Source organism: Melanotaenia boesemani, chromosome 21, assembly GCF_017639745.1.
Source record: "Melanotaenia boesemani isolate fMelBoe1 chromosome 21, fMelBoe1.pri, whole genome shotgun sequence".
NCBI lineage: Eukaryota > Metazoa > Chordata > Actinopteri > Atheriniformes > Melanotaeniidae > Melanotaenia > Melanotaenia boesemani.
The window spans coordinates 9,033,617-9,587,728 of NC_055702.1; the positions used below are offsets into that span (position 1 = coordinate 9,033,617).

Here is a 554,112-nt window from a genome sequence, read left to right on the forward strand (position 1 = left end):
GCAAGTGTGCAATAAAAATCATATTTTGTTTATCATGTTCATACTGTGCATGTACTGTATTTTAACTGTGACATGGCACAAAACCGCTTTTCAGTCATTGCAATAAAAGGAAGTCCTGAATGTATCTAGGGAGCCATAAGCTTCCTCATTAGCTTTGCTGAAACCAGGATGTGGGAAAACAAAGCTTTTAGAGTAGGACATCTTCATTTTCTAGCAGGGCAAGATGTCAGAAATAAAACCACCATTAGGTGCAAATGGGACTAACTGGGCTCAGAACAAACAGGAGTCAGAGTAGCCTTCTGTAAAAGTTGCTGATAATTTATATGGAAAGGCTCTTTCATCAAGGATATTGCTAATTCTTTTTTCTGAAAATGACTCATAATTTGCAAGTTTGATGTACACTGCGGCTCTTCTGATGGTTTTGCCAGGAACAAGCTTGGTACAAAGCCAGATGTAGTCCAACACTGCACTGATGTTGGCAGCCTTATGTATTCTACCATGTCATGTTTTGAAAGGGTCAAAAACATGTCACTTTCTTTGCTACAGTATCCTATGTGTCATGAAATATTAGAAGAGTTCAAGTACACATGAGCAACATAATATCCAAACCTTCCAGCACAAACCGTCTACCCCATGAACTGATGGGTTCTGCTTGAAAAGAGGGCTGAAGGAGACAGTGTTTCTGGCTGCTGTTTTGTTAGGTGAATTATAGGTGAATAGTTTATTAATTGCGGCCACCAAGGGTGCATCAGTCAGAATGCATAAAGATGAGACGCTTGCTTGAGTTTGAGTTGTTTATTGACACTGAACAAGGAGGACTATCTGTAGGCTTGTTGGCAGGGTTGTTGCATGAATGCACAGGGTCACGAATAGAAAAAAACCAAACAGAAAAGGTCACTCTTTATTTATAACTAATAGGACAACAGTCTTTTGCCGCTACAGTCTGTACATCCGCTTTAAGACAGTTTGGTTAGTTTTCAGGGAGCTTAGCTGTCCATCGCTTGATGCAGAAGACGGAGCGATACCATCGGAAATCGCAGGGGCAGTGCCGAGCAGAATAGCTGACATGTGACCAGCGAAAGAAACAAACCAAAGAAGAAAAAGACGACCAGGAAGGGAACAAAAATGAAGATGAGGATAAGACGGTTGGAAAAAAAACTTTATAGAGGTACATTATCTCCGCCAAACAGTGTCTGAAACTAACATCAACTCACAGGACTGAACTCTGAACTCAGCACTGGCCGCTAGTGAAGGAATTGACTTAACAACCATGACAACGCAAAAGACGCATGGAAGTACGAGGATGACAAAAGACAACGTTTGAAATGGATGTTGCTATTTACATAAGTAACGGAACATTAATGAATCTTTAGTCCTCTGCCGCAATGAGCGAAAGTGCGGTGAAGCTCCGCCCATCTAATTAACGAATAATTTATTGATAAGCAATCTATTAATCAGTAACAGACACCCTTAATTACAATTGCAGACAATTGTTTTTGATTATCTTGAAAAAAGATAAATAATAGCTGATATTTGAAAGATGGGTGGTGCTTTCCAGCACTACTGAATCATTTGACAATGTCTAGATAAGCCTTAAATTGCATTATAAAACCACATAGCTACATGATTAGTAGAAATGTGTGTTGGGCCAATTATTCCTCCCCTCTACTAATAAATTTGTGTTGCATTACACATCATTGGAAAGCCTGATTAGTCACCTTTGGAACAAAGTACAACTTCGTTAAGTTGTACTTGAACATGTAACATGACTAAAGATGTGGGCAGCACCCCAGAAAATGTGCCAAAATCCCTTGTAATATTCTTCCGTCTCTATTCTTGTTTTGAGTTGTTTGGTGGATTGGATTGTTGCACTATACCACAGAAATAAGAAAAAAAAAAGAACACATTTGGGCATTTTTACAATTTATTCATTTTACACTGTCAGAGACCCTAGTATCATGTGAAAGATCCATACAATCACAGTTCACCTAAAAGTACAGGTAGTGCAGAGCAGAAGGTGTCACCTTCCAGAAACTGGCCAATCAAAAAACAATGTGTTTGAAGTGGTGGCAAACTTTAATACACAGGGTTTTTTAAGACAATTAGTGAAATTATTATATTGTAAAAAAGGCTGTTAGTTGGTTGGTAAGTAAAAAAGAGAAAACTCAAATTTCTATATGCACAGAGGAAGTGTCACTTTACTTTCTGCTAATGATGCTATCACTTCATTGTGCCTTTAAAGAGTAAATGCTGAAGCACAGACATAATTTAATAAATGTCCAATTTAGTCTATACTCAGGTCTAAAGAGCCAACGTAATGAACTGACACAAACTGATATTAAAAGATGGATTCTATAAAGCACTTTCAGACATGGGTTAACATTAATGGCAACAACTTCACAACTTTAGTCAGACATGTAAATGTACACAAAATGAAGTGTAACACTCTTTATAGAGTAACATTTTTCTTAGTTTATTTCCACAATCATTCATATGAGCAAGCCAAGCACACGGTGGTTATATGAAACACTGTAGCAATGATGGAAAGCATGCTAAAAACATCAATTTTCTACATGTTGAAGCTTAATAAACAGTCATTAATATACTCATTTGGGTTTGATGGCATTATTATAAGAGTTAAGCTGTTAACTCATAAAAGATTTTATATTTACTTCAGCTGATGACATTGTCTCCAGTCTCTCAAGAGTTAGGTTTATGTTTTATATGTCAGTAAATTTTGTTACATCTTTTCAATATATCTCTTGTTACTGAACTAATTTATTAATATTTGTGATATGTTAGATTCCTCTGAACAGCTGATCATATGTCAAATTAACCCACCACTGCTCTGTGTGAGTTTCTGTTAACGTACTTGCGGGCTAATTAAAAGTAATGTAAACTTACAAAATGTAATGAAATTTGTGTTTGGTGGATTATTTCTCCCCTTTAATAAAAGCAGTTGGGGTTTTATTATACATTGTTGGAAAGCCTGATTAACTAGGTATATCTTGTAAGGATTTCATTTCTTTGCAATGAATAACAGCTAGATGTGCGGTTAAAATAAAATAAGTGTCAAAACCATCTGTAATATTCTGTAGGAGATTTTTTGGCACATTTTCTGGGGTGCTACCTGCATGTTTAGCTGTGTTGCTCATTCCACAAAACAAGATCCTTACAAGTTATACCTATACCCGCAGCAGACTGGAGTTTATGCTATGAGGATTGTCTACCGTAATTTATTAAATATCGCCTTATTTCTCTCAATCCTTTCTCACAATCCTCCTAGTTTATTAGGCAAAACAAGTTTATTTACATTTCATATATAAGGCAACCAATGCGCTGTATATGATCTAAACATTCAGATAGAAGAATACATAGTATGAGTCACATAACATGCAAACAGATTTAAATAAGAGCAACATCATTATCATCCTCATCAGTGTAAATATTCATGAGAATAGATTAAAAGGAGAATCTCCCTAAGCTGTGCCAAATAAAAATGTTTGAGACCTTAGAAGTCTCTGTGATGATAGAGTCAGCAAATCAGTTGTAAATCAGACTCTTCTACACCAGCATTAAAATTTTAGAATCAATTATTTGGCGCACAGGAAGTCAGTGTAAAGATTTGAGAATTTGAGTTGTATGTTCCCTTTTTTGGTCTTTGTGAGGACACAAGCAGCAGCCATCATGGTTAGTTGCAGCTGTCTTTGTAATTTCTTTTTAGAGAGAACCGTAAAAACTACTTTACGTTAAGTAAAGGAGTTCAAGTTTACTAATAATAAACGCATGAATGCTGCAATGAGCGAGAGTGCGGTGAAGCTCCGTCCATCTAATTAACAAATAATTCATCGATCCGCAATCTATTAATCAGTAACAGACACCCTTAGTTACAGTTGCAGACAATTGTTTTTGATAATCTTAAATAATAGCTGATATTCGAAAGATGGGTGGTGCTTTCCAGCACTACTGAATCATTTGACAATGTCTAGATAAGCCTTAAATTGCATTATAAAACCACATAACTACATGATTAGTATGAAAGGTCAGAAAATGTATGTTGGGCCAATTATTTCTCCCCTTTACTAATAAATTTGTGTTGTATTACACATCACTGGAAACATGTAACATGACTAAAGATGTGGGCAGATAACCGCAGCAGACAGGAGTTTATGTTTGTTATGTTATGATTGTCTACCGTAATTTATTAAATATCGCCTTTTTTCTCTCAATCCTTTCTCACAATCCTCCTAGTTTTATAAGGAGTTCAAGTTTACTAATAATAAATGCATGAATAGGTTTTTCTAAATCGTGCTGAGCCATCACTGTCAAGTAGCTTGTAAATCATGTTTGCATTATGCAAACCTGATCAAATAAAAGCACTGCGCCACTTAAAGAAGATTACAAATAAAAACAAAACAACCACTGTGACATAGAAAATAAAAAAAAATTTGTTAACATTTTTAGCCACATTGGTCCAGTACCCTTGCGTCCTCACTTCCTTCTTGGTCTTGAAAAGCAAAGTTAATGTTTTCTCCATCTTCTTCAGCTCATCTGAAAGCCTCTCCAAGGTATGGCTCTCTTCTATCTGATTACTGCTGCTACCCTGCAACAGACATTTGATTCACCAGTTTGGGGTCAATGATAGTCTTTCACATTGATTGTCTTGTTTTTATTCACTGGGAGAGAAACAACGTTGGAATCAATTTCTAACCTTGGAAATAGGCAGCAGCTCAGAAAGATTTTCACTTGCAGACCCATCATGGAGACACCCACCGCGAGTCAATTTGTGATCCTCTGAAAGAACAAAATTTTTTATTTAACTGAGTTTTAAAAATTATGCCATTACCAGGTTTGGACTAATAAAAACTAACAGGAGATCAAGCTTTTTGCTTCAGATTTCTACCAGTAAAATCTTGTCATATACCATGACAGCTTACATGGATTTTGCTGATTATGGAGCCTGATCTTTGGATAAGACACATGGCATTCTGTTTTTATTAGTATTTTACACAGGACCCAGCTTTCTTATAATTATTGTTGAGAAACATTTAAGAGCTCCAAAACAATTACAAAGTACCAAGAAGCCAAATGCTGCTGTGACTGAACTAAAATTAAACTCTCACCTTTGTTGCAGCTTTTCAGGCTTTGGTCTCCATCTGTCTCATTGTCTTGAGAGTCTTTCTCAGTCAGGTACATCACCAAAATTGTCTCCAGGAGGCTGAGCATCATCAGAGCAAAGATCCCAATGCAGTAAAGTGCTAAGGGGAGCAGGCAGCACACCATTGCATCCATAAAGTCAGTACGTGATTTTACTGCTCATGTGAAATGCAGCAAAATAACTACAAGGCTCATTTTCTTTACCTATAAGGGGAACAATGTTAGATGAGGAAGGAAGAATTTCTTCGAGGATAAGTTGTAGCACTGTGACAGCAAGCAGCACAGTAACCTTGAAGCTTAGCTTCTCCCCTCCGCTGTCTGAGATCATGAAGGAGGCCAAATCCAGACACAAGAAGAAGAGCACAGGAAGCAGGAAGCTGACAATATACATGATAGGCCTCCTTTTCATGTTTATCTGCAAAATAAGGAATAAAGAGATCATATTAAGCTTTTTGGAACTTTACCATTGATCATGATTTTTGGCATATATAGAAGGAAAAAAAGCTGCTCTAAAGCAACCTTTTTTCATTTGGACTTATTTTGCATCCAGTCATTACTATATTTACTTGACAAAATCACAATAATTTTAAATAAAATAAAGAATAAGCACTGGACACTTAAGATCATTGTAAAAAAAAAGTCCACTGTCTGTTTCAAGACATGCTAACTGGTGCTTCAAGCCGTTAGATGCACAAAATAAAGTACACCACTGTGCTTTAGTTAACATACAAAAAGACATGTAATAGACCGTAACAAGGACCGTATAACAATCATTTGGTTATTTCATGCAGTTGAAGCACACATTAATAATGCCTGTAGAATAGAAAAATAGAATAATAAACCTTTATTAGTCCCTCAGTGGGGGAAATTGCTTTGTTGCAACAGTACAGGTGCGGTATGGAGAAGCACACAGGTGATATTAAATAGCTGCAAAGGTTATATAAGGTTAATAAAATTAATAAGGTTATAGCATAAAGTTGTAATAAGGTTTAGTTGCTATGTGCCTGTCTGATAACAGCAAGTCTGAGTAGCAGCTGTGCTGTTTCATTGTTTTTGTAGTTAAAAAAATTTTTTTTTAAGAGGAGCAGTTGTAGTAAGAGACTGATTTGATGAAAAATTAGGACAAGATGGGATGATAGAGGAAGAGGGAAGAAGACAAGAAGAATTAAGACAGACAAGCTACAAAAAATATTATCTGTCTGTACACAAATCCAAATTTACAGTCTAGCTGAGTGTGTCACTCTAGTTTTACCTACAGTGAAAACGACGACGTCTGGATCAGCTGAATTATTGGCGCGGTTAGTAGAGACTGTCATGTTGATGAAAAGCCACTCATACTGGGTCCGCATCAAGTCACGAGACAACTCTGTAGCTTCCGAAGAGTTTTCACTCGAGTACAGCTTAATCTCCCTGGCTGAGATGGAGATAAAAGTATTGTGAAGTTATGCTTTTATAACAAAGAAGGAATGGATGAAAGTTACATATCACAATTGTAAAGTTCCAGTAATAACCATAAAATATCATGCACATTTTAAAGACATCTTCATGAGAAGAAAACAACTAGATCTGAAGTCTTAAAATGCCCTTTAGGTCAAATGCAATCAGTTCTCACACCCAGCTTAGCACATACTGACACTGGAGTCAACCATAAATATTCAATAATCTCTTGACAGCTACTGACTCGGGGAATTTTGTCATTCTTCTGCTTTTAGATCTCAAAGAAGTGTTTGACACAGTTGAACACTGGATCCTGATTTGCCATCTGGAGCACTGTGGGATCAAAGGCACTGTTCTAGACTGGTTCAGGTCATACCTCTCTGTCTTCCTGTATGCCTCTGAGAATCTGTTTCTTCTTCAGCCCCTCTTACATGTGGAGCTCCCCAAGGCTCTATTCTTGGACCAATGTTATTTTCACTTTACATGCTCCCCTTAGGAATTCTTTTTATTCATTTGCAAACAAATAGACTTACCCGCAGTTGAAGTGCAATACCTGATTTTCCTAAAAACCACTATTGGACTGCCTGACAGAAATTAAAGCCTGGATAGTGTTAGGTTTTAGTAATTTTGTGTAGAAATTCTTCTATACAGGTTTGGACTGGTTTTGTGAGGAGACAATGTGTGGTTGCTGTAAAAGAAACAGTTAAGTACGTTGCTGTGTTTATCTCCTCATGTTCCTCAATCACTGTGCGCTGTGTCACGGCCCCTCCCTCCTTGTGGCCGTGTTCTTTAATTATGTGTGTGTGCAGGTGAAGCTGGAGTGTACCTGGCTGTGAGTGCGTGCGTCAAGGGTCCAACGCACCACGCGTATAAAAGACCCGCCTACGGCCGGCCTCTCCCTCTCTCTTTTCCTCGCTCCGCTCCCAGGCCGCACCTGTGCCCGCTGCACCTTGCCTTTTGCTTTACTTTTAGTTTAGCTTTACACCATACAACACTGCAATCATTACATTCTACACACAACCATGCACGCACCTACACCTCTGATTCTGCGGACAGCCATACTCCATGGTTATCCTATTTTGCCTTAATTTTGGTTAATCTTTCGGTAATAAATAATCATAATTGGCCTTATCTGCTGTTTGGCGTTGTTTTGTTATAGCCGTGAGCCGGGTTGTGACAGATTGGGGGCTCGTCCTTAACTGCTTCGGGTTGCTGTGGACTGGTTGTGTGCGCCAGCGTTGTGTGTTATCCTTTGGATGATGTGGTTTTGTCGGCCTGTTTTTGCTGGTTCTTTGTTTGGTGTTTGGGGGCGAACAGGTGATCTTTTTGTGAGGGGGAGAGCACTGCAGTGACGTCACTCTGACGTTTTGGTATGTTTTCCCTGGCGGACGGATCCTTTGGGTGCATGCCCCTTTTTGTTTGCTAAGAGTGGGAGATGCACCTTTGTTTGTTGGCTGGGGGTGGAAGAGTGTTTTCCCCAACTTCAGTTAACCAAGGTGAGTAAAGTGTTTGCCTTGTGCACCTTAACCTATCATCTGCAGGCCTGTGTCCCGGTTAGGAACAGAGATGCTGCTCCTTTGGGCTTCACCTGTTTTCATATAGTGTCGCGGGGACGCGGCTAGTGTTTGCTGCGCAAGCAGTAATCTCTGGAGCACGTCCCCGGTGTTTTGGGGGGTGGTCTGTACAGATTGCCTCACGTACCCGCTGGTTTTCGGTGCGTAAATACCCGCCGCTGATCTGCGTGAAGACTAGGGTTGAGCTTGGTGATAGGTAAGTTTAGTTAGGCAGGTAAGTTAGCGGGGCATTTGGTCTGCCGCTGTTTGTCTGGTGCCTTTTGGTCGGCACTTTATCTTGCATTGGTGGCTCTTCTGTTTGTTTTGTGAGGAGAAATTATGGTAAATGTAATGGAGTTTTTTAGTTCTACCACTGTGGAGTTTTTAGATGAATGTACCAAAGATCAGTTGCTTGAGATTGGTAGACATTATGACATTGAAATTGACAGTAAACGACTTAAGGAAAATTTTAAGTCCATATTGATTACTAATTTGATTGAGAAAGGTGTTTTGTTGGCCAAACCACCTGTTTCTTTACCTGGTCCGACTTTGTTACCGCCAGGCTTAACATTTGAGCAACAGAAAGAATTGTTAAGACTGCAGTTTGAAATCGAACGGGTGAAATTGGAGGCGATTCGAGAGAGCAGGTACGTTGAGAGTACATTCATTCATTCAGTCATTGTCTGGTTCTTCTGGAAGTCCTGCCGACATTTTTGGCGTTATTGGCCACTTGCGCCTTTTGCCAATGTTTTCCGGAGAGTGACCCGGATTCATTTTTCATAATCTTTGAGCGTTTGGCCAAGGCGCATAAGTGGGACAGTTCTGCGCGCACTCTGCTGTTACAGTGCGTTCTTGTGGGCCAAGCTCAGGAGGTGGCCCCACCTGCTCCAGCTGCACCTTGTTTTTGCTTTACTTTTAGTTTAGTTTTACACCATACAACACTCCACTCATTATATTCTTACACCCAACCATGCACGCACCTACACTTCTGATTTTGCAGACAGCCACACTCCATGGTTATCCTATTTTGCCTTAATTTTGGTTAATCTTTCGTTAATAAATAATCATAATTGGCCTTATCTGCTGTTTGGCGTTGTTTTGTTATAGCCGTGAGCTGGGTTGTGACAGCTGGCTCACAGGGAAAACGTGTAATGGTGTTATTTGTCCCTTGCTGGTTGCTGTAGTTTCAAGATGACAGACCATCAAGGCACTGCTCTACCAGTTTACCTGTCATATGTATGGACAAATCTAAAATTCTTCGCTTTTTAGAAAGTGTCAGTTCATTAGCGGAGGTCATAACACATCAGTGACAACAATTTTGGTCAGGAAACAACAGAAAATGTTACACAATGTCCCTTTAAATAAAACCTGAACTGCAACAAAGCTGACCAGGCTCGCAGCCAAAGAGACCAGGAACTGGACTGCCAAGCACTTTGGGACTGCAGCTGCCGGAGAACCACCAAGCAGGTTAGCGGCCACCTTATTTGCCGACTCTCCACCTAGCCCTGGGTCTATCAGGACTGGAGGTGTCCTGAAAACCACTTATGGGAGATGGCTGATCCCTGAACCACCTTAACTGACTCATTTTGATACAGTGCTCAGCTCCATGTCAAACTCTGTACGTGTGATCGCCACACCTGGTCTTCCTTTCTGCTACTTTCTGAAAGAAGCTCTTAGCAACTGTTTTATTGGCAGTCTCATATTTATTATTTTAAATTTATTACTTTTAATATTTATTACTTTTAATTTATTATATTTATTAATTTATTATATTTATTTATTCAATACTTTATTTTACTCTAAGAGACAGAAATTAGGGAGTTCATGTTTGTTTAGAATGGGGGATTAACTGCTCTGTTTGCGCATGTTTGTGGTGGATGTCTCTGTGACTGCAAGTGAGAGATTTGTTGTTGCTGTTGTTGTTGTTGTTGTTGTTGTAAAGCCTTATTTTATTTTAATATGCATAAATTGGTTTTGCGATGTAAAGCACTTTGTGTTGCCTTTGGTAGGAAAAGTGCTTTATAAAAAAATTGGATTTGATTTGATTATTACCATATCTCACAACCATTAGTGAGAGTTAGAATATAAAGATTTGCCTCTTGGCTCAGATCTCACCAGTCCACTGGACTTTGTTTAAGAAGCCCACAATCTGTCCATCGCTCATTACGTCCTAGCATCCCTCGTCAACAAGATCCCGAGATAGTTAAAAGTTCTCCATTCGAGGCAATGAGTCATTCCCAAGCTGAAGGGAGTGTCCCACCCTTTTCTGGTTGAGAACCATGACCTCAGACTTAAAAGGGCTTCATTTTGACTGCTTTACACTCAGCTGTGAGCCACTTTCAATGTATGCCAAAGGCCTTGGCCTGAAGAAGCCAACAGAACCACATCATCTGCAACAAACAGGATGCAACCCTGAGGTACCCAAACAGATCAGTCTAATCTGCCTGAGGTGTTCACTTGAGGATTTTTTCTTTTTTGTTCTGTTGATTAAAATATATCAATGTAAACATGGCTAATAGCTTCCTTTATGTATGCTTCAGTCTTATATGTACTTGTATCTTTATTAACCTTGAAGCTACAACCTACTGTCAAAATTTACTTCTTAAATATTTTAGAAAATACTCCTCTTGCCAGATTTTTCCCCATTTATGTTTAACCAGTAGCTGGGTCAGAGAGGAAAGAAGAAACATGCATGCAAAGGGTCTATAAACATTGGTTTGTTAGCTCATGCAGTGGTTTACTGGCTTGAACTAATTTTTACACATGCTCTCACCATTATGTATGACAGACTTGAAGGAGAGGCTGCAGCTCTGAATGTCGAAGGGGAATTCATAAATGTGCATCATGCAGGTGCTCACCAGCACCTGGTCATTCTGGACTTCAACATCTCCTTCATGGCTGATGGTGAGATAAGGACTCGGAGGGGCTTTGTCCTTCTCGGTCCTGTGTGGAAAGACAACCACATGCACAGTAAATCCCTCAGGACCTTTTAACTACAATAGGTGAACAGATAACCTAGTTACCAGAGTCTTTCCTTACCTCAATGCCCTCCTTTAATACTAAACATGAAAAGTTACAAATTGTCTGAAATGGTCAAGAACTAATAAACTAAACTGACCAGCAGGATTTAATGTTTTGGTTCATAAGATCAGTAGTTCCATTGTGACAACAGTGAAATAGAAATAGTTGAACAACAGTTAAACAGAAATAGTAACAGTAGTAACCAAAAAAAAACACAAAAAAAATATTCTCTAGACTTTGAGCCTACTTAAAATTTTTAAAACACAAACCTATAGATTGGCATCAAACATGTGACTGGATATGCACTCAAAACTTACTCCTAAAAAACAACGTGTTAAAAAGCATCTGAATTTAAAATATATATATATATATATTATTTGTACTCTTTTTATTTTTCCAGTGAATGTCTGAAGAAAAGCAGACACTCCAGTACCTTAAAAAATCCCAAGGGTATGAAAAATTGAAAACAATCAAGATCTGAAATCTGATCTGAAAAAGAAACTGCAAATTAGAATATACTGATCCATTTTCTCATTTTGCATTTTGATGGAATCTGAGAGTCAATTAGTTTGAATAGTCATCTTTTAAATAATCAATTTATGAAAATCAATATATGCATTTCTCAAGTTAGACATGTATGTGCATGTCTAATCAGCGTGGCAATACTTTGACCACACATCACTGTGGGGCCGACTCCGCAATAAGAAAACATTGAGGTTCTTAAGGGGCTTATGCTTTTTGTTGACAGACATACTGTAATAAGACTTTTGTGTAGGCTATATGTAATTGCCTTTACACTTACATTTCTTCAATGGTGAGATCTGGCTTCCACAAAATGTCAGTAGGAATAGAAACATTATCAATTCCACAAAACTGATTTGGATCCCAGGAAATATATTCATTGTTCCACCTCTACAGAGAAATCAGAAAGAAAGACAAAATAATGTATATCAGAAAATTTTAAGAAAAGGCCTTCCATATATATATATATATATATATATATATATATCACTCCTAGGGAGAATTTAGAGTCATCAATTAACCTAACATGCATGTCTTTGGATGATGGGAGGAAGCCGCAGAACCCGGAGAGAACCCATGCATACACAGGGAGAACATGCAAAGTCCACACAGAAAGGCCACCACCCTCAAGGCTCAAACCTCCCCCCAGCCGAAGGTCGAACCAACAACCTTCTTGGTGTGAGGAGGCGCTGCTAAATATATATATATATATATATATGGGGAGAGAGAGAGAGAGTAGTTGTTGAAAGAAAAAAAAACTCACCACGACAGTCCAAACATAAGGGATGAATTTCTGCTCTTTTTCAACCTGCAAAAATAAAATTAGGGAAAATAATTTTAGATATAAAATACAACTAATGCTGAATTCAGCGTAAAGTACAGCGGCACTGTACAATCATGATTTTCCTTTAAGGGCCAAGAAATATTGATATCGATGTCGATGTCGATGTCTATATCGATATCTGTATCAGTATCGATGAAAAAGTATCGTAAACTAATGGTACTGTTTTGACAGGAAAAGTGAAGAGGTATGTTTTTAGATGAGTCTAAAAAGCAGAAGGGGAATCTGAATTACAGACCCAATCTGGAGGCTAGATCCACTGAAGAAGAGCTTGAAAGCTAAATGCTCTGCCTCTTTGAAATTTAAGGAAAAAAAAGCAGACCAGCGCTCTAAGAGTGAAGAGGGTGGGTTGATATGGATCAATGAGATCTTGAAGACATAACTAGACTATTAAAGGCTTATGTGATAAGAATAATTTTAAATTTCTTAGAGATTTATCAGGCAGAGAAGCAAAGATTGGAGAAACGTTCTCTCTTGGCGGTGCCTGTCTTCTATCATTTTAGGATCATACAGAAGGTCAAACAGTCTACAGTAAAGAAGATTAATATGACAGTAAAGCTGATAAATAAAAATCTACATACCACATCTAGAATGGCATAGAGCAGAACTTCCAGGGAGACATGTGTGGGAGTTTTGTAGTTTTTAACTGGCCGGGTCATGGAAAACAGCTCATTGCTTCTGGTCAGGTTTAAGTAGTTTAAAACATCCTGATAACTGCAGCCTTGCTCAGAGGAAATCCCATCTACAGCAAACATACACAAATTCAGTGAAATTATTGTATGTCTCATTAATTTCCTTTAATTTAGTGATTTAGAGTGCATGCTTTGGAAATAGCATTTGTTTCTTCTGAGTGAGTATCCACTGCTTTTGAATGTACGATCAAACCAAATAAAAGGTCTTCATAGGTTTTGGTTCAAACTTTAGGAAAAACCAAAAGGCCAGTCCCAGAGGACCTCAGGGTCCACGAAGGCTCCTAATTTAAAAGCAGGTCAGTTAAATAAAAAGGCCAAGACCATTAAGATATTTAAAAACCGCTAAAAGAACCATAAAATCAATCCTGAAATGCACAAGAAGCCAATACAGTCGCTGATGTAATGTGTTCCCACTTACTGGTCCTTGTCAGCACACATGCTGTTGAGTTCTAGACTAACTGCAAATTAGATATATTCTTTTTAGGAAGACAAGAGAGCAAGGCATTACAGTAATCTATTCTACTGTAGATAAAATCATGCATCAACACCTTCACGCTGGCAAGAGAGAGAAATGGGGGGACTCTGCTTTTTTAAGATGATAAAATCCTGTTTTTGTTTACATTTTTAATGTGTGGAATAAAATCCAGCTCAGAGGAAAGTTTCTCATACACTGAGATTTCAAATTCAGCAGTTTGGATAAAATGCTCTCTCTCTTCAGGACTGATATTTAAAACTGAAATTTAAAACTGTCTTGTCCTAGTTGAGCTGTAAGAAGTTATCTGCCATCCATGATTTTATATCTAAAATACAGTTTTAAAGGATGTTAAATGGGTAGGTCATCAAGAGAAATGGCAATGTAAAGCTGTGTATCATCAGCAAATGTGTCAGATGCAGAGCGCCCGCAAGTGCAGTCCGCTTAGCTGGAGCTGCGAGATCAAGAAATCACCGGAAAATTGGAGAATCTTGTGATTCTCCCCTTCCAGGATAAATGTGTTGTTGTCCATGATGAAAAAAAGTTACACTGAGACACCCTGACCGATCAATGACGATGATCAAAGATAGACTTGGCAGTTAAAACCGGCGCACTTGGTATGAACCAAACCATTGACTAAAATGGTCGTTTTAGTCAATGGTTTGGCCGAGCAATTTGGAATTCGATGTCTTGCTAAGGGAAAGCTCAACATGAGCTCAACCTGCAACCCTCAGGCTACAAGACAACCACTCTACCCACTGAGCCATGCCCCCACAAAAACAGTTAAGAACAGTACCTGGGTGGCCAACCAGAATTTTAAGTCTGTTTAATAAAATGTGGTGATCTACGATATCAAAGGCAATGCTTAGATCCAGTTGCACCAGGATTAAAGTTTCTGTTCATCCAAATTACATCTGAGCTCATTTACATTCTTTAAAAGGGCTGTCTGGCTGTCCTACAACCAGACTGACATTTTTCTAAAATTTTATTTCTATTTAAAATATCATTAACTGAATGAATGAATCTGGAGTCATCCAGATTAACAAAGGTGAACAAACATTTAAAAGTCTTTCCAAGAGGAGCACTGCAAGGTAAGTAATTCAGGTTAATTCCTCCTATACCAAGCAGATAGGTTGCAGAAACACATTAAACTTGAGATATCCTGTAATCAACTTTATTTTCTTTTATTTATTTATTTAATTAATTACAACAAATATTTATTTTCAAACTGCAGATTTCTGTTGATACCTTCTCATGCATCATCCTTAATGGTGTTTAAACTTACCGGAGATGAAGAGAAGAAGAAGGAAGCCAGCAAGCATCTTGACTAAAATATTTTCCCTCAGAAGAGTTCATGGATGTGCATGTCTCTCCAGCACTGTCTGAGGCAGTTACTTAGTCCTTTGTGGTTATAATACAGTAATCTAAGAGGGAGGAAGGAGGAAAGGGGGCTGGACAAACAGAATAACTGATTTTTAATGTGTTTGTGTTTTGTCTTTGTTTTTCATCTCCATTAGTATAAAAGCAATCCACATATAAGGACACACCCAGATGGTTTACAAGCATGCACAAGTTTATGTGCAAGTCCATTCCAGGAAAAAACTTAAAGTAAGTCATGCTATATATTATGCCAGCAAAATTTGAAATAGGCACAGTGATGTATTGAAACCAATGCAAATATTATTGGAAATTCAGTATATAAGGCAAAAACAGTGCTTGAAACAAGCTTAAAAGTCCACATTTGGTATCATCAAATTCTTCAGCACAGTCTGAACCCTCTTAGAGAAGCGTTCTTGCAATTTCTTATCTCCAGGAAGAGTTCTCCAGGCTTCTTACAGGACATTTCAAAGCGCTTTGGATTTTTTTTTTCTACCTTTCTGTTCTGTTTTCTGTTAAGATGGTCACACACTGCTTTAAGAATGTTGAGGTTTGAGTTCTGGGGAGGATTCTGTAAGACCTGCTGACATTAATTTTCAGTTTTATTCCTCACAGGCAAAATACATACAAACGACCATGATTGTACTTAAACAAGAATTTACTTCTTTTTTTCTTTTTTTTTTTTAACTTAAGCTTTAGATGAATATGTATGTATGAATACCTGTACACATGTGTATGTCACAGCTACCATAATATCTGTCTTATTTAGCAAATTTTCGGCTGGACTTTGAAAGGACTTCATGGAACAAAGACGTGTCGATGTGTGTGCAGCTGTGAAGTTGTTTCTGCCATAAGGCGATGACTCTCTGACTCTATGTGTTTATAGTTGGAATACTTGGAACTATGGATGAGGTAGTAACATCTAAAAGAATTTAAAAAAAATTATTAAAAGACATTAAATTAAAAGACTGAATGCTCTTAGCCTGTATATTAAGCAATATTAGGATTTTGTCGTTTTGTGCAATTTTAGAGTCTAATTCAAAGGTCTGGTTTACCTGATGAGATGATTTCTTTACATTGATCATTACAAGTGATAAAAGAAAGAGTTATTGTGTACAAAAAGTTAAATATGTATTGATGAAGTTTGTCTGTGATCTACCAAAGAACAGCAGATGTAAACAAGCAGTTATGCTTACTCTGTGCACATTTACATTTTGTGACCTCCGTGCATCTCTATACATGGCCTTTTAGTCTCATGATCTTGTATGGTCATTTTCAGCCATTTACCTGCAAATGAGGGCCAGCTGGCAAATCCTTATAATGTATAGAATTGGTATTCACCATTTTAATAGAAAAGATACAAAAACTTTTACAGTCTATAAAGAAATTCATGAATTTGAGTTGTTTTGTTTGTTTAAAAATTTGTTTGTTTAAAAAGTAACTCAAAGGGTTCATTAGAACATATTGAATGAGTGAATGAGGCCCATTATTAGCCAACCTGATCATGTAGGCTACTGGTGAGTAAATTCTTCCATGTGTCCTCTGGCCATCTTTTTTACTTTTACTCACTTCAGGGAGAAGATCCTAAATCACATCTCACTGCTGAGTGCTCTCTGACAGTGTTCTTACATTGATAATAAAAGATTAGATTATTTTCATTAATTTTTTTTTAACACTTCTGACTGCAAGTGAATTTCCATTTGGGATTTAAAAGGTTTTCTGAATCTGAAGCCATAGAGAATGGATGGATTAATGGAGTCTGAATTTACCAGGAACACAGGAAGCATAAGGAAAACTTTTTGACAGAATTGTTTGATATAATATTAAAACATAAACATTAGACACATAGCTAAACCTGTAAATGTGCAGATTCCCATAAGAAAAAGAAATCTGTTTAATTTTTAAGCTGTGAATCACCTTTGTTTTAGGGCTAATGTTGCAGTGAGTGGCACTGAATATATTAAAAGGAAACAAAAATTTAGTTCAATATCAACTATTTAGAGAAGCAGACATCATTCAATTAAAATCAATTAAAATGCCCTAGATATTAAAGCAGCTAATCATTGTTAAATGAGTGCCTTTTCAGAAATCCATCCACATTTCACTGGCATATTTATTCACAGGGATGGAAAATTATACCAAACATTTGCCATTATAAATCCCTACATGGATTAATCTAACCATGCTCACAAGCTGAACTGAAATTACTACCCACTATGATTCAACGTGAGTAATGAGTGTGCACTTTAATAACACCAGATCCCTGCTGTGAGGGGCAGAATAAACAAGGAACATCCTTTTACATGACATACAGGATGAAAAGATTCAAAACTGTCTTGTTTGTCCGTATTGTTCGCATTCAGAAAAGAAATTGTGGATGTGGCTTGTAAAGTATTGAAAGGAGACCAAAAGAAGAACAAAGATGGATTATGATGAAAACTGAGTTGATTTCATGTTTATTGTCCTTACTTCCACCCCTCACATCGATTGCATCGGTTATGTTGTACAATAAATTTATCTTATGTAAATTCACTTTTAGCTTATACTTTTCTTTTTTTTCTTATTTTTATTCCCTATGGAGTGGATCCTACAGTCATGGTTCTGGTGAGGCATCATCATGCATCTATTAAAAAACAAAACAAAAGGAGTATACAAAAGAAGGACAAGTTAAAAAAAAAAGTCTTTGTCCAAAGGTAGTGGGGAAAAGCCAGCGGTTTTTCAGTCCCACCCCCTGAGCCAGACACCATTAACTTATATCAAAATATCTATGGATCAATATTAATAATAATAATCACTGTATTATAACAGTGTGACATTCAAAGTGTAGTCTATGAAGAAACTATTTTCTATGTTTGATTAACTGGACTTGCTTGCTACTCCAGTCCAATATCCATCCTTACTAAGTTTTTGGACTGTTTCGTCATCCAACTTGCCACCCATGACAATGACTTATTCCACCCATGAGTCATTACATGAGATTCTCTTTTTCTTTACAGGCTGAGGGATCCTCATTTTTACAGATGGGGAGTTCACTGGAGCAGCAGGTCATCTGCATGTTCAAGGTAAAGAAGTGCAACCAGCAATCAAACCTCATTTTAATAAAGGGAAAATGTAGATTTCAAGAACAAATGGTTTAGATGGTCAAGCTTGACAACTGGGATACCATTAAGGGGCAACCCAGGAGTCAGTGAGGGAATCCCTGATTTGAAGTTCTGGTCCAGTTTCCACCAACTAATAAGATCTGGATTTATGATGTGGACTGTAGGCTACAAATTCTCACGGGGCTCGATGGCGTCATTGTCACAAATGTTTAGAAATTAAAGGGATAATCCCAGTAAAGTCTGTGATACCCTAATTTTTTTATAATAATTTGAATTCTGACATGCATGTTCATGGTAATTTGCTGTATGATATTAAAAGTTCTCATATTTATTTTTGTCTTTTGCTGCATTCGGCTCTTATTTATTAAAGTTGGAGGCTCATGTGTGTGAAGCTCATAGCTGCTGGTTTCAGTTTAGCACAGTCTTTAGAGTATTATTGATATTCTCATCTAATTCTCATCAAGACCTCAATTTCAATTACTATAATTACTTTTCTAAGTCCATAACAATGTCTTATGTGGGATTATTTTTCATAGCTGTTTTTCATAATCATGTTATCTTAATATTATTAAGTCTTTAATTCTCTGTGTGTCTGTCTCAGATTTTGGAGGAGTATGACTGGGGCGAGTTTGCTGTGATCACCAGCTTGCTGCCGGGCTACGACACCTTTGTGGATATAGTTCAGTCATACACAGACACATCCTACTTCCTATGGAATCTACAGGATATTATAAGCTTGGAAATGTCTGTTGGGGCTAATGATTTGAAAATCAAACGCATTCTGCAGCAGGTATAATTATATATCAGTTCGTTTCAAGTTTGCATTAAGCTCCCCAGGTCTTAAACTGTCTTCTGTCATAATATTAACTTTGGGGCAACAAGCAAAGCTTCTAGAGCATATCATCTTATTTTTAAAAAAATAAAAAAAAAGATAACTTAAAATCAGTGCTTAAACCAGTTAACAGTTGCTTTGTCTGTTGCACAGTAATTGTCATCTCCTAAACTGCTGGTGTCCCCCCTCATGTATTGGTACCATCAACATTCTCAATCATATGAATTTCTCAAGTTCTGTAAATGTAGATGTGGTATTTGTGAAACCCCCCATGAGTTAACGCCTACTTCTGTTGTACTGTAACCCAGTTTAAACTGTGAACAGCTGGTGTTATTGGCTTCAGCAAAACTCTGTTTTGTGAATTTAAAGCAACAGATTTCCTTCTCTGTCTGCAGGTGGACTCCCAGGTCCTGTTGACGTACTGCTCCCACGAGGAGGCGCAGTACTTGTTTCGTCAGGCTGCTGAGGTGGGTCTTTTGGGGCCAGGCTACATCTGGATCCTCCCCAGCCTGGCCGTGGGCAACCCCGACAGCCCCCCACCTGCCACCTTCCCTGTGGGTGTGATCGGTGTGATTACAGACCAGTGGAGAAAAAGCTTAAGGCAGAGGGTGAGGGAGGGTGTTGCCATTGTAGCTAAAGGGGCGGAGAGTTTCAAGAGGGATTATGGCTTCATTCCTGAAGGATACGGTGACTGCAACAAGCCAACTAAACAGTTGGGCAACAATACTCTGTTCAGGTGAGGCTGCCTGAGAAATCACTTCTTTCCAGCATTTAAATATATATGGTACTTCCACTGTGTTGCATTTGCAGGCTTTGACTTTTACCTTTTGCATGTTGCTTATGAAAAGAAACGTGTATGATTTTTAATAAAGATCTGTTATTATAGACCATATATGAAATATGGAAGTTGCCACTCACTATCCAAGGTAAAGACTTTGTAAAAGTTTCTTAAAAGGGCTCTTATAAAGTGGCTTTATAAAATTATTGGTTTCAATGGACTTTGTTTTCAGTAATGTAAACACTATAATTATTTCCCACAAGTTATTAATGCAGCATTAGCTAGGTTCACTTTTTTCTGATGGATTTCTGGTTATTTATAACGCAATTCCTTAAGTTTAAATGAGAATGTAAGTATTACTGTCCAGCTCCACCCGCTTATCCAAACATGGTCACATCTGGCACCAAAAAAACCCAAAATGTCAACGGCCAGGTGCCAAGCTACCATCATGCATGCTTCCCTTTAAATTTAGGATTAGATTTAAATAAATTACCTTTAAGGCAGCACAGAATTTTATTCTATCATTAACAAAATCAGTGAACACCTAATTTAATTTTCAGAGTAACTGAACAAAATATTTTTTTCACAGCTAGAGTTATGCTGATTATGCTTTTCAGTCCTGGTTTACATCACTGATATCAGCAACACAAATGTATAAACTTAAAAAATGATAAAGGTCCATTTTAACTCGGACTATGATCTTTTTCAAACCCTAAGTAATTTTGGTATCTTTCTGTTGACACTTCAATAATGTTGATTATTTTTGGTGCCTAAAGTCTAATTAAACACCAAGTGATAACAAAACTTAAGAGAAACTTCAATCCAAAAATTTAATGCAAAGAAACCTAAATAATAAAATAAATATCTCTCACTGATTTGATCCCTCAACTTCTGCAGCTGTGACACCATCAACTCTTTGATCTTTTTATTAGAAATGCTAATAAGGGTCATTTCAGAAACTTATGGTTACTTATACACTGCTGGACCAAAACAAGTTACTACATACTTTTTAACTTAGCAACTAGTGTAAATAAAAGTATTCCTTTAGAAAGGTACTGCAAGAATGAACATATTTCAATTTATTTACCTTTAACTGAAGCAGTGATCAGTTTCCATTCACCATATTTATTGTATTATTATGTTTAATTGCAGCTTTTTGTTGCAGCTGATGGAGATCCTTTAAAGATCTTTATGAAAATTTTGTGCAAGTTGGAAGGAAATGAATGTTGATGAATCTAATCGAAAATGATGCCACAGCAGAAGCATGGTTCATCGAAATTGAGTGATTGTTACTGACACATTTAGAGACAGCACAATTTTAGATTTTACCTTTGAACTCACCAGATCATGACATGAAGTAAAGAAAAAAATAAAGTGTGCCCCTTTTGCATATGTTCTAAAATGCAAATTAGTCTAGATTCATTATTCACAGGCAAGTCCATTATGAATTTATACCTTCACAGACAGCAAAACCACTCAGTAGGAACATCCTGCCGTCCAACCAATCACCTGCCGCCATCCTCCCCTAATGAGCTACTTCCAGTCCCTGACATTAAATTAAACCCTCCCAGGGGGAGCTTTAGTCTTAATTAGGAACTGATCATTGTGTGTGTGTGCATTTGCATAAATCAATATGCTGAATCTCGTGTAGAAAGTATCTGTCAAGCTCTTTGATTGCATACTTTATACTTATTTCTCTTTGACATAGACACATGCTGAATGTAATGTGGGAAAAGAAAGATCTGTCGTTCAACAACCAAGGCTTCCTCTCCAACCCTTCTATGGTTATCATTGCTTTGGACCGGGAGAGACTGTGGGACAAGGTATGGAGCATAATGAGCTAAATCATAACACATATTTAGGACCTTAATGTGGACAGTGGATGTACAAAAATACTGACAGCAGATTGTATCTTAAAGCAAGGAAATAATATATTTACAGTAACCTAAACTTTTTCCTGTTTTATATCACCACACAGCAAAGGACACAGTGTCTCCTGAAGACAAGCATGAAATGCACTGTGAACATTGTGGACTTGCAATCAGAAGTTTATAGGCAATTAAAAAGAAATTTTATAAATATTTTGGGGCTCAGGTTGGTTCCAACTCCAACTTTAAAATAATTTTTGAAGAGAACAGTTTCAGTTTGGATTTGAGCTTCACTTTATTGTAACTACAGCATGTAAAAGGCCAAATATAAAGATGAGATGTGCAGACACTTTGAATATGAATGTGCACTTTGCACCTCCAGATGGTTCATCTACTCACATCTCCATCAAAAACACTTTGTACTGACCTGTTTAAACCCCGTGTTGTGATCATGGTTTAAGAATGAGAGGCATGTTATACAGTACTGACACAGGTAAAACCTCCATACAGCAGCTGCATTGTTTCATATACAGATATTTTAACATCAAATTTAGAATGAAAACTGAAAGAAACAGAAAATAAAAAGTTTCCTATGATCTTTAAACTAATTCAAAGTATATTTACAATATGAAATATTAAACTGAAAGGAAGTTTGTAAAATATATTAGGATGTAAACTGAATTTCACATCACTTCTGTGCAGCCTTGTGTTTTCTGAAGCTAAATCCTTCCCCCATTTCCTCAAAACTATGCCCTGCAATCTAGAGTTTTTTTTTAACTCCTTTAACACACACACACACACACACACATACACACACACACACACACACACACACCCAATCAAAGCCTGAGGGGATGTAGAAAAACCGTGACATAACAGAGGCCTGAACCTAATCTCACAGCTACAGTTAAACCCATTCATTCCTGTCCTGAAAAGACCAACCTATTTTTTCAATGTCACTTAATGTCAGGCTCGTATGTCTTTGTGTTTGTAGGAACATGGTCATGTAATCGCGCTGATAGGGATCATACATGTGCAACAGCCTCACACCATCTCCATTTATATTATGTCTTTGTGTTCCCATGACTTATTGATGTTGACAAAACACAAACATAACAAGACATTTTACAACAACATTCTGTACAAATGTTCTCCGAGCCCTCTTTCCTTTTCTTTCCTGTCTCGTTACATTCTGATCGTTCACTTGTACCTCCTCTTCATGTCATGTCATGTATCTCAGCTGTTATAACAGCGCTGCACGGTGCTCTTGTCAAGCTTCTCTCCTTCACTGTGACAATCTGACAGTTTAACATGATGTTGTTCCTTTTCATCATCTGAAGGGCGCTGCCGGGTGACATTTTAGGTCCACATTTATTGCCAGGATTCTCTCCTGTTCTCTTTTCTTCCGCTCCTTACTTTTGCACCTGCAGAGCTGAAATAATGATTATTTTCATATGAACTATAGATCAAATAGCATCAGACAATTGGGTGATGTGAAAGAGAAAGTTAATGGAAAGCTCTCTGACCAAGAGAGAGATTTTTGTGGTTGTGTTTGAGCACTAGTGTGGTTCAGAATCCACACAGCCAATCAGCATAAATATATCTACAGCACCAGTTTTAGATTTCTGGACCCACTCTTCACTCATTAAGTAGGAGAAAGAACAAACATTAGGTTTTTTTTTCCACTTCTGAAACACTTAGAAAGTGCCGTATTTATACAATAAGTATGATGGGACCTGGATTTATATAAACACATGACTGATTATGAGTAACATAGTTATTTAATATCACCATACTCCCACAATAAGTACGTCACACTATAGTAACATCGAGGTCACCAAGGAAAAGTCTTGGTCTCAATTGTGCATTTTACTCAATAGACTGCAAAATTAAATAATTGGAATTAATTACACCAAGTAAGGCCACGAAACACAATGAGAATAATTTCTTGACATCCATATTCTGTTAATGTAGAAGAAGATGTAAAGAACAATGTAGACTCATTCTACCCACTTTCATCTGCTCATTTGAATTAAACAGCAAACTTTGTTATTGACCGTCCTCTGCTTTAAATTAATGATTCAGAGTGGAAGTGAACCTTTACAGCTGAGGTCACTGTTTCCTCTCACAAGTAAACCAGGAGTGTGGATGAAAGTTTGATGTAGAATGTGACAAGATGGCTGTCATCCCATGAATATACCATAAAAAAAGTTGGTTTACCCTGAACTGTGTCTGTCACGGACCAGGTTAGTGTTGCTGTAACTCTGTTTCCATCTCTTAGAAACTCGTTACATCCAGTTGCATACTGTAGCTTTTACAATCTAACAGAGAGAAAATACCTTTTTTCCACTTTCTAACTGCAGTGTCATCCCAACCTGCAGCCATTCATCTGGTGTTTTGGCTGCAGACGCACCACAGATGCATCCATATGGAGTCAACTTCCTCTCCTCTGCAGGGACAAATTCAGAGCATGATTCAGCCACTTTAGTACACATCTCACAAGTGTGCCTTTTCCCAGGATATTTAGAAGGTAAATTGAAAGCCAAGGAGGTGCATGGAGTTTGCAACTATGTACAACAGGAGCAGCAGGTTTTTATTACTTTTAACATATAATCCATCCAGGATTTTTTTAACCCATTCAAACCTCATGCATTTGATGCATACTTTTCTTTTTCAGGTATGACACTCCTTAAATATTAATTAAGGTAAAGACCTCAACAAACGCTGAAGGTTTATCCAATCAAAAGGGAGTTTGTTAAACATGGAAAGACATGTTTTCTTCTTAACCTAGCAGTTAGTATGGTCATACAGATATGATAACATTTACATGCAGAAATTCTGCAAATATCTCAATTTATCCTTGGGAAAAATCTAATATGTAATCAGATACTTCTCTTTTCTTCAGTGTAAATTTCACCTCTCTCAGAACCACGGAAGTTTATTGCTCTGCCTTGTTCTTCCACAGTTTGGCCCGCATAGACTCATTGTCTTGAGAGTCTTTCTCCATCAGATGCATCACCAAGATCGTCTCCAGCAGGCTGAGCATCATCAGAGCAAAAATCCCAATGCAGTAGACCGCTGAGAGGGAAGAATAAATGGAATAAAGATTGCAAAAAATAAAAAAAGAACAAGCCTGATAACTTTTTGAATCAGACAGAAATTTTTCAGCAGTGATGTTAATGTTTATCTGGGTCTTTTTTTCCCCATTTTTTTCATGTTTCATGTAGAAGTGTGTGATCTGTCCACTGTGAGGATCTTTGAATTGCCATTGACATGCCTACTAGTTTTTTTTTTTATTTTTAATCTAATGTCAGGTATATGTTGCGTTTTTTAATATGACACTAGAAATAAATTATTGTGTTATACTGACCCAAACCATACTTTTAAAATGCATGTACACACGTTTGTCTGACTGAAAATGAACAAAATTGTAGCTCTTAAAACTGAATTAACACACCCAGTTAATGCAATTAAAATGATTTAGTATAAGTAAAAAAAAAAAAACTCAATTAAACAACAGGATGAATAAATATTGTGCAGCTGTTCTTGCCTAAAAGGATTTAAAATATTATTAATTTGGTTTTTCTTTCTTATATCAAAAGGTCTTCATCTAAATATTTTGTTAATAATTCTTAATTGAAATATATTCTGGGACATGTTACACTCATAAGCATGCTGTGTATTGTTTCACATCAATATCTCACTGGTTGGTTCACTGACGTTAAATGTAACGGTTGTGATTTGATAAGACAATATTAAAATATCCTTAATCGTCCAAGAGTAGAAGTTTGGTTTCAGGTAGCTGAAATTTGCACAGAATACAAAGAACTTTGATCATGTTACCTATGAGTGGGATCTTGTCTGATGAAGAAGGCAAAATTTCATATAAAATAAGCTGCATCACAGTGACAGCAAGCAGCACGGTGACCTTGAAGCTGAGCTTCTCGCCACCTCTGTCTGAGATCAGGAAGGAGGCAAGATCCAGACACAGGAAGAAGAGGACAGGCAACAGGAAGTTTGCAATGTACAGTACAGATCTCCTTTTCATAGAGATCTGTGTAAAAAAAGGTAAATGTCAGATATTCGACATGCAGATTTCTATGCATATTTATTTTAAATACTGTTACAAATTACTCACAGTATAAATGATTGTATCCTGCTCAGCTCCAAATGGAGAAACAGTTTTATTGATGACTGTCATGTCAACTAACAGCCACTCGTACTGAGTCCGCATCAACTCACGTGACCATTTGGTGGTTATTGAAGAATTTAAGTGGTGAAGAGCAGCAAAATATCATATAATATCAAAATATTATAGTGTACTATGCTTCGTAAAAGTTTAAAGTATTGAATAAAAACAAAAAAATGGCATTTTAAATACAATTTTCCAACTGTGATAGAAAAGAGGAGGCCAAAACAAGAAACTTACCAAAAAATCTAAACATAGGGAACAAATGTTTGGTCTATCTCTTTCTGAAAGCAGAGAAATACCTCAATCAGAACACTGATCGCAGCAGAAATCAACCACTTAGACGATTTAAGCCTTGTACACCCAGTACATTTCTCATTAAAGAGCATAATTAGAAACAACAAGAAGTTTAAATTAACTTTAGTGTGTGCATTAGACAAAGTGATAAGATCTAAATATGTAATGTTTTTCTAACTGTGACTACTGTCTGGTAAATTCTGCTCATTTTGAAAAGATCATTCCAGGTGCAGGAAAATGCTCCTTAAAATAGATGCTTCTTACTTCCTCTAAAGCCACACTGTGGCAGCAACACATAAAACATGAGCAGAACAAGTTACCCTGTTTGTCTTTAAGTTAACCGTCCTGAACAAATACACTTTATTTCATTCTGTCCTGATTCTAAACTATACAGAATAGGTGATTAAAGCAGTTATACTTGCTTACTGTAACTTTATTCATCAAAACAGATGGTTCTAGCCAGGTGTTTCACTCTTTCCTTCCCCCAGAAACAAAACACAAGATGGACAAACAACAGACCAATGTTTGTCCTCCTCTTGTTCCTCTTGAGGAAAGTGACTAAATGAATTGAAATATGTAATATGAGTAGACAGTGTAATCAAAAAGATACACTGTCAGGTTATCTTTAATGGACCACTGGGGCAGTGACATCACTTTGTATTACAATCAATTCCTTTAATGGATGATTTCACTGTGACAAAAGACATTAAACTGCCTCTTCCCAGAAACCGGTCAGCCTCTGCTTTTGTTCTCTATTTTAAAGTAAGGAGACTCTGCAGATTTTCTTTTTTTTGTTTGTTTGTTTGTTTTTGTTTTTTTTACAGTATGTTTTCTGAAATGGCAAAATATGACCGGCTTGAATCAGTCTAAGTCAGTGTTAACGTCACTGCACAGGAAAGTTAAGGTGGATTTTGAGGAAACTTCTTTGTCATGGAAAACTATAACTGTTACTGGAAATTTTGCACAACAGGAAGCTGTAATGTAGACTGATGCTGCAAGCCTGTTTTGCTTTACTGGGCCAGAGTCTGTTAGCAGTAAATTGCCTGCAGTGCGGTTGTCCACTATTTCCAATGAACTGTAGTTAAAGTCTCTTTTATCCTGTGTTCACACATACTGCAAATTAATACAGCTAAATCATCAAAAAGTTGTTTTTACTCAGATAGTTTTCTATGTTTGTTTTCAGACACCAAAAAAGTGTAAAACTCCTTTTTAACTAAGCAGTTTCTTTAAATGCATTGTGGGGTTTCTTCTCTACTCTGATAATTTCCTAATTTCTTTTTCTTTTCTTTTTTTCTCCATTAACTTTTTGGACAAAAGAAATATCACCATTTGGGTTAAAGATAACAGTCTGTTGCCCTTGTTAGACAATACTGAACTTTGGAAAAAAATGATATACAAAGTCACATAGGAGCAAAAACGCTTCAGCCAATCATGTGCTGTGATTAAAAAATGCCTACTTTGATTGATGAACACCCACATCTGTTCTGCAGAGGAAAAAAAGGTGTAATTTAGCTTGATTTGAATTCATCACTTACAACTTTTGTTTTAAATCTGAAATTAAGATTCTTGAATATAAAGTGTTGTGATTTTTTTTTTACTTTTATCTACTTTATCCAAATACAAACACTTACATCAAAGTATTTTTCCACACAATGCACATTCCTTAACATAGCTGGTACTTGTTTGACTTGCTGGGTGAAAATGAAAAGCTTAATTTATTCTTTAAAATAAGAAAATAAATTGCAATGCAACCCATTACAACACGTTAGTACGTGTTTCTTATAACTTTAAACTTTACATTTATTTTCCCAGTAAACTAATAAAACAAATAAATTAAAACTTGTATAGTAACCACTTACTAGGATTTACCTAGTACTTACTTACTTACTTACCACATCTAGGATGGCATACAGCAGAACTTTCAAGAATACCTCTGTAGGCCTTCTGTAGTCTTTAACAGGCCGGGTCATGGAGAACAGCTCATTGGCTTTGGTCAAGTTCAGGTGGTTTAAAACATCCTGATAACTACACACTTTCTCAAAGGTCTCCCCATCTCCAGCTTAAGACATTTAAACACAACAAAAATAGAGAAAAGAAAGTAAAAAAAATATTTTTACTTTTAAATTATAGATGGCAGTAATTAACAGCTTTTAAGTTTTAACTTCATACATCTTATATTGGTCCCTTAGTGTCGCCCCACCGACAAATTAAATGTCTAGGAAAATATCCGGTGCCTGTGGCAACTGATGGATCTTGGCAAGCATTTGAGGTTAACCGTGATATGTTTTTTACAGCAATTTCTTTATACCAAGAATAAGGATGCTTAAAATGCAAATAAATCAAAACCAGCAACCTTCATGCAGTCTGACAACCAGATTTCACCGTAGAAAGTCCTAAAACTCCCATTAACATACTTTGTAAAACAAAAAAAAAATTATAATAGTTATAGTAAGTTTATACTATATTCACTGTGAGGAGTTTTCACTGAGACCTGAAAGAAAGTTGCTCTTAAATTAAATCTCTAGTATAATCAGAGGCCTTTACCTGTGAAGAGGAGCAGAAAGAGATATCCAGTCAGCAACATCAGTGTAAACCAGAAAGAGAATCCACACTGTCTGAATGGGTGGCTGTGTACAGCAAATATGCATCTTAGGACCGTCCAGAAATTTTATATGGCAAAAATCAATATCCTCACACAGGAAGAGGGCTGGACAAATTGAATGGCCAACCTCCTTGTTTTGATTATTTATTTGCTTTTTATTTACTCTGAGTTTGAACATCAAATCCAGGCAAAAACACTGCAGTCAGCTGATATCACAAGAGTCTGTGGTTTAATGGACTCGGTGCAGATGACAGATCAACTTGCAAACAAGCTGTGCAGTTTAGTCTTGTGGATTAATAGAATTAAAAGGGAACATGAACAGCCATGTTTAACGGAACCTTTATTCTAAATGCTCTGCATGACGCCATGTTGCTATTCTTCTTGTATGTTATTACATTTGCTTGTGCAATCACATTCATAGGAGTGTATCCATGTCTAGCACTGTGTAATTCATTCAAAAACACCAGTAAAGGGCTACATCAATCACAAATAAATCAGGTATGAAAGAACTTCATTCATGGTTAAGTTCTTCCTAAATAAAAAATGTTGTAAACATGCTTTTAAGCTTTTACATAACTAGTTGTTTTCTAGTCCCAAAAAAGTCCCAAAGCAGTACACAGCTAAAGGGAACATAAAGAAACTATATTTAGGCCTCCTGTTTCAGTGGCGCTGGCATCTCTCGGAAACTGCTTGACAAAAATTAAATGAAAGTAAACATGAAAATGAAAAATTAGCACAAAATAACACTATTCAGTGGGAAATGATTGTTATTATGATTTTTGTTTTGAAGATTAGTTCTTTCAGCAGAATTTAGTCTTTCTCTAAGACGGCCCTTCAAGTCTTGTAGAACAAAACATAGCTCCTGGGATGTGCAATGAAATCTGCATTGTTTTGTTTGAGAACAGCTAACACTGAATTCTGTGTGTAAAATGAGCTTATCTGTATATGTGTCAGGCTTTATGTTACATTTTTGGTTATGTTTGAGTGTTATTTCAGTGTTCTGATCTCCATCAGCTCTGTTTTAGGCTTAGTTAAATTCATGTTTGGGTCTTCCTTTTTTCTCTGATCTGCTGGACTAACTCGATATTAAGACAATTTCCTCAATAACCTTTTCTTAGTCAGCTGACTTAGATTGCTGGTGTTGATCTGTCAGTCCTGTGTTAACCAGTTAGCTTGGAGTTGTTTTTTTGTTGTTGTTGTTGTTTTGTTTTTTTTTTAGTTTAGTTCCCTGGATTTCCTGGTTTTGTAGTACATTTACTTCTTTTAGAATAAAGTTAATAATTTTCTCTATCACATTTTATCTTTGTAAGCCTGCATTTTGGGTCCTCCTTCATTATGCACTACAGTTACGGTTTTAACTTAATAAAACTTCACACAAAATGAATTTTATACTAAATTTGTTGTAAGACATGTCAGTGCATTCAGATGTTTGATACTTTGTTGGTTTTATTTGATTTTATGAGACTAAAATACCAGCCATTTAACAGCTACGTTTACATGGACAAATATTTCATCTATCCGACTAAAATCAATCTGATTAGAGATTCCAGCTGACATGGTTTTATGGACAAAGTGATCCGATCAGTTGTAATGATCAGATTTAATATGATCGTGATCCTTTTGACTTGAGCAGTGCCTACTAGTTCGGAATAAGTGGGGGTTTTTTATATTCAACCTTTGGGCCGTCAAAATGCTCAACGATCCTTGACTCTTTCAATTTCTAAGAAAAATGTTGTGTCTTCCACAATCCTGTTCTGTTTGCTGCCGCCATTTTTCAAGTCTTCCCTGATATTCATTACGTCATGTAACCCCCACGTGGTTCAAGCATGCACAGAAAAAACATTCACCACAGAAACAATCAGAATGAGTGTATACATGGTTATTTTTTCCTGTTTATCCGATTATGAAAAGGTTTAAACCTCCCCTTTCGATCGGATTGAAAATTCTTTCCAATCGAGGCAGATCGGATCAGCTGACTTGTTCACATGGCACATTTTTATTCTGACTGGACGTTCGATTGGATCAAATGTGCTCTATGTAAACATAGCTAATGTTTAAATGTTTAATCATGTTTATTAATCCATATCATACAGTGATGTATATGGTATAAGGTAATTCATATAGATTAATGTATTTGGCTGATTTATACAGTATCCAAATCATCAGGTGGTGTAAAATTCTAAAAATGTATTTTCAACTGTACTCATTTCCTGCTTGAGGACCCCTTTAGGCCCATCTATGCTCCCTTGCATGTGTAAATAGGGAACAGGTAAAACAACTCTGAGATTTCTAAACAGATCAGCAAGAATGAAATAAATCTAGTGGTCATCTGATTGCATGCTCGTGCGGCCACTAAGAGTCCCTGGAAAAGAAAAGGCGGCCTTCTTCAGACTGCATGATTGACTTGAAGGAGATGTTGCCACTCTGAATGTCAAATGGAAATATGTAAAAACACATCCTACAGGTGCTGATCACAACCTGGTTGTTCCAATATTCAACACAAGCACACATTCAACTCATTTTGCTGACATAAGGAATTGGAGAGGATTTGTCCTGTTCTGTCCTTTATGACAGCAAATGAAAGCAAATGTTGTGGTGAACACATTTGAATTCTTGAATGTAAGTCATGAGCTAGCTCCTCCAGCTCGAGTGGTTAATTAAAACAGCAATATATTAAGACACCTGTTGAGCTCTTTCTCCCTCTGCTTCATGTGATTGCTGTTGGTGGTGGTGGCGGTGGCCACTGTCTTTATGGACTTCTGGCTTGCCATCTGCTTTTCCTCTAATGGTAGTTTAATTTTGTTTTAGTCTGATCACTATTTTGCCTTGGTTTTTATAACTGTGTTTAGCTTATCTTTAGTTTGCTTTTCTTTTTCTAATTTTAACCTCACTGTATAACTTGATCAACTTGGCATTATTCGTTCTGTTGTGCTTTTCTTTTAGACCGTTGGGAGCCATAAGGGAGATGGGCAAGGCACTTGTGGTTGGGTATCCCCACTCTGTGCTTGGTTTAGCGCACTGGGTACACAGGGTCTCCATGTTTGTTCGCGTTCATGAGGTGAGAGTGGTGGCACACCTGGGCACTCCCCCCTGTAGGCTGCCCTCCACCAGTGGCCCCAGCTAGTCATTGTTTTTGTTGAGCTATTTAGCTTTTAGCCTTTTTTTTTTAAAAAACATTTGTGTGTTTGATTTCAGTTTGTATTTTTGTATTGAAAGAAATATTAACTTGCCCCCACGTCTGCCTGTTTAACAGGAACAAGCCTGTGTCCTTTTTTTTCCTGGGGTCCTACACTCCAGGTGGCGTTGTTGGTCATCCAAGTTCCATGATTTTAAATAAAGCATTAATAACGTTTATCTTCAATCTTTTCATTTTTGACTACACCACTCATTGTACATTACCACTCTGCCACACAAACACACACATGATTGTAGTAATAGATGTCTCATCAATGATGCAAGTGGAGCAGCTGCTTCACCATTATTTAAAGTGTGCAAACTTAGTTTTTGCTCCCTCATTTTTTTAATACTCAAAAAAATTATATATTATACATTGCAATTATCAATGGATGGTTACCCTTATAAACTGTCATACTATTTTCAGTTATTGATTTTAAAAAAAATAATAATAATAATAAAAGATCCCATTCTTGGACTGGCCGCACAGTCAGTTGGGTCATTTTAACATATTGTGTTGGCCACTGGCACACAAACACATCAGCAGCTTTACAGGTATGAAATGTGTCATGTAACTTTATTAATGGATCTGTTAGGTCCACTGACAATAACATACAAATTCTAAATGTGCTAAAATTAAAAATGAGTTTTAGGAAATTAACAAATCTATCACTGGCTAATAGTGCCATGGGGTAAGTTTGCTTCAGATCGGGCTTTACCCGAGGTACATGGCTGTCTCACAATAGGGAGTCTCTCATTATTTCTCTGGTTAGTTATAGTAGAACTCTGCCAGCAACTGGGGTGCAGGTGGGTCCAAGTCTCTCATTCCATGACACCCCAAGACTTCTTCTCACAACCTTAACCTCACCGTGCTTTGTGGATTCCCCCCAGCTGTCCGTCCCTTTGTTCCTTTCTCCTCCTTCAGGTGGAGGGATGAGGAGAGGAGACGGAAGCAGAAAGTACTATACTTTTTTTGTTCATTTCTCCTAAATAATTCATTAAAATGACAATGACAATGACCCTTTAATTAGCACAAATTATGTTATATAATCTGGATTTTACTGAACAAAACTACCAATGATACTGTGATAAAGTAGCTTCCCTTAATAAGTTAATCTCAGAAGCTAATTTTAAAACCTGCCTGAGATTGTTATCAGTGATCTAAACAGTCAGGAGAACCAACACAAGCACAATACTCCACAAAAAAAAACTAAAACCCAAATGTTAAACTAAAATCCTACATGAAGAATGAGCAACACAATATTTACACTGCTGGTTAAGAAAGAGTTGCCAACAGACTCATATTTTCTTGAATCTGTCATTTAATAATTATATTAAATTATATAATAATAATCATAATTTGTTTATGGAAAATTTTTGTAGGAATTCAGTTCAGAATATATATCTTTTCTTTTTCTAAAATTATATTTTAGAACAATAAAATCTTATTTATTTTCTGAACAGAATTTGGATTATCTAAACTGATTTTTCATGCAGTTTTTACCTCCACTGAGGACTTCATGCATTCTGGAAATCGTGGTCTGTCAGTCTGTCTGTATGTCTGTTAGAAACTCAAAAAGTTATTTTACTGATTTTTCTGGAATTTTCAGGAAATCTCTGAAATGGAATAAAGATAAAGTGATTAGATTTTTGGGGTGATCCAGATCACTGCTTGATCCAGGATTTTTTAAAAGGATTCTGGGAGATAGGGATAATTTTGCTTTTAGAACTTGTAACTCAAAAACAATATCAACAATCATTGACCTAAAAAAAGATAATAATAATAATAATAACAATAAATTACAGTGGCTTAGCGGATGTCTGTGCTGTCTGAGTGCTTCTAGTTAGAGTTGCATTTAGACTTCAGTGAGAATCGAAACCCTCTTAGGATTTAGAGTGTCGATTACAACACACATGTCCATCATGGCTTGCATCCTCCTTCTAACATAATCAGGTGCCTTCAATAGTGATTTAAAGGTTGATGGAAAAAATTACTTACATCTAGTGCTAAAAAATAACAGAAATGACGTCAAATGCCACAAATGTCAAGGGTTGGTGCCTTCAGTGGCCACAATTCTTCCAGACCCAAACATGTTTTCATCTGTGTGTGGATCCAGTGGCCTCGGATGCAACAATGACTGAACTATAGATAACTGTCCTATTCTGTTTATTGTCTTTTTCTTTATGCCTTTTAAGGCATTACATATCCCAAATGGTGCGCAACTGTTACGGTCCCTGGCCTTTTTGGATTGGCCTCTGGCCTGTCACCCCACACATGGATATGCAAATGCTGCTGGGCTAGTGCTGCCTCGGGATTGGCTGTGGACCAGAAGCTGCAGTTCCTCCCCTCCGTCTCACCGATTGGTCGCTACTGCTCCCGCTCATCCCAGCTGGAAATCATTGTGTGATGCCTTGCCCTTAAATAGGAGGATCGGTCATTATTCACGGCAGCTGTGTCACTAGGACACAGTTCGCCTCGTGTTTAGTTCTCTGAGTGGTTTGTGAAGCGCTTAACAATTGTGTGGTTCTTTGCCCTGTTTTGCTGACTTCGTGTATAATTTATGTGTCTGAGGACACTTGGTTGTTCTTTGTACTTTTAGTATTCTGACTGGACTGTTCAACAGACAGATTGCAAATTCAGTGATTATATTGATTGTTAGGGAGTTCTCATTAGGAGAAACTCCCCACCTTTTGTTGTTTAGGATTGTTTGTTTAGTTATTTTGGTTTTGTTTTGACTCTATAGAATTCTTATTGGTTAAGTTTCCTTTGTATTTTTTTTTATAAGTGAGTTATAATTCGTAGCCGGTTAGCGTGCATTTTCCTTTTATAGGACACCTTTTATTATATTTTCACCTGTAGCAGATTCCATCGTCTTCAAAATAAAGATTGGAACCTTTGTTTAATTGTGACTGAATTAAACCATCTCTGAGGATTTTCTCTCCTTACAGACTAACAGTTTCACTCCCAAAGTGGGGGTCTGACTCAAATTTATGACTTTGTTTCCAGCTCCACAGGTCAACAAAGGTCGACTCTCCCCAACATGAACTGGGAAGGACTTCATTAGATTATTTACGAGACCTGGGAAATTTCTGAACTTTAATCTTCTGCAACATAAATTTGCTCTTTAGTTAACCAAAGGATCCCAGATGCAACTCTTCATCCCAATGTCCACTTTGAAACTGTTTCTTACTAGTGTTTTTCTTCAACTGATAAGCAGAAACCCCCTTTAACAGAACACCTGGACACACCAAGAAACGTTTATCTTAACATTCCAGAGGGTAATAAAGTGTCTTTCTCTGTTTCTCTCTGTCCCAGCAAGAGGAGACAAAGACTTTGTGTGAAGAGTAAAAGATCATACTTTCACTAGTCAACAATGTTCATTTAAATAGATACATATATGTGTGTTTTATCTTGATACCATGCGCATGCATATAATCATTATCATTTTGTACAAGGTTTAATCAACAAGCTTGATTAATTGGTGACCTGACACTTTATTACTGTGTTTGTGTGAGATATAACCTTTTTACTATTTTCTTGTCTTTGCAAGATGGATGGATTTTAATGATGTCTCATTTAAGGCTTTAGTAACTTGGATATATGGATATATTCACAAAATGTTTAATTTGATAACTCTTTACAAAATGATCAGGCCAGCCCCTCTGTATCTGCTATCTGACCCAAAACCAACCCACAAGACTGTTATTGGTCAAGATAATGGTCACACATCCCTCCATGGGGTGGGTCTTCAAAACTAACACTTTAGGAACTCAGAACAAAGAGTTTAGTCAGTTCTGTTCGTCCTCCTTCGCTCTCTTCCTCAAGTGGACTTCCAGTTCCCTGCAACCCATCCTCTCCAGACATGGCTTTCTTCCAGAGTTAGGACACTTGGTCTGAACGCCAGAGAGAGAAAGAGAGACATGCTGCCAGAGAATTAAGTTTGCAGTGATGTGAAGGACATCACTACCGATACTAAAGTTTGTGCCTGCATACCCGATGCATGATTGACAATTTTTGGCTCTTTTTGGACTCCGTAGCTCATTCCTTTTTTCCAGCTAATACTTCGCTTTTCTTGAGTTTTACCTTTTGGACTTTTAATATAGATCCTAAATAGATCCTACAGAGTTTCTTCGTTTTTGGACTGACCTAAAGCTGGACATTTTCATCTTTGCCATATCACCGCAAGTCATTCACTGTCCATCATCGATACCACCAGCCGAGCCGCGGGAGAGTCCGCATCCGCAGAGCTGCCTGATCCAAACCTTCGGACCACTACGTGACACATCTTCTGGCCTTCTGGAAGTCGCTCGGGATCCAAACCACCTGCGCCAACTTCCTCACTTGCCATCAGAGTCACCACAACGGTCGTAAGTCGGCCCGATCCAAACAGAACCGGACGAGTCCTGCTCGGATCAATTCTCTGCTTATTTGCTCTCAGAATGGTTGGTTGTCTGACAGTGACCTAGTAGTTCTACATCCTAGTTAAACTTCCGGTTTAAACGGATGAGATTCAGTTTTCCCCTTTTTCCTTTTAGGATTTAGAGATCTTTTTCAGTCCTGAACCTTAGTTTAATTAACACCGCAGGTTAATTAACTTTTGTTCATTTCTTGCATACATTTCATTCATTCTGACACATTGAAATAAGATTTTGGTTTGAACTCCATATTCTGCTTTTACCCATGTTTGATTCATTTTCCATGCGAAGTCCTTTTCCTTTTCATTTATGATTATTAGTTTAGTAATAAATATTCCATATTTATCCTAAACTGGTCTGGTTATTGTGAACTTCTCCTTTGAACCATGTTATGGGTCCCTTCGACGTAAGAATTCACGTTATTAGCGTCCTGAGACTGATTGATAACTGATTTCTAGCTTGAATTAATTAATTTATTAAATTAATTAATTTAGTTCTCTAATGGTGTCCACACAGCCATTAGGTTAGTATAAAGCTATCTGTGTGGTGGTGCCTCGAGGTATAGTAAGAATATTTTGTCTGATAATTCCATGAAATTATTAGGATTAATAATTTTATTAATCTTTAATGTTTAATGACGCTTAACGCTACACACCTGAAAAGGACATTTTAAGTTTTGTGAATATTGAATCTTCTGTAAATTTATTGTTTATTTTGACATTATCACCGGCTTGTTGTGTTACTCTACCCCTTCCACCCCTAGACCAGAAGGGGTCCGTAACATCAACCTATTAAAGTATAACTGGCACGGTTGTTTTAAAGCTTGGAGGGTTCTCACTTCACACAAAGTTGTTTGTCCATTTAGAGACAAAGTAGTAAAATGTTGGCACAAATACGGCAGCTGCCATGGACCTACAACAAGTAAATATAAATGGTTCATTCTAAGAGAATAAAAACATATCAGGTTTTTTAGTGAAGTGATTAGATATCAATATAAACAATTTTTATTGATGTAGTTATTAAAACATACATATTACAATAGGTAAAACAACCACATCTGTGATATGATAGTGGCTCCTTATTTAATGTGCAAATGGTAACTTTAGGACTTTATTAGCCACTCTGGCTTGTTATCAGAAAAGCTCCTTTGGAGTATTACTCTTAAAAGCATTTAATTTACTATGAATAATTGGAAAGTTTTAAATCTTGTATTAGCAATAATCTTTATTGATTAAAATGTTTCTGATATGTTTCTATCTCTTTATTTTCATCTTAGTGTTATGAATAATGGCTTCCATTAACTCTCCATTGTCTGCTAATTGCAGCACTGATGATTAAAATCTCTCTAAATGGTACTGAGCTCATACTGTATGTAAGACATTAAATCCAAGATCTGTTAAGTGCTCAATGTAATCCAGCTGCAACATAAGCCCTGAATAAGTTGATGCTGTTTATAATCTTTCTCAGCAGCGTGCCATCTTGTCTGCTTCTACTGTAGCTTTACTTCTGGCTTCCATTGGCAAACACACATTAAATAAATCTAATTGCATCTAACATTCAATTAAAATAATAATGAAGCTTATAACGATAGCTTACCATTACTGCACATTAATTTTAAAACAAAACTTCACTATAAAGAAAGTAGGATTTAAAATTATTTAGTATTTTTTAGCTTCAGGCAAAATACAGGATAACATCTGATCTGTCAAAATAGATAAATAAATAAACCTTCACAGCATCATTTACCATCATAACTTGATAAATTCTTTTACAGTTTAAATTTGGTACATTTTAGATGCGTTTTCAATTTTTTCAAGACAGTCAGACCACAGAAAGCTCTTTTGCCACTTAGTGGGGTGTGACCACATGTAACCAGAGCACAGTCACATGCCTGATCACTTCATGTACATTCCCTCCATTGTCTGACCAACAGAAAATACAGGAAGCGGGCTTCTTAAATGGCCATTATGGCAATCTGCATTAGAACATACATCTGTCAATGTTTTGCTGGAGGCAGTCTAAACCGGGACATAAAAATGGGACTAAAAGACTACTCGGTTAACATCAAACAAGCAAACAAATCAGTGGGAAAGCTTATGCTGCCACACAGATTATTATATCAGATGCCTCTGAAAAAGAGAGGAAATATTGAAACATAAATGATAAAAAAAAAGTCTTAACAACTTACCACATCTAGGATTGCGTAGATCTTCATTTCTAGAAGAAGCCATGTAAGATGACGATGGTGTTTAACATGGTCGACTCAGAGAGTACATGTCACTGTTTCCGGTCAGATTCAGGTGTTTCAAAACAGCATCAAAACTGCTGTTCTCTGAAAGGTTTACTTCATTTGCTGAAATTATATCAAGACATTTGTATCAGACAGATTCATATCAGGATATCAATGAGAAAAAAAAAAGTTGACTGGAGTGTTGTCAAGCACTGCAGAACACTTAACCGTTTAGAAATAATTGTCTGACGTCGGTGGGTAAATGTTTTTGTTTAATTATTTATTATTAAGTGATCAAAAGCTCCAACTCACTGTCTGTGGTTACATCTAGGCATTGTGGCTGCTCAAAAGCCATTATGAACAGCAAATCCAAGGCTGTTTGAAAAAAAAAAAGAAAAAAAAAAAAATCATTGTAAAATGAAACATTACAACTCTCAAACATAATTGGAGTAATGGTTTCTCTTGTTTTTGTAGTTTGTTTCTTACCTCGAATGTCTTCAAAGATTAGAGGAAAATACTCTGGCTTTGGGTCCTCCATATCAAATGGCACTGAGAGAGGACATTATATGATTTTACTTTCATGTACACATATCTTCTCTTTAAGGCATCTGAACATATATGAACTGTCGTGAGGTGTGTGCAGGATGCAAATAAAAAATTTTCATGAGAACATCTGTAATTTACTTAAAAAAAAAAATGTTTTTCTGCACAAGTGTCACAAACCCAGATATAGGACTCAAATTATCAGAGCTCCAGAGATTGGGTAAAAAGTGATTTATTGAATAATAAGAATGTGCAAAGGTGTTCAATCCGGTCTCTCACGGTCAGCTCTTCTGTGGGGGTATGAGAACAGGTTTAAGTAGGCAGAAAGTCAGTGGCAATGATGTTGGATAATGTTACTCCACGTACCAGGTGTAGTTGGGTTGTCGGGGAGAACAGAAAAGCAGGACCGGAAGATTCAGCAAGGAGTCCGCTGGAGTGGGTTGATAACTGCTGAATAGAGAACAGGTTAGAGAGGGAATAACTTGGCGGGGTCAGGGACTCCAAATGACAGAAGCGGGGGCGTCTGAAAATCTCCGTCGAAGCAGAGAAGATAAGTCCGTGATCCAGAATCCAAATCCAGTATACGGTCCTGAGGTCAGTAATCCAAGAATCCAATAAACAAACAAGACAGCGTTACCAGACAGGGGGCAGGCAGAGACGAAAATCCAAGTCCGGAATAACAAGGTCAACGGTAGGCAGGCAGAATCAAAGGCTGGATACGTGCAGGGAAGAACCAAGACGATCTGGCGGAGAGAAGCTGTCACAGGCAGGTATTTAAAGAGCGCTGTACAGGTGAAGCGCATCAACAATCAGTGTGGGGAAAGAGGGTGCATTCAGGGAAGCCCGATCCTTATCAGACGAACCATGACAATAAGTAATTTCACAAAAAACTGACGTTTGGCTAAATCTAATAACAAAACATGTAATTTTTTCTAAAAATAATTTGTCACTTGTAAATAATGTTTTTAAAATTTTATTCTTATAGCAAGAAATTTGCAGAGTTTTGGTTTTGTACCTGGCATAAATCCCACTGTTAGATTGGGCATCGGGAAATCATCATAAAACTCTTGTTGGTCAGAATCAGAGGCATTTCCACCTGAAACAAGAACAAATTTGCATTTTATCTGCACTTATCTTATGTTTTACATATTTCATGATGATGAATTCATGAAGAGAAATTTAACCCAGATACAGTAGCTGTGATATATTGTATTGTAATATGGGTAAACACGCATATGAGAAGCTGAAGTTGAAAATATAAATAAATAAATAAAAACATTAGGTCATTTGTTGATTTAAAGCTGATTTAATTTGAAGTTTCATAAAGCAAACAGATAAATGTTACATTATTTAGTCGGTCTTAAAATAATTTATCATGTTAAACATGAAATCTGCTTTAATCATTTCAGAAATGTTCGACCAGTCTGGAATAAAGGATAACATAAATATTCAAGTACTTATGTACTGTTAAGCTCTTTATATTGCATAGCTTTTCTAGTATTTTGATTGTTCCTGTGCTTTTTTTTATAAGTACTTTTCCTAAATATATTAAATTCAGACATAAATGATATTCTGATTTAAATTTAAATTTAAAATAAAAACATTTCCTCCTGATCAATGTCTGTTATATAGATATAGATTTTTTTCCTTACATTTCAAATAATACAGAGAAAAAACTGTACACATTAATCTGATGTGGGTTTTTGGTTTGTTGCAAAAAAATATTTAAAATAACTCTGAATAACAATTCTTATTTATTAGACTTTTATAAATCCTCTTGGCAGATCCACCGTCTGAAAGACACCATTTCATTTTTGATTGGATGGGTCACCTGTAACCCCTCCTTCCTTTACTGTTTCTTCAAGTGTGGAAAGGAAAACTGATTTTCTGCACATTATGTGAACACAAGGTTTTGACTTTAAATAAAAATATTTTGAGGACGAATGACGGATACTATCCTACAGTCTCTCCGCTTCTGTCTGCAGCCAATTTTGAATAAATCATAATTTGCATGTTTGATGTACACTGCGGCTCTTCTGATGGTTTTGCCAGGAACAAGCTTGGTTCAAAGCCAGATGTAGTCCAACACTGCACTGATGTTGGCAGCCTTATGTATTCTACCATGTCATGTTCTGAAAGGGTCAAAAACATGTCACTTTGAAATATTAGAAGAGTCCAAGTACACATGAGCAACATAATATCAAAACCTTCCAGCACCTTTTCTGCTTGAAAAGAGGGCTGAAGAAGACAGTGTTTCTGGCTGCTGTTTTGTTAGGTGAATTATAGGTGAATAGTTTATTAATTGCGGCCACCAAGGGTGCATCGGTCAGAATGCATAAAGATGAGACGCTTGCTTGAGTTTGAGTTGTTTATTGACGCTGAACAAGGAGATGAATATCTCTAGGCTTGTTGGCAGGGTTGTTGCATGAACGCACACGGTCACAAATAGGAAAGAACTAAATAGAAAGGGTCAGGCTTAATTTATAACTAATAGGAAGACAATATTTTGCTGCTACAGTCTGTACATCCGCTTTAAGGATCATTTATGCTCAACTTCATCGTTGGTCTGCAGCAGTTTGGTTAGTTTTCAGGGAGCTTAGCTGTCCATTGCTTGATGCAGAAGACGGAGTGATACCATTGGAAATCGCAGGGGCAGTGCTGAGCAGAATAGCTGACATGTGACCAGCGAAAGAAACAAACCAAAGAAGAAAAAGACGACCAGGAAGGGAACAAAAATGAAGATGAGGATAAGACGGTTGGAAAAAAAACTTTATAGAGACACATTATCTCCGCCAAACAGTGTCTGAAACTAACATCAACTCACAGGACTGAACTCTGAACTCAGCACTGGCCGCTAGTGAAGGAATTGACTTAACAACCATGACAACACAAAAGACTTGCCGCAATGAGCGAGAGTGTGGTGAAGCTCCGCCCATCTAATTAACAAATAATTTATTGATCCGCAATCTATTAATCAGTAACAGACACCCTTTGTTACAGTCCCAGATGATTGTTTTTGATTATCTTAAATAATAGCTGATATTTGAAAAATCCAGCACTCCTGAATCATTTGACAATGTCTAGATAAGCCTTAAATTGCATTATAAAACCACATAGCTACATGATTAGTATAAAAGGTCAGGAAATGTATGTTGGGCCAATTATTTCTCCCCACTACTAATAAATTTGTGTTGTATTACACATCATTGGAAAGCCTGATTAGTCACCTTCGGACCAAAGTACAACTTTGTTAAGTTGTACTTGAACATGTAACATGACTAAAGATGTGGGCAGCACCCCGGAAAATGTGCCAAAATCCCTTGTAATATTCTCCCGTCTCTATTCTTGTTTTGAGTTGTTTGGTGGATTGGATTGTTGCACTATACCACAGAAATAAGAAAAAAAAAAGAACACATTTGGGCATTTTTACAATTTATTCATTTTACACTGTCAGAGACCCTAGTATCATGCGAAAGATCCATACCACAGTTCACCTAAAAATACAGGTAGCGCAGAGCAAAAGGTGTCACCTTACAGAAACTGGCCAATCAAAAAACAATGTGTTTGAAGAGGTGGCAAACTTTAATAGACAGGGTTTTTTTTAAAGACAATTAGTGAAATTATTGGTTGCAAAAAAGGCTGTTAGTTGGTAAGTAAAAAAGAGAAAACTCAAATTTCTATATGCACAGAGGAAGTGTCACTTTAGTTTCTGCTAATGATGCTATCACTTCATTGTGCCTTTAAAGAGTAAATGCTGATGCACAGACATAATTTAATAAATGCCCAATTTAGTCTATATTCAGGTCTAAAGAGCCAACGTAATGAACTGACACAAACTGATATTAAAAGATGGATTCTATAAAGCACTTTCAGACATGGGATAGCATTAATGGCAACAACTTCACAACTTTAGTCAGACATGTAAATGTGCATAAAATGAAGTATAACACTCTTTATAGAGTAACATTTTTGTTAGTTTATTTCCACAACCATTCATATGAGCAAGCCAAGCACACGGTGGTTATATGAAACACTGTAGCAATGATGGAAAGCATGCTAAAAACATCAATTTTCTACATGTTGAAGCTTAATAAACAGTCATTAACATACTCATTTGGGTTTAATGGCATTATTATAAGAGTTAAGCTGTTAACTCACGAAAGATTTTATATTTACTTCAGCTGATGACATTGTCTCCAAATTTTGTTACATCTTTTCATTACATCTCTTGTTACTGAATTAATATTTAATATATTAATATTAATATTTGTGATCTGTTAGATTCCTCTGAACAGCTGATCATATGTCAAATTAACCCACCACTGCTCTGTGTGAGTTTCTGTTAACGTATTGCAGGCTAATTAGAAGTGATGTAAACCTACAAAATGTAATGAAATTTGTGTTTGGTGGATTATTTCTCCCCTTTAATAAAAGCAGTTGGGGTTTTATTATACATTGTTAGAAAGCCTGATTAACTAGGTATATTTTGTAAGGATTGCGTTTCTTTGTAATGAATAACAGCTAGATGTGCGGTTAAAATAAAATAAGTGTCAAAACCATCTGTAATATTCTGTAGGAGATTTTCTGGGTTCTACCTGCATGTTTAGCTGTGTTGCTCATTCTGCAAAACAAGATCCTTACAAGTTATACCTATACCCGCAGCAGAGAGGAGTTTATGTTTATCAGGATTGTCAATCGTAATTTATTAAATATCGCCTTTTTTCTCTCAATCTTTTCTCACAATCCTCCTAGTTTATAAGGCAAAGCAAGTTTATTTATATAGCACATTTCATATATAAGGCAGCCAATGTGCTGTATATGATCAAGACATTCAGATAGAAGAATACATAGTATGAGTCACATAACATGCAAATAGATTTAAATAAGAACAGCATCATTATCATCCTCATCAGTGTAAATATTCATGAGAATAGATTAAAAGGAGAATCTCCCTAAGCTGTGCCAAATAAAAATGTTTGAGACTTTAGAAGTCTCTGTGATGATAGAGTCAGCAAATCAGTTGTAAATCAGACTCTTCTACACCATCATTAAAATTTTAGAATCAATTATTTGATGCACAGGAAGTCAGTGTAAAGATTTGAGAATTTGAGTTATATGTTCCCTTTTTTGGTCTTTGTGAGGACACAAGCAGCAGCCATCATGGTTAGTTGCAGCTGTCTTTGTAATTTCTTTTTAGAGAGAACCGTAAAAACTACTTTACGTTAACTAAAGGAGTTCAAGTTTAATAATAATAAACGCATGAATGCCACAATGAGCGAGAGTGTGGTGAAGCTCCGTCCATCTAATCAACAAATAATTTATCGATCCGCAATCTATTAATCAGTAACAGACACCCTTAGTTACAGTTGCAGACGATTGTTTTTGATAATCTTAAATAATAGCTGATATTTGAAAGATGGGTGGTGCTTTCCAGCACTACTGAATCATTTGACAATGTCTAGATAAGCCTTAAATTGCATTATAAAACCACATAGCCACATGATTAGTATGAAAGGTCAGAAAATGTATGTTGGGCCAATTATTTCTCCCCTCTACTAATAAATTTGTGTTGTATTACACATCACTGGAAACATGTAACATGACTAAAGATGTGGGCAGATATCCGCAGCAGACAGGAGTTTATGTTTGTTATGTTATGATTGTCTACCGTAATTTATTAAATATCGCCTTTTTTCTCTCAATCCTTTCTCACAATCCTAGTTTTATAAGGAGTTCAAGTTTACTAATAATAAATGCATGAATAGGTTTTTCTAAATCGTGCTGAGCCATCACTGTCAAGCAGCTTGTAAATCATGTTTGCATTATGCAACCCTGATCAACTTAAAGCACTGCTCCACTTAAAGAAGATTACAAATAAAAACAAAACAACCACTGTGGCATAGAAAATAAAAAAAAATTTGTTAACATTTTTAGCCACATTGGTCCAGTACCCTTGCGTCCTCACTTCCTTCTTGGTCTTGAAAAGCAAAGTTAATGTTTTCTCCATCTTCTTCAGCTCATCTGAAAGCCTCTCCAAGGTATGGCTCTCTTCTATCTGATTACTGCTGCTACCCTGCAACAGACATTTGATTCACCAGTTTAGAGTCAATGATAGTCTTTCACATTGATTGTCTTGTTTTTATTTACCCGGAGAGAAACAACGTTGGAATCAATTTCTAACCTTGGAAATAGGCAGCAGCTCAGAAAGATTTTCACTTGCAGACCCATCATGGAGACACCCACCGCGAGTCAATTTGTGATCCTCTAAACGAACAAAATTTTTTTATTTAACTGAATTTTAAAAATTATGCCATTAACAGGTTTGGACTAATAAAAACTAACAGAAGATCAAGCTTTTTGCTTCAGATTTCTACCAGTAAAATCTTGTCATATACCATAACAGCTTACATGGATTTTGCTGATTATGGAGCCTGATCTTTGGATAAGGCACATGGCATTCTGTTTTTATTAGTATTTTATACAGGACCCAGCTTTCTTATAATTATTGTTGAGAAACATTTAAGAGTTCCAAAACAATTACAAAGTACCAAGAAGCCAAATGCTGCTGTGACTGAACTAAAATCAAACTCTCACCTTTGTTGCAGCTTTCCAGGCTTTGGTCTCCGTCTGTCTCATTGTCTTGAGAGTCTTTCCCAGTCAGGTACATCACCAAAATTGTCTCCAGGAGGCTGAGCATCATCAGGGCAAAGACCCCAATGCAGTAAAGTGCTAAGGGGAGCAGGCAGCACACCATTGCATACATAAAGTCAGTACGTGATTTTACTGCTCATGTGAAATGCAGCAGAATAACTACAAGGCTCATTTTCTTTACCTATAAGGGGAACAATGTTAGATGAGGAAGGAAGAATTTTTTCGAGGATAAGTTGTAGCACTGTGACAGCAAGCAGCACAGTAACCTTGAAGCTTAGCTTCTCCCCTCCGCTGTCTGAGATCATGAAGGAGGCCAAATCCAGACACAAGAAGAAGAGCACAGGAAGCAGGAAGCTGACAATATACATGATAGGCCTCCTTTTCATGTTTATCTGCAAAATAAGGAATAAAGAGATCATATTAAGCTTTTTGGAACTTTACCATTGATCATGATTTTTGGCATATATAGAAGGAAAAAAAGCTGCTCTAAAGCAACCTTTTTTCATTTGGACTTATTTTGCATCCAGTCATTACTATATTTACTTGACAAAATCACAATAATTTTAAATAAAATAAAGAATGAGCACTGGACACTTAAGATCATTGTAAAAAAAACAGTCCAGTGTCTGTTTCGAGACATGCTAACTGGTGCTTCAAGCCGTTAGATGCACAAAATAAAGTACACCACTGTGCTTTAGTTAACATATAAAAAGACATGTAACCTGTAATAGACCGTAACAAGGACCGTATAACAATCATTCGGTTATTTCATGCAGTTAAAGCACGCATTAATAATGCCTGTAGAATAGAAAAATAGAATAATAAACCTTTATTGGTCCCTCAGGGAGGGAAATTGCTTTGTTGCAACAGTACAGGTGCAGTAAGGAGAAGCACACATGTGATATCAAATAGCTGCAAAGGTTATATAAGGTTAATAAAATGAATAAGGTTATAGTATAAAGTTGTAATAAGGTTTAGTTGCTATGTGCCTGTCTGATAACAGCAAGTCTGAGTAGCAGCTGTGCTGTTTCATTGTTTTTGTAGTTAAAAAAAACAATTTTTTAAGAGGAGCAGTTGTAGTAAGAGACTGATTTGATGGGATGATAGAGGAAGAGGGAAGAAGACAAGAAGAATTAAGACAGACAATGTAAAACATTCTTTTTTCTTTTTTTTTTTTTTTTTTTTTTTTTTAACCTGTCTTGTCCAGCATCGTTGCAAACAGAATGATTGTCTGGCTGCCGTCTGGTGCTGGGCAATTTTACTCTATCAAGCAGGGATTTATACTACATGTATAAAGTCCCTCTTGATGACATGAGAAACTTTATTAAATCAGACTCTTAATGCTGGACTCGACCGGAGGGGACAGAGAGAGAGAGAGAGAAAAGAAAGTAGAGAGAAGAGGGAGGGGAGAGAGAGGGACAGAAAGGGTGTGGGGAGTGCGGGTGGGGACTTGAAACATCATACAGAAGACCATGTAATCCATACTACTTACAACATATATAGCTAAGATCATCCTAGCCAGTAGATCATTACACAACTAGTTGATAATAGTAACAATAATAATAATAAGAGTAAGAGTAATAATAATAATAAGAACAGAAATAATAAAAAAAAGAAAAAAAAATATGATAATAGATATAAGTGAAACTGCTGTATTCAAGAACACGCGCAGAGAAACCTGTGTGGATGTGTTGGAGAACTCGGCCACACGGCGACGCAAAGACTGTGTGGAGACGTTCAGGAAGGAGTGACCATGCAGAGTGATCATGCAGATGCCACCTCACTTGAACAGAGGCCAGAGTCAGGCCAGCGGTCCCGAGACCCAGGCCACCAGCCCCCCCGCAGGCAACAGATCCCGACCGGTCCACAGAGACGACCACTCGCCCGCCCAGGAAGGCAGCAGCAGGAGACCCCAGCAGGAGCCGCCCCGCGGACACAGGGCACCGGCCCCGGCGGGCCGAGGCCAGCAGTCCCCGACCCCCCCGGGCACCGGCCGCCCGGGACAGACGGGGCAGAGGGCCCGGGCCCAGGAGCGCAGGGACACCCCCCCCCCCCCCCCCACAGGCCGAGGGCCAGCACGCCACCCGGCCCAGACGGCCACCACCAGAGGCCAGCCCCACACCCCAGCGCCCAGCCGCACACCCCGAGAACTAGTCCTGCCCCCCCCCCAGACCAACACACACACACACAAACACACACACTCTCCTTCCACTCCTCCATTCATCCTCCCACGCATACACCATTCAACCCTCACATACTCTGTCCTCCCACACACACACACCATCCTTCCACCATCCATCCTTCCACACACACACCATCCTTCCTCCCACACACTCACCATCCTTCCACCATACACTCTCCCACACCTACCCCATCCTCCCACACACACATCATCCCTCCACCACTCATCCTCCCACACATACACCATCCTCCCTCTCATACACCATTCATCCACCTTCACACCTCCCACACACACACACACACACCATCCTTCCACTACCCATCCTCCCACACATACATCATTCTCCTACACATACACCGTCCTCCCTCTCCTACACCAAACATCCACCTTCACGTACCCCATCCTCCCACACACACACACCACCCCTCCATCACCCACTCTCCCAAACATACACCACTCCCCCACACACACACCATTCTCCCTCCCATACACCATCCATCCCCCCGCACACACACCATCCTTCCACCATCCATCCTCCCACACACTCCCCCATCCCTGCACCATACATTCTCCCATACATACCCCATCCTCCCACACATACATCATCCCTCCACCATTCATCCTCCCACACCCACACCACCCCCCCTCCCACACACCACGCATCCACCTCCACACACCCCACCCTCCCACACACCATCCCTCCACCACCCATCCCCCCACACCCACACCCCTCTCCCACCCACACACCACCCCCCCCAACACACACACACACAAACACCATCCCCCCACCACCATCCTCCCGCCACCCCACGCCGCGGGGGGACAGCCCCAGCCAGGAGGCGAGGAGACACGAGCCAGGCCCCCACCCCCCCACCCCGCCCCCGCCCCCCACTCCCCACCCCCAAAACAGCACCTTCCCCCCAGGGCCAGCAGCCAAAACCCCCCGGGACAGCCCGCCTACGCCCCGGGCCAACGCGACAGGCCACCCGGCCCGCCCCGCCCCCGGGCCATCCATGGAGACAGGGGCGCTTGAAGACCCCATCCCCCCTCCCTCCCCCACTAGTGATGGAATATATTATGTGCTGTTTGCAATTAAAAAAAGAGGGTTAAAATTGGGGGGCAGTAACTGCATTGAGGAGGGGGCGGGGCCACCTGAGCAGTCCCACCCACCTGACCTCGCATGTTCCACCCCCCAAAACGTGTTTGTATGTTGCAAATGTTATTTGTGCTCAGTGACTAAGTGGAATTAAAAGCTGGGAGGCATTCTTTTTTCTACTTCAAGCTACAAAAAATATTATCTGTCTGTACACAAATCCAAATTTACAGTCTAGCTGAGTGTATCACTCTAGTTTTACCTACAGTGAAAATGACGACGTCTGGATCAGCTGACTTATTGGCGTAGTTAGTAGAGACTGACATGTTGATGAAAAGCCACTCATACTGGGTCCGCATCAATTCACGAGACAACTCTGTAGCTTCTGAAGAGTTTTCACTCGCATACAGCTTAATTTCCCTGGCTGAGATGGAGAAAAAAGTATTGTGAAGTTATGTTTTTATAACAAAGAAGGAATGGATGAAAGTTACATATCACAATTGTAAAGCTCCAGTAATAACCATAAAATATCATGCACATTTTAAAGACATCTTCATGAGAAGAAAACAACTAGATCTGAAGTCTTAAAATGCCCTTTAGGTCAAATGCCATTAGTTCTCACACCCAGCTCAGCACATACTGACACTGGAGTCAACCATAAATATTCAATAATCTCTTGACATCTACTGACTCGGGGAATTTTGTCATTCTTCTGCTTTTAGATCTCATAGCAGTGATTAACACAGTTGAACACTGGATCCTGATTTTCCATCTGGAGCACTGTGGGATCAAAGGCACTGTTCTAGACTGGTTCAGGTCATACCTCTCTGTCTTCCTGTATGCCTCTGAGAATCTGTTTCTCCTTAAGCCGCTCTTACATGTGGAGCTCCCCAAGGCTCTATTCTTAGACCAATGTTATTTTCACTTTACATGCTCCCCCAAATAGATTTACCTGCAGTTGAAGTGCAATACCTAATTTTCCTTAAAACCACTATTGGACTGCCTGACAGAAATTAAAGCCTGGATAGTGTTAGGTTTTAGTAATTTTGTGTAGAAATTCTTTTATACAGGTTTGGACTGGTTTTGTGAGGAGACAACGTGTGGTTGCTGTAAAAGAAACAGTTAAGGAAGTTGCTCTGTTTATCTCCTCATGTGCCTCAATCACTGTGCACTGGCTCGCAGGGAAAAAGTGTAACAATGCTATTTGTCCCTTGCTGGTTGCTGTAGTTTCAAGATGACAGACCATCAAGGCACTTCTCTACCAGTTTACCTGTCATATGTATGGACATATCTAAAATTCTTCACTTTTTGAGAAAGTGTCAGTTCATTAGCGGAGGTCATAACACATCAATGACAACAATTTTGGTCAGGAAACAACAGAAAATGTTACACAATGTCCCTTTAAATAAAACCTGAACTGCAACAAAGTTGACCAGGCCAAAGAGACCAGGAACTGGACTGCCAAGCACTTTGGGACTGCAGCTGCCGGAGAACCACCAAGCAGGTTAGCGGCCACCTTATTTGCCGACTCTCCACCTAGCCCTGGGTCTATCAGGACTGGAGGTGTCCTGAAAACCACCTATGGGAGATGGCTGATCCCTGAACCACCTTAACTGACTCATTTTGATACAGTGCTCAGCTCCATGTCAAACTCTGTACGTGTGATCTCCACACCTGGTCTTCCTTTCTGCTACTTTCTGAAAGAAGCTCTTAGCAACTGTTTTATTGGCAGTCTCATATTTATTATTTTAAATTTATTACTTTTAATATTTATTGCTTTTAATTTATTATATTTATTTGTTTATTCATTTATTTATTCATTACTTTATTTTATTCTAAGAGACAGAATTAGGGAGTTCATGTTTGTTTAGAATGGGGGATTAACTGCTCTGTTTGTGCATGTTTGTGGTGGATGTCTGTGTGACTGCAAGTGAGAGATTTTTTGTTGCTGTTGTTGTTGTTGTAAAGCCTTATTTTATTTTAATATGCATAAATTGGTTTTGCGATGTAAAGCACTTTGTGTTGCCTTTGGTAGGAAAAGTGCTTTATAAAAAAATTGGATTTGATTTGATTATTACCATATCTCACAACCATTAGTGAGAGTTAGAATATAAAGATTTGCCCCTTGGCTCAGATCTCACCAGTCCACTGGACATTGTTTAAGAAGCCTACAATCTGCCCATCTCTCATTCCGTCCTAGCATCACTCGTCAACAAGATCCCGAGATAGTTAAAAGTTCTCCACTTGAGGCAATGAGTCATTCCCAAGCTGAAGGGAGTGTTCCACCCTTTTCTGGTTGAGAACCATGACCTCAGACTTAGAAGGGCTAACTTTCATCTTGAATGCTTTACACTTAGCTGTGAGCCACTTTCAATGTATGCCAAAGGCCTTGGCCTGAAGAAGCCAAAAGAACCACATCATCTGCAATAAGCAGGATGCAACCCTGAGGTACCCAAACAGATCAGTCTAATCTGCCTGAGGTGTTTACTTGAGGATTTTTTCTTTTATTCTTTATTGGACTGTTGATTAAAATATATCCATGTAAACATGGCTAATAGCTTCCTTTATGTATGCTTCAGTCTTATATGTACTTGTATCTTTATTAACCTTGAAGCTACAAACCTACTGTCAAGATTTACTTCTTAAATATTTTAGAAAATACTCCTCTTGCCAGATTTTCCCCATTTATGTTTAACCATTAGAAGGGTCAGAGAGGAAAGAAGAAACATGCATGCAAAGGGTCCATAAACATTGGTTTGTTAGCTCATGCAGTTTCTACCAGTGATAAGAAAACAATGAAATATTCCTGAAGTAGTAGATGGTATCCTGTTATTGTAACTGTTTTGAATCATGACAGTCCAGTAGTGATTTACTGGCTTGAACTAATTTTTACACATGCTCTCACCATTATGTACGACAGACTTGAAGGAGAGGCTGCAGCTCTGAATGTCGAAGGGGAATTCATAAATGTGCATCATGCAGGTGCTCACCAGCACCTGGTCATTCTGGACTTCAACATCTCCTTCATGGCTGATGGTGAGATAAGGACTCGGAGGGGCTTTGTCCTTCTCTGTCCTGTGTGGAAAGACAACCACATTCACAATAAATCCCTCAGGACCTTTTAACTACAACAGGTGCACAGATATCCTAGTTACCAGAGTCTTTCCTTACCTCAATGCCCTCCTTTAATACTAAACATGAAAAGTTACAAATTGTCTGAAATGGTCAAGAACAAATAAACTAAACTGACCGGCATAATTTAATGTTTTGGTTCATAAGATTACTAGTTCCATTGTGACAACAGTGAAATAGAAATAGTTGAACAACAGTTAAACAGTAATAGTAACAGTAGTAACCAAAAAGACACAAAATTCCTTAACAACAGCAGCTAGAATGATAAAGCATTCAGTGTTCACAGGCCTCTAAAATATTCTCTAAACTTTGAGCCTGCTTAAAATTTTTAAACCACAAACCTGTAGATTGGCATCAAACATGTGACTGGATATGCACTCAAAACTTACTCCTAAAAAACTACGTGTTAAAAAGCATCTGAATTTAAAATATATATATATATATATTATTTGTACTCTTTTTATTTTTCCAGTGAATGTCTGAAGAAAAGCAGACACTCCAGTACCTTAAAAAATCCCAAGGGTATGAAAAATTGAAAACAATCAAGATCTGAAATCTGATCTGAAAAAGAAACAGCAAATTAGATTATACTGATCCATTTTCTCATTTTGCATTTTGATGGAATCTGAGAGTCAATTAGTTTGAATAGTCATCTTTTAAATAATCAATTTATGAAAATCAATATATGCATTTCACAAGTTAGACATGTATGTGCATGTCTAATCAGCGTGGCAATACTTTGACCACACATCACTGTGGGGCCGACTCTTCAATAGGAAAACATCAAGGTTCTTAAGGGGCTTAGGCTTTTTGTTGACAGACATACTGTAATAAGACTTTTGTGTAGGCTATATGTAATTGCCTTTACACTTACATTTCTTCAATGGTGAGATCTGGCTTCCACAAAATGTCAGTAGGAATAGAAACATTATCAATTCCACAAAACTGATTTGGATCCCAGGAAATATATTCATTGTTCCACCTCTACAGAGAAATCAGAAAGAAAGACAAAATAATGTATATCAGAAAATTTTAAGAAAAAGGCATATATATCACTCCTAGGGAGAATTTAGAGTCATCAATTAACCTAACATGTATGTCTTTGGATGATGGCAGAAAGCCGCAGAACCCTGAGAGAACCCATGCATACACAGGGAGAACATGCAAAGTCCACACAAAAAGGCCACCACCCTCAAGGTTCAAACCTCCCCCTCAGCCGAAGGTCGAACCAGCGACCTTCTTGCTGTGAGGAGGCGGTGCTATATATATATATATATATATATATATATATATATATATATATATATATATATATATATATATATATATATGGGGAGAGAGAGAGAGTAGTTGTTGAAAGAAAAAAAAAACTCACCATAACAGTCCAAACATAAGGGATGAATTTCTGCTCTTTTTCAACCTGCAGAAATAAAATTAGGAAAAATAATTTCAGATATAAAATACAACATTCCATCAAACAGTAAAAATTTAACACACATAAAATAAATAAATAAATCAACATCAGCAGCTGGTTATTAGCCTGCGAAATAACAATGGGCTTCATTCACCAACCATTCTTACAAACAAATTGGTTCCTGAGTCCAACTTCTGAAATTCTTTGAAAATTAACACATTCATAAATATCTTCGTATCCTATATTTGTTTTTTCAGAACAGTTAATTTAAACATCTAGTTTACAAATCTGTCTATCCTGTTTTTGGTGTTGCAGGTCTAATAAATTACTTGACAGTGTACATGACGTCCAGATTCCTGAGTTTTGGGAGCTAATGCTGAATTCAGCATAAAGTACAGCAGCACTGTACAATCATGATTTTCCTTTAAGGCCAAGAAATATTGATGTTGATGTCGATGTCTATATCGATATCTGTATCGATATCGATGAAAAAGTACCGTAAACTAATGGTACTGTTTCCACAGGAAAAGTGAAGAGGTATGTTTTTAGATGAGTCTAAAAAGCAGAAGGGGAATCTGAATTTCAGACCCAATCTGGAGGCTAGATCCACTGAAGAAGAGCTTGAAAGCTAAATGCTCTGCCTCTTTGAAATTTAAGGAAAAAAAAGCAGACCAGCGCTCTAAGAGTGAAGAGGGTGGGTTGATATGGATCAGTGAGATCTTGAAGATCGGACATAACTAGACTATTAAAGGCTTATGTGATAAGAATAATTTTAAATTCTTAGAAATTTATCAGGCGGAGAAACAAAGATTGGAGAAACGTTCTCTCTTGGTGGTGCCTGTCTTCTATCATTTTAGGATCATACAGAAGGTCAAACAGTCTACAGTAAAGAAGATTAATATGACAGTAAAGCTGATAAATAAAAATCTACATACCACATCTAGAATGGCATAGAGCAGAACTTCCAGGGAGACATGTGTGGGAGTGTTGTAGTTTTTAACTGGCCGGGTCATGGAAAACAGCTCATTGCTTCTGGTCAGGTTCAAGTAGTTTAAAACATTCTGATAACTGCAGCCTTGCTCAGAGGAAATCCCATCTACAGCAAACATACACACATTCAGTGAAATTATTGTATGTCTCATTAATTTCCTTTAATTTAGTGATTTAGAGTGCATGCTTTGGAAAAAGCATTTGTTTCTTCTGAGTGAGTATCCACTGCTTTTGAATGTACGATCAAACCAAAGAAAATACCATCTCATAAATATCTGCAGTGATCTCCAGCAGTTGTGGCCACAAATCAAATCAAACTTTATTTATAAAGCACTTTTCAAGCATAACAGTAGCACAAAGTGATATACATAATAAAAACAGCAGTTTTTGCTTCTTACATAAACAAGCACACCTAATCATACCCGCTCTCTCTCTCTCTCACACACACACACACAAATTAAACAGACATAAAGCCCCACCCCTCCACCCCTTGACCCCAGTCCGAAACACACTGTCACTTACTAAGAAATAAGAAATAACGGTATAAACAGCCATGTCTTGGCACACATGAACAAGGTGAAGAAACAATAAACTAAGAAATAATTAAAAGCTATTCTAAAAACGCAGGTCTTGAGCCTCTTAAATCAGCAGTCTCTGCAGGGCTGAGGCCCTGAGCCAGGCTGTTTAACAGGCAAGGCCCATAATAATGAAACAAGGTCTTCATAGGTTTTGGTTCAAACTTTAGGAAAAACCAAAAGGCCAGTCCCAGAGGACCTCAGGGTCCATGAAGGCTCCTAATTTAAAAGCAGGTCAGTTAAATAAAAAGGCCAAGACCATTAAGATATTTAAAAACCACTAAAAGAACCATAAAATCAACCCTGAAATGCACAAGAAGCCAATACAGTCGCTGATGTAATGTGTTCCCACTTACTGGTCCTTGTCAGCACACATGCTGTTGAGTTCTAGACTAACTGCAAATTAGATATACTCTTTTTAGGAAGACAAGAGAGCAAGGCATTACAGTAATGTATTCTACTGTAGATAAAATCATGCATCAACACCTCCAAGCTGGCAAGAGAGAGAAATGGGGGGACTCTTCTGGAGTTTTTAAGATGATAAAATCCTGTTTTTGTTTACAACCACTCTAACTATATATAGATAAAAGATTAGATCTAATACCATTGATTTTATTTCCGAAGTGGTCTGCAAAGTCCCAACATACAGCATCTGTTGTTGGCATGGAGAACTAGTTAAAATTCATTTTAAAAATTAATTTGGGATTATTCTTATTTCACTACTATTGTAGGCTTTTAGTTGTTCACATAAAATTTCATAATGAATTGTTAGTTTTGCTACTTCTCTGCTCTACTGCAGTTTCATTTAATTCTTAAATTTTAATAAATTTTTCAAATTAGGCCCTTATGAGGCATGTGTTAAAAGGACTGAAGAGGCTTATCTAATCAGTGTACTATTGATTTATTACTGTGATCATTTTCTAATAAAGAAATTAATCTGCTCAATGGCATCCAAATATTATCCAAATCACGCCAGAAATTTTTATTATAAACTCTGGAGTTATCCAGATTAACAAAGATGAACAAACATTTAAAAGAGGAGCACGGCAAGGTAGGTAATTCAGGTTAATTAATAGATTTCGGTTGATACCTTCTCATGCATCATCCTTAATAGTGTTTAAACTTACCAGAGATGAAGAGAAGAAGAAGGAAGCCAGCAAGCATCTTGACTAAACTATTTTCCCTCAGAAGAGTTCATGGATGTACATGTCTCTCTAGCACTGTCTGAAACAGTTACTTAGTCCTTTGTGGGTATAATACAGTAATATAAGGAGGAAGGAGGAAAGGGGGCTGGACAAACAGAATAATTGATTTTTAATGTGTTTATGTTTTGTTTTTGTTTTTCATCTCCATTAGTATAAAAGCAATCCACATATAAGGACACACCCAGATGGTTTATAAGCATGCACAAGTTCATGTGCAAGTCCATTCCAGAAAAACATACTGAGGAAGTGGTCACTCAGTTCATTGGCTTTTAAGTCACGTTATATATTATGTCAGCAAAATTTGAAATAGGCACAGTGATGTATTGAAACCAATGCAAATATTATTGGAAATTCAGTATATAAGGCAAAAACAGTGCTTGAAACAAGCTTAAAAGTCCACATTTGGTATCATCAAATTCTTCAGCACAATCTCTTAGAGAAGAGTTCTTGCAATTTCTTATCTCCAGGAAGAGTTCTCCAGGCTTCTTACAGGACATTTCAAAGCTCTTTGGATTTTTTTTTTTTTTTTTCTGCCTTTCTGTTCTGTTTTCTGTTAAGATGATCACACACTGCTTTAATAATGTTGAGGTTTGAGTTCTGGGGAGGATTCTATAAGACCTGCTGACATTGATTTTCAGTTTTATTCCTCACAGGCAAAATACATACAAAAGATCATGATTGTACTTAAACAAGAATTTACTTCTTTTTTTTTAACTTAAGCTTTAGATAAATATGTATGTATGAATACCTGTACACATGTGTATTTCACAGTTCCCATAATATCTGTCTTATGTTGCAAATTTTCCGCTGGACTTTGAAAGGACTTCATGGAACAAAGACGTGTCGATGTGTGTGCAGCTGTGAAGTTGTTTCTGCCATAAGGCGATGACTCTCTGAATCTATGTGTTCATAGTTTCAAAATTTATTAAAAGACATTAAATTAAAAGACTGAATGCTCTTAGCCTGTATATTAAGCAATATAAGGATTTTGTCGTTTTGTGCAATTTTAGAGTCTAATTCGAAGGTCTGGTTTACCTGATGAGATAATTTCTTTACATTGATCATTACAAGTGATAAAAGAAAGAGTTATTGTGTACAAAAAGTTAAATATGTATTGATGAAGATTGTCTGTGATCTACCAAAGAACAGCAGATGTAAACAAGCAGTTATGCTTACTCTGTGCACATTTACATTTTGTGACCTCCGTGCGTCTCTATACATGGCCTTTCAGTCTCATGATCTTGTATGGTCATTTTCAGCCATTTACCTGCAAATGAGGGCCAGCTGGCAAATCCTTATAATATATAGAATTGGTATTTACCATTTTAATAGAAAAGATACAAAAACTTTTACAGTCTATAAAGAAATGCATGAATTTGAGTTGTTTTGTTTGTTTAAAAATTTGTTTGTTTAAAAAGTAACTCAAAGGGTTCATTAGAACATATTGAATGAGTGAATGAGGCCCATTATTAGCCAACCTGATCATGTAGGCTACTGGTGAGTAAATTCTTCCATGTGTCCTCTGGCCATCTTTTTTACTTTTACTTAATTCAGGGAGAAGATCCTAAATCACATCTCACTACTGAGTGTTTTCTGACAGTGTTCTTATAGTGATAATAAAATATTAGATTATTTTCATTTATTTTTTGTGAACACTTCTGACTGCAAGTGAATTTCCGTTTGGGATTTCTAAGGTCTTCTGAATCTGAAGCCGTAGAGAATGGATGGATTAATGGAGTCTGAATTTACCAGGAACACAGGAAGCATATGGAAAACTTTGATATAATATTAAAACATAAACATTAGACGCATAGCTAAACCTGTAAATGTGCAGATTCCCATAAGAAAAAAAAATCTGTTTAATTTTTAAGCTGTGAATCACCTTTGTTTTAGGGCTTATATTGCAGTGAGTGGCACTGAATATATTAAAAGGAAACAAACATTTAGTTCAATATCAACTATTTAGAGAAGCAGACATCATTCAATTAAAATCAATTAAAGTGGCCTAGATATTAAAGCAGCTAATCATCGTTAAATGTGTGCCTTTTCACAGAAATGGAAAATTATACCAACCATTTGCCATCATAAATCCCTACATGGATTAATCTAACCATGCTCACAAGCTGAACTGAAAATACTACACACTATGATTCAGCGCCATGGAGCAAGTCTTAAAATGGGATGCAGAAGACATTTATGGACATTAGTGTGAGTGATGAGTGTGCACTTTAATAACACCAGATCCCTGCTGTGCGGAGCAGACTAAACAAGGAACATCCTTTTACATGACATACAGAATTGTTGAGTTTCTGACAGCGAATGTGTTTGGATAACATCCAAGTCATGAATGAGCTGCAAGCTGAAATAAGACAGAAGCAGGACCTGAGAATAAGATTGAAGGAAGAGATTAAGACAGCAAATAAATTAACTGTATTTGGTAAATGACTGTACTATAGCACTTTTCTGGTCATGCTGACCACTTAAAGCACTTTGCACCACATCCACACAGTGTTCTACTATTATATAATGAGTGTGTTTGCTCTATTACAAACATTCATACCATAACATTCATAACATTCATGAGGCACCATGGGGTTAGGGTCTTGCCCCAGGACACTTAGTGAGGGAAAGCCTGGAATCGATCTACCGACTTTCAGATTGGGAAACAACCGCTCTTCTTCCTGCCGCAATACAGACATCAGTAAGCTCAATTAGTTTTGGTTATGTATGTGTTTCCAAAATGCATATAAATATACACACATTAATGTTGGTTGCTGGAGTGAAATTTTTTTTATTTATTTATTTTGTTTTTTTACAGTCAGTCCTTTGCAAATAATTAGTCTGAACAGATTTGGGTAGAGTGCATCTGTTTGACTGTTTATCAAAATAGTTACATCATCTATTAAATAGATGATGAAACTATTTAGTAAAAAATTTTTTTCTAAAATGAATATTATTTATAATAAATAAAAAACAAGAAATTAAAGTGAAAGAAAAACTGGAAAACAAAGCATCAGTGCGGTGTAAGCTTAAGCTTAAACATATACATCTCTGTATATCAAATATAAATTTACATATCATGTAAAATATTCCTATAAATAATTATAGCACCATTTAGACAAAACAAAAATAAGCAAAAAGAAAACAAAATTACATATTTTAAACACAATAATCATCATAAAGTGATACATGTACATAGGTCTTTCAACAACTTGCCTATAGAAAGTCAAATTTTTATGTTTAGACATTGAAAAGTCTCAAGGACTAAAAAAGATTATGTAGGTTCACAAAACAACATGCATTGTTTTTTTTTATAAGTGAAACACAGCACATGTACACTCAACTTTTTACACCACATGTTGACCTTGCCAAGAAAAACAACAGGGCTGCAAACTTTAGGAGCAAATTAAGCACACAAAAAATACAAGTAATTATTTTACATTTTTACGAATTCCATTCAATGAAGATGAGAGATAAAAAGAGCAAAACAGTGATGCTATAAAAAATAAAGAAAACTCTGTTGATTCTTTTGGCCCAGTGCACAGACTTCACTCCCTCCTCTCTGCAGATGAAGTGTAGTTTCACCATTTTCAGCAGCTTCTTCAGCTCATCCAGGATCAACAGCAGCACATGAGACTCTCCCAGCTGACAGCTGTTGTTCACCTGTGCACAGCCAGGGTTAACACAGTGTGGCTTTATTCTCCCTCAAATGGGTTGCTATCCAGGTGATGTGAAAATGGCTGACTTGAACTATTACTTGAACAAAGTCACAATATTGTGACAATGAAAGTCTAAATACAAATAAATATTTGAAAGATTTATATTCAGATAACCTTGATGGGATCCCTATAACAGCACATGGAGATGTCCAATTTTATTTACTATTCTCCTTCTAAATCCACAAATATACCTTATATTTAAAAGGCAGGAAAACTCATATGTAAACTGTGCCACGTTATGGCTTTTGTGAAGTGTTAAAAATTTTCCAAATTAATAATGCAGGTGCTGCATGCTAATAATCAGATAACACTGTACCTCTTCAACAACAGGCAGGAGCTCATGCTGCTTCTTGCTGGCTTTGCAGATGCAGGAGCAACATATTTGTTTTTCATCCTCTGAAAATACACAAAGTGACTCAAAACAATAAAATATGCACAAAATATAATTCACAGAAATGCTGCTGTTAAAAAATATGAAAGTTCCTGATTCCCAACAACTCATCTGTTTGACTGAAAATATATAAATCAAGTTTTGCTGTGGAAAAAAAAAAAAGTTATGACCTTAATATTGCATATTTTATGACTTGCAGAGTCTCAAAGATAACTGACTGAAAAGTGTCAGTCTTTATGATAGGTTAAATTGTTTCAGGTCAAATTTAAGAGTGAAAGAGAGAGCTATCTGTCTTAGGTGAATGCAACATTGCTCAACCCCAGTCAGCCATATACAAGAGCTCTGCCATTGTGCAGCTAGAAATAAAGATGGGTTGTTATCTGCTATGGGGAAAACCTAATGCTGCCACTCAGTATGTATGAATGTGTGAGCCTATTGGGTGAAAGTGGCTCGGGCAATAGAGCACTGAGCAGCTGGTCTAGTAACTGGAAGACTGTCAGTTCAAATCCTATGTCATCCCAGTCAATCAGTTTAGGTGTCTTTGGACAAGACACTTCACTCACCTTGCCTTCATTGTTACCATCACTGGAGGCACTGGCACAGTGGAGTACCAATGACCAGAGCTATACACCTGCCACAGCAGAGAGCTATTTGTCATTAATATAGTATGATATTTTCACCATTTAGGCAAACAGGAGAACATACATGAACTTGCTTCTACACCCTGCCTTTTAGTTCCTCTTTTGTCTGATTTTACATTTTCAGGGGGTTTATTTTCTCCAAACTGATTCCAGTTCAGAGCCAGAACCTACTTTCTTTTTTCTCCAGCACAAACTAATTGGTAATAAGCTGAAATCAATTTGTAGTTGGGGCCAGAGCAAAAATTAACAAAAAAAAAAAAAAAAAAAAATGTCAGGAGAATTAAACTTATGTTAAGGTATTTATGCAACTAGATATAAAATCTAAGCTCCAAACATTTGTCATCTTGATATTTTAAGCAGCCAAGCGGCATGTGGGTGCAGCATAACAATCATCTGTTATGGGTTGGGGGCGGGGTTATGGAGACTAACCAGACCAGTTTAATGTCAAAACCAGCATGTTTAAAAATTCATTGTGGTAAATTTTAATCTGTTTAGTTCAAGACAAAAACAAAATGGTGCTGCAACATAGATATGTATTGAAAGCTTAGTGTTCCTCTCTTTTTCTGCCTGTTTAATGTTTTGTACCGGACATCTGTGAACGTTGTATGTCATAAAGAGCTGTGTTCACATTCACTTTTACTGTTAAATTTTTAAAGTGTTTTGAGCCAAGTTTATTAACAGGGTGGGAGTTTAAAAGCAACAGCTGGCATTTATATATGGTATCTTGCTCAAAACAGCTTGTAGAAATCCTGTTTGAATTCATGGTACATAAATACAGGTTTCCGACTGTGGCTCAGATGGTCCTTGCCATTATTAACAGCGGTCTGGCGACTGGTGTTGTCCCCTTTTCTTTTAAACACATAGTTGTACAACCCCTGCTCAAAAAGCCTGGCCTTGACTGCTCTGTACTGAGAAAGTGGTATACTTACAGTTATGGTCATTCTTGGACCACCACATCATTGAAGTCTTACCTGCATAGCATGGAATCCGCTTTATTGTTAATGATATTCTCCTGGCCACTGATGCTGGAGATTATGTGTTCCTGGTTCTTCTTAACTTAAAAGCCATATTTGACGTAGTGGACCACAGGATCCTGTTGTCAAGGCTCCAGAACTTGGTAGGGATCCAAGTTACTCTATAAGACTGGTTCAGGTTTTATTTGGCGGACATGTGTGTCAGTATAGCTGGCTTTGAGTCTGTTACAGCTCTTGTGTCCCGCGAGGTTCCACAGGGCTCAGTTTTGGGGCCCCTCCTGTTTTTGTTATATCTGCTTCCTTTAGGGTCCACCCTGAGAAAGCATGACATATCTTTCCATTTGTATGCCAATGATAGCCAGATATATATACCGCTAAAAAAAAGATACGTTTCTCTTATGCCTCTTGTGTCATGCCTCCATGACATCAAGGGTTCGAATGTCCTGAGTTTCCTGAATTTTAATGAAAAAAAAAAAAAAATAATAATGGAGGCTACAGTGTTTGGGGCCAAATGGCTTCAGTGGCCCCTCACCAGTTAATCTGGGCCCCTTGTCTAACTTTTTAAAATCAACTGTCACTAAGATAGGTTTTAAATCGGGCAGTGATTTTAAACAAGATCACCAAATTAAATCTGTGGTAAAATCTAGGTTTTTTAACTCACTAAGGCAAAATCATTTTTAACTTATTCACACTTTGAGACAGTAATTCATCCTTCATCACTTCCTGGCTGGATTACTGCAACACACTTTATCTTGGAGTCAGCCAGTCATCTCTCCAAAACTCATCCAAAATGCTGCTGCTCATCTTCTAGTTGGAGTACTATTTTAGCATTGCTTCACTGGCTGCCTGGGCATTTTTAGAACTCATTTTAAGATTCTTTTATTTGTTTTTAAATCCTTATATAGTCTGACCCAGCTGTACCTCTCTGAGCTGCTTTTTCCATATTCGCCAGCCCCGTGCCTCAGATCAGCTGATCAGCTTCTTTTGAAGGTACTGAGGTCTAGGCGGAAACTCAGAAGTGATAGAGCCTTTGCAGTCGCTGCTTCTAAACTATGAAACTTCTTGCCACTACAGGTTAGAGAAGCCCCATCACTGTCAAATTTTAAAACCTGCCTGAAGACCCATTTTTATGACCTGGCCTTCGTTCCAGCATGAGACACTTGTTTTTATTGCTTTATTGTTTTTAGTGTTTTATTGTTTTACTACTATTGTTTCTGTTTTTACTTTGCATTTTATTGAGTTGAGTTGAGTTGAGTTGAGTTGAGTTGAGTTGAGTTGAGTTGAGTTGAGTTGAATTGAGTTAACATGTGGAAATGCCTGTTGGTGCTACAGAGACCACGCACAAACACCAAATGTTGTTTAAAACACTGTTTTGAAATTAGACTGGTGATAATAAAACATCAGGTTGCAGGAAAAATAAGATAAATGCTGCAATGTGTTCTTTTTTGTGTGAAGATACACAATTTCCCTGCACTGTGGTCTATTACACTAATACACTGGAGAGAGAGTCAACCGTGTTTTCTGGAGAAGTTTAAAGGGACATAAAGACAGACCTTTGTGGTGGTTCTCTGGTTGTGGACAACCACGCCAGTTCTTTGCTTGAACCAACTTAGAATTGCTTCAAGCAAACCAGCTCTGGAACTACTTTGTTGGAAAACCTTCATTTGAGATTGAGGATGTGACTCTGCAGATTCAAAGCAGAAGTCCTCAGCCTCATTGTCCTTGGTTGCTTTTACTTGTGATATGTGTTGTAAGAGATGAAAGACAGTGCATGTTAGAGAGACTTTAAAATATTCCTAAATAAAAATTTAAAGAGTTTAATAGTCACAAGCAGGGTTGACCTGCTTCATCAAGACTGTGTGGTTGAGGTTTAATTGAATATTAAACCATTAAATCAAAATCCACAATCAAAGGACATTTGCTTAAAATGTATTGTTGTAATGTGACTCACCTGTGTTAAAGTTCTCAGTATTAACTTCTTCATGTTTGTCCCCATGGTTGTCCCCATGGTTGTCCCACAAGCTGAACTGATATTGGGAGTTCTTTTCCATCAGATGCATAACCAAGATAGTCTCCAAAAGACTGAGCAGCATCAAAGCAAAGATCACTATGCAGTATGTTGCTGAGAGGAGGGAGCAGGCAATAACATTGTTGTACATTTTGTTTTTGTATTTTCAGAAAAATAAATCTTTTTAGCTCAGTGTGTACCTATGAGTGGAGTCTTGTTGGACATGGAGGGCAGGATGTCATTCAGGATGAGCAGAAGAACAGAGATGGCCAACAGCACAGTGACTTTGAAACCCAGCTTCTCCCCTCGACTGTCAGCGATGAAGAAGGAGGCAAGATCCAGACTTAGGAAGAACAAGATAGGCAACAGGAAATTGATGACATGGAGGAGGGGTCTCCTCTTTATGGAGATCTGGGAAAACAGGTTCAGAGGTCACACTGGATCAGTTTTATGACAACAGAAATGATGATGATGGTGAAGTGACAAAATGAGTAATCAAATAAAAAGAAAATGTCATTGTCTGTGAATTTGGGGTTGGGATTCATTTCAGTCTTGGTATTTTGAGGTCCGGTTCCTGTTTTAATTTTTAGTTCCTTCCCCTTGTGTGTTACTTTCTGTTTTATTTCCTGTTCATTAGGTCGCCTGGTTTTGATTTGCTCATTCACTTCACCTGTTTATTAATCCATCTGTGTGTATATATACCATTTGGTTTCCTTTTCAGTTTGCCAGTTCATTGTCATGTTTCATCCTTGTCAGTGTATCCGTCATGTTTCCAGTTTTGTCCGTGCAAGTGTTTATCATTATACCTTGATTCTGCACCTGTCTGCTTTCTTCCTCATCGTTCTGCAATTTGGTCCTCACATCCCAGTCACCATGACAGAAAAGGCTTATTATCTAAGAAGAAGTACAGTAAATACTTTTTTGGCTTAATAGTATTGCTTGGATTTAAGGGTCAAAATGATAAGTTTGAATTGACTTGAATTCAAGATATATTCACCTTAGATTCTTTTAGAAAACAAAGCTGGTAGTTTTAACACATTTTAAACCCCTTTAAAGGAAGACACTTCCAACCCAACTCTCATGCTCTATCATTTCTTACCCCTTGCATACATTTTTCTCTGCCCTGTCATATTTAAAACTCCTAATCTATACCATATTCCTAAACTATAAGCAGCCTTTAATCACAATAGTTTGATGCAATAAAAGAGCCAAAACAACTTGGTAGTGGCTACAAGCATGTAGTCGCTGTCTGGTGTCTAAAATAGTAATTTATGCTTTTCACTGTGCCATGCAAGCAAAGCAAATTTGTTTCTGTTTTGAAAATGCAATGGAATTTCTCTACTGAAAACAAGTCTCTCCATTTTTCCTTGATGCAACCTAGTTTATGGTCTGTCACTAGTTGTTGTATAATACCTAAATAATTCAGTGGACACAGGTGGGTTTTACTATGGGTGAAGTGAGTAAGCACCCAGGGCACATCTGGGTGAGGGTGCAAGTGCATAAAGAGAGAGAAAAAAATAAATAAATAAATTGCTCTCATTCCCAGGTCATTTTAGTGGAGTGGATCACCCTCACAACTTAACATTGTCTAAGCTCTGAGTTGACAGTGTTGGTTGATGGTCATGTTTTTTATTCGTAAGTCTAGTAACAAATAAATACAAATAGACATTAAAAATTCAAGAATCAGTCAGACGATTAGCTTAAAAAGTCATAGAAGGAAAGAGGAAGAGGGGATAGGACAAAGGATGAAGGTCTGCAGATATATCTTTAAGTGTCATAAAACAGTCTGATGTGTTTTGCTATCTTTTAGCTTCTTGTCACTACGTTGCTACTTATTCACAGGACAGTTTTATTTGGTTTTTAATTTTCATGAACAAACATTTGTTTAAATCTGAGAAAGGAAGATACTGGTCCTTTGTTTAAGTTTGTAATTTGCTGATTTTAACTGTCTATAAAAAGCTGTCTTGTAATTGTGTTTCCAGAACTTGTAAAAGTGTTTTGTATGGGATAAACTTTGTGCCACTGGGGAGCGAATCTGAATTCTTTATATTTGAATATGAATCGTTCAATTTGAATCTGAATATGCCTGTTTGAATAATTGCTTTAAAAAACTGAATCTAAATTACCATATTTGATATTGAATTTTTGTTTTTTATTTGAATTTTAGATCTGAATTTGTATTTCAGATCTGAATTTGAATGGCGAGAACTGAAACTGAACTATGAAAATGAATTAGGTAAAGAATTTTTTTCAAATACAAAAGTTTCAACATTACCAATATACACATTCTAAAAACAAAGATTCAATATTCAAATATAAAGAATTCAGATTCGCTCCCCAGTGGCACAAAGTTTATCCCATAGTTTTGCATCAATGCAAAGTTGCATGTCGTTGGTAAATGCATTTCAGGAATGTATTCAGAACTTTGTGAAAGTGTTTTGCAGTTGCACATGTGAGTTTGCATCTAGGATTGTAAAAGTGTTTCACTTTTCGTAGAGTTTCTTTTTCTGAAATGTAAAGTTATTTTTTCCTTGGTAAAAGCATTATATTTTTGTTTTGTGCATGTAAACAAAGTTTCTATGACGTAAATGTGCATCATAGCAATGTAAAAGTGTTGCAGGGGATATAAATGAGTTTTCACTATTGTTTTGCACTTTCTGGCCACTGTACAAAACCCACTCCAAGCAACATTAGTGGAAATTACATTTTTCTGTTCATTGTTCATTATTCAATGTGAATAGTGTGAATTATATTTAATTCTCTGCTTACACACTGGTCTAGCTGCAATTTGCTAACAGTTTTAAACATGCATATCAAGCTATTTTACTTTTTTTTAACATTATTTAAAGGGCTAGGGCAAAAAATATTTATTGAATTTACATTAGTTAGGTGTGTGGGTATAGTTTACATTACATTACTCAATGATGTTTTGTTAAAACAAAACAAATATAAACCATTCGTAGGACCCTGATGCTTTGCATTTGTTATCTTCCTGCAAACAATTTTGTTTTAATTAGATTTTTAAGTCATGTTTGTCTTTCCTGGTGCGCCGTACAGTGTATCTGAGTTGTTCCCATGTTTTGTCTTCAAAGCTGACATTGAAGTTGTTGACGGAGATTTGCAGGAACTCCCACTCTCCCTGCGTCTTCATCACCTCTCGAGAAAACTGTGTGGCCCGAGAGGAGTTCGAGAAAGGAAAGAGCCGAATTTCCTCCACTGTGGTGACAGAAGAGAGAAATTTAAAGGGCAAGGGGCTATTAAAACATAGCATTCACAATGACTGAAATGTATGGAGATCCCTAGGGGACTCAGGGAGATTTTTTACATTGAGCAAGAAGTTTTACATTAAATAAATAATAAGTTTTGCATTCCCTTGCAAAAAAAAAAAAAAAAAAAAAAAATGGGCCAAGGACACTATCAACAGGGAAGAGGAAGCTTTTTTGCTCTCACACACCTGCGACACTCTCCTCCAGAGATTATTGGGCGGCCAGGCCAATCTGTTGGATCTATCAGAACCATCATGTTGGCCATACATCAGAATAACAGCTAATAAATGACACAGCAGTCAGATGACGCTTCTGAGGAAGAGTGCGGATATAAGTCTTGATAAACAGTATTTTAGAAAGAAGAATAAATTAACCTTTTTGAGATGGAGTTTTTTTTTTTTTTTTTTTTGGCATATTATTAGCTGCGTTTCCATTATAGTATTTCGCAAACAAAAGTGATATTTCTCAAAGTACATTTGTGATTTGCAGGTGTTTCCAATGAATAGTGTTTTGCGCATTAGCCGTTATTCTTGTGTAATCTTCTCTTGCAAGATTCCACATGAGAGGAAGGAGATTTCTAATTCTTTTTAAAACTTGCATTTCGCTGTTGTTTGATATCAAAGATGGCAGTTATATTTTTTTCTTTAATTATTTGTAAAAAGATTTCTGTGTCCTCCTGCATTACTGATACCATGCCATCTTTACTTGAACTGAAGTGGTCTACATCACATCTGAGAATGTGTAAATGCAAAAAAAGTGTTTTCATTAGATTTTCACATTATACTTTATTATCGACACGTCTGAAAAACCACCTCATGAGAGAGTAAAAATTTTTTTGTGATATTTAAGAGGCTTTTCGAACTGTAGGCGTTTCCATTACTGTTTTTTTATTGGGATATTTAGGTTTTGCAAAATTCTAGGTGTAATGGAAATGCACCTATAGAAAACTAGTGGCAGTGATCATGTTTTGGCCAGTAGAAAACAATTTTATTTATTATGCTGTGTTTTTTTTTTTTACACAATTAACAATGTAATCAGTGTCTGTCAGAGAATCCCTTTCATTGTGAGGGAACACAAAAATATTGTAAAGTAATGCAAAAGTGAAAAATCTGCCTATGTCTGTTAGGGGTCTCCGTAGAAATTCACACATTTTGCCCTCACCACAGTGTATTGCAGAACCGATGGATATTGTGCACTCCTGTGTGTCAAAGGGGAACTTGTGGATGTCCATCTCGCAGGTGCTGACCACTTTCATGTCCTCATCACAAAAGACTGTCCCATCATAAGATATGAACATGTATGGATTCTTAGGTGAGTCGTCCTTATTTATCCTGAGACAATACACACACATCTGTTTTAATAATGTGTTTGTAAGGGATTTAAACAGACTGCAATTTCACATTAATCAAGAGGTAAACCAGCATTCTTGCTGTCATAGGTGCTAAATGATGTTTGTTCAATATAATTCAAAAACTGATTCATGCTTTATTATCAAAGCACACAATAAACTCACTGGTCCTCTAAACAAGCATAGCTGGATGTACTTTCAGTGAAAATCAAGCACTTAATGCTAAAACTCTGAATTTATTTGCTTTAGTTTTTCCATCTAGTCTAGATCATTTCTAAAGGTCTATTTTATTGTGGATAAACTTTATCAGTTTGCCTGTCATCAGTGAAGACATAAAATATAAAATCTACATTTTTGGGGGGAAATTAAAGCAACACTAAACAAGTTTCCAACTTTAAAACTTCCTGCTTCTAAACCATTTTGATGGAACAAACGCATCATTGCCCTGCAGCACCTCTTTGTGTTCCAGTCCAAAGCATCACATTGCAGCTGCATTTTGCTTTACGGCACCATGATACAGACCAGCAACTGGATATCAACCCAATGGCCATTTTACACATGTAGAATGACTGATTCAGCAAAAAAAAAAAAAAAAAAAGTTTTCAGAAGAAGTGAGGCAAAGAGAAAGTAGAAGCAAGAGATAAGCAAAGAATCATCATCAAACTGACTTTAACTGGTTGGAGAAATCTCAGAGGAAGAAACAGACCGACAGATGTTAAATTAACCTTCATTAGAGGCCACTAAATTGCAAAAAGTTCACTAGTAAGGTTTTTACACAACGCTAGCTTAGCACAGCATAAAGCCTGTAAAATAGGGTTCAGTCCAAAGATAACAAACCAACTTACCTGCTCAGACAAAATACCATTTGGCCCAAAACAATCCCCATAAAAAGTGAACCTTTTCCAAAGTGTCTATTTGTAATTTTGTTTTTTTTTTTTTTGTTTTTTTTTCTCCACATGTGCTGCTAGCTTACATCTCATAGATGAAGAGGTCCGGTTTCCAGATCAGGTCTTTAGGAATTGAAACCATATTGATTCCACAAAACTGAGCCGGGTCCCACGAGATCCGTTCATCTTTCCACTGCTGCAGTAAATGAAAGGGAATAAAAGAAAAAATATATACCATATATTCTTGCATATACATTTATAAAAAAGAAAAGTTATTAATATTGATTCACTGAACTCACCGCTGAGGCCCAGATAAAAGGAACAAAGGTTTGAGTTTTCTCAACCTAGGAATTAACACAGTCAAACCACTTTCATTCATTTATCTGATAAATCATACACCTGCACAGTGATGCAGTACCTACCACAGACAGGATAGCATAAAGGATGATATCCAACTTTACCACCGTGGTATGTGTGTGGTCCAGAACAGGCCGAGTCAGTTTAAACACACTGTTATCCGCAGTCAGGTTCAGATAATCCAAAACATCCTGGTAACTGCACACTTTACAGCACACCCCATCTATAGGTAAAAGCCAAATCTTCGGTCATGCCAAAGTAATTTTTTTTGTTTGGTTTTACAGCCTTTCTGCTTTTTAATAAGTTCATACTGTTTAAATATATTTGTTTGGAGAAATGTTGTACATAATATGTCATCAAATATAATTTTGTATAGGCTTTATTTAATTATGCTCAACTAACTATAACCCAATTTCCAAAAACACTGGGGTGCTGTGTGTATAATGTAAATTAAAACAGAATGCAATGATTTATGAAACATTTAAAGTCTATACTTTGAGAACATTTTAGTGCTCATTGTTGCATTAAATGAAAAGATAAGAAAACTTCTGGATTTTAAGCCACTTTAAAACCATATAATTCCTTTATGATTATCAGTTTTCTGAAAAAGCAGTGACCTATAAAATATTCCCATCAAAAATTTGGTAGCTTGAAAGGTACACAAACTTGGATATTTTTTACTACATTGAAAACGTAAGAAGTAACAAATCCTCAAAAATTATTGAGTTAGATACAAGAAAAAAAGATGGAACACTTTACTAATCTAACATATAAAAAAGCAAAACAAAGAAATAGAAATCTAACTTACCTGTTAAGATGACCAGGAGGAGAACAACAGCACACATCATTTCTGTAGCTGTGAGTGTGTGTTGCAGCTCTATGAGCGGCTATCCCTGAAACTCAGTTGAGGAGGGCTGGGCATGATGAATGAGCTCACTAGCCGACTGAAATAAGAAATCCCTCCCATGCTGTCATCTATGACTGATGATATATTTGGCTAATAGAGGGTGTACAATATTTGGTGTATATATCAGGCTTTGCTTTGATTTTCATGAAAGGTGCAATCAAGCATAATAGTTTTTAGAGGAGAATAAAAAAATGATTAATTAAATAAAAGGCAGGTGGAGGACATTTATCGTTTTGGATTCAGAGATGATGTGATTGTATGACTTGCTGCTGTTGGTAAGAGAAACATTGCTTATTTAGTCCTGTAAATGTGTCTTGTGTAACCAGTGCACACAGAGGACACTTGTAGTAAAAAAAAAGCCAACAGCATGAGATAGTCAAATTTAATTAGAGCAGAACTTGATCAGTAAGACAACTTGGTAATGACATCATGAACACTGGCTCCATTTAAACTCAATTCTTCTAATTTTAGTCTCCTGCTAGTCTCACAGTGAGCATTAAACTATATTAGTTTGGGGTGAAACTGTCTCTCACTGTCTTTTATGATTTATTGGGTTTGCTTTTGTCACAATTAGTGTCAGGGAAGGGCTGCATTTGTATTTATTTATTTAAATATTTTGTAATAAGGGCTTTTTAGATTATTTTCTATAATTAATTGAAAAACTAAATGAAATGAAAGAGTGTGAAAATTGTTAAGATTCTTAACTAGTGATGATTTCAGTTGTACAGCTATTTATTTATATCTGTAGAGTATATATATATTCTTTCTTTCTTTTTTGACCTATTTATATTATTTATATTATTTATATTTAGATATCCAGTCAAAATTGCCCTGTGAAAGGATTTACAGAATTTACAGAACACATTAAGAATTTTGACCAAAAAGCACAGCTTGACAAAACAGAAATATCAAAACATCTTTCAGTTAATCTTCAGTGTCTCTAACCAGTCGCCAGCAATACAAGTCCAAAAGTTTGCTCTCTTTTAGGTATTGTTACAGGCCTGCATTATATCTTGAGGGAAAATATGCGTCTGTTCACCTAAAAAGGAGCCACTAGAAGAAGTGTGATGAGAAACAGTGAAGCTGTGGTTGCGAACCTATAACAATGAGCTGACAAATACAGCAGCCATAAAAACACCTAAATAAAATAGTTTTTCTTTTTACTTTCATTTTCCATTTTTGAGTAGATTCAAAGCAGTCTGGTAGTTTACATAAAATTATGTGGTGGACAACAGCAACCACAGTCAAGTAACAAATGAAAGGACAAACATAACTAAAAAGTGAGGGGGTCTATCCTGATTGTATACTCTTGGAAAACCAACATAATAAACAACACTAGCAGTCAAACATCAAATAAGGAAATAGCCTTTGGTATTTTATTCCTCAAGTAGAGCAAAAAAGATTAATAGAATCAATGCAAAAGTGCAGAAAAGAGGTTCTGGTTCAGTATGTTGAGGTAACACCATACTGAGACACTTTATTTTATCTGTCACTTGTCTGTTTATCCTACAGTGTACCTGTTTGAAAATAAAGTTCAGTTACTAACAACTTAGTTGGGTGGGAATGGGATTTTTGGTCCTGGGAAGCATTCGTGGCTGGGAGAAAAAAGCCTACAAGTTTGAAAAACTATGTGTACATGTGCAAGGAGAGCTTTAGTGGCAGTGACCAAGTTAGGAAACATTTCAGAGAAGTGTTTCATGCTCATGGACATAAAACCAAAACATAACTACAGCCCTGAGTAATGTAACACTCTCTTTTTTGAATCAACAGGAAATCACTCAGTGGCCATTTAGTTGCAAAAAACTTTATTGTCCGTTTTACATCGTTGACATTTTTCACGCTAAAAAATGGGTCTTGTGAATACTTTTGATATCGTACTGCAACCAGTGCCAAAGTATAGTCCAGTCTGGACATTCGGACTGTGATCGCATGATTGATTGCAGCCTGGCTATAGTAGTGCAGTAGTGGTGACCTTAACAGTTCGGCCAATAAGATTGGGTGCTGACAACTAAAATATAACACTACAGAAGGATATGGCACCACTTCGTGTTTATGCAGTGATCCATAATCAAGTCTACAGGAGAGTGCAGGCTGACCTAGACTAACATGCTGACTTCATTATCGCCTCATGCACTGCCAAGTGTGTCATCTAGGAATCAGCTAATAGTGCATTAAATGTAGATATTGTCCCTTTTCAGTTATTAGTTATGGGAATTGCAAGAGTGTAAACCTTACAAAATTTTCACATATTTTCCGTCCACATTCTAATAAACAACACAGTGTCCTGCAACAAATTAAAAACACATAACAGAGAGCTTCAACAACAGGTGAAATATACATCAAATTTATACAAAACCAAAACAACTAAAAGCTTCACAAACAAGAGGAAAAAGCATGTCAGGATGATCAGAAAGGGAGAATATATGGATGAAAACCTTTTTAGATTTACTGTACCCACAATAAATCCCTTTACAATGGCAACAATAAAATACAAAGTGATAAACACGCTGAAAGGTCTGAATTTGGATATAACAGGCCAGTGCAAACACAGTTTTCTCATTGTTTTAACTAAATGAGTGTCCTAGTGCAGGAGAAAAGCTAGAGATGCAATCTTTATTGCTTGGTTGTACATGTTGATTTCCAGTTACATTAAAGTAATACTGACATGCGAAGATTGGGGGATGGCAATGGAGGGTGTGGGTCAAAGTTTGTGCTCGATTCCAGTTTAGGTGATGTTTAAGAAGTCACGTACATTCCTGTTCTTTAAGATCAATGTCGTTCATCCTACATTCTATGTGGCGCCTCCCTCACCCAAATCAGATCATTTCAGGCCATTTCTTGGCTCATTTCCCATCATTACAAGTCTGACTGCTTCTGAATTCACATTCAGCATGGGTTGCTGTGTTTTAAAAGTGTGGCAGGAATTACCCAAACCTGAAAAGCTGCATGCGAAGTTGAGACGGGAGCTCCCTGATCCGAAGAGAGGGCTCAGCATGTTTTTTTCTTCAGTAAGGTAAGGTAGTCCGGTGAGAGCTGATATTTAGAGTCAAAATGTCCAACCAATCATTCAACATACAGTTTATGTCACAGCAGAAGTTAGTAGTAATAAATCCGATTGCCGATCACAGTAGCCCCTGACTGTTTGGCTGGTAATACACTGAGAAGGAAGGAAAAAAGAGAGAGACAGGAGGAGCAGCATGTATGTATTTTTCTAAAGATAATGTCACAATACACAGCTTTCAATAAACCTACAGGTAATAAATAATATTGTAGCAGTAGGCAAATCATTCCTACAACAAGTAAGGTCACAGACAAGAAAATGTGAGATAAAAGTGCACTGATCATGTAAATGTGATTCCTCCTTCTTCCTCTTTTCACTCTTGCAGGGTTTCAGAGGCAGCAACTACAGTAAAACCAGGAAAAGTTGAGACAGATGGGGATGTGTTTCCCTGCTCAGCGAGGACAGTGTCCAGTGTTGCAGCATTATGGCAGGGTAAGAAATGCTGACTCTGGACAGGTAAGTCTTTTTGTTTGCGTACAGCTGTTACACAATGAGTGGTCCGCGGCGGGGATGTTTAGGACTCTGGCCATCCCTGTTCTCAGCCCCCTGCATCTCCAGGTTGATATTGCTGGCGGAGGTGCGGTGGGATAGGGGGTCCGGAACAGGCCTGTAGCCCCCGAGGTACATGAGATCTGGAAGAGAGAAAGACAAAGAGAAGACTGTTGTAAAATCAGAAAAGTAGAGTTGAAATAGTTAGTTGATTCATTCATTCATTCATGTAGTTTTCTGACTACCACTTTCAATAATTTAATTAAAAATTGTTCACTTGCTTCAGTTATGATGACATATGTTGCGTAATAGTAAATATCACTTTAGAATTTTGTAAAGCTGCTGTTTCCTGACATTTGAACTAAAAAATTAATCATTTTACTAAAGAAAGAATGCAGTCTACAGTGGAATCGATGATAAAAAAAATTAAAAAAAATAAAATAACAGTTGTAAACTTGAAATCTAGGAGGAGTGTATTGCTCAGAAAGACAAAGTCTTTTTTTCTTTAAAGCCAAAATGTTTACACTGGCATTGTCACAATTAATGTGCACGCTGTAAAAGCCTGCAAGATATCAGTGCACAGAATTTTATCTTGGAGTATAGCACATCTTTATAACCACAACACTGGGAATTACTAAATTTGAACAGGAGACATTTAAGTCACATAACTTGAGCCTGCTTAATGTTGAGAAACAGAATGCTATAATTTGACACAATTTATAAACTTACATATAACTGTAAATACTACAAAAACAATACATTAAGGGCCTGATTTAATTTCTGTGCACATGCAAATAGATTGCACGTGTTGTTTGTTTATGATTTGTGGATCAACTAAGAATATTGGCGCAATCTATAACTGCCACAAACAGCAGTATTCGAATGAGGATTTAGCGTGCGTTACGGTTTCACCATGGAGAGTTTAGAAGCAGAGCAGGAAGGTCGCAAACGCAAAATGAAATTTGACACGATAGAGATACAGATATTAGTGGACGAATACTGAGCTCCAGCAAAAAAGTCTAAACGTCACCAGAATGACTTTAATGCTTCAATGCATGCAAATGCAGTTGGCAAAACCACAAGAACGCCAAATGAGGTTAAGAGGATGTGACAAGATATAAGACGAACTGCTTATAATAAAACCTCGACAAATAAGATAGTGGGGGCCGGCACTGGAGATCAAATGAACGTCCATTCTGTGGCATCTTTTATTACGCACAAGGTGTATGAGGGCGCATTGCAGCACACACTCAGCAGCTGGTCAGTGCTGTATCTGAACTGACGGTGGTCATTAATGCCCTTAAGAGATCCTTTGAAGATGGGGTACAGGCGGTGATAAGGGCTCTGAATGCCAGCAGACCCAGAGCGCAGCGGCAACAGCCCATCCTGCATAACATAGTATTCAACACAGCCACGTTTCAACAATCTTTGCCTCTGGCATTCCAAAAATATTTACATGATCAGAAAAGATGGTCTCTCTGTCGCCTTTGAGATGTCTGTGCCTCCTCTTTGCAACAATAACTGGAGCCATTTCGGCCAGTTTAGCATGTGTATGTGGAATCAGGCCTTCCCAAAGGAAGATGTCATACAAGCAACACAGCATACATTGTTCCAAAACCTGCATATGGTTCAGCATCAATGGTGCAAATTAGCTCTGCCATGGACACAATTCATTATGTTGACAGATCTTATTTACAAGTTGTTTTTGTTAGATATAGATGTGGTGATAAACAAAGTATTTATTTCCATCAGAGAATTCCAATGTTTTAACATTGGCTTTTGACAGCATTTGCTATACATGATTTTATGATATCATACAAAATATATAGAGGTTTGCTTTAAAAACCATTGTTTCACAGAGTGGTGAACTTCTATACATCTTTAATTTTGAAAGATTTCTAACAGACCGTCTTGTGGAATTTTTTATTTGTTGTGAGATTTTGTTTTTTTTTATTCATTAATTTTTTTGCTGCTGTGCCAGCTTTTTAAAAAATTTTTAAATGAATACTTTGTTTTTCTTAACCAATAAAATGTTTAAGTTTTCACACTGTCCCATACTTTTCAGAAATGGAGTTGTATTTGATTTAATAATTGATTTTTTTTTTCCACAGTCATTCATTGAACAATAAATTATACTGAGATGGATTAACTGTTTTATAACTTGAACGCATGACAAATACTTAGGTAGACAAAACTGGAACATTGTATAAATATACAGTATGAAACCTACAACTTATGACCCTTATGGCTGTTCTTCCATCTATCCATTACTCCATACCTAGTCCTCAATGTGCACTGGGCACGACTCCTCCTCTGTCCATCCGAAAGAAAGCAAAAGAGGGAAAAGATGGAGGAGACAGAAAGAAGAGAAAGGCAGGAAGGGAAATGTCCGGGAAAAGACAAAAGAGGATGTGAAGAATGGCAGAAGGGGTCAGAAAGGAGAGAAACAGAGAAACAACAGAACTTTTACGAAACATGTCACAACATCCACCATAAAACTCCAACCGGGTCAAATGTGGCTTCGGGGAATGAGTGGAACCAAGGTTTAAGAGTGAATGAGAAAAAGAACTACACCAATGATCAAGAGCTGAAGGTTGTGAAGGACCAAAAATTACTCAACTTCGACAAGTATTTGTTGTGTCATTCAGAGGGACATTCAACACTGAATCTGAGCATGTGTTTTATTGCAGATTTTTTTTTTAAATTATAAATAGATGAGCTGAGAAAATCAGTGAGGTGTTAATGCATGGTTTTCACAGTTTGTCAAAATATGTTGGAAGACAATAATATAGCATCCAAATTTATTTTGTGTCATCTCATTTCTGCTGTATTTCTGAGCCTTAACAGTGAAACAGCACCTGTTTTACAACTTATCTATAATTGTTGTACTTAACTGAATTAAATGAATGAAAAGTATGATTTAAAAAAAGTAGGAAACCAAGAATCCAAAACCTTCAACTCTCATCAAAGTGACCTATTGAGTTCAGTGAAGCAGAGAGGTGGATCAGTGCGGGACGGCTGGGAGGGGAGATTGAGGGTGAGAAAATGAGGTGCAAATGTTTGGCAAAGCAGCTTGGAGCTGGCAGACACTGAACATGAACTTCAATACGTGGGAAAGACTGGACAGTTTCTGTTTCACACCCTCACAAAAACAATAAAACAAGCATGCAGAAGACACTCATCAGACATACAATGAGATGCATTCACGCACACATACTACTACACCAGGGCTTCAGCTAAAGAGAAGGCGAGTGCACAGCTAATCAGTATAAAATAAATAAATAAATAAAGCTGTGAAGTACCACAACACCAAAGGATAGGGATGAAGAGAAGAAGGAAGGCTCCAGAGCTCCATGCTGGGCAAAGGTGCTACAAATAATTCTTAGATCACTTCTGTTAATCGTTTTTCTTTGTCTCTGCTGTGTTTAGAGTTATATTAGCATGTTAGCACATAAAGCTAATGAGTCAGTACCCCTTTAATCCTTTGACTCATGCACTCCTCACTTTTCCTCCCCTCTATCCTCAGCTCTCATTGGTCCAAGTTCGACAGGTTGCCACTCACCAGCGAATCGGCTGTCGGGAGCCTGCTCATTATCCAACCCCAAAGAGGGCGTGTCGCAGTGGGCGACGCCCTGATTGTTATTGGCCAACTCTGGACACCTGCTCCGCCCACCTGCAAGCGAGGGCAAAGGTCAAACATGAGCAGCCAAGCACAGCGGAGGGGAGGGGGAGTGGGTGACACAGGCAAGGCGACGGGGGGGGGGGGAGGAAGGGTGAGGGCGGCCATGCTAGAGCGGCAATGATAAAATATTTTGACATTTGATCCGTCTTCTGAAACATCAGGTGTAAAGGGAGTCTGATGATCAATGATGTTTCTAAAAATGTTTTTAGAAAACATTCTGCAGAATGACCAGAGTGTGAACTGGGTTTAAACATTAAAAATGTTTTTATTGGCCTCTAGCTTCATGAAATAGAATATATAATATTGTACTCCATGAATTTTTTTTCACTGGGGGAGCACACACACAGATACAGCTGAAAACTTGAACTTGTGAAGAAATTAATGAAGAATTGTCAGATTTAATTATATGGAATAGAAAAAAAAAAACAGATTATTATCACTGAGCCAACATATCAGGCTAATTCTTTATAAACTACAATCAATACAGCAGGGGAGGTCTGACAAACTCAAACGCACCAACATGTTGAGAGACTTGTTGATTAAAGCTGCAACATGTAAAAATAAAGAAATCTCTTCAAGAAAAAAAATTCATAATTTTATTTTTAATAAACCATATTTTTAATACTGCTCAATGACCATATCAGCAACATAAAAGGCTCGTAGCAGAAGAATGCTATTCAGAAGGCTAGGAATAAAGGGAAAGTGGAGTTGTAGATATTGTTTTATGAGAAGTTTGAGGTTACACATTTGAGAAATATAGATCAAACCAATTGTGATTCATGAATACGCAACAACCTGTGAATTAACCTTGTCAACGAGGTGAAACAGGAAGAGAGAAAGCAGATTTAGTATAGGTGTAGGAAGGAAAATAAACATTTGTTTGGCTTAATTAATATGCAAGTAACTGATTAAGAAAAAAAGTAAAAGTGATGCCAAAATTACTTTTAGCTAACTGATACAGATGCAGTTTTTTGCCAGATAGTGTGTAGATGGCATCTGAAAGGGTTGCTAAATAAGCAGAACTTGGTTTATTATGACATATTCTATCAGTGTGATGAATCACCTTGAACTGAAAGAAATTCAATTCACTAAAATTGTCTATGCCATTTGGTTAGATTATAAAATAAAATAAAAATAAATAAAATCTCTCCTAATTAAGTGTATAAACCTACCATGACTTGCAATGAGGTGCACAGATACCATGATAAGGTTTGCGTTTCAACAGACAAAATTAATATTTCTATATTTATTTTAATATTTTTACACCAGACATTCATTCAACAAGGTTGTTTTTAGATTTGCTTGACCACCATTTGTATTTCTGATTAAGTTATATCAGTGGCAATGTTGTTTTTTTTATCTGTTGCTTTCTGTAATGCTGGATAAACAAAACTGACAATTCTTACAACACCTCAGGTAGTTGTAAGAATTCTTTTTGATCAGAGTTTTTTAAGGAGCTGTAATGTTACCTTACCTTTACCTTTAATAAAAAAAAAAAATCTCTGATCAAAAGAATTCGTCCAGCTACAGTTGAAATAGACAAAATGAACCTAGTCACACCAAAACTTTATTACATTTAATGAATGCCTCATGTCTGCAGTGATCCTGCTTCTATAAGTGTTTGCCTTTGTGTCTGACAAAGATGAGTGAATGATTGGCAGCTCAGCACAGAACCACACACACAGGGCACATTCAGAAGTTTTTTGCAGCTTAAGTGTAGATGTACACACATACATCCCAGTGTGTGCGCTCAACCAGATTCTGTCAGGCAACACAGGATCGCTCATCTCCTAAAAATTTCGAAGGTCATTCAAAAACTCAAGTGTTTCAGTCTGGCCCGAGGTGTCACAACACACACAAACACACACACACACACACACACGCATGATCCACAGAGGAACTAGTTTACATGTACACATTTCAAACTGTAGAGTCAAAAGATGATCTTGTGTTTGCTTTAAGCGTTGCAGGTCATGGACTCACACTTGTAAACTACACTGTCTTACCCAAAACATCATTCTCACTTTTATGCACTCACACACACTTGGGGACACAAACAGCATTCAGATGCAGTGCAGATGTGGTATGTGGAAGATTCACATTGCAACACACAAAACAGCAGATTAAGCGCTTTTGGAGCAAAACCAAGTGAACGATATACTTTATCTACATGCAGGGGATGCACAAGCAAATGTTGTATGCATAAACCTTTGCATATGTGGAAAAACATGCAAATGCAAGTCATTAGCCTGGTGTGGATATGACACAAGATACCTGTAGGGGCTCATTTCTTGCTATGAGTGAAAGGATGCATTAATCAGAGTATTTTTTATAAATAAACATACATGAAATTCATAATGAAAAGACGCTTATTTTTCAGCATCATCCTACAGCTGTGTAACAACTTAGGGACTGGAATCTCTGCAGGATGCTGGGTTGATCAGTTTGAGATCTTTTTCAAAGGAAACATTGACTGGAAACATGAGCTTTGTAGTTAACTTTAACTAACCAAAGAGAACAATGTTGGACATAGATTTAGAAAAAGACGTAAAGATTGAATCAATAATCGTATCATATCAAGTACCCTGATCAGAGCATCCTTTGTCAACAGAATTTGCTCTGTAATCATTTAACAGCAAAACAGACCACACTCTGCATGAGAAGCCATTCACTCCAACTCGGACACTGCATGCCGGGGGTGTTTTCGGCTGATGCTACAGTGCATGCATTCTGAAAGGGACTGCCCCATCTAGTGGACAGTATTTCACATTTTTAAAAAAAAGCTTTAGTTTTTTTTTGTTTTGTTATTGTTTTTTTTTTGTTTTTGTTTTGTTTTTTTTTGTCATTTCTCTTTCCTTTTTCTGTTTAGTTTTTTTGTTTGTTTTTGTTATCAGCCATGAGTCAAAGAGATTTACAGACACATCAGCCTGTCAGGCCAAAGTAATTTATTTTATAGAAGGATAAATCTCTTTTCTCGTGATCTGAGTGCAACAGATGCAAAGGGAGGAAAAGGGTCTGAGGTGAAAAGTGATAATGATCATTAGTTACCTTTCCCATTAGATGGGGAGGAGCAGTCCTCTTCAGTGACATCATTTCCCTGAAACAAAGAAAGAAAAAAAGCTGCATAAAATTTAATACTTAAAATAAGCATTAATTACACTGCTCATTGCTGCATTTACCTCTGAGTCCTGCTCCTCTACAGCCACTGAGTAGTTTTGCTCATTTAACTCCTTGGAAACCTCCTAACAGAAAAAAGATCCAGTGGAAGGTAATTTTATGACAAGATAATATTATACTATAGCCATTATCCCTTCCTCCATCCTTACCCCATCCTGCTGTGGTGGCCCTCGGCTCTCCATGGGAGCATCTTGGTTTTCCTCGGCCTCTCCATCTCCCCCATCATCTCCCCCTGGCTCACCTTCGGCCCCGGCCAAGTAGGACCCTGACATGGAGGACATGGTGTCAGCGCTGATGTGGGAGTGCTGCGAGTGGGATGAAGCCATGGACATCACTGACTGGGCCAGGCTACTGCTCACAGGGTCTGGCAGACAAATGGAGACAAACATCACAACCTAGCACAAGCTTTGGCTGCGTCGGTCAGATGAAGTCTTCACCAGACTGGAAAATAAAGATCGCTCTTACTTACAAAAGAAAACCAAAATCATGACTTGTAAAAATCAGTGCAAGAGAAGGGCATCATGCCTTTAGTTTCAGCTAGATTAACAGCATGTTTTCCTCTTCCCGGGCTGAAAATACCTCTAGCAGAAACAGATCTCCTGTGATGTGTGTTTAAGTTTAAAGAAACGTCACAGAAAAAGGGAGAACAACAGTTGCACACAAACAAAGGCACCTCTACATACCAAAATATGTAACATATTTACATTTACAAACCTATTTCAAACTCTTTTCTTACTCACATCCTGAGGGAAAGACAATCAAGTATGTGGTTATACTCTTTATGTTATATATGTATTTACTTTAGTTGTTTTCTTTCATTTTACTAGTTTGAAAGTTTTCCACATGTCTGATTAAACTGTGCTCACTTCCAGTTTTGCTGTTTTGATGAATTTATTGAGTTTTCACACCTGCCAGGTGGCTGCAGGTGAAATTTGAACAGGAGGCACATTTATTAAAAGATTTAATAAATCATTCCTGTAATTTTAGGACCTTATAAATGCAAGCTTTAAATAAAAACATTGTAATAGCTACCACAAAGTTGTAGCCCTGAGAGACTATTATTATTGTCTCTCTAGATATGTACTTGGTTGAAAAGAGGCTACAAATGCTAAAACATGGATTCACACATGTTCAATTACACAGCAGTTTTAAGGTTAAAGCATTTCAGTACCTCCTCAAATTTAAAATATAGCTGCAATCTCCCTGTTGAGCCATAAAACAAATCCATAATGTGAACCATAAAATTTTAATGATGAACACTCATTAGGGTTGGGTTTAGATAATGTTTTGTCTGTGTGTACCTTCAGGAGAGGTGATGGTGGAGGAGAGTGGGGTCCCTGCACAGGACGATTGGTCGATGGCTCCAGATGAGGAGAGAGTCAGATTTTCACTGTCTGGAGTCACCCCGCACTGTAAAACAGAAAGAACAGAAGTGAGCTCACACACTCAAATGCAAACACAAAAAAGTTCACACACTCCCACAGCTGCCAGAGATATCTGACACTGTGATTATGCAGTTTCTATTTGTCTTTATTTCACACACCTCCTGTTGGTCCACAACCAGTTTATGGCGAGAGGCATCTGATTCACTGCAGGACTTCTCATCTTCCTCCTCAGGAAGCACAGAGGAATTCTGGGAAAGTGACCTAAATAATGAAGTAGACTTGGCGTTGGTCAAAAATAATACAAGAAGGTTTCAGGCATCGGTTTGCAGAAAATACTAAAATAAAAGGGACAACAATTTAAAGGAAAATGAAAGTGTAAATATGCATTCACACATACATATATGTTAGGATCTCATGCAAAGAAAACACTAGATTCAAAGACAAAGGTATCATTTTTCTTTTCCCGTTTTCTACATTTGTTTTACTCTCTTGCTGCTGGCTTGAAGTGAGTGTGACTACATATTAAAAAACTGAGGTGAAGTTATAACTTTGCAAAATCTGAACCAAAATATCTGATAATAATAATCTGATAAAAGCATTGCATTTGTTTTGAAATTTTTTTATGAAAATAAAAAAGATGCCTGAACTGCATCTTTTCTGATACATTTGACTCTGTCACACATTTGAATTAAATACACAAGCACTCACTTTGAACCACTCTTTTTCAGTTTGAGTCCCTGACTGGAGTTGGAGTGGTCAAGAGGGGAGAGAGAGCGGGCTGGCGCTGTGTGGGGCTCACTGCTGTACGGCGGCAGAGCTCCAGAGACATGGCTAGGACCAGAGTGGAGAGGGGGAGGAACCACGGAAGATGTGTTTAGGGGCCCATTCAGAGCCTCCAGGAGAGACACTGCTTCATAACCTGGAGGGATGTGCTCTGAGGCCTGCAATGACAAGAGGACAAGAGGAGTGTTAGTTTATTGTGAATGAATAATCCTTATTTTATATTCAAGTGATTTATCTGCATCAGTTCTGCCTTACCGAATGTTCCTCTGAGTCAGAGGTCTGAGAAGTGATGACAGGGTTAAAGCTGGTTGGTGACAGGGGGCTGAGTTTCTTCCTCATTGCTCGAATCTGTAGCAAAGCTCTGAATGCTTTAAAGGAAAACACAATTAAAATAAAGTTATTTGAAACAATCTAGTCATTTTTACAATTACACTTAATTTAGGAGATGTTTATTAATTTAACAATTTTCATAAGAATTCGCTATGAAATTGTACATTTGGAAAACATCTATTTTAGGGAATCAACTTTAAGTTCACATGTTTACAAATGCAAATTTAAAAATATGTTAATTTTGGACTGAAATTGAGTTATATATTAAAACTTGTTGCAGCAGAAAGTGTTCAAGCTTGATAATGTTTAATACAACAGCATCGCTGTCATCTTACACAATCTCCCTCCAAGTACAAAAAAGATGCTAATTTTATACCTGCTGCTAAATTTCAGATGAAGCTTGCTCATCTGCAGTAGCAGATTTAAATTTCCTTTCCTTTCAAGCAGATTTTAATTCACAGGAGGCACTTTTCATCTGTACTGTTTTCCCTCAATTAGTGCAGTCTATTTGGATAAAACTAAACTCAATTTGACTGTTCTAGGCTTAAAAAGGCCACAAATCTTTATAAAGCATATTTTCTTTGTCTAGATGCTTAATTTTAAGGTAAAATATTAATGAGGTCATCTCCATGATGCATCATATTCGTTTATTATAATAGCTTCCCTCATTTTGAAAACTGTAATGAAATATTAGAAAGTATAGAAATAATTAATAGTTTATTTCTCATGGGTTAATAAATTTTGTCAATACCATCACATATAATCACATATAAGTTTTTGTCTAGGCTCAGGCAAGGCTAAACTTCCAAACTTCTATAACAGACAGTTGGACATGGTCAAGTTTTCAAGAAAAATGTGTGCAAGGTGATAGGGTGATTGCCAAAAAGAACTGCATTGTTTTTTTATCCAAAAACGGTTTTAACCAACAGCTCAGTGACAAATCAGAATACTTGTATAAATATTTCATTTTTATTAAATATTCAAAACACTGCAAAGTCACATTTTCCTTTGTCAAAATGGAGAACTGTGTAGTTTGATGAAAGAAAAATCAATTGAATTAATTTGATGAAACATATGCAAAAACATGCAAATCTGAATGGCTTTGAAATATCAAAGAACACAGTAAATTGTGTGATTATTAACATTTTAGTCAAGCCTTTTAAATCCATTGCAATGATTTATGAATGGGTTTATGATGCATTATATTGTTATTATATTTAAATTAACCTTTGCCTTTAATACTGTGGAAATCTTACGCAAAGCACAAGCAGCATTACTGGGTTAAGTCCTTACTTCCAGTAAGAAGTGGTTTCCAGTAGTGGAAACCAATTTTTCAAACATCAGATGTCTTATTTAGGAGGGAAACTCACGCAGTCTGCAGATAGGGCAGCAGTTGGCCTGATATCGCAGTGTGTCTGCACAAGCGTTGCAGAGACACAGGTGTCTGCATGGCAGGATGAGTGTGTCTCGCACATCAGACAAACAAACAACACACTCTGCACTGTTGTCACTGATCTCGTCATCAGCAACCTGCATGCAGAAATCAATGAAAAATATTAAGAAATTTCATAAAGTTGAAACACGAAAGGAGAGAACAACTGTGATTTATTGCCCTTCACTACCACTCAATGTCTGATTAAAGAAGATTGAAAAGCACTTGATTTACCTTTGATTCTTGACTGTTGTATTTGTTTTCTATCCCATAGATCTCTTGCAGCAAATAGCTCACTCCATCCACCTGGGAAAAAGAACACAGTGAAGAATGAAGGAAGCCGGTGTCATGAGTCGGGCGCAATGTTCAAGGGGAAAATTAAGCTTTTGTCTTTCAAAGGCATGAAAATGTAACACAAAAGAAGGAAGGAAGGGAGGAGAAGGGAGAAGAAAAACAGGTGTAATTACCACTTGTTTCTGCTTCAGAGGCTTCACACAGTAGCTCCCATCCATGTGCTGTAAAGGAAGCCAACATTTTAAAGAATTGTTATTAATAATCCCCGTCTGTAATATCAAGCAACTCTAAAGAAAAAGATTTGTCTGTTACATGAATTGTACAGCCAAATACAGCATAGTGTCATATATTTAGCCAGTAGGCACTTCTATAAACACTGAGGCAGTGACGATTTTTCATGCTGTTGTCATTGTTCTTTTTCATATAAAAATTTTATTAAATTATAATTAATTTTCACAGATTTTTATATATTTCATTTAAAATTAAAACCTCTATAAAAACTGTATGACTGTGGTGTAGAAGGCAACCATTAAAGACAGATCTGATTATGTAGTGGAAATTAATGCACATATTTAATTAATGCACAATTCATCACTGCATCTACGAATACAAGCTAAAACTCTTTTGTGCAAAGAAATGAAAGAAATATGAACAACATCAAGGAATTGCTGGACCTGATCTCTTTTAGGGTAGACTAAGATGAAAAAAGAAAAATGAATAAAACACTGCCTGCTAAATCAAAAGTAGAAATTGTTGGAGGAGATTGTGAACACCACATCCTCCAAGCTAATTGGGAGAGAAACCACTCGACTTGTTTCCAGCCAAAGCCACATTGGAGTATACATGTGTCTATGTGCTGTGAGGTTCTCCTTAATGCTGAAATATATATATAAAGATTTTGGAGAACCATCTGCTGCCATCCTCTTTTTCAACAAAGGCTTTGCTTATTTCAGAATTACAATGCCAGACTAAATTTGGCATATATTACAACAACATGGCTCTATTATAAGTGTATAAGTGCTAAACATGTCTACTTGTGGTCCAAACTATGACAGGAAAAATAAAACAAAGGAGACCCTGAAATGTTTAGCAGATAAAATGCTATACCAAGTAAGAACAGAAAAAGATTTTGCTTTTAAAACTTAAGTAACAACGCAACACAGTGATAAATCGTGCCTCTAACCCAGCTTTTATACAGTTGTGGCTTTGTTTTCTTGCTCTAACTCAATCAGACTCAAGCATTAGGTTTTCAATATCTCTAATAAGAATCATTCTTCTTACCTTTTCAAACGTAGCCAGCAATATGTGAGAGTGGCCCAAATGTTCTACAAAGACAAGACAGTGGACATGTCATTGCTTAAAATTATCCTGCTGTACTTCCATGTGAGACAACAACAGATCCCAAACATCTCACCTTCACCCTCGTCTACAACAGCCTGCACAACCATGGGGAAGACCTCCTTGTCCATATCAAACAGTAGCTGAGGAGGAAAAACCTTGTGGTTATAAATTCATGCAAACTGGTTCTATGCTCCAGCACAGCCTCATTTTTGCATGTGTTTCAGCATCAGTACATGCTCACAATCACCCTACCTCATCATCAGCCCATTCACTCAGGTTGACGGTGTGCGAGGGCAGACAGAACTGCTGGCACACTCCTCTCTTGAAGTGAACTGTCTCAGACTGCAGTGAGCTATCCTGTGGCAGGTAACTGAATGAAACAGAGCAGGAGCAAGAGGTCAGTGAGCTTATCAACATCAAGGATGGGTTGCTACTACAGTAGCTTTTGATCTGATACACAGGCATATTAATCTGTTTAAATTTTAATACTAAATACATTTCCAAAGAATGGAAGTAGTATTTAAATAAAACCTATTTGATATCAAGAAGAGAACAGGCACCATCTGATTTCATGTGCACATAAATAAACACAAAGACAGCTCTTAATGCAAGATATGCAAATACTGACAAGTAACACAACATATATGCTGCTATAAGATATGCAAGGCCATGTTGGCATAACTTATTAGCCTACATGAATATGTATGTATATTTCTGTTCCACACAAGTCTGTATCTATTTCTTTATTTCCCATTTTTCTTTTTGAATGCAGCAATTCAACATTTTCTCAATAAAACTGATTATCGCACCTAAATTTTGGATATCTGCTTTTACTGATTCCTGCAATACCAAATTTGGGCCATTGTAGGTTTTTTTCCTTAACTAAAGAGGAAATTGGGCAAATGATAATATTAATAAATTAAAATAATCTCTGAGATTTCACTTTACAAGACCAGATCAACCCTTGTATGCTCTGTGCAGTGACTTGAAATTAAACAATACATAAACAAATCCAGTTTTAGCCCAGTATCAACATATTTTGTAAATAAATAAAGAAACAAACTGTATTTAATGTTTTTAAGTTTTTGTTTCCATTCAAATTTGTTTTTTAGAGGATTAATTGTGTAACAGATTCTCACACAACAGCTACTGAAGATAAACTGCACTTAGTTAGTACATATGACCTATACTAGATTATCTATCCTTAAAAGAATGTAATATAAAATAAAATAAAAGTAACAGTAATGTAGTTTGATTGTAAGTCTCTTCACAGATGCAGCCTTACGGTTATATTGCTGTGCATTAACCATTATTTATTGATCAAAAACACACTTACACAGGCACTCCATTGTGAAACTCCTCTATGGCCTGGTAGTAAATGGTAATGGCCACCTGTGTGTCAGTGTCAAAGGTGAACTCTACATTGTAGCAGGCCCTATTCTTCCCCGCTGCCTCATCACCTGGCAACTTTAGGTCCTCACTACACCTGGAAAAAGGTGGGAGACATGCACCAAAGAAATCTGCATTAGTAATGTAAACAGGAGTGAAATGCAATTAGTAAACCATTCAATGCCATTTCGTTTAAGCTGTGATATATAATGTTATCTCAAACGAAGAAGATTCAAAGAAGATTAATGCATCTCTTTATTTTGGGCTTGGGTTTGTAATTGCAAGCAATGCGTAACTCTTACAAATACAAGAAAATATAGTTAAAAACTAAAACAAATAAGATAAATGAAAAGCATGACTGATTTGACACTACCCCTAAATTTAGCTGTGCCTTAAAAACAACTAAGTAGACAGAAGGTTAAACGTTTGTGGTGTTTACCTCACGAGCCGCAATGTGTCCTTTCGAATGTTTATAAGGCTTCGTAGCGTCTTTACAGGTTCCTGAGGTGGAGGCGCAGCGTATGGGAACTGAAGACAAAACAAAGACATTTTTATTTATAAAATACATGTTATGTGAATGAGAAATACAAGTATCCATTTTCTTTCAACCTTGCAACATTCCTCTTTTTACCGCAGCAAATTTGGGATTCCATGATGACCATGGCTGCTCCCAGTTTAACCTTTGGGTTGTCAGCACAATTCTCATTGGTGCTGACAAAGTGCTGAGCCTGGGTAGAAAAATCTCCTCAGGCAGTGTCTTTCCTGGGATAAAACTGACACTTCAATGTTTTTCATATTTCTGCACACAAGGGGACTACAAGAAGGTAAATCATTGCAGAGTCAAAAGAAAGAAAAAAAAATCACAATTTCAAGCTACTTTTAAGAATGTAAAACAAGTACTACAACTGGCTCAACTACTTCCCCTTGCTTTTAGAGATAATAAGCAACATTTAAACCTAAGTGGTAAACTCAACACATAACCTTTAAACTTGACTCAGTCTGTGGTTCATCACTCAGCAACTCCACCACTCTGTTTAAAGCCAAAATTTGCTGAATGAGCATAAAGAGAGAGCTTAGGTGGTTTGAGGATCTCGGGAGCAGAAATGTGCAGGATGTGGTCAGATACCTCGACACCAGAACCCCACATCTGTACACCTATGTTTAAGTGTGTTTGTGTGGCTGTGAATGGCACCATATTCAGCGCTATTACACATCTGGGCTCAGCAGGAGTCATGCCTGTAAACCACACAAACACACACACACAACAGGCTAACAGATGATGAAAAGTAGGACTGGGTGATACTGCAAATTTTGGTATTGATCTGATACCAAGTAAATCCAAGGCAAGTATCGCCAATCCTGATGCTTTTGCTTGAAATTTCACAATCATTTAATGATTATTGACCATTATTATCACATGCAAATACAGTAGAAATACAGTATAAAGATTATTATCAAATAAAAATAATTCTATTAAGTAACAGAATGGCAGAACTGAAAAAATTCAATTTAAGCTTCTTTGTATTTGTAAAAAAATATAAATTAACATCAACAATGTAACAAAATAATAAAATAACTGTTATTTCCTTTTATCAAACAATTGATAAAAAAAAATAAAGTCAACAGTGCAAATTAGCTAATCAAAAGCAACACCTACTATTGGTTGGGTCTCATTTATTGGTTTTTTGCCCCCCAGAGCACTACCGATACTAGTTTGAAAGAAATGTAAAAGTTATTAATGATCAATGTTTTTAGCAGTTGGATTTTACAAGAAAAATACATAAAATACTTTTCCTCACTTGAATTTAGTTCGTAGAAATTAAATTATAATCTGTTCTTACTTGGATGTCAAAGTATTTAAATGAAAATTTGATTTGGCCACCAAGAAAAATTGCAATTACCGCATCTCTCAGATACTCTCATCCACAGCAGGGCACACCAATGCAATCTAAAACATTACTATTAGTATTTCAACATTTGCAAGACTCTTGTGTAGGTACTGTAGTGGTTCACCCTGCCAAACAAACTGGAGTTCTTTTATTCAACTTTGTTTTTTTAATGCTGTAAATCCATGTCAAGTCAGACATTTAAACTTCAAACTAATTCTCTGTCAATACATTTAACTCAGTACATTATTTCTCACTTAGTTGCATCTTTTTTCAGATGTGCTCACTGGCTTCAGCTTAACAAGAGACTCATGATGGCTTCATTTTCTGAGAACCATGAAAACAAGTAATGAAGTTCCATCTACTGAATTGTTAGTGAGATATTTCAGAACAGAGTATTTAGCCAACTAACCAAAGTTCGACCCATGTGGTTATATGTGTACTTTAGGCAAGAATTTCTGAGAAATTCTTAAACATAGCCCCATCCATTATCATATTTGTTAAGTGGTGCAGTAGGCAAAGAACACAACAAGTGTGGTTAGGTTTATGGTTCTACTGCACCATCTGTTTGGAAACCACCACACATTATATAAGGCTAGTACAGCATCAGACACACACGAGAAGAAAAAAAACAAACTGTTACCAGCAGAATTCTGTGCCCACAGCAGGATTATAAATACCACATAATCAGGGAAAAAATGCACTTCTAATTTTATCTGCTGTCTAGCCAGAACCAGCAGCACAACTCAGATTAGTATACAGAGGGATGGAGCAGTGCCACTCAATATCAGCCTTAACTTAGTCTGACACCACTCCAGTCTGTGTCAAATTCTCTTTTTCCTCTGCAGACTTGAGCTCTTTATGATCTGCAGCCCTCATTAGTTTACCCTTCAGGTTCATTATGGGATTGAACAAACCCTCCAGAGCTGCCACTCATCAGTCTCTCTGTGCAGGGAGTCGGCAGTTAGTCAGTTTGCTTTCAAATATTTTAATAGAATGAAATAAATTTCAATTAGCAACAGTCAGTAAAGCTGACAATTGCCTTTGCAGGAGTCAACAAGTCAGCAATTGCTTTTGATGCTGAAACGTCCACTAATCAATGTGTTGATTGACTAAACATCAAAAAAGGAAAACTGTATATTCGCGACAGACGGTTCACACCTCTGCGTCGTCCATTAATTTATGATAATGGCCACCTCGTTGGGCATTATTCCTTACATATATATGTATGTAATTTTTATATATATATATATATATATATATATATATATATATATATATATATATATATAAATAAAAAACAGAGATCAGCTAAGGTTTCACTGTTTCTCAAATGTATGTTGCAGTGTCTTTCTGTGTTTAACCTGCTGTAGTAGTTAAAGTTTTTAAATCTGTAAAAAAAATAAACAAATAAATAAAATAAATAAATAATTATAATACCTACCGCTACTGGTCTGGTTCCCAGGAAGTTAAGATCTGTATTTTCCCCGAACAGGTAACCCTCTGGGTGAGTGGAGTCAAACTTCTCTCCTCCCATGATAAAATGGCTGGCAAAGTAACTCCCTGCACACACAGAGACTCGCGTTAAAGACAAGAAACTGAAAATAAACCAAGCTTAAATTTACATTGGCTTAGTTTCTTTCCTTTTCATTGTAAAAAGAAACATGTTTTTAAAAAAGAGAAAAAGATAGCTTAAAAACTCTAAACAATCATGAGGAAGGTTAACAAAAAAAATTACCTCAAACACAAGGCATATTTCCAAATAAATATTCATTCATTCATTCATTATCTTGACCGCTTATTTCATTACGGGTCGCAGGTGAGCTGGAGCCTATCCCAGCATTTTAACAGGTGAGAGGCAGGGTACACCATGGACAGGTCACCAGTCTGTCGCAGGGCCACCAAATAAATATGAATCAGCTAAATATTTCTTGTTTTGCTTCTTAGAAGAAAACAGTTTAAGGACTTAATGTGTAATAGTGTCAGAAATAACAGCTTTTTGAAAAACACCCATCTGGTTCTAGCTAGCATAAAACATAACATTTCCTGTAACTATGTTAATGACTGAACTAGCTGCATCACACGGATGCATTCACAAATAATCATGCAACAGTCAAATAATCAAAAGCCTCATAACTTTATACTTAAACTGATTTTATTTTTGAAATTCCAAGAAACATGATTAACTGCAGGCAAAGGGCCTCTCCACCTGCAGCCTCTCCACCTGTTTACCAAGACTCACAGTTGATGACGACAAGACCTAATAGCCGCTCTGCTTTTTTGATGATAGGGCCAGCTAATATAAGACCTTAACAGTGATTTGCAACTTTAAATATAGACTGGGCAGCAAACAAGTGATGTTTCTGCCAGAAAGACATTTAGTCTGGCACTGTTGGTCTGAATCAGAACTAAAAGTTTGAATTCTTTGCCCTTGAAGCCATTAACATAGTGTAGAAAGGCCCCAGTGTCTTTCTCCTCATCACCTTCTTATTATTTACAGCAGATGGGAGAGGTGACCCAGGCTCAGGCTTTGTCACCAGATCCCACAAACAGGAACTGGAGCTGACATATTGGTTTCACTGGCAGCAGCCACCACTACTACTTCTGCTTCGGGCTGCAACGAGAACTGTTCATCCAAATCCATACAGTTGCTGTGGTGAGAGTGGCAACCACAAGTCAACACAATTCTTTCCCTTTCATGGCTTCTTAAGTCATAATGTCACAATATATCAAAGATGCTATCTGAGAAAAATAGAATAATGCTTATGTCTCACAAGATCTTATTACTTACACTGAAATAGCATTACTCCTAAAGCTAAGCTAGACGCGATGCAGCAATCAAAAAATACAACATGACATAACCGGCTGAAGATGCTTAGTTTAGCTGGAGGGTCAAAGGACAGTTTATGTGTCAGGTAGACTGATGGTAATAAAAAAAAACTGGGCTGTTGTATTTTCCTTCTATTTAACAAATCACTGGCTAACAGCAGTATTAAAATTTTACCTTAATAAAATAAAATTGTGAAATTTAGCCAGGGGGATGCAGAATAATTGGGAAATGAGTCAGAATTTGATGAGGTACAGTATGGCTCTTTGATCAGAGCTGTTTCTTTTGTAAAAGAGGCAGAAAGTCTCAGCAATTAATCCAAACTGGTGATATATTAACTGCTGTATCTGATCTGAATCCAGATTTCCTGTTAGACGGTTGGGTGAAGCTCCACCTTTAAACCTCATCTGGCATCTTAATGCAGACTTTGGTGCCTGTTAAATCTGATAATCCTTCCTTTCACTACTTTCACAAATGCCATGAGACTGTCCACTTGCATGAAAAAAGGAGAGAAGTTCAGGACTGAAAAGTCCAAGATTTGTGTGATTATTCCAAAAACATTTGAGTGTTTTGCATCACAGAAACCTTGTTTTAGATGCAAATATTTGAAACAATGTGTTTTAAATATGCTCATCACCGAGAAAAATAAGACAAATGACCTTGGCTTACTTTTTTAGTGGAACTTTTCACAGAAAACCGAATTTTAGCATTGAATGGAGCTCACTTTGAAGCAATTCTGACAGCAACCACGAATAGAAAAAGTTTTGTGTCAACTGTCTATGAGTGCTCTTTTGGGGCCAGATTTTGTATCAGTATCACCACTGAGCAAGTCCATCAACAGAAAAACTCAACAGATTTTTTTTTTTTTCTTTCACAATCCACTGCCAATTAGATTTTTTTTTAACTGATATTATATTGTCACAGTTGACTGACAGGATATTTTAACTTATTAATTGCCAGTAAACGATCTGATTATTTGAACACTCTATTCAAAAGTAAAATTAGAATAGAATAGAATAGAATAGAATAGAATAGAATAGAATAGAAATACTTTATTAATCCCTTCAGAGAGCCCTCAGGGAAATTTGGAAATTAAATACTTTAAGAAGAATATCTATTGTGACTACATGTTAAATGGTGAAACTTATTCTTATTGTGTCAGTTAAGAGAAAATGAACATTTTTATTATAAAAAATTTTTAATTCCTGTTTAGTCTCTCTCTCTCTCTCTCTCTCTCTCTCTCTCTCTCGCTAATATCAATAAATATAAATTCGTCTGTTTTATTTAAATTTTTTAAATGTTGACGGCCTTTTTTTAAGCCATCCTTAGAAATAACGGAGAAAAAAATCATCTGAAATGAAGAGACAAGCAAACACAAGTTACAACAGTCTATAATTTGAACTTAGAGCTACTGATTATTGTGATGCTGCTGTTTATTATAATCCATCATGACTAATTCATTTCTACATGCAGCTTGATAAAGTCATGATGGAACCCATTTCAGAAAGTGTGAAAAAATGGTTAAAAATAAAATAGTTGTGCTGTTCCTGCGTAATGCTGTCCCTGCATGGACACTGCAACAACCCTGCCGTGTCAGGAATAAATTAAAATGAAATGCATTTGAAGGAAATCTGCACCATGTATAAAGAGAAAAGATGGCTCGTGAAAGCACAGGTCTCTACTACTGCAGGTTGAGGGCTGAGATGCCCTGTAGGCCTGTCAGCTAACAAGGTATGATGGTGATGAATCCCCTTAATGCGTCTAAAACTCGGAATAATTTGTTTGCGTTTAGCTTTGGAGCAGTTACCCACCCCAGGCCGACCTGTTGTGTGGTGACTTACCAGATTTCGGTGGATAGCGATACACCGAACTGGACGGAATGTCCACTTCTTCCACGCCTATGTTTTGTCTGCTTGTTAAAGCACCCATTTCCAGTCAAATAAAGACCACGGAGCTTGATGGGCATAACACTTTAGGGTCGCTTTGTGCGCCGCGTCTCTTTATTCCCTATCATTTAATCCAGTTCTTGCTGCCCTGTCCATTTCTGTCGGGTCCAAGCCCCGCCGTGAATGTGACCGTCCCGGGGATTAGTAGTTGTTCTCTGGCTGCTTATCTCTTCGTGGTCAACGGTAGAGCTGGTTTTGAGGCAGAAAAGAGCCGTAGTAGTCGCTTTACCAGCGGGGAAGCGCTTTCATGGTGTGCCGCAGACGCACAGTCGACCAAAGCTAAATCTTCTGGCCTTTTTTTTTTTTTTCACTTCATGGAGAATGTGGCACAAAACTGCTCGTCGACATCTCCTGTCCCAGCTGGATAATGATCAAGTAACCCTGGTGCTTGTTGTTGCTGAATCCTGTCAGAGAGGTCTGTGGCTCCCCATGACGTCAGACAGGCACAAATCCGGACCGTGGTTTTTGCGCAGTCCCACTCTCCACCAGCCGCTACTGATGAGCCGCTTTATAACGTGACCTTCCTACGCCAAACGTGCTGGCGGCGTTGACTGCAGTGCAGAGGACGGATCTGGGAAGCTTCGCTCCGAACATTAACAACGTGGAAGTAAAACTCAATTATTATTTTTTAGCCAAAAGATACTATTTTTGCAACAAGTAGAATGACACAATACAATGACCACTGTTGCATAATGAGATCATAATTAGCGCAACTATATCCGGAGTTTATTAACTTAAAAAAGGAACTTTAAAAGAAAAGTTCGAAATAAATAACGTGTTGCGATTAAACAAAACAAAGGGAGAATGTCGCTCCTATGTTGCCGTTAGAAGTGGCTCCGGGTCAACAGGGGGCAGTGTAACGGTTGCCATGAAAGCAGCGAAGGCCCAACGGCCAATCAGAGGAAGCCAACGCGGGCGGAAAAAAAGGGAAAAGGAAGCTGAACTGCCGCCATTTCACGTGAAAAGCAGCGCGGTAGGAGCAACGTACAGAGTGTTTGTATTCAGAGGAGTAAATAATTTTGATATAAATACGTCTGCTGGCGCCTTAAGGGTAAATATAGTCGTTTCATCACAAGTTCGGGCCTTACGGTTATAGTCTTACACGACGGGCTCTGTTTGAAGACGGAGAAAATGAGCTACGGAAGGCCGCCGCCAGACGTCGAGGGGATGACCTCCCTTAAAGTCGATAACCTGACCTACCGAACATCCCCCGAGACGCTGCGCCGAGTTTTTGAGAAGTACGGCCGCGTGGGAGATGTGTACATCCCACGGGACCGGTATACGAAGGAGAGCCGTGGTTTCGCCTTCGTGCGGTTCCTCGACAAGCGTGACGCCGAGGACGCTATGGACGCCATGGACGGCGCACTGCTCGACGGGCGGGAGCTGCGTGTTCAGATGGCCCGGTACGGACGACCACCGGACTCCATGTACAGCCGCAGGGGGCCTCCACCTCGTAGATATGGAGGAGGAGGTTACGGGCGCAGAAGCAGAAGGTAATGCTGATTATGTTTAACAGATGGACTTCTAAGTATAAAATTACCTTCCTTTAAGAGGCGTGCAAACCACGTTGTCTAGTCAAGTATTTGTAAATTGGTTCCTCGTTCTCCTTAATGTGAAGAAATAGTGCAGGATGGAAATAATGTGAAATCTGCTGCATTAGAGAACAAGAAGTGTGTTTTTTCATTAAAGTGTTGGTCTTTATATTGAATGCTTCTGAAAGTGAAAGTAAAAAGACTTAAGTCCCTTACTTAGCCCATGATTCCTGAACCCAGATATAGTGTAAAGTAAACATCACACATTGAAACAAGAACAGTAGTTAATATTTTGCTGTTTAAATATGATAACATGTGTTTTCCTTTGCATCCTCAGCCGTTCAGCCAGCCCCCGGCGTCGCAGACGTAGCCGTAGCCGCTCCAGGAGCAGAAGCCGTTCACGATCTAGGAGCCGCCATCACTATAGCCGCTCCAGGTCTCGCTCCTATTCCAGATCCAGGTCAAGATCCAGGTCCAAGTCCAAATCGAAGTCAAAGTCCAAGTCCAAATCCAGAACCCCCAGAAGGAGCAAGTCAAAGTCTCCTTCTAGGTCTCGTTCCCGCTCCAGGTCCAAGTCCAAGTCGAGAAGCCGAACCCCACCTTCCAACAAAGGGTCAAAGTCCAGATCCAGGTCCAAATCCAAGAGTAGATCGAAATCTCCAGAGGACAACGGGGCAGAGTCTTAAACCGAACTTGGACGCAACATGACGGTATTCAGGGAAGAGGGGGGGATTGTAATCTGCTTTTAAATGTTACTTCTGAGATGGCCATCAGTCATCCTTTTGGTTTGTGTTCTGCAGTCTTTATGAAGTTTTGTAGTCATTTGCACACAAGCAACAAAGTCTGCAGAATGCCATTAAAAAAAATAAATAAACTAATTTGGGACTAATGTAAGCTAGAGCTGTAGCTTTGTGTATGCTTTATTTTGCAAGGATTTTAAACCAATTTAAAGCATATATGGGCTACTTGAGATTTGGTTTATTATCATATATTTCAAGTTGGGTTATTTAATCACATTTGTATGTATATGTGTGTGCGAGGGAGTGGGTGGTTGGGATGTGGGATGCTCACTCAAAACGTTCACTTAAATGTGGAATTCTTTCCTCCAAGCTGCTGAGTCCTGTTTGCAAAGAGAGGAGGAGATGGGGGTGTGGCAGTATGAGAGCAGTTAGTGTGTGATCCGCCCATGTGACCTGCCTGTTGCTGAGAGCGATGGCAGTTGCTAAGGAGCAGGTCACCAAGGCAACGGTGGTTGCTATGGAGCAGGTCGTCATGGCGGTGTTTCGAGCTGTCAGTTGGTGTATGAGGTGGTGTGGTGAGGTACGTTCTCGGGGACCACAGGCAGATGCACTGAGCAGTGTTCCCACCTGTGCCTGTGGTTTCCTCCGCCTCTTACAAAGGGAACCAACCCCGAGGTTTGTTTTTCAAATATGCCAGAGTGTAAGACTCTTGTTAGAGCTAGTTTTGGGGGACAATTGGGACAAGAAAGGTGTTTAAACAAATGTGAAGGTTAGTCAAAATGTTAGGTTTATTAGAAGAATTTTATTTGCATAATGACTGATATATTGTAGTGTTAGTTGAAATCACATCAGTATGTATTTAAGTATTCAGGTGATTGATATGGCGGTCTGATTTTGCTCTTGTCAACTCTCTTTTGTCTTTCTTTCCAGATCTCAGACGATTTGAGCCTTTGCTGAGGACATCAGGAAAAGTCTCACATTCAGCAAGTGGACTCCACTATTGGCACTGAATGCAGACTGAAAGGTTATTGGAACTTGGTCTAAACCTATTTTTAAATGTTTGATTTGATGTAATCTGCTTAAGAATTTTCTGTAACTTTAACATTTGTAAAACTGAGTACATTGAAAGGGACGTATAAGGTGTTATTCCTCAACTGATTTTTTTTTCCCCTCCCTCAGCTGATTTTTTTTTTTTTTTTTTTTTTCTCCCTTGCTATTTTGATTGGATTTGTATTTGATAGAATTCAAGTAGATTTTTCAGTGAGATCACTTGTTTAACACACTTTCTGGTTGGATATTAAAGTTTCATTTGCAAAGTTAATAAAGAAAAAGGGTGTCATCAATGTTCACAGTATTTAGTTATGTTTGCCATCCTTCAATTTAAAAGTGGCTCACTGTACAGTTATATAAAAGCCACTTGATTTGTGACTTGCTAACTCAGCAGCATAGTTTAATGGGGAAAAAAAGAAAAATCAATCTTTTTTTTCTGTCTGGTTAAAGTTGCTTTCCTATGACTCTAACCCTCTTTCTTGTGTATCTTTTGTGCACTAGGCGCAGTTGTGTAGCAGTTGAATAATGCTGGTTAGCTGTTAAGATGCGGTGCAGTGCGCTGGTGACATGGTGTGGCGTGTTGCGGTGCTGAGTGCCCGGCGCTGTTCCGGGGCTCGACCCTTCGCTGCCGTTTGCCGGTTTGTAAGATCACAGGTGTGGCAGATCATCCATCCTCCTGTCTTGTGACTTCTCCCTCCCTCCATGTACTGTTCATATCCTCTCCTCTTTTCAGCCTCTATTTGTTTTTCCTTTCTCTCTTGTTCCTTCCTCTGTGGTATATCCACTGTTTTTACTGGTCTTGCTTGCTTTGAAAATGGGTCCACTGTGACTCCTAGTGGAAGATTCAAAGGGCAGTTGTGGCAGATTGTGAAATAATTTTTTTTTTCTTTTTTTGTATTGCATTCCTCTGTGAATCTCAATTGTCTTGTAATTGCTTCGGGTGAATGCTAATAAACATCTTTGTTGTAAACAAATTGTGTGTTTACTATTGTTTGCCTATTTTGTGGAACACTTTTCAGCATATGTTTTCAACTCATTGGAAATTAACTTGTCTCAGACATGTGGTCTAAATTATCAAGGGTATAATTGTCAAGGCCAGAATGTTAAAAAAAATTATTGGGTTTAGGCTGGGAGCAGGTGAAGAGGTGTACTGACAGTTGTCCTTGAGATAAGGAAACTTATCCATTAAACTGGCTGAACAGTGGATGAATAATACTGTTTTTAACACAGCTTGCTGGTGACTTTTAAGGAATCCTGGAGACTAATTTCTGTCCCTGAAATTACAAAACTTTTTGTTTTCCCCAATTTAGCTTAAATTTCACATGTGCCCAAAAATAAGCACAAAGGGAGAAAATTAATAGAACAAATAGAGCTGAGATTAAAAATATTTTATTTCTGAAAGGGACTATCAAAGACTTTGTTTTGCTTTTTTCAATTCAGTAAATGTTCTGCAAAATGATCCCTGTCTTTGGTGTTAAGGGACAATAGAATCAAGTCTTAAAACGTTTCCACAGAAAAAGTAATAAATATTGAGAAGTATTTACACACTTAAGCATATTTACATGCTATAAGGAAAAAAGTACTAAAGTGAGGAAAAACTGATTTTCTCAGGGGTCTTTGTAAGGATCTTCCAGACATGACTGAGTTGGTGCACAAGGCTGAAAAATATATTTTTCTCCCAGTCAGAAAGAAAATCACAATCCTAATATTTATTGGTTTGGTCACATTTTGTTTTGCAGGTTGGGCAGATTTTTAAAGAAAACCTTTTATAAATATATATTTTAATTCATTTAAAGATTTTTTATCAATTGTCAGTGTTGCTGACATTTATTTGCTTTTTCATTACATTATTTACCCTAGTAAAACCGTATGATGGGGCTATCAAGCATTGGCCACCCCTAGAATCTGACTGGACCCCACTGATGCCATTCCAAGAAAGGGCAATCAAATTTTATTAAATATTTTATTACCCCACAATACCCCAATTTTTTATACCCTACATACAAAACACTAAGGACTCTCTTCTTTACCCACCATTAACCATTACTATTACTTAACCATTACCAGGTCCAGCCCAGGGCAAGATATGCCTCATCATAGTTAATTTTTTTTATTATTATTATTTTAACATTTCTGTTGTTAATTCATCATCATTTGCTCACTGGTAGTACTTTAACAAATTTGTCCATGTTTTGCTAGCAGTGCAAACACAAATTTTTATTTAGCCTAGCTGCTCCCCACCATAGTATAACTCTGCCTTTAACTGTAATAATTTCCTAAAATGTAGACCTTTTTTCTCTTCTATAACTGGACCCATTCTGGCATTAATAGCTTGATTTAACTGTAGACAGACCAGTGAAATATTTGTGGTGACCTGAATTCAGATGATGTGATTCGGTGCTTGGGTCAATTTATTCTGCTAACTTGTATTTACATCATTGGTCCAAGTTATGGTGATTTCTAGGGACAAACAAGCAGATAAATGGCGTTGATTTTGCTCATGTTTTGTTTACCTCCCAATTTTAATCCCTGCTTGAAAGGTGTTTCCTCAGGTAAGAATACCTTAACTGACGGTTAACCCGCTTGACTTTATCAGTCTGCTCCTCCCGTACACGGGTTCTGTCAGAAACCATTTCTATGAAGTGAGTTTGTCCCGTTAAAGGGGGATTAACGGCACACACAAGGAGTTCAGAGCCGAGCACGTTGCAGCGCGCCGTGCCAGCCCACCTGTCCAGTATGGTACAACGGCAGGGGGTGGGGAGGCGTACCCAGAGGATGTGACGTCCTGGTCGGAGAGGAGATTGTCCCGTATCCCGCAAACGCTGGCCATTAACGTCGATGTTTGGTGAGGATTATCACAAGAAGCGAGATGGCTGAGTGAGGTGAGTGTAGGCAGTTGGCTCAGGTGAACGGGGAAAGCGGAACAACAACCAGCCAAACAATGGATGTAACTTTTGTTATATCGGCTATCATTTTCACGCTGCTCGCTGTTGTGGTTGCAACGTCGATATTCAAAGGCTCCTCGCCTGCAGCAGACTTAGCAAACGCACGGAGTTATTTCCGACACAGAGTAGACGGTGTGACTGGAGGATTAGAGCAAAACGGCCATGTACCCGAGAAGAAGAAGACGAAGAAGGAAGTGGACGACTGGACTGAGATCAGCGGGAGCTCACACGATCACTGGGATGTAGTTAAAACTGTGCTTTCAGTAAGTGGCCTCTAATCTGTCTGTCATAGTGTATACATAGAGAGGTGTGGTTGTTTGCTTTCTTGAAGTGATTCATTATGTAATGCTCCCCCAATCTGAGGTAAGAATTCCTCCTACTCAGATACAGTCAGACTACATGGCAACGCTGCTGGAAGAAGCACTGAAGTTATTGAATAAATGCTTTTATAAGATTTTGACAACTGTTTAAGCAGGTATCAACATTCAACATATGATATAATATGGAAATATGAAACAAAAGCCATAAATAGTTTGTTCTGCTTTGTAGTGTGATTCAATTTGATCATTATAACTAATAACTTGCAAGCAGTATTTTCAAGCTTTGACCGGTTCCAGTCCAAATGAAGGGATTTCACATTATTTGTAGTTTCCATTTACATAATCTGTAAAGTCAAGGGCTGCAGCAGTAAGCAGCTGAACTGAAACTGTAAGCTTACATTTACACCAATAGCATTAAAACCTCACCTGTGTAAAGAGAGTAACATTGTTTTTTGTTTGTTTGTTTGTTTGTTTGTTTTAACGCAGTGCTCTGCTAGGAACACCCCATCCTGTCATTGATCTTGACTTTGTGTACAGTATAAGCCCTCTCGGGTATCTATCTAACCAAAAAACTCTGCAGATACAGGTCTGATGGCGTCTGTGAGAAGTGAGCCCAATCCACAAAGATCTTATTCCACAGATCACAGAGTCCAGCTTGTTCCTCCTGTGGCATTCATACAAACATAAACATAAATTTTATGTTGCCTCTTTGGAAAATGATTTTGTGATACCATCTGACAGGAGGAGGCACACCCCCATCCTCACACAGAAGAAGCAGCAGCAACTGAGCACTCCTCCACGTCCAGCTTGTCTGTCCCCAGTTGTGGATCCAGGCACATGAGTTTAGAGGTAGATTTGTCATCTGAGGCCTCGTCAGGGAGGAGCCGTAGGTCATTCATTGGGCTCTCTGATACGGAGCTCCTAAAGTGTGCTTTCTCTTACCCCCAGACCGAAGGAGCCACAGAGAGCCCGGGGACCAACGGTAAGCCCTTTAATGCTTTGAAATATACTCGCTAGTTGAATGTTTTAAAATTTATTGTCTTTGGTATGTAATATTTCAGGGTTGGCTCATGTATTCTTTTTATCTGTTTAAGCAGAGAATATGGAAACGAATCCTAATAATTCCTTGAAGTATGTTCCTGGAAAAGCACGATCCCATCATTTACAGATGATGATGTCCAAAGAGGAGTTGGAGGAGGAGCAGAGGTCAGTAAAAACTGAAAATAGGGGGTCCACTTTCAGATGAAAACCCATCTATTAAGAAGCTTTAAGCTGTAATTTATGTTTGTTGGTAATTTTGATCCTGGTTTTATTTATTTATTTATTGAGCTGACAGCTTTTTTAAAAGTTTAAGGAACATGCTCCCAAGTGTCATGATGGAGGAGGCTTTCAAAAAACATGGTGACCTAGATGTTTTAATGATAATTGATCTATGGTATAAATGACCAATTACAGCTTCAAAACTAGGCTATCCTTCTCTATTTGCCCACGTCATCCCAGAACTACAAAAAAAAAAAAAGCTTTTAGCCTTACTGAAAATGGTTGTGTCAGTGTCGCTTCCTCCTCCCTTCCTTTTGCCGCTTCACGTGTGCTGTTCTCACTCAGAGCCTTGCACGTTTACCTGCTCTATCACCACTCGGCTTTAGGCTGGACTGAGTCAAGCAAGCTTGAGCCTTTGCCAGGCATTAGCTCACTGGCCAATAAATGACAGGAGACTTAAAGTCGAGAAACCGCTCATAAGGTTTGCTCGCTGCTTTGGGGAGAGAGAAAAAGTGTTTTCTGTAATGCATCTGCACGCCCTGCTCTTATCATTGCAGGATTCACTCCAACAGATTTTAACTATCTGTGAGCCTGAGAAAGGAGCAAATATGTGGTAAAGTATGAGTTATTCTCACCTCTTTATCCCAGAAGAGTCCCTTTCCAGTCACTATATGAAAACAACTCCAGGCCAATTTGCACTCCCAGTCTTGACCTCAGCAGTGATATTTGCCACTGCAGCTTTTTATTCTCATGTGGCCATGAAGCGACTGATAGCTGTGCAGTGTTACTGATCTGATCCTGCTTTTCCTTCTCCTGCTACCCCAGTATTACCCATTAGATGTGTGTTTCTCAGGTGTGTCACAACAGGTGTTAATTATGTCTTCTATTACCACCTTCAAGGTTAGTTTATTCTTTGAGGACTTTCCTGTGCTTTGCCACAAGGTGGAGTCAAAGTAATACGACACTGAGACGATCAAATAAGATAGCCGTTAATAAAGCCTGTCAGTCACTTAAGCCCCCTTTACAGATCAGTCTTGCCACTATAAGCCACCTTTGCTCTTTCACAAATGAACCAAACAAATTGGCTTTATCCCGCACTCGCAAATTATGGCGTTGTAGAATCAGAGGAAGCATAACATTAACTCGGCCGCATTGGTGTGAAGTGGCATATAAAATGTGCATCTGATATATTCCGCATACCATCTACCTCAGTTAGCACGCATTGTTGTACCTGGTAATGTCGCACATCATGCATGATCAAAGCTTCACATTGCATGGCTTGATGGCGACTTGTGTGAAAACTCACAAGGTGGGCCAGCTCTGCCTATGTTGCTATCTCCTGTCAGCTCAGACGGGTATCAGAGGTGGATTAACTGTGTGCCCATTGCATCTCCAGCCTTTCACAAATCTCACCTGAAGACACCAGACCTGGTTTGAAAAGATTTGTAAAAGGGGCTTTAGAAATGGAAAAGCTGCTCGTCATCTTCAACCCATTCAGCATGATGGCTCTGTTTGATAAATTAACTAACTACTAAAAAATGTTCCCAATAATAAATGAGACTCTGAAGCATTTCCAAAGAGGTGTAACAGTGAATTCTCTGGCACCTGTTAATCTGTTGGTGATTGGTAATTAAACAGTTTGTTGTGGTTTCTGTTTCTTAACTTACTTTAAATATTTGGTGAAACATACATGTTATTCAGAATATCTTTTTGTAATTCCTTAAATATTCTGAGATTTTTGAAGTGGGCATCAAAAATTGCATAGACATCACTATCACACATTAGAGTAATGAACATGTATAAATTATATTTAATAAATACTATTCATTATTAAATGATCAACCTTTCTTTTAAATCTGTATATGTAATTACAACCAAAGAATAGAAAAAGAAGGCTATTTGTTATATTTGTATATTTATAGTTAAAGTAAAATGAATATTTATGTTGCTTATAAGCTAAATTTTTGTGCGTTTTATTCGGCCTAATATATGTTTTCACGTTTTGTGTTCATATCTACATCTAGTAAAAATGTGTTTTGCTTGATGTATTTGTGCAAGTAATCATCATTGTGTAGGATAATTTGTTCCCATTATCAGTGTTTCATTGGTATTTGTCACCCTAGAGTGCAGCGTGAGCAACTTACCGCCATCTTCCAGCTGCTGAAGGATAACAAGGAGACGTTTGGAGATATGTCAGAGGGAGACTTAGAGGAGCAGCTCCGACTCTACTCCATCTGAGACTCCTGAATGAAATCTGCTTCATACCTGTGCTCTTTTACTCCAGAGCTCACCTGAAGGACTAACCCAGCACACCAAATACATAAATGTATATATATTTATTCACAGTATTCAACATGGCTGAGCAGTCCACTCTCACAACAACTGTGTTTTGAATTTTGAAGTCTTTTTCCATGTGTCATGCACACACGCGTGCAACAGGTATTTTACCTGCAAATAATACCAGAAATGGGATAAAGGAATTTTTTTTCTGTTAGATGCATCTGCATAACACCCCCCCTTGTTGTGTAATAAACCAGGTTATTGTGAGGCTGTGTGTGTGTGTGTTTTTTTTTGCTTTAATGGTTGTCTCTTGTCAGTAAGCTGTATTGTAGCCCTGCCCAGTCACCTCCATGGCAAGGCATCAAATTATCCAGTCTGCTTTTCCACCTGGTAATAAGTTTCTTGTCTGGCTTGTCTAGAGGGGATGATTAAGGAAGATTAAGCATGGCACAAGGGCTTTTTGTCAAAGACTTTATTGGTGAGATACTTGCGAAAAGTTGGTGATTTGTTCATGTTTAATCAAAGAGCAACACTTCCACTCAGGGATGGCACGTCAGACTTCCAAGATTTTGTTTTTCCTTCTTACTATTTCAGTCAGTGTTTCTCTTTTTATTCTGTCAAGGGAACATTTACCACAAATCATCAGGTAAGCTGTGCTTTTGTATATTCTATAGAAAAAAACAAGATAAAGGTACAAATAAACCAATCTCATAAGTTTGTTCATTTTTGTTCAAGAAAAAGTGCCGCATTTATCCTGCTAATGCTTTTCTGATGTTTGTTAATCAACCTTAAAATGCAGCTGGAAAGCCGTCTCAAAAAACCTGAGGTCCAGAGAAAAGGGCAGCTTGTTTGATAACTATGCTGTACTACAGCAAGAGAAAGGAAACTGGACTCCGCCGTCTGTTGTCTTTACCACATCACACAAAGCAAAATTTGCTGATACAACCCAGAGGAGCTCAGAGACTAAACTAAAAAATGATCTAATTACCACATCTCCACAAACTGAGACTCCTATTCCCATCGTCTTCCATAAATCCTTCAATAAGCTTCCTCAGTGGGATTTTGAGGATGTTTATAATGAGGATGCCCCACCTAGACTGACGGTAATTATGTTAAGACATTAAACCAAAAAAATGTATAACCTTTATGGGTGTGGTAAAGCAGTAAGCCATGCATCTTCTTGAAATTTCTTCACATCTTGAGCTATCATCAGTTGGTTTGAATGACTTCTTGTTCATTTCTATCTTTTGTCTCCTGAGCTTTCACTAAACAAGTTATAGACACAAACATTTTCTCTTATAGATTTGTCTTATAACTGAATCTTTTTATCACATTCAGAATTGTGCTCCGTCTCTGCGAAACTTGAAGGACGAGGCTTTCCAGAAGGATTTTCTTCCCAACATACGTTTGTTTCTGTACAAAGACAATATTGACATGAGGGAGTGGAACCGACTGTCACATTTTAACAGTCCTTTTGGTTTTATGGAATTGAAGTACGATGGTAGGTGTTTCTTTTTGTCTGAGACAGTATTTCATAACTACTTTGTGAAATTGATGAGTAACAGAAAGGTATTTTACTTCTTTAATGCAGATATTTCCAAACTTTGCCTTCTATTGTTTTGGTAAAGTTGCATTGTTATAAAATATTTAATCTTTTGATTTAATCTTTGGGGAAATTCGTCCCAGATGGTTTAAAGAGAAATAAAGAGTAATCCATTTGAACTGCTTCACACATTTTTCACATAGAGCTTTTAATGAGGCACATTCAAGAAAAATTGACTTCTGGTTTCAGTCAAGTATTTACAGTAGACTATGCCATCTTAGTTTTTTTCTCTTTTTTTTCTCAGCTTTTTCTCTGAACTAAAACATCTATACAGCTTTGACCATGTCCATATTATTATCCAATACTGTAGCACAATCAAGAACATTACATCAATCTTCTGTGTTTTCTCACATAAGGCAAATGCTTTCTTGAATCATTCAGGAGTTTAACTAGCCAAAGTAACCGAGTTAAACTACAGAATAAAACAGCGAGTAAAATGAGCCAGAATAAAAACATATATGAACTAGATCCAGAAAAGAAGATAATTAAAGCAAAGAACCAACACTAACCCACAGCTTTGATTGACCCAGCATTTACTTTTCTATCCAGCCATTAAACAGGGAAAGCACTATGGTCTATCACTGCTTTACTGTTCAGTTATCCCTAATATTGTGAAAATCTGCAGCGGACAGATTAATAAAATATATTTAATTGGTACATGACATATTTTTTTAATAAACATGAAAAATTCAGACTTCAGAAAAGACCTTCAATTTGAGTATTTTAGAGCTAACCAGCAAACTGAAATTTGCTATAAAGAGCTATAAACCCTAAGAAGAGCTGAAAATTCTCTCTAGGTTCACACCAGTAAGTGTATTCCTATTTTCATATGGTCATATATGATATTGTTAAAGAAAGTTCAGTAAGATGCTGCAGTTAATATTAGTTAGTTATATATTAACAGCATATTTTTGAGCTCTACTTAAACAGCAGCCTGAGTTTCTATTCATATTTCATTTGTTTGCAGATGTAATGGCTTCAGTGAAACTGATTCCTAAACCAAAAGAGCCTCTGCTCCTTCCAAAACCAACTGGAAACGGCTGTGTGCACTGTGCTGTGGTGGGCACTGCAGGAATCCTTAACGGATCAAAACTAGGGGCTGAGATTGACGCTCACGATTATGTGTTTCGGTAAGAAAGTGGGAGAAGTAATTTTGTTCATTGGGATTATTGTGTAATAAGATTGAAAAGCAAAGGCTTAACTGTAATAAATTGTGGGGACCATGCTTGTTTTTGCATGACGCAGAGGTAAACACATTTAGCACTAACTGTTCCAGCTGAGACTATATTCAATTTTGTGTGTGAACCCATTCGGATAAGATATGGACAAGCTAATAACTTAAGCACATGCACCAGTTATGACTACATAGCCTACTAATTAAATATCTGTCAGTGACCTTCTGTAACACCTCGCAGTGACAACAATCACATCTTTTATCTATTTTTAAAACATCTTTCACAAGTGTATGGGGATTTTGTTCTTTTTTTGCTTTGTTGGACTCAGTTGATTGAAACAGTCCCAGTCTTCATTGTTGCTAAATGTCAAAACCCAGCTGTTTTTGGTCAAACATGCTTAGCTGATGTCTGTCAAGGAAATGAATGGTACAAGCCAAGTTACCAGCTCATACACAAATACAATCATCTATCAATTAATGGAGAAATGCAACACAATTAATTCATTTTAACTATTTTAAAGCATGATTAAAGTACGTGTGTGACCACTATTTTTCTTTTAATTAAAATGATTATAAAATGTCATGATTATTTGTCTACCGGCATCACATATCAGTAGGTACTGGTCCAGTGAGAATATGTCTGAGGTTTAAAATAATGACTTTGATATATACTGGTCATTTCCTGCTAAATGTAGTTAATGATGATCTGTGCATGCTTTGCCACAGCTGAAGAAATTTTTCAAACTCAGTGTAAAATTACATTTCTAACTTTGACTTTGCTGACACATTTCTTTTCCCACCATTAATCATCATGCAGTTGCAACATAATAACACATAATGACGCATAAATATATACTGGTTACTTTACAGACTACAGTTTATCTTTTAAATCGCAAATTACTGACTCAGCTACATCCTTGTTTGAACAAGACTGTGGAGTCAAATACCAAACAACTTTGTTTTTTTCCATTCCACAGGCAGCTGTAAAAAAAATAAATAAAAATTAAAATTAAGCTTAAAAATATCAGTAAAAACAAGGAGCCAGTTTACCAGCATGACTGTAAAGTTCCACTTCATCTGCTGCTATGTGGGTGTGTCCTGGCAAAATGAGAGACCTACTGTAACAGTGACCAGGTCTTTACATCAGTCTTTCTGTGGACAGATGACACAATCACAGCATTTTTTTTTTATTTTACTAACACTTTATTTAACCTTATTAAATTTTAGATCAATGTCTTTTTGCGAGGATTTGTTGACGTGAAAAGGACCCCAGCATGCATCATGAGAAGGAAAATACAGTTGCAAAATACATTATAATAATGAATTATAACAACCAATCATTTAGCTATTTTATACTGTGCAACAGGTTTTGAAGTGTTATTGCTGAAATCTGTAGTTTGATTGGTGCACGTAGTTTAGTTCAACAACAATTAAAAAGAAAGGAACTGTACAAAAGACTCTCATGTTGAACGAAGTCAGAAACTAAATGAGTGCATACATTTTCAGCTCACTTTGTAAGGCGTTTCAAGCTGCAAGAGTGGCTAAACTAAAAACTTTAAAACAATGCAAAGTTGCAGTCAGCTACATACATGGTGTGTGGACAAAAGTTGCACAAGGACATACTTATCGGATTCCATTTAGAATACAAATGTACATAGTGACATAAGGCTCAAACATCCTGTTATTTTCAAAACATCCAGCTTGTTTTGATGAATATGGTAATTCATATAGTCTTAGCATTAGCTATCCTAATGTGGGAGCTAATAGAACAGCAAAATAGACTACACACTGCTGATGTCCTTAGTTTATACTCCATGAAAATAAAATGATGGCTGGCTTTCATTCAGCAACCATTGGTCGGTGAAATGTTTTGGTTTTCCACAGTGTTTTCTCTTCCTGTCTTCTGATTTTTTTAAACTCATGCACAGACAACAATCAGAATATTGGGGAGCAATCTAAGTGTGTTAATCTGATTTCTGATAATTAGATGAATTAAGCAGAGTAGATTGTACTGTTTCCATGATCATTTGAATAATGATCAGATTTTTTATTTAAATGTAAGATTGTCTCTCTTTTAAATAAATATTTGTTTTCAGTAAAACTTCCTGGTGAAATAAAACTAAAAGAAATATTTTCACTCAATCTACTGTATGGTTGGTTTATCTCAGTCATAATAAGCTTAAGTCAGGGGTGTCCAGTGTCTATCCTTGAGGGCCACTGTCCTGCAGGATTTAGATGTTTCCTGCTGATGTACTTGAGTTAGATTAAAGGGTCAGCATGACTGGGTAGAACTTGATAACAGATGTTGATTAATTAGAATCAAATGTGTTGAAGCAGGAAAACATCTAAAACCTACAGGAAACCTGTCCTTGAAGACCAGAGCTGGACACCCCTGGCTTAACCATTATGAATTAGCTTGAAGAAACTTCAGTCACAGGTTTGAAAAGTCATTTTCTTGGATTTGCTCATCTGATAGGATGAATGGTGCAATCATCGAGGGTTTTGAGGAAGACATTGGGAACAGAACATCAGTGTATGTTCACACGGCCCACTCCATCACAGCCTCGCCTTTTTTTTTCCAGAAGTATGGATACACATCAGTCCCACATGATGAGGTACTGAAACTACAACAACTGTGTAATATACTGTGTAAATATTACTTTCATTCTCCTCTCTCTTATTGCAGGGTATAAAGTATGTCCTGATTCCTGAGGGGATGAGCGATTTCCAGTGGCTTGAAGGTCTTCTCAAAGGAGAAAGAATCTCTGCTGGCAAATACGCCAACAAAGAGTGAATATTGCCTCAATTGTTGTTTGCATTTTATTTGTAAAGAATGAAACCATACAAATCAAAAGAACATCTATCCAACTATCCATCCATACATTTATTTTCTATACAAGCTTCACCTTGTTCAGGGTCATAGATGTCATAGGGCAAGAAGTCAGGTCACCAGTACAGGAAAACATACTGCATATTAATCCATTGTCTAAATATTCCACAACAGAAAGATCAGCCCATATTTGTGTAAACACTCAAATATCCGTTTGAAGGCCTCAACGGTCATTTACTGGGGTAGTATTGCCCCAGCAAGTCATATTTAATATGGATGGAGTTAAAACAGAACTCTAGCTTCAAGCACCTACTCAAGTTTTCTAACTTAAAACTCAATGTTTCTCGTTTTAATGACACATTGACATGAATTATGTACATTCTTGGAACCGTCCACATCCTGGGGCTGAGAAACCACACCTCACAACTTTGTACTTTAACCCGGGGCATCACATGACCGCTGCAAATTGCTTTATGGCCCTGCATCACAGTCCAGCAACTGAATCAACACAGGGACCTTTTTTAACTCACACCATGGTGAATTCAGCAAAGAAAACCAAGAGCCAGAATGTCCAAAGTCAGTCTCGAGGGCCGCTGTCCTGCAAGTTTTGGCTATTTCCTGCTGAAAGCACACCTGCTCACACCTCAGAAGCACACCTCAGATTAATGGATCAACTTGGGCAGCACTTGACAATTAACTGTTGCAGAGTGCCGTTTAATTTGAACCAGATGTGTTGGAGAGCAGAAACATCTAAAACCTGTAGGACTGTGGCCCATTGAGGACTGTAGCTGGACACCTCAGTCCAAGAGGATATTATAAGAGGAAATAAGAAAAGAGAATGTGACATAAAAAGACATAAGATAAAAATTAACATTGGACTGGCTTTAACTGGCTGGAAAGAGTTCAGATAAGAGACAGGATGCGAGACAGATGCTAAATTAGTTTTCATTATGGGTGCGAAAGTTAAAAAATAATAATAATCTGCCTAAGTTCATAAGTGCTGCTTTAATACTAGTTTTTGTTTTAATGGAGGTCCAGTAATGAAGTCTGTGTCTGAGGGTACTATATTAACACCAACAAAAACACATATAATATATCAGTTCATGTACTCTAAGCATCCAGGGACCAATGCAAACAGGAAGCAAAAGATTTCTTTGGTAGAGGTAGGGGATTTGACGGGCATTCATTTCTTGGTAAATCAATTAAAAACTGCCCATTTTCTAATAACTTAATTGCTAAATGTAGCTGATAAATTATACATTACAAAATACTAACCATTGCATTCTTCAGTAATCACTGCTGTCTTTTGTGTTGTAACTCTCCAGGCCCAGGACCTACTATTCAGGGCAGTACAATGAGAGTCGATTTTATGTTTTACACCAGGACTTCCTCCGATATGTACGAAACAGGTAAGCCTTAAAATATTTTGTGATTAAAAAATTAGGACTTTAGGATCGTTGTTTGTTTTGTTTTGTTTTTTGTTTTTTTTTTGTTTGTTTGTTTGTTTTTAACATATATATTACATGCCCATTTATGTGCATTTTTCCATAAATCAAAACCGGTGGCTGGTCAGTATTAGTGGGGAAACTGTAGCATCTGCCTTTATGAAAGAACCATACATTTTTCCTTTTTTTCATCATCCAACTTCTCAGTGAGACAAGTAAAAGGATGTTTTAATACTTTCTAGTATAAGTCAGTGTAATAAAATGACATGGTCAATTTAAAAAATACAGGATCTAAATCTTACAGAATTGAGCTCCCTAAAGCATTCACTCCTGAATGAAGCTCTAACATCAAAATGGTCCCTTTCACTGGTTGTAATTTGTTTTTCATTTAATTTGACTCCTGTCATTGCCCACAGATTTTTAAGGTCAAGTAATCTGAATACTACATACTGGCCGATTGTTCGACCAACCAATGGAGCATTTACTCTCTTCCTGGCTTTGCACACATGTGACATAGTAAGTTAATATTACCCTACCTTTAAAAGTAGGTGGAATATTGGTATCAACATTTTTTAAGTATACAGAAATTTAACTCTATGTGACAGCTAAGAAAAAGATTTGCTATGGGTAAAACATTGTTTAAAGCCAATATGGCAAAGCCTGTGAGTCTTGTGTTTTGCAAATGTGCTATTTATTTATAAACACTGCTTCAAAATTATTCTTGACATGTCCTCTGTTTTTTTCTCTAATATTGTCATCTTCAGGTGAGCGCCTATGGATTCATAACTGAAGACTATAATAAATACTCCAACTATTATTTTCAAAAGCGCATTAAAAGCGATTTAATTTTCTACATCAACCATGACTATAATTTGGAGAAGGATTTGTGGAAGAGCTTACATGACAGAAAAATAATTAATCTATATCAAAGAACTGGACCACAGGAAGAGACAGAGAAGCTTAAGGAAAGCTGGTATTCTACGTGACATCTGCTGGAAAGATGCAAAGTTAAACCTGCCAAAAAATGTCTTCTGCTGTCCCACATTTATGTCAGGCATGACTAATGTCCAATGGAGAACATAGTGCAAGAAGATTTAATTAAAAATGAGGACACTATATTTTCTTTGTTTTTTGTTATATTAAGTATAATGTATTGGGGGGGGTTTGTTGTTTTTTTTTTGTTTTTTTTTTATTTTGTTCAATGAATCACTAAGGGGCAATATCCCCCTCAGCTGGGAGTCAGATTATTTTAGTTATATGGCAACTGTTGTACATTTATACATAGTAATCTAAATAAATTAGCTTTTTGGTAATATTTCAGTTCAGATGATATTTAAAACACTGTTTCTGCCATTCAAATTTGTCCTTTGTAAGACTGAAGTGGAAAACATCTAATAGCGGCTGTTATGGCCCCAAGCCTTGGCCTTGAATTTGTATGTACATTTTGTGTTTGGTTGCAACCAGGTGATTGGCAGACTGTTTGAATTTCTTCAGCAATTGCCAGGCTGCATCATTGTTCGTCTGTGATTGGCTGGATCCTTGGCACCCACCTGGCTGTGCCATTACCAGTCTGCGATTGGTTTACTCTGTCATCACCTGTCTGCGATTGGCCCAGTCACCTGATGTCCAACTACTTAAGATGGCTGCTGACTGTCATTCAGGGTAGCTGCAATTACCCACACAGCTTTTAATTAGGTGTTGTAGTGTGTTTTGGGTGGACTGTGGTTAGATTGACTTGTTTTGAAGTGGCATGTCTCAACAAGGTAAAGAGGTCGTCTTGTAACCAGAGGGTTGCCGGTTCAATCCTCGGCCAAGTCGAGTTCATGTTAAGGTGTCCTTGGGCAAGACACTGAATCCCTAATTACTCCTGATGGGATGTGGTTGAGCGCCTTGCATGGCAGCTTTCGCCATCAGTGTGTGAACGGGTGAATGTGATGTATGCGCTATGGGTATCATCCCAGGTACAGTAAAGCACTTAATAAATACAGACCATTTACCATCTCTTTTTGCTTCTTGAGTTATATTGTGGTCTTTAGTTTAATTTTGGTTAATCTTGAAAACCCTTGGTTGTAGTTGTTTGCTTTGAGTTCCGTTGTGTATTGCTTTCAGAACTGTTCATTTATCTTTAGTCCTTAGTGTTTTGACTGTAAAATAAACCTTAATAAACCTTTTACTTAAACTATTTAATTTCTTGTCCTTAATGTTGGCAGCCCCTTTCCCTTACCAGAGCCGTCCATCTGCAGCCTCCTTAGTTTTTTCGGTTTCCTATGTAGTTTTGTTTTGGGTTTTTTTTGTCGTTGTTGTTTGTTTTTTTTTTGTTGTTGTTTTTGTTTGTTTGGTTTTCTTGTTTGTTTTTTTGGTTTTTTTGCTTGCAAAGAGTGCTCTAGAAAATGGAACTTACTGGATACATAAAACCTAATAATTGAATGTTAATCTTATATTTCATGTGGCCTGTTGATGAACTAGAAACCTGTACCCCGCCTCTCACCTCATAGCCACTGGAACAGGTTCCAGTCAAGCCTAGTATAAATCAGGGATGTTAATTGAGTCATTAATAAAGCAGATTTGGATGCTTCCTGTGTTTTCTTTGCGAGTGCTGTTATTGTCAACAAAAAAGCCCAAACAGAGGTTAATAAGAAACGGTGCATTGGTGAAAATACCACTGAAATATACAAGCTTTCTCTCCATCACCACCCCTCCCCTGGCCTTCAGTTGATGAGCTTGTGGATCATTTCAATGGTAAAATTACAAGTATTACTGATGTCATTGCTCCCACTAAGGTAAAAGTGATCGCTGCTGAAAAGAGAGCTCCATGGAAAATGTTGAAAAGCTCAACGCAGGTGGCAGAAAACAAAGTTGCAGGTTCGCTATGAGATCTATGAAGAGAGACTGAGGACTTATAATCTGGAGCTGAGAAATGCAAGACGATTTTTCTTTTCTGACATCATTGCTAAGAACAGAAATAATGCTCATGCCTTGTTCATTACTGTTGACAGGCTAACTAATCCTCCTGTGTCAGTAACCCCAGAACTTCTGTCCAACCGAACCTGTAATGAGTTTGCTTCTTTACTGACAAAAAACATAAAATCAGGCAGTCAGTGCTTCCATGCCAGGGCGGAACATATGTCCCTGTATCCACTCAGAGACATGAACACCATGACACACTTTTCGTCAATCAGTTCTAAAAACCTGGATGAGATCGTTGGCCATCTGAAAACCACCACTTGCTGTCTTGACGCCCTGCCAGTTAAATGAAGACAAAACTGAAAGAATAGTTTTTGGAGCCAAGGAAGAAAGATTGGAAGTCAGTACTCATCTTCAAACAACTAGGTTAAAAACTAACAACCAAGCCAGAAATCTAGGAGTAGTCATGGACTCAGACTTGAATTTTAGCAGCTATATTAAGACAGTTGCGAAGTCAGCCTGTTATCACATGAAGAACATATCGAAGATTAAAGGACTGATGACTCAGCAGGATTTAGAAAAACTTATCCATACATTTTTCTTTAGCAGACTGAACTACTGCAATGCTGTCCTCACAGGTCTCCCTAAAAATCAGACAGCTGCAGTTAGTCCAGAGCTGCTCGAGTCCTTACTAAGACCAAGAAAGTGGATCCTATAACTCCAGTCCTCAGATCTTTACAGTAGCTTCCTGTATGTCAAGAAATTATTTCAAAATCCTGCTGTTAGTTTACAAAGACCTGAAATCTTTAGGGCAAAAATCCATTCAGGATCTTTAACTGTTCCCAGAGTAAAAACAAAAACCCATGGCAAGTCCTCCTTTTATTTCTACGGCCCTCGTATGTGGAACAGCCTGCCTGAGGACGTGAGGGGAGCACCTAGTGTGGATATTTTTAAAAACAGACTCAAGACCCACCTTTTTAGTTTAGCATTTTAATCATTACGTTTATTACTATTGTATTTATTCATTTCTTTATTCTTAACATACAGGCTGTATTCAGCTTCTATTTATTTATCATTTATGTATTTGTTTTATCATTTTGATTCTCTTATTTCATGGGTTCTCTTATTTTATGGGTCTTAGCAATATTACTTTTATACCCAGGGTTGGTTTTTAGATTGTTTTAGATTTGGTTTTACAGTGTTTTATCTCAGTGTTTCCCCACACCACTAGACCCCAGAATTTATGACAGCGTTTCCTTGGTCCTTTTAACTTGCTTTTACCCTCTGTGATGTGTGTGTGTTTGATGGGAAGGGGTGAGGGGTGGGCTTGCTGCTCTTGGGTTGGGGTTCTGGGGGATTTTACTCTCTGTAAAGCACCTTGAGTTGCTATTTTTATGTATGAAAGGTGCTATATAAATAAAGTTTGATTTGATTTGATTTGATTCAGGTTCGTTATGAACCAACCAGATCCCTCAGATCATCAGGGTCAAATCTACTTCCAGTTCCCAGAGTCAGAACTAAACCTGGAGAGACAGCGTTCAGCTTTTATGCTTCTCACATGTGGAACAAACTCCCAGAAAACTGCAGGTCTTCTGAAACTCTCAGCAGTTTTAAATCAGGGTTAAAACTTTTCTATATGCTGCGTTTTTACTGGTAAATTCCCCACACTGGAACTTTATTTCTTACGTTTTATCTATTTTATTTTAGCTTGTTTCTTAGTGTTTTAATTTAATTCATTTTATTTCTTTTAAAATTTGATGTTATTGCTTCCTGCACCCTGCTGTAATGCTTTAACGTTCTCTGTAAAGCACTTTGAATTGTCTTGTAGCCTACACAAAATATGATATACAAATAAATTTGCCTTGCCTTGTTTCCTCTAAATGTAGCAAACAGATGGCACCACCTGCTGCTTCATTAGACTTATGACTACAGTGTGTGTGTCATGTTTAAATTAATCAAGAATAATATGTAAAATCTAAACGTATTTCTTTAAAGGAACTCAATTGCTTTAAAACCTCTTTAGCTCTTAGATTTTAAGATTTACAGTATGCTCCTGAATGCACCATGGCTGAAGGTAACAGTCTAATCAAACCTGACTTTTCTCAGCATCTTTTCTATTTCTCTGTTTATTTTTGCAATCTGAATATTCATTAAATAGAACCTTTGTCTCAAAATATGTTGGCAGTTTTTAGTCTGTAAGTGGATTGGGTTTTTTTTTGTTTGTTTGTTTTCTTTTGTTTTTCTTTTTTTTTTTTTTTGTAAGAGTCGGACATTTCCGACACAATCCTGTAAGTGGGAACATTGACACAACCAAGAAAATACATTTGTCTACTTTGTGCCTTTTAAACTTGGGTTTTAATTTTTTTTTCAATAAAAAAAACAGAACATACATTCGCGTCAATGATTAAGACGATTTTTGTAAAACTTTTGTGTGATGCAAAGAGTGAGAATCCCATGATGCATTGCGGTGTATGTGTGAAGGTTAATGCAAACAAAATACAACTGTGGTCTTTCATATAAAAACTTTACTCTGTTTGATTATTTGCCTTAGTTTGCAATGTTTTCTTTCATTTCTGTTTGCATAATAACATAACGCTGAGAAAGAAACCGTGACTTAAAATGATATTACCATAAATCTACTCATTGTGGCAAAGGATACCTAACAGATCACTCTTGTTTCTCTTCAGATCGTATAAATCTTTCGCCTTTTACTAAAGATTTCCGTGGAGTGGAACAACAAGAGTTAAACTCAATTTTTTGATGCCCTACGATTTGTGGGGCTGCTCTAACTGGTGGAAAAATAAAATGTATCATGAGTTGTTCACCAAATGAACAGAATATCGCTTGAAGTAACTGGGAGCTTATTTGCTTGGTTTTTGTTCTTTTAAATAGCTATTGAAACGGTGAAGTATGGTGTTGAACCTGAAAGTACCCAAATACTACACTTCTGTGGTTTTATAGCTGTGAACACTCATAATACAAATAAAGCTCGAAATGATTACATTTAGCTGTGGGATTCATTGGTCAGTATGGTCTGACAGGGTAAGTATGTGCAGTATATAAAAATGTACATAAACATGCATATAAATATGTAAAGCCAGTTTCCATTTCAATAAAAAAACAGAACATGCATTCGCGTCAATGATTAAGACGATTTTTGTAAAACTTTGTGTGATGCAAAGAGTGAGAATCCCATGATGCATTGCGGCGTATATGTGAACGTTAATGCAAACAAAATACAACTGTGGTCTTTCATATAAAAACTTCACTCTGATTCTTTACCTTAGTTTGCAATGTTTCCTTTCATTTCTGTTTGCATAATAACATAACATTGAGGAAGAAACCGTGACTTAAAATGATATTACCATAAATCTACTCATTATGGCAAAGTGTGCTATTGAGATCACTCTTGTTTCTCTTCAGATCGTATAAATCTTTCGCCTTTTACTAAAGATTTCCGTGGAGTGGAACAACAAGAGTTTAGTTCAATTTTTTGATGCCCTACGGTTTGTGGGGCTGCTCTAATTTGTGGAAAAAAAATTATATCATGGGTTATTCACCGAAGGAACAAGATATCTCTTGAAATAACTGGGAGCTTATTTGTTTGGTTTTTGTCCTTAAAAATAGCTATTGAAGCAGTGAAGTATGGTGTTAAACCTGAAAGTACCCAAATACTACTTTTCTGTGGTTTTATAGCTGTGAACACGCATTATACAAATAAAGCTTAATTTAATTTTATTTATCTCACCAGGATTGCCATTGAAATGATTACATTTAGCTGTGGGATTCATTGCCAGTATGGTCTGACAGGGTAAGTATGTGCAGTATATAAAAATGTACATAAACATGCATATAAATATGTAAAGCCAGTTTCCATTTCAGTAAAAAAAAACAGAACATGCATTCGCGTCAATGATTAAGACGATTTTTGTAAAACTTTGTGTGATGCAAAGAGTGAGAATCCCATGATGCATTGCGGCGTATATGTGAAAGTTAATGCAAACAAAATACAACTGCAGTCTTTCATATAAAAACTTTACTCTGTTTGATTCTTTACCTTAGTTTGCAATGTTTCCTTTCATTTCCGTTTGCATAATAACGTAACACTGAGGAAAAAACCGTGACTTAAAATGATATTACCATAAATTTATCCATTATGGCAATGCGTTCAATTCAGATCACTCTTGTTTCTCTTCAGATCGTATAAATCTTTCGCCTTTTACTAAAGATTTCCGTGGAGAGGAACAACAAGAGTTTAACTCAATTTTTTGATGCCCTACTATTTGTGGGGCTGCTCTAATTTGTGGAAAATAAAATTATATCATGAGTTATCAACCTAAGAACAAAATATCTGGAGTTGCTGGAAACTTATTTGTTTGGTTTTTGTCCTTAAAAATAGCTATTGAAGCAGTGAAGTATGGTGTTGAACCTGAAAGTACCCAAATATTACATTTCTGTGGAGCTGTGAACACGCATTATACAAATAAAGCTTAATTTATTTAAATTATCTCACCAAGATTGCCATCAAAATTATTACATTTAGCTGTGGATTCATTGTCAGTGTGGTCTGAAAGGATGTGCAGTTTATAAAATGTACATAAACATATAAATATGTAAAGCCAGTTTCCATGTGTTCATTGTAAAGTCTGACAGCAACAGGGCGGAAGCAAGGATGGATCAGTCTGTCACTGAAGCTGCTCTCCAGAGCAGACAGGACATCTTGCGGGGGGGGGGTGACTCATGGTCCAGCATGGATGTCAGTTTTGCCAGGACCCTTTTGTCATCTACCTTCTGCACTGAGAACAGAAAACAGCTCAGGACAGAGCTGGACTTCCTAATGAGTTTGTCCAGCTTCTTCCTCTCCCTCTCTGTGATGTTGCTGGTCCAGCAGACCACACCAGAGGCTGATGCCACCAGAGTCATAGAAGGTCCTCAGGAATGTCCCCTTCACTCTAAAAGATTGCAGTCTCCTCAGAAGATAGAGCCTGCTCTGACCCTTCCTGTACAGTGCATTCATGTTGTGGTCCAGTCCAGTTTATTGTTTAGGTAAACACTTATAAGCTTATAAACTCATAAGAATCCACTCTCTCAATGTCCATTTCCTGGATGTTCACTGGTAAGGAGACAGTAGACCGGATTGATCAGGAGGTGGTTTTACTGACACCAGTCCACAAAGTTCTGCATCAGGTCTCTGTACTCCATGTCTTCGTCCTCAGTGATCAGTCCAACAATCGCAGAGTCATCTGAGAACTTCTGCAGAACGCCGTGTTGTGTATGAAGTCTACAGTGTAGAGGGTGAAGAGAAACGGGGCCAAGACTGATTTGTGAGATAGTGCAGAATCCACTCTGCCAGCTGAAGGTCCACACCAGTCCTCTCCAGTTTGGCTTTCAGGAGCACTGGCTGGACAGTGGTGAAGGGACTGAAGAAAGAAAAGAAAAAACATGGTTCTTACAGTGCTGCCAGCCTTCTGCAGGTGAACCATAGCACTGTGTATCAGGAAGATAACCGTGTCATCCACTTCTATACCAGTCCAGTAGTCAAACTGCAGTGGACCAATGTAGGATCCCACCATGTAGCGAAGGTGTCCCAGGATCAGTCTCTCCAGTGTCTTCATCAGAAGGAACATGAGAGACACGGCCTGTAGCTACTGAGGTCTCTGGCGTGAGATGTCTTTGGCACTGGTACCACACAGGAGGTCTTCCAGAGCTGTGGTACCACCTTCAGCTTGAGGATCAGGTTGAAGACATGCTCCAAAATTCCACACAGTTAAGCTGTGCAGGACTTAAGGAGCCTGTAGCTAATACAGTCTGGTCCAGCAGCGTTTTTCACCTTGATCCTCCTCAGCTCCTTTCTCATCAAAGCTGCTGTAAAGGAGAGGGGTGGGCAGGAGGGCTTTGTGCTGGGGTGGTGACTGGGTCCAAATAGACGTGGACAGCTTTGATGGCAGAATGAGGCAGAGGTGTGCTTGATGAAACCTACTGAAATGCAGATTTAGATCGTTGACCCAGTTTTGGTCGCCCTCAGCCTGTGAGTAGGGGATTTTGAAACCTAAGATAGTTTTCAGGCTTCTCTACACCCTAGTGATGTTCTGGTGCTGCAGCTGCTCCTCCATCTTTCTTTTGTAATTATGATCTTTCTCCTCAGTTCCTTCTGTATTGTCCTCAGCTCCTCGTTGTTCCCTGATTTAAAAGCTCTCTTTTTCTCCTTCCGGGGAGATTTAATATCAGGGATAATCTACAGCTTGTTACTGAAGCACCGAACCACCTTGGAGGGAACAGTGTTCTTAAAACAAAAGTTTATGTATTTTGTGATGCAGTTTGTGACAGTGTTAATGTCCTCCCCATGTGGACAGCAGAGCTCTGTCCACACAGTGATATTAAAGTAGTCCCTAGAAGACTCCTTGATCTCAGCTGACCACCTCCTCACTGTACATGGGATCACACCCTGCTCGTGTACAATAGGTTTATACCCAGACTGGAGATCTATGATACGGTGTATGGTGTATCAGCTCTTCCTAGAGGAGGGAGGGGGGATGCAAAATATGCCTCCTTGAGGTTGGCATAAAGCTAGGCCAATATTTTATTGTTTCTGGTGGGACAGGTGACATATTGTGCTTATTGTGACGGAACATATGATGGAGAGGTATGATTGTCCCAGAGATGAGTGGGTGTTGTGTCTGCAGCCTGCTGGTGACCAAGAGCAGGGTGTCAGAGGCTACGTCTGCTTTAGCAGAAGTGGGTATGTACACTGCTATCACAACAACATGTATGCACTCCCATGACAGATAACAGGGCCTAATGCTACCCATCAACAGATTGGAACAGATTCCAGTCGAGCTGGGCTGTTGATGGTTGAGGCATTAGTAAATTACAACATCTTTAGCGCTTGGATTTTAAGATTTACTGTATGCCCCTGAAGGCACCATGGCTGGGGGTGGTGGGTATGGTTTAACAGCCTAGTCAAAGCCGACTTTCCTCAGCATCTTTTCTATTTGTTCATTTTTTGCAATCTGAATATTGAATAACTAGAAACTTTATCTCAAAATATGTTGGCCGATTTTATTCTGTAAGTAGATATCTGTTTTCTGTTTTGTTTTGTATTTTTTAGGGGTCGGACATTTCCGTAATAGGGAACATTGACACGACCAAGAAATACGTTTGTGTACTTTGTGCCTTTGAAACTGGGGGTTTTAAAATATTTTAAATAAGAATTCAGAATATAAATTCGCGTCAATGAATAAGACGATTTGTGTAAAACTTTGTGTGACGCGAAGAGAATCCCATAATGCATTGCGGCGTATATGTGAAAGTTATTGCAAACAAACTACAACTGTAATCTTTTATATTAAAACTTTGCTCTATTTTATTCTCAGTCTTTGTTTACAATATTTTCTTTTATTTCCGTTTGTGAAATTACGTATTTAGTGTGGAACCGTGACTTAAATTGGTATTACCATGAATGTGGTCGTTATTTCATGAAAGCTGAGGTAGATCACTCTTGTTTCTCTTCAGATCGTATAAATCTTTCGCCTTTTACTAAAGATTTCCGTGGAGAGGAACAACAAGAGTTTTACTCAATTTTTTGATGCCCCACGATTTGTGGGGCTTCTCTCATTTGTAAAAATTAAAGTATGTGACAATTTAACGAGGAAGACGAGAAAATTTGAGTCTTAAGGCAATTCAATTGTTTGGCTTTTGTTTTTAACAAAAGCGATACAAGTATTGGAAATGTCCAGCATGGTGGAGAACCCAAAATTACACGAAAATACAACACACATATACTGGAAAAAAACATTGTGGGGCTGCGTCTGCTGGATGTATGACAATCTATTGATTTAGTCATGTCTTGTATTCAGTAGTTTCGAACAGTTTTTAAGTATCAAATGTACTCCTCTGGCAAATGAACTTAAAATAATTTACTCTGTTTTATCGTGAGCAATCATTTTAAAAGAAAGTGTTGATTTATATTAATTTTCAGCGAGGGTACAGTTTTGAAAAGAGAATCTGGGAGAGTTTGAACAGAAAAACCTGTGGACGTGCAAGTGCAGGATTTGACCACTAGATGGCCCTAAAGTATAGACACAATCCACAAAATTATAACAACTGTCAGCCCTTGTGCACTCACAGTTTGGTTTTGGGAGGCAGATATCCTTTCTGTTTTTAAGATCAGGCTTAAAACCTCACTTTTTGATAAATGGTATAGTTAGGGGTGGTCTAGCCATCCCTTAGTTATGCTGCCATAGGCTTAGACTGCTGAGGGATGTTCCGCGATGCACTGAGCACTTCCTTTTCATCTCTCTGCTCCTTATTTTCCAGGAATAAACTTTGGACATTATTGGCATTAATAATGTACCTATTTCTCCTCTTCTCTCTCAGCAGGTCTTCCTGGATAAAAGTTGTGATGCCTGTTAATCTCTCTTGCCTGTCCTCCCCCCCCCAACCAGTGGAGGCAAATGGCTGTCCTCCCTGAGTCGAGTTCTGCTGGAGGATTTTCTTTCCTGTTAAAATAGTTTTTCCTTTTCACTGTCACTCCTTTCATCTTTGCAAGTCAAGATTTAATGCAATCGGTCTATTTTTCTTAGCTATGCTAATTGGCTGGTTATAAATTGGCTTGTATAAATACTAGTTGGATTACAAGAGATTGGCTAAAATTGATTAACGGTAAAGATGACATTGCTGTGAACTTGTACTATACAAATAAACCTAAATAAAGGAATTTTACTTAAAACCTTATTTTAGTTTGTCTGTTTTCTATTTTATTCACTATAAGGATGTTTTGTCATCATCATCTATATGTGTCTATTAATTTACATTTTGTTAAATTGTATAGCAATAGTAGGAAAATAAACGTAATATTGTACTTCTTACTTTACGGCAGTTATTTGACAGCGGCTAATTACTTACATTCAAATATCTTACACATTGAATATAAAAATATAATTGCATAGTTATTTACTTAAACTCTCACCTTATGTAGTGATCTAACAATATAATGGATCATGGGCGTAGAATTGGGTAGGGAGGGACGATAGGCATATGCTCCCACAAATATCAAGCAACTCCTTGGTTGTCCTTATCATTTTCCGTAACACAGGACAGCTGAGAGTGACTGCGCTCTCTCAGCAGCCTCGCTGCTTTAAGCCCCACCTTGTAAACAATTTAAACTCTTTTGATTGGCTTCGCGCTTGTATTTCTTGCTACGTGATTGGCTGTCCCCGCTGTCAGTCATTCTGTTCAAAAAGCTAGCGCTTCTGGCTAGTGTCAGCGGTGCTAACGGTGACTTCAGTAAGACATTCAGGATTGAAGAAAATAAAGGAGGATATCAGGAGTTATTTTACAGCGACTCAATGTAAACGTTTAGGTCACAAATAAATTATTTTTCAGCTGCCACTGTGTCATGAAGAATGGTGATAATAGTAGCCACTAAGCCAGAAACTGATTTCCTTATCATGCATCAATGTGTTATTTGGTCAGGTGACAGAATCAAAGCTGCAGATAGTTCAGAGAGGAGGGAATACAGACAGGTGAGGAGGAAGGTGAGCTTTAGTTCTGAGAGATGTGACTTGACCTACATAGTTGATTAAAATCTAATCAAAATCATAATACCACATAGCCTACCTATGTTTTTATCTGACCTTCACATAATAGTGTACAAACAATAAATAAATAAATAAACATAATGGAAACTTTTGTTTGAAACAGATCCCTGCAAAAAAGGCCATAATAATTTTAACATATGTTGCAATTAAAATTAGAAAAATGAAAATAATGATGGGCATCACCAACTATGCAGCTGCAATTAGTCAAAGTGATCACAAGATTTTCTTATTTAAAATTATTTGCGCTATAAGGATGATGATGTTCTGTTTAACAATGGTTAATCACTGTTAATCTGTTAATTATCACATTTTTCTTTAGGGTTTCTTTAAGTTTATTAATATAAGTAGTGGATTTCTTGCACTGAAGGATTAAAGAATATTTCTGTTTATGAAGGTAGTTTGCATGGGGGTGCAAACAATATTAATGTGGAGCAAATGTGCCAACAGATCTCTTTATCTCATAAAATCCCAGAAATTATTAAGGGACATAAACCTGTATTCAGTTTGGCAAAAAGACCAGATCTTAATGTCAGTCACTGAAAAGAATATTTTGCATTATAAACTTCTGCTGGTTCAGATGTTCTATCCACTCAGTCACATGAGTTATATATTTCTGCAAAGAAAAATCTGTCATAAGTGCAATAAAATACTCGTCATCAAGGGGCTATGTGGACCAACTTTATGTCCCTACCTACGTCTAAATCAAACTTATGTTCTTGTAATAGATGTATTATCAGGTTTTGAATTATCCAGACAGTGAAACTTTTTTTTTTATTATTATTATTATTTTTGCTCTTTCAGTTGTTCCTTAAAATTTTTTGATGTTGCAAATAAATGAATAAGTTTTACCCCAAAGTGCAGAATCTCGGCTTTGATTTAAGTATTTAGGCCATACACCACTTTCTAGCGCCTCCTTGATCTGGGCTGGCTGGCTGGCTGGCTGGCTGGCTGACTGGCTGACTGGATGGATGGATGGATGGATGGATGGATGGATGGATGGATGGATGGATGGATGGATGGATGGATCAATGGATGGATGGATGGATGGATGGATGGCTATTAGTAAATCAGTGCCACTGCAAGCTTTACAGGCCCATGCCATACTTTTATGATGCCACCATTTTCCAAACCACTGTATACATTTTCCTTTCATTCATTTTGATATCGGTTGATCTTAATTGGTTAAAGGATGCTGCTCTAGCTTTATGGTTTGTTTTGGTGGACAGCGAGGCTGTTAAGACATGAAAACATGTCAAATAATATGCAGATTTAAACAGATTATGGAAAGAAATATATAATTAAAGCTCTTAATGTTAGGTTAATCAAAAATAATATATATTGTGTATTATGATTTATTACAGCTTGGTATCTTTATCATTGTGTATTATGGTTTGGAATTTGCTAAATATCCTGATTAAATGCTTAGAAAATTTCAACATTTTTATTGTATTATAGTTATTATGGACAAAATGGTAAGAACTAGGTAAGTGTTTCACTTCATCCTATGCCCATTTTTTCATTGAAAGCTTTGATTTTGTGTGTAAAATGTTCACATTTTTATTTGAAATCTTAGTTAAAAATAAAATTCAAGTTTAAAAAAATGTGTAAAATAAACCCTCTGTATTTGCTGTTGTTTAGTCTTCTCTCTAATATGTGTGCTTGAGTAGTAACTTCTACCTCCTGTATTGTCTTTTAAAGTTTGCCACTGTGTGTTTTTTATTATTATTATTATTATTATTAATTTTTTTTTTTTTTACTCAGAATTTAAAACTGATGGCACCAGTTTAACGTCTAAATCTGATTATTTCGCTGTGTTTGAAGCCTAAAGATGACTTGTATCACTGCCATCCAAATCCATCTTAAAGTATTTATTGCACATTATGTGTTTGTTGACACTGTAACAAGGTCAGCGTTGCATTACTTTATTATTTTAAATATAATTTTCTAAAAACAATAAAAAATAATAATACTCCTTATTTAAGAAAAATAGCATTTTTACACGTTTATTTGTTTGATCATTTATCTATTTTACACGCGCATCATCTTCATCATCATTACCGCCATAATTATCGTCATGCTGCTACACACAAAGGTTCGACTCAATAAACCATTAGAATTTTTTTACAATATCAACATGCAGAAACACAAACTGATTAGATATTTACTCCAGAGGCTTGTGGTAGGCGTGCATAACACATGCAGTAAATGGGATTCCGGGCCTGTCCTCACCGGTTCGGCCCTTCGCTCCTCCCAGTTTGAACGTGACACACATCAGTTGTGTGACAGGTCACGTGACGGTCGTAGAGTTGATCCGGAATGAGGGAGGGCGAGAGAGATAGAGGGATGTGGGAAGGGGGGAGTAGGAAAGAGGGGGCGGCTGAAGTTGTCGAGAAACTGCGTCAGGAGAACCAGAGCGTGCCACAAACAGACCGGAAGTTCTGCGACCAGGCTTCAAAATAAAAAACCACCATGATTCACTAGTTTGATAGACAGCTAGTGTTTTTGAACATTTTTGCTGCCATATCCATTTCAAGAAATCACTGTTTTTATGTTTCAGACATAGAATGTAAGCATTCCAGAGGAAAAAATATTGATAGCTGTTCCCAAGGTTGCAGTAAACAATGAATAGGAACAAAGACTCATAGACCTCCCTCACCCAACTACGTCCTCCATTCCTTCCAAAGGAGACTCTGAAGTGTTCCTATGACAGCTGAGAGATATAATCTCATGAGGGAGTCCTGGCTTTGGCTTATGGCCCTCTTCCATTAGGATACTGTATGTCTGGAACACTTTCCCTTAGGAGATCCCTGAAAAAAATCCTGAGCAGATGTACAAAACCACCTCAACTGGATCCTTTCAGAGACATCTCCCAGATATCTGACCTTCCTATCCAAAAGGGTAAAAGCCAGCCACCCTTTGGAAGAAGCTATTTTTGCTGCTTATGTTCAATTCCATTCAGTTGACAACTGCACTACAAAGTCATCTAAAGGAACACATCAATTCAAGCCAATCTATTTTGATCTAATTAAAACAAATCCACATCAGTTCATTTTATAACTGTGTTCATACAAGCCAATTCATAAAAAATAACCAACCAATAACCAATGCATTGCATCAAATAGCAAAAATCCCCCATCCTAACAAATATATATAGGATTTATACTAACACCAATGGCCGTGAGACTTAAGTTTGGGTAGCTTTACTCGCTCTCACGCCAAACCTCTGATTTTTCATGCGCAAATACACATCAAGAGCAATGCTTGTGGCTTATCAGGAGGCTCAGGAGGATTCCCAGTGGGCCGCACTAAGGCCGGTGTGCCAGTGAAATAAATTAATAAATGAATAAGTGTGTATGCATATGGAAGCGATTCTGTGCCTTATTTCAATTTAAAATGGATTAACAGAAATGCTTTTTCAATTTAAGAATATAGCTGCATTTTTTATGGAAGCGATTCTGCACCTTATTTCAATTGTCCTTTTCTATATCATTTTAATGATTTTCAAAATAAGCAGTCATGGAGAAGAAAATGAAAATGCAGTTTGTATTATTTATTATTCATTTTATTTATGAGTCAAAAAATGTAGCTATGTTTTGAAAATGAAAAAGCATTTCTGTTAATGCATTTTAAATTGAAATAAGGTACAGAATTGCTTCCATAGCAGCGGAGATATTTCAGCTCAACAAACAGCAACAATGCGCAGTTTGATATGTGTGTGTGTGTGTGTGTGTGAAGACCACAAACCTTCTTAAACACCTGAGAATCCGGCATAACACAGAAGCAGAGGTGATGAGGTTGTGATGAGGTGAACTAAAGAGGAAAGGAAGACATGTTCTGCTAGGGAGAAGACTTCTCCGAGTCCTTTCGCGCAGCGCAGGTACTGCCTGCAGCACAAAGGAAAACCAGGCAATGTCACTGGTTTTTGGAGAAGGGATTTACATCTTAAGTTTTTGTGGTGATGTTTAAACAACAGTAGCTCCCTGCAATCTTCAAACTAAGGCTTCCTGTTTTGTTCAAATGTGCAGTAATAAACATTAGCCACTCCGGCATTGCTCCAGAGTTATGCATAAGTTATGCCTGCATATACTGTGAGGGCAGGGGCATTGCTAGATATAGAGCTCTACGGGGGCACAGCCCCCCCATTACTCATATCACATGTTTTTTATTTTAAAGACCTGCAATGTTTATAAAATGAGCAGAGTTATGTTCCATCTGCTTGCCTTTGCTAATCTGACTGTTACTGCTGCTGAAACTGAAACACTTAATAATATAAATAGTAATAATAATATAGTTGTGATCAGTGTTGGGAGTAACGCATTACAGTAACAATATTACTTTTTTGGGTACCGAAGTTCCATCTGCTTGCCTTTGCTGACCTGACTGTTACTGCTGCTGAAACTGAAACACTAAATAATATAAATAATTATAAACTAAGCATGCTGTTTCCTATCTTAGAAACTTGTCATAATTTTTACTGCTGTCAACCCTGTTAACTTACATCTGGTCCCTACACTGCTCCCACTGTAACTCGCATATTGCAGCTTGTGAACGTGCAGCATTCATTTCTGAGAACCTACACAAACTATGTTTCAAACAAATTGAAAAGGTGGCCATGATAAACACACAAATATATTCTTGACCTTGGTGGTAAATTGATAGTTTCCCCTTTCAGCTTAGATCTCTCTTCAATAGACATCACCACAGACACTCTATTCTCCCCATACTCAGTAACAAGACCCCAGGATTGTTTAAACTTTTCCACATGAAGCAGCGCCTCACTCCCAAACCAGAGAGAGCAACTCGCCCTTTCTAATTAATTACTATGGAACAGAACTTAAATATTCTCATTTTAATCTTGGCTGGTTCATCCTGCAAATCACTCAATGTTTGATGGAGGTAAAGTCGATGGAACTATCAGAACCCCTTTCATCTGCAAAAAGTGGTGATGCAATGTAAAGCCAGATTAGAAAGCCCCTGCTTCTGGCTGCACCTAGAAATTGTGTACAAAATTTATTAACAGAATCTGCGGGGAAAGAAAAATGAAAATCCCTGATAGATTCCAGCACCCAATTCAATGCCAACCATGCTGCCACTTTGTTGTTCAGGGACCAATTGGTCTGTAGTGATCTTGGCACCCTATACGAATGCCTTTCACAAGACACTAAAATAGACTGTTTAATCCATGCACACAGACAAATGGGGGATCCCAGACCTGTAGATATTCTTTATGTTCACTTGGATGATTTCTGTACTCACTCAGCAGAACAATATCTACTACATTATTTTCTAAAGAATTCAAATCACAGCTCTGATATTTATAAATATGACTCAAAAGCTGTTTTATGGAAAGGCTTAGCCTTTATTATTTTCCATCACTTACAAAGGTAAAAAGTTGATTATATAACAGAAACTTTAGGGGTAAAAAATAAGAAATATTGTAAAAACTATTGATTTGCTCTCACTGGATAAATAAATATGGATTTTTTTTTTTTAACTCTGCATCCATGTGAAGCTTTAAACCTACTTGCATAACATACTCTAGTTTGGGCCATATGAGGGGGAAGACTCATAAATATGTGAGATAGGAGTTGTTCTTGCCTGTGTTGGTGCAGTTTGTCCATTAGCTTTGCTCTGCTGTTTATTGTCAGCCTATTCAGGCTCTGGCCAGTTCCAGTAAACCTTCATCCAATCCCCATATAGCATCATCTCCATCTGCGTCTGCATTGGCTTTTTGGGAAAAGGCGTGTCGCTGAAAAAAGTGGCTGCCTACAGGCCTGAGAGGGACACAGACCATACCACCATGAAGGTATAAAACAGTCTTTCTACATCTTTGAAAGAGCCAGCTATGTGAAGCATTTTCTGAATGATGAAGATACATCATTATCCAGGTTTACAAAAGGTTTAAAGGGGAAATTTCAGGACAACAATTACAGGGGGTCCCCTAGCAAGTCAGTATCCCAAGCATATGGCATGCGCCCATATGGCCTCCAATGGCACTGTGTGTTACTAGCATTTATTGACGATGTGACAGAAGACTAAAGCCTTAAGGTGAAATCTGAACTATGTTGACAAATGCAGCCTAACGCAGTAAAACTGATTGTATGGCATCTCAGTGTGACAGATGATTGAACACATACTGCAGCAGCATTCCAAGAGTTATTAATGATGAAGATGACAAAGTGGAATATCCTGAAATAGTTGAGTCAGTTACCTGATCTCAGTCTGATTAACAAGATACAGAAAGACCTGCAAGCCAGCTGCAGAAGACAACTCAAGCAGAGACCTGTCAGACCATTACAAAGGCAGAAACAGAAGCCCATGGATTACAGACACCAGGCTTTTACTTTAATGCAAATATTCTCCATTAAGCAATCAAATGAGCATTTAATTTCTAATTTATCTGATTAGATCTGGGCTTTGGAAAATAAGGGTTCCACATATTGCTCTTTTCCCTGCTAGATGGGAGGTTCATCTAGGTAACTATGAAGCACGAACCATCAGCTTGTTTGCTTAGATTAGTCATAAGAAGACAGAGGAATGCTAATGTTAACAGCCACCAGCTGTTACTGAACTGGTGGCTCAATAAGATGTTTCCTCCTGCTTTCAGTTAATACATATATCTTTGCAAAGACTATATCACCATGCTTATGATCTAAGTCGAATTGGTTTTTTTAATATAAACAACATTACCAATATGAGCTCTGCTGTAAGATGTGTGAGATGAAAATAGTACTGTGTAACTTTTCCACCTTAGAAGCATCTGTTTCTGACTCATTGAGAAAATGTGCCAAAGTTCAGTAGTTCTTCTTTAAATTTTTGCCAGTCACTGTATGAAGGTAAAAGTGCACACTGTAGAGAAATGACCCATGACTTTTTTATATATATATATATAATATTTCATTTTTACATAATACATCTTTATGAAAGTGGATCCTCGCTGTTTCATAAAACTCTTCAGATGAGAATAATTTATTTGTGGATTAGTCTTAGTATTTCCTAATCAACTGATTCTTTAATTTCGGAAACTCAGAAAAAAGTGTTGATTCAATTTTCAGTCAAACATAATTATAAAAAACTACTGAACACAAACACAATTAGCAAGCTATTTGAAAAAGCTTTTCACATAATTTGATGAAATGTATCCTGAATATTTGTTAAAGTTTCCAACAACAAATTAATTTAATTGCCTGCCTTTTTTCAAATTCAATCTACACAATACTCAGCCATGACAAAGCAAAAATGGGATTTTTTTTTAACATACTATACCAGTTTATTTATAAAGCACATTTATAACAACAACAAGGCCAACTAAAGTTTTAAAAAAAAGACAAAATAGGCTAAAAGAGATAAAATACATAAATATTTTGAGATGGATTTAAATTATTATTATTATTATTTTTTTTTTTTTATGTATATTGATGTATTGAAGTCAAGAGAAGTCATGCTTGCTTGGAAACATTTTTAATGTCATTTGGATAACCAAGGTTTTTTTTCTCAAGATAATGGATCAATATATTTGTTAACCAAGCCTTATTTAGTTTGTTTTCCTGTCACTGCATGTTGGATAAGCTAAACAGTTACTTGCTGAAGAAAAAGAGAGAAGAGAGCGAGTCAAACTATTATACTAAACTCAAGGCAGCCAATAGCCAATATACATGCATGTCTTTACTTACTGTAATAGATCCTCCACAAATGTCATGCAATAATGTTTGATGAAATAAGGTGTTAACATAGGAACCCCTCCCTTTATGGACTCAACATAAATTAATCACAATATGACAAAACTTGTAACATCTCAATTGATCATAAGTAAACTACAACAACATGGCCCCTTCTCCTCATGCTGGTCACCAGGCTGGTCACATTTTGTCTTGGGATGGTATCCCCTTCCTCAATGGAAAGTTGTTGAAGTTTAATCACTGTGTGTTGGTCACTTTTGCACATTCAGCTGATTCCTGGTGTTAATTGGGTCTGGACCATACGACTGTATATAAAAGAGGTCTGGACTCATGGCAAACCATTCCTGGAATTCTAAAAATTCTACTTCATGTTAAAGATGGACGATAGATGGACGGACAGACAGATACTTTTATTGATCCCAAAGCTGGGTAATTAGGGGTTGAAACAGCAGCTGTGGTGCAAAAGGTGGCTACTCAGTCTTTCCTAAGATTTGTTGTTGGTTAATATTATGAAAGGAGAAAAATAACTGACCAAACACAAATTTCCTTACTTTTTATGCAAAGTTTAATTTCTTCTTGAGCCTACAGAGGCACCTAAAGGCCACAATAGCTTGATTGTTGAATGACATGGCAAGTTAAAATAAAATAAATAAATAAGAATTCACTTGTATGTATATATTGACGCAAACATGTACATACTTAGACCAGTGTTATTACTCTGTCTTCGTTTACTATTAGCTAGCTAAGTATTTAGCTAGCCAAGTATTTAGCTAGCTTATTTTTCCCTCTTCAGCGAAAGGTGATTTTATTTTTAAAATCCTAAGAGGAAGTCGCGTTTCATTCTGGTTGTTTTGACGTGTTTAAGTCGGCTCTCCTGCATTCCTCTCCTCTCGCTACAGCCTGGCCGATAGAGACAGAAAGAAAAGGGGGGGAGAAAACACACATTATTATTCACAATCGTGTTGGATTTTTATGAACCACGGAGTCGACTCACACAGGGAAAATCAGGCCACCAAACGTACCCCAGTCAAGACGGCTCTTTCGGACCTACAGTACCGAAAAAAACATGTTTTATTTTTATTTAAATAACCAGACTTTACGTCGGTGTAATTGTACATAGATCAGCTATCGAAAAGCAGCTTTGGTGGAACAGCTTACAGCTTTTTTTCGCGGCGGATATATATCCTTTTAAAAAATGAGGATTTGCAAGATGGCTGATGACAGCTAGCCCCAACAAGGACAGAAACGCGACGTCCCCTTTAAGATCAGGAGGGTATATTTTTGTATTTTTATTAGTTGAATATATAAATATGGCTGCCTGGAAAAAATATGACTATAGCCTATATTAGCAACCTCCGCACTCGTTTGGAAATGGACTCTATCTTGTGTTTATATGTACCTGTGCTGTGGTAGAAAATGGTGAGGTGACGTCTGAGGTAATTTACGCGATTTAATTTAGATAAGGAAGTAGATAAATATGTTGTCGGCTAAAGGCTGAGGCTTCAATGGGTGTATAAGATGGACACCAAAGTATAAAGGTAGGATACGTCTGAAAAATAATAACCTTTGTGTGAGTAGAGATTTGATAGATGTGTTGGAGGGGGGGAAGCAAACGGCTCCGCAATAGCAGCCAACATTCCTGCGGATCCTAAAACCCTTTGTTTTGTGCGCAGGAGCTGGACTGGACCATTAAAACGATTAACTATGCAGTAAACAGCCTCGAAATGATGGCCTGGGTATGATTTTCACTTTAATGAGATTATAGGGCCTTTTCGTCGATAGAAAACTGGTAGAAAAGCCGAGGCCTTGTGTACAGATATGCGAACTGTGCCACATAGCTGACGTTATTCATCAAATAGAAATGTCTCTTTTATGTCTAATTGATGGACCGGGGCTACCTGTGTTATCCATTTGACCAGTACAACAGCATTTATTGCCTACCAAGCCGTTGCTGGTTGTATGTGTAGAGAAATCACTGGCGGGGTCTCCTTGAATACTTATTTATGATTCATCGGACAAAAGCATTGCGCTGCGTTGTGATTATTGAAGGAATCAAGCGTCCTTGAGGGCTCGATGAAACAGATTCCCGTTTTAAAAGCGTCCTGTGTGTGAATAGTAATCAGGGTGTGGGCTCCAGCGGTCCTTTCTAATGCTTTTCATGCTTCGTTTGTTGGTCTGAATTAGTCCACAGTCAATCATAATCCGACGTTTAAGTGGGGGAAGCTCTTAAGGTAAGGGCCTGAGCTGGCAGCAGAAAAGATCAAGAGTCTTTTCATGTGTCACACAGAGACAGATTTATCTCGTGATTGAATGTTATTGTGTAGATAATGAATTCTCTGTGCCTTGTTTGCATTTTCATGGTTTACCTGTAGCACACGGGCTTTTGGTTACCAACAGGCCTATAAACACACACACTGAAGCTGTGAAAGCAGGCCCTGTGTGATTTAGAGGAACGGAAAGCAGAGTTTCCTGTAATCTGCATAACGTCAGCTTCTGTTTTATGTGCTGAAATTACCAAGGTGTTGTCATTGCCTGAGGCCTTCTCTTGGTCAGGATTTTTTTTTTTTTTTTTTCCCCCTTGCATTCTTGCTGCATTTATAAGCAATATTCATCTGTCAGGGAGATTTGTCTGATTTGGCCACAAGGGTTGATATAAAAAGACTAATCTTTCAGGACAGCATCAGGCCGTTTTATCTTTTCTATCACAGCTCATTCTGAGAAAGTGTCAGGTTTCATTAGCTAGGCAGAGACCTAGAGGTCTGGGAGAAGTGGAAAACTCTTTGTGTATGCCTGCTTGTGCCACGATGGCCTCTGACATGGCTGAGACGTGGAGGAACTGTTTTGAGGAGGAGCTCATCTGCCCCATCTGCCTGCACGTGTTCTCGGATCCCATCCAGCTGCCCTGTAAGCACAACTTCTGCCGGGGCTGCATCAGTGAGGCCTGGGCCAAAGACTCCTCACTGGCTCGCTGCCCCGAGTGCAATCATGCTTACACACAGAAGCCCAGCCTGGAGAAGAACCACAAACTGTCCAACATAGTTGAAAAGTACAACGCCCTGAGCGTGGAGAAGGCTACCACGCCAGCCCTGCAGTGCATCCTGTGCCGCCGAGGCCCACCGCTCCCAGCAGTTAAGGTTTGCCTGCGCTGCAATGCCCCGTGCTGCCAGTCTCACGTCCAGACACACCTGCAGCAGCCGTGCTCAGCCCTGGGGCACCTGTTGGTGGAGGCGGAGGCAGTTAAGGCCTGGACCTGCCCGCAACATGATGAATACAGGCTGTACCACTGCGAGGCCGAGCAGACAGCAGTGTGTCAGTACTGCTGCTTTGCCCGCTGCCACCCCAGCCACGGCCACGCCGTCACTGACGTGGAGCTGCGACGCAACGACATCAGAGTAAGACTTACCACATTAAACATTCAGATTTAATTTATGCACAGATTATGATAGAAACAAAAACACAGTATGATGTCTGACATGTATTTTTCTTTTGGTTATCAATCATGTAAATTCAATATTTTGTGATTTGGACATTTAGCAAACTGGCATACTTTTGCACAACCTGCTGACATAGCACATCCCCAGCCAATAACCAAGAAAGTGTTCAGTTTTTTTGGCCCTGCTTGCAAGAATTAGTCTGCTGCTTCAACCGTTTTTAATTTTGGTTGTACAGCACTTTGATCAATGCTTGTTGTTTTTGAGTGTGCTTATAAATAAATTGACTTGACATCATCAGTGATCAATAAGTGGTCTCTAAATGCTTTTCTAAAGGCATCACATGAGCCAGCGAGGTCATTTTTCATCCACTTTGTTGTCAAATGTCAATGGAATAAGGGGGGTAGTATTTAAATGTCTTTCTTTGTCATGTTCAGGAATTAAAGTGGAGCTTTTTCTTTCTTGGTCTGTTCTTAGATGTGTTCGTATTTTCAAGGGGCAAAAAAAAATTTGCTTTTGAAACGGCTGCATCTAGAGTGTTTTGACTCGGTCTCTCAGTTTTCAGTTGTGATCCATTCCAGCCTCTGTTCTCATCTGTTGGAATGACAAACAATGCAGTAGAGGGTGGAACGATGAGGGGCCTTCAGAGGGCCTTATCTCCCCAGCACAGGTGCATCCGAGCTCAGGGATCGCCAGTTGGGAGGTGGGGGGTGGGCGGGAGTGAAGTCGAGGGGAAGGGGGAATTAAAGTGATTCGTCACTTGCTTCTGCAGTCTACTTGGGTCTTTTATTTATTAACCTCTTCCCTTCCTGGGGTTTTGGTGTTCACCATCTCTGGTTCCAGTAGAGGTCGGACTGGTTTTCCTCCCCTTTCTTTTTTTACGGGTGTGAGAGAGAACAGTTCAGTCAGGAGGAGTACCACAAAGGCGTCATTGCCAACTGAGTCATTCAGTTAACCCCAACACCCTGTTTAGGTGTCAACCATGACATGGTAGGGTGTAGTTCCTGTTGGTAATGCTATGATTCAACTTTTATTAAAGCTAAATTGACACCAGGGAAAAAATGTGACTCAATTTCACTGTTTTACTAAAATCACTTAAAATGACTTTAAATCTTCTCTAAAAATCAGGTTCAGTTTCATCCGATGATTCATCAGTTGTTAAATACTAAAACAAGTATTTTATTTCAATCACTGAGATTCGAGGTGAAGTATTGTGACTGAGATGCATTGGTCACTGAGTTTGATATTTAACTGCAGAAAATTAAACATACAGTGTAATGGCAACTTGAGCTTTAGCTATTCATAAGCAGTGTGAGCGTATTAGTTTTATTATCAAAAGTACATTGGACTGAGTTTTATTATTAATTATATCAGTCGGTTTATCAAATCTCAGAAAATAATGAGAAATGAAGGAAAAAGGTCTTCATTTATCTTTAGACCAGACAAAGCTCAGCATAAAATCTCATATTTATCTAGTTAATTATAAAAACAATGATCAAAATCGCAGTATTTTCCTCAGTCAGTTAATGTATATTAATTGTTGGATTTGACTAAATGTATTTAATTTAATATGTTTTTGGTTTTGGAAAAAAATGTTGAAATATCTAATGCTAATTTGGTTGCACTGCTGCCTTTTACCTGCAACCTTCCAGCTTTCCACACAGGACTAAAAGCCATGCAGCTTCTGGATTTTGTCTCCAGTGGGGAAATTGTACAGTCAATATTTATTCTGAGGTCAGATGATTCTGCGGTCGTCATGAGTATATGTCGGCTCAAGCTCAGATCAACATTGATCAATGGTAATGTGACGCTCACATGAACGTTGCTTTTTTATTATTATTATGGAAGAAGTGTTTTTTCTCTCGGGATATGAGATTGGGTCATCTCTGCAACATCTTAGTTTCCCTAAATTTTTAATTGTATTATTATATTGCATGAAAAGACTGTTGTAAATGACACAATTATAAACAACAAAAACAAAGCTGCCTTATTAAAAAAAAAGATTGCTTAATATGGTTTTTATCTTTTTCAAGAAAATGTCTAAACACCTTTTAGAATTGATTCTGACATAAAAATGTAACTTGCATGATTGATCAGCTCTTTATCCATAACATTTAACTGGAAAAAATCCTGAAAACATCTGTTTTCTCATATCATTCACTGACCCCATAATAACAACACTGCATAATAAAGCCTATAATACTCATCCACCTTTTTAAATCTATGCCAGCAAATGAAAACACGCCTCATTCACTTTCCTTGTTTGCTTCAGATTTGCTTGATAATTTTATAGAAACCTCTTTCCTGCTACTGACTTCTGTGCTGCTTTTTATTGTTAGAAGCAGACATGAAACCAGAGTTTTGTGTATCCACCAGTTTTGGAGCAAAAAGCCTGTTAGACATACTTTATATTCAGCATTCTCCTATCATTGACAGAATTACTGTACCAGTGAGAAGATTGGACACATCCATATTTAATGGGTTGGTGTGTCCAAACCTTTGACTGATGCTTTATATCCTAATTTTAAATGGAGTAAACTTGTCAAATCAGCTGTCAGAATTAAGAAAATGCTCATGTATGTGCAGAATATAATCAAATGTTTTGGTCCAGCAAATTCTCAATTTACTGTAATTCAGTATGATTAAAAAATAAAATCAGATCATCTAATTGTTTAAAGTTTGACAGAGGTTTTTTTTTTTTTTTTTTTGCACAATTACCACGCTGGCGTACACATTTTATAGCAAAGGTACCTTCATTTGGGTTCAGTCTAAATATCACATATTAATGAACTGTTGATCTATCCAATCAGTATTTAAATTGTCTGGTTAAATTAAAACTCACATATCTATAAAATGGTAACCTAGGTTTGAAATTGTTTAGAAAAAATGTCTGTATAGCATGTTAATTTGTCTTTTGGATAAAAAAAAAGATCCTAGGTGTGAATTTATTTTTTAACTCTACTAAAATATTAAAAATAGGCCCAGTTTTAATATGGAAGAAACTAATGCAAAGGCTGTTTGATTCTACGATCTCATCTCGCTGACTTCCACCTCTATTCCTTTATTGAATGATTTCCTGGAGAAACTATTTGTGCAAATTACAGGAAGATAATGAAATGCCGCTGATTTGAAGCAGCCATCATATCAGCTTTTTATAATCCTTAAATGTTTTTAAAATATTCACCATCACACTGACTACCCATTCATCCACCATGATGAATGTGATTAATGTGCACACAGATACATCCCCCTACAGCCCTCACCCTGCTCTTCACCTCTGTACCAGCACCCCCCCCCGCCCTCTTAAATTCACCTCCCTTGCACCATCCACCAGCCACCTCTGGCAAGGGCTGACCTTCCCCCTGGAACCTCCTCTACAGCTTTGGTGGCTCTGATGGAAAAGACACTGTGGGGAGATGACAGCTAAAAAGCGTCCTCCCCTTTTTTTTTTCACCCTCCCCGAGAGGTATCACATACATTTAGTTGGAACCCCACCCTCCAACCCCCTCTGCACAGCTTTGACTCCTTCAACCCACCAACACCCCCACCCCTCTGGCTTCTGCTCAGAGCCTAACTCAATCAGTCAGCACAACCAGGTCACCGTCCTGGATCTAACCACATTCATTGTGTGTGCAAGAGTGACAGAGAGAGAGAGAGAGAGAGCTATCTAGGGCAATGATTCCCAACCATGTGCCGCTGAGGCCCAAGAGTAGGCAGGTTTTCGTTCCTATCAGGCTCTAAAGCAGCCGATCATTAATGATAAAATCAGCTGCTTTTGGTTGGCATGACTGGAGAGTGATGATGATGGTGGTGGTATGTGAACAAACATTCAGCCTGAGAACTGATCATTCACTTGATGGACTGATGATTATGATGATTCAGTCTCTTTCTTAAAGCCTGGTTACACTCAGTACATATGTTGGTCCAGATTCAAAATGTCAAAAGTTTCAAAGAAAACGATTCTTCTTCCGAACTAGTAGCACTGCGCATGTCAAAAGTGTCACGATCGTATTAAATCTGTCCGTCATGTAAATACAACTGATCAGATCACTTTATCCAGCGTCCATGTAATCAGATTGATTTCAGTCGGATAGATGAAATATTTGTCCATGTAAACGTAGCTTATGACACCTTGGTCTTTTCTTGTTTGTTTGTGTCTATAGCTAAAACAAAACCAGCATGGAGGAGTTAATAAGTTTGTTAGAAGGGAAAAACTCTTCCTCTGCTGTGCTGTCCCACTGAGGTATTCCTCCTCAAACGGGAACCTATCCTCAACCTTATGGTTCAGACATAATCTTTTATGGAACGTGACTATATTGAGGGATCCTTAGGATTCATTAATGGTGGTGTGTAATTAAAGTGAAATTAAGTAAATGTGATATCCCAGATTTATAGAGCAAATTTAAAAAATGAATGTCACACAATTCTTCACAAAGAAAATCAACAAAACAAATAGTAAAAACCCTTCAAACAGTTGAGATAAAAACAAAATGGTTCTTAACCTAATACTAAAAACATAATCAGGAAAAAAATAAATAAAACAATAACTATGAAAATCCAATCAAATTGATTTAAACACAGTTGTCCAAAACCCAGCTGGAGCTCAGGAGGAAGAGCGGTCGTCCACCATTTGGAGGATTGGTAATTCGATTCCGGCTTCCCTGGACTACACGTCTGAGTGGCCTTGGGCAAGACACCGAACCCCACGTTGCCTTCGATGTGCTCTTTGGTGTATGAATGTGTGTGATAGCAAATGGGTGAAAGTGGCATGTAATGTAGAAGGGCTTCGAATGCTTAGAACAGACTAGAAAAGTGCGATTTAAGTACAGTCCATAGCTTAGCTGTAGATTATGTTTGATTACAAATTCATCTACGATGATAAAGAGCAGCATCCTCTCTCCACTCATTTTCTAGCACCCAATAAAGAGTGTTAGACACAACAAAATTGGGGGTTAAATTCCTTAAAGCCTCACAATATTTTCCTGTTTTTTTGCCTTTTTTTAAATGCAAAAACAGCTAATATGAAGCATTTTACCAACATGACTGGTGACCAAAATGATCTTTTGATTTTCTTTTAGTTTTGTCACATGTAGGCAGTTAATTTGCTGCTTGTTTCAGCAAAATTAATTTTACAGCAAACATTTTGTAATGAAGAAAAATTTAAGAAAAACTGCTTAAAATGAACTTTTCATATAGATGGAATTACAGCTAGTGTTATCTTATTTTCCCCTCTTTTTTACAATATGAAATTGAATAATTTATTCTTATGTGTGGATAGTCTCTTTTTGCTTTCTTGGATGTGTTCTGTGCAAGTAATTAAAACTTTTAATAATTATATTGCGTTCAGGTTGATAAAGTAGTTTATCTGCTGGCTAATTGATCCTTTTCTGTCCCTGAGCATGTGAATACAGAGAAAAAGCTTTATGTCCACACTTTATAAGTGGTAACAATGACAACATCACGGTGAATTGCAAATATATAAAGGTGATAGCAAGTGTCTGTCAGCTGCAAAGTCAAAGAAGAACCTGCAAGCTTTGCATAAATTACTACTAATGCTGAGGACTACTGAGGGGCTGAATGATGCCTATAACTAACTGGCACCGGCACCCGGTTCAGGTTCACCAAATAGGGCTCATAAAGCTGCGAGCACTATTGAAAACTCATATTGATGTTGTGTTTTTTTCCTGGTGTGCTAATCTTGCTCTGCACCATTTTGTAAGTGTGCTTCCCCCACCATTAAATGTTTAACGGGGAATATTCATATTTTCCATTAAATATTAACAAGAACGGTCAGCTAAACTGTGTCATTGGCATTCCAGCTTTCAGGGAGTTGATGTGAATTGTTGATGTTGTGCAGTCTTTCTCATTTTATTCTCTACACAAGCTGAGCAGGATGAGAGTCAGCTTGACTATTTGTCTGCTGTTGTTTACATGCCATCATCATCCCAGAAATAACAGGTGCTGTTGCCACAACATTACCACAGCTCAGAGCAGCCTCCACTGCGTAAATGCATGTGTTTCAAAGAAAAAGTACAGGACAGAAGAGAAGAGAGGAGGAGCACCAAGCTGCTGGAGCTTTTTCTGCCCATTCTATCTCTGCCGCTGCCCCCAGCTCCCCCAACATTGGTCCTCCCTCACCAATGCAAACACAAAATAGCTGTTGGTTGCTATGACAGCATCCCCCTCCCTCCTCCCCCGCAGGGATTGTGTGTTGGATGGAGACTAAATTAGCCAGCTCCCGGATTCTAATATCTCTGGTATGGGGAGGGGATGCTAGTGGCTAACTGAGGTCAAAACTTCCAAAAGCCTGAGACTTTTCCTTTTTCTTTCTTCTTAGCAAAACCTGTTAAGACAGCAGGAGCACGTGGAGGAGCGAGTGCAAGAGATTGAAGAGCAGCTTTGCAAACTGGACTCTGACAAGTGTGTGGTGGAGGTACGTTTAAAGCGCCTTGCTCTGGCACATTGCATTTTAATTTCGAGTGGATTGATTTTTTTTTTTTTTTTTTCCCTTCTACAGGACAGGGTGTGCGAACTGAAAGAAGAAGTTCGCCTGCAGTACCAGCGGATGCACCAGCTCCTCGAGGAGGATCTCGGCCGAACACTGGAGGCTTTGGATCAGGCTCAGGCTCGGTTTTGCCAGGAAAATGCGGCCCAGGTTTTGGCTCTTGGAGAACAGCGACATGAAGCACAGAAGCTGCTGAGCTCCATCCACACTGCTTTTAGTAAAGCCGAGGAACTGAGCTTCATGAAAAACACCAAGCCTGTTAAAATCCTCACAGACAGGTGAGAAAATGATTCTGTATGGTTCTTTAAAATGGACGATTCACTTTTTTTTTTTTTTTTTTTTTTTTTTTGCCTTGGGGTCTGTTATTTAGAGGCAGCATTTTCCGACTTATCTTGAGTTTTGCATGTCTCTTGGCACCTTTTACAGGTCTCAGGCATGTGTGGGCAGCAGTCTCCCTCCTTACAAAGTCGGGAATCTCAACTCTAAACTATTTCTTTCTGAGATCTCTAAAAGAGAGAAGAGCTTAAAAAGAACACTTGAAGGTAAGAATTAAATTTCTTTTCATGCTTTTTTGCAAGGCATGACTGCACTGAAGATGTTTTTATTCTAATTACCACTTACCTCCTCTTATTTCACACCTTCCTCCCTCTCAGTTCCCCTCACTCCTCCATCAACGTTTCTGCAGTCCGTTCCTGCGTTTCCCAGCGGTCATAGCTCGGGATCTGGAGCAGAGAAACGGAAACATTCCACTGCCTTCCCAGAGGGAAACGGGAGCGCTGGGAAAAACGCAGCTCCAGGTTTTAAAGACTCTTCCTCATCTTCTTCCTCGTCGTTAGCCAAACAGCCCTACCTGAGCTCCAGTTCTGCCTCTGGAGAAGGCCAGTCCACCAATCAACAGCCTCTCGGCCCCTGTGCCCCACCTCACATCAGCGAGAGTGGCAGCACAGGAAGTGGAAGTGGTTCGTTGACCAACCACCATTCAGGCTCCGTGTTTGGTTCCTCACACTTTCCTCCCGGAGGCAGCGGCTCCTCTCACTCCTCCCAGCAGGCTGTGCTGCCACAGTACGGGGGCCGAAAGATCCTAGTGTGTACTATGGATAACTGCTACTGCTCCGGAGTGCCATCCGTGTCAGGCCACCGCAGCCATCCTCCGTACCCACGTTCAGGTTCCTTTCCCTGGGTCAGCCCCCAGGACTACCCCCCTCCTCCTGGTCTGGCCTCTGGAGGTCCATCCATGCAGGGCTTGGCAGTGAGGGACTGGATAGATGCCTCACAGACGCACAGACATGCAGATTTCTATGGGCTGTATGGGCAGCCTTCTACAAAGCACTACGTCACCAGTTAACACAGCAGACACACACACACACACACACACACACAAAAGAGACAGCACCAAAATAGCACACCTTTACCAACTTATTAACTGGGGGGGAAAAAAATGCAAATACACTATACACACACTAGAATAAATGTTTATATCTGTACACGCATTCGGGGGCAGGGTTTATCTCTTTGTGTTTTTCTTCCTTACTTTATTTTCAATCAGTGATTCATGTATTGTATTATAGGTGAAATGGATACGCAGCCAGCTGCTCACTCTGGCACAGCTCGGCTCACCATTCAACACATAAACAAAAAATAATGAGGGGCCTGTAAAGGAGAAGATGAGATGCAGTTTTTTAATTTTATTTATAGAGTAGGGGACTGATTGGAAATGGACTGTTTCTAGAAAATGTTTTCATGCTTCCTCAAGGCTTCTCACTGAGGCTAAAGGGAAGAGTTATAATACCGTGCAGTGTTGAGCTCACTGATATAATTGCCCCTCCAGTTATACTGAGGCCAAATGCCTTATGTTATTAGCTTCATATTTTTCTCCACATAGCTGACTTTGATAGATAGATCCTTTAAAGAGGGACCACAGTTCCTTCCTGTCTCTTGATTTTTATCAACTTGGCACTTATTCCTTTGCTAAGTTCAGGGATGGATTGTACAGCTTGAACACAAAAGGCTCTTCCATTGGAACACCCACAATGCACTTGTGGATGCCTTCCTATGCCAGGACTGCAGATGCTGACCTGCGGAGGGAAAGCAGAGTTGCATCAGGGCTGGTTAACTCCAGTCCTGGGTATTTGAGAATTCTGCACCTTTCTACAACTAGCGCTCCATCCTGCTGCCATAGAAGGACAGAAAATATTAAGACTGTATCCATTTTGTGATTACTATGGCTTTGTGTTATTTGGTACATTTACATGTGTCATGCTTGTCTACAGAGACTATTTGATTGTAGAGAAAAAAAGGCAAGACTGAACAGACCAAACTAATCAAGCATTTGGATGATCTAATGATGCTGTAATTGTATTTCCTGCAGGGCAAAGATGTCACTTCCTCTCAATAAGCACACAAGGTCTTGGCTTCCTGATTGCAGCTAAAAGCATGCAAGGAAGAGATTTTTTTTTTGTTTTGTTTTGTTTTTGTTTGTCTTTTTGTTTGTTTTTAGGCACTCAAAAGAAGAACAATGAGGGAAAAACTGTAAGCCGTTTTAAAAATGAGTGTATGAACAAAACAGCTGGTGGGAGGAAACTTTTTCATGAACTTTTTTTAAAAGAGTAAGACTGGACTGAAAGATGAAAGAACGGTTCTTTATCCTAAAAAGGAGCTGTTACAACAGCCAACATTTACAGAAAAAAAATCTTTTTTGTAAATATTTTGTGAAATGGAAAAATTACAGATGTGATTTGGAGAAGGGTTCCAAATAAACAAATTTAATCTGGTCTCTGGTGTTAACTGTCCATGTGGAAATCCCATCATCTCATTTAAAGAATAAAGGCAGTCATATTCTATATTTTTGTAAATGTAAATAAATGCCCTAAAAAGAACAATACCAACACAGTGTTTGTACTTAAATATTTTTTGTTTCAGTGATGTTACATTCTGTTTGGCTCGTTTCCACATATCTGAACACATATGGGACTAGACGGGCAGTCTGTTAACCCTTTGTGCTAAGTGTCCTACAGTGGACATCTATTTAAAGGCTGTTTTCTATGCATGGGTGAGAATGCTATATTGGCCAATTAGCTACTTCAGTGGACATTAGGGAATCATCCAAAACGCTGCAACTCACCGAAGAATAAATATAACGTTTCACTCATACACATGCATTGTAATTTCCAAGTTTGTCTCGGTGATAAACATTAAAAGAAAACAGCTGTTGTGATAGAGTAGATATATAAATGACCGACTATTATTTTAAATTGTTGGGATAGGCTCCAGCTTCCCCACAACCCTTAACTGGACTAATGTATAGAAAATAAATGAATGAAAATTATTTTATAAATATTTCTATAGAATAGTTTTTTTTTTGTTTGTTTTGTTTGTTTTTTTTTTAAGTTAATCTCTGTGAAGCCATATATGAAATGAATGAAATAAACTCTTCATTCAGGCATTTTGCTCCAAGGCTGGAAAAAGTTACATATTGATTACTGAAAAGATTTTAATATGAATAAGTTGTAAAAACAGATTAGTTAAAATGCTTTATTGATAGTCTGTTAACTTTCCTGTTAGTACATATAAAAGTTAAAAGTCAAGTTTAACAAACTCTTATTGAGTTGATGGCATGGTAACCCTGTAAAATAGACAGCATGTGTGTAGCTCAGAAGTCTTTTAGCTGTGTGTCAAATCTGGCAACACAGCTGAAAAACGCACTGCAGTACATATCTCACAAAGCATTTAAGTCATTTTTTGTGCAGTAATACTTCATATGCATGTTTAAAACTAGAGTTAAAATTTTGTTATGTTGATCACAATTGGACAGTAGTTATTGCATCCAAATAATTTAAATCATGTGTTCCCATCACTTACATGGCCACGTGTACAGAAATCAAGCACCAAGGCATGCAGTCTGTTTCTACAAACATTTGTGAAGGAATGTGTCGCTCTCAGGAGCTCATGGAATTCCAGCGTGGTATTGTGATAGGATGCCACCTGTGTAATAAGTCCTGCCATGAAATTTCCTCACTCCTAAATATTCCAGTCAGCTGTCAGTGGTATCATAACCAAGTGGAAGCAATTGGGAACGACAGCAACTCAGCCACGAAATGGTAGTCCCTGTAAAATGACTGAGTGGGGTCGGCAGATGCTGAGCTGCATAGTGCGCAAATGTCGGCAACTTTCTGTAGAGGCAATTGCTACAGACCTCCAAACTTCATGCGGCCTTCAGATCAGCTCAAGAACAGTGCGAATAGAGCTTCATGGATTGGGTTTCCATGGCCAAGCAGCTGCCTCCAAGCAATACATCACCAAAAACAATGCAAAGCGTTGGATGCAGTGGTGTAGAACACACCGCCACTGGACCCTGGATCAATGGAGAGGTGTTCTCTGGAGAGATGATGGTGACGCTTCTCATGGGCGCTTGTCAGGAAAACGGTACTTGTCCGACCGCTTTGTGCCAAGTGTAAAGTTTGGTGGAGGGGGGATCATGGTTTGGGGTTGTTTTTCTGGAGCTGGGCTTGGCCCCTTAGTTCAAATGAAAGGAACTCTGAATGCTTCAGCATACCAAGAGATTTTCATGCTCCCAATTTTGTGGGAACAGTTTGGGAAAGACCCTTTCCTGAGAGTCAGGCCTTCTCATCCAACATCAGTGTCTGACTTTACAAATGTGTTTCTGGAGGAATGGTAAAAAAAAAATCCTACAAACACACTCCTAAACTTTGTGGAAAAGCCTTCCCAGAAGAGTATAAGCTGTTTTAGCTGCAAATGGTGGACCAATGTTGTACTGAACTCATTTGCTTAAGAATGGGCTGTCTATTAAGTTCATACAAGAGTCAAGTTGAGCCAACACTTATGGCAATAGTGCAATTGTTACATAAATGCAATATGTAATTTGATGGTGACCAGTAAAGGTAGTGTAGGGACAAGTGGGATTTGTGTTGCTCTCAGTATAAAAGCTTTAAATACCACGATACTAAAAATCTGAAAAGGGTCATTTATTTCTGTTATTATTTTAATATAAATAGATCTTTTCACATTTGTCCACACATTAAATTCACAACGGGATTTTCAATTCAATTCAAACCCAAATTCAATTAAACTTTATTTTATTAGCTCCAAATCACAGCTATCATCTCTGGACACATTTACAGACACAGCCCAATTCAGTCTAAAGAAATCGACTACCTTATCCAGGTTAGTCCAATTTTTAATAATTGTGGTCATATGTCAATTTATTAAAACTAATTGCCTTCCCAGCAAATACCAAAGGATTGCATCAAAACTTTAGTTTGATTTAATACCCCATCCTTGCTGAGAGGTGCTTTCATAAGACCATAGGTTCCTTCCAGCTTTACTTATACATAAAATATCATTAGCGCCAAAAGACAGTCAATGGGCAGTTTTGACCATGGTCAACATTTTGTTGGTGTTGTGAAGATTCTAAGTAGTTTTCAAATAAATGAGCTGCATAGCAGCTTGTTTTAGTGTTGAGTTACAGCAGGGTTATTTGACACAAACAGCAACACATGATAATATTTGAATAACAGCTATATTCATTATAGGAACATGAAGTCCATTGTTTAATTTACAAGTCTAAATCAATTTAATGTTAAATTGATATGTCATAATTAAATAAGTCTCACGGCATTAGCATAGCTAGAAGGTTTTGTGTCACAAAGAATGAACCCATAAGAGCCCAGCGTGACATATTTGTCACATACAGTTTCTGAGACATTTTGCTTCAATTTATGGTATAAACTTCGCTCAAAATCCTGTTGAACACAATCTGATACTCGTCTTCTGTCCACTAATAGATACCCAGAAGCAGAAAGCCATATTATAATATTTTTAACATCACATGGTAATAATTAGTAGATGTTGGGGTCCTAAATTGCATACAACAAAAGCAGGTATGAACAGCTGGTAGTAAACCTATTTTATATTTCTCACATTTGTTAAAAACTGTTTTTCAGTTTATACAGTTGCCTCTACAGTCATCTTTTTACTCTTTATATGACTTCATAAAAATGACATCCTCCCACTTGTGCCCTAACACGGCACAATCTCTGCTGTGGATAAATAATCTGGCTTCCCTTTTCTATTTAATCTGTTGTCATATTAATATATCTTACAGGACACATTAATAGAGGAAAAACCCATTTAGACTAAACTTAAAATATCACTGTGTCCAGTGCAAATGGGACTCTTGAGTATGTGGGGGTGTAGGCCTGCAGAGAAATAACAGGATGGAAGGTCTTGAGATAACTACTCAGTCAGAGGAGTGTGTGTTTGTGTGTGTGTTCCCCTTAGCCTGATTAAGCCGTTGCATTACTGCTTTCTCCTACCCAGCACTTTAAGACTCAATCCCATTCACACAGCAGGGATGATCTACTTGTGTGTGTATAAGGAGCATGCAAACAACAGAATAGAAAGGTTCAGGTTTGCAGTTACTTCTTCCTAAAAATCTGTTTCAGGTTCTTTAAATGAATTAGAAAAATAGAAAATTCATCCTCTAACTGCCGAGGAAGATCATGTGATGCAACCTACTTATTAGTCTTCTACTACTTCCACAGTTAAAAATGAACTTTCAGTATATGTCTTAAAATGCTTTTGCAAGACATTTGCAATCAGTTTTAGTCTCTGAATGCCATTTATTTCCCTCTAACATCAGACGGTGGTTAACGTACACATAAAGCCAGACGTTTCAGTCATTTTGCTTCTTGCTCCACCCTCGTTGTCCTCCCACCTCTTTCCCCACTCAAGCCCGAAGCGCAGCTCTGATGTGCTGCCTTTTCTCTCACGTCAGCAAACCTCAGTTGAGACACAGGCAGCCAAGAGCCGAGGGGTCGGAGGTGTAGCATAAATTACAGGGCTGCTTTTCTGTCTTTCTCTCTCTCTGACACACACACACAAACACTTCTCCCTTTATGTCCTGACACACACATTTTCTCACACTTGTGCACACAGCTGCTGAACAGCTGCTTGAGAAGCCAGAAACAGGCTGTAATCCATTCGCCTACGTTTGTGATATGTATCTGTGACACACACACTTTTCTTTAAAATACCCACACAGTGACACACAGTAAGGAAAAAGTCTTTACTCATTCATGCCACAACCACAGAACTTTTTTTTCAGGAGTTTCAGAAGATACACACGAGGCAAAAATACATAAAACACATTTATAAAATCTAATCTAAAATTACAAGTTTTTATAATAAACCTTCTCTTTAAGGCATGTCAAGTCTAGTATAAGTAAACAACATATGTTGACCAAAGTGCTGTACAATTAAGAGTGATAAAAACAGACATTAAAACAATAAAACAGATATAAAAGAAATAATAGTTAAACAAACGATAACAGCATTCGTCTATACGTCTTCATAGTGACAGAAATTTTAGTCTGCCATAGAGTAGCATGCAAAAAACATGCAAAAAAGTGAATGCCATCCCTTTCAGCTAATATTTCTTTCTTTCTTTCTTTATTAAGATCCCCATTAGCTTTTGCAAGGCATCAGCTATTCTTCCTGGGGTCTTTAAATTTTTGCAATTGACAATAAAAGCACAATACTATAATATGGAAAATATAAAAAGTGGCAGTGGACAGGACAAGTGAAAAAAAATTATTTGATTTGAGCATAACAACAAAATAAAAAGAAAAAAAAGAAAAGAAAACCAAAAAAGCAAACAGAGAAGTCCAAAAGGAGTACAAGCTTATCTAATCCCACCCCGATAATTTACAACAATTTTTAGTCATTATTTTTTAGTCAACTATAATGACAACAATAATAATAATATTAACAAAACTACTCAGTCTATATAATACCTATTTATTACTCTTCTAGTACCATTTCTTTATATGGCACAATGTAAAATTTCAGTGTCTCAATAACTTGTCGTGTTCAGTTTTGTCTTGGTCTGATGATGTCAAATATTTATGCTATAACTAGTTACTTAGCTTAGCATACATATTAAAATTCCTACTTAACCAAGATCCTGATATTATTAAATAATATTTATATTTTTGTACTGATTAACAAGACAAAATATTCTCTGCAGGGTCCACACTACCATCTTCCTTGTTTCCAGTGTGTAAGCTGAGCTAAACTAAGCTAAGCTAAACCTCTCACTTCATTATACTTAATCTCACCAGAAAGCAAGCAAGCACGTTATTCCAGCCTGTTTCTTATAATTACTTCTTTTATTTTTTGTAATTGTGTCTCTCTTTTGGTGCATCATGTTTTCCACAGGATGTGTGAGTGTTAAATGTAAGAGAGGGCCAGAAATGAGGAGCAACACTTGTACATTCTGTCTGTGAGAGAAGAGGAAGACCAAACAATGACAATCTTTGTGAGACAAGATGAAGAGGCTGCTTGAAAACCTCTGAGGCCCTCTGAATCAGTTGCATACAATGTTCCTCAAAGTAAAACACATAGCTCACTGTTTCTGCATTAGGGACACTCTGCTAGACATCTAACACCTCTGAACCATTATTTATGATCTGAATGTGGATCAGTGCTCGGTAATAAGTCTGTTTGAGAAAAACGTGCTTCGGCAAGTTTATCTTATAATTGGCCAAAGTGCGTGAGTGCAGCAGTTAAGGTTAATGAAAAACTTCAAAAGGTCAGGGGATCTTTTTTTTTTTTAATCCAATAAACTGCTAAACTAACTGTATGAATATAAAAAGGGTTTCCTCTGAAATGTCATAAATCAAAAATAAAGAAAAACTGTTACTGATTACAGTACTTGGAAGTCATTCCACTCCTGGGTGGAGGTGGAGGACTGTGATGCCGTCAAACAGATGTGTTTTTTTTACGCCCATTCAACACGTGGGTGGTCTCGAGTGAAGCAGCAGTTTTTGCAGGTGGACAAGCCTTGTTTGTTTCCAGATATTTGTTACTGCAGCTGAGGGTGGAGAATTAGGCCATGCAGCTTCTGCTGCTCAGCTCCAGGCCATGAGGCTCACATGCAGGCAGGTGGACACAGCACCACCTGCCTGACACTCCTACCTGTCTGAACAAATCAGATTTGATTTTAGATTGCAGCCCTGAGTCAGTAACTACACAATTATCTAATATTTTGTGTCGTGTTTGATTTTAATTATTTATAGGTGTCTAAAAATATAAGATAAAACTACATATTAATATATTAAGTCTCAAGATTCATTACTAGCCTCAGAAATTGTAGCATATCAGCCAAACCCAATAGTATCTTCACAACCACCAAGACAAAACAAAATGTTTAACTGGGCAATCTGTAATATGGGTCACTATTTTAAGATTTATAACATGCCTGCACATTTTCCGAGAGGTATGTTTTTAATAGAAGTTTTTGCTGCAAGTATCCTGTTTGGTGTGGGACATGCTTTCTTTTTAGTGAACTCCTAGTTTGTCTAATGTTATTAAATGTTGACCCTCAGGGCAACTGAGAACTCATTGTACAGGTTTGTTTCTGATATGCACACTTGGCATAACCGTAACTGTTTGTACAGTGGTGTGAAAAGGTGTTTGCCCCCTTCCTGATTTTTCTTTTTTTGCATGTTTGTCACAGTTAAATGTTTCATATCAAACTAATTTAAATATTAGTCAAAGACCACACAAGTAAACACAAAATGCAGTTTTTAAATGCAGTTTTTAAAGGAGAAAAAACATCCAAACCTACATGGCCCTGTTTGAAAAAGTATTTGCCCCCTAAACCTAATAGCTGGTTGGGTAGCAGAAACAACTACATTCAAGTGTTTGCAATAACTTGCAATGAGTCTTTTACAGCGCTGTGGGGGGGATGGTTCACTTATCTTTGCAGAATTGTTGTAATTCAGGGTTTTCGCCTCCAATGAACCGCCTTTTTAAGGTTATGGCATAGCATCTCAGTAAGATTCAGGTCAGGACTTTGACTAGACCACTCCAAAGTCTTCATTTTGTTTTTCTTTGGCCACTCAGCGGTGGACTTGCTGGTGTGTTTTGGATCAGAACCCAAGTTCGTTTCAGGTCACAAACAGATGGCCAGACATTCTCCTTCAGGATCATTTGGTAGACAGCAGAATTCATAGTACCTTCACACTACCACCACCATAGTTTACTCTTGTTATGATGTTCTTTTTCTGAAATGTGGTGTTACTTTTATGTCAGATGCAGTGGGACAGACAACTTTTATGTCATCACTCCACAGAGTAAATTTACCAAAAGTCTTGGGGATCATCAAGATGTTTTCTGGCAGGATTGAGACGAGCCTTAATGTTCTTTTTGCCCAGTCTCTTTCTTATGGTGGAGTCATGAACACTGACCTTAACTGAAGCAAATGAGGCCTGCAGTTCTTTGGATGTTGTTGATTCTTTTGTGACCTCTTGGATGAGTCGTTACTGCACTCTTGGGGTTATTTTGGTCGGCTGGCCACACCTGGTAAGGTTCATCACCACTTCATGTATTCATTATTTTGGGAAAATGGCTTTCGCTGTGGTTCGCTGGAGTCCCAAAGCTTTAAAAATGGCTTTTTAACCTTTTCCAGTTTCATTATTTGTTCCTGAATTTCTTTGGAACTCAGCATGATGTCTAGGTTTTGAGTATCTTTTGGTCTACTCCACTTTGTCAGGAAGGTCGTATTTAAATTATTTCTGGATTGAGAATAGGTGTGGCAGTAATCAGGTCCAGGAGTGGCTAGATATTGAACTCAAGCTTGACAAACCAGTTATATTTTAACAGGGGGGAGGGCACAATCACCTTTTCACACAGGACCATGTAGGTTTGGTACCTTAATAAAAAAAAAAATTATACAAAATTGCATTTTGTGTTTACTTGTGTTGTCTTTGACTAATATTTAAATTTGTTTAATGATCTGAAACATTTAAGTGTGACAAACATGCAAAGAAAAAAAAAAAGAAGAAATGGGGCAAACACTTTTTCACACCACTCTTACACAGAGCAAATTAATTTGACAATTTCTTTTAAATACTTGATGTTTTTATTCACATACATCGTCTTAAACTCTGGACAGATTACATAGAAATGCAAATGGACATACAGTACCTCTGTTAAAAAATCTGCCAGCACATATTAGATATGCAAACATTACATACTACAAAGTACAGCAGGGTGACAAATTTTCTAACACAGGGCCGTGCTATTTACAGTTGATCCAAAATGTTGTCTTTATCCTTTTGATTTTACTTTTTTTTTATACATATTAACACTTACAGTATTATTCTTTAGTGGGGAGTGTTGAAACAATTCTCACTCACATGCACTCACCACACAAGCAGTTGTTTTAAAGCACTCTACTTCACCATAAATAAAATAATTACAAAAATATACTTCACTTCAAACAGAGAGATAGCAGGAGAAGCGCTTACAGCCATAGTGGAATGATTTAAAGAAAAAAACAACCAAAAAAACTTAAGATTGAGATGGATATTGAAGGGGGAGGAAGTGAGGGGTCTGGTTTCCAGGACAGCGTGTGAAAAAGCTTAAAGGACCAATTGGAATTCCTGTGAAAGACAGCAGTTTAATGGAAATGTTTGAAGCTGGGACAGGCTGCAGATGGTGGCAGCCACTGACTGGGACGGTGATGGTGACATGGAGGAACAGAAGACTGGAGGGGGTTGGTTTCCTGGCATGGGTTCCCTTCGAAGGCAAACACCTCTCCTCTTTGTAGAGGTCATTATAGGAAGATGTGCTGAGATTAGCAAACATCAGCGATGCAGGGGGTTAAAAAAGTCCACGTTGGATTAGTAGTGTGTGTACATTCACAGGTAAATCCCATCATACTAAGGCTCAGGAGGTGCAATATGTCAGTGTGTGTTTGTGTATGCTGCTCCTCCTGAGAAGTAGAAAACTAGAAGCAAAGCTACTTTTTCTTTGAATTGACGCTCTTACAGACCCAATTCATTCCCTCCTGAAAAGAAAAAGCAGTGCAGTGAGATGACTGGAAAATCACATGAAAAAAAGAATGCATATAAATGAGGAGTGTAGCTCATCTGCTCACCTGGATACCCTCACCAGTGAGGGCAGAGCAGGACTGGATCTGCCACATGCGATCCCGGATGGTGTGCAGATTGAGCCCCTCTGCTATTTCAGAGGCCGGAGCTGCTGTCAGGAGGTCCTGCTTGTTTGCAAAGATCAGCACAGGGACGCCGCTCAGTTTCTCCTCATCCAACAGCTCAGCCAGCTCCTGAAACAAACCGACAAATCTGGCAATCAGACACACATCCAGTGATGGAAGCACAAGGGATTGTAGGTCTCATTAGACAGGGCTTATGATTTCCTAAACATTTGACACAACTTGGACGAGAACAAAAAAAAGTAATAATAATTTTTTTTTTCCCCCTCTTTGTCTTCATGATCTTCTGTTTGATATAAAGATTTTATAAAAATGTAAATATTCATCCTGTATATTGACAGAAACAATCACCAGTATCAGCAGTCTTTAAAGTAAAATATTCAAATGCAATCCATCTCATGTTAGCAGAGTGAAATACATCTGATTTAAGACAATTCTTGGAATAATTTGTGAATTTAATTACCAGCAATTTTACAAAAAACTGCAATGACAATCATGTCAAGTTATTCTTCAGGCAAATAGATTAAATTTAATTTACAGCTTCTTAACTGTGACCATTTTTGTTTCCTTTGTCTTCTGTGAAAACTGACCAAATATTTTGGAGTTCTGAACCCCAAAACACAGACAAACAGGCCAATTGAAGATGTCAAACTTGGTTAGTTGACATTTGATAAAGCTACAGATTCCAAAATGAATCAGAATGACGAAAATGATCATTGTGTGCAACCTGAAAGTACATGCTTATTGTACATACCTGACCCGTTTCCTCAAACCTCTTCCTGTCAGCGCTGTCAATAACGTAAATCTGAAACAAAATGTTTTTCTAGTTATCATGTGTGACAGACTCATGTGTTAAAAACAAGGCTTTATTCAAGATGATCAGATAAAACCTGTTACTCAGCAAAAAAGTTTTTCTCACCAACACATCAGTGTTTTCAAAGTAGTTTCTCCAGTATGGCCTGATCTTCCGCTGGCCTCCAATGTCCCAGACGTTTAGTTTAAACCCCTGAGACTGTACGCTCTTAATGTTAAATCCCTAGAGGAATCAGTAAACATCAGGTTGGTCAGACAGGATATGTAAATACTATGCACATCTAAACAAAATCAAGACCATTTATCATTGGTATGCAGTGATGGGAGTAAGAGTGTTAAAATAAATGGCGTTACTAACAGCGTTACTTTTGTTAGTAACAGGTAATCTAATTACTCTTTACATCATTACAACGCTGTTATTGTTACTGAGGATGAAACGTTACTGACAGCGAGATACTATTGTAAGATAAGATTTGTTTTGGTTTTGGGTGAGTGATACGACTAAAACTGGAGAATACACTCAATGTTTGAGTTGCCGAGTTGTGTTGTGACCGGGTGTAAGCAAAGAGGGTTCGCATCTTTTATCGCAGAGTTTTCACTCTATTTAAACCAGGCGATCGGCCGGACGACCTGCTCAGATCTGATGGCTTTATTGGCGAGAACGCCTCTTTTAACTACATGGCCATGCACACAAATGACCAGGAGATGCAGCCACGGCAAATCCAGAGAAAACAGAGGAAGAGTTTTAATCTGGAACCACAGACATCACTTTTCCCTCACACAGATAAAAGAAAAGAACGCTATGAGAAATTTTCATCATAACCAGAAATGTTTTTTGTTTCATGGTGGCTGTAAGCAGTTAGAATCACGAGAAGCACCTCTCCTGAGAAGATGGAGACATGACTTCCAGCAGCCTGAGATTAGTGTCCATGATTTTTCTGTTAGTAATTTATTCCATTAGGTTTCCATTTCATTCATTAGTCAGATCTAATATTTGGTTTAATTATGAATACATGAACACACAGATGAATTTGAAATGCTGTTAAAGTGAACATATTTGAACATTTTTAAAAAGTAATGGAGTAGTTACTTTCTGAGTAATTAATGACTTTTATAATGCTGTAACTCTGTTACTAACACCATCACTTTTTGCAAGAAGTAACTAGAAACTATAATTAATTACCTCTTTAAAGTAAAGTGTTCAACACTGTTGGTATGCAGTGTTGGTGTGCTCAAATTATGCATGAGAGCACTTTCTCCCTACCTGTGTGGGGGTGATGTGGCTAATGTCTTCAGATGCCAACTGCTTGAGCAGGGTGGTCTTCCCACCATTGTCCAGACCCAGTAGCAGTATCCTAACCTCCTGGTCTGGTGTGCTCTTTAGCTTACGAAGGATGGACAGCAATCCCTGTAATAAATGGTGAAAACATCCATGTGAGGTTACTTTGCCAGACAAACAGACAGATCGTACATTAAGTCATCAATATCAGATGTAGAAATATCACAAAGAAAAAAATAGATCACTAGAAAGAATGACCAAAATGCTACAAACAAGTAACATAAATGAAAAGACATAAAATTATTCAAAAGAAGAAAAAAAAAGGCACAGATATAAATGTATATTAAAAAATTATGTGCTCCACAAACAACCATTTTAAGATAATGACAAGAAGTTGCATTATATGCAGTTGAACATGCAAAACAACCATAAATCGTATCTGCATGAATGTGGCTGGCTTGAGTTTCTTTCATCTAGGGTGTTTGTGGTCTTTGTACTACACGTTTGGGGGCTTTAATACTTCCATGCCCAAGGGCCCATTGTTTCCTAATCCGTCTATGGCCATGGGGGGCAGGAGGAGCTCTGTCGCACATAACCACCATTACAGAAGCACAATTCTTCCCTTCGTCCACCTGGACTCATTACTAACGGGCCATGCAAGTGCATGTCTAGTTTCCTCTGTGGATCTTTATAATGAGCAAACACTACTGTCGGTACCGGTGCACATGGACTACTGCTTCTGTGTGCAGCTTCTCGCATCTTCTTTAATATTTTTGAGTTTTTTTTTTGTTTTTATTTTTTACCCTCATGCTGGACTAGTTAACGGCACGCAACAAGGAGCTACAGGGAGCTAACGTGCTAAGCTAATCTCCCTTGATAACTGAACGAAGCAACAAGGCAGCTTTTCCAGCTGAACGTTTTTCTCATCAAGTTTCAGGCAGTAGGACCCATTAAATTATATGTAATATACAAGTTTGCACCAGTGAATGCAATTATTTTTACATGTAGCGCCTGATGTTTACACTTAATGACTAATTACTACGATAAATTAGACTCACCATCTTGTTGCCTTCTGTCCTGGAGACGCCGCCGAGGGTTACTAAGGGGGGTGACGTCAGACGCACAGGAAGCGTAAAACCTGGGCTCATGTTGCATTCAATTTACACAAGTAGAATGGGAAAAATGAGTGTAGTAAAAACACAGGAGTGCATAAGCAACTTTTTGCTTTGTTACATTTTTGTATAATTTTCTAAATAAATTATATTTACAAAAAGGGACAACTCCTATAAAAATAACATTCCATTTGTGTTCGCACTAGTTTAACGTGGTGAAACTTGCAGAAAAAAAATAATGTCTTATAGCATAAATCTTTTATCAGTGGAAACACAGGAGGGTGATGAAATGATCTTCTCCATGGTGCAGATGTCTGGGCAAAGACACCCAGACTGAAAGAGACAAAATTATTTAATTCATTTCAGCTTAAATTTTTTTATACAGCCAATTCACGACAGAGTAATCTCAAGGCACTTTTACAGCCACAGTCCAATTCAATCAAATTCATTGTAGTCCAGGTAATCATATGACATTCACATTTGTCCTGTTTACAATAACTGCGTTCATGAAAGCCTAAAAAAGGCAAAAAATTGTTTCGAGTTTCTTTTTAATCTTCCCTTTCCTGAGCTGCCAGTGACAGTGGAGAGGAAAAACATGAAAGAAAAACTTCAGCAGAACCAGACACGGGAAGAGGACAGAAAAGAGGGTCAACAACCACCATAACGCTTGCTGAAAAAGAAAAAGAAAATCACATATAATGATAACAATATCATATATTTACATGGAGTATAATGAGAATTAAGTGCATGTACAGTCCATCGTGAGATGTCCGCAAACCACACAGTTGCTATTTATGATATATGTAGGATGTTTTGACTTCCAAGACAAGATGCTTTGCATTATGTTACAGCATTTAATGGTAATTTAACATTTGTTTTCTATCTTAGGTATTTTGTACTACATTTTTGTGCGATTTTACACCAAGTTGCGGCTCTTTTGTAAAAGAACTGAATGATGAACTGTTTGTGGATATTTCTTAATTCTTTATCTCTTTAGGGCTATTTTACAAAACCTCTATCATATTTATGAGAATGTTTGTGAATGCTGCTCTCAATAGCGTATTACACATTTTGACCTGAACGCAGCATCAACCTCAAGTATGGAGGACGAGTTTAGTTAGCTACCCGCAATAAATATTTAATAAGCAAAAGATACCACCATACATTGTCCTTTTGCGAACTATTCTTTCTCACAGATGTTATAAACCTCTGCACTTAAACTAGTTTAATCGTAAGAGGAGACTGAGGACAGCCCATCATGGAGGTAATTAGCTAACACAGCAGCTGTGTTGCAATGTGAGCTAGCTGTAAACTTTGAGCATCAGTCAGATTTATTTCTCCTTCTCTGTTGTACCTTCACTAAGTCAGAAAATAACGTGTCAGGGTTGGTTTGGATCTGCCCCAACCTGTGATTGGAAGAAAGCTTGCCACGTGCACATTTCTTTACTACCGTGTCTCGTGAGCACACTGTATTACCTGACAGCTCGCTCCGCGTGGGGTTTGAAGACCTCCTTAAAGGTTTGTGTTTTTGCTAAGGTGGTTACAGTCGGTTCACCTCTTGGTGAACGCACCTCTTGGTGCTTTGGTTTGTTTCGATGTTTCTGTTGCAGAAATCAGACTCAGCCGGTAACTCGAGCTCAGGGTTGCATCACTCCGAGCTCTGACATGTTGCTATTTTCACCGCTTTTAGGTAGACTGATTCCAGTCTTGTTCTTCTCTTTTTTTTATGTGTGTTTTTTTCTGTTTTATAAACTGCATGACTGCAACTGATCTAATTTTGCGCATGCACAACCTTACAACCGATTAGTGCGAACTTATCCAGATGTCCAAATATGCTGGGAGGTGTTCTGGCCTTCAGATCCAGTTTGTCAACCTTCTAATTCAACTCTCAGCCATAATAGTCATCGTTTTTGCAAACGGAACACGCGAAGTAACTGTAAGAAATTATTCTTTGTTTTGAATTACCAAGAAGCAGTTGGACCAAGATTAATCCAGATTTATAAGTCTATTTATAAGTTTATGGTCTTGCAAAATAGGACCCAGTTCTAACAATATTTTAACAAGCTGATCCTCATTGAACATAATCCTAATATTTATAGTTGGAATGAAAATTTGATTTGGTAAAATGATGTTTGTCAGAGCTTAAAAGTAGATTTTGGTTCCAAAAAAGTGACAAACAGAGGTTCAGATATTGTTGTGCACCAGTGGTGTGGATTTCAACATAATTGAACAAATCAAATTATGTTAACCGAAGTTATTTGGCTGGTTGGTTGTCTGGTTTTCCTTGGGTGATAGCAATATTTTATATATTTATGAGCATCGTGCCATCCGTCCGTCTATCCATCTATCTGAGTGCTTGTCTGAGATCATGTTATGTACAGGCAACAGGTTCAGAAAGGAAACCTGTACATGACTGCAGAACATCTCCAGACGCTTTACATAAAGAAATCCAGATATTTTAACTGTGTGAGCAGCAATTTAAAGGGTTCACATCCCAATATACTGTAAACGTCAGTCATAAGTAATCTGCAAATTAATATTTCATTTGTGCAGTCTATAAAATACTTTTTAAAAAGGGGCATTTGCTTTTTTAGTCTTGGCAGTGGAGTCTTTCAGATTCATTATTTGGTCTCAGCAACAATCCAGATTTGAACCTTTTATTAAAGATAAAAAAAAGTAGAAATGTTTATTATTTCTGGAGTTGGAGCCATGAATTATTATGACTTTTGTACTTTTGGCTGATTTTACACATGAACACTAAAGTCACTGTAAACAAAAAATCTGAGTTTTCCGGACTGTTGGCAAACAAAAGAAGAAGTTATGGCATATTCTTGCAGATATGTTGTGGTATGTAGAGCCACGTTGACTTCTGGCCCATGTTCTGTGTTTCCCACCAGCAGCTGCAGGCCTTTAACCTACTTTTTAAACAAACAGTTTTGAAGACAATCCAGTTCCAACCAGGCTGATCCTTTAGAGAGCAGATACCCTCATCTCTCCTCATGTGTCCTATATTTACTTTTCCACCTAAAACATACAGTAAATACTTAGAGTAATGTAATAAAGTAAGATGTCCAGAGGGGAATTTGGATTCCCTGCACTGTAGTCAGCAGGTTTTGACATCTCTGATTGGTTAATATGAAGCACAACGCTGCAGCTGCAGAAACCCAAAATGACTACCTGTGGTACCATTTACCAGGAGGTGGTTGATGATTTCTGGTTGAAGTTGGGGCCTTGAGAGTGTTTTGGGAAGAACTTGAGTTTGTGTTTGTTCAGGGACACGAAGCACATGTTGGAAAGCAGTGGTTTGCAGCAACTTGGGTGGTTAACTTTAGCGAAGCAGAAGCTGTACAACTACAGCTCTGTGTGCTGCGGGACTTTCAGAGCGACTGTATCTCAGCAGGGTGTGGAAGAATCATGCTGGCCACACAGGGTTCTGTGCTTACCAACATTTGATGCAAACATGGGTACTTTTCCTTTTGGATTTTTAATGCAAAGAATTGGAATAATTTCATTTGCAGGTTCAGAGGAAAGACATAAAGCACAGCAATTTAAAAGAGCCAAATGGTGGTTCCCTGTTAGAAAATGCATTACAGCCAGCCAGCAGAATATCCCGTTTTAAATGCTGGAAGTTTCAAGCCTTTATCATCGTATACATTTAAATGTATAAGATCAGAATAATAAATTGGAAATAGAGTAGAAATGGATCTTAGCTTCACAGAAGTCCAAGTATGATGTTATCAAATGTTAAATTTACAGTTATATTAAAGCATGGCACAAGTAAGCTTTTTTTTTTTTCCTTCTGCTTAAAAAATAACCATTAACAAATAAAGCTTGTGTGTTGAACATTACAGCCCCTCACACATGTTTCTGTGGAGTAATTTGGCCTTGTCTGACCCTCTAAAGTAGTCTGTTAATGTTACATCAACTCAAACCAGAGCAGCTCCTTCTTTAACTCCTAACCTGTTTAAATTTTATTCCCAACCTGGACAGTCTCTTTTATATGTCTGTTCATGGTTTTTAGAAGTGATATTATTTTTGCATATTCATTCAGGTTTCATCTGCAGCAGCTTGGTGACCTCCTGCAGCGTGAACACAGCGACTTTTGAATGCACTGAGCTGCTTTTTCACAAACAAAATGGCTATGAGTTCGTTCGACATCGATGCGCCGCGATGGGATCAGACTACGTTCATGGGCCGACTGAAACATTTCTTCAGCATCACCGACTGGCGAACTGCATTTTTACCTGACTCGCGGTTGGATGAAGCTAAAGCTTTAGTAGAAAGCTGCAGGTAAGAACATGAATGCAACTAAACAAAAAGGAGATGTTTCTGCAGGTGGTGAGTCAAAGTTTATGTCCTGTTTTGTCTTGATGGATTTCTGCAGGGCCGGATCCGTCCCTCCAGGCACCACGGTGGAACAGCTCTACTATGCAAAGAAGTTGTACGACTCTGCTTTCCATCCAGACACGGGGGACCGTATGAACCTCATTGGACGCATGTCCTTTCAGGTCCCTGGAGGCATGGCCATCACTGGGTTCATGTTGCAGTTCTACAGGTAGGGAGGAGCAAAAAGGACAAACAGAATCTCACCTCATCCTTTTGTTTTACTAAAATATTTAGTTTAATAGACGTTTGTTTCTAGGACAGTTCCTGCTGTGGTGTTCTGGCAGTGGGTGAATCAGTCCTTCAACGCTTTGGTCAACTACACCAACCGCAACGCTGCCTCCCCCATCACTCCAAAGTAAGACCTAGCCAGACCCTGTTTACATTTGTCATTTTAAGCGTACAAATCCAGATGAGCTTCCATGTGCACATCTTTGTAGGCCAAAGTCCATTTTTCTTGTTTGACATTGATTATAAAGTAACTAAATATAAGTTGCCTTAACCTTTCCTAAAATAGGTATCATAAAAATGTATTGGAACCAGATGCTGAAATTATTCTTATGTTTTCCAGACAAATCTTTCCCACATGAAAATGACAGGAAAAAAGTGTCTCCAGCGATTTCACAATGTACAATCAGACTCTTTTGTGAAATCAGAACAAAACATGCTTCTGTAGTTTTTTATCTGATTTCTGATGCAGCTAGTTCAGTTCAGATTAGATTAGTTTTTATTAGTCTTGTGTGGATTAAGACAGGATCAGTGGTTCAATGAAATATGTTGACCAAGACAAACTTCTGCCCAGCAGTAAGAAAGTAGTCATTTAAAGCTTACAATGTATATTTAAAGAAAAAACTGGATTAAACATAATAAAATGTTGTGTATTGTATGAAAATGAGGACTTATGCACATTTGGTATGTAGCAGCTTTGGTTCAATCACAACATGAATGTATTTTTATGTGAGAAGTGCAGTAAATGGTCGACAAATGGGGATACTTTAAATGGATGTTTGTTTATGTGATGGCAGAGGATGATGCATTCAGTGACACATTGTAAATCAGAATTTCAAATGTCCAAGTGGGGAAAAAACATAACACAGAAATTAGAACTCAGATTTCCAAGTCCAGATATGTTGAACAAACTACCTACAGGGTATTATGTGTTTTTATTTAGTGAATTATTGGCTGATGATGAGAGTTTGATGTTAATAAGAAGGAAAAAGGGTTTGAAACCCCTGATTCAGAGGTAAAGTGAATGCAGCATGCTTTGCTGAGTTGAGGAAGATAAAGATGAAGGGCTGGAACAAAAACACTCCAAGCTGGGAGTTGGGACATACTTCCATTCATTCATTTTTCATACTTAGGAGTCTAGCCCAGCTGTCATTGGGTGAGAGGCAGGGTATACCCTGGATATGTCACCAGTCCATCACAGGACAAACACAGAGAGACAAATAAGATAAACAACCACACACATCCACACCTGCACCTAGGGCCAAATTAGAACAGAGAAAGACAGAGATTGTGTTCTACAGTGGATATAAAAAGTATACACCCCTGTTAAAATGAGACCACAATAAATTATTTAAAGATGTGTCCCATATTTAATGTGACATAACCTGTACAATTCAATAGAATCACCTTTTTATTCAGCAACAGCATTCAGTCTTGGAGTCTATCAACATCTTGACTTGGCCATATCTGCCCATTCTTCCTTGCAAACATGCCCAAATCTGCCAGATTGTTAAGACATCTTTTGTGCACAGTCCTCTTCAGGTTACCTACAATTTCTGTTAGATTTAGGCCTGAATCCTGGCTGTACCACTCCAAAACTCTAATTTCCTGTTGGTGATTATTTTATTAATTTGGATGAATGCTTATTGACATATGAAAGGTGAAAATCATCTTCAGCTTTAGATTTTTAGCAGATGCCAGAGGTTTTGGGATGAATGTGGCTGGTATTTGGAACCGTTCATAATTCCCTCCACCTTGACTAAAGCCCCAGTACCAGCACTGTCACTGTTGTATATTTCTCCACTTTTTGACAACTGTCTCCAATGTGTTCCATGGTATATCCATAGCTATGGAAATGTTTTTCTCCCCTTTTCCTGACTGATACCTTTGAAAGAAGAGAGAGCCCTTTTGATGCTTTGTAAGCTCTCTGTGATCCGTGGCTTTTTCTATAGCTGGCAGAGTAAATGCCAGGAAGATCCTATGAGGACAGCTGAACTTTTTGGAGGGTTAATCAGTCTCTTTAATTAACGGCAGACATGTACCCAGTAAGACAGAATTTTGTGATTAAATCTTCAAAGTATTAACTTATGGGTGTGCACACTTAAGCAAGGGTCACACCAAAGATAGAAAAAAGCTTTGAAATGATTTTTTTGTGGTCTCATCTTTTAACATCACAAAAACATGGCATTTTAACAAGGGTGTGTACACTTTTTATACCCACTGTATCATGCATGTTTTTGGATTCTGAGATAAGGGGAGCACCTGGAGAGAACCTACACATGCCAGTTTTGTTGGGATATTAGCCGGTGTGCATTAGTCAGGATGTTAAGCTCCTTCTGGGGGAGCCTAAGGCATGAAATTATAGATTATCTCCATTGGATGCATACAGTTGACTTGCATCTGTGAGCTACTTTACTAAACATACTGTTGCTAAAGAGTGTTTTTTTTCTTTTTTTTTTAAAAAATGGTTTACAAGACCGCTTTAGATGCATCACCAGCATGCTTTGAACTACTAAAGCATATTAATGTTACTATGCAGAAACATGTTAAAAGATATCTGGATTTTATTTGGTTTCTTGGCTATTCAACTGAGCGCTTTAATAACGATAACGAAACTATTGTAAAACAGCTTCTGTTCTGTGTTTCCATCACGTCTTTCAGGCAGATTGGAGTGGCTTACATTACAGCAACCAGCACAGCTTTAGCAACAGCCGTTGGACTCAACCTCTACACAAAGGTACAAACACACACACAGGAATTAAAACAGTACAGGCTGGTTTTTAGAAAGATTAAAAGCTTATTTGTGGTCTTATGCATCATATTAGGGTAGAAAAAAGAATCTTTACTGACTTTGAAGATGCCATTTGAAGATGATCTTTCTCCACTCCTTCCTGCAGAAAGCTCCTCCTCTCGTGGCTCGCTGGGTCCCTTTTGCAGCCGTGGCTGCAGCCAACTGTGTTAACATTCCCATGATGAGGCAGCAGTGAGTCCTCCTTTGTTTTACTCGTTAAAAACCCCAAAATACATATAAAGGCATGTTGTGTTGGTTTTGTTGGGTTTGGGCTGAAATCACAGTGATTTTCTCAGAGCAGAAATCTTGACACATCTTGATATCCTGAGAAGAGGTGTTAAGGCATGAATACTAATCTTGAAATGGTGGTGAGAAAATGAAACTTGGTGTGGTAATAAATAGTTAGCTATGTCAGACAGCATGGCGCAGGGGATGGTAATTTGGGCTGGTCAGCTTGTTCAGATGGTAATATAGCAAAAGCTACATAATGGATGGCTGTTTAACTGGGCAAAACTGACCAAGGCACTCAGCTCATTAAATGACTAATCAAAAAGGATGGTGTGCATCACGTTTGGGGAGAAAAAGAAACCCCAAAAAGACACTGATCCGCCTCCCCTACTGCAGCAAGAAGAATGTAGAGCTTTAACGATAGTTCGCCTAAACCGTGCATGAAAATGAATGTTTTGATGGTATACTGTCCAAGAAATAATTCATATTAATCTTATTACACTCCAGTTGCTCTTAAATGCATATTAGATATTTGGGACAGAGGTCTATTGTTTAATTTGTTATTAATATGTATGGACAATATTGTAAATGAAAGATGGAATTACTCTGAGAGGCCCAGAAGGCATTAGGTTATAAATTGTAATTAGTCTTTATTCCGCAGCTAGGATGTGAGAAATATAGATTTTTATCCCTGAGGCAAAAAAACAACAATAATAATTACGCAAGGAGCATTTTTATCAAGTAAAATCTGCCCATTTTTATATCTTGAGAGACCAAAAAAAGGATGGTTTGTGGCTACTTGTGTGTAGCAACATTATGAGCTGTTTCATTAGCATTTGTGATGCTTTGTGTGAAGCTTGGTCAGATGCAGCATGCTATTATAATAAAAATAAATTTACCTGGCATTCTGTGAGCTGCTCAGCTAAATTTGATGTTATTCCTGTTTTACTGAAGATGCTCTGTGACACTGTTTGCACAATTTGTGGTTGTTATGACGTATCCTTTATTATTATTATTACAATAATATGCATGCATGATATAAGTTCAGAAAACACATTCCTGTACCTGCACTTTCTACCATTTTTTAGTTTGTTTAGTTGTTTAATGCCAGTTTCTTGGAATTTTGTCCTTAAATTAATAATGAAATATTCTAACTTTGACTTGCACTAGAAAAGGGCAGCACACAGATTATCACAAACAGAGACTGTGGTGTTTCAGTTGAACATCTCTTATTAATGTTTTAAACAGGGAATTTTTGTGATGTTACAGAGAAGTGAACATATTAACATCTTATCGATGTTAATCGAGGGTAGTCGATTTAATGAATCTTTGCCTTCCTGTCAGCTTTATTTTCTCTGTTTTTCAGGGAAATTCTGAACGGCATCGCTGTCACAGATGAAAATGGCAACAAACTGGGTCACTCTAAGGTCAGCGTCGTGCATGTTACACTCCTGTTCTGGTTATGTGTTAAAGCTTACACGAAATCAGCTGCACCCAGAGGACCTAATGATCCCAAGTACAAAATCAAAACTCAAACCACAAACTGGTTTCTCTCAGCTTGTGGTGTTTTTCTGTTAAAACTAAAAGGCTTCAGAGGTAGTTTGTGCAGTAATTTATAAGATAAAGAGCCAGAAAAGAAATGAACTGCCTTCCCTGTGTAAGCTGAGGTTGTATGGGTTAATAAACTATTCTGGTTACAGAGGAAATATGAATTATTGATTCATTCAATAATCCTGAACTCCCATATGTCAAGGAAACCATGCCATCACATAAACAACACACTCATGCTGCATCAGATCTTAAAGGGATGTCATGTTGCACCCAGCCTTTATGTGTTAAGACTGCTTATTTTTTGTAAATTGCATTCAAGACTTCTTGTGTTTCTTCTGCAGAAAGCAGCAGTAAAAGGCATCACTCAGGTGGTCGTCTCTCGGGTCACCATGGCGGCTCCAGGAATGAGTATGCATAGATGCTATCTTAAAAGTTTCATGTCTATTAACCGAACCGAGCTCCTCTAGTTATCCTATTCATTTTTTAATGTCTTTACTTTCTCCTGCCAGTCATCCTTCCAATCATCATGCAAAGGCTGGAAAAATACAAGTTCATGCAGGTCAGGTCTTTTTTAATCATCGTTCTCCTGCTGAAGTCACATCAGCGTGTTCATCTGTCCTCAAGTCTTCTTTTGTCTGTTCACAGAGAATCACTTTTCTTCACGGACCAATTCAAGTGATGATGGTGGGAGTGTTGTAAGTACAAAAGGTTACAGGGTCAAAGGAAATTTTAACATCCTCCACAGTACGTTACTGCTAACTTTTGTTCTTATTTCTCCTTTTTTTTTTAAGTTTGGTCTTCATGGTGCCTGCTGCCTGCTCCCTGTTCCCCCAGAGATGGTAATGAAACGTTTTCTGTACTTTCACCTTTGACACATGAAGCTAATAGAGAGGCTTTGACTGTCTTCTTTGTTCTAGCTATGTTTCCGTCACACAAATTGAATTATTGGAGTTGTTAAAGTAAAAAAAAAAAATGAAAAAGATATCAAATTAATGCCCTGAGATTAAATTACACGTGATGCAAAAACCTAAGACATGAAAAACTAGTTGAATTTGTAAAACAGAGGTGAAAAAGTCTGGTGAATCGTATGTCATCCCAACCTCACAGCATAACATAAAAAAAAATGAAGATCACCAATTTCTACATTTAGTTTAAATGCGATTGAGCTGTTGAGATGTTTAACTCCCTGCATTCATGTTGATTTAATCAGAAAAACTGTTATAAAGTAGCCTCTGTTACCTGGATACCAGCTGACTTTTATGGCCTGCAATGAAAACTATAAGTCACCATCATCTGACAACAGACATGACAATAAAATGCCAGTGAGACAAAGTAAACTGAGCTCATCTGAATGAAAAACACTCCACAGAAGCAGGTAAGAAATGAGGCTGTTAAACCATCGCTGGGCAAATGTTCAGTTTGTTGTTGAGGATAAAGATAACAAGACTGAGTTAAAAATAAGATAACTGATTGTTTATCAGTGGGAAATCATCTGGGTGTAAAATAATGTAAAATATCCTTATTAAGACTCCAAGAGATCCTTAGAAATGATTTGATGCTCTTTTCTTTATTTTTATACTGACCCCAAAGTCATAAAATGTAAATAAAACAAATTTCAGGTGAAGCTGGGACTTTTGGGAAATCATTTTTAAACCAGAGAATTCAAGATAAACTGCAATCAAATTTTCTTTGTTCCATTTTTGTCTTCTTTGTGTAGCTTTTTGTATGTTTAGGTCAGTTCTCTGCAGACCATCTCGTGCTCCCTCAGTCTGGACAGTAACATGATTCAGGAAGTTAAAAAGTACAGATAAGACAGAGCTAAACACAGACAGGAGTTCGCCAAGGTCAATAAAGCTGCAAAGGTTTCATAGTTTCATGCTAAAATTTTTATACCTGATTTTGCTTCAACGGCTCTGCTGTGGTATGTAAGGTTTTATAGAAGAAAATATGTTCTCTCTGGCTCATATTTTCATTCATGCTGGTTGTGTACCTCCTCTCACGTATCCTTTCTTTCTCTTGCAGCTCTTTGGCTGTGTCGAAGCTGGAGCCCGAGCTGAGAGACGCCATTATGTCTCAATATGGAGGCAGCATACAACAGGTTTACTTCAACAAAGGCCTCTGAGGCCAAAAGGGCTGCTTAGTGTTTTCTATCTGATACAAAAAACCAGACACCTTTGTGTTTATGTTGCGTGTCTTTATTTTTTAACTATTAGTCACAATAAATTTTCATTCATTTCATTTTCTTATATTTCATTTCCAAATTGGAGCTGATTCTGGAGCTTTGCATCAAACGTCACCTTTTTTTAAAAATTCCATTTCTTTTTAAAAAATTCCCACTGTAAACATGACAGATCCTCGAGGTACTGTGTTCAGAAACCAAATGATCTCATCTCAGGAACAGTTTGTTGCTTTGCCAGATTAAAACTGTTAGGTCACTATCATGATGTAACCTGTCTGTAGCTGTTTTCATTGGCTGTTTGTTTGAAAATGCACCATCAGTCTGCCAAGCCTCCTCTTACTCTGTGCCTTTTTACAGTGTGGCAGGAGCAACACCCGGCTCTTTCTGACCTAACTGTGAAACCTTAAAACGCCTGTGTGCACCAGTTAAGTCGGACATGGTCGTTCAGTGTTGTGGAGGCTACTGCCCTCTTCTGCCTGAATCGAGGTAGACAAACCAGCTAGATCACTTCACCGTGTAAGAAGCTGAATGCAAACCACACGTCTCTGAGACACCGTGTACGACTGTGGTGTTTTAAGAAATAAAATAATTTCTGCTGTAGTTTGTTTTTGGGTTATTTGTGCAACGTGTGAGTAAAGAGGCTGTCAGGCTTTTGTTTAATGTTCAGTTTGATTATAAGGAAAAACTGGAAATTGTTTTACAGCACTAAGAATAAGCAAAGGAAAAACTCAAACGTTAAATTACCTAAATGGCACTTTATTCCTGGTTGGATCAATCCTTGGTTGCTTTAAAGATTATTTATTGTCAACAGTTAAACACGTTAATAAATCATCTTTTGAAATGTCCCTCAAACGCATACTTCAAATAGTGTGAACAAATTAAGGCGAGGCATCATCCTGGTTGCCAGCGGGCAGATTGTGAAACATTTTCATTTTATCAGGCAACAGTCTCTAGCATGCAGACAGGAAATGCTTATAAACCTGAGAGCAGTCAGTCATTTACAGTAAAAGTGGAGGGTTTTACCTCTTAAGTGTTTTTTTTTCCCCAGAGGCTGAGAAATAAAAGTTTTAAATTAAAGTGAATTTTTCCATTTTCAGACAGCTTTTTAGTACAAATTAATAAAGAGTTAAAATACCCAGCAGCCACTGCAAGAAGAAAAACCTGATCAACTGGCAGAAAATGAACATTAATTACAACTGCTTGTATTAAATAATGCTGGCAAGTTTCTGATGACGCTATCCATGTGACAGTTTGGTGTTTTGCTTTTTTTTTTGTCAGAATATTTTTTCAAATGAACATGAAGTGAGAACACACAAAACACAGAATCAGACACACGGATCAAAAAGCTATCAGACAAATACGTGACCATACTTAGTTTCAGAGGCATGAATATGATGACGATGAATATTCTCAGCTGAAACATTTTAATCATTTTAATTTCTTGTGAATTAATTTGTGCTTTGCAACAAAATAAGCACTGTGATGTCATCAGTTTGTTCTTAAAAAATTAGACATAATTTTGACTTGATCTAAGTCATAATATAGACAACGGATGTTAAAATTGAAACATTTTGCCATTTCATGAAAAATATGATCATATTTTGAATTTGATGGCAGCTAAAAGTTGTAAGAGGGTCAACAAAGAGCTGGAAAAGTAATTGCTACAAATGAAAAACAACTGGAGGAGTATTTGACAACTATTTAGGTCAATTGGCAACAGGTCAGTTAACATGACTGGGTTTAAAGATAGGCAAGATTTTCACCAATCTGAGAAAAACTGCATCAAATAATTATGGAACAATTTCAGAAAAATGTTCCTTAGCATAAAATACTGAAGATCCCACCATCTACAGTGTATAATATCATCTCAAGATGCAAAGAATCAGGAGGAATCTCTGTGCGCAGGGAAAGTGTTGATCTTCAGGCCCTCAGGCAGAACTGGATTAACAAAAGGAATGATTCTCCACTGGAAATCACTCCAAAAGCAAAGTAGAAAACTTTTCTGTGGTCAGATTAATCAAAATTTGAAACTGTTTTTGTAAATCATGGACACTGTATCCTGTTGACTAAATAAAAGCGGTGCCGTCCAACTTGTTTCCAGCAGTAAGTTTAAAAGCCTACATCTCTGATGGTGTGGGGTTGCATCCTGACGTGGGCAGCTTACACACCTGTGAAGGCTCCGTCAATGCTAAAAAGTACACAAAGGTTTTAGAGCAACATATGCTCCCATTCAAATGTCTCTTTCAGGGAAGGTCTAGCATATTTCAGCAAGACAATGCTAAACCACATACTGCATCCATCACAACATCATGGATTTGCAGGAGAAAAGGCCAGATGCTGAACTGGTCTGGTTGCAGTCCAGACCTTTCACTAATAGAAAACATTCATAAAGCTTTTTAGCCTACACAGTATTCTGCACAACTTTACATTTCTTTGATTATTTATACAATGGGGTAAACTATTTCCTCCACCAACAGAAATATCTGCTCAGTCCTGCATTAATACTCTCACCTGGGCAACCCGACAAACGCAACAACAAAACATAGAAAAGGGTAAAGATAGATATCCAATGCCAGAAGAAGAACCAGAACGCCTACTGCAGATGGTCCAGTTTCCACAGGACCCTGAACTCAGCATCATAGTCAGTGTGGGATCAAGTAAAGAGAGAGAAATAATAAGAAAGGGGGCCGATGTGGACTAAATCAACTTAGTGACAAGTTTTTTAAGATGCTTTTAAGTTTGGTGAAACACTGAGAGGCTATCAAAGACAACTGGAGCTGCTTTAACCCCTTGATCCCTAGCCATATTTTTAGAAATAAGACAAAGTCATGTAAGAATAGCTCCATAATTACAAGGTTTTTAATGCTTGTTCTCAATGTAATGGGACATTTAGCACACAGATGCCATAATTTCTAAACATTAACATCTGCACTAAGATACATTTTTGGTCTTGTTTGGTTAATATTAGGGTCTAAACTTTAAGCAACAGCTGACAATAAACACCACTGTCCAGTTTTATTATTATGTTTGCAATTTCTTCAGGCAATATAAGGGTCTATAAATGTCTTTGGAAAGTTTTCTGTTACTAAGTTGTCTACATAATGGATTGTTATGGTTTGTGTGTAAATAGTTTTAATTTTCAAGTAAATATCTGAAGCATAATATTTGAAGGAATTCTTTAATCAGAGATTTTTTCCACTGCTGTAGCTGCATCAAATAGAAGCAGCACAAAAAAATAGAGGAAAAATGTATAGATGTGTTGCTGACCCTTCCTTAGTTGGGGATTTACATTAAGACAGTTACTTCACTGGCTTTTTGAAATGGTAAGTCCACATATATGTAAATAAGATATTAGTATTTAGCCTAATTTTAATTTAATTAAATACGCACTTGTCTTATGTTATGTAAGCAAACACTTTTCTGCTATTATACTGCCTTGAAACTTATAATAATAATATTTATATGTAAAATATCAAAATTTGATACTTCCACTATTAATACACCGAGGACAAGCTGATTCTGCGGCATTACGGACCTTTTGGCCTCCAGATGAGGCAGCAGGGCTCGGCCGCCGCTGCACGCGGAGGGCAGCGCCCTCTGCTGGTTCACCCGTCACCGCCAGGGGGAGGAGTCGCACGGACAGCCTTATAAAACCTCCTCGAGTCCAGAAATTAAAAACAGTCCATACAGATAGACGTTTACTGACAGCGATCAGGAGGCCTCCGAGGGGCTGCGATCACACCGTGTAACCTCATCGGCATACCGGTCTTGTATCGAGGAGTGTTTCCCCGTCAGGATCTGTTACCTCTACCCCGCCCGCAGGAAAAAAGGCGGAGTCAGTCGCGCATTCAGGGAAAGGCACGTCCCATGGCACGTCCCCGCAACATTGCTTCTCTGTTTGCTCCATTTCTAGATCCGTGCCTCTGCCACTCTCACGGCACCAAGGTTTTACGGATAGCAGCAGAGGGCAAAATTGACTGTGTTATCGTCTTTTTAATCTACTGCGTCAGTTGGGGGCTGGAGAAAGTTAAAGTCATTGTAAAGTGTTTGCTGTGTTTTATCATTGTTGACACAACTAAAGACTTATGTCCATAATTATATTACTTGAAACATTGTCTTAGGTGTTTTGTTAGAAGAAAGCCTATTTGATTTGGTTATAAACAAAGAACCACACTTAGTGTTTCTTTGTGTAATGTTTGGAAACTTCAGATTTATTCAAATAAAATTATTATTTAAACCTATTTGATTTTCATTCCATTTCAAATATGCACAGTGTGTTTTCCTGACTGTATTGGGCTACTTTCTTTCAGCAGGAATGCAGCTGCATACATTTTGCCAAGAGAGAGCTCTGTTAAGTCATATTGTTGTAGGGAAGCTATATCTGGTGGGTTTCTGCTGACATGGCTTCAGTCCACTGGTAGCTTCTCTAAGTTGGATCCCTCTAACATAAAGTATCTTCATTGTAGCCAGGGGGACACGCTTTCTGACGGCTAAGAGCTCACCTGTCAGATACCGTTCCCCCTGTGTTTAAAGGGTGAAGATGTTTCCACATCTGTCAGAGTGTTTCTACTAAGTCATTTTTAGTCCAGCACAAGCTTCTCTGAGTTTCAGTCCTCTAACATAAAGCATCTTCATATTAGCCAGGGGGACACGCTTTCTGACGGCTAAGAGCTCACCTGTCAGATACCGTTCCCCCTGTGTTTAAAGGGTCAAGATGTTTCCATATCTGTCAGAGTGTTTCTACTAAGTCATTTTTAGTCCAGCACAAGCTTCTCTGAGTTTCAGTCCTCTAACATAAAGCATCTTCATATTAGCCAGGGGGACACGCTTTCTGACGGCTAAGAGCTCACCTGTCAGATACCGTTCCCCCTGTGTTTAAAGTGTGAAGATGTTTCCATATCTGTCAGAGTGTTTCTACTAAGTCATTTTCAGTCCAGCACAAGCTTCTCTGAGTTTCAGCCCTCTAACATAAAGCATCTTCATATTAGCCAGGGGGACACGCTTTCTGATGGCTAAGAGCTCACCCGTCAGATACCGTTCCCCCTGTGTTTAAAGGGTCAAGATGTTTCCATATCTGTCAGAGTGTTTCTACTAAGTCATTTTCAGTCCAGCACAAGCTTCTCTGAGTTTCAGCCCTCTAACATAAAGCATCTTCATATTAGCCAGGGGGACACGCTTTCTGACGGCTAAGAGCTCACCTGTCAGATACCGTTCCCCCTGTGTTTAAAGGGTCAAGATGTTTCCATATCTGTCAGAGTGTTTCTACTAAGTCATTTTCAGTCCAGCACAAGCTTCTCTGAGTTTCAGTCCTCTAACATAAAGCATCTTCATATTAGCCAGGGGGACACGCTTTCTGACGGCTAAGAGCTCACCTGTCAGATACCGTTCCCCCTGTGTTTAAAGGGTCAAGATGTTTCCATATCTGTCAGAGTGTTTCTACTAAGTCATTTTCAGTCCAGCACAAGCTTCTCTGAGTTTCAGTCCTCTAACATAAAGCATCTTCATATTAGCCAGGGGGACACGCTTTCTGATGGCTAAGAGCTCACCTGTCAGATACCGTTCCCCTTGTGTTTAAAGGGTCAAGATGTTTCCACATCTGTCAGAGTGTTTCTACTAAGTCATTTTTAGTCCAGCACAAGCTTCTCTGAGTTTCAGTCCTCTAACATAAAGCATCTTCATATTAGCCAGGGGGACACGCTTTCTGACGGCTAAGAGCTCACCTGTCAGATACCGTTCCCCCTGTGTTTAAAGGGTCAAGATGTTTCCATATCTGTCAGAGTGTTTCTACTAAGTCATTTTCAGTCCAGCACAAGCTTCTCTGAGTTTCAGCCCTCTAACATAAAGCATCTTCATATTAGCCAGGGGGACACGCTTTCTGACGGCTAAGAGCTCACCTGTCAGATACCGTTCCCCCTGTGTTTAAAGGGTCAAGATGTTTCCATATCTGTCAGAGTGTTTCTACTAAGTCATTTTCAGTCCAGCACAAGCTTCTCTGAGTTTCAGTCCTCTAACATAAAGCATCTTCATATTAGCCAGGGGGACACGCTTTCTGATGGCTAAGAGCTCACCTGTCAGATACCGTTCCCCCTGTGTTTAAAGGGTCAAGATGTTTCCACATCTGTCAGAGTGTTTCTACTAAGTCATTTTCAGTCCAGCACAAGCTTCTCTGAGTTTCAGTCCTCTAACATAAAGCATCTTCATATTAGCCAGGGGGACACGCTTTCTGATGGCTAAGAGCTCACCTGTCAGATACCGTTCCCCCTGTGTTTAAAGGGTCAAGATGTTTCCACATCTGTCAAGAGTGTTTCTACTAAGTCATTTTCAGTCCAGCACAAGCTTCTCTGAGTTTCAGTCCCTCATCATCTGGTAAAATATCAACTTACTGAATGGAAAAGCCTTTATTTAAAACAATGAAATATCAAATATTGCACAGTTTTGAAACAGTATAATATAACAGTAAATAAATTAAGTAAATAAAATAACAACAAAGCCTTACAATAAAACATAAGATTATAGAACTTAAAGTTGTCTGTCAGTAATTAAAATAAAATAATTATATTATTGTTGAAACTTAAAAAAATAAAATTGTAAATCCACTTAAAATGTACCTATTTTCAAGAACTTTTTGTTTAACAACAGTTAAACAGTTTAATTACAGTTACAACAAATAAACGCAAAAACATACAAAAACTCCACTTTTATACTTCCATTGTTATGTTCAGCATGCTGTACACTTGAATGGTTCCTCCATCTTTGGTTGTCCAACACAGTCATGGTGGAACCACCTTCCACAGGCATCACATGAGATCTGTTTGTGAAAATATGTATTAAATGTAAAAGTCACCATGTCTTCAAAAATATTAACTAGAGGAATGACGTTTCAGCCAATGCTTCTGTGCTGGCACATTTCATGTTCTTGTTTTGAACCAGTGTCAGTGCTTGACCTAAATCAGAAATACATGTGTTTTGTGTTTGATTTTTTATAAAATCATGCTCCTATTTGTTTTTCACCTTTTTCAAATTGGGGGAAAATATACATATTCTTTTATTATTCATCACTTTTAGGATATAATCTTACTGTGCACATTTGGCCTGAGATGGAAGTTTAATTGCCAATAAGTGAAATGAAACAGTTTCATATAATCCTGTTCACATTCCAGCTCTGAGGGGATCGCAAATACAGTACACAACAAGATGACGAATGACATACATAAACAGTGGAATGATGAACAGAATCAAGTACTTAAGAAATAAACATGGTTTACCCAACAGAAGTTAAGACCCCAAATTTACTTTCTGAAAGATGGAGCACACAACTGGATATTCTAATGTAAATTTGACTAAACCTTTATTTGGAACACCTTACTTTTTCAATAGTATGATTTTTCTTAATGTTAATGGGTGCTGATTTAGAATATGATTTATTTCATCATTCTTTGATTTTATTTTTTGTAAATGAAAAGCATAATTAGATATTCATATTAATTGTATATTAATATACATAAAATACCCAAGTCAGTTGTTCCTCTGGACTGCCATCCACACTGGCCTCCCCACAGTGAAGACACAGGTTTGTCAGGTCATCTGTCAAAATATTGCAAAATTATTTTTAAACAAGGTAATGATGACCACATCAGTTTTCATTTGCAGCACAATCTCAGCAATGACAACTACTGCAGTCATATTTATTTTCAATTACTGTATTGCATGTATTGCATAACTTACCTGAATCTCTGAGAAGAGTAGTGGCAATCTGCCACCGCAAATCTGACACATCCTTTGGGGAAGCAGGAAATGTGACTGGCTGATTGTATAAGATTTTCTCTGCAAACTGATTGAAAAACAATACAGTCAATTAAAAATACTTTTAATGATGATCAATGAATTTTATGCAACGTACTGTGTGTGTACACAGAGTTAAGTAAAAGGAGTAATCTTTTACGAACCACAATGGCAAAAACACCACAGGACGTGCTGTCTGGTTGGTGGGGATGAGGCACTGTGTCACATTTCCACCTTGACACATGTATCCCTTTTCTCCTCATGAGTGCCCTATTTAAAACATCCAGTGTAACATGCAAAAAAAACTTTTCCTCAGAACATAGCAAGCTATTAAAGACAATCAAGAGCACAATGATAAACTTGTGATACTGTTATAAAAAACAGCAAATGTAATTTGTCCAATGTGGAACCTATATGATTTGGAATATTTCAAAGGATCTCAGAGGACCTCTGCATTATGTAATAATGTTCTCATCTATAGCAATGAATGACAATTGTGTTATATTACAACTAAAGCTATAATTACAGTTTACCTTGATGCATCCTGGCACCTTTTTAACTTGGCAGCAGTTTCTCCAAGTGGATCCAGGAGGAGCGTCTTGTTCTGTGATGGATATATCACCTGTACCCAACAAAAAAAAAATGACTATAATTTAGAAGATATTTTATATGATATACAAGTGATTTTTATCAGGTACAAAACATAGTACCTAATCTAAAACCCATGTCTTTGAAAAATATATGTAACATGCCAACTAATATGAAGAATGTTCCGTAAAACACTTACAACCAGAAACCAGTGATGGTGTTCATTCACAACTCCAAACAGCAACTGATATTTTGAAGGGTCCCACTGAATCAAGGTACATAAATAAGTTTAGAGTTGCAACCATCCACATGAAATTAAAGTTGCAGGAATATGTTACAAGAAAATAAGTAACTAACCCTGAATCGTGGAACTTTTCCATTCCATACGGATGTTATTCCATATGTATCAATATGAAGAACCTTCTCTGGTGACTTCACATTGTGCTGCCTCTCAAGCATGGCCAGGTAGGCATTGATGACCTAAGAATATTGAGATGGCATTAACTGTGCCAAATATATTATTTTATGTAAACATATATACCACTTAAATTACTTAACCATTACTTTCTACTTTTTTTAAACTTATTTACTCATACTTAACTTAGTAAATAACCATTTTTACCTCACTCTCTAATTCCAGTCCAGGCCTTGTTCGACCAATGTCCCAGTAAAAAATCTTATATGGCCCAATTTTAGAAAGAAGGATGTGGGGGTTCAGACCATCCCAGGCATCCTTCACATCTACATAAAAAGCAAAAATTATGAATTACTATATAAATGCCTTGCATATTAGGGAAGCAATTCTGTCTAGTAATAAAAATATTAAAAATCAACACTTAAAAGATCGAGATAAATGTCTAAACATACATTTCTCTATAGTCCCGGATGATGAAGCTTGAGTTGGGGCTGGTGAAGCAGAGGATGTTGGTGTTTCCAGGGCTGGTGGTTGTGCAGAGATTGATGATGGTGTGGTGGAGGACGGTGGTGCAAAAGCTGTTGGTGTTCCAGAGACTGATGGAGTTGTCAGGTCTGCTGGTGTTGCAGGTGATGAGGTTGGTGCAAGGGTTGAGAATGAAGTGGAGCTAGATGCTGGTACAGAAGCTGTAACTGTTCCAGGAGCTTTGGATGATGCTGGTGGTGGGGTTGTTGCTAATTGCACCCTCTGTGATTTTATTTGATGGGGGATTCTTGGCTGCTGTGCTTTAAATGGCTGGAGGTGATCAATGTTTACTTTTGGAATGAATTGTGTTTCTGATTGTAGGTCAGCACTCTTATCATGTATGGCCACAATTGTAAATGGCCCGGTCCAATTTGGGTCCAACTTCCCTCCCTTTCTCTGTTGGCTCCTGATGTTTTTTCGAAGGACCTCTTCTCCTACATTAAAAGAGGCCTTTTTCTCTGATTTTGGTGTTTTGTAGGCATCTTGAGCCTTTTTAATATTTTGGCGTACCACATTAAATAGTGACTCCTGCCTGTCGATGGCCTCTGACACCACCTCTTGCTTCACGGTCTTCTCCACACTGCTGTCTATCTGTTTTGTAAAACAAAATTTTCAGTATTTCACTGTTAATGATTTTGATATGTTAACAGGGTCTCCACACTCATTAAGCATTTGTGCCCTTTTGGATGGTATAAATATGGAAGCAAAGAGATACACATAAACTGGTCTGTGAGCTGCAGAGTGACACGAGTGCCAACAGACTGCTGCACTGACTTGTGTCCACAGTTTTAGGCAGGTGGTCATAATCTTATGCCTGATCGGTGTATGTATATAGCCATCACTCATTGGCCATTTTCAGTCGACACTTGTGTAATACTGTGTAATACTACATTTCTGTCATAAACTATTATGAATAACTAACTGAGAATGTACTTCTAACAACCAATGCTTTACAGTAATGAGCTACAATTTAGTCAACGTTTAATTGAAAACAGAGTCTTCATCATGGTTTACGCTTTAAACCAACCTCGTAGTCTTCAGGCACCTCAGAAGGATATCGAGCCTCGGTTCCAAACAGAAGGAAGAAAGGTGAAAACTTGGTTGTGATTTGTTTTTTGGTTCTTAGTCCAAACATCACTGAGTCCAGATACTCATCCCACCGCTCAGGCCGTTCACAGACAAGTTTGCACAGTGCCCTAAAAAGAGAAATTACATCAATAACTTAGCCAACTTATTTAAATTACAGTTTGAATCCACATTATCATAATATCAGAAATATATTAAAATTGTGGCTTTATATTGTTTTAGCACAGGATTATAATTATAAACCAGCTTGAAGTGATTTTATACTATGTTTTAGGTTTTGGATAGGTGATTCTTGATGAGAACAGTTGATTTATGTCCAATGTACTTAAACATTATGTTTAAAATGCATAACAGCACCAGATTTTATGGCATATACCAAGTATTAAACATATTTTCCCACCAAACAAACAGAGTAATTAAGAAAACTACAATTACCTTTGTATGGTCCCGTTTAACTTTTCCACAAGCCCATTTGTCTGTGGGTGGTAAGGTGCACAGAGGCTACGCTTAATGCCCAGAGTTTTACACACTTCTGTGTTCACCTGTTGATCAACAACATAAATGTGTGCAATTATTGCAGTAATCCTATGAAGACACTTTGTATCAGGATTTTGTAATCCCGGTGTAAAATCTCCTACCTATTCCAGCACTGTCTGGAACTACATTGTTATGTACTATAACAATATCCAAAATCCAACAAACCTCGTTAACGAACTCTCGTCCCTGGTCAGTCAAAATTCGTTTTGGGGCCCCAAAACGATAGAAAAACTTGATGATGCACTCTGCAACATTTGCAGCCGTTTTAGCAGGGAGGGCAAATGCCTCAGACCACTTTGTGAAGTAGTCCACCATCACGCAGATGTACATGTTTCCAGCCTCTGTTTTTGCGAGTTTACCCACGATGTCCATCCCCACTAGTTCAAATGGATGGTTTATCTTCAAAAAACACATTGGAAAAATCAAATGTACAGATTGCATTTACAGTGTAGCCTTTTTAAAACATTTCATTGCAAATTAGTAACATAAAAGGGAGAATATAAATTTGGAGTCACCTGTATGGGGATGTATTCACTCTCCTGTTTTATGGTTACAGCACTGACCTGACATTGCTGACATTCTGAAACCTGCGACACATGATGTGAAACTGTCTTAATGTTCTAAAATATTTATCTTCTTATGACATGTTTTTTGATAGTGTGTCTTTGGACAAACAAATAAATACCTTTTTTGCACCATACCAAACAGATTTAAAAGATCTTTAGAGAACTACTCATGTATAGTAATTTGGAGAAAATATTATTGCTTAGAAGTAACATTATTATGTGTATATAAAATCAAAATATGTACTCACCCATTTTTCGGTATCATTCGTCATGCCAGGCCAGTAAAATCTTTTTCCTATCGCATCCCTTGTTTTGACAATGCCACAGTGGGCCCCAAAAGCACTGGCATGGAACTCTTTAAAAATCTGGTTTGCATCCTCTGTGCCACAAACCACTTTCCTCTTCTGACCAGCCTTTCCTTTCATATAATACAATGATCCTTCTGTTGAATATAAAAAACATAATAATGATCAAATGAGTGCCTAATAAATACTAAATCTCATAATAATTTGTATACAGTATCTACTGTATCTGTGTTTATGAAAGCAATGACAATTCACCATCTGCTTCAGCAAACATTTGTGGTGCTATGAGTTAATCATGAAAACTGCACCATTCGGATGATGTTTTTGGAAAAGCTGTTTATTCATTTGTTAAACTGTTCTCGTACACTACCATGACACAGTTATTTAACAGTGTTAAGACCAGTAATGTAACTGGCAACAGCATGTTTATTAATAAGTGCTGCGCTTGTTAAATTTTTTTAAACTCCATCCAACTTCTAACAAATTATTAAAAAGAGTAGAACCACTGTGAAAATAGCTCACCCGTGTAAATTGTTTATGTTATGTGAAATTTGACCAAAAAATCTTTAAACAACTGGGAAAAAAATAAAATAAAAAAATCTAAGCATAGTTAGCATTTATTACCTTTAACCAGCCTACCATACAGTATAGGACACATTTACAGATGACAAATTTGTATCTTTATTAACTTACCATCAACTATGAAGTCCAAAGCTCTTCTCCTCATTATAAATTTCTGGGATTTGTTAGCGCCGTCTGGATATTTACCAGATGTCAGATAATTTACAATTGCGTTGTAAAGTCCTGGATCCATTTGCCTAGCAGGGATGACTCAAACAGGTTAATTAGCTCGACTCTGTGAAAAAGTTAATGCGACTTAAGCTTATAATTGTCACTGCACAATAAGGCTGTTTAGGATTTAGATGGGCCTTCACATACCTCTTCTGCAGGGTTTTCACGGTTCTACGACTTTTTCAAAGTTAATTTGCCTGATCAATAAACACCGTTCGACGTCGTGTGCACGTAGCGTAATTGCAGCAAATGGTGTGGATTTGTTTGAAAACAACTTTGTGCAAATAATTGAAAACTGTGTTAAAATAGTTAAGCGATCGCATAAGTGACATATACTACGTGCAAAAATGAAAATATATCTTAATAAAAAATTAATGAAGTAATCTTGTGGTTTACTTGATGACGTCATACATGTCGTGTGCAACTTCTGGCACTTAACTGTCTGCTAACAATCCCTGTTTTTAAAGGCCTAGAAATAGGTATTTAAAGTTCCAGAGAGGGTGGTCGCTTTTTTAGGCAATATATATATATATATATATATATATATATATATATATATATATATATATATATATATATATATATATGTAGGTACAACAGTGTCTGTGTACATGTTATTGTGGAAAACCTTTCAGCACTACAAGAAAATTAGAATGATTTTGAAGGTGACGCAATGATTTTTTTTCCCATTTAAAATTATACAGATGGCAGCATGAACAATAACACCTAAATTAAAATAATATGATGAGCACTCTCTGCCTTTGACTCTACATCAAATGGCCTTAGTAAATATTCATATAGTTTTTTAAAATGTGCTTAACAAGGTGGCTTAAGTTGAGGACCTTCCATGTGGATTAAGGCTGCCTCACTGGCTTCTGTGGCTATGTTTAATCTAAAACTTGTTCTATGATGGTGAGATCTGTACTGTGTGTTCAATGTCATCATGAACATGATTATATAGAGACAGTAGGGTAATTCTGTGTAGATTTTCAATCATCCAGGCAAAAAAAATGTATTGATCTTGAAGTTTATTAACATCAGCTGGACTTTTATTTTATGAGATGTTTCAACACTCATTGAAGTGGCTTTTTCAGTCTAAAAAACACTTGCTGGAAACAAAACAGATATGCCTCGAGACTCATTTCATTTCCATGTAGCGTGTTTATTTAAGTTGGATTTAAGTTATTAACTTGGTTTTTTAAGCTTTTGACATTCTCCTGGTGGAGAACAGTTCTGTGTTGCCATGACAATGTGGTGAACATGGTTGGCCTTAGCCGTCAGAAAGCGTGTCCCCCTGGCTAATATGAAGATACTTTATGTTAGAGGACTGAAACTCAGAGAAGCTTGTGCTGGACTAAAAATGACTTAGTAGAAACACTCTGACAGATATGGAAACATCTTGACCCTTTAAACACAGGGGGAACGGTATCTGACGGGTGAGCTCTTAGCCATCAGAAAGCGTGTCCCCCTGGCTAATATGAAGATGCTTTATGTTAGAGGACTGAAACTCAGAGAAGCTTGTGCTGGACTGAAAATGACTTAGTAGAAACACTCTGACAGATATGGAAACATCTTGACCCTTTAAACACAGGGGGAACGGTATCTGACAGGTGAGCTCTTAGCCGTCAGAAAGCGTGTCCCCCTGGCTAATATGAAGATGCTTTATGTTAGAGGGCTGAAACTCAGAGAAGCTTGTGCTGGACTGAAAATGACTTAGTAGAAACACTCTGACAGATATGGAAACATCTTGACCCTTTAAACACAGGGGGAACGGTATCTGACAGGTGAGCTCTTAGCCGTCAGAAAGCGTGTCCCCCTGGCTAATATGAAGATGCTTTATGTTAGAGGACTGAAACTCAGAGAAGCTTGTGCTGGACTAAAAATGACTTAGTAGAAACACTCTGACAGATGTGGAAACATCTTGACCCTTTAAACACAAGGGGAACGGTATCTGACAGGTGAGCTCTTAGCCGTCAGAAAGCGTGTCCCCCTGGCTAATATGAAGATGCTTTATGTTAGAGGACTGAAACTCAGAGAAGCTTGTGCTGGACTGAAAATGACTTAGTAGAAACACTCTGACAGATATGGAAACATCTTGACCCTTTAAACACAGGGGGAACGGTATCTGACAGGTGAGCTCTTAGCCATCAGAAAGCGTGTCCCCCTGGCTAATATGAAGATGCTTTATGTTAGAGGACTGAAACTCAGAGAAGCTTGTGCTGGACTGAAAATGACTTAGTAGAAACACTCTTGACAGATGTGGAAACATCTTGACCCTTTAAACACAGGGGGAACGGTATCTGACAGGTGAGCTCTTAGCCATCAGAAAGCGTGTCCCCCTGGCTAATATGAAGATGCTTTATGTTAGAGGACTGAAACTCAGAGAAGCTTGTGCTGGACTGAAAATGACTTAGTAGAAACACTCTGACAGATGTGGAAACATCTTGACCCTTTAAACACAGGGGGAACGGTATCTGACAGGTGAGCTCTTAGCCATCAGAAAGCGTGTCCCCCTGGCTAATATGAAGATGCTTTATGTTAGAGGACTGAAACTCAGAGAAGCTTGTGCTGGACTGAAAATGACTTAGTAGAAACACTCTGACAGATATGGAAACATCTTGACCCTTTAAACACAGGGGGAACGGTATCTGACAGGTGAGCTCTTAGCCGTCAGAAAGCGTGTCCCCCTGGCTAATATGAAGATGCTTTATGTTAGAGGGCTGAAACTCAGAGAAGCTTGTGCTGGACTGAAAATGACTTAGTAGAAACACTCTGACAGATATGGAAACATCTTGACCCTTTAAACACAGGGGGAACGGTATCTGACAGGTGAGCTCTTAGCCGTCAGAAAGCGTGTCCCCCTGGCTAATATGAAGATGCTTTATGTTAGAGGACTGAAACTCAGAGAAGCTTGTGCTGGACTAAAAATGACTTAGTAGAAACACTCTGACAGATGTGGAAACATCTTGACCCTTTAAACACAAGGGGAACGGTATCTGACAGGTGAGCTCTTAGCCATCAGAAAGCGTGTCCCCCTGGCTAATATGAAGATGCTTTATGTTAGAGGACTGAAACTCAGAGAAGCTTGTGCTGGACTGAAAATGACTTAGTAGAAACACTCTGACAGATATGGAAACATCTTGACCCTTTAAACACAGGGGGAACGGTATCTGACAGGTGAGCTCTTAGCCGTCAGAAAGCGTGTCCCCCTGGCTAATATGAAGATGCTTTATGTTAGAGGACTGAAACTCAGAGAAGCTTGTGCTGGACTGAAAATGACTTAGTAGAAACACTCTGACAGATATGGAAACATCTTGACCCTTTAAACACAGGGGGAACGGTATCTGACAGGTGAGCTCTTAGCCGTCAGAAAGCGTGTCCCCCTGGCTAATATGAAGATGCTTTATGTTAGAGGGCTGAAACTCAGAGAAGCTTGTGCTGGACTGAAAATGACTTAGTAGAAACACTCTGACAGATATGGAAACATCTTGACCCTTTAAACACAGGGGGAACGGTATCTGACGGGTGAGCTCTTAGCCATCAGAAAGCGTGTCCCCCTGGCTAATATGAAGATGCTTTATGTTAGAGGGCTGAAACTCAGAGAAGCTTGTGCTGGACTGAAAATGACTTAGTAGAAACACTCTGACAGATATGGAAACATCTTCACACTTTAAACACAGGGGGAACGGTATCTGACAGGTGAGCTCTTAGCCGTCAGAAAGCGTGTCCCCCTGGCTAATATGAAGATGCTTTATGTTAGAGGACTGAAACTCAGAGAAGCTTGTGCTGGACTAAAAATGACTTAGTAGAAACACTCTGACAGATATGGAAACATCTTGACCCTTTAAACACAGGGGGAACGGTATCTGACAGGTGAGCTCTTAGCCGTCAGAAAGCGTGTCCCCCTGGCTAATATGAAGATGCTTTATGTTAGAGGACTGAAACTCAGAGAAGCTTGTGCTGGACTAAAAATGACTTAGTAGAAACACTCTGACAGATGTGGAAACATCTTCACCCTTTAAACACAGGGGGAACGGTATCTGACAGGTGAGCTCTTAGCCGTCAGAAAGCGTGTCCCCCTGGCTACAATGAAGATACTTTATGTTAGAGGGATCCAACTTAGAGAAGCTACCAGTGGACTGAAGCCATGTCAGCAGAAACCCACCAGATATAGCTTCCCTACAACAATATGACTTAACAGAGCTCTCTCTTGGCAAAATGTATGCAGCTGCATTCCTGCTGAAAGAAAGTAGCCCAATACAGTCAGGAAAACACACTGTGCATATTTGAAATGGAATGAAAATCAAATAGGTTTAAATAATAATTTTATTTGAATAAATCTGAAGTTTCCAAACATTACACAAAGAAACACTAAGTGTGGTTCTTTGTTTATAACCAAATCAAATAGGCTTTCTTCTAACAAAACACCTAAGACAATGTTTCAAGTAATATAATTATGGACATAAGTCTTTAGTTGTGTCAACAATGATAAAACACAGCAAACACTTTACAATGACTTTAACTTTCTCCAGCCCCCAACTGACGCAGTAGATTAAAAAGACGATAACACAGTCAATTTTGCCCTCTGCTGCTATCCGTAAAACCTTGGTGCCGTGAGAGTGGCAGAGGCACGGATCTAGAAATGGAGCAAACAGAGAAGCAATGTTGCGGGGACGTGCCATGGGACGTGCCTTTCCCTGAATGCGCGACTGACTCCGCCTTTTTTCCTGCGGGCGGGGTAGAGGTAACAGATCCTGACGGGGAAACACTCCTCGATACAAGACCGGATCAGAGCGGGGACGCAGTCCGGCTGTTGTTGACGTCTGCTTCGGTTAAAAAAGGCAGAGGAAGGACGCTGCCGCTGGATCATCTACACTGCAACGCATCTGCGCAGCACAAACAGCGACGAAGAGGCTTTTGAAAACATCAACACCAATGTTTCCTAAAATGCCGTTTTCCGTTAACGGCATCCTTTGCACGCTCGCGCTGCTGGTCCTGTGGCGGGCGGACGAGCTCGTGGAAGCGTGCAGCTGCGCTCCGGTACATCCGCAACAGGCGTTCTGCAACGCCGACGTAGGTGAGTAGATCACCATGGACTGTTGTTGTTGTTGTAGTTGTTGTTGCAACAGCTGACTGGAACTACACTGCGCTTTGAAGCCGCTCAGTCCGCCTATGAAACTGGTTGAACGGCTCAGAAGCTGGTGGAAACCGCTGGAAAACCAGACGGTTTTTTTTTGGGGGGGGGGGGGTGTTGCTCCACAAGGGCCAAGGCCATAGATCAGACAGTTTGCACTGCATTGTGGCTGCACACTTGGAGACACACGTCATTAATTGAGATATTAACAACCATATACTTGTAATAATGATTTTTTTGAGACAAGTCTATTTTTTAAAGTGGAAAAAGTGTAATTAAGTTATTATGGGTCATTCCATGCAAGGGCAAACACAACAACATCCTCATTTTCATAAGGAAAGACTCCATCATAATCATTTTAGTAACACTACAAGAGTAAGAAATGCATCTATGTCACATATTCCTCCTACTTTCATCAAATCCTTGTAGTGTGTGTGCATTGTGTTGGCATGAGTCAGGGTAAGATATTGGAGGATATCTGGGACTTATCACGGCAACCTAACCTTCATCCTCAGCAGCTCCAGGACGAAGCTACATGCCTGGCTTTTGCAGGGCAACGTGGCACCAGAGAAGAGAAGGGACAAGGGATGGAGAGAGTACGCAGAGAGGGGGTGGGGGGGTTTGAACCACAAAATATGTCACACCACAAGCTCCAATTTAAAGTAAAAAAAAATTCCATTCCTGTCCAGTTTCTTCCTGTGCTGGGTGGTGCTGTGAGGAATTATAGGAATGTTTCTGGGGTTTTCCCAACTTTGCTCCGGTGCAGCACACCCTCGCACACACTTTCACAAACCAAATAGACAACTATTTAATGCCTGCTGCCATGCATGGAAGGCTCACACACACTAGCGACGGAGGACATCTGGCTGTCAGTCCAGGGCGTGTTTTAGAGGAAACAGCAATAAAAATTGCAGTGCAAGTTAAAATATGCACGGTATCCTCAAGAATAAGAAAGTCAAAGACCACACCATTGTGGCTCCAACTTTCCCTCCTGCTTAAGACTCCAACCTCTCATGCACACACACGTGTGTGCATCTCTGTAATTTAATATGGCAAAACAATTCTATTTTCAGGTGGCCCAATCTCTCACTGAGTTGGTAGCTCCTAAAGATAGGATATTCCACAGAAGAGGTGTATAGGTTTGCTCATGTTGTTTTTAAAGAGTATGTGAGTCAGAAAAGGTTTTGTCAGCTCTCTTAGACGGGAAAGGCTCATGAATGTGCTAAGCAGACCGCTAAACAGCAACAATGGCTGGTGTCATTGCTCGGTTTTGATTGTAGGGTGGATCAGCCTCATCTGAAAACCCACAATAAGCATCCACATGATACACAGCGAAGGATAACATGTGGAGCAGTGAGTTTTGGAGTTTTGTTAAGAACGAAGGTTCAGAAGAGAGCTTGCAGAAATGTGCAAATAGGCAACAACAAAGTGACATTGTGGTCTGACAGTTAAGATTTGTTTTGGTGGATTGGGATCCCAATCTGCTGGTTGATGCCGTGTGTATGTGTGTGTGTCATCTTCTGTTTTTCATGCAACGAGATGCTCTAGGTCAGACCACAAGCCGTAAGAGTCACACAGTGTCATGGACCCACTCCACAATCACAATACAGTGTACATGTACAGACATCAACATCCTCTTTTTAAATAAATCTGTTGCCCACAGAGTGGAACTTCCCCACTGGTCTGGTCTGTCTGGTCACAGTCTTCTCAGTCTGGAAGACCCAAGTCACCCTGCTGTCTCACAAAGGGGACATAGTACATGTGCACAATTACATTTATAAAAATACTTAAAGTACCAATGTTTTGAACCTGCTCAGTCAGTTAGCATATTTGCTGTATAATATTAACAAATACTTTTTTATTAGTGTAGGATAAGAATTGCATTTTCATTACATGAGTGATTTATATCTAAAGATGTCTCGAGCAGTTTGCTTTACCCTTTGTGCTAGAAGTAGCCCATAAGGGAAAAACCAAACACTGGCCCTCGTTTCACCTCTGTGTGCTGCGCCACTGGAAAAGCAAGTTAAACTGGGAGATTTTTTGCTAGTAGTAGTTTATGCCACTAGATGGCACTAAATCCCATATATTGGATGTTTAACACAAACCAAAGCTTCACTCTGTCTTGGTAAGATTTTTTTTAAAAAGCCTGAATTGATATTAATTTCTTTCAGACTGCAAGATTGTTGTCATAGTAACTACATAGTAACTTATTTCTTCTTCAAGGGACTAAGATTATTTCATATACCCACTTATTCCAATGCAGGGTTCCAACTGAGGAAATGGAAAAGTTGTCAATTCCAGACTTTGTTTAATATTTGAGCTTATGTGCAGCTGAGGAAATACAAATAACAAGTACCTACTGACTATTATGTCATATCAGCGTTCCTATCGACCCGAAAACAACCAGGAAAAGCTTTTAAGAGTCTCAAGAACTGCTTGGTCCGAAGGCATTCACTGTTCAGTGATTAAAAGTAGAGAATGCCTGGTAACTTTATGTCAGCTAGTATGCAAGAATTTCTTAAATGTGATTTAGAACCATTTTTTTTCTGAAGTTAAATATTTGTACTTTTTAGATAAACTATTAAAAACAAATGTTTCTATAAATCTCGGCCAAATAACTGAAAATCAAACCTGCAGACTCATATTTAATGTAATTTATGTTAAAGCCCACTTGTAGAGATGATTATCAACCAACTCTGGCTCCTCCTAACCCTGCAGACCATTTTAGCATATTTCAGCTCTGTTTTTTGACCCTGTTCCTTTGATTCACTGTCTTAAATGTCAAAAGAAAACCCAGCATCATACAGCCGTTAACAATTAGGCAGAACAGTTAGCAGCTACGAGGCAGACGAGATGGAGACCAAAAACAGAGCTAATAATAGAAGTGAAACTAATAAAAACTGATGTAACTAGGCAACAGTTTGGTCTGCATTTTTGCTACTGTATACCAACATAAAAAGGTAATATAGCAGTGTTTTACAGTCTGTTTTCTCAGTTTTTAAATGGCTAGAGTTGAAGGAGTGAAGTCATTTGATTGCAATGGTTCATCAGCTATCAGCCATAAAAGCTAAACCTTCTCTGGTTTTAGCCTCTATGCTTAGCGGGGCAGTATTGTGTTTTGGACTGTTATTTGGAACGAAAAACAAATTTTAAGGTTTTGTGGTTGAATTAGGAGGCCACATAAAAATGTCTGTTCAACTTTCTGTCTTACCAGTTGTTTTGCTCCTCTGGTTGATGGGGTTTGGTTGGAAAGTTCTTGTGAGTTGCATGTCTGAATACCACTTAAACTGAGATGTAAACAAGATTCTGTGTCCTTGCAAGATTACAGTGTGTGCGTCAACACATATTGATAAGCCTTTCAGATTAGTGCTTTTTAGATCAAAATGACCAGATTGCCTAAAGTAAGAACTCTTCTTGCTCTTTCGATTTGGGCGGTTTGGCTGTAGATTTGATTCCTTTGTGACCTCTTACATTATGAAGATTAGTTTGCAAAGTTGATTTTGAAACAGGGATTTAAAATATGACAAGTAATCTGGAGAAAATGCTGAAAAATTATCTTTTTATAAGAAACAAATTCCTTCAAATTATTTAACAAGTAAAGAAACGTCCTTCTCTGTGTACTTTTTATGCTGATGGCACAGTCTGACGATTTAATGGATTATTGCACTCAACATTGCAGCACCTTTGACATATTATATATTTGTAAATACCACTCTTAGTTAATGCAGTTAATTTCCTAAATCTGATTCTGCAATGATAAAAAATAACTGTAAGATGCTGCCCTAATAAGAAATGTAACAATTAACCATTCAGCTAATGCTGAGAAATAAAATGAGCAAATGTGCACAAAAGGCCAGTTTAATGATACGATGCTGCTTGTGTGAATCTCTCTCACTATCTGACAGCCACTAACTGTATCATGAAAACCTCTCAGGGAAAGCAAGAGCTTTCAGGCTTTCATACAGATGCTGCCAGAGGTTCAGAAAGCTGGCTGAATTGTGTTTGTCGGCAGTTTGTCTCTGTTCAAATGACAGGTTAACAGAAGGCTCATATACGTCTGGAGCTGAACAAACCACACCACAAAAGTCAGGGATGATTTGGTGGTCACTGGAGTATGAAAAAAGAACTGGATAGTCATGCTGTGGACTGAATGGGGGGGCACTTAGGATGTGGTGCCTGTGTTCATATGGGGTTTGCATGGAAAACATTGCGTAGTGCAACTGATATGCATGTATAAGTCATTAAGCATCAGCCTGGCCAGGAGAGTAGGGGAGCAGCTGAAATGTGGGTCAGCTGGTGGTTTATGAAGGGGGCTCCTGGCTGCTGATTGACTGCTGCTGATCAGACGAATTTGGGATCACTCTGTAGCAACAACTCAACCGCCTGGAGGCCCCCGGTGGTTGTGCTGTTTTAGCATCATGCTGTGTAGTCTGCCGCCTCTGCAACACGCTGTTTAGACTGCACAGGATGATCCGCTCTGGCTTTATTACAGGGGGTAACAGAGAAGTAAACATGTCTGCAGCACAGAGGTAGACAGATGAGCTTCCATAGTAGCAATCTATTGTGAATAACAGGGTAATTTCCTTTCAGTGCTGTGTCCTGCTGCTGATTCTTTGTTCATTAGTTTGTGGCTCAGAATGAGGTCAGGAAATGAGAGCGGAAAAACAGGGAGGAATGCAGGAGAGAGCGCCAGCCAGGTATACTGCTGCGTGTGTGTTTATGTGTGTACTCTGGCTGCTGCTGCTGCACATTTGCATAAGCATCAGTGTGGAAGTAAGTTTTAAGTGTTTGCTTGTAATTAAGCAGTGATTTGACTTACTATGACATTGGCAGTTCTGTTTTTGCATCATGAAGCCAGCTAATCTCATTCTAGATCTTCTATATCCCTTGTTATATATTTTAATAGCCCTGAATCAAGCATCTAGGGTGCATTTTACTAAATTACACATATAAAATACCTGATTTCCTTCTTAGGTTTATTTCTCAAGCAGGACCTTTCCTTTAACCTACATTATTGATTGATTTTTGCCACTATGGAGCACTTAAAAAAAGATGGAGGAACTAGAAAGCTAGAAAACAAGGTGTTTAGTTGTTCCAAACAGCCAATCCTGATAGACGAGTGACAGCTGTTCTTCACAGAAAGAAGGGAGATGCTATTTTGTTTATGTAATTAATGGATGGACAGCTTTTTCTGAAAGATTTTCATATGGATAAAATTGCTTTCTTGCATAGAAAATTATGAGAAAAACACTTTAGCTAACAATGAACACAAAGACCGCTTAAAAAAATCCGTCCACAAGACTTGAATGCTTTACTGTCTGTTTTGAAAAGGTGTGAAAATGATGAAGCTGCTCCTGATGGTTCAAAATCATATATGGTGATACAGACATCAGCATCACAACCACCCACACAGACTTTTCATCAGTGTGGAAGGACTTTGTTGTAAGTTAAGAAAATAAAACCCTCAGAATCTGTTTGATAAATGCTTTAAAGGGATTTGTTTTCTTTAATTGGGTTGTGTAAAATACTTAAGAGTAGTCTGTATGTCATCAATCGGAGAGCTCTCAGTTTAGAAAATCAGATGTTAGCTACAGGTGAAATCTACTCTGAAGAAGCAAGGAGAGAAGAGTGCTTTTTTGCCTTTTGTGGATTTTTACATCACATAATGTTTGCATCAGTTAATTCAGATGTTAACCTCTGAAAATGGTTTCTGTTGCAACATAATGACAAAGAAAACAACTGTCTAACATGTAAAAATCTAGTGTGGCTCTCGCTTGAACTGCTTTGAAATTTTCTAAATCTGTGTTGCCTGAAATGGCAAAAAAAAAAAAAAAAAAAAAAACTTCCTGAGCTTTTAACCTTGGGGAACTTGTAAGGTTTAGTTTCTGGTCCTCCAACCTGAGAGTGCTGACTGCTGTCTGCTGTTGGGGAGACATTGATTATTCATAAGTAATTCAAATTTTCTGACAAAATTACATCCTAATTTTCCACCATATAAACGACTTCATATCTTACATAGAAATATGCGACACAACTGCATCTGTGATCTCTTTCCATCTGGATCCTTTTCATACAGGATCCACTGTAGAAATAATTCCCCTGATGAAGGTTGTCTCTTAACGAGAGTTTGTGGGCTAAAGTTGACTTCTGCATCTCATAGAGAGCCGCATTTCTCACTGCAGTTATACGCACAGCTGAATCCCAGGCGTGAGTGAAGGGTCACTTCACTGAAAATCTGTCAGACAAACACCATTCTGGTGTGGATGGAGGGCTAAGTCTGCTGCTAACTAACTATGGAAAAAAAAATCCAAATTTTCATAAAAATAAATCTCCAGAAATGGAAAATTCGATTTATCGATTTTATCGATTAATCGCCCAGCCCTAATTTTATGTATAGTTAAAGCAGAATTTTCCAAAAGGCAAGCTTTTATCATCTGTATTATGGTCTTTCATTGACAAAGATCTAATGGCCACAATCAGAAATTGGAATTAGTGCATTTCTAAAAAAAAAAAATAATCAAACACTCTAGATGTAGTGGTAATGGAATTTGCCTGTAACAAGTAGTTATGATGGATTATAGTGGCTGCTTCACTCCTTTATAGCTCTGTTTTTGGTCTTCCCAGCTTTTTAAGTTTTAGGAATTGGTGTGTTATTTTATTTGTCTTACACATCTTACACATTAGTCAGGTCTTCATAATAGCACTCATCTTGTATTAGCACTAAGAAATTAGGCAGGAGCTGGAGTACTAGAGAAGTTATTAACTCTGGGAGCCATGAACCCCCATTTTTGTGTCTGCTCCAAGCCATAAACTAAACCCAAGGGTGTAAGAGCAACAGCGTCCTTCTGTATGTGTGTTTATCTGTGTGTGCGTGTCCTGCCTTTTTAATGCTTTTTTTCCCCCCTGTATTGCTCATATTTTCCATTCTGAATAAATGCCTGAAGCATAGCTGAAGCTTGAAGTCAGTCAGGCCATTAAAACACATGCACACACACACACAAACACACAATGAGAAACCCCTCTAGCCAATTCTTTCTCCGTATATCAGCTTTCACGTTATATTCTTAATCCTTAATTTTGAAACAGCGATGGTTCCCTGGTGGTGTTTTGAGGGTTTGTGCTGAAGGCCAGGGCCCTCAAAAAATTATGGAAACCTCTGGTTGGGTTTTCACTCTCTGGGCTACCATAGATCCCAAAACCTATTGTTGCCGTTCATACAATAGGCTTCAGGCAGCTGTGGAGGTCATCTGGCGCCGATTATTAGCCTGAGATGAGAATCAGGGGACTAAGTGATGATTTAGTGAATGATGTGTTAGTTGTACTCAGTTTAATATTAACAGCAGCAGCATAAAGTGAATAGTAAGAGTCTGGAATAAATCCTGAAACACACGGGAAGCCAGTGCAGCAATTTTAAAAGTGGTGTAATGTGTTCCCGCTCTCTGGTTCTTGTCAGTGGAAAGCAGAACAGTCAAAAACAGACTGTTTGCTTTAACAAATTTTGCTTTACTTTTTACGTTAGATGACTACTTTAGTTGTAATAATTGGTTAATTGTTTCCTAAAATCTAGACCTTTTTTTTAAAGAAAAAAGAAAACATGTTTATTTGTTTTATCATAATTATTATCTTCTAGTTGTATTAATTATCTTCTTAATTGTATTGTGTATGATGTGGTTCTTTTTGGTCAAGATATTTTTATGTCGTCTTTCTTCTTGTAGTTGCAAAAATTAGCATCTTGCTAAATGCGGCATATTTAAGACAAAATGTTTTACATTCATTACTATGTACTGTTTCGTCCGAAGAAAAAAAAAAAACTTAAATGAAATTAAGTGATTTTTATTTTATTTGTTAGTTAACGAGAAATACCCACAAAATACCTAAAATTGCTGTTTTGAACTATTTTAATGTGAATATTTCTAATAATTTAATATCATAGAGTGTATTTGGTTATAAAACTGGGATAAACTGATTAACTTGAATGAATAATGTCTTACTCTTTCCTGACCTCTCACTGGTGGAGATGTCATTTAGCAGAAAGGAAATTTTTTTAAAAAGCCTTGGAGCTGACGCTGCGTTGCTGTGTTTTCACCAGTGATTCGAGCAAAGGTGGTAGGAGAGAGAGAGGTGGATGCTGGGAACGATATCTATGGGAACCCCATCAAGAGGATCCAATATGATGTCAAACAAATAAAGGTAAGGAAACTCTCATACTGCTTATGGTTGTTTTTCTTTTTTTTGTTTGTTTGTTTGTTTTTGTTTTTTGTTTTTTTAAAGGTTTGATGCTGAGATGTTGATATTCTCAATGTGACATTTTAGATGTTTAAGGGGCCGAACCAGGACATTGAGGCGGTCTTCACTGCTCCAGTGTCTGCTGTCTGTGGTGTTACTCTGGATGTCACTGGCAAGAAGGAGTACTTGATCTCAGGTTTGTATGCAAAATTTTTATTCATAATACACATATTTCTCAACTATTCTCTCACAGAAGAAGATAAAATATTAAAATAATGATTTGAGAAATTTAGAATGAAAACAATTACTCCAGGTGTGAGAGTGAAGATAGAAAATTATTTTCATGGTTTAAATGTAGGAAAGAAGCTAATCAAAGATGCAAATTGTACAGCAGTATTTTGTATTTAAAACAAAGTGAAAAATCTTCTGTGTCCATTTCAGACTCCGTTGCAATTGAGAACAAGTAACATGTGTCTACTTTAAGTTTTGTTGGAATAACTGAAACTGAACAGAAGAACATAAAGTGAGAGAACACAAAGGCAGATAGACGGGAAGACAGGAAAGCAACAGGAATTCATAAACAGATAAGATATAGACATGCAGGTGTACACAGCTGGGCAGACAAGCGTGAGAGTGGATAAAGACCAGCGGGCACATTGGAGGAGTAACTGTTTATGTTATTATGAGTAATGATATGCTGCTGACTAACCCCGGTGGAGACAGGGAGGGACAATGTCTGCACAGTTGAGCTCCTGAGACATTTCATGCCTAAGTCGCTGTTTCACATCCTCATAATGATTTCCTTCACTAAAAGAACATCCTTTTTTTATGTATTAACACTACTCCTTTAAAGTAAAAAGTTCCACTTGCTGCAGTGACCTTCATCTCTGCAGAGCCACTCCTGACTGACTATTTCAGTCACAAAGCTCTAAGATCCCACCTGCTCTGCTCTAAACAACAATGGTTGGAGAGCATTTAATGCACTTAGTGAAGCATTTACTAGCTCAAAGTGACGATCCACTTGCACAAAGCTTCTTAAGGCTTGAGTTAGTCATTTCAAATGATAAAATTTGTGCCATAAAGCAGCCTTATATTTTATCATGCAAAATTTCCTGACAAATATTTAACCTTTTCTCTTTACCATAATCTTTCAAAATAAGTTAAACCCTTGCATAAAAGGAAGGAAGGAAAGAAGTTTTACTTATATAGCACCTTTCACAGATCAAAACCACAAAGTGCTTTACAATAAGAATAAAAAATAAAATTAATATAAAGACAAAGACATAAGAAAATACATAACATATACACACAGTCATAAAACCCTCGTTTAACTAAAAAGCCTGTTTGAAGAAAAAGGTTTTCAACTGTTTTTTTAAAAGAATAGACAGAATTGAGACATCTCACAGAAAGAGGCAGCGCATTCCATGATTTGCGTGCCTTTACCTGAAAGGATCGATCGCCTCTGGGCCTGAAGCGTGTACATGGAGCTACTAGTAATCTCTGATCTAAAGACTGCAGAGCATGGCCCTAACCCTAACCCTGGTAAATGAATAAGGTCAGAGATGGAGGGAGGAGCCGGACACCGTAGAGCAAATTAAAAGACCTTAGCAATCAACATATATACCACTCCTGCTGGATTTATGATCATTAGCACCCATTCCTGCAAGGTTTGCGTCAGATCCCAAATCACAATGCAGCCCTCTAGTGTGAATCATCTAACAAACATGCTGTTATTTATAGCGACAAGATGCTGCAGCAATAAAACATGTCCCTGAACTATCTGCATTTAAATTATGAGCATAAAGTCACAATTATAATCTAAGGCTGAAATTTCTTTGAGGAATTTTAGTCTGTATAGCATAGTTTTATTCCCTTTATTATATTTACTGTACTTTTTTCCTTAAGTGCATGTTGGGGAGGCAACACCACCTTCCTCAAAAGCCCAGTCTGCTCTGATTGGTTTGGCTAACCCTAACCTGAGCAGGTATCGCCCACTTTCATGTATCATTTCTGTTCACAGACACTGCGGTCTGGAAGTGTTCCTGCATCCAAGCAGTAATTTCCAGTAGACTCATACCTGTTTTTAACATGGTGCCATCTGAGGGCCTGAAGATCACAAGCATTTAGTTTTGACCTTTGGCCTTATTAATTCGCACAGAGATTCCTTCTTATTCTCTGAATATGTAGATGATGGGCTCTCCAACGTCCTAAAAGTTGAATGTTGATGATCGTTCTTCTGAAATTGTTTCACAATCTTTAGAGTTTGTAGCAGACTGGTGAACCTCTGTCCATCTTTATATGTAAGAGCCTCTCTGAAATGCTCCTTTTATACTTACTCATGTTACTGACCTGTTACTAAGTAACCTAATTAGTTGTCAAAAGCTCCTCAAGTTGATTTTGCTTTGTGCCAGATACTTTTCTAATCTTTTGTTGCCTCTTCCAACTTCTTGTCAGACGTGTTGCTGCCAGCTAATAGTTTCTATGAAATAATAAAATGTCTCAACATCTGATAAGTTGTTTATGCTCTGTTAGATATAAAATATCAGTTCATGAGATTTGCAAACCATTGCATTTTGTTTTTATTTACATTTTACGGTGCATCCCAACTTTTTTCGGGTAGTACTTTTCTGTTACTACTTGTATAGGGTAAGACATAATGGAGAAACACTAAACAACAAATTTATTGCGGCTAATATGTGTTTGATTGAATTTCTGACTTTTAGACAGAGCAAAGTTTCAAGTCACTGACATTAAGGCGATGTCCAGGCTCATATTAAACAAACATAACCAGCTATAATAATGATAAAATATACCAAAATGTTTAATAATTCCTTTTAATGTTTGCATGTTAAATGAAGCCGGTGTTTGAATTGAATTAAAGTAGCACAAGCATCAGATTAGGACGAGCACAGCGGGAAGAGGCGACTCTGAGGATCATGATGTCAGTCATGCTCTGGTTTCTCCATCACAGACAGAGATGCACCCACAAGCACTCACCCCTAATTACATGGAGTTGTAAGAGGAGGAACTTGCTGAAGCCAGCGTTTCCTCTTGCAGACTTGAGCGGTGGGAAAGAAAGTTAACTTTCTGCTGAGCAGGGCATCTTTTAAAATGATTCGTCTTCTCTTTAGGTTGAAGGGTCAACATTTGGAAGAGTTACAGTGAAATGTGAGTCAGTCTTGTCTGCAAGGACATACTGTAAAAACATGTTGAGAGTTGCTCTGCAGACAGATAGTGGTGAAGAGGATGGCACGCAGCCTCAGCAGATCTGTAAACTCAGCTTGAATATCACCTTGTTTTGACTGGTGCACCTCGTGTGTGACATAGATATAAGCGTTTCACAAGTACAAGTTGTCTGTGTATATACCTGCAGCTACCAGTGTGTACCCTCGACTCTGTTATCGACTGTTTGTCCAAAAGGGACATTTATATATTGATGCATCCAGGACATTTTTTTTTGTTTGTTTGTTTTTTTGTTTTGTCTGAGTTTTCTGTCACATCTGTCATTTTCAAACCACACATTGCTGCTTGTTCTTTTCCAGGCAAGGCCGAATCTGGTGGGCGCATGCATGTGACCCTGTGTGATTACATCATGCTCTGGGACTCCTTGAGCCCCACCCAGAAGAAGAGCCTCAGCCAGCGCTACCAGATGGGCTGTGACTGCAAGGTAAGGCAGCAGAAGGCCATCTGTGTGTGTTTGGTTTATCTCCCGGAGTACAGCAGCTCTTTAAATCCTGCAGAATAAATCCAAACATTAGACACCAAATGAGACCAGCCTTCAGCAAACATGAATTGTGTTTGAGGATTGATCATTGCTAAATATTGTTGGTTTTGCTCAACAGTACTTGTAGAGAAGTAAATACAATAAAAAAAAACTGAGCTGAGGAACTGCTAATGGATGGATTGTATTACATTTGGAGCAAGTCTATTATTCATTTTGTCATATAGACTGTAAATAAAAGATGGTTTTGTCCATTTATCTCCGTCTCCACTTGCTGCAGTGGGTCACAACTAAGAAACCTCATTTTTCACAACGGTTTAAGAGGATTTAAAATTTTTGCGCAGTATAGCTCACGTGTGATCACCGAAAGAAACAAAGAAGACGACAATAACTTTTTCAAGACAGGCTGTGTAAATGTGTAGTAAACTATAAACGCCTATACATCTCTTTTTGAGAATATGCGTTACCATAGTCTCCTCCACCGTTGCTATGTCTTTTGCCTAAAACTGAACACAAAAGTGAATTCTGCACTGCCCTCTAGTGGATGTATTGCCTAACAACCATGCCCATGTAAAGCATGCATAAATAATAATAAGAATAATAAATAATGTGTACTTTATTGAGCCAAATTTGGAAATTGTTTCTATACATTTTACCCATCCTAGTTGCCCTAGAAGCAGTGGACTGTCATGTTACGATGCCTGGGAGCAGTTGGGGTTAAGGGGTTCCTTAAAGTTTCCTCAGGGGCCTACAGTAGTTCGGCCCACAGTGGTTCACCTTTGTTGCCAGTCCAGGGACTTGAATCTGCCCCAAGTCCACCTCTCTAGCCACTAGACCACCACTCCCCTTAGTTGTTTTAAAACAGATGTGAACATGAAGCGAACATTAATGGGTCCTTAAGACTTATTTATGCATAATTTAAGTATGTATATAAGTAAGTCTTTTTTTAAATGTTGTCCAACATTATACTCGCCATGCATTTTTGGCATGGTTGTTAGGCTGTACATCCAGTAGAGGGCAGCGTAGAGTTCACCTACAAGTTCCAAGGTTAGTTTCGGATTGTAATGAATGTGACATTTTTTTGTCCCTTTTCCCAAGAAAGGTAGCAAAACAGATATATTTATAGTTTGGTAAACACACGCTGTACGTAGAAAAATAGATAATGTCCTGGCAGAAAGTTACCAGTAATTTTTCCGGTGAAGTGCACGGACACTTCTGTTTAACCAAAAATGCAAAATTCTGTAGTTTCACAGTAAATGCCTTGTTGCATTCAAAAGAATGATAACACACTAAAATAAAGAGAAAAGATTAACTAAATTAAATTATTTGCTACACAACAGTTATTGATCTAAATTTATCTAAGAGAAGATATCTAAGCGTCATTTTTACTCACAGTGAAACACAGGTGAACATTCAAACAGAACTGAACATCCTGACAACATAAATGCAATCATAACACAGGAAGTAAAGCACATGACTTGAATTTAAAGGGTAACAATAACAAAAGGTAAAATTCCTCCTGAATATGCTCTATTTGCTGCTTTTGGCTATGCATCCACAACCTCTCATAAAACTGCCTGAAATGTACTTAAAATGAAGACGTGTGGTCTCCATCCATATACATAACTAACATTGAGCATAAATAAGACCTTAGTTTTTGGTTTTTGTTTTTTTTATTGGTACAAAATTAACTGACATCTTAAATTGTAAAGTAAAGCAAAAGTAGAAGCCATTTATCCCACATCTGAATACTATGTAAATATAATAGGACTCATATAACATAATCAGGCTGGTGTCAGTGAGATAAAATGACCATGCATGTTTACATGTTTTTTCAGAATGGATGGTTAATCTTGCTAAAGTGGGGTATCTGAAATGACTGCCAGCCTCGTCTATCTGTTCAGACTGTCATTATGTCAGAGTAGAACAGGCTGTGTGGGCAGTACTGACACACTTTGTGTGTTTTTGTTCTGCAGATTGTGCGCTGTCCCTCTCTGCCCTGTGAGATTTCTGCTCCTGAGGAATGTCTGTGGACGGACCTGATGATTGAGAAGCAGGTGCACGGACGCCAGGCCAACCACTACGCCTGCGTTAAGAGGTCAGATGGCTCCTGCTCCTGGTACCGCGGCGTTGCACCGCCCAAGAAGGAGTTTCTGGATGCTGAGGACCCTTAGTCACACAGCACACGCGACTCCCCGCTGCACAGAGATAAATGTAAATGACTTAATTGACAAGTTAAGAGTTCACAATGAGGCAAAGTGATTTTAATATCTTATATCTTAAATAATATCTTAGCTTATGTGACCAAAATTACCTGCTGGTCTGAAAACAACCTTCAGCCTCTCGTTCATGAGGCTCAGAAATTATTCTCAGACACAGCATCTCTTGTAAAAACATCCAAAAGCATCATGATGATGTAACTTCCTCCTGAGGCTGGCGTCAGGGGGGTGTAAATTCTTAGTGAGACAGAGCACTTCCTGCCCCACAAACAGCTCTGCTATCCATCGATAAGTCCCGCAATCATTCCTTATCCAACATGTTTCTGCTTTTATTACCTCATTCTCCATTTTATTCCAAAGCAAATTTCGAATTTGCCTTTTTTTTCTTTTTTCTTGTTTAATTTTAAAGCTTGTCTCCCTGAACACCAAATTATGCTTCCTTATTTGATCTGCTTAGCCACAGGCAGACGCCCCCAATGTGCTTTCTTTAAAAAGAGCATGATTCATCTTGCATGGCTGATAATATTTTCTGGTTTCTTTCAGTGAATTTTTTTTCTTGTAGTTATTTTAAATGAAGCCTGTGGCCATCACAGGCATAGACTGGTGCAGTGGTCAAGTAAAACTGCTCCTCTTCACCAACCCGCAGTCCAATCACAAACCTCCCTGCTTTCTTCTTTATCCTTTAATTCATTTCCATGTTATGTAGCTGTACAGTACCTATGCATATACTTTTGTTGTTAATTGATAATTATTATTTACTGCATTAGAACTAGATTTGCACTTTTTGAGGATGAGTTTCAGTAAAGGCAAGAACCTGAACACTCTGATGTGAAAGTTATCGCCCGAGCAGACCGACAGATCCACCTCAGGTGCAGATTTTGCCTACTTTGAGAGCTTTTGGTGATCCGCATTCACAAACACAAGCTGATTCTTGCTATATTCATCATCAAACATAATATAATAACTTGTAGTAAAAGTTTGAAACACAAAAGAAAACAGTGGATGTGTGAGAAGTTAAAGGATCTTTTTGCAGATTTTATGTGTGAAACAGAAACAAGAGCTTGTGGGATATTTCAGTGTCTTTGTATTCTCTGTTGATTGTAAATGCAAGCAGCAGTTTCATGATTTTCTTGCAGATGGTTCATTTCACAAGTAATACAGTCTTTACGTGCTTAATGTTAGCTTTGACTCGTCTTTCAAGTTATTAAATGAAAGCTTTATCGCTGTACTAGAAAGCAAGTTACTCAATCAAAGTTTACAGTGCTGTTTTATACACCTCAAGCTACGTTAACTAAAAATATATATATATGATGGAGTATTAGAGGCATAATTTAAAAGTAAACTCTCCAATTTCCTTTACTTTGTAATTTTTCAGTGTTATTATACAGTACCTGTCATGATTTTTGTGTGTTTTCACTGTCTTTGTCCAACAATGTTTTTAGCCGTCTTGTCAAGAAGGTCCTCTTGCGCTGGAGTAACGTGAGAGTGAGAGCGATTAGTCCTTTTCGGAGGGGTGTAGAGAAATGAGAAATGGGTACTTTGTGTGAATAGAGGACTGTGCATGTGTTTGATGCTTTATGTAAGTCCAGGCAAAGGACAAAATATTCAGTATTATCAAATAAAAAACAAGTTTGAAAGAGCTTCCTGTGTGTTGTCATTTAAATTTTACTGTTATTCCTATTAGCAGTTGTATGGATAGAAATATCTGAGCAGCTACTGAATAAGCTGCCTTGAAATTTGGTACATGCGATAAACACATTTAATATTTGAATAGATTTTGTTTTGTTTTTTTTTGCAGTCACTATGAGATTAAATATTTCTTTGATGGGGAATGTGTGCAAAACTAATCCTGACCTCTTAGCCACTGCATTTATTATTTAGTTGGGGTCTGTGTTATTGAGGTATCTTGACAACTGTATGAATTTCAAGAAAACACCATTTTAAATATTTATTTCCACCAGGGTAAATTGTATTAATATTCATAAATTTTAGTACAGTTATGCACCGTCTGTTCTCAAAGGTTTTTAAACCCAGTCTTACATATTCAGGGTAAAATGGCACTTTGTCTAGTACTTTTATTTAGAGGGTATACACAGGATTTAATAAATACATATAAAACATCACATGAGTGTTTAAGATTAGAAAATGTATAGAAGAGGAAACTATACTATAGTAAAGAGTTCTATAATTTGTCAGACCGACAGTCATTTACAGTTTGGGAATAAGTTTGGCATCAGAGCTGCTTGCATGGTGTAGGCTCTTTATTTATTTGTACTATTTGTATTAATCCCATTATTTTTGTTCCTTGGTTCTTTTCATCATAATCACGTAGATAAATAAGCCAGAACCATGTAAGACTGATTTGTGTTAAACCTGAAACTAGTGGTACCACTTATATTGTGAATATAACTGAACTCAAGTGGCAATCCCATTTGTTGTCATTTTGCTTGTACACACACAATTGTAGTGCAGGCAGAATTAACCCCTTGATGCCTTTTGTAGTAAATTTGCGGCAAACACCTTCTGGTCTTAATTTTATTTTTATCAGGGATTTATTTTATTTATGTGTTTGCTTTTTACTCACTCTAATTCATGCATTTATTTTTATGTTAATTATTCCATCTACTAATTTTATGAAATACTTCATATTTAATTACTTTTCTTTTTATTCCAGACTTCTGTATAATTGTAAATGCATTCAGGTGCTAAGAGGTTAAACTGCAGGACCTATAATATCAAATCATAGAGAGGTTATGGTAAGGCATTGTTAGTATATATATTTAAAAAGTGTTTAAATCTCATAATATTATGAAATAATTTTAGAAATTGTAGCAAATATTTAAGTGAAAGAGGCTTGAGAGGATCTGCTGAGTAGAGCTGTAGAAAAATCTAAATCCAGCTGCATAATGTCTTCTATTCATTCACACATATGCACAGAAACAACTATAAGCAAGAAAAATATCAGGAGAATTAAACTTATGTTAAGGCATTTCTGCAACTAGATATAAAATCTAAGCTCCTAACATTTGTCATCTTGATATTTTAAGCAGCCAAGCGGCATGTGGGTGCAGCATAACAATCATCTGTTCAGAGAGAAGAGCGAGTAGACGTGGTAATCGACTCAGCTTGGAAAATATTTGAAAAATGTGCAGCCAGAGCCCAGATCGGGTGGGTTTTGTCATCTTTGTTACTTCTCTTCTTGGTAGTCTCAAACAATGTTGCGGCAATCACAGAGGGGATTTCATGCTGAGCTTCATTCTGAGGACAGGTCAATGTATCAGTGGGAGGGTGGCAATGAGTGGGCGAACACAGTGTTTTCATGACTGTCCCCTTGTCGCTTCTTGTTTGTCTTCCATCTTTGTGTTTGAAACTTGTTGGGTAACATTTAAACACAAGAGATTCTTGAGTTATTTTGCAAGCTCTGCTTTGTAATCCTGGTTTCTTAACACAGTCAGAACAGGCAGGAAGAAACTTTAACTGGTCTCTCTCTGATAAAATACTCAGTGCTAAATGCAGTAACATGTTCATGTTAAGCTCTAAAACAGTGAAATGACATTGAATTTTTGTAAAACTTTAATTATAAGCCTTCAGTTCTACAATAAACATGTTTTGCCTTTTGTAGATGCTTAGCTTGTGCAGCAGAGGGCTCACATAGAACACATTTAGATTTCTCCAACCTCCAGCAATAAACTCTGATAGAAGTAATGTTTCATTTTTTTATTTATGTAATGAATATTATATGATTTATGTCAATCATAACACCATCAGTTTGATCATTAAGCTGTAGGCATCCGATGAACACATTGATTGATACAAGGGGGCAGAAACAGTAGTAGTAGTAGTAGTAGTAGTAGTAGTAGTAGTAGTAGTAGTAGTAGTAGTCCCCTGTAGTTTTGATGCCACCCAGTGGCCATCAGCAGACATAGCATCCTGTTCAGTCCCTGCTAAGGTTTAAACATATATTTATTGAATTATGTAATACAAGAATGAACAAACTAATTTACAAACCAAGTAATTAACTAATACACCAAAATGTAACAGATGATGAGCTCATAGTTATACTGTATGTGAAGATCTCGTGTCAGCTTGTTTCAACTGGGTGGTGATAATTAAGGACAGCTCTGTGTTTGTAGCTGAATAAATGGGAATACGAACAGTTTTTATTTCAGCAATTAGGCAAAAAACAAACAAACAAACAAAAAAAAAAAAGATAAAGAAAAAGCCAGGGGATTACCAAGTTCTTTAAATAAAAGTCCCTGATTGTCCGCATAAAATGAAATGGTAACCAATCTAAAATTTTGTACACACAGGTGGAAGTAAAGGAGAAACCTTGGACTTATTTAGTAAAAGCAACACAACTAAACATGCTGGTAGTGCCTGTTAAAAATGTGCCAAAAAATCCCTACAATATTCCCTAAGAGTGTTTTCAATTTTGTTTTGAGTTGCTTGGGGAATTCCTCTCTAATAAAGAAAAGACAACACATATTGGCCATTTTTATACTTAATTAATTTTTCATGGTCAGGGACTGCAGTAGCATGTAGAAGATCCATACACAGCCTCGGCATCCTGGCACCTCCTTCTCATGCTGGTCACCAGCCTCGTCACATTTAGCTGTGGGATGGGATCCCATTCCTCAACCAGTAGTTGTTGAAGATTAGCCTGTGTGGTTGTGTTAGTCACTCTAACACAGGGGTGCCCAAAGTCGGTCCTCAAGGGCCACTGTCCTGCAGATTTTTCAATGTTTCCTGCTTCAACACACCTGACTCAAATGAAATAGATCCAACAGCCTATTAAGTTTTGCATAATGACTGATCAGTTTGAGTCAGGGGGTTTTGGAGAAGGGACACATCAAAAACCTGTAGGATTGTGGCCTGCAGGACCAGAGCTGGGCATCCCTGCTCTAACATGTACAGCATGCCCAAACTGATCTCATAAGAGTTCAGTTGGGTCGAGGTCTGGACTCTTAGCAAGTCATTTCATCCTCTCACCTCTCAAATTCTGGAGGTGCTCTGTGATGGTCCTGGCTCTGTAGGAGAGAGCATTGTCATCCTGGATGATGGAATAGGATCCCAGATTCTGAAGATATGGGATCTCCAGAATCTCATTTCAGTATGTTTATCTATCATTTAGGTGCCAGTTCAGGTGCCAGTCATACACTTGTAATTGGCACACACCTGGTAGCACATGACTGTAATAACAAGGGTGAATTTTGTAGGGAATTTTGGTAGATTTTTTGAGACACCACCCACACTTTTAGCCATGTTGTTCATTTCACAGAAACATGATCTTTGCAAGTTGTACTTTTCTAAAGGTGACTAATCAAGTTTTCCAATACCAGCAACACCAATTGGTATTAGTAAATGGGAAAAATGATCAACCAAACACAGACTTTCATTTGGTTGTTCTGTGGATGTGGGAGGGGAAAACATATGTGTGGTGGTGTGTGGGAGAGAGAGATACTGGAGGTGTCAGCAGTGTGAGTTGTGGCACTGTGTTATTATGTTGAAATAAATACCTGGAAAAGTCATGTTGTCTCTGAGAGTCCTCCCTGTGGCAGAGGCCCATGACAATATGCTCTCTGATTAAAACTTTGTATCGTGATGGGATGACAGCAACCCCAATTAAGATACTTCTTCAAGTTGTTTTTTTTATCTTTTCATTTGTTACCTGACTGTCTTTAAATTGACATCAAGACAGAAAAAAAGCATTAACCTGTTGGTATAATTAAAAAGGCCAAAATTAAACATTGTTTCTGTAGTTCACAAGAAACAAGTTAAACACAGAAACATTACTTCCACAGAAATATTCAGAATCCTTAATTTTTTTAATGCGACTGTATCTGATATTATTAGTTCAAAGTTGCATCAGGAGACTTTTGCTCAATAATTGTAAATAGTCATTTGTAATTCCAAGATAAACAGATTTGATTATTTTGTTATTTTTCCTGTATTCTTGGTATTTTATTTCTTTAAATGACTTCAGGCCAACTGAGACAGTAAGCTGAACCGTAACTAAAAATATGCCTCTGTTTCTTCATCATAATGATGCTGAGACACATTCAGAGTGTGTGGCCACCATTTAAAAGAATTCAACCTGTCTCCTGAGACAGCCTGTACTTATCTTGTCCAGAAAGTTAAAATAGGATGGATATGGAACCTGTTTTGATCAGACCTTTTGGGTGTGAGCAGTTTGCTATTTTTAGAAATTCTCTGTTTTATTAGAAACTTTCAGGTCAATCTGTTCTGTTTCTAAAGCTATGCATTTTTTTTTTTTTTCTAAAAGCACCTTACCTGATCCTTCTTCCCAAGTTTAAAATGTGCTTCCTGAAACATTATCTACACAAGTGTTAAAGCAGTGGTAGTCTTGAGGTTACAGAAGTGGGCTTGGGTCTGGAGAACCTCGGTTCATGTCCCCAGGCTGGCAACTAAGTTAAACCACTGTGGGCCTCTGAGCAAGGCCCTTAACCCCCAACGGCTCCCCGAACACTGGAATCTGGCAGCCCACTGCTTCTATCAACCAGGATGGGTTAAATACAGACAAAGAATTTCCCAGTTGGGATTAATAAAGTTGGGGAAAAAATTAATTCCCCACACTGGAACTTTATTTCTTGCATTTGATCTATTTTATTTTAGATTTTTTTCTTTCTGTTTTTATTTAATTTCTTTCATTTCTTTTAAAGTTTGTTTTTAATTCCCTTGTTCATGCTTCCTGAACCCCACAGTAATGCTTTTAATGTTTTATGTAAAGCACTTTGAATTGTCTTGTACATAAAATGTGCTATACAAATAAACTTACATGTTTAGTGTTTTGTGTAAAAACAGAAGAAAGAGGCTGCATTCATCTTGTCAAACCCCGCCTGCTTTGATTGGTCAGCAAACAGGCTGCTCCATGCATGAGGGTTGGGCATAAGCATTTATGAAAGTATATAATTGGACACAAAAACGTTACTTCTCCGAGTGCAGAAGGGGGCATCAACCTTTTTGCTAAACACATTCCAGAAAACGATAAGCTCCTAACAGCATTAACAACGCATACACACCAAATTATTTGTTAATAAAAGGGAAGTGAATAGTGATGAGCATATCTGGGAGTGGTCAACTCAAGGATTATGACCCAGTAACTCTTCTGCTACTGAATTAATCAGGAAGATGTGGTCAGACTATTTAAACTGTTTTAACTTGAAAATAAAATTATAATTTGTAATGAACAAACATCCTCCACTTTAATATTCAGTTTTTCTAAATTAAAATTAATTTAATTTGCACCAATTTCTCATTTTTATTTATATAATTATTTTTCTTTTATATTATGATTTTTGTGACTTTACTGTTTTTGATCCTTATCTTATCTTATCTTACATGCCTTTACCTTTGAAACTTTCTTATTTTTACTGATAATGCTTCTGTGCATCATAGTAGTTATTTTCACTATCAGTTATCTAAATAAACTTTGGTTTTAGGACTATTCTAATGATTGATTAGATGCCCAATGCTTATTTAATGAAAACATATCTATATGGAGAAAAAAAACTGCTGGAATAAAGGAAAATACATCTAAATAAATATTGGGGCTATCCAACTACCATGCAGCTGTTCAACCATTTTGTTTTCAGTGCCACCTGCGTTGTTTCATAAGAACAACTGACAAAATTAAAAAGACAAAATCTTCCTACTTGTTTACTGTTACCTGCTGAGGGGGATCAGACGCTCTGGGAGGGAAAGAGTGACTGCACCATGGCAGAAAAAGTTCAAGCAAGGATGAGGTCAAGTGCAACAGAAAGAGGTCAGTTCTGCAGAGAGAAGAGCGGAAATAGGAGGATCAAACAGATTTAATGAGTGAAAAGAGAAATGGAGTGATGCATTAGGAAATGTAGTGTGAGAGAAAGTAAAATGAGCTAAATCTCAGGTTGGGCGAGCAGTGATGGCAGAATCCTTCACACAGCGCCGTTACTACAGCAGCACTGCTTCTTTTATGGCAGATGGGGGTTATATTTAGTTTCGGTTGCTGCTGGTCTATATGGAGGACCAGCTCCAACATGTGCAAGGACTATTGTGACAACTGTTGACATTTTTCAAATGTTTTTGCATGAAGATGTTATACTTACACATGCACATCATGAAAAGCCCCCTCACTGTGCTGGAAGTCAGCTGTTGCTTCTGCTGCTGGAAGTGGAGCCATTAAAGCCCTTGTTGCTCTTTGTGCTGAAACTACAGCTATTACTACTTCTTTAAAAGAAGATTTTTCAGCAAACAAAATGTTCGAGTGTTTCTTTTGATGAAAAGCCATCTTCTCTGTGAATTAGCTTCTGCTGGTGGTCTCTTTCTGTTAATTGGACTTTTTCCGCTCATCTATCACACATTTTTGGTGGCTGGTCCTAGATTGTCCAAAAGAGCTGCTCAAACACTTTCTGGTTTTAAGTCCCTACTTAAGATGTAATTTTTTGCACTGGCTTTCAAACACATATGAGCTTGACATTTATTTTAACTTTGTTTTTTATGTTTTATCATGTTTTTATTATGTATTGTTTTATTGTTTCCTTGTACAACTGAGCAATCTTGGGTTGTAGTAAATGCACTAAATAAATAAAATTGGCATCACCTCATGAATTCTTGGGACAAGAGACTATAACAAACTGAAAATTTTATTAAATCAATTTGTTTTCTTATTTATACAGTTTAAATAAACGGAGACCACAAATACTGAAACAGATTTGACTGAAATGGAACAAACTGAATTTAACTAGCTTGAATTTAAATGAACTTGAATTAAAGTGCATATAAATGTCAAGGTAAGGGAAAAGATCTGCACACAGGACATTGTATTGTTAACAGTGAGTTTTTGTCCATATTATCTTTAAAATATCAAAAGCAATAGAGTTGGCTCTGTGCTGGGAACTGATCTGGAGCTCCTGGAGAAAGCTGAAGAATGTTGCATAAGCATAAGAACGTTATGGACAATTCTTCACACTCTACACAACACAGTGAGGATACAACAGATTGTGTTCAGTCAGAGGCTTCTTCAAGTACCTGCAAGACAAAAAGATCCAACCATCTCTCTCCAGAATAATATGACTGACTTAAAAAAAAAAAAAAAAAAACGGATGAATACAGCATTTTATAAATTTTATTTTCAGTTCATCATTTCATATACAACGTTTAACTGAATTATAACCATGAATACACAAATTTTGTTGCATAACATTTGCAAAAAAAATGCATATTTTCAAATAAAACCTGATCACTTTCAACAAATCTACCAACCAGAGGGTCAAAACACAAACATTTTACTTATACTTAACTTATTTGAAAATATGATACTTTATTTTTATCATTGCTTTAAAGCAAGCAGATAAAAACTGTGGCTGGTCATAAATCACATCATGCCTATGTACAATAGTAACTCAAAACACAATTTTACTGATAAAGTCTTCAAAGTACATAACTGGTACTAATACTTCTTGCACCTCTGATTTGTGTATCTTTGCTCAGCTCTGACTAAACTGGGCTCTGATGCATGTGTGGGGGTGTGAAGCAGGATGATATGAGGTTGCGGTTGTGTATGCGTACATTTGTCATCACTTCCAAGAATATTTTAACAACTGTTGAAAGTGACACAGCAGTGGGTGTGTGTCTATAAACAGTGTGCTTGATTATACACCTTTTTTTTTTTGGCTAACTTCTTTAAAATCATATCTGTGTGTTATGGAGATTTTGTTTTTGTTTGCATCAGTGTAAGTATGTAGCCTGAGAGACAGGAGCGAGGTCAAGTGTGTGAGCCACAGCGAGGAGGGAGGAGAGAGAGTGGAGCAGAGAGTGTTTTTCTGAGAGTTCGGCAGAGTGTGGTGGCCGTCGGGAGGGAAAACACTGGTGCTTTTTCAAAGAGCTTCTTACTGAGCCCAGAGATCTTTTGGGAAGAAAAGGAAAGGGATGCTGGGAGGACACCGTTAACCTGAACCGCTGATTTATTTCAAACTGCTGAATACACACTGTTTTGTGATGGGGACTGTGAGTGAGCTGTGTGCATCCAGTTTCCAGGCTTTTCTCTGTCCTACAGTACGAGCAGGGACACCTGCTGCAGCCTCAGGTGAGTGCTTTTAAAAAAAACTAACATCTTTTCTTGTTTTACCGCACATAGAAATGTATTCCACTAATGTCATCTCATGTTATCAGTTTGTTATGAACAAACAAACAACATATGTGTCATATGTTGATTTTGTGTGACAGCGTGATGGATAAACAGTGAAACATTTACAGCGAGACTGGCACAAAGTGCTATCAGTTGCCGTGGTGATTTTCAGTTATCAAGACAGAGTGCTCTGTAGTGTTGTGTGTGCCATGCTGTGTTTCTGACATTTCTGTATCCATGTACACACATGAGTCAGTGTGTGTTTGCGTATGATGGTGGGCTTGATTTGAGAATATGACGCACACCCATCATCGTCTGGTCCAGGATCCTCCTCTCCAGTGGGTACTGGAGTGACATAATCTCCATCACTGCCCACTGTTCTTCCTCTGCAGGTACTTTTGTATCTTATCAACGTGTAAAAAGTCATTTTTACACAATGAATCCAGCTTGACACTCACTCATACAGGTCATTTTCATTACATACAGTTGCTGAGCCTGATCATTTCCTTCAATTTCTTTTTTATTTAGTACGCCTTGTTGCTGCTACAACAGAGACAGTTTTACAGATAAACCATTTTTAGCTGTGAAGAAGAGTTACTCCATGGGCTATACTGTACTAAAGCTTCCTTTGATGACCATAGCGGCCAAATGTATTTGCCATGGGCAGATTAACATTCTAATTATATGCAAGAGTTCCATTATTTCCTCACATTGAAAACAACCAGCTCTTTCTGAAAAGATAAGTCGAGAGCCAGAAAACTCACTGGCAGCTATTCTGACATTCATTAGCTATCTTTGATAAGCAGAAAGAAGAAAAGTTCATTGGGACGAGCATCTCAAAATGTGAGCATTTGCATTTTGTTTTCCAGTTTTCTATGATAATGAACAACAACTTTGGGATCTTTGGCTGTTGAGACAATGCACAACATTTAAATGTGTGGGTTTAATAAAATGATTTTCAGATGTATTGGTATTAAAAATAATTTCTTAGTCAAGATGGAAAAGAAAGCGGAGGTGTCGCCTTTTTTTATTTGGCTGAATTTCATGAAACCTGGTGAAGAGGTGGAGCTGTACAGGTTCCCGTCTAGTTTGGATGACTGAACAGATTATCTGGGCTCAGGTCCAGGAGGCCAAAGAGTCAGGGAGGCCTTGGTCTGATCCCAGAAATATGAAACATACACAACATACCATCAAAAGAAGCAAGATTATACAAATTTACCCATGCCGCACAAGTGACAAAAACTACAATAGATAAATATGATAAATGAACAAGACAAAACAATAAAAATAAAAAAGACAACAAATATAATCATAATGATCAAAAGAGACAAACTATGTGACATGAAGTAAACTAATACTTTTTTCAGCTTCTTTGGATGTCTATGCCTAATTGTTCTTGTGGAATCTATCAGGGCCTCTGGTTACTGGATCAGTAATACAGGAAATGACCCACTTCAGACTTTCTGTATCAAGTGTCGACTACTGGATTAAATTTACTATTAGAGTTTTAGAGAATGGGCTCAACATGGTATGAGGTGTTTGGAGCTTTTTAGGGCCACCGGGTTATGGAATTCCTACAATTACCGATTTTTTTAAGTTGCTATTCCAAAACTTTAATTCTTATTTTTAGATAATTTGTGCAGTTTTTTTAGATGTGACCGCTGTCAGAGGATTTTTGTGCATCCATCTTAATATGTTAAACATTAGCATTTTCTGTTGGTGCTGCTCTCATTTAAACTTTTTTGGTGCTATTAAATTCCATAAAAATAAAAAGAATATCTTTTAAATTTTGTGGTTTGACCCTTTAAACTGTTCAACTGCAGCAGTTCTTCCTCCCTCCGCCTCAACATATCCTGTTTTTGGCGTGTCCAAACTCTGAATAAAGCGCTGATTCAATCGCACAGCTGCAATCCTTTGCCCCCTTTTTCCTCTGTCCTTCGCTACACCCTCTCCTCTCCCTTCCTTTTTTCTCTCACACACAAGCCGTCCATCTCTGATAGCAGACCTGCTTCCTCCACCTTCACACCCATGGTGATTAAATATGTCCAGACAATGTATATCTTACTCAATCCTACATCCTCTTCTTGTATTAAGATGGAGAAGATTATGATATGTTGCCAAGTCTTTTGCCATTCTGTACACAGAAATCTTGATAAAAAATTAAACATTTACACAAATCAACAGGTCATAAGATGGCAAAAATTATTTTGTAAGTATGCAAAGACACATACAAGGCACTATAATATAATATATATATAATATAAATGATGACTAAAGATTTTTCTTACACACACACACATTTCACAGAGTAATCATTTATATAATTTAATTAAACTAAGTGACAAGATCGACAAATAGGCTATTTTACAGTATTTTATCTATCTATCTATCTATCTATCTATCTATCTATCTATCTATCTATCTATCTATCTATCTATCTATCTATCTATCTATCTATCTATCTATCTATCTACATTGATAAATAGGTATTCGTTGAGTTTGGTTGCTGCTCTCTGATTGGTTGTTCGCATGTGAGGCCACGCCTCCTCCATCTCTCCAACACCGGCTGTCTCGTCTCTACTCAGTCAGTTGACATTAACTACTGGTTAATGCGGCAGCTGAGTGATAAAAACGCGCGCCTTTCATCTTGCAAACTTACTTTAAGTTGAAATTTTAATTTTGCCTCTTGAGACAACGTTGAGCAACGGCACCAACATGGTTTTGAAGTCGGAAGACGGAGTCGGTGAGTTTGTTGACACGCATTATTTTTGCAGCGCTAACCTAAAGGCTAACCGGGTTAGCTGTTTGAAACTAGCTTAACTTTTATGAAGACTGTTGTATGAGCGAGATAACTGAATGGGGCTCGTTATTATGTCATGATTATGACGTGGTTTAACGTATTTTTGTATTTAATATCCTGCCAGCGGAAGAAAAGCAACAAGTCCTTATCTTACTGTTGTGTTAATGCTCTTTGGCAGTCTTTATGAACTGGTACAAGGGATCTATTATTATTATCTGGATTAAGGCCAGACCTCATGGGGGTCTGTACTTATTGTGTGGCTGTTCATGTGTCTCTAAATGCAGTCAGTGCCCCTTTTTATTAGTTGGTAAAAAAGGAATTGACCTAAAATGCTTATTTGACTTGGCTGCATATACTGCTGTGGTGTTTTGTTACCAGAGAGTGGGACTGTGTCGACTGTAGGAAGTTGTGGAGAGGATAACAACAGAACTGAATTTGGACTATAAGCCTGCACAGCTGCACTGGTGTTTCCTGTCAGTTTGAGCCTTTCTTACAGGATGTATTCTGCATTATCCCATAGTGCAATTACAAAACGGCCAAATTGAGTAAACATAATTAAAAGCTATTAAAAAAATTAAATACTATTTAAACCTTTCACTGTTATCACATATCGCTTAATGTCCGTTTATAATAATTTGAATAATTTTAACTTACTTTTGTAAAACAAGTTTACTAAAAATAAACAAAAAAATAACATTTTTTATTATAATTTTTACATTATTTCTACTTTTTCTCATTCTTCTGCTATGGTTTATTAACGCAAACTGCCTCTCCAGAGGCTCTCTCAATTAATTTTATTTATTTATTTATTTATTTTAAGCAATCATCTGTTGACATTAACTTCATAATGCAACATGACATATCATCTTTGTTTTGGGCACACTTTGTTTAAAATTGAATGTCAAACAAATGTCCCACAATTTCTGTGAAGTGATTTCTCAGATTTGTAGGAAAATATTTTTTTTTTCTAATCCTTTAAGACAAAAAAGGAAAGAAAAAAAAAAGTGTAGACACGTTAAAAGGAACCGCTTTACTTTCTCTTCCTGTCACATTTAGATGTTTTTATTTCCTGTTTCTGGCTTTATATTTACCCCCGTATACTTTGTTGTTTTAATTAGTTATTGTCTCCTTAATTATTGTACTTTTGTGCCTTAAGGCAGTATGAATACAACTAGTAAGAAAGTGGGATTACATCAATCTCCTCAGCTAGTTATCCTCAGGCCAGGGAACTCTGAAATGTACAATTATTGCTTTGTAAACACTAAAAATTGACAATTATTTCTTTGTGAACAGCAACCAACTGTAAAGGTCTCCATCGGAAAGTACTAATATTTTTCGTGTCATAAACAAAAGTTCTTGCCTTGGGTCTTGGGTCATGTTCTTTTCTGTGAGCAAACACATGTGATGAGCAGTAACAGTAGACCCAAGTGTCTGCAGCTTCATCATTTCTATATCATAAGTTACTTTTAAGACTCATGCAAAACTGCAGCACCCACCTATATTTCTCTCTCGGACACTGCCGTCCCTGCAGGGGGAGTCTGTGTTTGATGTTTGGTAAATTGATGGGGGGAGGGAGGGACCAAGGAGGAGTTTAGATGGACAGAAGGAAAAGGAAGAGATGAAAGTTTAAAGGTTTCCCCCTCACACAGTTTTTGACCATTTAGCTGCAGGCTGGCTTCCCTCCTCCCTCTTTTTCCCTCTCTCCCCCTTTGCTGTAATCGGTATCTAAGGATTAGCGACGCAGGGAGGCTGTACTGGAGGACTATAGGATTGGAACTGGGATTGACAAACTCAGGAAAGACTGCCTTATTACTGCACCGTGTGACACGCAAACTGGACTGTAAAGAAACTGTGTTTTTTTTCTATTAGATTTGGAGCTATAACCACATCTGGAGTCAGACTCAAACCTTGACTGAATATTTTTGGCTGCGTTGGTTCTTCTGGACATTGAAAGCGATGGTGAAGTCATTCAGAAGTCTTCTCTGGTATAAGCATCAAGATTGTGACACAGATATGTAGATGTGTGATGTGTCATCACAATAACTGTATATTGGGGCTTTTTGCAGAAATGTGTATATGTGGATGTGTGAGTCGTCACGTCTTCCTGTGCAAACCAATGAAAGCAGGAAACCTAAGTAGAACATACGGTAAATGCAGACTGATTCATGTTTTTTGGGTTGGTTTTTTCTCCCTTTGTATGCCGGTGAATCTTCAAGAGGAAGCAATGTGTAGCATAACTTATTAACTAGACAATGAACAAAAAATAAAGAGCAAATGTAGGTCATTAGCAGCTGATCAGCAGCAGCTTTCTGTAACAAGTTGTCTCATTTCTTGCCAACACAAACTTACTTGATGGAGCAGCTTGGTTAAAAAGTGCGACGATATGAGGTTATTTATGTAGAATGCATATGTTTTTGTGTTTAAGAAAACACAATAGGTCATTGTTTTATAAGCTGTCATAAACAACAACCCTCTCTGAATAAAAAGGCAGAGAGAGGAAGTGACTGTAAATACCAGTTTAACTGCCTCATCTCACAATGATATGATATTCTTATCCTCAGGGTTATAATAAGAGCTCCAACCTACTTAAACCTTTCCCTGGGTGAGGGGTATGCATGTGATGAGTCAGTACATCAGTGTGTGCGTACACATTTGCAATATATATTTATATAATATATTTATCCAGGATTGTGATCTTTTAAAGTTTGTTAAACATTGTTAGTGGTGGGACAGGATTTGATGTGTTTTGGGAAACCGGGGAAAGCAGTAGAGACAACCTTGTTGCTTTTTTTTTTTTTTTTTTTTTTTTTATTAAGTGATGGAAGGGAACTGAGAGGACTTTTGGGAAGAGGACATAAATGAACAGGGACAGAATTATGGTGTTAGCGTTACTGGTAATCCAATGTCGAATTGATCCATTGAAAAAATCTTAGATAAAGCTTTATACTTATACCATTTCTAATATTCTTTATTATTTTAGTCACTCTGTCGTAAATATTGCTTGCTTAAAGGCACATTATAATGTTGAGGGTATAAAAATCTTAAAGTCTTATTTGTTTGGTAAAGAAATATATTTTTACTAGTAAAAGCGTGTTATGTCAGAGTAAAATAGAGATAATATAAATACTGAAATGACCCTGAAAAATTCCATGTCTTAAAGTTTTGATAAGGCCTGGTCTCACTTTGATTCTATAGAGTTCTTACTGACATGGCCAAAGCAAAGTGAAATGAACACCTAACATGAATTTCTCAGCAGGACTATTATAATGTGACTGTAATGATACTCAGCGCTAATTTAGCCCATTATACCTCCTTTTCTTATTTATACCTGTTTAAATACTTGTAAAAAAATCTAGATTATGAGGCATCCAGAAGTGGAAATGCAGTGGTTGTCAGTGCAGTTGTATATATGAAGATCTGTATATATGAGATTTATGAGATCTTCCATATGCAGATGTGCTACCAACACAAAAAACTCCTTTTCTCATTACTGCCATTCCTTTTCCTGTACTTCTTTCTTAAGTTTTCCTGAGAAAAACCAAAACTCTGACAGATATGCATTAGCCTTCTTATCATGGGTTTGCAGATATTAAGTGTGTCTTTGGGTGCATGAACTTCTGTTCTATCAGAGTACACACTTGTTCATGTACAGTTAGGGGTGTGTTTCAGATGGAGGGAAGAAAACAACACGGTCACTTGAGCTGGACAGATGCTGGAACTTATAAAGTTAAATATAACTTTTAATCATTTGACGTTGTTTCGCTTGTAAGCTCTTGCTGTTTTTGTTTGTTATTGTTTAGGATGACTTATATTTGGAGTAGAAAGAATGAATGATACTTCAGAAGCGCCATAGCAGCATTGATAACCATATATATTAGGATTTATCATCTGGAAACCATGAATGTTACAGTTTATATTATATAAATAGCTTATGTCCTGCCTTGTTTTATTAATTCCATTACTGTGGACTTTTGCTAATTGTAAAGGAAATACAATATGTGGTTAACGGTCCCTTTCCTCCTAGTTGTTTTCTTCATTTTTTTTTCCTGTAGGTTTATATTCCTACCCCTACAGTTCTTCATTTGTCTAACTTTGCTAAGAGGAAAACAGACAGTACTGCTAATATTCAGTATGACACCAAATCCTTAAATAGAAAAAAGTTAAACATGTTTGATTTGTATAATTTTATAATCTCAACCTTTTTCTGCTTTTAGTTTTTAAAGTTAGATGAGTTTTCTATGCCTTTTTTTAATCGCTGCCTAAGTGTAAGAAGCAGGCAGGGATAGACCCTGGTCAGGTTGTGGGTCTATAAAAGCGCCTGGTTTGAGTTCATATGTATTGTGATTACTTCTATACTTTGATTCATTTTTATTTTTGCTAAAAGCCAACATTTTTAGATTTGTGTGTGTCTGTGTGTGTGTGTGCACATTAGTATAAAACTGTTCTGTGGTAATGGGGGTGTAATCTCATGGATCAAAGATGGTGTTACCATAGTGACCCAGATCCGTAGGACTTTCAGGTCTCCTTTCTTTTGTACATGAGTGTGTGCATGTACAGTACTGTTACTGTGTGCAGGAATAGAGAATATTTGATCTTTGTATTTGAGTGCTGTGTTTTGTTCTGCCTTCAGTGCCTGATGACCTCAGTCCAGAGGAGCGACAGGAGCTGGAGAGCATCCGCCGCAGAAAACAAGAGCTTCTGCAGGACATAAAAGTAAGGACATGCTCACAAAATGTATCAATACCTGCTGATTTACACTTCCACTTTTATTACTTAAATCAGTTTTTTAAATTCTGAGCCAAATCCCTGCTGAGTTCATCTGGAGCCAAAAACTGTGTACGACAAACAGAAACACACGTTATTTTTATCTTGAATAGGTTTCCTGAATCTCAGCCATCTATAAGGCCAGTCAGCCGTAATAAGATGTATAAATATAAGAATTGCCTGTGTTTTTAAATTTGTGTCTATCTCTATTTACAGATTTCAATTTCCAGCTGTTAATGTTTAAAGCCCATGTATGACTAATTTATAATATGCAGTCGGTGATATGGACTTTTTTCATTCATACAGCCCCAGAAGATAACATTCAACTTAATTGCATACTACGATTTAAAGTTAAAATTTTATAGTATCAAGAGAAAGCCAGCAAATCCCAAAATCCTCCTATTTCAACAGGCAGAAACCTCCATCAGAACCAAGCTGAGCCTAAGGGTTGCTGGTACGATCCTCGGCTAAGTTGAGTTCATGTCCCGGTGTCCTTGGGCAAGACACCGAACCCCAAACTGCTCCTGATGGGTTGTGGTTGAGCACCTTGCATGGCAGCTTCCGCCATCAGTGTGTGAATGTGCGTGTGAACGGGTGAATGTGAATTAATGATGTAAAGCACTTTATGTATCATTCCAGGTACAGTAAAGCGCTATATAAATACATTTACCATTTTACCATTTACCATGTGTTATAAAAGGCTCATAGACAAACAAAAGGGCAGATCAATTGGTACAATAATAATAAAAACCAAAAACATGCAACTAAAAAATACCTGCACAAGGGAACAAGGAGAAGAATAGAGAACATAATGCACAACCTTGGAGGGAAAGATGCAAAGTTGATTACAGGCCATAAAAGCATGGAGAGTCGAGGAGCTCAATTGCATCATGGGAGGGCCTACATTGTAGCATAACTAAGAAATAAAGAAGAAAGGAATTTAGGAGCTTGTTAAAGATGAAATCTTTTAGTCATGATAATAAAGGCAGAGAGCGTATCTGCCTTATGAAGGTGAGTTTGTGGCTGTGATCTGTGTTGTCTGAATTCATTTAGTAACATTTCCTTTTTAAAATATTTCATACATCTCAAACTGGAAAATGACCATTTAGAAACTGCTGTTTTCTTTGGCTTTGTGTTTTCCCTCTTTGTTTGAACATCACATTCTGTCTCCTCTCTGTGTCCTTGAGTAAATGTGGACCTCCATGTCTAGACCAGTGTGCCTGGAGAGGTGTGTTCGTAGGCTTCTAGTGTAGGGTAGGGGGGGGGGGGGTTATGGGTATGACCACCATTACTGTACACATTCAAAACAAATGATCCTCATTGTTTGGGGGGTTGTACGCCCTCATGTATATGTGTTTGTGTCCTCTTTTGCCCAGAGGGACAAGTTAACCTGCAGCTGTTCCTGTACAACCTTTAAATAAGTGATTGGCTGTGTCAGCTCTTTATGTCTGCAAGACATGGGACGGAGCTGGTTGGATTATCATAATATAAATGATGAATGCGGAATAGAAGCCCTAAACCATGAAATTACCAATGCTCACTTTTTACCTTTCTCTCCATATCTGATTTTTAGGGAAAACTGGATGTTATGCTGGTTTCTCATGTGAAAATGATCTGAAGTGGATTCTGTCATTATAAAGCTGTGAATCGATAAAGTAAACATGATTTAACTAGTTATTAAATTAGATTCATTTTTCTTTTACTAGTTGCACATAAGGAGCCTGAAAATTAACTAGTAATTTAACAGGCTTCACTGAAAGGCTATGTTGTTTTGGCATCATTTTTATTTTTGTTAGTAAGTTTAATTGAAGAGTGTTACTTAGCAAAAACAATACAAATAATTCCATTAACATGTTGAAACCGAAAATATTTAAAAACTTCTATCACATGCTTCCTGGTTTGTAATCAGTGTTGGATAGAAATGTCATTAGATTAAATGTGCAGAAAGGATAAAGTGTGTAAACATGATACTGAACTTGATCTACTTTAGGAGCTACAGGAACACAGAACAATCTGATTTGTTTAGCAGAATTTTGCTAAATAATTCCTCTACTGCTGCACAGATGTCCAGCACGGATCAAACACAAAAAAAAACTTCAAACACACCTAAAGAATTTTAATTAAAACTTATTAAAAGAAAGGATTTGACAAGGTGATTCAGAACAGAGTTCAGACTGAATAAAAAAGCTTTTAAAGTGGGAATCCACAGCCCACACAAAGAAGCACGTGGCCTCCAGGCAGACACTGTAAACTGATGGATGGAGTGTGTTACTGAGGGCAGCTCATTTTGGCGTTTCTCTGCTCTAAGCCCCGCCCTGTCTTGCCCTCGGCGACTGATGGGTAATGAACCGTGAAATATTCCAGTAATGGAGATGGAGGACGTTCTTCGTTTATAAGAGTGTAGCCATGGAAACACACATTGAGGAATCTTATTTACTTCAGGTTGAGGTGTTGTAGTTGTTTTCGAATAGATTCACTCACAGAGAGTTGTACCTGATCCAGCCTGAGACAGCCGCCTTCTCTATTTCTGTTTCTCTTCTTTAATCATCTGCTTCAATTATTTTCTGCTGGCTCAGTGGTTTTACATCTGTTTCTCTTCCCTCTTCTTTCCTCTTATAACCCCTGCCTTGCCCAAGCAGCTTTGCTAAGCCATCAAAGTCTTTGATCTCATATGTTCCCGTCTACCCGTGTGTGACGCTCAAACGGGGGGTTTGTAGACTGATAAATCTGGGTCAGCACATGGGAGGGGAGAGAAGTGGATAGGGGGAAACAGGCTGGGGGTGATGAGTTCAGACCCCAAACAGGTGCTGCAGATCCCAGAGAAGATTCTCTGCAAAGGGAAGCTGTTGTACAAAACTCCTGCTGAGAGGAAGATTGTGTGAATCATATCCAAACTCGTAGGGATTTCAGTGGGCCATCACTTCGGCAGAAAGTGTCAGTTGTGAAATGTAGCTGAAATGGAGAATTATAGATAATTTATTGTGACAATAAGATCAAAGCATCTGTGCAGTGTTACACAAAGGGTCCGATATCTGGTGTGAGTCTGTTTCCTTTTAGCTTCAGTGTTGTAAAACTAATGATCCATTTTCTTTATTCCCTATCCTCCTCCTCTCTGTCTGTTCTCAGAGGCTGAAGGATGAGATAGCAGAGGTGACCAATGAGATTGAACACCTGGGCTTGACTGAAGAGAGGTAATGTGTCTCAGAACATGCCATTTTTCTTCACTGTGTTTAGCTAATAGCACTGTTCAACTTTTGTATATTCAAAGAGGACATCAAAAGAAATTTCCAGCTGCCTTGTTGAATTATGATCATTGTTTTAGATGATATATCTTGATGCTATAAACGGTGAGAGAAGTACCAGAGAAATTAACATAAAATGTTCAGAATGCTTATTGTGTGTGACAAATTATTTAAAAGCAGGTGCAATGTACCAAAATCTTCAGGTCTGTAATAAAAAGGGCTAGAAATGTGTCCTCCAGGTTCACTGGACTGATATAAAACAGAGAAAATAGGGACAATCCGCACATCCAAGTGAAGAAAATCAGAAAATTATGGGTGGTATTATCACCTAAAAAGAACATCTGAATTATTGATCATGTAAATGGTGATGGTGTATTTATGTGTTTTTAGGAAAAGTATGCAGAGAAATAAACAGATGGCAATGGGCCGAAAGAAGTTTAACATGGACCCTACAAAGGTAAAAAAAGTTTGTTTATTTATTTATTTAAGTTCATGAAAAGAAGATTTTAAATAATATTCTCTTTGACATTTAACTGGCAATCGAAAATCAATTAATTTATTTTTTTCAGGTTAGCATGTTACATGTAGTTGAAATGGTTTAATTACAAATAAAACAAAATGACCAGTTATTTGTAACTTTCTTGATATAGACTCATTTCTTTGTGTTCAGACACCTCGAGGAACATGTTCGTATTTTTAATGATATTCAGACTAGATTTCACTTCTGATTTTTCTCTCCCAGGGGATTCGCTTCTTGATTGACAGCTCACTGCTGAAAAACACCAGCGAAGAAATTGCCCAGTTTCTCTACAAAGGAGAGGGGCTTAATAAGACAGCCATTGGCGACTACCTTGGGGAGAGGCAAGTAATATTAATGTTCCTTCCAACTAAAAACACAAGTGTCCCAATTTCCTAAGTTATAACAAAGGACAGTCTACATGAACAATACCAAGAACATGACACTGCAATTATTTTCTAGCTACTACCTGGTGTTGTCCTCTGTTTTCATCACCGTCAGTAGTGATATTAGTTTACTCCTCATGTATGTGTGTGTACATGTGCATGTGGGTGTGTGATCATGTGGTATTTTGTGTGTTGTGCAGAGATGACTTCAACATCAAAGTTCTGCACGCCTTCCTTGAGTTACACGAGTTTACAGACCTGAACCTTGTTCAGGCTCTCCGGCAGTTTCTGTGGAGCTTCAGGCTTCCTGGCGAGGCTCAGAAGATCGACCGTATGATGGAGGCGTTCGCCCAGCGATACTGTCACTGTAACCGGGGAGTGTTTCAGAGCACAGGTATTTTCAGCATTAAAAAATAAATTATTATTATTTGTATTACTTATGGAATGTATTCCAGTCATGTGCTGTACTGTAAGGCTCTAAGATTTTATCAAGCAATAAAACACCAATTATCATTAGTTTTTATTTATATTTATTGTATGTTTCTATCTTTACATGTACAATCTGTCAAACTTTGAGATTCCTCAAACATATCATTGCAAATATTTAAATGGAACCATGTATATAATCTTTGGATAAATTTTATTAAAACGTAATTTTATTTGAATTCCCGGGTTTTAAACACATTCTGTTTTTTTTTTTTTAAGATACATGTTACGTTTTGTCGTTTGCTGTGATCATGTTAAACACAAGTCTGCACAACCCGAATGTGAAGGACAAACCTTCAGTTCAGAGATTCACTGCGATGAACAGAGGGATCAATGATGGAGGAGACCTGCCGGAGGACCTGCTCCGAGTAAGTGAAACTCATTTTCCTGCAACAGCTTTGACACAAGCGGCTCATCTCACTCTGCGATGCATCTGCCATGCACAGACACAATAACAGTGTACCGAACTGTATCGGTCTAACGTTATGTAGACTGATAAATTTGTTGTGGTACGGTTACATCTCAGTGTCTTCACATTCAGCAGACTGTTATGTCTTATTTAAAGAGCAAACAGCACTCATGACGCTCGCTTTCAGGGGAAATGTACCTGTAACTTCTTGTTCTTGAATCATAGCAGAGTTCTGACTTTCTTTGTTCACAATTTTTCAAATCTGTCATTAAAACGCCTCTCTTGTTTTATTCCTTTTCTCCTCAGAAGTCTTTTCAGCTTGTGTGAAGGATTTAAGACAAAACCCACAGCCTCACTTCAGAGTCAGTTATGTTCTGAAACAGAAAATTTTGCCTTTTGTACAAATTCCCCTCTTTTTTTATTACCCAGTTCGCTTTACTAAAATGTGACCACAGACTCACTAAAAATCAAAATGATTTTTTCCTAAAAAGACAACCCTCACAGTTAGCCGGGATATTAGACTAATGGTCACACGAGGAAAGAACATTTGATCTGAAATCATGTTAGCTTAATATAAATTAAATGTTAATAAAAAGTCGATTCTTTGTCAGGGTTAAACATAAAAGTGGTAAAATGTTGTAAAATGATGAATCTCTTGAAGACAGAACTACAGACTAAGGACAAGGTGGGAAACTTACTTCATGGTCATATAAATTTAGTTTCCGTCATCCTTACAGAAAGGGTGAGCTGTGCTGTGATACATTATCATGTAGCAGTCTGTGAGCTGGAACCATGCGGAGTCAGTGCACCTCCAGCTGTGGCTGCTCAGACAGTGTCATTTCGTTTCAAGTGAAAACTCTGACCACTGTTGAGGCTGATTGGTACACTAGCAGTAGCCATGGCAACAATATACTTTTGGTTGTTATGGTTAAAAATGCAACACAATATTTTATAATAGCTACATACAGTGATTGTATGTGCAGTGCTTGTTGTAACTATTGTGATCATACATTGAGCTGTACAGCTAAATTAACCATTTTTAATGCAGTCAAAGACCAGCTTCACCCTTCGAAAGTAGCTGCAGCTGTGCTCACAGCTGGTGTCTGTATTCTGAAAAGAGCCATTAATGTTTATATAAAGATTTAATCTCACAGTACTGGCCGTGTATCACACCAACACTGGACCAACTGTGGATCAAACCTGATTTGAGGAAACAAAAACTATTTCAAACCCTTAATGATCTGTACCTCACCCTTTGCAGAATCTGTACGACAGCATCAAGAACGAACCCTTTAAGATCCCGGAGGATGATGGGAACGACCTCACACACACCTTCTTCAACCCTGACAGAGAAGGCTGGCTGTTAAAACTTGGTACGTGAAGCAAAACTGTTCAGTTCATTCAATTTGTATCAATCCTTTTTTGGTTTACAGCATTAAATTACTGTAAACAACCTGCCCCTCTAGTGGACAATATGTGTAAAAACACTTAAGAAATTTGACATGCATTGTTTTGATAATATTCTTATTGACATTCTTCTTGTTTGTGTTTCATGGTTTTGACTCCAGGAGGTATGTACTCTTTAAACTGTCCAGCTTTAATGCACAGTTTTGCCACTGAGCTGCCTCCCCTCCACCTCTTTACTTCCACTGGCTGAGTGCATTCACCTTGGCACCACAGCTGCAGTCAAAATAAACTTAGATGATCACCCTTTGCTGTAAGCTGCTGCTTCCTGATGCTAGTTTCACATCTGCTTCTCACTGCTGGCCCATGTTTTAACCTCAGCTTCTGCAGACAGTTTTTTTGATTAACCTGCTGATTTGTGTTGTCAGTGTACATCAGTGTTTGCTCTAAAAGTCCAGTTTTTTGTTTTTGAGGACGTCACAGCTCATCTGTGATCTCTTCCCAGGTGGACGAGTGAAGACCTGGAAGAGACGCTGGTTTATTCTCACAGATAACTGCCTGTACTACTTTGAATACACCACTGTGAGTACTTGTTTGGTATTATGCATAAACAAAGCCAACCAATGATGGTATAAATGGTACTTGCTGCTCTCAAACTATAATTTATTCTCTCTCTGTTTACAAGGATAAGGAACCCAGGGGAATCATTCCACTGGAAAATCTGAGTATCAGAGAAGTTGAAGACTCCAAGAAACCAGTAAATTTCTCTCCTTTTTTTTTTTTTTTTTTTTTTGTGAAGAAAATGTCTCCAAAAAGAGAAAAATGCCCAGACAGGAAAGATTTTAACTACAATAATTTTTTTAAGAGGTTTTAATATGTATGTTTTGGGGAATTTGTGCCGTTTGAAAGGTTATACAAACTGCTGTTGTATTTATTTATTTTTTACAATCTCTCCCAGAACTGCTTTGAGCTCTTCATCCCCAACCACAAAGATCAGGTGATTAAGGCCTGTAAGACCGAGGCAGACGGCCGTGTCGTGGAGGGGAACCACACGTTTTACAGAATCTCTGCTCCAACTGCTGAGGAGAAAGATGAGTGGATCAAGAGCATCAAGTGAGTCACTTGTTTCTGCTGCATGTGATCAAACGGATACCAGAGTCTAATCGTCATCCATCTTCCTCTTCCTGCAGGGCTGCTATTAGCAAAGACCCGTTTTATGAGATGCTAGCCGCTCGAAAGAAGAAGGTCTCCACCCTCAAGGGGCTGTAGAGGATAAAACATGCAGAGAACCAGCACAGTCCTGCTGAAGATGGACCTGATTGAAGCTGCAGAGGCACTTGGACCTTCTCTGTAAGAGGAGCTCATACAGAGGCTCCTCTTTTGTTACCTTCTGAACAGATATACTTTCAGCACTGACAACCTCTGACATCAGATTGGTGCAGATTAAACCAGTGCCAGACCTCTGTTTCCTCAAACATCAGATTTAGAAAGCCTTGCCTCTGCAGAATTGTGACCGTGTGTCCTCTGGATAGGACTCCCACTCTTCTGTTAATCTATTGCAATGACTGTTAAAATGAGTCCAATTGGCCAGAGAGCCTTTTGACATGTGGGATTTGGTCTGGTTTGGCTACACAAAACATTCCTCCAGGAGAGAAATGTGAATCTGAATTAAGCTTCAAAATATTGGATTCTCACAGATTAAAAATGACATAATTTTGTGGTGATTTAGATATTAGTAAAACTGGAAACCTTTAACTGATCAGGCTTGTACAGTTAAACACCTGATGAAGCCATCAACAGAGGAATCTCACCATCAGATACTGTCCTCAGTTTAACCTAAAGGCTCTTTAAAGCCTGCCTTCGTACTGCTGTCGGTCTTGTCAGTGCACAGCTGAAATGAAGGTAACAGAAATTGCTTAATATTTATTCATCAAGATTCTTGTAATTTATTGTTTTTGTTTTTTTTGTCTGATTAAAAGTTTGCAAACCACCTTTGCACTGTGGTGTGGATTCTGTTTCTGTTAATTAAATAAAGAATATCTTGGCTTGGAAATATTCCAACAAGACTGATAATGATTTACTGGAAGAAATCCTCCTCTAAGACAACTAATTAAGACAACAGCTCAAAAATAAAAGAAATCTGTTAGCCAAGTGCTTCTCTAGTCTCGAAGTTTTGTTAGAAAAGCATTGAGTCATGCTCTTAAGGGGTTCAACTGATCTTATCTAAACTAGATGTTTACTTTCAACATTTACCTGTATGTCTCTTCCTGCTATTGCTTATCTGATCATGTCATGTTTCAACACCTGCCAACAAGCAGGATTCACTTTCTAGAAATGACACCCAGGACAGAAAGAAACAGCATGTGGAAGAACTATAGAGGAAGTTATTTGCCAGGTTAGTGGTTTGTTTGGTTCTCATTAATCACGTCTTTCTCTGCTCCAACAGTCCTCAGGTATGCTGTGATTAATGCTGTGGCTAAATGAGGTAACTTCAGGTTTAAGGCTTGAGTTTCCAAGGTTGATCATGTTAACGTTGAAAATTTACTTTACTTTTACCATTTATTCTTTTACTTCTATTTTAACAAATTTTCTTACATTTTATTTTAAACGATACTTTTGTGTCTTTAAATATGAAGTCAAAGCCCAATTTCCCAATGGGGAAAAACCATTATATATCTTCAGCTACCCATTCTGACATGGCTCATGTTGAGAGAAATCTATTGACGATAAAGGATCCCCTGCCCCAACCAATCAGTTCTCTCAGAAAATATCCCCCCCTCATCTGCAAAAGATCCCAGGAAGTTTGAAAATATCTTCAAAACGGAAGGAAACACTAAGACATCATTTAAATTCTTTGAATCTACATGATACAGATCAGAGTGGACATTTTTTTCAGAAGTAATTACAGGGCTGCATGGTGAACAAGAGAATTCAAACACTGCTATTCAGTATCATAGAGTTATGCTTTGTGAGCTTATGTGACAGAATCTGGATAACTCCTGCCACCAATTTATGAATGGCTGTAAAAAAAAGTTATCACTAGTCCAACATAAAGCCCTCTATATCAGAATTGAAACAATGACTTAAAATTCATTATTTTCAGATTTTTTGTTTTTGGGGTTGATGTGTTAGCATACCATATGTTTGATTGAGATGTTACTGGGGCTGTATTTTGCCTTAGTTATACAGAGTGAAAATAACTTTTTTAATTTTACAAACAAGCCACTTATTGCTTTGATATGTTTGTTTCCCCTCTTCACTTTTCCTCAAGACTTTAAACTGAACAGGGCTACAGCTAAAAGACTGCTACCATAAAAATATATCTAAGAAATGGATTCATTTCATAGCATTATTAGCAGTTATCCAACATGCCTGACAGTTATGTTTGGGATTATAAAGTAGTAAATTAATAGTTTTTTTTTAGGGGGTTCATAGACAGCATTATGTGTATAAAAAGAAGATGGAGACTCAATAATTTATTTAAGAGGAAGATGCATTTTAATTGCTGTTGCAGAATTTGCAAGTGTGTCTGCAAATTTCATATAATGCTCTAAACATTTGGAATCTTTGGTGTTTGCAAAACTTGAGTAAACCTTTTTTTTTTAGGTTTTGGAACACCAAAACAAGAAGCTGAAAGACACTAAAGCTAATGGTCAAGCAAACAGGCTGATCTTTCACATCACAGTTTCAAACTGCATCCTTTGGTGTAAATTTGCAACTAAAACTCTTCCACCAGACAAAAAAGGACAAAACTTTATAAGTCACTTTAAAAACTTGCCACATTTTCCTTTAATTTACAAACATAATAACACATAACTGTACAGGTTTGCGTAGGCAGAGCTGTAAACACACCATGAGAGCTGCTATTAAGGCTCCTTGAGGGACTGGAGCTTCACCACACCCGTCCGTTTACCGTCACAGCTTTAATTACAGATGAGACTTTCAACTATCAAGTCAGTTTAGTTCTTATGCATGCAACACTGGTTCTTATGGAGGTGTGTGTTTTTTAAGAGAAGTAGTTTCTTGAAATGTTTCCAGTTAGTACCACTACAGAACAAAAAATCCACAGTGTGATGATGTCTGCTGATTAGATATAAATATAACGGAGTCATCCACCGTAAATAAAGAGGACTTACATACATCCACTCCCGTGTATGTATGTGTGTGTGCGTGTTTGAGAGTCATATCCTGACGCATATCGATCAGGTGATGCCAAAGGCGTCGACTCTCAGCATGCTGATGATTGTCGAGTTGGTCAAAGTGTCTCCAACCAAATCCTTCACAACTCAGGGTCAGAGAAACCCGCCTGCAGAGAAACAGAGAAAAATGTTCTCAGTCACCAGTCTGATGGAATCTTTGTTATCACAAAGGATGAGATGTGAATGCTGCGTGTCCTCTGAAGCATTTTCAGTCTCAAAGATATTTCACATTCATATCATATAAAGATAACTCAGGAACCTTTATCAGTTTGTTGCACTAAAACAATAAATTCAGACAATTCCCTGATGAATGCCTTCTATGTACGTCCCCTCCCCCCAAAAAAGATGTCAAGACGAGTTTAGTAGGAAACATTAAATTTAAATAAATAACATTTCTGTACAGTTATGCTCTTTGAGTTAGATTTAAGTGAAGAAAGTAACTATTTTGGCATTTTTAGATGGGATAACTATCTAACTGAAAACTTGAAGTAATCTGAAAATAGTTTATTTCCAATAAAAACAAGGCGACACACTCCAAACAAATAAACTGCAAAGTCTAATTACTCGTGCAAACAAAAGCATGAATGAGATGTAAATAAATTCAAGTTCAATATTTGCTAAATAATTCTCTGAAAGATTACTTGTTGCAGCTCCACCACAACTGCTGACAAGTCAGCAAACATCAGGGGATAATGTAATCTGGAGCCTCTTCGTTACGGCGGGAGGCCACTAGAGGGCGAGCACGTGCCTCAAACCACCACAGCTTTGAAAACAGGCTCTGAGGACATCAGCTGTTTTTTGTTTTTTTTTTAACCCTGCTGACTCTGGAGAAGCTCCAACCTGTTGTCACCCTGTCTCTAACAATGGACGCTCTGAGCTCCTGATAAGATCTTTTCACCGCGCTGACAGGCAAAACCTTTGTTGGAGGGTCGCTTTTTGTTTTTTCCTGTCAGGAAAATGAAAAAGAAAAAAAAAATAATAAATAAAAATTTGGGAAAATAAAAATATACTGGTTGCAAGGCTAGATAGAAGCAGATAAACACAAGCTAAATCCATAAACAAGAAAAAAAACTGTACGCATGAGGAGCAAAATGCCTTTCTAATCCTAAAATATGTGCATGTTTGCTTCAGTGCATGAGCAGGAAAACGTGTGGCCATTTCTTCATGTCTATGAATTGATGGCAATGAAAGTAAAAGGGATGTTTTGTTTCATTGTTTTGTTTTCGTTCTGTTATTGTTCTTGTGCATGAATGCTCCTGTGAGTGTACGTGTGCATATGTGCATGCCTTTTGTTTGTACGTTGTTTAAGAAGCTTAAAAAGATGTTTATTGAAATCCCCATTAGTGTCAGCAGCATGCTGCATCAGCTATTCTTCCTGGGGTCAGTTTACAGTAGAAAAAGTATACAATTCACATTTTTCACAGATCACAAATTAAATATTACAAGAACATTTTGATCATCTTACTTTTTCGACTAATACAATATTAATTCCCATACATTGTCATAATTTATAAAAAAAAATACTTAACCTGCAAATATTTAATGATACAACACATGGTTTATAATGTTTAATGGTTGTAACCCACTTCCAAAAAAGGCACAATTTACTACAAACTGTTTCTGGCATTTTTAAAAATATATTTCTTTTTATATAATTAATTTGTTTGATTAATTTTTTTATTTACTATTATTTATGTATTTATTTTATATTTATTTAATAGGATTTTAATTCGTTTCAGTCCTTTTCTACTAGTTTTCCCCTTACTTCACATTGTATTTATTTTATTTTTATATAAATGTAAATAAATTCAGGCGTTAAGGGGTAAGCAGCTGTTTAAATGACAACACACCGTCTCAGATGGATCATAAATAACATGGGAAAGCATTTCACCAGTTCCTTAACAAACATGTTAATGAAATTTAAAAAAAGGTCTAAAAGAGTTCAAAGTTGGCTCAGTCATTTTTTAATTAGATGGAAACTTTAAATTTATCTTGAATATGAGTTAATATAGTTTGTTAAGAGAGAAAAATGTGAGTTGCAGTTTTAATTTCATTACAATTATGTACAAATAAAGATTTTTTACAAATATAAAATCAATCCTTGGTACAGATATTAGAAGATTAGACATCTTTGTGCAGTATATTAATCCAATTTATTTATATAACATTAATTCATAATAACCGACGACTCTTTAAAGAGAAAGAATTCAGTACAAACACAGTTAAATACAATTTATTGTGAAGTGATAACATTGTGTTTTTATGTACTGCATATCATAAAGAGATGTTCCCAGTCAGGTTGTACAGCTATAAAATTAAAACTGTCAACGTATCTTTAAAGGCACCTTTTTCTTTTTTTAGCTGTGTATATGAAAACTATGTGGAAATGACTCAACAAGCAAGCTGTGGCTCATTTGAGTGTTTAATACTTTTTTGGTTTTTCTTTTTTTAAAACAATGGAATAATAAGATAGTTCAAAGTAAAAATACAGAATATCACCATGACTCGGCTTGTACTCAGAAGTAGAGCTGTAACTTTTTCTATGACAGGAACAGGAGATAAAGGCTAACTTCGGAAAGTTACTCATATTCATAGATCTTAAAGACGATAAAACACAAGAAAACTGAATTGTTACTTTGTCTTTGTTACTTTTTAGGTGACAGGTATTGACAAGCCATGTCTGTTTTCTAAATGTTATGTCAGAGTTCAAGCTGTTCTGCCTGAGGTCGCTGATATTTCTGGCAGACCAACCCCCCCGACTGTGTGTCACTGAGCCGGTAACACGAGGATCTACCAGGTTTTGTTCACCGCTTACAAAACAATTGGCCAAACATATTCCCATTACTGTTTAGAGATCAGCTGTGAGCATATTTCAGAAGAATGCCTCAGGGAGGAGAGATGATCTGTTTAAGTATTTCCTTTTGGCAACAGATCAATCAAGTGTTCGCTCCATGATGCGTTCAGGTAGTGAAAAGACACCACCCATTTACGGTCAACATCGAGCCTGTGACACTTCCTGTTCTCAGAAACTGAGTCGCTTTCTCTCCCTCTTCAGCTAACAGGTTTCTTTTTAGCTGGAGCTCAAAAATATGAGATTAACTCATCTTTCAGTATCTTCCTGCACACACACCTCCCTTATGAACATTTCGAACTTTCACAGAATCTCTGTTCAGACAGCAGACGTTGTGTGCTTACTCTGCATCGGGGATTCTGAACCCGCTGACTTCACCTCTCCAAGTCCTGACAGAATTTATGGTAACACAGACCACAGTGTCAAATCATCACCATAACGCCACACTGACTCACTTCTTGGCGGCAGTGAATCAGCTGACACACCAGCCCTGCTCTCGCTGTGGTGTTGGGACTGCTGGGAAGATGAGGACAGGACCTGCGATTTGGGACCCGCCACAATGACTACAGACATTTCGAAGCAGCCACAGCCTGTTTAAACTGTGTGTGTGTGTCTGCACAAAATGCTGCCGCATGCATTTTGTCTGCAAGACAAAAAAATGTCAAAAGCTGAACAAAAACAATGTAAATGATGCAGAAATATAAGAAGCTTAGAAAGCAAAATTCTGGTTTACTGTAACTTGAAATTAATAGCTGTGACAGGCATGTTTTTAACTTCATATTTTACAATTATGTGAATTAGAAGTGCTCTAATTTTTTATTTGATTTGATTTGACTCTAAAATTTGCAAACAGACTTAAATTACTAACAGAAGTACATAATGAGCCAATCACGTGGCAGTAACTCAGTGCATTTAGGCATGAAAACATGATCCGGATGACTAGCTGAAGTTTGAGCATCAGAACAGGGAAGAAGGGTCTACTGGGATTTTGATGCACAACCCATCTTTAAGGTTTACAGATTATGGTCTAACTACTAGAAAATATCCAGTGAGCAGCAGTTGTCCAAATGACCAAAATGCCTTGTTTATGTCAGAGGAGAGAGAAGCAGATGGGCTACAGAAGCAGAAAAACGGGAAATTGAGTCTACAATTCACAGAGACTCACCAGAACGGGACAATAGAAGACTGAAAAATGTTGTCATAACGATGAGTCTCCATTTTAACTCCAACCCTGAGACGGTAGGGTCAAACTTTGAAGTAAACAGAATGAAAGCATGATCCTATCCTGCCTTGAATCAAATAATCAGGCTGCTGCTGGTGGTGGTGGTGGTGGTGGGGAGGATTTTCTTAGAACTCTTTGGGCATCATTTAGAGTATTTCTGCTGACCATGTCCATACCTTTATGTCCCCAAATCATCTCCAACTGCTTTCTTGAACATAACAATGCGTTCACAGGACTCCAACGGCCTCCACAGTCACCACATCTCAATCCAACAGAGCAGCTTTGGGGTGTGTTGGAGCAGGAGATTCTCATCATGGACGTGCAGCTGACAAATCTGCAGCAACTGTGTGACGCTACCATGTCAATATGGAGCAAAATCTCTGAGGAATGTTTCCACCACTTTGTTGAATCTATGCCATGAAGAATTGAGACAGTTCTGAAGGTAAAAGGGGGTCCAACCCGGTTCTAGCTAGGTGGACCTGATAAAGTGGCCAATTAGTGTATATTGTTGTTTATAATAGCGTAGTCCTGTATTGTGGTAGGAAACCGTTGTCAGTTTTCAATTGGGTGTCACAACTCGATCCACCTCAACCTTTGCTAACTTTGCTTTTCTCTGCAAACAGCTTTCCCCTCAGTAGCTGTAAAACTGCCCTCTGTGTGTAGAGTTTTTGAGTTTGCAACAGACTTTAAATTCAAGTCCAACTTTTGCTCGTTGAAAGGCTTAAGAAGGCTATTGGTGCAACTTTCTTTCAAACACAAAAGCACTGACATCATGAAGCAGCAAACTGAGTAAACAATGTCTAACTTTTTATATTTGAGCATGCCTTACCCAAAAAGCACTTTTTTCATTTAGTCTTCTGGGTGCTGTGGACTTTGTTTTTATGCAGTTTAACAGTCATGCAGCTTGTGTTTTTTTTAAACCCCATTGCATGTTTTTTCTCTACTAAGATCAAAAGAAGTTGTAGTAAAATGATATTGACCTGCTATAAAGCTTGCAATACAACACAAATCCTTAAGCTACTCGTTTCTTTATATACTGTTTCCAGGCAGCCAGATTTTCCTGTAATCTTTTAAAGTGATTTTGAATAATAGCTCCCCAGGCTTTTTGAAGGCCTTTCAAAGCTTGCCTTTTGGATTTTGGCTGCTTTTTCACTCATTTTCATTCCAGTCGTTGTGCCTGACCATTTTCAAAAGTATGGTTTTTCAGTTTGTTAAGCTACTTAACATTGACCTACGAATCACTCAAGCATAAAAATGCACCGAACTCAATGGATAAACCAGTTCTCTGCATGTAACATAAAACATACCCTACAACCTATTTTAAATGGAATCTTTAGTCTTTTTGTTACTGTTAGCCTGTTGCAAAGATACATAATTCATTCCCATTTTTTTGTTGAATCTAAAAATCTGAATTGGAATACGTGGTAAAGAAAATGAAATGAAGAAAAATGTCTAAGACAAAACAGATTTAAAGTTTAACAGATGTAAAATAGTATTTTTACACCAACAAGAGAATTCCCAAAGACACATTGGGCAAAAGAAATGAGGCGGAGACCTTTGCAGAGTACTGTGAATGTAGTTATGATCGTATGTAGTGACTTTGTAAGCGTGTTTCTGCACCTGTTGGAGTCTCAAAAGAAGTTCTTGATGAGAGGAGTGACAAGTTTCACCCACAGCTTGACATGACGGTCTGGCCGCTGAAACGTGGAGCTGGACACTTCTGTGGACCGCTGGTACAGCATCTCCTGCTCCTGTCAGAGTAAAGCACAGGTGTGTGTTCAGTCACGTGTTACAGTCATGCATCATCACTCCTGGTTGTGGTTTAAGGGAATAATGATCTGACCTCCTGCAGCTGGCTCTGCAGCTCCTCGTTCTCCGTTACTATAGCGATTTGGGCCTCCAAGTCACGGTGAACAGAGCGGTAACCGAAATTAGGAGAGCCAATTAGAGTGAGGCAAGGCCGATTCTGCCCCTGGAGGTAATACCACAGACCTGTGAAGAGAGGAAAAGCCGAGTCAGTGAGGAGGTAATGCTTCAGAGCCGTTTCCAGCAGAGATCCCTGCCGGCCCAAAAACCACAACTAAAAGGAAGCACATGGAGAAATCCCCAGCGTTGATCCAAAACCCCAAAATATGAGTGAGTGTGCATCCTCATCCTGAGGCCAAAACAGAATGAGTGTATAAGCCTTCATCTCTCACGCTACATACCACTGTGACCACAAGAAGAACAGCAGAACAGGAAAACAGTGAGAGTAGCTTGTTTTATAATTTTTCTCTGAGCCTTCATCTGCATGAGACTTACATACATGGATATAAATGTTTACATCAATCAAGACATACAATTCAAAACCAAACACCAAATAGATGAGGTGATTTAATTCATCAAGTGTCCTATAGGCCCAAATAAGTGAGTAAAAAATAAACTATAATTAACAAATAAACACATATTCTCATTCCAGTAAGCTTTTAATCACGGCTGCCGCAGAGGTCCAGGTTCGGATTATTTTCTGACCAGCCCCATGCATTCTTGCTACAGACAACTCCGTGTAATGTATGCTCAAAAATGTTTGCGGCCACCGGGTGTGTGTGAGTGTGTGTGGGGGCTAGAATTCTTTTAGCTGCAGTTAACCCCGCTAATAGAGTGAAGATCTGAGTAGAGGAAAGGTCCAGTGATAAGGTGTTGTTTAGGAGTAGTATTCTAGGCGTATGTTACATTCTTTGTATGAGCTTGAAGTGTATAAGTTTATGATCAAGGTTTTTTTTATGTTTTATCCTAATTGTCCCAGACAGTCAACCAACATATTTTATAGACCATATAGACCAAGATGTCTGGCCCACACTTGATCAATAGCCAGGGGTCCACAAGATGAGTCTTGCAAAAAAGAGTAAAGAGCATAAACCAGGCCTCTCAACCCTGCTCCTACATCTAATAACATGGATAAGTTGTGAGTGGGAAGAGGAGCATCACAGATCTGAGGTGCAAATAGAGGATGAAAGATCTACCTGACATATCACAAGTAGCTCATAAGTCATTAAACAATCTCAAAACTTTGTTATCAGTGAGTGGTGGTAGCAATGAGTATGTGTGCTTTTGTTTGGCTGACCTTTAGCGTGAAACGTCCACTGCGACCTGTGGTACTCGTGGAGGTGGACTCTCTCCTGCTGGCCCATTCGACACACTTGGTTGTAAAACTGCCTGGCGATGTGAATGTAAGCTGCAGGGATCGCTCCAGCGACACCCTTGGCCCCGAAGAACCCGTTGACCTCAGGGGAGGCGGTAAGGATGCGGTAGCTGGCTCCAGCTCCGAGCACCAGTCGCATGTAGGCCCGGGTCAGGTTGAAGTAACCTGATGTCAAATAGACGGTAGATTCTGGCCCAGCATCCGTCAGCAGGCGCTGGAAGGCAGGCAAGAGAAAGAAAACAAATTAAAAAAAAAATTCAGAGAAAAACTGTCTGACCCAATGCACGACCAATCAGAGCCGGTCTCACCTGTGTGACCTGCTCGTCCACCTGAATGCCCAGAGGTTTCATCTGCACCAGAGGGAACACCCAGGTGTCCTCCTCCCCCTCGCTCATCCCCTCATCTTCGGAGTCTTCAGAGCGGTGCTGCAGCTTCTGCCTCATGTGTGCCATGTTCACCACCTCCATGATCCGCTTCCTCGCCACTGCTGAGAAGTCCTGCCGGTTGCCTGTTTGTCACAGAGACACAGTGCGTGTGTGAGTGGGACACACAGAAGAGGCAAAGTGGGAGATGGGTCAGAATGATCTCTGGGTCACAGCGTTCTGTGTTTTCTGTGTGCGTTTATGACTCATGTTGTAAGGAGTAGACTCCCTTTTAGAACGTAAATCACTCGGTTTAAGAGTGAAAACACTACAGTAATCTCATGTTTAGGTTAAGGTTGGGGTAAGCACAGTAACTCAAAAGGGAGTAGTTATGGTTCTGGTGAGTCTACAGGAAATGAGTCCATGTAATGTTCACATAAGTGATGGAAAAAACTCAGACTTACAGCAGACAGCAGGATACTGGAGCATTTGAAAAGTCAGTTAATGAGCTAAAAATTATAGCCCCTGATTGGCAGACAGGCCCCCTTAAGGGCCTTGTCCTTTTCAAACACTGAATAGTAACCATTTTGCTTCATGCACAGTGTTGCCATGGTTACTTGAACTATAAAGGCAAACTATTATTTTTTACTGTCTTGGTTGGGAGGTAAAAACTACAATAATTGAGGAGGATCAATGTGCCGCAGCGAAGAAATAGACACACTTCAATTTTTGAAATTGTCAGAATTAGTTTGATGTTTGTGCAACAAATACTTAAATAGATAAATTAAACTTGATACACAAATAATTTCCGCTCATAATTTAAACTGACATGCTGATATTAAAGTAAGACCAGGTTAATAAATATTTACTATAAGATCTTGATTATATTAGCCAAGATTTTAAAAAATCTATGAAAACAAACTTAAGATTATTTTCTCAGACCACTGATGAAAAGTCAACTTTAATATCTTTAAAGCTTACAAAGTATTAAAATAAACTCTGTGGCTTCATTCCTGAGCATCCAGTCTGGCCCATCACTTCTATTTGTATCCAAAAATAAACCCACTGGCATCTGAACCATTTACAACAGACGCTGCTATTTGTAACGAGGTCATATGACTGCTAATGTTGTGTGCATTGGGTGTAGGTTAATTTATGGAAAATAGTTTCATTTGCAGCATGCTCAGCTGTTTGGGTGTGTCTAAGTTTCAGTTATGTGCTTCGTAATTATAATATAATCCATGGTTGGGATTATTTTGCATGAACATCTGTGTAAAAACAGCTGGGTGAAACTAAGCGAAACGTCACTTGTTTGATAAATTTGGCTATTTTTTAGAGACAGTTTCCTTTAAAACATTGTCTTGTGGCAATCTTTTGCTGTACACATGTGTGCATTTCTTTTCTTTTACAAAGCCTGAAAACCAAATACTTAAACTTTTTTCCAGGTATCAGCACTTATTGGGAATTACTATTAGGTTTTCTTTATTAAATATATGTGTAATATTACATTTCTAGCAGATTTGTGCCATAAAAGTGGCATAAGAGTGAAGACAATTTAAATCCTATGTAAAACACTGTGGTAAATTATCATCAAATAGAATTTCATAATCATGCATGATTTGCAGTGTGCTGAACTCTCAATCACTCCATGAAACCTTGTAAATAGATGACTTAAAACACCCCAGAAAACCTGATGAGTAAGAAATTACCTTTTAAAAATTAACTATTAAAGGTCATGTAAACATTGGATGCCAAGATGAAGTGAAGCAAATTGGTTATTTAATTTATCAGGTTAGACACTCCCACTGGTAAGTGTGTGATCTGTCATTTTTGAGACACGGCATGTTTTTCCACGTTTTCTGGCTTTCTGCAAAAAAACAAGTAATTCACCACAACTTATCACAGAATGGGATTTTTTTATTTTGCTTTGTTTTTGTCAGTGTGTCTGGTTGTGAAGGCAAGCTGACCCTTTTCAGCTCTATAAAGATTCAGTAAACTTGCATGAGTGGATGTATTTTGTTTTGCCTGGCCAGCAACACGGTTGTGAAAATGTTAGGATTTGTTCGCTGCACTCTACAGATGACTGTTTTATGCGAGGACCAGTACAGGCCGTGTGTGTGCGTGTGTTCCCACAACATATCTTCTTCCAGCAACACTGTGACATCACATCTCTATTCCTGGTGTTCATTTCTGCAGCCCAGTCCTACAGACATGATGTCATTCATCTCTCAAACTAACATCCTGGCACACCATCCTCCAGTTACGGACACACATTGTGTGTGTGTGTGTGTGTGTGTGTGTGTGTGTGTGTATGTGTGTGTGTGTGTGTGTGTGTGTGTGGCAAAATCCTGACAATTTCAGATCCAGCTGCAAGGCTTGCAAGCCACAAGAGCTCTTTCCATCTGATCCTGCTCACTGCCCTCTCAGAGAGCCTGTCTCTCTGAGCAGCATTTCTTCTCCTGTCTAACGTTTTCATGCTCCATCAGCAAAACCCGTTGGTGCTGAACACCAGGCCCTAATTGAGCTTAACGTTTTGCAGATTATCAAAAACAGGCTGGGACGTTAATCTGAATCTGTGTGCACACAAGCGTGATTGGTTTCTACCTTTGTATGGGTGCACCATGCCCTCCAGCATGGTGACCGAGTCGTCAGGCTGAAGCTGCAGGGAGACGTCGCCCACGGCTTCCACCAGGTCGGAGAAAAAATCTGCCACTTCCCTGCAGTTCTCCAGCAGCACGTAGCGATCCTGTCTGTTGGTGAAGTATGAATCACTCAGGTTGGCTCTGAAAAGAGGAAAGAAAGATGAAAGCCCTCTCGAGATGAGGAGATTTTCATGTTTTGATTTGTTTGATTTTTTTTTTTTATGTTTACATCTTCCCTTCCCTCATGCCAACAGATCTATATCTATGCACTCAGGTTATGTAAGAAGGAAACCCCAACATTTATCTCAGGTATGACCAGCAATATGCACCAGCTAAAAAAAAGGAACTTTTGTTGAACTTTGAGGGGGAAATTACTCCTGCTGGAGGATGTGATAGAGTGAATGCTTCAACTTGGGGCTGCTTTTGTGTTTAATTTAAAAAAAAAATTGCACCTTTTTCAGCTGGAAATATTCTTGAAAAAAGGCTTGAATTCAAAACTAAATTTTTCAGGGGGAATTTTGTTTAAAAAAAGGGTGGTAGTCCTCTAGTTAAGGACTAGATTGCTCTCGTGTTAATGCTGACACACCAGAAAGTGTGAACTTAACACAAACGCACAAAATTGTATAACCTGTGGGACTTCCTAATGAAAGCTTGTGTAACTTGATTTCTTGCCAAGATAGAACACAATAAATGGGGCAAAAATTATATTCTGACATTTGAAGTGGAACGTCAAGTTTTGGTAAGCACAGAACACCCTCATGGTTTTCCACATATGTCAAATATAATGGTGATTATCGTTTCATAATCTGGCTGATAAGTATTTGTGCACTTGACCAACATACCTCATACAAGACTGAAAGTAGACAGGAGAGAAGAGGGGGGTGTAAATCATCTAAGAATTACTACCACTTCTCAAGAAGACATAATTACAAGCTTTCAAGTTGAATAACTTGTCTTCCTGGCCTAGTACCACAGAGAAACCTTCCTTTTGGAACTTCTCCAGACATGCTTTTGCTTGTCTTCTTTGAAATGTAGTGGAACCAACACCGGCTCTGTTCCCACTGGCATTGTCGCACACATTTTTCCTTCAAGTTACAAAGTCTGCTCAGGGTTAGGGGTCTAATTTGATCCCAAATAAACAAACTCAGTGTGAAAAAGGTGATGCTGCCAGACTGAACTCAACACACCCGCTGATGATAATGCTGTCGTCAAACAGGTAGACTTTGATGTGCTGAACGCCGATGGTCTCGTTGAAGCGCTGCGGGACCAGAAGCCGCAACAGGCCCCTCAGGTCCGGAGTGTGGTACAGAGACACCCGCATCTGAGACGTGAAGCGTTGCAACAGAGGCAGCAGCATGGTCCTCGAGTTAATCTGCCCTGCACGTGGAACAGTGTAAGGATAATCAATGTGGGAGATCTTTGGCAAATGGCTGCAAAAAGAGATGTTATGGAAAACACCAACAACCTCGTGATCCACGTGTGTAGTCCAGTAATATGGAGACTTTTAGTTCAGGAGAGAGGCTGTTTTCCTTTGAGTGCTGGAGAGCTTCCTCCATACATTCCACCTTAACAAAAACAAAAAAATAAAAAGATTTCTGCACCATGATTTAACCATGCACATAGATTAAAAAAAAACAGCAGAATCATCATTAAAAATCTGGTGCAGGAGATATTTGGATGCTTTGTGTGACAGTAATATAGCCTCGAGCTGCTTCCTTCAAGCGGAGGAGCAGAGCTGGATACACATGTCTGATAAGCTCACTAGCTTGTAAATTCACACCCACAAACATATGTCATTTCGAATATAGTTTCAGGCTTGTACCATATTACAAAATGTGGTGCAAGCCAGAAACGCAAATATGAATTAAGATTTATAAAAAAATAAACGCAGTTTAAAATAAATACACTTATCACTTACACTTATAACCTATTGAGTGTTATCAAGCAATAAATTGAGTTATTTGCCTGCTAAGTGCTGCTTACTTGTAATTCTTGTTGTAGTGGTTATTTGTAAAATGTTAAAATATGTATAGATCATTTATTATGGTACATCTCTGTTTCAGAAACCACACACACAATTCCCGCTTCATATTTAATATCAATAAATCCAAAGGAACATCTCATCTTTATGTATTGAAGCTGATGCCCCATTGCAGCCACTATTAATAAAACTGAAGTTATACAGTCCTAAACAAAAATTAGAACAGGCTTGGGTATGCTGTTCATGCCACAGTGACCAACACATCCATGTTGGCTGACTTGTGCCAAATGCTGGCTGAAGAACGGGAAACTTTCCCACAGAAATGTGTGATGAGGCTGGTGACCAGCACGAGGAGGAGGTAGCAGGCTGTTGTGGCTGTCTATGGTTCTTCCAGTCCTGCCGATGTCCTCGTTTGTTAAATGAATAAACTGCAAATATGACTTGTTTCTTCAGTCTTCTAATCCAGTAAACATAAAACAAGGGTCAACTGCAGAATAAGCAGTTTCACACTGGCTTAGAAGATTTGGTGCAACTCACATACTCGACTCTGGTGCTTATCCCACAAATCCATTATTTTCTATATATTCTGTAACTTCACAATGGGCTCTGATAATTGGGATAAACCTTGTACAAAATTCTTATCTTTGACAGCAAAAACTAATCATTAAAACATTAGTTTTAAGTCTCAGCTTTGTAATTTTATGTATTTGCTGCTTTCTTTCATTTCATACCACTTTATATTAAACATTGCTTGATTTTGGACTCCTAGTCAAGCAAAACAAGCACCTTGGGTTCAAGAACATGTAACAAGCAGTCAATCACCATTTTTAAAATGAATAAGGTGATGGATTAAGATACATTAAATCAGCCATTAGTTTTTCTCCAAACATAACATATATCAGGCCTCCAAAGCAGCAGCAGCTGCAGTTTCCTGCAGTCTATAATCGTGTTTTTACATCTCACTCTTCATTATTCAGCAAACTACACACTTTTTTTGTATCTCACCTAACTGGCATGTAGACTTTAAACTTAACTTGCCCATTTACGTCCTTGTGCATATACACACAATGATGGAACACTGCAATAACTTGATCCTTATTTTTCCAAATATTTCAAGAAGGAGGCACAAGACAAAGGAGTAGATTGATGATTATAGACGGACTAGCAGCACACACCACTTTTTAAACACACCGTGTTTATAGAGCATGGAAAAAAGCATGACTCACTTCAGAACACAAAGGGGAAACGGCTGCTTGACAGAGGGCACCTCCAGGGCCCAGCTTGGCCATTATCAGCAGCAAACATGTAATTTGGATCCCCTCTGATAAGATACCAGAGCTGCGTAACTTCTGCTAAACTGTGCATCTGATGCAAGTACATTCATTACACGTCATCCCCAAAGTGCCCGTTTATATGCCAGTAAAACATCTCCCCTTTCCAGCAGAGAGCTCTTTTGGGACATCTGGACTAAAAACACTTCCTGCTCTGGAAGTGAGCAGGACCTCTGAGGTTCTGCTGCATCCATATGACAAAGTTTACACACACAAGTCTTAATTTACACTTCATCCACGTTTTCTGTTTTAGAGTTTACCTTCTTATAAGACTCAACCTTTTGATTGCTCCTCTAGTGTCTGGATGCAGCACAGATCATAAACTCATTCCTGTTCTTTAAAAGAAAATCCTAACACTGCGAGCGCTTTCGTGTTTGTTGTCTGTTACTGTATTTATTTTTATTCAGGTGGTTATGATTGATTTGTTTTATCAGTTTGGCCCAGAGTGTATCTGATGCTATAAAAGGGTGCACATCACAGATGACAGCTGCTACTGGATAAAATGGTAACAGGCAGGTGTCAATCTCTTCCTCAACTGTGTGATTCACTGTTTCAGATTACTTATAGATGCTATAAAATTCATTATTTTGAGGAATCTATGCAACTTATGTCTTACAAAATTACTAATACACAGTTAGCAAGAGCCAAATCAAACTATGGCAAAAGATGAATTAATCTGTAGCTAGACAAGACGCAGCTGTTGCATGCACATGAAAGTGTTTTAAACAACAGCAGATGGGGGAGTATTCACAGAAGTTCAACCATACTTTTTCATATTCCATATTTGTTCATTCTCAGGAACAGAAAAATATGAGAACAAAGGAAGTGAAAACAATGACACCCCTTACAGGCATCACAGATGCTGAAAACATGTCTCTTCACGATTAACTCCTCCTCTTTTCTATGTACTGTTTAAAATGGGGGGAGAAGTTTCAGGCAGAAGGATGCGGGAGAGGTGCGACAAAGAGGCACCAATCAGAGAACTGAAAGTCTCCAGACAGGAGGGTGCAGGAGCTGGCTTCTCCATTTTGGCTTTGCTTTTGATAACTGGTGTTGTGTTAGTCATCTTTATATACAGTCTAAGCTCAACATACACAGCCTGTGGTTGTATAAAAGACGTTACTTTGTTTCAGAAGGGTCCAGTTATTGGTCTGTATCAAACAAAATCAAAACAACTTAAGGAGTTGCACAACTTAGTACTTAATTCAACATTACACTGTCCTCCTGTGACTGCATTTGGATGTGGAAGGGGTTTACAGCAGTGCTGCTCCTCATTGAGAAGAATAAGAAAGATGCATGCTTTCACGTCAGTCTCCATAAGTCCCCAATGAGATCCGAAAAAGCTGCTGGATTTGTCGTTACCCCTGTTTCCAAAAAGGGCCGCTGGAACGGTCTGAGTTCTTGTTAAATATAGCAACAGAGTCGCTAAGTTGAAAGCACTCGGTAGCAATAGCGTCAGATCTACTTGCGATATTTACCCGGATTCACCTTCGGAAGCAGCATGAGTGTGCTGTCTTTAGAAACACAGGAAAAAATAGTCAATATCACTGTTTTATTTTACTGTTTGAAGCATTCTATATATTGTACAGCTGCCATTTTCAACTGAGCTCCACTATGCTGAGCAATGGAGACCATTGAAACTACAAAAATTGGGTTAAGAACTGTCCAAAAACATTATTTAAACTTGAAAATAAACTTGTGTGCAATCAGCTCTGAGAAAGAGATGGAGATATCTTGAAGGATCATGATTGGAGGTCACTTGACACTTTTGGTGAAATAAAAATAGAAGACAATAAAATGCATATGTTCAGGTGCAGAAAAGCTGAACCAGATTTTAGATTTTTCAAATATGTCTCTATAGTTCGTCCATCGGAATACTGAAGTCTCTGTTTACACCTTCAAGCTTCTGCTAAATAAATATCGTAGGTGCATTAGATACAATACATCTTTCAGCAAAATTATCCTGATAAACAGCAATCTTAGTTTATCTAAACCTGGAGAGGAAGCCATTTAATTTCAGTGTATGTTTTAATTTCAAATACATATACCAAGCACTGGCATACAAGAAAAAAAGAAAAAAAAGACTCAGGGTCAAGACTCAAGTTTAAATTGTGCATTTATGTACTGACTTGTGATTTATGGTAATAAAAAGTCAACTGTTGAATTATGTTGCAATGTGCTGGAACCCTGCAGTTTGCATCCATTTTCACTCACTATCTTCCCCTCCCCCCTTTTTTGTTACCTTATTACCTAATTTCCTTGCACATTAAAGCCACCTGGAGACCAGTGTAATACTTGTAAACCTGGGGCATGGATTACATTGCCTGTGTGCTCATGCATGCACATGCTCATCCTTGTGCAATTGCATAAAATCAACTACAGGCAGTGAGAATAACCTTTGCATTTGCCATGCTGAGGACAAATGTGACTTGCTTTTAGCTATCAGATTATTCTCATTGCTTGCATTACCGCTTGAGCAAATACACTGTTCAGGTGTGACTGTCAACATTAGTCCAGCCAGGGTTTTGTTGAGCCTGGGAACAGGGTATTGTTTTTGTATCCAGGTGTTGCTCCAAAAATCGCACCTGCTGTTTGCATTTTTTAGTCTCAACCACAGACCAGGCTCAAATCTTTTAGCACTGGATTGAATTTAGTTCAATTTAATCCATTTTCAAGCAAACCCAGACTTGAAAAGCATAAGTCACAAGGCCTCGCTGCACCTTACTGACTCACGTTTCTAGCAATCCATCATCTTGTGAGGTTACAGAGTTTAGTGGCCAATTCCAGTGCTTTTAACTGTAATTAAGCATGTTGGACTCTGTGTGCCTTTTTCTGTTTTTACCCTCCCTGCTGCTAAAAAAAACATGAAAAACAGCTGAATATGAGTGTCGGTCCAGACTGTGGTTTGCTTTGGTTTCGCGTTGTTATGCTAGGCTTTCCAAGCATGAAGCCATCACATGCCAGCACTGGTCCCTTTATACCAACAAACCCTTGAATTTTGGGGTCATTCCTTGTAGTTTGGCCAGAAACTCGTTTTCATTCTGAACAATCCACACAGCGGCCGTTCTTGAAGAGAACTCTGACTCATATTTTCTGGGATCTCTGCCCAGTTATTTGGCACGCGCCAGTTCTGTCATGACAATTGTTCTCACCTGCTTTGAACTAAACAAATCAATTTCTCAGAAGTTGTAAGAAACACTACTTGTCTCACCAGCTCCTGTTCCAGCTGACCTGTTCCCAGATAGAGCGAGGCCATCACCACTCGCCTCCGCGCTGTCTTTATGCGTGCCTGAAGTGAAAAGAAATTTAAACAAAGAAATACAACAGTGATTGAGTATGTAGTGAAAGGAATTTAGAAAGAAAAACTAAGAGTTTCCTTCTAGTAACATGGGCACAAAGAGATATACTTGATCAACAGGAATCCTCCAAAAGGGTCATTTACAAATCAATGTTCTCAGTTCAAGTGAATCTACAAAAAGTAAACATTAAAAAGTGATAATAATAATAATAATGATAAAGTATTACTTGTTTAGCACTTTTCTTAACAATTTCACAAAGTGCTTTTCAAGAATGGAAAAAGCGAATTAGGTTGTATTGGATGTTCACAACAACACAAAAATAAAATGTGACAAATGTATCAGCCATTATCAAAGGCTTTTGCAAAGAGGAACATTTTAAAAGGAAGGATTTAAAGGTAGATATAGACCTGGTCTGCCTGAGCTCAGGGAGCAACAAATATTTCACAAGTTTAATTTTAAAACCGTCCTTCCAGGAAAAATCAAAACTGAACTTGTTTGACAACCATAAAAACTGAGGTCAATGATTACTTCTAGATTTATAGCTGCCTGAGTGATAAATTAACATCTGCCAAGGACATTTAAACAAAAAATGGGGGTAAGTCTGTACACAAAATGTGTTTTTGAGCCTTAAATAATATTTATAATGACAATCTAAGAGGGGTCTCTCAGTGTAATGAACATAGAGCTGAATCTCCAGCTCTTTATGTGTAGTTACGTTCATGTTTATTAGTCTGTTTAACTAGTCCTACTCCCACAGCCCTTCCAGCACAGCAGAAACTCTTAAAAACTTCAGAGTCCACTGCCTGTTCAGAGCCAAACAGCAGTTTTACACACTTAACAACCAAATGGTGAACATGGCAGAGCATAACAAAAGGATAGAAAAATAATTGGTACAAATTAAAAATAACTTGACCAAAAATTTAACAATTAATTAGGTTAACTGGCATCAGGTCAGTGATCTAGCATTTACTGTCAGTATAAAAAGAGCATTTTAGAGAGGCAGACCAGAGGTTCTGTAATTCGCAATACACTGCATCTAAAAATTGTGAACCAATTTCAGGAAAATGCCCGTCAAAGTTGTTAAAAGAGGAGATGCCAAAAAAAGACTTTACCCTATTCCAACTTTGTTTAGAGAAGTTGCATCAAATAAGCTGATATTTTGAAACCATGTAACAGTAAAATCTCAGTTTGAACATCTAAGATTTTTATTTTCTACTGGGAATAAAAAACAGGTTTATGAAATTTGCAAATCATTAAATTTAGTTTTTATTAATATTTTACACACCATCCCAACTTGTTTTTTTTTTTTTAATTTAGGTTGTAAATTCAAAGGATGAGACGAAAAATGAATTAACATTATTCTTTGCAACATCTGGATATGTAAAATGGGAGAAGTTCTATATCATCCTTAAAAAATGTTTTAGAAGTTATAAAAGGTAATTTTTTCTACTTTCCTGAGGTGGAAAAATTGATGTCATACATGAGTCCTGAGTTTAGAGTCAATACAGGAATTGTACAACAGTTTCTTGGTATGTAGTCGTGCAGAAAAATGTAAATATCCATCACTGTTGGTTTCAAGATGTTACATCTGCCTAGCACTGAGTTAATTGTTTGCAAGACCAAAAGATGGACACATCTGAGAAGCCAGACCAAGCTAATTTTAGCCAGTTTTGTGTGGAAAAGCAACGTCTTCAATGTACTATTTGTCATCACAGACAAAAATCTCATAGAGGAAATGTCTGTCCATCACAGTGAAGGTAAATGATAACGTATGATCTTTCATAAATTGTGTGAACTGATCCTTGAATCCACTTTACAAAAAAAACCTTGAAACCATCAAATCTCTTAAATAGGAGCAGTCTGAGGTGCAGACTTGGATAATGTTATGGTTGAGTTTGTTTCGAAACCAGAAGAATTCCTCTTGCTAAAGGCGTTACAAATGAGACAAGATCGTGACAGTGACGAAGAGGAAAAGAATGGAGCTTGATGCTCTATAAATATGACAACACTGTGCTGTTTAAATGAACCGTTTCCACCTCTTACCGTCATGAGGAAGTGCCACAACCATAAATCACATTCATGTGTTTGATCCACAATAACAATGTTTTATGAAACTTTCTTGAGCAGTTACATCATTATTTACTTCATATGCAACTACATAGAATCATACAATCAAATTGTAATTGTATAACAGACATGCTAATGATTATACGTCTGTTTTTCATGTCACATGCATCTATGGTATGGATAAAGGGATAGATGAATGTTTGGTCAGTGTTGAAATATTTTTTGTCTGGTGTATCACTTGTGATACCGGTCTTTCATGTAAAACATAATCATTAGAACTGTGAGATAAAGTGATGAACTTTTAAAACACAAGTCTGTATCAAACACAGAAATTCTTCCAAATACTATTTTTTTGCATGTTGTTTTTTCCCTAAAACATTGTTATGAAAATGTCTATTGACAGCATTAGAATACAACAAGCATCTTCCTGGTTTTTATCCCGAACTGGGAGAAAGTGTCAAGTTGAAATAAACATGTAGATCCCAATGTAGTCATGTCAAGAGAGCATGGGGAGAAAAAAAGTTACATAACTTTCGTGTTGTGTGCCACTCTGCCAATGTTAAACTGTAAGTTCCCCTCAGTATTTAATAAAGGATCTAATCTTTCAGGACTGTTTTCACAGATAAAATAGTTAACTAACAACACTAATTCCCTGGAGAAGGTGATAACATTTTTCTCAGAACGTCTGAACAAACGACGCCTGTCAGTGGCACGGACCTTCATTGCCTGATAGAACTGGTCAGGTGAGGTCAGAATGTGGATGTGGGCGCCCGGCACACGGAAGGCAGGTACTTGCTCCGCCATCCATCGGAAGTGGGTGCTGAGGCCTTCTGTGCCTTGAGCTCCGGCTGATCCAGTGGGCTTGGAGGTACGTCGTGGAGCTGGATCCATTTCAGCAAGCAGGGGAGCCAGCAATAGCACAGAGGACCTGAAGGAGACGCACAGGGATTTTATCTTGATCCAGCTGACAACGCTACATCCCTGATGAAACTTTAAAAAGTCAAATTCAACAGATTTGTATTATTTTTTACATTCCTGGTGGACAAGGGAGTTAAGACACATTCAGGTGTGTGTCAACAATATATTACAAGGTCAATTTATTCATATAGCACATATAAAAACAACAGAAATGGACAGGGAAACAGTGAAGGGATGCCAAGATGGGAATCATGTTCATGCTTGTTCACACAGGTACCTCTAATAAAATTAGAATATCATGAGAAAGCTCAATATTTGTCACTCATTTCAGAAAATGAAACCCACATATATATTCATGACAGTGAAATATTGCAAGCCTTTATTTCTTGAAATTATTATGGCTTACAGATAATAAAAACCCAAAATTCACTGTCTCAGAAAATTACAACATTACACAAGATCAATAAAAAAAGGGACATTTCAAACAGAAATGTCAGACTTCTGAATATTTATTCCTATGTATTCAATACTTGGTTGGGCCTCCTTTTGCATGAATTACTGCACCAATGTGGCATGGAGGCAATCAGCTTGTGGCACTGCGCAGGTGTGATGGAAGCCCAGGTTGCTTTGATAGCGGCCTTCTGTCATCTGCATTGTTGGGTCTGGTGTCTCATCTTCCTCTTGACAATGCCCCATAGATTCTCTATGGGGTTCAGATCTGGTGAGTTTGCTGGCCAATCAAGCATGATAGCACCATGGTCACTGAACCACCTTTTGGTACCTTTGACTTTCCAATATTATATACAGGCTTGAAATATTCTATGTGTCATGAATCTAAATAATATATGGGTTTCACTTTCTGAAATGAGTGACAAAAACAAATGATCACATGATCTTCTACTTCTTTAAGATGTACTTGTACTATGGTGAATGGCCTAGAATGCCACTGTCAAGTGGATTTGATCCTCCAAACCAAATTATTTCAGTCTAACTTTCAATAAATTTGAGAAAGTGTAACTTCAGTCCATTTGTAAGGTCACTTTGGGAGCATTCATACCAGGACAGCCTGGGGGACATGGTTTAACTGGGTTGGAATTCACAAAATTTGCTTTCAAACTGCATTTTACTCAAGTGCCGTGTGCAGGTAAGGTGATGAACCTAACCACCTCAGCCATGTCATGCAATTACAATTGCTGCTTGCTAGGAAGAGGTATTCCCCAAAAAGACTTTCTGTAACACTGTGCAAGAAGAAAGAAGAAGCAAACTGGCTCATTGAACGGCCGGGGCTGAAAACGGCTCATTCACTGCAAGTAAAAAGTGGAGCAACAATAAATATATTCAGACTCGGGTTTTCTCTTTTTACTTTGGTGTTCAAACCTAATGTGGTTTTCACTAGAATTTGTCCAGTATGAGCAGCAGGAGATGCAGCGAACTATCTGACGTGTTGCAGTACACCGTGTCTCTTTGGTCCACAAGATAATCTGTTCACTTTATCAGAGCACCGGACTAGAATTCTTACTAGTAGACTGAGAACCCCCAGTTTTAAAGTGGAACAAAATTCGCTTCTTTGGTCCGCACCAGAATCCAAATGCACATTCACACTGCTCCAAACAAACAGTAGTATCCATGGAAGCAGATCAGGGTTCGCTTAGAGCGGGCCAAACAGCGCCGTTAGATAATTCAGTCATGACTGCAGCAGACTTTTACTGTCTGATTTAATAGATAAATAAACCTGAACGCCATCTGCAAACAGTGGAATGGAATATTATGAATCCTGAAAAAAGATCCCACAGGTCACAAATACAGAGTGAAAACCATTGGTCCTAAAATGGACCTTTTGGTTACATCACAAGTGAGAGAAGCAAGATGAAAATGCCCCTAAATGAACAGTTAAAACTCCTATCAGTCTATGATTTAAACAAAGTCAAATCCGAACTTTTCATACCAACCCATTATTGAAAGATATGTATAACAAGACAAATGGGGATGTTTATTCCATATTTGGTTAAAAAAAAAATCAAACACTGCATCTCAGGGGGAGGGGCAGTTTGAACAGTCACCTTATTATAATCTGTCTTCAATATTTCTAGAAACAAGAGTTTTACTGATGTAAAGGCTATGAGATGAGGGCCGTTTCGTGTCATACAGAATAATGATTTACTAAAGTGAATCGTATTTGCAGCTTTTACTTCAGAGACGAGTCCCACCAAAGGCTGGTTGGTATTTTCAACTGCAATCAAACTATGGCTGCAACAATCAGTTTTTTTTCTTTCTAATATTAATGACTATAGTGACTTTATTAATTTCTTGATAACATTGAGAAAATAAAAAACTTCTTATAGCTCAAAGTTATGCTATCAGGCAGTTGCTACAATAAAAAGCCAATTAGACTCAGCTCTCTCTCACCAACAAGCTGCAATGCTAATTCTACAAGTTAAACTAGCTGAGAAAATAAGTCTAAAGTCGACATCATGCATGCACCAAATATATTGTACAAGAGAGACAGACATTAGCTGACGCTCCAGGTGTGGCCTACAGCTGATTGTTCTTTTCGTGGATTTACCAACGGCTCGGTGTATAAGTAGTAAACATACAGTCATGTGAAAAAGTGAAACACCTGCTCTAAATTTGAAAGTTTATTGATAAAAATCATCTGCTTATTAGTAGATAAAATTAGATACATACAGCCTTAGTTTTCCACATTGCTTCTGCATTTTTTGTTTGGTGAAATTATGACATAGTGTAATCAGTTACATGTTCTAGTTCATCCGATGCTGTGTTTACCCAATTATAATACCTAGTATGGTCCAAATAATTTTTATTTATGTCCTCGTACATTTAGCCTTGAATGCTATGCTTTCTTTTCCAAGTGATAGTCAGGCTGAAACAAGCTACACATCTTTTGTCCCTTTCACACAACTGCCCAATGGTCTGGCAAAGCAGCCGCATTATATCGAGATGTTAACCTCAGATATGATTGTGAACCCAACTGGCTGATCATCAGAACTCATTTTGAAGGATTCCTGCATATTGCTTCCAACTAAAAACCACAACGTAAACACAGGAAGCTTTTCAGTAAACTAAGAGAAGGGAATTACCCTGTAGTGATTTCAGTCCAGTCATAAACATGAAACATCCTAAAATCATTGTATGAAAGATAACTGCCTTGCTTACAGTAAATTATCTAGTTTTTTTTACAGCTGTGCAAATTACATAAGATATAAAAGGGTACATCCAGCTCATTGATGAGGTTATGTAATAAAAGGCATCTGATTCCAAAGCCTGTAAAGTTCTCTGTAAAACATAAAACAAGAAACTAATTAAGCACCACAATTTCAAATAATACCTAAATCTAAAATGACATAAGAATCTCCATGATATGATCTTAAAATTACTTTTTTTTTTTTTATCCTAAAGAAGGTTACACATAAATAAAAAGACATCTCATCAGTGTCATGCAAAGGCAATTTTTGATGTTCCCTAAATAGTTATTTAATTAGCTTTTGATGACTCTTAATAGAGATGGAGTTAACTTCCTTTCAGAGCCATGGGCTACCATCACAATGCAGGGCTTTAGCTCAGTGAATTGATGAATAGAGGAGCTGTTAACTCTGGTATGTGACTGTCCCGCATCCCTCCTGATATGAAGCATGTGATCTAAAAACATCCTCTAACTTAGAATTCAAAACTTGTCAAGTGGGAACTGAGATGAACTCTATACATCCTGAAAGCCTTCATTCTCTGCAACGGCTCAACAGTAGATTCATTCAACAAACAGGACAGGCTGCTTTTGTCTTTTCTAGGTTTTATAATGTAGATTCGGGCTTCTATATAAAGTAAGTTGTAACACTATAAATATTATATTTTTCCATGCAAACAAAGTCTATATCCCAATAAAAACAGTGTAAAATTTTATGGACAAAAGTATAAGGAATGTTTACGGTAACATCTTGACCAGACTGCTTAACATTAACTCTAATTATGAAGTGACTTTAACAAACTTAGCTCTTCCAGGGAGGCTGCCACCAAAATTTTGCTACCTGGCTGTCAGTTGGTGCTCACGTTCACATTAAGAGGTTGTTTCAGTCAAGTTCTTCCACTCCAAAATGGAGGGGGGAAATCCCACAGGCCTAACCCAGTCTTTTGTATTGTCTAAATGGCTGTATAAAGGTTCATTATTAAAGGAAGCAATGCAAAGCAGTTACACCGTGAGAAAGTGCAGATAAAACAATACAATAAGTAGATATGAGATTTTTATCTAGAGCTCAAACCAGTCTTCATACCCAAACTGTTTCCTTTCTGGAAACAGAGACTTCATGAAGGAAGTTAGCCTGGCATAGACGCACCAGAGAGTCTGCATTTCCTCCAAATCCAAAATGGTTTCTGTCACTTTAGAATATGGATTAATTCAGCGTGTTCTCCGACTGTGATGGCAAACTAGGAGAAACCTGGTTAGAATATTGACAGCAAACATCATCATCCAACTTGTCAATCACATAGGTTACATTCAGTATGAAAATGTTGGTAATCAACCTGGAAAACTGGGCATTAACCAATCTTCTTTGGGATATATTAGACCATCTTCTACAGCCGAAAGATTTAAGAAAAGAAACACTGAAGTCCCTTCACTGAGCAAAATATTCAGCGACATGTGCTAATGGCTGTTGCTTTGATTATTCTTGATGATTTCTCTCACCAAGTGTTAAGAGAAACCTACTTCTAATAACATGGCAAGGACATTGACCATTTGTAATTCCAACAAATGTAAACACTGTGGGCTGTTTGTGTGACAGTCCCCTTCTACATAATGCTTCTGTTGTCTACAATGCAAATGAACAAAAAGTCAGGTCAACTAGTCCTAAGCAAAAAATTATCCAGACATATTCAAATGACCTTGATGAGAAGAACAAATTATTATTTTTTTAATCCAGAGTCATGCTTTACTCTCTTTGAGCAAAACACAGATATTTTGTCCCACAATTCCTGACATATGCAACATGCAAAGCAACACTATTTCCATACCAACTGGGATTATGCAAATAAAAGAGAATGAAAAAGCTATGTGTTTTTCTTGTATGCCTTTTCTCTCCTTTGATTTTAGCTTATTTAAATTTCCGTATTGAGAATAATGAGATATTTTACTGGGATTTCTTTGTTTTATCAACCTGCAAAAAATAACATAATAGAGAGACACAGGGCTAGATAACTAATGATTTTTTTCTGTAGTCCATATGTGGAGCAATTGTAGTCTCTCTGAAGTTTTCTATCAAGGTCAAGAAAGTGTTTAAGAACAGACATAAAAAAAAACTTATTCAATTGTTTAACTAATCCAGTGTATCCATGCTTCTTAAAAACCAAGCACAACAAGCTGGAGTTTGTGAAGGAGATGTTACCCAGTCAACAGGAACACGTGTATAAATCATGGCGTTTTACACAGGCAGTACATTTGTGTAACACAAAGTGTTCAAAGAACCACACTTTATGTTTAGATTTAGATTTCATAGGTTTTTGTCCAGGCTGGTCCTGTTCCTGTCCAACACAGTGAAGAAGTTCTGACTCATCACTGCAGGAAAACCCACAGGTGGGATAAGCTTTCTATGGAAGGTCCAGTTCAGTTTCCTCTCCTGAAAGTCATGACATAACTGTCACAGGTTACCGAAAACTGCTCAGCTAAATGAGCCGCAGTTGTTTTCTTTTTAACAATTCCAGCAGGAGTTTTCCTGCCAAGACAAGCAAAAATATTAGCAGTGAACAGGTCTATTGTCTGTTGTGGGGAAAATGAGTATCTATCAGAAAACAGGTGTGTCATTACGTAGTCACTACACCTGCTAATCTATAAAGATCAAACAGTTGCTCTACTGTAGTGGTGATCGCTGTGTAAGCATCGACTAGAAGAACAATCGGACTGTTAAATGATGGGATGAGTGGTGTCGGGTTTCAGTTTAAACTTCATAACAAGAGCACGCTGTACAGACAGGTACGGAAACTTTTCCTGAAGGTTAGCCATTGTTCGGCACGTCCAGTAAGCTGCATTATCGGATGAAAAGGTGCTAAATCATGAGCACAAAATAAGTCGCACGTTGCTAGCTGGATGTGTCGAATACAAAGCATCTGGTGTATATTTGAGATAAGGGCACTGAACTGCGTGTGTCCGACAATGGATGCATTAGCGGTAGCAACATTAGCAAAAAATGCTAAAACACAGGACGGTGCAAGACAGCAAATGAATGTAATATATTTGTGTCTATGTTTAAGCTGATGTGCAGTGCCTCTTACCCTCTTCTTCTGTCCCGTACGCGGAACAGCCGGTCAGATATCCGTGTAAAAACCCCAGCGATAGCCGGTGAGTATACAGAATGCACCAGCCCCCTCCAGGACATGGGAGCCGCCATTGCTGTAGCTTCAGCCTATTTGAAAAACTTTATTGACACTTAGTAACAGATACACAGCTTTCTGAGCACTTGTTTGACAATAAATAACTAAATAAATAGCCAGCATTTGGACTGTATTGAGCAAATTAATGTTTTTACACACAACAAATAATTCATTTAGATTAATTTAACTCCAGGTTGGTAGACATATTTTTTTACATAATCTATGGAAATACAATGCCTTAAAGATCTAGTTTTGGCCTACTTTCTTACTGAAACATATTGTACAGAAGTCGTATTATTGGGCGCTTCACTGTGTGAGACCGAGCAGTCTCTTAGGCGGTTTCTGTGTTTTTTCGTCTGGTAGACTGCAAACTGCTTTTTAACTTTTTTCAGTCCAGTCCTTGCACATGATTTCATTTTTAGAGGAAATGTTTTTGTTTTTTAAGCCACTTAACACTAATCTATGAATCATTGAGGAATAGAAAAAAGGCAACTAACATAATAGGTGAACCAATCTTGCATCTAAACTAAAATAGTCAAATAATACAGATCCCATTTTAAATAGTATCCCTAAAACATTATACAGCAGATTAAAAGAATCTGAACATGATGTCATTTAGGAAAAAAAACATATCCAGCAAAGACCTGACACAGGTCTTGAGAGATGCATCTGGACTTTTAGTCGATCTGTTCGATGAAGCTTAATCAGAAATGGTCTACGTGAAAGAGTGACTGCCAAGTGGTCAATCACAACAAAAGAAAAACAGGGAGAAAAGGCAGAGGTATGCCAAATTACAAATGACTACAATTTTGTGGCAACAGTTCTTATGGAAGGATGAATCGACCTCAGAGCCCAGGCCTCAACATTTTTGATAGAGTGGGATCTTTTTCTCAGAAAATGGATCAAAAGGCAGCCAACTTCAAGGGAAAAAGTTATTGAATCTTAGAAGCAGCGCACGGATTAACAGCAGATCATTGATATATATGCATTTATATTCAGTGTTTATGTGTTTGTTTTGGAAGTCTTTGCAGTGTTTTTATGTCCTGCAAGTTAGCATCAGATTTCTTCCTGGTACCAGGTTTGATTTCTGCTGTCCATGTGACTTTTCAAGGTATGATCTCAGTTGTCAGTGTGACTTGTCAGTGTATGTATTTTGTTACAGGTGACTTTTCCCGTCAGCATGTGAGTTTCTTACCAGCACTAAGGGATTTTAAACAGATGCTGTTATTTACTCATTATTTTATTGTAATAACACTGCTGACAGGAGGGTAGCAGTAGTCTTGAAGCAGCGAAAAAAAAAAAATGTTTTGGTTAGAGAGCACTGAAATCACACACTTTAAATTATCTAAATATTCAAAATTATTTTATTTTAAAATACCTTCATGCTCACAATTGCTCCTCAGCATATACAATTTACATGTCAAAACTAACATTTGATCTCATTTGGCAGTAGCTGCATTAACCTTTAAATTTTCTTCTTAAATATTTAGGTCACATTTTTCACAAAAGTGGTGATAGTGTCAGTTGTCTTGATATTGTTTTATATATATATATATTTTAAACAATACTACATACATTTATGACCTAAAAACGCTCAGATTCTGACTCCTTTTGATGGCACACTGACATTCATTGTGAGCATCTCTGGAGCCGTCATTGCCCTGCAGCAACCCGGAGCTGAGAAACCGCCTAATTTTGTGTTCCAGCCTCGAGCATCAGGTGACAGCTGTGTTTTGTTTTACAGCACCACATTACATATCAGCAATTTATATTGCACACTGGCCATTTTGAACATGTAACATGGTTGATTTAGCAAAGAAGCCAAATAGGATATTATGGGAATAAGTGAGAAAAAGAAAACGAGAAAGTTACAGAGCTAGAGATAAGACAAGCATGAATATCATTTACTGGCTGCAGAGAGCTCAGAGTGAAAAAAGGATGCAAAATGCCAAATTAGTCTTAGTCAGGCGGCACAAATGCACAAAATCTGCCAAAGGTTAGTAGTTCTGCTTAAATGTTTAGTCAAAATTATTATTTTTTTTTTATTATTCATAGTCTGGACCAAACATTTACACCCAACATTCCAAGTTTTATTTCTACTTGCAAAATAATTAAAATAAATAAATAACTGAGAACAGCTTTATTTAATGCTAGGACTTTGTTCTGAGTATTTATGCATTTCATAATTTGGAAAGGTATACAAAATATTTCTCATAATGTATGCCATCAACTGGCAAAATTTGGCATTAACAGGAAATAAAACAAAGGAACATATTTCATATTAATATAAAAGATCTTTTCTTTCTTGCAAAACAATATGTCAGGTCATACTCTGCAGAAGAAAAACATAATTACTTGTTGCTCAAGAGCACTTACAGTAAATCAGATGCTTCCTGATATGACGTGACAGCCTGAGAGACAATATCTTTACACATTTTTGGTGTTGTAGATTAAAAAGGTAAGAGATTGATCACCTACCATGTTGTGATGACAAGTAATTAAAAATGTGAAATGAATGGTTCTTTTGATGCTGAAGTATTTGAACATGCATTTTCTGTTTTAATGTGAGAATTTGTTGGAGCTTCGTAGAGATGCCAAACTAAGCACTCTGAAGAAATATGCCATAAAAAAACGGCATATAAAATATTAGCTGAGCAAATAGTAGGGTAGCATTTACTGAAATATAGTTCTGAAATATAGTTCTGAGTGTATATAATTACTGAAATATTATTACACAGCTACTAAAGATCATGTCAAAAATTAAATATACTGTAATGGATCTTTGCTCAACTTAATTAAGTAGCTTAAAGCAGCTTGTGAAGTTTTACTCCTTAATCAAATGTGAATATACAACTGTTTTTTATTGATAACTGTGTAATGTATTATTGTTTGTCAGCATACTGAAAAATATACAGAGGATTTGTAAGTCAATGCGTCCTGCTCCATATTTAAACATAACACATTGGGAATATATATATATATATATATATATATATATATATATATATATATATATATATATATTCCTCATTTTCATAATTGGGACATATGTTAAGCATTTAACTTTTTCACCTTGTCGAGAAGGGAACCCACTAGTACCAGGAAACAGCCCAGCAAAGGTCACGCTGATTATTTATTGGCAATCTGCCAAGCGTGGAGCACGAGCACGAATGCTTGTTCCTTGCGTGCGTGCGAGCGGCCAGGCGCGAGCGTGCGTGTGTTTACTGGAAGAACCTCTGAACGGAGGAGGCGGAGCCTTACGAACATCGGCTTTACTCATGAAACAACCTCCAGTAACCTTCCTCCACACACATACACACGGAATCTCTCCGGCAGATATCACCACTGCCACATTCCTTCGCTCCGACAAGAAACCCCACACACTTTGTGGATAATTTTTGTTTTTTGGATTTTAATGCCTGAGTTAATAATTCAGCTAGCACTACTTTCGGGTAGTTTGCATATCGTTCTCTCCGGCGACGAGTGGCTGCGGTGCGGGGCTGAACATATCAGCAAGGTAAGTTGTGAAAGCACGTCTATAGCGGTTCGTCATTCAAGTGGACGGACCAATACGAAAGCTAACAGTATTAAATGATTAGGTACTGATGTTGTCTTATAGCCGTTTGGGCTGTTGGTGCACGCGGTTCAGGAGGTATACATTTTAGGACTGTCGTATAGTACTATGGGTAAGGGACCGACTTGTTCGGTAGCGGTTCTGAACGGTTATGGCGCCTCCTGCTTCCCCCCGCCGTTTTTCAGTCCGGCACCGTCCCGTGAAGCAGACCTAAATTCCCGCAGCAAAATAGACCAGACGGGGCACCCATTCAGTCACAGTGAAACCGGAGAAAGGTTTTCCAGAGCTGGGATAAAGCACTTTGTAGTGAAAGAAAAAAGGGGAATGAGAGGGAAAAAGGCATGTAGGGCTCTTTCACAATGACCCCGATTTAGAAATCCCTTGTTGCGGTGTGCCGATCGAAGACAATTGAAAGCAATCAGGATCTAGTTGCTGTCTGGCTGCACGGTGCAGTAGCAGCGGATGCTTCATTCAAACTAAATATAACCTGCATGCTCATGGCCCAGTCCTGCTTCATACATTTGTCACAGTCGCCATAACTGCATTTTATGGGGGTAAACTGAGAACTCCAGTATGGCAAAGTGGTCATTTGTTTATTTCACTGTTTATGAAGAAGTGTATGTTTCCAATTAAGCTCTATTGTCTCCATGTTTACATGTCATCAGTCTATATATAGATGAAAATGTCTAATGAGTGCTCCATCTTCCTCCAGCTGTGTTTGGGTGCTCTCTCCCAGCCCCTCTCTGGATGCATCAGACTCCTCTGCCCCGGGGCCCTGGACCCGGTGTGTGACACCACCACCTTCACCCCTTTCCCCATCCATCAGTTCACCCTCTGCCCAAAATTCCCTTCCACCTGTCCACCTCGAAGCTCCTGTCTTTGGCCCCCTGCCTCTCGACCAGCGGGCAGAGGCAGGGGGCCATGGCGCCATGGTAACCTTCAGTGGACGGAACCACCTCCTCGCTATGAGCGGTGCGTCCTCTTCGGAGGGCAGGGTTCAGGGGCCAAACTTTACCCCGCATCACTACAAGCCCTTCCGCTCGCATGAACACTACCAGCAGGTCAGTCAAACCTGACTTCTTAAAGTAGTAGCCATTTTTTTAATTGATGTTCACTGGATGATAAAACATGCTAATGACAGTTTGTTTTTACCTGTTTCAGGTGATGCGTGCTCTGCGTAAGCTCCAGGAAAGTGGCTTTTACTGGGGTGCTGTTGGGGGCCGGGAGGCCAGCACCCTACTGCGCTCTGAACCGCCTGGTACCTTTCTGATCCGCGACTCTTCAGACCACCACCACTTCTTCACCTTGTCTGTGCAAACAGCTCAAGGAACAAAGAACCTACGCATCCACAGTGAGGGAAGTGGCTTCTTCCTGCAGCCCGATGCTCAAAACACCCAAGAGCTTCCACAGTTTGACTGTGTGCTGAAACTCATAGCACATTACATGGGGAAAGGGCCAGATACTGGAAGTGGGGGCAATTCAGGAGAGGCAAAAATGAAGGGGCGCAATGTTTATTTAATCCACACTGATGGAGAGAAAATCCCCCTGGAGTTGCGACGACCCCTCCTAACTTCCCTGTCATCCTTGCAGCACATGTGCCGGCGGACGCTGAACAACAGAGGCCTTGGTGCATCGGAGCAACCCGAGCAGCTCCCGCGCACACTTAGAGACTTCCTGGAGGATTATGACGCTCCTATTTGACTGACAGGAACTGCAGCGGTTCCGCTACATAGACCAGGTGCCTGGAGGGCAGCACAGACCAGTTCTCAGAGCATACGAGAATGCTTGCGCCACCAGAAACTGACCAGACTGAGCCTTAGATACTAATGTAAGGTCAGTTTGCCGTAGAAGCCTAAATCAGCTGATCACAAATCACTGATGGGCGCTGTCTAACTAGAGTCTTGGATGAGGAGCGTGATTTGGGTAACCAACGATTACCTCGTTCATCCTGCCTTGGAAAAAACTGACCACTAAAGTGAGTGGCAGATAAGGCCAGAGGTCAAAAGCCAATGTTTCCTATGACTGATTCAGACGCAGAGCAATGCCTCGTAGAAGATTAACCCAATTGGTCGATGTAAACGATGACAGGGAATGCGTGATCGATACACCACTGGCATTCGGGTGGGTTTAATGTGCTTAAGAAGAAATCTCGTCTGTCAGCATGACATTTACCACACTTTGGATCAGCGGACAGAGAGACAGATGGCAAAGAGGCTGAAAGGGAGTGAATGAAGGAGAAGTTGCAGAGAAAAGGCTAAGTCCGAACGAGGGGCCCAGCACACAGTATTTGTTTGTCTGAGTGTGTGTGTATTTGTGTGTTGTGGTTGTACACATATTTCCATTGCTGTTTCCCGCAAGTGTTGCCACATCGAGGGGAGTGGGGAGGCCCTGCACGCTAGCACCACACACACACACACATGCAGGTACAGGCCCACATGAAGGTATTGTTAGCATGGGATAAAAAAGACATTACCAAGCATTTTCTCCTTTTCCTGTTTGTTTCTTGTTTTGTCCTCCGCTACCCTGCCTTCTTTTTTTTTTGGATGCTCGTCAGCTTTGACAATGACAGAGAACAGACTGCTGTTGTCGAGACAAAAGCTTGTTACTGACACAAAAGCTTTGGCATGGGACCAAACTAAGCAGCAGAACTTATTTTTATCCAGATTAGGTAGAAAAAAAGATGTCTGTGACACTGTAAAGCTTACTGGGGTTGAAGATGATGAGCTCAAAGATAGGAAGGAGGTGGCTGAGGGTGAGAAAAGGGTTGGAATCAAGGAGAAAGAAGAGCGGGAAATGGGATTAGGAAAGGGAAATTGAAGAGGATAGAGAGCAGTGGCAGTGGGTAGGGTAAGGGAGAAGAGGGAGGAGACATACTGGTATACAGCTTAACAAAAACAGTGATGTGATTGATGATAGAGTTCAACGGGACACTGCTCCTGTAAATATAGCAGCCAGTGCGATAAAGAGACTTGGCTTAGTCTTAACTCTGTTTTTAGGCCTTCTTAGATTAACATAATTGACGTATTTCTTTTTGCTAGAATGGGCTTGTGTGTTTGAGTGTCTGTGCTATTTCTCTCCTGCTTTTCTTACACCATTCATGAAGGAGGAAATAAGCTGTTATTTGAACATTTTGTTCCTCTAAAAAATTTTTTGCCCCATTTGCCTTCCATCTCACCTCTGAAGGAGGGAACAGTTGGGTTTGTCTGTCTGAAAGTCAAGGGAACAGTCTTCCCAGAAGTGATTCTTTAAAAAAAAATGCCTTTTGTAAAACAATATTACAAGACTCAGATTTGACCTAGATTGTGTTTTTCTTTTTTTTTTTTTTCTTTTTTTTCTTCCCCCCCATTCGGCCTCTTCTTACATTCACCTGTGACCCATATATGATTAATTGCTTTTTTACATTATAAAATTTTGTGAACTTGTGGCAGCATGAGACAAGGGAGGTGGATTACAGCTTAAAATGACACATTTTTTTAGGTCAGATCTGGGTCTTGCACTCGCATCATCACCAAGTTCTTACATGTGCTGCAGCAGTGGACCATGTGTTTGTGAATCATTTGTCTTTTATAAAGACTCTCTTGCAAAAGGCTGGCCACTAGTCTGGCAAAATACAAGCTGTAATATCGGAAATGACAAAGCATTACAAAATAAATGAAAAGGATCGTTGCACATATTTATATTTCTAAAATATTTCAATAATTTATATTAAAGAGCACTATTTTTACAAAAGCCAATGCATTTGCCATGTGTCTTACTTTACTGTTTGGTTTCTTTGCCACCTCTATTACTTTTCTTTTCTGTCTCTGAGTCAGTATTGACTGGCTCTAACTTACTGTATGTTTGGTAAAGCAGTCTGTATTCCTGGCTTCACAACAAGATTATTTACAAATGGGATTTCCTAGTAAAACAAAGCAGTGTTTATTCAGTCGGCAGGCTTTGAAAGCAGTGTCAGTGCTACGAGCAGCAGCATGAGGCAAATGCACCTCGTCATGTAAAATTACTGCAGTTCTCACTTATTTTCTTTAGTGGAGCATTGTGGGTAAATTCCATAAGCATCAGAGAACGTATGGGAAAGGGAGGAGTAAGTACAGCTGATGTCTATAACACAGTGTAACAAAGGGATTCCCAGAAGTGCAGAGTTAGGTTAACTCCATCACATGTATCCTCACAGCCTTTGACACAGCGGTTACTGTGTAGAAAGCTCACTTTGGGTTGGACCTAACTGGAAAGGAATGCAGTGGGGTTTTATACATCCTGCCTGTAGGGCTGAGAGGGGATGGTGTCCTCTGGGGAGTATGCGCGTGTGCGTATATGTGTGAGGTCAGATAGGTGAAAGGGTCCACGTGGAGGAGATTTATGATGGTCTGTGGTTTAAGTGTGCAGCCAGTGCACAGTGTAAGTGTGTGTGCGTAAGTGGATGGTCAAGCAAGATTGCTGTTGTTAAAATTAAGCAGGAGGTGAGTTTCTGCATTTCTTTACCCTTCCAGCCACACACACACGCACACAGACGGTTCCCATTCCCTGCATACCTTGTGTTCTGTCTGAGGCTGGCTTCCAGGAAAGAGGCACTTTAATTGAGTTGAGTTTTTACGGCTTCCCTGGTGTAAGTGTGAGTATGAGTGTGTGTTCATGTGTGTTAGACAAGGGAGCACTGATGTGAGTAGTTTTCTGAAATGATGCACACAGAGCATCAAGTTCAAGTTAAAAAAAAATCTGAAATGTGAAGTGAAACTGAGTTACTGACATCAATACTTTAAATAAACATCTCTGAATTATGATTCAGATGAGATACTGCTTTTGCAGATTAATTACAATTCTTCAGACCTCATTTTGTGTGTTTCTGACAACACTATTTGTTTCTGGGAGGAAAACTGAGGAGGGCGCTTGACAGAAATGACGTTGGTCAAAAGACAAACAAATGAGTGAGCCGTCTTCCCAAATTCCAACCAGAATAATCCAGTAAAACACACAAACGCATGTCTAAATAAGCCAGCTCAGCTCACAGTGACTCATTTTATGTTCCCCATAGTTGCCTAGTGAGTAGGGCTGGAATATTTTGCCTGTATCCTTCTCTGCTCTTGCGAATCTCACACACGCTCCCAGAAAATCTTTCCGCTATGATTCATTTTTTCAGTTTATGGCTTGCAGCGTCCAGCTCAACAGTTGTCAACAGTGTCCCCGGCCAAGTACAACACCCGGCTCTCAAACAACTGAGCTCGGTTTTAATTTCTTTAATTCCCCCCTACCAATCAAAACATTCACACCCTTCACAGTTTTAACATGTTTTAATGACACAGTTAAGCAATGGGAAGACTGTTGAACTAAAAATGCTCTTGCAGCCTGATTAAAGTTTAAGTGTTATCACCAGATTCTTGTGTGTGTTATTGCAGTTCTGAGATCCTGCCAATGTCAGCCGTGTCAGTCCTTGAAGGTGGAAACAATATTAAGAGGTTTTGAAAATGCCCTGCAACTGGCAGTCTATAGCAGCCTTCCAGGAAGGACCTCCAGTTTGCTGATTATTTCTTCCAGGAACACTCCTTGCAGCCTGATCGGTGCTTATAAGAAAGACGTTCGGTTGGCCCATCAGCTCAAGTATTGTCACAGCCGCTTCTGATAAAGCCAGACCAGCTTCCAGGAAACCAGAGATTTACCCTCCAGCATTCCATCATTCCTTCACCATCAGTGCATACAGACACAGACAGAGAGAACGCAAGCCAACAGAAGGGGTATAACAGGGACACGGATCAATAAAAACCATATGGGAAGCATACTAACAGGAAAACACATTTGAATACCATGTGTGCATGTATGATTATGTGTGTGTGTGCCCAAGCCTGTAAAGACAGGCGCAGTCTTGACTTGTATCGACCAGCTCATTGTGACACATGTACACACACACAAAGAATCAAGCCGCAATATTTTTCAAGCTGACAACCCACCTATCCCCAACACACACACACACACGCTTTCTGTAATGTTCAAAACTCATTGTGACTAACATTTCCCACAGCTCATCAGTGAAATGGTTTTCCCATAACACCTGGACCGCCCAACACATGGGTGTGGCTCATTCTGGCTGGACCATCATCTAAACTTAACTGGGATGAACTGAAAAGTAAAAACAGTTTGCTAAAGGCAGCTGCGAGGTGTGTTGTCATAGGCACAGATGCATTGTTTTAACTGGAAGGTTTTTTCGCTCTCTGCTCACAGCTGCACAAGCGTAGCAGCAGAGAAGCTCAGATGCCAAATGGCTTACAGTAACAGGTTGGACTGAGACCAAACCCACCAACACTCTCAGGTGTCACTCTGCGTCCCCACAGCTGGACTGTAGGACTGCACTTTGTTTTTAACTTGAGTAGTTCAAGCATTACCACATGCACATTCATAAAAAATTAAATGGCCGACTGCATGTTGCCATGTTCCTTTGCTTCCACCATTCACTTAACTGAAGAAATAGATGAGCTAAACATCCACAAAAGGTACTTTTTCTAATGTTTTCTCAGATTAACAAAAAAATTACTTGTTTACTGTGGACGCTGCCTGTATGAAGACAACACAGGCTAAAAATGCAGAAGTTGAAGTTGAGAAATATCCTCCCAGTTACCAACAAGAAATCCAACTTCTTGTGACATTTTCTTTGATTTTTTGGGGGTTTTTTTCTTTCCCTGGCTGGAAATAGGAAGATTCTGAGTCCCTAGTTCCTCCGATTGCAGTATTAAATTAGAGGGAAAGTTCAAACTTACTTGAGCAATATAATGACAGTGAGAAGAATTCAGCTTTCTGTGTGAAATAAAAATGTAAAATGTAATTTTTAGGCTGATAAAAGAAACAAAAGAGACAAACCACTGATGTGGATCGATTTTATTTGATCTCAAGCAGATAGTTGTCAGGGGACTTTTTACCTTTTCCCTCTGAAACAAAGAGTAATCTAAAAGTGTGTTTGGGGTTGGACAGGTTTTGCTGAAGAAAACAGTGAGATACAGCCGAACCTGCACGTATTAGTCATATTTTAATTGTGTTAAATCTGCCTGCTGTTTGTGGCAACAGTCAGGTACCTACAGTAACAGATTAAGTGAACAAGGAAGCAATATTTAGATTTAGTCCTTCAAATCTACTGCCTGGTGGTCTGTGGACATGTAGGCCTGTATGTTTTGAGAAACATAGGAATTATTTTTATGTACACACTGTTGTTTTTTTACCTTAACTTTAAAGAAAGGCATGGCATATGGAAAAGTGAGTGGCCTCCAGTGCAGCAAAACTCCATCTGATGTGACGCTCTACGCATATGCTGACTCTTGTGCTCTCTAATAAAAGTGAGATGACAAGAGTAAATGGAATTTTCCTCTAAGGAATGTGCACATGTGGATGAAAACTGTACCAATCCATTTCGTAAGCGATGAATCATCTGGGGATTCTGAATGATAGCAATAAGTTGGTTGTGCAGTAAAGAGTCAAAAGAGATCAAAGAGGCTCCACTGAGTTTGACATTTCTTTATCAGCAGTCTACACTGTGGTTGCAACAGTGGAAAAAAATCATTAATTCCCTCTTTCTCGGCCTGAAGCTACAGTTACCATTGACCAAAACAACTGTCTGTTAATTTATTTTTCTATTTTTCAAATTAAACAGATGATTTGACTGCAAATGAAACCCAACTGAACCCTTCAAGCCAAACTGGAGATGTGAGCAATACCTTTCCAGCTGTTCCTCTGTTTTATCTCAGCAAAGATCTGCTTGGATTAAACAAGTCACACACACTTTCTCTTTCTACTGTCATGAAACAAATGGCATAGCTCAGGCCTTAGTAATTGATTTCACTTTGTGAGAAAAAGCAACTTATTAAAAGCCAATAGCCACGCTTGTATTTAAAACTGCTAAAAGAGTACATGCATGCACACTTGCACAAACATGCACACACATAGACACACACTCTCATACACTCCCCCTATCTTTGTTTTTTAAACATCAAAGATCACCTTTGTTTCTGAAAGAGGAACAGAGGGGATCTGCAATGTGTGTGCGTGCACCATGCAGTGTCTGAATGTGGGAGCCAATCAGAAAGCCGTGTACACATTGAGCCCCCCAAGTACTGCTGGTTTATAGGGCTCAGCTTCAGAGAAGTCACATGACTTCCCAGAGAGAGATGGAGAAAAGAGAAAGAAGCAGGCAATGTGGGAAAGAGGATGAAGAACAGGGAAAGGAGTGAGCAGGGGGTCAAGAGGGTGACAGCATCGCTGCGAGGGGTGAACTGAAGGTCTGGTAAATGAATGTTGCAGATGGAGGTAGAAAAAAAAAGATGTGATGGTTCTCGGAAGTGAAATCGCACGGGCTGGTCAGGGTCTATAGTTACAGCTGAATGAACAAAATGAGAAATGACTGACTGAGAGGAGAATGGGCGAGCCGATGAATGAAGGATGAGATGAATGAGTGCTTGCAGGCGATAGTGGTTGCAGCTGATTACTACAGCGGCCAATCTTGATGGTCTGGTTAAGCAGCTATTATCATACAGCAGCTATCTTTGCCACAACGCATAAAAGTACTGTTTACTTCAAAGAAAAAAAAAAAACAAAAAAAACACACACACACACACATGAAAGCTAATCATTCTTAAAACTCATTAAGATTTGCATATATTTTCTGCACAGATCATGTGTGTGTATTTACTTAATCAAATTTCTGGTCACTACAGCCCTCAGTGTTTTTTTTTTTTTTTTGTTTTGTTTTGATTTTTTATTGGAGGGATTTCTTCTGGACTGTTTGTGCCCAAGAAGAAGAAGAAAACTTTTCACAGCCAGTTCTGTGGAAACAAGTGATGCAGTTTGAGCTTTACAAATGTCATTTTTCAACCACAATCACATTAAATTATCCTCCACAGAAAAGAAGATTGAGACAGAGGACATCTCTAAATGTAGATAATACAACCAAAAGTAAATAATATGGCCAAAAGCATGCATACGCCCCTGTTTATTGTCTGCGTTGGGTCTCTTAGGCCCACTCAATAGAAACTGCATTGCTTCAGCACATAAAATATTCGAGACTGTATTGTGCTTTGTGTCAGCAGCTTGAAGAAAGGTTTCAACATAACAGAGCCCACATGTAAGGTGAAGTCCAAACAAGAAAGAGTTTTATGTGAGCGAATTTGAACCGGCTTGCACATAGCTCTGACCTCGAGCCATCTGACACTGGGGGGGTTGAACTGCCAGTCAGACCTTATCACATAACATCAGCGCCTGAACTCACAAATGCTCCTGTGTGTGAAAGGGAGAAAATCCCAGCAGTCAGGCCACAGAGTTTTTCCAGAAGAGGAGCCGATCAATGCTTGTTGTTTGGGGATGTGATCTTCAGTTATTATGTATTACAACACATTCATCTGTCCTCTAGAGTATGCACTTGGTTTAATTACATTTTTTGTAAGAAATGATGTAAACTGACTCCAAATGTTAGGTTATATATAAGGTTAGGCAAGTACTGACTGCAATGTCTCCATGAAATGCATGAAGCATTGCCTACTTTTTCAGCAAGTATTGTGAAATCCAAATTTGAGTGTGAACATTTCTGTTTGGTCAAGCTGTTTGAATTTTAAGGTTTGGTTTAAGTGTTTAGGTTACAGGGTAAGGCGCAAAGAATCAGGGACTGGAGAGTGCACTGTCACTAAACGTCCTCTCAGAGATAGCCATACCATTTGTTTAAAGAATGTCCACATGGCTCGTGACATGGGAAAGGGGAGGATAGGATGAAATGTGAAACAGATGTTACGTTTGTTTCACAGGCACTGATGTCGACACCTTTACGCTGCACGAGAGGTTTTTGTCTGCACGAAAAAGAGTCATTGGAGGCAGGACTTCCCATAAACACCTGTTTTGTTCCGGTTAATGCATCTCGTCATGGTGGAGAAATAATGGCCTCGGTGAAAGAGGAGAGAATGAGAAAGAAGGAGAGGGAGGAGAAGGGAAATGGAGGGGGGGTCACCTCCATCCCGCTTCGTCCGTGAAAGAGAAGAGCTCATGTGGGATGAACACATTCGTTTATTCATTCGGCTCGTCTATTTTCAGCTCAGTGGGTTTATGGTTATTGGAAAGGCGTTGCCGTCTCGCTCCTTCCCAGAAGGAGTCAATATTTCTCCCTCGCTTTCATTTCTCCCTCTCTGCCTCTTTTTCTCTAATTCAATATTTTCTCCAAAACACCACTCTCCCCTCCGTGAGCAGGCAAGGAATGCTGGAAGACATGTGAGAGAAACAAAACGCAAGCAAAGCTACGGAGCGCACACACACACACACACACACACACAGAAAAAAAAGCGAGGTTGCATAGAGGGGTGTCATCAGCGATCCCGTAAAACCTCTGTCTCCCTTTCCTCATCTTATCACAGTTATCCATCGCTGCTCTGCCTTGCTTACTGATGCATCTTTTATCTCTCCCTGTTCACAGCTCTTGTGGGGCTCTCGAGACCGACTGCGGCCAATTTACAATGCTGATGTTTGCTAATGACTTTTAATGACGACTTGTTATGGATCATAAAACCTGGAGCTGTTACTGCCAATATCAACTTTAACTACAGTACGGGGGCAGCCGTGATAACACACACTGGGACTTTTATCGAGTGATGGAAATAAACTAAGACAGCAAGAGTGTGCATGAGAGTGGGAAATGCGTGTGAAGGTACATGAGGGGTACATGTGAACGTACCCGTGGCATTTGTCAGGCAGATTATCGCAATCCATGGTGGTGAAATTCCCACAAACCTGCATCTCCAAATATTGACTTAATACCAGTGACCTGAAGGACAGAAGTGTTATTTCCCATAGGAAGGTGCTTGATGAAACCAGCTTTGCCATGATAGGGGCCTTCACCTTCTGTATGGCTCTCATCATAAAGGGCCATGAGTGATTATCAGTCAGGCCAAAAGTAGACCTGTGACCCCTGGAGAATCTCAAAGTGTCATAGTTATTTCGGAGTATTGGTAACTACAACATGCTGTAAACATATCATTCAAACTAGCAAGGGGACAGACAGACACACACAGATGGCAAGATACATGCTTACGTGCCTCTTTCACTTTGGAGGAATTTTGCTGCCCAAGGTGCGAAGATTGCATTAATTTGTACTCAAAATCAAACTGTATTCTACATAAGACATGCTATGACTGTAGATGAGTATGGAGAAAGAGTAAAAGTTGTAAATAGGTGTGGCATTAACAGTCTTAAGTGAAAACACATGTGAAGATTATTTCTGTTTTGATATTTTATTTATTTATTTATTTTTTGTAAAGCGCTTCAAGAACAACAACAAAATCTGCAGATAAGCATGACTGCCATTAAGATATATATTGTAAAATCTTCTATGAATCAGTGCTGATTTTAAAAGTATTCAGTGCTCATTTTTTGCTTCAGCTTTGTTGAAGATAATTTAATACTTCTCTGAACATAAAAGCCTTGATTGGCCTCTCATTTCTTTACATTTTGCTTTCAAGCAGCAAGACATTTCTGAAGTCTTTTAAAGTGGTCCTGAACAACAGTTTTTCAAGCTTCATGAAACTATTCCTTTTAACACTGGCTGATTTTTCAGTCATGTTTAGTCTGGTCCCTTAAATCTTAATCTTTTTCTGAAGAATGTTTTTCTTTTTTGTCAATTAAGCCATTTAACACTGACCTTCAAACCACCATAAAACCATAAAAAGGCATTCAACAGAGTTCACATTCATACATCTTTTCCCCCAAAATGTTGAGTTTTATGTTATAATAAACAAACATTCATAAAGCAATCCTTGTAATCCCCCTTTAAAAAAAATAATACGTTTGGCTTGCAACAGGCAGAAATTTGGCAGTTTTCTTTTCCTTCCAGGTATTTGAAACTGTTCAGGGAGAGTATGAAAAATACACAATTTAGCATGTACAGGAATACCAGGCTCAATTAACCTTGAAATTACAGCAATTTAAGAATCTCTTTACAAAAAAGTCTGAATTATTTCACATTCCCAAAACAAAGTGCACGAAACATCAGGAATGTTGGCATTAAAGCAGTGAAGTTTTACACATGTAATATATACTCTAAATAGCCAATTTGTTTCTTGTGCAAATTATATTTATCAACTAATTGTTCATACGGCATCATAATGTCCTCACTGTACAGATATTTTATTTTACTTAACCTCAGATTATTCCAACCTTTAAATCCCAAACATTATAACTTATTAATACAATATATACAACCCTCAATGTATAACGTACAGTATGCATTGAAGTTTGGACTAAAGGACAGGAAAGAGGCAAGCTCGAACAGCAGTAGGCCTCAAGCACCAGAGTAATATGGGTCCAGATCTACCACACCAGGCAAGATCCCAGATGCAGGCTGTGCAAAGAGGCACCTGAAGCAATCCAGTGCCCAACAGTTGGATGCAAGACCCTGGCAGGAAAAGAATACATGCAATGTTATAATAAAAAAACCGGCATACAGAAAAGTTTTGGAATATCCTTCCAGAAACCTGGAGAACTATTCCTGAAGAATTATTGAAAAGCTTAAAAGAAAACTTGTCTAAGAAGGTCAGTATCATGTCAGTATCTGAATGAATGAGAAGTGTCTCAAGACTGTTGCACAATGTAGTATTTCACACTTATATTAGAAATTTCTTTCTACATAACCATCAATTACAAAAATACAAAAAATAAGACTGCATGTCTGTCGGAGATGTTATCAGACTACGTAGTTTTTTATATTCAAATAAATGAGAGGATTATAATTCTCTGGAATGGGTTCAGAATGAGTTACAACTCTAAGATTAAGGAATGACTGTTTTTATTATTTTTTTAATCGACAAACATGAGCAGTGGAACAGATATTTTTTGCAGTCGTTCAGCTGTATTATAGAGTTTTATTGGGATATTTGCGCCACCTTGAGGTCAACTCTGCTTAGCGCATGTCAGTGTGTAGATAGGTAATCCATTAGTTTCCCTTGCAGTCAGTCAATAATTATCGAGTTCAGGCCCAATGATCCAAAGTTCAAGACTAAAACCACATGAAATAAAGATTATAAGCAAAGGAGCATTATGTCTTTGAAAACATTTTCTTGCAAGGTTTTATCTAAAATCTTGAACCACAGTTTTACTTTTTCAGGCAAACAGCTTTGGGCGCGAGATGCAGAAGCAGTCACCGTGCTGGGACGGGGCTCTGCGCGGGGCTACTACAACACCGGCAAACCCAGGTACCCTAGGCCGGGCGGGGCGTCCCACGTCCGTGTGGTCGATCTCCGCAGCGACACGGTGACCAAGCCCGGGCCGGAGATGCGCCAGGCCATGGCAGAGGCCGAGGTCGGGGATGACGTGATGGGAGAGGACCCAACGGTTAACGGTGAGAGCACAGGAATTGATGAAAGTGTCTTTTAAGTGGCTTTCATTTAAATAATAACGTTTCAAAGAAAAATGAGAAGTACGAACAAATTAGGAACCAAGAGGTTTTATAGCACCTAGTGCGGAACTTTCTCTTCAGTGGTTGGTTCACTGGCACTAGTTATTCAAAGACATAATATAAGTACATCAAAGTTGTCTGATCCTTACTAGTTCATATTAAACCACTATATAATATTCTGTTCTAGGGTATTTGTGTTATTAATTAGTTTCTAATTAGATATGCACACATTGTCATTTGTAATGGAGAATCCACTCAACTGCAGGATCAACATATAATTTACTATTGTGACTGCACATAAAGTAAGGAAATGTATGTTCAGTTGATATCAAAGATTTTTGACAATAAATCTTATGCAGCTGGACAACCTGTTAGTTTCCCTCTGAAACTGCATCACATTTGTTAGGAAAATATATTTGTGGGATGAACAGCAGGTCAGTATGTGGGTTGCACCAAATCTTCTCTGCCAATGCCACAAAGTTTATTCTGCTATTGACTTTTGTTTGGTATCATTTATTGGATTATATTATTGAAGTCTGAAGAAACAAGACATATGAACAATTGAACTATTAATTTATTTAACAAACAATGATCTCAGTAGGATGTGGAAGAACCAAAAGAAAGAACAGCATGGCACCTCCTCCTCTTGCTGGTCACCAGCTTGGTCAAACTGCTCTGGGATGGCATCCCATTCTTTAACCAGCATTTATGCTGGTCACTGGCACAAACAACATGTCTAAGCAGATCCCACAAGTGTTTAGTGGGGTTGAGATCAGGACTGAAGGCAGGTCATTACATCCACCCCACTTCTGGAGATAGCCTCTGATAAACCCCTCTCTGTAGGGGTGAGCGTTGTCATTTTCGAGGTTAGAGTTTGGTCCCAGGCTGTGCAGATATGACATTGCCATTGGCTGCAGAATCTCATCTCGATATCTCTTTGAATTGAGATGATCAGTGATGACAAACCTTGTTTTCCCAGTGAGGGGGATGTCACCCCACACCATCACACTACCTCCACCAAAAGCTGTTATCCTATTGGTGCAGCAATCAGCAAGGCATTCTCTGAGATTTCTCCACACTTTGACCCTACTATACATTTGCTGTAGGCATAATCTGGACCTATCGCTAAACATAATGTTCCTCCACAATCCAGGTTCCTGTGCACATGTTGCATACGTTAGCTTAAATGGGCCTAACAGTGAAGGGCAATGATGGCAGTCAATAGCAGAATAAGCTGACATTTGCAGAGAAGATTTGGCAAGTTTTTCATGACTGCAACTACTCTTTTTGTTGGCTTTACATTTTATTAAACACACACACACACACCTCTACCCTTTGACCCTCATTTATCAGAGATGAATGAAGAATGTTTGTCACAAAAAAGGTTCATATTTGCTGTTTAATTAGACTCAAGATGAGTGTAGCTACTGTTGAATCCTGGGCTTCACCTGGTCATGGATTCACATGTTTGTTGGTTTGGGAATAATCAGGAGAGAAAACAGTAAATTTCATTCAACAGATTTATTATTACAATTCAGGTTACATCAGAAATTGAATGTGCTGGTGCAGAGCTCTGGTTGTTCTTACTAGCAAGCAGACAAAAAATGTGCCTTTGCTCACGAGGAGAAGAACGAAATTTAACTAGAGCCCCAGTGGTTTTATGCAGGGCCGAGGCCAGGAGGCGGGCTCACCGCACCCAACATCTGACTACAGGTTAACTTGCCTCTGTTGTTGGGTAGAGGTTCTTCTTATCATTCAGTGCTCTTCTATCTGAACCTGTGTGTGTGACTGGAGACTGGAGAGTTTGCACACCAACTTTTGCAGTTATTAAAATAGTTTCATGTGCGTGGGTGTCCTAAGCCTGTATATCTACTTTGTTATATGAGAAACATTCCACCATGTAAATAGGCCGAAGTGTATCACACAACATACTGAGCTGATTAGTATAATCCTACAAGCTAACAAATGTTTATCACACAAAATAGTGAAACATACTGGCTATATTACCAAAGCTCAGCCACATATCCACCAAACATGCCCCAAATCTGGATGCTGTTTGAGCATTTGGGTCATGTGTGATCTTCACAATCCATGCTGTAATTTTTCAAAGCTGAAATATTGGTCTTATTCTGCCCATACAGTGCATTCCATAACCTAAGTAAGCTTTAGCCCATGACAGTTACCACTGTATAATTAATCCAAAATTTGTCTGTTAGCCAGGATGACTGCATTTAAAAAATGCTAGCTAACCTTTATAGTATTTGTCTTATTTTGACAGAGTTACAGAAGCTTGCTGCTGATATGTTTGGGATGGAGGCTGCCTTGTTTGTCCCCTCTGGAACCATGAGTAATCTCATTGCAGGTATGCTGTGTTTTTATTGCCTGGATCTCAGTCAGTTTTATGAGGCCAGGATGGTTTGTAAATGTGCAAAGATTTCATTACCCAGTAATGGTGCACTGCAAGGAGCGTGGTGACGAAATAATTGTGGGCGATCTGTCCCACCTCCACATCTACGAGCAAGGAGGTAGTGCACAGGTAAGTGTGCTGGAGCAGCATCATCTATGGTACATTTTATCTTTGGTAAGCTTCAGTGTATATTTACTGTGTTGAGACAGCTGGCTGGTGTCCACGCCACCACAGTGACCACCCTTCCTGATGGTACATTTGACTTGGATCAGCTGGAGTCAAAGATACGACATGGATACCCAGACCCGCATTACCCACGCTCACGCCTCATATGTGTGGAGAACACACACAACATACAGGGGGGACGTGTGCTGCCTCTGCTTTTCCTGCAGGAGGTGTGTTTAATTGTGGCTGCCCCTCTTGTGCCACAGTGTACATTTTTTAATTTTCAATTTATGATCTAGAGTCTATTACCATCAATAGTCGTAATTCATCATGTTGTTGTGGTGCATTCCACATAGGGGTGTGAGTTTTCTGTCAGCTCCATGTATCATTAAATCACATTTTGTTTAAAACTTGGAAGTAACTTCCAGGTCTGAAAAGTAAAGCCAATGCAAAAAAAAAAAAAAACCCCTAAAACTTTAAATTTCTTTCATAACCCACAGGGGGCAAACATGCAGTTGCATGACATTGGGTACAGTTAGTGTTTTGCTTGTGGCATTGTTTCATGCATGCGATATAAACACAGACAACTCAGGCTGGTAATCTTAACCATTAACCTTCAAAACTCCACTAGATCTCTGTGCTATTGCTTATATTGTCAATAATTTCTTAGGAACAGTAGAGTGGAACTCTGTGGAGTGAATTGTGACTGATAGATTACCCTTTAGGTGATCTATATCACGTCCAGAAAATTCACAGTCCAGCTGCAAAATGTAGTGTAAGATAGCTATCACCAAATTGATAAGCTATTTTGACCCAGAAATTATGATGAAGCCACTTCCTATAAAACTTTTAACCAGTAAGATGGCTTAGAAAATAATGTTCAATGCAGGAGCAGCCAAAGATCAACAAGTGACAAGGGACAAAATAATTGTCCTTTCTGGCCGGAATAAAACCAAGATAAGATTGTTGACATTGTTCTTATTTGGTCATTTGCTTGTTATGTGACTTTGCAACATCTAGGGCTACAAAAGATAAAAGTGTGCTCTGTCCTTTTAGCTAAAATAATAAAGATTTCTTTCAGTGATTTTAGTTGGTGGCATGATGTAACTCATGCTGATTGAAACTTAACATGTTAATATATTGATGCAGCTGTAATATTTGCTTTATTAAAGAAAAAAAAGGGACCAAGTTTTTGCAGAGTTTTGCTCATGAAATGATGTTTTGTTTCCATCTCTCAGATTCGTGCTTTAGCAGATCGATATGGTCTCTCGGTCCACATGGATGGAGCCAGGGTGATGAATGCTGCCGTGGCCCAGGAGGTGCCACCATCCACCATACTGCAGCACACACACACAGTCAGTGTCTGCCTGTCCAAGGTGGGTCTGAAAGGAATGATTCTACAAAAGCAAAGATGAAGACCTTTGACTTTAAAGTTTTTTTTAATGTGCATCAGGGTTTGGGGGCTCCAGTGGGAACCATGCTTGCCGGACCCAAAGACTTCATATCCAGAGCAGTTCGGTGCCGTAAGGCTCTGGGTGGAGGGATGAGGCAGGCTGGTGTCATTGCTGCAGCTGGAAAGCTGTCTTTACAGGACATGGTAGAAAGACTCGGGGATGATCACCGCAATGCAAAAACTTTTGCTCTGGGTGAGTAACTCACACTTCTGTGTAACCTGCTACCTTTGTAGTCCATCATGCCATTTGTACTCATTTATTCTTCTCTGCCAGCTCTACTGGACTGCAAGCCATCTCTGTTTGCTGTGGAGATGGCTGCCGTGGAAACAAACATCCTGCGTTTTCGTATGCTGGATTCCACTTTGAGTCCTCATGAGTTTTGTGCCCGCATGGGTGAGATTGGGGAGGGGGAGGAGGCAGCTCTGGGTCCGGGGATTCAAGTTCTCATGTACCCGCATTTTGGGAACTCCATCAGGGCAGTGTGGCATCTTGGAATATCCGCTGAAGACACCCAGTTGGCCATCCAGAAAATGCAATTTGTGGCTTCTCAGCACTGGAAAAAAAAAGAGGGGGCTTAGTGAAACCAGTGAACAGGGAATACTGGAATATTAAAGGAGTAATCCCAGCAAAGACTGAGATACTGTAAAGGCAGTACAAATACAGATAAAGGCACTTTGGAAGCTAACCTGTTTGCTTCATCAAGTTCATTAAGTTAATTTTTTTTAATTCTTATTCACTAAATTCAATGTTCCACTGTCTCCTCTTGATGTTTCACCTTTTGAGGCTCTCTGAATAAAGAATTTACATTGAGAAAGTTTTTCTGACATAAAAAGACACTGTTTGAAATAACATATAAATGAAGTGCTGATGGTCTGAATTAAAAGGTAGTTGAGATTATCAGGTGGCTGGAAATTACAGGTTTCCAAAACTATGTTCCATTTATATTACATTTATATACAAAAAATGTTCAGATCATTTTAAAATGCACTGTTTTCCTGGGAAAATTTGCATCCTGTCATTCACATGTATGTTACTTACTATCTAACCAAACATTTTTTGTAGACCCCCTTCCCCAAGATACCAGCCTTATGTGATCTGATTGTATTTGTATGAAGCTACTCCATCCATTGCTAACACCCCAGTACTAGAAACAATAGAACATTCTCCACTGTTCTCTATCCACGCCCGGACTGATCAGAGCTCTTGGTGGCATGAGGTTGCTGGTTTGCATCTCGTAAGGATCTTAAAGTAAATAAGTAAAGTAAATCTTTATTTTGTATAACAGAAGCAAATGCAAAGAATTTGAAAACTTAGAAAGCTGGACTTTGCCTTTTGTGTCTCCCTTTAAAACACAGCTGTTTTGGAGTCTTTTACAACTGCGTTACAGTTGTGTTATTTTGGATTCTGCAATATGCATGTAGCCACAGGGGGGCAACACTCAACTGACTTACTGACCATTATATCCTACAAGGAAAACTAAGGCAGACATATTTTGATTTTCTGCATTGTGATGTGTAATTTTCCCGTTTGAATGCTGTCTTATATTACAAAACTTTATGAAAAGCTATGGCAGCGGTGGGATTCGAACCCACGCCATCGAAATGACTGGAGCCTAAATCCAGCGCCTTAGACCACTCGGCCACGCTACCGTACTACAACACACAAAACACTTCTAATGAAATCATACCGTCTTTACCACAGGTATTTTAAATATGTGTTTGGGTTTGTGATGTATTTCACATTGGCCCTGACTTCATAATTTTTAAATTACACACTATTACATACTCGAGCGGCGTGTCCCTGAGCAAGACACCAAACCCCAAATTGCTCCTGATGGGTCGTAGTATCTACTTTGCATGGCAGCTTCCGCTATGGATGTAATGTAGGCTAGTATTATTTCAGGTACATATAGAAATACCATTTAGCATGTATAGAGCTAACTGAAAGGCGCTGTTGAGTGCTTCTTTCTAGACATTACATCTGTGTTTTGGTTACTACAAAGTTAAAACAAATAAAATAAAAAATTTCGCTTGATTTTATCAACTTGCAGCAATCTTAACACAACAGTAGCTAACTTTACAAGTTAGATGTGTAACACTTTGTTGAAACGATGTATTTATTTCTGGTTACTGTGCATTTAGCTAGGTACTGCATTAACTTCCTAGCAAACTTCATTATTTACATATATAGTGACAACGGCTTGAACTCGTGCTTCCGTCTCTTAGAACTGCACAAACCCTTATAAGTAAAATTCACAAGTAGCCGTAACTTCCTAAATTTGTCATTCAAATAAGTAAATGCAGAACAAAATGTAAACAGTGCCTCGGGTAGCCCATGTAATAAATAACTGACATGTGCTAACGCTGCAGTAGTCGGAAAATTACTGACAACACGCCAAGTTTTGTCACGAGGTTGATTATTCGTTTGTACTGGTACAGGGTGTACTGAGTGCTGTTTTTAAACGTCATATTTATTCCTATCTTAGTCTACGGTCTCTATCTAATATATCTGTATTCGTGTTTGCATTTATCAAGTTATTCTTGTTTGTTTGCTAGTTTAAATACGTCACCAGGAACCTTATTTTTTATCTCATATTTCATTCAAGTGTTTATCACATTTCTGATATTCCTGAAGGCAGCATGTCGTGTGGGCGTGGTCAGAACGTTGCAGAATGGTGATACGTGCAGAGTAACATCGTCGCCGTGGTGGACTGTCAGCGCAACTGTTCAAGTACAGCAGCCTCCTGCCAGGCACGTCCTCGGACCTTCAGGGTACAGTGGAGAATCAGGAAGCACCCACTCTGGCTTGGCTTGGGAGGAGTTTTTAACGGCTGCTCATGCAGTTATTTATTTTCTGACTGAAGCTGTTGGAAGGAAGAGGAGCGGGGTGGCTAAATCCTCTGTCCGTCTATCAAGATACAGTGAATAAAGGAGTCTATGTGCATCCGGTAAAAAGGTTGGTTGCTTATTTAATTCGTACATCTAACCCAAACAGCATCCATTAATTCTCCTGCTTGCTCTACAACACAACGTGGGGCATTAGTGTGTCACCAGGAATATCGAGAATATTTGTGCTTTGGGTCTTCCAGAAACAAAAACCTTTCTTACACATGAACATTTTGGTGATTAAGTTAACTTAATCACATTAAATATTCTTATTTATTTATCTATTTTCACGTCTATATTTACATGCTTGCAAATGGTAGATGCAGAGTTGTGCAGCCATGATGCAGGGTTGTATAGCACACGTATTAACAAGGCAGACACACACACACACACATGCACACGCACACCCTGGCTTTTTCTGCACTTCAATCCTCTTACGCTCCACTCTCACCTTTTCCTCCTCTCTGATCAAAACAACAGCAGACAACATGGAAGACGAACTGATGTTCTCAATGGAGGAGGAGGGCAGTGCCAAGAGACCCTCCATCCAGCGCAACGGTGCTAAACAGCGAGCTTCTTCCCTTAGTGATGCCAATGCCAGTGATGATGAGGAAGATGATGAAGAAAACTTCATCTCACCTATTCTGGATGATTCTGCCAAAGAAGTCTGCCATTATCTGAAAAACCTGGTTTACCACCGACAGCTGTCAAACTCTCTTCCTAAGACCAACTTTATCTACAAGGTAAACTCAGAAACTCAAACAAAAAGATGGTTTCAGACTAAAACGAGTTCTTGTGTATTTTGTCATATTCATGCTGGATAATAATCACACAGTTCTGCAAATTTTCTTGCTGAACCATCTTTACCTTAAAAGGAGAAATGAGCATGCCTGCACACAAATACATCAGTATGTGTGTTATATGTATGAGTACATCTGTTTACTATAGTGGAAGCTGGCCATTCATCTCTTAAATGTACTCTATGACAGGAACAGGAAGCACCAGAGGGTGATTTTCACTTCATATGAATATGTTGCATGTAAACATGTTGCACCGCAGTGCTCACAGTCTCTCTCTCTCTTTAGCTCAGCATTGAGCTGGATAATGGCTCATTTCAGTGCAGACTGCTGCTAATCAGAGACTGTGCATCAGCCTGCTATTGTTGGGATGAATGGCCTATTGAGTTGTTGCTTGGTGGTGTTGTTTAAAGCATCCAGACAGTTAATGTTATATTAAATAATGCTGTTAAAAACACCTGTTTATTGATGGAAACCATCCATTTTTCTTCACCTTTCTGAATAGCATGAACCAGAGGCAGAACCTCGGTCATACAGTGTTTTGTCTGAGAGCGCACGGGTATGTTTTGTATCAGATTACATATTGCTTCTCTCCCCCTTCACCAATGACAATCCATATCTCCATCCTCCCAACCCCGCTCTGTAATTTGCTGTCCTTTCCCTGTTTTGGAATGTTCCTCTTAAGTTTTCACCGACTATCATATCCCGTCACTCTGCTGACTGATGCTTTTTTCCTCTTTTATTACAAATCTTGTGTTGCATCCTGCCTTCGTTCAGAATGTCATCCTTTGTCAAAAGCTTTGCTATCATCATTTGTTTTTCTTTTTAAATAAGCATCACAAGTTAAAGTTTTGCAAAGCTACACTACGACAAGAGTTTGTCATCAGATTAAAATCCTGCAAGCTGCTTCCATTTCAAACCAGACTTTACATCCATTTGATACTCAAGTCCCGTCACCAGGCTGTAATGTTCCTGATGGCACGTCTGACCTCCGTGTAGGTGAATGAGGTCTGATGTAACACTCACTCAGTTGAAAACATGACCCCTCATATTTCTCTTCATGTAAATCTGTCAGTCTAAATATAAACACTTCTGCAGGACGGAGAGTAGTGGAATACGAGGGAGACGTGCTGCTGTACAGTGTATGATGGGTCAGGGCTCGGCCCACTTTCTAATAGAATTAAATTATTACTGAGATTTATCTCAGCTGTTTAAAAAACAACAACAAAATAAAACTTGAGATGGTCATGGGGCACTGCTTGGGTATCACATTAATCTAAAATTGTTTTTTTTTTTTAACAAGTTAATCTCTGGCCTGCTTTGAAATCCACTCATAATTTCCTCATATAGATCTGTGCCTAAAAAGGTTTAAAACCAATATTTCATAGAAAGAGGGGAACAAATTCAATGCAGATGCTTTGGGACTTTAATTATCAGTTAGTAAGTTTAGAAAATGCTTATAATCATAGAAAATATATGTGTTTTGTAGCAAATAGTGTACAAATATACTAGGAATTGACACTTGTGTAAATTAAACAGCTTTGCATAGAATGAATGACTTCCCCTCTTTCTTCTTCATGTTCCAGCAAACCTTTTTGGAAACCAGACGTTTTATTCTTTTACTTAGGATTAAAAGACATGGCAACAAAAAATAAGAACTTCTGTTTTTGGGACAGGCGGCATGGATAAGTGCGATAGAGAAGGCCCGAACTATGCCCGACCCCTGGGCACAGTTTCATCTGGAGGAAATCCCGACTGAGCCTTGCATTCGTTACAGGTATGAATGTCGTCATCAGATAAGATAAACGTTGTACTCAGCAGATTTCTCTCATTTCTTTTCATTATTTGTGTGGGTTTTTTTTTTTGTTTTTTGTTTTTTTTTGCAAAACACATTTAGTTAAGAAAAGCTTTGCTTCCACGAAAGTAGTTCACCCAGATGGAATGCATTTATTTTTAAGGTTGATAATTACGTCAGTGCTTTTCCTGCTATTAGCGGCTTAAATGTTGTTGTATGGGTGGTACAGTGAGGTTGTGCAGGTCTTAAAAGCCATTTTTAGTACATTTAGGGTTAGGGATTGGGTTAGTAATAATATTCAATAACTTGTGGACAGTAAAATTGTCTGCCTGATGAGAACTTGACATTTGAACTTGTGGGGAATGCTGTAATCTATAAACACAAGGAGGTGTTATCACTTTAGAAAGTTGATACAGCGAGTGTTTGAGCAGTCAATGGCTTGTTTACACATTCAGACTGGTCAATACAGAGATGACCACAGGCTTCACCTCACTTCACCCCCCTCTGTTGTTGACAAACATCACAGCCCCTTCGTAGGCCGTATAAGGAACCGACGGCATACTCTTTGGCTCATCAGGTTCTTTTTGTTATCTTGTATTTGGGTGCGTCCAGATATTATGACTAGCTTGGCTGCAACGCAGTATAAATGTACACGCCTTTTACAAACTCTTCAAAGGAGGACGGCAACAGCACACAAACTGCATATCTGGCCAAAGAGCGGCATGGAAATGAATTCTTGTTGCATACTGTAAGGTTTGCAGTGGGAGTTTCAGAGGCTGGAATTTGCACTGCTGTGCTTTTTTTCACTTGCTAATTTTACTCACTGGTAACCTCACCCCTCTTTGGCCCGTGTCGTATGAAAGTCATGGTACTCTCTGTTCCCAGCCTGAAGTGCCTTTTCAACAGAGAGGACTGATGATTAGATATTGGATTTTTTTTCCCTTTGGTCACATGAATGGAAAACAATCTCTTTGCTCTGGATGACACTAAAGTTTCAGCTGTGTACATGTAACATTCATTAACGTAGGACACTCCCCCCCTTCCCTCCCACTGCCAAGCCTAACAGACGCTCTGACCTCTATGTACATTTATACAACTATATTGACTCCATTAACCCCTTTTGCTCAAACCAGCCTCAATAATAATGAAATATGTGCAGCTACTCACATAATCTCCTTGTTTCACTATTCCTTCATCTTCCACACAGAGGAAGCTTTTATATACAGTCTATGAGAGGAAGCTAGGTGCTTTATGTGGCTCTGTGATTAGACTACAAAGCGAGTCATGGTCAAACTCTCACTTGGCAGACGTAAGCGAGACTGGAAAGTCTTTGTGCTCTTTTAGTGTGGAACTCGAGTAAGGAGAAGTTTTTTCCTTTTATGTCCACCGTGAGAGAGCAGTGGGCTAAGAAAGGAAACCGGGTCAGTTGTGTGGCAGGTGATTTATCGAGTAACAGGTGTAAAACAAAGCAATAACAGAACTAAACGTGTTTGTTTTTGACGAGAGAGCCGTGTCACAGGGTTTGTTTTATCACCTTTAGTGTTAGCATGCTAATATGGGCTGTGAAGTACAAATTACAAACAGTATCTGATGCTGAAGAGGCGGCTTGATCATAAACCATGGCCTTTAGATTAAAACACAAAGATCAGCATTCAAAGGTCAGTGTAGTAAAAACTATTTTTTTTATGTAGAAATTCTGGTAGCATAGTTAAAAACAACAACCTTTTTTCTTTAACTCATCTGCATCTTTAAAAAATTGTGCTTATTATTTCAGAGAACAAAGATAATATATATTGTATGTTTACTACAATACTTTAAGACTTGTTCATGTTTACTGTTTTTGTTGATGTTGCATCATCATGTATGAGAGAAAATTTAAAAAAAAAGAGCCCAGGATGCCGATTAGATTTGTGGAGGATTTGGAGCTCAGTAAGGTATTTTAGATAAACATATTTTTAACGATTATTTATCATTACAGGTACAATGCCATCACGGGAGAGTGGAATCAAGATCAGATCCACATCAAGATGGGTCCACAGGTATTAACTCTCTAAAAAAAAATCTGTTTTGCTGTTCTTCAGTCGTATGGAGTCTTATTTAAGGTCTGATTGATTTCCATCTCTTCTTTCTCACAGCCATTTGGGAAAGGGGCCATGAGGGAGTGCTTCAGGACGTAAGTTGAAAAATTTGTCCATATGCGCTGCTTTTCATCCAGTGGTTGTTGGTCTCATCCTCTTCGAACGCAGGCTGATGGTGTCTCAGTGTAAATAAAAGAAGGAAATATCTCTAGTAAACATTCCTCGCATTTCTTGCTGCAGCTCAAGATGAGCAGCAGAGGAATGCAGTATTTCCATTGTAGCACGCTAATGATGTTATATGGGTTTTATGTCTAACTCTTTTCTCATACAGTTGATTCCCAGATGCTTGTTTGGATAAAATAGATTAGAAGTTTTTGGTGTAAACGCTGCTGTCTTTTTTTAGCCTCGGGGTGTTGATGTGAAGTGAAAGAAAGATATTGGTCTAATTGTTAATGCTAAATCCCAACAAATGTGGGAAAAGAAAAAGGAAGGAATCCATCTAAACTACCACATGTTCCAGCTGTATGTCAGCTTTAGTATCGCAAAGAAAATTCCTCTCTAAGAAAAGACAGGATGAAAATAACTCTCCCTGCCCCTACGAACCCAAACATACTAGTCCTAAAAAAAGAAATGCTGTTCTGTGGGTTGTTTTCATTGTTGGATGTAATATACGTGAGGGTTTAGATCAGTCTCTCGTCTGTGAATTAGGGTCACTTTGTTCACCTAAGATCATTTTCATGTTTTTTTTTTTTTTAATGGCTTTAATTGTGTATTTTATTAGAGGCTCATGGCTTTACGGGTGTTTCTTAAATTGTCAGAGACTATTAAAGCAACATAATATAAAAAAATCTACTGTTAAAATATACTGTAATCTAATCTAAATGCTGGTCACTATTACAACAACCCAACTGTTATTTCCTCCCCCTCCAGGAAGAAGCTGTCAAATTTCTCACACAGCAGCAACTGGAAGACGGCGTCCAACTATGTGGCCAAGCGTTACATGGAGACGGTGGACAGAGATGTCTACTTCGAGGATGTTCGGCTGCAGATGGAGGCCAAACTTTGGGGGGAGGAGTACAATCGCCACAGACCTCCAAAACAGGTAAGGAAGATGCATTCACTGTCCTTTGAAGTGCTGGGACAAAACAGTATGGTTTATATCAACAGCGATCCATCAGAGTGGACAGTTTTATTTATTTATTATGATTTAGGGGTGCAACTAACAAATCTCTTTTCATTAATTGTGATAAATAAGTTTGAATAATTGATTGTTAACTGTGGTTGAAGTGATCAAAAATGTGAGAGACATTGTTTCATGTAGTTTTTTTTTCAGTTTCAGAAGCAATCCACACAGTATTTCAGCGTCTTTACTGTAAATGTGTGATTATATATATAAAGCTGTTTGCATTTTCAGGTGGACATCATGCAGATGTGTGTGGTGGAGATGACAAACAGACCAGGCAAACCTCTTTTCCATCTAGAGCATTACATCGAGGGCAAGTACATCAAATACAACTCCAACTCTGGTTTTGTGAGAGATGACAACATCCGACTCACTCCACAGGTGAGCAAACGTCGACTTTTTGTATTAACTCGCACTCTGCTAACCGCCTGATCTGTAATCTTCTTCTTTCATCACTCAGGCATTTAGTCACTTCACCTTCGAGCGGTCAGGCCACCAGCTGATTGTGGTGGACATCCAAGGAGTTGGTGATCTCTACACAGACCCTCAGATCCACACAGAGAAAGGGACTGATTTTGGAGATGGAAATCTAGGTATCCTTTCATTAGACAAACAGATGCTACAAACTTATTGTTAAAGAGGCGCCATTCTGACAGCACCTGTGTTCCAGGTGTGCGAGGCATGGCTCTCTTCTTCCACTCCCACCTTTGCAACAAGATCTGCAAAAGCATGGGCCTGACGCCTTTTGACCTCGCCCCAGTAGAGATGTCCCAGCTGGACTGCACCAACAAACTGCTGGTAATTTTAACACCTTCACCCTGTTGACATGACTGGTTCATGTGAAGTGTTTCTTTTCTAATAAACTGCTGCTGATCTTCCTTTTCTTTCAGAAAAGTGCCCAGACAGTGCTGAGGGGCTCCGAGGAGCTCTGCGGCTCTCCCCGCGTTCGTACTTTCTCTGCAAGCCGAATGCCTCCACTGTTATCCCGCATGTCTGAGACCTCCTCTGCAGACGAAAGCGACGCCGAATCCATCCCGTGCTCCCCTCTCATCCTCCCCTGCTCTCCTCTAGTGGCAGGTGGATCTTTGTGCAAGTCACCTTCCGGTACATTCATCATGATCATTTTACCACAAGACTGCACATAAAGAGCAGTCTGATGACGTAGCATAATACTGGCATCCATGCTGAGGAGCTGCCTGTAGTCAATAGTTTTGCATTTTTACGTCATTTTCGCAGGCTTGTCTTTTACTGGAATGTACGAGCACGACAGACTCAACAATAACAACTCAGCTGAACACAAGGTGAGCAATGATTGTAAAAGTGGCTCTAAACAGCACACAAGAAGATGAAACACTATCAGTATATGCGGTGTAACAAAACCTGAGACAGAACCACACAGAGAAAAGAAGAATTTAAAAAAGAAAATAATGAGTTTCCTCAGACTATAAAAGCAGGAATAAGCTAAAATCATTAGTGCATGTTCCTACATCACTGAGTGTGTTTCTGTCTGGTGTTTACCAACTCAACCAAGCTGTTTTTTTTTTAAGTTTACAATGACTTGTTTGTGTCTGTGGCTTTTCCTACATATAGACAAGGATTATGGGAATTCAGCAAATGCTGATCCAACGGATATTGGTTTGTTTGCAGTGTTCCAACGAGCAAACAGCAGTTTGTCCCTGAACATTGACGCCAAGCGTAGGTCTGAACACCCAGAGTTGAAAGGCGGAACACACACTCTACGGCTGAACACAGTGCAACAATGCATGTGTTCATAAGCGTTGCTAATGACTGCTGCAGCCTGTGAAAGCACACCAGCCAGTAACAATACCCTAAACCAACAATGAAACCAACTTCTCCACCAAAATAGCATCTCTTTGTCTGCTGTGACTTTTGTCTCTTCCGTTGCAAAAGAAAAGGCATTACCTACGCTGATCAACTTCAACATTAAAACAACCTAACTGATATGTTTTAGTCTCCATCTGACACTAAAACACTGACCAGTTGAACAATAAACATAGGACCTGTGGGGGTGTCCTTTGTTGTCTGTCAGATGGATTTTTGGAAGTATATTTGGTCCTGTGGGGGTTGCAGGTTTGTCTTGTTCTGAAGTTGCTTTAGGTGTTTTTATAAATTAATTTTTTTTAAATTCGGTGGACCACATTTATCTTCTGATAGAGGTTGGTATCGTTGGGGTGTGCTATTTTCAAGAGGGAAAGCCTTTTTTTTTTTTTTTAAAGATTGTTTCACGTTAAAGCAAAATCCACATTATCAGCTGGACTCAAGTTTCCCCAACAGAAGATGATGTTCCAACATGATGATTGGTCTTATGTTAACTGGGAGTGGTTGAGTGTTTTAGCTCATCTGCACAGGTCAGGGTTACACTGCCCTCGAGTGGGAGCAAACAGCTGCAGCAGATAGCACAATTACATAAGCATGCAGGAATTCTTAAAGAACTCATTTTACCAACTGAGCCAGCTGTCGAATTCATAAGGTTTAATTTCTGAAGAAAAAAATAGTCAACCTTACAACTCACAAATCTTTGTTTTGTTTTGTGTCTGCAGGAATCAGAAAACGGTGGAGACAGTGGCTACCCCAGTGAGAGGAGAAGTGAAGGGGATCCAAATGACCATGTCGATGGGGTATAAACTTGTGTTTTAGCTTAAAATTGATCAGTCTGAAAACTTTAGGGTCTATTTGCCAGATTTGCTTTACAGCAGAGACAAATCATCTCCAGAAGAACTTAAACATTGTTAAATTGCATTTACACGTCTGACACTTAACAAATATCCAAATGAAAAGTACAGGCAGATAATTTTAGAAACCCGCATATCCAATAGCTATTTAACACTGAGATGTTAGACGTGGCTCTTACTCTTCAGTTACTGTACATTTGACTGAGTGTGTATATGATGTTATATTATAAAGCATGTTGTATCATCACATAGGTTCATCATCGCTACCACAGGCCTTATTCTGAATCGGATGAGGACAGTATCAGAAGGGTAAACAACAAATATTTTAAAAGCTGTGTGTAGATGCCACCATCCCCTCAATCATAATCATCATCCCTCTAATCAAATAACCCTACTGTAGTTTTCCTTGTCGTCATCTTTCTTCATTTTCTCCTCAACCTTCATATCACTTGGTTAAAAATGAAAGTCTCCTCACCTTTCACCTTTCTATTAATTCAGCTCTTTGTTTCCCCTTACTAGAGGAAGATGGTTGCTCCTCCAAGAGTCTCTGCGAACTTAAATTCAAACAGTCCCGACAACGAACGGGTGATTATTTGCATGGAAGCTTGTAAGCCAGCTGTGCAGCTTTGTGCAGTCTTTCTGCTTCAGAGCTTTTATCTTTGCTGATGACGCATCAAGCATAAAGTTAATTAATTATCCACCACTGCTTCCATTCCTTTAGCTTTTGCTGCTTTTTTTTATCTGATGTAAGAAATGCAGTCCAAGAATAATAAAGAAAAGTAAAATTTGCCTTTGGAACTGAAACACCATCTACCTCCAATTCACCCACTCCATCTTTACTAATGATTTTGGCCATGATAGCTTTGTGTGTGTTTTCCTTTTCTCATGCTATATGTCAGTTTGCAGTTATTGTGTAAACAGGGGTGTACTCCTCCATCTCTGGGCTCAAACCTTATGTTTGTCACAAGTCAGTTAAAATTACAGCTGGCTTTTCTGGATGGTACGCCCCTGAGAGTGGAGTGTAATTTGTTCTCTGTTTCATCTGGCAGAGAAACAGATAGTGATGGTTTCTCTCTTCTTTTTTTTTTTTTTTTTGCTTTCGACTGTCTCTGGTCAGCTGACAGAAGAGAAGTGGAGCTTCTACCATTCATCTCGTGCTCACGTTCATCGACCTTCCTGTGTGGCCACTGAGGTGGAGCGTCTCAACGCTCTACTGCAGAAGAAAATTGGCCAGTCAATCCTCGGAAAGGTAGAAGGACATAACTGTTCCAAACATCTGTCGGTATTATACTGATGGTACTCTTTGTGCATTGGGATCATTAAATTTCTAAATTTGATCAACCTTTATTAAGCCATAAGCTTGCTGACCTTTTAAGTTTGCTGTAAATCAAGATGCAAGTAAAAAAACAAGTCTTAAGACAGTCTGTCTCTACGTCTTTTGATGCTCATGAATTAAACACACCTATGCCAGCCCATTAATCCTGACTTATATGAGGAATTAACACTGGCATTACTGAAATCTAAAACAAAACAACAAACAAACAAAAACACAGCAGTTGCCCATTTAAACCTGATGAAAAGTGCACGTCTAGAAGCTGCCTAAAGTCAACTAATAAGAGCCTTTTGATGGCCAACCACTTATTATTCAGAGATAAGAACAGCTGATGGTCAAAAAACAATGTTGGTATTGTTTTGCATTAGATGAAATACATTTAAATAACTAAATTAAAATAAGTAAATACTCATAAATGGGTATTTTATGCCTGAATCCATATTTACATCTGAAAAACTCTTTCTCTCTAAGGTACTGTTTTTATACCAAATAATGTAACTGAACTGTTGCCAGTTAACCTAATGAGTTGCAACTTTTTTTTTTATCAGTACCTCATATTTTGTTGCCCCTGTTCAAGTCCCTATATTTGTTTCATGTTGTGCATTTCTGGATCTTGTGTCAAGGTCCACCTGGCCATGGTCCGCTACCATGAAGCGGGTCGTTTCTGTGAGAAGGATGAGCAGTGGGATCAAGCTGCTGCCATGTTCCATCTGGAGAGAGCAGCCCTGTGTGGAGAGCTGGAGGCCATCGTAGCCTTGGGACAGTGCTGCATGCAGCTGCCTCATCACATACTGCCCGATGTGGAGCTGGAGGTAAAACGCACTGGGTCTATCCTTTTTTATTGTTCCAGTTGATTTGACTTGAGTTTGGCACATGCCCATTCTGCCATATCTTTGCTGCTGGCAGGATAATGCAGGAAACAAGATGAAAGGTTTCAAGTATCTGCTCCAGGCTGCTGAAGCTGGTGACAGATCTTCAATGATCATAGTGGCCAGAGCCTTTGATACTGGAATCAATCTGTCAGCTGACAGGTCAGTGCAGATTCATGTAAAGCAGACAAACCTGTTTTAGTCCAGAGAAGAGGAATCCTGTTCCAATTGTGGTGCAATACTGCACCCTAATGGCTTTTTTAAAGTTTAAAGTCAGTTGGTTTTTTTTTTTAACATATTTATGGCTCTTTTCACATTTTTGTTCAACAGAAAGCAGAACTGGGAGGAAGCAATTCACTGGTATGACAGTGCATTGAACATGACAGACTATGATGAGGGCGGAGAGTTCGATGGCACGCAGGACGAGCCTCGCTACTTGCTGCTGGCTAGAGAGGCAGAAATGTACCAAGAGGGAGGACACAACCTCACCCCAGACCCACAGAGAGCAGGTTTGCCTCCTCTGTCTAAAATCTATACTAATTAAAATGGAAAATGCCCTTCTGATTCAAGAAGTTATGCACTGGACTATGACTTCTCGAGTAATGAACAATTCATCTTTGCTTCAAATTAGCCTCTGAAGGTGTAAAGCTAGTTTATTTAAACAGCTATCGTCAGGTATTTACAGGATAAAGCTGAAGTCTGTAAATTTTACTTACATGGATACATTTTTCTGTTAACTGGGTTTGTTTAAAGTATAATGGTAGATTGCAGTGAACACACAACAATTTGAAGAGCCACCGTTACATATTTAAAGTGCAGCATACAAATCCAAGTGCCCCTGAAGCTAAATAATACCAGTGTGCTTTACCACTCAAGGAGTGTGTCGACCAACATCTACTGCATGCAGTATGCTCATCCAATACTTAAAATCCACTTAAAAACTGTACTAATGTGAATAAATCTCACAAAAAGACAAAAACTGTGAATTTAGATGTCTCTTGATACATAAACTTTATATCATTGACTTTGTTCCCCAAATGTGTTGGCTCCGGCTACTTAAATACAGAAGAAGTCTTTGTAGTAAATCCCTAAAGCAGTGTAGTTTTTTAGCAAACTTCACCTAAAAAGGGGTAAATGTTGCATTTTTGGAGACTTTTTTAAATCTCTCGTACATATTTGTTGCTTAATTGATAGAAAATGTGTAATTGATTTGAAATAACAGTAATAACATACACTTTTCTCCTTGCAGGTGATCTGTTTACAGAAGCCGCAGAAGCTGCCATGGCAGCCATGAAAGGTCGTCTGGCCAACCAGTACTACATGAAAGCTGAAGAAGCCTGGGCGTTGATCGACGAGTAATTAAAAATACATGTTTTATGCATTCAGCAGACAGCCTGAATGATTACAGTTTACATATTTTTATGACAGAATTTTTGCTGTTGGCAGTTTGTGTGTGTGGGTGTGTGTGTACCATCGAGGATCTGAGTTTTCTCTCCCCATTTTTCTATCTGTTTGGCTAATCATCCCGACTCCTTTCCCCCTTAATTTCCTGTCTCCCGTTACATTTTTATTTAAGTGAATATGGTGATATGAAAGAAAAAGATATTGGCTATTGGAACAAAGAAAATGATTTACTTATTTCCCCCTCAAATGTTAATTTGCTTATGTTGAAAGAATTTATGTATAAAAGTGCAAAAAGAGTATACAATTGTAAAATAAAGTTTGCATTGCTTTTTATTGGTCATCATTCCTTTTTTTATTGTTGTCTCCAATAAAAAGGTCTGTAATGAGGACAATAATACTACCAGTGAAGGAGAAATGCATTGGATTTTTTTTATTTTAAAATTGGAAGTCAAAGCTCATTGCTAGGGCTTTTTCCCCCTCTAATGAAAAAGCTCTTAATATTATTGCATCACTGGATGTGCCCATATGAGCTTACTTGATGTATAAAAAGGACTTGCAAACATTTAATAATTTCCTTCACATAAACTCTTCTCTTGAACCATTTGCATATTTCCACGCCATCAACATCATTGATCACAGATTACATTGATTAAAAAAAAAAAATAGAGTTATGTCTCATCCCGCTTCGAAGTACTAACTATTGGATGACAGCCATTCTCTTCCTTTGTTTATGAGTCATGTTTGTTATACTTAAAAGTGCAACTACCCATCCTACTTTTAGCATAACTCCACCCACTGCCGAATCTGAAAAATGTTTGAAATTGCAAGGGTTGGAGTGGGAGGTTTGGGTGATCAGGGAACGGAGAGTGGGCAGGATGCGATACACAAACAGAAATTTTTTAAAAAGTATCTACGCCACAGAGCAGTATTTGAGGTGGAAAACTTTTCCCCTCCTGAATCTCCTCAGCTACACAAGAACAAGGTCCTGAACCGCATCAGTCCGAGCCGTTAGCGCTGTTGCGCTGGCCTGTCAGCAGCTCTGGAAAGCTGTGGAGACTCGCTGCAGGAAGTATCGTTTTAAGTTCCCAACCTGCTTATTGTTGTAAGTAGGTAAAGAATAAAGTCCAGTGTCAGAGCAGAGAGTCAGTGTGAGAAACTGCCTATTTAGCAGTGAATGTTTTGCTACAAGCTTTAGCAAGAAACACCACACAGCTCTTCTAGTTCCAGCAGAGTTCTGCGTCAGCTTCACCACTGCTGGGTAAAGTGAAGGAAGCTAGGCCTAAAGCTAGCTGCAGCTTCTGTGTTTGAGTTTGACACCTCTGACCTATAGCGGAAGACAAAATTAGGCTCAACTGCATGTCTGTTAACGACAGACTAATGTGAAGTGTCTGGTCCTGGTGTGCAACAACGTTAAACCACTGCAGTTTGCTGCATTTTAGTAATGGATTGCATATTTTTTTTTTTTTCATAAATAAATATATATTTAAAATTAGAGCAACCCACCATACGTAGACTTGAAAAGCATACAAAACAAAATTTTTAATCAACTTAACACTGACAAAGTGCTTCCTACACAACTGAGAGCTTTTTGACCGTTTCCAGTTATCTCTTTCTCCAGTGAGAATGATCCTTATCAATGATTGTATATAATAATGGTTAATCCTCTTGAAGAGATTATTTTAAGGGCTAAAGATGTCGAGGACGAGAAAAAAAGGGGCATGACTGAATGACTGAATCAACGCATTGTTGTAATTGAAATTATGCATACTACACAATTTTACACACCAAGGTCCACTTTGGCTTAACTTTAATGGCTAACAAACTAGTTAATCCCAGTAAAATTATACGTTTTAATAGATTCGTTGGAGAGAAAAAAAGACGTGATTGTTAAACCAATGCTAAGTCACGCAGTAACATCAGTGTAATAGACTTAAATAAAGTTATTGGTATACATTTATATGAATGTGCAGATACTTACCATATCGTTCTAAAGACTAATTTATCTTGTCAACACCGACTCTATCAATTTAGTGACCAAGTGGGGTCTGAATATAGCGACTAAGTCGCTAACTTGGCAACACTGAGCCAAACCTGACAATGTTGTCGGACCAGTAGTACGGTCTGGTAATTTATGATCTATTTCGGTGCAATGGCATCAGGTAGCGTGGCCGAGCGGTCTAAGGCGCTGGATTAAGGCTCCAGTCTCTTCGGGGGCGTGGGTTCGAATCCCACCGCTGCCAGTACGTTTTTTTTTTTCCCTGAAATTTTTTTTTAGTGTAAACTAAGCGGGCCTTTCACAAATAAAAAGTGAATTGTTACTCACACTCGGCAAACACTGTACACATATATTCGATTATAGATGAAAGATTAGTCTCCCGAAGGACGTTTTTTACATTATCGGCACGCGCTCCTCCCCACGTGTCAGTGTGGAGCAGAGTCAACATGGTACCTCGAGTTCTGTAGTTGACTCCAGCTACCCGAGTTCTGCTCCTTTGCGCACCACATTTATAGACGGTCCTCAAACGGATGAGGTGGAAAACTGTGCGGTGAAGTGCGCAGGTGAGAGCTCTTTCTGCCATTGTTTGGGTGTTGTTTACTTTAAGGACAAATGAAATCCGGCCCAGTGACGGACTTTATTTTGTCTAGCATGTGTATGTTAGCACACCGAGCTAAGCTACCGTATGCTAAGATATAACGTTTAAGTCTGAGCAGGCTTGCTACCACCGGCTAGCTGCTCCTTAGCTGGCTAATACGTTGATTGGAAATTGAGATATTGAGCTCGTTTCTGGTTGTCTTTTTGTTAAATGTAAGCGCTAACATTAATCATTTTTGTGCGGGCCTGTAAATAGTATCTAAAGGGTTTTAAGTTAGCTAGCTAATAAAGCTAACGCAACCCAAAACTCAGCGGTGAAGTATAATAATCGTTTTAAATCGCCACTGTCTGCCAGACATGAGGCTTAGCACACGGTTTTTGTATCATACATAGTCGTTTAATGTGTACTGGTTAAAGTTGCATCATGTGTTTTCCTGGGTTGTTTCAGTGAAAGCATCATCTAACAGACTGCAAGATCATGGTCTGCTAGCCGACTAACTTTAGGCTCCTGTGAGTCGTTAGAATCTTTACTTCTATATATACCCATTACTTCTGACAACTCAGTATATCTTGATAAAACTACGGGAAGTTTTTTTTTTATAATGAAACCAGTGTGTTTAGGAACTTTCCGTGTTACTGTAGCAGTTGTCATTGATCTGTTTACTTTGTCACAGGTCTGGGTGTAGCCTCTTTATAAATCCCTGTAACTCAGTATATTTATGCTTTTCAGGTTGGATCCTTGAGATCTACTGCTCCTCTCCTGTGATACCTTTGTGCCCTTCAGCCTGATTACGTCAGTATGGCCAGCGGTGATGATGACGACCCAATTATAGAGGAGGTATGCCAACACTTCCCAATTTCTACAGAATATATCATATAAGTAGTAGCTTAAAACTTAAAAGGGCTTTTTTTTTTTTTTTTTTTTTTTTTTTTTTACAAACTCCACAGTTTAAGCTGTTTGGGCACCACAGGTCATAATTTATAGCAGAGGTTGTCCTCAGAATTATTCATACCCTATGGAAAATAGCACTTTTTTCTTTTTTTTTCAGATTCTGAATTTATAAAAACTATTTTGTTGGTGCTTCCTGCTTGTCAACTTGTTGCAATGCACAAATCTAAATACAAGTTGGCTCAAGTTAATTTGCATGATAATAGATATGTCCACAAGTTATTTAAAGTTTATGTTCAGAACTATTCCCAGCCCAACATTATCTCAACAAAAATGGCATTTTTTTATAGATGGCATGATATTCCAGTGGAATAAATTCTTTTTTTGTTGACCAAATGTTAAATAATGATTTTAAAAAAAAGCATCTTTCCAGAAGAGTATAAATAGAGGAAAAGTGATCTTATCATTTTCAATTTCTGATGTTTCAGAATAGATCTGCCATCAGATCCAGTAAAATGTTTTGTATATTTTATTGTTCTTATAATAAGTAAATGTATTTCCTCATATTTTTGCTTGCTTTTGTATTTTTACTGCTCCTTTTCAAATCAAATCAAGCTTTATTTATAAAGAGCAGCACAAAGTGCTTTACATACAAAATAATTTATACATATTAAAATACAAGAAAGATAAAATAAACCCCCACACACCAAAGTATAGCCATTTAAAACGCTTGATCCTAATCTCTTTTACACACACACAAATTCACGAGCTAATTTCTGGCTCACTGAATGTGGATATAAAAATATTTGTAAAATAAACATCTGGATTGACGCTACTGTGAGGAAATGACATCTTTTGCTTAAGCAATATGTATTAAATTAATAAACCCTGTGTATTTAGATGTATTTTCCTTTTAAAACTAATATCGTCATTTATCAGAAAATCCACAAAGATGAACAAATAACTTTTTTTTTAATTTCAGAATCAAAGTATCAGAACAAAAAATGTTAAATCAACATATGACCATATGATGGTGAAGTTGGCAACAATTTGTAGACTCGCAGGTTTCAATCCATCCGTAAGTAAAATGTCTTCATGAACATTTATGATCGGTAGTTTTTAGATTCATGGCAGGTGTAGGAACTTACACCAAACACCTCGTAAACACTGACATCTTAGACCGAAACTGGTGCCAACACATCAAAACCTGAGCTTTATTCATTGTTAAGCAGATAGTACTTATTTCAGTTATTAATAAATAATGTTTCTGCATCTAAACGACTTGTCCTTTGTGAGTTTGTTTAATGAATTTGAGCTGAATAGCCAAACTTCCAACTTAAATGTCTTCAGGTAGTGTGTTATGCATTCTTTGTTTAGGATTTTATCCTCTTGCAGGAGTTATTTTCTTTTCATTCTCTGCTGTTTTGGGTGAATGGACAGAATGACTGCCTGGAAAAAAAACACTGTTGTTATGTTATAGTCATTTAGCTGTATGTGGGTTGCAGTTATTTTATTTTTCATAGTGCTTAGCAACTGCTTAAAAGAGACAGCTGCTCCCTGTTGGAGGGGGAGAAGTTTAAGAAGTTCAGGGTATTTTTGAAGCTTTGCTTCATCTGGCTTAACAGTTATTATTTGTAGGGCTGTTATTTGCTCAGTCTGAGGTCTTATGCCTTGGCAGATGTCACGAGAAAGCTCCAATCTTATTGGAGTCCAACATTTTGGTGTGTTAATTCACTAATCTTGCCCAAAAGCTTTAACTATGGGAAATGAAAAAAATACAATTGATGAAATCAAGGACTCCTCAACAAGATCAATAGTTGTTTTGCAAGAGAATCATGAGTGAGTCCAGCAGAAAATGTACAGCAAACCAGGAGCAGTGTTGTAAAAACAATATCTGAAACAACCTCAGTAAAGTTTGCATGAAAGGCTTCCTGAATGAGAAGATCCTGCTCCTTAGAAAAGTTTTACCACAGAGGGACTTCTGCTTTGTTTCTTGTAGATTGATGTGTACCTCGCTAAAGGCCTTGCAGACAAGCTGTATCTTTTCCAGGTGAGTGTTTTTTGTTGTTTTGTGCTTGATCCCGGTATGCTCTGTGAGCAGTTTTTCAGTATTATCGTGGATTGTTAAGTGATTGGGTGAGAAATGTTATAAAAGTTATTTAGTCTTGTTTTTTTTTCTTTTGTGCAGTTCCCTGTCCGACCTTCCACTATGACCTACGATGACGTAAACCACTTGGCGGCTAAGATAAAACCCAAACAGCAGAGGGTAAACATGCTTAAGTCTGTTTTAAGACATTATTTCATTAACTCTGGTTTTTATTAGCTTGTTTATGTCCCGTTTGTGCCACTCATTGTGCAGGTGGAGCTGGAAATGGCCATCAACACCATGAGTCCAAATTACTGTCGCAGTAAAGGAGAGCAAATCGCTCTGAATGTGGATGGCACCTCTTATGATGAAACAAACACCTACGCAGCGTATGTTTGTTGTTAAACTTGAAGAATCTGAGTTTCCTGTGATCATTGTTGGTCTGATGGATGTTCCTTTTTATTTTTTCTTCTTCAGAAAAATGATGGACAAACAGACCTTTTCCTCCATTCAGGCCACTACAAACACCTCCAGATATGCAGCGGCTGTGTTTCGCAAAGGTCCGACCCAATAACAAGTCAAACTGCCTTTGCAGCACCACATGTGATCTTAATCTGACCTGCTGGTGTAAACTCAAAGTTCACTCATGTTCAAGAGTACCTTTTATATTGTTAGGTGTTACATCCAGTCATTTAACTTTGTGGCATTGAATTAAATCCACAATCAGACATTGCAAAGCTGATTTTATTGTTTTATTAATAATGTTAACAGGAGAGCTTCACATCACCCCGCTGACAGGAATCCTGCAGATGAGGCCCAGTTTCTCATACCTGGACAAGGCTGACAATAAAACTAGAGAGCGTGAGGCAGCCAATGAAGGTGTGTTCTCTGCATTTGATCACGAGGGGAATCAACATAAATTACTGTTATTACATTTATTAAAAAGTAAAGCAAAATCTAAGAGATGTTTCTCAAAACTGCTTTCACTAGTTTATTAGTCAGTAGGAAAATTTTTTGCTTCGAATAATTTTCTCACATAAATGCTCAAACTTTCCTTCCTTTTAGCAGCTTTGTAAACACAAGTGCTGCTTATCTACATTGCTGTGTTGTATCTGAGCACCTTTGGCATTTTGATTATTCATTAGAGAAATGCAAATTCCAGATCAGAAAGGCCACAAATTATTATTATTTTCTTCAATTTAATGGACAAATCCACTGATTAATTAAGGAAAAAGTTAGTTTTTCCTTACTTGTGTTGTTTGCTTTTGTAACATAGAGCGTTTCAAAGTAAAGTCTTAGAACATGCTTGGATCATGTATGGTGACCAGAGTCTCACACCTGTAGGTGGCGATTCTTCCCAAGATGAAGCTGAGGAGGAAGCCAAGGCCATTACGGTAAAGACTGGTGCTTGTACAGATTATAATGCCCATCTGTCTCTGCAAGCATAGTATTTATAAATATAAAATTTCTTCTACATGTGTTTTCCTTCAGGTAAGGTTTGCTCGTCCCGAGTCGGAGCAGGCCCGGCAGAGAAGGATCCAGTCATACGAGTTCCTCCAGAAGAAACAGGCTGAGGAGCCTTGGATTCTTCTGCAGTACCACGGTGTTAAGGTACGGCGATGTTTACTATTTTCTACAAAGGTTAGATGGTTGGTTATGATACCAGGTATTTTTTGTATGTTATTGTTGTAACACATTTTGTGTTTAAAATGTTATTTAAATGCAGGACGGGCGGTCGGAGCATGAAAGGCAGTACCTGTTCTGTCAGTCAGTGGACGCATCAGAAAACACAGAACTGGTCAAAACTCCAAAGTGAGTATGAATTAAAGGCTCTTTAATCCATGTAAATATTCTCAGTAAGTTTCACTTAGTCTGGATTATTTCATAGAGTTGGCAACATTTTTTTCAGCATGTGACTAAATGGTCACCTGACTGTCCCTAGCCAATCACCATCAACGATGTGTAAAAGTGAATATTTGTTCAAGGGCAACAACTTACCATTTTGGGCTCCCACTGTTTGGGATGGTCACAATTATCGCTTATTTGCCTGACAGCGATTATTTGAGCTAATCGTAGTCATTTTGCAAAACAGCTGAAAGAAACTAACTGAAATGTCATCTCTCTAATCAGGTGGTCTTCCAACTTTTTCTGCCATGCCACCCTTTAGAGGAATAAACATTCCCACCCTTATATAAACAGGGTGGGGGGACCCAGTGTGTGTGTGTGTGTATATATATATATATATATATATATATATATATATATATATATATATATATATATATATATATTACGTGTGTGTGTGTGTATGTGTATATATATGTATGTGTATATATGTGTATATATATATATATATATATGTGTGTGTGTATTTGTATATATATGTGTGTATATATATGTATATATATATGTATATATGTATATATATGTATATATATATGTATATATATATGTGTGTGTGTATATATATATATATGTATATGTGTGTGTGTATGTGTATATATGTGTATATATATATATATATATATATATGTATATAAATAAACTTTCTATAGCTATGTAACTTACTATACTTATAACATCACAGACATGAGGGAGATATAATAAACACATTTACTGTTAAACCAAGAGAAAGATATCTGACCTCTTTCTTCGCAGTTATGTGTTTCTCCATATGTCTCTTTCTTTTCTCTCTTTGATGCATTCAGTAAACCCAGCAACATTTCCAAGTTACTTTTCATTTTGTTCTGAGTCGCAACGATTCGCACTCCCCTCCGAACCACGCTCATCTTAGATTACTTCTCTTATTTTTATCAGGGAGTACTTGGCGATGCTGATGCCCCCTCTCGCAGAGGAGAAAGTGTAAGCCTCCCTCATTTCTTTGACAAATATTTGTACACTGAAGCAAAAATACAGACAGTGAGATGCATCATTAACTTCATGTCCCTTTGCATCCTAGTGCAAAGCCTGTTGGTCCCAGTAATGTGCTCTCCATGGCTCAACTCCGCACTCTTCCACTGGGAGAGCAAGTCAAGACCCTGATGAAGAACGGTAGGCCGACACAAGTAGAAAATACCAATCAGGTTTTTGTCTTTGGGGTTTTGAGCCACGTTGTGAAGATTAATGATCCTTGAGGTTTTTGGTTGTAGCACATGAGGGCACCAAAGCATCTAATAATGATAGATATAAAACATGTTTGGAACCTAATCTTTCTATCTCTGAGGATCTTTGAATGCTTTGCAAAGTGCTGATTGTTTTCACCTTTCCCTTTTTTTTGTTCAGTTGTTTCTTATTTCCTCCACAATATCTTTTCTCTGCAGTCAAGGTAATGCCGTTCGCTAACCTGATGGGTCTGCTTGCCTCTGGAACTGACCAGACCTCAGTGCTGCGCTGCATCCAGCAGGTGGCGCTGCTGGTTCAGGGGAACTGGGTTGTAAAAAGGTGAGCCCAGATTTCCTCTATTCCTCTTGTTCATGGATATTTAGTGGCAAGGCTGCTAAAATGCAGCAAATAGGTTTAAGTAATGCTCATGGATTTGCTTTGTCTCTAGTGATGTTTTATATCCGAAGAACACCTGCAGCGCACACAGCGGTGTCCCTGCTGAAGTGCTTTGTCGTGGCAGGGATTTTGTGGTGAGCTGCCGCTTCTGTTTTCTGTATTTTAAATTATGCAGAATGAAATCTGCGATTCATATGCAGTCATGTTAAAGTCATCATAAATCTTACTTTTAGATGTGGCGATTCACTCAGGAGCGCTCAGTGATGAGAAAGGAGATAACATCCATCATAAAAGTAAGGATCAGTGTTCTGACATGTTAGTTAACCACTGATTTAGGAGTGTTTTTTCATTTGAAGTAATTTGCACAACATTTATTATGTGGAAGGAAGTTTTTCCTCTTGTTGATATCACCTGTTTTGAATGCTTATTATGTTTTTGATCTCTCTGCTCTGTCTTGTTTCTCCTACCTTCAGGCTTCACTTATTCTGTTTATTCAGGTGAACCGAGCTAACTGCTCCTTTCCTGTGTCTCTGTTAGCTTCCGCCAGAGGATGTGAAGGAGTTCCTTGAGCATGTGGCAGCTCCTCGAATAAACCGGGGCTGGGAGTTCCTGTTGCCTACGGACTTGGGCTTCATTAAGAAACACCCAGATGTTGCCCATAGGCAGCAAATGCTGTGGCTTGGCATCCAGAGCAAGTAGGTTTCATGAACAGTCTCACCAGCCAATTGGCTTGTTGTTTAAAAAAAATATATATATATATCTTCCCTGTTTTTGTCTTGAAGGTTGGAAAAGGTGTTTAATTTCTCTAAAGAAGACTTTGTGCCTAAGAATTCCCCTGTTCCCGGTGAGAAGGAGTTTGCTGGTTTTGAAATGTTCAGTAGATATAATTGTTACACAAAGTGACGTCTGTTGTGTTGCTTTCCAGAGCCTGTCCATGTCAGCGGGGAGCAGCGTCTGAAGATGGCTCAGGAGCGAGCTCAAGAAAACCAGCCATCCTTGCAAAGGGAGCTGGACACCAGGCACGCAGAAAGCAGCAGCCACTTCAAACGGGACCCCATCGTTGACGGGAACGACGAGCCAATGGACACTTCTTCCTTAGCCATTCCCAACGGTTCTGTTAATGGTTATGCCAGTGCCACCTCCCCCTGCTTTGACCACGCTAATGGAGGTAGCCCTGCCAACACGCTGTCCCCGGAGCTGCAAGACTTTGTGATAAAGACTTTCCGGAAACATTTTGTGCTGACGTTGAACGAGCTAAAGAGGTTGTTTAACCTCCACCTGGCGTCCATGCCAGTGGGACAAAACATCCTCCACTCAGTCTCGGACCACGTGCTACAGGACGCCGTACTGCTCTGCCAGTGCAAACAGATAATGGTGCCTGTGAGTATCAAAGGAGAACTTCAAAACCCCTGTTTAAGAATTTTCTGCTACTAAAAACGCATTTTTTGTTACATACTGCAACACGTGGGGGGATGTACTGCATGAGTTTGTTTGAAATTGGTCACAAATGCATATAATTTTCTGGTAATTCCTAAAAAAATAGCTTACAGCAAATTAAAAGTGCAAACCTGCTGCAGCAGGATGTTGAAACAGTCCTACACCTCACATTTCACACAGGAAAAGGAAACCCAGTTCAACAAAAACCACATCCACAGTTCTGAGCATTCAGTCAGCAGGGAAACTGAACACAAACAGCAACACTGAATACGATTCAGTGATCAGTTATGAAAATAATTGGTTGTTGCATCTTTAATACAGTTTAATTATGCAGCAGCTAAGAAAGAAATCCTTTCTCTGTCATCCTATTACCATGTTTTGTATTTTTGTAAAGAATCTCCCTGTTGGTGTTAATTCAGCTTTGTTGCATAAATTCGTGTATGACTGCTGCAGTGTCCTATAATTACCTTCCTTTTGTTTTCACACTCTTAATTTTAAATGCCTACTTTGAATTGAGTGCACTCAGTCCCAAATAATGCAGAATTCACTGGTCATCCAATTCACCTGCACATCCGGCTTTGAAGTGTTTGCATTATTATCGTTTTATCTTGGAATAAGAGCTGCTGCTCCTCAGATCTCAGTCTGCCTGTGGATGGTGGATAAAGGGGGTTTCACCTTGTATCAGCTTTCTTGCACAGAATAATGACATTAACAGTCTTAAAAAGGTTAGGTGTACTCGAGTGGTGCAAACCTGCCTCTCAGGTTCCATTCAAATTCAAGGAGCCACCTGATACCCCCCTCTGTTTGTAGTCAGATGGTCTGCTCTGTTTCTTGAGTTGGATGGCTGTTTGTAAGCTTCATGCAGACTGATGTCTGTTGGGCTTGCTCAGAGAGAAGGGCGTGGCGTGGTCTGTGCCACATCCTCTTTGTTCTTTTTTTTTCTTTAAGCTCCCAGAGCCAATTCTGTCCCGTCTTGAGTCTTATCCCATCTACATCCTTGACTTTAAAGGATTTTCACTGGTGTTTTGGAAGAGGGAATGACCCAGTGCCATCTTTGTTATGCAACACATTATTAGCCTCAAAGCAAAGCTCTTTACTGCACAGTGAGGCGTTAAGAATCTTAGTGTTTGTAAATACTGGGAAATCTTGAATGAGATACCCCTCCCTCTTGCAGTTCATAGATCAGTGTCGAGACAGTGTCTGGAGAGATAAACCTGGCTTTCTGTGCTCAAGCTGTCTGGACTTTTCTTATTTTTGATTCAGCATTTGGGCAAATGATCAAGTTAACAGACAACTCAGGTGCCTGAGAAGAAAAAAAAAACAGCTTTTGAACCGCACTATAATCTAACTAACTGGTTCAGAAAATTGTTTTAGTAAACTTTATCATTAAAAAAATACTCTAAGGACAGTCCAAAGGTTTATCTGAAAAGAGTATGACTGGTCGACTTTCATCTTCAGACCAACAGCAGGTTTTTATTTATATATACTTTGTTTTCTTTCAACTTTCAGTTTCCTGCTCAGAGCAAAGCAGCTCCTGATGAACAGAAGGTGTTTGGCTTGTGGGAGGCCAGAGATGACTTCGACAAGGTAAATTCTCAGTTTGCATGCATTTGCTGCCAAAATACTTCACAAGCCACAAGTCATTGTCAGCAATGACAGAATTTCACATGAGCTTGAGATGGAAGGTAAAGGTTTGATGCTCAGCGCGTCTCAGCTGCAAAGGAGAACTCTCATAATCCTTGTCTGATGATTTCATGATATTCTGTTAGAATTTATCCATTTGGGATTCAGTGTGTACAAAGATTGTCATGAATACAAATTTCCCCCTTTTTTTTATATTTTAAATTAATAATTGTAAATGTAGGGATAAATAGATGCTAAAGTGTATGTCCTGTGCCATCATAAATTCTGAGGGCAACCTCGGCTTCTGCTCCGTGAATAAAAATTATAATGTGCAGAGGCACTTCAAGATGACCCAAGCCAGTTTTACAATAAATATCCACCAGGCTCAGATGCTTGCCAGACACACACACGCACACACACACAAAAGAAAAAGAGAAAAACACTTTCTTTAATCAACCAGTAAAGTTCGTCATGCACTTAAACACTAAAACGGCATGTGTGTGCTTTTGATTTGTCTTAGTCAGAGAGCTTGACTACTAGAAAATATTTAAAGTGTCATAGTTTTTCTTATTTGCGCTAAAAGCCAGCATGTAATGTTACTGTGATTTCAAGTGACTATGATTTAAATGAAAATGTGTTGTTACTTTGTGTTAATTATGCATTATATAACCGTAACAGTAACGGGGAATGTGTGGCCCACTGGCCAAAGCCTTCCAACAATTTGGCCCATGGGAAAATGTAATTGAATTGCCCTGATATTTAAAAGTCTTCATTATGTGCTGTCACTACATAGATGCAGAACTCTTCATGTTGGCATCAAAATGCATCTTAGAATTGAGAAATTTCCACAGCTCCACTGTAAATTTCTTCAACACTTCCTCTGTAAAATTACTCAAAATGATAGTTTTATTCAGAGTGGTTGTGTGTTTTTTTTTCCCTGTTATTAATCACTTTTAACTTATTTATTTGACTAGCCCAACATTTATTGGAATTTAGTGCTCAATAAAAGTGTGAGAAACTGTACCCAGTACATTGTTAAAACACCCCATAACTGGTTTTTGTCTGAACTATTTTTTGAGCTAAAAAATTATCATTAATTTTACCAATGAAGCAAACTTGATATTTGATCTTCTTCTCTGAGCTGGATGAGTTTTTTTTTTTTTTGCAAGCTGCTGCAGAATCCAGAAACCAGTCCTCTAGTTTAGGATCAAGTCATTTTCCTGATCTTGTGTGTTTTTTGTTTTGTTTTTTTTTTTTTTGCATCTGCAGCACCGTCGGCTGCTGTACGACTTGTTCACAAAGAACTACCGAATCAGGAGGAGCATGATTCAAAGCAAAGTGGCGCAGGAGTTAGGAGGCTCGTCTAAAGCCGACATCGACCGGCTGCTTCACGTGAGAGGGGGTGCTGGGGTTGAACATCCACCTATTATCTACCGTTTCCCAACGATCTAACCTGCAGTGTTGTTGTTTCAGGAGTGCTGCAGCAGCCATGCAGGGATGTGGTACCTCAAAGGAACGATACAGTCGTGACCCCAAGAGCCTGCCCCACTGCGTTCACCATTAGCCAATTAAAACCCATCCTGTGTGTTCAGTGGGCGGGCAGTTGGAAGAGGAAGCAAACTGCTGCTGCCGGCCCAGCTTTGAGAGACGGAGGACAAAGGTGGCCGCGTGTTCTGCTCAGAACAAGAAGCTTTTCTTATTTCAACAGAAAAGTTTCAGACTTTAACGTGAGCACTCAAGGACACAAACTCCATCATCGCTGGAGCGTCTAAGGGGAAACTGAATATTTAAAGAAAAGAAGAAATAGCAAGATATCTATGATACGGTTTATCAGAACTTTTTTTGCATCTTTGACCTCATGTTGGATTATGTTTCTTACCAGATCAGAATGGTGTTTACAGTTGGAAGCAGCCATGGCTCAGAGGGCTTTCATGTTGCTCCAGATTCAGCCAAAGAACATGTTTTACTTTATTAGCCCATCAATAATAAGCATTGTTTAAAGTCTGGTAGGTTGAAATGGAAAATTCCACCTGGTAATTCGGCACATTTTATTTAAATCTGAATCTTGTTTAGGAATTTCAGCTTAATTTCTCCCACTCTAAGGAAGAACAGAAATATATGAAGGCACTTAAATAAAAGGCTGAATTCATTAAGACAAAAGGGAAATAGAAAAACTAGTAAAAAAACAAAAACAAACAAGAAATCAATTTACTGCCTCAGTTTTCCTGCAGTTCAGTGTGCAATGAGTACATGTCTGATTATCAAGATTGAGGACTGAGTGAATTACGTTTGAAATGTTGAAAGTTTTTTTTTCTTTTGGTCAACTAGGTTTTCAGATGGTTTTTCTTGGAATGACTGATTTAGAAGATAACTAATAAAGATGCATTTTGGAGTAAAATCTTGTCATACTCTGCTCAGAAATCTCACTGTATAAACACAAGTGTAGTTCATTAACAGCAGTAGTGTGATGCGGAGAGGCTGCTTTTGCCATGTGCTGCTATCTTGAGCTTTCATCTTAAGTGCCTCGACCTTACAAGGCATTCAGGACACTTGCTGATGAGACAATTCTTTGATTTCTGTGGTAGAAATATGAATCAAGCGCTCAACATTTCTGATTAAGTTTCTACAACAAATGATAACTAATTTGTTTTATTGGTTTATTCTGTTCAATAAACACTCAAGTGTCGACATGTCAGAGGTGTTTTTACAGAGCATATTTTGGATGGAAATCTAAGAAATGGCAGAAATGGCTGAAGTAACTTGTTCCTAATGTGGGACTGTTTTACACCTCTGGCTTCATGCTTAAATTATGAAGTTAGTGGATTGGATGATTGCACTTTCCCACAGTAATAAGGAAGGAACAGCACACATTGGCCTTTTTATACTTTATTCATTTTAAACATTTAGGTACCTCAGTAGCACGATGAAGATCCACAAGCAGCCACAACACCGTGGTACCTTCTCATGCCAGTCACATTTAGACCAGGAGGTGAAGATCAACCAGCGTGCTTGTTGGTCACTAACACATACACCATACCTAAGCCTAATCTTATTCCACAAGTGTTCAGTGAGATCTAAAGTCACAGCAGGTCATTTTATCCTCCACTACCAAATTATGGAGGTACTCTGTGATGATTTTGTTTTTGCAGAGCTGCCTACAAGAAATTCTGTTTTATAATGAAGTCCTCTTATTCTCTAACATTTCACTTTGGGGTTACTTTTTAAGAGCCCCCATCTGTAGGACTAACTGCAAATTTGTCAAGTGTCCCTGTTAAAATAATGACCAAGAAATTGTTTATAAATGTTCCTTTAAACCCAATTTCCCTACAGTCGCTAACATACTGCTGTGTTGCTGCTCAGTGTGCTGCTTGTACACATTTTACCCATTATATATAATCTTCTATATACTGTAATATTAGAGTAGAAATTTTTTAGTTTTCACTGTCATTCCTAGGATGACTCGGATTTAGTCTGACAGTATGCATGGAGTCAATAATAGACTGAAACCAGCCAGTTTGCTTCATGTTTTATGGCTCAGAGCAGTAACATCAAAAGGTCAAAACATCATACAGAGTGCAGCTAATCATAGATCTACAATGTGATTTAAAGGGCATGCTTACTTTAAATATCCAGCAGAAATATAAAGTGTCCAAACAGCAATAATAATGCCTGGTGCTTTTCTAAAGTGCATCTCCATGTGATGTTACAAACAGCTTATGCACAAAATAGGCAGCAAAGGCAACACAAACTACAGCAGAGAAGCTCCTCCTCACACGTTCCTTCATTGGGCTTTTTTTACTGGTTACAAGATCAGTTACAAGTTCATGTTAAGATAACATTCACAGCCAGCTAAACCTTCCACTCAATCAAGCATAATTTCAGAAAACGATATGTTAACATTTACAAAAATCCCTAACATATCCAAGCACCTTGTGATAACTTCTTCACCAATACATCATTGCATACTACACTGGTCAACCATATATTGGCTGATCTTATAGGCGCAGGCAAAGCTAACATCAAGAAATGTACTTTTATATTTAAATACTTGCAAACAGCAGATGCATGGCAGCAATTTATCTTACAGGGCTCCCTTAATTTTCTAGAAAATGTCCTGAAAGAGAGATAATTATTTGCATTTAATAAGCAGCCAAAATCATGCAGAAACAATCACCTGAAGGTCTCTTTTTTTTCTGACTGGAAGAAACTTTATTGCTTTGTTTCTGTCTTGCAACATTTTTTTCAGTGGAAAGCTGTAAAACACCCACTGTACACAACCTGCTCAGACAGTGTAGCAGCGGAAATTTATAGCAAAATGGAGAGCTGGATGAGACTAATAGAAAGCTAAAAGAGAGAATAAATTGACCCATATTCACAAAGTGGATGCAAAGATGACTCAAAATGAACTTAAAAATGGTACAAATGAATCAGATTTTTTTTTTTTAAATTCACCGACATGTCACTAGAAAACTATGGGACCCTTAAAATAAACTGCTGCCAGCTTATGGGAAGATGAGGGATTTTTCCCCAGAAAGGTTTCCACATGAAGTTAGTTGTGATCCATTGTTGTGTAAAGTGAGGTAGAGCGATTGTACAGTAGAGATATTAGGCACTGGTGTTTCTGTGCAAAGTGAGCCACATCTGTGACATGAGCTGGTGTTTGGCTCTCCTGCTCCTGCTTCACCCTCATCTCTTAACTTGTGTGGCGATCACCATATCTGGGCATAATAACTAAGGAAGGAACTAATGCAAAGGTGGCGACTCTTCACCAGCTGACGGTCTCCCCCTGTTTTCCATCAGGTCTTCTTTGGTTTTCTGAATGCGGGAGAAGATTTCTATGAAAAGTTCCTTGTATTCAGGCTGGTGAAAGTCATCCTCAAAGTCCTCCATGTCTGTCAGAGCAGGATGAGCTGCAGCGGGCACAGTGGTCTGAACTGACTTGTGGCTCTGCCCGTCCTGCTCCTCCTCTTGGAACCCCAGCTGGCAGCGCCTCAGCAGCTCTTCGTACTTCACCTGCAAGGCACTGTACTGGGCGTCGACCTCGTTGAGAAGCGAAATCCCACGATACTTTACCACCTCGGCTCGGCGAACGCAGGAGCACTCGTGGTCATAGGCCCGGTCAGGAGAATAGGGCGCCTGTGTGGCCTTCATCAAGCGCTCGCTGGCCCAGCGCTTTAGAACTGTAGGCCTTTTAGCCATAACCAGCTCTCCTTCACTCTCCTCCTCTGGGTTGAGGAGCAGTGAGTGTGGCAGCAAGCCGTGGATGACGTCTGGCCTGATGGACCTGGAAGAGGACTCCGATTTCCAGAGCTGACGAAGCTCTTCAGCTTCGTGTTCCAGTTCAGACACTCTGGCCTGATGCACACAGAATAATTTTTTTAGATATGAGATGAATAACACAAATTGTCATCAATTGATATTACAGATCTTTTAAAAACTCTGTTCAATTTTGGTACGACTATTTCTCACGAGAATCCAACAGATAAAACAGCCTAATAAACAAAACAGAAGTCAGCCATACCCGACATCCCTCCATCCCTGCCAGCTGTTGCTCCAGCACTGCATTTTCTCTTGCCAGTAGCTCTGCTTCTCGCTCCGCCTCCTCCCTCCGAGCACGCTCAGTGGCAAACTGAGTTTGAAGAGCACGGAGGGACTGTCGAAGAGATGCCTGCTCTTCCTCGTGCCATGCTGCTGCAGAGGACTCAAGGTCGTCTGAGCATTCATCGGGATCACAGTCATACCTGTAAAAAGACACAAAGGAGTTCAACCTGATCTCACAGAAATCCATGAAATAAACAAAACGTCTTTAACAACAAACAAAGCAAAATTAGCAGCTTTGTCTCGGTCGACACAAACGTCCATGCTCAGCTGAGTTCTGACATGACAACTGAAGACTTAACCATAAGCCTTCAGCTGTCTGGCTTCAGGTTTGGGCACATAATATTTATTTCTTTTTTACTCTGTGGTTGTTTAGGGTTAGGCAAAACCCTTTGTAGGGTTTAAGATTAAAACAACTTAGCAAGGTTTAGGAAATACAAGTTTTGCAACTAGAAAACTTTGACAGAACTTGATTTCTGCTCACCTGATTGAGCAAATTAACCTTGTTATACAAGGTGCACCACCTGAAGCAGGTCCCATCACCATGGTGACCAAGAACATGGAGAAGCTTGTAGCTTTCTGTTGTTCACATAATGAGCCTCCACCACACAATCTAAAATATGTTTGAATTATTCCATTTTTCTTAATATGATTAATGATGATAAACTAATTTTGTTTCACAGGAGTCATACAAAAACATTTATATATCTGTAACTCTGCTTTGGGGTAGATGGGGCTGGGTTAGTCGATTCATAGATTAATTAAAAAAAAATGTCTTGTGATGCTGACGTGAAGTGTTTTTTAAGCCCAAAATGACATTTTCATGAGTGCAGTTTAGCTCACAAGCCAAAGATGTTTAGTGTCATCCTTAAATTCAGAAAATCCAAATCAGAGATTTTTAATAGTTTACACACAGATGTTGAATCTCTTCTTCGAGGGGAATCTCACTTCATCCACTTTTCCTGTCCATTATCTAACCACCTGCTAACCTAATCCATGAAGTCTCTTTTTAACGAGGCCAACTAAGTGAAAGGTGACAGGAAATGCACACGAAGGATTCAAGGGGTCAAAGATTGTGAGCAAAGTTCACTTTTAAAGCACAGAGGATCTTTAATGTGATGCTGGAAAACAAACAAACAAAAAAAAACAAAACAAGAAACATTTAAATTTACAGAGCTCTTGAAATTAATTCAAGTGCTTTCTTTCCTTCTGTTTGGTAATGAAAAAAAAAACTACAAAAACATCAAAAGCCTCAGAAAAGCAGACCCAGGTGATTAAGATTAAAATCAATGAGCTTCAGAGTTAGACAAGTTTGTGGCCTCCAGCTCAGACTTTGACCTCCTTCCTTCCAACCTTATCCACCACTCTGCACTCTGACTGTTGTTATCGCTGAGATTTCCGTGCATCTGACCCGGATGTTTGGGGTGAACAGGATCACATACACACAAACTAAACTGAGACAGCAAATGAAGCCGTCCACTACAGCCCAGGAGGAAGTGGCTGCAGCAACAAGAACACTGCACTGAGCAGGACAGTAGGAGGAGGATTAGCAGACATACGGGAGCTTAGGAGGATTTGCTGATCCCTTTTGAGGCTTACAAAAAAGTTTCTGGATCTGCGACAGAACAATTAAGATTATGTTATTAGGCTGAAGATTAAGATCCTAGAGGTTTTTCAAATGAGTTATCAGACCCCAGTTTATTGGCTGCACTCTGCTGCTTTCCCACCAAAACAGAGAACCAGACTCATTTCCTGCCACTATAACCATAATACACTAATATTAACCAAGCAGCTGTAAATGTTAACTGCTGGTTTATTAATTAGCAGGGATGTGGGTGTTCAGTGCTGACTCCCAGTGCTGACTGGGAGCTGTGAAAACATATTTCAGCTTCAGGTAATTTGCTTCCTGCAGTATTATGTAATATAAAACAATGTGCTGGAATTTGGATTTGTTCAAATAAATGGACTTTAGAGTATTTAATTAACAATTTAAGTATTTAACATACAGGCAGTATCCATTTTTTCTGTGCAACATATGTCACAGAAGAAGTGAGATGGATAGAAAATGTAAATTTTCACATCTGATGACACAAGACTGCACATTTCCGGGGATTAAACGGCAAACACAGCATTTCAGATGCTCACCTGAGTGCGTTTTGCAGCTCCTGCAGGCAGGATGTGCTCTGGGTGCCGCGTGGAGGCCACTTCTCTCTGTGTGGAGGCTTCTGAGGCCGACATGGGTTTAACTTCAACTCCTCCACCTGATGCTGCAGCTCCTCCACCTGAGTCTGCAGCACGTCCACTGTTTCTGTCAGCCTGCACAGAAAACAACATTAAAAAAGGTATATTAGAGACAGAAACTTTAAAAAGAAAAAATATTTGTAGTTTTTTCCAGATCATCATTTTGCTTCTTACCCCTGGATCTTCTGCTGAGCCGTCCTGTTGTCCTGAACCAGTTTGTGGTTGCTCTGCTCCAGCTCTCGGGCCGACACGTCAAGCTGCTCGTACACTTTAGCATGCTGGTCATTGACTTGCCTGAGGAGGTCCACCTGCTTCGTCAGGTGCTGAAAATGAGAGAAAGGTGATCATGAGAGAAGAGGAACTATGTTTCTGTGCAAATTTAGTAAAAAGCTGCTTTAAAGTCTCCTGCTAAGAGGACAAAATTACCATGGGTGGCTTTTGAGCTCTAAAATAGAGAAGTCAGTCAGTCAATTCCCTGTTGATTAAGTAGATGCTATGGTAATTCCTAAGTACAGGGGAAGAAGGGATTTTAGAGCTAAGATATAAAGAGTTAATTTATCAACAAGCTGATCTTAAAGGATTTACTAAAAAGGACTTAAAACTCATCAAAATAAAGATCACATTGTGTCCATATTCTGACATCTTGGGAAATTGTATGACATTGCAGGACATCTCCCACAGCCGTTATACACTGAAAACGGGCCCAAAGAAATTATGTGAACTTCAAAAGCTAATTCATAAAGATGCCATAACTCAGAGATTTCAGACTCCAGTCTCCGAGGCCATCGGGCACAACTTGACAACAAGCTGTTGGATCAATTTTATTTTGAATCAAGTGTGTTAGAGCAGGATTTGACATTACTGCTGTAAGAAATCAAAAACACTGTAGAACTAAGAATTTGTTCAGCTGTAAATTTTAAGAAAATAAAAATAAAGAGAAAGAAGGAGACAAAGATTTAAATATAAATAGTGATATATAAATATATGACAACACTACCATCACTGTGTTTAATCAGGATGGCTTTATGGCTGATATGATCTGAACAAGAGAAATGATGTACTAAACCTTTTCTGTTTTTTTTTTTTAGGGGGGGTTTCCCACTAACACATTATGTCTTTAGGGTATAATTTAAGTGCCAACGTCTGAGAACAGTTTATCTTATCAGGTGTTAAAGCCAGGACACTGTGAAACTTTTGACGTCTTATCTGTCGGCTAAAAAAAATGCCCACAAGAAAAACTCTGAACATCAACCTTTCACTGACAAACTGTTCGGCTTCACACTCCGTAGAAACACCCAGCATAGACAGTCCAAAGGTATTCCGGCTTGAAATGATTGTAAAGGGGTTGCTGATTTATTATTAGACACCTTTTATTCCAAGCAGCAGTTACACAACTCACAAATGGCATCACAGTTTGAGTCTTAAGAGATTAATTCTGCAAATCAGCAGGGATGTGCAGGGAGGGATTTACATCCAGACACCCCAGACTGACCCCGTTTCTTGAAATAAAGTTTCAAGCTGAGATGTGCTTGAAATCCTGAATAAACACCTCTAAATAGGCACACAAGAAGCAGAACCAAAGTTATGATCCCATTTTTCAATTTTTCAACTTTTTAAACTTCAATAATCAAACTTTTAGTTATTAAATTATTTATTCTTTTTCTTGAATACAAACCTGATATTTTTCTATTCGTGTTATATAAAAACTGCTTCCAATGTAAGCAATACACCCTTTGGCCAAACAAAATAAAACAAGTCTGTTATATTCAGATGTTGATTGGCTCTAGTACTTTTTAAAAAAAACTTTTATAAGAACTTCAAATAAATGAAAAATGTGGGATGTCAGCCTGAAGCTTCTGTACACACTGCAAACATCCTTCACAGAGAGGGAAAAGCACCTTTTATAATGTTTGAGCTGTCAAATCATGGTACAGCGATCCCTCAGAAGTTCATTAATCAAAGTAAGAACAGAAACAGAGGATGTAACCATTAATTTCCATAGGAAATAAAGCTTTGTTTGTTTCACAATGTAGTGTAAATATGTCAGAGCTTTATGAAGGAAGCAGGTACCTGACATTACCTCAATCTCCTGGAGTTGCTCCTGGTTGGTGGCATACATCTGCTGCAGCCCCTGCTCCAGCTCCCTGTTCCTCTCCAGAAGAGTCTTCCCGAGCTCGGCCGCCAGCTGTAGATCTGCAAGAGAGATGAAGCGGTGAACCAGACGGGCTTCAGCACTCAGTGGAGCATCACTGATGGAGGTGCAGGGACCTTACAAGCAGCTTTGTGAGGGTTTTGTGATTTTGTTGGCAGGATTCCAGTAACCCACTTATTTTTTTCCCTCATCCATCTTTAGAGACTGACTTACATTTAAATTAGCGTTGCATCATGTTTTTTTTTTTAAACCCACACACCACAGTGACCAAACACCCCTGTTGGGCAGCACTCTTTCACAACGTAGCCAGTGTAACTGCTTAAAGACACGTTCACACACAGCTTATTTTGCCGCATAGTGTCCTACTCAATCCTGTTTCTTCCAGGACATCCAAGATACACCTTTTCAACAAACCAATCTGAAGACAGCTTGCAGATCTATTCAAAACACAGCTACTAAAACACTAGCGGTTCAGACAGAAAAGAAAAGAAAAAAAAAAGAAAAAAAATCAACCTGCAGGGGCAGCTCGGGTTATAAATGTGTGTTTAATTGGGATGTATTATATAAAAAAAAGCCCTCTCATCTGCCCATACTTATATTTTGACAGTAAGATAAAAAGCTAAAAAAATAGTTATTTATGTTTAGGTTTGAGACAAAAGACAAAAAGGAAATGTACCATGTTCAAGGTCTTGCTTGTCGTACCACGGTTCCTCCTCCTTGATCTCAAATTCCTCCTCTACGATCATGTCTGTCAGCATCTTCACCTTACAACGCCTCGCGCGCTACGAGAACTTCTTCCATGTTAAACGAAAGGAAAAAGAGAAGGAGAGCGATAGAGATAGAGATAACACTTCAATGGTTCAATGGTCGGTTGGCGTCCTTCCCGCCTCCTGCAGCACGACACCGGTACCGGTGCGCCGCGCGCTCATCACCGGACGGACAGAGGGACGGTTTACTGCTGATGAAACTCCGCTGCGCTGCGTTCAGGGCGCTTTTCCGGTTTAGATTTTCAAAATGTTTTATGAGAGTGAGTAAGTGTGTGTGTGTGTGAGAGAGAGAGAGAGAGAGAGAGAGACAGAGAGAGAATAAGAGAAAGAGAGAGAGAGAGAGAGAGAGAGAGAGGGAGAGAGAGAGAGAGATCAACTGCATAACTGAGAAAAGCACCATCTACGAAGCACCATCAGTGATATTGCTGCTACTCCTCGTACTATTATTTGTTCTACTACTACTAATACTAATAATAATATTGATAAAGAGTGCACTTTGCTTGGGCACTAAGAACAGAAAAAAGTGATCATTTCTGGGTATACAGCAGTTATATACACATTTCTGGTTATACACACTGATTGTCTTCAATGATTATTGAAGATAATCAGGTATATATATATATATATATATATATATATATATATATATATATATATATATATGATTTATTTTTCCACATTAGGCACATTTCAGCTTTCTCAGTTATCGCTTCAATAATAATAATAATAAAATAAAATAAAATAAAATAAAGCATCTTATTCTGCCTTTATTTTAAAGATATTAACAAGCAATTTCCGGTCCAGACCTGCTTCGCTGTCACTTTCACATCACTACACCTGCTCCTCTGTCTGCTTCCCTCCCTGCAAACGGCGGCGCGCAAAGTCATCGCGACCACTTGGGGACGCTGCAGCGACACAATTTCAGTTTGCCACCAGCAAAAACACATAATTTTAGAAACTGTATTTAATTTTTTTTTTTTCAAATCATTGTTATTATTTTAAATGCTGATAAAACAGTTTGGTGGTCGTGCTCATCAAAAACATATGATGTAATTAAGTTTCTGGACACTCAAAATTTTGGTAAAAGTACAACCTCAGTTTTCCAAAAAGTTTGCACGTTGTGTAAAATGTAAATAAAAAAAGTATCCAATGATTTGCAAATCTCACAAACCCATATATTTTATTTCCAGCAGAATATATTAAAATATATCATATGTTAAAATTGAAACATTTTACCATTATAATGGAAAATATTAATTCATTTTGAATTACTTGGCAGCACAATGTCAAAAAAAAGTTGGAACAGAGATATGTTTGACATTCTTCTTTTAACGGCTGTATATAAACGTCTGGTAAGTGAAGATATCAGTTTCTGGAGTTTTATGAAAGGATTTCGTCCAATGCCAGTCTGAAGTCTGAGTCTGAAGCAGGACTCTAGCTGCTCAACAGTCCTGGGTCTTTGTTGGGAGATTTTTTGTTTCATGATGCTTCAAATGTTTTGATGAAAGGTCTGGGCTGCAGGCAGGTCAGTAAAAGTAATTGGATTGTTTTCAGCTCTTTGATAAGTGTGTCAGGCTTGCTGTATTGTTAATGAGAGAACTGTAAACATGCTTGGGTAGATCTGCTATCCACCACCACTTCTTGGTCTTGTTCCTTTTCTGAACCCAGAAAGTCTGCATCATCATGGTGTGCAAGTATGATTTTCTATCAGTTGGTGGCAGTGTAGGTTTGTTATTTGGTCTGAATCCTCTGTTCAGGGAGACTTACCCATCATAAAAGACTTAATTCAAATCAGACAAAGAAAACATGATGCACACACACTAATCATCAGTAAATTATTAATTTTAACAGACTACAAGACGTTAACAACATTGCCACAGAGAGTTGATCCACAGTTTACATAAAATGACGCATTTGATCAGCAGCAGAAACAGATTTAAGTTTCAGATGAGATCATGAAATGCATCTCTATGATGGATTTTTATTTTTTCCTTATGATGAATTGTGTGATAATCTGGATCCAGATGATGATGAGTGGTGATTCAGCTTCTTCATCTGCTTCTGACCCTTTTACTTTATCTGTCCCTTTGGTAAAACTATATATAAAGGATTTAGCTTTCAATCAATAGATCTGTTCATATATACAGTTGTGCAGCAGCCTTTTCATGAACATTTAATTAAAAATACTTCATATTGTTGTTGTGCACCTGAAGGACTCAGTGCTTACTCACCTGGAACCTGAAATCTCTAGTTTCTGTCAGCATTTGCCCAGAGTTTATATCGATGGCAAGGTCAGTCTGTTCTTACTGAAAACTTCAACAATATGAAACAGACCTCCTGGTATCAAATTAGGTCTTATGATTCTCAAAGGACAATACAGTGATTTTGATGACTATGAGTTTGATATTCATGGTTTAATTAAATGTTTCATCACCCATTGTTGGTACACATGTAATAGACTCTAATCAAAACTAAATTCCTCTCAGGTATAATTGGAATTTTGCTATGTGCAAAATGGTGATTATAGAGCATTTCATGTAGCTTGTAAGTATGAAGTTTCGGGTTAACATCAAAATATTTTCAGTCTCTGTTTACTCAGATAAGAAAGCAATTTGGCTGCATCCAGATTTACTGTGTTGCATACACAAAAATATAAACACAATATGAAAAGAAGCACACTGGTCCAAGTCTGGGTACTAAAACTGAACCAGGTTTTTATTTTGTCTATATGGACATCACAACAGATACTCTGCTTTTGGCCTGAATTTGGCAAAATGTTCTGCTTTCTTAGTTTAAACTGGCCCAGATCTACAAATCTTAAACCTGACCAGCGCATGTTCACTAAAACTGAGACGATGCCAGAACTCACCTACGGCAATATGTTGTCAAGGCTGTAATTATAATTAGAGCTATGCCTGTAAAGGTATTTTGTTGATAAAGGTTGATGAAGTCTATAACCCTTTTTCACACAGAAATCACCATGAAATGAAAAGAGGATGAACTTAAAGCAGTTAAACAACAATAATAATAATAATAATAAAATCTATAAAGATGTGGTGAACTTTAAATTAATTCTAATAATTCACAATAGTATTAAAATAAAGCATTTGTCTAATAAGAAGCTGAAATCCCTCTTACTATATTTTATAAAAACATCAGGTTTTTACAAAGTGTCCTGATGTTGTTTTTATAATACTGTAAAATGCCGTCACATTAGAATTAGAACATGGATTCTTAGCTACAGCTCATTATTTTAATGATAATATTGACTTTTAGCTTTACAACCAATACAGTTTTAATTTAGCTTTATTAGTCCACCAACAACTCATGGCAAACTCATCTCAAAGCAATTTTCAAGACTGTTTAATTTAACTTATAATGTTGTTGTCCAATAATAATTCAGTTAAAACAAAATCCCCTATATGATCCACAGACGTCCACTTCATAATAACTGTGTTGATGTGAACCAGTTTATAAAAATAGAATCAAGTAGTTAACCTCTTAACATCTTAATTAATTTACCATTAATAAATAAACACAACAAAATAAATACAGAAAACATAAAGAATGCAATAAACTACAATTAAATATTAAATAAAAAACAAATAAATAAAAATAAATACATACATAAAAGTAATAAATAGAAATAAACACATTCATTAAATAAAAAATATAAAGAATCTATCTAAACTGGTTGGGGGTGGAGAAGACAGGACAGAGGGGTCAAGATGCACTATACCTCCAAGCCCGGGAAGCCTGCTGGGAAAGAAAAGGAGAGGCACAAATTAATAATAACAACCATGTCATAAATTTAAATACAGAGAATAAGTAGCAAAGAGAGAAAAGCAGAAGATGTTCCTCAGTCCATTATAGGACGCCCCCCCAGTCTAAACTTGTGGCAGCACATAAGGGATGGCTATGAGGTACCCAAGAGAGCCCTAACTATAAGCTTTATCAAAAATGAACGTTTTAAGTCTAATCTTAAAGGCAGAGAGGGTGTCTGCCTTTAAACCTAACAGGGAGCTGGTCCTGGGACCTTTCTCCGCTTTTAGAAACTGTAGGAACCACAAGTAAGTCTGAGCGTGAAGAGCTCTGCTGGGAAAATATGGAAATACGAGCTTGTTAAGATACAATAGAGCTTGGTAATGAAGAGCTTTATGTGTGACCGGTAGTAATGTCACCGGAGAAATATGATCTGCCCTGCCTATTCTCATCAGAACGCTTGGATCAGCTGGAGGCTTTTCAGTTTTTTTTTTGTACAGCCCAGAATTACAGTAGTTCAGTCTTGAAATATGAATTGCTTGAACTAGTTTGAGACAGGAACTTTCTAATTTTGGCAATATCATTTAGATGAAAGAAGACTTTCAGTATTAGTTAGTGTTTATATCTTTACGGCACGTTATTTATCATTACCAACCATGCATAAAAGTCCAGATTATAAAATTTAGCTTTAACTGGTAATCTAGGTATGAATAGCTTTTCATGGACTGTGCGAAAAGCTGTGAAGCTGCAGAGGTCTTACTACCTCTCTAACCCCAGGCCACATTATTCAGCCAGGCTGTAGATTAGTAGCTGTAACATCGAGTCTTTCCTAAAAGGCACTCTTAGCTTGTGTCCTTTCATCTCCACTGTGCTCTCTCATCTTCTGACCCACCTGTAGCATCTTCCCTCTCCTCCCATCTATCCTTCACCATCCTGACTTCTGCATCTCTGTTTCGCGCTTGTCAGCAAGATGAGAGAAAAGGCAGAGCAGGAAGCAAGAGCTCTCTGCAGGGACTCGGCCTCTCAGAGTGAGCGGATGGCTGTGATCTTTTCCTGCAGAATCAACACTGTTTGTGTTTCTCCTATCTACACTAACACCCGTGGCATTCTTGTTTTTATTGATGCCATGCTTCAGTTTCATTTTGGATTTCATGGGGTGTAAAATGTCAAAACAACAAAATCGGACTCCATGTGCTCCTTGAGCCCACCTGGCAGAAAATGATTAGAGAAACGAAATTTCCACTCATGTTTTTTATGTGGCACTGAAGAGAAGCAGCATAATAATGGATTTGCAAGAGGAGGGAAGAGTCAGATAAACCAAGGGAGGAAATTGAAATATTACAGACGAGTGTGCAGGCAAACACAGTGATTATTACAGTGCCCACCACTCCTTTTACCCCCCATCCCTCCAATCCCTGAAGCAATCTTGGTTTGCAAAAGTGTTTCTTGCTGCTGCAGCTTGGAAGTAGTGACATTAATGTTCAGCAGGAATGAAATGAGCCGTTAAAAGAGAGTTTGGAGCTTTAGTGATCCGTTTCCATACCAACTGTCTTGGCTGTGGGGATGGGGTCCTCTAAGTATTTTGGGAGGAGGTGGGGAGGAGTATAATGGGATTTTAGGAAGTGCTTCTGGGCAGAACCTCAGCACACAGTACATATTTTGGCTGTGTGTGTGCGTAAGAGCTTGTTTTAAATTAATCTTCAAAGGTTTTTCCATTTTTAGGAATTGATTGTGACAAGCAGTGAGCAGCAAGCTTGCAGCCATTTTGATTATTTCTGATTCTTCTTTTTGACTGATACCGATTCTCTTTCTTCTTGCCTTTTGTTCTGGACACAAACACAAACAGCAAAGGATGGGAGCTGTATTCGCTCGGAGAGAGGCTGCTGCGTTGCCGTGACAACCAGACGTTCGTAAAAAATCAGAGTGATGCCAACTCTCATCCACAATATGGGTGTGCATTTCAGTGGACACAAGCAAGAAAACACACACGCTGTGTAATGTAAATCCATACGTGTGCTCAGTAGATATTGCTTCCAAGTGCATCCATGTTATTTACACATGAAGAATGCAATAAAAAGAATATTAAAAACAAACAAAGGGGGGGGGGGGGACACATGGATGACACGGAAGAGAAAGATGGCAATGATGATAAGAGAAATTGGATTTGTGTTATCACTGAAGAGCAACATCAAAGGCGTCATTGGCACTGGAAACTATGAAACTTTAAAAGGAGGGGGAAAAAAAGAAGCTAATTTCACAAGTAATCTCCCACCCTGAGGCCCAAGGGTAAAACAAAACTCTGTGAAGTAGATGAATTTAGCTAATCTTTCTCACACAGCTTTGAGGGATCACATAAGCACATGGATAGAAAAATCACCCAAACTCCTTGTTTGGTGCTGAAGTTTTAGGACACAGACATCTCACACCTTTGGTAATGTTTGAAGAAGATGTTTGTCCGTGCAAGCAGTAAATAAATAAACAAATAAAATAAGTATGTTTTTAATCTAGGTCCAAAATGTAGTCTGGGAGGAAGGCACGCAGCCGTGTTCACAGGCTGAAATAAAAACTGTCCGACGGCTGTCTCCTGTTGGGAAGTTTTCTGTGTTTTGTGGATGAAAAGTGACATGGCAACACGCTGCACTGATAAAGCAGACAGGGGCCATGATGGATGGTGTGTGATGGAAGAAGCACAAAGCTTCACAGAAGCCTTTCAACTTGGAGCTGAAATGATGCTTCACTGTATCAATGGGCCAACCAACAGAAATGAGATGTGGTACCGATTCCTAAAAGATAGACACATTCTTCAACAAGTCGTCTAATTGATATGATGATGTAGGTTTTTTTCCTCAAATAGATTACATAACATCCTGTAAAGTACTGTCTCTCAAGCTGCAGAAGGAATATATGAATCGTATCGAGTTTCAACATTGATCTCAAGTGTTTCCTTTGAGAAGCCAAAGAATCTTCATAAAGAACAGGTGTGGTAACACAGTCATTTGTGTGCTCACAGCATGCGTTAAAGACCAACATACAACAATAACTGTCACTTGTGGTTATATTTAATTATTACATTTTCACTTCTTGGTTGGACTTTGGCCATAACAGTTATCTAGGTTGGAAAAAGATGGACACGTGCATGGACAGTTTGCTGGCAGGCTTGGTTACATGTAAGCATGACAGTCATTTTGTACCTTCACTCAGTTACCCATTGTGTTGCTATCAGCATTGTGAGTGACAGCATATTTTGTTAGCATTATTATAGATTCTGTTAGCAGAGAATATGAAGCTATCATGCTGTGCTGTACGCTGGGACAGGAGCACCATCTTAAAAAGAATGCTTTCCTGTTATTATGACTATTCTTACCTGTAAAGATTAAATGATATCATGTAACAAAATTAAAGGTCAATGACAGAAAATTTTAATATTCCATTAAAAACTTAAAAAATTAAAACTTTTACTGTTATGAATCTAAAAGTACAAACAACTCTGAATGTGAAGTGACAATCCTCTAAGCAGTGGAAATGGCTTCTTTTTTTAAAAAAAGTGCCACTGTCTATTCAAAACTGTGCTTGGCATTTTAAGTAATGTGTAATCTTTTGTTTGAATATGCAAAACAAAGAAACAAAAAAGCAAACAAAAAACAAAAAAGCATTAAATGAAAGTGTCCATCTTTACCACTAAATGTAAGTAACTTTTACACACTGACCAATGTCCACCCTAAGTATGGAACCTTTCTAATTCTACAGTTTAAACATAGAAACACAATTTTAAATTAAGAGTTTAAGGTATGTATTCATTAAATACAGCTTTAGCATACTCAAGAATATGATGCGGCCGAATGTACACCCTTAGACGTGACGACAACTTCACATGCAATCGATTGGGCTTAACCTTGCCTTGAAAATATTTCTCGTTATTAATTTACGATGCTATCTTAAATTAGTATTGTCCTATTTGTATTAGTATATTCTGTGATGGAGTTTGTTGTAAGACTTTTCAGTGACATAATTTTATGTTAGCTTTGTTTAATTCTAAGCATAATCTGCTATAATAGCTGCTACATGTTAGTATGGGCACCCATGCTAGCAACCGTCTTCCAGCTAAATTGGACATTTTCAGTTTTTACATTTGGAAAGTGATCAGAAAGAGCACGACAAGCTGAAAAAAAAAGCTGAACTGACCACTTCTCTCCAAGACTGCCGAGTAAAGATAAACCATCCTGTCAGTTATTTCTGTTTTTATGTGTACTGATGTGAAATACATCCTCCTGAATCAGCTTCAAATGCTGCATATTCAAACTACACACTGTACCTCAGCAGCAATGATTAAAATGTATATATTATATTATAATTTTAGAAGACTTCTTGTCTCCATCATTCAGATCTTTGCTGTGCTGATTCTACTTCACTGCCAGTTTCTGCTTACAGTGAGCTCTCAGAGCAGATTATGTTTGATCAGATATACTGACATAAGCTGAAACAAAAAGAAGAGAATATTAAACAATTTTATGAGTGCAAAACAAACTGGTTTTCTCTGAAACTGTAGATGATTTATTGACCCCTTTAGTTTTTTAAACCATTTGGTTAAACCTAATATTATTATATTACAAGCTCACACCCTCAAATTATAAAAGCAACATAGCCTATTAAACCATGAAAAGTACTAAGAAACAACCTGATCCCAAAGTGTTAATCCAGCCTCCAAACTCTCCAGATTCTAATCCAGTTATGCATATGTGGGATAAGAACATCCCTAATCCACCAAGAGACAACTCACAGGGTCCAGAGGGTCTGCTGGAAACATCCCTCTGAGACACACCACAGCACATCCACAGGAGGCAGGTAATTCAAACACAGTGGTTGATGGATATGTGTTATATTAATATGCAAACTATGCTAAAAATGGTATGAAATCTGTTATGGATGTCTGATCTATCAACTCAGATGTACTTGGGACTATTTTGGGCTGCATATGGCTCTTATGACTCTATTATGTTATGTGGGCCAGATGTGGCCCAAAAGACAAAAACCAGTTTTAAGATGAGTTGTGCTAAGGGTTGTCAAGGTCAGGTGTGGTCCTAAAGCCCAAAAGATATCTGTATTCAGGTCTTGTCTGGTATCTGGCCAGGTTCTGATAGCCACACTTACCCTATTACATGTTGTTATCCAAAGCCAAATGTGAAGCAGTGAAAGCAGCCGTTATGGGTCATGTTTGGGCCAAACATTCTTTGGATATTTTCATGCACTTTTCTGCTATGACTGACTATAGGTGATTTTACTGACACCATAGGAGAGGCCATTGAGTATATGTGCCAAGCTGTCTGCAATACAGCAAGAGCTGAAGTGGCATACCCCCAGAAACCAAAGTGTGTGTTTGTGTGTGTGTGTGTGTGTGTGTGTGTGTGTGTGTGTGTGTGTGTGTGTGTGTGTGAGAGAGAGAGAGAGAGAGAGAGAGAGAGAGAGAGAGAGAGAGAGAGAGAGAGAAAGTGGCAGTTGGTTTTTACAGAGCTCAACACTATCGGTGTGTGTGTGTTTTCCATCCCGTTTACGCTGCCGCACCCTGTCTTATTCTGTGCGTAAAACCTCCCACGTACATCACCACGCACGTTTCTTGCACGGGCTCACGGAGGATAACGGTTCACCTCGCGGACAGGTTGGACTCAGAGATGGGAGAGGAGGGGCGGTTGTTCAGGCTATGACACGGATACACCGGGCGGGAAGGATGGCTCTCACCAGCCGGGAAATGTTTTACTTGATCGGAATCGCCTGCCTCTGGCTACCACTGCTGGCGGAGGTAAGAACTGTATCCTGCCTGATAAGAAGAAGGATGATTTTTCTTTTAATATGCTTTCCCTTTTTTCGGGTCCTGTGACAGTCACGCTTTCATGACCTGCCCTACATTTTGGGTTACTAAAACCATACCCTAATTAGGTCGATAATTAAACTGATAGATTTATAAATCTATAGCTGCAAGAATGTAAAGCTATACTATGTCTAAAAATTAAGGGCTGGCTCGTGTAAGGTGTTCACAAGCCTCACAATAAACCCAGCGCTGATTCATCCAGGAGGCATCTCTCCAACAAAGCAGGTGCAGGTCGGGGCGTTAACGAACACCAGATCCGCATTTGAACCAATTAATGATGCCGTGTTTGCCGCACATTTGCCAATTAAGCAGACCCTTTATTGATTCACGCGCACGTGGACACACGCACACGCATGGTCTCAACCTCATCTCCCTCCTCCTTCTCCTCCTTTACCCTTCAGCAGGATATCATGAGAAGAGCCCCTCGGTGCTCTTCTGCCCCTGCAGAGCTGTGGGGACGAGCCCTGCATGCACGGTTGAAGCTTGTCACAGCAATTTGGTCAAACTTAGACGTGTTGAAACAGCAAACCAGGGGAGCAGGTGGTGTTGTCAGGTGTAGGTCGTGAGAACATGCTGAGTGTTCCCTGAAAGAAATTTAACGCAAAATCTAAAGCATGATAAAATAATCAGTCAGTGAGTAGATTTACTCATTTTCATTTAATCTTCTCTGTTTACTACAGAAAGAGTGTGTTGTGGTAATGTGCAGTACGGGCTGTGTGAAGCCATTAGGGTCTGCAGGAATTAATTAGACCCTTAACACTGAAAGCAGTGGTGCGTGTATAAATGCACACTTCTGATGAGTTTTCAGCCTTAATGTAGCATAAATCTTTTAATCTCTTTAATATCTTGAATCTGCAGCACTTTCTTTTGTAGCCAACATCAAACTAAAATATCAATGATCTTCACAGTTAAACCAGGAGGAAACTGTGTGAAAATCAATCATTTGTTTTCTGAAACCTGCAAACTCTTTCCTTGGACTTCAGGTTTCATAAGGCAGCCCAGTCTCATTGGGCATACCCAGCAATAGCAAAAAATAATAGGGTTTACCTCCAAACTGCATGACAGAATGCATAAACTAAGCACAAAAAGTAAGGGAATTTATGCTTGGTCTATCTTAAAGGGGGATTTTGGCACTGGGGGTATTACCTGCATGTTTAGTTGTTTTTTATTCCTCAGAAGCATGATCTACGAGTTATACTTTGTTGTAAAGGTGAGTGATTGGGCTTTCTAATGATGTAAAATGCAGCACCAGTTGGTGTTATTAAAGGAGAGAAATAATCAACCGAACACATTTCTTTACTTTTTGTCCTAAATTTATTTTGTCATCAAGTTTAGAAAGAGGACTCTTAGTGAATAGCTAATACATGCACACTGAAGGCAGAAATCCAGTGACTGGTTGAATCTTTGGCTTCTAGCAGTAAAGCCTCTCACAGTCGACTGAAAACTGTCTTGTCAGCTTATTAAAGGTCAAAATATGAACAAAGTCAAACATATTAAGCTGCTGATCTATTAGCTGTGTAAGAATGGCTTGTATTGCACTTTGTGCTGAACTGAAAGTGACAGCTTGGTCCAGACACAGACTGAACAGACTGCAGAGAAAATCAGTGTTGCTGCCATATTAATGACGATGGCAGGTCTTTCAGTATTGATGCAGATAGTGATGATTTCCATTCATTCTAACAGAATCAGCAAATTTCATAGATTTAGCTGTGCCGTTTCACGGAGTGCAATTTTTAAACTCTAATGTGCAATTGGAACCTGCCACCTCCCCAGAATGTGGCCAATGTGGTGGATGTGCTTGCAGGCACAACGTGAAAAGATGGATTTTAAGGCATCTTCAGCTTTCAAGTCCAGATCTGTAAGCACAACATAAATGCAGCCCAACAAAAAAACACTGTAAAGTACCAAGAAAAAAGACGTATAAAAAAGACAGATGTCAAGGTGCGTCATTGTAGGTGGTGAGAAAACACACAGTCGTTGCTTAGAAGTTGTACAGAGCAGATGATGGAGGGTTTATAATCATAAAGTCTGCCTTACAAATCTCCACTGGAAGAGACCCACTCATACACCTGCACTGACCAAATGGGGAGTAACAATTCATGATCCGGGGATTGGAGCTTCAGTTATTTGACTTTTATTTAATCTAATCAGCTCTTTAACAAACTCTCTTTCTCTATCTTGTCACATTGCAGCTTTAGCTGCAAAAACTATGAAAGATGTGCTGGATTCTTAATAGAAGACAATACATGATCACAGGCAAGGCTATAATTTTAAAATTAAATAAAATTTAAATTAATCACTAGGAGGCCCACTTCAAATGTATAAACAGACTGGCTACAACTTGCAAGCATGATGGAAAACGGTAGCTTTGCCATGCTATTCATTTGCATTTGCAAAGTCATGCTGTTTGTTTTAAACACAACAAATAATCATTTAATAACTAATACTAACCAACAATTGGTCATAACTTATTATAATTTTTTACACTAGTTCCAGGATGTTTCTTTTTAGATGTTTGTGCATAGCATTTGTGCTGCTGTGGTAGGCCATTATGGTGCAGAGCACACTTTCGAGGACCTTGTCCCTAAGCTTTTTCTTTTTAACTTTTCTGCACTTGGAAAATGGACATGAGGGCAGCAGTGGTGGCTGGTCTGGTGGAGAGGCAAGTGCTGAAGGCTGTAGATGTACAGACTGTGCTGGCAACCGCCATGATTGCGGGTGGATGCATCAACATTTGCCACACAAAATGTTGCATCACTAAAGACGTCCATAAAAATGTTGTAAAGTAATGTACAAAGAAATGCAGAAGAATTCATGGAAGTGCAGATCAGTTAAAGAAATAAATGACGAGAAGAAGTTACACCTTTTTAGTTTCTCTACATTTGGTTGAGTTGTTTCACACTCTGTCCAGGTGTATGGCTCAAAGGGGAGGAAGGTTTAAGCATATGATGACACAAAATCACTTTTTTCATCTTCTCTTCTATCCTGTTGGACACTAAAGATGGTCTGAATTTGTGAAGCTGTGTTTCAGGACATCATGGTGAGTCAATTATGTGACAAACCTCAGATAAATTTCTGGTTGAAGCCTTGCGTCTCTGATGAAACATTCACCGGACAAAAGAGCTGGTTCACAGTCGAGCCTGACAATGTGAATAACAGATTTCTGTGACAAAGCATCACATGATTAATTTTGTTGTGTTTATTGAGTTTTTTTCAGTTCAAAACCAGCAAATGACAATATGGCATATCCCATCTACAAAAAAAACAACAACAAAAAAAAAACCTTGCACTGGAGCCCAAAGAGAATGGAAAAATTCACAGTCTGAAGCTAAACTGGAAAACAAATGTGCCAGAGCCACCCATTCCTTTCTTGAAAACAAGATAAGACCTTAACCAGTATATATGTTAGCAAGAGTAAAAGAAAAGAAATGCAGTCTCAGCAGTTTCATTTACCTAGACTTCTATTTTTTTACAGTAACTGAAGATTTTGCTATTATTATTGCATATTTTGGGCTCTGTCTGCTAACAAGCATAGTGAAGGGAATTACTGTACCACAGCAGTGACTCAGGAGCTCCACATCTTAAACACAGAACACGTTCATTAGGGAAGAGAAGCTACTCCCTCCCTTTTTGACACAGGTAATCTCTGTACTCAAATATTTGAATAACAATCCTGAACCATTAAAGTGAGGAATAATCAGCTCTAGAGAAGCACTGCAAGCTCTATAACTCTGCTCAAAACAAACATCATATTTACCTGAAATCATCACCTTTCTGAGCTGTAATGGTCGTCTGTGTGCCTCCCTACCTGTGTATGTGTATGTGTGTGTGTTTGTGTCAGTGTTTGCATAGCCATGCAGTGGACGCAGCTGTGAGAGCGTCTCAACAGATTACCGCTGTAATCAAAGCGTGTGATTGACATGAATGAAGGTATCAGCACCCATGTTCATGAGTGCAGGTCATCTGTTCCTGCTATAACATCATTAGGCTGAGCGACTCCTCTGGGAGTTTACATGTTGGTGTTGTACTGTATGTCTGTGTGTGTATGTGTGTGTTTGTGCAGTGGGTTGCTGCTGGATGGTGGCAGGGACAAGATGCAGAAAGCAGACGTCACCTATGTGAAGGTGAAATGTGTTGTATTTCACTGCCCTTGCAAATATTATTTTTATGTGTGTGTGTGTATGTATGTGTGTCCTCTCATAAAATGAAATTAAACAAAAATCATATCAATGCCATAAAACACCTGAACCTGTCATACATGAATAGCTTGTGTTTTTCTTTGAAATGATTACACAGCACATAAGCTCAAAATAAAAATATGTAACAGCTGTCTGGTGCACTAAGAAAAAAAATTTTTTTTTTTTAGGATACTGCAACAGAAAGTGCAGCAAATTTAATTTTTGCGTGTGAATGTGAATAAAAACTCATACGCATTTCTTTAAAAATGAGTCATCTCTCCTCCATGACAAGAAGCATTACATTTGTAAGAGCAGTCCTTGTTAAAATGTGCATATTTCATCCAAACTTGATGGCAGTTACACAATGCTTTTAAGGAGAACAGAGCAGAAAAGAGAAACGAAAACAAAGATCACACAAGGAGGAGGAGGGACCATGGAACCGGGCATCCTTCTGTGGAATAATAGGACTGCCAGAGAAAATAAATCTGAAAGTATGCATAAAAATAGATGATTAACTGTGCAATTAAAAAGAAAAATGACACTAAATGAAAGATTAAGTCTTATACTGATGTTTCTACTTTAACAATGACCACAGATATTTCCAAGTTTGGCTACTTAAAACATCAGATAGGATGGCTCAAACCATAACATTCCAATTATAACGGAGGAGTGTTAAAATCTCACAAATGATGGAGGTGTGGTGGTGGAATAAGCCACCAGACTTTACTCCAGATTTCTAAGTTTCTGTAGATTAAAGACTGTTGTTTTCTCATTTTCATTTACAGTATTTTTAAGGACCAAATCCAAATTATTTGGTAGGGAAAATATAATTATTTGGCCTGAAATACTCACTGTTACAGCATTAATCCTGCAAGTTAAAAAAAGGAAACTTCTACTTCCTGCATTGCCATATGATGTTAATTGGTTCTGACAAAGTGTTAATACATGTTGGTTTGTGTCATTGAAACTGTGATCAGTGGTTGTATGATGCAGAATTAGACATGTGGAGGTTATATTAGGCCCTCTGTGCTTTGAAGGATGACACCATGTCCAGAAAATTTCTTTATTATAACACTTGGTTGGTATTTTTTCTTATGAACCATGTGCAGAAAGGTATTGGTGGACATTCTTAAAGGTGCCTTTCTATATGTATATCACACACTCAAATCTGTTCTTTCTAATATATATATATATATATATATATATGTATATATATATATATATATATATATATATATATATATATATATGACACTATAATAGACACTTTCCGTGTCTGAGACATGAATCATATTTCCATTATTTTTGTGTTTATAACCCATATGCAGCTTTCCTGAACCTTTAACCTGCATGTGCAAACCTCACCAACAGCTACAACAATGGCAGATTACAGGGTTGTTTGTGCTGCATGATATGACTTTTACAGCAAAATTTGTTTAAAAAAAAAGGAGAAAATCCACACAAATATCTACTTTAGCTCCATTCTCTGCCAGCTTCTTTCCTGTATGTTTGCTTACACCCCACTAGTTTATGCACATGCCCAGTTTTAGTACATTTCTGTGGCAGCTTTACAGCGGCACTTACAGATCCATCAACACACTACAGCATTTTCTGTGGTTTTGTCCCGATTTCTTGAAACTCTTTAGTCTGCATGGACACTTTTTAAAAACTAAATAGTACCTTCTTGATGTCTATGTGGCCTTATTAGAATTTTTCGTATATTTTTAACAGTTTGTAAAGGATGTGACAAATGATCAAAATATACCAGTCACATGATTTATGATGCTGTGATTTTGTGGCCCAAAAATTCAACCTTCATAGTGAAACTCCTATGTTTTGCACTTTGAATAGCTATTACATATTCTGGTGTGAGACTATGTTGTCAAAGGAAATGATTATTTTAGTATGAAACATAAAGAAACAGCTCTTTCTAAAGCCAAGATCCAACTACCTGTACCTCTGAAGTTTTGAGATCATCCTACAAATACAACACCGTGTGTTGTTTGCTCATGGACAGTTTAAATGTTATTTACAAAATGTAACTCAAAAGTGAAGAAACAGTAGCACATGTCAGTCTGCAACACTGTGTGTAACTGTGCCATCCGATCCCAGACTCCTGCTTCCTTTATAAACAATTTTATGGATGGTTAAAGCCAACACTTCAGGATGATACTTGTTTGATGTAGAAACACTCATATGAGTCATATTTTCTCCTGCTGCCTGTACATGTGGATGCATTTACAGGATGTGTTCTAGCATCTTCCTCATTGTCTATAAATGTGACAAATGGAAATTTTGTAATGCCAGATTAACACATTTTATGTTGATGATTCAATATATATATTGGACGTTGAGGTTGCATATACTGTTGGCGCTTTGGTACATTTCTTTGTGTGTCACTATGACCAGCAGTCTCATTTTATAATGGTTTCTTTCTTTTTAATCTAAAGACAGGATTGTGATACATTCTTTTTATTGACATAAACAAGCAACAGAAAGCTTATTTTGCTGGGATTAATTGGTGTTAACCAAGTTAAACAATAATTAAATAGGTAAAATTCAGGCCCTCTGTCTAACTTTTTTGCATTTCTTCTCTTCTGTCTGAAGGTGGTGGCTGATGACAGCTATTTAAATGAGGTGCAGAACTCAGGTAGGCGGGAGGTTTCATTTACTTTCTCCCTTCATCCATCCATCCTCTCCTCCTACACCAAATCTCCCTTCTGTTCTTTCTCTTTCCCCTCAGTTTAACCCACATTCTGACTCAAACACTCCTCTCCCCTCCTGTCTTCTCCATCTGCACCCCTCTGCTTCTCATTGCCCTCTTTGCTTTTTCTCCTTTCTATACATTCCTGAGTTGAGTGGAGGCCATGATGATGATGATGATGATGGGGGTGGGGTGAGGAACTCCTCCCACTCTGGCTCACTCCCAGCTTTGAAATATCCCTGCTTCTACACCCGCACATGCATTGACAAATGAGTGAAATTTAGGTGCAATGCAGTTAAAAACACACCATCCATCAGCAACACCAGCTCTTCTTATCATGTGAAAATCAGCCAAAAGCTTTAAGCACATCTAATAAAACATCTCTTTGTTTTCCAAAACTGATTCCAAATCTGGTTAAATTGTGTAAATCCAATTTTTCCTTCTCCCATAATAATTATAATGTGTGTGTTTTGTCAAGAAGATGCTGTTGCCACCCCCCACCACCCCACCATACAGCCATCCTGCCAGCGTAAACCATGTCAAATACTCATTGTGGCTGGGAAATGGATTATAGGAGCAGGGAGGCTGAGCGTTCCCATGGCGATGGGCAGAGTATGGTTGTCGTGGCAATGAGGAGGGTGTGAGCGCTGCGGGTGTTAAGATGAATTAAAAAGCCTGAGTGAGACATACAGGCTGAGAGGCAATACAATTCAAAATAGTGGGGGGAAAAAGGGAATTTGATAATGAGACATGCAACGAGGTGATGAAAAGGAAAGAGAAACGTTAGTTGTGGAAGGAGATACACAGTGATAATTCTGGTCTTAGGATTATGCAATGCTTTTTTTTTTACTTTATTAAAATTTCATCATGATGAGTATACAAGCGATAACATTACAGAACAATAGACCTGCACAGCCATTAATTCTTTGTTATGCTTAAACATCAACACAGTATACACAGAATAAATACCATACATGATTTAGATTATATAAATAAAGCATTAAGTAAAATCACATATTTAAATTACTTTTATGTCATATAAATCAGTACACCTTGTAAATTAAAATGCAAAAAAACCCATTTTTCTACTCGTCTCACAGCAGAGGATCACAGATTTTGCAAACATGTCTTTTTTCTGCTCTCTGCAAAATCAACACAGATCTATAAAATCCAGCTCTAATTTGTTTTTCCTCTTATCCCACTGTGACATGTCAAGATGACTTATGTGAAAAATAAGTTACTGCAGCTACAAGCCACAAACTGACGTCCCAGAAACCTTTCAGCTTGACATTTCATCCACTGTAGTGCAACAAATTAGTGTTTTTTCCTTTTCCTACCTGTTTATTAGAGTCCTGAAATGAGCAAACTGTTATTATAAGACAGCAGTAGCATGAAGCTGAAGCAAGTAATCAATGTAGAAAATAGTTCAATAATGATTTGATATAAAAACTGTAAGACAGATAATAAAAATGGAATTCCTGGATTCGCCATCAGATGTGAAAATTTGCATTTGCTCCCTCGTTAACAGAGATATTAGTAATCAATACAACCTCATTTACTGAAAAACTTAAAACAATTTTATCAAAATCCCCCTTTTTTAAGTTCCCACCCGACTGAGTTTAGTTAGTTAAGCTCCACTGCTTTGTTAACACGACCATTTACACTCTCTTAAAGATGAATGAATCGAGGCGAAACAATGTTTGCAAACTCTGGTATCATATTCTCATCATTCTGTGTAAGTTACAAGGTTTTATGTTAGACACCTAATTTTATTTCAGAAATTTCAATTCAGAAGGATATTATAGTGCTATGCAAAGGTTAAAAGTCATCCCTCATTTCTTTATACATTCTCAGGAAAACAGGAAATACATGCATAAACCTGTAAGGCAAAACGGTTTGTACAATTCTAACAAGCTTGGGGGTAAATGTTTTATTCTTCAACACAGTGTGAACTCTATTAGATGAGATCTCTTGTCATTTTGTTTTATGTCATCTTCAGGAATATTTCTCCTTTAGATGCTGGCTATTATATTCTCCATAAAGATGAACTCATACTGCTTTAATAATAATGCAATTTTTTTTTGTGCAGTTGACATACCTCAGCTCTTTTCTCCTAGTTTCCCTTCCTTAACCCCTTAAAATCCTGCAGTTTTTAGCCTAACATGGGTTTTTATGGATAAAATCTTGTTGTGGATTAACTATTTTACTGGACTACTTTTAATGGAACTTTGCTGATGCAACAGGATGTTTTTGTTGTAGTGTCATCTGTTACTGGAGTAAAATTGCATTTACTACTGGTGTGAAATAGGTGTTTACTGAATCTACAGTAATTTTAGCTTTGAATGGTTCAAATCTCAAGGATCTTAGCTTTCCAATGGTGCATAACATGTGCAAGTACTGAGTAAAATACATATTTATTTATTTATTATATACATGTCTGGTATCAACCGGTTTAGAATTACTCCTCAGCAGCCAATCTTTCATGAAGACCATTTCTGTTCAGGCTTCAGTAAATAACAGGTGGATCAGCTAAAGGTCTAGATGCATCTCTCAGCTCCTTTGTTGGATTTCTTTTCCTTATTAATTTAGCATATCGTTTTCAGATTCTGTCAATCAGCTATAGATCGTTTTTAGGCCTCACACTTCTTTTGTCCTATATTTTCAATTGTTTTTAAGGCAACACTGCACACCATGCAGACAAATCCCAAATTTTCTACTAATAATTCTTTGGAATTCATATTTTTGGTGTAGAAATGCTATTTTTTTCCCGAATAAAACTGAAGAAATGAGAGAAAAAAAAAAGCAATGTGTCTTTGTGACAGGCTGCTAATAATAAAGTGCCTAGTAACCAGCATAAAACTAGTTCTTTATTATGTCTGTGAAGTGTGGACAACAGTGGTTCATCCCTTGTGTTAGGTGCTTTAATGCTTCAGTGATTAATAGATCTGTGTAAAGTGGCTAAAAAACAACAACAACTATAAAAAAAAAATACACATTCCTCTGGAAATGGTCAGGTACAAGGACTGGACTGAAAAAAGAAAAACTTTGACCTGGCTGCATAACTATCGCTCAAGACTGCGTTAAAAGATTAAAGGAAAGTTTGACTGCTGGAAGCACAATATAATGAAATGAGGTGTGGCTCAAGACTTGTTCCAGTTTTGTTGTGGGTGCGTGCAAACACAGTATTTCAAACAATATTGCTTAACCTTTGCTGTTGAGTAAAGGCACTTTAGAAGTACATAGGAAGCTGGATATCAGCACTCAAAATTGAGCAATCTGTGATCTCAAAAATTAAAAAAAAAAAAAAAACTTCTGTGTAAGTTGCATTTTTGGGAACCCTTGTTGGAACCCCAACCCTTTTCTCCAATAGCCACTGAATGCAACATAATGGCAGAATTTTTATAAAGTTAGACAGAAAAAAAGAGAAATAAAACATGATCTATTTATTGTTTCACAGCAGTTATGTTATAAAACAAACACATCCACACCTCCACACAACCCCTCGGGGAAGCTTCTGCATCAGCAGTTTAAGCAGAAGTCCAAGCGACCATATGTTTGTGTGTGCTTGAACTGAAATCTGTGCTTTTTAAGTTCTAATACCAGTATTCTGTCATTGGCTGGTGTCTACACACCTTCTGCCCAAATGCTGCAGATGAAAACCAGCAAAATAAGAAAAGAGAACTACCAGCAGAGGGTTGTTCAATGACACACTTCAGTGTGAAACTAGATGCTCTTTAAATTTTTTTCCAACTTTTCCATCAGAATATTGGAATCCTCTTCACTCTGTACGACAAACAGGAACAATTGTCATTGGTTCCAAGTTTGAACCATATTCATTATCGCAGGGATTAAAGTACGGATAGAGCTCCTCAGTGAAGAAACACTGAGTAAAAGAGTAAATCTGTGCTGCGCTGACTACGTCCCAGAAAGATATCTTTCCACCATCATAATCCACAAACACTCCGACCTTCTCTACTTTGCCAACATGCACAGACACGTCTGGAGAACAGAAGGTTTCAAATTTATCTTCCAGGAACCAGATGGCCCAAAGCCCACAACGAGAAGTCCGCACAATCGCCCCCCTCCGCTGGACGGAGGCGGTGGCCACGCCCAGACACCACTCCGTCTTATCACCCACGTAAACCTCAAAGTAAAACTTGCTCGTCGAGAAGCCCCTCTGTCCCAGAACTGCGAGATGTTCAGTGAACATGTTAGGTTTCAGGATCTGGTTTACCCACAATCCGGCTCCCATGTTGTATCTCACTTGTTTCCCGTCGGCAGATAAACTGAGCAGGGGGTGAGCCGTGTTGGGATCGAGCACAATGTTCACTTCGAATTGCTGCATATGTCTGAGCACAGTATCATTTGACACGTCTGTGCTGTTGGAGAACTTATTTATTTCTGTGTTAATTTCATTCAGTAACATTTGCAGCTGAGAAAATGATTTTCTCAAAGATTTCCGCAATTGCTGGATCTCCAAGTGTCTGTTAAAACTGAACGTGGACAGGTCCATCATGTGTGGCAGGAAGGGTGAGTTTGGGTAGCTCTGGAGGAAACGGTGCTGGTCTTTCATTTCCTTTAGCTCACTTAGCTTTGCAGCTGCCACCTGCAGCTCAGAAATCTCTCCCTTCATGTCGCCAATGAACCCCTCTGCTAGTTCTTCTGCTGATTTTTGCTTCTCCTCAGCCACCCTGATGAGCATCACCTGGCTCTTCTTGATCTCAAACTCTAGTGCTACCAAGTCTTGAACGCTGATGGCTATCACCTTTTCAGTTTCTGTCTTGCTTTGGGTCACAGACTCCCTCGTGCTTTGCACTTTCTTGAACCTTTCTTGAATCATTTGCTGCACCTTGCCCTCAACTTTCCCCAGCAGATCCTTCATTGTGTCGTACGCCCGCTGCACAGGAACCACATCATGTTTCATGTTGTGTGATCTGGTGCAGACAATGCACAGAACAGACTTGTCATCTCTGCAGAACAGCTCCAGGAGCCTGTTATGCTTCTTGCAGACCCTGTCCTCCAAGCTTTCCTGAGGTTCAACCAGAGTGTGTCTCTTCATTACAGAAGCTTGGCAGTGAAGTTTTAGATGAACGTCGCAGTACGAACACAGACACTCCAAGCAGGATTTGACAGCATCTCTCTTGTTGTCAGTGCAGATGTCACACAAAACCCCACTCCCAGAGCAGGCCGGCTGTTGATTTGTGCTCTGGATGTCAACATCTGTCACATGAAGTGACTTGAAGTGTGACGCAAGCTCTGAAATAAAAGTATTGACCTTAAGATCGGGCCTAATTTGAAAACATTCCTTACAGATGGGACACTGGGTGACTGTTTCGTTGTCCCAGTAGAACGAAATGCAGGACATGCAGAAGTTGTGTCCACATGGGGTGGAAACCGGTCGCGTGAACACTTCCAGACAAATGGGGCAAAGAAACTGCTCCTCGGAAACCAGACTGCTGCTTGATGCCATTTCTAAAAACACAGAAAAAAAATATTACAAAATAATAATTACATCAAGAGCTTTTATTAAAAAAAGAGAACACAATGAAGTTTGTTTATTAACTGCTCTGGAGCTTTTTGAGAATAACTCTCAGGTTCAGACCTTTATAACTAAATTATTCTAACATTTAGGGCTGGACAATATATGAAAACAAAAGCAGTTCTATTGTTGAATATTAGGATAACAATATTTCTTATGGCCTCATCTCAAGTGTATGAACAAGGACTGCATAATTTTTAGTTAGTTGTAGAGCATGCATAAAAGCATAGCTTGCTCTAACTCGAATGCAGCCCTCATTAAACACTGTTTTTGTCCTATTTTACGTCAAAATGCCTTTCTGATATAGTGATTGCCTTCATGAAATTGAGATGATATATTTTAGTACTTGAAAACCCGTAAATTTTATATGTATTATCAAATCTACCAGGTAGAGATGGGCATTTTTGTCCGGGAATGGACACAGGAGACCAAGTAGAAGGACCCAATAGCAGGACTCACGGAGGCAAAGATGGAGGATGGCCAAAAATAGTTTAACTTAACAGAAAAACACAGCAGAAGTAGGAACTAAAGCTAAACTACAAAAGACCAAACTGAGAGAACTGGAACTCAAAGACAGATTTTTAAGGGGATGAGCCAAAGTTTAACAGAAGCTTTAACGTAAGAACAGATCTGTTGACTTGGGCAAACAGACCTGCAGAGTTTTACGCCGCTAATGCAGTTGCACTTTATTAACAGAGCTAAACTCCGACCTATCCACTTCTGTAATCACCAAAAATGAGATTCTTTATTTCAGTATCTCAGCTCGTCTGAGAACCTGCAGTTGCACCAGTCTTTGGAAACCAACTAATTAATTAGTTATACTGTGGCTAGTTTGGCACCAACGTCCTTCTTCTATCTATTTTTGGAGGGCATCTTTGCCTGAGTTGTCTAATTTCTAATGTCAAATTAGAAAACAGCTCACACTTTAAATTTACATATTAAATACACTGGGTGATGTACATATTTTACTGAAAAGATGCCATGTTTAAATGGCTTAAAATAATATATTAGTAATAGACTGTGCTGCTTATTATTTTATATAGAAACAAAAGCCAAAGTCAAGCAAACATGTAAAGTTATCATAAAAAAAAAAGCACTGTTCTGAAGCTTTCCATTATAAAGTAAGATTTAAAGTGTCGGTTCATCTTGTTAACATTTGGCCAAATGATCAAACAGCTTTATAAAAATGGGTGAGTGACAGTATGTGAGACAGAAGCTGTTCACATAGTCACGGGACTTCCATTTCTCAAAGGAAGCTTTTGAGGCAGAGGGCTTTTCCCAGAATCCCCCTGAAGCAGATAATGATGTGGTGGAGGACCACGATGCTGCGTTAGCTTAGGAGCTCCTCAGGCTGAAGCAATGCAAGTATAAGAGACGGAGTTTGAAGGGGAACCACGCAGACCAGTGGTTTATTAAGAGAATGGATCTACTGCAATGACTTTAAAACACTTTAAATAATTTACAGTAAAAAAATAAAATAAAAAAGAGGTAAGCTTTATTTTTAGGTACCCAAACTGTAAAAGAGATTTATCAGGTCAAGTCTTGCTGCTCCTTTAATGTTGGCTTCTTGGCAGCTTGACTTGTTTCCTCTTTGTCTTCCAATCTGGAGGACGTCCCACGCCCTAATAGATTCAGTGTTTTGATATATTTTCTTCATTTGAAGATCCATAATTATATTTCTTGTAATCCCTCTAATATGTTGTATATTTGATTTTCTAACTGAAACATTTCCACAGTGAACTCCTTTTTCTGATTGTACATCTCTTCGCAAACCAAAGACCAAATACAAAGATTTTATCCAGAGAATCTTGCACTTTAACCTCAGTTTTGTTTGCATAGTGGAAACAGAACAAATACAAATCCTCAAAACATTCTGCCATCTAGCAATGATTAACAAATACATTTTCTAATATTTATATATATTGCTGTTTCTTTATATAGAACCATTCTCTAATAAAGATGACATGTGTAAATGTAAAACACACAACGAAATATCTTATCAGTGATGCAGCACTCAGCGCAGTTATCCATCAATATTAAGCAATACTAAGCCAAAGGGTTGCCAGACCATGTGGACAAGGATCCGCCATTTTCACACTTTGTCACAGCCAGCTGCTGACAGGAAACACACAAACCTGGCAACTCACACAAACCTCCCTAGTTAATGTTTACTTGTTTGAGTACAGAAGGGAAAAATAGAGACGCAAAAACACTAAAGTTTGGCTTGTGTTTCATGCTTCTTGTTCACGTTTGCTTAAAGGCAAAAGTTTAAAGTTCATTCTTAACCTCTAAAAAACGCAACAGAAAAATGAAGCAAGAGCAGGAATTCTTTTGTTTCAGCAAGTCAGTATGCTGCAGATGACCTATCTGCTCACAGACAGCAATAAAACAAACATTTGTTTCTGTGGAACTAGCAAAGAGTGGGGTTAATCCACAGCTCCAAACAACCTGGACTTCAGTTGTTTAGGATTTACAGGGAGAGTTTGACTTAGTAATTCCTACTTACGTGCTGCTGGGGGTTAGGGTGGAGAGCAGAGAAAAATGAGGACAGGCGTTTAGCTGTTTCCCAGGAAGGCAATTTACTTTCAGTATCCTCCTGTGTCATGACTCTTAAAGGGACAGACACCCGTTTTGTGCGTAGTCAGGAGCTTACTCATGCTTGGATTCTACGTAGTGAAAGCTGCTTTTAGATTCAGTATGAGGCACAATGTCTCAGAGTGCTCTGTATTATTCATAGTTTGATGATAGATTGCTGTTTTAGTTCAGGGCATTCCTCACACTCATGGTTTTACTGCTGTCCCGCTTATCTTCATATAAACCAGACCCAGTGTGTCTGTGTTCGTGGCTCTCTGTGATGGTCACACTAAAGCAAAATCTTTGAATGTGTGTGTGTGTGTGTGTGAGAGAGTATGAGCTGAGTGTGAGGTTTTGCAGTGAGTAGATAATGTTTCCGGACAGCCGGGCAGTGTGTGTTGCAGAGATAAGGCAGTTGCTCTGTTGATGAAACACCTCCACCATTTATCATAGACTAGTAGCAGCTTGCCCTCGAAAAGCACCGAAAGCTTCAGAGTGGAAGAAGTACTGAAGTTCTTAAGAGAGAGAAACACCACAAGAAAGAAGATAAAAAATAAAAAAAGAAAGTCTAATACATGTATTGTTTTAGATTTTAGTTTAGGGGATTTTCACACCTTCATTGGTTCACAAGAAATGATGAAAATGAGGGTGGAATTAAAGGGGAAATACAATAAAATGCAAATGTCACATCTCATTTCTTCATGTACTGCCAGGAAAATTAGAAATGGGTGCAGCAAATACTTGAAACATGAGCAAGCATAATGAAAATGCAGTGTATAATAATAAAGCAGAGCTTGTAAAGTTCTAACATGCTTGAAAGTCAGTGTTTAGTATGCCTGTCTGAGGCTTCTTAGACAGCCTTTCTAGTCATTTATTTAAGTAATCTTCAGGAATAGTTTACCAGGCTTTATTTCAAAGCTCTTTAGATGTTGGCTGCTTTTTGTTTTCTGTGAAGATGATCCCACACTGCTTGAGGTCTGGCTTCTGGGAAAGATTTATCCCTCCATGAGAACTATTAACACTGATTTTCAGTCCAGTTCTTGTGTTATTTGGCATACATCAGCCTTTTCTCTCTGTTTCTCTTCCTTAAGAATGGCTTCTTCTAACCATTTCTGATGAGGCTTCAGTGAACAGTAGATGGATCATGCATCAGTAGGTGGAGATCTCTCTGTCTAGTTTTCTCTAAATTATGACACATTTCGATTCCGTACTTCTTCAGGACACATATGCTGAGATATGCCAAGTTTTCAGTTTGTAGCTCTTTGAGAACCACCTTGTTTATATAAAAATCCCATTTTATGCCATTCTAAGTATTGTCTTTGCACCTTTCTGCAGATGCAACTTAGAAAATTGAAAATAATTATGCATCTTTGCAGCAAGCAGTTGGTATCAAAGTGTTTGAAAGACATAATCATTGTCTTATGTGCAGATATAACACTGGCTCATCCCTTGAGTAAGATATCTTTCTCTGGCTTGAATGAATAGATCAGTGTTTAAATGGCCTGTCCAACAGAAAACCACATTTTACTCATAATAGACATAATCAGGTACAAGGACAAGAAAGAAAATTGCTGAAAATCAGCCAATGTCTAAAAAAAACCCTACAGAAATATTGCTCAAAACCACTTTAAACGATTAGGAGGACGTCTGGCTGCTTGGAAGCACAATATGAAGATGTGAGGGCTGGCTCAAGATTTTTGGAGAGTACTGGAGGTACAGTAAAAGGCTTGTAAAGAGAGAAAAGTAAAAAAAAAAATGAAAATAACAATCCCTTGAGATCCCCAAAGCTTTAAATACAGACGCAGAGCTACTCTAGGAGAGTAACACAGAGTCTTTATATCTTTCTTTCGTATTTTAAAAATCTACAAAAATAAACTCAGATTTAGTACCTTTCTCCTTTTCAGTTACAGAGTTTTCAGTCTGACACTCTAAAATGCACCGCTTGGATTGTTTTGTTCTTTTCATTAAAGCTCATATTAGTTTTTTAATAAGCTGCAGCACACCCCCTGCTTTACATTTTGTGGCCTAATTTGTCTACACTTTGATGTCAGCAGTTTCTCTCTCAATCTTTCTAAGCTCCAGTCTCTTTTTCTCCTTGTTGGATTACTAGGGGTATGCCACCATGTTACATTAAAACCGATGAGATGTCATGCTCAGCACCGAGCAGTAAGGCTGGCTACATCAGTCAGAATCCTGCTGCATTACTGGACGGTTTATGAGAGCCATCCATGTTAGCCTTTATGTTGAGATGAATTACAGACATGGGGAAAATGTGATTTCAAGGCTTGTTCCACTCCTCTTTCTTCTCTTCTCCTCCCAAACTGTCCCTCTTATCCTCCCTGTCCCCTCTGACCCAAATCCTCCTCACTTCATCCAAACATCATATTCTTTCATCTACATCACCATTTAACCCCCCCTCTTTTTCCTCTATGTGCAGTGCCTCTGTCCTGCTCTGAGGGGTTCACAGAGCTGGGATACTACAACGGCACCGTGTCCCAGACAGACTCTGGCGCCCCCTGTCTGAAGTGGACTGAGTTTCCAGACTATGTCATGCAGTATCCGGGCCGTGGGCTGGGGGACCACAGCTTCTGCAGGAACCCGGACCGTGAATCCAACCCGTGGTGCTTCTTCAGACAAAACTCAGGAGCCATCGGCTGGGCGTACTGCGACTGTCATCAGGGTATGCACATCTCTGGAGTTCTGGATGATTTATAGCAATTGTAACACAGATGCTTAACAAAAAGTATTTTTCAGGTGCGACTCGCCTGGTTGGCAGTTCATCCTCTGGGAGCGGGCGGGTTGAGGTTTACCTGAATGGCCAGTGGGGGGCAGTGTGCAACTCTCACTGGACAGACAGAGATGCCAGCGTGATCTGCAGGCAGCTGGGTTTTGGGTAAGAGAGGAAGAAAATCAATCAGACCAACATCGCAGTGATGTATGTCTTAAGATTTACTCCTACTGGTGGTTTATTTTTATGTTGTTTATTTTCAGTGACATCGGCACCGCGCTGCAGCACTCCCAGTTCGGCTCTGGCTCTGGCCTCTTCCACTATGAGCGTCTGGGATGCCGTGGTGATGAGGACACCCTGAGTAAGTGCCGGAGTAGGATGTTCGTCACAGGTGACTGCAGCCATGGCAACGAAGCAGCAGTGGTGTGCACACCACCAGAAGGTCAGTATAACTTTCCCACCGTCATGGCAACCAGACCTGATTATTTCCATCATACATCTTTATTTATTTTTCATCTATTGAAATCAGTTCTTTCTTTCATAACATGATGCATTCTTACTTCAGGGATACTTTGATTTATAGTCAGGCATCTAGTAGACATCTAACTGCTGGTTTCTCTGTTTGTCTCCTCTTAGGCAGTGACCCTCCACTGCGACTGGTTGGAGGCGAGGAAGACTTTGAAGGTCGTGTGGAGGTGTTTCATGCAGGACGGTGGGGCTCCGTCTGCGATGACCAGTGGGACGACAGAGATGCTGAGGTGGTGTGCCGACAGCTGGGTTTTGGGTACGTTCACAGCTTCATCATCAGTAGATATAATGATATTTTGGCTCCAGAGGGACTCAAGTTTCACAACGAAGCATGCTTTGTTACTGGAAAAAATTACATATAAGGATTTTTTTTAAAAAATTATTTTAATTTGAAACTTCACTAAATCTGTGCGTTACGCAGGTGTTATTTCATGAAAAGAAAATGCCCTGCATGTCTTGAAATAACACAATCTGTGGCAATATAGCGTTACACCATAAAGGAATTAGATTTTGGATGTTGACACAAAATACTTGTTAATTTACATTTTTACCACCAGCTTTAACCATCGGTTGGTGGCAGAGATGAACTAAAGAGTGGGCTCAGCTTCTCTTCTATGTCATGTACTATCCCTGTAAATACAAAAAAATTTAAATATTAAATAATGAAATTGACATAGTTACAGAAATTAAGTTTTTAGGTGTTATTGTAGACCATAATCTAAAATGGAAATCACATATAAATTATGTTAAAACCAAGATGTCAAAATCTATTGCAATACTGTACAAAGTAAAGGACTGTCAGAAATCACTTTTTATTCTATATAACTCATTGATTGTTCCATATATGACCTGTTGTGTAGGGATTTGGGGAAACACTTATCACACAAACACAAATTCAGTTTTCTTACTGCAAAAGAAGGCCATACGTATAATTTGTAAAAAAAAAAAATATTGTGAACCAACAAATCCACTATTCATTCAGTTACACATACTGAAATTCAGAGATCTAGTAGATTACAACACAATTCAAATTATGTATAAAGTTAATAATGATCAAGTGTCATTCTGTATCTAGAAGCTGTTTAAAAAGAGGGAGAAATGTTATGAACTTAGAGGAAATGAAATGTTTAAAAGGAAGTACATAAATGATATATAATGAAGTATCATGATAAATGACATGCAAAAGATTTTGTGGGTAATTTTTACATGTTGCTCTTACTATCAATTGCAGTGATGATGTGAATCTTTTTTTTAATGTTAATTTAGTTGATTATGATAAATTGGTAACATTGTTTTAGTAATGGGTAGGCATTTTATAAGCTACTAGCTTCTGCCTACACCCTTTCGGTTTTTAAATTTCTTTTTCTTCTTTCTGTAGTATGTTTTATTTACTTTCACTATGCGGAAATAAAATAAAATAAATAAATAAATAAATTAAGGTTTATACAGTAGCAGCAGTGCAGGAAGGCTAAAAGTGGAAGAGACTGTCAAAGGATTGAAAATGGGGGTAATTTTGAATAATCTAGTTTTGCTATTTTCACTAAAAACTAAAAACTCCAGAGTCTAATTCAGAGTAAATTATTCATATATTAGATGTCCTTGATGATGATCTGGAGATGTTTAGCGTCAAGACTAACCAGGAGAGCACAGGGTAGTTGTTTAGCTCTGGAAGAATCCAGGGAACACACTTTGTGTATTTGTGCTGATCAGGTTTAAATCTGTGCAGGTGTTTCACTCCTTACAGAAACATCAGACAACTCAGTGTCAAACAGTGATAAGGCTGGAACTGTAAAGTCAACAAACTCCCCTTCATGTTCAGCACAAGGTTTCATTTCAGCTGCAGCACCAAGGGACACCTCCCCATCTGTTTGTGGTTGTAAATGATACATGACCTGACAGTGATGTGCAGGTTCCCACACAGCTGCACAACACTGACTGTCTTGTTTGAACTTTTTGAAATGAAGCTAAAATTGCCTGTTTTTTCCCCACATAGTTTAGTTTCTTTTTTCTATCTGCAGAGGGTTTATGTGTCAAACATTGACACACTTTTTATGTTGGCAGATTTTTGTAACCTCCCTGTGGACATGTTTTAACAGCAGCGGAGGAAGCTCTCAGATTTTTATGTAACAAAACCACACTGGAAACTTTCTTTTGCAAGTCATTTACAATACATTTATTTAGATAGATGCATTCAAATAAAGTGAGGAAAAAAGTACTTTAGTTACTAAAAGGTATTTCGTATTAATGAGCACTTAGTGCAGACTTGTCTTCCTTGTAGCTATTGCATTATTTATTGTAATTTGGTTAGATTAAAAATGTACTCTTAAGCTGTCTTGACTATTTAAATAAAGGTTAAATAAAAAATTAAAAAGTAATTTAGCATTTACATTTGAATGTAAAAGCAGGATTTTATGACTGCTCAAATACTTCACAACAAATATCTCTGATTATTTGAGACTGTCCTCACAGGTCATGCAGGCAACTGGATGTGAAGTGTAAAACATTATGTCAATTACAAAGAAGGGTGCATCGTAAGAAGAATGTATTTTAGGTCAACTATCGTGATAATTAATTTCATGACAGTGAATGAATGTTTTTACCGCATATTGCCACAAATATACGTGATGGACAATGTACACTTTTCATCACATAACAACCGAGCACAGGATGAAGTCTCTATAGAAATGACTGGATGGTATAGGATGAATCTGCACAGCATGATAACGGGTTAAAACATCAGTTTTAACACAGGAGCACAAATACATAAAGGTAAACATGTAAAAGATTTTCTTTTATATATAGTTTTTGTTTCAATAAATGTCATGACTGAACCAGCAGCATCCTTGTAGGTGTTTATGCTCAGGAAGCAAGTTTTTGGAAAAATCTTTAGTTTTGTAGGAGCTGACCTTACAGTTTCCATATTTTGTGATGATTCTGAGTCCTTTCGACTTTCTAATAGAATTAAAAATTTCTTCCTAGTTCCTGCTTGAACAGCATGAACCTGTTTGAGATGGAAATGATCTTTTCATAAACTTTGTGTGGGTGTGTGTGTTGCAGGGGTATTGCGAAGGCCTGGTCATGGGCTCATTTCGGTCAGGGTTCAGGTCCCATTCTGCTAGATGCTGTGAAGTGCACAGGAAACGAGCTATTCCTGGACCAGTGTCCCCATGGCGAATGGGAGCAGCACAACTGTGACCACATGGAGGACGCTGGGGTCTCCTGCAGTCCTTATACAGGTACAAACACACACAGAGAGCTTCTGCTATTTATATCTACCGCACATCAATAAATCATTACTGCATGAAGCAGCATCCTGTTTGAGACAAACAGGAGCTGGCTTTATGGGGGCTGAAAGGAAACAAATCATTTCCTGGAACTAAACTCAGATTGATAATTGATCTGAAAATAATACTTCTAAACTAGTCTAGACAGTTGGAGCTGCCATAAACCCAGATCTTGCCTCATGGCTGCAGAGACGACTTTGAAACTGTTTCAGATGGCGTGGTGCGTCTGGTTGGAGGAGACAGTCCCTGGGAGGGTAGAGTGGAAGTGTTTCACAACGGCGACTGGGGCACAGTGTGTGACGACCACTGGACCCAGCAGCATGCAGATGTGGTCTGCAGACAGCTGGGCTACAGGTATGAATACTAAAGCAGCTGTAGAGAAGCTTTTGCTTTAACCCACTAAGGGTTGAGACATTCTCCATTCATGATGCATCAAGTCTCACTAAGTTAACTTATTGTGATGAAGTCAATGTCGATTTTACAGTGCATGTACAGAATCATGACCCCATCTGCACAGAAGCACTAGAGAACGAGTGGTGGGTGCAGGGAGATGAGCTGGAGTTAATGAGAGATCTTAATCCTCACACTGCTAAATCTGAAAAGCAATCATCAAAGTCCAACATCCTTTTTATTAACAAGAGATTAATAAACAAGAGTTAAACAAGATCAATCCATCATTTTTACTTCCAGTCCGAAAACAGTCCTTAGTCAAAAAATCAGAAAACACTCAAAGTCATGAGAGACTGACATCAGGCTGGGACAGGCTCAGAAATCCAGGTACAGAAACGGGTCAAAAAGACAAAGACAGTCAGGATTTGTTAAGCAGAATGCTTTTGCTTTTCTTATTGTCTTTATTTAATTTCTTTTACTTAAAAAAAACGTCTGTTTTTAATGTATTTTTTATGTTTTCTGTCCACACTGTAATGCTTTCAATGTTTTATGTAAATGACTTTGAATAGTCTTGTACATGAAATGTTTTTCTGTATACAAATAAGCTGGCCTTGCCTTGACTTGGAAACTCTACTCATAATTTGGCACTGGGGAGAGAAAAGACTACTGCTAAAGTACAAAGCAACACAGGTGAAAGGAATTGAAGCTGAACAGGCACTAGATGCCAATTAAACAACAGCTTGGAAAACTCAAATATCAGTGATAGCCTTCCCATGAGAAAGTATAACTACACTGGTCCACAGCACAAAATATCACAGTTTTTCAATAAATGGTCAGTAACAGTAAATTCAGAAATTCAGTTATTTGGCATTTATTTAGTGAATCACTCACGCTTTCCATGTTAACATTAAACTCTTCTTTTCTTCACCTTCAGGGGTCATGCTGAGGTTGTACCAGATGGGACGTTCGGTGAAGGCGTTGGTCTGATCCTACTGGATGACGTCCAGTGTGAAGGATCTGAGACATCCCTGCTGGACTGTCAACACGGGATCTGGGGACGGACCGACTGCTCCCACAGTGAGGACGTGGGTGTTCGCTGTAGAGGAAGATCCAGCCAAGAGACCAATGAAGTGCCGGTTATCGCACCTTCCACAGGTGAGACAAGATGGTGAATGAAACAATGTCTGTACCAGGATAGATCAACCTTTTTTTTTTGTACCTGAAAACCCAGTCTGGTTGGATAAAAATTAACATTTCTGATCACAACAATGATGCGCATATAAAGGTGTATTGTTTAAATGTATGGATCTGCAATGTAGGTAAATATGTGCATCTAATTTGGGCTTTCAAGTAATAAATAGAAAAAATGGGTGCACATTTTGCAAATAAAAAAAATTTCTCTATAGCATATTTTTCCTAAGCGTGAGCACTGGAGTCTTAACTGTTCAATGTGAAATGTTTACTGCACTGAAAATGAAGCGTTCACTGTCTGCCCACACCAGGGGTCCTGCTTCTCCTGTCAACATGTTCAGTCCATTAGAATGACAATAGAGCTGCATAAAGACAGGGCAGATGACATTTAACATTGTCAGCAGACACATAGCTCACTCTGTCACTGGAGACCAGGCTATGTAGATGCTCAAACATGAGTATGAATGAGTTTTCTTCCTGCCAGGTCCCCTGGTTCGCCTCGTGGGTGGCAGCAGCAGGAAGGAAGGTCGAGTTGAGGTGTATCTCCATGGCGACTGGGGGAGTATTTGCGACTCTGGTTGGAATGACCTGAATGCAGCAGTGGTGTGCAGACAGCTTGGACACAGGTTCATGTTTGCATTTGTGTGCATAACAATTTAAACTAGAAAACAAGTGCAAGAAATGACATTTTTTCTTATTTTTGTCCTCATCAGTGGTAGAGCAGTAGCAGCTGGAGGGTTTGGTCAAGGGAAAGGACCCATCCACCTGGACCAGGTGAGGTGCACTGGAAAAGAGGAGTTCCTGGGGGAGTGTCCCTCCCTGGGTCAGAGCACTCAGGGCTGCAGACGCATGGAGGATGCAGGTGTGAGGTGTGATGTCACACCGCAGGAATCGGCGGCAAAGGCCAAGCCTCAGGAGCTGAGCTGCGGGCTGAGAAAGCTGGTGGAGGAGGAAGGCAAGAGGAGAAACCGAGGAGAAGAAAACACGCTCAGGTAGGATGAAAACAGCAAAAACCCAAAAACTTAAAATAGTTGAAGGTATAATTATTTCTTATTTGAATTAAACCTGAAACTAGATATAAAGTTGCGATTCTGACAAAGACTTTGAGAAACACTCGATTTATAAACTCCAGAAAAGGAGACATAAGGAATTTTTAATTGACATTTTTATAATGTTTCTCAGGACTTCATGGCCATGGCAGGTTTCAGTGTGGCTTCAGTCTCAAGACAAAGCCGGTGGCCCCCTCTGCAGCGGCACGCTGATCAGCCCCTGCTGGGTCCTGACGTCTGCGTTCTGCCTCAGCAGGTAAAAACCAGACCTCAACTCTAAATTACTTCCTGTAAACATGAAGCATCTACAGCTGGACCACTCCACATGACACACAAGTGTTTTCCCACCTTCAGCTCCTTTTGTCTCCCTGCTTACAGGTTTGGCAGCGACCCATCCAGGTACATGGTGCGTGTCGGGGGGTCGGAGCAGATTCTTATGCCGGAGAGGGTGGTGGTTCACAGGAAGTTTAAGGGGCAGAGTGGAGGCCACGATGTGGCTTTGCTGAAGCTGCCAAGCACCAAAGGTCACTGTCTGACTTTTGACCCCAACACTAATGCAGCATGTCTCCCTGCTGCTGACACCTCAACAGAAGAAAAGACTCCACCTTCATGTGTTGTCATGGTTACTACAGGCTGGACAGGACCAGGTTTGTGTTTTCTTTATGCTGTTTTAATGTTAAACAGAGTTCACAATTTGTCTAAAAATAATTTTTAATATGCAAAAACTTTAAAGGAGCTCAGTTCAGTGCAGCTTCATCTTGTTCACTTTAAGAGTTGAATGTCTTTACATGTTGAGATAATGTGTAATTTAACTAAGCATAAATATTAATATGTATTTTGTTGAATTAGAGGTTATTTTTTATATGAAATTTCAAGTAAGGCAACAACAAACAAACACTGTCGTAAATCTGTAAATTTGTTCATGTTTTTTGTGAGATTATACATTTCTAAAACTCTAAATTATGTTTTTATATTGTTGTTTTTGTCTAACTAACAATGATAAACCCCTATCTATAAGAAGTAGCAGGAATTACACGTTCAGCAGTTCTCCTCACTGTGACTCTGGTGCCATCATGTGGTTGACAGTTTTTCATGAAGCATTTAAAGAGCTGCTGCAATTCCCTTGAAATATTGCACTTTGTTTGTCGTCCCTCAAAACAAATTTGAACCACTTTCTTATTTTCATAAATTAGCAGCGCAGATTTGTCTAAAGACCTGGACTTTGTGTTAAAGGCTGTTGGAAAACTTTTCCAACATCCCTTTGTGTATCATCATGCAGCTGCTTGTGTGCCAGAAGTGTTTTATATCTGACTTTAAGAAGTCTTTTTATTCAGTAATATTTTATACAGTATTACATGGATATTTTACAGCAGCTCATTTTTCTTCCATTAATTTACACCACTCTAAGGGTGAGGAGTGACCCTCCACTCTCCTCTAATCCTCAGGGTCTGACTCTTTTGAGATTTTATTACCCATTTGAGCTTATTATGATGGCATAAAAGAGCGCACAGTACGGAGCCAGAGAGCTCAGGCCACACACTAAACTGAGAGAAAAATAGCTAACTGTCAATTTTATTCTCAGATACTTCCATTTCTCTTGTTTGTATCTGGACTGTGGCCAGTTGGAAGGTCTAAAAATCCTTCTTTCAGTCACAGTCTTGTAAGACAGTGGTTCCCACCCTGGGGTCCCCCAAAGAGCACAGGGGTCCTTGAGGCTTTGAACATTAGTTATTGTGATTAAGGTCCACAAATTGTCCCTATTTTAAAGAAAAGAAGTAAGGGTGTATGTTCTTTATTTAACTTTGGCTTTATCAAAGGACAGGACTCAACCAGAACATATTATTTTATGATGAGAATCTCACTTTTGAAAGCCTGAAACCAGCATGGTTTCAGCACCTGGTGGAGCAGGGGGTCCATGGTGTTTTAGTATGTGCATCTAGGGGGTCCCCGAGGAAAAAAGGTTGGGAATCACTGTTTTAAGACATATGTTGGCCCAAACTGTTAAAGCACCTTCAGCACATTATAACAGCTGCTGGTTAAATAACACCATTGAGAACTTTCATCATGATTGCTTCAACACATATTATCTCCATCAACTCTACACTTCAATGTAGCTCCACTTGTCTGTGTTTTCCTCTCTAAGGTCGCCCACTGAGAAGATTCATTGTAGTCTGATGGTTTCCCTTGCTAGGCAATTATTTATTTACTTTATTTTAATAAATTGGATTTATATGAACACAATTATTATGAATTGAACTGCCAATCATTTAGGTTTACTTGGATTATGATTAGATTGGACTGAATCCTTAGAAGTGCCTTCAGATGAGTTTAGATTTGTGCTATACAAATAAAGCTTTGATTACAGCTTAAAAAAACCTCAAAGACCCAGTGCTTATATTTAAAATATTTAATCAAAGTCAATTTTCCATTCAGTGATTAATCAGAAATCAGAAACACTGACTTCAGACTTTTAGGTTTACAAATGTCAGTTCAAAGTTAGATTGCCTTTTCAGGGGCAAACACATTAAACAAAAAGCTGATAGAGCATCATTATCTCATTTATGTCTTCCGTTATGGATTACAAAAATGATGATGCGATTTAGTGTTATTAGCAAGAAAACAAAACAAACAAAAAAACAAACAAAAAAAAAAATATGTGCAGCATCATCTGGAGTTTAGGTGTTTAAGTTAGGAAGAGGTACAAATGGAGGAAGCTGGATAACTCCAGAGTGATGTAACTTTACCCTGAAAAAGAACATGGCTTCCTGAATGTTACATTTTTAGATATAAGACCCTAAAACAAAATTCCAGGACTGTGTCTATTAATTCCTATTAAGTATAATCGGAAGAGTTGGATTATCAGTTGTGCTGGATTTCTGACATGTCACTTTTTAATTTCTCCTAGACTCTATTATTGCTTCCTGGGTCCCTCTGATGTCGTCATGGCAATGTAAGAAGCGCTATGGCAACAGCTTCTCCACTCATGGCACCCTATGTGCCGGCAGTCCCCCAGACACTAGTCTCCTCCATGGTGATGGTTGCCAGGGCAACTCTGGAGGTGGGCTGGTATGTCAGGAGGAGACAGGCCGATGGGTCCTTACTGGGGTTGTTGCCGGGGGTTACGACTGTGCTGACCCTTCGTCTCCCGCTCTGTACACAAGAGTCAGCCGCTTCATGAGCTGGATCAGTGAGGTTGTCGACACACAAGGACGTCCAGCGGAGGCGCACGCACACACCAAAACACAAAACGACCTGACGCATGCTGACAGTGACCTCACGCACACACAAGAGGAGCACGCACACACCGAGGGCAAAGATGAGCATTTCCACATGCATGACAAGCTTAAACACATTCACAATGACATCAGTGAGATTAAACAGAAACACACACACACTCATTCACACACTAAAAGTACACACACGTTCTACACAGAAGATGCCAACACAAACAAACAAATCGAAGTCTGATTGAAGCCGAGCCATTGGTTACCACCTGTGCCATGTGACCACCTGAGGAGGGAAGAAGGATGACAAACGCAAAGAAAAGATGCTCCCAGTTTAAAGTCTCATTCATATCTGAACTCGGTAATGTGAATTCTAAGTGTTTGCTAATGATAAGTCCAGCAGTGGGTGACACAGAGTGATTCTTTACATGTATGGCAAAACGGAGACTGGTGGGAAGTTTAGGATGAAGGATGAGCCTGGCAGATTTAACAGCATGCTGATTGGGACCTTTTATTGATACTAAACAGCCCAAAATGTTTAAAAATGTAAAATAATCAGCACAGCATGCATTTAAAGGACAATAGTATTTGCATTAAATATCTGATGGACATTTTGAAGGTCACCCAAGAATCTATGCTAATTCCTCCTATTTATGTGTCCTCTGTGTGAGCTATAAGACAACTGCAAAAACTAACCTGCAGAACATCTAGTATTTAGGCTGGCTGTGTATAATCTGCCCCTCTAACATGACTGATGTAGATAAACTCCTGCAGCAGGCAAGGGTCGTTCCAAGTTTTTCTTTTTTAAATAGGGCTGTTGTTTTCTAACTTTTCTGGTGAAAGTGCTGTAGTTTATTTAGGAACAATAAGTAAGCTACTTTACATAGGACCATACCACTGATTTAGTATGTTACACAGACCACAAAAACCAGGTGTAAATCCAAGCAGAAATAGGAGTAATGGAAACTCATCACACAAAAAAATATAAAAAAAATAGTTGTATAAATAAGAAGTGCTTCAACACCATTCCTTTTTTATTTTTTTTTTAACAGTGAAATCTAGTCACTTTTAGCAATCAATGACAGATGAGAGATAATTTGAATTGCATCACTCCATGAGACTAACAGAAAGAAGATCTGCTGTTTATGTTGGAGCACAGCATGATGCCTGGTTTCATGGATTGTTCAAATGTTCTCTGCTTTTGCAGTTAAGGTACAAAAACATGCAAAAACATTGGTATGGTCCTTTAAAATTGTACAGGATAATTCCCTCATTTTGAAGCCATTGAAGCTGACCATCAGGTCATAAATATCCTTTTTGTACTGGATAGATAGAGTAGATAGACGCTCAGAGAGATGAATAGATAGCTGCGACTCCTCAGTTTAGATAGTACGTGTTTTAGATAACTGATCTGGTGAAGGTAATTTGTCCTGTTGTTTTCTGAGCTAACATGGGATCAAACCAGAAGATGGCGACGTTGCTCTATTTTCACAGGGTGCTTGTTAAACAACGGGCCCCTGTTGGTTCTTTTTATACTGTTGCTGTAAGTGTATGGACTTGTGCTCGATGTGCTGTGAACCATTGTGTTGTGAAGCATCTTGTAAGCTGTTACTGCCTGTTGTTCTGACCTGTACATAAACTCAAGCCCATCCTTCCTCAGGCTCGACCTTTCCACCATGTAAAACCCCTGGTCAAGATTTTGCACTCGCTTTTCTTGGAGGATTTTAATTCAGTTGTTTTATTCTGTTTAAAAAATCACATATGTGACACAAAAATATTAAATTTTTTAGCCATGACCCTAAAAAAATTGCTGTAACTTTTCAAATCTAATAGAGGGCAAAAATATTAACAAATGAGAGTGGTGTAAATATTGACAAACTTATAGTCTTTAAAAAGAATCACAGTATGATTTGTTACACTTTCTCTTGCTTTTATGACAGCTTGAATGCTTTGAGACATCTGTGGCATACATTTTCAGCTGACTAAGATCTGGACTTTTTGCTCTGAGACAGGATGCATTATCATCACGAAAAATAATTTCAGCATCAACAAACCTTTTACTTGTCTGAATGAGATCAATCTCCCCTGGTCCTGACATCGTCCTCATAGCATCAACATTTGTGGAAATCAAGCGGTCAGCTTTTATTGGACCTGTTTTATCAACATCTCATATTTCTTTTTAGATTTTTGATTAATTGCTAAATATAAAATTCATCCGGTCATTCGCACCCTCCTCTTTGTCTTCTGTTTTGAAGTGAGGGGTTGTTTACGTTTTGGTTTTGATTGTAAAGCTCATTTCCATCGCCTGATTTATTACAATTCAGGCACATCGACGTCTTTTACCGTAGTTAACCTGTATGTTTCCCCTTGACAACCTTCACATTTTGTATGTAAAGATTCTAGACCCAGTTGACTGAAAACAACCAAGATTTTTTTGTCACGCTTGAGTGTAATTACCTTCTTGGTGGAGTTTTATTCTGCCTTCCATTGCTGTAACTGAGTGCTTTCTTGTTAGGCTCATGTTTGTTGGCCATCAGCCAGATCCAATAGCTGATTTACTCTGCAAGCACTTTCTTTGAACAACAGAGTAATTTGAATTTAAAACTTTGTGCAGGAATTTGGTTAAAAAATAGAAATTACATTGTGATTCCACTATTTTTTTTCTACATTTGATCTCATAGAAGGCTAAAATTAAAGTACTTTCATTAAATTTTCTTTGAGATGTTTTACAAAACCAAAATATTAAAAGAAAGTTTTTTTTTTTTTTATTAATTTATTTACAAACTAAAACTTGAAATGAAGTCCTCTGAGGAATGATGAACCCATAATCTTTGGGCAGGGGTTTTAGAGGTTCTTGTAAATACTGTATGTGTCCAGAAGGGTGGTGTGAGGATGCAGAGTAAATATTCTTTACTTGTGTTGGACCCGTCCATTCCTCCTCTTCCTCTGTGTACTGTGCAAAATCATGGTTGAGTATTAAAGCATATACCTGGCAAAAACAACTCTGTCCTGCTGTAATTTCTTTTCAGCTTCAGTTATTTAACAATGAGCTTCAGTCAACTATCATTTGCAAACACCTTTTTCACAGAAAGGATCTTGAGTTTATTTATAAAGGAGCCACTGAAATAGTGGGAAAATATGAGTAAAAAGTCTCTTTTTGCTTCTTATACTAACAGAAACCTACTCAAATCACATGGATTGTAAATGTTGGGAGAAAAAAAAGAAACGGACTGCTTACAAGCCTTTTATTGCCTTCAAAGTAATTGAAAAGTAAATCTGCTTAGCTGCTGCTCTCAGCCACCCATGAGCACTGTTAATCGCTTCTTTTGTTCCTCTCTGAAAACAGCAGCATCAGAGGACACCCTCGGAGCAAATCGGCCAGTGTTTACTGAAAACTGTAGAAGTGATGATTTATAATGAGGTGGCCTTTTGGGATGCAGCTGATTATTAGAAATTCTGACTAAATAAATGTTAGTGATTTATATACAACAGACTGTGGTTGCTATCATAAAATATTAATGGTGGAGTGTGATTTTATTACAAATGCTCCACATGGAAAACATCTGTTGGTGAGTGGTTTACTCACAGTGGATGAAATGGTGTTCTTAAAAATGAATTATTGATTAAGGAAATGTTGATGGATGCCATTAGACCCACTCTTCTTAAAAAAAAACCTCTATGGACCTAACTGCATTTTTGTCCCCAGTGTCCAACAGTTTTCCCACATTTCAGAGGTAGATGAAGAATAAGAAAGGAGCAAAAGTAGAAATACAGTGTTAAGAGTATTACTATTAGATACATTTAGTTACTGATAAATGCAGCACTTAAAGGAAAAAAACATGAGCGATTTCAACCATGTCTAAGAGTTGTGTTTTGCATATATAGAAACAAGCGATCCCATTCAAATGTTTACAACACAAAGTGGTTATGCTAACCTCCTGTTGAGGTTAGCAGGCTCTGGGGTTTTGATCTCCAACACACGAGGATACAAACACAGATTACTCTGTAATATTCTCGAGACACCCTCATTTCTTTATATGTTGCCAGTGAAAAAGGGAATAGGTGCATAAATTTAAATTAACATGCAAACATATGAACGAGCAAAATGGTGCTTGTACAAATTTAACAAGACTGTCAACAGTTGGTAGAGGGACCTTTATTCTTCAACACAGCCTGAACCCTCTTAGTCAAGCTGTCTTGACATTTCTTTATGTGGTCTTTGGGAATTTTGCTGAAGGCTTTTTAAAGGACTTTCCAAATTTCCTCTTTGGATGTTGGCTGCATCTTGTTCCATTCTCTGTGAAGATGATCCCACACTGCTTCAGTAGTGTTGGGGTCAGGGCTCTGGGGAGGATTGATCACTCTGTTAGACTGCTGAATGACAAGAACTGGGTTTTCAGTCCAGTTCTTGTGTCATTTAACATACCTCGCCCTTTTCTTACCTTTTCCTTTTTGAATGGCGGCTTGACCCCTTTCCATGGAGACCAATTCTGATGAGAACTCAGTGAACAGTAGATGGATTAACTGAAGCTCCATTTTATCTGTTTCTTTTGGATTAAATTTTCAGATTTTATTTAGCTACTGCAGATAGTTTTTTTTTTTTAAAATCTGACTCTCCTTCTGTAATTGAGTGTGAGCGGTTGTCTGTCTCTGTTTTGGCCTTGTGATGGACTAGCAAACTGTCCAGGGTGTACCCTGCCTCTCGCCTCGTAGCTGCTGGGATAAACTCCAGCCCGTGACCTTGCATTGAAATAAACTGGTAAAGAAAATGGATTAATGGGTGTACTTCTTCTGTTGTCCTCCAACTGTCCAGTTTTAGGACCCATGCAGAAATGTCCCAAGTTGTCAGCTAATGTCTCTTTGAAAATCACCTTGTTGGCACAAACCTACACATTTGTCCCTCTCAAACTTTATCTTTAGCCTGATAAGCTTTGAAAGACCTTCACAAAGAATAGAGAACTATTGACCATAAGACCATTTAAAATTTATGCTTGAAAGAAAACAAAGAAAAGAAGATAGACTTTTGCAAAGTACTGTCCATAAACCAGTCATCCATTAAGTTTGTAAACATACTTATCTTGTTCAAGCAGCCACAACAGAGATAATAATCATGCACTCACAAATGCACTCAGTTTACAACCATGGCTTAAGCTAAAACACAGGTTACTGGATAGTTGAATAAAGCCAGAGTGCTCCAAAAATACAGGGAGAATCCTGCAAACTTCATATGGAAGGGCCCAAATATAAATAATAAAAATAAATTATGTTTGACACAAAGAGATTAATCAATTAAAAATCTAATTTGCTTCCTCGTTTGCATCCTTTTATGTGATAAAACATTTTTGTCTTCCACTGGTGTGGGTCACAATATATAAACCATCAAAAAACAAAACAAAACAACACAGAACAAAACAACCTAATAAAACTTGTGAATTTGTTTAAGTGTGTACAAGGTTAAGTGGCATTTGCCTAAAACTGGATTTACAACAGAGCAGCCGGAGAGGTGGTAGACTGCCATTCAAGCCAGAGCAAAGATGTACTATAGAAGCTTCAGCAAGGTTAACCACTGAGTCATTTAATAAAATAACTTTGCAGAGAATGTGTATCCTGTAGTTAAACCCTTAGGTGAGCAAACATCTGATTCGGTATAATACTCTACAATTAATCTGGTTTATTCAATAAGTTTTTCTGTCAGAGGAAATATCTAAAAGGTCACATCTCCCTCTTAGAGATTAAAAAATAATGGCTGACAATTTCCAGGAAGTAATACTGTGGTTTATATAACCCCACAGGCTTGGCTTCCTGCAGCAGCCTCGAGTGGGGAGCAGTTTCAGTGCTCAATCTTTCAGAAGAGCTTCACTAACCAAGAGTCCATTGCATGTGGTTACAACTTCTGCGAGGCCCGTATCACATAAAAACCATCAGAACCGCTCAGTCTTAGGGTCAAACTGCACAACAGCAGCGCAGATAGAGATTGCATTTGCCAAAAGATTCATTCACTACAAATGAAGATGAAGAGTGGGACTGAAGCTACAGAAGAAGCTGCAGAAAAATCCAGGAGGTCAAAGAAAGATTGCAAGAAGGGCATATTGGACAGTACGCAGGTGTTTGCCGCTCTCATTGCACAGACTGAATCAGAGCTCGTTTGGATCATTAAGAAGAAGCGGGGGGGGAAATCAAGATGATAGCCAAGGGCGTCATTAAAGCTCTTGAGCAAGAAATTAGTGCGCTCCAGGGCAAGGTGCACGGAGCTGGAGCAGCTCTCACACGATGACTGTTTCCGCATGCTCTTGAGAGCATCCTCTCTCCGCAGCCTTCAGCACATGAATGATGAGTTCAGCCTCCACAGCAGCAAGGACGAGCCGAGCATCAGGGGTTTTAATGAAGTACAGTGTGGAAACTTAAGAACTTTTTAACTTTGAAAACAAGTTTAACACAGAAATGAGAGGTTGAGGGGATAGATGCAACTCTGGACTCTAACACTGCCCATGGTGCCCTCACTGATGACAGAAAAAGGAAAAGGAAAGCAACAGGGTTTGTAATTACAAGATTCACAGGGTTACTTGTAGCAAAGAATGGCCACTCCTAAGGGAGGTTTAACTTGAGGTGCTGGTAGAGGGAAAAGGAGAAATGGGTCACTGGAGCTGTTAACAAGACTGCAGACAGTAAAAAGTGTATCAACTGAACATCAAAGGTCAGAGGTGGTTATAAGGCACTGCTCCACCTGTCTTCCTCCACCCACGCAAACTTAAGTCAGGATGTTTGTGGAAGAGAAGGTTTCGGTTAATGATGCAGAGGACAAGTCGAACACCTTCTCATTTACTGGCTACACTTTTACTAAAAAAAAAAAAAAAAATCTGCCCATGCTCACACTGCAGCATTGATAAGATCACTGCGTTGTTCTTCACACCTGCACATCTCAAAGCCTGAGATACGCTGGTGTCATCGAATCCCATTAAGAGAGACTCCAGACTTTCTAAATCTGGCTCTAAGAGTCAAGCTGATTAGTATCTTAGTATTAAAGAATGGAGCTTTAATAAACACTTAACCCTGCAGACACATGGAGAAACAGATCTTACATTTTTGTTTGGATTATTCCCAGCATTATAAAGATGTATTTTTCAGTTCTGTCTGTGTATCAAACCCCTATAATTTGCCATGAATTCAACTAAATAATGATGAGATAGTTAAGTGCCAACAAGCATTTAGCTGTGGCAAACATGTTCTAATCAGCTGTTATTATATTTCGGGGTGAAAATCTGACTTTTTGATTTTACACTGGTGGGACGGCTGTGAAGCCCCTCAGACTTCTCAGATGATGGCTGCTAATGAATGAATTATATGCAGACTCACTGGCTTCTGTCTCAGCACTGACTGAGGACATCACCACTTCAATTACCCATTGAGAATAAAAGTACAACATGTAACAAATAATCTTTTATTTTGTATTAAAACTGTAGGAAAGACTTAACTGGTACAGATCATATGGTCATGTCTGGCTAAAATGACTTCAGAGAATATTTATTAACACACCATTATAAGAACAAATTAATCTGGTTTTAGATAAAAGCTCAGCCCAGTTACTGCTGAAAGATCTATTTAAACTATAGATCTTAACATAAAAAGTTCTTATCAGCTAAACTGCAAGTCAAAACAGAACATGATGATTTGCTAATTATATATTAAATGTTCAAAGTGAGATATGGTGGTTAGCGCTGTAACCTCACAGCAACAAGGTCCCTGCCTTGGACCTTGGATGGAGCCTTCCTGGGTGAAGGTTTGCATGTTCTCTCCAGGTGCTCTGGCTTTCTCCTACAGTCCAAAAACATGTGTGTAAGGCTAAATTCTCTCTTGATGTGAGCATGACTGGATGTTTGTCTCTCTGTGTTGGCTCTGTGATGGACGGGCTCAGAATAGCCTGATAGCTGCTGGGACAGGTCTATATACCTGTGACCCTGCACTGGAATAAGTGGGAAGGGCCAGTTCCTGCAAACTAAAAGTAAGGTCAAGTAAAAACTACATATTTGAGAAAAATTATTTAAAGATACTTATTTAAAAATTATTGCAAGATAAAAGCAAATATTAAATTGTATGTCTTTAGCTTTAAAAACAAACAAAAATTATGCAAGAGGAGGTTAGTTCCACGGCTTTGGGATGCAACTGATAAATGTTGGATCTTCAGTTTTCCTCTGGTGGTTATGAAGAGCCTTTAGTAAACTAGCCGTACATGTTTACACTGCTTTTGGAGGTATATTACAAAGAGCATGTAACTTGATCCTTGTCTATTCAGAGCCTCGCATGTCCGTAGGAGGATCTTAAAGTGGCACAGCTGAACTCTGCCATATTCAGCATCTGCCTTGCATCCTCCATTAATTTCCTCTCAGGTTTCTTTGCTATATCAGCCATGGTGTGTGATTGAAGCAATCAGTATGTTGATATGTAGTTTCTGTTGTTGCAGCAGAAAGATAACCATTATTTGGATAGAAAGAAGAATTTTGAGCTTTTTTTCGAAGTATAACAGAACTAAACATTTAAGGGCAGCACCAGACAATAAGTAATTTATAAAAGGTACAGCTTACACAGTTGCAGACATTTACAGAACTCTGAGATGACTGACGAAGAAGTTTCCTTAATAGACCTCACCAAAGTCAAAAGTAATTTAGATTCAGGAGGCTCGTTCTGGCTTTTCTCCTAATTTCTTTGACACTCAAGAGTCAGAGGTCAGAGAGAGCTAACAAGACACATTCCCCTGCGAGTTTCTCCTTTTCTGTGTCTTTGATAAAGTAAGTGCGAGTGTCAAAGTTAACCAACTGCTGAGCTCTCCTCATTACTCACACAGAAAGCAGAGGAACCGGGGGGAGCTGTCCTACTTCCAAGACAAACACACACACACACACACACACACACACACACAGACGCAAAACCCTGAAAATAACTAGAACCTTCATAAATAACAGCACAAAAACCATTTTAAACAAGGCTGAAGCATTACTTAACACTTCTACCTAGCTAAAACAGACACAGTGGAGGACGGAGACGGGACGATGTCTTCATCCTGCATGTACATTCACAGCCTGAAGTCTGTGCAGCGTTATGTAGAGCTTAATCTGACTTTGTTATGTGATGACAGACGAGTATGGAGGGCAAATATTGTGCCAGCTGTTGATGTTAAGAGATGCCAGCCAATCACAGACTCACAAAAAGCTGGTTTGTTCAAAGCCAGGCTCTTTGTGCTGAAAAATAGTTAAAACAAACTTCCTAAAATTGGACGTGAGCAGACTAATCATTACTCTGGTGTTAAAATGAGTTGACTTTCTTTATTAGATCGTAAGTGGGTGATTTCAGAATGAGTCTGCTGGTGAAAAACACAAGAGATACACAACTGTTCAAAGGTTTGGGGTCACTTCCCTATTGAATCCCATGGCAAAGTGACCCCAAACTTTTGAACAGTAGTGTGTATATATATTTTTTTGTCTAAACACAGTCTGACATATGATCAGTGCAGAAACATTTCATCAGAAAGCACCAAAACAATGTGGAAATCGCCGACTTCTCCAAGACATGGAACAGTTGATGTGATGACAAACCTGAGGAAATGAACGACTACAGAGAAGCAAACCAGTGCTGAAATAGTATTTTTATTAAATACTTTCAAGATCCAAGTTTGAAGAATAACAAAGCTATGATGAAGACCAACTAACACTCAGACAAACACTTGATAGTCGTCAATTCATGGTTGTATTTCATTGTACATCATGATCATGCAAAAAAAATCCAGCATCCATGGGAAGGCTGGGGGAGAAAGCGCAGCCCAATAGTATATCATTACAACGCAGGGAAAAATGCGAACATCGAGGGCCTCATACCAAGCTACGGCTCCTGAATCTTTTTTTTTTTTCTTTTTTTTTAAATTTTCTTCTTTTTTTTTTTAAATATATTTTTATGTCACCTATTCAACATTCTGGATGGAGGAAATTCATATTTCAAAAGATGCAAATATCATATATTAACACTAACTCCATCCTTAATCAGGTAGGTACATGGTAGAAATGTGTAACTGAAACATGCATATAACTAAGTGTCCCGCTCAGGTCGCACAAACCTGCACACACCAACTCTTACTCTGCCTTTCAACACTCCTCTCAACTGAGCAGGCACGGTTTAAAACCACCAAGGGTAGATTACATTGATAAATAATTTAGTCCTGATCAATATAGTCAATTTTGTGTTGTCTTTGATTCCTTCCTCCCTCTTTTCCCTTTATATTTATCATTTTTATTGAAGTTTTTTTCCTTGTGTACGAGGGAGAGTGCAGAACTCCAGCTTGGCAGATCGGCAAATTACCAAACGACAAACAGCAACGGCGACAACAACAAAAAAACTCAAATAACCAGTTAACACGGGAACAACGAAGAGGTACAAATAAACATCTCAAGAGCAGTTTGAACACGGAAAGGAAAGGGTGGAGATACTGGAAGGAGGGGATGAAGATACGACTGTCTGCTGATGGATGGAAACTATTTTAAAGCAGCACGACATAGGAGGAGGAGGACGGGGTGTGGTGGGGCAGGTCACACAGCAGCGATGCAGATATGTTACAAAGCTTAAAACACACTGCCAGGCGTGTGTGGATGCATATGATATGAAAAGGCGGCTCACAGCATTGTGGGATCAAGAGTTAAGGACACTATTATGAAGGCTGTTGGGCTGTGTGGGGGGATTAAACTACTTCCATCTTGCTTTTTTTATTTTTTATTTTATTCCCCATCTTCATAAAACAGTCATACGGCCATGGGACTGGAATTGGTTGCCTACGCAAGTGTGTATTCATGTTGGCCATGAAATATTTAGAGCTACCGATATCTTAAGGAAGTATTTTTAAAGTGGGGAATTTAAACTACTCAAGAGTCGTAGAGGCCATGGGGGGTGGTCCCCCATAATGCACAGGATGAGTGTCTCTTAGATACATGTACATATATTACACTTTTCTACATATGTCTATACATACACTGTATTTACACAGTGATTATAAACAAACCAGGCCCTTGCAGAAAGCAGAGAAACGAAGAGGTTCCAAGAGAAGACGCTTAAAGAGAAGGTGGGGGGGTTAAGGAGGGAGTGGCAGCGGGCAAACATGCAAAGCGTAGATCCCTTTCTCGACCCACTATCTCCCTCCACTGCATATACATGCACACAACAGGTGAATTTAGCTTTTAGTTTCTACAATAAAATCCCTCTTTTTTAAACAAACAAAAAAAAAACAAAAAAAAAAAAAAACCTAAATTTAAAACTCTGCTGCTTTAAAAAGGAGCCTCCATTATAGAATTAGTCAGAGCATATATATATATATATATAAAAAAAAAGGAAGGAAAACAAACCAAAAAAAGGCTCCGGTTATTCACAGAAACGCAAACTGATCAGGATGCTAAAAACACAACAAAACGTGTAACCTCAAGTCAGACGCCACGCGGCAACCTCCCCCCACCGGCCCAATCTCACACCAATACGATTTCCGCTCTGTCGGAAAACAAGCACACAAACGAAAACACAAACACGTAAAAAGCCTAAAGTTCTACACTTTGGTGCTTCATGTTTTTTTTCTTTTTCTTCTTTTTTTTTTTTTAATATCAAGTTTCTCTCGTCACCAAGTTCTCTGACTGAGTAAACTTGATTCTTTTTCCCTCTTAAATTCAGTTGAGGAAAAAAAAAATCTCCCTTCATCTTAACACCCAGGTAGTGAGTGCAACACTTTCTACCCAGTAATCCCTAAATGTGTCCAAAATCTCAGCTGCTAACTTCACACTCCTCTCTGCTCCTCCCTTTATTAGATAGTGATAAATGCTTGGTTGGGTTTTGGTGGTTTCTGGTACATCTAGTCATAATTTACACAGTATATTCATAACTCATACTCATAAACTGTCACAAGTTCAACTGTAAATCCTCTCCTCCCCCCAGGACGTCTCATCTCGCGCGGGCAGAAAAAAGATGGCTGCCAGGGGAGGGACAGAGGGCAAAGATGCGCCCTCCAATCAGGCGCCAGATGCATGCATCATCCTATGGGGGCGGGTTCTTGTGTTCAGCCGGCCCCCGGCAGGTCAAAGGAGAGACAGGATTGGTTGGTAACGTGGAGAGGGATGCGATCTCGCCCGGCCGGGCTCCTGGCACTAGCCAATCCACGCAGAGGACGCACCTCTTAAAACACGCTCGCTGAAAAAACTGCCCCCCAAAACACACACTCCAGATGACTGGAGGCTCAGGACCACTAAGGGAGGACAGGGGGAGAAACACATGAGAGTTTTTCAGTTATGGAGGCTGAAACAGTCTCAAATCAAGCAACTGCAGTTGTAAGACTAATTTGAGTTTATGAGTGGACACCATTCCCATTTAATTTTAAAATCTGAATAAAAAATGTTTATGATTTAGTTTCAGGACTAATTTTCATGAAATCAAAGCAAACAGGCCTAAATAAGGATTAAATTAGGATCTGTGCTCACAAACACAAAACTATTCCAAATGAAATGAGTATGAATGAGAACCTGATCAATGTAGTGGTGCAGCAGGCGCTCCTGAGCAGTGGAAGTGAACGTTGAGCCACTTTCCTTCACGGCGATGCCACACCCGGGTCTCCTCCGATTGGCTTGAACGAGGACGGCCTGTGGAGTCCACGAACTGTGTGAGCCGGATGTAGGCGATGCATGCGGCATCCTCACCGATCAGGTGCACATGGGGGTTGAGCAGGGTGGTGTGCACGGGTTTGCTGTTCTTGCTTAGCACTAGACAAAAAATACATCAAAGTTACTGTTGGAGAGCAAAGCGACTGAAGGATCTTCAGACTTCTGATGTGCATGAGATGCAGTTTTACATTTTACGTTAAACTCTGCCAGTTTACTATTAAAATCTGATGGCTGTGGGACCATTCCTGTACTGGTGTACCAGTAGAGATGCACTTCATGCTTATCAGAACTGACAAAAGTAAGAAATAGACCCTACAACACAAGTTATTTACATGCAATAAAATTAAGTTTAAATAAAAATAAGCATTCTTCAATGAAGTTATTTTCTTTTAAAAGTTATTTGTTGGGAGTAAACTAAATATTTGGTACTATCAGAATGGCCAATAAGTAAGGGATAATGCCCGACTCCGCTTCGCGTGGAACGGTTCACGCCTCTGCGTCGTCCTTTAATTTATGATAACAGACACCTTGAAGGGCATTATCCCGCTTATACCATGGTCACTTATAAAAGAAAAAAATATTAAATAAATTATTAATGCATTAATGATGTTTTTTACCGTTAAAATCAGAGATTTAACGTTTGTGGACCCTGACCACTACTGGTTGGGACGTTGCAGGATGACAAAATGTTGCTCCATTCTCGTCTCTCCTGGACTGCTGGAGCCCAGTAAGCCTTCACCTGCTTTCACAGCGATGCGCAGTCACACACATGATCTTTCATGTCTGCAGCGTGGCGTCTGAGTTTCTGTTGCCACGGTTACCAACTACCGTTTAGTCACCGCAATAATTTACAACGTCTATTTGACCGGAACTTCTTTCATAGATGTCCATTATCACTTTTTAATGGACACCCTCCTGCCAATAAGAATCGAGTATTCACCCAGACCATGGTATAAGTAAGGGATAAAGCCTGACGAGGTGGCAATTATTATAAATTAATGGACGACGCGAAGGCGTGAACCGTCGTCAATTCATGTCGTCTGATTTCATAGCGACGCCATGATCTGGCGTGTCTCCAGCGGCGAGTCTTAACCGGCTCTGACACAGAACCTGCAGCTCGGTCGCCGCAGCTGTTGTATTAGACCTGATCAGTGGAGAGAAGGGAGATGATTGCTTAACATTATGTTACGTGACAGAATCATTTCAGAGGGCGGGTGCAGATCCTACAGCTTGTGTGTGTCCAGAGGATGATGCGACATTTTGTTTTAAACAGTCAAAGTCCACAGATAGTTTCCTACATCATTCAATAAGCCTGCAGGCTGCTCTGATCTGGCGTCCGCTGCCCTCTGGCTGAGTTTCTGCTGCCACGGTTACCAACTACCGTTTAGTCACCGCAATAATTTACAAAAATAAGTCTATTTGGCCGGAACTTCTTTCATGGACACCTTCCAGCCAATCAGAATTGAGTATTCACCCAGACAATGGTATAACAGAAAGTGATTACTTGCATCAGAAGTAACTATAACAACCTAGTTTACTCATAGTGACAAATATTCTTGGCATTTCCCTAAAGGTCTAACTGTTCTTTGCAGTGTATCCAACACAAGATAAATAATAAAGAATAACAATGAGGAGGAAGCTCACAGTTTTCAAAGTAGAACTTGTGGAAGTCCATGCCCTCCACCAGGTTTCCCAGAGCCTCAGGTTCAAAAGAGGTGAGACCAGGATCACAAATCCTCCTGACGAAGAAAAGCAAAGAAAAGAAGAAGAAAAAAAGTAAATTCAAAGATGACTCTAATGGATTTAGTCTGAATATGACAATCAGTTTAGATCTTGTGTAAATCTTCTGTAGCTATCCTCTGAACATCTGCAGGTGGACTCACGTGTAGGCCTCAAAGTCTCCATTGTTGATCGCCTCGATCAGTTGCTCCGTTATCTTGACGATTTCTTGTTTACGAGCTACAGAAAACAATGAGAGAAAAAAAAAAAACAGATGGAAGTTGGTGCGAAGGCAGATGAGTAAACTATTAAATGACATTTTCTCTCATCAGCTCTGTTCCTGCCTTCCTTCACACACTCCAACTCACTCTTCTTCAACCTCACTCGCTCCAAAGCAGCTGTCACTGCAGCTTGACCTCATCTTCTCACCTTCTGTGTGACAACAACTGCCTGGAAACGACTCTGCTGTGAACACACACTGCCACTAAACCACAAACAGTCTGTGAATAACAGACTTCGTAACAGACTCCCATCACCAAATAATGAAGTGCTGCATGAGATATCCACTATGTTTACAGACACATGACAAGATATCACAGGTTTAGTTACAGTTGGAAAACCAAACGTGAGACTGAAAGTTCACATAAACAGATTCATAAAAATGAAGAATCCTTCATTTGCAAGAAAACCTTTTTTTAGAACTTAAATGGAATTTTTAAATCACATTACATTATTTCTATATTTTTTGTCTCCCCTTGACCAGGATTACTAAATTACATTAAAACAACAACAGATTTACCCACCATGGTAACAGAGTAAATTATGGCTCTGTGAGAAAGAGCTATGACTGACAAAAACAGCAAATTAGGCACAAAACATCTCTTTTTTTTAACCAACATGTCATATTGCTATGACAATCTGACAAGTTAAAAGCCAGAACAGCTAAAGCTAGGAGAAAAATATAGCTTGAACAAGCGTTTGGGTCCAGCAAACACAAGGAGCTGCAGCTCAAACATGAACTTGGAAGTAACTTTCAGCAGCTTTTTAATGTTTCTTTCAAGAAAGTCTGGACAATATGATCTGACTTCTCTGATATGCAGCTATTAAGCTCAATAGATCCACCTTTATTTCTGTTATTTTCTGAGGAGAACATTATGGAAAAGTGACCAGAGTGATCATTCAGACAGAAAGTAGACCCATTTAAGAAAACATTAGCTCAAACAGGAAACGAGTTGCCAAAATCATGACTATGCCTCCGTCTCTCAGGGACAATATTTACAGGTTTCTCATGTATTTGGATAAAAGATGGCCCATATTTTCTTTTCTGTGAGCCAAATCAACAAATGCCAACCAGAGCAGCTCCAACACCAAAAGTAACCACAACTATCTAAAAGTCTAGATTTGATTCAACTCAAGGGACTCCAAAGAACAGATTTGCTTTTCCACCACCAAGCAACACTATTACATTGTCCACACAGAGGACAATGCTGACGTGAATTTATAAAAGAAGAACAGACCTTTCAAATCCTATTTACACTGTTCAGTAAGAGTGCTTGATATGGGAACGTAAATGTTGCATTGTGCTGGCAATATCAAAATATTAAAACAAAGTAAAATGAGAGGAACAATCACACACTGGTCCCAACTTCTTTTCTTATTCCTTGCATGGTTGGTTACCATAATCCAGTCTTCAGCTCTTGACATAAGCAATCCTCTGCTCTACACCAGCAAAGAGTTGAGCAAAGACTTCCTGTTGGAAGTGGGCAGGCAAACACAAAGAAGTGGGTTCAAGTTAAGCACTGGTTCTGAACCAGTAATGAAACTAACATGGTTGAAAAGGAGGACTTGAGACGCAGCTCTACTCTACAAGATCACAGGCATGACAAAATCTGTCTCTGTAGGCTTCAAGCTTTCCATTTCTGACCAAAACACTAAACAGATCAATCAGTGTCCCTTGCTGACGGAAGGCAGCTTCTTTTCTTTGACTGGATTCAGTTGTTTGATGGGACTGGCTGGACTCTTATACTGAAAGTGAAAGGCTGATACTTTATTTAGTGACCTTTGTAGGTTTTAAGGAGAGATTGTGTGAAATATAAAGAATCTGGGTGAAGTATTAACACTGAAAACATAGCTTATGGTGAGCATTAACAACTTATGAGAAAACGACCTCTTCAGAGATGAAAAGTTATGGAGATCAACAGGTACAGGGAGTAGAAGGCAGGGAAAGCTGAGTTAGTTAGTGCGGATGTGCTCTTACTCGGCTTAGTGTTGCTTTTAGCAGCGACAGTGTTGCTCCCTAGTGGAGCGGCAGGAATGGAGGACTGTGAGTGGTCAGAGTCGGGACAGGAGCTGTTGCCCGTGCTGTTCCATGCCATGCGCTTTACGTCATGCGGTGGAACTGAAACACACAATGATTGGTCAACAAACGTGGATTGACAACAGAAGATGATAGATGAGCCACACACAACATGCACACGGTCCATGCAGTAAAACAAAGTGGATGTGGGCGATCGTTTAGCAGGAATTAGTAGGAAATAAACCAAGAGATGGGAGGTGATGTCGGTCCACAACACATGCAGATGGGAAACATGAGGACATGATGGTAGCTGGAAGCAAGATCGGTGTAATGCTCATCACGATGATGCGAGATGTGAAACTCATTTCCCTGTCCGCTCTGCTCACATCTACTCTCCTCTTAATGCTCATATAGATTAACAAAGCTTTCTCTGATGTACTATAGCAGCAAGCAACAAGATCGAAGACATTGCTCATAATTAGCTCATGTTATGCCTGTGGGAAAACTTAGCATGATCAGGAAGGAAGAAAGGAGTGGACAACAGGAGAGGAGTGAAGAGAGGGAGGAGAGCTGACTGTGTCCATCAACAACAGGAAGATGAAGATTAAGGAAAAGACTTAAGAGTACAGAGGAGGGAAAGAATGGTCTATTAGAGAGAATTAGAGGAGAAAGGAGGATAAGAGGGCAAGCAGAAACAGGATGCTCTATAGTGTGCATGACTCTAGGAAAGTCAGATGAGCAAGCAGGGCCTGCCAGATCAGGAGACCTGTGTAGGACGCTCAGCTGCAAGGTAAGCAAGGCTTCCTCCAGCTGGGGCTGTCACATCAGGAGGAAGTCAGTTTATGCAGTGGTCACCAAGATAAACACACACACTCACACACAGATTTCAGGGTTCCCACAGTGGTGCTGATGAAAAGTTCTACAACTTTTCTGTTTTACTTTCCCTAATTAGGTCTGAGCTCCGAAACATCTGTGTTGCTGAAAAAACGTTTGAATAGAGGACAGCAAAGTGGACGTGTCGTCACCAGCTAATGAACATCTGAGGTCAATGTGCCAAACAAAAAAAAAAAAATTCTGAATCACTGTTAAAAGATGTTGAAATACCACTCAGTTTATTACAACTTTATTACTTTTTTTTTTAACCTTTAGTTATAACATTTCCCTCAAGGTAACTGCTTAGATCTGGGAACAAGGCGATAAATGCTACAGTCAGGAGACAAACATTTAGAGGTGTTGCTCACCGGATGCCAACAGCTTCTTTAAGACATTTCCACAATTTTTGGCTCATCTTTCCTCCTCCTTCAAGTCCATCAGAGTTAAAAAAAAAACTCCACTTTGACAACTTCTGAGTGAAGAGCTTACAAGCTAATATCAAGCATACAGTAGGCCAATTTGATTCCTTTGGTGAGTGGTTATAAAATGATTCAAAGCTGTTTTGCAACTGTTGTCTGAATGGGAAGTTCTTCCCAGTTTTCACTCCAAATTCAACAAAACTAGTGGATTCATTCTGAGCTTTGTGCCACTCAGACAGCTTCATTTTATTAGTCCAGACATATACAAAACACAAATGCAGATAAGCATAGTATCCATCATAAATACTTAAATAATTAAAGAATCAATTTCAAGCAAGCCAGAGGTATAAAAAGACCAATTTTAACTCATTACTGTTCGTTCTGTCTGGTCACAACCAGTACAATGAATTGTACAATGAAAGTCCTGTATTAACCCACTTGATGCAAAATGTTTGCATCTCCTTTTCACACTTGGAGCAACGTGCAAGCTTTTCACTTTGCAAGCCTTGTTATGAAGAAATGATGATCAAATCAATAGTGTAAACACTGAAGGTTTAACCTTTATTTAAAGTCAAAGATTAATAACATAAAAATTAAATATATAATGTAAAACCGCATTTCTGATGGTATCTAATCACTTTACTAAAATAAGTTTTTATTCTCTTTAAATGAGCCATTAATATCTACCTGCTGTGGGTCAACATACATGGCAGCTGCCACATTTGTGCCACCATTTTACTACAGTCTCTCTAAATGAAGTGAGAAGCCTCTGAGTTTTAAAGCTGTGGTGGCAGATTTTGGTTTATAGGTGATAGACCATCATTTAGGATGAGTAACAGGAAGAATTGTGGCCACCGACAGCCACTGACATAGTATATGCAATTAATATTTTAATGTTCTCTCTGTGAGGACCGCTTAATGTGCGGAAGGACTTCTCTGGAGCAAAAGACAGAAATCCACACTTGTGCTTAAAAATCGTAGAGGATGCCATGCAACAGCCCCCTTACTGAGCTGAAAATGGCTCATATATTGTAATATTGTTTATCGTTTTGCATGTGTTGTTTTGGTTTTGCTATACTGTTTTGGGAAAAATCATTAACATTTCTCTCCTTGAGGTCTTGCTGGGCATGGCTTGGTGGAGTGCATGCATGATAGCAGCATAAGCTGCTGTGGACTGCCTAATAATCATCTGGTTAGGGCAAACCAAGGAGCTAGAGGAGTGGGAGTGAATGGGGATCATGAGTAGTTTTTTTGCTTTTCGATTATAAATTTTGATACATTTGTTAAGTTGGAGTCCCCTGTCAGAAAGAGCTTCAAATCCCACCTTCGGTGAAGCAACATGTCCTGGGTGAGGCAGAGGACACTAAGTCTGATTGGGTTGTGTTTCGTGCCTCTATTGTTGAAGTAGCCAACCAAAGCTGTGGCCGTAGGGTTGTTGGTACCTGTTGCAGCGGTAATCCCCGAACTCATTGGTTGACGCTAACAGTAAGGGATGCCGTGAAGCTGAACAAGCAGTCCTACCAGGCCTTTTTGGCTTGTGGGAGTCAAGAGACAGCCGACAGGTATTGGTTTGATGGGCATAGGACTGGGTCTTTGCCTTTTGCAGATGATGTGGTTCTGTTTGCTTCATCAGGCTGTGATCTCCAGCTGTCGCTGGAGCAATTAGCAGCCAAGTGTGAAGCAGTTGGGACGAAAATCAGCACCTCCAAATCAGAGACCATGGTCCTCAATTGGAAAAGGGTGGCTTGTCCTCTCTGGATCAAGAATGGGTCCTGCCCAAGTGGACGAATTCAAGTTTCTTGGAGTCTTGTTCATGAGTGAGGGAGAGATGGAACAGGAGATCAACAGGCAGTTCGGTGCAGCTTCTGTAGTGATGAAGACTCTGCATCGGTCTGTTGTGGTGACAAAGGAGTTGAGCCAAAAGACCTCAGGATCCCCCCGGAACCAGTAATGGTTTAATCTGTGTACTGGTGTGAAAGTGCAGGATCGACAAATAAGACAGGTTTGACCCTGATGTTGTTAAAACCCACTGCTGTGATGTCTGCTGTCGACCACCGGTGAGCAGTCTTGTAAACCCACTGATTTCCAAGTAAAAAGAAAATTCAGAGCTGAAATGGCTGTGGACTTTTTTGTCATTCGTGTATTTTGAAGGTTAATCCAAAACCTAACCCCAGCAATCCCTTAGCAAAGTAGAAAGGTCTGCTATTACTCTTTGTATGGTTCTTTTTAACTGCCCAGATTCCTGTGTTTCCAGATCTCAGTAGAGCAGCGAATAAGATCCAAGTTGTAATAAACTGTAATTCTTAAAATCAATTAGGATGAAATTCTACGATTTTCTGAGTTTATAGATTTCTCAGAATCTGGTGTAGAAACAGAAAAAAACAAAAAAAAAAAAAACAAAAACAAAAAAGTTCAAAATATAAAAACTAAATTCCACAAATCCAAAACCAGTGGGAACCCTCAAAAAACAGCTTGGTGGATCACAGTGAAGGGGAGCTCAAAGATGTAAAAAGTCATCTGCAGTGACTGCAAGAAGCCAAGGTGGGAGTGTGGGGGAGGGGGTGGGGAGGAGAGGTGTTAGGTCCCTGCCAGGGGCGACCGTACAGTTTCTGGTTGCCATGGATAAACTTACTGGCAGGTGAGCTTTGAGGTGAGGGCAGAAGTGGGGGCATCTCCTCTGTGGCGCTGCTCTGACTCAGCGCCGAACTGTCCGCTAGAACACACACACAAAATGCAGCCAGACACACAATAAATACAAACGCACATACATACACATACACACGACAGGCACACAGTCAAAAGTGTGAGAGACACGTGTTGCATCTCAGCACGCCTGCCAATCACAGTCAAATACACACACTTCACTGATGGGAGACAGAAAGAGAGAGCGGATAAGAGCAGGAAAAAGGGAATAAAACACTTGAGTACCTTTCCTACCTTTCATTTCCTCCTCGTCATTGGTGGCGTTGCTCTCCGTTGATCCCTAAGGTGCAGAGGGAAGAACAGAAACATACTGAAACCGACACAGACAAGATCCAGGACTTTGACCAATATTCTGGGTCTGGGACCTTCAGACAGAGCAAAGCACAAACATCTCACCTTGACTCCATCTGGAGGGTTGTGCACCACTGTGCTCTGAGACTCCTGCAATGCAGAACAGAAGAGTCAGTCTGAGACATTTCAGTCCTGAAGCAGCACCTCTCAACTGGACTTGAACCAGGCCCCCGGCTTCACACAGCCTCGTCTTAGCGGCAGTTGTGTCCCTTTAATAGTCAAAAGTGTGTCTGGGTTTGGGCTGGGTGATTAATCCATGTTTAATTTGGATTTTCATTATCAAACAATGTGATTTCCTTGATGAATAGATTTATAGTCTACTTGACTAAAACATCAGAAAAGTGTTTAAAAATGCAGATAATTTCTCAAAGCAGAGATACCATTTAAAAAACCTAGCAGCCACACACACACACACACACAAATCTATTCTGACTGCACATTTCTTTTGATTCTCAGTTTTTGAAAAGAAAAAAAAAAAAAAAAAAAGGAGTACTGGTTTTTTGGGGCCAACAGCACTAGTTGAGAAGCACTTTCAAAGCAAACTGCAATCCAACGACAGCACTACAGAATGTAATTCAATGCATGCTAGAAAACACCATGAAACCAAAACATGCTAAATTGGATGAAAGCGCATGATTAAGTTTGGCAGTGTGGTCAGGATGTCAGTAGGGATGCTAGTGAAGATAAACAGGTTAGAGCAAGAAAAACTGTCGGATGAGCTAAAAACTTGAGATGACAAAAAAAAAGATATTAAGATGGTATATGGTAAAAGCAGAGCTGGTTAGGTATGGGGTGTTAAGGACTGCATGCAGATATGAAAACAGTGGTTATTACAGTATAAGACTGAGTACTGCTTAATATCAACAGCCTTAGTTGTCTGAAGAACTTTAAAGCTGTCTGTGCAACTTTAGAGGGATGTAGTTCAACCAACAAGTTCATGCTTCTTCAAAAAAGATCAGGTGCACATGTTCAGCCTGAGACTGAAAATTCTTTTAATAATTTCCAAAAAGCGTCTACAGTGCTAGATGCCCAACTTGGGGACACATGTGCACCTTAGGGGAGGGGGGGTAAAATAGCCAGCGGACGGAACTGCTGGTACAGGGAATGATACAGTGCAACACCTCCTGGATGGTAGATGAAAGATGAAAAGCAGCAACTATGATGGAGGATGAGGCACATCAGGCTACTATGCAACAACTTGGGAGGTGTGGGGAAGCTAAGAGGCGGGAACTGACACTGCGGCGGCCTACTGTACCATCTGGGCGTTGGTTGCCATGTTGGTGTCTTTCAGGGCATTGATGGCGCTCACTATACTGTTCTTACTGTTGTTGGTAGAAGGCTGGGACGAGAATGCAAACACTCAAAGTGAACACACAGGCTACACAAACGTACACACAGATGCATTCGAATTACACGCCTTTTCGGGAATGGGGCTAATGTTGGTCGAGGCTCCCGGGCTGTTGAGAGCTAACAGGATAAATGAGAGGGTGAGTGCCATAGAATGGCCTCTAGATCATCCTTTTTACTGCCTCACTAACTCTCTATGCCTGTGCCACTTAACTGCACAGAGAGACCCCTGGGGCAGAGAAGACAGACAGGGAAGCGGGAGGAGGAGGAGAGAGCAGAGGCTGATGGGAGGCTGCTCGGAAAGTGAGCAGCAGATGTCTGACTGACACGGACTAAAGGTGAATGGATAAAACCACCAAAAAAAAAAAGAGAACTGACTGGAACTGGAAAAAAGGGGAGTTAGAAGAAGAGCTTCTCCAACTTGTGGAGGAACTACGGGAATTGTGGGGTCTTTATAACATGCCACAAAAGTTGAGAAACCCTTCGGTAAGGCACAGAAATTTACAGGTAGCCTGACCAAAAGACTCCTGAAAAACAAAATCATTAAGAATGAAAACTTGAAATGAAGAGAAAACTGTGAGGTAAGTGAAGTAAACAGAGCAGAAAAAGGAGGATAAATGGACAGAGAGACATAGCAAGGTGGAAAGGTGTTGAGACAATCTTACCTTAGCAGAATCCGACTTCTTGTTAAGTAAACTTTTGCATGCTGTGAAAATACAGAGGATAGAGAGGGAGAGAAACAGGTACAAAACTGAGTTTTACTGTTAAGATGCACGGCACACAATCTGCCCAGTCCTTAGTTTCTACTGAAACTTGGATCCACAATTTGATCTATCTATGAAACCAGATTAATTCTGCCTTTTTGACAAAGTAAGCGTAGATGTTTCCATAGAGTAACATGCATGGATTTCTTGTGCAAATTTCTCCCGGTTGAACCGGTTGCTACACTCTGCAAAACCCATTCACATCTTAATCCATTCACTGCCTTCTGGGGATAAAAGAGAAACCTGAGAGCAAAGTAAACTTCCTTAGTCCATTTCCTGTCTGGAAGACCCCAGCAGATCTAGAAAGAGAGTGATGGTCAGACTGAAACTGCTGCCAGGACCGACGGTGATGAGCTAGGTTAATGTAAATCATCGATTTCCTTTAAGGGCTCCAGTCAGTTTCCCCTAAGTCTAAGGCTCTCAACTCTCTCTTGATTCCTTTTTGTCTCGTTTTCTACTTACACACAGCTCCAAAAATCTTATGTTGTGTTACTTACCTTCATATGAGAAATGGAAGAGGGAAAGAGGGGTAAGGGGGGGTGCAAGAAGAGAGGGCTTAGAGTTTCACTACAAGAGAGTAGAGATAAGGGGCACAGCATTTACAGCAGCAAACAATATCAAGTGACAACTCATGCTCCTTAATCTTGGCTGATATGCAGCTTCTGTCTTGTCCTGGCCATGCAGCATCCAAAGAGAAAAATATGTACAAAAAAAAAAAGTTTTCATTCCAAAACCAGGAAAAGGAGAGCTGATTGATCAGAGTACAAACATCTGCTCTTCATTTGGCTGTAATTTCTACCACACAGCCTGTGACAGCCTCATTCATATGCTCTCTAAATATGGCCTCCAGGTGAGTGAAGTCAAGATAACTGCAGGAAGGCTACGCCACTCGAGCAAAATTCTGACTCTGCAATGAGCAAGGATGGCGGTTTTAGAAAGCATCTGAAGAGAACATTTTGTAGGATTTAAACCACAAAGGACACACACATGCAAAAGACACCAAGGCAAAAAACAAACAACAACAACAAAAAAAAAAACTTACTACAAATAAAGAAATACTTCAAACGAACACACCTGCCAGATTTTACTACAATGCCATTCGAGGAAACATCATGAGCAAATTGGCAAACCTTGCCTCGGCCATACTTTACAAAGAAGTGCAAGTCTCAGAATGGAGTGCTTGGATTTTACAGTAATGAGTGACATCAGAGGGTCAAACCCCAACCCCCCCAAATAAACAAACAAAAAACACATAATAAAAAAAAAGCCTAAATGATTAAAAGAAGGGAGAGATGAGTCTCATTTGGAGTGTTGATGTCACACATGTTAATTACAGAAACTTACAAACAGGCAACTTGGTCCAGTCAGTGAGGAAGCCCACATTCAGAGGGCTTTAGCTGACAATCAAAGCACCACAAACACCCCAAATCTCAGCACACCAATCACACATTCTTGGAGTAACTCCTGCCTCCCTGCTGGTCTCCCCATGCTTACAATTTACCCTTTTTCTGTCTAGACTCTGATCCTGTGCAGAAACGAATGCACACTGCAGAGCAAAGAAGATTTTCTTGTCAAGAAATGTGACGGAGAATCCAGTCTGCTCTACAGTCTTTTTTCTAATGTACTCAATCCATGGAGCCACCATTGGAATCGCCGACCTTCACCCCTGTCACTTAGCAGGATGAGAGATAAGCCAAGTTTTAGTACTTTCAAAATAGAAGCCATTATGTTGTCTTGTGGCATCCCTGCCTGCAGTGGGAACTTTTCTGAAAGTACTGAAACAAGGTCCCAAGAGGGGAGGGGGAAGAGACGTGGGATGCTTATTATCTCATAAGAGTTATCAGGAGGGCTGCGTAACCGTGATGCCTTGTATAGCATCACTGAAAGCAGCCACTGCATCCTCCGTCTCAGTCGAAGCTTCTCCCCAAGTTTCTCAGCATCCGCCTCTTATCTTTTGCCCCACCAGAACCAGGTCTGACGATGGCAGCACGCCAACCAAGCTCTTGCCGGTCCCCTGCAGTGTCAGTTCCCGCCCCCAGGATACATGCCCCTCCTCATCCCCTGCCCCGGTCCACCCTGTGCACAGCCTGAAAAGCTGGCTGGGAGAGAACACAGGGGCATAAGGGGTCAGCTGAAAGTCGAGATGGAGCTTACTAGAAGTGACAACTTAACTAATTTGGAGGATGTAATGGGAGGCTATGAGATCACGGCTGAGTGGCTGTGAGGTGTGAATGTAAAGAGGTCTGGAGTGCTAGCTTAACCATATTGATTTTAGTGATGCTGATGTAAATGACTGCACATAGAAAATATGTTGTCTTTGCTTTATAGCAAAAACACATCCAAATTACCCTAAAAAAGCAAAACCTGTGTGAGTATCCATGCATAAATGTATGTGAATGTTGATGAGGATGCTGGCAGAGGCTGCATGCTGGTGTTTGGGGATGATGATGATGATGTCCCACCCTGGACTATGGACCAAGGATGTAGCTGTGTGTGTAGAGAGGAAGTGGATGGGCGTGTCTCTGGGACGTACCTTCCTGAGCCAGTGAGGCCGTGGAGGAGGCGGCAGCAGCAGAGTTGGTATGCTGCCGGCCCACTATTGGACAGAAATGCTACAGTTGGGAGGGGCTATACAAAATAGGCAGGTCTATCTCACGATGTTCAATCGCGGGCCTAGAAAGCTACCGGGGAGCTGGCAACAGCCCACATTTATCCAACACATTGATAGAAATGGGCTAGAGCAAAGATGTGCACCCCTGTGGATTCCTAGGCCCAGGGTTGAAATCATTAACCATCGACTGACCTATTACTTTGAGGCTGAGAACAAGGCCTCTGTGAAAACAAGTCACTCTCAGCAGACTGAGAGGAAAAAAAAAAAAAAAAAAAGAAAAATAAAGAGAAAAAACAGAAGACATAATCTTAGTGGTCACCTGAAGAGAACACCATACTTGCCCAAAACATAAAAGTCAAATAAAAAAAATCTAGGCTTCTTTCTCAAACATGCAAATGCTCCATAGGCGGCGGAAAAAAGGAACACATACATACACAAAGACACACACACACACACACACACACACACACACACACACACACATACACACACACACACACACACACACACACAAGGAGAGATACATTAGCATTGGACAAGGACGTAACTGGCACTCACATTAAACAATTCTGGTATGCTAACATACATCAGGATGCAATGCGCTAATAATTATCCATCAATACATTAATTCTACTGTAACACAGAATAACTTCAAATTTCAAATCTGTTTCATGTTGAAAGCAAGCAAACCTCTGTGCACACACAAAGACACGTTGTTATTTTGAGGACGAGTGGGTGAGTGTGAGTGTAGAGAGGGGGCTAAAAGAGGTGCAGAGGACTCTATCCACTCTCCCTCCTCTCACTCTGCATGTGCTGCGTGGGAGGCTGAGGGCGAAGGGCACACCCACCTGAGAAGTTTCTGGACACCAGCATGGTGGTAAGAATGGCTCCCTGGAGGAGGAGAGGACGGAGGAAAGAGAAGTGAGGGTAGTATAAGGAGTACACAGAGTCTTATTTAACAGGATTTCAAGTTATCTTAATTTCTACTGGGACAACATATTTAACTTTCTGCTTTTTCTGAAAATCAGGAATGCAGTCTTTTTCAGTAGTTAAATCCAACCATCTGTAGGGGATCCACATACAGTAACAGCAGGTTTTCACATCTCCAAGTCCTATCACACATTCTTCTATGCAAATGAATTTAAATGATGTGAAGAAACAGAACGGTTGCTACTTGATCTAATAGTTTGCATGTACAGCTGTGAATGCAAACCACAGCAACTAAGGCTGCTTTTCACTCTAAATGCTTCAAACTGCCTCATTTAGAGGAAGAAATTGAGCTTTTCAAAAGGTATAAGCAGACCCTTTAACCTCCTTAACTTAGTCTGGAGTTGGTAGGACCAAATATAACTTTTAGTTCTTGACATTTTCCATTTTAAAAGCTACCTTTGGAGATTTGACATGCATCCTAATAAAAATAGGAATTAAAAAGCATGGTATTTTATTACCACAGGACAATATAAAGTCCAACGTGGGGGCAGCTGGTCAACTAATGGTGTTAAACTCCCAATAAATTGAGTGATTATTCGCTCCCCTGCAGCTACACAGAGGCAGGGTGTGTTAATGTCCAACACCTTCTTAAAACGTATGTATAGTAGATCCGCAGGGATGTAAATTTCATATGATGCTGTATATTACAGAAGTGGGAAATGTCATCTCAACGTCTCATGATTTAAAACTTAACCTCCCAATTATAAGTTATAGTGTAAACCATTTCCTCCAATGTCAGCCCTGTGGTAGTCTTGGCTGTACCAAGTTCATACCAGACCTTCTGAACAAAAAAAAGTTTGAAATGGACACATCTGAGCCAAGAAATTGCTCACAATCATCCAAAATCAAAAGCTTTGAGTCACAGAAATAGGAGTCTGAACTGTCAGCTTAGGCTGAGGTAACTGGAAGTCAAAGATGTATAATATTTATACAATTTAAGTGCTTAAATGTTGATAAGAAACCTTCTGCTTGTTATTGTAGAACTAATGATATTATTAAAGGATATTATATAGTATTAAATAATATGGCATATTCATGGTCTTGCAAAGTAATCAGTTCTGTAATGTAGTGTAAAAACAAAAAGAGATTTACCAAATTCTCTTAGTTTGGACATACCCAGAAACCATAAAAAAGAAAGGTAGTCTACTAAAATACAGGATGGTTACCTTGAGTTTTCGGCGAGCATTGAACTTGCGGAGACATTCGACGGTTTCCTGTCTGTGCATCATGGACGCCACTGTAGAACGGTGCTGTGAGATGACAGAACCAAAAGACATTTACAATTATAAAAACAATATTTATCGAATATACACTGATAATTTGTAGTTATTTGAAGACAATAGAATGGTCATAATATTGGTGCTGCTGTGTAAAGGTTTAATACTCAGCTGTACTTCAATGTCATGTCGGAATCCAGATGTTCTTTTGCTAGTTTAAGTGAGTGGGTGAATACTTACACAGACCCATGGATGTTTGAGGGCTTGTTCAGCAGTGATTCTCTTGGCTGGGTTAATGGTCAACATCTGGTTGATCAGGTTCTTTGCTTCTGGAGTCACCGTGTCCCACTCTGGGGAAGGGAACTGAGGAAAATGGAGAAACAAGATCACAGAAGGAAGGAAAGGATTAGCATAAATACTTCTTTCATGAAGGACTTGGGAGTCTTCTTCGCAAAACATAGCTTCTGATCACCACATCTTGTGTTACTTTGTTGACATAAGGCACAATGAGCAAAACTGACATTTTAACACGTTACAAAACACGTTTATGTTCCAGGTGCAGAAGAAATTAAACTCCCTGCAAACAGGCTGCAATGTAATTTGATTAACCAGCGACAGAGAGGAGTATCCACCTTCTCATTTTCTCTTTCTTACACACACACCCACCCACACACACACAATGTACACACACACACCCCTCTGCAATGCGTCAGGAAGGCCCCCGATAGGATCAATAGCTTTGGACCAGATCTCAATTGGACTCTATTTAACATTCAAAAACTGCTTAGCAAACCCCTGCACTGCACCCGCCATCCAATATACACTAATGCACACACAGACAGAGCACACTTACATCGTAGGCCCCAGCTTTGATCTGCTGATAGAGTTTGTGTTGATCTTCATCCCAGAAAGGAGGGTATCCAACTAACAAGATATAGAGAATAACACCTGACAGAAAATAAAGTGGGAAAGAGAAATATCGTGTTACAAATCCATCTCATGTAGTTTATGATGAAGAGAACTCAGCAACAAGTTGTATCCAACAAAGCAGAACACAATGGAGAGAAAATTTAAACAATAAGAGTTGGATTAGTTTGATTACTCGGCCACTTTATATGCACGATAATGTCTATTTTAGGCTGAAGTGAGTTATTTAATTATTGAAATTTGACTTTTTAAGGCTGCAAATGGACTAATTTGCCTGGAGACAAACACTGAAAATGTCTGTTATTCATTTTCCCAAAAATTCAACATAAGCCAGCTGATTGCAACAGGTTAGCTGCCGTGATGTGAAGCTCACCACAAGCCCATATGTCCACAGGCTTGCCGTAGGGATCCTTCCTCAAAACCTCAGGCGAGAGATAACCAGGAGTACCCGCAAACCCTGTCCGACAGATAATTCAGAGAACAAAATTAACTACTGACCTGTTGATGCATTATGGAAGACCAGATTATGATAGTGCAGAGATGAGAGTAAATGTCCATTAATCATCTCTGTCTTGCTAAAGAGTTGGCCAAATACTGGCAGCTTGGCTGTTAGCCAGGACAAAATGACCTAAGCATGAACTAGAAAGTGGCAGCAAGTCTTTTAAACAATGCTCTCCATAAATATTATTTTGGCTTTTAACTGGCACTGGATGTGTTTTTTTTCTGAAACTGGGGCATTCAACACCCATATAACATAACGGATCAGGTAAATGGTCCCACACATTTGATATAAGTGTTACTGGGTTATGTTTTCTCACCAAACCAAGCCTGCTGGTCCCCCTGCACCTCAATAGCAAGGCCAAAGTCTGCCAGCTTCACTGCAGCTCCCTTCATCTTACTGGCCAGCAACAGGTTCTCAGGCTTGCATGGACACACACACACACACAAACATTGTGAAAAAGCATGTAGAAATCAAGTCAGTGAGAGACCGATAATCATAGCCCTCTTCAGTAAAGCTCTTCTTTACAAATGTATTTATATTTAATGTATTCGACACAGCTTGTGTGGGGGTGTAGCAAAGGTGTGCAAAAGCTAAGGGAGAGAGAGAGGAGGTAGGACAAGGATGGGTATAGTTGAGAATCTCCACAATGCCTTATATGGACATGAATTCGTAGCCATAGAAACCACTCGGGAGTCATTTGGGCTGTGCTGCAGACTGCATGCTAAATGGAAAGTGTACTTAGTGAGAGGCTGCGTGTGTGGTAGTGTTCTAAATGGCAGTTGTTTGGGCAGCGGGACATAAAGGGACGCAGTAAAAAGCCCACTCAGGATAAAAGGCCAACAAATCAGATGGGCAGCACTCGGAGTAATGGCATTATTTTGCAACACAGCGCGTGCACACATATAAGAGTCGCCCACACTCGTCTGCAACATCCGCTGAGATTGTCCCCCCACGCCGTTCAGTTTCTGCATGAAAAGGTACAATTTAACACATATTATAATAATCCATCCCCTCAAAGTGGTTTAGGTAGAGAACTGGAAGTCACACAGAAGCTCTCTTCCCATATTCTTTTCATCTGAGCCAATCAGCAATTGAGGACAACTGAAGCCCCTCCCATGTTACATGACGGGTGGTGTGATGTCACTCTGGTTGTCCTGGCAACTCCCATGGCTATGCCCTCACAATAGTCCCCGTCACATTGGTACAAAGTGTCTGTGTGTGTAAATGCATGTATGTGTTGTTAGAGCCCTTGCCTTATCCTTGCCATAGGTGAGACAAACCCCCTTCCACGTGATCATGACTCACCATCTCTGTGCTCAGCATGAACACACATGCATGCACATATACGCACTTGCACACAGAGCTCTGGTCAAGGACAGACAGGATGACAGATGTGACAACAGATAGAGGAACAGAGGGGGGAAAAAAGAAAAAAAAAGGTAGACGGGAGAGGGACGCAGGGGAGGAAAAAAAAAGAGATGGAAGCAAAACTGCAGAGAGGAAGAGAAACAGAGACGAAGCAACTGAGAGCCATCTGTGTGTTGCCATGACCACGAGCAGAGGTGTGTGAGTGTGTGTGGTTGTCATGGAAACGGGCAACCACTCACCTTGAGGTCTCTGTGCACAATATCATGCTGGTGGATATGATTGACACTCTCCAAGATCTGACTAATGCAGTGACTACAGAGAGAGAGAAAAAAGAGGACAAACAGAGCGAGATGTGTCAGCCACTGCCCTTCATTACAAAAAACATCACACACACTGCACACGATTTGTCCATCGAGCATTTCATAAAGCCTGCTGGATTATGGAGTGGCTACAAAACTGATGCATATCATTGCATCACTGTTAAGAAATCATAATGAAAAACACTGTTAAAGTGCTGTACATTTTAGAGAAGTAAAGGGTTGCATATTCTTGAGAAACTGAAATAGGAAGTATAGATAATTTTGAGTCAGGAAACAAAAGTCAGTAGAGTACATGAATTAAACCGCCACTGCTGTTCTGAAAGGTTAAGAGCATTTCTCCTGTGCACAACACAAGAACACACAAAAAACACTAAACCCAAAATAAATAAATGAGAAAAAGTATGTGGTTCCTTATAGGCCTTAAGCTATAACAGGGGTCTCAAAAAGCCAACACCAGCTTTTTGTCACAGTAAAAGCCAACTTATAAAGCCTTCGCACCGGCTTTAAGTCTGGCTTTATCGTGACTGAAAGCCAGTGTTTTAACTGTCCTTTGTCGCTTTCTTGGTGATGGTGAAAACAGCTCCCATGCTGCTGCATATGCATGTTTTTGCATTTTTGTGAACAACAATTTAGCAGATATTCCAACTTGCTGGGGTAGTAAGTCCCGTTTACCTTCTCCTCCCGCATCACAGTCACTGTGCACTAGCTTGCAGGGAAAACGAGTGCTATTTGTCCCTTGCCAGCAGCTGTAGATGGCAGACTGCCATAGCACTGACCTACAGGCATACACGTTTCATGTATGAAAAATCTAAAATTCTTCGCTTACGAGAATGTGTCAAATCATTATTGGGGGTCATAATATACCAATGATAACACATATACACGCAGACATCAATTTTGGCCAGTACACAACAGAAAATGTTTCTGAATTATGATTCAGCAAGTCTTTCAACACAAGAAGTATTAGATTAGCCCACATTTTGTGATTTTACCCAGCTCTCAGTACTGTTGCTTTTATTTAGAATTTATTTAATATTCAGTGTAAGCACATTGAATCACGGAAAAAGGAAGCCACTTACTTGGTGGTAAAAAATTGCAGTAGTTGTGACAGCTCTAATTCAGTGTAATTTAAAGACTAAATGCAGTTAAACACCCGTGGTAGCTACCAGTGTGACCACACTTTGTTTTAACATAGGTCTGGTAAGTGAGCTGACTGATTTCTTAGATTTTCCAAGCCAATACAAGATCATCTTTATAACGGGGCCCTATTATGCCTTTTTGACTTTTCTGAGATTTCTACAGTGTTAAAGTGTTGAATAGAATAGAACTTTATTGTTATTGCCAGAAGTTCGATGAAATTACAAATACTCATCAGATAAGTGAATGGCGCCGTTTTGTTTTTTTTTTTTTTCACATAAATGCATGTTTGAGTTTTCCAGTGTGTCTACATTTAGTTTCCATGGCACCGAAAACAATAGGTTTTAAAAAGTTTTTTCTACTTGGATATTTTAGGCAGTCCATCGGGGGGCGGGGGGATGGCTACCTAAAATAGGACCAATCCTGAACCACAAGCTCTAAGTAATAAAAAGGAAAGATAGAAATACAGTTAACTATATCAAACAATGCATGAAAGTGTTATCAAATAGCATCATTACCTTCTCTATTTCTTGGCAGCAGTCGTTTTCCACCTCTTTTGCATTGTGGTACATTTGCCACATGTACACCTCTTAACAGGTGCATGTACAAATATATAAGGCGAGTGAAGGAAGGCAACTTTTTATTGAACTATAGTTGGTAAGCAGAGTACTGTCCAAACAGAGACATGCATTACTTTTTGCAAGTTGCTGAGTTCACTCTCGTTTTTGGAGTCTGATTCGGCCCGAACATGTATGGCTGTATGTTTTGTGTTGACATTGTTTACAGAGTATTTATATTATTTTGGTTTGTTTACGAGTTCTGCAGGTGTTTCTCTGACGAAAACAGTTTGTATGCGCTCTCAATGGACAACTACTCCCGGCAGTTGACCAATCAGAGGCAGCCCACATCAGGGGGAGGAGGGGCTCAGAGCGGTCTCATTCTGCTTCTTTCTGGCAGAGGCTGACCTGAGGACGTATGGAGAGAATCGATATAAAATAAAGGAGTTTGTGAAAAATGCTCGATTAATTCCTAACCTTGTGGACTCCCCTATAAAAATAAATTAGTCTGAAATGAGCACAACAGAGCCACTTTAAGTTCCTCCAGTGTGGTGTCAGGCCTGTATTAATGTCTGCAAATTTCCGACAAACATACTTTGGGAGAAGAAAGAACTTTTTTCTTGTTCGTGAGGCCACATGAACAAAATTTAGTCACTTTGCTCTCACAGATGTGAATGGGGACAGTTATCGACACATCAGCCTAGCAGAACTTTCTTCTCGTGGGGCTCTGAGAAGTATTGTGTGATTGGTTGGACATTTGAGGTGGGTGTGGTCAACGCGGAAAAAAATGAAACAGAAAGCTGTGGTTTCCGCATTTCCCTGATGTGAGGCTGAACGGATAGTTTTGATGAACAACTGATCGAGATGGTGAGAAAGTACGTCAATGTATACACGTGGGATTTAAAGACATGGACATCGCAGTGTGCACAACCCCACCCTGCCACGGACGAAGCTTCTTGTTAAATATGAAATAACTTTGTTAGCTGTTCATTGCACATAAAAACACATGCATGCGCCCCCGCAGTAATCCTCGCCGCATCGCGGACAAAGCCTCTCGTGGAGTATGAAACGACCGGACCAATACAAACTTTTTTCTTGTTCTCGAGGCAGCGAGTTCTTGCTTCTAATGGAGTATGTAACAAGAGTAACAGTTTAGGGTTTGGTCCAGCTGGAGAAGATCTTTTGCTTTGTTTCAGTGGGTTTCTGTGAACTGTGAAGTTACAGGAGAGTAAACAATGATGAAGCAGATCTTTTTTGTGCCTCTTTTGTGCCTTTGATGAATCAGCCATGGGGGCATGTTCAAAACAACCCATTTGTTGATATCCAGTTGCAAGCACGTGACGCAGTGTATAAAGCGAAGCTCAGCTGTAAAATGACACAGCATCCTGGGAGCAAATGTTGGGAAGTGCATTTTCTCAGCCTCGGAACGCTGCTCCAGGAATGTACATAATAAATGTTACTGTTGTGTAAGAAAGGCAGTTTTACGGTCAGAAAGTTAAGTGATACTTTAAATTCATCCATTCCAACAAGATGTCTGATTTTTTGCAAACACAAAATAGCAAATTATTAATTGCAACACAAGTGTGCCAGTGGGCAACAGGGGAAGCTAATATTTAGCCCATTAGTGTCATTTTTGGGATTAATGCTGTTTTAAAGGGTTTTCAATCATTTAAATTAGCAGTGCTCACTTTTTATCAGCACTCTGCTGAGCAATAAATTAGATGCTTGACTCTTTTTAAAATGACATTTAACCTCAGTCCAATAAAACTGACAAAACAGGTACGTTGGCAACATTACACATTTACTTTGACTTCAAATAATAAAGAATTTGATTAGAGCGGAAGAGGCATGAAATTGAAATAAAGTGTAACAACTTGACAACGCTGCTATCAGATTCAAAGACATACATGTTTGGCAAAAAGGTCTCTCTTGTAAATGAGACTGCATGTATCAGTGGGACTACCTATATGAATAAAGGTTAATTAAATTTGATCCCATGGATGCTCAACTTGTCAAAACCCAATAATAACAGCAAATCTTCCACAGAAAAAAGCATTTTAGGATTTTTTTTGTAATTTAAGACATGAAAACTCAATCAATTAATCAATTCCCTTTAGCTGAACTGTCTCTTTTTGCAGTAAAATAGGAAGGACAGCATGTGCTAAACTAGATCTGGCAAACAAGTATATCACTGCACTTGTTGACAGGAGGAAGCATTCCCTGACGAGAATACAAGTAAATCAATTATGAGCTTCACCACACAAAGACACAGTGGTGCATTTAACACGAGGGTGAGTGTGTATATGTTCAAGAGGATTTTGTGGCAGTGTGTTCATGCATGTTTATGTCAGAACAGCTATAAGAGGAACTTACCTGGCATCAGCCTCACTGTAGTACTCCCTGGCAACAATGTCTTCAAAAAGCTCTCCTCCTGTCACGCTGGGAGGAAGAGGGAAAGAAGGCGCAGAGAGAGGAAATGGGGAGGCCAAAGAGAGAGAAGCTATTAGCATACACCAACAAACCACAGTCACATGCATGGATAAAATGTCACTGTGTTCGCGTGTACAGAATATACTCACAGGTCAAAGACTAGGTAATGAAAGCCTTCCTCTGAAATGCTGTCATGCAGTCTCACTGGAATAGAGAGGGTTGGAAGTGAGACTCAGACATAAAGAAAGCAGCATACAAGAAGTAGCAGCAGAGTTTGACAGTTAAGTCTTTTCAAAAACTGATAAAAAAATTGAAAAGGTACAGGATTTACCAAAATAAATCAACTTTGATAATGTAGTATACCCATCATTTCCCATAGCTTTCATTTTGGTTGCTCTGGACACATAATGTGAGCAGGAAATCTTTTACTGGTTCCACATGCAGTACATGTAAAGTTTAAGGTTGTGTGAGGCAAAAAACACAGCACTTACTTTCGTTTTGAGATTGTGTTGTGCATGCAGTTTGTGAAGTGAGAACAGTGTTGTGAAACTTCAAGTCTGTGTGGTATGGGGGTAAATTAGCACCCACAGACTAGAGCAGAAGTTAAATGATCGCACAATACTGGTAAAGCAAAGGCTGATATGAGTCGTTTCCTGTGTATTGGTAGCTCCACTTTCAAAATTATATAGTGTGTGGACACTCAACGACCCATTTGAGTGTGAAGTCAACACACACCTTAAAATAAAAATAGAAAACGGGTCTATTTTTATGCTCATGGAATGGATTTCTGTGGCACATAGATGTGCTGCTCTCATGCTCACAGTAGCCAGTTTCACTGACTATTGTGCAACAGTCCACACACTATTTAAATTCACAATAGCTTAAGTGAATGCTAAATTACCTATAATCAACACAAATTTCTACAAAGTTGGGGTACAGGTGCTGCACCTTCCATTACCAACATAGCGAGACATGCCACATTGTGGTATGTTGGTTTGATTTAAGAGCCTGTCACATTCACATCTTCATCACAGTCATGTTGGATCGGTTCCTTTCTCCTTGTTTGCGGCTTTTCCAGAACCAATCTCTGTCCCTTCATGATTCGTGCCTTACCTGACTAATCTTCATACAGGTATATTCACATCACCAGACAGTGACCTGATACACCTGCCATGCCAATATATCTAGAATGATCCTTAAAATACATGATAGCGCTGGGCAAAATGGCCTAAAACTAAAATCGTAGATTTTTTTTCAAACCAAATCCGATTTCGAGTTTAAAATAATTTTGTTTTCCTTTTCTTTCTTAAAAACATATTCAACTTATTAAAAACAATAAACTTAAAGCTTTTGCATGCAAACAATGTTTTATTTATTTATTTACATGAATGAATGAACGACAGCAAAGAGAGTTAATAACATCTTCATTTTTCCACCGTAAAAATATCTTGCATATGCATCCATCCATCTGGTTCCTTATCATGAGGGATCCACTGCAGAAAAAATTCCTCTGATGTTGGTCATCTCCTAACGGGAGTTTATGGGCTGAAGTTGTCTTTTGCATTTCGTAAAGAGTAGCATTTGTCACTGTGGTTAAATGCACAGCTAAATTCCAGGCATGAGTGACGGCTCATTTCTCTGTATATCTGTTAGTCCTTTCAGACAAACGGCGTTCTGGTGCGGAGGGAGGGCTGAGCTCGCTGCTAACTATGGAATCCCAAGGAAAACGTTTGGGGTGCATATAAAAGAAGAAAAAAAATCCACATTTTCATAAAAATGTATCGTCACAAAGAGAATTTAGATTGATTTATAATGCAGGTTGAAGCCTACCAAAATATGCTGATGCAGAATCCTTTAATAAATTATCCATTACAACTCATACATATATATATAGTTATATAAGATTTTGGTTTTTATTCCAATTTCCCAGTTAAGATGCAGCGTTACTGCACAGCTGCACCTACAACTCAGATGGGGAATGAGCTGCCTTTGCTAATTGTCACTAATTTATATACATTTTAGTCTGGAAACATAAAAAAGAAAGACAGCAACTTGAAATGTGTATACGGCCAAGGTTTCCAGAGTAAAAAGTTGTTTATCTAGGAATGGAAGAGAAAACTGTGTAGCAGACACTCGCTGAAGAGCAGAGGTAAACTTTCAGCAGACAACGTGAAAACTGAAGGGATTAGTCCAAACTTGCTGGTCAGTCTTTAAGGTAAATGCTAGAAAACTCTGCTGGTGGAAGCGCTCTAATCCTCTCTGACAATGAGACTCACATTAAGATGGTGATAGAAGACATGGGAATCTCACGCTAAGATTGTTATGCTCATTTGTTGCAGCTTGTTTTTCAGGATGAGCTTCTTTTACTGTGCAACTTTAGTGATGCTTTGACAAATACATGTAAAATTGTGGGGCATTTTCAATATTTGCATCTTGAACGGTCCTATTTGTAGAACCTTCACACTAAACAGCAAGCTCTAACAAACCGGCTACATAAAGACGTTCCAGCAAGATTTAACAGAAGTCCATTTCAGCAGAAATGACCCTTGGTGCAGATACTGCAGACCCCTGTGTCTGCAACGCTGTCAGCTTATCTCGTATTCCCAGCTTATTCACATACATCCTGACTCCATTTCAGCACATGCTCTTGGACCTTAATGATGTCAGTTTGTCTTCAGTTATTGTTGCTGCAACCATGCAGACTAACCTTATATGTTCGGATAAGATGGAAAAATCAGCCATGCACAATGATTTGATTTAGTTGACTTGAAGATATTTTTTTTTCTTTTTTTAATCTTTGCAGAGTTCTTGTGTTTTTATTTCAAATACTAAATTTGAAATAAAGACTCAAGATAAAAGTATAAAAGATAAACTTCAATGCTAGAGGTGCTCATGTGAACAAGAATATGAAATGACTGATTAGAGGTAAACACAATGCCTTATAATTTGAAGACCATCTCTCAGACCCTGTCTGCAACTACCTGCATCCGTATCATTTTTCCTCCCCATGGTACACTGACAAACCCTAGATAGTTTCTAACAATTGGCAACAACCATTGTTTGCATCAAGTTTATATACAAATGTAGTGGAACGCTGTTGTGTACGCTTGTGTTCACAGCAAGTATATCCCAGCCCTAATGAGAATAGCTAAAAAACAGATATCTAGCAATTTTTGAAAGAGTGTTTCATTATTACTGACACAGAGCAACCAAGAGCTTGGCAAAGAGAAGAAGTGATGAATACAGATGGGCTCACACTGCCTTGATACTGCAGTAGCCCTCCTGTCAACTTAGCTGAACCGCAGCAGAATGACAAAGCAAGATGCAGGTAGAAGGAGCCAGATGATGGGGTATGGGTCTGAGATCTACTTTAGGTTTAGTGTCAGCACAGAAACAGTTATCGTTATGTAAAGTGAATATCTGTTGTATAATAAGATGAAGTAGGATGGCCCTGCAGCAAGAAACAAGAGCCACTGCTCTTTCCTCCTCCTCCCATCTTTTCGCTCTTTCTCCATCTGTCTCCCACTCCTCCTGATTTCGTCTCTCCATCTGTCTCCTTTTTTTTTGTGCCCTCTTTTGTCCAAAGTTTGAATGCAGCCAATGCCAAGATATGTCAAAAAGAGCAGAAAGGACAAGAGAGGGAGGAAAATCTATAGAGTGGGGAAGATAACAGGGAGATTAGGCGAGGGGGCGAATGAGAGCCTGGGGGGAGCCACAAGAAAACTAGGACACGAGAAAAAGAAAATAAGGAGAGCAGTGGGAAAGGTATCATTGATTTTGTCATTTTCTGCCCATTGTGGTCATCTTCTCTGGACATCTATATTAAGGTTGCAAAGTGAGTTTAATCCCCCCCCCCCCCCAAAAAAAAAAAAATTAAAATTAAACACTTTTCTTCACCCAGAAAGCAACATGAGGCTGAATCTGTAATTTTTTCTCATGATTTTGTTCCTGCAGTCACAACTACACAGCAGATTTAAACCAGCTTGTATTAAAAAAAATACATCTCTTGCTCACTACTTTGCACAATCATAGATTTGTTTCATTATTGTCAAGTGCAGAGTTGCTCATCTGTATGATGTGACCCAATGGATTATGGGAACGTGGCATGGACACCACTATATCTGGCAGCACATGAAAGTGGACACACTTCCAATTCCTTTTCTATTTGTTCCGAATGACAATCAGTAAGTGTAGTGTAGAAAACGGTAAGCAGAAAATTTCAAACAAAGCAAACCAGAAACTTAATACACACAGACTCAGCCTCAGAAAACGTGTTAAAATACTGACTTTAAACCTACTGATGCCAGAATATTATGAGCAATAGTCCCCCTTTCTTAGCATTATATTTTTATATAAACAGGTCATGAATTGTGTGTTTATACTCAACGTATGTTAGCAAGAAAAATAAGAACAACCCACCCATTGGACTGATTGGACTACAGAAATCCTAATTTCTGTAGAATATAGGCATGTGAAAAAATACTGCAGCATATGTGACCTCTCAATAAATCAGTGAAGTTAATCTGCTAACTGAAAGTATTTTTGCCACCCTGTGCCACACTCAGCACCCAATATAAGACATTTTAAAAGGCAGTTTAATATATTATCATCCTTATGAATTGTTGGTGAATCTGCAATTCAAAGAATCTTCCAAGTAGGATTCTTAAGAGTGAGGTCTTTAATTGTTCCCAATGAGGATAGATTATATGAGGTTGCCTGGTGATAAAGTGCTGCACCTAGCATCTTTTGTGTGTGTGTGTGGGTGTGTGTGAGAGATTGGACAGAGTGACACTAGCTGAAAATTTTTAAAGTTTTCAGGAAGGTGTAGACCGATGCAGATGACAAAATGTATGTCACACAGGCCTTGTGCAGGAGTGAACAGCAGAACTGTAAAATGTCTTTAAGCAGTATTAAGATCTGAGGATGTATTAGGAATATCCTAATTTAACAGGATATTTTCAGTTCAAGTAGATTTGTTTTGCTGGTTTTAGTGACATGAAGCCAATCCTGACAAGAGTAAATGTGTACATGGGAAAGAAAATTTCAAATTGCTTCAGCAAATCACTTACTATTCATCACCAAGGATGAATCATCCGATATTACTTTTGTATGTTTGGGAAATTCTCTGTTGCACAAAGCCAGTACAAGGACAGCATAGCCAACACCACACAAAGAGAGAAACTCACCAATGTTAGGATGCTTCAGAAGACGGCAGATTCGAGCCTCTCTTTCAAGCTTCTGATGGTCTGAGGAGAAAACACCAGGAGAAATTCCAGTTTAGAGCCAAATGACAACACAGCAGGGTGTTTGGAAACTTAAGAAACAACAACAACAAAATAAATAAAATAAAAAATATGATATTTACTGAATTATTCAAGTGATAACCTTTTTGCTTTTCATTTTAGGTGGTGTGAAAAAGTGAGTTAGGGAAAAATATAAGAATTAACATTTAGATATTAACAGAAAGACTTTGGCAACAATATAGTTCTTTGCCTCAGAAATATCTAAATCAGTTAATAATCCATTTGCAGAGAAAGCCACTTTACCTTTTTAATTCCTTAAGTTTATTAAAAAGCAGACTATGCAAAATTATCTTATTGAAGATCCTGGTGACATTTCTTTTTAATTTTACTGAAATTCTTAAGAAATAAATGTGTGCATCTGTTACACTGGTAATACATTACCAGTCAGACAACACTGTGGTGGATACAGACTACACAACCACAAATTTGTAATTAGAAAGAAGCTGTTTAGAATGTCTGGACTTCGTCTGCAGTCCCGCCCGTTGACACATCCGGTGCACAGCAGGAGATCCTCTGCATGGAATGTGTTCTCACAATCCAAAACACTTGAGAGAGGTGGCTGGTAGAGCACAGAGGAGGCAGGACATAAAGCAAACAGCTGCAAGAATTTAGAGATGATTGTAGATGGCAGACGAGGCTCCTTTCTTATCCATTACCATGATTTTCTGTGTCAATATTAATAATGCATTGGTGTCTACCCACATTATTGAGGAACAAATGCAAAGCAACATACAGGCAGAAAAAAAGTATGAAGGTTTTGATTCAAGCCTGCTCTACGGGGTTAAATCGGTCCAATAGTTTAACTGAAAGGGGTGAAAAATTGTCTTACTGAATCAAGTTGAATAGTCAGAGATAAACATTACGGTGGGTATGATCTCATTGCTAGACTGTCTACAGTCTGTGTGTAGTAATAAGTGCAGGTATTTACAGGTGGATGCTTGCACATGCTTGTATGTCTGTGCAAATGGGTTTGTGTGAAGCCCAGAAATACAACACTGTAGTGTCTATACTTAAGGATGGGAGGGACGTTCACAAGAACACACACCTCACAGCCAAAACAACATCCTTTTTGGAAGATTTTACTGAATCATATAGTAACACTACAACTATTATTGTGTGTGTTTATAAGAACCTTTGGTGTAGAAAGAACTTTACAATTTCAAAATATCTAAATTGGTATGAGATGCAGTAGCCACAAAAACATCATGCTGCTGAGGTCAGAGGTCAGGCGGCCTAACTGTAAAGAGGATCCAGTATGACTTTGTCTTTAGACATGCGTTATCACTGCGGTTAAGCCAACTAACTCCACAGCTCCATGGCGATTATATGACACAGGGGCAAGCTGGGTAAGATTTGCATTAATTTCCCCAGAACAGCAACAACCTCAGATAAAATTCACATGCTGCTGCAGAGCCATCAACTATCACCTTATCCTACTGCTCTTTTACAGCAGGTACAGGCGTAATACAAGAGCCCATTATTCTAACTAGCAGCGCTCCTCTCTGGATGCTAAGCTCCTTGCCGTCATGTCCATCCTCTCCTGGCCACGTTTCTTTTAACCTGTTGCTAAGTAGGAGGAGTTTTAAAGCTACTTCAGATGTTTTGTAGAATTGCATGTCTACCTTCAACTAGCTTCTCTGCCATGTCCCTACAGGTGTAGTTTTCCCTCATCTGAGAGAAAGCCAGTGAATACGAGACAGACCTGAACCTCCTTCTAATTACACGAGTGACGCAGGACGGAGACACACACACAGAGACTGAGGGAGGATTACATGGAACATCCATTTGCTAGAAGAGGATCACAGCTCCCGTGTCTCTAGTGTGCGTGTGTGCTTTTATACAACTGTCTACCCTGGTGCAGTGTCACTGCAGCACTCCCTAATTCATTCAATCTCCTTATTTGTTAGTGTGAGAGTGTGTGGAAGTGGAAGACAGGAAAGAGAAGGCTGGAGGGTAATTACTGGCACTTCCTGCTGCTCTCTAATTGGCCATCTGTTTTGCCATGGGGCGGGCCCACAGCCATCTTACATCAGCTGAGAAGGATGGAGAGAACCTCACACACAAACACAGTCTTCTATGTGCCACACAAAGCTGACAATCTGACTAAAGGCTTGAGGTTTCAGTTCAATCTGTTTCAGGCCAGTTTCCATCCAAACTGATAGAATAGAGAAAGTCTGACCAAATCAGATACAACATGTCAATACTGACAAACATATCAGCATTTTAAGGATGGTTGGCATTATCCAGACTTAGTTTTACCTATAAACAAAATCATTTAAACCCACTTATTTATGTAGAATTATCAAAATACTTTTCAGAATAATCATATAAAAGAATCTAAAAATATTCTAGTAATTTAAACAATCTTTTGGCTTTCCATTGTGGGTAATACTACTTAACTGATAATGGCTGATTCTTTTATGGTATTACTTCAGTGGAGATTCCAAGCAAGCCAAACAGACTTAATACTGTGACGTGCTCTGTAGCGTGCAAACATTATGATGAATCCAAAAAGATATTCAAATCTTTTTATATTTAAAACCTGTCACGACTTAGTTTCAAATCATAATTCTCCATGTGCAGTTTTAATTTGCTTTGAAAAAAATGTCTTCTGAGTTTATGTCATGCAATGAACACATGCATGGGAGGGATCAGCTGTTTGTCATCACAGCTGATAAACAGCTGATCTTGTCTGCAGCTGAAAATTAAGCAGGAAACGGCCGTGCCAAGTAGAACCATGCCATATTATGTAATGAGAAAAACAAGTGTGTGACTACAGACAAACGGACATGGTATTGTAGGGGTGTCTTTCTCAAGAGTTTACACTGTAACCTTAACCTTGAGAACATCAAATGAGTTTCTGAAAATGTGACAGATATGACTCCAACCTCTTTAATATTCAAAGTGGAAACTTTCAGTAAAACAATCACTTTTAATTTTGAATTTTTAGGTTGTGAGAAATTATTCTATATTCAGTGAGCGCTTTGAAACTATTACTGGGTAAAAAACTAGGGATCTATTATTTAATCACTCAGCTGTTGCATCTGAAATTCTGGTCCATACTCCTTACCATTGAACTGTAATGGAATTTATTAGCGCTCATATCAGTACTGGGTATTGGCAAGTACTCAAATATAAAGTACTTGCACTCGGTATAGGTCCATTCCTGGTAAAAACTAAAGAAAAGACCAATAACTGATGATATGAAGCTAGTCTGCACCTTTAAAATCAGAACTGAAACTTTTGGCAATGATTCAAATGCACAATTAATGGCCATCTTAGTTGTTATGGTAACCACTACACACAATATCACCAACTGCATGTTAGACACTTTAAGCGATCGGTTTCTTTTGTTAAAAAATTTATTCTGACACAGCTTTAATTTCTGCAGTTTGTTGTCAGTGGACACAGTATAATGTTAATCTCAGGAGCAGTTAGCCAAACAGGAAGATGTAGTCTGTATTTTTAATTTAGCTGTCAACACTGATTGGTCTCTTTGGATTGGAGGAAAATGACAAAAGAATCACAACATCCACCTCACTGAACAAATCGGGCATATGCTCACAGATTCAGAGGTCTGGAAATAGGCTGCATGCAAAGGCAACAACAGCTCAACTCAGTGCTTCTCTGCAAATATTAATAACAGTAATAATAGTAGTAAAGAGATTTTTGCTTTAGGTCATCTAACTGGATTGAGGTGTAAATTTAAGAAATTGCTGAGCAATAAGTATAACTGAAATGATTTTCAATGAGCCGATTATACAGCCCAAGAGCAGTAACTGTAGGACACCAAGAAAAAAATGTTGAAGTAGTGCATTTAAGTGTATGGTCTATCTCACTTTGACTCTCTCTCTCTCACACACACACTCACACGTACACACACACAGTTGCAGCAGACAATGCAGCAGCCCTCCAGTTTCCAGTGTCACTTCAACAACAAAACGTAGCATTCATTTTGAACAGATAAACTCACATTACACCTACGCAGCATCTTCTCAACTGCCATGTAAAACTAGTATGTGAATGCATGTACACCACACAATTTAAAAAGACATCACCCACTGATCATAATAATGACAATAAAGAGCTGAGGTGGGCAGAAATTAGCTAAATCTACCAGCAGCTCACAAACCTCAGTCCTAAGACCCTCCCATTTGATAAACCCAGCGATATAGAAAATCTACAGCCATGAGGTTTTCTCACCGTTAACAGCAGGTTTAACTATAAACACATCCAAAGACACATCTGTTTTCATGTTATCTTCCTATATCAGATAACAAAACACTCCGGTCGTCCTGATTACCATTTATCCTGTTTGAAGCTTTGGTAAGGCTGGAAATTGCATTTTATTAGTAGCCTTGTTTGGAAAAGATTGAAAAATTAGCCATTTTGGGAGAAAATTAGCCTATCCTCCTACTTTTCCTCTGACAGAGTGCACAGCCTAGGTTTCAGAAACAAACTACAAAAACAGCATGTCTATGACACATGGACACATGTCCAAAAAAGCTTGTTAATTGTGTCACTGGCTGAACAGAGAAGAGGCAAAGGAAAGCAATATCTCCCCTTCACAGTTTAATATTGTCAATTGTTCATCCAAATATTTGCATGATGTCAGAATCCCGCACCTTAACCTGAACTGGCAAAACTTTGGGATCAGCATAACTAACAACCATAACATGTATAGCTAAAATAGTACATTTGATCAGCAGCTTTTTGGTCCAGAAGAACAGCATGTTTGGTATTTAACATTTACTGGATGTAGCACCAGTTTTATGCACAGGTTTTGCTGATGTTGACATTTTCTTTTCTTTAAAAATAATTTTCTTCTCAGGATATGAAGACTGTCTTTTTGACAAGTCCATACATATTTAGCGGTGTAAGCAGTAACTAAAGAAGCAAGCTGTCCTGCAGAATCTGGAACTGAATTGGCTTTTCAATATCTTAAAGGTTGTGCATAGGCATCTACATTTACTTGGGTTGATGGTTCTCCATTAATATAATGTAGAACCTGTAAGTAAAGCAATCATAAGTGAACATTTATATCTGTGCAACATCTGTCTGCTTCCACCTGCAGTTAGAATCCCAAGGAGCTAGTTGGTATTAGTGCTTCAAACTACAAAAAAAGTGACTGCAATCAGCTCTGGTTCAGTGAGTACATGGGTATCTGATAAATGTTTAAAAACCACAATATTTAACAACATTACATACATGGACTGACAGAGCCTAGAAACAGCAGACAGCACCAGGCAGAATACTTGTTATTGTGTTGGCATTATGGGGAAAAAATGTCAGAATTTCATCCTGGCATATTTCAGAAGGCATGTTTCAATCAAGACTTTGTTTCCAAAACTGGTTTAAAAAGTAAGAATCTGTCAATACCGATCTCAACCTAACAGCATAAAAACCCACAATTACATGTAAGTTACTAGAATATAAATGTTTAACAAAATAACTGCATAAAATTAATATGAATAAAAATGTCTTGAGCTCTCAGTGTGACATGGATTCTTAAATAGTTTTTCTTTTCTAGACAACATATACCACACTTACAACAATAAATCTGTAAAACTTTATTGACTAAAACAGGAAAATTTCAAAAGAACCTCTCTGAAATAAGCATATGATGCAAGATGGTAATTATTCCATAATGACACTGATCACAGCATATCTGACTTGCTGTGTGTTCTACCGAAGCATGTTATTATCTGTATCTCATTAGACCTTCATCTCCCATTGATTCAGTAATATTGGTGAGTTTGAATCCTCTTAATCTATGTGAGGAAATCACATGATATATGTATATCATTAATGACATACTGAGAGATAGCTTTGGTCATGTGTATCTATACATACTTCATAATCATGTGCTAATTACCTTACCCTGGACGCTACTGTTACGGCTGAAATAAAAAAAGAAATGGAAGTGAGGTATACCAAACAAAATCAGTAATAACAATAATACTAATAATAAGGTCTCCATCAGGATCCTGATCTGATACTTGAGATCAGGCTTTCAAGATCAGATCAGATCCCTCTTTCTTATCTTTTGCCAACTAATAAGTCCCTACCATATTTTGTGCATGCTTCTGCCCACTTGCATACCATATCCAACTGGCTACACTACAGCAAAATACCTTCATCCATCCAAAACCACAACTTCCCTCACATCCTTTTCATTAGTTTCCTAACTTCTTTCCTTCCTTCCTTTCTTTCCCCTCCCCCCTCCTCAGATTACTGCAGTGTTTACCAGAGCTTTGAAAGACTTACCCACCAGGCCACTCATGAGGCCACACTCACCCCGTCAGGCTAAAAAAAAGAAGCCTACCCAAATCCTAGCGGGCAGAAGGCCTGCTCACGCAGCGGCTGCCTAGTGTAGATGTTGTGTTTTTGTTTGCGTGTAGGTGCACGGTACATCAGCAAAACAGCCTATTGCAATTTTTCCTCTAAGCTCAAAATCCCCTCCCTCCTTCCCTCCATCCCATGTTCTTCTGTCTCATTGCATCATTTCACCTTCTTTCCACTAGTGACACTATGCTGCATGTATGATTACTGTTCAAAAATTCACCCCCTCTAATGGCAAGCCCACACATATACATAGGCTTACACTGTACTTCCTGCCTCTGCAAAGAGCCCACCGCTTTCTGCTGAGTACTTACTTTTTCCTTGGTGGGACATTAATACTAGAAGCTACTCTATGTGGACACTTGATGGCAGGGATAGAACAATAATAGCATTACAACACACTCACACAAAACAGACATGCTCTATTAGTATTACTCCCTGCTCCCTCTGACTCTTCTTGACACACACAAATACCATCAGACAGACAACAACAGGGCAAACAGGGAGGCGCCTATGGAATCTGTGGGGTCTTAGTGGTTGATGAGATACATTTAGCATAAGTGGATTAGCCTCAATACGAACCAATCTCCCTTCACAGAAAGACAAGAGACAGGCAATGAGTAAGAGAGATGCAACGGTAACAGGAGGGTGCAGGAAAAGGAAGCCAGGTGCATGAGTGTGTCTAATTTCCCAGATACAGAGAAGAGAAAGCAAGAAGATATCTCGGTCTGAAACCAGGGGAGGTCCTGACACAGTGACATGGGCTCTTGTCATTGTTACAAGAAGCTACAACAGGCATGTAAATGTCAGTGCTGACCTCTAGATACAGGTAGACAAGTAAAACAAAACATACAATTCAAGTGTGGACTGTGGAGCATTATGAATACAAGATCCACACAAAAAGAAGAAGAAAAAAAAAAATAATAATAATAATAAAAAACCTTCATACCCTTTAACCTCTTAAGACCCAGGCTCTAACTTTTAATTCCTTCAGGTAATTTGGGATGAACAGAAGCTGAGAAATACAAAACCTAAGAATGGTTCTGGATGGTGGGTGTATATTACGAGACTCTGCAGCCTCATATGCTCACGCTGGATCTCAAGAGGTAAATTAAGAGATTGAATTAATTAACTGCAAAACGCCTGTCGATTACATCACAATGGTAGTGACTGATTTAATAAAAGCATTATTATATGATAAAGAACTCTCAGGGATAAAAATTAATTAAAACACATTTATTCTAATATTGGAATTATTGGAATTCTCTTTATGTGCACAATTTCCAATACAGCTTGCTAATAACAGGATGCATGCAGTATAAAATGTGGACCAGTGAATATTTTCTCATACAATAGAACATCATTATCTAAAGCACGACATAGTAGGCAAAGTTTTAAAAAAAATCAATGCGTTAAACTGCTTGGCGGCAATATTGATTGTACAGGATTTGGTCATTGATAACAAAGAACTTTGCTTATTAAAGAGTTTAAATATCTAGATTAGCTATAAAAAGGCTAATACACTTCCTATTTTATCAATGAACTTATTCTCAGTATAACATCCAGAAATGCCATCGTATACCTAAATAAGTAACTACCAATTTCCACTTTCCTATAGATTTTACAAACAAATCAAGCATGCGTACATCAGTTTCTGAGTTATTGTGGATTAGTGTTTCCATACCTCTTGCAGACAGCTTCTTAGTGTTGATGATTTTTGCAGCATATTCCTGTCCTGATGATTTCTTTACACACCTACGCACCACAGAAAAAGCTCCCCTAAGAAGACAGAACATAAACAATGAAAAATTAGTTCCATTTCACATGCTGTCTTTCACAGATACACAAAGTGTGACATTTAAAACTGCAAACCACTCATGTGGCAGTGGCTTGTTTGTGTATATACGCCAACAACTCAGCTCTGACTCTCTCCACCCTCAGTCTCATTCACACTTCTTTTTTTTTTTGAGGGGGCTATAACAGCATCACTGCAAACAATATGAAAGGGTAAGACAATCAAGCCGCAGCAAAATAGCATCAGTTAAGGTGTTGGATTAGAAATGAAGGTTCATCTTTGATGTGCACACAACAGATTACATTCAACTGCAATTTGCAAAAAGCCAGTAGAAAGACTGGGACAAATCTCTCACACTAGTTAACATTTAATACAGTCACTATTATAAATGTGCTCAAACACAAAAGGAAGCAACTGCTACTCTGAAAACTTACAGATTGACCTAGATGAACACTCTCCATGCTGCTATGGTAATTGTTAAATCTGGAGCATTGCAGAAGAAGTAATTTTACATTATTTTTGCAGCAGCCGGTAAACCCAACAACTTTGTAGTATACCAGTTTTCCTGGCAGAGGAAGGATGCTTTTCTTTCTTTCTTTATTTTTTACTACCCCTGCTGATATATGAAGTGCCTCTACTTTCTGTTGCACTCTGCTCCTGTGGCTCCACTCTTAGTTTCAATTATTTAACAGCAAATGAGAGGTGACAGGTGACACAAGTACAAGGCAGTGCCTAGACGTTAATAACCTATGACAGAACAAAATGCATTAACAAACGGGAGCAGAAACAAAAGCAAAGGCAAGTGCTAAGACTGGAGAAGAATCAGGCAGTGGAGACCAGATCCACTTTGGAGCATGCGTAGGTGTGTACATGTGTATGGGCACACTGGCTGTGCAATCAGTGCCATTGATTACTGTCAATTATAAGGGACAAAGTGGAAATGGCAGCTGGAAATTAAGGCCAGTGTGTCTTTATAGCATTGATGCCGCCCTGCTGCTACAAGAAGGGAAGGAAAAAAAATTTTTCATTTCACAAAAGAAGAAGAGGAGATGGTGATTGGGGATCAATAAGGTTTTCAACCAATACGAAAACTTTTTGTATGTATTTGGAGAGCCATTTCCTAACATGTTAATAGTATAGTATTTACATATGATCTATACCTGTGGTAAGTTAATTTTGCATAAATTATGTAAAAAGAAAAAAATCCAATAATACAGGTGGCATAAACATAAAGTTTATGTTATAATTATCAAGATTGTCTATTTTATATTAAAATATTAGATCACACAGTCTAATCTTTTGATGAAAATCTATTACAGTTTCCTTTGGAAAAAGCCTGTCATTTTGTACGTCACAAAATATGATCAAACATTTAAATTCTTTAAGTATTAGGTCACAGAATTGGGAGTTACAGTGATCACAGTACCGAGGAAACACACCCATTATTCGTCCTAAGAAAACGCTCCATTGCCTCAATAACTGCCAACCACCTCAGTGTGAGATCCATAAAAAAACCTTTATTGATAACTTGGTGTTGGAGACAGCTGCTGCGCCGTGCGTATTGGTATTATAGTGCAAACATAAATCAGAGCTGCCTGGACCGAATAACTTCCACATTAAGTGATCCAGGGGTACGTAGCGTTACTCAACATGGTTACACAAATCATCTGCAGCTGCTAAGGGGAGAGAAAAAAAAACTGGTCGGCCTTGTTAGCTAGCGACCACAGACGCAGGTATACCAAGCCCGCACGGAGCTGTCAGAGCCGTGGGCCGGTGAAATGTCAGAGGGCTACGTCTGCGGCGTCTCTCGGGGCCCCGCTGATGGGTCCAACAGACCAGAAACTACCGTCTGGTAAACACGGAAGAGCGAACAGCTGTTAATGAACCAGCCTCTATGCAATTTATTCATAATCACATGCGTCTAAAAGGCGCAGCGATAGTGGGCTAACTCGGCTAGTTTATCAATATCAGCATGGTAGCTCGTTGGCTAGTAACTGAATGTTAGTGCGCCGTCTCCGTTACTGCGGGAGCAGCTAGTTAGCCAATAGCAGTAGTTTTTTTTAGCTTCAGTGCACCACGACTATAAAGATTCTGGTTAATATATACGGACAAATCACTTAAGTCGTCAATAGAACTAGTCATTGAGGAAATTAAGCTAAAGATCACCTGCTAGCTGGCTAAACAGAAATTATGTGAGGCGAGGTTGCGGGGGTGGGGGACAAAACGACAAGACAAACACGATGCACATTGCTGCTTACTTCCCGAGCTCCTCGTACAGCTGGTACTCGTCGGTAAACCGGGTGGAAGTAGCGGTGGTTGCCATGGTGGGAGCCGTGAGAGGGGAGCCCGAGCCTTGGGGTACGACGGCGGCTGGCTCTCGTACGGGGTCCAGGAGGGGAGGGGGGGAATAGCCTAGCCTCCAACACTAGAGTACCTTTTTGACAGGCAAGCAAGACTGAAGAGGAGAGAGTCGAGCAGAGACGGAAAGGGAGGGGCTGGGGAGAAGAGGGGGAGGAATGATGATGATGATAGTGCGTCTGTGCGTGTAACTTTAGTGTATGTGTGTGCACGTGTGTATTTGTGTGTAGTAAAGGGGAGGAACCTCGCGAGAATAGGCTGTGCAGCATGAGACCTTTCCATAGTTCAATGAAGTCACTGAAAATGTGGTGAGATGAAACTGAATTATTTGCCTCGTTTAGACTAAATCTGTCATATTTTGGAGAGCATTAGATCACTGAACATACAAAGTACATCTGAAAGTAGCAGCAAGGTGCTGCTAATCAAATATACTTGATTAAATGATCACCATAAAACATGACCACCTCTGTAATAGCATGTACTTTGACAGTTTGCTGGTCTGGAGCATTCAGATGTGTGAAGATGCACCACAGAACTTTTGCAATTCTCTCAGTGATGCGTCCCCTATCAATGGCTACTTCGGCATCAATCTTGCATCCTACCTGAACTGTGAGCTCTCTCCAGCCAGTAAAAGACAGCCTTATCTTGACTCTCTCTCTCTGACTTTCGTTTCCTTTCTTGCTCCGATAACGTTCTTGTATTTCTTTGTGTTCAAAATGTCCGGTGTGTTTATTTCCTGTGGGAAATTCTCATTATTATTTCCCATTTGCTACCGTGTGACACGATGTGTAAAGCGAAACTCGGCTGCAACGTCCCATGGCATCCAGGATGAAAAAGTTGTATAGTGTAGTTTGTCAGCCTGGGGGGCGCTTCTGGGCAGAGACGGCTCCAGAAATGCACATAATAGATATCAGCTTACCATCAAACAAGTCTGGAACGTGGAGGTTTGAGGTCAGAAAGTTACATAGTGCATCTTTAACACAGTGCCAAGGAAGAAAGACATCAGCAATGATAAGTGATTAATGCTGCCCATCAGTCTGGGAAGGATTATAAGGCAAATTTAAAAAAACATATCCAGAGAGAAAGATTATTCAGTATTGGAAAACATCTAGTGTTTAACGTGTTTTGACAGTAAAATTAGAAAAATACTGAACAAAAATGGCTTGCTTGAAAGGTTCTTCTCTCTGAAAAGAACATGGCGGTACAGCTTTGTTTTGCAAAGTTGTAGCCTAACAAACATTCACGGTTTTGAAGGAGTGGGCAGGGTGACTGGTGCCACCCCAAAAAGATGATGCCACCCCATAATTTCTAGAAAGTCTTTGGCTTAAATGCCTTGAAGCTTCCATACAGATCTATGTATGACCACAGATGTTGCTGAGTCATTTTAGTTTCTAATTTTTACTTTATCAAAAATACACAACTTTGTAATGATTTTAGTGTATATTTGTTGACTATTTATGCATTTTTTTAAAATCTTGCACATTATTCATATGTGGTCACCTCTGCACATTCCTTTGCAACCCTTTGGCCACCCCTATGAAAAATTCCTAGAACCACCCCTGTGATCAACCTGGACACTTTGCAGCATTTGAATGGACAACAAAACCTTTCTTAATGTCATAGTATTTTATATATTTAAATAAAGAGCTGTCGTCTGATAGTTAAAGCTAGCCTGAAACTGGGTCATGAACAAGGACAGGTATCTCCAAAACACTGCACTCTGCAGATCTTCAGCAGAACAGCTTGAAAAGAAAAGAAGCCAGGTGTTTCAATGGTTCAGACCATAACCCGACTGCAGCACTGTGGTGTGACATTTAGAAAGCAGTGATTCAATGAATGCCCACAAACCTCAATGAACTGAAGCAATGCTGCAAAGAAGAGTCGACCAACATTCATCCACAGTAATGTGAGAGACTGATTACATCATACAGAAAATGATTACTTCAAGTTATTGCTGACAAAGATGCTTCTACATGCTTTTAAATCATGAAGTGCTCCTAGTTTTCACACTGCCTCTTCATTTTGGCCTAGTGTTAGTTAAATAAAAAATGACAGTGTATTATGTTATATTATTGTTCATCTGAGGTTGTAGATTATTTACCTCATTTTAAACCCTGTTTTTGTTGATTTTATGTCTTGTTATGTAAAACCTGAGATGACTTTCTTTTTCCAGTGACAATATCCTCAAAATATTGCTAGGAACATCCCAGAAGCATTTTACTGCACTGGTGGGGATACACCCAACCCCTGGGTCACACCTCACTGCAGCAGAGGCAAACTCATAGACTGATTATGAAACAACAAGCTTCTGGGCAGAGAGGAGCCCTTGTCCTCGACAGAACCAAGACCTAAACTGAAAGAGACAGCAAAACAGCTACAGACCATGAAGAAATCATTTGTCTCTGTTTTTATTTCTCATTTGCCAACATTATTCATGGATAATGTTGGCAAATGTGTTTCTCTGTGATGATTTTGGTTATTTCATGTCAAATTTGAATGAGTTTGTTTCTCATTCTTTGCTTGATTTCGGTCATATTACATTAATATGTAGCAATATTGTGTCAGTATGGACAATTTGCATGTCTTTACTGTCTTTATGGTGATTTAATGTAATATTTGGTCTTTTTTTGCATTTCTGTGCTTATAAGTTGTTTTCTTCTTCTTTTGTCTCATTTGAATAATTTCCCTTTTTTAAGATGCAATTACAGACAAGATTTGAGTCTGCAGCATTCCTGTCTGCGATTATTCTTCACCTCTTTATTGTAATTTTGTGTTTAGTTTTGGTTGCTTTACATCTGTGTGGTTGTTTTGTTTCATCTCTATTTTCTCTTAAGCCATTTTACAACTCGTTTATTTACATCTCTTCATTTAAGTTTCTTCTGTGTCTCATTTGTTAATTCAATGTTTCTTTCAGAGATAAATGACACTCTGGGATGGCACCTAAAAGCATGCTCACAAGGCATAACTAAATACATACTTCTGCATACTTTTGCTGATCAATGCTGGTCTCGCTCTACACAGGAAGTTGCTGTGAAACTCTGATTTTGCCTTGTAATTGAGAGCATGCACTTGTATGTGATGAGGATGGGTAGTGGGAATAGGGTGACTGCTGTATAAGGTTTCCATTAACGAGCATGCACCTATGTTTTTCCACAGTGTGAAGGCTGTTAGCTTGGTGGCTTTAAAAGATGGTGTCACACAGATCCAGAGTGCCTCACTAAATGTTTAATGTGGCATGAGTGGGAGGCCATCAGAGGACAGGCGGGTGGGGCTGCAGGGAGCTACAGAGCTTACAGTTGGAGGCTCAGTGCTTGTGTATATGTGTTTGTGTGTGTGTCTTTGGCTGCCTGCTCAGCACTCCAGCTCAGAGGTGGGACAGCAAATAGAACTGACAGAAGAAGAAGAAGAAGAAGAAGAAAAAAAAAAACGAAATTGTGATTTCTCTTGAAAATCTTTATGCGTGGTCGTCAGCGTAGGAGGACAAAACACTGAAAAGTTCAAATATTATGAGGCCATATCTGCACGAGCAGCCTGCTGAATCTGTGATGGAGAGCAGGGAAAGGAGGCCAGCATGTGCCAATGTGAATGTGTGTGTGTGTTTGTGTGCAATGTGCAAGACAAATGAGCGCTGCAACACAGGCTACTGGCCCTTTCCTGCCCTCCTTTTCCTACGTGCTAACCCTGCTGCCTCTCCTCCTCTTCCTCCACCTCCTCAGCCTCCACAGGAGTTACATAATGGTGAACTCCTCAGCCTTTGTTATCTCACACCAACCACACACTTCGCCTTGCCCACTTCATAACAGACAGAGGAGCAGAGGAGGGAAGAGGAGGGTGAGAAAGTGAGATGATTTCAGTTGAATTGATGATGAAGAGAAGAAAGTCACTTTGAATTTTCATATTACAATGTTTATATTGTCACTTTATTGCTCATATCTATTTGCCACCTTCATCATGAGCAACTTTCTGACCATTATGCTGCGTGCTATCAGACCACGATAAAAAACCATCAGCTGATCGAGGCTTCCTTCTTAAAATTTGTTGTAGAAAAGTTGGGAAATATTTGTGTTGGCATCACTAACTCTTCCCATGCCACACTGCACACATGCCACACTTGGTGTCTGTGAAATGACTTCAAGTCATTGATGATCTGTAACTTTGTAAAATCCCAAGCTCAGAGAAAATGCTAAGCTAATTCATAGATAATTATGCTCAGAATTGTCTGTCATGTTTAATGCAAGTTGTGCTTGAGAGTGAAACCATGATTGCATAGAGATGCTGCACCTCACAGACTTTTCAGACGTAATCTGCAGCAGACGCAAATTTGATCCTAATTGTGCAATCTCAGCTTCACTGACTTTGATACATTTAGGCCAGACTTATGAGGGTGAATACGCCATTGGTTACATCATCACAACTGAGAGGGCGAACAGGGCCAAGAGCTGAGTCATGAGACTCATTCTCCAGCTCTTTGGAGAAATGATCTCACTTGGGGAAGTTGACTGAGTAACACTGTTTTCTCTCCCTGCTCATGCTGTCTTGATGCCCAGGAGCAACAAACCACTGACCCTCCAGCTGCTAAGCATGTGTGTTGCTGACGGTCGGGGCTTTGCAGTACAGCACGTGGGTGTCAGTGTGTCTACACAAGCTACATTAGCAAAAAGCAGTGTGCCACTGATTAAATGTCAGGTTCCTCAACCTGCTCGGACAAGATAAATAAATGATGGTAAGTTTTTGAACATCACAGCAGAAATCAGACATTTACTCAGCCCTTGTACAGAGTTCCTCCGCTTTGATAGAGCTGCTAAAAATTTAACATGGTCTTCATCAAGCTGTGGTCACTGAAGCTTGCATCTGATTACTTTGATTTAATATTACCTAAACCTGTTTAAACCTAATTCATGAGCAATGCCATATGTGTTCAATTAGAAAATAAAAGAGGATATAGTTTAGTTTTTTTCCCATTTGTTCAATCTTATATTGTATTAGCTATAAAAGGCCTGCAGAGTTGCAAAGCCCACGCAGAAGACAAAGCTACTGATCAGGCTGAAATGATTCATTTTCTGTCCAAGGTTTTTTTTCTTTTACTTAAAGTGGTACTACTAAACTTTGGCTGATTTTTGCGCTTTGGCACCCCCTAACAAAGGCTACTTCAGCATCCCTCCTGTTTGTTAGTGGCACCAAAGTCTGCCAATTAGCCCAACAAAGACTAACTGACCTACAGTATGTCTTGCATCTCTGACCTCTCTCCAGTGAGTAAAACCAAGTCTGATGTTGATTTATGACTTATCTCTTGCTCTGTCACTTTCTGTCTTTCTTGTCCTTGCTTTCTCCTATAATATCCTCTTGGGCCTCTTTGCTGAATCAACAATGGTGCACATTCAAAGAAGCCTATATAAAGCTCTGGACTTCACGTGACTCCGTGGCACCAGCTGTGAGTTTACATCATTGGAGTTTACATCTCGTTTTAAATCAGAAGACGCTATTTGATCTAAAAAGAAATTAGATAGATTAAATATCTCTGAACCTTATCATGTCCCTGGTATATTTTTTAAAACTTTGAGGCAGGCGGTGCAAACTTTTTTCCCGACCTGTGGTACCCCGACATATACAACTACTTAATACATTTTCCCTTGTCTTAATCTAAAGAATCACTTAAAGCTTACAAAAGCCTGGAGGCAGTATTACTGGACTGGACTGGTCTTCCTGTTGTCATTGGGAGGGCAGTGTAATGCAAGGTATTGCTATCTGTGCTAACTTGTATGTTGCAAACAGACATGTAAACAGCACCCTTGCAGACATAACATGGATTGAGAGTTTATTTTACGAAGGAAGATTGTAATGATTCAGCAAACATTTTTACTTCGCGATTGCTTGTTGCTGTGTGAGCAATGGAAAGCCCTGCAAAATCCACACTATAATTCGATGGTCTAACATGCGTTTAATAAAAGAAGGTAGTCCGTTTGGAATTGTAATAAAAGCATATAAAATAAATAATAAAGTTTAGGAAATGTTGTATTGTGTACTTGATATGAAGTGATCACTACATAAGCCTGCAGGGTCCCACCGCTCTGTTTTCTTGTTATTACTTGTGTGTTTGATGGCAGTTATCCATCGCTCTCTATGTTCTGGATCTTTGGGAATTCTGTAAAATGCCCTTCCCTTTGCTGGTCCTTAGCTGTTCTGGCATCTTGGGGCACAACAGCTGTCCGCCATATTTACTGTTTATTTATCAGTTTAGCTGCAAGCCGTGAGATACCCGGCAGTAATTTGAACAGTGCGGCTTCCTACCAGAATGGTGGTGTTTTGATTCAGCCTGTTGCATGCTGGGACTGTGTGACGTCAGCACCTGGAGCTCTATATTTATACACATTTGCTGGTGTGTGACGAGGTGCCATAAAGCAAAATGCAGCTGGCTGTCATATGTTCCGGGCTGGAACACAGTGAGGTTTCTCAGCCCCAGGAAGCTCCAAGAGTGTCCATAATAAATTTCAGTGTGCTATCAAAACGAGTCAGAAGCAGAATTTTAGGGTTTGAAACTAATGTAGTGTTGCTTTAAAGATAGCACTAACAAACACATTTGCATATCTTGCTATTGGCTAATTTGGCAAGCTTCTAACAAAGCTGGCAAATCAACGTGGGCTGTACAACAGTCATGACATGTTTAAATCACAGGGGGGAACAAAATATACATAACAATATTTAGGTATGTAAACCAAGTCCAATGGACTCCCCAAAATAAAATGTATGAACTTGTGAATGAGCATTATAGGGTGCGCTTTAAAAACATTATTTATTTATATTGTCCTACAGAAAGTATATTACTCAGTCAAACATTACACTTAAGTCATTTTAGCTGCAAGAGATTTGCTACTAGAGTAAGTGATGAATGATTGGAAACTCCAATTCAGTACAAAAATAAAACATTAATGAAACCCCCTGTTGTATTTGAACACTCCCAGCCTCATCTAAACAGCACTGTGGGGAAGCAGAAACAGGGAAATTCTCACACATATATATATATATATGAGCATTAAATGATGCATTTGCTTTGCCTTTACTTAGATTCCAAGATTAACTTCAGATGAACTTCAAGATGTTCAGCTGCACTGAACAGGAACTGTGAACTTTAATCACTTCCATGCATGTTTGACATTTGACTTTTTCTATTAGCACGTTTGAATAAATGATTACCTCAGGAGCTCTGTCATGAGAGACAAAATTGTGCAATATGTATCAACACATGCACTTTGACACCAAGGCCTGCAAAGTTACATGTAGATCTTGTAATGAAGGTTTGGAGGCTTCTCATGCTCTGCCCTCAGGTTTCACTTGCTGGGTTGGGCAGTCCTGGATAGATTAGCATTGACTTCTGGAATTTTTTACTTTGAAAAGAATTATGAAAATGGAAAGGAGTATGAGGAAAGGTTTGATAAGTTCTACATTGTGACAATCATTTAGTGAAAAAAAAAGAAAGAAATGTATTAAAAGTAGACTTTGATGAAGGACTATTTTTAGGTGAACATCAGAGTGAGGAGGCCCCTGAGGCATTTAAGTCCACCAAAAACTTTGGATTTTTTTGTCTTGTGCTCACACTTCTATTAGCAAGCCTATTATTTTGAATAGGTCAATTGTCTGGATGTAGCATGTATTCATGGGCCTCACCACTAGAAGTGAGATGACTTCAGAGCTGAACAGGAACTTCACCTGTGAAAAACAAGCCACAGTGTCCCACCTGCACCTGGACGCTCAGAGGACAGAGTACAGCTCCTGATAGGTAGGGTTTAGCTCTATATCTGAGTTAGATCAACAAACAAAGGTGAATGGCAACTTAGGCTGATGAGTTAAAGAATTAAGTTGGTTTAAGTGGCTTTAGTTTAAATAAAATTTTATTTTTGGTTAAATTTTTTTGTTCCATGTCTCTTGTTCAGTGGTTTTTAATAGGTGACACACCATTTTCTTGTGGTCTTGTTATCTTGTTAAATTTCCCCTGGGTTTAAATAAAGTATTTTTCCTTTTCATTTAATTTGTGTTAAACAGTCAGTTGGTGAGCAGAACACGGACACTTTCCAAAACACTGACAACTTTACGTAAAATCAGGTTAGTTAGCTTGTGGTAAGAGACCTGTTACACTTTAAACAAGACACAGCATACAGAGCCAGTCAAAAGTTTAGACACACTTGCCTATTAATTTTAATTAGTTAGCTGCATTCACACTTTAGACAAGCACTAGACAGAGATAAGCAAAGGTTTGGACACATCTGAACAAATAATGGATAACATAAATTCCAAAGGTATTAAATTAGAGATGAAATAGTTGTTTAAAAGGTTTAGTTTTTTTTTTTTAGGATAAACAAAAAATGAGGCAAGACTTGAAATAAATAAAAAAAAACCTCTACAGTAAAGACTCAGCTTGAAATTTGTCTCAAGTAAAAAAATAAAGCAGAAAATTACAGCTCTTGTTTAAACCAATTCTTCCTGCAAAAGGCCTTTAGTTCTGTAAGATTCTCGAGTTCATCTTGCACACACCGAGCTTTATCTGGAGATTTTTTTTTAATTTTTAGTTAGGGGGACTCTAAAAGTACTTTTGGTTTCCCATCATGAACATGCAGTCAAACCTGCAACGTACAACTTGGTCTTTGCTTCCACCATGTGTTCAACTGACACAGCTGCAGGTTTGAAAAAGTAATCTTAGACCAAGTAGGAAAAAAAAAAGAAAAACAGAAAAGACCTGCTGTAAAAAAAATAAAAAAAATAAAAAAATTACACACACACACACACACGTATGTGTATATATATATATATATATATATATATGTATATGTGTGTATATATGTGTGTATATATATATATATATATATATGCCAGGAGATTATTGTGTTTGCCAAGATGCTGGGCAGGGCAAGTTCAAATTTATTAAGAAATGCAGGGTGTTCGCTTGCGATGAAATGTTTTTATATGGTTTTATTAGCACTTTTAGTTCAGTAAAAGATCACAGTTCTTCATAGTGATCATTTTCCAATAAAGAAAATCAAATAAAAATATGACAGCTGTTTTATTGAGTTCCTTTTCTTGGCTATGAAACTGCTGTGGTTTGTGCAGTCAGCATTTAAGTAACAGACAACTGGGAAGACAAGAACCCTTGCTTCCTTTTTTCTTCATTGCTGAGAAGGGAAACACGGACTTTACTTTCAGCTGTGCATATAACTGCAGACTGTGTGTCAGTTAGACTGCATTCACTGTTCTTGTTAAATAAGGTAAGTGTTTCCTTTATTGTTTGATTTGGAATCATTATTAGACTATACTGCTTTAATAATTTGAAGCAGTTTAAATTACCATTTCTGTGATTATGTGAGAGTGACATTCTGAAAACCTACATGCTGTGATTACAAATGCCAGTGATGAGGTGAAAAAGTTGACAGAATCTACATGAGGACGAAGACGGAGCTGGAAAAAAAATGCAGCAGGTCTTTGCAAATGGAGCAGACGAGCTCTCTCGGGGTGAGGATGACTTGTATCGTTTTTTGGGGGCGAGGGAAAGAACTCAGACATAAAAATGCCTTAATTGAAAGCTGTATATCTGCCTTATTTTCGTAATAAACACTGAAGTTAGATTTTTCTGTTTCAGAGTCAGTTTCCTCGCTTCAGGTTCACCATTTTCAGCCAAACTTCACTGCTCAGAGCAGCAGCAGTGTGGTTGCTCCTTCCATCATTGGTTCCACCATTAATGGCAACATCAACATAAATCTCATATCAAGCAGCCAAGGTAGATATTTACCGACACAAGGTATACAATGAAAGTGAATACACCCTTGTGCATTAATCAAATTTGTGCCAGATTATTCCAAATTGTTTGCATATTTATCAAAAACTGCACTACTTTTAAGCTGATGTGGTAGATTTAAAACTTAGCTGCATAGATTTATGTTCAGAGACTGTTTCTATAGGAACTCAAAAACATACAGTAATCATTAATTTTGATTACATAATTAATCCAAGATATCAGTGTTAATAGATATTCACTTTGAGAGATTTTTGTTTTTATCTGCTTTTGCTGGTGATGATAGGTAGCTTTATATTTGTCTTTTGAATATCTGCAAACTGTTCTGGTGCCACGTTAAGCAACATGTTTCCAGATCTTTGTGTTCCTTTTTTTTATTCTTGAGAAACTTGCATATGGGCTTGGTTACTTTTCTTTGGGGCATGCTAAATAATTACTTATCTGTCAAGATTTAGTGTATATATAGTCATTTTTGCATTTGGTCAACATGAGTATATCAACTTAATTGGTGAAGCAGTTTTGAGAAATTTGACCTAATTGTGAGTGTCCTTATTTCTATTGAAATGCTTTACTATATAAGTCAAAGTAGTCTCCATCATCTTCTTTTCTTTTTCTTTTTTTTGCAGGGTCAAATAATCAATCAAAAGAAGTATTGAATCAAGACCATACAGTCAACTGTGGTACTCTGCAACCTCAAAGTGAGTACTTCTTACTATACAGCAATGTGGTATTTAACACGCTTATAGAACAAAAAACCAAATTGTTCAATAATAAAGAAACCTTAATAATATTTCAATGCAATGTTTCCCTCAGATGATGAGACGGCAGAATGTCAACAGAAACTGAAAGCTGCTCTGAAGATGAAGTTCAGTCATTGGCACGAAGAGATGTTGAAGGATGCAAATAAAACATCTCTTAATAAAATCTACACAGAGCTCTACATCACTGAAGAAGGATGTGGAGAAGTCAGTAAAGAGCATGAAGTGAGACAGATTGAGATGACATCTAAAATCCATTTGAAACAGGAGAAACCCATCCACTGCAATGACCTCTTTGCTCCACAACCTGGACGAGACTACCGCATCAGAACTGTGCTCACAAGAGGAATCGCTGGAATTGGAAAAACTGTATCAGTCAATAAATTCGCTCTAGACTGGGCAGAGGAGAAGGCAAACACAGACCTAGAGTTTGTATTTCCTCTTTCTTTTCGAGAGCTGAATTTGATGAGGGAGAAAACCTTCAGCCTAGAGGAGCTTCTCTGTGTCTTTTTCCCTGAAATAAAAGGCAAAGAAATCTTTACTAATGGCGGAAAGAAAATGCTTTTCATTCTGGATGGTCTAGATGAGAGTCGCCTCTCTTTGAACTTCCAGGAAACTGAAATAATGTCAGATGTGACGCAGCAAACCATGATTGTTGTAATTCTTACCAACCTCATCAGGGGAAATTTGCTTCCTTTGGCTCTTGTTTGGATCACATCTCGCCCCGTAGCCTCCAGTCAGATCCCAGCAGAGCACATTTTCCTGGTTACTGAGGTACGAGGGTTTAGCAACCCTCAAAAAGAAGAATACTTCATGAAGAACATTGCTGACGAGAGCTTAGCAAAGCGGGTAATCGCACATGTGAAATCTTGCCGGACTCTCCACATCATGTGCCACATACCAGTCTTCTGCTGGATGGCAGCAAGTGTTCTTAAGAAGAAGCTGGCATTAAAAGACAGTAAAGACACACCAAAGACTCTCACACAAATGTACATCCAGTTCTTGTGCTTGAATGTGGAAAACATGAAAAACAGGCTGCCAGAAAGAAGGGAGTCAAATGCTAAATGTGTGAGAGATAATCTCCTGGCGCTTGGCAAACTGGCTTTCAAGGAACTTGGGAAGGGCCACTTTAACTTCTATGAGAGAGACCTCATCTTGAATGGTATCGATGTAACGCAGGCATCCATGTTCTCTGGAGTCTACACCCAGATATTCAATCAGGAGATGACCCTGTGTGAGGAGAAGATGTTCTGCTTTGTGCATCTGACCATTCATGAGTTCTTTGCTGCGCTGTATGTCTTCCTTACTTTCAACAACGAAAACATCAATGTCCTGGTAAAAAAGTCATCCGCTTCACGACGCTTCCTGTCCAGAGAATCATCAGAGCTCATCCTCTACAAAGCAGCAGTGGAAAAGGCTATGGGAAGTGAAAATGGGCAATTTGACATCTTTCTGCGCTTCCTTTTGGGCCTGTCTCTGGAGTCCAATCAGAAGTTGCTGAAAAACCTCATGACTGGCAACAGAACACACCAAAGGACAAGAGATGAAATTATCAAATATATTAAGGAGAAAATCAGAGCCAGCCATTCACCAGACAGGTGCCTCAACCTCTTTCACTGTCTGAACGAGCTAAACGATCACTCTCTTGTAGAGGAGATTCAGAGCTTCATCAGCTCAGGCAGCCTAAGTAAAGCCAGCCTTTCAATGGGCCAATGGGCCACTCTGGTCTTTGTGTTACTGACCTCAGAAGAGGAGCTGACAGTGTTTGAACTGAGCAAATACACCAGGTCAGAGGAGGGTCTTCTCAGGCTGCTGCCTGTTGTGAAAACAACTCGTATAGCAAAGTAAGTGGTTATTTTGGATACGGGGAAATAAACTTTAGATAGTGACTCAACTCTTGATAAAACAGCACTGTGGAAGTTAATGATGAAAGTAACATTTAGACTTTGATTGAAAACTCAAAACTATTTATGTTATTCTTTTTAAATCACTCTTTAGTATATTTAATTGATGTTTCTCTGCAGTTTCTTTGTTATAATTCAGAATCCACCATCCCATCACTGATAGCAAGCTATCCTACAGGGAAAAAAGTCCACAGCATGATACTGCCACCACCATTTCACATGGATAGTATAAGTTACAACTAAACCCTTCCTGAATTGTGCATATAATGTTTACTGTACAACTGTGAACTTATGAACACTGACAAAATGAGAGAAGCATTTAGTTGCTTGGAAGTAACTTTGCGGTTATGGTCTTGTGGACTCCTGCAACCCTTGTTTTAGCGGTTATCTTTGTTGTTTGACTTCTATATGGATGGTAACAGCAGTTAAATTCTCCTTTTAAACAATCAGTTATCTAAGCCAAAAATGAGCACATGTGGGGTTCCTCAAGGCTTCATTCTTTGACCACACTTGTTCAACATCTACACGATTTTCCAAACCAGATTATTGAGAATTTCATCTGTTACCACACTTATACTGATCATACATATAGTCACTTCATGACTATAGTCCAAGACTACTCGGTTTCGTCCTGTGAGGGCCGCAATCCAACAGGTTTTCCATGTATTCTTGCTCCATCACACCTGACTCAAATTAAGGAGTAATTGTGCAGAACTTAACAGGCTTTTAGATCCATTTAATTTGATTCAGGTGCATTGAAGCAAGAATACACTGAAGACTTGATGGATTGCGGGCCTTGCAGGATTGAATTGAGTAGACCTGCTTTAGTCACTAACACTCAATGAGGGAGTGTATCCAAAATATTAGTGAGTGAATGAGCCAGAACTTCTTCTAGCTCAACACTGATAAGACAGAGGTAATTGTTTATTTTAATCTAAAAAATACAAGATATAGAGGTCAGTACTCAACTTGACTAATAAGTACAGACCAAGCCGGAAAATGTGGATGTAATTATGGACTGAGTCACATAAAGACTATAAGGACTATTACTAAATTTGTCTATTACCACCTTAAAAACACAGCAAGAATTTAGGGATTTTTATTAAAGCAGGACACAGAAATGCATTTATCTATTTTCAGCACCATTATTGCAGGTCTCAGAAAGAAAAACAAACACAAAACTGCAGCTCATAAAAAATGCTGCTGCTAGAGTCCTGACCAACATCAGGAAAAAATAAGATCATATCACATCAGTCCTTAATGCATGTAAAAGATTTTAAAATCCTGTTATTGGTCACAAAGGCACTGAATGGTCTCGAGCCTAAATACATACCAAACCTGTTTGCTGGTCATTAAGCTTCCAGATGTCTCAGGTCATTAGTAATAAGTTTACTCAGTATTCCCAGGGTCAGAGCCAAGCAAGGTAAAGCAGCATTTAGTTTACATGGTTTCCACCTATGGAACAAACTCCCTGCACACCTGGGGTATCCACAAACTGCTGAATCATTTAATCAGGGCTAAAACCATTGTTCACTGCAGCTTTCCTGTAAATTTAAAGTTTATCTGAATCATTTTAACTATTTTTTTCAATTTGGTTTATTCAGGCTACTAAAAATGCACATTTACAGAATGTATTTAGTCATTTCATGCATTTTTTTCCCTAAATTTTAAATCTATTTTATGGCTTGTTTTTGCTCTTGTGAAGCACTTTGGGTTGCCTTGTATATGATTTATGTTAAACAAATAAATTTGCCTCCTTAAACTAAATTAAAGCAGAATTAAGTGCTTTACTTGAGAGATAATTAGTTTTCTTGCAGAGGCCGTTCTGATTTAATTCTCATACTCCAAGCAGAAGTGGGAAAACAGAAGGGGAAATTTTTCTCATGACATTTATTACTTGTCTCATGCTACCTTTCCTGCTGCAGGTTAAATGCATGTAACCTCACCGTGGCCTGCTGTGAAATGCTGTCAAATGGCATCAGCTCATCCCATCTTAGAGAGCTGGACCTAAGCAACAACAACCTGACAGATACAGGACTGATTAAGCTCTCTGGTGGACTCAAGAACAAAACACTGAGAACAATTAGGTGAAAATCCAACTTGTTCCCCCCTTTAAAGTCAAGCAATAAGCAAACAACTTTAGCATTTTGTTCTTTTGTTTGTTTAGACTGAAGAGCTGCAGCCTAACGGAGCACAGCTCTGACAGCCTGGCATCAATCATAAGCATTGCTTCTGGCAAACTGAGAGTCCTGGATCTCACTGACAATGACCTTCAAGATGTCGGAGTCAGAAGGTTATCTTCTGGTCTCGTGAGTCCTTACTGCAAATTGGAGATACTCATGTAAGCCTCCTTCATTCCAGTTCTCCAAAAACAAAACTCAGTTATTTGTGTCCCCTTTTGCAAAGATCAGCATATTTTAGTGTTTCTGTTCCTTTTCTTGAAGCTTGTCTGGGTGCAGAGTGACAGAAGAGGGCAGCATCTTTTTAGCTTCTGCTCTGAACACTGCCAGCCTGAGAGAGCTTGACCTGAGCTACAACCATCCAGGAAACTCAGGAATTATGCTTCTGTCGGCCCTGCTGGAGGACCCACACTGCAGTCTGGAAAAACTGAGGTCAGCTTGAGCTTCAGTAATGGACCAGTCAGCCATCACAGCTCACATGACAGGTTTAGTAGATAGCGTATTAAAGTAACAGTTTATGTTGATATCAGAAGACAACTTAGAACTAAAGTTCCAGGATAATTTATTTGAGACTCAACATAAAATACATACATGTCAAATGGCATCAGCATAAAAACATAAAATATGATGCAAAATTCTCTTTCTAATTCTCTTTCTAATCATCATATGCATGATTTGATTTTATTATATACAGCATTTTGTGTTACTTTTTGTATGAAAGTGCTATATAAATAAAATTTGATTTGATTTGATAAAGGTTTTTTTTTAAGTAATGTGTCCTCATAGCCTCATAGGTCCCAAAATGAGAAAATTCTGTCTCCTCTCTCACTTGCTTGCTCCACTTTTTAGTAAATGTGTGCTCAAACGTGTGAGTCTGAGCTCTTTCTCTTTGTTACCTCACAAAGGGAAATAACCACTGCCCTTGGTAGTAAATACTGTCATTGACCTGCCCCCTGGCTAACTAAGCCTGCCTTTTAAAACCACAGAGTGGGCACCAGCAAAAGCCGTATCCTCTCCCAGAGAGGGGCGTGGACAAGCACCACTTATGAACATTTACAGGTTCAGATACAGAAACAGCCCGTTCTCATTAAAGTACATTAGAGCAATAATTGGAATGGCTGACATTAAGGACCAAGGCTAAATTTGGGGTTTTAAACTTTGAAAACAAAGCTGTTGGACCTCTGATATCCATATAAAATTTTTAAGAAATAGTATAATATGGGACCTTTAACATTTGTATAATTAAAGGGAAACTCCTCTAATTCCAGACAACAAAACATCTTTAAATGCCTTAGCAAGCTTTGAAAATGATTATTTATAAAGAAACAAGGCCCAATCTCCAAACCAGGGTCCTCATGCATAAAACTGTGCGTAGCAAAGGAAACTACAGGTGGCCTCTGTGGCGCAAAAAGAAAATGTGGTGCACTTCAACTTTCAGATTCATAAAGGTGTGTGCACGCATGTCCCAAGCCTTTTTCCTTTTATAAATCAGAATCAACTCTAAAGAAGGTGCACGTGAGGGAATGCCTTCCCACGCCCACATGGTGGCTATAAATGCTCAGGTGAAAGCCTATGATAAATATTCATCACATCATTTCCATGATGACTCGGGAGGGAAAAACAGGGAAGAAGCAGAATTTTTCGGGGTGTGAGACAGAGATCCTGATGGACCATGTTGAAAAACGTAAAAATGTTTAATTGGTGGACATGGCATGGGCATTACTTGTGTCAGAAAGGCAGAATAGTGGCAGCAAGTGGCAGGTGCTGTCATCACATGTCAGAAGGCAAGACATGCCAGAGGCACTGGACATTGTAGCTGCATATTTCAGTCGGTAGGGCATCCGTCTGTCATGCGGGAGACCGAAATTCAGATCCCACAGGTGAACAGTAACACCTTCCAGTTGGGGCCTTAGGCAAGACGCTACAACCCACTGTACTGTCAGTTCCTGAAAGGGAAATTCTTTTACTTTGGAAAACGGAACTTTATTTTGAAACAGGAAGTTGACTCTCTAAGGCTCTCATCTGCAGCAGCGACACACAGAACGTGCAGGGTGAGCTGAGAGCACATGCTGAGTGAGTGGTGGTGCCTGAAGCTGGAAAAGGACTAGAAAAAAGGGAAACATAAAGTAATGGCCATCTCCAGGGAAGCTACTGGTTTACAACCTGATCTGATCTGACCTGATCTTCAACTTTCATGACTGTCTGGCATCTAAATGTCAAAGTAAAGAGAAGAAAAGGAAAATAAAGGATGTTGTCGTCTGAGTTGATCCAGCTAAATCTGTAGTTGGCCAAGGCCCTTTTTCAAGTTTGGGCAGACTTTAAGTTAGAATCCCAGGATAACTTGACACCCACAGTAAATCGTTTTGGAGAAAAAATGTCTGCTAAATGACAGTAATGATTCTGGTGATGTAGCCTTTTGTTTTAATGTATAAAATAAATATGTACAGATACATATGTTGATGTTGCCATACTGAGATTGGTAGCAGTTTAGTGTTAAATAATATTTTTTTATAGTTCCTGGGTGTTCTAACTGGGTTGGCGGTGCTGCAGCTGTGATTGGAGAAGGTGAGGCTAGAGACTCCACCCAGTCCATCCCACAGTAGCCTTGTCCTCAGAGGAAGTCCTGCAGGTGCAGAGGGACACGATCACCGCTATTAACAATGTGTCCAAGGTGTTGTGGAAAATAGAGACTGTCTTGATGGAAATTGGGACAACAATTAAGAAAGGATTGTGTAAGAATAAATAAATAAAGGAAATCCACCTCTTGTGTGTTTCATAAGTGTTGCATCACTTCTAGATGCTCCAGTCTGTCCCACTCTTCTGGATCTCAGAATAAATGACCAAAGCTTATGTACTTTTCGCATTTTCTTCTACTGACTGTTAAATGTTGGCAGCAGACTGTCCATCTCATATTTTACTTTATTTTTTTCTGTACTATTGGTGTTGCTGTTTCCCGTTTTTCCAGATTTTGTGAGTACATCATGGTCAAAAGGGAGAACACCCCCCCCAAGTTTGTTTTTTATAAATCCCAAAAGTTGCCAGCTTTAAAAATGAAGTCCCTGGTCTCATAAGTCAAAATTATTTGATTGCCTGCTCACAGACTAGATTTTTTTTAACTATAACACAAACTTTAGACAACTTTTGATCTTCCTTGTTTTAGTGTGGATCACTGTGATAATTCCAGGATCCAGCCCAGTCCAAAGAAATGTGAGTGACCAGCTTATTGGAGCACATATACCAGCTTCTATTACTACATATATATGTATATATATATGTATATATATGTATATATATATGTATATATATGTATATATATATATATATATATATATATATATATATATATATATATATATATATATATATATATATATATATATATATCATTTATTACTTATTGTCATAATTAATATTTTCTTCTTAATTTCCCAGACACCACCAAGCTGACCCTGGACCCAAACACAGCACACAGAGATATTTCTCTGTCTGAAGGAGACATGAAAGCAACACGATGGACAAAGCAGTCATATCCTGATCATCCAGAAAGGTTTGACTACTGGAGACAGGTGTTGTGTGAGCAGGGACTGATAGGGCGCTACTACTGGGAGGTAGAGTGGAGTGGAATAGTATGTATAGGAGTGGCCTACAGAGGGATGTGCAGGAAGGGGAAAGGTCATGACTGCTGGTTAGGCAGGAATGACTCCTCCTGGGTTCTGAGCTGCGCCAGAGATAGCTACAGGATTTTGCACGATAGTGTGAGTGCCGCAGTAAATGCTACACCCAGCTCCAACACAGTAGGGGTTTACCTGGATTGTCCAGCAGGGATACTATCCTTCTATGGTGTTTCCTCTGGCACACTCACCCTCCTCTACACTATCCACACAACCTTTACGGAGCCTGTATATCCTGGGTTTCACTTTGATTGGGTGGATTCCACAGTGCAATTGTGCAAATGCATGTTTTCTTAATTCCCATGTCTGCAGAGATTGGGTTTTTTTATTTTAATCTATCACATTTCTGACCCTGACATGTGAGGCAAGTCTGCAGCAAGTAATTTTTTTTTAGTACTGACAAAACATCTCAGAGGAGAAGAAAATAGAAAGCATATCTTAAAAGTATTACATTTATTCTTAATTTTATTCAAAATGAACCAATGGATTATTTCACCTCTTTCTCATTTTTAATTCTATGAGCAAAAGACACTGAAACTAACCCTCAATGCAGAAAGGATCCTCACCCAGAATATTTGGTGCCTATGGGGGAAACAATAGGGGTTCTGAAATTAGCAAGTAATAATAATTCATTTTAGAGACAGAAATGTTCTCCTACCATACCCCTGTTTCTGACAGTGTGCAAGGTAATGCAAAAAAATTAGATTTTTAGAAAAAAGTGTGAGATTTTTACTCTTTGCGTTACGTCGCAATACTTTTGCGTTTCATCGCATAAAAAAGGAATAATCTAACAGACAATGTTACGAGACGGCTACTCGACTACACACAGCCCTTTAAACCTGTTTTATTCAGTTTCTTAAGGTGTTTCTGTGGTCTACATCTGCCCCTCATCAGGTCAATATAACACACACATACACCTGACGTTATGTCCATGTTAACAGTGGAAATGTGGTGTTGTAATGAAGTGCTTCAATGCAGGTTATTGCCATTATGTTTTTATTAAAATAATCATATTACTTTTACATTTTATTTTTCTATTTTCCATTTAATAAATGTGAATAATCTTATTTTAATGTCATGGTAATGATGTTACTGTTGGTGATTTTACTGGTTTAACGTATTAATTACAAGTGTAGACATAGAGGTTTGCTGCAATCAGAAACAGTATCAAGCATGTTGCTGCTTTACTGTTTTGGCTGATTGTGTAAAGTGTGACTGATTTGATTTATCTGTGATTTATTCAATAAAATCCCATTTCCATTCATTTTTATCTTCCTGTGTGGGGTTGTGTATTACTGCAATAAAAGTACCATAGAAAAAAGTACCAATTTGTACCTTTTGGACAAGGGTGTCTAAAGTCCGTCCACAAGGGCCACTGTGCTGCATGTTTCAATGTGTCCCTGCTCCAATAACTCAAATGAAATAGATCCAACAGCCTATGAAGTTCTGCACAATGACTCATTCATGTGAGTCAGGTGTGTTGGAGCAAGGATGCATTAAAAACCTGAAGAATTGTGGCCCTCAAGGTTTGGAGTGGGACACCCTTGCTTTAGGGGTACAATGGCTTGTCACTGGGGTGGTACCCTCAAGGGTACTTCTGGTGCACCTCTAACAGAGGGTATATATTTGTACCCTTCTAGTTCTAGTCTACATTAATAAGACCAGGATTGTACCTCTGTTGGGAAGCTTGTACCCTAACTCAACAATACAAAAATGTACTCTTTAAATAGGGTACAAAATAATAATAATAATAATAATAATAATAATAATAATAATAATAATAATAATAATAATAATTTTGAGATATTCATCAAACATGTAGAATTTTTTTATTTTTTCGAATCTTTTCAACATTTTATATTTGATTGCATTTTTAAGCACACTGTCAAACTGTAGTATATAAAATATCATCCTCTGAGTGTCATTTGCCTGGAAGTTCCAGTAAAGTCTTCATCAGTACTTCATCAACTCTGACTGTATGCACAACAGTGGTCATTCAATACAGAAAGCAGCATTTTACTTAGAAATGACAAAGTATCCACATGATGTTTATGTTTAAGATGTACTTGATCTTCCAGAAAAATAGGACTGCTTCTGAATGCAGTACATTTATCACAAATATATGAGAATGATTACTTAACACTGTTGACCGTTACTTTAGTTACACGTTGGATAGTTTTGTAACTGAAATCCACATTAGAGGCTCTGACTGGCAGGGCTCTCTGTAGCTACAAAGGTAAGAATAAAAATGGAGTGACTGCACTTTTTTCAGGCACCTTCTCAAACTCACCCAGCATCTTCTGTTCAGAAAAACTCAGAATCGTTTCAGTGTTCACAAAGTTTCAGCAGTTATGGGCTAGTACCTTACAAAGCTGATACCGGTCCAGGAGGATTTAATTTGGTACATCGGCATGAAAATAATTTTCAATACTCAGTAGGTAAATGGGTACATAAGAATAGCAGCTGAAATAATCACAGTTTTTTCTTGACTCATAATAGAGTAGACATACACAAACATTTTATGAGTAGAAAAATAAAGTTGTAGCAATGTCAGACTTATCTCTGTGTTTGGATTTGTTATGAAATTTTGCTCTTCATGTTTTTTTTTAATAAATAAAATTCTACTTAAGATTAAAAGAGAACAACTTTTTGCAGTCTCTGTGCTCACATTCTTCCTTCATGCACAAACCACTCTTTAAGAAAAGTATGCAGAATAGCATCTCTGGTCAGATTACATGAAACACATGGGTTGTAGCAGCAGAATATTACAATAGGTGCTGCTTTTGTCAGCTAAGAACAGGAAACCAAGGATACAATTCACACAGGCTCACCAACAAGTGGACAGTAAATGGGAAAATGTTGTCTGGTCTGACGTTTTAATTTCAGCTGCAACATTAGAATGGTAAGCTAGAATTAGGTGGAAACAACATTAAATTATGCATTTATCAGCCTTGTTTCAATGGTCAAGGCAGCTGGTGGTACAATATTGTGGAGGAAAATGTGAGATTCTCATCATGGATGTGCAACTGACAAATCTGCAACAACTGTGTGATGTTAAAATGTTAATATGGACTTATGGTCTGAAAACTCACAGTTTCAAACAACAGTTTCGTGCTTGAATGTGTTTTACTTTGGTTTCATCTCTAGGCCCTGTGGTGCTAGACCCCAATATTCTGGCTCATCGCAGGCGCCCTCTAGCTGCATTCTGAAAACCGAGAATACAGCATCAACTATCCTTGGACAGAGACTCAGGACAGCACTGCTGAGGTGGTACAGGGTAAAACAAAACATGAATGCTGGAAAAATGGAAGGACCCTTTAAGACCCCTACAAAGATCCAAGATGTTTAGAATCTATCTGAATTACGGAAAACTTAACACCTTTTAATGCATGTTCATGTTCCCCCTCTGAATTACTAGTTTTATGTGACAATTGTGTAACTTTTTCTTTGCACCACCTACTCCGTTACTCTTGTTTTTTCTCTTGTTTTTTTTTTAATTATTATTTGTTTTGTTTTCTTTTTCAAAACCTTTGGGACTCATATTATTTGAAATGCTCAAATCACCACAATTCACCAGTGCTGCACTCTAATTATTGGATTTAACTCTCACTTGTTTTGTTATTGAATGGGTCAATAACAAGTTTGTTACTTAGCAAAAGTGAAATAAAAAAGTAATATTTAACATTGGTGTATTTTATGATTTTAATGATGATTCTATTTTGGTTCATTTCAGTTCAGTCAACTTTATTCATGCTTAAAAGGCAATTCAGTTTCACACAGTATCCAGTGCACAACAGACAAAACCAACCCCACATCCAACAAGTCAGGTGCTTCGCAATATCAAGAAAAGACATATATAACAGGGGGAGGTGACATCCAGTTTAAGTCAAACATTGTTTGTTGTGTATCAGACTGGTTTAATGCACAGAAGTGCTCTTTTTAAAATCAGCATGCTTTAGTCTTTACAAGATGTTTCTGATTGAACTAGTTTCATATTGTAGTAGCAATGCAAATGAAAGAGCTGAGGTTTAGTCAATCAACCTACACATAACAGAAATCTGCACAGAAAAGATACAACAACTTCCTCTTTTTTTCATCACTGCTGCGACAGGAAACTAGCGTCTTATATACATCATTTATTGTTGAAGAGGGTAAGCGTTCTCTTTATCTTTTGAATCACTTGCATTATTGTATTGATTTATGTAGTTTACATGACCACCGGTGTGATTATTTTAAGTAAAATACTCAAAACCCACAGGTTGAGATGACAAACTCCTTTAATGACATGCATTGGAAAAATGCAACAAGCTTTTGCTGATGAAGCAGATAAAATTTCTCGAGGTAAAGATGGCGAGTATCTTTTTTGGGTTGAAAAATTGGACTCAGATTATTGAGATAAAATGGCTTGATAGAAAGCTGTATACAGTAAATCAACTTCATATTCACATGATAACTGTGCCGTGTTTTTGTAACAGACATTGAAGTTTGGTTTTGTGGTTTCTGTCAGAGTTCATTTCTCCGACACAGGCTGTGGTTCACCAGCCAAACTTAACTGCTCAGAGTAGCAGTAATTTGGTCGCCCTTCCTATTAATGGTTCCACCATCGGAAACATCAACATCAGGATCATATCAAGCAGTCAAGGTAAATACATTTACAGGCATACAGTGTACAATAGAAGTGACAACATCCACGTGCAGTTTTTATGATATTCATGAATAATTGCACTACTTTTAAGGGAAAGGAGAAGATTCAAAGCCGACCACTATTGAGTTCAGCAGTTGTCTCTGTAAAATAATCTTAAATCCATCCTAAACTAGAACTGAAGCCAGTGCAGAGACTTTAAAACAGGTGTTATATGTGCTCTCTTTCTGGTCTTAGAACCTGTGTAGTCACGTTCTGGATTAGCTGCAGGTGTTCAATAGGTTTCTTTTGGGAGCCCAGAAAGCAGAGTATTATAATAATCAATTCTGGAAATAATAAAAGCTTGTAAAAGTGTCTTTGCATCAAATTCGGAGAAAGTGTTGTACTCTAGTGATATCTTTAAGATGATAAAAAACAATCTTAGTTTCATTTCCAACGTGTTGCTGAAAATTAAGATTAGTTTCAAACACAACACCAAGATTCTTTACAGTTTTAGACGGATTCTAAGTGAGTCATTGTAGATGTACTGCCAGTTTCCCTCTCTGAGCTTCATTAACAGTAACTAAAGCCTCGGACTTCCTGCTTTAGCTGTAAAATGTTTTCTGCCATGTGTTTAAATCATCTGGTGCATGAATTATTACAAAACAGTACCACATTTTTTCAAATAAAATATTTTACTTCTACAGACATGCACATTGATGTTTGTCCTGTATTTTAATCTTATTTTAACTTTTACTCATTGTATTGATTTTTCTATTTGATCTATGAAAATATTTATAAAATATCTTGTCATATTAATATAATATAAATTTTCTATAAAAACAACAGTATCATTTTCTTGTCCTGTTTATCACTGAGGCAAACATGGTAATTACAATGTATGTATATATACCATATCAAATGTATTTATTCTTCATACATGGCAACTCACTAATGTCCAATGAAGTTGCTAATGTACGATCCACACCCATGCATACATTTAAAAACAGCCTTTAAATATGTGTCCTCTGTAGTGGACACTATGCATCAAAGGGTTAATATAAGATATACAATTTAAAAGGGTATCAATAGGCCCCATGTAAAGCTGCGTGTCATTAGCATAACTGTGGAAATGTCTCCTAATGACACCAACAAAGGGTAAGATTCAGATTAAAAAGTACAGGACCAAAAGTAAAGGATTTGCTATGGTGAAGCCTGAAGAGAGCAGCCAAAAATGAAAAAAGTGGAATAAGTGTGTGTAATTATTAGGCCCGAGCACCAAAGATGATGGCCAATTGAAATGAAAATGTTTATCGTTATCCTTTTAGAATGTTTATATGACAAATGAATTGCCTTTTGGTGGGCCTGAACATGCCCCAAAACTACATGTTGTGCATGTTGGGGCAAAATTGACTACAACGCCACCTATTGTGTCACTGCACCTCATCAATCTTATGAAATTTGTTACACATTCTACATGCCAGGGTGGATGAAAAATCCTCATAGAGTGATGACGTAAACGCAACAGTAAGTCAGCCATTTTGATTCAAACTCGCCATTTTGGCGATTTACTAATGTCGCATTTGAACAAACTCCTAGAGATTTCATCATACTGCCACCAAGTATGTGCTGAAGATACCCTTGATTAAAAATTATCCAGAAATTTCTGAAAGGAGTTGGCGTACAACAGGGGCAGGGCCTCAAAGTTTTATGTCTTGCCATGAAACACGAAACTGATATAACTGTCACATAACACAATATATCTGCACCTAATTTCAAGCATCATGTTAATTTGACCCTGAACACATATACATGTCAATATTTACACATGCATTAGCTCCACCCACTGGTGACAGGAAGTCATATTTTTACTCAAAGACCAATTTCTCTGACGTTTTAGACACAACCAGTTCCAAATTTGGTTAGAGAGCAGAAAAGAAGTTAATGATTTATGGTGAAAAAGGGCATGTCCATGGTGACATGGTGGATTTTGATATAACGCTGTGGCATCATAAATCACTATAAATCACTCCGATCACAAACTAACTTACAGTGATTAATCAGGGTACAGCCCTAAACAGATTTATGTCCCTACATTCTTTCTAGGTATAAGCCCTGCCCACTCACAACAGGAAGTAACTTCTTTTTACTGTAAAATCTTGCCCCTCAACAACTAACACCACACATTTGAAAGTGCTTCCCAACATATCAAACATTTTTAATGATGCCACAGTACAAAGCTCAAGATTGTTTGCCAAAACTAACGAATAATTCTCGAATAATGGTCCAACACCATGATAATAATAACACTGTTTCGTACCTCTGATTCAGTCCAACTGTCCTCTGATCTCCATCAAATTTGGCATGGGTGATAAGTCTCACCCTGGAGTCAGTCACATGTAAATATGCTGGATACGTTATAATATAATTCTATTAATTATAAATTATAAATTCTACCATTAAATAGCCCTGCCAACTACATTGACTGACATGGATGAAATTTGTTAAATAGTATCAGGACCTGCAAAAATAAAAAATAAGATAAGGAATTCAGTTTTTTTTTTTTTTTTTTTTGCAGGGTCAAATGATCAATCAAAACACATCTCAAATCAAGATAATACAGGCAACTGTGGTACTCTGCAGCCCCAAAGTAAGTACTTCTTACTATACAGCAATGTGGTATTTAAAGCTTATAGAACAAGAACAAAGTTGCTCAGTACACAAAAACCTTAATATTTCAATGCAATGTTTCCCTCAGATGATGAGACGACAGAATGTCAACAGAAACTGAAAGCTGCTCTGAAGATGAAGTTCAGTCATTGGCATGAAGAGACATTGAAGGATGTAAATAAAACATCTCTTAATAAAATCTACACAGAGCTCTACATCACTGAAGGAGGATGTGGAGAAGTCAGTAAAGAGCATGAAGTGAGACAGATTGAGATGGCATTTGAAATCCATTTGAAACAGGAGAAACCCATCCACTGCAATGACCTCTTTACTCCACAACCTGGACGAGACTACCGCATCAGAACTGTGCTCACAAGAGGAATCGCTGGAATTGGAAAAACTGTATCAGTCAATAAATTTGCTCTAGACTGGGCAGAGGAGAAGGCAAACACAGACCTAGAGTTTGTATTTCCTCTTTCTTTTCGAGAGCTGAATTTGATGAGGGAGAAAACCTTGAGCCTAGAGGAGCATCTCTGTGTCTTTTTCCCTGAAATAAAAGGCAAAGAAATCTTTACTAATGGCGGAAAGAAAATGCTTTTCATTCTGGATGGTCTAGATGAGAGTCGCCTCTCTTTGAGCTTCCAGGAAACTGAAATAATGTCAGATGTGACACAGAAAACCAAGATTGCTGTAATTCTTACCAACCTCATCAGGGAAAATTTGCTTCCTTTGGCTCTTGTTTGGATCACGTCTCGCCCCATAGCTTCCAGTCAGATCCCATTTAAACACATTGACCTGATTACTGAGGTACGAGGGTTCAACAACCTTCAAAAAGAAGAATACTTCATGAAGAACATTGCTGACGAGAGCTTAGCAAAGCGGGTAATCGCACATGTGAAATCTTGCCGGACTCTCCACATCATGTGCCACATACCAGTCTTCTGCTGGATGGCAGCGAGTGTTCTTAAGAAGAAGCTGGCATTGAAAGACAGTAAGGACACACCAAAGACTCTCACACAAATGTACATCCAGTTCTTGTCCTTATGTGTGGAAAAAATGAAGAACAGGCTGCCAGAAAGCAGGGATTCAAATGCTAAATGTGTGAGAGATAATCTCCTGGTGCTTGGCAAACTGGCTTTCAAGGAGCTCAAGAACTGTCACTTGATTTTCTATGAGAGAGACCTCACCTCTAATGGTATCAATGTCACGCAGGACTTCACATTCTCTGGAGTCTATACTGAGGTCTTCAATCAGGAGATGACCCTGTGTGAGGAGAAGATGTTCTGCTTTGTGCATCTGACCATTCATGAGTTCTTTGCTGCTTTGTACGTCTTCCTTACTTTCAACAACAATAACAGCAATGTCCTGGTGAAAAAGTGGCACCCATACTTCCTGTTTAGAAAATCATCAGACCTCATCCTCTACAAAGCAGCAGTGGAAAAGGCTATGGGAAGTGAAAATGGGCATTTTGACATCTTTCTGCGCTTCCTTTTGGGCATGTCTCTGGAGTCCAATCAGACGCTGCTGAAAAGCCTTATGACTAGCAACAGAACACACCAAAGGACAAGAGATAAAATCATTAAAAACATAAAGAAGAAGATCAGATCCAGCAAGTCCGTAGACAGGTGCCTAAATCTCTTTCACTGTCTGAATGAGCTAAACGATGACTCTCTTGTAGAGGAGATTCAGAGCTTCTTAAGCTCAGGCAGCCTAAGTAAAACCAGCCTTTCACCAGGCCAATGGGCCACTCTGGTCTTTGTGTTACTGACCTCAGAAGAGGAGCTGACAGTGTTTGAACTGAGCAAATACACCAGGTCAGAGGAGGGTCTTCTCAGGCTGCTGCCTGTTGTGAAAACAACTCGTATAGCAAAGTAAGTAGTTATTTTGGATACAGGGAAATAAACTTTAGATAGTGAGTCAACTCTTGATAAAACAGCACTGTGGAAGTTAATGATGAAAGTAACATTTAGACTTTGATTGAAAACTCAAAAATATTTATGTTATTCTTTTTAAATCACTCTTTAGTATATTTAATTGATGTTTCTCTGCAGTTTCTTTGTTATAATTCAGAATCCACCATCCCATCACTGATAGCAAGCTATCTTACAGGGAAATAAGTCCACAGCATGATACTGCCACCACCATTTCACATGGATAGTATAAGTTACAACTAAACCCTTCCTGAATTGTGCATATAATGTTTATTGTACAACTGTGAACTTATGAACACTGACAAAATGAGAGAAGCATTTAGTTGCTTGGAAGTAACTTTGCGGTTATGGTCTTGTGGACTCCTGCAACCCTTGTTTTAGCGGTTATCTTTGTTGTTTGACCTCTATATGGATGGAAACAGCAGTTAATTTCTCCATTTAAACAATCTGTTATCTGAGCCAAAAACGAGCACATGTGGGGTTCCTCAAGGCTTCATTCTTTGACCACACTTGTTCAACATCTACATGAGTTTCCAAACCGGATTATTGAGAATTTCATCTGTTACCACACTTATACTGATCATACAGCTCTACATTACAGTGTCACTTCATGACTATAGTCCAAGGCTACTCGGTTTCGTCCTGTGAGGGCCGCAATCCAACAGGTTTTCCACGTATTCTTGCTCCGTCACACCTGACTCAAATTAAGGAGTAATTGTGCAAAACTTAACAGGCTTTTAGATCCATTTAATTTGATTCAGGTGTATTGAAGCAAGAATACACTGAAGACTTGATGGATTGCGGGCCTTGCAGGATTGAATTGAGTAGACCTGCTTTAGTCACTAACACTCAATGAGGGAGTGTATCCAAAATATTAGTAAGTGAATGAGCCAGAATTTCTTCTAGCTCAACACTGATAAGACAGAGGTAATTGTTTATTTTAATCTAAAAAAATACAAGATATAGAGGTCAGTACTCAACTTGACTAATAAGTACAGACCAAGCCGGAAAATGTGGATGTAATTATGGACTGAGTCACATAAAGACTATAAGGACTATTACTAAATTTGTCTATTACCACCTTAAAAACACAGCAAGAATTTAGGGATTTTTATTCAAGCAGGACACAGAAATGCATTTATCTATTTTCAGCACCATCATTGCAGGTCTCAGTAAGAAAAACAAACACAAAACTGCAGCTCATAAAAAATGCTGCTGCTAGAGTCCTGACCAACATCAGGAAAAAATAAGATCATATCACATCAGTCCTTAATGCATGTAAAAGATTTTAAAATGCTGTTATTGGTCACAAAGGCACTGAATGGTCTCGAGCCTAAATACATACCAAACCTGTTTGTTGGTCATTAAGCTTCCAGATGTCTCAGGTCATTAGTAATAAGTTTACTCAGTATTCCCAGGGTCAGAGCCAAGCAAAGTAAAGCAGCATTAATTTACATGGTTTCCACCTATGGAACAAACTCCCTGCACACCTGGGGTATCTACAAACTGCTGAATCATTTAATCAGGGCTAAATCCATTGTTCACTGCAGCTTTCCTGTAAATTTAAAGTTTATCTGAATCATTTTAACCATTTTTTAAATTTGATTTATTCAGGCTACTAAAAATGCACGTTTACAGAATCTATTTAGTCATTTCATGCATTTTTCCCCCTAAATTTTAAATCTATTTTATGGCTTGTTTTTGCTCTTGTGAAGCACTTTGGGTTGCCTTGTATATGATTTACGTTATACAAATAAATTAGCCTCCTTAAACTAAATTAAAGCAGAATTAAGTGCTTTACTTGAGAGATAATTAGTTTTCTTGCCGAGGCCGGCTGATTTAATTCTCATACTCCAAGCAGAAGTGGGAAAACAGAAGGGGAAATTTTTCTCATGACATTTATTACTTGTCTCATGCTACCTTTCCTGCTGCAGGTTAAATGCATGTAACCTCACCATGGACTGCTGTGAAATGCTGTCAAATGGCATCAGCTCATCCCATCTTAGAGAGCTGGACCTAAGCAACAACAACCTGACAGATACAGGACTGATTAAGCTCTCTGGTGGACTCAAGAACAAAACACTGAGAACAATTAGGTGAAAATCCAACTTGTTCCCCCCTTTAAAGTCAAGCAATAAGCAAACAACTTTAGCATTTTGTTCTTTTGTTTGTTTAGACTGAAGAGCTGCAGCCTAACGGAGCACAGCTCTGACAGCCTGGCATCAATCATAAGCATTGCTTCTGGCAAACTGAGAGTCCTGGATCTCACTGACAATGACCTTCAAGATGTCGGAGTCAGAAGGTTATCTTCTGGTCTCGTGAGTCCTTACTGCAAATTGGAGATACTCATGTAAGCCTCCTTCATTCCAGTTCTCCAAAAACAAAACTCAGTTATTTGTGTCCCCTTTTGCAAAGATCAGCATATTTTAGTGTTTCTGTTCCTTTTCTTGAAGCTTGTCTGGGTGCAGAGTGACAGAAGAGGGCAGCATCTTTTTAGCTTCTGCTCTGAACACTGCCAGCCTGAGAGAGCTTGACCTGAGCTACAACCATCCAGGAAACTCAGGAATTATGCTTCTGTCGGCCCTGCTGGAGGACCCACACTGCAGTCTGGAAAAACTGAGGTCAGCTTGAGCTTTAGTAATGGACCAGTCAGCCATCACAGCTCACATGACAGGTTTAGTAGATAGCGTATTAAAGGTCCCATATTATACACTTTATTCCCAATCTGAGACCATTCATTAATATCTAAATGAAATATTTCCGCCATGGTATGGACAAATCGACCCTCAGTTTGAGTGCAGCGGCTTCTCTTCACCTCCCTCTTTTTAGCAGCTTCAGAAATGTGCCGTTTATGGTGGGCGGAACCCTGGTGGAGCAGCTCAGCTGTTGGCTCCGCCCATCGCATCGCCCGTCATGAGGTGATTGACAGGTTAATATATTTTCAAGCTATCAGACTAATAAGGCCGAAACGATAAAATAACTGCCAGCTCTTACCTCTCCAGCTGTGTCACGGACAGTTGGTATTGAACCTGGCTTCAGCTTCAAACGGTTGGCGAAGCCTGCTTTCCATGCCCCCATGTTGTGGAAACAGTCCTCTTTGAAATGCTGGCCACAGACATGCAAAACCTTTGGAAGTTTTCCGGGTACATTTCCTCCAAAAATAAAATTAATCCACTCAGTCCTCGTGGGTTCAGTGGATGGAAGTAAAAAAACGTTTTCGTGTTCATTTATGCAGCCACAAACAGAACAGTGCTTCTGTCGCTTAGCCATGTCCGCTAACGAGGGTTGCCGAAGAGGGAAAAACACTGGGCGCTAGGTGATTTTTAGAGGGCGGGCTTTGAGAGCCGGTAGACGGGTCCATCGCTCTGTGGGGAGTGGTTATTGTCCCTTATGACGTCATAACGTACACGCTTTCAAACAAGCTCATTTCAGCGCTTACTTCCCTAGAGGTGGAGCAGGGGGGAGAGAGAGCGCCTGAAAGAGTTTCACACTTACGGGTCTCCTACACATGCGGGGGGACCAGTATGACTGTTCCAAAACCATTAAAAAGTGAATTTTGCATAATATGGGACCTTTAAAGTAACAGTTTATGTTGATATCAGAAGACAACTTTGAACTAAAGTTCCAGGATAATTTATTTGAGACTCAACATAAAAGGTCCCATATTATGCAAAATTCTCTTTCTAATTCTCTTTCTAATCATCATATGCATGATTTGATTTTATTATATACAGCATTTTGTGTTACTTTTTGTATGAAAGTGCTATATAAATAAAATTTGATTTGATTTGATAAAGGTTTTTTTTTAAGTAATGTGTCCTCATAGCCTGTGTAATAGGTCCCAAAATGAGAAAATTCTGTCTCCTCTCTCACTTGCTTGCTCCACTTTTTAGTAAATGTGTGCTCAAACGTGTGAGTCTGAGCTCTTTCTCTTTGTTACCTCACAAAGGGAAATAACCACTGCCCTTGGTAGTAAATACTGTCATTGACATGCCCCCTGGCTAACTAAGCCTGCCTTTTAAAACCACAGAGTGGGCACCAGCAAAAGCCGTATCCTCTCCCAGAGAGGGGCGTGGACAAGCACCACTTATGAACATTTACAGGTTCAGATACAGAAACAGCCCATTCTCATTAAAGTACATTAGAGCAATAATTGGAATGGCTGACATTAAGGACCAAGGCTAAATTTGGGGTTTTAAACTTTGAAAACAAAGCTGTTGGACCTCTGATATCCATATAAAATTTTTAAGAAATAGTATAATATGGGACCTTTAACATTTGTATAATTAAAGGGAAACTCCTCTAATTCCAGACAACAAAACATCTTTAAATGCCTTAGCAAGCTTTGAAAATGATTATTTATAAAGAAACAAGGCCCAATCTCCAAACCAGGGTCCTCATGCATAAAACTGTGCGTAGCAAAGGAAACTACAGGTGGCCTCTGTGGCGCAAAAAGAAAATGTGGTGCACTTCAACTTTCAGATTCATAAAGGTGTGTGCACGCATGTCCCAAGCCTTTTTCCTTTTATAAATCAGAATCAACTCTAAAGAAGGTGCACGTGAGGGAATGCCTTCCCACGCCCACATGGTGGCTATAAATGCTCAGGTGAAAGCCTATGATAAATATTCATCACATCATTTCCATGATGACTCGGGAGGGAAAAACAGGGAGGAAGCAGAATTTTTCGGGGTGTGAGACAGAGATCCTGATGGACCATGTTGAAAAACGTAAAAATGTTTAATTGGTGGACATGGCATGGGCATTACTTGTGTCAGAAAGGCAGAATAGTGGCAGCAAGTGGCAGGTGCTGTCATCACATGTCAGAAGGCAAGACATGCCAGAGGCACTGGACATTGTAGCTGCATATTTCAGTCGGTAGGGCATCTGTCTGTCATGCGGGAGACCGAAGTTCAGATCCCACAGGTGAACAGTAACACCTTCCAGTTGGGGCCTTAGGCAAGACGCTACAACCCACTGTACTGTCAGTTCCTGAAAGGGAAATTCTTTTACTTTGGAAAACGGAACTTTATTTTGAAACAGGAAGTTGACTCTCTAAGGCTCTCATATGCAGCAGCGACACACAGAACGTGCAGGGTGAGCTGAGAGCACATGCTGAGTGAGTGGTGGTGCCTGAAGCTGGAAAAGGACTAGAAAAAAGGGAAACATAAAGTACTGGCCATCTCCAGGGAAGCTACTGGTTTACAACCTGATCTGATCTGACCTGATCTTCAACTTTCATGACTGTCTGGCATCTAAATGTCAAAGTAAAGAGAAGAAAAGGAAAATAAAGGATGTTGTCGTCTGAGTTGATCCAGCTAAATCTGTAGTTGGCCAAGGCCCTTTTTCAAGTTTGGGCAGACTTTAAGTTAGAATCCCAGGATAACTTGACACCCACAGTAAATCGTTTTGGAGAAAAAATGTCTGCTAAATGACAGTAATGATTCTGGTGATGTAGCCTTTTGTTTTAATGTATAAAATAAATATGTACAGATACATATGTTGATGTTGCCATACTGAGATTGGTAGCAGTTTAGTGTTAAATAATATTTTTTTATAGTTCCTGGGTGTTCTAACTGGGTTGGCGGTGCTGCAGCTGTGATTGGAGAAGGTGAGGCTAGAGACTCCACCCAGTCCATCCCACAGTAGCCTTGTCCTCAGAGGAAGTCCTGCAGGTGCAGAGGGACACGATCACCGCTATTAACAATGTGGCCAAGGTGTTGTGGAAAATAGAGACTGTCTTGATGGAAATTGGGACAACAATTAAGAAAGGATTGTGTAAGAATAAATAAATAAAGGAAATCCACCTCTTGTGTGTTTCATAAGTGTTGCATCACTTCTAGATGCTCCAGTCTGTCCCACTCTTCTGGATCTCAGAATAAATGACCAAAGCTTATGTACTTTTCGCATTTTCTTCTACTGACTGTTAAATGTTGGCAGCAGACTGTCCATCTCATATTTTACTTTATTTTTTTCTGTACTATTGGTGTTGCTGTTTCCCGTTTTTCCAGATTTTGTGAGTACATCATGGTCAAAAGGGAGAACACCCCCCCCAAGTTTGTTTTTTATAAATCCCAAAAGTTGCCAGCTTTAAAAATGAAGTCCCTGGTCTCATAAGTCAAAATTATTTGATTGCCTGCTCACAGACTAGATTTTTTTTAACTATAACACAAACTTTAGACAACTTTTGATCTTCCTTGTTTTAGTGTGGATCACTGTGATAATTCCAGGATCCAGCCCAGTCCAAAGAAATGTGAGTGACCAGCTTATTGGAGCACATATACCAGCTTCTATTACTACATATATATGTATATATATATGTATATATATGTATATATATGTATATATATATATATATATATATATATATATATATATATATATATATATATATATATATATCATTTATTACTTATTGTCATAATTAATATTTTCTTCTTAATTTCCCAGACACCACCAAGCTGACCCTGGACCCAAACACAGCACACAGAGATATTTCTCTGTCTGAAGGAGACATGAAAGCAACACGATGGACAAAGCAGTCATATCCTGATCATCCAGAAAGGTTTAACTACTGGAGACAGGTGTTGTGTGAGCAGGGACTGATAGGGCGCTACTACTGGGAGGTAGAGTGGAGTGGAATAGTATGTATAGGAGTGGCCTACAGAGGGATGTGCAGGAAGGGGAAAGGTCATGACTGCTGGTTAGGCAGGAATGACTCCTCCTGGGTTCTGAGCTGCGCCAGAGATAGCTACAGGATTTTGCACGATAGTGTGAGTGCCGCAGTAAATGCTACACCCAGCTCCAACACAGTAGGGGTTTACCTGGATTGTCCAGCAGGGATACTATCCTTCTATGGTGTTTCCTCTGGCACACTCACCCTCCTCTACACTATCCACACAACCTTTACGGAGCCTGTATATCCTGGGTTTCACTTTGATTGGGTGGATTCCACAGTGCAATTGTGCAAATGCATGTTTTCTTAATTCCCATGTCTGCAGAGATTGGGTTTTTTTATTTTAATCTATCACATTTCTGACCCTGACATGTGAGGCAAGTCTGCAGCAAGTAATTTTTTTTTAGTACTGACAAAACATCTCAGAGGAGAAGAAAATAGAAAGCATATCTTAAAAGTATTACATTTATTCTTAATTTTATTCAAAATGAACCAATGGATTATTTCACCTCTTTCTCATTTTTAATTCTATGAGCAAAAGACACTGAAACTAACCCTCAATGCAGAAAGGATCCTCACCCAGAATATTTGGTGCCTATGGGGGAAACAATAGGGGTTCTGAAATTTGCATTTTCATGAAGTTTAGAGTAATAATAATTCATTTGAGAGACAGAAATGTTCTCCTACCATACCCCTGTTTCTGACAGTGTGCAAGGTAATGCAAAAAAATTTGATTTTTAGAAAAAAGTGTGAGATTTTTACTCTTTGCGTTACGTCGCAATACTTTTGCGTTTCATCGCATAAAAAAGGAATAATCTAACAGACACTGTTACGAGATGGCTACGAGACTACACACAGCCCTTTAAACCTGTTTTATTCAGTTTCTTAAGGTGTTTCTGTGGTCTACATCTGCCCCTCATCAGGTCAATATAACACGCACATACACCTGACGTTATGTCCATGTTAACAGTGGAAATGTGGTGTCGTAATGAAGTGCTTCAATGCAGGTTATTGCCATTATGTTTTTATTAAAATAATCATATTACTTTTACATTTTATTTTTCTATTTTCCATTTAATAAATGTGAATAATCTAATTTTAATGTCATGGTAATGCTGTTACTGTTGGTGATTTTACTGGTTTAACGTATTAATTATAAGTGCAGACATAGAGGTTTGCTGCAATCAGAAACAGTATCAAGCATGTTGCTGCTTTACTGTTTTGGCTGATTGTGTAAAGTGTGACTGATTTGATTTATCTGTGATTTATTCAATAAAATCCCATTTCCATTCATTTTTATCTTCCCGTGTGGGGTTGTGTATTATTGCAATAAAAGTACCATAGAAAAAAGTACCAATTTGTACCTTTTGGACAAGGGTGTCTAAAGTCCGTCCACAAGGGCCACTCTGCTGCATGTTTTCAATGTGTCCCTGCTCCAATAACTCAAATGAAATAGATCCAACAGCCTATGAAGTTCTGCACAATGACTCATTCATGTGAGTCAGGTGTGTTGGAGCAAGGATGCATTAAAAACCTGAAGAATTGTGGCCCTCGAGGTTTGGAGCGGGACACCCTTGCTTTAGGGGTACAATGGCTTGTCACTGGGGTGGTACCCTCAAGGGTACTTCTGGTGCACCTCTAACAGAGGGTATATATTTGTACCCTTCTAGTTCTAGTCTACATTAATAAGACCAGGATTGTACCTCTGTTGGGAAGCTTGTACCCTAACTTAACAATACAAAAATGTACTCTTTAAATAGGGTACAAAATAATAATAATAATAATAATAATAATAATAATAATTTTGAGATATTCATCAAACATGTAGAATTTTTTTATTTTTTCTAATCTTTTCAACATTTTATATTTGATTGCATTTTTAAGCACACTGTCAAACTGTAGTATATAAAATATCATCCTCTGAGTGTCATTTGCCTGGAAGTTCCAGTAAAGTCTTCATCAGTACTTCATCAACTCTGACTGTTTGCACAACAGTGGTCATTCAATACAGAAAGCAGCATTTTACTTAGAAATGACAAAGTATCCACATGATGTTTATGTTTAAGATGTACTTGATCTTCCAGAAAAGTAGGACTGCTTCTGAATGCAGTACATTTATCACAAATATATGAGAATGATTACTTAACACTGTTGACCGTTACTTTAGTTACACGTTGGATAGTTTTGTAACTGAAATCCACATTAGAGGCTCTGACTGGCAGGGCTCTCTGTAGCTACAAAGGTAAGAATAAAAATGGAGTGACTGCACTTTTTTCAGGCACTTTCTCAAACTCACCCAGCATCTTCTGTTCAGAAAAACTCAGAATCGTTTCAGTGTTCACAAAGTTTCAGCAGTTATGGGCTAGTACCTTACAAAGCTGATACCGGTCCAGGAGGATTTAATTTGGTACATCGGCATGAAAATAATTTTCAATACTCAGTAGGTAAATGGGTACATAAGAATAGCAGCTGAAATAATCACAGTTTTTTCTTGACTCATAATAGAGTAGACACACACAAACATTTTATGAGTAGAAAAATAAAGTTGTAGCAATGTCAGACTTATCTCTGTGTTTGGATTTGTTATGAAATTTTGCTCTTCATGTTTTTTTTTAATAAATAAAATTCTACTTAAGATTAAAAGAGAACAACTTTTCGCAGTATCTGTGCTCACATATTTCCTTCACGCACAAACCACTCTTTAAGAAAAGTATGCAGAATAGCATCTCTGGTCAGATTACATGAAACACATGGGTTGTAGCAGCAGAATATTACAATAGGTGCTGCTTCTGTCAGCTAAGAACAGGAAACCAAGGATACAATTCACACAGGCTCACCAACAAGTGGACAGTAAATGGGAAAATGTTGTCTGGTCTGACGTTTTAATTTCAGCTGCAACATTAGAATGGTAAGCTAGAATTAGGTGGAAACAACATTAAATTATGCATTTATCAGCCTTGTTTCAATGGTCAAGGCAGCTGGTGGTACAATATTGTGGAGGAAAATGTGAGATTCTCATCATGGATGTGCAACTGACAAATCTGCAACAACTGTGTGATGTTAAAATGTTAATATGGACTTATGGTCTGAAAACTCACAGTTTCAAACAACAGTTTCGTGCTTGAATGTGTTTTACTTTGGTTTCATCTCTAGGCTCTGTGGTGCTAGACCCCAATATTCTGGCTCATCGCAGGCGCCCTCTAGCTGCATTCTGAAAACCGAGAATACAGCATCAACTATCCTTGGACAGAGACTCAGGACAGCACTGCTGAGGTGGTACAGGGTAAAACAAAACATGAATGCTGGAAAAATGGAAGGACCCTTTAAGACCCCTACAAAGATCCAAGATGTTTAGAATCTATCTGAATTACGGAAAACTTAACACCTTTTAATGCATGTTCATGTTCCCCCTCTGAATTACTAGTTTTATGTGACAATTGTGTAACTTTTTCTTTGCACCACCTACTCCGTTACTCTTGTTTTTTCTCTTGTTTTTTTTTTTTATTATTATTTGTTTTGTTTTCTTTTTCAAAACCTTTGGGACTCATATTATTTGAAATGCTCAAATCACCACAATTCACCAGTGCTGCAGTCTAATTATTGGATTTAACTCTCACTTGTTTTGTTATTGAATGGGTCAATAACAAGTTTGTTACTTAGCAAAAGTGAAATAAAAAAGTAATATTTAACATTGGTGTATTTTATGATTTTAATGATGATTCTATTTTGGTTCATTTCAGTTCAGTCAACTTTATTCATGCTTAAAAGGCAATTCAGTTTCACACAGTATCCAGTGCACAACAGACAAAACCAACCCCACATCCAACAAGTCAGGTGCTTCGCAATATCAAGAAAAGACATATATAACAGGGGGAGGTGACATCCAGTTTAAGTCAAACATTGTTTGTTGTGTATCAGACTGGTTTAATGCACAGAAGTGCTCTTTTTAAAATCAGCATGCTTTAGTCTTTACAAGATGTTTCTGATTGAACTAGTTTCATATTGTAGTAGCAATGCAAATGAAAGAGCTGAGGTTTAGTCAATCAACCTACACATAACGGAAATCTGCACAGAAAAGATACAACAACTTCCTCTTTTTTTCATCACTGCTGCGACAGGAAACTAGCGTCTTATATACATCATTTATTGTTGAAGAGGGTAAGCGTTCTCTTTATCTTTTGAATCACTTGCATTATTGTATTGATTTATGTAGTTTACATGACCACCGGTGTGATTATTTTAAGTAAAATACTCAAAACCCACAGGTTGAGATGACAAACTCCTTTAATGACATGCATTGGAAAAATGCAACAAGCTTTTGCTGATGAAGCAGATAAAATTTCTCGAGGTAAAGATGGCGAGTATCTTTTTTGGGTTGAAAAATTGGACTCAGATTATTGAGATAAAATGGCTTGATAGAAAGCTGTATACAGTAAATCAACTTCATTTTCACATGATAACTGTGCCGTGTTTTTGTAACAGACATTGAAGTTTGGTTTTGTGGTTTCTGTCAGAGTTCATTTCTCCGACACAGGCTGTGGTTCACCAGCCAAACTTAACTGCTCAGAGTAGCAGTAATTTGGTCGCCCTTCCTATTAATGGTTCCACCATCGGAAACATCAACATCAGGATCATATCAAGCAGTCAAGGTAAATACATTTACAGGCATACAGTGTACAATAGAAGTGACAACATCCACGTGCAGTTTTTATGATATTCATGAATAATTGCACTACTTTTAAGGGAAAGGAGAAGATTCAAAGCCGACCACTATTGAGTTCAGCAGTTGTCTCTGTAAAATAATCTTAAATCCATCCTAAACTAGAACTGAAGCCAGTGCAGAGACTTTAAAACAGGTGTTATATGTGCTCTCTTTCTGGTCTTAGAACCTGTGTAGTCACGTTCTGGATTAGCTGCAGGTGTTCAATAGGTTTCTTTTGGGAGCCCAGAAAGCAGAGTATTATAATAATCAATTCTGGAAATAATAAAAGCTTGTAAAAGTGTCTTTGCATCAAATTCGGAGAAAGTGTTGTACTCTAGTGATATCTTTAAGATGATAAAAAACAATCTTAGTTTCATTTCCAATGTGTTGCTGAAAATTAAGATTAGTTTCAAACACAACACCAAGATTCTTTACAGTTTTAGACGGATTCTAAGTGAGTCATTGTAGATGTACTGCCAGTTTCCCTCTCTGAGCTTCATTAACAGTAACTAAAGCCTCGGACTTCCTGCTTTAGCTGTAAAATGTTTTCTGCCATGTGTTTAAATCATCTGGTGCATGAATTATTACAAAACAGTACCACATTTTTTCAAATAAAATATTTTACTTCTACAGACATGCACATTGATGTTTGTCCTGTATTTTAATCTTATTTTAACTTTTACTCATTGTATTGATTTTTCTATTTGATCTATGAAAATATTTATAAAATATCTTGTCATATTAATATAATATAAATTTTCTATAAAAACAACAGTATCATTTTCTTGTCCTGTTTATCACTGAGGCAAACATGGTAATTACAATGTATGTATATATACCATATCAAATGTATTTATTCTTCATACATGGCAACTCACTAATGTCCAATGAAGTTGCTAATGTACGATCCACACCCATGCATACATTTAAAAACAGCCTTTAAATATGTGTCCTCTGTAGTGGACACTATGCATCAAAGGGTTAATATAAGATATACAATTTAAAAGGGTATCAATAGGCCCAGGGTCATCAAAGCCATGACCATGTAAAGCTGCGTGTCATTAGCATAACTGTGGAAATGTCTCCTAATGACACCAACAAAGGGTAAGATTCAGATTAAAAAGTACAGGACCAAAAGTAAAGGATTTGCTATGGTGAAGCCTGAAGAGAGCAGCCAAAAATGAAAAAAGTGGAATAAGTGTGTGTAATTATTAGGCCCGAGCACCAAAGATGATGGCCAATTGAAATGAAAATGTTTATCGTTATCCTTTTAGAATGTTTATATGACAAATGAGTTGCCTTTTGGTGGGCCTGAACATGCCCCAAAACTACATGTTGTGCATGTTGGGGCAAAATTGATTACAACGCCACCTATTGTGGCAGCCCTGTCACTGCACCTCATCAATCTTATGAAATTTGTTACACATTCTACTTGCCAGGGTGGAAAATCCTCTTAGAGTGATGACGTAAACACAACAGTAAGTCAGCCATTTTGATTCAAACTCGCCATTTTGGCGATTTACTAATGTCGCATTTGAACAAACTCCTAGAGATTTCATCATACTGCCACCAAGTATTAGTATTTAATCAAGGTACCCTTGATTAAAAATGATCCAAAAATTTCTGAAAGGAGTTGGCGTACAACAGGGGCAGAGCCTCAAAGTTTTATGTCTTGCCATGAAACACGAAACTGATATAACTGTCACATAACACAATATATCTGCACCTAATTTCACGTATCATGTTAATTTGACCCTGAACACATATACATGTCAATATTTACACATGCATTAGCTCCACCCACTGGTGACAGGAAGTCATATTTTTACTCAAAGACCAATTTCTCTGACGTTTTAGACACAACCAGTTCCAAATTTGGTTAGAGAGCAGAAAAGAAGTTAATGATTTATGGTGAAAAAGGGCATGTCCATGGTGACATGGTGGATTTTGATATAATGCTGTGGCATCATAAATCACTATAAATCACTCCGATCACAAACTAACTTACAATGCTTAATCAGGGTACAGCCCTAAACAGATTTATGTCCCTACATTCTTTCTAGGTATAAGCCCTGCCCACTCACAACAGGAAGTAACTTCTTTTTACTGTAAAATCCTGCCCCTCAACAACTAACACCACACATTTGAAAGTGCTTCCCAACATATCAAACATTTTTAATGATGCCACAGTACAAAGCTCAAGATTGTTTGCCAAAACTAACGAATAATTCTCGAATAATGGTCCAACACCATGATAATAATAACACTGTTTCGTACCTCTGATCCAGTCCAACTGTCCTCTGATCTCCATCAAATTTGGCATGGGTGATAAGTCTCACCCTGGAGTCAGTCACATGTAAATATGTTGGATACGTTATAATATAATTCTATTAATTATAAATTATAAATTCTACCATTAAATAGCCCTGCCAACTACATTGACTGACATGGATGAAATTTGTTAAATAGTATCAGGACCTGCAAAAATAAATAAATAAAATAAGGAATTCAGTTTTTTTTTTTTTTTTTTTTTTTTTTTTTGCAGGGTCAAATGATCAATCAAAATACATCTCAAATCAAGATAATACAGGCAACTGTGGTACTCTGCAGCCCCAAAGTAAGTACTTCTTACTATACAGCAATGTGGTATTTAAAGCTTATAGAACAAGAACAAAGTTGCTCAGTACACAAAAACCTTAATATTTCAATGCAATGTTTCCCTCAGATGATGAGAAGACAGAATGTCAACAGAAACTGAAAGCTGCTCTGAAGATGAAGTTCAGTCATTGGCATGAAGAGATATTGAAGGATGTAAATAAAACATCTCTAAATAAGATCTACACAGAGCTCTACATCACTGAAGGAGGATGTGGAGAAGTCAGTAAAGAGCATGAAGTGACACAGATTGAGATGGCATTTGAAATCCATTTGAAACAGGAGAAACCCATCCACTGCAATGACCTCTTTGCTCCACAACCTGGACGAGACTACCGCATCAGAACTGTGCTCACAAGAGGAATCGCTGGAATTGGAAAAACTGTATCAGTCAATAAATTTGCTCTAGACTGGGCAGAGGAGAAGGCAAACACAGACCTAGAGTTTGTATTTCCTCTTTCTTTTCGAGAGCTGAATTTGATGAGGGAGAAAACCTTCAGCCTAGAGGAGCTTCTCTGTGTCTTTTTCCCTGAAATAAAAGGCAAAGAAATCTTTACTAATGGCGGAAAGAAAATGCTTTTCATTCTGGATGGTCTAGATGAGAGTCGCCTCTCTTTGAGCTTCCAGAAAACCGAAATAATGTCAGATATGACACAGAAAACCATGATTGCTGTAATTCTTACCAACCTCATCAGGGGAAATTTGCTTCCTTTGGCTCTTGTTTGGATCACGTCTCGCCCCATAGCTTCCAGTCAGATCCCTTTAAAACACATTGACCTGATTACTGAGGTACGAGGGTTCAACAACCTTCAAAAAGAAGAATACTTCATGAAGAACATTGCTGACGAGAGCTTAGCAAAGCGGGTAATCGCACATGTGAAATCTTGCCGGACTCTCCACATCATGTGCCACATACCAGTCTTCTGCTGGATGGCAGCAAGTGTTCTTGAGAAGAAGCTGGCATTGAAAGACAGTAAGGACACACCAAAGACTCTCACACAAATGTACATCCAGTTCTTGTCCTTATGTGTGGAAAAAATGAAGAACAGGCTGCCAGAAAGCAGGGATTCAAATGCTAAATGTGTGAGAGATAATCTCCTGGCACTTGGCAAACTGGCTTTCAAGGAGCTCAAGAACTGTCACTTGATTTTCTATGAGAGAGACCTCACCTCTAATGGTATCAATGTCACGCAGGACTTCACATTCTCTGGAGTCTATACTGAGGTCTTCAATCAGGAGATGACCCTGTGTGAAGAGAAGATGTTCTGCTTTGTGCATCTGACCATTCATGAGTTCTTTGCTGCTTTGTACGTCTTCCTTACTTTCAACAACAATAACAGCAATGTCCTGGTGAAAAAGTGGCACCCATACGTCCTGTTTAGAAAATCATCAGAGCTCATCCTCTACAAAGCAGCAGTGGAAAAGGCTATGGGAAGTGAAAATGGGCATTTTGACATCTTTCTGCGCTTCCTTTTGGGCATGTCTCTGGAGTCCAATCAGACGCTGCTGAAAAGCCTTATGACTAGCAACAGAACACACCAAAGGACAAGAGATAAAATCATTAAAAACATAAAGAAGAAAATCAGAGCCAGCAAGTCCGTAGACAGGTGCCTAAATCTCTTTCACTGTCTGAATGAGCTAAACGATGACTCTCTTGTAGAGGAGATTCAGAGCTTCATAAGCTCAGGCAGCCTAAGTAAAACCAGCCTTTCACCAGGCCAATGGGCCACTCTGGTCTTTGTGTTACTGACCTCAGAAGAGGAGCTGACAGTGTTTGAACTGAGCAAATACACCAGGTCAGAGGAGGGTCTTCTCAGGCTGCTGCCTGTTGTGAAAACAGCTCGTATAGCAAAGTAAGTGATTATTTTGGGTATGGGGAAATAAACATTAGATAATGACTCAACTCTTGATGAAACATCACTGTAGAAGTTAATGGTGACATTTAAGCAGAAGCTGGACAACAGGAGGGGATTTTTTTCTCATTGCATTCATATCCTTTCTTATGCTACCTTTCCTGCTGCAGGTTAAATGCATGTAACCTCACTGTGGCCTCCTGTAAAATGCTGTCACATGGCATCAGCTCATCCCAACTTAGAGAGCTGGACCTAAGCAACAACAATCTGACAGACAACGGACTAATAAAACTCTCTGATGGACTTAAGAATAGCGCACTGAAGACACTTAGGTGAAAATTCAGCCTGTTTCACTTCACAAAATCAAACTATACTTGTAATCAGTTTCAGCATTTTGTTGTTTTTGTTTAGACTGAAGAGCTGCAGCCTAACACAGCACAGCTCTGACACCCTAAAATCAATATTCAGTACTGCTTCTGGCCAGCTGGGAGAGTTGGATCTCACTGACAATGATCTTCAGGATGACGGAGTTGAAAAGTTATCTTCTGGTCTTGTGAGTCCTTACTGCAAATTGGAGATACTCATGTAAGTCCCCATCATTTTAGTTCACCTAATTATTGCTGTCATTTTGTAAAGATCAGCTGGTTGAAATGTTTTGTGCTTTTTTTGTTTTAGTTTGTCGATGTGCAGAGTGACAGAAAAGGGCTGCAATGTCTTAGCTTCTGTGTTGAAGTCATCTAGCCTGAGAGAGCTTGACCTGACCTATAATAACCCAGGAAACTCAGGCCTAATGGCTCTGGTGGAGGACCCATGCTGCAGTCTGAAGAAATTAAGGTCAGCTTGAGCTTCATTGATGGAAGATCATCACAGCTATTTTTTTTTTCTTTCTCCTCCCTGAGCTGCCACCTTATCGTGGTGGAGAAGATTGTGCATCCTGACGATCCTAGCGGCTATGCTGTTGGGGGCTTCGTGCCCCTGGTAGGGTCACCCATGGCAAACAGGTGTCTAGGGGAGGGACCAGATGAAGTGTGGCTCAAATCATCCCTATGATGATGACCAGGCAAGGACCAGGGTTTCCCTTGCCCGGACGTGGGTCACCGGGGCGCCCCTCTGGAGCCAGGCCTGGAGGTGGGGCAACGAGGCGAGCGCTTGGTGGCCAGGCCTTTGCCCATGGGGCCTGGTCAGGCTCAGCCCGAAAGGGTGACATGGGCCTCCCCTTCCGTGGGCTTTCCACCTGCAGAAGGGGCCATAGGGGTCGGGGCAGTGAAAGCTGGGCGGCTGACAGAGGCGGGGACCCTGGCAGTTTGATCCTCAGCTGCAAAAGCTAGCTCTAGGGAAGTGGAATGTCACCTCTCTGGCGGTGAAGGAGCCTGAGCTGGTGCGCAAGGTTGAGCGGTTCTGGCTATAGATATAGTTGGACTCACCTCGACGCACAGCTTGGGCTCTGGCACCACTGTCCTTGAGAGGGGCTGGACCCTCTTCCATTCTGGAGTTGCTCCTGGTGAGAGGCGCAGAGCAGGTGTGGGCATGCTCATTGCCCCCTGACTTGGCACCTGTACATTGGGGGTTTACCCCGGTGGGCAAAAGAGTAGCCTCTCTCTGCCTTCAGGTGGGGGGACGGGTCCTGACTGTTGTTTGTGCTTATGCACCAAACAGCAGTTCAGAGTATCCATCCTTTTTGGAGTCCTTGGAGTGGGTGTTGGAGAGCACTCCTTCCAGGGACTCCCTCGTTCTGCTGGGGGACTTCAATGCTCACGTGGGCAATGACAGCAAGAACTGGAGGGGCATGACAGCCCCCCTGATCTGAATCCGAGTGGTGTTTTGTTGCTGGACTTCTGTGCTCGTCATGGACTGTCCGTAACGAACACCTTGTTCAGATATAAGAGTGCCCACATGTGCACTCGGCACCAAGACACTCTAGGCCGCAGTTCGATGATCGACTTTGTAGTTGTATCGTCAGACTTGCGGCTGCATGTTATGGATACTCGGGTGAAGAGAGGGGCGGAGCTGTCAACTGATCACCACCTGGTGGTGGGTTGGCTCAGATGGTGGGAGAGGATGCCGGTCAGGCTGGCAGACCCAAGCGTGTTGTGAGAGTCTGCTGGGAACATCTGTCCCCTGTCAGAAAGAGTTTCAACTCCCATCTCCGGCAGAGCTTCAACCATGTCTTAGGTGAGGCGGGGGACATTGAGTCCGAGTGGTCTGTGTTCCATGCCTCTATTGTTGAGGCGGCCAGCCGTAGCTGTGGCCGTAAGGTCGTCGGGGCCTGTCGTGGCGGTAACCCCCAAACTCATTGGTGGACTCCGGCAGTAAGGGATGCTGTCAAGCTGAAGAAGGAGTCCTATTGGGCCTTTTTGGCCTGTGGGGCTCCAGAGGCAGCTGATGGGTATCAGCGAGCTAAGCGGAGCGCAGCTTCAGCGGTCGCTAAAGCAAAAGCTCGGGCATGGGAGGAGTTTGGAGAGGCCATGGAGAATGACTTATGGACGGCTTCGAGGAGATTCTGGTCCACCATCTGGCGGCTCAGGAGGGGAAAGCAGTGCTCTGTCAATACAGTGTACATGGGGAAGGGGCTGCTGACCTCGACTCAGGACATTGTGAGCGGTGGACGGAATACTTCAAAAACCTTCTCACTCCCACCAACACATCTTCCGATCAGGAAGCAGAGCCTGGGGTAGCTGGTGCTGGGTCTCCCATCTCTGGGGGTGAGGTCGCTGAGGTGGTCAAAAAGCTCCTCAGTGGCAGGGCCCAGGGGTGGATGAGGTCCGCCCAGAATTCCTTAGGGCTCTAGATGCTGTAGGGCTGTCTTGGCTGATACGCCTCTGCAGCATCGCGTGGACATTACGGACAGTTCCCCTGGACTGGCAGACTGGGGTGGTGGTCCCCCTTTTCAAAAATGGGGACCACAGGGTGTGCTCCAACAATAGGGGGATCACACTCCTCAGCCTCCCCGGTAAGGTCTATTCAGGGGTGCTGGAGAGGAGGGTCCGTCAGAGGTTTTGTTGGCATATAGAGGTTTTGTAAGTTTAGTATATCTACTATACTACCGCTACTATAATTCTTTTTAACAGCTTCTCATCTTTTATTTTGTTTTAGTGTGGAACACTGTGAAGAATTCTGGATCCAGCCTGGTCCGAAGAAATGTGAGTAAACAGCTTTTTGATGCTTTCTTTTTCCAATGTAGTATTCTTATTCTTATTCTTATTCTTATCTCATTTATCAGACAGCATCAAACTGACTCTGGACCCAAACACAGCACACAGAGATCTTTCTCTGTCTGAGGGAAACAGAAAAGCAAGACGATGGACCAAGCAGTCATATCCCGATCATCCAGACAGGTTTAACTACTGGAGACAGGTGTTGTGTGAACAGGGACTGATAGGGCGCTACTACTGGGAGGTAGAGTGGAGTGGGAGAATATGTATAGGAGTGGCCTACAGAGGGATATGCAGGACGGGAGAGGGTACTAACTGCTGTTTGGGCAAGAATGTCTCCTCCTGGGTTCTTAGCTGCACTGAAAATAACTACAGGATTTGGCACAAAAATGTGAGCACTGCAGTAAATGCTACACCCAGCTCCAACACAGTAGGGGTTTACCTGGATTGGCCAGCAGGTACACTATCCTTCTACAGCATCTCCTCTGCCACACGCACCCCCCTCTACACCGTCCACACAACCTTCACTGAGCCTGTATATCCCGGATTTCGCCTTGGTTGGGCGGATTCCACATTAGTAATGTGCGATATCATTGATTTCCTTTACAATCCAATACCAAGTGCAGTTTAGGCTGGTATTGGCAATAATGATTCGATTTTGATACCTTATACAAAAACCTAATGTATTTTGGAAATTACTCTCTACCGGGGAAAGGATTTGATATTTAAACAGAGTGTTTTATATAGAATCCTGTTACTCAAACTGAAATAACACGGAAACATGATAGATAAATGCCACAATAATTGCATACATTTGTAATTACGAAGAATTTAGATATTCAGTTGATCATCAGTCAAATCAATTTGAATTTAAAGGTGCAGTGTGTAGCAAAATCAAAGGTCAATGACAAAATTACATTTCATTAAAAACAGTTTCATTTGGTATCTAATTACTTTACTAAATTAACTGTTATGTTTTTATTCTCTCTGAATGAGACGTTTACATCTACTTGCCGTGGGTCCACATACATGGCAGCTGCCATATTTGTGCCACCATTTTTACTGCAATGTCTCTGAATGGACAAACAACTGTATGTGTGCAGTGAGAACTGTCAGAGCTTTAAAACTTTTGTACTGGCTTTGTTTGATACAGTAGGTGCTAGAGCCGGGTTTGGGATAAGTAATACCTTAAAAGGCACTTAGAAGTAGACGGTACACATTTTTGAAGTAGTTACCTTTAGGTAAGTCATCACTGCATCTACGGCTACTGGATCCACTCACAGATGAAAACAAGTTTATGTCTGGAAGAGTTCTGGGGCCTCATTTATCAAGCTGGCATAAGAACCAAAACCAGTGTACGCCAATCATAGTCAACTTTTGGAATTTATAAAAATCAAACTTGATGGGAAAAATGGGAAACGGCGACACCAACGGTACAGAATAAAATCAAGGAAATGATGTGAAATGTGAGACATTTGTGCACAATCCACTATTAACTTTCACACAACATGTTATATATTAAAGCTATTTGGAAAAATGAATAAAGAGGCACATTCAATATTAATACTCAGAAGAGAGCATGCTTGGGAAAAACAAAAACAAACAAACAACGACAACAAGAACAAAAAAAAAAAACAATATAGAATTTTCAAGAAAAAGGGAAATGATATTAATAAGAACCTCAGCCACTAAAATATGTTTGGTCATTGTGAAACAAAACTTACATGTTATAAAATACATTCAGATAAATAAGGTGGAAAGTCTGCTGCCAGCATGTACCACTTAGTAAAAGAATGCAAAAAGTAAGCTTTGGTCATTCATTCATTCAGAGCGGGATGCAGACTGGAGGCTGGAGCGTCTAGAAGTGACACTTATGAAACACACAAGAGGTGGATTTCCTTGTTTTTATTTATTCTTACACAATGATTTTAATTGTTGTCCTAATTTTTGTCCAGACTGTCTTTTTTTCCCGCACCTCCTTGGCCACCTCGTTAATAGCGGTGATTGTGTCTCTCTGCAACTGCAGGACTTCCTCTGAGTGTTTATATTATTTAACACTAAATAATCTGGTACCAATCTCAGATGTATCTGTACATATTTATTTTATAGATTAAAACAAATGACTAAATTACCGTACAACAGTACTGTCATTTAGCAGACGCTTTTCTTCAAAGTGATTCACCCCTGTGGTTTGAACTTTGGTCTCCCGCATTGGAAACGGATGCCCTGCTGACTCAGATCCAGCCACACCATCCAATGCTTCTCGTGTCTTGCCTTCTGACAAGGCATTGACAGCATCTGCCACCTGCTGCCCTCCTCTGCCTTTCTGACACTGGTAATGCCCACGCCGTGCCCACCAAATAAAACCTTTTTACGTTTTTCAATGTGGTCCATCAGGATCTGTCTCACATTCCGGAAAGAGCCGCTTCTTCCCTCTTTTCCCCTCCTGAGTAATCATGGAAATGATATGATAAATATTTATACTGACCTTTTGTGGCCACCACAAGGGTGTGGCAAGGCGCTCCCTCATGTACGCTCGCTTCAGAGTTCATTCTGATTTATGAACGGAAACAGGCGTGGGACGTGCGTGAGCATGATTTTATGAATCTGAAAGTTTTTGTGCGCCACCTGTAGTTTGCTTTGCTACGCACAGTTTGATAAATGAGGCCCCAGGACACTGACAACCACCATCCATTCCCAAATATGCTTGGCAATTCAGAGTAATTGCTATGCCCATCATTACCCCTAGATGTCAGAAATTCTTACACATTGGACCTTTAAGTGACTTTGAACATAAATGTTTTGATGCCAGAGGTGCTGGTCTGACTATTTCAGAAACTGCTTTTTATTGAACTAAAAATTTCTGGCTCTCCTGATCTCTCCAGACAGGGTTGCTACTTAAGCATGGTGAAACTAGTGAACTGAAATCCGTAGATGTGCATAAATGAAATTTTGTTCATTTACAGAACCAGGACTGACTGTGATGATGTTTTAGTATAACTTTAAATAAGGAATTCTGGGTTTCTGTTGAGCCCATTCAGGTGGGGAACAGAAACAGCAAATGTGAAGATAAAACAGTAGAAGGTCCAGTGGGAGAGATTAGTCCCTCTGGACGACCATACTGAGTGAATTTTTCTTTTTTTATTTCTCTTTGTAATTCTCGTTTCAATGTGACTTGTGCACTTTGCTGTAATGCTTTCAATGTTTTATGTAAAGCACTTAAAGTTGTCTTGTATATGAAATGTGCTATAGAAAAAACATGCCTTATCTAAAGCTTGAATGTTGTTTTTGCACTTAAGTGGCTTTGGATAAAAGCATCTGCTAGAAGATTAAATGTGAATGTAAATTCATGCATCACTTTTTTTCTTTATCACAGCAAGGAATGCACAGAAAATTATAATCACTCAATGCTGTGCTCAAGACAAAATTCACCTTATGTAGAGGAGGCAAAGTACATTCCCTGATCTTCATATAAATCAAATTTATATATATATATATATATATATATATATATATATATATATATATATATATATATATATATATATATATATATATATATATAAATATAAAAGGAGAGAAAAAAGATGCAAAGTTTCACTTTTAACAATCATTTTATTAGCAGTCCCAAGAGGCAATGAAAAAAAAGTCAAAGGAAGAGAAAATGAAATTACAGTCAAGACGGTGGGTCAATCAGAATCAGTGAACACAAAGCTGGAACAGAGGGCTACACACACACACACACACACACACCAAACACAAAGTCACATAAAAAAAAGAAAAAAAAAAAAAGAAAAAGTGATAAATGAAAACAGCATTTAATCTCAAGAGTAATGTGTGTTCGTGTGTTGGCTGATCCCTCTGTTCCCCCGTGAGAAATTCACCAGGACCGACCGCACTTTCACACACACATCTTGCACTCACACAAATAATAATAAAAAGCCCATCTTCCTCTCGTCAGTAAAAGCCATGATTTTATATTTTGGCTAATAGTGACAGAGAAACCATCAACCGACCACAGCTGCTCAGGCAAGCTGTTAAAATTGTTATTTTCTATTAATTCTGTACAGATTATATATTCTATTTACACGCCGAACACATTTTCAACTCTTCAGTGGGGAACAACTCAAAACCTGCAAACATGACCTGGTGTTCAACCATCTGTTGTCACTCTGTGCTCAGGAGACGAACTCTTCTGATTAATATAAAGTCTGCAGCACTACGTCACTCACGATTAGAGGTGTTCCATCACTGCCGTGCTGAAAAGAAAAGCTCCCATGCCTCAGAGTTTTTAATCTAAAATGAACATCTAGTTCATCTGAATCCAAACGGAGCCAGATGTTTGCACCATTAAAGGGAATTAACATATCAAAATGTGTGATTACTCATCAGTCTTATGTAGACTCATTTCCAGTGAAACCAGATTTATTTATTTTAAAACTGTTCTGTAAATGCTTTCTGTATTTAAGTTTGAGTTGGACGTTACACCTGGAAACATAGCAGGAGATAAAAACTGGGCTAATCCTTACATCTGAAAACAAGCACACACTTACATTATGGATGATTGGAGCAGCATGGGGAGCAGGTACTAAGGCCATGATTAAAGTGGATAAGAGACAGATAGAACAGCATTTATTTAATTCCATTTTCATACATAGATGTCCATCATTGTATTGGGATTCAATCATATAAAAAGTGTTTGCTATTAGAGTTGTTTATGCACCCCCCCAAAACAGCCTTTCAGTGCTAATAATACAGACAGTACAGCAACTACAGTTAACACCAGCCACCTCCATCACTCTGTCTGTTGCATACATAATTGTTCACTTGTGTATATACATTACCCTTCCTTGTCAGTTATTCTGCTCCTGCTGTGTGGGAGCAGTAGATCTGAGGCAGAGTTAAGCTTTGCTAAGATCACATTATCAATCTCACTTCTTACACACTATCAGACATGCTGTGATCCGCCAGCTGGTCTCTGGTGCTCAGCTGACAGACAGCAAGGAGAGCTTAGTTTATTAGGTTAATAAAAAAAAAAAAAAAGGAGGAAAGAAGGGGGAAATAAAGCGCTTCCTTTCACATGGGAGGGTGAAAGGTGACCAGGGTTGGGTGGAGGTGTGTCTGTGGTGGGGATCAGAGGTGAAGGTGTGATTAACGAGGCCTAGCTGAGAAGCTGGCGGATCTCCTTGTGCATGTGACACAAGAAGTCCACGTATGACGCTCCCCCGCTGGCGCTCTTGTCCTCCACTAAGAAGTGCTTGAATATCAGCTCGGCTCTGTCTTCCTGTTTCACCACCATCAGCTGCAAACCAGAGGAGAGAGGAGCTTTAATGAAGCTAAAATGCATCATAGAACCGGGAATCAAACAGTAATCTAAGTGAAAAAAGCTAACACACAAAAGCTCATTTTTGTGTACTTTTTTTAAAAAGTAGAAATTTAATTTTCTATTAAAATAAAAAAAAAAGGTTTTTTCAAAGATTCATTTTCAGTAGATCTACGCTATGAACAAAATTACTTTCCAAACATTGTTTTATGATTAGCTATACCTCAATTAATGCCTTTGTTTCCTTAAAAGTTTACAATAATTTTATTTTTTTTTTACTTTCATTTTCTGGTGTTAAAAAAAACAAATAAAACAAACATTTGAAGATAGAAAACACTTGGTAAAACCTATCTGTGAGTGAAATGGTATGCAGCCCTGAAAAGGACAGAGATACAAAGTCTATCTCAATCCTGGTCCTCGGGACCCACTGTTCTGCACCAGCCTCTCAATGACCCATTCATTTTAGTCAGGTGTGTTGCAGCAGGGAAACTTAGAGCCTTATTTCATGCAGGGCAGTGAGTCCTGGAGACCAGCACTGAAAAACACCAGTATAGAAAACAATTGCTCATACCTTCATGTATCGTGACCGCTGTGCTCTGAAGGAGTCAACGATTTCTCGGAGTCTCTGGGAGAAGGGGTTGTCCAGAACAGGCAGACTTGTCTGAAACACACAGCAGAGAAACTAAGGAAGGATACACAACTTTGCCAGCTGGGTTAATAAAAGGACGATACCATCCTCAGTAACAGATTACAAATGAAATGTACCCTAGGCCACATAATAACACAAATCAGAGTTCACTGGAGTAACATTCATACTCTTACTAAAATAAAAAGACTGAACAGATTAAAAAAAAAAACACATAACTAAACAAAACACTTGAGGATAATTTGTTATCTATTGAGTATTTGACCAAAATAATCTGGAAAAGTGAAAATTTCATTTGAAGTGAATAAACAACAGAAACAAACAGAGCACGGATGTTCTTTATTAAAGCTACTGTTACCATGGTGACAACTCCTTCTCTCACAAACAAAATCCACAATAAATAAAACTAGTCTGCTACAGTCAAATGTAGAAAATAAAAAAAAGATCCAGTCCCTCTCACCATGTTCGAGTCGATCTGGCTGAAGCTCGGAGTGCCGAAGATGTTGAGGAGCAGCTCCTGCTGGACGCTGGCTCCCACCCACAGGAAGAGGTGGAGCCCCGTCTCCAGGAGGTAAACGCCGCCTTTTGACAACCTTTCCTCCGAGTCCCTCACTGCCACCGGTAACGACCCACTTTCCAACTTCATCTGAAAAGGTAAAGGGGGAAAATGATTAAGTCTGTAAATATTGTTCTAGAGATGCACTGAAAGCAGTTCCTTACATTTTTAAATGAGTAGTTGGACACACACGGTGTAGTCAGCTCAGATCATTTTATTTCTGACATGTTGGCCCTTATTACATCTTCACAAGCTATCAAATGCAAATGCCATTTGAGCTTTTCGTTGGTTTTTTTTATTTATTTGATCAATATCAGGGCTCTGTATCTAACATTTTACTATTGCAGAAGATTTTTTTTTATTATTTATTGTACAATAGATTTGAAATCCTGTTCAACCACTTCCCAATTAGCATTACATCTGGATTATATCTGCTGCTGCAACTTTTACACCTTAAAGAAACAGTTTACACAATAATCCATCCTTTACTTTTAAGCTGAGAGGCATCTCGCAAAGATCTGCTTTTGTTAGATTTCTTATTTTAATTCAGTTGCAAACCATTTCTGTCTCCACTGGTCAGCTTTCTTTGCTTTGGACAGTGAGTCATCACAGAAATGATGTTTACAAAAGTTACAGAAGCAACTGTCATTTACACAAAATGACCAGATAAGATCAAGGGGAGATATGGTACCTCAGTGCTCCTGAGTTTTGATAAAATATAACCTTGATATGGAGCTATGTGAGCAATAACATTCCCCCCGCTGGAAAACAGGGGATCAGATGGGATGACAGTGAGGATGAGGTGCTGTTTACCTGTATGATTTTTTTTTCCAGCTCTGATTGATTAAGATTTTATCAGTAAACACTTGGTATGTATTAGATTATGCTAAGAAAAACTTACAAGAACTTCTAGAAACATCTGCTTCCAGCCAGTGAAAAAGGATTTCTATCAGAGAAAATACAGATCCTATTGGGGCTTATCCTCTGTTAAGTCATTCTATATGGGGAAAGTAAATCTTAATTACAAGTGAAAGATTTCGGCCCTTTATTCATTCTACATTCCTTTAATTATTATATAATATTTTCTTGTTAGTTTTTGGTTTTTTGTGCTTCAAGATTCAAGGCTAAATGAACTTATCTTAATAAAACTACAAATTAATTATACTATTGCAAATAAAAGTTTTCATCAAGTTATTGTGACAGAATTCACAGTACAAGTACCTGGGAACTGTACTTGATGACTTTTGAAGCCCATGTGGATTCACATTGTAAGAAAACTCATCAGCGGATGTATTTTTATCAGAAGCTTTGTGGTTTTACTTTAATGAGTGTTTTTTTTATTCTTGTTTTATCGAGTCCTTATTAACTTTTAACTTTATCTACTGGTTTGGTCTTTTAATGTGTGAAAATAGGAAAAACTGCTGGGAATTGTGCAGGTGTGCAGTAAAATAGCTGGCACAGATCTAAATAACCACACTGATCTGCACAAGATGAGGTCAGTGACAAAAGCCAGACTAATCCTGTCAGATTCAGACCACCCACTACAGGACCAGTTCAGATTGTTTCCATCCAGATGCAGGTACTTGTTGCCGAGGTATTGGACTAATAAACTAAAAGATTAATTAATTCCTGCAGCATTTAGGGTTTTAAATGATCTGCTGTGATTCTACTGGCTGTAAAACAGAAGAAAATAAAGGTTCTTGAACTTCTTGAACTTGAATCTTTCATGTGAGAAAGTTTGTGTTTCTGTGTTTGTGGTCTCACCAGTGGCAGCAGGCGGGGGTAGAAGAAGATGTGGGTCTCTGCGACGTCCATGCAGCTGATCAGCTGCCTGAGGTAAGCCCTGTCGTCCAGCGAGACGTCAGCTCCCGGCAGCAGCACGTCACTCTTCAGCACGCAGTTCAGATACACGGGAAGCAGCTTCATGCATTCTGGGAGAATCAGCTGAAAACACAAATGTGCACATTAAGGGATTCAAAAACTCAACCAGACAAATGAATAAAGCAGAATTTGCCAACTACATCTGACCTGTAACTGCTAGTAAGAGACTATAAAAACTAAAGAATGGTAAACTAGGGTGAATGAAGTCCAAGGAAAGTAAAGTTCATTGTTACCCAATTAGCCAAATTAGTCCAGCTTAATTTGGAATGGGCTTTTACATTTCTTTGTACTTAAGTGATACAAAATTGTGTGATAAATGGACAAAATCTGGATACAAGTTCACATTTCTGTCGACTACGAGTACTTTCGTAGAATTGATAATGTGCAGGTTGTATATAAGCAATTTTCCCCATACCTGACCAGCAGATGAAGGACTAGAACAGTTCTTTCTGTAACAAGCCAGAATCTGAGCACACTGGTTGACCAGAGTGTCTCTGACTGCCTTTGTGGGGTTGTTTAAGACGCCTCGGAAAGCTTTAAAACACAAAAACGTATGTCATGAACCACCAGGAACAAATATCATAAAATAATCAGCAACTTCATGTGCTGTTCATTAAACTGTTAGAATGATTAGGTGTACATTTACCTTATTAAAAGCAAGATATTCTGATTATTGTGTTGACATGGGTTGCAGATAAACTCAATTAATGTTTCTGTTTACATGTAACAGCGAATTCTCCAGATAATCACTCCTACCAACATTACATCAGCAATGCAACTAAAAGATTTGGGCCATTTAAAGTCTTGATTATATCCACATGGCTCAAAAACGCAACACTTTTGAACATTTCTTTTCTGTAATGAACTTTGGTGGAGCTGGTGTTCCCATTAATTATGGCGGTGTGTTTTCCGACCCTATGTGCGGTCGTGATGGCATCACGGGCCGTACTGCCTCCGTTTCTCCGCGTAGGCTCATCAGGGAGAGTATAAACAGGTGTGGTAGCTAGAATGTCTTCCTCTCTCTACCTTTGGGCGTGTTGGCGTGTCTCCACGAGCTGGTTGCCGTGGTTTGTTGGAGCCAGGTCGTCTGGGTTTATTGGTTGGGCCGTGGATTTTCTCCTAGCTTGCTGGCGAAGGTAAAGGCTGGTATGACGCTGTAGGATGCATATTATGTATACACCAGGCTAACGTGTATTCTTCCACACTAGACAGAGCTGCTGGTATATCTGGAGTGGCGTTGGAGTAGAGCTACGTTGCTCGGGAAGGAGGTATGGATGAGACTAGTTGGCTTCTTGGTTAGCATGTATTGTGGCTAACTGTGTGTTCTCCCTGCAAAACAGATTGCCTTTGCTCCTTACTGTGCTCTCTGTAGTGCTCTCGTTAGTCTATGGTGCTCAAATTATGTGACGGTGCCCGTAGTAGTGGGTTTTGCGCACCTTAGTTTACTGTCCCACCTACCCTATGTCTTAATCCAGGGTCCACGCCCTTTAGATTATTTTGTTGTTGTTTTGTTATAAGGGTTTGGTAATTTGGGGATTTGTTTGATTTTGTTTTGTTATTAATTTACTAACTCTTGGTTTGTTTTGGTTTTTTTTGGTTTTGGTTGCAGTGGATTTTGTGTTAACACCCAGATTACTTAACGTGTTTTATTGTGTTGTGTTTTATACATTGTTTAATAAAGAGATTATTTTTTTCTACACTGTCTTGTTTCTATAAATTAATGGCCAGATCCAACTTGCGTACTCCGTAATAGGGAGCCCTAGACCATTCTTTGGGAATTGTGTTGGTCTACCAGTGGGCTCTTGTGGTCCCGCCCTTAGTCACGATCCGGGCCCCATCTCCCCGTGTTACACCTGGTTTTGGGACATAGACAAGCATCCTGAGCTTTTAAAACAAGATGTAAATGAGAGATTATTATTAATAAAAAAAAAAAAATAAAAAAAAAAGCAGCACAAACTCGCTCATAATAAGCAGACCTATTAATGTTAGACTCAGAGAGTGTTTAATACTGCGAAGGTGTAAAAGGTAAAATGGGCACTTTACAGAGTGCTTCATTTATTACTCTGAGCATGAGATTTGGGTTGATGTGATCAGAAAATGCTGTTTATTTGATAATATCTACGTTTATATGGACTATTTTTTTTTTCTATTCGATTGAAAGCAATCTGATCAGAGATGGCAGCTGACATGTTTACATGGTCAGTTGTGTGTTTACATGACGGAAAGATTTAATATGACTGAAATGCATTTGGCATGTGCATGGAATAATATGGAAATATGGAAAAAAGAAGACAAAAAAAAACGTCAACTGTCGACATGATGAGTGGATACATGGTTATTTTTTTGGATTGTGGAAAGATTTTAATTTCCACTCTCTTGATCAGATTGAAAATTCATCCCGTTCAAGGCCGATCGGATAAGCTGAAGTGTTTTCGTGACCCATTTTTACTCTGACTGGATCAAAAGTGATCCCTGTAAATGCAGCGATTGACAGAAATAAAACATTTACACCTTATTACAATAAAGCTGCACATAATAACTTTCTACTCTTGTGTAACTTGCAGGTTCACAGGAGCAGCAAAGTACCATGTTTACAAAATGCTATACAAACTCTGCCGTGAACAACAGTCAACCACTTACCGTATTTGGAGAAGAAGTTGATGATTGTGTCCGTCTCACAGTTACGGTAGAGGTCAGCCAGCTGAGAGCAGCAGTTGACCGCCATGTTGTGAATGCGGAGGCGCCGCTGACCGCTGCAGCTTGTGTACAACACAGCACACTGAAGGAAAACAAAGAGGACACATATGTCTAGTGTTTACATTTCTTCTTTAATTGTGTTTTGGATGAAAACACTACAAGCTCCAACACAATCACCAGTCCTCCAGATCCTGCTGACTGTTATTTGATAAGATTATTTGGGTGCCCTGGTGTCAGATCAGGTAACTGATAAGAAAATCTGCAGTATTTTAACTCTCAATCATATTTTAAATGATAAAAAATACAAACTAACACACCTGCATGAGTGCTCCGGTCTCCTCGCTGAGCTTGTCATCATGTTTGAACTCAACAGTGATGGCTTTGTCACAGTCCAAACCTGCCAGTTCCACATCTGTGGTGTTACTCATGTAAAATGAGCCAAAGAAGTCCGTCGCCCGGATACCTAGTACCCCCCCCCCTTCTTTTTTTGTGGTAAAAATGGGCAACGTAGACTCTAAGCAACAGCTCCTCTGTCACAGGAGAATTATTTGATTTTATAAGTAGTTTTATTTTATGAGTTTTATGAGAAACAAATATGGTAAGAATTCAATAGAATTTTGTTCTGAAACAAAACAGAGAACATGTTTAGCGAGCTGGTGGCAACAACCTTTCACTGATCGGCTCATTGTTTTTAAAAGAAAGAAAAATTAGTAAAACGAGATGAAAATAATATTTTCTTTATTTGATCCCTTCAGATGCATCCTAACAGTGACTCACTGACACATGAATTTATATTTCCTCCAGATTTCCCCGTCTAACCGCTGACCCAGGACCTGATAAGATCTCTCTCATCAGTATCTCTCTCATTCCTACAGCTGAAGCAGTGAGAGTGAGTTAGAGATGTGACGTTCATGAACAAATCGATTCTTTTGAACGACTCTTTTAAATGAACGATGGGAACCGATTCACAGTTGTGAGCCGTTCATTTGTGATGAATTCTTTTTATAAACAAATTTTTGACACTGCCTTCCTCAAATAAAATTTTACTTGTAAAGCTCTTTTCATGCCATAGGCAACACAAAGTTCTTTACATGATTAAAAACAAGAATAAAAACACTCAATGAAATCTTTCACACAGTCACACGCACACATGTATACACACACACACCAAGCCCAATCCCCCCCAGCCCCCTTCCAGCTAAAAATGACTGAATGAATAAATAAATGAATAAATAAGTAAATAAGAAGTAGTACAGTTGAGTAAAATGAAAAAAAAAAATAATAACATTTGTGACATCATAGAAGTCTGATGTCCAATACGCTCCATTCATGTGAAGCATCTATGGGCAGAGAGTATTGTTTGGAAATGCCAACATACTGATCCTTATGTGCATTTATGTAAATACCGAAAGGCAGTTTTCCTGCTTGGTTCTGTGTGGTGATGCAAGCTGCAAGTCATCTGATTTCCTAAGAAGTTTAAGTGTGTGATTTGCACAAAAACTGCTTGTGTGTCTCTGGTTCCTGATTATTTTATTTTTGCTCACAATTGGTTTAAGTTAAGGTTTTGAATATCTTGGTATCCAGAATTTATAATAAACCTGAAACAGCTTCCATTTTGCTCTTAAAAAGGCTGCATAATAACTTTGACTTGTGGTCCCATAACATACTGCCTTTAGGGGTTATTTGCAGTCACATCCAAATATACTGGAATGATTTTCTTTGGTATTGCTCTGTCATGGCTCATTGGTAAATTAAAATGGATAACATGGCTCTTTGAGATCAAGGTCTCAAACATATATAAAAAGAAGAAAATTACATGCTATTTTACTTTTAAGAATCAACACGGAAGGCCTGATCTATATTTCAATCAAGCAAACTAAGGATTTGAAATCTGTCAGAAAGAAGAACAAGAAAAAAGAGGATGGATTAATAAACAGCTTGCTTAGAGGAAAATAAATCCCTGGCACTTAGAGAAAATGGTGATTAATAAATGGTAAAAATTAAAGCAAATTAAAGGAGCTCCTATTTTAACTGTCAGCAAAAAACCAGATGGAAATTAGTTAAAGTAAAAGAAAGGAAACTTGAAAAACTACTTCAACAAACCTACATTAATATAGATAAAATAGTTTTTGGTTGTTGTTATTTGCAATAACACAGGAAAGTGCACTGTAAGAAATAATACAGAGAGGTACCGGGAGAAATTACAAACTAATAATCTGATATCCGTGGATGTTTTAAACTGATTCTCTTGTAAAATAACAATAAAAGATTTGTAAAAGAACAAAAGAGAAAAAGCTGCTCGAGCAAAATTTGGCTGATGATGGACACATAATTAACAGAAATTCAAATTGGCTTAATGTCCATATCATCTTGGAGTTTAATAAATTGATTAAGAAAACTCCAGCAGACTTCATGTCTTTCCAAAACGATGCCATATTGACCTTCAAGGATCCTCCTACATGCAGGGAAAATCTACCTGCTCTGATTTGGCTGTTCTGCAGAACGAGTGACGTAACTGACAAAGTTCTGACTGACCTGAACGAACAGACTGACGTTTACTTGACTTTTTCCTTCCAGCAGGATTTTCTCCAGGACGCTACTCTGCTTCCACACAGGGATGGTTGCTGTGTTTCATAATGCTGCAAACTCTGATGCCATTAACCAGAAACACCGTTATTTTCCTGATAACCAGAACTGATGATGTGGATCTGTCTACAGGAAAAGACGTCTAGACTAAATCTCTTTTGAATATGTGTATGTGCATTTTGAAAATCAAACATGATGTAGCGGCCCTTGGCTTCAATAAAGGAGAAGAGAGCTTCTGACGGGTGTAGCACTTTATTTGTTCTCTTCTGGGGTGCGCAGGAACAACCTGAACGACTCCAGCTTCTTTTCTTTGACACCGTGAAAACTATAAATAAAATAAACACAGTTGTATTCTTAAACCGCATTAGGGATAAAGTTGCAGAGGGGGCTCGAATACTCTGCACATTCACAACAAAACATGTAAATTCCCCTCTACGTATTGCAACACAAATACACAACTGCAGCGACTCTGGCACTGTTAGCTTGTAAGCACACGTTGGCTAAAGTAACCCCGCAAAGCAAGCATAACGTAAACAAAGACATAGGTGAGTCAGAAAACAAACTAAAGTAAACATATGTTACACTTACGAGGCAATATTCAAACAACAATACAGAAACTTACGCGTAACAAAGAAGTCTTTTATGCCGCGAGTGCACCCGAGAGAAGGATATGCACTATATGAACTAGTTCCGGTGCACGTAGCATCGATGACGTCAGTGTCACATGACCATAGTATTGAACTAGCGGTCTTTTACACTCCCACCAAATCATGTTATAACACCATAAGGTAAACAAAACGTACATTATTTTAGAACAAATGGACCGCCTTAAGACAGGGTCTAGTAAATTAGCTATAGACACTCTTACAATGTTTACAATGTCATGTAAGCTTCGTGTGTAAACAGTGCTGATAACTATTCATTTTCCAGAAGAACTACTAATTTCTGAATAGGCCGTTCGATTGAGTGTCTCGACGTGTGATCTCCTTCTTTCGCTGGCTTCCGATCCCCCACTTGCACCTTAACTCTACGAACTGCCCCATCCTCGCCTTCTATGGTCTCAACCACACGTGCCAGCTGCCACTGGCATCTTGGAAGTATATCTTCCTTGATGATAACTATGTCATTTATTTTCAGATTACGGCGGGGTGTGTGCCACTTCTGTCTAAGGGAAATACTCATAAGGTATTCCCTTTTCCACCGACTCCAAAACTGCTCCGCTAGGTACTGCACTCTACGCCACCTTTTGGACGCATATATGTCTTCCTTCACAAACTTTCCCGGCGGAGGGAGCGCAACCTTAGATTTCATAAGGATGAGATGGTTGGGGGTCAGTGGTTCAGGGGCCTGAGGGTCACTGATTCCATCAACTGTCAATGGACGACTGTTGACAATAGCCATAGCCTCATAAAACAGGGTTCTCAGGGAGGTGTCGTACAGCCTACCTGGACATTGAGCTGCTGTAGCATGTAAGACGTTGCGAATGGTTCTAATTTGGCACTCCCAAACCCCACCTGCATGGCTGGCTGATGGAGCATTAAAGATGAACTCGCATTGTTTGTCTGCCAAGAACGTTTCCAGGGCCTTGGTATCGCATTGTGTCAGCGCCTCTTTTAACTCTCTTTTAGCTCCTGTAAAGTTTGTGCCCTGATCACAGCGTAATTTGCACACAGCCCCTCGTAGACTGATGAAGCATCTCAAGCCATTTATAAACGCATCAGTGGACAGGTCTTCAAGCATTTCTATGTGGACGGAGCGCGATGACAGACATGTAAAGATCAGACCGTATCTTTTACACTCCTTGCGCCCTTGTCTAGTCACAAAAGGACCAAAACAGTCCATACCACAGTGTGTAAAGGGAGCTGAAGCCTCTAAACGTTCCTTGGGGAGCTCTGACATACGCTGTTCTTCTGTAGAGCGCCGGAGCCTTCGACATAGCACGCATTTATGTATCAACCTGGCAACCGCTTTGCTCCCACCAAGTGCCCAGAACCCATTTGCTCAAAGTTCTGTTAGAGTTTGATTGCGTCCCTGATGTCGAGTTGCTGTGTGATAGTGGGACAAGATTAGTTTGGTAATGTGGCTCTCCTTTGGCAATATAATAGGGTGCCTAAGTTCTTGACTGAGAGTAGATCTCGACAGTCTTCCCCCAACACGCAAAAGCCCATCAACTAAAACTGGGTCGAGGTGACTAAGCGGGCTAGAGCTTGGAAGGCTAGCCCCTCCCTTGAGAAGACCTATCTCTTTGGAGAAGGCTTGCTGTTGTACTAAACTGATCATCACCCTTGCGGCTCTTCTACACTCTTTCACCGTTACAAGACTGCTGCGCGGACGTGGCTCAGTTCCTAGTCTCTTAATTCTTGCGATAACTTTAACTAGGAGAGACCAGCTGGAAAACCGATTCAAACGGCTTAAAATGTCACTTTGTTCAGAGACCTGCATTGCGTGCGTTGTGAGGGATTTAACTTCTGGGTCGCCTACAAGTAGCTCCACGGGGGAGCTTGGGAAAGAAGGTGGTTTGGATTCCCTTAAGAAGCTGGGCCGAGGAGAGGGCAAGATGGCGTCGTAGAGTGAACATCGCGCCCCGCTGAGCTCCGGTGATTTGTCTTAAATTATCCGTTTATTCACTTTATTTGCCTGATGAGAGTTTGATTTTTAATGATGGAAGAAGCTCTATAATGAGCCTGGACAATTATTTTCTGAAAATGCCCGAGGTTAAGACCAAAGCCAAAAAGAAGACTGCTACGGGGAGGCCTACTGTCGACAATGCGGAACCCGTTGCAGACAAGCTCGCAAATACTAACGCGGAGCCCGTGGCAGAGAAGCCTATGAGTGACAAAGTTGTTGCAAGTAAGTCTAATAACAACAGCGCGGAGCCTCTGGAGGAAGCCATTGCTTTGGGCCCAGCCGAAGCTGAAGATGGTGACAGAGATAATGTAGATCCAAGTGTGCTTCAAGTTCTGGAAAGGATGTCCGATAAAATCACAGAGGCCATCTATGCTAAAATTGACACAGTGCTTGTTGCTATTCGCGACCAAACTGCTGAAATGCATGCGCTTGGAACTCGTGTAGGCCAAGCGGAGTCCAGGATTTCTGATGTGGAGGACGCCACGGAGTTACTGCAAGCTAAAGTGATTAAACTTGAGAAACAAGTTGGTGAAATGGTGGATCATATCGATGACTTAGAAAATCGCAGCCGCAGATGTAATCTACGCCTGATTGGTCTACTCGAAGGCACCGAGGGGAGAGATGCAGTGGCTTTTGTGGAGACGTGGCTCCCCACTTTTCTGAAGATCACAACTAAATCTGGAGAGATCAAGGTGGACCGCGCACACTGCACTCTTGCGCTCAAACCGGGTCCCAATCAACGCCCCAGACCCATCATTATAAAGTTTCACAACTTTACCGACAAGCAACGCGTAATGGCTGCTGCCCGACGTCTCGCTGCTGATAAGGACCAGCCCGCGGATCGTCTTAACGTCTCTTTCTTCAACGATTATTCAGCGGCAGTGGTCAAAAAACGCAAGGCCTTTGATGGGGTGAAAACTCGACTGAAGAGGATGAACGTGGACTACGCGCTCATATATCCAGCAACGCTGAGGGTGTCTGTCAACGGGGCAGAGAAGAGGTTTGTCACATCGGAGGCTGCCTCGGCTTTTGTCGACTCTCTGCCGTAACGTTTTGGATTAATCACAGGGATATACTTTTTTCTTTTCTGATTTACGTCAAGTACTGGACTATAGCTTCTGGAGTTACGTGAGTATTAGTCTGGCTTTGGTGTATGTGTGATTTCCAGCAGGCTACTGAGTGACATTAAAGCATTTGCTGACGTTATGATTCTCCAGGTGAAGTTGTACTCTCACCGTGAGCGAAACGGACTTGTGTGTTACACCTATGTATAGGCGTGAGTGTAGCGCTTGTTGCACCTGTCAGCTGTTCGTTGCTGATGGGTGTAGGAAGGTAGTTCCCTACATGCGCAGTAGGGATATCGCCCCATTGTTCATTACTTGTTTTTCTGTGTTTTTTGTTTTTTATATTATTTGTAATGCTTTTATGCAGCTCAGGTCTTATGCTTCTTTGCCTAATTTTCTATGTGTTTTTAAATTAAGATGAATAAGCTACGAGTTTGTACTTGGAATGTGCGGGGTGTCCACAATCCCATTAAGCGCAGGAAAATTTTTACTTACTTAAAAAAGAACGATGTAGATATTGCTCTTTTACAAGAGACCCATCTCAATGACACTGAACATTCCAAGCTTCAACAAGGAATATTTGGGCAAGTGTTCTTTTCTTCTTTCACAACTAGGAGTAGAGGAGTGGTTATTTTGATCAAGAAATCCCTGCCCTTCACTATTGTTAGTTATGTTAGAGATCATTGTGGCCGTTATGTTTTGATTAGAGGGAATTTACAGGGGCAAAACATTGTGATAATGAATGTGTATCTTCCTCCAGCCCACCCGATTTCTTTTCTCACTAAAGTTTTTCTCGAATTGGCAGCACTTTCAGTTGATTCCACTGTACTGGTGGGTAGTGATTTTAATTTAATTTTAAATCCACTTATTGATAGATTCCCACATGGTACTATGGCCCCATCTGCCCAGGCAAAGGCTCTTTGTGCTTTGTGTGATGAGCTTGGATTGGCTGATGTTTGGAGAAGTATCCATCCCTCTAATAAGGAGTATACATTTTTCTCTGCCCCCCACAAATGCCAAACTAGAATTGATTATTTTTTCTTTCCTCGGTCTGAGCTATATTCTGTTGTGTCATGTGATATAAAAAGTATAATAATTTCTGACCATGCAAGCATAGTTATGGACATTAAACCTAAAACTGTACTGAGCCAGTCTCGACACTGGAGACTTAACACTACTATTCTTAAAGATTCTATGTTTACATCTTATTTTTCTACAGAAATTAAAATGTTTTTCACAATTAATAAGCAGACAGCTACTAACACCTCTATCTTATGGGAAACTTGTAAAGCCTATGCAAGAGGATTGATTATTTCATACTCTGCTACTAAGAAGCGTCAAAGATTAGAAAAACAAAATAATTTGGAGACTGAATTGGCAGATAAGGAAAAGCTATATATTGTTTCGCCCTTACCGTCTTTATGGCAAGAAATTACTGCTCTCAGATCCGCTCTAGGCTGTCTTCTTACTAAAGAGGCTGAAAGGAAAATTAATTACACTAAACAAAGGTTTTATGAACATGGAGATAAACCCGGAAAATGTCTTGCTTATCTAGCTAAAAAACAGGCTGAGTCTCAAATTATTGCAGCTATTTCTGATACGGAAGGTTATGAGGTATATGATAGTAAGTCAATAAACAAATGCTTCAGAGAGTTCTATGAGAAATTGTATTCTTCTGAACAAACATCAGATGCAGCACAATTAACTGTAAATTTCTTTTCTCAGATTAATTTACCCAAGCTGTCAGGAGAACAGAGAACTGTTCTTAATAGCCCCATTACAAAAACTGAACTAATTAAAGCCATTAAATCCCTACAAATTGGAAAGTCACCAGGACCCGACGGACTTAGTTGTGAATTCTATAAACAGTTTCAAGATGTACTTGTAGGGCCTCTACTTGATATGTTTAATCATTCTTTCACTACTGGAGAATTTCCACAATCTTTGAAGGAAGCTACCATATCTTTAATTTTGAAAAAGGGTAAATGTCCCAAGTCTTGTACATCCTACAGACCGATAGCACTTTTAAATGTTGATAGGAAGCTGCTTTCTAAGATTTTAGCTGCGCGTTTGGAGAATTTTTTGCCCATATTGATAAAAGAGGATCAAACCGGCTTTATAAAGGGACGCAATTCAACCACCAATGTACGGCGTCTTCTAAATACTATCCAGGCTTATAAACACCAACATATTGACGGTCTGGTGCTTTCTCTCGATGCAGAGAAGGCATTTGACCGTGTCGAATGGTCCTTTTTACTCTACACACTGGAACGGTTTGGTCTTGGAGACAATTTTATTAAATGGGTTAGGATAATTTATACTGATCCCCAAGCGGCCGTTCTAACTAATGGATTCCGATCAGAATATTTCACTACCTACAGAGGAACAAGACAAGGCTGCCCCTTGTCCCCTCTTTTATTTGCATTGGCCATTGAGCCACTTGCTGAGGCCATAAGAATAACACCTACAATACGCAGTTTAGAGATTGGTCAGGCATGTCACAAAATAACCTTATATGCGGATGATGTCCTGATACTTCTGACTGATCCTGAGACTTCCATACCGGCTCTTCTAGAGGTGATGGATAGGTTTAGTGAGTTCTCCGGCTATAAGGTCAATCTGACTAAGTCAGAGGCGATGCCTCTTGGCTCTCTTACTGCCATACCTAATATCGCTCCCTCTTTCCCTTTTAAGTGGTCTCCTGCAGGCTTTGTATACCTGGGTACCTTTATCACTCCATCCTTTGACCAATTATACAGAGCTAACTTCGTCCCCTTATTCAGTAAAATTAAACAAGATTTAGAACGGTGGTGTTCATTTCCTGTTTCTTGGTTAGGACGTATAGCTTTGATTAAGATGAATGTACTGCCGAGGCTGTTATATCCTATACAAATGATTCCTGTGTTGTTTTCCAAGAGAGTTTTGAAAGATATAAACGGCTGGCTCAGCTCCTTTATTTGGAATAAGCGCAGACCGAGGCTTAAAATGGCAGTGTTGCATTTGCCGGGTTCATTGGGTGGATTGGACTTGCCTAATATAAGAATATATCAGCTTTGTGCTCATTTGAGATTTATATATGAATGGACTGGGGGTAACTCTTCTACTTGGATGGACATTGTCACAGTGCAGATTACATGACTTACTATTCTTCAAGAATTTTAAAGATATAAAAGACAAGTGTGTGAATCCTGTAACAATTAATACTCTAAAGGCATGGCGCTCTGTTTGTCGCCTGGAAGGAAGGTCTAAAACAACATCTATGTTTACTCCAATTATGAATAATCCAGATTTTTTGCCAGGTCTTTCAGACCCTGGTTTTCTACAATGGAGTAATAAGAATATAAAAACGTTAGGGGACCTTTTTTCAAATAACATTTTTCTGTCATTTGATCTACTTATGGAAAAATATCAGCTTCCTAAGCAGGATTTCTTTCGCTTCTTGCAAGTAAGGCATTATATCACTCATAGTACAACCCTTTTGCAACACCCTGATGTGTCTGATATTGAGAGGATGCTGTTTCAACATCAGTCTAAGGTCTCTCTCAGTTCATTGTATGGTGTGGTTAACGGATTGACTAATATTGGTGCGCAGAGGGTCAGAGGTGTGTGGGAGAAGGAGCTGTCTGTGACTATAGATGAAGAAACTTGGACAGATGTTTGGTCCCAAGCAAAAAAGTTGTCAATCTGTACTCGAACAAAAGCATTACAGCTTAAAATTCTACATAGATTACACATATCACCGAGTCGCAGGCATTCCTTTAACCGCTCCCTCTCTCCTCTGTGTCTCAAGTGTAAAACTCAAGTGGGCACTTTAACTCATTGTATTTGGTCATGTCATAAACTTAAGCAATATTGGACTGAGATTGTATGTGAACTTGAAAGTATTTTCCACACGGACTTGGGAATGGATCCTATGTCACTGATCCTGGGTCTTCCAAGCAGACATATAACGGCTACAACCAACAAAAGGCTTTTTAATATTCTTACGTTTGCAGCAAGGAAAAATATTCTTTTACAGTGGATTAGTGACAAAACTCCTTCTGTTAGTGGATGGCGTAAAATTGTTTTTGAGTTGATTCCTTTGGAGTATCTCACTAACATTATACATGCCAGTGTGGACCAGTTCTATAAAACCTGGAGTCCATTTTTGGACTATGTCGGACCTGATATCTCCTCAATACTACTGAAAGGCACGTGAATTTCTACTTATGGACTCTGGCTTATCAATGACTAAGATATGTCTGTCACAAACTTTGTGTGTCTGAGCTGTACTCTTTTTGTTTGTTTTGTTTGTGTTCTGTGCCAGTTCCAGTGGCTTGTGTTTGTTTTGTAAAACGGAAAATTTAAATAAAAACAATGATAAAAAAAAAAAAAAAAAAAAAAAAAAAAAAAAGAAGCTGGGCCCAGAAAACCAACTTGAAGAAGAAATGTCTGCTGCGCTGAGGCCCCTAGAGGCATGGTCTGCTGGGTTTTGAGCTGTGTCCACATAGTGCCACTGAGCTGGATTGGTGATCTCCCTTATGAGTTGAACTCGGTTTGCCACAAATACGTGAAATCTCCTGGCCTCGTTGTTGATGTATGCTAAAACTACCTGGGAGTCTGTCCAAAAAAATTCTGCATCGATCTGTAACTCAAGCTCGGTCTTAAGCATAACGCTCAACTTTGCTGCAGTTACTGCTGCTGTGAGTTCTAGTCTCGGAATACTCATGATCCTTGTTGCTGCAACTCTTGCTTTGGCCATTGCTAGGCTGCAATGAACTTCGTCTCTGTCATTCTTGTATCTGAGATAAGAACATGCGCCATAACCTACGTTACTAGCGTCAGAAAAGTGGTGCAGTTCTACCTTTACTATTTTGCCAAAGTCCGGAGGATGGTAGCATCTGGGTATTTTGATTTCCTCGAGCAACTTGAGGCCACTCCTCCAAGCCTCCCACCTTGGGGTTAAGCTCTCGGGAATAATGTCATCCCAACCAACGCCCTTCTGACAAAGTTCTTGGAGAATGCTCTTGCCGCTCAGGACAAAGGGAGCTACGAAGCCCAGAGGGTCGTAAAGAGAGGACACGACCGAAAGAACCCCCCGACGAGTTGAGGGTTGATTCCTTAGGTTGACACTGAATTTAAATGTATCACTCTCGATTGACCACTGGATACCAAGTACTTGCCCCTCCAGTGATGAGTCTGGGCTAAATTTGAGAGGTTCACTGACTAATGCTCTTTCTGAGGGGGCTATGCAGGACAGAACCTCTTTCTGGTTTGAGTTGAACTTATGTAGCCGTAGACCCGCTGTTCTGCATAGCTCTTGTGCTTCTGTGACTAAATCGACGGCCTCCCTGACTGTTGGAACACCGGTTAGGCCGTCGTCAACATAGAAGTTTTTCTCGATAAATGTTGATGCTGAAGGGTAATCTGCCTTGTGTTGTTTTGCCAGATATTTAAGGTCGAAATTGGCGCAACCTGGAGAAGAGCTAGCGCCTAAAAGATGGACTGCCATTCTGTACTCCGTGGGTTCTGTTTCTAACAGGCCGTCTTCCCACCAAAGGAACCGTAGGTAGTTGCGCATCTTGGGTGGGACGTAAAACTGATGGAACATCTTTTCGATGTCGCATACCACAGCCACAGACTCCCTTCTAAAGCGACAGAGAACCCCTACTAGGGAATTTATCAGGTCTGGACCAGTCAGTAAAGTGTCATTAAGAGAAGTGCCGTTGAACTTTGCTGAGCAATCGAAGACAACCCTCAACTTGTCTGGTTTTTTGGGGTGGTACACCCCATGATGTGGGATGTACCACACAGTTTCTTCTCCTGATATTGAGGGGGCTAGTTCAGCGTCACCTCTCCTGATAGTTTCTTCCATGAACGCTGTGTAGTGTTCGTGGTACTGTTTGTCGGCCTTCAACCTTTTCTTAAGATGTTGAAGACGAATGGTGGCTAATCTCTTGTTGTTGGGCAGTAGTGGCGGATTGTCTTCCTTAAAAGGCAAGGGTATTTCATAGTGTCTATCTTCCCTTTCTCTTATGGTTTCGGAAAGAAGCTGCACAAACCGAACGTCATCCTGAGACACATATTTCTCCTCATACCTTCTTTCATTAAAGTCTACTTCCAGAGCCTTTAACACGTCGGTGACTGGGGGCATTGGCATTTCCTTAACTGTGACTCTGTGCACGAAACTCTGGCCCTCCTGTCTGTCAAGATGGGGATTCACTGATCCTATGACACTCCAGCCGAGCACAGTTCTTTGAGCGAAGGGTTCCCTTTCGGTACCAGTAATAACCTCCAAGGGAGCTAATGCTGCTGGGCAGTCGTAACCGATCAGAAGACCGACTTCGCAGTCCTGTAGTGGCGGTAACTTGGTCGCTAAATGCTTAAGGTGTGACCACTGAAGAGCGGTCTCCTTAGTAGGAATGTGAGACTTGTCTACGGGGATAAAGTCTCTCGTGTAGGCTTGATGGAGTTGGATTTGGGTCTCCGAGCCGAGACCACGAACTTGCAAACCGTGGGCAACTTCGCTTGCTATGACTATGTCGACCGCTGTCATTGTGCTAAGCTTTAGCTGAAGCGGCTGGGTGTTTACATTTAGTCGAGACATTAGGTCAGCTAAGACAAAGGTGGAATCGCTCTGTGTATCAAGTAGAGCATAAGTGAGGATTTCTCTTTCGGGCTCTGCATTGGTCGACAATAGTACTGGGACGATGCAAGATGTGGCAGAAGTATGTCTCGTCAAGGTATGAGACATAACCTTCGGGACTTCGGGTTTTGACTTGTCTCCTGTGGCCACTGAATCACTGTTTGGTGCCCTTGCAGGTTCTGTGTTTCTCTGTATGTGCAAACAGGTTGGATGACTTCGACTACATACACTACATGTGTGTCTCCCTTTGCAGTCTCTTGTGGTGTGGCCCTTTCTTAAACACCCAAAGCAAAGGTGGTTCTCGTGAATGAAGGCCTTCTTTTCGTCAACAGTCTTTGCTGCAAAGGCTGGGCATTTAGCAATGCCGTGCGTTTCATTTTTGCAGACTAAACATGGTGGCCTTGGCCTCGAGGGTGGTGTCTCTAATAAGGCAGGCGACTTAATTTGGGTGCTCGTGTTGAGCACTTTGGCTTTCTTGGAAACCCTCTCATCCGAGGTTTTATTGTTTAGCAGGTAAGGAGAAGCAATGGGATTGCAAGCTATTTTAGCTTCCCTTTGCAGGAACTCCGTGAAACAGGCAAACGACAGATATTCTTGTGATCTATCCAGCTCATCCACTACAACACGGCTCCACCTACGCACGATCCAATCAGGTAGTTTCTTAAGAAGTTTGTGATTTTCCTCACAATCATTCAGGATGGCTAGGCCTTTAACGTGGGGGATGACCTCAACGCAGCCTTGTAGGAAATCTGCAAACTCTCTTAACACTGCAGGGTCATTTGCTAATATTTTAGGCCATTTCATTAACCTTTCCCTGAAAGCTCTTTGGACGACAAATGAACCTCCATACCTATCCTGTAAGATTTCCCACGCGCTCCGATAGGCATCCTCTGTGTTTCGATAGAAAAAACCCTCCACTGCCTTGCATGCCTCACCTCCAAGGTACTTCTTTAAATATAACATTTTCTCACACGCGGGGAGCAACTTCTGATCAATCAGTGTCACGAATGACATCTTCCAGTCTATAAATTTCAGTGGATCGCCTGTGAACACAGCGGGTTCAGTGATGGGCAGACGGTTGGTGATGAGCAAGCTCGAGAGATCTGGAGTTAGGCTAACCGCCTCCTCGTGTCTTGGTACTTCGAATGATATGTTTGGTGGGTGAAAGGGCGCGGCTTGTGGGTCTAGAGGGGTTTGGTTCTTGCCGTTTTGGCACGGGATTTGAGGTTGATAGTTAGTCTGTTGTTCACCGTTCTCAATGCAGTTGTATGAGCTGTAAGCTTTTACACGCGCTGCTGCTACCTTAACTTCCTTTTCTGCCTGCAACTGTTGCAACCTGGTTCTTTCTTCTTTTAGCTTTAATTTCATTTCTGCAAGCATCTGGGCTTCTTTAAGTTTTAATTCACCTTCCATCTTACTTAACCTTACTTGTTGTTCGTGAACCTGTTGCATTGCGTTCGCCTGCTCTATCTTGGCTGCGAGCTCTGCTTCTGCATCTGCACGTTTGCTGGAGGAATCTGAGGTAGCCCTTGAGCATGAATCGGAATCCTGCGATAATGCTGAACGAACCGTTACTGTTTCTGTGTTTCCAAATATGGAACCATACTCTTTCCTACATAAGATAATCCTTATTCTTTCCTTCTCGAGTTGCTCTTTAAAGGTTTTGTCAACGTCCTCCATGCGTTTGTTGATAAGGTCGCAGATCTCAGCTGTTAGAATAGTGCATGCGTCCATTTTCTTAACAATATCCGGCGTAGCATTGTGGTTGCGTCGGAAGGGCTCATAAAGCTGGTGTACTAAAGTTTCTAAGGTTTTGATATCCTGTAGTTTCGTACTGAGATCTTCGGCTGAGCAGAAGGTTTTAAGCGTGGTCCGGGTTTCCCTTGCGCGCTCCTTCCAGGAGACGTAAGCCTTAAGAAAGGCCTTTTCCCCTTTCTTAACTGTCTGCTCGAGCAGCTCTTTACCCTTCTCTGTTAAACTACGCTCCCTGGAGCTAGATCGCACTTGTGGTGTTTCTATGGGTTTGTCTGCTTTGATAAACGCACTGGTCGTTTCTCTCCTTAAATTAGGAAAAGCCATCCTCACAGTTTTCTTCAGCTTGTCTGTCTCTGCATCATTCTGCGTTTTTGTTTGGCTGCTAATAACAACCCGCTCTATTACATTAAAGCGAATGATTGGGCGGGGCTGTTGACTGCCCCTCATAACAAGCATAGGAACATGCAGCTCCTCAGCATCAGCTGCTAATCTAAACCTCATTTCTACCCACCCTGTATACGGCATTTCTGTTCCGTTTACAGCCTCAATTTGTAGTGTGTCATGTGGGTCAACAATCTCCGCAATGTCCCTAATTTTAACATCAGGGAAGTTGTCAGCTTTCCACACCTCATCAATTGCTGACACTTGGGATCCTGTATCCCAAAGTGCTTGGGTTTTCTTTCCCTGTATGAAACAATTAACAAGGCACTTCTTTCCCACTAAATCAGTCACTGTAGAATGTTCTTTTGACAAAACATTTCTTTTACGGTCAGTCCTTGCTTTGCGTCAGGGTATCTGTGATGCTTTTACTTTAGTTGATGTGAACGGTGTACAGATGTCTTTATGGTTTTGCCAATGACTAGTTTGACATTCTTTGGAGCAGTAAAATTCTCTCTTACAGATTGAGCACTGTTTGAGTTTTTGTGTTCCTTCTGTCACCCTGCAGTTGGCGCACTGGCGGGACACTCTGGTTGATGTGGTCACTACCTGTTCCTCGGGGGCAACCTTTCCTCGTTTAAAGCAGGACCCCTTGTAATGCTGGGCCCACCCCTGTATCCCCTACAGCCCGCGCAAAAATGCTCACTACTCCCACACCTGTAAGAATGCTGACAGTATTCCTCTCCCCTTTGTAAACACCCAGAGCATTTTGGCCGCGGCTGTGGCATGGTATACCTTTGTGGAGCAAATCTTTGTTAAAACTGAGCTGTCCCTGTCATGAATCCTGGAGTACCTGTTGCATAAAACTGTGCTGCTATATTCTCCCTATCCCAGGCTGCAGACTGTGGCTGAGCATACGTTACGTGCTGAGGTGCTCCATTGTTTGTCCCACTATAATTTAGGGATTTTGTCGCAGCTCCTGTATTATGAATAGATTCTCTAATCTGTGACACTTCTACTTTCAGGCCTTTTAACTGCACTATCTCTGCTTTAATTTCCTTCAGGTCTGATAGTACATCGGGGGGAAGCACGGTTACATTCTTCTGCCCTCGGTGTGTTTTGTCTGCACAAGTATCACTAGACTGGACCACATGGATACTAGTAGGACACTGTGTAGTCTGTCTCCTCTTCTCCTGTCTCTCCTTATCATTAGCGCATGCTGTATTAAGTCTCTCTAAGAGCAACTCATCGGACGTATTTGGATGTAACAAATACGGTTGGAAATCGGCGTTGATGTTGTCGCTTTGGAGGCCAGTAAGTACAGTATGCATGAACATGCTTTGCACTAATGCTGGGCTATACTTGACTGGACTCAGCCTCCTGTGATGCGAACAATATTTTTTGCTGCAGATCCATTGCTCTAATTACAAAATTTTGGGGAGTCTCTCTATTGCCTTGAACGTCTGTAGTGAGCAGTTTGTAAAGCTTCGTTGCACTTCTCTCTTGGTAGTGTGAGCGGAGAATCAGGTTACTTTTACCTTCCAGGTAACTACGTAGTTGTAAGCCGGGTACAATTGCTCTGATAACAGCATCCACTATTTCTGGTTCAGGGTAACCCTTACTAAGACCACTTTCGATCTGTCGAGCCAAGCTGGAAAAGGTAAGTCTGTCCTTTTGTCCCGGTTCACCAATCTGACCTGAGATTTTGTAGTCTTTTCGCCATGTGGGGCTACTTGCACTGGCAGAATTAGTGTGAGCTTGTTCGACTGCAGGGCCCTTTATGTTTTTGTTTGTCAGGTTTTGCATTTCGCTCTATTTCTGCTGTACCATAAGTTTCAGTTGTTGAAGTTCTTTAACTTTTCCTGCTCTTCATCCCCTCCTAGTTTCTCTGGTGCATCAATTTTGTTTGGTTCCTGCAGCATCTTAATCATATCCATTATAGTCAGCAGCTCTGACATGCCTTCATCCTCAGGTTTCTTTAAAGCATCGCGCTCAACATGCTGGTTAATGTATGTGACAAGAGAGTTAGTCGTTTTGCCCAGAAGTTTCCCTTGGTCTGTTCCTGAGATTCTAAGCGAGTCACAAACTTGTATTAACTTATCTCTGGTTAGCTGGAATATGGCTCTTTTTATCTCAAACTGAAGATCCTCAATCTCTGAATCCATCCTCTTACGCGCGTGGGTTGTAGTGCAGCACAGTAGTGACGTACCAGTTACCGTGAACCTGCTGTTCCCTGGTGAGTATCCTACACCTCAGGATGCACGCTTTCCTTAGTTAGATGTCACGTTACTTGTAGCTGCACACAGCGGAACCTTGGTTCCTAATATGGGATGGTCGACGTGAGACGTTGTCCTCTGTAGTAGAACACCAGCCTTACTATCACCATCCCAGCGGTGCCTCTAAATGTAAACGCCCTGATAAGGGGGAGAATAAGTTAAATGACACACGGACACCAGAGTTCCTCAGCTCCTGTGTGTATTAACTGAAGTCAATGCATTAAATACATTGCAAATTACTGTAGACACATATTTTACCCTAAATGCAGCTATAATGCCAATATTTGTAAACCTTTCAGCAAAATGAACATAATAAAATCTCATATAGTATACAGAATGAACATACTAAAATATCATGTAGCAACCAGAATGAACATACTGTGACTCGGCTCGTTTCCAGAGGTATCAGGCCGCTAACCCATACGTCACAACAGAATTAACAGCACTCTTGCTTTAGCAGTACAGAAATGAAACGCAGAACACAATGCATACATACATACATGGCAGCACAGGTACTCAGATAATCCATGGGTCTTACTAACTACTACAACCCAACAGACGGTGGTTCGATTAGCACAGAACGCCGTTAGCTTCAAGCTAATTATGCTAACTCAACACGTGGTTCATCACAGATACACAACTTAGTTTACCACATTAAAAGACACAGTCATATCAAGCTAAAGTAACCCTTGGTAGGTTTTACACTTATTGACTCACTTGCAGGCATAGATAGTCATTATGAGAGTGTTCATACATGATAAGGGGGAGAATAAGTTAAATAACACACGGACACCAGAGTTCCTCAGCTCCTGTGTGTATTAACTGAAGTGAGGGAACGGGGTGCCTTGCTACACAGCTTAGTGGTCCCACACTCCCCCTGCTGGTGCCCTCTGGTTACTGCATTGGTTGCACTCAAAACCCATTTTAAATGGGATCCCAGCATTTAACTCTGTTTATCATTTGAGTTTCATTTTAATCCTCTACACACTCCCCCACAAGGTTAGATGTTGTCCTCAACATCATTACTCTTACCCCAAGTGCCAGCATCATATGCAACAGAAGTACTACAGGCAAACACATTATGGAAACTGTCATCAGTTAACTGTTACAATTACCCACTTGGTTCACATATACAGACACTATTCTTCGTGGTCCAGCGTCACACAGAATGTGCATTTTCTTTTTCCAAAAACCTGTACCATTTTCCTGGAAAAAAGTCACAGTCCACTTTAAAGCAAAGCACACAACTGTGCTATTATGGCAATATTATCAGTGCTTGCTGTTGTCCCCAGTCCACTGAGTCCTAGGCATGTAGAGTAAGTACATTCCCTGGACTTTAAGTGTTTTGAACTGTTCACAAAAGGTGCATCAGTCTGCATTCAATACAAATTAAAGCTGCAAGCGGCATCCATCGGGTCCGAGCCTCCTGGCTCCCGCCACCCGATACTAATATGTTGCCATGGCAACAGGTGTTGTAATGTGTTAAGGACCCAACAAGTGTGAATCCTGTCAAGTTTGGTGCAGTTCCCATGTATTCCTATGGAGATATGAGCAAATCGTGTTTCATGGCGAGAAGGCCTTTTTCCGCCGGTTGCCACGGTAACACGCTTTCTCCTATTAGAAAGATTTGAATAGCGTTTGGTCCCCAACTTGTCAGGAAGGTCCCCAACAAATTTGGAGTCAATCGCACGAATCCCCTCAGACTAGTTCGTTCAAATACGATGTGTGTAAAGTGCAAAAAATGGCAAAAAAAATGCCCGTACACGCCAAGATGGCGGGCACCCCGTTGCCATGGCAACAGGTGTTCCATTGACTTTTCTGCTTGACTTGGGGTGTTACACGTGTGTGCCGAGTTTCGCGTCCCTATGTCGAAGTAGACTTTCGGGACCCCATTCATTTGTTGAGCCAATTTTGTATTGAAGTGTATGCGGACGTTAGAATATCGAAATTTTCGCCGGGCTTGACGTGTGTGCCAAGTTTCACAACTTTTCATGGGTGTTTAGGGGGTCATATTTGGGTTCAAAGTTCTTAGGAGGAGGAGGAGGAGACTAAACATTTGAACAACAATAGGATAATAAGGAAGCTGCTGGTGATATGACTGCAGTGGTGGTATCAGAGCAGGATACTTGCCATAGGTGTGTAATGCAGCCAGACTATAACAGGACGGAGTTCCAATTTTGTGGTATCTCAGTGTTCTTGGTGGTCTTCGCTGTCTCCGAGGTCGCTGTGGTCTCGTTTCGATCTCACAGTTGTGGTCTTGACTTGTTGAGGGTAGCGGAGTCTCCAGTTCAGCATCTGGTAAGTTATCATCCTCACTGGGCTCAGTTTCCCGCATTTTAAATGGGATCCCAGCATTTAACTCTGTTTATCATTTGAGTTTCATTTTAATCCTCTACACAGGTAGGCAGGCGGCTTGGTATGATGAGTAGTCCAAATCCTGGGTGCTGAGGTTAACTGAGGGATCAAGGTCTTAGGCTGTAGATCAGAGATGACAAGGTCAGTAATCCAAGAACAAGGTACAAGATCGATCGTAGGAAGAGGCCTGATTACCACGCTGCATATAATGACAATCTGGCGAAGACTGGAGCTCCTGCTTGATCCTAAATAGCCAGGAGTAAAGCCGGCTAACGAGCATGCTGATGAGCTGCAGGTGGTATCAATTGTGGCTCCAGCCTCTACCCTTCGTCCCCATTGCAACCTGCTCAGCCCTACCTGCAAACTCAGACACACAGAACCATGACAGGCTCAATAAATTCAGGATCTCATTTTGAACTTAGGGACATGTACAATCAATTCAGGAACTCAACCATTTCAATAGCTGTGCAAAATTTCCTTCACTGTCATCATGACCTCCTAGAGCTAGACCTTGCCTTGTGAAGAACTGCACAGCACAGACTGTTAAACAGAAAGATCCGTGACTCCTCTTGCTGAGATGCCTGTGTGGTGCTATGTGTTAATAAAGACTGAGCAGAGTGTTCTGTTAAATACCCCCCCCCCCAATTTTAACTTGTAGAGGACCATATTAATTACCATTATTGTCTGTGTGATCCACTTTTATGTTGGAAGAGCACGTATAACTTTTGGCCAACAGAGGGAGCTGTGGGCTGGTGTTGTTGTAAGTCGACACAACGTCACCAGTGGAGGAGTTGTCAGGCAGATACTTGTAACGCAGCAGCACACGAGACACAGCCACTAAGTGCCTTTCTTTGTTCAGGTAAGAAGCCAAGAAATCACAAACAGTAAATTTATAAGGTTGTATCGGATATGAATGCCAGGAATGTGTGAACAATCACAGCGATTTAAGCATAGGTGTGAGAGAGACTAAAAGTCTGTAATGAAGGGATGTACGGGAACAAGAAAGCTAACGCTAACGAGGCTAATAATGCTTCAGCATCTTGTTAAAAGGTTCTAAGCGCTTTACATACTTGAGTGTAACCAGGAGAAATTAACATAAGGTTAACTCCCGCTGACGCATGGCCTGAGAACATTATAGAAGCTTTATTTAGGTGAAAAGAAGTACGAGCTAACAGTACAGAAGCTACAGGTAGCAAAACCCTCGTTTCCCAAGAGTACCCAACTGCAGTTAAGATGGCAGACACAGCGCCGCCATACCTCAACTCTATTCCGGAATGCAAGGAGACCTCGACACCGGAAAGTTTTCTTCTTCGTGTGGCAGCAACACGCGCTTGCGTCCAGAACCTGAAGAAGTTCTTCTTCTACTGGAAGCGAGACGTGACGGAGAAAGAACGTAAGTAAAATAATGTTTTAATTATCATCTATCTAACAAGTGGTATCGTCTCTAATATGCTTTTTTTTATCTTCTTTTTCTTCTTGGTATATACAAATACAACATATCAAATATTTAGAGGTTATTAGCTGCTGTTTCTCCACAAAGTCCCCCTTTGAGATTTATACAACGATGTGGGCTAACGTTAGCTTTGCTAAAGCGAGTGTGCACTTTCCGATTCGGTGGACTGGGCTAACGTTAGCTTTGCTAACGCGAGTGTGCACTTTCCGATTCGGTGGACTGGGCTAACGTTAGCTTTGCTAAAGCGAGTGTGCACTTTCCGATTCGGTGGACTGGGCTAACGTTAGCTTTGCTAAAGCGAGTGTGCACTTTCCGATTCGGTGGACTGGGCTAACGTTAGCTTTGCTAAAGCGAGTGTGCACTTTCCGATTCAGTGGACTGGGCTAATGTTAGCTTTGCTAAAGCGAGTGTGCACTTTTCGATTCGGTGGACTGGGCTAACGTTAGCTTTGCTAAAGCGAGTGTGCACTTTCCGATTCGGTGGACTGGGCTAACGTTAGCTTTGCTAACACGAGTGTGCACTTTCCGATTTGGTGGACTGGGCTAACGTTAGCTTTGCTAAAGCGAGTGTGCACTTTCCGATTCGGTGGACTGGGCTAACGTTAGCTTTGCTAAAGCGAGTGTGCACTTTCCGATTCGGTGGACTGGGCTAACGTTAGCTTTGCTAAAGCGAGTGTGCACTTTCCGATTCGGTGGACTGGGCTAATGTTAGCTTTGCTAAAGCGAGTGTGCACTTTTCAATTCGGTGGACTGGGCTAACGTTAGCTTTGCTAAAGCGAGTGTGCACTTTCCGATTCGGTGGACTGGGCTAACGTTAGCTTTGCTAAAGCGAGTGTGCACTTTCCGATTAGGTGGACTGGGCTAACGTTAGCTTTGCTAAAGCGAGTGTGCACTTTCCGATTCGGTGGACTGGGCTAACGTTAGCTTTGCTAACGCGAGTGTGCACTTTCCGATTCGGTGGACTGGGCTAACGTTAGCTTTTTGCTAAAGCGAGTGTGCACTTTCCGATTCGGTGGACTGGGCTAACGTTAGCTTTGCTAAAGCGAGTGTGCACTTTTTGATTCAGTGGACTGGGCTAACGTTAGCTTTGCTAAAGCGAGTGTGCACTTTCCGATTCAGTGGACTGGGCTAATGTTAGCTTTGCTAAAGCGAGTGTGCACTTTTCAATTCGGTGGACTGGGCTAACGTTAGCTTTGCTAAAGCGAGTGTGCACTTTCCGATTCGGTGGACTGGGCTAACGTTAGCTTTGCTAACACGAGTGTGCACTTTCCGATTTGGTGGACTGGGCTAACGTTAGCTTTGCTAAAGCGAGTGTGCACTTTCCGATTCGGTGGACTGGGCTAACGTTAGCTTTGCTAAAGCGAGTGTGCACTTTCCGATTCGGTGGACTGGGCTAACGTTAGCTTTGCTAAAGCGAGTGTGCACTTTCCGATTCGGTGGACTGGGCTAATGTTAGCTTTGCTAAAGCGAGTGTGCACTTTTCAATTCGGTGGACTGGGCTAACGTTAGCTTTGCTAAAGCGAGTGTGCACTTTCCGATTCGGTGGACTGGGCTAACGTTAGCTTTGCTAAAGCGAGTGTGCACTTTCCGATTTGGTGGACTGGGCTAACGTTAGCTTTGCTAAAGCGAGTGTGCACTTTCCGATTCGGTGGACTGGGCTAACGTTAGCTTTGCTAACGCGAGTGTGCACTTTCCGATTCGGTGGACTGGGCTAACGTTAGCTTTTTGCTAAAGCGAGTGTGCACTTTCCGATTCGGTGGACTGGGCTAATGTTAGCTTTGCTAAAGCGAGTGTGCACTTTTCAATTCGGTGGACTGGGCTAACGTTAGCTTTGCTAAAGCGAGTGTGCACTTTCCGATTCGGTGGACTGGGCTAACGTTAGCTTTGCTAAAGCGAGTGTGCACTTTTCGATTCGGTGGACTGGGCTAACGTTAGCTTTGCTAAAGCGAGTGTGCACTTTCCGATTCGGTGGACTGGGCTAACGTTAGCTTTGCTAAAGCGAGTGTGCACTTTCCGATTTGGTGGACTGGGCTAACGTTAGCTTTGCTAAAGCGAGTGTGCACTTTCCGATTCGGTGGACTGGGCTAACGTTAGCTTTGCTAACGCGAGTGTGCACTTTCCGATTCGGTGGACTGGGCTAACGTTAGCTTTGCTAAAGCGAGTGTGCACTTTCCGATTTGGTGGACTGGGCTAACGTTAGCTTTGCTAAAGCGAGTGTGCACTTTTTGATTCAGTGGACTGGGCTAACGTTAGCTTTGCTAAAGCGAGTGTGCACTTTCCGATTCAGTGGACTGGGCTAATGTTAGCTTTGCTAAAGCGAGTGTGCACTTTTCAATTCGGTGGACTGGGCTAACGTTAGCTTTGCTAAAGCGAGTGTGCACTTTTCGATTCAGTGGACTGGGCTAACGTTAGCTTAGCTAAATAGCTGTCCTTTTAATCAGAAGCTTGGCAACGTTGTATGGGAGTTTTATCTGTTTTTTGGTGGGCTGTGGTCACAGAATAGATTTTAAAACCCTTCTGATTGTTTACAAATCCCAGAATGGTTTAGGCCCAGAATACATCTGTGATATGTACAGAGAATATAAACCTAGCAGAGCTCTTAGATCCAAAGACTCTGGTCCACTAGTCCAGACCAGAGTCCAGACTAAACATGGAGAAGCAGCATTTAGCTGTTATGCTGCAAACAAGTGGAACAAATTGCCAGCGGAGATTAAATTTTCACCAAATGTAGACATTTTTAAATCCAGGTTAAAAACATTTCTTTTCTCATGTGCCTATACACGAAATCTCCACGGTAACTTTTTAACTCATCTTGCTTTTAATCATTTTAATGCAATTTATTATTTTATTGTGATTCTATGTGTTGCTGTCTTTTATTATTTCTTAATATCTGTAATGCTTTTGTTTTATGTAAAGTACTTTGAATTGTCCTGTACGTGAAATGTGCTATACATATAAACTGCCTTGCCTTCTGTACTAAACATACATAAACTACTGTCCAACATTGTAAACAAAAACGAATTTAAGCCTCTCAAATTTAGCTTTTCAAGATTTTGTGTGACTGTGTGTGTAGGTCTGTTTGCATGTGTGTGAGTGTGTGTAACTGAGAGTGTGTCTGTGGCTCACGTTCCTTCCCCATGCTGCTTAGCCTAGCTGAAGTTTATCTTTCCGTAGAAGGGGGGCAGAAAGGCTACCGGGTTCAGGTACTCCTGGTTAGCCTTCTCGTGCAGCTTTTCAAATTTCAGATTCGTGTTTTTTCCTTCGGACGGCCAGAGGGCTGCGCTGACAGTAGCTGGATCGGCGGCTGAGCAGGCTGGATCTCCGGCGGCTGAGCTGGGAGGCGAGCAGGCTGGAGCTCAGGCGGACGGCTGGAGGGATGCACGGGCTGGAGCTGGAGCTCAGGCGGACGGCCTGAGGGATGCACGGGCTGGAGCTGGAGCTCAGGCGGACAGCCAGAGTGGAGCTGGACCACTGGCAAGCGCGCAGAGTGGAGCTGGGACTCAGGGATGCACGCTGATTGCAGCACTGACTAGAACTCTGGAGAACAAAGAGATGGTAATATAATGTTCTGTGGACGACCAGGCGGTCGCTGTGTTTGGTCTAGAGTCTCTGAGAGGAGTGCTGCGTAGATCTGCTGGAGCTCAGGGAGGTATGCTGGCTGGAGCTCAAGGAGGCGCACTGACTGGAGTTGGAGCACAGGAAGGCGCGCTGACTGGAACTCTGGAAGACAGAGACATGTTAATAATAATTCTGGCGGGCGACCGGGAGGTCGCACAGACAGGAGCTGAGTCTCTGGCGGGCGCAGACAGAAGAGAACAGGAAGGATCCAGAGGCTGGAGAGGAGCGTCCTGCTCTGAGACCCCCTTGGAGACTGAAGCCACTGGCTGGAGAGGAGCGTCGAGACCATCGACCTCCTTGGAAACAGGAACCGACAGAAGCTACATGGACCTTGGAGCTGACCTCGGACAGTTAAGCGCTGGGCAGGACCGTTGCGCTGGCGGCGGAGGTAGAACGGGAGCAGCTCGTTTATCAGGCATCGGAAGCCGAGCAGGGACAAGACGTGGCATCGGCATCAAACGTGGGAGAGCCGGGTAGGCCCGGGGAGCAGGCGTCGGAGGCTGCGGAGTAGGGACAGACCGTTGCTTTGGCGTTGGAAACCGAGCCGGAGTAGACCGTTGCATCGGTATTGGACGCTGTAGAGCTAGGGCTGACTGGGGAGCAGGCGCCGGAGGCTGCGGAGCAGAACAGGTTTAAATTAAATGAGTCCATCAGCTTATGAGTTCTGTGAAATGACTCATTATTTGAGTCTGCTGTTTTGGAGCAGGGATTCCAGGGAGGTATCATCCTGGAATTTATGGAGCTTCTCACAACAGAGCAGCTGAATTTTATCAAAAGCACTTGACAAAATGGAGAACATGGTCTTCAAAGTGCTGCCTGAATGCTGTCCAGGTGAGAGTGGGCTCTGAAGCAAGTCTTTAACACCAAGAACAATATGATATGCAAACTGTAATCAGTCCTGAAAGTTGTTGACTTGCTTGGAGGTGAGTTGATAAAAGTCCTAAGGAGTGATATGTAGTCATGTTGTGTTTAACTGGATTATAGGAATAAAATGCTAACAATATGAAAATGCAGTGGTTACCTGGATACCATGTCTCATATATATGCACATACTATTCATTAGGAATTAGAAATAGTCAACTTTCTGGTGAAATTGACACAAAACGCCCACAGTTCACAATACAATGAGATCATGAATGTAAGACATTTAATTACAATCATGAAATGGTAATTACTTCAAAAACAATTTATAGAAAGAACAGTTAACAACAGTGGTGGGTATATGCAACATAATTAGTGTCATGGGTTCGGTGTAGCCTGGTCTGATGGTGTCTAAACAGGACTGTTCACATACAAGCTGTCATTGACAGAATATTTTCTGGTCCATTCATGGTTCAGACGTTTTTGGAATTTTTTGTGGTTAATAATCTAAATGAAGTGCAGGATGTTGTGCAATTAAAAACACAAGTTTATCAATAAAGGTTATAGCGCAAAATAGATACATTCTGACATTATACAAAAGCCAAATATCCTTCATTTGTATGTTTATTTGTTTTATTTATATAATGTAAATATTGGAATGTTTTAATATTTGAATGAGCACATTTGTGATCAATAAAAATACATGTGTTCATTAACTGTCAGTTTTGAAGTATTTCAAGAGTATGTATAATAACAGTCAACTATAATTGTTTCATGTTTGATTCAAGATTAATTACATTCTCTTATGGGTGTGATGGTGTATGAAAAGTGTGTTTGCTCCTTAATTTAAGCAGGCCTTTTAAATCTGAGAAATATAATGATTATGATAATAATAGGCTGAATAATAATTATATTTAGTATTAAATGGACAACCACATCTACTTTTGACTGAAACATTGATATTTTTGCCATTCATTATATAATCATCTTACTCTAAACAAACACCGTTGAACATCTGTCTGTGGTTATTATTGAGCAATTACGTAGCAATTGTTTCATTTCTTCCACCATATATTTGACAATGAAAAAGAAAACAACAAACCCAGTCAGCTGCAAAATAATATGGTGGACGCGTTCATCCTAGCAACGGGCCGAAGCGGCGTCTATTTTTGCCGAAGAACAATTTCCTGCGTCGAGATTACGTCACTTCCGGGATAGAGTTGAGATATGGCGGCGCCGTTGTCCGCCATCTTAACTGCAGTTGGGTACTCTTGAAAAATAGACGCCGCTTCGGCCCGTTGCTAGGATACGATGAACGCGTCTGCCATATTGATCATGGTTTGAGAGCAACATTTGTCCGTTTTTTATTTTGCAGCTTGCTCCTGGCTGCCTCAGAAGCTCAAAGATCTGTTGGAAAAAAGTGCAAAACAAAAAAATCCATCTTTAAATACAGTATAAGTGTGAACACACATACATACACGTGACTGATAACATTTTCATTTACCCTCTGGTCACTTAAATTCAGCGCCTTTAGTTTAAGGTGCTGTTTAAGCCTGAGAGAGGTAGATGGATTCTGCCAGAGGTACAATCTGTTGGAACGCATGTTTCCATTAATCAGATCATCGTGTAATGTCTGAAAGAAAAAAGTAAAGGGCAAACATGAAATCAATGAAAGAGGATGTAATTATTAACAGCGAAATATGTTTAATAATTACCTTTATCTGATCCCTGGAAAACACGGCCATAACCCCTCTTCTCTCAACTGTATCCACAATCCTGCAGACAATGATAAAAAAAATAAAGAAAAATTCATTAGAAGCTGCTTGTGCAAAAATAAAAGATTACATGACTGTAGTGACTTTATAAACTACATGGCCAATCATTTTTTTAAGTGTAATTTTATAGTACTAACAGATAATACTGGTTTTTGTATGTTTTTAAAAATTGATTAATGCTCATATCTATTAGATTTACAATATCTCCAAATTTTTTTATGATCAATGATTAATGTCTTAAAAAGACATGGTTTTAGACAACTGAAAGATTCTTTTTTTTATGTAAAGATGACAATGATTTAGGATTAGTAATGCTCCCAAGCTGGCATTTCACTATGTTTAAATCAACATTTATTCAGATTTTCTTAAAAATGTGCAGTACGCCAGCAAAATGTTCAACTTTTGCTGCTTTTTGCTTCTGTTATTCTTATGTGACATCAAAGACAACATTAACAAGAAAATGGTGTTGTGCCTTGTCCTGTCACTGGAAACTGCAAATCCACAGTTGAATGGCTCTTTTTTTATGAATGGTCTACACTCACTAATGATGGGATATAGTCCTTTGTTGGTTGGGCCTTTGGTGAGGATGACTCTGATGGGGTCACAGCAGTTTTATCACCTTTTTTTTTTTACATTCGGTCAGATGGAAAGTTGCGTCATCCTTACGGATTATAGTCTTGTCACAAAAAGGACAATGGAAATGACCTCCAACTCAGCAGGACAAATTACACCTGCAGATGACGTTTTCTGTAAAAGGAAAGTAATTTGTCTTAAAAATGTTTATATTACTGGTATCTTGCACCAAAAGGACTTAATATGGGCGTAGAACTTAATTCAAACTATTTAAAGTGGAATGTTTAACTAGTTTTTATTAATATAGTTTAAATTTGTTTGAGTTAGTCTTGAGCCCTGTAGTAGGGTAAGTAGGACTAAATGAGGACACCTGGTTTGTTTTTAATCTGGGGTGATTATAATAGCATGCCAAGCTTAGAACTCAAAGCAATAACAACACTTAAAATATGACAGCCTTACACAAGCAATAACAAATATACCAATTCAACATAACCGTTACATGTAAAATGTATAAGACCAGAAACAGATAATTCTTATCAACATACCCTGGAAATGTACTGTATCTGCAGTGTGGTTCCTTAAGCGCCTATCAATCACCCCATCACTCGCAGTCTTAAAATGAGGACAGCCAAACCCAGACAGCAACCGGTTTCGCTCCAAATGGTTATCTTTAGTAATGATTGATGCATCTGGACAAGAGAAGGTCAACATAATACTTATTAGTGAACAGCTTGTAATACAAGCTGGCAGGTTGTACATTGTTAATCCTTTACCAATACAGAGAGCAAATTGGGGAGGAATTACAACACTGTATCCACAAAATTAATAAAAACTGATATTAGCAGTATTACATACGTTATGCCATTTGTTTACACCGATTAAGTTCAGGTACTGGAAGTGACTGAACACAAATATATTTTATACCACAGCCCACCAAAAGGCAGATTAAATTCCCATACAATGTTGCCAAGCTTCTGATTAAAAGGACAGCTATTTAGCTAAGCTAAAGTTAGCCCAGTCCACCGAATCGGAAAGTGCACACTCGCTTTAGCAAAGCTAACGTTAGCCCAGTCCACCAAATCGGAAAGTGCACACTCGCTTTAGCAAAGCTAACGTTAGCCCACATCGTTGTACAAATCTCAAGGGGGGACTTTGTGGAGAAACAGCAGCTAATGACCTCTAAATATTTGATATGTTGTATTTGTATATACCAAAAAGAAGAAGAAGATAAAAAATGCATATTAGAGACAATACCACTTGTTAGATAGATGATAATTAAAACACTATTTTACTTACGTTCTTTCTCCGTCACGTCTTGCTTCCAGTAGAAGAACTTCTTCTTCGGGTTCTGGATGCAAGCGCATGTTGCTGCCACACGAAGAAGAAAACTTTCCGGTGTCAAGGTCTCCTTGCATTCCGGAACAGAGTTGAGGTATGGCGGCGCTGTGTCTGCCATCTTAACTGCAGTTGGGTGCCTCTCCATGAAACAGGTAAACCACAAATAATTTAAACCCAGTATGTCTTAAAATTAAATGAACATTAGGCAGATCATTCGTGACAGTACTTAATACTTCGAAGGTTAAGCTAGCTGTACTAAACGGTTAGTCCTGCCCCTTTCTGTTCTACATATTTACATTAAATCCAGTGGTGAAGTCTACGTGATTCGCTGGTTTACCCGCTGCAGTGAGTGTCTGCACGCGTGCATGCGTACATGCATTTGTATTGTAGTAGATGGAAACGGCTTTCCCAGTGTTGGATGTTTGGTTTCTAGATGCTGTTTTAGTTTAAATATAGAAAAATAAAGAACAGCTTTATTATAAATTTATTTACTGATGTTTTGTTTACCTCCAGGTCACACTACATTTATATTTGGAACACAAAACCAGTCTTTTCATGGTCTCACCTTTGTGTGGGTGTATACTTTATGTATTAATGAGGTTGGTGGTTCTTGTATGTGTGTGTTGCTCCAGGACAGCGATGTTTGAGACTGGGAAGGAAAAATCTGAGTATATCACTGGTTTAAACTAAGCTATACTACTGAAAAAGTAGTAATGGAAAACAGCAAGTGAAAGAAGGAAAGAAGGGAAATGATGAAGGAAAACAAATGAAGCCTGTAGGGAAATACGGAAGAAACAGATGACTGAAGTGACTGCAAGTGGCTGAAAACAGTTCACGTTCATCCTTTTGTTGCAGAAGATGTGCACTAAAGAGCAGGTTGTATAGATAAACAGCAGATGTCTGGAAAAGTAAAAGTTTACCTCTGATTTTAGAGATCTTGTTTATATTGTCACGTTTAAGATTGAAAATAAATACATATCGAAGCACATATTACAGTATTTGGCTTTAAACAAGGTGACACAATGTTCAAGAAAGCTTAAATAAAAAGCGGTTTTTACTGTGTTGGTTCTTTACGAGGGTGTGGGCTCAGCCCCTAATATTCCAGAAAACGCCCCTGCTCGAGGGCACCAATCCGGCAGGTTTTCCAGATTTCCCTGCTCCAGCACACCCGACTCAAATGGATCAAACAGCCTACAAGGATCTCCACAATGACTTGTTAGTTTAAGTCAGGTATGTTGGAGCACGGAAATCTGGAAAACCTGCCGGACTGGTGCCCTCGAAGACCGAGCATCGGCATCTGGGTGGTGGGTGTGTTGCTGTGGGAGTGTGTGTGTCACGAAGTTTGAAAGGTACCAACTCACAGGTGTTTTGGATGAATGGATGAGGAAGTGGAGTGAGCTCAGTGGTGGTCACATTTCTGTTGAACGTGTAATCGCATAATATATAGTATAAGCCTGTTTCAGTTAGAATATCGTTTACTCGGTGTCTGGATTTGTTTCGGAACCATGAATGGAAAGAATAAACGTATCGCTGCTGACACAGAAGTGGTTGGGAATATTTCGGAACTCGCGTCTGGCAGAAAACCCCAAGTTTAGCCCACAGCGGCCCTCAAACAAAGTTATCGTTTTGGCCCATTACGTATGTTTACCAACAGCCTGGTACGACGTTTCAACATCAGAAAACATGAATGATGGCCCTTTGCTGGCCCAGATCTGGTTTGCCAAAGGTGGCCCACACATGGGCCAGTCTGAGGCCAGCTGCAGACACAGTGGTGGCCCTGTGCTGGCCCAGAACACTTTCCACACTGGCATCGGATGTCAGCCTAATGGTGGCCCTGTACTGGCCCAGAACAGTTTCCACACTGGCACCAGGTGTCAGCCTAATGAATACCTTAATCAAACTGTGCAATATTCAGCCTAGATTAAAAAAACTTCAACAACGGTGATACGATTATACAAATAACATTTATTGTAATTTTAATCACTTGTTCAAAAAAACGATATATAATAAATAACAATATAAAAATCAAATAATATGTGACACTGGTGGAGAGCGAACAAGGTGAACAGAGGGAAACAACATTAAGTGGGGATGGAAAAAAATGCTTTCAACCCAATAAAATTATAAGATCAATAATTAAACTACATTAAAAGAATGTGAGCTTAAAGGTCCCATTTTATACACTTTATTCCCAATCTGAGACCATTCATTAATATCTAAATGAAATATTTCCGCCATGGTATGGACAAATCGACCCTCAGTTTGAGTGCAGCGGCTTCTCTTCACCTCCCTCTTTTTAGCAGCTTCAGAAATGTGCCGTTTATGGTGGGCGGAACCCTGGTGGAGCAGCTCAGCTGTTGGCTCCGCCCATCGCATCGCCCGTCATGAGGTGATTGACAGGTTAGGCCTTAGCGGTTACTAGACGCTGATTACAGCGTAGTGAAGGATAAACAAATGCCGGAACACCGGAACCCATTCCTGAAGAAGTTCGAGCAAGAAGACTAACAGTACTGCTCTTACCTCTCCAGCTGTGTCACGGACAGTTGGTATTGAACCTGGCTTCAGCTTCAAACGGTTGGCGAAGCCTGCTTTCCATGCCCCCATGTTGTGGAAACAGTCCTCTTTGAAATGCTGGCCACAGACATGCAAAACCTTTGGAAGTTTTCCGGGTACATTTCCTCCAAAAATAAAATTAATCCACTCAGTCCTCGTGGGTTCAGTGGATGGAAGTAAAAAAAACGTTTTCGTGTTCATTTATGCAGCCACAAACAGAACAGTGCTTCTGTCGCTTAGCCATGTCCGCTAACGAGGGTTGCCGAAGAGGGAAAAACACTGGGCGCTAGGTGATTTTTAGAGGGCGGGCTTTGAGAGCCGGTAGACGGGTCCATCGCTCTGTGGGGAGTGGTTATTGTCCCTTATGACGTCATAACGTACACGCTTTCAAACAAGCTCATTTCAGCGCTTACTTCCCTAGAGGTGGAGCAGGGGGGAGAGAGAGCGCCTGAAAGAGTTTCACACTTACGGGTCTCCTACACATGCGGGGGGACCAGTATGACTGTTCCAAAACCATTAAAAAGTGAATTTTGCATAATATGGGACCTTTAAGGATAACAAAAGGAAAACAAAATCAGGGAGGCTAAAGTTTTTGTAAAAAATTAACAAAAGGCACAGAGGTCCAAATGAAGCAGCGCTGTCCATGCAGTTCCTGCGAGCCATCACTCCCACCGTGGAATGCATGGTCTCTGAGGGAGTCAGTGTTTGTAAAGACAAACTTACCAATTACAACATCCTTTATTTGCAGGTGCCGGAAGCCAATCTTCCCATTTATACCTCGCATGTTGACATTTTTGGCGAGAGAGTGTTAAGGTTGCACCCATGACACTCTTTACACACTCTTTAACGTCTCCCCCTCCTTTAAGAGCCAGTGCAGTTCTCTGTGAATTGATATGTTAGTTTATCAGCAGTACAATATGCCCTAACTCTTTTAAATATGTTTGAAATTATCAGCAGCAAATCTGAACTGGTCTGATAGTCTGAGCAGCATGATTTATGCAATGAAAGCACAACAGTAATAATTTTTAAAGTAAAATAAAGGATGAGGATGCAGAGTGAAGTCAGTCTTCCTATGGTTTCAACTACTTTGATAATAGTGTGCCTGTGGTGCCGTCAAACTGTTAAATTCATCCGTGTAATTATGAATCCCTTTTCCCCCATATACGAAATAGTTTCAATTTTATACTGTATGTCCCAGCAATGTTATTTAAAGCCTATTTAATCAAGAACATGGTTTGTCATTGTATAACTTTCCTCCTGAAGGTTAACTGACATGACATTCTTTTATTTTAACCTGTCCTGTTCAGCATCATGGCAGCAGAATGATAGTCTGGCTGCTGTGTTGTGCCAAACAAATTTGCTTTGCCAAGGGGAGGCTTATGGGTATAAGGCTGAAAACACAAATTATTTTTGGTTTTCCAGTTCACAAGGATAGTTTGACATGACATTCTTACCAGATGGTTTTTGAGGTCAGCACTATTTCTGAGCCGCTCCTCCATGTTTGGAACAGACTGGCGATCAGCTAATGGTAGCAGATTTGGTTCAACACCTCTCTCTTCTTCAGTTACAGATTTCAAGCCTTGGACTGTTTTAAAAATAATTTTCATCTGGTCCATCATCATCTCTTGGTTTGTGAGAATATTTCGTAGGAGTGCTAGGAAGAAAAAAAGGTTTGTGGATAAGTAAATAAACAACAGGTCTCATAAAAATGTGTTCAGGCCAAAAGCTTAGCACAGCCTACGAATAAAATATAATACTCACATGCATCAACTGATGTGGCTCAGAGGAAACAGTCTTTCTTTGGTGCAGGTCAGTCGATGAAATCCTTCCCTGGTGCAGGCTATGGGACACTTGGCCTCTCTGGTCCAGCTCAGGAGTATGGTGCACTCTGCAAGAGTAGCATGATCAGCATTAGATTTGATTTACATTTTGGGGAGGTGTTTGGATTGCAAGGATGCCCTACCTTTGTTGGAACTAGAAATAAATATTTCTGATGCATTAGACCTACTCAAGAGGCACCAGTAACGAAGCCTTGTCACTGATCGCTCTGAATTATGTTTTTATATTTGTTCTGTACTTGCTCCCAAGTCCTTTTAGCTCCGCTGGGGTTGCTTCTGAAATGGAGGTTAATAGTGATAATTCTTTTTCACACATAAGTTTAGAACCATTGAGTTATGGAACGCACAGCTATCCGTGAATTCATGGTGGAGGAATTGATGTTCCAACATAAAACGCGCTCACATAGGAGCGGATCCTTTAAAGAACTGGGAAATATAACGTAAATAAAGCATTCCCAGAAATGTTTGTGCTGCAATACAGTGATCTGAGTGCTATCAGTTTATATTGTCCCATTAATTAATATTGGATAATCTGACGAACTTACGCATTAACGGAGTCGGCAGTTTTCTGCCAGCATTCCTTCCTGGCTTTTGCTGCAGCAACAGTGTTGCTTTTAGCCTGAATTATACTTTTAAATTCCTCTTATTTTTTTTAAGAATAATAGTTTGCTCCTCCATGGTAAAATACACTGCTCTGCAGGGTTTGTCCAAGTTTGCGATTGGTCCGAACCTCCAAACACCACCCTTTATGTGAACGCGCACTAATCTTAATTGGAAAACCCTGGTTTGCGTTACTGAGTTGATAACCAGCTTCGTAGTACAACTTATCCAGATCCTGAATGTCTGGGTAAGTCAACCCAGGTAACGGAGAGAAATCTGGGGTATGTTAATCACGCTTCGTACTACAGGCCTCTGATGGCAGGAATACATGTAAAAAGTTGTAACAGGAGCAACAAAAGGCTGGAAAAGTAAACTGGGGAAAAAAAAAATCAACAGCATTTGACAACTAATTGTCAACAGGTCAGGATAGGAGTTATGTGCACATTGTGGCACTTTGTTTCATCTACCTGGTGTTTTAAAGTGTGTTATAAATAAAATTGCAGTTGCAGGGATCCCCTCCGGTTCGAGCTTAAAGACAAAAGTCTGCCAGTCCGAGACTGGACCCGGCCGGCAAAAGCGGAAGAAAGTGGATAATTGCAGTAATCCAGTGGCTGTGGATATTAGCAGAATTACATTATTAGTGAATTAAACCTATGTGGTGTACTACCACAGCTCATTTTTTTCGAAATTACAATAAAGATCAATATTCCAAACATTTTTTCATCGTGGCCTTATTCAAAATTACCTGCCGGGGACATAAATAAGGGTGAATCCCATTTCACCCCTTGCCCTACCCCTTAGCCCTTCCCCTTCGTTTTGCGCGTTCACGTGAAGGGGTAGGGGTGTCCCAATTCCTTTTAGGACAGAGGGGTAGGGGTAAGGGGTAGGGTCAAGGGGTGAAATGGGATTGGGCCTAAGTGTTTATTCCTACAATTTCGTTGAGAGACCTGAAAGAATGTACACAGAAACAAAAAAAAAAAACTAGGAACCATATATGAGATACTATGAAAATAAAGTGTACATTTGCTACTAGAAAAGTTATCAAAACAAAGCTAAAGTCACAATCTCTCTTAAAATATATCAGTTTCCACTGAAAACAGAAGGGACGTGCGCCATGTGTTTTGTTAATGATGGAATGCTGCCATCTGCTGGTTATTTTCGGAATAACAGCTCCGCATTTCTGCAACCTGTCCCCACGATTGTCAATGAATTGGCTTAACCCAGAGTCCTCAGCCAATGGGAGCGATTTAGCAAAGATTCACCACGAATTAACACGTTTTCTAAGTCAAGGCGTTCTGAACGTGTTCTGAACGCGTTCAATACGCGCTTAGAAGGCGCATTTAAGGCGCATTTGGACGCACGTTTTTGGCTAAAACGGCTTTCCATAATAGACTGCCTCTGTTGACTAATGCAGTAATAGACGCGGCTTACCCCGGCCCAAGATGGCGGCCGCTTCGACGCATCGTTCCGGACAGCAGCGTCAGAGGGGACATCTACATGTATATATCTACGACGATGCGGGGGAAAAAAACACAAACAAACTTACACTAGATACGTAGCCTCGTAGCTACAACTCAACTAGCCCAATGAGTTTATGAATGAGCTTCACTCCTGTCTTAACCCAGTAACTACACTAAGATCATACATAAAACAGAAATCCAGTATAGACACTAATTATAACCCACGGACAACCCAAAATACGAAAGAGCAATAGCTCGCTCACTTGCTGCAGCTTCCAGCAAATACGTTACCCTGAGTGGGTGACGTTTCTAGCAAAGTGGGAAATTCCCGCCTCCCCGTTCAAATGTAATGCACTTTAAAATACTAAGTATGTTTTTTAATCATAAATATACTGTACATAAACCGTAAACTCACCTTGACTTTGTTTGTCTCTCTTGGCTCAATGCAACACATCCGGTTCTTCTTCTCCTTCTTCTTCTTCTTCTTCTTCTTTGGGTTTTAAGGCGGTTGGCAGCTAACTTACTGGTGCATTACCGCCACCAACTGGACTGGGGTGTGGAACATGAGTCTTACCTGTCTAACGTTAAAAAAAACAAAAAAAAACTAAATTCTGTACATTAGTCCTGTAGCCCTCAGGAAACTAAATACATAATTGAAACAGACTTCACCTGAGCTTCTCTGAAGGATGTCCTGCAAGTTAAATGTTATCTTTTGTCCCTGCAACAGTGAGACCAATATGCGCCTATCATCCTGGTATTTAGGGCAATATAAAAACACATGTTCTATGGTCTCCGGACTACCACATACTTCACAGTTGCCATCTGCATGTTTCTTCATCATAAACAGACTGTTGTTTAGCCTTGTGTGCCCATACCTCATTCTTGACAGAACATCCTCCCCCTTCTTACTTCTGTTTGTATTCCTACCCTTTCCCACTTTGTTCTGGATGTTGTAGAACCGTCTACCAGTCTGCCCATTATCCCATAATGTTTGCCATCTTCCCTTTATTGTGCGTTTAACCATGCTTTTGATTTCCGCTTTACTGTATTTGATTTCTATATCTGTGTTGGTATGTCCAGCTGCTTGCTTGGCACATTCATCTGCCAACTCATTTCCTATAACCCCTACATGCGCTGGGACCCACACCAGCGTTAGATTAATACCTGCCTTAAGAAGGTTGTTAACAACTTGGATGATTTCAAATACAATGTCCTGCCTTGACTCTGACCGGAGGTTCTGGATACTGACCAACGCTGAGCTGGAGTCTGAAGCAATAACTGCCTTACTTGGCCTATTAGCTTCCACCCACAGCAGAGCTAACCACACAGCAACCAGTTCTCCTGTATATACTGCTAGGTCATCATTAATTCTTTTATCTGTTTTTATTTTTAGCTTTGGGATTACATATGCAACCCCCACTCTCTTGTCAGTCCTTTTAGATGCATCTGTATACAGAGTTACCCCCTCATTGTACTTTTCCATTAAATAAGTCTGTACCACATATTTGTCTATGTTATTCTCATGTTTCGCCTCTAGTAACCCCAAATCAATGGGCACTTCTTTAAAAGACCATGGAGGGACAGCTGAGAAAGGCATAGTAGGGCTTACTTTTAGTTCACTAATCCCCATGTCATGAACCTTACTAATGATCACCCAACCAAAGCTTCTGACACAGGCTTTCCCACGTCACATCCGGTTCTATTCGCACTTCTTCTTCTTCTTTGTTGTCGTCTTCTTCTTCTTCTGTATTGGTGGTTGACAAACCTATTCGGTTGTTTAACAATAGGAAGTATCTTGACCCAATCAGAGCATAGGAAATAGGCCACGTGTTGAGAGATGGGTAATGACGTCTAATGACTATGGTTGGTTGGTTTGTTTTAATTTGTTTATTTTATTATTTGATTTTTATATTGTTATTTATTATATATTGTTATTTTGAACAAGTGATTAAAATCAAAAGAAATGTTATTTGTATAATTCCTTTTATAATTCCTTCTGTTCACTTGTACTCCCTTTGGGTAAAATATTACAGAACTATAGCATTAATTATCAAAGTCATGCAGATGATACACAACTTTATGTGTCTCTGTCACCAGATGACGGCAGTCCAATAGACCTAATGTGTCAGTGTCTGGAGCAAATAAACACCTGGATGAGGGAGAATTTCCTACAATTAAATGAAGACAAAACTGAGATTATTCTGTTTGGTAGCAAAGAGAAGAGGGTCAGCATTGGTAAACACCTGGAGACTCGGGCTCTTAAAATCACCAACCAAGTTCGTAACCTGGGAGTGTTGATAGACTCAGATCTGACTCTCAGCAGCCACATCAAAGCTTCACTTAGAAGCTTTTTACCAGCTCAGAAACATCAACAGAATTAAAAATCTAGTCTCCCAGAAAGACCAAGAGAAACTCATCCATGCATTCATCTCCAGTAGGCTGGATTACTGTAATGGTCTTTTAACAGGACTTCCTAAAAAGAGCATTAAACATCTGCAGCTCATCCAGAACGCTGCTGCTAGAGTTTTAACCAGGACTAAGAGATCTGAACACATCACACCAATTTTGAAATCTTTACACTGGTTTCCAGTCAGTCACAGAATAGATTTTAAAACCCTTCTGCTTCTTCACAAATCCCAAAATGGTTTAGGCCCAGAATACATCTGTGATATGTTCAGAGAATATAAACCTAGCAGAGCTCTTAGATCCAAAGACTCTGGTCAACTAGTCCAGACCAGAGTCCAGACTAAACATGGAGAAGCAGCATTTAGCTGTTATGCTGCAAACAAATGGAACAAACTGCCAGTGGAGATTAAACTTTCCCCAAATGTAGACATTTTTAAATCCAGGTTAAAAACATTTCTTTTCTCATGTGCCTATGCATGAAATCTGCACGGTAACTTTTTTTTTTTACTTATCTTGCTTTTAATCATTTTAATGTAATTTATTATTTTATTGTGATTATGTGTTGATGCCTTTTACTATTCTAAATATCTGTAATGTCTTTGTTTTATGTAAAGCACTTTGAATTGTCCTGTACATGAAATGTGCTATACAAATAAACTGCCTTGCCTAATTGTATCACCGTTCTTGAAGTTTTTTTATAATCTAGGCTGAATATTGCACAATTTGATTAAGGCATTCATTAGGCTGACATCCGATGCCAGTGTGGAAACTGTTCTGGGCCAGTACAGGGCCACTATTAGGCTGACATCTGATGCCAGTGTGGAAAGTGTTCTGGGCCAGCACAGGGCCACCACTGTGTCTGCAGCTGGCCTCAGGCTGGCCCATGTGTGGGCCACCTTTGGCAAACCAGATCTGGGCCAGCAAAGGGCCATCATTCCTTGCAGTATGTGGGCCAGGTTTAAATGCATTGTGTGGGCCAGAACTGGGCCAGATCAATTTTGCTACCTGGGTGAATGGCCATTCTGTTGTTTTATTGGTTTATTTTCAGGGAGGCATTAGCAGGCAGTCTGCAAAATAGTGATAGATTTAATTTCTCAACAAATAAACGCAAAGTTGTTTAGTAATAGGCAAGATAAGGACCCTTGATTATTATCCATTCTATTCTAAGGGAATAAAAGTTTTCTGTTGGTATTAATACTAATTGGAGCATGTGGTGTGGATGTGTTTATGAGTTTGAATGCACTTGCTATATACTGAAAAACTAAATTGAATTAGGAGTGGGGTGGTGGTGAGTGAGACACTAAAGGTAGAAATACATTTTAAAAGTAAGACTTAAATATTTGTTTGTGTTTAACACATGCTAATATGAGACCGATACGTGCAACATGAGCTTAATGACAATTGGCCCGCAATTGGAGGACGCATGTGGAGAAGATGACATTTCTGAAAGAGAAAGGGGTCTGTTTTGGCTGTTTTTGCATTGGGCACATGAGTAAAAACTGCGGAAGAAGACTTCACTGTAAAGTGTGTGGTTCGAAACATCCCACTATGTTGCATGTCTTCGCCAAGGAAAGGGAAACTGGTCCAATCGAGAAGAAGGAGGGAGGTGAGACAACAAGTGCAAGGGCTTCAATTTCTGTTCAATCCAGTGGTTTAACTGGGGCTGGTGAGCGTGATTGTATTTGGTCGATTTTGCCAGTTCGGGTCAAGTCCAAGAAGAGCCAAAGAACAATAATAACTTGTGCATTCTTGGACCCTGGTAGCTTTGCATCATTTTGTACAGAAGAACTCATGAGGAAACTGAATATTACTGGAAGAAGAACTAGCAGCCTTCTGCGGACGATGGGTCAGGAGAAGGTGGTTGAAAGTAACATTGTGCCAGACCTGGAGATTGCTGGACTAGATCAAGACTTGTTTTGTGAATTACCTGGTTTATACACACAGAGTAGCATGCCTGTACATCATAGCAATATCCCTCGTCAAGAAGATTTGTTAAGATGGCCACATTTGACACATTTGAGGATTACAGAGATCAATTCTGGAATTGATTTGCTCATTGGAACGAATGTCCCTAAAGCACTGGAAACATGGCATGTCATAAGGAGTGTGGATGGTGGTCCGTATGCGGTTAAAACAATCCTTGGATGGACAGTAAATGGACCACTCAGAGCTGATGGTGGGGACACAGGGAAAATGCAGACGGGTGTCACTGTTAATAGGATATCTGTGTCTAGGCTTGATGATCTGTGGCAACAGCAGATGAATTTCCCTGAATGTGTTCAAGATGAACAGCCTGGATGGTCAAGGGAAGATCATTGCTTTATGGAGTTGGTCACAGAATCGGTCAAATTGGAAGATGGTCACTATGTCATTGGTTTACCTCTGAAGCAGATGGATTTTAAGATGCCAAACAACAAAATGGTGGCAGAGATTTTCCAAAGACCATCAGTACCATTCTGATTATACACATTTCATGAATGATATCATCTTTAAAGGCGATGCTAAAAAAGTTCCAGCTGAGGATCTTAAACACGATGGTGGTATCTACCACACCATGGGGTGTATCACCCTCAAAAGAAGAAGATAAGGGTTGTGTTCGACTGTGGTGCTACATTTAGAGGAGTTTCTCTGAATGCCCAACTCTTACAAGGTCCTAACCTCACCAGTTCCCTGGTTGGTGTCATTACCAGGTTCAGAAAGGAGCCAGTTGTCATCATGGTGGATATTGAAGCTATGTTTCATCAGGTCAGAGTACCACCATCTGATTCTAATCTGTTGAGATTTCTCTGGTGGCCAAATGGAGACCACCAGCAAGATCTTGTGGAGTATAGGATGGTTGTTCATTTTTTTGGTGCCACATCATCTCCAAACTGTGCAAGTTTTGCACTGAGAAAATGTTCAGAGGATAAGCAGCAGTTGTTCAGTTCGAAAGTGAATGAATCTGTGCTTCACAACTTTTATGTGGACGACTGTTTGGTCTCAGTGAGTTCTGAAGAGGAGGTTGAGCTGTATCATGGACTCCGTGCTCTTTGCAACAAAGGAGGCTTTCAACTCCTCAAATGGATTGCTGCCATACCACAGCATGAAAGGTCCACAGAGATGAAGAACTTGGATATGGACAGTGATGATTTGCCAGTAGAGCATGTATTGGGTGTGCAGTGGTGTGATCAATCTGATCAGTTTACATTTAACATCAAGCTTAAAGACAAACCTTTGACACGGAGGGGAGTTTTATCGATCACAAGCTCCATCTATGATCCCCTGGGGTTTTTGGCACCAGTTGTACTGGCTGCAAAGGGAATCCCTTAGACCTTGAGCAGAAGACAAGTTGGTTGGGATGATCCTCTGCCACAAGACATTGCTAAGAAGTGGACAGAATGATTGGAAGGACTTCATCAGCTCGAAGAGTTTAGAGTTGACCGATGCTTAAAACGTTTGGACTTTGGGGTAGCTGCAAGTGCCCAGCTGCACAACTTCAGCGATGCAAGTGAGGAAGGTTTTGGAACGGTGACCTATTTGGTGCAGCATGACTGTAAAGGACTGGTGCACTGTGCATTCATAATGGGGAAAACACGTGTTGCTCCACTCAAATCCATTACCATACCTCGCATAGAACTGACAGCAGCAGTGGTTGCAAGTCGAATGGATAAACTCTGGAGGAAAGAGTTAAGGATGGAACTGCTGGAATCTGCTTTCTGGATGGATAGTACTTCTGTCTTGAAATATATCAAGAACGAAACCTCAAGGTTCAAGACTCTTGTGGCGAACCGAGTCTCGGAGATACTCTCCTTGTCCACATCATCCCAGTGGAGGTATGTTGATACCCACAATAACCCAGCAGATGTTGCCTCCAGAGGGACCAGTGCAGAGTCTTTCCTGAAGACAGATACATGGGTGTCAGGACCTAAGTTTCTGCAGGAGCCTGAAAGGAAATGGCCACTAAATCCAGATAAGTTCAATAAGCTCACTTCGAGTGATCCAGAGGTCAAGAGTTTTCTAACTGTGAATGCTACAGATGTTAGTGACCAGGTGGATCCACTCATGGGCTTCATTGATCATTTTTCTTTCTGGATCAAACTGAAAAGGATGGTTTGTTGGCTACTCAGGTACAAACAGTTGTTGTTGATGCTTGTTCAAGAAAAAAAGGTACGGAAAGTGAATCTGACCAGTTCTCAAGATGCATGCTGGATCTGGTTCCTTGTCACCTGAGGAGTTTGAGAAGGCAGAAAATGCTATTCTTCGTTACTGTCAGAAGAAGAGATATCCACAAGAAGTGACAAGTTTGCAGAAAGGAGGAAATGTAAAGAAGACTAGCCATCTCTACAAGCTCAATCCTATTCTGGAAGAGGATGGTGTCCTACGAGTTGGGGGAAGGCTTAGTAGAGCAGCCATGCCAGCTGAAGCAAAGCATCCAGCTATTTTATCCAGGGATCTTCATATTTCTGAACTTATTCTACAACATGTGCATCAACTAACAGGTCATGGTGGACACAATCACATGCTTGCTGAGCTACGCCAAAGATTCTGGATTCTAGGTGCTAGCACTGCTATTAGGAAGACCATTTCTAAGTGTATTACTTGTCGCAGACTGCATGCTGCACCAGAATGTCAAATGATGGCAGATCTTCCCATAGAGAGACTATGTCCAGATGAACCTCCGTTTACTCACGTTGGGGTGGATTGTTTTGGTACGTTCGAGGTTAAGCGTGGCAGAAGCATGGTGGAGCGCTATGGAGTCATCTTTACCTGTATGGCAACAAGAGCTGTGCATCTGGAGGTGTTGTCATCATTAGACACTGATTCTTTCATCAATGGCCTCCGAAGGTTCATCTTGTGGCAGGTGTTGGAACTACGGTCAGATAATGGGACCAACTTTGTTGGAACTGAACGTGAGCTTAGAGAAGGAGTAAGCAAATGGAATCATGCTCACATCAGCGACACACTGCTTCAGAAGGGAATCAAGTGGGTTTTCAATCCCCCTGCTGGATCTCATCATGGTGGAGTGTGGGAGCGTCTGATAAAGTCTGTACGGAAGGTTCTAAACTCTGTGTTGAGGACCCAGAGTCTTGATGAGGAAGGTCTTCATACAGTTTCATGTGAAGCTGAAGCGATTATTAACAGTCGCCCCATAACCAAAGCCTCCACTGATGTTCATGATTTAGAAGCTTTAACTCCAAACCATTTACTTCTTCTGAAGTCCAAGCCCTCATTACCACCAGGAGTTTTTACCAGGGATGACGTCTACGCTCAACGACGATGGAAACAAGTACAGTATATGGCTGATTTGTTCTGGAAGCGCTGGTTGAAGGAGTACTTGCCTCAGCTTCAGGAGCGGCAGAAATGGCAGAGCATCAGAAGGAATCTTGTTCCAGGAGATATCGTCATTATCTTGGATGAGTTGTGGAGACTGTTCCTGATAAGAGTGACTTGTGCGACAAGTTCGGATTAAAACTAAGACTAGCACTCTGAATAGACCTGTTACCAAAGTGTGTCTTCTCCAGAAAGCAGAGGAGCCGTAAACATCCAAGTGGGCTTCTTTCTTCTGGATGTTGAAGACTTTTGACTTTGACTGTTAAACTTGTTTACTTGACAAATCACTTGGGTTGGGTGTTGGAATCACAAGTAGTTGGTATGAGTTTGTTTATTAGGATATTGTATTAGATTTGTCTCCTGTAGATTTGTGTCCATGTTGGTGATTGGGTAATTATTGTTAAATCATTAGGGGCCGGAATGTAGGAGCCATATTAGTATTTGCATATTTATGAGGTGGCACAGGTAACGTGCAGCATTGGCATTTGGATGGTGGGTGTGTTGCTGTGGGCATGTGTGTGTCACGAAGTTTGAAAGGTACCAACTCACAGGTGTTTTGGATGAATGGATGAGGAAGTGGGATGAGCTCGTGGTGGTCACATTTCTGTTGAACGTGTAATCACATAATATATAGTATAAGCCTGTTTCAGTCAGAATAAAATTTACTCGGTGTCTGGATTTTTTTGGAACCATGAATGGAAAGAATAAACGTATCGCTGCTGACACAGAAGTGGTTGGGAATATTTCAGAACTCGCGTCTGGCAGATAACCTCGAGTTTAGCCCACAGCGGCCCTCAAACAAAATTATCGTTTTGCCGCAACACAAACATTGTGCTGATGTATTTATATTTGTCCACATTCTCCACCTCTTTGTTGTGTATCAGACTGGTTTCATGCACAGACTTGCTCTTTTTAAAATCAACCCTGCTTTAGTCTTTATAAGATGTTTCTTATTGAACTAGTTTAATATTGTAGTAGCAATAGAAATGAAAGAGCTGAGGTTTGGTCAAGCAACCTACACATAAGGGAAATCTGCACAGAAAAGATAAAACAACTTTCTCTTTTTTTCATCACTGCTGCGACAGGAAACTAGCATCTTATATACATCATTTATTTTTTGATGACTGTAAATCTTTTGAATCACTTGCATTATTGTATTGATTTATGTAGTTTACATGACCACCAGTGTGATTATTTTATGTGAAATACTCAAAACCCACAGGTTGAGATGACAAACTCCTTTAATGACGTGCATCGGAAAAATGCAACAAGCTGTTGCTGATGAAGCAGATAAAATTTCTCGAGGTAAAGATGGCGAGTATCTTTTTTGGGCTGAAAAATTGGACTCAGATTATTGAGATAAAATGGCTTGATAGAAAGCTGTATACAGTAAATCAACTTCATATTCACATGATAACTGTGCCGTGTTTTTGTAACAGATATTGAAGTTTGGTTTTGTGGTTTCTGTCAGAGTTCATTTCTCCAACACAGGCTGTGGTTCACCAGCCAAACTTAACTGCTCAGAGTAGCAGTAATTTGGTCGCCCTTCCTATTAATGGTTCCACCATCGGAAACATCAACATCAGTATCACATCAAGCAGTCAAGGTAAATAAATTTACAGGCATACAGCGTACAATAGAAGTGACAACATCCATGTGCAGTTTTTATGATATTCATGAATAATTGCACTACTATTAGAAATTATGTTTTGTTTTGTTTTTTTTTTTTGTTTTTTTTTTTGCAGGGTCAAATGATCAATTCAAATACATCTCAAATCAAGATAATACAGTCAACTGTGGTACTCTGCAGCCCCAAAGTAAGTACTTCTTACTATACAGCAATGTGGTATTTAACCCTTATAGAACAAGAACAAAGTTGCTCAGTACACAAAAACCTTAATATTTCAATGCGATGTTTCCCTCAGATGATGAGACGGCAGAATGTCAACAGAAACTGAAAGCTGCTCTGAAGATGAAGTTCAGTCATTGGCATGAAGAGATATTGAAGGATGTAAATAAAACATCTCTAAATAAGATCTACACAGAGCTCTACATCACTGAAGGAGGATGTGGAGAAGTCAGTAAAGAGCATGAAGTGACACAGATTGAGATAGCATTTGAAATCCATTTGAAACAGGAGAAACCCATCCACTGCAATGACCTCTTTGCTCCACAACCTGGACGAGACTACCGCATCAGAACTGTGCTCACAAGAGGAATCGCTGGAATTGGAAAAACTGTATCAGTCAATAAATTTGCTCTAGACTGGGCAGAGGAGAAGGCAAACACAGACCTAGAGTTTGTATTTCCTCTTTCTTTTCGAGAGCTGAATTTGATGAGGAAGAAAATCTTCAGCCTAGAGGAGCTTCTCTGTGACTTTTTCCTTGAAATAAAAGGCAAAAAAATCTTTACTAATGACGGAAAGAAAATGCTTTTCATTCTGGATGGTCTAGATGAGAGTCGCCTCTCTTTGAGCTTCCAGGAAACTGAAATAATGTCAGATGTGACGCAGCAAACCATGATTGCTGTAATTCTTACCAACCTCATCAGAGGAAATTTGCTTCCTTTGGCTCTTGTTTGGATCACATCTCGCCCCATAGCTTCCAGTCAGATCCCTTTAAAACACATTGACCTGATTACTGAGGTACGAGGGTTCAACAACCTTCAAAAAGAAGAATACTTCATGAAGAACATTGCTGACGAGAGCTTAGCAAAGCGGGTAATCGCACATGTGAAATCCAGCAGGACTCTCCACATCATGTGCCACATACCAGCCTTCTGCTGGATGGCAGCAAGTGTTCTTAAGAAGAAGCTGGCATTGAAAGACATTAAGGACACACCAAAGACTCTCACACAAATGTACATCAAGTTCTTGTACGTGAATGTGGAAAACATGAAAAACAGGCTGCCAGAAAGAAGGGAGTCAGATGCTAAATGTGTGAGAGATAATCTCCTGGCGCTTGGCAAACTGGCTTTCAAGGAACTTGAGAAGGGCCACTTTAACTTCTATGAGAGAGACCTCATCTTGAATGGTATCGATGTAACGCAGGCATCCATGTTCTCTGGAGTCTACACCCAGATATTCAATCAGGAGATGACCCTGTGTGAGGAGAAGATGTTCTGCTTTGTGCATCTGACCGTTCACGAGTTCTTTGCTGCTTTGTACGTCTTCCTTACTTTCAACAGCGAAAACATCAATGTCCTGGTAAAAAAGTCATCCGCTTCACGACGCTTCCTGTCCAGAGAATCATCAGAGCTCATCCTATACAAAGCAGCAGTGAAAAAGGCTATGGGAAGTGAAAATGGGCAATTTGACATCTTTCTGCGCTTCCTTTTGGGCATGTCTCTGGAGTCCAATCAGACGCTGCTGAAAAACCTCATGACTGAGCACAGAACTCATCAAAGGACAAGAGATGAAATTATCAAATATATTAAGGAGAAAATCAGAGCCAGCCATTCGCCAGACAGGTGCCTCAACCTCTTTCACTGTCTGAACGAGCTAAACGATCACTCTCTTGTAGAGGAGATTCAGAGCTTCATCAGCTCAGGCAGCCTAAGTAAAACCAGCCTTTCACCGGGCCAGTGGGCCACTCTGGTCTTTGTGTTACTGACCTCAGAAGAGGAGCTGACAGTGTTTGAACTGAACAAATACACCAGGTCAGAGGAGGGTCTTCTCAGGCTGCTGCCTGTTGTGAAAACAGCTCGTATAGCAAAGTAAGTGATTATTTTGGGTACGGGGAAATAAACATTAGATAATGACTCAACTCTTGATGAAACATCACTGTAGAAGTTAATGGTGACAGTAACATTTAAGCAGAAGTTGGAAAACAGGAGGGGATTTTTTTCTCATTGCATTCATATCCTTTCTTATGCTACCTTTCCTGCTGCAGGTTAAATGCATGTAACCTCACTGTGGCCTCCTGTAAAATGCTGTCACATGGCATCAGCTCATCCCAACTTAGAGAGCTGGACCTAAGCAACAACAATCTGACAGATACAGGACTAATAAAACTCTCTGATGGACTTTGGAATAGCGCACTGAAGACACTTAGGTGAAAATTCAGCCTGTTTCTCTTTACAAATTCAAACTATACTTGTAATCAGTTTCAGCATTTTGTTGTTTTTGTTTAGACTGAAGAGCTGCAGCCTAACACAGCACAGCTCTGACATCCTAGCATCAATATTACGTACTGCTTCTGGTCAGCTGAGAGAGTTGGATCTCACTGACAATGATCTTCAGGATGACGGAGTTGAAAAGTTATCTTCTGGTCTTGTGAGTCCTTACTGCAAATTGGAGATACTCATGTAAGTCCCCATCATTTTAGTTCACCTAATTATTGCTGTCATTTTGTAAAGATCAGCTGGTTGAAATGTTTTGTGCTTTTTTTTTTTAGTTTGTCGATGTGCAGAGTGACAGAAGAGGGCTGCAATTTCTTAGCTTCTGTGTTGAAGTCATCTAGCCTGAGAGAGCTTGACCTGACCTATAATAACCCAGGAAACTCAAGCCTAATGGCTCTGCTGGAGGACCCATGCTGCAGTCTGGAAAAATTAAGGTCAGCTTGAGCTTTATTGATGGATCAGTCAGCTAGTAGATCATCACAGCTATTTTTTTTTTCTCCTCCCTGAGCCGCCACCTTATCGTGGAGGAGGAGTTTGTGCATCCTGAAGATCCTAGCGGCTATGCTGTTGGGGGCTTCATGCCCCTGGTAGGGTCACCCATGGCAAACAGGTGTCTAGGAGAGGGACCAGATGAAGTGTGGCTCAAATCATCCCTATGATGATGACCAAGCAAGGACCAGGGTTTCCCTTGCCCGCACGTGGATCACCGGGGCCCCCCTCTGGAGCCAGGCCTGAAGGTGGGGCAACGAGGCGAGCGCTTCGTGGCCAGGCCTATGCCCCCGGGGCCTGGTTCGGCCTTAGCCAGAAAGTTTGACATGGGCCTCCCCTCCCGTGGGCTCACCACCTACAGGAGGGGCCATAGGGGTCGGGTGCAGTGTGGGCTGCAGGCGGGGACCCTGGCGGTTTGATCCTTGGCTGCAAAAGCTAGCTCTAGGGACGTGGAATGTCACCTCTCTGGCGGGGAAGGAGCCTGAGCTGGTGTGCGAGGTTGAGCGGTTCTGGCTAGATATAGTTCAGACATAAGAGTGCCCACATGTGCACTTGGCCCCAGGACACTCTAGGCTGCATTTCGATGATTGACTTTGTAGTTGTATCGTCGGACTTGCGGCCGCATGTTCTGGGTACTCGGGTGAAGAGAGGGGCGGAGCTGTCAACTGATCACCACCTGGTGGTGGGTTGGCTCAGATGGTGGGAGAGGATGCCGGTCAGGCTGGCAGACCCAAGCGTGTTGTGAGAGTCTGCTGGGAACATCTGTCCCCTGTCAGAAAGAGTTTCAACTCCCATCTCCAGCAGAGCTTCAACCATGTCTCAGGTGAGGCGGGGGACATTGAGTCTGAGTGGTCTGTGTTCCGTGCCTCCATTGTTGAGGCGGCCAGCCGCAGCTGTGGCCGCAAGGTCGTCGGGGCCTGTCGTGGCGGTAACCCCCGAACTCGTTGGTGGACTCCGGCAGTAAGGGATGCTGTCAAGCTGAAGAAGGAGTCCTATTGGGCTTTTTTGGCATGTGGGGCTCCAGAGGCAGCTGATGGGTATCAGCAAGCTAAGCGGAGCGCAGCTTCAGCGTTCGCTAAAGCAACCGCTCGGACGTGGGAGGAGTTTGGAGAGGCCATGAAGAATGACTTCTGGATGGCTTCGAGGAGATTCTGGTCCACCATCTGGCGGCTCAGGAGGGGAAAGCAATGCTCCGTCAACACTGTGTACATGGGGAAGGGGCTGTTGATCTCGACTCAGGACGTTGTGAGGTGGCGGAGGGAATACTTCGAAAACCTTCTCAATCCCACTAACCAGGGCCGGTTCTAGGAATGCATACATGAGGGGGCAGGCATAAATTTGAAGGGGGCATTATGAGTACATACTTCAGCATTTTCTTGTTGTTGTTTTTTAAGTGTTTCTTTAACGGAACTGTGCTGTTAGTGGAGTCCAACTTCAAAGAAATGGATTGCACTTTGTCAGGCCTCTACTCTAAGACCTGTCCAGCTTGGGTGTCCCACCTGAAACCAAAGCTCCTGCTGGTATAGCTCTTAGAGTCACTGAGGCACGCAAACCCCCTGACCACAATAAGGTGGCAATCCCTCAGGGGGGGAACAGAAAATATCAATAACAAAATGAAGTAAGAAAAAAGAAAAGAATGATCCATTATCAAAGCTTTAACAACCAACAAAATAACAATTGCCCTATTGGACAGCCATTAGATGTCTAAGCATTTTGAATAAATTTGAAACTAATAACAATAAACTCAACTATCTGTGTGTTTGTTTCTGTCTGTATATAGACCATAATGATTAAAGAATCATAACTATCAAGCACAACAATAACAGAGCAAAAAATTAAACCCCCTACCAAAATAAGGCAGTGAACCTTCAGGGGGAAATAATGATAATAATAAATGAAAATGAGTAAAAACTAAATGATCCTTCATCAAAATTTTAAGAACCAACAAGGCATACATGAAGCTCTGAGCTGAACTGCTGAAAGCAGCGGGAATGTAGAGTGAAACTTTCTGTTATTTTTTTCTTCAAACTAGCATGCTGAACTAAAGGCTGGGCGGAGCTTGAGGGGTCTCATATGCGCAGCTCGTTTTCCCTCAGTCTAGTACCGAGGAGGCAGTCACATCTATGGCCCGTGCGTGATTGATCACTGCTCCTACTAACAGGCGTAGACACGTTTAAATAGAACAGAAACAAACCCCAGTTGACAGAATAGATGCAATAAATACGTCTGTTATTATAAGTATTTATTCAGTATCGCTACAACACATTTAACAGAGCTTTACTCTATAAGTTTTACCGCTGGAGCTCAGCAGCCGCTCTCTCTACGAGGGGGAGAAATATGACACCGCAAGATCAGGCTGTATGTCAACTCATTTGCATACTAAACACTGATTGGTTGTTTTCTGTGGTGGTGGGAAGGACTTGTTGAAGACAGTACAATGGATCCTGTGAAGCTCCGACACACAGAGTTCAGTACAGAGGGGAGAGAGCGTTTGGAGAGATTTGCCCATTTCGGCGCATTTGATTGAGGGGGCAGAATGTTTGTTTGAGGGGGCACTGCCCCCTCTTGCCCCTGCGTAAAGCCGGCCTTGCCACTAACACATCTTCCGATCAGGAAGCAGAGCCTGACTTGGCTGGTGCTGGGTCTCCCATCTCTGGGGCTGAGGTCGCTGAGGTGGTTAAAAAGCTCCTCGGTGGCAGTGCCCCTGGACGATGGATGAGATCCACCCAGAATTCCTTAGGGCTCTAGATGCTGTAGGGCTGTCTTGGCTGACACGTCTCTGCAGCAATGCATGGACATCATGGACAGTTCCCCTGGACTGGCAGACTGGGGTGGTGGTCCCCCTCTTCAAAAAGGGGGACCGGAGGGTGTGCTCCAACTACAGGGGGATCACACTCCTCAGCCTTCCCAGTAAGGTCTATTCAGGGGTGCTGGAGAGGAGGGTCCGTCGGAGGTTTTGTAAGTTTAGTATATCTACTATACTACCGCTACTATAATTTGTTTTAACTATACAAACTTCTGACAGCTTCTCATCTTTTATTTTGTTTTAGTGTGGAACACTGTGGAGAATTCTGGATCCAGCCTGGTCCGAAGAAATGTGAGTAAACAGCTTTTTGATGCTTTCTTTTTCCAATGTAGTATTCTTATTCTTATTCTTATTCTTATTTTTATCTCATTTATCAGACAGCATCAAACTGACTCTGGATTCAAACACAGCACACAGAGATCTTTCTCTGTCTGAGGGAAACAGGAAAGCAAGACGATGGGCCAAGCAGTCATATCCTGATCATCCAGACAGGTTTAACTACTGGAGACAGGTGTTGTGTGAACAGGGACTGATAGGGCGCTACTACTGGGAGGTAGAGTGGAGTGGAAGAATATGTATAGGAGTGGCCTACAGAGGGATATGCAGGACGGGAGAGGGTACTAACTGCTGTTTGGGCAAGAATGACTCCTCCTGGGTTCTTAGCTGCACTGAAAATAACTACAGGATTTGGCACAATGATGTGAGCACTGCAGTAAATGCTACACCCAGCTCCAACACAGTAGGGGTTTACCTGGATTGGCCAGCAGGTACACTATCCTTCTACAGCATCTTCTCTGCCACACGCACCCTCCTCTACACCATCCACACAACCTTCACTGAGCCTGTATATCCTGCATTTCGCCTTGGTTGGGCGGATTCCACATTAGTAATGTGCGATATCATTGATTTCCTTTACAATCCAATACCAAGTACAGTTTAGGCTGTTATTGGCAATAATGATTCGATTTTGATACTGAGGTATCTAAGCATAGCATTTGTATGGTACACACTCAAGTTTTTACCATATAAGGTTCTCTGTCCTACAGACTGGATTGACACAAGAACATGCATTCCATGCAAATGAGCATCCTATAGGCAAACTCTATGATTGGAGGACACAGGACTGAGGAATTTTCTTTGTTTAAACCCTATATAAGACAGAACGACACATCAGGTCTTTAGGTCTTCGTTCTGGTTTTGGGACCTCCAGATTAAGCTGCAGAAATCTGTTTTGATGTCTGAACTTTTGTAATAAACTTCTTTTTATTATTCAAGTCAGCGTCCAGAGACGTTTTTGCCTGAAAGCCAATTTTTCCACATCTCCTGATCAAGATACATCAATACCTTATACAAAAGCCTAATGTATTTTGGAAATTACTCCCTACACGGGAAAGGATTTGATATTTAAACAGTATGTTTTATATAGAATCCTGTTACTCAAACTGAAATAACATGAAAACATGATAGATAAATGCCACAATAATTGCATACATTTGTAATTACGAAGAATTTAGATATTCAGTTGATCATCAGTCAAATCAATTTGAATTTAAAGGTGCAGTGTGTAGCAAAATCAAAGGTCAATGACAAAATTACATTTCATTAAAAACAGTTTCATTTGGTATCTAATTACTTTACTAAATTAACTGTTATGTTTTTATTCTCTCTGAATGAGACATTTACATCTACTTGCCGTGGGTCCACATACATGGCAGCTGCCATATTTGTGCCACCATTTTTACTGCAATGTCTCTGAATGGACAAACAACTGTATGTGTGCAGTGAGAACTGTCAGAGCTTTAAAACTTTTGTACTGGCTTTGTTTGATACAGTAGGTGCTAGAGCCGGGTTTGGGATAAGTAATACCTTAAAAGGCACTTAGAAGTAGACGGTACACATTTTTGAAGTAGTTACCTTTAGGTAAGTCATCACTGCATCTACGGCTACTGGATCCACTCACAGATGAAAACAAGTTTATGTCTGGAAGAGTTCTGGGGCCTCATTTATCAAGCTGGCATAAGAACCAAAACCAGTGTACGCCAATCATAGTCAACTTTTGGAATTTATAAAAATCAAACTTGATGGGAAAAATGGGAAACGGCGACACCAACGGTACAGAATAAAATCAAGGAAATGATGTGAAATGTGAGACATTTGTGCACAATCCACTATTAACTTTCACACAACATGTTATATATTAAAGCTATTTGGAAAAATGAATAAAGAGGCACATTCGATATTAATACTCAGAAGAGAGCATGCTTGGGAAAAACAAAAACAAACAAACAACGACAACAAGAACAAAAAAAAAAAAAACAATATAGAATTTTCAAGAAAAAGGGAAATGATATTAATAAGAACCTCAGCCACTAAAATATGTTTGGTCATTGTGAAACAAAACTTACATGTTATAAAATACATTCAGATAAATAAGGTGGAAAGTCTGCTGCCAGCATGTACCACTTAGTAAAAGAATGCAAAAAGTAAGCTTTGGTCATTCATTCATTCAGAGCGGGATGCAGACTGGAGGCTGGAGCGTCTAGAAGTGATGCAACACTTATGAAACACACAAGAGGTGGATTTCCTTGTTTTTATTTATTCTTACACAATGATTTTAATTGTTGTCCTAATTTCTGTCCAGACTGTCTTTTTTTCCCGCACCTCCTTGGCCACCTCGTTAATAGCGGTGATTGTGTCTCTCTGCAACTGCAGGACTTCCTCTGAGTGTTTATATTATTTAACACTAAATAATCTGGTACCAATCTCAGATGTATCTGTACATATTTATTTTATAGATTAAAACAAATGACTAAATTACCGTACAACAGTACTGTCATTTAGCAGACGCTTTTCTTCAAAGTGATTCACCCCTGTGGTTTGAATTCTGGTCTCCCGCATGGGAAACGGATGCCCTGCTGACTCAGATCCAGCCACACCATCCAATGCTTCTCGTGTCTTGCCTTCTGACACGGCGTTGACAGCATCTGCCACCTGCTGCCCTCCTCTGCCTTTCTGACACTGGTAATGCCCACGCCGTGCCCACCAAATAAAACCTTTTTACGTTTTTCAATGTGGTCCATCAGGATCTGTCTCACATTCCGGAAAGAGCCACTTCTTCCCTCTTTTCCCCTCCTGAGTAATCATGGAAATGATATGACAAATATTTATACTGACCTTTTGTGGCCACCACAAGGGTGTGGCAAGGCGCTCCCTCACGTACGCTCGCTTCAGAGTTAATTCTGATTTATGAACGGAAACAGGTGTGGGAAATGTGCTATAGAAAAAACATGCCTTATCTAAAGCTTGAATGTTGTTTTTGCACTTAAGCGGCTTTGGATAAAAGCATCTGCTAAAAGATTAAATGTGAATGTAAACTCATGAATCACTTTTTTTTCTTTATCATAGCAAGGAATGCACAGAAAATTATAATCACTCAATGCTGTGCTCAAGACAAAATTCACCTTATGTAGAGGATGCAAAGTACATTCCCTGGTCTTCATATAAATCAAATATATATATATATATATATATATATATATATATATATATATATATATATATATATATATATATATATATAAATATAAAAGGAGAGAAAAAAGATGCAAAGTTTCACTTTTAACAATCATTTTATTAGCAGTCCCAAGAGGCAATGAAAAAAAAGTCAAAGGAAGAGAAAATTAAATTACAGTCAAGACGGTGGGTCAATCAGAATCAGTGAACACAAAGCTGGAACAGAGGGCTACACACACACACACACACACACACACACACACACCAAACACAAAGTCACATAAAAAAAGAAAAAAAAAAAAAAGAAAAAGTCATAAATGAAAACAGCGTTTAATCTCAAGAGTAATGTGTGTTCGTGTGTTGGCTGATCCCTCTGTTCCCCCGTGAGAAATTCACCAGGACCGACCGCACTTTCACACACACATCTTGCACTCACACAAACATAATAAAAAGCCCATCTTCCTCTCGTCAGTAAAAGCCATGATTTTATATTTTGGCTAATAGTGACAGAGAAACCATCAACCGACCACAGCTGCTCAGGCAAGCTGTTAAAATTGTTATTTTCTATTAATTCTGTACAGATTATATATTCTATTTACACGCCGAACACATTTTCAACTCTTCAGTGGGGAACAACTCAAAACCTGCAAACATGACCTGGTGTTCAACCATCTGTTGTCACTCTGTGCTCAGGAGACGAACTCTTCTGATTAATATAAAGTCTGCAGCACTACGTCACTCACGATTAGAGGTGTTCCATCACTGCCGTGCTGAAAAGAAAAGCTCCCATGCCTCAGAGTTTTTAATCTAAAATGAACATCTAGTTCATCTGAATCCAAACGGAGCCAGATGTTTGCACCATTAAAGGGAATTAACATATCAAAATGTGTGATTACTCATCAGTCTTATGTAGACTCATTTCCAGTGAAACCAGATTTATTTATTTTAAAACTGTTCTGTAAATGCTTTCTGTATTTAAGTTTGAGTTGGACGTTACACCTGGAAACATAGCAGGAGATAAAAACTGGGCTAATCCTTATATCTGAAAACAAGCACACACTCACATTATGGATGATTGGAGCAGCATGGGGAGCAGGTACTAAGGCCATGATTAAAGTGGATAAGAGACAGATAGAACAGCATTTATTTAATTCCATTTTCATACATAGATGTCCATCATTGTATTGGGATTCAATCATATAAAAAGTGTTTGCTATTAGAGTTGTTTATGCACCCCCCAAAACAGCCTTTCAGTGCTAATAATACAGACAGTACAGCAACTACAGTTAACACCAGCCACCTCCATCACTCTGTCTGTTGCATACATAATTGTTCACTTGTGTATATACATTACCCTTCCTTGTCAGTTATTCTGCTCCTGCTGTGTGGGAGCAGTAGATCTGAGGCAGAGTTAAGCTTTGCTAAGATCACATTATCAATCTCACTTCTTACACACTATCAGACATGCTGTGATCCGCCAGCTGGTCTCTGGTGCTCAGCTGACAGACAGCAAGGAGAGCTTAGTTTATTAGGTCATTAAAAAAAAAAAAAAAAAGGAGGAAAGAAGGGGGAAATAAAGCGTTTCCTTTCACATGGGAGGGTGAAAGGTGACCAGGGTTGGGTGGAGGTGTGTCTGTGGTGGGGATCAGAGGTGAAGGTGTGATTAACGAGGCCTAGCTGAGAAGCTGGCGGATCTCCTTGTGCATGTGACACAAGAAGTCCACGTATGACGCTCCCCCGCTGGCGCTCTTGTCCTCCACTAAGAAGTGCTTGAATATCAGCTCGGCTCTGTCTTCCTGTTTCACCACCATCAGCTGCAAACCAGAGGAGAGAGGAGCTTTAATGAAGCTAAAATGCATCATAGAACCGGGAATCAAACAGTAATCTAAGTGAAAAAAGCTAACACACAAAAGCTCATTTTTGTGTACTTTTTTTAAAAAGTAGAAATTTAATTTTCTATTAAAATAAAAAAAAAAGGTTTTTTCAAAGATTCATTTTCAGTAGATCTACGCTATGAGCTGTCAAGAATGACAAAATTACTTTCCAAACATTGTTTTATGATTAGCTATACCTCAATTAATGCCTTTGTTTCCTTAAAAGTTTACAATAATTTTATTTTTTTTTTACTTTCATTTTCTGGTGTTAAAAAAAACAAATAAAACAAACATTTGAAGATAGAAAACACTTGGTAAAACCTATCTGTGAGTGAAATGGTATGCAGCCCTGAAAAGGACAGAGATACAAAGTCTATCTCAATCCTGGTCCTCGGGACCCACTGTTCTGCACCAGCCTCTCAATGACCCATTCATTTTAGTCAGGTGTGTTGCAGCAGGGAAACTTAGAGCCTTATTTCATGCAGGGCAGTGAGTCCTGGAGACCAGCACTGAAAAACACCAGTATAGAAAACAATTGCTCATACCTTCATGTATCGTGACCGCTGTGCTCTGAAGGAGTCAACGATTTCTCGGAGTCTCTGGGAGAAGGGGTTGTCCAGAACAGGCAGACTTGTCTGAAACACACAGCAGAGAAACTAAGGAAGGATACACAACTTTGCCAGCTGGGTTAATAAAAGGACGATACCATCCTCAGTAACAGATTACAAATGAAATGTACCCTAGGCCACATAATAACACAAATCAGAGTTCACTGGAGTAACATTCATACTCTTACTAAAATAAAAAGACTGAACAGATTAAAAAAAAAAAACACATAACTAAACAAAACACTTGAGGATAATTTGTTATCTATTGAGTATTTGACCAAAATAATCTGGAAAAGTGAAAATTTCATTTGAAGTGAATAAACAACAGAAACAAACAGAGCACGGATGTTCTTTATTAAAGCTACTGTTACCATGGTGACAACTCCTTCTCTCACAAACAAAATCCACAATAAATAAAACTAGTCTGCTACAGTCAAATGTAGAAAATAAAAAAAAGATCCAGTCCCTCTCACCATGTTCGAGTCGATCTGGCTGAAGCTCGGAGTGCCGAAGATGTTGAGGAGCAGCTCCTGCTGGACGCTGGCTCCCACCCACAGGAAGAGGTGGAGCCCCGTCTCCAGGAGGTAAACGCCGCCTTTTGACAACCTTTCCTCCGAGTCCCTCACTGCCACCGGTAACGATCCACTTTCCAACTTCATCTGAAAAGGTAAAGGGGGAAAATGATGAAGTCTGTAAATATTGTTCTAGAGATGCACTGAAAGCAGTTCCTTACATTTTTAAATGAGTAGTTGGGACGGTGTAGTCAGCTCAGATCATTTTATTTCTGACATGTTGGTCCTAATTACATCTTCACAAGCTATCAAATGCAAATGCCATTTGAGCTTTTCGTTGTTTTTTTTATTTATTTGATCAATTTAGGGCTCTGTATCTAACATTTTACTATTGCAGAAGATTTTTTTTTATTATTTATTGTACAATAGATTTGAAATCCTGTTCAACCACTTACCAATTAACATTACATCTGGATTATATCTGCTGCTGCAACTTTTACACCTTAAAGAAACAGCAGTTTACACAATAATCCATCCTTTACTTTTGAGCTGAGAGGCATCTCGCAAAGGTCTGCTTTTGTTAGATTTCTTAATTTAATTCAGTTGCAAACCATTTCTGTCCCCACTGGTCAGCTTTCTTTGCTATGGACAGTGAGTCATCACAGAAATGATGTTTACAAAAGTTACAGAAGCAACTGTCATTTACACAAAATGACCAGATAAGATCAAGGGGAGATATGGTACCTCAGTGCTCCTGAGTTTTTGATAAAATATAATCTTGATACCTGATACAAGTACCTGGGAACTGTACTTGATGACTTTTGAAGCCCATGTGGATTCACATTGTAAGAAGGCTCATCAGCGGATGTATTTTTATCAGAAGCTTTGTGGTTTTACTTTCATGAGTGTTTTTTATTCTTGTTTTATCGAGTCCTTATTAACTTTTAACTTTATCTGCTGGTTTGGTCTTTTAATGTGTGAAAATAGGAAAAAACTGCTGGGAATTGTGCAGGTGTGCAGTAAAATAGCTGGCACAGCTCTAAATAACCTCACTGATCTGCACAAGATGAGGTCAGTGAGAAAAGCCAGACTGATCCTGTCAGATTCAGACCACCCACTACAGGACCAGTTCAGATTGTTTCCATCCAGATGCAGGTACTTGTTGCCGAGGTATTGGACTAATAGACTAAAAGATTAATTCATTCCTGCAGCATTTAGGGTTTTAAATGATCTGCTGTGATACATGTCTTGGTTTTAAAACAGAAGAAAATAAAGGTTCTTGAACTTCTTGAACTTGAAGCGTTCATGTGAGAAAGTCTGTTTCTGTGTTTGTGGTCTCACCAGTGGCAGCAGGCGGGGGTAGAAGAAGATGTGGGTCTCTGCGACGTCCATGCAGCTGATCAGCTGCCTGAGGTAAGCCCTGTCGTCCAGCGAGACGTCAGCTCCCGGCAGCAGCACGTCACTCTTTAGCACGCAGTTCAGATACACGGGAAGCAGCTTCATGCATTCTGGGAGAATCAGCTGAAAACACAAACGTGCACATTAAGGGATTCAAAAACTCAACCAGACAAATGAATAAAGCAGAATTTGCCAACTACATCTGACCTGTAACTGCTAGTAAGACACTATAAAAACTAAAGAATGGTAAACTAGGGTGAATGAAGTCCAAGGAAAGTAAAGTTCATTGTTACCCAATTAGCCAAATTAGTCCAGCTTAATTTGGAATGGGCTTTTAGATTTCTCTGTACTTAAGTGATACAAAATTGTGTGATAAATGGACAAAATTTGGATAGAAGTTCACATTTCTGTCGACTACGAGTACTTTTGTAGAACTGATAATGTGCAGGTTGTATATAAGCAATTTTCCCCATACCTGACCAGCAGATGAAGGACTAGAACAGTTCTTTCTGTAACAAGCCAGAATCTGAGCACACTGGTTGACCAGAGTGTCTCTGACTGCCTTTGTGGGGTTGTTTAAGACGCCTCGGAAAGCTGTAAAACACAAAAACATATGTCATGAACCACCAGGAACAAATATCATAAAATAATCAGTAACTTCATGTGCTGTTCCTTAAACTCTTAGATTGATTAATTGTACATTTACCTTATTAAAAGCAAGATATTCTGGTTATTGTGTTGACATGGGTTGCAGATAAACTCAATTAATGTTTCTGTTTACATGTAACAGCGAATTCTCCAGATAATCACTCCTACCAACATTACATCAGCAATGCAACTAAAATATTTGGGCCATTTAAAGACTTGATTATATCCACATGGCTCAAAAACACAACACTTTTGAACATTTCTTTTCTGTAATAAACTTTGGTGGAGCTGGTGTTCCCTGGTTTTGGGACATAGACAAACATCCTGAGCTTTTAAAACAAGATCTAAATGAGAGATTATGTTTAAAAAAAATAAAATAAATAAAAGCAGCACAAACTCGCTCATAATAAGCAGACCTATTAATGTTAGAGTGTTTAATACTGCAAAGGTGTAAAGAGTAAAATGGGAACTTTCCAGAAAGCTTCATTTATTACTCCCTCTGAGCATGAGATTTGGGTTGATGTGATCAGAAAATGCTGTTTATTTGATAATATCTACGTTTATGTGGACAATTTTTTTCTATCCGATTGAAAGCAATCTGATCAGAGATGGCAGCTAACGGTCAGTTGTGTGTTTACATGATGGAAAGATTTAATATGACTGAAATGCATTTGGCATGTGCATGGAATAATATGGAAATATGGAAAAAAGAAGACAACAAAAACCGTCAACTGTCAACATGATGAGTGGATACATGGTTATTTTTTTGGATTGTGGAAAGATTTTAATTTCCACTCTTTTGATCAGATTAAAAATTCATTCCGTTCAAGGCCGATTGGATAAGCTGAAGTGTTTTCGTGACCCATTTTTACTCTGACTGGAAGTTTGATTGGATCAAAAGTGATCCCTGTAAATGCAGCGATTGACAGAAATAAAACATTTACACCTTATTTCAACAACTTTCAATAACTTTCTACTCTTGTGTCACTTGCAGCTTCACAGGAGCAGCAAAGTACCATGTTTACAAAATGCTATACAAACTCTGCCGTGAACAACAGTCAACCACTTACCGTATTTGGAGAAGAAGTTGATGATTGTGTCCGTCTCACAGTTACGGTAGAGGTCAGCCAGCTGAGAGCAGCAGTTGACCGCCATGTTGTGAATGCGGAGGCGCCGCAGACCGCTGCAGCTTGTGTACAACACAGCACACTGAAGGAAAACAAAGAGGACACATATGTCTAGTTTTTACATCCATCCATCCATCCATTATCTTGACCGCTTATTCCATTACGGGTCGCGGGTGAGCTGGAGCCTATCCCAGCATTTTAACAGGTGAGAGGCAGGGCACACCCTGGACAGGTCACCAGTCTGTCGCAGGGCCAACACAGATAGACAAACAACCATTCACACACACACTCTCTCCTAGGGAGAATTTAGAATAACCAATTAACCTATCATGCATGTCTTTGGACGGTGGGAGGAAGCCAGAGAACCTGGAGGGAACCCACGCATACACGGGGAGAACATGCAAACTCCACACAGAAAGGCCGACAGTTTTTACATTTCTTCTTTAATTGTGTTTTGGATGAAAACACTACAAGCTGCACCACAATCACCAGTCCTGCAGATCCTGCGGACTGTTATTTGATAAGATTATTTGGGTGCCCTGGTGTCAGATCAGGTAACTGATAAGAAAATCTGCAGTATTTTAACTCTCAATCATGTTTAAAATGATATAAAATACAAACTAACACACCTGCATGAGTGCTCCGGTCTCCTCGCTGAGCTTGTCGTCATGTTTGAACTCAACAGTGATGGCTTTGTCACAGTCCAAACCTGCCAGCTCCACATCTGTGGTGTTACTCATGTAAAATGAGCCAAAGAAGTCAGTCGCCCGGATACCTAGTAGAAAAACGAGGACTTGTGAAACCGTTTGACACTTGCTGAGTTTCTTAGGCTAGATGTTTTCTTTTTTGCATCTTATGAAACAGTTTTTTTTTTTTTTTGATGGGCTGGGGTCTGACCTGTGCTGGTTCGAACTCTCATAACGGCATCAAACCCGACCTGTTTCTCAACATCTCGTCTGAGGTCATTCAGGAATCGCTCCTGATCTGACTGAGCCTGGATAAAGAAAACACCACAACATCAAAGCATCAAAATGCTTTCAGAGAAAAGAAGAAATGTCAACATTACAGCTGCTTACATAAAAAACTGGTGTAGATTTGCACAAAAACTAAAATCGAGGAGTTTTGCTCACCTGGAAGTAGGTGTATTTGTAGACTGAACCTCCAGTGGAGACAGGGACCACCCCTAACGTGGCAACATCCACATACTGATTAGGGAAGAGGAAAAGATCCACACAACAACCTTGTGCTACACACTCCTTCGCCAGGCTGTTGTAGAATCCTGCCTGCGGCTGAAACAGAGACTGTGGATGACAGGACAGGATAGGAGGAAAAGTGAGCGTAGAACAACACAATAACATGAGGTGTTAGCTAGCTGAAAATCACCCGTCTGAAATCATGTTTACCTTCTCCTTGTCTGTCCCAATCAACTTCTTATCTTCTCTGTTCTTTAGTTTTCCAGGAGCCTCTGCGATGGGCAGAGAGGTGTGAAAGACAAACAGCTTCCCTGCACAGTCAGCAGCCTAAAAATGTGACAGAAAGCAACATCAGATTAGCTGCCATGAGTGTGACACAGTACAAATGTACTGTTATGCATTCGGATTGGCCTGATTGACTTTGCGGATTCAAGCTTATTTTTAACAGCAAGTATCACAGCATTGTGATATCAAAAAGTACAAATTCTAGATAAGGTTTATTTTCAGAGTTCCTCAAACAATCCCAATGCGTTTACCTTGAGTGCCTCCAAGCCTGCCTGGATGACGGGTCCAAAAACTGTTTCCGTCTCCCTGGTGTCTGCAAACATCTCTGGGATCTGGTCCAGCAAACTTAAAAAATAAAATAAAAAAAAAGTTTATCATAACTTCTCAAATCTGACCATCTGTCTATGTTTACATGTGAAAGTCTGCTTCAGTCCTACCCACCTCTCTATAACTTGCCGGCTTTCATTTACGTTGACCAGGAACCCATCAAGAAGAGGCACAAACATGTCCGACACGTCCGACACCACCAGCATCTGGGGCTGAGCCAGACTCGACTTCACATTGTAGAAGTGCAAAACCTTGTTGTAGGTGACAAAGCCCACCCGCACCACAGACTCGATTTCTGGATTTTCCCTGAATTCAGGCAGGAGGAAAAAAAATTTCACATTACATTAATAGACATAAAGAAGAGGATGGTATATAAATCATTCCTGGCATTCATTTTCTCCTTTACAATCTTACTTCTATGTCCATATTCTCAAACATTTTTAGTTGCCCAGCATTTTCCTTTTCTCTTCCATCCTCTTCTCTTTGCTTCTCACCTGTCTTTCACTCATGTTCATGTGTGTGTTTGAGTACCTTGGCAGGTGGTCTAGCAGGCTCTTGAGTTCCTGGCAGACTATGCTGACCATGCCGCTCTTCACTGCATTGTAGGACACATCGATAAGGAAGATGAAGGCTGGAGGCTGAGGAAGCTTGTTGTTCTATTGGGAGAGGAACATACTTAAGTCGAGTGTAAATAACAGCAAATACTATCAATAAAACACTGATTATTTCCCACCTGTTAAATTTATGAGTTCATTCAGGATGAAGATGGTTTTGTAGAGGAAAAAGTGAACTGTTTTGATCAGAGACTTTACCTTACAATAGTCGACAGTAGCGAGGAACTCGTAGCTGCCCAGTGACAGCTCCGGCCGGTCGTAGCAGTCCACCCTCTTACCGGTGTGGTCCAGATGCTGGAAGTAATGTGGAGGCACTGTGGGAATAGACCAGGAAGGACAAAAGAATTTATTTAACACAGTGAGTTCAGTTAGAAAGAAAAAAAAAAAACAGAAAATGGTCCAGAGACATGAACTCACCCTCTGTGACACAGCTGCAGAATCCGCACAGGAAGCGACGGCCTCCCTCTATGAACTGCATGTACGGACACATGTAGGCCTTGCACCGGTTGCAGCGGATTGGACCACTCTCGCCGTGGTCGACCAGGTATGGAGGAGTCTGACAAACATTCAGTTAATATTTTATGCTTATATATATTCTAGAAACAAAGATAACTACATCTAAAAACTGAATGCTGACAGAATAACAATAACAATAACATGTGCCACTTTTTTTTTCTTGATCACTGACTGAAATGAAGCACTTTTTCCTGCAGTTTTCCCGAACGGTTCAAGTTAAAATGAGTTCGTCCAAATGGATAGTGGTCAGGATTAAGAAATGCACCAAAAGTTATGCTGACACTCAAGCCTCTAACTGCCAGGCAGATGATCCCTTAGACATAAACTAATCTTTTACCAAGTCTGAGTGTGTGTAAAAACTGTCTGACTGTTGCAGCAGAAGATGCATGGCACTGTGGAACAAACCAAGGCTGAAATGCCAAGGATTTTGTGCCAGGCTGCAACAGCTGCACAACAGACAGAAAACCATGTTTAACCAAGGCACAAGATAAAGGCGAGAGGGTAAGGAAAAAGGTAAGGTAAAGGGCGCTAGACTCACCTCATCAGGAGGCAGTGTGGCGAGGGGCTTAATGATGGCAGCCAGCGGCACCTGAGACTGCTTGGCCATATCGGATGTACAAGGTATATTGTAAGCTGTACAGCGAATAAACCTGGGACTGGCATTCCCTTCACAAAAAACACAATAATTCCATTATTTTGGAAAAAAAGAAAGTCCTTTATATTAATGTTTTATTAATACACACACATCTTATTCTCTGCTACCCTTTCAATGTTTGGAAGTTGAACAGACCTTGATCTTTGACCTGAAAGTTGGTGGTAACCAGTGGTGGAGCTTGACCTCTGACCCCTGTGGTAAATGGCTCGTTGGTTTTAGCTTTGTCATCCTCTATTACTTGGATCTAAACAAGAGACAAGGAGAGAAAAATAGTCCTGGTTAGCTCTCTGTCTCTACTCAGAAATTTTGTAAGCACATGTGACATGTTTCACCCCATGTCTCACAAAAAGTCTAAACACCCAGTCATTTAACACCCATGCAGGGGAACACATGCACACTAAAATCTTCAACATCTGCAGGCTAAACATACACATTGAAGGTTACACAGGGCGCAAATTCATGTTCAAGCTCTTAAAAAAAAGGCAGCAAAAAGTGTAAACCTAAAATTCTGAAGTAACAAAGCAAGATTTTTAGAGGCATGCCTTTAGTGTGAGAGCCTGCAGATAGGACAGATGCTGCTAGCGAGCATGCAGGGCGGGCGAAAGGATGCAAGTTGGACAATGGTAATGACACCTAGTAGGGCTGGGAAATTAATCGAATTTTAATCGCAATAACGATCTGGGTTTTGAACGATCATAAAAATGAAATGGTCTGATTATTTTTTGTCCTTCGATTTGTGCTGTTTTCAAATCGAGCGCAGCTGTCATTGCAGCGCTTTGCTGCAGACTCCTCCCACAACCGCTTTAGTTTTATTCAGAACGAGTTGCAGACACCTGGACACACGGGAGGCGGAGTCGCTCCTTCTCCATCATTTTCTATGTAAACTTGCGCGAGGAAGCGAAAATCGCTGCCCTCCTCCAGCCAAGCGACAGGCGACAGTCGTGCATGTAAAATGTTGAGTTCGTGAACACAGACGTGCACACGGGGGCTTGAGACGCAACACAAAAAAATAGAAAAATGTTCCATTTTTTTGAGTCGCAACTAAATAATCCACCAGCTCCCAGAGTCACAGAGAGACAAACGTTATAAACAGAACTTTTTTCTCAATTAACACAGGGAACAATCTGGGATTTAAGAATCTCATCAACACTTTGGACAAACAGCATCACTGCCAACTCAACACCATTTTAGTGGACTGTCTCTTTCTTCCCTGTATGATGAGTGTAGTGAGGGTGTGTGAAAGACGTGGTGACAGTCCGATGTTTCGCCACCGCTACGGACCTGTGGTAAAGCTGCACCAGAGCTGTATAGAAATGTCGAGCTACATTTTATTGACGCGGATTTCAACGTGAAAACGAAATGTCTCCAGACTATTTTTTCCCAGATCACACCGAGCAGAACATAGCTGCTGGTCTCAGACAAACAATTGCTATGGGGGTTGGTGGAAAGAAACTAGTCGGCATTACCACAGTAAACTAAACACTTCAAATGTCACCCCCCCAAACCTCTTATCTATGATCGTGTTAAATAATGAAGATCTCAATTTCAATCAAAATAATCGTGATTATCATTTTTCCCATAATCGAGCAGCCCTAACACCTAGTGTTACAGCTACTAACATGTCTCCTAGTGATTTCCAGGTGTACTTTTAGGCAGATTATTTTCAGTAGCACGCTCATTTTCAGACTTTCTAAGTTCACTGGTTGATAGTTTCGTGTTTGATAAGAAGACAAATTGGTAGCAACATTTTTTTTTTCAAACTTGAGTTGGAAAACCCTAAAACAACACTTCCTACGGAGATCATTTTATACAATGTTCATTTCCAGAAATAATACTGACTACAGCTCTGGCCAGTCAGGACATGGACACAGAACATCTGAATGTATACAGGATTATTTGGTACTGAGGTGTTACATACATACCTTTTGCAAACATCTCAAACTCCTTGTGTTCTTTGAGTGCTTTCTAAGCAACTATGGGGACCAATTGGTGTTCTGCAGAGTGCTCATGCCACATGGGGTTATGTGACAGTTTAGGATAGGTGGCAAGAGTCAAAATAACATCCATGTGAATGCTAACAAAAAGATAAAGTTCTGTGACGACCTCCATTACCATTTGAGAAGCCTATCAACCTTCAACACCCCCATCCCACCTCTGTATCTAAGATTATTAGTCCCAGTTTAAAGAGGCATTTTAAAAAGGGTTACGGGACTCTCTCTTGCTTTGAAGGGTTATGAAGAAAATGAGGTCTAGGAAGAGCTAGTGCAAGCAGGCAAATAAGACAGGATAAAGAAGAGGAAGAGACAGGCACACACGAAACTTACTGGGCTGGGGATAGCATCTGGATCTATTCTATGTCTGGACTTCTGCACAGCCGGCATGTCAGACGCTTGCTTTACATTCAATTGTTTGTCCAGCAAATTGTGCAAAGCAGGACAAAATAAATACAAAGAATGAAAAGACAAAAAGGCGTGTGAGAAGAAAAAACATAGCAAGACTGTGCTATGTAGCAGCAAGAATTGTTGTTATTCAGACAGAAACTTATCAGTAGTATCGGTTATAGATTAATGGTGTAGTTTGACAATAAGTAAGTTTAAACTGACCAGCAGGCTGAAAAACATGCTATAAATTTCAGAACAGCTACAAAAGGTTACGTACAAAGTTGAAATATATCATCACCGTCAAATCAATATGCACTGTTAACAGGGTCACGTGAGCTGAGTAAATAAAAATTACATTCTTCTCTTGTATTTGAACAGGTTGACAGATTTCAAGATCTAGAAAATCTAGTAAAGACTGGAGATATTGCCCATTTTATACTAAATTAGATTATAGTACTGACTTAAAACTGATTATTTTTACATGGTTATATGATAATGTAATGCAGAAAAACATGACATCTGTCAAGACACAGATACAGATAATGAAACGTGTTACTAAAATGAATAGAAATTAGCTATTTTGATTACATAGTTTCATTAAGAACGCAAGATTATATCAAACTTCACTATAAAGACAACAGAAGGAGGTGGACTAACACCTCTCAGTTCAATGAAGAGGTCAGCAGGGGCTGACACATAAAACAAAACAATTAAAAAAAAATCATGTGTATTTGATCAGCTCACCGGGCTAGGGATAGCATCTGGGTCAAGTCTTTTTTGTGCAGGTGGAGCAGGAGCTGGTGCCGGTGCTGGGGCACCATAGTTTGGTTGTCCGGGATAAGGACCTGGATAACCTGGCTGGGGACTTCTTACCTGCCCAAATGCACCTGGAAAGAGCACAAAAAACAGCTGAGCTTTGGAAGAAAACAAACAGTAATCTATTTATTTTCAATTTAAAGGTTTTTTCTTCTCTCACCATTCTGTTGAGGAGGGTATCCTGTCTGCATGCCAGGCTGAGGTGGGGGTTGCTGCAGGGGTCCAGGAGGGCCTGGTGGCCCCTGTGGTCCTGAAGGTAGGTGGTTGCTCTGAGCCATTGAGGTGGGAGGCATCTGAGCTCTTGGAAGAGGAGGCCCTGAGTGGTAGGGGGATGGTTGGGAAGGATGGGGCTGCTGTTGTTGGGGTGGCATTGGGCCCAAGTACTGGCCAGAAGCAGCTGAGGTTGGAGGAGGGCCAGGAGGAGGAAAAGACCCAGGCTGAGAGGAAGGAGGGGGTGCTTGAGATGGGAAGGAGCCTTGAGAAGGTGGAGGTGGGCCTGTTGTAAAGGAAGGTTGGCTAACAGGTGGAGGTGCTGAAGAGAAAGGGGGCTGAGGTGGAGGGAAAGACTGCTGTGACTGGGATACCGGAGGAGAAGGAGCTTGGCTGGATGGATGCACAGGACCCGAATAGGAAGAGGGAGGAAAAGTTTGCTGAGAAGGAGGTGGCGGAAGAGAAGAGGTGAACTGCTGTTGAGAGGTAGGGGGAAGAGAGGAGTTGAATGGCTGTTGAGAAGGAGGCGGTGGGCCTCCATAGTATTGCTGAGGTGCTGCAGGACCACTGGGAAGTGGTGGCTGGGTAGAAGCAGAGGAAACAGGGGGAGGAGCTTGGGTGTAGGAAGGCTGAGGTGTGGCCGAGTAGGCAGTACTGATGGGAAGCTGGGAGCTGTGGGGTTGAGCTGTACAAAGAGCAGACAGGGAGATAATGCTTTATTACACAACTGATGACAGGATGACAAATATTTACAGTAAACACAATTAATTTCTTGGTAACATCCATGTTACATGTATTTCTCCAGCCACATCAATAAGCTGCAACACCCAAGTTTACCATAGCCTGGCCCTGCAGGTGTCGGTGGTCCTGATGTGATGTGCATCCCGGTCATCTGGTTCGTAACTTGCTGCATTGAGGATGGAGGGCCGTAGTGTTGTGAATAGGAGGGCTGCTGCCCTGACATGTTCATAACTCCCTGGTTGTATGGCTGGGAAACAGGAGGCCTGCAAGCACACAAAAGTCATAAAAACAATAAAGCTGGCTTCTGTGGTCAGACTAGAAAGTTATGATGGTTTTCGATTACACGGTGCAAGACGACTTAGCTTTCCCCTGCTTTGTTTTACAGTACAGACATTGCCTTCTCTCAGTGGGACAGAAAAGCTTTTGATTAGCTCACTCACAGGTGATGACTGACCAATCAATACTCTTAAAAAAAAACCAAACAAGGCGGGCTGTACCAGACTATGCCATACGGTACCATTTAATGGAAAAGCACAATTAAGTAAGACCTGATTACCCCAGCTTGATTTCTCCTGGAGAACAATTCCTATGTTCTGTATGTAGGCAAAGGGATTTTAAACTGGCATTTTACATGTATACGTGTGTGTGACAAAGATCTAACACAGGGAAAGTGATACAGCAGCTGAATGAAAGGAGAAACCAAACTGTAAAAAAAAAAGAGTTGTGAGCAAATGCCATGTACACACAAACACACACAGTCAGGGCAGACTTCCAGCACCCTTCCACTCTAATACTTTCTATTTGTTATCATGCATTTAAAATAGTCTGGTAAATTACACGCAAATGTGGATTAACATGATATAATTACGTTATTTGCATGTTAAATATAAAAATCATGTTTGAAATAAGTAGCTAATGTGTTTTAAAGCTTTGGTAACTTTTTCCTTGTAAAAGTTCCTGGAGCAATTTCAGTCATGATAAAATACTTGAATGATGAGCTCAACTAAATGGTAAGTGGTCTGTATTGTATGTACCTGTAGAAAGGAGGATTCAGAATTTGAATGAATTGCTACATAAAAAATAAATAAAACCATAATTAAACTAACATATAATTACCTTGATGGTGCCTGTGTCATAGGTGGGGGTCCATTTTGCATGTCGCCTGGACTGTGGGTGTACTGATTATACTGCTGAGATGCTGAAACAGGAGGTGGTCCAGAGGTTGGAGGACCCCTTGGAGGGCCTACAGAAAAGTACAAATGATTACTATATAAAACAATAACAGTTACAAAGAGTCCTGAATTCATTCTGATATATATTTTTTCTGATGTGACAACATTCATGCAGTTTTCTATTTAGATCAAACACATTTTTAGATTGTCTGATAACATTCCAAGATCCTGCCTCTGGAGTAAACAGCACAGAGAGCATGAAACCAGGACAGCAGGCTGTCATGTCACATTCATGACACAAATGTCTAATCAATGCTTGAAATAACCATAAACAGTTAACAAGACTGTAAAAAACTAGCTAAGAATCTCTTAGTGTGGCAGCTCACGCAACACTGAAACATAAAAAAAATGTTCACATATGAAACACTGCAGATGTTCAGAAGAATGTTTAAAATGGAGTCTGGTCTTTTTCCTGTAATTGTTGTTCACATATATGCTTCACTTTGGAATATTTAAATGCAGGAGAAATGCTCTAACAGCTGGAATTCCTCATTTTATTTATTTAACCAGGAAAAACCTCATTGAGATTAAGAATCTCCTTTACAAGAGTGCCCCGGCCAAGACAGCAGCAAACCAAGTTACAAGTCAATCAAAACCACTAATAAAATTACATATGTGAGAACATGAGAACAGAATGTGAGAGCAGAGGAGGCTAAACAAGATGCAAAAAATACACCAAGTTGAAAATAGCAGGTGTGACTCCTTGGTGACTGTTATGCTGATATCAATACTACATGTATCTGAGTGTGCACTTAAGAATAAAGTGTGAATGTTAAGCAGCAAATGGGTCAGTAGGAAGGAAAGTGAAGCAGCAACTTAGGACTCACCAGTCCAGAACATCCCTCGAATATTTCACGTACATGTTTGAAAATTACTTATATTTCTGTCTAATCCAAGTGCCTGGTAGTAAAAGGACAAGCATCTTCTTGGCTTTCATATTTAATTCAAGGGTGCTGAGATTCAAAAGCTGTTCCTTTGTACGCTGTGAGAAAAGGACGTGGTGTAGAGAATAATGCCTGTAGATACTGAGGTGACTGGATGATTGCGGGGAAGTATGAAATGAGCGAGAAAATGAGATGAAGCAGTTACCTAAGTCAAGAGGAGAGGAGAGGTCAGAGACTGGGTTGGCTGCCACAGCCTTAGAGGGAAAGCTTGTGAAAGGAGAATAACCTGAAATACAAGAGGGAAAGAGGGCAAATACAAAGATGTAGAGTAATGCATGAAGCTAAAGAGATGAAAGGGCAGTTAAGATTTAGATTAGTATGCACAGGCGCTGTGATTTCCTAACACATATGTAATTGCACAATGCGATGCAGGTAGGACACTCCAAGGTTATGGCTTAGAGAGCTTCATATCTGTCCCATTAAATGTCTCACTTTTACATGCTTTTCTTTTAAAGCTGCAGTTTACCTTGTGGTGGAACCCCAGGCTGATAGGCCAAAGCAGGGCCGTTGTAGGGTGCATACTGCGCAGGATATCCCCCATCCAGGGGACTGAAGCTGGGCTGACCATAGCCAGGCTGGGGCTGGCTGTATGGAGAGGCCATAGGAGTGTGCTGGTTTACATTCATCCTCAGTTCATCCCTAAATCTAAATGAAATGACAAAATATTAATATACTTCATAGCTTCAAATTAAACCTGTTTAGCCTGTTTACAGCCAAGAAACAAGATATTACTAACATAACGTCTATGTTGTGAAAGCTCATGAGACAAGGTTACTATAGAAAGGCTGATTGGCTTCCGTAAGCCTGAAGGGATAGCTAAACCTTGAGATACAGGAAGAATTTTCTCATATGGCTCTCTGCCAAAATATAGATAACAGACAACAGAAATATAAACAACAGAGGGCACAAACAACTGTCCTTAAAAAGGGTAATAACTTCTGCCATGCTTCAGAAAAAGGTTTGTCCAAGGGAGCTTAATATCACTCAACTTTTATGACAATACGTTTTTTTTTTCTTTTTTTTAGGGGGGGGTGGGATAAAGAAAATGTAAATCAAACCAAAACATGACCCTTGTGAGCAGTCTGCCTGCATCGTGCACCTGAGCTAACTGACTTGAAAGTTGTGTAAAAGACTTAGACTACAAGCTGCAGGCTCCTGCAATCTTGGGACAGTAAAATTTCCTACTTAAATGTCAATACCTTTATTAGCTTTTTATATTTGACTTGGTCACACCCTGAGATTCAGTCTTTTTGAGCTTTCACAGGTTGAGTAAGAATAAATACTTAACATTAAGAAATAAGGAACAAAGACACTGTACCACACTAACCAAACCTGAAACCACATAATAGAAACAAAAATACAGATTTATTTTCAGGTGGCACTTTCTTAAATCTGAATGATAGATTAATAGATTAATACATGTTTGTATGTTTTTTCTTGGGTACAGAGTTTACAAATTTTAATAGGGTCAAAACCACAAATGTTTACTTTAAGCTGAGCAATCAACTCCTGCATATCACATGTCAGCTACACCTTCCTAACAGATGTGAACCAGTGTTGTTTAAACGCTTGGTTTCTGGAGTATGGTCTTAACCTATATGACGATGAGTATCATCTAACAGACAAACAAGGGCTAAACGAGCAGGGCCTTTAAATAATTGAAGAGTGTAGGTGCCACAACGAGAAATACAATCGCAAGAGCCGTACAGGTATTCGGGCCTGCTAACTGACCCACATCTACTACTTTAGTTGCACAATTTCGAAACTGGGTTAAAGTTGGGTAAAGCAGAATTACTCAAAACATATAAAGGAACAACATTTGAAAAGAAGACTAAAACGTCAAAAAATACAAATTATGAACCAACTATACCAGATTAAAGTGTGACTGCAGCAAAAACCGAAGAAAAGATTGCGAGCGTAGCAGTGCCGCATTATAATTAGCAGGCTAGTCAGCTAACATAACCAAGACGTCAAGCAAAGCCAAACAGCGACCTGGTTCAAACATGCCGTTAGTAACTTTCGTGAATCTGCCAGTAAAGGACGAAACACTGAATTTTCTTCATTTCATTCTACTCTCATTACACGAGAGCTAACTTAGCATGCTAACGTTAGCAACCTGATTCATGATGACAGCAACAGTGGTTGAATCAGCTGTGACCAAATCGCAACAACCATTTGGCTAAGCTAGTAGCCGCCAGCTACTTCGCATAGAGCTGCTAGCCGTGCCTTTTAGCGTTAGCTAGCATTAGCGGGCATTGCGAAATCCAAGATTCCCCGTCAAGCCGGGGAAAGATGTCACACATGAAGCCGCTTCACATCGAAACCTACCTCCGAAGAGGTGTAAATAGTAAGGCTATCTTTTGTTTGTGGCAAACGGTGAAACCCAGAGGCCGACAAACTAAGAAGCCAATGTCGTCCCGGGGTGTTGCTCACTAATCCCTTCTTGGTAGCAGGAGCGGACATTCAGCGGAACTGCTGCAACGCTATGCCACGTCCACATCCGGACACCGCACGTCGACTTCCTGCACGAGCTCTTCCTCTGCTGAGCGTTGCTTGCTGAAAGCAGATCAGTTGGTTCATCAGTATATTTTATCTAAACATTTGTGCTTACTGAATATAAGCACACAAAATTATTACTCAGTATGCCTACCGTGTTCCCTGGCTACCTTATCACTGAAATTTGAAGTTTGCATATAATCTTGGTTTTATCTCACACTGGGAGGTTTTGGTCTTGGTGGGAAAAGTTTGGGAACTTATATTGTATGGGCATGTATATTTCCAGGAGCCTGTTGTTTTAGATCCACTATTCACAGGCTCAGATTTTTTATTGTTTTATTTTTAATGGACTTAGCTTTCTTCTTTCTTCTACTTTTTTCTTTGTAGATTCACTGTGATTTAGTCTAGAATAGATCAAGGTGGTCGTTCCTTTCACCCATTAGTTGATGTTAATAAGAGGTAGTCATCTGAATTGGTGTCAGCACATGTGGCTGCCCACTATCAGGCCTGACAGATCTGTTATTCTGAACTTTGCTGGAATTTTGAATTTCCTGAGGGAGTCATCCCGAGGGATTAATAAAGCTAAGTCTAAGTCTTTTATCTTTTTTTTTTTTTTTTTTTTTTTTTGGAAAATGTCATTCATTCATTTTCTATAATGCTTAGTCCAATTCAGGTTCATGGGGAAGCTTGAGCCTATCCCAGCAATTAACAGGGTACACCATGGACAGATCACCGGTCTATTGCAGGGCTAACATAGAGAGACAAACAACAACACCCACTCACTACTAGGGAGAATTTTCTAGTAACCAGTTAACCTAACATACATGTCTTTGGATAGTGGGAGGAAGCCAGAGTACCCAGAGACACAGGGAGAACATGCAAATTCCTGTTCAAATCTCCCTCCAGCCAAGACTTGAACCAGCAACCTTCTAGTTGTGAGGCTGCAGTGCTAACCACCACACAATCATGCAGACTTTTGGAAATGTAATTTAAAATGTGTAAAGTTTAAAGTTAATCTAGAAATCGGCATGTGTTTAAACATTCAAATTATTATCTCAGCAGAATTAAACATTTTTCCACGGTCTTCCATTTTTCTGCAGAAGTTAAAGGTGAAACTTAACATCTCTTCCAACTCTCTGGATGGAATTTACCATCATGACCAAAAATGTGTGTAATTGTGTCTCAGTAGCTATCAAAAAGCAAAGGGACCTTCAGAGCCCACAGTGAGGGGGGAGTTTGAACAGGGTACAGTCCTGATGGTTATTTCTGGAGTGTATATCAGCAAGCATCCCCTTCTGTATGTGGTGCTTGAGACTGACATGGCAAGTGTTGAATGCAGGGGAGGATGATGGACACACATATACACAAACACATACACTTTAGCTCCCTTCTCACCCTCCCACCCTCTGACGCAGCATTCCAGTGGAAGCAGATGAAAGCCAGCCACCTCCTTCCTCCTATTAGGTGGAGTGATCACAGATCGCAATAAGAGACTCTCATTGATTCTCACCCGAGTGTGAGGGACTGAAGAAGGGGAGATAGCATCTCACAAACACACACATACACAGAGGTCTGGGAGCTTTTGGGATGGTTGCAGATGAGATTGTGGTCTCACTCTCTGGAGGAGCCCCATGGGGTTTCAGACTACAGGGAGGAGCAGAGCAGCAAAAACCTCTACAGGTGGCAAAGGTACAGTAGAGTAGGCACAAGTTTGTGTGTATAACTGGAGCACTGGTATGTTATGGACAAGACTTAATATAAATTTTAAATGCAGTTTGAGGCCTTGATGGTCACTCTTGTGGTTTGAATGGTTGTAATTGTAAGAGTTTTGGTACTAAATTGGTGCCACAAGGAATTTAAATTTTGGTGCTTGCAAAGATTGCTCTGATTTTAAAATAGATAAATAATAGAAAACAAGGATTCCTGTTTATGCAGTCATGTAGCTTTTGCTATATTTTTGTGACAACATTGTGCAATCAGTAATTCCATCTCAGCTTTTGGTTTGCGTTCAACTAAGATGATACTGATCTGTTAAAACACTTAATTTTTTTTCTTTTCTTAAAAAAAAAGCATATAATCAGAAGAGATCTTCACATTAATCTTTGGCATCAACTGTATGTATGTATGCATAAAAATCAGACCATAATGTAAATATTTTTTGTCTGAAAAGAAGTGTTTAATTAAAATTTTTAATATAATCATAATTAAAAATAATTATTTTAAGATTTTTTTCTTTTTTAAATGTGAAAACATTTAACTTAGATGAAGCCTTTTGGTCCTTAATTATCTTAATTAGTCTTTCTAATATGTCACTATTATCAAAATGATATGGTAGAAAATAAACCTTGACTGTATCCCTTGTCATAAGACAATACTTGTCACTTTAGTCTATGTGAGCCTGTGGGACTTTTTGATCTATTTGCAGATAATTTTGCATATTTTTAGCAACATATTTGATTTTATTAGTTTGTTTTGCAAGCTGAGTTTTTTTGCAGTATTTGCTCAGACGTATTCCTCATCCCTTTTTTACACAGCAATACAATACTGCAGTACTAGTTTAGTCACACTCATTTGGCCATGGCCCAGCTCAGTTTAACCATCACCTGTTGTAATTGAGGTTCTGGGTCAGGGAGCAGTGTGAACACATATTTGGGTTTGATCTTGACTCAAGTTTCTTCACTGCATTCTGGTATCAAGCTTTAGCACAACTTATAAAAAGGTCCAGGATATGTTTTTGACATAAAGAGCATTTTTTCTTCATTACATTGAGGCTGTTTTTGTATATCTGTCCTTCATTAGCATAATATGTGAATTTTGGAAACAGAACACAGTTGTTTGTTATATCTGTCATCATCAGCTTTAGATGTATAGACATTCACATTTGCTCACAGTCCAAGATGTTCTTGCTAATAGAAAAAGCTATTCCTGACAGCAGGAGCGTGACCTCGCTCACTCCAATGGTGAAAGCTTGTCGGTCACTCAGAAGCTGTCAGATTCTTTAAAATGGATGCAGCGTGGCTCTGGCACCAGAGACCCATCTTTATCTAGGATTTTCAAGCAGATAAGGTCACCTCAGACTGGGAGTTTGATCAGTGTGTGTGCATCTTCTTCTTATTGTGTGTAACATATCACTTGGGTGTTGGCTTGTGTGCGGTTGGGCATACCTCAGATAAGCCCAGCTTGGACTGGAGGATCAAAATAGCTCATTTAAGAGGGGTTGGAAGCTGAGCATGGAAAAAGGCCGACCTCTTGTTCACACACTAAGATACAGACGTACACACACATGTGCAGATGCACATTCACATTTTCATTTCTCATTAAGCTTTTAAAACCAGTATTGTGTGTGTTTTTGTTTGTGTGTGATTCCCATCACAGCAGAGCCTGTCTCTTTCTGTCTGTCGAGGAATGCCGTTGATTTTCCTGCACGGCTTTATTTTGGGAATGTGGGGGCAACATATGGTGAATAACAGACATGCCCACTGCTCCCGACTGGTGATGCAGCTGTTCAAACCCCCTCTTTTACGATGCTCGCTTGTGCTGTGTGTACATTTGCCCCTCAGTGGGAAAGTATGAGATAGACAGCTTGTCCTTGCCCCCTTGGTGTGACAGTACAGTGGGATAACTGGGTCAAGAGATACCCTTTTGATAAATCTAATGCTTCAAGTAGACGCTTGGGTACACTCAACATTTTTACCTTCAACAGTGAGGAAGTGTTTGTATCAGTGTGTATGGGAGGGAACAGATGGGACAACCTTATCTTCTAATTTTAGAGACGTGTATTCTCATGGACAAGAATGCTCACCTTTCATTTTAAACCCACTATCCCCCACCCCGACATACTCCCTAAAGGGGGCCTATGACATCATCTGTTAGCGACCTCCAGCAGCTGCATGATGCAGGGACGGTGATGGCTGCCACTAACTCAAACTGTCTCACTTACTGACAATATTTGGCACTATTTCAGTAACTCAAAGAACTTTTGGCTAACTGCCAAATCAGTCAAAAAAGAAAAGAAAAAAATATTTATTATAATTTTTTTTTTTTTAACATATTGTAGATAACAGTGTTTTTTTTTCCCACACACTATTTAAAATCTGTGAGCTAGACCTTTTTAAACAGCCTGGACTGAGTTGGTAAAAAAGTATTCTTGCGTGTACCTCACACACTAATGAATATTTAAACAAATCTGTATATAAGGAGATGGTGAAAGTAGCAGTTTAATGACAGCCTTGAAGCTGAAATCCTGGTTATTTTCAACTTTTTGTAACATAAATAAATAAAAAAAAAAAAATTAAAAATTTTTTTAGAAAGCAACAGTAAAATGAAAAGTTTAGTAAAGCATATTTACTCATTTATGAATAACAACATACGGCAGCAGTGAATTAGTGTGAATCTTTAACAAAATACGCAGATTTCTGCCTCCAACATACTGTTATTTTTTAATGCATACCCATCTCAGTTTTCAATTTTCAGATTTATGGCAATTAGTTAAAATCAAATGTTAAATCAAATGCAAAACTATTATTATTATTTGACCATTATTACTCTTTGTACATCCAATTTATTTCTCAATAAATTTCCAGGGAAACAGGAAATGAGGCCACTGATTTCCTGAAACATGTACATACATAAAGAGAAGAAAAAGTATATAATGTAGAAAAAGAATTTGTACAATTCTAAAGAGTTTTTAAGTTAATATTTGGTGTGACTACTTTTATTCTTCTGCATAGTCTGAACCCTCTTAAACAAGCTTTCATACAACTTCTTGAAATAGTTTTTAGGAATAGCTCTCCAGGCTTCTCGAAGGACATTTCAAAGCTCTGCTTTAGATGACGGCTGCCTGCCTTTTGTTCTGTTTTCAGTCAAGATGATCCCACACTGCTGTTGTTTCATTTGGCATATACTCAGTGTTTTCGCCCTGTTTCTCCCCCTTAAGACTGTCTTCTTGACAGATGCTCTTTCATGGAGACCATTTCTGATGATAAGTGAACAGTGGCTGGGTCATCGGAAGGGTGCAACGTCAACATGTCAGATTTCCAATGGATTTTTTTCCCCATCTAGTATTTCTAGTATTGATCTAGTATTTCCCAAATAGTGCATTTGCTGTGTTTTTACAACGGCAATAAGTCATTTGAATAAAAAGATGCAGTTGTACTCTTTTATAATTAATAATACGTTTTCAATTAAAGTATTATTAATATTAATTTAAAATGCTGGGTTTTGTTTGTTTATGAAGAACAAAAAAGTTCAGAAACAAGACTTGGATTTAAAAAACAAAATAATAGCTCACAGTAAGTTTATATAAGCTGGCATGTCCATTTGGGACATATCGAGTCCATTAATGACAAGTTTAAAAAGGTGCTAGAAACCTTTTTTTGGGTTAATTTATCTTCTTTTTGAACTAGCAAAAAATATTAATGTGTTATTTGTCCTTTCTTCTCCTTAGGTACGCAGGCGCAGCAAAGCATGCCGAGCTGGACTCAAGGAGCAAGACGAGCTGGTTGCCATCGGTGACCACATGTGTGCAGAACTCAGTCATGCTCAGGCCATGAGCCTCATAGATACAGAGAACGCTACACTGAATCTGAGAATTAAAAGGTCAGAACATAGTCTTACACACACGCGTGCACTCACACACACACGCACGCACGCACACACGCACGCACACACGCACACACACACTCAGAGCTATAACACACCACATCATACAAGCTGCTGCATGTTCTGCATTTTTACAGCTTGTCCGTTTTGTTTGTTTCCAGGGTCCCCTCAGGGTTCCACTGCTCAAATTACTCAAATCGCTCTGTTTCACCTCGATCCTCCATGAGGGTCTTGTCTCCTCCTGCAACTCCCTCAAACTACCACAGTGACTCCCTCCTCTCACCCACTGAGTTACCCAGGGGCGTTACTTCCCCCCCAGACAGTGAGGCTTACTATGGAGAAACAGACAGCGATGCAGACACACATTCTCACACACACCAGCGACGCCAACGACGCACACCTCCTCATGCACGCTCACCTGCACGCTATGACAACCAAGAAGAGGAGACCTCAGAGATGAGTGGGTAAGAGATGGAGGCTTAGAGTCGCCTAAAAATCCCAATGCAGTATGGACGCACATCCATGTTCTTCATGTTTTCTCAATATACATTAAAATAAATAACAATTATTTGTGTTATGTCATTATATTTAGTTATGAGAGTGCAACAGATGCAGGAGTTACCCTGCAGGGGCAATGGGATGCTCAGTGTCTTGCTGGTGTCCCTCGCAGAGAGCTCATTTACCTGCCCCTCCATACAGAATGGACCACTCCTGCACACACGCCACACACCCTGACCCCTCATACACTCACCCCAACCCCTGATCAGAGGAACGTGGATGCAGAGGGAGAAGGGGATAGCGGTTTTCAGGAGGCAGGAGGCTGCACTGCGCTGGCCTGCCCACCTTTAGTGTCCCCAGAACGGGCTAAAGAAGTTCTGAGGCTGAGCTCTGGTAGTCACCTGGTCCCCATGGTGGGACTTCAGCAGGCCCCAGTAAGCGATGAACTTTCCACCACCTACATGGATAAAGCTCGACAAGCCAGTGAGTATCTTCTATTTTTCAGTTTTTAAAAAAAATATTCATCAAGTCTAAACAATGCTGTTTGTGATTTGCAATTGGAATGCAAAAATCAGACCAGCTAAAATCTAGTCAGAGAAAGTGCAACGAGTCAGTTCCTATGGAAGTCAAAGCTCCTATGAAAGAAAATTACATGATGGAAAGATGGTACAGAGAACACAGTGTTCAAAGAAAGTAATGACCAACCCCACTGGTCATTTGTTCATGCAGGCAATAACAACCTATAATTATTTTTTTATGAAGAAATGAACCCAAGTTGTTGTGAGAACCACATACTGCATGTGAAATGTCAAAATGTAACAAGTGATGTTAGCTAAATGCAACCAGGAAGTAAAATGAGTCAGTGTGATATGATGATGCGTCACCAAGGCAACCAGCTGAACGCTAACTAAGAAGTTTTGTTTTCTAACCCTAACCAAGTAATGTTATTGCCTAAACTCAACCAGGAAGTGATAACTCTTTGTTTACTCTGACATGGAAACGCTTGAATGAGCCATATTTTCCCGGGCTGCCACTAGGGGCAGCAGAAGAATTTCATTTATGGAATGTTTTTGAGGGCATGACCAATTGAACAACTTGGTCAGTTTCACTGGGAGACTTACTGGCAAAGTTTTTAACCAAGTCATTATACAACTTGTGCTCACTGAAGAGTTGCAGTGAATTCTGCTGAGGAAATTTCTAGCTCCAGTCCATTTTCTGCAAAATGACTTACATGTTGTCATGTTGCAGTCTGTAGGAGTAGCTCTGGTTGGATTTCCCTGTTCTCATGAAAAGAATATAATCTACTTAGACCAATGCATGTCAACTAACTTCAAACTTAATACTGAATTTCCTTTCTTTTCCTGGAATACATCCACCCAGGCTGATTTAGATCAGATGTATAGGTAAAACAAAAAACGCAAACACACAGAGATTTCTTCCTTTATTAGTTAGAGTAAAAAACATTCCATTATTGTCACCAAAGGCATCAGCTGTGGCCTGCATGGCTTTAATTCTTTTGCTAGATCACCCCCTAGTGGTCTTTTCTTGTACCTGGCGTATCCATTTACATTTACAAGCTGACAGTGATGTGGTGAGATATACCAGATACCAGTAGAGGTATTCCACCTCCCCCTCTACCTCTCCTGGGTCTCCTGAAACAGCAGTGTGTCTCTTCTGTCAGTATTCTGAGCATTTGCCTCAGTGGGTGTATTTATAGGTATTAAAGCCTCTGATCGACAGGCTGAGCTCAACACTGATTTACAGACCAGCTGATTACGTCACGAATGAATGTTTATCAGTGTGTGTTTAGGAAAGCTGCGGTATGGGTCCATTTGTCTTTTCAAAGTGGCATATGTATTTAAAAAGATCCATGATTATGATGACAAAATGAGTAGTCATTTTGCTTATAATTGACAGAAACTAAGAAAAAAATCTTTAAAAGTGAATAAACATTTGTCAGCTACAATATAAGATGTGTGAAAATGTATTCGTTGGTTTTCAAGACAAGTTATTTTAAGCTGCCCCCCTATTGTTCTGAGAAGTTATGATTATTGGATATTTAACAGGTACATAATAGGTTTGAAAAACAAAAATAAATACGTGTAAGGGGCGGTATAGATGAATACAAAGTATGAAAGAAGGAAAATATGCAGAAAGTAGGAAGAAAGGATATTGCTTGGATTTTAAAATAAATACATAAATAAATCTAAGAGGTCTACCAATATTCAACTTCACTGTTATACAAACAGTACATTAATGGGATGGTATCAATCTTCAGATCCAGACATTTCTAATACAGCAAATTATCGTTTTTTTCTCATAAAATCCTAAAAAATTTCTGCAAATTCAGTTTTAAAAACTTTGTCTGGTTGAACAATCATTTGAACAAGGATGGTAGCTGACTGAACGGAATAGATATGAGCTGACTGCGTTCTTTATTCAGCTAAGTGAATATTTCAGGAATGAATGGTACAAGAGCCAAAGACCTGAATGACTTTATTGTAGGATGAAGGCTTTACTGTAGTTCGAATGATGGCTATGGTGTCCAAGGACCTGCCCTTTCTCCCGTTACAAACACACACACACAGACTTTAGCTTTTCATATGGGATTAATGGCTCTGTCGTTATATATTTGTGTGTCTGTGTGTGCGTGGTGTTACTCAGGTGTGAAGTGTCAGCAACAGAGAGCAGCACATCAGCGAAGAGTTATGGATGCACTTTCCTCTGTAACCTATCATTGGCTTTATGAACTCAAACACACACAGAAGAACACGCACATGTGCACAAACACTCAATGACACTGCTGTCTAAATATCCTGTGGTGAGGGGTCTTCCCCTCTTTGTATGTATGTGGGCAGAGACAGGACAGGTGTTTGATGTCTGTCAGACTGACAGACAGGAATAGAGGGTTGACATCATGTGTTGGTTTCAGTTGCTGAATACAGACAAAGGTCTTTACATGGGCTGTGGCTTGAGAGAGGAGCAGAGAGACAGACACTGCACGGGTCCCCACTCAGAGCCGAGTTGGACTCTGTTAGGGTGTGTGTGGGAGGGTCTGAGGGAGGTTAAGGGCACACACACGCACACACTCACAGCTGTGAGATGAGGGACCTCACATCTCCTTCTTGTTCAGACAAAGCTGGACACACAGACCCACACACTGTGTATGCAGGTAAGACACACTGCACTCTTACATAACTCGGTTGATGCGTGGATTTAAGGCAAAATCAGATCTCAGATTAAAGGGATTGACCTTATTTTGAAGGATTAACTTGCTTTTAATACATGGGTGCTCCACAGAAAGTTTACTATGGTTTGCTTTGTTATATAAGACTTGAATTTTAATATAGAAATGAGAAGAATTTGAAGCAATTTTAACTGCGATGGTTTCATTATTATGTGCCGCAAAGTAAAATTAAAGAAGTTTATACTGTAGTTTTACTAACATGATGAAGCCGTATTTTCAACAATACAACTACAATACTCAGTGCACAAATAAAACAAACAACTTTTTATACTCTGGTCTCAAAATGGCCCAATGACTTGTGATGGCATCCATAATTTCCCAATTAAACATAACCTATGACTTTTCTTAAAGCCCTACCACCAGGATGATGGTTTAGTTAATAGCACAACACTTCTGCTAGATTGTTAAAATTAGTTGTATCTGTGTATCCCTCAGGATGATTCACTTTGGCAGCATTTGTGATCCAATATTTTAGTTTATGATCAAAAAGTAAACTAACAAAATTACTATCGGCATATAAATTAATTCTGGGCAGAGCTCCCCGCAAAATTACAACCATAGAGCTGCAAACATGGCCATGGATCATGTTTTGTTTATAGTATTATCTAAACTTTGAGGGGAAAAAAAGTTTGATATTCGGGTTGTTTGTCATATTTGATTTACTATCTTTGTTTTTATTGTATTTGACTTTATGAAAATGCATAAAATATTAATGTGTTTTTTTTGCAGAGGCTGCATTAGTCTATAGTTACGTCATGAGTATATTTTTGTGAGGTGAGCCAAGATACTAAAGACTCAAATAGACTTGGATTAGGCAAGGGCACAGACACATATGCACATGCCAGTGCACTTACACTATTCTTATTCAATCCTTCAAGAGGATATTATGTTTACTTGATTTTATTTTCAAGATAGAGGATTTTGTAGCTTTGGGCTTTGAAATGTTTTACCACAAGAGGGCAGAGTATTTCAAAACATTGTGTAGGTCAGTGCTTTCATTCTTATTCAGTATTCAAGGTGTTTGCGATTTGTGCAGGCTGCTTACAATAAAACACAGACATGGCGGTAAACATATTAAAGCTGTGAGAAACATTATAACTACATGATGTGCATTCACAATGTAAACTATGCTAGCTTTTTACTTACCAGATCAGAAGTAACATTGCAAGTTTTGCTTCAGATTCCAGTCCTTTACTGCCCAAAATCTTTCTCCAACAAAGAAAAACAACACTATTATTTAGCTCAATTCTGTTTTGGTGTCTTTAATTTATTATTTTTTTTAAATATTGTATCTATGCTGCTGAATGTGATCTTTTGTGGAAGTGAATGTGGCAAAGGTAATGTTTGCTTGCTAAGAGCTTCCACCACAGTCTATGAAGGAGAGACACAGTGATCTAACCTTCCCGGAAAAGGTGACTCAACTCTGGAGAGCAGCAGGAATTCTTTGTTCTAAATCCACATCACACTCTTCTGTCTGTCACTGGTAATGTTCACTGCTGCTTCTCACTGTGATAATACTGTATAAATCAGCCACTATCTGCAGTCGGAGAGCTGTCATGCTGTAATGCTTCCATTATTTGTTGCCTGTTCCTTGTTATTTTTTATTAAACAGAATTCCTGTTGCAGCTTCTTTGTTGTTCTTCTGCCCATTTCAACTAATTTATTTTAGTCTTTCTCTCTTTTGTCTATCTGTCTTTCAGAGTTGCAGCGTGGAGAGAGTGTGGTGGAGAAACAGGTGAAGGAAGCTCGCACCAAATGCCGCTCTATTGCATCTTTGCTGACTGATGCTCCCAACCCCAACTCAAAAGGGGTTCTTATGTTCAAGAAGCGCCGGCAAAGAGCCAAGAAGTACACGCTGACCTGCTTCGGCAAAGCTGAAGGAAATCAAGGTGGGGAGACAGAGGGAGAGACAGAGGAGGAAGGAGGAAGTTCCATCCTTAGTGGATCAGAAGTTGATGAAGAGGGATTCTCAACCTCTTTTGACCCTACGTGGGACTCTGGTTATCTTGACCTGCTGGATAGGAGAAGCTCCGCTTGCCCATCAACCACACCAACAACTCCAACAACACCGACAACTAATCACAGAACAGACCTGGACATCTCAGCATATCAAACTTCACAACAAGTGACTTCTGACTATCAAAGCCCAGGGTTGGAGGTCTCAGAGTTGGAGAGCTCAGTCAATCACAGCTCAAAGCTGGAGAGTAGCATCACAAAGCAGCCAATCATTAACCACTCTGCACACATGTCTCCTCCAGCAGTGGCGTTGGCCAATGGAGGGCCAGTAACTGTCAGTCGAGCCAGTGTTGTTCTGAGCCCACCCTCACAAACCCCCCTTCGAAGTCAAAATGGGCACCATGGCAACCCTAATTCAACATCTAACCCCGAGTTTAGTCCAAACAACAGCACAGACTCACACAGTAACACCAGCTTCAATCCTAACCCCAGTGTACTTAATCGAACTGCTCGTCCCTTCACCCCTGGCTCAACCCCTTCTCGTGCATCTGTAACCTCTGTAATGTTTCGCCCTCCCCAACCCAAGCCCACAGCCATAACTATGGCAACCAAACCTGCGGCAGCAGTATCCATGGTGACCATCCAGCCTACTCATCATCAAGCAGGGGCAGATGCAAGAAGAGCGGTGTCTAGCACCTCTTTGTATATCCCTCCAAGAAATAACAACAGTAACTCTCCTCCATCAGCTCTTTCACCTCCCTCCTCTGTGTCTTCTATCCCTTTCTCTCAGCCTCCTACAAATCTACAAATTCCCGCTTCTCCTTCAACCCCACTCTCACAGTCTGCAGTTCAAGGTTCTCTGGCATCATCTGCTAAACCCTTCTCACCTCTACCTTCACTGCCATACCTCTCCACTCTTTCTCCTACACCTCCACATCCCTCGACCTGCATTTCAGCTTCTCCCATTTCCACTCCATGTCCCCCTCCTGATTTAACTCAGGTTCCCTTCCCTACTCCTACTCCCATCCACCCCTCTACATTTCCATCTATCCACCCTTACAACGTGACAGGCGGAGCAACTCCTGCTTCCCCTCCCCAGGCTCCAGCCACTGACTCAGTGGTGACACGTGAGCAACGCATCTCTGTTCCAGCTGCTCGCACTGGTATCCTGAGCGATGCTCGTCGTCGTACCAACAAAAAGCCGTTGTTCAGTGCACTCAAGAGCAAAGATGTTTCTCCAAACCCTGACTTACTATCGATAATTCAGAATATGGATGACCATTTTGGGAGAACCCCAGGTGCAGAGACTGGAGCTGCACCCAGTGGGGAGGCTGGGCATGAATCAGGCCCGGAAGAGGACTGGTTAAGGCTTGGGGCAGAGGCCTGTAACTTTATGCAGGCTCAGCGAGGACCCAGGCCACCCCCTGTGGCTCCCAAACCACAGACCCCAAAGGTGCCACAACTTGAGGGAAAGGGTGGTCAGCTGTTTGCTCGCAGACAGAACAGGATGGACTGGTATGTTGTAGAGCGATCTCCATCTGTTGCTGCAGTTCCTTACTCTCCTGCTCAGATAAGGGAGCCCTCACCTACTCCTTCACTTCCATCCACCTGGAAATACTCATCCAACATCCGTGCTCCACCTCCCATCAATTATAACCCTCTTGTTTCTCCCTCCTGCCCTCCAAAGGCCCAGAAGAAACCTGAGGTGACAAAGTCTGGGACAGCTGGATCCAAAGGGCAGAGAACAAGCATCAAGGCTGTGGATATTATGAGCCACCAGCCATACCAGCTCAGCTCTTCCCTGTTTAGTTATGGAGGGGGTGTTCCCCAGGAAACCTCCAGCCATCAGCAACAGAGAGGAATGACGAGTGGTCCTCAGAAGACTGCACGAGTGTATGAGGTAAAGCGCTTCTCCACACCCCCTCCGACAGCCACAGGGCCCGCCCTCAAGGTTATTGTACCTCGATCAGCAACAACACTCGGAGAACCACTAAGGTGCTCTAATGCCATGTCTCCTCCACCCACTGCTGGTTCCACCCCCTACCAACAGCATCAGTCTCCACCCCAGGCTTACCAACCTCAGTGGGCCACCTCTCCTCTGTCTCCCCCAATGCCTCCTGCCCCAACAGCTCCACTCCCTCAGCTCCCCAACTTCTCCTCTGCTCCTGCTCCAAATCCAGTTCAGCTTCCTACTTTTTCCCACCTTCAGCCCTCAGTCCCTCCACAGGCCAGCAAGCAGTTTAAAAGTGCCCCAGATATAAGTCCCATAGGCCCCACTGGTGCTTCTCAACCCACCAGGGTCCCCAGGCCAAGGTTCAGCACTTCCAATCTTGGTCTTCAACCTTGTGTGTGGCGCCCTGGATCCACTACGCACTGAAAAGATCCTCATCTGGACTTGACAAACCAAGACTCTGTGGGAACACGGAGCAGCATTTTTTTAAAAAAAAACACATTAATATATTCTTGGCTTTTTAACATTATTATTCCAGGTTGCAGCGAGAGATTTCATCAGCCACATGTTTTATCACAAAATATGTTTGGATTGGCCTCACATGTAGCACATTTGAATATTTAATCTCATTTACTCTTTTATCCAATTCATTTGGTTAAACAATGAATAAAACAGAGCATTGTTTGAAGATATGAATTCAGAGTGAAAACCTGAGAAATGTGTAAGAAACAAAAATCAGCTAGACTGACAGAACGGAAAGAGCTGGTTGGGAAAACTGAAAAAAGTTCTGTAAATATTGCCCTGAATGATGAAGTTTAAACACAAAAAGAGGAATTTTGGAAGTGTTATGATAAGAGTGCAGTGAATGAGATGGGAAAGAGGATGGGGAAAAAGAACAGGTTGGAAGAAGTAAAAAAAAAAAATGTCTGACACGAGTGAAAGGTGAAGATTTGACCTTTAACTTTATTATCTGTAACAATCTATCTGTTGCTATCTGGCAATGGCATATTTTAAAAGTTGTTTTATGAACAATAATGGGATGTTATAGATATTCTTAGGATTTGTGTTTGATGACTGAATTATAAGCATGTGCCTTGTTTTCTGAGTTTTTTCTGAGGGAAAAGCTTTTTTGGACTTGATTTCTCATCTGTTGATAGGAAACAAGACAAGAATAACACGTCTGTTTAGCTGTGATTCTTTTCTGCAGCGACATGCGGCTGAATAAAAATAGACATGACTCACCTCAGCTGTCATTATATTTCTCCCCATGTCACCCACATCATCGCCAGCTTCCACACTGACCATTTATCTCCACACCCTCCTATAAGTTTTTACCATATTCTCAATTTTAAAACCTCATGGACTCTTCTGGTCATTTTCTGATTTAGGCAGTTTTGACATAATTAATTTAGGAAAATTGTAGTAATAACCTTCACCACACAGAGGCGCTGTTGGATTTCTCTTCCAGCCGTTATGTTTTCAGCTTCCCCAGGTTTTTGTTCAGATTTTACAGTAGTAAAATGTCAACAACACTTTACCGTTATATCCACATGCCACTTTTATTTAATTCCTTTATATCTTAGCTGTAAATGCACAGAATTTCTGGCATCTCAAATATATGACAAGAGAAAAAGACATTTCAAACAGATGCCTTCTAAATTTTGTGGTGCTGTTTTTGCTTCAGTGTTTGATAGATGTACTTGACATTGTCCTTGTAGACCTTTTTGTTCTACATTTCAAAACAGCTTAATGACATCCATCTAATGGCCTTGGAGCTGTGAAACCCAACCATGGCCACAGAGAAGGGATTTAACCTTTGACCCATGACTGGGTTTCAGTTAACAGGCGGGGCTAACTTTAGTCCTATTCAGGTCCAAAGAAAGTTTAGCTGCTCTACTGCTGGAAGGGGAAACACACATGCAAACAAAATCCCTACAGTGTACACTTTAATTACCATTATTATTATGGGAAACTAGGTACCTTAATTAAGTTAAAAAATGTAAATACTGCACTTTAATCTGAAGCCAAAAATCTATTATTTATTATCACTGGAAATGTCCATGACACAAGGCATTTCTTAGCTCATTACGCATCTGACAACTAAATCCCCAATACATAACTTATCCTATAATTATAATTTTTATAACCATAACCCTAAAGCAAGTTTTGATCCCCACTTAGATCTTTAAAATCTTTTGCAGTTTGGTCTTCATGTATTCCCCAGTTCCCACAAAGATGTAGGATCTCACAAATGTGGTGGGCTAAAGGTTTTGGACCTCTCAGATGCACTAATGAAAGAGCACACACACACAACCCATTTCACCTATTTTTGGAGCTGTTAATCTCCAACTATTTGGCACGGTGATAAACTCTTAATTCTGATGGCTTTTTTTATGGTGTGATTGAGAGCAAAGAGGAAGTGCTGCCTCATACAACCTCATTCATCCTGTCACCATGTTTCATAGTCAACAGGGGTGACCGTGTGGAGCCAGAGGCCATTCTAGGAAGACAGTTATGGTCATGTGGATCAATATTTTTGGGAGTATTATTTAGAAAAACACTACTTCCTGTATAATTTCCTCATTCTTGTTCATTTATTTGCTTGGTAAAATTATCTTTAATTTTGTTATGAAATAATCAGCCAGGAGGGTATTCCAGAAAGTAGGTTTAACAAATCAGGTTGCTAAATCCTCTGGCGTCTTAACTTGTGCTGTCAGTTCTATGAAGCAGATATCACAAACCTGTGTTGGTTAAGTCAGTGTGTGCACGTCCATGGCAAACCTGTGAAAGGCATCACCCATTAAGTCCCGAAATCACAATAAAAATGAGAAATTATATTATATTATTATTATTTATTTATTTATTATTTATTATTATTATTATTATTAGTGTTGATTAAGCCAAACCTATGAAAGGCATCACCCACTGAGCCCCAAAATGTCCTGCAGTAGTCAATAATTTCCATATTGCTGCAGGCTCAGTACAAAGGGGTATACCTAGCTCATATCCAAGAAGATGTCAGAGAGATGGAAGACAGAACAGTTGCCAAGCAAAAATTGAAATAAAAAATATTAAAAATATTAAAAATGAAGATATTTCTTCATTTTTAGCTCAAAGTGGTTGACAGATTTGGTGACCTTCCTTCAAATCATTGTGTTGTAAATATGTTGGGCATAGCCTGTACAAAACCTACTCTCTACCTGGCTATGTTAACAACATATGTTTAAGTATTAGGTTACTTAGATTAGCCATTTTGGAACAGAAAACCCAGGATTACTGTGTAGTCTAGATTAACACAGCCAGCCAAACCCATAAACCTGCTTTTTGGAAAACCCCCTTGGTGGCTTAAAGTCCACCACAGCAGCTTCATAATTTCATTTGCCATATTTCCTGGTTTAGTGACATTAAAAGTCCTAAGTAAAATTTCTCAGAAACTATAAGATGAAATTTAATACATCAGGTATTAATAATTATTTGATAAAATTTGTGATTACTGTTTTCTGATTTTTCTTCTTGTAACATTAGTCATATTTACATGCACAACATATAACAGATGACCTTATTTTACACTGGATGAAATTCTAATAATCGTGTTTATATAAGTAAGAAACGTATAGGATAATCCACTTGAATCCCCATTTACATGGTACAGAGCATGGTCCTATGAATGGCCAGTGGTCACATCACATCATTCTATGCCACTGTAATGTTTGAGCTCATTGGAAAATTTTCAAAACATGAAGCATTACTCTGATTTTTCCCTCACATGGTTTCTCCAAAGCATGTCTTCGTTCTCCCTCAGCCATCCAGCTCTGCACTGATGCTGCTGGAGCCTGGGTCATGCACTGTAAAGCAAGAGGATGTAAAAGTCGAGCCAAAGTGTGTATACTACACATCATACTTCACGTAGCTTGATTATTCTATTCTATTCTATTCTACAGTCATTTAGCAGACATTTTTATCCAAAGCGACTTACATTTGAGAGTAAGATTAGGTCATAACTAAATCCAAATATGACTTTAACTGGGTTAAAATGATCAGAAAAAGTTTCCATGACACTGTCTTATCTAGAGTGAAGTCTTAATCAGGTCAATATGAGAAAATTGCTCTGCATATAAAATAACCTTATCTACCGAGGTTGCTTGGTTAAAGTGTTTTGGCAGTTATTAAATGGATACTAAGGCATTTAGTGCAGATATTATTGATGAAATAACTTTCCTCCAATTCAAATTTGATTGTTTTTCCAAATACTTACAATGTCACTGTGAAATCCACCACATTAAACTAAAAAGGTGTTTATTTTTGTCATTGTATGCCGTATTAGCATGCTATCTATGTACACAGAGATGCTAGCTATTCAATGCTAAAGCCTAACTTACATTTAGAAATTTATATAATGAGATTATTTATGTGTCCTGCAATAAAGTGGCAAATTTGTTTTTAATTCTGCACAATGTTTGAACAATGTATGAACAATGAACATTCATTAAGCACTCATTTATCTCTGATAATTATCTCTGATTTATCTCTGATTATCTCTCATTTATCTCTGCCTGATATACAGTACTTGCTCAAGGCAGTAACAAGAGACTTTTGTGAAGAACTATTTAAGCTCCTTCAGTTAAAACAGTGAATTAAACCTGGACATCTGAAACCATTAAGTGGTATTTAGTGTCCTATGCAGCAGCGTAGCATTTAGCAGATTTTTAGCTGCTAAATGCTACAGTGCAGATTTTAGGCAGCAATGTAGCAGAAAGTGAGCACTGGGTTTTAATATTATTTTTCTTCTCACAAGAAACAGCTGCATGCTAAAGCTGAAAAAATGTTACCCTATTAAAGTGTTGACAGGCCCGAAACAGTAACCAAAAGTCACTTAGCTGTAACAACAGATGGAAATATTGAAAGTAGACATAATCTTAATTTAACTAACTGAATATCATTAAAGAGAACAAAGCATGAGGGCGCTAATTATAGCTTAACCCCAACAAACCTCAACTGACAGTGAAGTTATAAAGTAAAAAGTCTTTGGACAGTTTTGGGTCTGATGGAAATCAAAGTCCCTGGCATGTCAGTCTGCAGTATAACACCCTCCTCCAGCACATCCTACCTCCTTATAAGCATTTCTGAGTACATCATAGTTCAATATCAGTTTTGTGTCTTTCATGTAATGCAGATATTATCATATAATGATTTTGGAGCCACTGAAATGTTCTACAGTTTTGAGCCTTTTATTGTCCATAGAACAGGTTAACTACCAATCCCAAATATAATGTTTTTATTTCCTTCTTCTCCTCATTTATTTATTTATTTATTTATTTTTGCTTTTCTAGGTTCTCTGGTATTATGTGCATCTCACAGATGGCAAATTGTGTTGTGTATATATATATATATATATATTCCAAAAATGAACCTGTGCAAAAGGTATTAACACAAGACACTGGTAAAATCCAAACAGCTGCAAGTTGACAGACAGTGTGATTCAAGTGTAACTCCTGCCAGGCTCAAAACAGGCTGCAAGTTGCTAATAATACCCAAAGGTGGAGGAAGATGTACCAAGAGACTATCAGCGGAAACTCATCAACAAGAGCCTTTGGCAAACAAAAAACAATTTCTTCTCTTTTGTGTTGCTTCTTGTTCTCAAGATCACCTGCAGAAAAGCAGTGGGACTAATAAACCGGAGCTTGAGCGATCTACTACAAATTATCATGCCAGTCCTTCTTTCTTTAACTGGCAACCAGTGAATTCAGGGTTTGGAGTGAAGTGTATACACAGACATATCCTCTGGCTCTTCCAAAATTTAGACTTAAGAACTTTGGAAACTGAACAAGTGAAAAATGGAACAACTGTACGGAGGAGACATATCTCTATAAAAATAACAGAACTTGATACAGCTTTCTGCTAATATATTAGAGGCCATATTTATCAAGTGTCTTAGAGAGCTATTTTTAGTCCTAAGTGCTGAGAAATTGTGGAATTTAGTCAAACTTGTTCTCAAACTTAAGAACAAAAGCTATTTACCAACTTTATCCAGACTAAAGAACCCCTCTGACTCCTCTAAATATTTAAGAGACTTCCAGTGGTGTCCTAAGTGGTTAGGAGTTGCCTGTAGAGCAGGGCTATTCAGTCAGTCCCACAAGGGACAAATCCAGCAGGTTTTCAATGTCTCTCTGCTGTAACACACTTGACTCAAACTAATGAGTCATTGCCAAGAACGTCATTAGCAGGTGAGTTAGAGCAGACCAACATTGAAAACCTGCTGGATTGCGGCCTTTTTTGGGACCAAGCCCTGCTCTAGAGGATGGCACTGAGGCGAGAGAGATGTGCATGGACGTTCCGGGAGCGGAAGGATGTTTTGGCTTTGTTTGACGGCGAGCAGTTAATCAAACGGTATTATTTGGACAGAGTGGGTATAATCTATGTTACAGATTAAATAAGGGACGCCATCTCACCAGTAACCACACACAGCAGAGCTTTCACACTGGAATTCGAAATCATCACAGTGCTTCGATATCTTGCTTCAGGAAAAATGCAACAGTGTAACGTTGAGGACCACCAGAACCATCAATAAGCAGAACTGTTATGGAAACAATAATAGCCCTTACTGCTCCTCAACTTGGCATGCGCTTCATTGACTTCCCAACTACAGCTTGGGTCATTTTAACAGAAGCAAACGGCATTCATAGAAATAGCTGGCATCCCTGGAGTAGTTGGTGCAATTGATGGCACATATATTAAGATTATTGCTGTGGATGAAAACATTTATGTTAACAGGAAATTGTACAACAGTATCAACACACAAGTAGTTTTGATGCAAAGTACTGCAGAGTACTGAAATTTTAAACTGAAAATGTTTAAAGAACATGGTTAAAAGGAGGATCTATTCTTGTCACAGAGCACACAAAAGAACATGAAGTGTAGTAGAAAGAGGGACTGGGCACTCCCATTGTCCATTTAAAGATTCACTGAGATCCTAAAATATTTTGATATTCTTAGATAGATAGTTCCATTCAGTGATTGCAAGTGATATCATCTGAAAATGACCTTTGCCACACTTAGTACTGTTGTAGCCCCACTCTGAGACTGCAGCTTAAGACTGAGTCCTACACTTGGCTAAAAGTGTAAGTGAGACAACTAAGTCAACTCGTATTTCTAAAAAGTTTGATAAATACAGCCCCAGAAAGTCATATCTGGTTGAGTCTTGTCCATATGTGTTGTTATGCATCATTCAAACAACATGTATGAACAGTTCCAGTAACTTCTCCATTGCATGCTTCATTGCCTAAACAGAGAAACACTTCATCATTTACTGACATTTACTGGCCTATGTCTCCATGGATTTCTTATATTCACTTTTAACTATTCATTTTCCAGGTCTACCTGCAATCTGGTGCTGTAGGTGGATGTTACAGAGTTAGTTTGCAGTCATCTAGGCTCTGTTATTGGAGGATGACCCTCATCATTAGGTGGTCCTGGTTAATGCTTCTCGACAGGGATGAGGGGTTGTTGCGGTTGCCACAAACCTGTCTTTCCTTCCAACATCTTCTTATTGGCTGTGAACTAGGTATACTCCTTTGCACTGAGCCTAGAGCAAAATATGGAAATGATTGTCTACTGGAGGAATTCTTTTAAGGTGCAGATGAGAAATTCTTACCAGTCTGAAGAATGTTTTTATAGTTTGTTTTCACTTGGACCCAGGTATGCTTGCTCTGCTTATATAATATAATATAATATAATAAGTTTATTAAGTTTAGTAATAAGATGACACATGCCAACTGTACCATGCATTTAACATTATGTGTTGACTTTGCTAGAAATCCTCCTCCATGTGTCTCAGCGGGTGGTGGCGGATGAAGTTGTTTTCTTTTTTTTGGTCATTTTCATGTGATTTTGGGGCTCTGTGGGTGATGCCTTTCATAGGTTTGGCTTAATCAACACAGGGTTGTGATAGCTACTTTATAGCTGTTTTTTTGGAACCAGCAACACAGGTTAGGATGTCAGAGGACTTAACAACAGCTTTATCACAGGATTTGTCAAACATCCTTTCTGGAATACCCCCATGGTCCAAAACCCCCCAAAGAACAGAGAAAACAACTCC

General features: G+C 39.2%; 30 protein-coding genes, 2 long non-coding RNA genes and 6 other non-coding genes across 79 annotated transcripts; 22 read left to right on the forward strand and 16 right to left on the reverse strand.

Annotated features, from left to right (window-relative positions):
* Positions 1–4,366: 4,366 nt before the first annotated feature.
* On the reverse strand, positions 4,367–13,319 carry LOC121632981 (5-hydroxytryptamine receptor 3A-like). The gene is made up of 10 exons (XM_041974824.1): positions 13,113–13,319; positions 12,454–12,498; positions 11,971–12,080; positions 10,921–11,090; positions 6,414–6,571; positions 5,362–5,572; positions 5,124–5,258; positions 4,712–4,794; positions 4,469–4,603; positions 4,367–4,387 (listed from the first exon to the last, which is right to left on the reverse strand). The coding sequence occupies exons 1-10, from the start codon at positions 13,317–13,319 to the stop codon at positions 4,367–4,369; spliced, it is 1,275 nt and encodes a 424-aa protein (XP_041830758.1).
* Positions 13,320–17,667: 4,348 nt separating this feature from the next.
* On the forward strand, positions 17,668–22,661 carry LOC121632982 (glutamate receptor ionotropic, NMDA 2C-like). Its single transcript, XM_041974826.1, has 7 exons — positions 17,668–17,676; positions 18,069–18,134; positions 18,775–18,963; positions 19,401–19,741; positions 21,492–21,606; positions 21,762–21,838; positions 22,646–22,661. The coding sequence occupies exons 1-7, from the start codon at positions 17,668–17,670 to the stop codon at positions 22,659–22,661; spliced, it is 813 nt and encodes a 270-aa protein (XP_041830760.1).
* A 1,928-nt stretch (positions 22,662–24,589) lies between these two features.
* On the reverse strand, positions 24,590–31,250 carry LOC121632983 (5-hydroxytryptamine receptor 3E-like). Its single transcript, XM_041974827.1, has 5 exons — positions 31,121–31,250; positions 28,030–28,196; positions 25,790–25,912; positions 25,495–25,705; positions 24,590–24,729 (listed from the first exon to the last, which is right to left on the reverse strand). The coding sequence occupies exons 1-5, from the start codon at positions 31,248–31,250 to the stop codon at positions 24,590–24,592; spliced, it is 771 nt and encodes a 256-aa protein (XP_041830761.1).
* Positions 31,251–45,524: 14,274 nt separating this feature from the next.
* Positions 45,525–58,186, reverse strand: LOC121632984 (5-hydroxytryptamine receptor 3A-like). The gene is made up of 10 exons (XM_041974828.1): positions 58,153–58,186; positions 56,267–56,308; positions 54,510–54,670; positions 53,536–53,580; positions 53,035–53,144; positions 51,934–52,103; positions 49,295–49,452; positions 45,935–46,145; positions 45,697–45,831; positions 45,525–45,538 (listed from the first exon to the last, which is right to left on the reverse strand). The coding sequence occupies exons 1-10, from the start codon at positions 58,184–58,186 to the stop codon at positions 45,525–45,527; spliced, it is 1,080 nt and encodes a 359-aa protein (XP_041830762.1).
* Positions 58,187–59,750: 1,564 nt separating this feature from the next.
* LOC121632986 (5-hydroxytryptamine receptor 3A-like) lies at positions 59,751–70,783 on the reverse strand. The gene is made up of 10 exons (XM_041974830.1): positions 70,744–70,783; positions 70,001–70,158; positions 69,878–69,922; positions 69,665–69,774; positions 68,505–68,674; positions 67,133–67,293; positions 64,278–64,488; positions 64,021–64,191; positions 60,380–60,459; positions 59,751–60,007 (listed from the first exon to the last, which is right to left on the reverse strand). The coding sequence occupies exons 1-10, from the start codon at positions 70,781–70,783 to the stop codon at positions 59,789–59,791; spliced, it is 1,365 nt and encodes a 454-aa protein (XP_041830764.1). The 3' UTR covers positions 59,751–59,788.
* Positions 70,784–72,627: 1,844 nt separating this feature from the next.
* rnf157 (ring finger protein 157) lies at positions 72,628–95,489 on the reverse strand. Of its 5 annotated transcripts, XM_041973203.1 has the most exons (20): positions 94,760–95,488; positions 91,536–91,654; positions 88,645–88,733; positions 88,153–88,302; positions 87,069–87,186; positions 86,890–86,956; positions 86,757–86,800; positions 85,649–85,696; positions 85,416–85,487; positions 85,120–85,279; positions 83,675–83,787; positions 83,345–83,577; positions 82,795–82,897; positions 82,553–82,661; positions 81,401–81,615; positions 81,254–81,316; positions 81,123–81,171; positions 77,955–78,065; positions 76,671–76,705; positions 74,449–74,535 (listed from the first exon to the last, which is right to left on the reverse strand). In XM_041973203.1, exons 1-19 carry the CDS (start codon positions 94,845–94,847, stop codon positions 76,671–76,673), a joined length of 1,986 nt encoding a protein of 661 aa, XP_041829137.1. In that variant the 5' UTR covers positions 94,848–95,488; the 3' UTR covers positions 74,449–74,535. The 5 variants fall into 5 exon arrangements, with proteins under 5 accessions (XP_041829135.1, XP_041829134.1, XP_041829136.1 ...); XM_041973201.1 differs by lacking the exon at positions 76,671–76,705 and having other exon boundaries at positions 72,628–74,535; positions 81,401–81,516; positions 94,760–95,489; XM_041973200.1 differs by lacking the exon at positions 76,671–76,705 and having other exon boundaries at positions 72,628–74,535.
* A 52-nt stretch (positions 95,490–95,541) lies between these two features.
* srsf2a (serine and arginine rich splicing factor 2a) lies at positions 95,542–99,156 on the forward strand. Of its 3 annotated transcripts, XR_006008869.1 has the most exons (4): positions 95,542–96,357; positions 96,734–97,106; positions 98,067–98,160; positions 98,688–99,156. XR_006008869.1 is itself a non-coding variant. In XM_041973206.1 (3 exons), the coding sequence occupies exons 1-2, from the start codon at positions 95,996–95,998 to the stop codon at positions 97,080–97,082; spliced, it is 711 nt and encodes a 236-aa protein (XP_041829140.1). In that variant the 5' UTR covers positions 95,542–95,995; the 3' UTR covers positions 97,083–97,106; positions 97,507–99,156. The 3 variants fall into 3 exon arrangements, 2 of the variants coding, with proteins under 2 accessions (XP_041829140.1, XP_041829139.1); XM_041973206.1 differs by having other exon boundaries at positions 97,507–99,156; XM_041973205.1 differs by having other exon boundaries at positions 98,067–99,156.
* A 1,253-nt stretch (positions 99,157–100,409) lies between these two features.
* LOC121633036 (matrix-remodeling-associated protein 7-like) lies at positions 100,410–105,258 on the forward strand. Of its 6 annotated transcripts, none has more exons than XM_041974897.1 (5): positions 100,410–101,394; positions 102,193–102,433; positions 102,546–102,657; positions 103,269–103,324; positions 104,835–104,950. In XM_041974897.1, the coding sequence occupies exons 1-4, from the start codon at positions 101,128–101,130 to the stop codon at positions 103,288–103,290; spliced, it is 642 nt and encodes a 213-aa protein (XP_041830831.1). In that variant the 5' UTR covers positions 100,410–101,127; the 3' UTR covers positions 103,291–103,324; positions 104,835–104,950. The 6 variants fall into 6 exon arrangements, with proteins under 6 accessions (XP_041830831.1, XP_041830832.1, XP_041830829.1 ...); XM_041974898.1 differs by having other exon boundaries at positions 100,415–101,394; positions 102,549–102,657; XM_041974899.1 differs by lacking the exon at positions 103,269–103,324 and having other exon boundaries at positions 100,758–101,394; positions 102,193–102,300; positions 102,400–102,433; positions 104,835–105,258.
* Positions 105,259–105,424: 166 nt separating this feature from the next.
* LOC121632612 (alpha-N-acetylgalactosaminide alpha-2,6-sialyltransferase 1-like) lies at positions 105,425–114,307 on the forward strand. Of its 2 annotated transcripts, XM_041974253.1 has the most exons (9): positions 105,425–105,637; positions 105,791–106,094; positions 106,330–106,492; positions 107,562–107,724; positions 110,245–110,383; positions 110,455–110,558; positions 111,924–112,007; positions 112,460–112,559; positions 112,808–114,307. In XM_041974253.1, the coding sequence occupies exons 1-9, from the start codon at positions 105,537–105,539 to the stop codon at positions 113,027–113,029; spliced, it is 1,380 nt and encodes a 459-aa protein (XP_041830187.1). In that variant the 5' UTR covers positions 105,425–105,536; the 3' UTR covers positions 113,030–114,307. The 2 variants fall into 2 exon arrangements, with proteins under 2 accessions (XP_041830187.1, XP_041830188.1); XM_041974254.1 differs by lacking the exon at positions 105,791–106,094.
* A 3,307-nt stretch (positions 114,308–117,614) lies between these two features.
* On the forward strand, positions 117,615–117,729 carry LOC121633111. The gene has a single exon (XR_006009011.1). It is a non-coding gene; the product is annotated as a U5 spliceosomal RNA (small nuclear RNA).
* Positions 117,730–118,350: 621 nt separating this feature from the next.
* LOC121633112 lies at positions 118,351–118,465 on the forward strand. Its single transcript, XR_006009012.1, has one exon. It is a non-coding gene; the product is annotated as a U5 spliceosomal RNA (small nuclear RNA).
* A 660-nt stretch (positions 118,466–119,125) lies between these two features.
* On the forward strand, positions 119,126–119,240 carry LOC121633109. Its single transcript, XR_006009009.1, has one exon. It is a non-coding gene; the product is annotated as a U5 spliceosomal RNA (small nuclear RNA).
* Positions 119,241–122,439: 3,199 nt separating this feature from the next.
* On the forward strand, positions 122,440–122,554 carry LOC121633107. Its single transcript, XR_006009007.1, has one exon. It is a non-coding gene; the product is annotated as a U5 spliceosomal RNA (small nuclear RNA).
* Positions 122,555–133,076: 10,522 nt separating this feature from the next.
* trim8b (tripartite motif containing 8b) lies at positions 133,077–144,932 on the forward strand. The gene is made up of 5 exons (XM_041973846.1): positions 133,077–135,617; positions 141,994–142,089; positions 142,174–142,439; positions 142,588–142,703; positions 142,815–144,932. Exons 1-5 carry the CDS (start codon positions 135,012–135,014, stop codon positions 143,504–143,506), a joined length of 1,776 nt encoding a protein of 591 aa, XP_041829780.1. The 5' UTR covers positions 133,077–135,011; the 3' UTR covers positions 143,507–144,932.
* Positions 144,933–153,068: 8,136 nt separating this feature from the next.
* Positions 153,069–157,453, reverse strand: arl3b (ADP ribosylation factor like GTPase 3b). Its single transcript, XM_041973126.1, has 6 exons — positions 157,349–157,453; positions 156,276–156,419; positions 155,118–155,234; positions 154,953–155,003; positions 154,124–154,309; positions 153,069–154,033 (listed from the first exon to the last, which is right to left on the reverse strand). Exons 1-6 carry the CDS (start codon positions 157,436–157,438, stop codon positions 153,986–153,988), a joined length of 636 nt encoding a protein of 211 aa, XP_041829060.1. The 5' UTR covers positions 157,439–157,453; the 3' UTR covers positions 153,069–153,985.
* Positions 157,454–158,483: 1,030 nt separating this feature from the next.
* sfxn2 (sideroflexin 2) lies at positions 158,484–169,362 on the forward strand. 3 transcript variants are annotated; one of them, XM_041973122.1, is made up of 13 exons: positions 158,485–158,666; positions 158,767–158,920; positions 161,454–161,692; positions 161,787–161,957; positions 162,045–162,143; positions 164,675–164,750; positions 164,911–164,996; positions 166,399–166,459; positions 166,925–166,991; positions 167,093–167,142; positions 167,229–167,278; positions 167,375–167,422; positions 168,606–169,362. In XM_041973122.1, the coding sequence occupies exons 3-13, from the start codon at positions 161,538–161,540 to the stop codon at positions 168,703–168,705; spliced, it is 963 nt and encodes a 320-aa protein (XP_041829056.1). In that variant the 5' UTR covers positions 158,485–158,666; positions 158,767–158,920; positions 161,454–161,537; the 3' UTR covers positions 168,706–169,362. The 3 variants fall into 3 exon arrangements, with proteins under 3 accessions (XP_041829057.1, XP_041829056.1, XP_041829058.1); XM_041973123.1 differs by lacking the exon at positions 158,767–158,920 and having other exon boundaries at positions 158,484–158,666; XM_041973124.1 differs by lacking the exons at positions 158,485–158,666; positions 158,767–158,920 and adding an exon at positions 159,076–159,092.
* A 16,778-nt stretch (positions 169,363–186,140) lies between these two features.
* On the forward strand, positions 186,141–202,298 carry timp2a (TIMP metallopeptidase inhibitor 2a). The gene is made up of 5 exons (XM_041973125.1): positions 186,141–186,435; positions 194,582–194,682; positions 194,806–194,914; positions 198,261–198,385; positions 200,416–202,298. Exons 1-5 carry the CDS (start codon positions 186,294–186,296, stop codon positions 200,611–200,613), a joined length of 675 nt encoding a protein of 224 aa, XP_041829059.1. The 5' UTR covers positions 186,141–186,293; the 3' UTR covers positions 200,614–202,298.
* An 8,197-nt stretch (positions 202,299–210,495) lies between these two features.
* Positions 210,496–226,782, forward strand: cyth1b (cytohesin 1b). 4 transcript variants are annotated; one of them, XM_041974687.1, is made up of 13 exons: positions 215,265–215,569; positions 215,651–215,731; positions 218,215–218,297; positions 221,475–221,539; positions 221,981–222,047; positions 222,333–222,451; positions 222,694–222,887; positions 223,199–223,347; positions 224,650–224,762; positions 225,296–225,374; positions 225,478–225,549; positions 225,751–225,905; positions 225,983–226,782. In XM_041974687.1, the coding sequence occupies exons 2-13, from the start codon at positions 215,653–215,655 to the stop codon at positions 226,059–226,061; spliced, it is 1,254 nt and encodes a 417-aa protein (XP_041830621.1). In that variant the 5' UTR covers positions 215,265–215,569; positions 215,651–215,652; the 3' UTR covers positions 226,062–226,782. The 4 variants fall into 4 exon arrangements, with proteins under 4 accessions (XP_041830620.1, XP_041830622.1, XP_041830621.1 ...); XM_041974686.1 differs by lacking the exons at positions 215,265–215,569; positions 215,651–215,731 and adding an exon at positions 210,496–210,742 and having other exon boundaries at positions 224,650–224,761; positions 225,298–225,374; XM_041974688.1 differs by lacking the exons at positions 215,265–215,569; positions 215,651–215,731 and adding an exon at positions 213,338–213,527 and having other exon boundaries at positions 224,650–224,761; positions 225,298–225,374.
* A 1,521-nt stretch (positions 226,783–228,303) lies between these two features.
* Positions 228,304–255,247, reverse strand: LOC121632322 (CDP-diacylglycerol--glycerol-3-phosphate 3-phosphatidyltransferase, mitochondrial). The gene is made up of 11 exons (XM_041973699.1): positions 255,122–255,247; positions 248,645–248,855; positions 245,773–245,850; positions 240,715–240,814; positions 240,437–240,626; positions 239,212–239,390; positions 236,554–236,753; positions 236,168–236,459; positions 234,908–235,056; positions 234,685–234,815; positions 228,304–229,098 (listed from the first exon to the last, which is right to left on the reverse strand). Exons 1-10 carry the CDS (start codon positions 255,235–255,237, stop codon positions 234,696–234,698), a joined length of 1,635 nt encoding a protein of 544 aa, XP_041829633.1. The 5' UTR covers positions 255,238–255,247; the 3' UTR covers positions 228,304–229,098; positions 234,685–234,695.
* socs3b (suppressor of cytokine signaling 3b) lies at positions 254,737–262,528 on the forward strand. 3 transcript variants are annotated; one of them, XM_041973701.1, is made up of 4 exons: positions 258,466–258,737; positions 259,507–259,855; positions 259,956–260,529; positions 260,581–262,528. In XM_041973701.1, exons 2-3 carry the CDS (start codon positions 259,724–259,726, stop codon positions 260,493–260,495), a joined length of 672 nt encoding a protein of 223 aa, XP_041829635.1. In that variant the 5' UTR covers positions 258,466–258,737; positions 259,507–259,723; the 3' UTR covers positions 260,496–260,529; positions 260,581–262,528. The 3 variants fall into 3 exon arrangements, with proteins under 3 accessions (XP_041829636.1, XP_041829635.1, XP_041829634.1); XM_041973702.1 differs by lacking the exon at positions 258,466–258,737 and adding an exon at positions 254,737–254,822 and having other exon boundaries at positions 259,956–262,528; XM_041973700.1 differs by having other exon boundaries at positions 259,956–262,528.
* Positions 262,529–271,739: 9,211 nt separating this feature from the next.
* tha1 (threonine aldolase 1) lies at positions 271,740–277,881 on the forward strand. Its single transcript, XM_041974944.1, has 7 exons — positions 271,740–272,136; positions 274,472–274,555; positions 274,641–274,729; positions 274,810–274,995; positions 276,004–276,141; positions 276,219–276,411; positions 276,493–277,881. The coding sequence occupies exons 1-7, from the start codon at positions 271,836–271,838 to the stop codon at positions 276,795–276,797; spliced, it is 1,296 nt and encodes a 431-aa protein (XP_041830878.1). The 5' UTR covers positions 271,740–271,835; the 3' UTR covers positions 276,798–277,881.
* trnal-uag lies at positions 277,787–277,868 on the reverse strand. The gene has a single exon. It is a non-coding gene; the product is annotated as a tRNA-Leu (tRNA).
* An 806-nt stretch (positions 277,882–278,687) lies between the features above and the next one.
* Positions 278,688–291,589, forward strand: eef2k (eukaryotic elongation factor 2 kinase). Of its 6 annotated transcripts, XM_041973072.1 has the most exons (21): positions 278,688–279,174; positions 279,308–279,340; positions 279,588–279,847; positions 280,407–280,460; positions 281,578–281,678; positions 283,675–283,735; positions 283,832–283,869; positions 284,705–284,876; positions 285,189–285,338; positions 285,418–285,550; positions 285,628–285,755; positions 285,848–286,061; positions 286,194–286,258; positions 287,519–287,596; positions 287,903–287,959; positions 288,170–288,235; positions 288,768–288,899; positions 289,607–289,795; positions 289,890–290,014; positions 290,183–290,361; positions 291,102–291,589. In XM_041973072.1, the coding sequence occupies exons 3-21, from the start codon at positions 279,593–279,595 to the stop codon at positions 291,209–291,211; spliced, it is 2,307 nt and encodes a 768-aa protein (XP_041829006.1). In that variant the 5' UTR covers positions 278,688–279,174; positions 279,308–279,340; positions 279,588–279,592; the 3' UTR covers positions 291,212–291,589. The 6 variants fall into 6 exon arrangements, with proteins under 6 accessions (XP_041829006.1, XP_041829007.1, XP_041829004.1 ...); XM_041973070.1 differs by lacking the exon at positions 279,308–279,340 and having other exon boundaries at positions 278,689–279,174; positions 279,585–279,847; XM_041973069.1 differs by lacking the exon at positions 279,308–279,340 and having other exon boundaries at positions 278,689–279,174.
* A 1,825-nt stretch (positions 291,590–293,414) lies between these two features.
* Positions 293,415–293,496, forward strand: trnal-aag. Its single transcript has one exon. It is a non-coding gene; the product is annotated as a tRNA-Leu (tRNA).
* Positions 293,497–293,502: 6 nt separating this feature from the next.
* Positions 293,503–306,068, forward strand: polr3e (polymerase (RNA) III (DNA directed) polypeptide E). 2 transcript variants are annotated; one of them, XM_041973076.1, is made up of 21 exons: positions 293,503–293,815; positions 294,580–294,687; positions 296,738–296,788; positions 296,927–297,004; positions 297,098–297,213; positions 297,302–297,384; positions 297,596–297,703; positions 298,169–298,218; positions 298,316–298,435; positions 298,551–298,636; positions 299,642–299,686; positions 299,784–299,875; positions 300,145–300,265; positions 300,375–300,456; positions 300,556–300,615; positions 300,860–301,017; positions 301,105–301,166; positions 301,248–301,702; positions 303,269–303,346; positions 304,652–304,774; positions 304,856–306,068. In XM_041973076.1, exons 2-21 carry the CDS (start codon positions 294,649–294,651, stop codon positions 304,910–304,912), a joined length of 2,064 nt encoding a protein of 687 aa, XP_041829010.1. In that variant the 5' UTR covers positions 293,503–293,815; positions 294,580–294,648; the 3' UTR covers positions 304,913–306,068. The 2 variants fall into 2 exon arrangements, with proteins under 2 accessions (XP_041829010.1, XP_041829011.1); XM_041973077.1 differs by lacking the exon at positions 293,503–293,815 and adding an exon at positions 293,941–294,062.
* A 1,115-nt stretch (positions 306,069–307,183) lies between these two features.
* Positions 307,184–314,351, reverse strand: LOC121631964 (cerebellar degeneration-related protein 2-like). The gene is made up of 6 exons (XM_041973078.1): positions 314,050–314,351; positions 313,302–313,414; positions 311,396–311,544; positions 311,126–311,296; positions 308,904–309,123; positions 307,184–308,737 (listed from the first exon to the last, which is right to left on the reverse strand). Exons 1-6 carry the CDS (start codon positions 314,129–314,131, stop codon positions 308,126–308,128), a joined length of 1,347 nt encoding a protein of 448 aa, XP_041829012.1. The 5' UTR covers positions 314,132–314,351; the 3' UTR covers positions 307,184–308,125.
* Positions 314,352–323,400: 9,049 nt separating this feature from the next.
* LOC121632389 (neurotrypsin-like) lies at positions 323,401–352,074 on the forward strand. 2 transcript variants are annotated; one of them, XM_041973852.1, is made up of 14 exons: positions 323,401–323,696; positions 330,551–330,593; positions 341,198–341,440; positions 341,515–341,653; positions 341,752–341,930; positions 342,125–342,272; positions 345,074–345,252; positions 345,513–345,654; positions 346,625–346,845; positions 347,366–347,507; positions 347,595–347,873; positions 348,064–348,186; positions 348,309–348,577; positions 350,836–352,074. In XM_041973852.1, the coding sequence occupies exons 1-14, from the start codon at positions 323,598–323,600 to the stop codon at positions 351,396–351,398; spliced, it is 2,769 nt and encodes a 922-aa protein (XP_041829786.1). In that variant the 5' UTR covers positions 323,401–323,597; the 3' UTR covers positions 351,399–352,074. The 2 variants fall into 2 exon arrangements, with proteins under 2 accessions (XP_041829786.1, XP_041829787.1); XM_041973853.1 differs by lacking the exons at positions 341,752–341,930; positions 342,125–342,272.
* LOC121632392 (E3 ubiquitin-protein ligase TRIM50-like) lies at positions 331,975–338,784 on the reverse strand. Its single transcript, XM_041973869.1, has 2 exons — positions 338,693–338,784; positions 331,975–336,119 (listed from the first exon to the last, which is right to left on the reverse strand). The coding sequence occupies exon 2, from the start codon at positions 336,115–336,117 to the stop codon at positions 334,426–334,428; it is 1,692 nt and encodes a 563-aa protein (XP_041829803.1). The 5' UTR covers positions 336,118–336,119; positions 338,693–338,784; the 3' UTR covers positions 331,975–334,425.
* Positions 352,075–352,202: 128 nt separating the features above from the next.
* LOC121632393 lies at positions 352,203–359,402 on the reverse strand. Its single transcript, XR_006008909.1, has 3 exons — positions 359,392–359,402; positions 356,224–356,226; positions 352,203–352,264 (listed from the first exon to the last, which is right to left on the reverse strand). It is a non-coding gene; the product is annotated as an uncharacterized LOC121632393 (long non-coding RNA).
* A 1,371-nt stretch (positions 359,403–360,773) lies between these two features.
* LOC121632390 (calcium/calmodulin-dependent protein kinase type II subunit gamma-like) lies at positions 360,774–402,284 on the reverse strand. 14 transcript variants are annotated; one of them, XM_041973855.1, is made up of 23 exons: positions 402,058–402,283; positions 399,689–399,783; positions 391,546–391,605; positions 386,509–386,563; positions 386,303–386,368; positions 382,155–382,227; positions 380,864–380,966; positions 380,419–380,502; positions 379,972–380,066; positions 379,359–379,481; positions 379,068–379,151; positions 377,760–377,802; positions 376,834–376,896; positions 374,202–374,242; positions 373,445–373,528; positions 372,235–372,279; positions 372,073–372,118; positions 371,768–371,848; positions 367,805–367,945; positions 365,712–365,787; positions 365,473–365,567; positions 363,691–363,927; positions 360,774–363,416 (listed from the first exon to the last, which is right to left on the reverse strand). In XM_041973855.1, exons 1-22 carry the CDS (start codon positions 402,120–402,122, stop codon positions 363,695–363,697), a joined length of 1,851 nt encoding a protein of 616 aa, XP_041829789.1. In that variant the 5' UTR covers positions 402,123–402,283; the 3' UTR covers positions 360,774–363,416; positions 363,691–363,694. The 14 variants fall into 14 exon arrangements, with proteins under 14 accessions (XP_041829789.1, XP_041829788.1, XP_041829792.1 ...); XM_041973854.1 differs by having other exon boundaries at positions 372,064–372,118; XM_041973858.1 differs by lacking the exon at positions 373,445–373,528 and having other exon boundaries at positions 372,064–372,118; positions 402,058–402,284.
* A 9,035-nt stretch (positions 402,285–411,319) lies between these two features.
* LOC121632987 lies at positions 411,320–437,631 on the forward strand. Its single transcript, XM_041974831.1, has 19 exons — positions 411,320–411,411; positions 411,554–411,655; positions 411,783–411,920; positions 412,562–412,633; positions 412,749–414,537; positions 416,523–416,684; positions 416,765–416,938; positions 417,042–417,209; positions 419,938–419,984; positions 420,210–420,735; positions 421,127–421,134; positions 424,956–425,090; positions 427,648–427,719; positions 427,828–429,610; positions 431,605–431,766; positions 431,847–432,020; positions 432,124–432,291; positions 435,875–435,921; positions 436,119–437,631. The coding sequence occupies exons 2-19, from the start codon at positions 411,613–411,615 to the stop codon at positions 436,652–436,654; spliced, it is 6,204 nt and encodes a 2,067-aa protein (XP_041830765.1). The 5' UTR covers positions 411,320–411,411; positions 411,554–411,612; the 3' UTR covers positions 436,655–437,631.
* A 2,832-nt stretch (positions 437,632–440,463) lies between these two features.
* Positions 440,464–452,109, forward strand: LOC121632388 (NLR family CARD domain-containing protein 3-like). Its single transcript, XM_041973851.1, has 10 exons — positions 440,464–440,502; positions 440,610–440,692; positions 440,859–440,993; positions 443,592–443,663; positions 443,772–445,554; positions 445,725–445,886; positions 445,966–446,139; positions 446,230–446,388; positions 448,648–448,694; positions 448,775–452,109. Exons 2-10 carry the CDS (start codon positions 440,632–440,634, stop codon positions 449,335–449,337), a joined length of 3,156 nt encoding a protein of 1,051 aa, XP_041829785.1. The 5' UTR covers positions 440,464–440,502; positions 440,610–440,631; the 3' UTR covers positions 449,338–452,109.
* Positions 452,110–452,306: 197 nt separating this feature from the next.
* Positions 452,307–479,824, reverse strand: LOC121632914 (protein transport protein Sec24C-like). Its single transcript, XM_041974729.1, has 8 exons — positions 479,672–479,824; positions 479,252–479,596; positions 459,753–459,891; positions 457,528–457,646; positions 456,996–457,175; positions 455,136–455,321; positions 454,601–454,690; positions 452,307–454,008 (listed from the first exon to the last, which is right to left on the reverse strand). The coding sequence occupies exons 2-8, from the start codon at positions 479,252–479,254 to the stop codon at positions 453,868–453,870; spliced, it is 858 nt and encodes a 285-aa protein (XP_041830663.1). The 5' UTR covers positions 479,255–479,596; positions 479,672–479,824; the 3' UTR covers positions 452,307–453,867.
* LOC121632913 lies at positions 461,128–466,391 on the reverse strand. The gene is made up of 2 exons (XM_041974728.1): positions 463,018–466,391; positions 461,128–462,895 (listed from the first exon to the last, which is right to left on the reverse strand). Exon 1 carries the CDS (start codon positions 464,292–464,294, stop codon positions 463,311–463,313), a length of 984 nt encoding a protein of 327 aa, XP_041830662.1. The 5' UTR covers positions 464,295–466,391; the 3' UTR covers positions 461,128–462,895; positions 463,018–463,310.
* A 4,118-nt stretch (positions 479,825–483,942) lies between the features above and the next one.
* On the reverse strand, positions 483,943–496,050 carry LOC121632915. The gene is made up of 9 exons (XR_006008979.1): positions 495,960–496,050; positions 493,408–493,534; positions 493,101–493,300; positions 492,370–492,527; positions 489,052–489,230; positions 488,301–488,444; positions 486,912–487,183; positions 486,510–486,814; positions 483,943–485,160 (listed from the first exon to the last, which is right to left on the reverse strand). It is a non-coding gene; the product is annotated as an uncharacterized LOC121632915 (long non-coding RNA).
* Positions 496,051–504,541: 8,491 nt separating this feature from the next.
* On the forward strand, positions 504,542–511,614 carry LOC121632989 (NLR family CARD domain-containing protein 3-like). The gene is made up of 9 exons (XM_041974832.1): positions 504,542–504,565; positions 504,752–504,866; positions 505,006–505,077; positions 505,186–506,974; positions 507,151–507,312; positions 507,392–507,565; positions 507,655–507,813; positions 510,919–510,965; positions 511,052–511,614. Exons 1-9 carry the CDS (start codon positions 504,542–504,544, stop codon positions 511,612–511,614), a joined length of 3,105 nt encoding a protein of 1,034 aa, XP_041830766.1.
* A 2,675-nt stretch (positions 511,615–514,289) lies between these two features.
* Positions 514,290–532,794, reverse strand: sec24c (SEC24 homolog C, COPII coat complex component). Of its 3 annotated transcripts, XM_041974725.1 has the most exons (25): positions 532,597–532,794; positions 530,735–530,913; positions 530,414–530,494; positions 529,209–529,335; positions 528,189–528,355; positions 527,302–528,036; positions 527,070–527,212; positions 526,269–526,337; positions 524,080–524,188; positions 523,828–523,955; positions 523,191–523,329; positions 522,972–523,087; positions 522,691–522,815; positions 522,274–522,465; positions 522,084–522,177; positions 521,758–521,874; positions 521,485–521,655; positions 521,252–521,348; positions 520,984–521,129; positions 520,298–520,436; positions 519,055–519,173; positions 518,523–518,702; positions 517,143–517,328; positions 516,607–516,696; positions 514,290–516,001 (listed from the first exon to the last, which is right to left on the reverse strand). In XM_041974725.1, the coding sequence occupies exons 2-25, from the start codon at positions 530,892–530,894 to the stop codon at positions 515,861–515,863; spliced, it is 3,771 nt and encodes a 1,256-aa protein (XP_041830659.1). In that variant the 5' UTR covers positions 530,895–530,913; positions 532,597–532,794; the 3' UTR covers positions 514,290–515,860. The 3 variants fall into 3 exon arrangements, with proteins under 3 accessions (XP_041830659.1, XP_041830660.1, XP_041830661.1); XM_041974726.1 differs by lacking the exon at positions 526,269–526,337 and having other exon boundaries at positions 532,597–532,793; XM_041974727.1 differs by lacking the exons at positions 526,269–526,337; positions 530,414–530,494 and having other exon boundaries at positions 532,597–532,792.
* Positions 532,795–534,351: 1,557 nt separating this feature from the next.
* LOC121633089 (synaptopodin 2-like protein) lies at positions 534,352–547,258 on the forward strand. Its single transcript, XM_041974965.1, has 5 exons — positions 534,352–534,453; positions 538,211–538,362; positions 538,527–538,829; positions 538,958–539,346; positions 543,811–547,258. The coding sequence occupies exons 1-5, from the start codon at positions 534,352–534,354 to the stop codon at positions 546,441–546,443; spliced, it is 3,579 nt and encodes a 1,192-aa protein (XP_041830899.1). The 3' UTR covers positions 546,444–547,258.
* Positions 547,259–554,112: the final 6,854 nt, after the last annotated feature.

Bases quoted from the DNA above. Each gene is read 5' to 3' on its own strand.
- LOC121632981 (XM_041974824.1), bottom strand. From the start codon at position 13,319: ATGAGACATACAATAATTTCACTGAATTTGTGTATGTTTGCTGTAGAT. The intron at 12,499-13,112 runs GTATGTAGATTT...TTATTTTTGCAG, and splicing joins TCTATGCCATTCTAGATGTG to GTTGAAAAAGAGCAGAAATT. The intron at 4,388-4,468 runs GTGGCTAAAAAT...ATCTTCTTTAAG, and splicing joins CGCAAGGGTACTGGACCAAT to TGGCGCAGTGCTTTTATTTG.
- LOC121632982 (XM_041974826.1), top strand. The intron at 19,742-21,491 runs GTGAGGCTGCCT...TCTTTGACATAG, and splicing joins GGCAACAATACTCTGTTCAG to ACACATGCTGAATGTAATGT. The intron at 21,607-21,761 runs GTATGGAGCATA...ATCACCACACAG, and splicing joins GGGAGAGACTGTGGGACAAG to CAAAGGACACAGTGTCTCCT.
- LOC121632983 (XM_041974827.1), bottom strand. From the start codon at position 31,250: ATGTGTGCTTGTGTTGAATATTGGAACAACCAGGTTGTGATCAGCACC. The intron at 25,913-28,029 runs GTAAGTAAGTAA...TTAAATTCTTCA, and splicing joins TGTATGCCATCCTAGATGTG to ATAACCACCAAATGGTCACG. The intron at 25,706-25,789 runs GTGAGTAATTTG...TTTTTTACACAG, and splicing joins AGGATACAATCATTTATACT to ATCTCTATGAAAAGGAGATC.
- LOC121632984 (XM_041974828.1), bottom strand. From the start codon at position 58,186: ATGGGAATCTGCACATTTACAGGTTTAGCTATGC. The intron at 52,104-53,034 runs GTAAGTGTAAAG...CTTTCCACACAG, and splicing joins GATCTCACCATTGAAGAAAT to GACAGAGAAGGACAAAGCCC. The intron at 46,146-49,294 runs GTAGGTAAAACT...CTTATTTTGCAG, and splicing joins CAGACGTCGTCATTTTCACT to ATAAACATGAAAAGGAGGCC.
- LOC121632986 (XM_041974830.1), bottom strand. From the start codon at position 70,783: ATGATGTGTGCTGTTGTTCTCCTCCTGGTCATCTTAACAG. The intron at 69,775-69,877 runs GTGAGTTCAGTG...CATTTACTGCAG, and splicing joins CTTTTATCTGGGCCTCAGCG to CAGTGGAAAGATGAACGGAT. The intron at 68,675-69,664 runs GTAAGCTAGCAG...GTATTGTCTCAG, and splicing joins GACCTCTTCATCTATGAGAT to GATAAATAAGGACGACTCAC.
- rnf157 (XM_041973200.1), bottom strand. From the start codon at position 94,847: ATGGGTGCTTTAACAAGCAGACAAAACATAGGCGTGGAAGAAGTGGAC. The intron at 85,280-85,415 runs GTAAATCAAGTG...TTCTGCATGCAG, and splicing joins ACAACAGTCAAGAATCAAAG to GTTGCTGATGACGAGATCAG. The intron at 81,616-82,552 runs GTACACACAGAC...TTTGTCTGCCAG, and splicing joins CACCATCACCTCTCCTGAAG to ACCCTGTGAGCAGTAGCCTG.
- srsf2a (XM_041973206.1), top strand. From the start codon at position 95,996: ATGAGCTACGGAAGGCCGCCGCCAGACGTCGAGGGGATGACCTCCCTT. The intron at 96,358-96,733 runs GTAATGCTGATT...TTGCATCCTCAG, and splicing joins TACGGGCGCAGAAGCAGAAG to CCGTTCAGCCAGCCCCCGGC.
- LOC121633036 (XM_041974895.1), top strand. From the start codon at position 101,128: ATGGATGTAACTTTTGTTATATCGGCTATCATTTTCACGCTGCTCGCT. The intron at 101,395-102,192 runs GTAAGTGGCCTC...ACCATCTGACAG, and splicing joins TAGTTAAAACTGTGCTTTCA to GAGGAGGCACACCCCCATCC. The intron at 102,434-102,545 runs GTAAGCCCTTTA...TATCTGTTTAAG, and splicing joins AGAGAGCCCGGGGACCAACG to CAGAGAATATGGAAACGAAT.
- LOC121632612 (XM_041974253.1), top strand. From the start codon at position 105,537: ATGGCACGTCAGACTTCCAAGATTTTGTTTTTCCTTCTTACTATTTCA. The intron at 106,095-106,329 runs GTAATTATGTTA...TATCACATTCAG, and splicing joins ATGCCCCACCTAGACTGACG to AATTGTGCTCCGTCTCTGCG. The intron at 110,384-110,454 runs GTACTGAAACTA...CTCTTATTGCAG, and splicing joins CATCAGTCCCACATGATGAG to GGTATAAAGTATGTCCTGAT.
- trim8b (XM_041973846.1), top strand. From the start codon at position 135,012: ATGCCTGCTTGTGCCACGATGGCCTCTGACATGGCTGAGACGTGGAGG. The intron at 135,618-141,993 runs GTAAGACTTACC...CTTTCTTCTTAG, and splicing joins TGCGACGCAACGACATCAGA to CAAAACCTGTTAAGACAGCA. The intron at 142,704-142,814 runs GTAAGAATTAAA...CCTCCCTCTCAG, and splicing joins CTTAAAAAGAACACTTGAAG to TTCCCCTCACTCCTCCATCA.
- arl3b (XM_041973126.1), bottom strand. From the start codon at position 157,438: ATGAGCCCAGGTTTTACGCTTCCTGTGCGTCTGACGTCACCCCCCTTA. The intron at 155,235-156,275 runs GTAGGGAGAAAG...TGATTCCTCTAG, and splicing joins GCCACATCACCCCCACACAG to GGATTTAACATTAAGAGCGT. The intron at 154,034-154,123 runs GTGAGCAGATGA...TTTTCTTTTCAG, and splicing joins TCACTGGTGAGGGTATCCAG to GAGGGAATGAATTGGGTCTG.
- sfxn2 (XM_041973123.1), top strand. From the start codon at position 161,538: ATGGCTATGAGTTCGTTCGACATCGATGCGCCGCGATGGGATCAGACT. The intron at 162,144-164,674 runs GTAAGACCTAGC...CACGTCTTTCAG, and splicing joins GCCTCCCCCATCACTCCAAA to GCAGATTGGAGTGGCTTACA. The intron at 166,460-166,924 runs GTCAGCGTCGTG...TTTCTTCTGCAG, and splicing joins ACAAACTGGGTCACTCTAAG to AAAGCAGCAGTAAAAGGCAT.
- timp2a (XM_041973125.1), top strand. From the start codon at position 186,294: ATGTTTCCTAAAATGCCGTTTTCCGTTAACGGCATCCTTTGCACGCTC. The intron at 194,915-198,260 runs GTTTGTATGCAA...GTTCTTTTCCAG, and splicing joins GAAGGAGTACTTGATCTCAG to GCAAGGCCGAATCTGGTGGG. The intron at 198,386-200,415 runs GTAAGGCAGCAG...TTTGTTCTGCAG, and splicing joins AGATGGGCTGTGACTGCAAG to ATTGTGCGCTGTCCCTCTCT.
- cyth1b (XM_041974686.1), top strand. From the start codon at position 210,655: ATGGGGACTGTGAGTGAGCTGTGTGCATCCAGTTTCCAGGCTTTTCTC. The intron at 210,743-218,214 runs GTGAGTGCTTTT...TTCTGCCTTCAG, and splicing joins GACACCTGCTGCAGCCTCAG to TGCCTGATGACCTCAGTCCA. The intron at 225,906-225,982 runs GTGAGTCACTTG...CTCTTCCTGCAG, and splicing joins GAGTGGATCAAGAGCATCAA to GGCTGCTATTAGCAAAGACC.
- LOC121632322 (XM_041973699.1), bottom strand. From the start codon at position 255,237: ATGGCGGCTCCCATGTCCTGGAGGGGGCTGGTGCATTCTGTATACTCA. The intron at 240,627-240,714 runs GTTGTTGGTGTT...TTCCACGTGCAG, and splicing joins CTACACACGTGGATCACGAG to GGCAGATTAACTCGAGGACC. The intron at 235,057-236,167 runs GTCAGCCAAACA...CTCTCTTCACAG, and splicing joins GTGGACGTTTCACGCTAAAG to GTCTGTGGTATTACCTCCAG.
- socs3b (XM_041973702.1), top strand. From the start codon at position 259,724: ATGGTAACCTTCAGTGGACGGAACCACCTCCTCGCTATGAGCGGTGCG. The intron at 259,856-259,955 runs GTCAGTCAAACC...TACCTGTTTCAG, and splicing joins CGCATGAACACTACCAGCAG to GTGATGCGTGCTCTGCGTAA.
- tha1 (XM_041974944.1), top strand. From the start codon at position 271,836: ATGTCTTTGAAAACATTTTCTTGCAAGGTTTTATCTAAAATCTTGAAC. The intron at 274,730-274,809 runs GTAAGTGTGCTG...GTGTTGAGACAG, and splicing joins AGCAAGGAGGTAGTGCACAG to CTGGCTGGTGTCCACGCCAC. The intron at 276,142-276,218 runs GTGGGTCTGAAA...AATGTGCATCAG, and splicing joins TCAGTGTCTGCCTGTCCAAG to GGTTTGGGGGCTCCAGTGGG.
- eef2k (XM_041973072.1), top strand. From the start codon at position 279,593: ATGGAAGACGAACTGATGTTCTCAATGGAGGAGGAGGGCAGTGCCAAG. The intron at 285,551-285,627 runs GTATCCTTTCAT...CCTGTGTTCCAG, and splicing joins TTTTGGAGATGGAAATCTAG to GTGTGCGAGGCATGGCTCTC. The intron at 285,756-285,847 runs GTAATTTTAACA...CTTTTCTTTCAG, and splicing joins ACTGCACCAACAAACTGCTG to AAAAGTGCCCAGACAGTGCT.
- polr3e (XM_041973076.1), top strand. From the start codon at position 294,649: ATGGCCAGCGGTGATGATGACGACCCAATTATAGAGGAG. The intron at 294,688-296,737 runs GTATGCCAACAC...TGTTTCTTGTAG, and splicing joins ACGACCCAATTATAGAGGAG to ATTGATGTGTACCTCGCTAA. The intron at 299,687-299,783 runs GTAAGCCTCCCT...TTTGCATCCTAG, and splicing joins CCTCTCGCAGAGGAGAAAGT to TGCAAAGCCTGTTGGTCCCA.
- LOC121631964 (XM_041973078.1), bottom strand. From the start codon at position 314,131: ATGCTGACAGACATGATCGTAGAGGAGGAATTTGAGATCAAGGAGGAG. The intron at 313,415-314,049 runs GTACATTTCCTT...TCTCTCTTGCAG, and splicing joins CAAGCAAGACCTTGAACATG to ATCTACAGCTGGCGGCCGAG. The intron at 308,738-308,903 runs GTATGGCTGACT...TGTGTGCATCAG, and splicing joins CAGGGATGGAGGGATGTCGG to GCCAGAGTGTCTGAACTGGA.
- LOC121632389 (XM_041973852.1), top strand. From the start codon at position 323,598: ATGACACGGATACACCGGGCGGGAAGGATGGCTCTCACCAGCCGGGAA. The intron at 345,253-345,512 runs GTACAAACACAC...AAACTGTTTCAG, and splicing joins CTCCTGCAGTCCTTATACAG to ATGGCGTGGTGCGTCTGGTT. The intron at 347,508-347,594 runs GTTCATGTTTGC...TGTCCTCATCAG, and splicing joins TGCAGACAGCTTGGACACAG to TGGTAGAGCAGTAGCAGCTG.
- LOC121632392 (XM_041973869.1), bottom strand. From the start codon at position 336,117: ATGGCATCAAGCAGCAGTCTGGTTTCCGAGGAGCAGTTTCTTTGCCCC.
- LOC121632390 (XM_041973854.1), bottom strand. From the start codon at position 402,122: ATGGCAACCACCGCTACTTCCACCCGGTTTACCGACGAGTACCAGCTG. The intron at 371,849-372,063 runs GTACTCAAGTGT...TGTGTGTTCTAG, and splicing joins GGAAATGAAAGGTAGGAAAG to CGGACAGTTCGGCGCTGAGT. The intron at 365,788-367,804 runs GTAAGAGCACAT...TGTTTTCTGTAG, and splicing joins TAAAAGCAACACTAAGCCGA to CTCGTAAACAAGAAATCGTC.
- LOC121632987 (XM_041974831.1), top strand. From the start codon at position 411,613: ATGCAGCAGGTCTTTGCAAATGGAGCAGACGAGCTCTCTCGGG. The intron at 431,767-431,846 runs GTGAAAATCCAA...TTGTTTGTTTAG, and splicing joins AAAACACTGAGAACAATTAG to ACTGAAGAGCTGCAGCCTAA. The intron at 432,021-432,123 runs GTAAGCCTCCTT...CTTTTCTTGAAG, and splicing joins TGCAAATTGGAGATACTCAT to CTTGTCTGGGTGCAGAGTGA.
- LOC121632388 (XM_041973851.1), top strand. From the start codon at position 440,632: ATGACATGCATTGGAAAAATGCAACAAGCTTTTGCTGATGAAGCAGAT. The intron at 440,994-443,591 runs GTAAATACATTT...TTTTTTTTGCAG, and splicing joins GATCATATCAAGCAGTCAAG to GGTCAAATGATCAATCAAAA. The intron at 445,887-445,965 runs GTGAAAATTCAG...GTTTTTGTTTAG, and splicing joins AGCGCACTGAAGACACTTAG to ACTGAAGAGCTGCAGCCTAA.
- LOC121632913 (XM_041974728.1), bottom strand. From the start codon at position 464,294: ATGTCAGAGCTCCCCAAGGAACGTTTAGAGGCTTCAGCTCCCTTTACA.
- LOC121632914 (XM_041974729.1), bottom strand. The intron at 457,647-459,752 runs GTAAGTGGTTGA...TGTGTTTTAAAG, and splicing joins CAACTTCTTCTCCAAATACG to CTTTCCGAGGCGTCTTAAAC. The intron at 455,322-456,995 runs GTGAGACCACAA...TTACCTTTTCAG, and splicing joins ACCCCCGCCTGCTGCCACTG to ATGAAGTTGGAAAGTGGGTC.
- LOC121632989 (XM_041974832.1), top strand. From the start codon at position 504,542: ATGAAGCAGATAAAATTTCTCGAG. The intron at 507,566-507,654 runs GTAAGTCCCCAT...TTTTTTTTTTAG, and splicing joins TGCAAATTGGAGATACTCAT to TTTGTCGATGTGCAGAGTGA. The intron at 510,966-511,051 runs GTGAGTAAACAG...CTCATTTATCAG, and splicing joins CCAGCCTGGTCCGAAGAAAT to ACAGCATCAAACTGACTCTG.
- sec24c (XM_041974725.1), bottom strand. From the start codon at position 530,894: ATGAATGTAAACCAGCACACTCCTATGGCCTCTCCATACAGCCAGCCC. The intron at 523,088-523,190 runs GTGAGTTCATGT...CTATTCCCACAG, and splicing joins CTGCAGCTGTGTCACAGAGG to TGCCTCCACATTACTTCCAG. The intron at 517,329-518,522 runs GTGAGACCACAA...TTACCTTTTCAG, and splicing joins ACCCCCGCCTGCTGCCACTG to ATGAAGTTGGAAAGTGGATC.
- LOC121633089 (XM_041974965.1), top strand. From the start codon at position 534,352: ATGGTTGCAGATGAGATTGTGGTCTCACTCTCTGGAGGAGCCCCATGG. The intron at 534,454-538,210 runs GTACAGTAGAGT...TCTTCTCCTTAG, and splicing joins AACCTCTACAGGTGGCAAAG to GTACGCAGGCGCAGCAAAGC. The intron at 538,830-538,957 runs GTAAGAGATGGA...CATTATATTTAG, and splicing joins GAGACCTCAGAGATGAGTGG to TTATGAGAGTGCAACAGATG.